Source organism: Brienomyrus brachyistius, chromosome 23 (genome assembly GCF_023856365.1).
Source record: "Brienomyrus brachyistius isolate T26 chromosome 23, BBRACH_0.4, whole genome shotgun sequence".
Classification (NCBI taxonomy): Eukaryota; Metazoa; Chordata; class Actinopteri; order Osteoglossiformes; family Mormyridae; genus Brienomyrus; species Brienomyrus brachyistius.
This window is the reverse complement of record NC_064555.1, coordinates 16,652,008-17,213,389: the sequence shown is the minus strand read 5'-3', so window position 1 is coordinate 17,213,389 and position 561,382 is coordinate 16,652,008. Positions and strand designations below refer to the sequence as shown.

At 48.1% G+C, this 561,382-nt stretch overlaps 29 protein-coding genes and 2 long non-coding RNA genes across 69 annotated transcripts in view; 21 read left to right on the top strand and 10 right to left on the bottom strand.

Annotated features, from left to right (window-relative positions):
• LOC125719573 (UPF0500 protein C1orf216) overlaps positions 1-384 on the top strand; it is a 3,191-nt gene extending 2,807 nt beyond the window's left edge. For both annotated transcript variants that reach the window (XM_048994488.1, XM_048994489.1), the window contains exon 2: positions 1-384. This exon is cut by the window's left edge and continues 1,289 nt beyond it. The gene's annotated coding sequence lies outside the window, so the exon portion shown is untranslated.
• A 9,278-nt stretch (positions 385-9,662) lies between these two features.
• psmb2 (proteasome 20S subunit beta 2) lies at positions 9,663-15,303 on the top strand. Its single transcript, XM_048994155.1, has 6 exons — positions 9,663-9,921; positions 10,905-11,027; positions 11,248-11,318; positions 13,485-13,647; positions 13,837-13,886; positions 15,107-15,303. Exons 1-6 carry the CDS (start codon positions 9,831-9,833, stop codon positions 15,206-15,208), a joined length of 600 nt encoding a protein of 199 aa, XP_048850112.1. The 5' UTR covers positions 9,663-9,830; the 3' UTR covers positions 15,209-15,303.
• A 1,605-nt stretch (positions 15,304-16,908) lies between these two features.
• Positions 16,909-26,845, bottom strand: tfap2e (transcription factor AP-2 epsilon). 2 transcript variants are annotated; one of them, XM_048994551.1, is made up of 7 exons: positions 26,530-26,845; positions 24,223-24,666; positions 21,613-21,667; positions 20,001-20,232; positions 19,622-19,740; positions 18,904-19,042; positions 16,909-17,216 (listed from the first exon to the last, which is right to left on the bottom strand). In XM_048994551.1, exons 1-7 carry the CDS (start codon positions 26,572-26,574, stop codon positions 16,955-16,957), a joined length of 1,296 nt encoding a protein of 431 aa, XP_048850508.1. In that variant the 5' UTR covers positions 26,575-26,845; the 3' UTR covers positions 16,909-16,954. The 2 variants fall into 2 exon arrangements, with proteins under 2 accessions (XP_048850508.1, XP_048850509.1); XM_048994552.1 differs by lacking the exon at positions 26,530-26,845 and adding an exon at positions 25,547-25,776.
• Positions 26,846-28,001: 1,156 nt separating this feature from the next.
• Positions 28,002-33,499, bottom strand: ncdn (neurochondrin). 3 transcript variants are annotated; one of them, XM_048994533.1, is made up of 7 exons: positions 33,372-33,499; positions 32,311-32,506; positions 30,561-31,820; positions 30,196-30,440; positions 29,826-30,041; positions 29,227-29,369; positions 28,002-28,565 (listed from the first exon to the last, which is right to left on the bottom strand). In XM_048994533.1, exons 2-7 carry the CDS (start codon positions 32,491-32,493, stop codon positions 28,144-28,146), a joined length of 2,469 nt encoding a protein of 822 aa, XP_048850490.1. In that variant the 5' UTR covers positions 32,494-32,506; positions 33,372-33,499; the 3' UTR covers positions 28,002-28,143. The 3 variants fall into 3 exon arrangements, with proteins under 3 accessions (XP_048850490.1, XP_048850489.1, XP_048850488.1); XM_048994532.1 differs by lacking the exon at positions 33,372-33,499 and adding an exon at positions 33,088-33,125; XM_048994531.1 differs by lacking the exon at positions 33,372-33,499 and adding an exon at positions 32,880-33,118.
• kiaa0319l (KIAA0319-like ortholog) lies at positions 33,243-48,649 on the top strand. Of its 4 annotated transcripts, none has more exons than XM_048994528.1 (23): positions 33,243-33,295; positions 34,254-34,544; positions 34,880-34,950; positions 37,719-37,850; positions 38,323-38,651; positions 38,757-38,994; positions 39,170-39,268; positions 39,405-39,502; positions 39,612-39,699; positions 39,822-39,914; positions 40,437-40,569; positions 41,092-41,320; positions 41,421-41,544; positions 41,936-42,068; positions 42,175-42,323; positions 42,422-42,573; positions 43,107-43,245; positions 45,059-45,218; positions 45,311-45,453; positions 45,529-45,651; positions 45,972-46,062; positions 46,276-46,364; positions 46,752-48,649. In XM_048994528.1, exons 4-23 carry the CDS (start codon positions 37,739-37,741, stop codon positions 46,946-46,948), a joined length of 2,919 nt encoding a protein of 972 aa, XP_048850485.1. In that variant the 5' UTR covers positions 33,243-33,295; positions 34,254-34,544; positions 34,880-34,950; positions 37,719-37,738; the 3' UTR covers positions 46,949-48,649. The 4 variants fall into 4 exon arrangements, with proteins under 4 accessions (XP_048850485.1, XP_048850483.1, XP_048850487.1 ...); XM_048994526.1 differs by having other exon boundaries at positions 34,880-34,995; XM_048994530.1 differs by having other exon boundaries at positions 34,814-34,950.
• Positions 48,650-50,605: 1,956 nt separating this feature from the next.
• LOC125719598 (uncharacterized) lies at positions 50,606-54,953 on the bottom strand. Its single transcript, XR_007385117.1, has 2 exons — positions 54,777-54,953; positions 50,606-53,317 (listed from the first exon to the last, which is right to left on the bottom strand). It is a non-coding gene; the product is annotated as an uncharacterized LOC125719598 (long non-coding RNA).
• Positions 54,494-61,222, top strand: cap1 (CAP, adenylate cyclase-associated protein 1 (yeast)). The gene is made up of 13 exons (XM_048994534.1): positions 54,494-54,653; positions 56,378-56,496; positions 56,639-56,739; positions 56,845-56,922; positions 57,059-57,202; positions 57,355-57,440; positions 57,639-57,744; positions 57,855-58,032; positions 58,145-58,320; positions 58,458-58,581; positions 58,926-59,008; positions 59,377-59,520; positions 59,806-61,222. Exons 2-13 carry the CDS (start codon positions 56,391-56,393, stop codon positions 59,887-59,889), a joined length of 1,410 nt encoding a protein of 469 aa, XP_048850491.1. The 5' UTR covers positions 54,494-54,653; positions 56,378-56,390; the 3' UTR covers positions 59,890-61,222.
• Positions 61,223-61,312: 90 nt separating this feature from the next.
• On the bottom strand, positions 61,313-64,661 carry ppt1 (palmitoyl-protein thioesterase 1 (ceroid-lipofuscinosis, neuronal 1, infantile)). 3 transcript variants are annotated; one of them, XM_048994535.1, is made up of 10 exons: positions 64,532-64,661; positions 64,054-64,234; positions 63,426-63,535; positions 63,181-63,308; positions 62,983-63,053; positions 62,758-62,860; positions 62,541-62,631; positions 62,187-62,285; positions 62,031-62,102; positions 61,313-61,692 (listed from the first exon to the last, which is right to left on the bottom strand). In XM_048994535.1, the coding sequence occupies exons 2-10, from the start codon at positions 64,160-64,162 to the stop codon at positions 61,570-61,572; spliced, it is 906 nt and encodes a 301-aa protein (XP_048850492.1). In that variant the 5' UTR covers positions 64,163-64,234; positions 64,532-64,661; the 3' UTR covers positions 61,313-61,569. The 3 variants fall into 3 exon arrangements, with proteins under 3 accessions (XP_048850492.1, XP_048850494.1, XP_048850493.1); XM_048994537.1 differs by having other exon boundaries at positions 64,054-64,179; positions 64,532-64,648; XM_048994536.1 differs by lacking the exon at positions 64,532-64,661 and having other exon boundaries at positions 64,054-64,525.
• Positions 64,662-66,571: 1,910 nt separating this feature from the next.
• On the top strand, positions 66,572-73,555 carry si:ch1073-513e17.1 (sialin). 2 transcript variants are annotated; one of them, XM_048994080.1, is made up of 11 exons: positions 66,572-66,739; positions 67,476-67,662; positions 67,746-67,963; positions 68,033-68,266; positions 68,380-68,554; positions 68,868-68,986; positions 69,659-69,820; positions 70,359-70,491; positions 71,023-71,170; positions 71,422-71,512; positions 71,959-73,555. In XM_048994080.1, exons 2-11 carry the CDS (start codon positions 67,572-67,574, stop codon positions 72,118-72,120), a joined length of 1,533 nt encoding a protein of 510 aa, XP_048850037.1. In that variant the 5' UTR covers positions 66,572-66,739; positions 67,476-67,571; the 3' UTR covers positions 72,121-73,555. The 2 variants fall into 2 exon arrangements, with proteins under 2 accessions (XP_048850037.1, XP_048850036.1); XM_048994079.1 differs by having other exon boundaries at positions 66,572-66,800.
• A 5,234-nt stretch (positions 73,556-78,789) lies between these two features.
• LOC125719419 (elongation factor 1-alpha, somatic form-like) lies at positions 78,790-82,248 on the top strand. The gene is made up of 8 exons (XM_048994167.1): positions 78,790-78,949; positions 79,523-79,684; positions 80,256-80,435; positions 80,523-80,819; positions 80,915-81,065; positions 81,144-81,400; positions 81,484-81,718; positions 81,824-82,248. Exons 2-8 carry the CDS (start codon positions 79,541-79,543, stop codon positions 81,946-81,948), a joined length of 1,389 nt encoding a protein of 462 aa, XP_048850124.1. The 5' UTR covers positions 78,790-78,949; positions 79,523-79,540; the 3' UTR covers positions 81,949-82,248.
• Positions 82,249-82,422: 174 nt separating this feature from the next.
• Positions 82,423-88,192, top strand: eef1a1l2 (eukaryotic translation elongation factor 1 alpha 1, like 2). The gene is made up of 8 exons (XM_048994168.1): positions 82,423-82,572; positions 83,326-83,482; positions 85,438-85,617; positions 85,706-86,002; positions 86,433-86,583; positions 86,960-87,216; positions 87,554-87,788; positions 87,872-88,192. The coding sequence occupies exons 2-8, from the start codon at positions 83,339-83,341 to the stop codon at positions 87,994-87,996; spliced, it is 1,389 nt and encodes a 462-aa protein (XP_048850125.1). The 5' UTR covers positions 82,423-82,572; positions 83,326-83,338; the 3' UTR covers positions 87,997-88,192.
• Positions 88,193-88,686: 494 nt separating this feature from the next.
• LOC125719418 (cyclic GMP-AMP synthase) lies at positions 88,687-96,118 on the top strand. Its single transcript, XM_048994166.1, has 6 exons — positions 88,687-89,225; positions 89,990-90,225; positions 90,844-91,069; positions 91,611-91,961; positions 94,440-94,539; positions 95,159-96,118. Exons 1-6 carry the CDS (start codon positions 89,165-89,167, stop codon positions 95,649-95,651), a joined length of 1,467 nt encoding a protein of 488 aa, XP_048850123.1. The 5' UTR covers positions 88,687-89,164; the 3' UTR covers positions 95,652-96,118.
• Positions 96,119-97,083: 965 nt separating this feature from the next.
• rpl11 (ribosomal protein L11) lies at positions 97,084-99,807 on the top strand. Its single transcript, XM_048994169.1, has 6 exons — positions 97,084-97,193; positions 98,184-98,334; positions 98,700-98,806; positions 98,960-99,091; positions 99,458-99,568; positions 99,728-99,807. Exons 1-6 carry the CDS (start codon positions 97,188-97,190, stop codon positions 99,755-99,757), a joined length of 537 nt encoding a protein of 178 aa, XP_048850126.1. The 5' UTR covers positions 97,084-97,187; the 3' UTR covers positions 99,758-99,807.
• An 876-nt stretch (positions 99,808-100,683) lies between these two features.
• Positions 100,684-108,337, bottom strand: klhl43 (kelch-like family member 43). The gene is made up of 6 exons (XM_048994164.1): positions 108,111-108,337; positions 104,340-105,202; positions 103,863-104,209; positions 103,157-103,456; positions 102,799-102,974; positions 100,684-102,639 (listed from the first exon to the last, which is right to left on the bottom strand). Exons 2-6 carry the CDS (start codon positions 104,758-104,760, stop codon positions 101,856-101,858), a joined length of 2,028 nt encoding a protein of 675 aa, XP_048850121.1. The 5' UTR covers positions 104,761-105,202; positions 108,111-108,337; the 3' UTR covers positions 100,684-101,855.
• A 665-nt stretch (positions 108,338-109,002) lies between these two features.
• eloa (elongin A) lies at positions 109,003-115,588 on the top strand. The gene is made up of 12 exons (XM_048994436.1): positions 109,003-109,182; positions 110,118-110,174; positions 110,719-110,831; positions 111,328-111,827; positions 112,403-112,701; positions 112,827-112,938; positions 113,174-113,326; positions 113,667-113,764; positions 113,965-114,145; positions 114,290-114,437; positions 114,563-114,711; positions 114,797-115,588. The coding sequence occupies exons 1-12, from the start codon at positions 109,111-109,113 to the stop codon at positions 114,856-114,858; spliced, it is 1,944 nt and encodes a 647-aa protein (XP_048850393.1). The 5' UTR covers positions 109,003-109,110; the 3' UTR covers positions 114,859-115,588.
• A 141-nt stretch (positions 115,589-115,729) lies between these two features.
• On the top strand, positions 115,730-118,980 carry pithd1 (PITH (C-terminal proteasome-interacting domain of thioredoxin-like) domain containing 1). The gene is made up of 6 exons (XM_048994450.1): positions 115,730-116,753; positions 117,132-117,175; positions 117,339-117,416; positions 117,821-117,925; positions 118,204-118,312; positions 118,663-118,980. The coding sequence occupies exons 1-6, from the start codon at positions 116,553-116,555 to the stop codon at positions 118,762-118,764; spliced, it is 639 nt and encodes a 212-aa protein (XP_048850407.1). The 5' UTR covers positions 115,730-116,552; the 3' UTR covers positions 118,765-118,980.
• A 510-nt stretch (positions 118,981-119,490) lies between these two features.
• lypla2 (lysophospholipase 2) lies at positions 119,491-133,075 on the top strand. Of its 11 annotated transcripts, none has more exons than XM_048994445.1 (12): positions 119,926-120,053; positions 121,748-121,872; positions 124,294-124,367; positions 124,541-124,633; positions 126,185-126,216; positions 126,466-126,531; positions 126,669-126,716; positions 127,039-127,109; positions 127,190-127,263; positions 127,864-127,965; positions 128,315-128,491; positions 130,849-133,075. In XM_048994445.1, the coding sequence occupies exons 4-12, from the start codon at positions 124,556-124,558 to the stop codon at positions 130,897-130,899; spliced, it is 699 nt and encodes a 232-aa protein (XP_048850402.1). In that variant the 5' UTR covers positions 119,926-120,053; positions 121,748-121,872; positions 124,294-124,367; positions 124,541-124,555; the 3' UTR covers positions 130,900-133,075. The 11 variants fall into 11 exon arrangements, with proteins under 11 accessions (XP_048850394.1, XP_048850395.1, XP_048850402.1 ...); XM_048994439.1 differs by having other exon boundaries at positions 121,748-121,876; XM_048994442.1 differs by having other exon boundaries at positions 120,053-120,152; positions 121,748-121,876.
• A 522-nt stretch (positions 133,076-133,597) lies between these two features.
• LOC125719555 (trichohyalin-like) lies at positions 133,598-181,680 on the bottom strand. 2 transcript variants are annotated; one of them, XM_048994434.1, is made up of 14 exons: positions 181,522-181,680; positions 180,615-180,679; positions 180,012-180,260; positions 175,142-179,238; positions 172,414-174,499; positions 169,498-169,791; positions 166,688-166,770; positions 165,994-166,582; positions 165,355-165,543; positions 158,612-158,694; positions 151,902-152,056; positions 138,463-139,241; positions 135,736-138,012; positions 133,598-135,461 (listed from the first exon to the last, which is right to left on the bottom strand). In XM_048994434.1, exons 2-13 carry the CDS (start codon positions 180,634-180,636, stop codon positions 135,782-135,784), a joined length of 10,857 nt encoding a protein of 3,618 aa, XP_048850391.1. In that variant the 5' UTR covers positions 180,637-180,679; positions 181,522-181,680; the 3' UTR covers positions 133,598-135,461; positions 135,736-135,781. The 2 variants fall into 2 exon arrangements, with proteins under 2 accessions (XP_048850391.1, XP_048850392.1); XM_048994435.1 differs by lacking the exons at positions 158,612-158,694; positions 165,355-165,543; positions 165,994-166,582.
• A 3,239-nt stretch (positions 181,681-184,919) lies between these two features.
• On the top strand, positions 184,920-196,626 carry sfpq (splicing factor proline/glutamine-rich). 3 transcript variants are annotated; one of them, XM_048992509.1, is made up of 12 exons: positions 184,920-185,464; positions 186,399-186,587; positions 186,680-186,981; positions 187,092-187,187; positions 187,284-187,480; positions 187,562-187,646; positions 187,776-187,890; positions 187,975-188,023; positions 188,157-188,278; positions 190,745-196,073; positions 196,230-196,326; positions 196,517-196,626. In XM_048992509.1, exons 1-10 carry the CDS (start codon positions 184,970-184,972, stop codon positions 190,862-190,864), a joined length of 1,770 nt encoding a protein of 589 aa, XP_048848466.1. In that variant the 5' UTR covers positions 184,920-184,969; the 3' UTR covers positions 190,865-196,073; positions 196,230-196,326; positions 196,517-196,626. The 3 variants fall into 3 exon arrangements, with proteins under 3 accessions (XP_048848466.1, XP_048848467.1, XP_048848465.1); XM_048992510.1 differs by having other exon boundaries at positions 186,396-186,587; positions 196,021-196,073; XM_048992508.1 differs by having other exon boundaries at positions 186,396-186,587.
• Positions 196,627-199,813: 3,187 nt separating this feature from the next.
• Positions 199,814-216,115, top strand: LOC125718748 (zinc finger MYM-type protein 4-like). 2 transcript variants are annotated; one of them, XM_048992779.1, is made up of 29 exons: positions 199,814-200,310; positions 201,356-201,401; positions 201,499-201,921; positions 203,203-203,361; positions 203,636-203,755; positions 204,407-204,546; positions 204,709-204,787; positions 205,045-205,336; positions 206,169-206,343; positions 206,733-206,945; positions 207,072-207,222; positions 207,306-207,421; positions 207,524-207,784; positions 207,996-208,146; positions 208,243-208,415; positions 208,966-209,137; positions 209,274-209,447; positions 209,591-209,628; positions 209,712-209,856; positions 209,947-210,065; positions 210,150-210,330; positions 211,029-211,199; positions 212,605-212,702; positions 212,799-212,961; positions 213,113-213,264; positions 213,452-213,566; positions 213,705-213,956; positions 214,420-214,546; positions 215,579-216,115. In XM_048992779.1, the coding sequence occupies exons 1-29, from the start codon at positions 200,278-200,280 to the stop codon at positions 215,790-215,792; spliced, it is 4,653 nt and encodes a 1,550-aa protein (XP_048848736.1). In that variant the 5' UTR covers positions 199,814-200,277; the 3' UTR covers positions 215,793-216,115. The 2 variants fall into 2 exon arrangements, with proteins under 2 accessions (XP_048848736.1, XP_048848737.1); XM_048992780.1 differs by lacking the exon at positions 199,814-200,310 and adding an exon at positions 200,322-200,457.
• A 1,240-nt stretch (positions 216,116-217,355) lies between these two features.
• ak2 (adenylate kinase 2) lies at positions 217,356-221,375 on the top strand. The gene is given in 8 exon segments (XM_048992783.1): positions 217,356-217,551; positions 218,440-218,565; positions 218,796-218,906; positions 219,208-219,285; positions 219,287-219,303; positions 220,170-220,242; positions 220,322-220,517; positions 221,160-221,375. Coding segments are annotated over 8 exon segments (708 nt in total). The 5' UTR covers positions 217,356-217,452; the 3' UTR covers positions 221,168-221,375.
• Positions 221,376-221,572: 197 nt separating this feature from the next.
• On the top strand, positions 221,573-238,033 carry rnf19b (ring finger protein 19B). The gene is made up of 10 exons (XM_048992782.1): positions 221,573-222,064; positions 227,861-229,065; positions 231,185-231,384; positions 232,025-232,169; positions 233,645-233,807; positions 234,289-234,403; positions 234,519-234,659; positions 234,754-234,943; positions 235,353-235,487; positions 236,220-238,033. Exons 2-10 carry the CDS (start codon positions 228,458-228,460, stop codon positions 236,665-236,667), a joined length of 2,145 nt encoding a protein of 714 aa, XP_048848739.1. The 5' UTR covers positions 221,573-222,064; positions 227,861-228,457; the 3' UTR covers positions 236,668-238,033.
• An 891-nt stretch (positions 238,034-238,924) lies between these two features.
• ndufs5 (NADH:ubiquinone oxidoreductase subunit S5) lies at positions 238,925-241,096 on the top strand. Its single transcript, XM_048992784.1, has 3 exons — positions 238,925-239,043; positions 239,658-239,877; positions 240,851-241,096. The coding sequence occupies exons 2-3, from the start codon at positions 239,662-239,664 to the stop codon at positions 240,953-240,955; spliced, it is 321 nt and encodes a 106-aa protein (XP_048848741.1). The 5' UTR covers positions 238,925-239,043; positions 239,658-239,661; the 3' UTR covers positions 240,956-241,096.
• A 1,673-nt stretch (positions 241,097-242,769) lies between these two features.
• macf1a (microtubule actin crosslinking factor 1a) lies at positions 242,770-388,263 on the top strand. The gene is given in 100 exon segments (XM_048993682.1): positions 242,770-243,010; positions 247,766-247,991; positions 291,059-291,120; positions 293,906-293,995; positions 295,479-295,556; positions 295,693-295,785; positions 303,926-304,092; positions 304,563-304,675; positions 304,870-304,976; positions 305,079-305,198; positions 305,421-305,516; positions 305,712-305,839; positions 306,422-306,515; positions 306,679-306,833; positions 306,912-307,209; positions 307,307-307,435; positions 307,524-307,601; positions 307,906-308,067; positions 308,660-308,764; positions 308,937-309,032; positions 309,134-309,259; positions 310,564-310,719; positions 313,201-313,355; positions 313,492-313,618; positions 313,758-313,941; positions 314,110-314,276; positions 314,662-314,840; positions 315,252-315,390; positions 315,575-315,768; positions 315,900-316,059; positions 317,225-317,308; positions 317,403-317,510; positions 317,620-317,718; positions 317,848-317,997; positions 318,176-318,267; positions 318,386-318,521; positions 320,569-326,919; positions 327,198-327,350; positions 327,614-327,829; positions 328,115-328,264; positions 328,616-328,903; positions 330,011-330,160; positions 330,264-330,497; positions 330,613-330,783; positions 330,927-331,268; positions 331,594-331,785; positions 332,021-332,197; positions 332,732-332,855; positions 333,156-333,355; positions 333,442-333,759; positions 333,835-334,001; positions 334,625-334,781; positions 335,400-335,511; positions 335,637-335,702; positions 337,551-337,795; positions 338,245-338,374; positions 339,264-339,463; positions 340,653-341,148; positions 341,759-342,765; positions 343,352-343,852; positions 359,945-360,106; positions 360,186-360,356; positions 360,927-361,004; positions 361,006-361,094; positions 361,186-361,345; positions 362,004-362,330; positions 362,533-362,617; positions 362,737-362,963; positions 363,039-363,245; positions 363,374-363,601; positions 363,845-364,063; positions 364,439-364,642; positions 366,012-366,237; positions 367,001-367,227; positions 367,437-367,559; positions 367,768-367,869; positions 367,959-368,060; positions 368,355-368,528; positions 369,309-369,464; positions 370,990-371,187; positions 371,320-371,448; positions 371,669-371,848; positions 372,318-372,473; positions 372,654-372,860; positions 373,081-373,200; positions 373,582-373,751; positions 373,903-374,062; positions 374,155-374,349; positions 374,653-374,925; positions 375,256-375,444; positions 375,530-375,641; positions 375,886-376,049; positions 376,505-376,667; positions 376,777-376,931; positions 377,195-377,269; positions 380,231-380,348; positions 382,399-382,610; positions 385,093-385,200; positions 385,754-385,865; positions 386,115-388,263. Coding segments are annotated over 99 exon segments (23,463 nt in total). The 5' UTR covers positions 242,770-243,010; positions 247,766-247,777; the 3' UTR covers positions 386,327-388,263.
• Positions 388,264-390,265: 2,002 nt separating this feature from the next.
• On the top strand, positions 390,266-402,080 carry bmp8a (bone morphogenetic protein 8a). The gene is made up of 7 exons (XM_048993614.1): positions 390,266-391,624; positions 394,176-394,368; positions 394,903-395,051; positions 395,685-395,885; positions 396,452-396,531; positions 396,745-396,855; positions 401,258-402,080. The coding sequence occupies exons 1-7, from the start codon at positions 391,111-391,113 to the stop codon at positions 401,405-401,407; spliced, it is 1,398 nt and encodes a 465-aa protein (XP_048849571.1). The 5' UTR covers positions 390,266-391,110; the 3' UTR covers positions 401,408-402,080.
• A 798-nt stretch (positions 402,081-402,878) lies between these two features.
• Positions 402,879-406,232, bottom strand: zgc:91910 (Zinc finger protein 706-like). Its single transcript, XM_048993615.1, has 4 exons — positions 406,165-406,232; positions 405,237-405,378; positions 404,105-404,208; positions 402,879-403,996 (listed from the first exon to the last, which is right to left on the bottom strand). The coding sequence occupies exons 2-3, from the start codon at positions 405,369-405,371 to the stop codon at positions 404,113-404,115; spliced, it is 231 nt and encodes a 76-aa protein (XP_048849572.1). The 5' UTR covers positions 405,372-405,378; positions 406,165-406,232; the 3' UTR covers positions 402,879-403,996; positions 404,105-404,112.
• LOC125719112 (uncharacterized) lies at positions 404,529-405,227 on the top strand. Of its 2 annotated transcripts, none has more exons than XR_007385016.1 (4): positions 404,529-404,636; positions 404,809-404,896; positions 404,941-405,072; positions 405,117-405,227. It is a non-coding gene; the product is annotated as an uncharacterized LOC125719112 (long non-coding RNA). The 2 variants fall into 2 exon arrangements; XR_007385015.1 differs by having other exon boundaries at positions 404,765-404,896.
• Positions 406,233-410,235: 4,003 nt separating the features above from the next.
• Positions 410,236-431,837, bottom strand: tinagl1 (tubulointerstitial nephritis antigen-like 1). The gene is made up of 12 exons (XM_048993623.1): positions 431,622-431,837; positions 428,463-428,785; positions 425,766-425,832; positions 421,001-421,093; positions 420,610-420,724; positions 419,245-419,368; positions 418,919-419,069; positions 418,639-418,825; positions 418,190-418,235; positions 417,514-417,637; positions 413,896-413,941; positions 410,236-413,246 (listed from the first exon to the last, which is right to left on the bottom strand). The coding sequence occupies exons 2-12, from the start codon at positions 428,779-428,781 to the stop codon at positions 413,100-413,102; spliced, it is 1,419 nt and encodes a 472-aa protein (XP_048849580.1). The 5' UTR covers positions 428,782-428,785; positions 431,622-431,837; the 3' UTR covers positions 410,236-413,099.
• A 15,855-nt stretch (positions 431,838-447,692) lies between these two features.
• On the bottom strand, positions 447,693-494,743 carry LOC125719376 (potassium voltage-gated channel subfamily KQT member 4-like). Of its 2 annotated transcripts, XM_048994081.1 has the most exons (16): positions 493,460-494,743; positions 468,239-468,329; positions 467,179-467,305; positions 465,809-465,984; positions 465,593-465,718; positions 465,342-465,452; positions 465,155-465,250; positions 464,904-464,992; positions 463,777-463,896; positions 462,871-462,891; positions 462,280-462,375; positions 459,746-459,975; positions 459,243-459,339; positions 453,786-453,917; positions 453,548-453,686; positions 447,693-452,994 (listed from the first exon to the last, which is right to left on the bottom strand). In XM_048994081.1, exons 1-16 carry the CDS (start codon positions 493,759-493,761, stop codon positions 452,791-452,793), a joined length of 2,157 nt encoding a protein of 718 aa, XP_048850038.1. In that variant the 5' UTR covers positions 493,762-494,743; the 3' UTR covers positions 447,693-452,790. The 2 variants fall into 2 exon arrangements, with proteins under 2 accessions (XP_048850038.1, XP_048850039.1); XM_048994082.1 differs by lacking the exons at positions 462,280-462,375; positions 462,871-462,891 and having other exon boundaries at positions 493,460-494,741.
• A 6,337-nt stretch (positions 494,744-501,080) lies between these two features.
• Positions 501,081-522,717, bottom strand: nfyc (nuclear transcription factor Y, gamma). Of its 13 annotated transcripts, none has more exons than XM_048993390.1 (12): positions 518,144-518,345; positions 515,542-515,624; positions 512,663-512,769; positions 510,662-510,733; positions 510,168-510,281; positions 508,266-508,361; positions 507,363-507,536; positions 504,452-504,523; positions 503,651-503,800; positions 503,210-503,317; positions 502,795-502,854; positions 501,081-502,104 (listed from the first exon to the last, which is right to left on the bottom strand). In XM_048993390.1, the coding sequence occupies exons 3-12, from the start codon at positions 512,759-512,761 to the stop codon at positions 501,982-501,984; spliced, it is 1,068 nt and encodes a 355-aa protein (XP_048849347.1). In that variant the 5' UTR covers positions 512,762-512,769; positions 515,542-515,624; positions 518,144-518,345; the 3' UTR covers positions 501,081-501,981. The 13 variants fall into 13 exon arrangements, with proteins under 13 accessions (XP_048849347.1, XP_048849346.1, XP_048849349.1 ...); XM_048993389.1 differs by lacking the exon at positions 515,542-515,624 and adding an exon at positions 517,384-517,480 and having other exon boundaries at positions 518,144-518,287; XM_048993392.1 differs by lacking the exons at positions 515,542-515,624; positions 518,144-518,345 and adding an exon at positions 522,567-522,717 and having other exon boundaries at positions 510,662-510,730.
• An 8,815-nt stretch (positions 522,718-531,532) lies between these two features.
• Positions 531,533-561,116, top strand: rims3 (regulating synaptic membrane exocytosis 3). Its single transcript, XM_048993709.1, has 7 exons — positions 531,533-531,723; positions 540,168-540,464; positions 557,377-557,518; positions 558,073-558,185; positions 558,563-558,664; positions 558,819-558,958; positions 559,491-561,116. Exons 2-7 carry the CDS (start codon positions 540,206-540,208, stop codon positions 559,701-559,703), a joined length of 969 nt encoding a protein of 322 aa, XP_048849666.1. The 5' UTR covers positions 531,533-531,723; positions 540,168-540,205; the 3' UTR covers positions 559,704-561,116.
• The last annotated feature ends 266 nt before the right edge of the window (positions 561,117-561,382 follow it).

The window sequence follows — 561,382 nt, the reverse complement described above, 5'->3', positions numbered from 1 at the left end:
TCTTCACACCAGCCACAAGCTTTTGTTTCACTTTAGTGTAATTCTTCCGTTACCAGCTGCTCAGCCTCATTTCCTTGTACAGAAATATATATCTATATAATAAAAGTAGTCTAATTGTGTGTGCATCTGTGTGCGTGTGTGTGTGTGTGTGCGCGCATGCATGCACCCTGCAGTGGACTTCCATCTCGCGCAGCGGATTCCCCAGTCTTTGTCCCTGTGCTGCAGTCCGAAACTGCAACCCACAGTAGGAGAAGCAGTTTGAGGATGGATGGGTGGAGAAGCAATCTATTAAATGTATAATTTGTATCAATATCTGTAAATGTTTGAAGCGCATTCTATGCATTAAAAATCCATCTGTGATGTAATAAACATATAAAAAATGTTTTTTTCCGTGTATGTTGTACCCATCTGTATTTACGAGTGGCTGTGATTTTTATTTTTTTTTTGTGGAGTTTTTGAGAAATATACAAACCTCCAAAATCATTTTTTAAATATTCGCAAAATACCTCTGTATCTGCCACTGCATCTGAGTCGCGTGAGGCAAACCTGGGAGGCTTCTTTGCCCGCAGAAAATGAGTAATAAAACATGGCTGTGGGTATAGCTCTTCTCATTCTGTAATAGAATTAAGGAGTTTGATATTGTAACTCACGGTTAGCAACAGATCTGTGAAACGTGATTTAAAGGCACCGTTTATATATTTTTTATAATGATCCACCCCCGAGGCTCACATTCATCACGAGGTTGTATGTTTTCAAGTGCAAGCCTACTCGCTGCACAGTGATCTTCCGTCTAGGTGAAAACTGTTGCCAATCTGAAGTAGGCTTACTGCTTAAATAACGGTAATGAGCTCCTGGGTTGCTGCGGCTATAATCGTTTGTCTATCTGCGGCACAGAGCTCGTTTGTATAGTTATCGTCACACGGTGATGAGGAGGAGGCGGAATGGGTGGGGGAGCGGTGGCAGAAGTCCGAGAGAGTGTGCGCGCTTAATTTCGGCGCCTGGGGCACGGGGCTGCTCGCCGGCCCGTGTGCATGTTCACTGAGATACCGGCGTTCACAGGCTAATCCGCACTTTGAGTTTGTCTGCAGGGGCCAGGGCGCCAGTAGGCCGGGTCCCCGGGGTATTCCGACAGCCGGCGCCCCAGGGCCTCGCAGCGCAGCCGACCCAACACACACTCGCGAGTCCAGCCGTTCTGAGGAGCCAAAGGGCCCTGGGCAAGTTTGGATAATCCCCGCTTGTGGCTGCTAACCCGGAGTAGATCTCGGCTTATCTTTGCTTATGAACGCGTGTGATGGCAGGAGTGTCATGCAGAGTGAATATATTGATCCTATTTTTGCAATACGAATACTAAGCATGAAATCAGCCCGGGCGTAGGTAGCAAATTATTATGGCCTATTTTCACTGTGTCACCGAATCCTTTTCCTTAAAAAAGTTTATTTCTTACGATTACCGAGTCAAAGTAGCCTTATTGTGATGTGACGCCACTTACAATAGCAGAGATGGCCGAGGCGTCTCCTCCCTATATATAAATGCTAATTATCGTAAACCTTAGACCAGCGTCTCGTGTATTGTGCATGTCATCTCATCTCATACTGTCTCCTTATTACCGAGGTTCACTATTTTTCAACCTGCTACACAGCTGGAATTAACTTATTCAAAATGACTTAGCCATAAGTGCTTTGGGATAAAAGAGGGCTGTATGGACTTCGTATTTTAAGAACGTCTTTTTAATTCTCTGGCATATGTCTTTTTTTCTTTTGATCAAGATGCGCATCCTCACCTCGTGTGCATCCTGCGGTTCAGCGGCACTGTGTAATGCACGCGACGGGGCGACCTGCGAGTCACGCGGCTAAGTGCGAGGGGGACCCTGCTGGGCGCGAATCACTGCGACGGATTCACAGCCGCGTACCCGGGGGAGACGCGCGCGCATCAGCAAGGGTTGCGGTACGTGCCGCTGTCTGCTCCCGCTCAAGCCGATCCGCTAATTTAGTCGTTAAAATCAGGGGAAGGAAATTAGTTTAGCACCATATTTTATCGTTTTCTGTGAAACGGTAGCTGTCAAGAGAGAGCCGCGAGGTGCACACAGCTGTAGACCCTCAGATCTCATGCTAATTTCTGAGACCTAGATATGAAGACTGCGACTGTCAGCCGTCTATCATTGTCCCGCATCATCCAGCATTACTGTCGTGTAAAAGGCACAATGAATTATACCAGGCCAGTAGAGGGCGACACGTTGCCACGATTATTGGCGATGAAGAAGCGGGTGCAGTTACGAAACAGAGACACCAGAGGGCATTAAGAACCGGTCAGGGCGTTCTGAAGAGTGCAGGTTTTCTTTCCAACTATAACCTACTTTTCATAGCTTACATAGTTTTCAGAAATCCTCATGGAACAATTTAAAACGTGAATATGGGAGGGTTTAAATTCGATTCTTACATTATTTACTACTTGTAGGCGTACTATGGATTTCCGATGTCAGAATAGTTACTTCACTTGTCCCAGTTCATAAACACACTCAGATACTGACTCTCATCCCACTTACAGTGCCAGTATGACCTGTGTTCCGTCCCCCTGCTTGCATCCATAGAAGTCGCTGATATTTGTTCTGTGACACTGAAAATGCCCCCTCCTCTGATGGGGCGTGACAGTGCAGACTGTGGTGGCCCCTGCAGCATTCTGTTGGTATGGAAACAATCGTCTTTGACATAAAAGAGGCTGTGAGGGGCAAACAAAAAATGGGTGTGTGTGTGGGGGGGGGGGGGAGGGGGGTGTGCAGGGTGGTCCCTGTGGAGCAGGGATGCCTCCGGCCTCCGTATGATAAACCGGATAGAAAGACCAGGTCATCAGAGAAGGAGAGAAAGGAAAGCAGGAAAACAAGGAAGCAAAAGGGGAGAAGATGGGATACTCCCTCTGTTTGCAAAGACGGAGAATAACGAAAAAAAGGAGTTGATAATATGAACCAGACTGTAGCATAAGCATTTCACCAAATCTCGCTGTTTGTGCACAACAGGGACAACGCGGAAGGTGCTGCATTACCGACACGGATCCTACTGCCGTGATTTGGTTCATATTTTTTGGTTCTTATGTTCATAAGTGTGGAATTACGTTACATTAGTGCTGTTGCATCAAATAATCTGAAGTTAACAATAAAATCTCTTTGGGGTCTGACAGGGTACCCTGGTCTGTTCTCACTAGGGTGGTAGTTTCCCCCCCCCCCCCCCCCCCCGGCATTCAGTGACCATTGTCCAGTGCCGGAAGCAGGACCAGTTTAACACTTTCAGGTAACCATATTTTTATCCTTCAATGAGGAGGAGGTGACAAAGGATTCTGTCCGTGTTCATTCATGGTTTCTCTTCAGATGTCCAATCTACCATTCTGCTGGCTTTGTAGATTTAAGTTGGCACAGGGATGACAGAAAAAAAACAATGATGACATCCATAATAATCTAAAACAAAACGCAATAATATATTTTTCATATGTTTCACGTTTTAGTTTCTTAACGAAAAAACAATGTTCTCCCTTGCCGTTTTGTTTTCTGAAATGCAGATGTTTCCGTTCTGGAAACCAATAGCTCTTATTTTTATAATCGTTGCCTTTATTACTTATCCTTTCCGTTGTCAGACTTACGACATGAAGACGGGCCTAAAAAAAGGAAATCCAGTAATAAAATAAATGGGTCAGAACCAGGATGATGGATTTGCAATTAGCAGAATTTTTGTGATATTTCGATTACGTTTATTTCCCTGTTTGACCTCTCATCTTTTACTAATCGTCAATACGACAGGCAAGTAAATACTCTTGAAATACTGGCGTGGTTACGTGTTAAGGTAAATAACAGGCCATTTCTCAATTATTTACGCTCAAGTATGAATAAGATATTTCGTGAATTTCGTTTTTAACTTAGTTATGCCTTGCAACCGTGCTCCGTCATACTTAGAGCTGCAAACTGCTCGAGTCTGGCTTAGCCTTAGACGCTCCTGTCTACATATATAACTCATTATTAACGTGACGACGTGCTTCGGCGTGAAGGTTCGCGGTCTTGGGGAGTCGGGGTGACGGAGCCTATTGGTCGGGGCGGGTTCAGCTGCCTCGTCTGCATTAACCAGCTAATAAATATGAAAACAGCCGGTTTAAACTTTTATTCGTTCACTGCCTGAAAGGATTATACTACTCTATAGAGTCCCATGTAAATCCTGAAACCTCATAATGCCCAATGTTGTCTCATAAAACTGTGTCGGACAATAGCGGAAAAAAGGGAGCTTTTTCACGCATAAAAGGTTTTCACAAGAGCGCATTGAGAGCAGGCTGGCCGTGCCACGCCCCTGGATTATCCGGCTGCCGGTGAAAGCGCGGTGCGGAGAGGCAGGTGCGTGTGCCAGGCACGGGGGTCGCGGGGCCGCCCAAGGTTGGGGACGGCCTGTATCGAATGCGCGCAGCTGCCGGCAGGAATTTGTTCAGGGTTTGTCACTTCCATTTGTTTTGCTCATTTTCACCCCTTCAGATGAAGTGATCTCTCGTGCATAGGTTCCCTCGACACCCCTTACCAGTTTAGGGAAGTAAAGTGCCGCTAAACGGTGACACCAGGAAGACAAAAAGTAAAAGGGGGCGCAGTCCTATCCAGTCTCAACAGCATGAAATCGCACATTAGACCGAGAAGGCGACGGCTAATACCACTCTCTACCATTTTATACACGAGTGAAAATCAATTGCTCAAATCCGTGCCCATTGTACGAACTACCCAAGTTAACACTCGCAGCCAATTCTCTTGAGTTTCCGGCATTGTTCGCTTGCCGAGTAAAACTCATATGGCCTAAATTATTTTCTTAGCTTTACATTGTATCGAAAGATTTACTTTGTATCCAAATGTTTAATTCATGAATGGAGCAACTTTTTCTAATGCATACATATATAAAGGTTGCTCGCGCCTGATAAAGAGTGGGCTTTAGTATAGCCTGAGGTTGTGACAGCCCGAAACCCCTCGCAGCATCACCTCAATCCCTAATCGCAGCAGCTCAAGATCAGTCTCCCGCTCGAATTACTGTACCCCAAGGCGATGGTTCCGTAATCCATCGGCGAATTCAGACCCAAATCCCAGTGGGCTCTGGCAGAAAGGAGAGTGCCTGCTATGGCGTGGTATTGTTCAGATGGACGGTTCCGCGCAAAAACACCGATTCCCTCTCGTTTGACACAGAATGTATCTAGCGTCCTGTGCCCTTACCTATGAGGCCAGTTAAAGCAGAAGACTGCAAATGTTTCAGCACCTGTTGGTTTTCCCGTTAATAATGTATATACTCCATCCCAGCCGAACCTCTTTGCATTGTACAAGCAGCCGTTTGATGGGGCACAGCCTGGATTTGCTTCTTTCTGATTTATTTTTATGCGAGCTCTACAATTCATTGTTCACTTTTTTTTCCGAATAACGGTTTGCTCAGCTTTACATGTAATGACACGAGTGGATCATTCTAGGGTCTTATTCTGGTTAAACACGGTATAAAACTGGATAATGCAGATTGTGGAGTAGCTTACATTTTTGTGTAAGAATAAGTATGGGATAATTTTTTATATTTTTTGTTCATATTATTGGAATAGGTCATCTTTCGAATTGTTCATATATTCCCTCGTTTGGTTTTTACAATTACTTTATTTTCAATAAACTCCAAAAAATGACAAGCAAAGTATAGTAAGTTTTCAACCACATCTGTTTCAATTGAAATATCTCCCTGTCTCAGCCAAGACAGACACAAGGGATTGCTGTCGACCAAATCGTCCAAGTGAATTTAACTTTTCTTCAGTACAAACTTAAATCATGCAGAGGTGAAATGCACCAGGTATATTGCTTTATTCGCAACAGTCTGAGCGGGAAGCTCACCTTCCAGGGCAGTGGGTGGCCATTGTGAACCGGAAACCAACATGGGGACAGGCTCTGACACAGGGCAATATCGGGTGGCTGAGGGAACGGCAGCGACAAAGCAATATATAGATCTTCTCAGGTGATAGAGCGAGAGGCGTGGGTGTGCCATAGCACTCCAGTCTGTCTCACTGTCACTACATTAGCAGCCTGGCTTCCAAAGCCCAGCGGCCGTTCCTGTGTGTGCCTGTGATAAAAGGCGAAGAGAGGAAGTGAACAGCGTGTGGCGGCTGGTAGAGGGCGGGGGGTAAGAGAGGGGGGCGGCTGATTGGGCGGAACGATTGTGTGGGGAGAAACCCCCCCCCCCAGTGCCGAGTGCTTCCTCATTGTCAGTGTTTCTGCAGTATATCCCCGCCGGGCTCCCTCTCCCTCTCTTTCTCTCCTTTTTCTTCCTCTCTTCCCTCTCTCACCATGAACAGATGAGGAGAGGGTCTTGGCAGGGTAATTAAGAATGGCCTCTAAACACGGGAGTATGACAGGAGCGCTCCAGATGAAAGTAAATGATTAAAATAATTACAAGCCCAGAGCTGACGAGCTCGTGCATAGGGTGGCCGGCGGACATTCGTCGGTAATTAGTTAATTAATCTGAATGCAAATTATGAGCCCTAACGAAGCAGTCAGGCGGTAACTTCCATGAAAGAGGAAAAGTGAAAAAGACCCAAAGAAAGGGGGAAAAAACCAGAGTACTAAAATAAGCATAAAATAATCACTCCACCATCCACACCTTAAACGCAACATTTTACATTTTTTGGTGCCGTATTACATTGTACAACAAGAGAAGCGCCCTGTATGTGTGTTTCATGTGTATACTCTGTGTGTGTACTCTGAGTATATACTTCATGTGTGTACCATTTGTGTATACTCCATGTGTATATTCTGTATCTATGTGTGTAAACTCTGTGTGCATGCTTTATGTGTATACTGTGTTTACACTCCATGTGTATATTCTCTGTGTGTACTCTGTGTGTGTATTCTGTGTGTATGCTCTGCGTGTATACTCCGTGTGTGTACATCTTGTGTATGCTCTGTGAGTATACCTCTTGTATGTGCTCCACAGGTATACTCTGCCTTCTCACACTCATACACACACTACTGATGGCAACAATAGACACACAATAAACAAAATCTGCTAATGCAATCCATACTGTACTACACTTCTGAGCTCTATGAAACGGATCCTCAAAACTCGCATAACAAGAAGGAGGGGAAAACAACAGTGAGCGAAATGTAGACAGCAAAATGCAAATAAATAAATATATTTGAGAAATATATTGTGCTGTTTTTCAACTGTGTTTTAGCATCCGGTGTTTGTCCAGGATCTCTGCCAGTCTGTCCTCACAGAAGGTCACATGTAATGCAATAAGTATATATTGGACTAGGTGGTGATGTATTAAACTACAATTAGACAATTTATTTGTTACAGTGCCATGATAAACGTTGCACTTTAAATATTGTGAAAACCCCCTTGACCGTTAAAAGACAACAAAGTAAACGTAGCAGCTAATTGAAGATTTTTGATAATAAAAACTCAAATGCTATAAATGTACCATTCATACAAGTAACTTTTACAAATGTTTTGTTTATCGACAAAAATAAAATTAATTGTGGTTCAGTTATACAGTTAGATGTGTGGATATTTAAATATTAATTCTTTAAAATATGCCTTCTGTAGTATATGTTACTTGATTTGTTCAACATATAAATACTATACAGGTTTAAATTTCCAGAAAATATACAGGGACATAATGATTTAAAGAAATTTTACATTAGTTTTCTTTCGGAACTGTTATTTTTCCAACAGCAACATAAATGGTAAAAATTCATCCAGCCTGTCTCTCAACCACATTTCCAGTACAGGATCGCGTGGTTGAGGGAGCCTTAAGCTGTGCCCTGAATGGAATGCCAGTCCAGCGCCTGGCGCACATGTGAACACACTACGGGCACTTTGGAGTTTGATGTGGCTGCATGACTGCAGGAGGAACCCAGCACAAGAGAGCCTGGAGGTGCGAGGCGAATGTTAAAATATTTAAAAATAAATGTTTCATTCACACATGAGTGAAAAATATGGGGAATTTATTTTTTTTGCAGTGTTTTACACTACAAAAAATGCTAAAAGCCATATGAAACATGAAACTCATCTTTTAAATCAAGCTTCAGATGGCTGATATACAAATTCCTACGTATGTGGGAGATGGACAAAATGACAGGAACAGAAAAAGGATTTTACATTAGAAGCAACAATCACAAACTCCACATGCAGCTAGGGAAGTCAGATTAGGGGTTAGTGCTAAGCAGTAAGTGAGTCTGTATCAGATGTCAAAGGGGACTGACAGCTACTGCTTTGATATGCGAGTTTTCTCAGCAGCAACAGTAACGTGAGGTAGCTAAGAGAGCTCCAGCTCCTCAATGCAATCATAGCCCAATCATAGCCCAATTGCTACATCTAATAAGCTCTCTCAGAAAATCCCTAAATATTCCAGTGAGTCTATGGTTTTGTTTCGTCCTCTTCTGTCTTGTGTATCTATGTCAATCTGCTTGGCTTACAACGTCATGTCCTGCCTGTGTTACCTTCTATGTCTTATTTGTCCATCTGTGTACCATTATGTCATAATGGGGGTGGTCAGGATTGATGGGGGGTTGGCAGGTTTGGGGTATCTTCACTTAATGTATTGATCTGTTGTTCAGCTAATTAAAAATAAAGTTGTCCTCTGAAGAGGAAAATAAAAAAACCTAAGAGCTCAAGAGAAGCCAAATATTCAGCAGATGGGTTTCCAAAGGATGCCATCAGCCTACAATGTCCGTCATCATGGGGGCAACCACCTCTAGGAAGTCCGCTGGGTCTGATGGAGGCGCTGATGGCAGTCTGACAGCATCCAAGGAACATGACGCCGTTCCATAAGAACAGCTACATTCTATGGTGCAAACACCATTACCTCATGCAGTTCCTATATTCCAAAACATGATAATGGTACATCCATGGCCTCCCCAGTCACTGGATAAAAGCACCATTGAGCCTTCATGGGATTACACTGGAATTCCAGCTAATTGATCTTTTCTTGTGTAAGAATATCTCACTACACACAGTCCGGGGACCGCATGACAGCAAGGTCTACTGAAGCTGGTCTTAAGACAATAGGTACTGCGATATTCCCCATATAAATATATATTATATGCAGTACGGCGGGAAAGTGTTACGCAGCCACACAAACTGGTTAAAGCTTATCTGGGAAATAAATGTACAAATATGCTAAAAAAACGCAATTTAACATTAGAATATATGCAAATGAACAATAACGCAAAAAATTACAAGACTTTCGTGTCCTACAAAATAGGTACTGATATCTTGTTGGATGGCTAGATGAACACCTCTTCAGTTCTCAAGCTTCCCTTAAGGGGCACATCAGCCATTCCATGTATTCCTTAGATTCCACCACCAACCGAATTAATTAGTTAATTAAATTAGTTAAATAACTTAATGAAGTACTGTTTGGCCATAGGCGGTGTGCTAGTGGTCAGTCAAAAAACGTAAGATCGTATTGGATGGTTATAACAAATACCGGTCTGACTTTAGAAAAGGGTTTCAACTGGTTAGGCTAACACACTTTCACAGATATAATATCAGTTTTTCGCTGACATGAATATCATTTTATGAATATGTCTATACAAATCATTTAGGTTTACAAGAACAGAAAAACAACTCCTACCAAGCTTTGGAATTGCCCGTGCGTGATATGCATGACGTCGTGTACGTGCGCGTAACACGTACTTTAACGTCTGTTGGTAATGCTGTGACGCAAAAATTCTGCGCCTTTTGCTCATATTTGCTGTGTAATATTTGAGCTAACGAGGGCCGGTTAAGAAAGTCCGGGGAGAATTATTAGAAATAAAAAAAGCTCTTAACGTCGTGTTCGTGATCTGTAGAATGGAGTATTTAATCGGAATTCAGGGGCCTGATTTTGTGCTTGTTGCAGCTGATACTGTTGCGGCCAGCAGCATCATTCAGATGAAACATGGTATGGTCTTTACTTTCTTTTCATTTTTACTAATTATTAGTAAATAAATATTAATGGTTTATTTTTAAATGCATCCTTTCACATATTATTGTATTAATTCCCTTGGTTTACTTTCTGAAATCGATAGTACTTAACCCTCTCCAGTGTTAATGTGCTAAAGGTTAAATAGGCATTTGGATTCGGTTAGCTAAGTGTCAGTAAGTTTTACCTTGTATTCGTGCATTTACCTTGTATTACGTTTGCATTTACAGAAAATTCAAAAGTTTCAGCTTCAGTTTCTTGTTTTTCAACATAAGACCTTATGATGTATTTCGGTTATTTAGTATTTCAGTATGCCGGATAGAAAATCGAAAGTGAAAATGAATGCAATCTATAGGCAGCCTAAGCGGACCGTAAGAAGAAATCTAGTATAACAAAATTTAAATCGTGATTTCATCTACTTGTCATACATAATCTGTACATCCCAGTTCACATAAAACCCTCATGGTTTATTTTTAAATGCATCCTTTCACATATTCTTGTACTAAATCCCTTCTCGTGGCGCATTGTGGGTGCGATAATGTATTTCAGCTGCTGTTTCTTGATCGATTTCCATTTCTAACACTTAGTTAGACTAAGTGTTAGAAACACCCAGTTAGACTTAGGCTATTAGCCGTATTATGCCGTTAGTTAATTTAAAACGTTTTCCATGTTGAAAAAGCTGCGCGTGTTCAATGGTATATAGAAATTATGTATTTATTTGCTCGTATTCAAGCTAATTTGTTAGTATAATAGTTAATAATGTCATGATGCTTAAGGTTTTAAAAAATTTTCTTTTGGAAAACGGTCCTATCTTTTCTTTTTAATAGTCTTATCCTCCATGCACTGGTACTCGAATGTTTAAGCGAGCAATCCCCCTCTTTAGTCTTATTGGTCTATGTGCAACTGCACTTGACATGTTCTTGCGTTTGCGAATTATACATATGTACAAATATCTTTTGCAGATTATGACAAAATGTTCAAGCTGAGTGAGAAGATTTTGCTGCTTTGTGTGGGTGAAGCTGGGGACACAGTACAGTTCGCTGAGTACATCCAGAAAAATGTCCAGCTGTACAAGATGCGGAATGGTGAGCGTGACCTCCTCTCTCCTGGTTCCTCTGGAAGCAAGCATGTTGTGTCATGTCAGTCGTGTCCAGAGACCTCGTGGAATGTGGGTATATAATTAATCCACGGTTATTTTAATGACGTCAGAAGCAGAGGTACTTTGCAACGTACGTAGCATGGAAAGTTTAGAAGAACACCCATGGGTCAGTGGGTTACTGATAATGTCTGTTCTGTCTCTGCCAGGGTATGAACTTAGTCCTGCAGCTGCGGCTAATTTCACACGCAAGAATCTCGCGGACTACCTTCGCAGTCGGGTAGGTGCGACCTATGCCTTTGTCCTGCTGCGGTATTGGTCATTGGTTGGCCCAAGATGGGCCAGAGTTTTCTCACGGGGATCAATGGGATTTTCTGTGGTGGGAAGCCATAAAAGTGTGTGTGTGTGTGTGTGTGTGTATATATATATATATATATATATATATATATATATATATATACACATTCTATGTGTGTGTGTGTGTGTGTGTGTGTGTATAATATATATATGCGATTCTGTCTCCATCCATAACACGCAAATCTGTGTTATTGAATGCCACCCATCTTCACATCTCTAGCCCACAGTATCAGTAGTAGAGCTTACTTGCTGGCCTTGGATACAGCCCCCCCACACATCGCTCGCTCATCTGGAAGCTGAGAGCTAATTTGTTAGGAAGCGTATGGTCGCTGCCTGTCACAATAACAGAATGGGAGAAAATAATTACAAAAAATAATTAGGGCGGCTGATGAGGGCAAGCTGGTGAGGGAGCTCACCGCACCGGAGGAGGGGGGCCGGCCGATCTCAGGGGTCGAACGCGGGGCCCCTGCGGCTCCTGTGCCGGCTGCCGGGGGCCAATCGGAGCGCCTGTGCACTCGCAGTGCTCTGACCTCAGGTGTTCTGCTGGTCCGCTCTGCTCTGCACCGAGTAGCTATACGTTTATTTACCTCTTGAATTTCTGTAGCTTAATAATACGTCTGCATGTATGGAACAGAATATCAGCTAATGATGTAATGTTTAAGGTCAGGGGATTGTGACTCGCATGCACACATGAGGCATGGATGAGGTTTACCTTCGTAGGTTCAGCACACATACTGATTTAAGCTGCAGACAGCCTAAGACAAGGATCGGGCCCTGGGCATTCATGCGCTCTGCAGCTGCCAAGGGGTTTGAAATTGATAGGGCCGCCCCGCCCCATGTTCATAGTGTATCCTGGTGCTCGTTTTGCCCTATGCTTGCACCTTTCATGTAAAGCGCTTAGACTGAATAATTCTAGTAAATATTCAGAGTAAATGTGTGTGTGAGAGACCGTCTCTAAGAAGCCGTGCACCTATGTGTTTATAACGCACCCTGCGAGTTCAGGTGCCTGAGTTAACGAGCTCTCTGTGTCTCGCGGGGGGTGGCAGAATTAGGGGGCGTGGGAAGTGTAGGGGTAGACGGTGCTGCTGATGCTGTGATACTGTTACCAGCAAGACGGGTGGGGGGGGGGGGTGCTCCCAGGTGGGTGCAGTGAGGAGGGTGACAGTGGGGGAAGGGGGGGTCCTACTCCGCCTTTCCTTAGAGCTTTGGCTGATTCCCCATGTGGGCTGCAGAGCAAGTACTGACTCAGGCTTTCACATGTATGTTTACTGTCTGTCTCATAGACATGGTATCTCAAGACTGTCACCTCTGTGGTAAATCCTGACCCCCCTCTTCCTGTCACATGGATGACCAGGAAGAGGACAGAGAAATGGAAATGTGTCTAAAGGTGTTCTGTTGCGCTGTCTCCTGTGGTTATCCTGGTACGCACAAGCTTCGGCTCCAGCACACAGTGGCTTTGACTGCGCCCCTTTGACCAGCGATCACCCAGGCCGGCAGTGGGCAAAGGGAGCAGGGTGGGCGGGCCTGGGCTCGGGGTGGCGGCGGAAAGGTGGAGGAGAAACAAACAAGGGCGGAAGAGGAAGAAGTTTTAATGAGCCCTGGCGTCACTCCAGGGCGAGGGGCTCGTGGGGGGGGCGTGAGAGCAAGGGGGGGGGGGTGCAGCTCGTCAGCAGATGTCACACTGTCAGTGACACCCCGACCCCCAACACCCCCGCTCCTCACCCAGAGCCTCCGCACTTTCACACCCCCTCTCCGTACTTGCTGCGCTGATGTTGCCACTGTTGTTGTTTTCAATTTCTCATTTTATTTAGTTTTTAATCTGAACTGTGAATGAGAAACAGCGTTTGTTTGGATAGGTTGTGGTCTTTGAGGTGGGGGGGTGGGGGGGGACTTTGTCCCTTTGACACCCCTCTTACACTTCCCACTAAAGCGGCAGGTCTGCACTCTGCCTGCTGCCCCAGGGCTCCGCCGCTCCTCGTCCCACTGCTGGGCCGGTGTGTGATCCTGCCCTGTGGCGGATTTTCTCAGCCGGTTCATGTTAAGCACTTTGCTTTAAGCCCCACGGCCTGACCTGTCTGCCCCCCCCCAGACCCCGTACCACGTCAACCTGCTGCTAGCCGGCTTCGACGAGGCCGACGGTCCCAGTCTCTACTACATGGATTACCTGTCTGCTCTGGCCAAGGCTCCCTTCGCGGCCCACGGATACGGCGCCTTCCTCACCCTCTCCATCCTGGACCGTTACTACCAGCCAGGTAGGCTGGGACTCCCCATCTTCCTCAGGCCCCTTCTCTGATGTTGCCGCTGCTCGGGTTACAGTAGACACGCTCTCTCTCAAACAGCGTGGTCAGAATTATAACAACAGTGCATAAGATTGAGACCAGTGACTGTGAACTGTTTTTTGCTCTTGGTAATTTCTGTACCTGCACCCTCACCCATTGCAGATCTGAGTCGAGATGAGGCTGTTGACCTGTTGAAGAAGTGTGTGGAGGAGGTAAGTGTGCCTCTCGCTCCCTGCGGAGCGGGTGGGGCTGCGAGGCTGCACTGGGGCCTGGTGGTTTGGGCATCGGGAGCCTCGGAGGTGACACGGCTGATTGCACAGTTGGCTCGTGCTTCTGGACATGATAAAAACTTGCGTTTCACCTCGAAGATACTCTGAGAACCAAAATAACAAAACAAGAAATAAAACTTCCCAAATTAAATTCAGATTACCTTTCCTCTGAAGTTAATCCATGTTGCGTCATATATTACTGTTACGTGGAATAATGAGAGGTGTTTTACTGTCCCAGAAAATCATTCTGGTTTACTATTTACGGTTCAGTCACATCCATGCTTTCCGAGTCGTCCAGTATTCAGGCATGGAATCATAATGGCTTCCAGTTTCCCAACTGGAATTCCGCTTCATTGCTCTGTAGTCCTAAGGTGCCCCCAGGAAACTTTCTTTCATAGTTTGCTTGGAGTTTTTCATTTGGCAGTGGCTGCAGTCCTCAGGCAGATCATGTGATCGCACTGGTCCATGCTGGTTACCATGGGGGGCGACACTGCAGTGATGTCACCTCGCTGGAAACGGCTTTGCTGTCTCTGGAATTCCGGTCCTTGGGGTGGATGCAGATGCGGCCCTAGGACCCTTGTGTCCCATCAGGTGTATCTGCTGTTGTAGCTGCCTGCTCACGCGCCCAAATCTGCACCCCAAGGTGGACGGGGGGGCCTAAGCATCACTGCTTAATGCTGGATACCATCATGTGCACTAATTACAGTCATCGGCCATCTTGCACCTTAGCCCCTGGCGTGCCGCCTGTGGGCCGAGACGCTGCAGCCGGCTTAGAACTGGGCACTTTTACAGCATCGTCCATAGTGTCCCTAGATTTGCGTTCTGAAATTTTTAATTTTGCACGGCAGATGCTCCGAGTAGTGTGCTTGGGGCAGTGTTCAGCAGAGTAAAGCTCCTTCAATAACCTTCCTTCAGCAGTGATGTATGGTCAGATTTTGGGAGCGGGTGGATATTTTCCATTAGACCTGTTGTAATTCGTACTCTGTAGTTTTAGATGTTTGTTTGGGCTGATGTTGGGTGTTGGGGAGTGACTGAGGCCACGGTGTCAGAGTGACAATGAAAGGGCTGAAGTGACCCCCCCCCAATAATGTTGGGCAACCTTCTCACCAGCCTTCTCTCTCTCTCTCTCTCTCTCTTCCCCCCCCCCCCAACCCAAACCCCAGCTCAACAAGCGCTTCATCCTGAACCTGAAGTCCTTCAGCGTGCGTCTGATTGACAAAGAGGGCATCCATGACCTGGAGCGACTGCCCCTACCGCAGCAGTGACCTCCCCCCCGACACCTGCACCCTCACACTGTTTTCTACAGCCGACTGTACCAAGCCCTCGTTAATTTCAAATAAAATTACATTTTAAAAAAGAACTGCTCGTTCTGCTCATCTCTAAGTGGCTCCCTAAACTGGTGCTTGCAGCCTGACGCGTGGACTGTGTTCAGATTCCTGTTCCATGCTCTGTGCTGTGTGTCCCTGTGCTGTCTAACTGTGCCATCCTATTCATCTCCCTTGTCTGGCCATGACAGCCCCCCTACGTTCCCCTCACTCAGACTAGCCAGCACTGGGGCATATGGTGCTGAACGGAGAGCGAGCACAGGGAGGCGTGTGTCGGTCGGCCGGGGAGGGGGGCTGTCTGCCTCCCTTCCTAGCACACACAGGTGATTAATAAACATTAAAACAATCCCTCCCGCTTCTGAGCATGCCGGAATCCAAGGGAAGCACAGCATATGTTTGCCTGCGGGCAGAGGAGGGGAGAGCAGCCCTGCTGAGTGCCAGCAAAGGGGTGGGGGGACGGGGGGGCAGGGGTGTGGTGCTAGCTGGTAATCAAGCAGGAGGGGCAGCTTGGGGGTGTAGGCTCAGTTGCGGACTGAGCAAAGCTGAAGGTAGATTGGCAGGAGTTAGGGGGTGGGGGCTGGAGATGATAGCTATGCAGGAGTTTGCTGGGATGCTAATCAGGAATGGGGTGATTCTGGGCATCAGTGGCCCCCTCGCTGCCGCCCTACTGGCCGGAAGGAGGAACTGCCTTGGGGCTTAAGGACATGCATTTCCCCCCCCCGGGAGGTGACGTGCTGCTGGCAACAGGAAAATGTGGGAGAAGGTGACAGATAGGGTCTCCGTGAACTGGGGGCGTCTTTCGAATGACAAAAATAACTCTCTACATGCACATTCTTCTCTGCACCAAAATGCAGACAAATTGAGTGAGACGGAATTTTTCAGGTGATGGATGAGGACGCAGCTCAGCAGAGTGCTGCCTGGCCTTGCTCGTATGTCGCTTTAGGTTCTGGTAAACAAACAAATGTGAGTGTACCCTGAGGTCCTACGGTCATTCTGCGGAGATAATCAGTGAAGACACAAGACAGTTAACATCAATGTCATTCTTTAATAATATATTACATTTACCTTGTAATACACTAATAATAATAATAATAAAGATACAATGGTGAGTACAAAACAATGTTTTTTTTTTTTTTTTTTTTTTTTTTACAAATAAAAAGAATTGAAGTACACCGGTGAATGTCCTGTTTCATCATCGCTCACTTTTCTCGCCTTTTCCAAACGATCCAACCGAGAAGAAGCCCCCCCCCCCCCCCCGACACACACACAGACGTGTGTTAGGAGACTGAGGTACATTTTCTTGTTGCATGGTGGCTGTGCGTTGGCAGTGTGTGTCTGGTCCTGGGGACTCGCTTGTGGGCCCAGCGGGACCCTGTCAGTCCCTGCCGATGGTGTCTGTGTGACTCCCGGTGGACGCGGAGCTCAGAGGCCCAGTACAGGCATCGCATCTGAGGCCCCTGCCCTGTCGAGAAGATGGTTTGCGTGCTGGCTGCTTTCACGCATGGCAGTAAATAAGACGTCCACCTGGTCTGGTGGTCAGAAATGTCCGGAAGTGTCACCCATCTCTCATCAGAGCGAACAGGCCAGGAGGGCATGAGGGGGGTGTGTGGTGGTGGTGGGGGGGGGGAGGGGGTTGGGGGTACTGTGGATGCTGATCACTGGCAGGGCAAATGCTGACCACGGTACCTATTTGCGGTGCTTAATCTCCTTGTCGTGGGGGCCCTTGGTCCCAGCCTCGCTCTTGTCCAGCAGCTTGAGCGCCTCCAGCAGGTAGGCCTGGAAGGCGGACAGCGCAGCACAGATGGCGGGCGCTCCGAAGCCGTGCGTCAGCAGGCTGAAGTGGGTCAGGCTGCCCTGGACGGCAGGTTCCAGGCAGGGGGTGGGGCGGCCTGCACCCAGGGGCGAACGGTCCTGTGCCATCAAGTCCACAAACTCTTTGCAGATCTGCCTGTAGAGACAGAGGGGGGTCGGGGTCCACTTTAATGGGTGTGAAGGATATAGAGAGAGAGAAGTACAGAGAAACGTGAAAGCGGTACCGAGGCAGTGTGGCACCACACGCCATCGCTGTCGGAAAGTGGGACGTAAAGGCAGGTTGGCGAACTGCCACTCAGCACGTGCAAGTCAATGCCGCTGCAAAACATGCAAGCGATGAGCATCTGGGAACAACTCACTGGGGAATCGGGGGCTGAAATCTGGAGCACTGATGTTCCCGAATCTGCGAGGCGCGTAACAAATGCGCGAGACCGTTGGGAGCAGCATGTTTTGCTGCGGAGGAGCGGCTACGGGATGCGGTAAGCGGCAGCCGCAGCCAAGCTTGGCCTGTCCAAATCTTTGGAACATTCACGCCTTACCGCCTTACAGCAGCTGGTGCACTGACTCTGAATCCACAGCCAATCGGACGCAGAATAATGCCACACTGATCCCCTGTGATACAAACTGCAACAATCGCAAATCACCTCCTACTGCACTTGTTGAATGTTGAAATATCTGGGAGGAAAATACTATCTTTTTCGGAACGATGGTGAAATGAAATGATTATACTTTATTGATCCCCGTGGGAAAATTCCCTTTTAACCTCCCCCGTCTTGCTCTCTGTAGGTGAGAGCAAGCTGGTTGTGAAGGGCAGCCACCCACAGCAGCACCCAGGGAGCTGGGGGGGTTAAGGGCCTTGCTCAAGGGCCCACAGCCATGACTGCTCTGCTGAGGCTGGGCTTTGAACTGATGACCTTCTGATCACATGGGACAGAGGCTGAACCGCACCCTGCCCCAAATAGATTTCTTTATATAGCAAATTATTCTGGGCATGTTTCTGGACATAAAAGAACACACACTTCATATTCTTAATAGAACATATTAAAGATACACATTCAGGTGATAGTACCCAGGTATTATTTTCTATTCTAATAATGTTATTAAGTAATTAGATGTCATTCCCAGGCATTTTAATCTTTTCCATTCTTTTTCTTACGGCTGGTGCCGTCATGCTTCAAGCCTGCTCTGCACCGCCTCACCTGCTCACACAGACACACGCTTAACAAAGCAGGTCAGCTCCAGAATGCTGCCCAGGGGACTGTAACTGGTCCCCGTAGGATGGAAATCTTTTGGGTCCAAATGCACAAACAGGAGGCCACCTGTTGTCCATATGTATGGTTAAAGGAAATTAAATAAAAGGCAAATGTTTTTTTTCTGACTTTCATTTCTATGTATTTTATTATGTTTTATTTGTATATTTTTGGGGGCGTTGCCAAAAAAAAAGAAAAGCAATATTATTTTGCAAACTGTACCAAATGTTTAATTTTAAAAAAGTGCTAAATTGTGAAGTATCTAGAATTTTTAATGTTTAAAGTATTTATATTTGAGATTTTAAATTAATATTTTTATACAAGATGTTTTATTAAAAAAACACACACATTTTAGACATACACATTTTATAAGGTAGGCCTATGTATGAGGTGATGTCGCAGAGCAGGCTTTGTCCTAAACCAATACTCCTTTTATACGAAGTGTAGAGCGGACATGTTGTGTTTTGTGGCAAACTCTGGGAAACACAGGAGGAAAAGAGCAGCGGGGCATCACGGAAGTGGCTGGGAAGCCGGGCGCGTGGCGGAAGGCGGAGAGAGGGCGCGCGCACTCACTTAGTGGCCAGCAGCATGCTGCGCCTGGCGGGCAGCTGCTCGGGGTCGCTCTGCCGGCAAAGGTACTCCGCCGCGGCCCGGGCCGGGAACTCAGTCTCACACACGTAGCCGAAATCCCGCGCCAGGTGAACGGCCTCCCCTGAGCAAGAGGTGGGTGAGAGTAAAATAGAGGGAAAAAAGCACAGGGGGGGGGGGGGGAATCGCGAGCTGAGCTTTTAAAGAACCGTAACAGATTGTAATGCAAGTTATCTTAACAATTGAATGCGTTATTTGAATTATTTTGTATTTATTGAAATACAAAACATATTTTTGTATGTGGTCCCATAATATATTTTAGGTTTTTAATTCTATCTTTACTTTAGAATTGATTCTTTAGATGTGTAAGTTCAGTGTACCTGTATCAATTAGCCCTAAACGTAGATTAGGCCTATTTTAAAATATGTCTAACGAAACTAGTTTCAAGGAAATGTCGGTGTTATTTAGAAAAATCGTATCCAGTATCGCAGTCGATAATTTTATTGTAAATTTTACTTGTAAACTAATTAGCTACTACCGAATTGAAGCAATCAGTGAGATGTGGGCTTAATTGTGCGCTTCATTAAAAAACAGCTCATTTTAATAATAGGATGACCCGGTTCCTTCATGGACTTTCCGTCACTTTATGCATCGGGCCTCAGGTGTTCGTACCCTGCACCGAGGCAGCAGCCAGCGGCCTTACCCTCCACTAGCGCCGTCAGGAGGGTGACATTAGCTGCCTTGCGCCGGCCCGCCGGGAGGTTGAGGCCGATCTTCTCCAGACGTTCCCTCAGACAGCGCCCGCCATTCTTCGACTTGGCCCTTGAGGGGTAACAAACCAAGTGAATCCCTGCCCTGCACACCCGTATGGACAACCGTCGCCCTGTTCTCATCTTGCGAATTGATCGATTCTCCTGTTGATGATGGATGAACTACATGCGTTACATGCGTACATTTTTAGATGACCTGCTCAAAGTCATCTTCTCTTTATTATCGAACGCTAAAACTTAATAGGAACGGTAAAACTCAATTCGGACAGTCCTCCTAAGGCTTTCCCCTCTCCGATCTCCCGACCCGCTCACCTGCGCAGGACTCCACCCAGCAGGGAGGCATTCAGGCACTCGGGTGGAGCCAGCCGTCGCTGTACCTCCCCTACTGTCACCTTGTACTTAGAGGTGGAACTGAGTAGAGACAGGCGTCCCGGGACGGAGCAGAAGACTTCGCCCGGGTTTGACACGCCCCCGAGCCCCAGCCCCTCCTTACTGAGGGACAAGGCGGAGAGAGCCGAACCGTTCAGCTTGGACGGGACAGGCACTGTGAATCAAGAGAAAGAGACCGACATGCCTTAAAACACGCGCAGCATTTTAGACCTATTTATTTTACCGTCAAACACATAGGTCTATATTCGATTAACACAATAAAAGCAGCTGTATTATTTTTTGGCAGACAGAACATTTAAAATATATTTTAGAATGACTGCCAAGTATGTCTTCATTTAAAATGGAATAAAACATTTGCAGCATGACTGGCAAGCAAATCGTAATTTATTAAGATTTTAACCTATTTTCCTCTCAAATTTGATAATTGTTTTTTTTTCTCATATGGCTTAAGTAGGCGCTATTTAAACTAGCATAATTTGCTATCGTTGAATAGATGATTATATGAGGTAAGGATTCGCAGAGAAAATGATTAACTGTCTTTTAAAGGCTGCAATAATGATTCGTGTTGGCATTTAAAAAAATACACACTATCCCGTTCGCTCGTTCGTTCATGATCCATCACCTTGGTGTTATGTCGCCGTTTAAACTGTTAATTCGTTTTTAAAAGATTAACTTTGTAGCCCACTAATCGCACGGCTCCGTATGCATGCCCGTAGGCTGAGGTTTAATTTAAGTTAACCAAGTGTTTCAGAGAGAGAGAAGACGGTGTCTGACAATAACAAAAATGACGAAAGGGCTTCTCTAGGACGACATACAATTTCACATCGTTGGATTTTTGGCTCGGTTGTATGCATTGTGCAGCGTTACCGGTTTATTGTCTTGGCTATTCCTGCCGATAAAACTGGTTTCAGCGCAGACTTTCTTAGTCTCTGTGGGCAGTGTGCTTCCCTTAAGCGCCCCGCAGCGCAGCGCGGATTCCCGGACACAAGCTAGTTGTCAGAATCCCTCCCTCTGAGCCAGACTGCGGCGCGGGAGATGCCTCTAAGCCCTCTGTAGAGATCCGCTTATTCATGTGGGTTTTGGTTTGTTCCGATGTTCTAAATCCTTGCCAGTTAGTCTGTTCTATAATTGATACATTCTGTTCTCAGGCAAATCAGCCATAGTGTTAACCATCGCCACTGTTTTTTAAATAAGCCTTAATTAATTCATTCAAAAATAATTTCTAAATATACTCTTAAAGGGTGATTAAATTACAGCCGCTGTGCAATTTCCCAGTGCTTGCAGTGTCCAGAATCTTGTATTGTGTCGCAGATTTAGGTTCTGTTGGTCAAGTGTGTGATGAATTACTTGTGTACAAAATGCTCCCTTATCCTTAATCTCACCTTGCGCGTGGTGCATGCGCCTGCATAGGGCAGTGTGCATGTATCTACTTTGCGCCTACTTGCATGCATGATTTTGTGAATGTAAGCATGTACGTGTTATATTTAAAATATTATATGGCCACATCTCTCCCGCATTGTTTTTTCCTCTTCACCTTTCTTGATGACAGAATGATCCAAAATCCCCAGAGCTGAGCCGTCCTCCATCACCTGTAACAGACAAAGTTGCATATTTGACAGCGGTCTTCATTGTTCTCTGTCATCACCTGATGCCTGGGAGCAAAACGGAAGATTCCATATTTTAATTTATGTAAAGGCTTTTTTTCACTGACTGAATCAAATCTAAGCAGCCTCGTATAATTACTATGCTATTTAGCAGGCTCGGCGCTTCTTCGGGGTGGCCATGCCCTGCGTAACGGAGCCATAACCCAGCTTTCATGTGCTTGGTATAACGGCGATATCACGTCCATAGTAATACAGAACAGCCCGTATAGTGTCTATATGGAGATAAATTGCTCTAAGTGTGTTCCTCTATATTCCTCAATATGTGTAGATCAGTTCCTGCGATTTTGTTTCTATTTCATGGTTGAATGATTTAGGCATAAACCTTAATAACTTTCTCGCTGATCATTTTGTGCGTCTGTATTTAAAATGTGAAAAATATAGACCCGCACACATACATCAGTCTGCATGAAGACAGACTGCGAGATGGCAATGAGAGCTGTGGCGCAGATGCTACAGACGATGCTCCTGAGGTGGGACGTCATGTCACTTTTGCGCGCCTGGCTTTTCAAAATGGCTCAGGCGCCGCCACAACATCTGGCGGCGGTCCGCAGGTCACAGGGTGGGATCTCCGTGGGATTCGTCTTAGCGCGGATGTGAGGGCGAGGACGCCCGCCTACGCAGCGTTACTCACACGTGCCTATTTGCAATTTCTCTCATAGGCATGTCAATGCCATGCAGTTACTTAGTCAAAACTTTATATTTTGCGTTTAACAAACAATTTCGTGCTAGCATAATAAAGGTTAGGAACTTTCTGGAATTTGAACTGGCAAACTTTCGTATCCGATTAATTTACGGCTTACATCGCTGATTATAGTTATTCAAGGTGTTAAGCGCAACTAATTATTAAATCACTAATAATTTATAAAACTTACATGGATACATTTAACATAATCAAAGTGTCTTTTCTTTAATGTCTGTCTGATATTAATACGTTAAATAATGATACAGATTTCAGTATGTGAGCTTAAAAGATCAAACGTTTAATGAAAACCGCACCACATCGTAGCCCTTTGCAAGCTAAGCTTTTCTCAATAAAGGGAAGCCTTGAACGCGTATAAATGTTTCTTACACTGTTACTGATGCATAAATCCGTTTCAGCAGTCCTTTTCGTCGCTCTTTTATTCCTCTCTGAAAGCATGAACACTTCTGCTCATGTGTTAATTCTGTCAGGACTTGGAAAACAGCCCCTCATTGTAGCGGTTACATTGTAATCGGCTTCAATGGCAATCGCCGATGATTAAGAGGCATATTTATTTTCTGGGGTGCCGCAAGATTTGTCAGGGATGGATTTCGTTCCGGGAGATTTTTTTCTCTAATCCCCGAAATAATCATTTAAATATTGGGAATATTTAAGAGATTAAAAATCGGAGTACCAAAAGGAAAAAAAAACGAATATAGCTTGTTCTGTGTGTTATTTTATGTTTGTAATGGCAAGAAAGTTAAAAATATCAATCCGATAAAATGCTGGAAAATTTTTAAAGAAAAATGTTAAGAAACAATTAAATATAAATTATTACAATTAACAATCTCACAATAATTAATAATAAAAATAACTTCTGTCGAAAACGCATCAGTGGGGAAAAAAGAATTTCAGGTTCCCCCATTTATTCAAAAATCAAAACACATACTGAAATTGCAATTTAGTCGTTTCTTTTTGTCATCTATATTTCTTTAATATTACCATATACGTTTTGGAAGAGTGTTTTTATTGGAAGCTTTTAGTACGTTTTATTTAACTAGCCAGTTAATAATAGACTTTTTCGTTTCATGTATCATCTTCTGGGTTTTTCTAATCAAATTTAACTAATATATAACATTGCCAGATTATGTCCGTCAACGGGAGGATCTCTGACAGTTGTCATAGAAAGGCCACTACAAAAAAATTTAACTGAACAAAAACTCTTTAAAAATGACTTGGGGATAAATATGACGGGAATTCAGTTCAGAACGTTTCAGTTTTGTTGAAAACTAGGTTACAGCTCAAGAATATCACAAACAATCAATCTGTTGCCGATTACAATGATCCCATGCAGTGTTCTGGAGCAGTAGAGGGTCAGCTGAGGATTTGTCAGATAGTCAGGTAACACTAAAAACTAAACTACCGCAAAGCTAAACAATACTGGCTTCAGAAGACACGCGCTGCCACGCGGACACACATGGCCTCAGGGTGAAGGCGCTTGAAGAACTCGGGAAATAACACAGGCATTCAGTCCGGAAAACACAACCGTCCGGGTAAAACCAGAACATTACACGGCACTTAATAAACTGATAAACACAGCAAATGCAAATAATATGCAATACAGAAATATGTAAAGACAGACGTAAATGTTAGGCCTACACAAATGTATGATTATAACGTTTTAAAATCTTCTTAAGGGTAAGCTAAACGGTGTCAGTATATATTCCTATATGTGCTAACGAAAAACACTAAACAGTTTTTAATTTTCAGTAACTTAAAGACATTAGATACGATGGCATACCTGAATGTCATCGATCCCGTGATGGCTCACCGCTTGCATCAGAGAGCCGTCTCCAAGCGCTGCTGCCCCCTCCCCCAGTCCGTGAAGAAGACGGGGCACACCTGGGTACTCCCGCCTGGGGTCAAGGCTCAAAGCACGGTGAGACTGTGAAAGGAGCCCGCTCTCATCTGGTCGTGACCGCTGCGAATGCCACGCCGACTGTTGGTGCTGATGGATGGGATTTATTGAGGGATAGGGATCCGGTAGGTGCGGGTATCCGGAATCCTGACTTTGAGTGTATGACAGCGATGGTTGCGGATAGGGCGGGGGAAAGTACGGAGGCTGGAATTCTGAGGCCGGTGTGTGACACAGTGGCGGAGCCGACGAGTAGGCCGCCTGGTTCAGGGAGGAGAGTTGAGAGAGCCGGCCGCCCGGAGACGAGCTGGTGAGCCCGTCCGCCCGGTCCTGAAAATGATATATTAGGATTGATCGCAAACATGCATAATAGAACATCAAAAAAATCTGCGTGATTCATAAACCCCACTTCAAGTGTAGTCAGATCTTTACAATGCAGTACAAGTTGTTTAGTTACGCTTTAAAATGAAATGTAACAATAACATAATATGGATATAGAACTCCTACATTTAAACATTAAGTCGAAGACTTTCAGTGACTCTTAAAAATTTTAGATAAACCCTGCAGCTGAGGTTGACTTATACACATTTTTACCAAGTATTTCACACAAATGATCGTTTTAACCTGATAAAGCATCAAGTTGTCTTGTAAAATTAAGTTAAATTAACTATTAAATTAGCTCTCTAATAAAATAAATACGTTCCCCATTTTGTAGCTGGTGTTTTATATTAATTTGGTTTCCCGTTCCCCGATCTAGTATACACTTATCTGTCTAAAGTTCAGTTTTTTCCATAATAGTGTGAAAAGGCGATATATAGGTCACTGTTTTTGATTCTGTTGATGTGGAAAAACACAAGCTCCATATGGGCTAAATAAACCGATGAATATTCGATTATGCACGTATTTTAGAGTAATAGTTACTACTTTGATGCATTAATTTTTTTCTCGTCGTGCTGCAAATAACACCAATATGTCTGATTGTGAATTTTTATTTAAATTTTCATGTCATGTCATACGTTTTACACTTATCCCATCATTATTTATAAAAGCATAATCGAGTGTAGTCGCCACCTTCAATATATGCACCAACAGAATTTAGAAGTTTCAAATGCAGAAAGGAACGCACCATTTTCACTGAAGCGTACAAGTTTTGACTAGACCGCACGGAGCAGAAGCAAACCGTAACAGGGTCATGCGTGTCAAGACTCACCATACTGGAGTATGTGTGGACTAACATCTAGATTGCGGAATGGCTGAAGCTCAAAATCCGATTCTGTTCTTTTAATTATTTACTTTTGGCAGGTCTTCACGAAAAAACGCCGGCAAAGTTAAAATCCAGAGTTCTTTCGTCTATCTAGAAGATCCATTAAGCCAGAAGGGGCGTCTGATATTTTATTTGTACCGCAGCTTACCCCCCACGTGCGGTTGTGGATGCTATTCGATGCGCTAAAAGAGGGTGACAAAGTGTCTTCGACACTCCATGAGCGCTACTTATAGTTTTCTGAGCGCCCTTCGTTAAGCAGTGGGTGGGCAAATTGGGTGGGGGGCATCATTCTTAAAGGGACATTATTCCTTCATTGTTTATTTTTTTTAATTAATTTATTTGCTTTTTGGTTGGCTCACAGAATTTATAAATATTATCCATCATCTGACTTAATCTTGCGAATTCGTTAAGACGTTTTTTTTTTGGTCGACTGCGAATAGTTGAATTGACATATTTCTTTCAAACAATATAGCCTAAAGAGACACGGAATGCAGAGTATTATGACATTTTGGAAAGACCCAAATGAGAAGAGATGTACTCAGAACAACCACCACAAGCGGTCTCAGAGCGTGCGGGCATTTACCACATACCACATCTCAGACAAAAAAAGGCTTGATTTCTGTTTGAAGGTCTTCGAATAGAATTTCCCACAATTGTGTGTCTCATGTTGAACCAGTTATGTCCAATGAAAGAACGTTTGTGAATTTTTAAAAATTGTGTCGTTGGACCAGGATCTCGCATGGGGTCTCGCATATTGTCGAAAATAAATTTAAGATGTTCCCAGTGCTGGGCGGTTTGGAGTCCACTCTGCACAGCCAAATGTAGAAATGCACTGCATCGTTATATCTGATGATGATTGTAACAGTACTATTTTCATAAGCTAATAATCGTGAATAATAATCATAATGATAGAATGAGGGATGTCTTACCTGCAGACAGTAAGGCTCAGTCTTGGTGCGGGATTTCCACAGCATGACGCGAAGGACAGAAGTCGGTGAGCGGGGAAGGTGCCGGAACCTGTCGGGTGTCAGAGGTGATGTGGGAACCGGTGTGAACCGAAAATGGCAAGGAGGTTGACTGAGGTGGAGAAGCGATGCAGGAGTTTTATAGAGTGATGAATCGGGAGTTGGTGGGAGGGGTAGGCTATACGGCTAGAGGGATGGCGCGTTTAATACAGTGACGAAGTCATTTGTTATTACGGGACGGTGAAGGAATTGTTAGCGGATAGGTGCACGGCACGAGAAGAGCATGCAGGGAGATGGCCACATATATGTTAACAATAACTGGGCATGTGGAAAGGCCCTCGATGGCGCCGTTTTGTATTCAGAATTAAAACCATACCTCCGTCATATGCCATATAACAGCAGTTTTAAGAACTAATTAAAAAAACTCAGGCGTAGTCGACATACACTACCGACTTTAGCTTAATATAATGCCATGTGGTCTTTGTGGGAGATGTCATTGCGCATTACTCACAATAAATAGCATACAAAGTATAACGAAAATATCAGCGACCGGGAATTCCTACTGTCAGGTGTTTAATTTCCTCGTTCAGTGAAGTGGAGTCCATGAGCTTGGAACCTAATAAGATCCGTGCTGTCATGCTGAAAATCGACCCCTTGCCGCAAACACACTAATATTCGATGCAAATGACAGCACGATATTTTTCCATTTTAAATATCGTCGACACTTCTTCTGTTTACTTTATGCAATTTTTATGCGTGTTTAAATTGTACGTATATTGCTGCCTTAAGAGTCTGTGTTACCCACCAATACGTCTTCAAAATTCAACAGGCAAGCTCCCATACATTCAGTAACACTGTCATCTTGTGGCGATCACGTGGAACTGCACATATATGTCCTTAACTTCCAAATCGGTATAGGATTTCTCAATGGCACGGAGTCTAAATTTTGTAGAATTTATTTGTTACAGGTCATTATTTCCAGTCCGGCATAGTGTAAAGTACGACGATTAACAAGTTCTTAACAGCGACAAAACATGTGCGAGACAAGATGGCTACTGCAAAAAAAAACAAAAAAACTGCTCATCAGGGGCAATTTTAGGATCTGGCCATTGAAGAGGCCCACCCCCCACGATTAAATACGGTAAGAGGAGAGGGGTACCCTATAATGAAGTTTGCTGAGCGAGTGGAGGGGGGGGGGGTCCAAAATGTATATAAAAATCCAGGACAAATCGTTAAACGGTTAAATGATTCTTTCAGGGGGGCTGAGACAACGAAAGGATGATCAAGCCCCCCCCCCTAATTAGGGTGTAGGGCTACCAATGGTGCTGATTATTTGTCACCTTTGCCACTCTTTCCGGTGCTATACATCTGCTCTGCCAGACTTTGTTAAATACAGCGATGACAGACTTAGAAAAAAAAACTCTAGCCATTCATGCTCAATTAAAATAAATTTTTATTCATACAAAAATATTTTACTTTCACTGTGGCTCATTTAGTTCTGGTGATGGCCAGTGGGCCACATCTCTCAGTCAGCATGATGCCAGTGCGGGACCTTGCCGACGGCTCTTTAAGAGTCGGTCAGTGTGCCAGCACCCTCTGAAGCCGTGCCATGCTCATTATGGACCCTCCTTTGCTCCTTTCCATACAGGAAGCGATGTCCGCCCTGCACAGTGGGCAGTGGCTCGCTAGTGCGACAAGGGCCTCCTCTAGTGCCCCCTGGATGTGGGAGTCTGGCAGCGCAGGGCAGGAGCCCAGCAAGCCGAGCACTTCTGCCAGCCAGCCTCCGTCCCGGGCAAGGCGTGCCACCCCGGGCTCTGCCCGCACACAGCCCCCAAAGGCCTGCAGTGCCAGCGCCCAGAGCTGGCCCACCTCATGCCACCAGTCCTGCCACGCAGTGCTCACCCGCAGCTGACCTGGGCCCGGGTCCGGCTCACTTAGCGCCCCCAAGAGGAAGCCAAGGGCAACAGAGAAGAAGCGATGCTGTGCTGTGCCTGCAGGACCTGGGACAGTAAAGGGCGAGATGGACATGGAGATCAAGAATGAGCCAGGGCCCATGCTGGCTAGAATGCGATGGGCGCCATTTCTGTTAACATCGCTACAGACCTTACTAGTCTTTTCAGATAAAAGCCATATTATATTAACATACATTAACTACTGCTGGCATGGCGCAACCTACACATTGCAAAGAAATGACGACTTCGTCAACGGATGTGAATACGCCGCAGAATCTATCAGGTATGTTATGAATATGTATACGACTCCTGAAACTGGTGATCAGTTACGTGAATACTACCAGTCAAAAGTTTGGATGCACCTAATGCAATGGCCTCATAACAGTGGTATTAATTACACGTTAAACTAAAAGTTTATGTTTAAACGCTCCATTTTTTTCACAGACACACAAAGAGTAAAAAAAAAAAAAAAAAAAACACTACTTAAGGACTCAAAAACTTGCTTGAACCAAGAAAGACACACGCTGGACAATCAGGCCAGTGGACATCTGTCCTTTGGTCTGAGGAGGCTGAATCGTTTGTCCCAACAGCTGTGTATTTATGAAACACAGAGCAGGCAGGCGGATCATCTCTGAAAGCATCCTGCCGACCATGAAACATAGGGGAGATGTGATGGTCTGGGGATGTTGGCGTCAAACTCTCCGCGCACCTGCAGGAGCTTGCGTCAGTCGGGCAATCATGAGGCCCAGGGTGCAGAAATTTGCTGCCATCACCAAGAGCTGGGGCTTATGCAGCGCGACGGGAAACGCGTCATTCAGGAAGGACTGCAGGGACGAGAAACATGGGTCTTCCCTGCAGAGGAGAGGGAGACGTCAGCTACCTGCCCGAACCGCAAGAGAGAAAAGAGCAGCTTGCGCCGCTCCTGTGACCCAACAATTAGAGCCTTGTACTAACAATGCAAAGGTCATGGGTTCACATCCCAGGGAGCCCAGTGTAAACCTGCCCTCTACTTTAAGCTGCCGTGGACAAAAATGTCAAGCAAATTCATACGTCATTTATTTTATACATAATGCATTAATTAGTATTTATTCTACTAATGTACTCCAACTGTAAACTGGTACAGAATAAGCGATTTTGAAAAATGGATGGACTGATAGATAAATATTTATAGTACAAAGGGGATGGATGCTTCCTAGGATACAAATGCTTTTCCTCTGTGTTAATGTTACAGACATACAGAAATGATCCAATTCCCTTCTGTTTGACCTCACAGCTATTTCTTGCAGGAGAAAAGACGTCCAAGTCTACCTGACGTAGTCGGGCTCTGTGACAACAAAGTTGAGCAGGGCGGAGCAGGCCGTCTCCATGGAGGGGTCACGTGACCCGGCCTTCCCGCCTGATCCCCGCGAAGCTTCCCAGCCGCGGTGCAGGAAGTCGGCCAGGAGGGCGGGCACGCCCTGGGAGAGCAGGACCTGCCGTGGGGTCTCTTCAGCGGACAGGTGGCACAGAGCTGGCAGCAGGTACCTGAGATGGGGTAGGGAGGGGGGGGGGGCATTTCACAGCAAGACCGCCAGACGTCTACCTCGGCTCGTAGGGAGCTTCGCTGCTGTACTTCTAAGGATACTCAAGACACACTCTCCAGTCTGACTTCCTACACGTGCGGTATGCAACGCTTTACCTCAGAGCGCCCTCTGCTGCCCATGCTCTGCCCTGGGGGCCGTCAGCCACAGACATCTCCGACATCCAGCTGGCCAAGCATTCGGCCTGCCCGCCCGCCTCCCGCTGACTCCTGACGTAGCCAATCAGAATGGGCAGGAGGGCCACGATGTCGTCTTTCAGACACGAAGTCTCTTCAGCCAGCCAGGCGCACAGGCAGCGGAACGTGGCGAATACAAAGGGGTCACCATGGCGACCTGCGCCTACCTGCAGGAGGAAGGTGCGTTTCTGTATGGTCATACATGTACGGTCGTTCCAGGTGCTCCTTGGTTATTCCGCATTAAACTAATTGACTAATTACTGCCTTTTACTCTCGTTTCCCCATACCTGCTGCAGGTAGTAAATGATGGCTGAAAACGCTTCTTCCAAGACCCCCAGCACCTGCTTGCTCTGCTGCAAGGTTAGCCCAGCGATAGCGGTGCGTGGCTCGGACAGCTCGTCGCCCTCCTCCTGACAGCAGGCCTGCTCCATTGCAGCCTCCATGATACGGTAGCAGGCACCGAGTATGTTTTGCTGGTCCAAGGAGAGCTCCGTACCGGGCAGAACCTCCAGACCCATTCGGACCTCCACGCAGGCCCGGTTCACAAGCAGGCAGCACAACTTGGGAGGGCCCACTGGTGCCCATCCAAACAGGTCCAGCAGACAGGCACTCAGTACCAGAATATCTCCTAGCTGGGCTGGTGTAACCTTCGACTGAATCATAGGCCTAAGCCCAACCCATAACTGGGAGCCAACAGATTTAAGTGCCTCACTCTCTGGCGCCCCTTCAGGCAGAGGAAGGAACTGCGTCATCAGGGCACACATTTCCAGCCGCCTCTGGTCTGAGGCCTGGGAGAATTCATCGGCGAGGCTAGTGAGCAGCGAGGACAGCTCGGCCCGGTGCTTGCTCCATGCTTTGGGCTTGATGGGGCCGGAGAGCAGGTGGCCCAGCAGAGGCAGGCCTCTCTGCCGACTCTGGGCCCGCTTCTGGGCCACGGCAGAGCAGAGGGCCGGCACAGCCCCCCGTGCCAGCAGCTTCTCTGGGCCGTGGGTCGACCCACACACGGCTCTCAGAACCTGGTAGCAGTCAATGGCCACCGCCTCGTCGAGGTCGCTAGCTGGGCTCCGGGACTCCTCACCTTCTGCCTTAATGGGTTCCTCAGAGCCATTGTGCTGCTCCGAGTCTCTAGGCTTTAACTGATCTGCACCCGACTTGATCTCATCTTTCAGCACTTGGTTGGGATTCTGTTTGCTGAGGTCTGAAGTCTTCCCGTGGAAAGTGTGGGACGGGTGGCCTTCAGCAGCTCCCTGTGTCGTTTGGGCTGGGCCCTCATCCCGAGGTACGCTGCTGAGTCCATTGGCTATCAGTCCCAGTAACAGTGGGACAGTACTGAGGAGCTGGGGGTGAGTTGCCATATCTGGGTCAGTGCTGAGGGCAGCCAGCAGGGCGGCGCCGAGAGATAGCAGCTCCTCCGGGGGCAATCCTGCCCCAGAATTTGCCCTCAAGGCTGTAACCAGTAAGCGAGCGGGTAAGCCCAACCCGACCGCCTCAAACACTCGCCGTAGGGTCGCATGGTCCATCTGGTTTGCCGGACACAAGCGTGTGATCTACAGGAAGAGCAAGATGTTCAAATCGCACAGGAGAATCAAAATCAGAAAGACGGGCAATTATGCAGCAGAGAAAACATTATTCCATCCATCCAATGCCAAAAACTCTACAACCTGCTTATTTCTCCCCCACATTATAAATGGATCTACATTAAATATCAGATAATTGCAGATTTACAATTTAAACATTTATCTGTAAAGATAAGAATATAAGGGACTTTTCACTTGAAATCCAGCACACACAATTTCTGCTACTAGGGTGGGTAAAAAAAAAAAAACACTCTAATGTAATAGACTGGAAAGGGAAACTGGTTACACCAAAATGGGGAAATGTGGGAAACCAGAGCCCCGAATTTTTGTCACTGATTGCGAATTCCCAGGACACCATTTATATAATTAAATCTCATTTAGATTCTGGGTTCATCTGTATCAGTCTACAAATTAAAGTAAAGGCCGGCATGCAGGAATGGCAAAGGCTGTGGTTTCCTACCAGGAGGAGGGCAGCCAGTGTGTGGCTGTCATTCCTGGCATGAGTGAGGGTGTGCAGACAGCGCTCCAGCACTTCTCGCTGGCCGGGGGACAGACCTTGGCCCCCCGGTCCACCAGGGCTCTCCTGCTCACTCTCCTCTACTTGAGGAGAGCTATCCAGTCCTAAGATCGGCGTTTCTTCCATAATCACTTCTGACCTGCAGAAAACAGCAACAGCCAAGGGTTGTAACTTTGTAAGGTAACCGATGCTGGGCCGATACCAAACTGCAACAGCAAATGAAGCATGTGACTTAAACATACCAAGCTATGCAAGACAAGCAACTCCGGAGGAACGATTTTGATAATTTAAACGAGTTAATTTTGCTTCAGGTTACTAACTGTGAGTAAGGGTACACGAAGCATCGTCCCCTCTACAGATTATGAATAGCGGCCTGGCCAAAGGCAGTGCAAGTTTGCCATTATTTAGAAGACAACTAAGCAAAGTGTTGTCACTTTATGACGCCAATTACTTATACAATGGCTTCGATTTAAGCCTCAAAAGTTTTATAAATTCAGAAATGAATGTATTACCTCACAGATTCAATATTCCAATTCGACGGTCAGCTAGCCGTCGAATGTTGCCTTCGTCGTTAAATTAGCCGGCCGTGGTGTTTGATGTGCATGCTGTATGTTCCGATATCTTAAGTCGGTCTGTGTTATTTCCATAAATCCGTAAATATCAACAGAGTGAAAGTGTAACCATCACTAAGTAAAATTCACGCGGTCAACAATGTCAAACCTTTCAGTCGTTCCACAAGCATCTTACTCTCACATGGGCCGTACAGGGCCCTCGCTAAGCTAATCAGATTTGGCCACGGACCGCAAATAGCCAATAGCGGAAAGGCTTATTGGGGAGTGAAGCCGCCATCTTAGTGGGTTAACGAAAAAAGAAAAAAAACAAAAAGCTTCATTTTTATGAGTGACAGAAAAGAAGTCATGGCGAGGGGGTGAGTTACAGCTCCCGTTTCTTGTTGATTGTGCTTTAGGTAAATTATATATCACATAGATATAATGAAATGTTACCGTCTCTTTAGGGAAACGTTGTAGGTAGTTGACTCTTGCGGGGCGGAATATCTCCGTATGTTGTTACAGATGTGGATTCGTTTCCGAGTTAAAGTGCGAATCGTGTAATATTATGACCCAGATAGTCAGTCTAGCAGAGCGTAACGGGTCCTGCGTCACCGGTCCGCAGTGGACCAGAACGAGCTCCAAGGTCCTGGGCCGGTGAGTTGTGATCCGTGGAGATAAATAATGGTAATAAACAGAGATAATAACAGGTAGATAGAGGAGCTGTCGCTAAGGGTCACGGGGCACGTCACAGCTAGGCACCAGTCAGGCAGTGCTGGGCGTTTGTTGCAGAATCAGCAGCTGTTACATGCTGGTGTTTTAAAAGGGGTGATCTGATATTATACAAAAATGCTCTCTCTAGGTCACGGTCCTGCATGTGGTTGTGGATTAAACAGCACATTTTTAAATGTGATGCGCTGGTATGATTTTACCTTCGGTGGCTCGGTGTAGACATTATGTCTTATTAGAAACTTAATATGAAGGTGATGTTGCGTAGATTGCGCGTATAATTTACGGTTTTATTCATTCACAGCGTCTCGTTTTTTATGTGGAAACAATTGTACTGTAAAGTGAGATGCTGTCATCACAAATGATTTGACTAGTGCACACAAACACCATTAGTCACCGCTTTAGAATGCAATGCTTTGAATCACCTGAAGTAGGTAATTCGAGGTATTTGGTGTGGATCTGTCTATGTATAATATTACATTTATGGTGCATATCTAAAATATTGTGTGTGTGCATGCGCGTGCGATTTAGGAAAACTACAACTCTGCGCTATCGTAATTTTCCATACTTAATGTTTGCTTTATTTCTCTGCATTTTTCTTAACTGTAGCGTTACTGGAAAAGAGGATTTGAAGAGTGGGAAAAGAAGTGAACACTAACCTGACCAGAAACTGTGCATTTATGTAACTCGAGGGAGAACAGTGCCGACTTCTTTCCACGGCGGCCAGGGATTGCTGACAAGTGGTTTTGATTACTCCGAAAAACGGGGGGGAGGGAGCGCTAGAAGAACACAGGAGCTTTGCCAGCCCGGATCTAAATGGTCAGAGTCGGAGATCCAGGTGTCTGTTTCCTTCTCACGGGAATTGAGCTGGGAGCCGGCCAGCGTCTGGGGTCGGCGGCGGTAAGTTGGCCGTCCTGTCACTCAGCCCGTGCCAGTCACATGGTCGATGCCAGCTCACTTTTGCACCGATAACACGCCGCACAACGGGCACCCTGCGAGCTGCGCACTTCTATATCTAGTTTTGCGGGGGAAGCAGCTTCTGCTCCCAGCCGTGTCGCACCGCCCCATGTCCATTCGGGAGCTTCCTTCGATTTAACGTATGTGAAACCAGACCGACTAGAAACGCGACGCCCGTTTTCCTCACGTGATCCTTGCCTTAACTCTCAAAGCTTTGCTGCTGCTGCGCCACTTCGGCTTGACGACTCGTTTTTTCCTCTCCCTCTTGCTGACCGAAGTGGAAGCCGTGCCGATCGGAGGCGGGGGGCATCGCTGCGGCCGTGTCCCGGAATGCTGACCTGCTGCACAGGTGCGTCGCCGGCGGACTCGGATGTGCCGGCCCATGAAGCACAAGGCAAGAAATCGGGTTACTCTCCGCCATCGAACTATTAAGGGCATTTTACGCCTTATTAATTTAAGTATAGATATACCAATGGTCTTAAAACATTAAAAAGGCATATAAGATATTTATTGACGGCATTTCATATTAATTATGATTATACAGAGTATTTGTCAAGTTTTAATTTCTATAATTCATTTTATACTAAGGAAGGTGCAGCCTGATGATAGTAAATCACTTAATGTTTGTTTTGGGGGCATATCACCAACGTCTTGTTCAGAAGTTTTGTTACAGACACTGGTGTTCTGAGAGATTGTGATCATGTTGCTGAATTGCATCTCGCTTCCCCGCTTTCCAGTAACATTCGAGGTATTCAGGCGACAAAAACGTCCTTTCATTTCTAGAAACCGAAGTCAGAGAACCTGAATGTAAATGCACCCTGCATTTAGCTGCACTGACGAGATAAGCTGCTTATCAGTCGCAGGTTATTCTGCAAGGCACCAGGATGTGCTTCCTATCAGCTTTTATGTGCAGCTGGCCAAACTAAACTTTATATTCTTGACAAAGGACGAAACTGCGTACTAGATGGGTAAATAATTCCTAATTTTCCTCTGAAGGGAAATTAAAAAAATAAAACTAAATGAAACGTTAAATGAAATAAAAAATCTGAAGTACCATCTCACCTCAGATAATTATGTCAGAGAGGTGTGGCTGTAAACTGTAGGGGGGGTAATTGATATATTGTTTTATGGCAGTGTTCTATCCCAGTCCTGGGGGACTCCCAGACACATTTTTGCTCCCTCCCAGTTCCCAACACACCTGTATCAGGTATTCAGTATTGACTGATTGAGGGCTGGGAAGGAGGAAAAATGTGAGCTGTTCGGGGATCCCCCAGGACTGCGCTGGGAAAGGCTGCTTTAGAGAGGGGGAAGCTGCTTCAATTAATGAGCTGCATATATAAATAAATGTGCTTGACATTTCAAGTGATCAGCATTGAACCATCGTGCTGCTTAAAAGCACTTTTGTGTTTGTCTGTTTCTACCTCTCCTGCCAAGAAGGGCTAATAATGTCAATGGACCTGCTTTCTATTACAAATGGTGGGGTTTTTAATTGGCCGCACAATGAACATGGGTGCGAACCTGCTCCCTGAAGCCCTTCAGTGGGAGTGTTCTTCAAAGGTGACATTCCACCGTTCCCGATTTTTTTTTTTTTTTTTTTTTTGTTTGTTCTGTCGTAGCAGAGCTGAAATGCTTGATTGCGAAATCTGGTCCGTAAATTGTGATGTAAATTGATGGCAGTGTAACAGAAAACACTGGGACAAACGGTTGTGGTGTTTGAAATTCGACGTGAAAATTTGATTCCTGAAGACGTAGTGTTTCTTTCGGTTGGGGGAGCTCAGTGTCACAGGTTGGGATTACGGTGGTTCCCCTCCATACCTTCCAGCTGTGGGGAGCCCCGGTGTGGTGCTCAGTGTCATAGATTGGGATTACGGTGGTTCCCCTCCATACCTTCCAGCTGTGGGGAGCCCCGGTGTGGTGCTCAGTGTCATAGATTGGGATTACGGTGGTTCCCCTCCATACCTTCCAGCTGTGGGGAGCCCCGGTGTGGTGCTCAGTGTCATAGATTGGGATTACGGTGGTTCCCCTCCATACCTTCCAGCTGTGGGGAGCCCCGGTGTGGTGCTCAGTGTCATAGATTGGGATTACGGTGGTTCCCCTCCATACCTTCCAGCTGTGGGGAGCCCCGGTGTGGTGCTCAGTGTCATAGATTGGGATTACGGTGGTCCCCGGCCATACCTTCCAGCTGTGGGGAGCCCCGGTGTGGTGCTCAGTGCCCCTCCAGGAATTCAGCTGACATTTGAAGATGGGGGAGCAGTACAGGACCAATACTAGCTCTCCACCATTACAAATGGTCATGAATTGGTGGACTGCAGAAAAACAAAAGCTGGGTATTGCAGGTCAGGCTGACCAGAGGTGGCTATTCTACTGCCTCTGTTAAATGTGTGAACACCTCGGCGGGGGCTTGTGTTAGAGAAATATGTACTTTTTTAATTGTCATTTTGCTAGGTGCCATTTCTTAGAAATAACACCCTGCAGCAGCTTGATCTTAATTTTGCAATAACACGTCTTAAGAACTGTCGCTTGAATATTTCCACCCCATACATGGTGATAAACAATGTTGAATGTTATTTACATATCCTGTTTGTGTACCTCAATAAAAGATACTGCGAGGGGAGTTGAGCTGAGAGGCTAACACCTCAAGGTCGAGACCGGACTTCCTTTGCAGCAAGTAAAAAGTCATTGCAGCTGTCCGTGTTGTTCTGTGTTCAGAGACTGGTTGGTTTCCAGCGTATCTTTAGAAGAAGATAACCCTAACATCTTGAGTCGTGTGTTTGTGCTGAGTGTGCTGGCGTGGCGTGGAGGCCATGTTTGTGCTGAGTGTGTGTGTGTGTGTGTGTGTGTGCGCGCGCTTAGCCGTCGCGCTCCAGGCGGCGTTGCTCACGCTGGGATGCCTTGTCGTTTCCTTTCTCCGCTGGTTGCCACAATAGCTCAGCCTTTTCAGACTTTTTGAGGGCTTGTCAAATTATTGTAATGACACAAACGGATAATACTAAGTACGTGTATCACTGTGTGCTATTCTTTCAGTGTTTTATGCGTTTGAGTAAGCCAGTGTGGTAGTGATGTCTGTCTGCCTTTTGTTCGGTTTAATTTCTGACTGTTGCCAAACGTCACTCCCAGGTCATTGATCTCTGAGTAACATGATCAGTGCACAGCGGAATCTGATTGGTCAGAGCCCGTGTCACTCAACGTTGACCCACGGGCTCACCCTCCTGTCACTGTGGTGTGCGCTTTGTCTGCTCCCGCCCACAGGTAAGTCGCACTCAAGTACTGCATCTCTTTCTGTGATTGGCTCCAAAGTGCCCACTTTTTATTGTAGAATCACCCTTCTCTTTTTATTTGCTATAAAGCTTTCTTTTATTTGTAACCATGTTTCTTTGTATTATGGCCTGACTATCTATGGGAATCTATTTTTTGTTTGCTATTATTGGGGACATGGTTTTTATCTGAATGCTAGGAGTACAGTGCAAGAGACTATCATTCATGACAAAAGTGCAGACCTTTAAAAGGCTGTTCCCCAGTTAGTGGCACCTGTTAAAGTGCGTGTCCATTTGGACTTGTGTAAAACAGGGACTGTTGTTGTCAGGAGGGCAGGGTAGCGACACAGAATAGCAGTGATGCATCCCTTGTTTTCCACTGCAGATATGCAATTTGACTGATGTTTGTCAAATTTTGCTTTTGTGCCTTTTTATTTTTTGTAATTCCTTTTGGTTTTTGCCTTCAGAAGTGAGCGCAGGTCTGTGCCGGGTGTCCGGTGGAGTTCTGGGGATTCACTGGAGCAGCGTGATTGGGCTCGGATGGCGCCCCCTGGCAGTGGGGAGGGGCAGTGCACGATGTTGGGAGTTGTGCTGCCTGGACCCTGCGTGTGGCGCCGTGTGGACAATGCATGGGCACTGTGTGCAGCTGAGCTGCGCTAACCCTGGGGGGTGCACCGTCACTGCGTTTGCGCGGTCAGACACGCCATCGCAGGGGCTCCTCCAGCAGGTAGAAAAAGGCAGCTCGGGGAGGAGGAGGTGGCCGCGGGTGCCCGTAGGCCAGCCTCCACCTGGCCTGGTGAGTCTTCCTGTTGTTGGCATGTCCTTGTAACACAGAAGCCGGGTTCTGATGCCAGTACCGAGTACTGATGGATTTTCCTCTCTCGATATACTGCTTTTGAAGGAGACGGCCAGAACTGCTACCTCAGTGACCACAGCCAATGGTGTGGCTCTGCCTCAACTAGCCAATAGGACGCAGAGTCTGTTGACTAATGCAAGCACCGATGCAATGGCTCTACATCTCGAGCACCATAACGCCAACGTATCGGCAGGGACTGTCGCCAGCGGCCTGGCTAATGGCAGTGCCAGTCTGCCATCCGTAGCCCCGACAATCTCCATCCCTACCCCGCCAACTACAGCTGGTGAGTCCTTGACTGTGGTGTTTTCGCTACACTTTCCTTGAACCATGTTCAAATTTACGAATAGTTTTAGTGGGAACAATACTTAGAGCTGAGCGGAAGGTTTCCCAACCAAATCGCCTGCAGGGGGACGGCTTCCACTTGAGCTTTGACCACGTCCTTTCTTCTCCTGCCACAGTCCGGGAGCTGGTGGTGTCAGCAGGCAAAAGTGTGGAGGTCACGCTGCCACTCAGCGAGGTGGAGCTCTATGCTTTCGTCCTGCCGGCGCCCCCTGATGGTACAGTTTTGCCACTGCAGACAAAGACCCCATGCTTGCCTGTGTTTTCACTAACACGTGGACAATTGACACTGTTTTTTTCAGCTTAAAGGAGTTGCACTTGCTTTACTGTTTACTATTATCCACCGTCTCCCAGGCACAGACTACACATTCGACTGGCGTTTGATCACTCACCCCCTGGATTACAGCGGTGAGATGGAGGGCAAGCACAGCAAGACTCTCAAGTTGAGCAAGGTAGCGAGAGAGGGGCTTGAGCTGAAGGCTGTGCTCGTGACGGCTGATCAGGAGATTCTGGGTGACGCGTGACCTCATTTCCTGTTTCACATCTCTCTTTCCCCATCAGCTGACTGTGGGGTTTTATGAGTTCGAGGTTCTGGTGGACGGAGTGGGGGCGCATGGAGAGGGTTATGTCAACGTCACTGTCAAACCAGGTGAGACTTGAGCTAGTATGCTATCTGGCGTCCAACCAGAGGAGGTCAGGATTTGACCAGACATGTCATCTCATCCCATACCACCAACCCCCTCGCCCCCCCCCCCCCCCCCCCCCCCCCAGAGCCGCGGGTAAACAAGCCACCTGTTGCCATGGTTTCCCCGAGGTTCCAGGAGATCTCCTTGCCAACCAGCTCCACGGTGATAGACGGCAGTCGTGAGTATCCTCAGCAAGCCCATCACCTCGTTAGGACTGCCAGATAATCCGTTGCGGTCTTTGTCAAACGAGTTTGTACGAATGCAGTAACGTGTGACTATAAATGTAATTTACATTGACATTTACGTTCATTAATCAAGCGGGTTCTTCAGCCTTATGTAATTTTTAGGTTGAGCACACAATGCGGTAAATATGTTTAGGTCAGAGCAGCACCGGCTGAAAACCTACAGAAGGGTGTGTAGCATCGAGAACCACCTGACCTTGCAGCAGGATGAATATATGAAAAGCTAAACATAGCACTGCCTTAATGAGTAACGGCATTAGTGACCTGTAAAGTCAATTATAGATAGACCTTAGGAAGGTATAGTAGCTTTATAAAGGCAGGTATGCTGGGATATGCGAAGAATGTGTTAATTCTGCATGGATATAGCAGTAGGCAGTTCCTGTCACTGCGTGTGGCAAGCGAGGGTTTGACAGGAGCTCAGATCAGCGCTCTGCCCCCACCCTCCCACCCCCCGGCAGGTAGCACTGATGACGATAAGATTGTGGCCTGGCACTGGGAGGAGGTGAAGGGGCCCCTGCGGGATGAGAAGGTCTCCGCCGACACCCCCATCCTCACCCTCACCAGCCTGGTGCCCGGAAACTACACCTTCAGGTGACTCTGCTCCCAGCATCCACTGCCGCTGACCTGCTCGGCAGGGCGGGGAACTCGGGTTAACCGTCCAGCTGAGTTTCTGTATGACGATCAGTGTCCGATGGTTCCAGTGTGTGTGTGTGTGTGTGTGTGTGTGTGTGTGTGTGTGTGTGTGTGTGTGTGTGTACGTACGTACGTACGTATATTATAAGGCAGAGGAATATATAGAGAAAAATGTATAGTTCTTACTGTCTGCTAATTAAGGTTTAATTTTAATCTGCTGATAACAGCATTATTTTCATGAGCACATGAGCATGTACTTGCTAACACAGAGGTATTGTAATGCAGTGCTATATATTAAGTGTTGCTATAATTAAATATTGATATGAATGTATTAAATAGTTGTTGATGTAGACAGAAGACCGTTTGGAGGAATGCCAGAGAGTCGCATCAACTTAATGGCACCTGATAATGATGATGATTTATTAAGTATTCAGCTGGAGTTACTGTACCTCAGCTGATGCAGTCTGCACGCCCCCCCAGGCTTACGGTGATAGATTCTGATGGTGCCCAGAGCTCCACGCAAGCAACGCTGTTGGTCAACAAGGCCATGGACTATCCCCCAGTGGCCAACGCAGGCCCCAACCAAGTGATCACGCTGCCCCACAACTCCATCACTCTCTACGGCAACCAGAGTACCGACGACCACGACCCTCTGGCCTACCAGTGGTCCCTCACCCCTGAGAGCAAGGGAAAGGTGGTGGAGATGCAGGTGGGCGTGTGTGCGGGTCGCTGTGACTGCCGCTCTTGGAGCTGCTGGTGTCTGTGCTGGTGACTGACTCTGCCCCCCGCCCCCCCCCCCTTGACTGCAGGGAGTGCTGACCCCCACGCTGCAGCTCTCTGCCATGCAGGAAGGGGACTACACCTTCCAGCTCACTGTCACCGATTCGGCGGGACAGCAGGACACGGCCCAGGTCACCGTCATCGTGCAGCCCGGTAGGCCGCTGTCCAGCCCTGTGTCATTCTGCTTAGGAACATGAACTATTTTGATTGTAAGTTTTCAATGTTGATCTTGGTAGTGCTAAATAAAAAAAAAAATCTAAAAATCTTTTTTTCAAATTCAAAATTTAAATAGTATAAATCAGTGTTTCCTAGCCTGATGTTCGCAGACCCACAGACGATCCACATTTTTGCTCCCTCCGGACTCCCTGTCAGACAGTCCACATTTTTTGCTCCCTCATAGCTGGAAAGAAACAAAAACATGGACGACCTGTGGGACGTAAAGGACCAGACTGGGGAACACTGCTCTAAATAGAACCTCATGATGTTCTGATCATGTGATCAAGGCTTGTCACGGTCCCCAACATGTGCCCCCTTCCCCCTGCAGAAAATAACAAGCCCCCCACAGCCAACGCTGGCCCCGAGAAGGAGCTCACTCTGCCCGTGGACCACACCACCCTGGACGGCAGCAAAAGCAGCGACGACCAGAAGATTGTCGCCTACCACTGGATCCAGAGCAAGTGCGTGTCCCCAAAGCCGGGGCTGGTGTCTGCGTTCATCACTCGCCCGTGACACGGATGCCTGAGAGAGTGAGATGGTGAATGGGTCTGTCTCTGTGTTCCCCAGGGGCCCCGAGGGAGTCAAGATCGAGAATGCAGACAGTGTGGTTGCTACGGTGACAGGTCTGAATGGTGGAGAGTATGTGTTCAGCCTGACTGTGACGGACGAGCGCAATCTGCAGAGCACGGACACCGTCAGAGTCATGGTCAAAGAGGGTAACGGCAATGGGGACCGTCTGTCTGTCTCTGTCTGTGGGAGGGAGAGGAGGAGAGATAGCGAGAAAGAAGGAGAGACCCATGTCCCTCTCTTCCAGAGCTGGATCAGCCTCCTGTGGCCCGGGTTCTGTCCAGCCCGCCCATCTTCCTCCCTGTTCGGACTGCAGCACTCGATGGGTCACACTCCTCGGACGATAAGGGGACCATCAGTTACTTTTGGACCCGGGAGGAGAACAGCCCTGCAGCAGGGGTGAGGGTCACGACCAACGGGTGGCGTAGAGGTTAAGGGTGAGAGCTGGAGTCCACAGGGGTCCTGCTGTACTTACCAGCAGAGTACTGAACATCCGTGCTCTTGTGAAGCACTGAGCTGTATGAGTGCTGCGGTCAAAAGAGCCAAAGTAAGTGTAACGTAACACACCCTCTGGGGTCACTCCACGGGGGAAGAGCAAGCCTGAACTGTGGCTGCAATGTCCCCCAGAGGAATGTCCTTGTCCTTGCTGCATGCTACTTATTGCTCTCTCAGGAAAACACACCTCTGTCAGGCTGGCAGTTATTTCTGTCCCAGGAAAGCATGTATCTCCCAGCAGCCCTGCTGCACGTAATGATTCTCCCAGTGGTAAACGTGGCCTCCACCAGCTGCGCCACGTTCATTACACTCCCCAGGGAAACATGGCCTCTGCCAGCTGCGCCACATTCATTACACTCCCCAGGGAAACGTGTTCTTTCCCATTTCAGAGTTACTCTTATTAAGAATCTGTTAACCTCCCGCTGGCCCCGTTACAGGACGTGCTGAATAACTCCGACCACCAGGCCGTGCTGCTGCTCGGTAACCTGGTGGAGGGGAAGTACAGTTTCATGCTGACGGTCACGGACAGCAAAGGCCAGAGCAACATGGACCGTGGCACCGTGGAGGTGCGGCCAGGTTGGTGAAGGCAGGTCCAGGATGGAGCAAAAATCGGGGGGGGGGATGCCAGACAGCTGCAGGGTCACGTCCAATGGGCGCATGAGCACTGCTGAGGACGTTAATTTTAGCACAGAGGCGACAGACCTCAGATTAATTATCATGATAAGCACGACTGAAGCATTAGACAGCAGTCAAAACAAAACGTGAGCTGTAGCAATCCATGTACGATTCGTTCATTCGTTTTTCCATTCAAAACCGGAAACCAAAAAACGACGGTTTTTTTCAATATTGGTTTCGAAAACCAAAATTAAAAAACAGATAACAAGCCGTTTTCCAATTTCCCATTTTGCGATCAATTCCAAAATGGAAAAAACGGAAAATGAGCGCTCATATTCCAGTTTGGTGTTTCATTGGGTGCAAGCGGCATAACCCGGAAGTTGGCGTGGGGGGGGTCTCTGATAAAACGGATGGCTTCCTATTGTTTCTTGGTATTAAAAGGCTTACTCTAAGGCCGAAGGACATGACAACAGACGAGATATCTGTTACATCCATCCATCCATCCATTTTCCAATCCGCTTTCCCTACTGGGTCGTGGGGGGTCCGGAGCCTATCCCGGAAGCAATGGGCACGAGGCAGGGAGCAACCCAGGATGGGGGGCCAGCCTATCGCAGGGCACACTCACACACCATTCACTCCCACATGCACTCCTACGGGCAATTTAGTAACTCCAATCAGCCTCAGCATGTTTTTGGACTGTGGGGGGAAACCGGAGTACCCGGAGGAAACCCCACGACGACATGGGGACAACATGCAAACTCCACACACATGTGACCCAGGCGGAGACTCGAACCCGGGTCCCAGCGATGTGAGGCAACAGTGCTATCCACTGCACCACCATGCCGCCCCATATCTGTTATATTTCAGGTATAAATATTTGTTAATCCACACTTATAATTTAGTCATTAGAGCTGCTTAAATCAAACCGTTAATGCATGTAAATTCAAATATCACATATTAAAGTTGACTGATCAATCATGAAAACAGCGTTTTTACAATGTCAACAATTCTGTGTAATCATTAACCTGTGTTACTCTTCCCCATTTGCCCCCCAAATCTGCTTCCCTCTGACATCTGCTGTAAAGAAAAGTAATCGTTCATTAATTGTAATGAGGTATTCATTTTAGGTCGTATTGCCCAGCACTACACTGTACTTCAGTATAATAGACAGTATAAAAATCTTTTTTAACCTCAACATCTGTCATGGGCACAAAAGCAAAGTGTGTATTTGACTGATGCTACCAAACTGGAGTATGAGCGCTCGTTTTCTGCTTTTTGGAAAACAGCTCGTTATCCATTTTTTGATTTTGGTTTTCAAAACCGATATTGAGAAAAACCCTCGTTTTTTGGTTTTTGCTTTTGAATGGAAAAACGAATGAACGAATCGTGCACGGATTTTTAACTCTTCTGGGACATTGTATTTATAATTCCAAATCTATTTTCTATTAAAACCTCGTACCCATGTTCTGCAGCTTCTTATCTATTCAGGGCTGAAGTGAGATATGAGCGAGAGATTTATGGGGACAGTTTTCGTTGTAGACTTGAATAAATGTGGTATCATGGTACCATGTTTATATTTATGTGGAATATGAAACTATAAGATGATTGTTTACGCATCTAGGAACAAATGTGTGAAGAAATATAGGTAACTGGTGACTGATGATGGGGCTTGTTTATGAATTTTCAGAGCAACAGCATTACAGTTAAGTCTGGCGCTGCAAAATGTTTGCATAGTTGGTTAGAACCCTGTCACACTGTCGCTCTGTCCAATCAGATAAGTGGGAGCGGGACCTGGTGGAGCTAGTTCTGGAAGTGGGCGTCCCACATGTGTCTCACCGGCAGCAGGACATGCTTCTGCGGCAGGTGGGGGTTCTGCTCGGCGTGCTTGACAGTGACATCGTCGTCCGTGAAATCAGCGCCTTCAATGAGCACAGGTCAGAGGTCACTCTCGTCTCGTCTCGCTGAAAAGCACTGGTGCCTGTTCTCCGTTCAGTGGTCAGACTGCCTGTTTCTCCCTTTCCCTCAGCACCCGTATCGTGTTTTTGGTCTTTGGTGGACCGGGGCGCCCCCCTCTGTCTGGGCAAGATGTTGCTTTGGCTCTGCGCAACAAATTGCGCAAACAGAAGAATGATTTCCTGATCTTCAAGGCCCGACGGGTGGACACTGTCAGTGAGTACAGCTGCGTGCACCTCCTCTAAGCATCCTGCGGGGGGGCAGCACTGACCATGCCCCCTACCTCCCCAGTTTGCCAGCTGAACTGCTCCGGTCATGGGGAGTGTGACTCATTCACCCGCCGCTGTGTCTGCCACCCCTTCTGGATGGAGAACTTCATCTGGGTGCAGCTGGGAGACGCAGAGAGTAACTGTGGTGAGTAGACTCCTGCACACTCTGAGGCTCTGCTCCGGCTCGGACCCCAGGTCGGCTGCCAGTTAAGCCAGGTCATGGTTAGAACTCAGGTGTGGCCAGTCTGTGGCCAATCCATGTAACAAAGGTAGGCAGCCACTGAGACGCACATTGAAACACTGTAGAACTGGACTTTAGTCTCCAGAGCACACAGGACTGAATTCAGAACATACTGATAGGGATGCACTGGCAGGGACTGGGAGACCCTCGTTGGGAGACCTGACCAGTGCGACCTATGCAGCACCTGCACTGGAGACGCCTCATCTTCCCATTTTCTCTTTCAGAATGGAGTGTGCTTTATGTAACCATAGCGTCCTTCATGATAGTGGTCGCCATGGGAACGCTCATCTGGGGAGTTGTGTGTTGTTGCCGCAGGTGAGGTGTGGGGATTTGTAGCGTATTCTGGGTGTTACAGGGCTGTTTACATTGGATCGGTTGATCAGTATATAGTGTCTAAGACATTCGCTTTGAATGTAAATATCTGATAACATTATCTGCTATGGTAGCATTCAGATATCTCAGCATATGTTGGACTATATATAAAATGTGTAATATTTCTTACTTAATATTTCCTCTGTGTCTGATCAGGCGCAAGAGCCGCTTGCGTAGAAAGAGCCGGTATAAGATGCTGGAAGCCGATGAGCAGGACAGTCTGGAGCTGCAGCTACCTCGAGCTGGTAACCAGCAAACCTGTTAACTAGCCCACTGAGATTCTTGCGTAAATCTCGAGCTGGAAACCAGCAAACCTGTTAACTAGCCCACTGAGATTCTACTGTAAATCTCGCGCTGGTAACCAGTCAACCTGTTAACTAGCCCCCTGAGATTCTTGCGTAAATCTCAAGCTGGTAACCAGCCAACCTGTTAACTGGCCGGCTGAATCTCTCACACAGACACGCATGTGATTCCGTTATATTTACTGGTGGCTGATTGAGTGCCTGGTGACATTCTCGGTTCACACACATTATGTAAATTCACAGACACACAGACAACATTTGCCTGTACTTGGGGGGGCCCTCGGTAAATTCACCTCCCCGACTGCTGTCTGTCTGTATCTGTCTCTCAAGGCCGGTTGAAGCCGCTGGCCCCTCCTGTCTCATCCGCACTCATGCACTCGGACTCGGACCTGGACAGCGATGACGGGCAAGCCAGCACCACCTGGTCCGAGCGGGAGAGGGGCCACCTGCTGAAGCACCAAAACGGGGCCCTGAGGAATGGCCAGGGGCCCCTGAGAGCCAAGAAGCAGAGGGAAGAACTGTTATAGCGATCGTGCTGGGGGGGGGGGGGGGACTTAAATGCTGACCCTGTGACCTCTGGCAGGAAATGACACGTGAACTGTCACGCTCTGCTGTAAGTGATCCCATGCACATGCTCCCCATCATTCCCACTGAGCCAAGATGGAACTAGTGACTCCAACACACCCAACCTGGAATGGAGGTGGGGGAGGCATAATGCCAGATGGACACCGGAGGGCGACATCATGCCAGCACTCCCCGGCCCTGTCCATAGCACCACGCACCCCGGAATGCCTGAGACACTCCTTCCTTCCCCTGCTGAAGAGACTCCCCTGTATCATCAACTGTTCTATCCATGCAGTGCACCCCCTCACCCCCATCGCAATAACGCATAGGATGGGCTCATTGTGAATCCCAGAGCCAGTAAACCCAGCCTGTGTATGAATGTGGCGTGTGAAGCTCCCCCTGCATGCGTCTCAGCAAAGATGTGCAATATACTCGATGACACTGAACCGCCCGGCGGAACAGCAGCCGTGAGCAGCAGGAGCTGCTCTTCTCTGTAGACTTGGCTTGTAGCTCACACTGGATGAAGACACTGGACACATGACTGCAGACACTGACACTAATTGTCCTTTGGGACACGTCCTGGAGCGGCCGCCTCTGGAACCTGAGACTGAAGGCTGGCTCGGGTCCCTTTCAGCGACATCCTTTTTAAAACTCCGTTCAGGGGCCCCCCCTGTTTCGATGCACTTTGTCGTTCTCGATGTTGCTCTGTCCACCTGACTGCCGCGATCTCGCTGACTGCTGCTCCATCCAGTCCACCTGCCGGTACAGCGCAGCGCAGTCAATTCTAGAATGTTCCCCGTGTTGTGACAGTAGCTAACTAGCAAGTAAGGATACAGACATACTGTTGTACCTCTGAGTGAGGTACATCGCCTGCGTTAGCCCACTGTACAAAGAGGGCAATTCCTAGATTGCCTTGGATGCAGTTTGCTGGGTGCACTGACACAGCACTGTTGTGTGTGAAGGATTTGGTTTCCACTCTGTTTGTTTACTGTGATTATTTAGGTGCTCCCTGCCTGTGCAGTCTGCCCATGTCTGAGCTGGGCACCCATTCAAAACAAATCGGATACCTTTCCCATACTGGGTGTGTGAGGGTCTATGTGTTGAAATACAGCTCCAGGGCATTGTGGGAAATGGGACTCCACTGCCTTGGCAGCCAGGAGGTGCCTGTTTGCATTTTTTACAGTCTACTTTTAATGTTCTGACTTCTTGTTTTAGCTGAAGGATTTCCTTCATTCTGTGACTGGGTCTGTAAATTTAAAGAGGGGAATATTTAAGTCTGTCTCTGATCTTAGTTTATTCTGCACCTGCAGTTAATTTGTATGTTTGTTAAGAGCTCCCAGTGCAGGACGGGAGGTAGAATAGGGAAATGGCAATTTCCAGTGCACCTGATTTGCTGGGGCACTTTTAGTGCTCAGTTATTGCAGTGTCACTGGCGTCATGTTACACACTAGACAGCATGAGGGTGTGAAACAAGCCCTTTGTCTCAGGTTAAATAACTTTGTTGACGAACCTTTGTAAGCAGGAGATGCCATCTCTGAGGTCATCTCAGTTGCTCCCGGAAACCGCATCCAAGTGATTAACTTGAGGAATATTGTATGTGTGGTGTTGGATAACCTGAAGAAATGACCACTGACAAAATAATAAACATTTAGTTATTTCAACAAGAGCAGCAAAGATCGTTTTCTTCTCCCCCGCTTCCACACTGGAGTAAAGGCTGTGGATAAGAAGCCTGTACTGACTGCTTTAACCTCAGCTACTGTACAGTCATGTGGTACCACTGGATCCATCTTCCAGCCTCTTATCTGCGTTATGGGGGGGTAGACCCGGTCCGCTGGCGCATCACAGCCCGCACACAGGGACACTAAGGTGAAACCTTAGTGCCAGTCAGACTGTAGGAGGAAATGGTGAGACAGGCAGAGCATTCAACACAGACATGGGATTCGAATCCCCCAACCCCATCGGTGGGATCCAGCAGCTCTGCTTATTGAAGCAAAGGTAAGTCCAGGCCCGGGAAAGTCCATTCATGCCGTAATCCAGAGTCACACTGGGAAATGTCACATTCTCATTGTCACTGTCATGGGTCACAAAAATGGTGTGCATCTGGATCAGGTTCTAGTAGTAATTTTTTAAATTCAGATGCAAAAAATGTGTTGCTAATTATCTGTGGACTGACTAGGCTCCTGCATGCACAAAATTTTTTTAAAATTGATTCCTGTGGGGAAATTCTCTTTTCACCTCCCCCGTCTTGCTCTCCATGAGAGGAGACGCAACTGTGATGCGCATCCACTTGTCGGGGAGCCTAGGGTGCTGGGGAATGAGGGCTTTGCTCAAAGACCCGCAGATGTGCCAGGGTTGGGTTTGAGCTGCTCACCTTCTGATCACAAGCACAGAGGCTTAGTCCACTGGTTATTACATTGCAGACAGAAGTGGAACTAGAATTATGAAGCCCATGACATGCAAAGCACGCTGGCACACAACCCCAAGACCTGCGTTGAGTGCGCATGTACTGCCAGGGTTTCCTCTTGCGGTCTAAAAATGTAGAGCTAGATGAATTAGCATCTCTAAAGCTGCCCATACTGTGACTGTCTCCTGCAGCGGATGGACATGCTTGGGCCTTCAGGACTCCAGGTTCGCCACCAGTAAGCTATTTGAAGATGGATGGATGGTGTGAATGAACAATAAGAGATCAGGGCTTGTCTTCTGGCATCAGGCAAACAGGTGGCTGAATGCAGGCCGGCGCCAGGATAAGATGCACTGTGAGTCACACTCAGCATGTGACGGCAATCAGGCCCTGCGGGCGCCTTCCTCTGGCGGCGTTCAAGCTTCTTACGTACATCAGACGTCTCAATGAGGGCGTCGCGACAGTCAGCTCAATTCACTTCCTGTGTCCTTGCGTGTTTGTTTACTCGGGGAAAACGGCAAAATATTTACCCTCACGAGTTCATCAGGGCCAGTTTGTTGCGGCAACATGTTTTATTGTGGATTTTGACTAATGCCACCCGCACTTACCGACGCCGGAGTGAGGCGGGGCCAGACCAGCATGCTGGAATGGTGCCATGGTTCAGTACATTCATCAGTCCATATGAAAGACCTCAATCGAAGGTCAGTCCAAGGTTCCCAATCTGTTTTAGTTTTACGTTAAATGAATCATACAATGCTTTTATTTTAAGCATGATTGAGTCATGAAGCAAAAATAAATAAGCAGCAGGAGTTTATTATAGCTCTGCACAGTGGGCTGCCTCCAGGGTTGTGGGTTCGAATCCCACCTCTGCTCATGAGTTTCATGGTTCCTTATGTGGCACACAGGTTCCCTGCAGGTTCTGCAGTTTCCCAATTCAGCCTGAAGGATACTCAGCTTGACTGCATGGCCTGTGACGTGTGAGTGTCCCAGACTGATCTCCTGGGATAAGCTCCAGAATCAGCTGCTAGAAGATGGGTGGTTTGCTTAGGTCACAGTTGGTCAATAGATGGAGAGGCGGAGGCAGTGACCTTTGCCAGCTGATTCTACCACTGCTCATTGAATTTTGGCTACAGTGCTGTAAATATGTATATATATTTATTTAACCACAAACAGCTTCAGATCTTTAGATAAAGGGTATCTGAGTCAACACACAATAGTATTTTTAAATGATCACTTTATTCAAGGTTACCCAACACGCCCATCACCAGCGTAAAAGGAATACCCCCCTCATAGTTTCCATAATTGACTGTCCAGCCTATCACTGCTGTTGAAGGATTTTCGCCCACTCTCCTTTGCAGAAGTAGTTGCTTCTGGGATGTTTTGGGATCAGTCCCTATGACCCACTGTGCCGCTTTATCCGCTCACCATAAATCACGCCGTTTCCCAGCCGGATGGCTGGCATGCCACACAGTTGCGCAGAGGGACCGGACGCCCTCCGTGGTGCAGCAGGAGTGATTTGGCTCGTTTCAGCGTGCCTATGAGAAGCAGCCTGTGGTGGGCTTTTTTCACCAGGCCGCTGATGAATCCCAACTTACTGCCCTCCCACGAATCCCATTTTTCTGAGTCTCTCTCAGATTGTGAAGTCATAAACACTGACCTTAGCTAAGGCCAGAGGAGCCTGCAGTTCTTTAAATATTCTGCTGAGATCTTTCAGGACTTCTTGATTGAGTTGTTACTGTACACATTTTGGCAGGGCAGCCTTTCCTGGGAAGATTCACCACTGTTTCAGTTGTTCTCTGCTTGGGAATTATACCTCGCACTGTGGCACCTTAAAATGGCCCTTTTTCTGACTGGGAAGCTGCAGGAATTTTCCCCCTCATCTCTTTTGGAATTTTCCTAGATTTTGGCATAGCGTTCTTACAGAAACCTTGCGGTGACTGTGGGTACATCTGAAATTGCATACTTGTTTACTACATAGTGGGTGAAATATAGTATGTAAAGTGAGCAGAATGTCCAAATACTCAGTATGGATGAGCCGGTAGGCGGACGGTACCCGGGCGGCGTACTACATTCTGCCTGGTCCTCAGTATGGAGGAGACAATAGCCGGACGGTACCTGGATGATATATTACATTCTGTGCAACCAATAGATGCTACGCTGCCCCACAGGGCCGCAGGAGCAGTGATAAGTGTCACTAGATTAGAAATTTTTGTCAAGATGGTAAAGTATCATCTCTGTACATGCAGTATTTAAGTAGAAAACAATACCCTGTTACATAAGTTGATTTGAATATGTAATTTTTCCATAGTTTTTGACCATTTTAAACTCTCCTGGGGGACAAGCTACGTCTTTGGTAAAAGTCTGGGCCAGGTGATGTATGAGATGGCAACTGCAGTCTGTCTAAATATATCCATTCTGTTCTCATGCGTACATATAGTACATACTGTATTGATGGTTGAGTAGTAGGTGTCTAACAAAATTCAGTACGTGCTGAGTAAGTATGCGAGCTTGCACACGCCCTGTAACACTCTTGGGTCAATATATGGTGAGGTCTGGATCCAAGAGGGCTGCCTGCAATCAGATCTGCCTGTGTCCAATAAGCTGAATGTAGTTAATAATTCAATGTGGTCAGCTGGTGGAATGAGGAATTGCTTTTTCAAATGAGCAGTATAGCGACTGGATGAGTTTATTAGTCAAGTATTACTTTCTTAGAAATTTACAATGATGTCATATGTCCACTCTGGCCCTCTTTTAAATTATATTTTGTTTAATGCCCCTTCTGGATGCTATTTGTGGATTATTTTCCTGCCCGTGATCAAGAAAAAATGGAGAACAGATGTAGAAGGTGATCATGTAGGGACAACTAGTGTTATATCCCATACCAGTGTGTGTGAAATATGTCTGCACACTACAAACAGGTAAATGTATCAACTGAGATACAGATGACTTACAGGTGAACTTGCGTGTGTTTCTCAAAGTAAGGTTTACAGCGTAAGCTTCCACTCTGCCTTCTGCTACAACCTACTGGCATTGAATGGAGCTCGAGAGTAATACGGCGTAGCACCATCTTAATGCTTCGAGGTACGATATATTCAGGGTGTAATTATACAAGTGTGCCACTAGGTGGCAGACACTCACTATTGTTTTGCGCAATAGTGCCACACTGACTGAAATACAGGTGTTTTTCCTTTTCTGGAATATAGCCTCTCAATACAATCGCAAAGGTCCCTCCTCCTTTATTTAGAACAGAGGTAAATTTGCTTTGCCGTCATCCAACCTGCAATGTCACATCCCTCAGTATTGTTCTCAAAAATGCATTGCTGTTTGTCTTCCATACCCATAGTAACAGGTGTGTATGTCAATCAGTCTTTGTTAGCGATACATACTATTTGACTGTATAATATTGTATTAATATGCTAGGATAAAATAATTTTCTTGTCACATAATGTCTCTGTAAATTGGGCGATTGTCTGCCTGCCCTTATCAGGTAAAGGCATTTATATAAAATGTTAAAACTTAAGTGCTAGTTAAAAAGTACAAAGTCTGCGGCAAGCTACTACTTATATTGTCCAGCACTTTAGTCACGTCAAAAGCCGTGTTTGAAGGTTAGTTATGGTTATGAAAGGAATCGCAACATTAATTTCAGTCCATGCAAACCAGAACAACTGAAGCTGTTTTGCACTTTGCAGGAAGTTGTGGTATCATTGGCCCATGATGTAAATCCCATTTCCGGTTTTAGAGTGATCCCCGCTGTTATTATCGAAATGTATGTTCAAATCATTATGTAACACAATTATTCTTCAGTTACTTTGTAGTTACCAAATTGTCCATGAGTGTGAATGTGTGCCCTGTAATAGGTTGGCGCCCCATCCTGGGTTTTTCTCTGCCTTACATCCATAACTTCCGGGATAGGCTCTGGATCTCCGCGACCCTGCATAGGACAAGCAGGTACAGAAAATAGATGGATTGATGGAGTTCCTTTGTCATAATAGTCTTGATGACCACCAAAATAATACCAAAGTAAAGGTCATTGTAAAATTATTAGACTATTTAAACTCTTAGACTGATCCTAAAGGGTCTAGTAGAGTGTATTATTCTGCCCGAAGACAATGGTCTCCCAATATATCGAGCTGCTTATTGACTGCATAATCACTTCCCGATGCATACATGGATGTGACTGCTTTGATATATTACACATTAATGGGGTCGTGTTGGTTAAGCTCTCATGTTTCAGAGCCCAGCGAACAGCGCAGAAATATCTTGTTAAATTTGTATTAGCATGGGCTTTGTAACACTGGATTGAATCGTCCAGGCCCTCAGTGCACGAAAGGAGGGAGTGTGGAGGCGCCCAGACTGGCAACGAAATAACCGGCTGAGAGGCTCAATTTCCGATGACCAAATCTGTAATCCTCTCACGTTTCACCAAAGATCATAAAACACGTTTTTCACTGCTGGGACCAAATTATATGTCTAAGATTCAGGGATGTCATTATTCCACACAAACAAATATCCTGTGAAAATATATCAAAATGTATTCACCAAATTCCAGCATTGTAAATGGGAAACATAATTTATTTGCAATTTTCATTAGTCACACAGCTAGGAAAAGATAGAGGTAACTTTCAGGTTTGCTCCTTAATCACCTGAAAGTAAGTTATATAATGTTTTTTGCTCACGCCCATTGAAAGTCCAATGGGAAAAGGAGCATATGCGGAAAGTATAATGCCCAATATGTGGTATGTTTCTCTGAATTTTCACTGCATGGGCCCATTTACCACAATGACTACGGGAAATATTGTATTGCTGGTGCATTTTACGAACGATGTCCAGAATAATCTGCTACTGTTTCCTTAATGACTCAGTCCAATTTGTGTACGAAATACTAAACTTGAGCCTTAATGCAGCTAATGTACATTTCGCGTCCAAAAGGCTGCATAGGCCGTTATAAATGTAACACCAGAAATTACAACAATGTGAATTTAAATTAGACTTAGATTACAGCCATCTTGAGGAGAAACATCATCGGATTTTAAATGCATAGGAAGACGGAAGAGTTTCTCCTCTTTTCTGCTGCTCTCTCTCTTCTCCTTATAAGGGAAAGGAACGACTGGGCGAGGTGGGCGGAACCCCGCGCGGGGGCTGCCGGGAAAGGTGCCGCTTATACAGGAAGACCGAGGCGGAACCGAGCCGACTAATCTGGCGGACCTGCGTTCATAACCCGCTCACGGCGATCGCAGCACTTACGTTAACCCCGGTTCGGACTCTAGGTAAGCAATGTTTCATATGGTGAATGAGCGGCTTTTAATGCATTTGTGGTGACTAAGTAACGCGCTCCGGCTGTATGCAAATGTGCAGCCTGTTCGGACTGACAGAGCTAGTCGGCTCCTTACTTGGTGAATAACTGGTACCTCCATGCACCACTCGTACTGGTTTTGCTGGTAAGTCGCGATGCGTCTTTTGTTCGCGCAGATGCATTGCGGCCTCCGTCCCCTCGCGGTTGGTTTTGCAAACTTGTGCGCTTTTTTTTTGCAGACTAGGGCGCAGCAAGGGAGGATTGGGGGGGGGGGGTGAAACCTTAAAAATACAGGAAATACTGAGGCAGACAGAGAGACGGGCATGAATTTCTCGCGGTGGCTGACTGACTGTTCACTGCCGGTTGCAATATGATTGGCGGCTTGTTGATCACAGTCAATTAATGTCGCTGTCAGCCAAGGTGCCAAGCAGCGACGGACGCTGTCAAAAGTGTGTTTTTGTGTGCTCGCCCATACCAAATCCAATTCCAGCAGGCTTGCGGAGATGCCCTCAGCGCTGGGTGTTTGGGCTCAGCGCGGTGGAGGCTGCCCTATTTTCCAGTCTCTAAAGCAGAACTGACCTGCATTCGGGCCCGGCTGTTGCGCTTCTCTGCTTCTCCCCTCCGTCGCTAAAGCGCAGCGTGGCGGACGCAGCTTCCGCTTGATGTCCCTGTATGCCGTAATTATTCCTGCTATAACTTACTAGGTCGGTACGGAGGCCCCAAAAGGCAGCTGTAAGACGATTTATTAGAATGAACTTCTAGTTGAATTCGTGTCGCCGTATTGATCTTAAGTCATAGTTTGTAGACTTTCTCCGTGGGAGTGTGTATATTTAGCTGAGCGGAAGTCCTCAAGTTACTATTTCCCTGTCAGAAAACGGAGAGATGGAGATGTATATATCCGTTTTCTGTCTTCCCACATGGTAATTTTTCTGTTCGTTAATGTTTCAGGTGACAAAGGGCATGAGGTAATTCAGTTCATTGGAGGGGGGTGTACAGGGTTTGATGGACCAAGGATGAACCTACCTGTGATTCATTCTGTCATGAAGGGTGTCGGTTTAACAAATTATGGAATGTTGGCTGTGTGTGAGAGAGAGAGAGATGCCTTTATTTGCCCAATCCAACCTCTTCCCTACAGCTGCTTGCTGAGGTTGGGTAGCTGGGATTTCACCTGCTCTATGTACTTGTATCCACACCCCACTTTGATACTGCCAAACTGGGAGTGGCCTAAACAAGTTTGGTCTAGCTTGACGGTCCTACAGGGTCTGCAGTGCCGTGCTGAATGATCTGCTCTTGTAAAGTGGGCTGCTTTTGTACCCTTGAACATTGCCTATTTCCTGGATTAGTACTGGGGAGGGGGGGGGAAGAGATGCAGCTGAAAGTGGATCATATTGCCGGGAAAATATCAAGCCTTCTGGGTATCTTATTGGTGCAAGTTTCTCTGACTAAGCACATTTGTGAACACTGTCAATATCTCTTATCTTAATATAACCTGGAGCAGTGGTCTGGATGCTACTGGCATCAGAATGTGGTCCGTTTCCAGTTCGGTGTAATTGAGAGGGAGAATCTGGAAGGTGGAGAAGATTGGGAAGCAAACGGTCGCAGTCGTTGGTTTAATCTTTACCCAAAGCTGGCCCAGTCCCCTTCAGTGTTCTTGTTTTGCTGTCATCCACCCCGCCAACCCTAATCTCTCTCTCCTAGAGCCACTTCAGCTATGGCGGACATGGAAAGCTTAATGCGGCGTCTGGAGACGGCGGTCAGTCGTCTGGAGAGCGTCGCCGGGGGTGCAGGAAGCGGCTCGTCCGGTGGAAGCCCTGGAGGTACCTGGAGACGTTTTGTTTGCCGTCTCTGAGAGCAGAAGTCACTCCGTCTGAACAGCATCCTAGCAGTTTGGTTGAACGAAATTCATTGCGCAGCTTATATGTTTCTGTTCTTTGTTCTGTATTCTTGCTTTTCTCCCAGCCGTGTCTGTGTATGTGGAAGCCTATGACGAGCTCATTTCTGGCCCAGTTGCTGAGTACGTTTCCCTCAGCCAGCAGATAGGTGGCGATGTCCAAACGCATGTAAGTGGGACCGACGGCTGGCTGAGTTTTCTGGGTTCATGGGGAAGTTTGAGAACTTTGGAATGACTGTTCCTCCTCCTTGACTCCCCTGACTGTGGTTTGCAGGCACAGATGATGAAGCAGGCTTTCAGCTGTCAGAGGCAGCTCCTGGTCTTGGGCTCTTCTTCCCAGAAACCCTCGGATGTGAGTCTCGCTTTGGCAGTTTTACGCACGGAGGGTGGACTGTATCCGTCCATTCGCGAAATCTCTGAAGGTTAAAAACGTGCTCGGGTGCAATGCCTCAACCTGTGTCACCTGCGTCTCTCTGTTCGTCCACCAGGCGGCGCTGACCACCCTGCTGGCCCCAGTTTCCAGTGTGATCCAGCAAGTCCAGGCATTTCGTGAGAAGAACCGGGCCTCTGCGTTCTTCAATCACCTCTCTGCTGTTAGCGAGAGCATTCCTGCCCTTGGCTGGGTAGCAATGGTGAGCAAGCGCCTGTAGGACGCCCTTGCATGTTCGTCTGTTTTCTGCTCCAGGCATGATGAATACTGCTGAGTGTGCACATTTATCGTGGGGAAAACAGTAGTTTTGTTGTATTTAATCCGTTTGACTCACCTTTTAACTACCTTTCCTAGGCGCCCAAGCCAGGTCCTTATGTGAAAGAGATGCAAGACGCTGCCATGTTCTACACCAACCGTGTCCTCAAGGACTACAAGGACAAGTGAGGGACTCCTCTGTTTCCCTCTCCTCCTATCTAGCTCTTGCTCCCTTTTTTTTGACCTGGTAGAGTTTTTATGGTTCTCTGTTCCGCTTCCGGCCTCAGTTTGCTTTTCTTTACGTACAAAATGGTGTCTGAGTCCCTCCAGCTGCCGACTCGCTCCCCCGCTTCACATCTTGCTCGCATCCCTCTGTCTGTCAGGGACAAGAAGCACGTGGACTGGGTGAAAGCCTACTTGTCTATCTGGACTGAGCTGCAGAATTACATCAAGCAGCACCACACCACTGGGCTCTCCTGGAGCAAGACTGTGAGTGGCTGCTCGCTTCCGTTGCTCCCAGACCCTTCGGCATGAAGGACGAGCTCCACATGGTCTGTATGGATGGTTCTCCTCATCCCTGCTGCCGCCTCCTCCTGCAGGGTCCAGTGGCATCTGCCTCCTCAGCTGCCCCAGCCTGCCCTGCCGGGGTTGCTCCTCCCCCTCCCGGGCCCCCACCCCCTCCTATTGATCTGAACCAGTCACCCGCCGGCAGTGACTCTACCGTATCTCGCAACGCCCTCTTTGCCTCGCTGAACAAGGGTGCTGACGTCACCAAGGGTGAGCCGCTGCACAGCGATTCTGTAGACGGATCTCAGGAATGTGGCTGTTTCCACTTGGTTTATGCGTGACGGCTTGGGGCTTCTTGTCTTGACTTCATGGTGCTGCACAGGTCTGAAACACGTGTCCGATGACCAGAAGACTCACAAGAACCCAGCTCTGAAGGGCCAGGGGGGGCCCATCCGTTCTGGCCCCAAGCCGTTCTCCGCGCCCCAGCCCACGACCCCTGCTGCCGCGGTCCGTGACCTCCCCCCTGTCCTCGAGCTGGATGGCAAGAAGTGGAGAGTGGTAAGGTGGTCTGGTGGCGTCTGAGAAGGAGCCCAACATTGCTAGGCTGTCACCCTGGGGGGGGGGGTGGGAAATGACATCGAGCACTGGACACTGTGCCCCTCCCTCACTACTACTTTTCGTCTTATACTTTTCAGGAAAACCAAGTGGGGGCTCCGAACCTGTTGATCAGCGACACGGAGCTGAAGCAGGTTGTCTACGCCTTCAAATGCACCAACAGCACCCTGCAAATCAAGGGCAAGATCAACTCCATCACTCTCGGTATGCGTGTGTTTGCACTCGCGCACACAAAAAGCATCAGCTGTAGCTGGGCCCCTCTGCATGAGACCTCAAATGCTGTATCGCACCAGACTGAGTTCCTGATGGATGCGTGCTATCAATACTGATTCATGGCAAATCCAGTAACGGAGATGAGGTCAAAGTATCTGCTAATGTCTGTAACTCAGTCCTAAAATAACGCCATAGCATGACATTTGATTCTCTGTCACACCTTGCTAAGGAACTGGTCAATAGGCCCTGTCTTGTGGTCGGAAAAACTGTAGTCGGTCACCGTGCTGATTTGGCGTAACATGACTCCTGTTTTTATTCTGTCCTGCTTCCTGCAGACAACTGCAAGAAGTTGGGTCTAGTGTTTGATGACGTCGTTGGGATTGTGGAGGTGATCAACTGTAAAGATGTCAAAGTCCAGGTGAGATTTTCCATGCACTGGTGGTGAGATCATTTTCAGAGTATAAGTAGCAATCTGCCTCATTAGCTGTGTTTATACAAGGGGGGGGTCATCTGTGGTCGTACGAGCCAGGGCCGTTTAGTGCAGACGCCTTTTGTCTTCTCATCGGTGCCTCCTTCTCTTATTTAAAGTGACTGCTGTTGCTACCATCCACATTTCTACCAGTCAAACAATACATTTGCAGGGACTTTAAGGCGCAGTTGAGTCTGCTAATTAGTGCAGTGATTTGTAAATATTGCTCTCGCTGGTGAAATTTTTGCTTTGATGCTGTTCAGGTTTGCCTCCGATTTTGTTCTAAAAATGGAGTCTGTCTTGTTGCATGTGTCCAGGTGATGGGGAAGGTTCCTACCATCTCCATCAACAAGACGGACGGGTGCCATGTCTACTTGAGTGCCGCCTCTTTGGCCACTGAGATCGTCAGTGCCAAGAGCTCTGAGATGAACGTCCTGGTGCCTGGAGATGGTGGAGACTATGTAAGTGTGGGACATTATCCTGGGTCAGTGGTAAATGAGGGATTAGGGGTGGCCCTTTGGAGAGGAATCATCATTTTGGTTTGGAATAATTTGTTTTGGGCTAATGGGTGCTACTGTATTGGTCTGGCTGCAGTGGATGTCCCATGAACCTGCCTTTCCCAGCAAAGAGTAAATGAGAACTGCACATGCCTAGAGTTGCAGCAGCCATATTGTTAATGATGGAGGCAATATGCTTTTTTGTACATGTAGTGCAAGTCTGACACTCAACTTTTTGCTCTTCCTCAGACTGAGATCCCCGTACCGGAGCAGTTCAAAACCGTGTGGGATGGCAAGAAGCTGGTTACCACGGCAAGTGAGATTGCAGGATAAAAGGGTAGCACGTGAGACCGCCCCCTTTGCAAAAGCCAAACGGGCTGACCAAACAATCATAAAGTAGACTGAAATTTTACCCGCCACCATGTTCCCCCATTACCCAATCACAGCTGGAGCTGCTCCATCCCTCAGCCAATGAGAGGATGATTCGCTTTACCTGGAGCAATCCCTCAGCCAATTGCGGAAAGCAGCTTTTCATTCAGTTGGTTAAACAAGGCTTTAGCACTGGCCAATGATAAAGAACCTTCCTCCTTTTTGCCAACCACAATTTTTTTTTAAATTTCAACATTCCAGCCTGTGAAGATGTTTTTCAGTAAGGCCAAAACAGTGAAGCAAGGCGTTTGTCCTGCATCAGCTTCCTTTTTCGCGTAGCCAATCAGGTAATGGTTCTGGTTTACAGTAGCGAATCAGGTGGGGGAATGGGTGTGGCTGGTATCAATGTCCTTCCCTTTTTGGTCAGGGGGCAGGTGCTCTAAAGCTCCTGGAGATTTATGCAATCCAGCCGTAAAGCACATGTGTAACCTTTATCTGCACTGTCTTGCGTGCAAACAATTACAGTGACGACTGTAATGTCCGTAGAGATACTTTCCAGAATCTTTTTCATTTTCACTTTTTCATTTTCAGTACTTATTAATGACATGAAATAACGAGTTTATGTGCAGGATCACTTTTTTTTTTTTTGTATGCTGATGCACAAAGAGATAAAGATCAAAAAGAAAATCCCATTCCAGACAACAATCGCATTCCTGTTTATTTTCTAAATTGTTTTTCCAAAGTAAACATTCCACTTAATGACCCCACACTGGTGGATTTACTGGGAGGTGTATTTTGGGCACTAACTGGAAAATGGCTTACTGGTAAAACATGCTGCTGGTTTCCGGCTGCGTTGCATGTGTGCGTGTTGAGGAAAAGCCATTATGCCCCCTAGAAGCACTTCAGGCTCCTCACCCTGTAAGTCAGACTATTCCGTAAAGTAACGCCCCCCCCCCAACACACCCTGCCCTATTTATTCATGCACTCAAGCCACAGCGAAAAATAAATGGCCATTAGTAATGGGACCCAGAGATTGCCAGATGGTACCTGGAATCCCCATCGTTGCATGGAGACGGTTCCCCCACATCCCTAGACTCCTCCTCGGCTCCAAACACACGCCTCTGTCTGCCTCTGGTGTCCCTTCAGCTGCATTGCTGTCATGTGGCATCTGTTGTTTTTTCTGTATAACATTTGTTTACGCCCTTTCTGCCACTTTCTTATTGGGGTTAGGAATATACCTGCTAATCGATTGTTCTTGAGGAAGACATCTTGCAATGCAATAAAACATTACTAGAGATTCCCTGTCTTGTTCTATTTGTCTGTAGAAAATCCTGGGTGTCTCACCTTCCTGACTGTCAAACATAGTCTTAAGAAACACACTACACCATTCTTTGTTAAAATAATTTTATTTCTGATTCCACCACATATCCAAATCTTTCCATAAACTCCTTTTCCATTGGTTTAATAGGTATTAAAAGCTAAATTTAAACAGTGAGATGTAAACGGTACCAACCATAGGGTGTTTGAGCGTAATATTGTTAGTTTCAAGAATTTAGTAGCAGTAACAGCAGATGAGACAAAATGAGAGACGGAGTGGGTATGCATCCGCGGAGGTTCCTGACTGGGGTGGGCTGTGTGATGTTTCTAGCGCAGATACGGCAGTAATTTGGCATCAAACCATTCCCTGGTGAACTGTAGGTGATCTCCCTCAGAGGCAAGGAACACCAGTTTGCCCGCTTTCTCCATAGCGGCCAGGCCCAGTCGGTCCTAACGGAGAACACTCACGCTCACGTTAAGTGGTCGAAAACTGCAAAGGACCTCATTGTTCCTCGACAAGAATGACGGCTCTGTTTTAACAGAAAGAGCTCCGGGGTTCATGCCGTTTGAAAACACTTCTATACATAGAAAAAGGCACCAGTTACCAACAAGCTTCAAAAACACTAACTTAACAGGCAATTTAAAGTTTTTTATTTATTTTGAAAAGTACAACACTTAAGAATGGAGGATGTATTGACCTTGTACATTTTCTAAATGTCATTTCAAAATTACAATCAGTCCACAGTCCAAGTGTCAAGAATGCGTGTTCTGTGTAAAGACCCGCTTACCTCTTTGTACAAAGCGGTCTCTTGCAAGGTCTCCGTCTCTGTGCCCTGGCCTGGCTTATAGAACCCAAACCACTGAAGATACAGGAGAGGCAGTATTAATTATTCTTGTTCAACTCATTATCACAGTCTAAGTCGGCCAGTCTAAGTTTTCCATACCTCGCTGTCAACTGGGTCCACAACGCTGTCCTGCAGGAACTTAACCATCACAAATTTTTCCAGAGATTGCAGGTTCTTCTTATAGGACTCGTTAACCATCTGGCGTGAGAAAGAGGGGTACCCAAATGCTATTTTAGAAGCAGACTCATGTCGTAACTAATGACTACTAATTAATTTTGCCATCTATAAAAACATGCACAACTCATAACCGACAACTGTTGCTATAATAAAATTTAAAGCGGTGAGAAGTTCACGTATTCTGACATTGCCGTCAAAGTGACAATGTTTTGATAACAAAGGCAGGAATGGTTAAATGACGTCAAGTACAGTTCATTATGATGATGTATCACTGACCCGCTCCTGGTTGATGTCAGCAAGGAAGAGGCTGTGAGTTTTGTACAGGTCCTCATTCAGTGGGTCATGCCAGTACTGCGCCTGCACTAAACTGAGACAGAGCAGAGACGACGGAGCACATGACGGGGGTTCTGTCTGCCGTGACGCAGCAGTGGATGGACACAGACCATGCTCACCCAGACACACCTAGACCTTAAAAATGCAAACTGAAACTCACTGTTTCTGCACCAAGTCACTATAGGCGCCAGAGTTGAGCATCTTACGAATCCAGTCGCAGATATGAGAAGACTCCCCCGGACACCTGGGTAGGCCGTACACCCCTGTCAGAGTAAAAACACAAGCGCACGACCACCACTGAACGCTGGAGCGAAACAGGTCAAATTCAGAATCAGAGGCAACGGTAAAAGCAGGAAAGGCATTTCCCGGGGTGTGCTCCTCATACCTTGATGCTGACCCCCAACAGAAATAAGGGTCTTCATGGGTGGGGAGGGACATCGCTGAGCCACTGCTCTCCTGGGGTGATGGGGAAGCATATAAAACAAAAAAGACTGAGTCTTCTCGTTCGCAAGCCATTAAAAAGACGGACAAAAGCAAACTTGGGTTAACACCACCCTCCAAGCCCTCCATCCTCCATGCTTACAAGAACTGCCCCCCCTGGGAGAATCCCATGGCATTGTAGCCCCCCTTCAGCTTGGGGTCCTGGGTGAGCTGCTCACATGCCATGGAGACCTGCGTGTTCACATCCAGGAAGAAGCCATTTTCTGTGTCCTGGCAGGGAGGGGGTGGAGAGGTGACGGTCATTCAGAGAGACGGTGTGAAGATGTAGCACAAGATGGCCACAAGCAAGGGAGACGAGACAGGCGGCCACGGGGGTCACTGCCATACCTGTACGATGGTCTTGCCAATCATCAAGGAGAGGACGTACACCCCAGGTAGGTCCTCCTCCACCATCTTCTTTATTGCACCCATGCTCGAAGGGTTACAACAGCTATCCCCTGTAAATGAGAGGGGGGTGGTTAACAATGACCTTTAAAGGGGGAAGTAATTCTGAAACAAGAAAATAAATCCTTCTTATAAAACAATTCCAAGCATGATTATTTTTGGGGAAAGCAGGATCAGTGAGTCTTTGGAGCAATTTGGGCCCAGCCTTTCCCTGGGGCCCAACAGTGGGATTTAAACTGACAACCTTCTGATCATAGACACAGCCCCCAGTTTAGACCAGTTATCTCCACTGTTGTCACACTCACCATAAATGTATAATTTCTTATGCTTGTCATTGCAGACCAATAAATGTAAAGACATATATATTAAAATAATGCAAAGTAACAAGAACAGGAGTTACAGAAAAAAAACAACACATGCACGCGGTCAGTTTTCTACAACATTTAAATTCTTGGCATATGAAATAGTATCTTAAACATCTAAGATCAGTGAGTCTCAACCTGCTCGTATTTATGAGGAAACGCGTATTAGAACACACAATTGATCCGTACTCATGTTTATACAGTCTTACCCATTCCATGCCACATAACAAGAGGGAGAGTATTGTTGGACCCCCAGGCTAGATGCAGGGCAGCGAGCAGCAGCCCTAAGGTCCCCATAATCAGACGCACCGGCGGCATTTCTGCGACTGAAACAGCTTTGCAGACGGAGCAGAGCAACGACAGACAGCGACAGAGCTTCTGTGGTCAAATCTGAACACAATAGGTGAAATCACGTGATATAAAGCAGAAACGAGAGAGAAACGTTTCTAGACTGAAAGGAGCTAATTGGCTCAGAATATTAAGTAAACAGTAGCCTTAAGTCTACGCAATATTAGATAATGATAATTTGAACAGGCAAGCCGGCTTACTCGCGCCTGATAGCTTGGTATGGTTTTCCCGGTTGTATACCACGTTTTTACGGACCAATCAATATAAGAATTTTTCGATCGGAATGCATACACCTAACGGAGATGAATTGGAAAATAGCGTAATATGTTTACTTGATACCTTTGATTATTTGGTGCGCGTTTCCGCAGTTATAGTTGCATCCGCGTCACGTGACCGCGCCACTGCAGCCCTTCTGGTGCCGAGGCAGAGCGACGTCTAGCCAGTTTAGCACTGCTATCGCTAATGCATAACTGATTAAGTTGAAACATACATTGTTTTTTACGTTAAAGCATGGTCAAATAACGTGAAAATATTTTGTTATTCCGACCCATTAAATTATTTTATCCTTAGACGTTAAGCCTGGGACATCACCGGAGTCACTATAATTTCACACATGATACCGGCAATAAAGAAATCTTACTCGATGTAGCAGAACGGCGTGATTTTATGTGAATTCATTCCACTTAAAGCTCAATCAAAAGCTCTGCTGTAATAAAACTTCTACAATTTTGCTTTTGATTTTCCTCGAGAGAGCTAGCTGTTGGTTGAATGAATCGTTTTATTTTTTCTACAAGAAAAAGTAAAGCGACACCTATTATACATTTTCTCATATCAGTTAGCACGAATAACCTGGGAATTTTACCTGTATCTGTAACCCAGTGCATTTTACATGCTATATCATTTTCTGTGTTGTGTGACTTATTTGTGCTGTATTTATCCTGGCACAGTTTACCTCATCTGTGCACGTGCTTCATAACACTTTCTCGAGCTTGAGTGATCGTTGCCTAACGGAACGTAGATATGATTAGCGAATCTATATCAGGTCAATGAAGCTCATGATAAACTGAGCCATGCCCTGGCCTATACTCAGAAGTCCATTCTAAATTTCTTATTGGATTCATGTTATTGAATGGTCCTTAGAGTAAGTACCCACACAGCCAAACACAGGCTGTCTGAGAGTCAGTACACCCAGATGGATAGATGTACATTTTATAGCAAATATGTTAATGCACATTTTTCATATTTAAGATTTTTCTTAGAAATAAAAGTTTTATGAATAAATGTAAAAAAAAAACATTCAAAATAATCTTGTGTTTAATTTATAAAATAAATATCTCTGTCTGTTTGGGAGCATTTTACATAAGTGCATATTAAAAAAACAAAGTAATTTGATTTTAATAATTCAATTTTTAAATGAGCGCTGGCTTGTGGCAACATTGACGGGACATTAGTTTATCATTGTTCTCAGCGGTGGTTTATTCTTTGAAGTACTGTGACTTTCCTGAGGTTGCACTTTTAGAGATGGTTGTTAATTTCATTCTTTTGAAGCAATTTACTGCTATAAGTAATCCGTTGAAAAGTTTCATCCATTTTTTTTCCCACCAGAGCCATTCAAATCGTCTCTAAAACCAACCAGGATATCCATATCACAAGAGAAAAAGCCCAGGACAGAGATTAATTAGCAAATGCATGACTATTAAATTAAGCATTATATTTAAGGATAGCAATTACGAGAAACTGTTTCATTTCCATAATGAAAACCAACAGGACCCAGTAGGTGAATCAATGGGCATAAATTAAACAGCTTATGCGTTAGACATGCGGTCCATACGGAATAGTTTAGTATAAACATTCATAATCCCCGATCTTTGTAATAAAAACTGAACACGTAAACTGAAAAAGACAAAATAAATTTCTGGTCCCTTTGGTTGAATTGCCTTGCCACTATTTTGAGTTTTTTTTTTCTCTGTGAGCTACATATGTGTGTGACTGATATATGTCTCGTCTCTCTCAGCCTCCTCCTGCCTATTTGCCTTGGCTTTCTTTGGGATGTCACATCTAGCGCGGGGTTTGCCAGCTTCCGTGGTCGGCAACAACCAGTTCGTTATTGTACCTCACCATTTGTTCGTCATAACAAAAAAACTGTTTTGTTTCCTTGTACCCCAAGCACAGATAACACGTAAGCGTTTAGCTAAATGATTATACGCGGAAAGCAATGCAGGCCATTACACCAGAGCCTAGTACAGCCTATTTACCAAAATAACACTTAAGCAGGCCTAAGCTTATAAGTTGTACACTTAATAATAATTTATGGAATGAGGATGTTACGTTTTGGGCAGTGTACGAGTTTTCACAGAACGGAACCCCCCCCCCCCCCGAGCTTTTCTGGGGGAAACTCCGAGTGGCAGCAACAGCATCTGGCAGCGCCGCCGACTTCCTGCTGCCAGACCAGGGCGGTCATGTGACACGACAAAGTTCGGTGTGCGAACTTCTCCGGACTCTCCGCCTTGCCAGCTGCCGGGGATGCGGTGACACTCTGGACCGAAAGTTAGTTGGACCCAGTTCGTCCGGCTCCACTGGAGTCTATTAGCCATCTAGCTATTATTAGGTAGGGCTTCTTAATCGTTATTTTTTGTGACATCGTATATCTTTTAAAGTGTTGTTAAACTGAAGTATGTCAACAAGTAAAAACCGTGATCGGTAACATCTCCTCCTTTGTTGTGATTGTGATGCGGGGTACAAAATGAACATATCCAACGTGTCTAAATTATAACTGAAGAAGGTCCCATTACTGACCGAACACACAAATTCAGTGACCAGGTTTTCGTTTTCCTTTAAATTAAATTTTTTATTTTTTAAGTGTTTGTTTCTTAGGGCAAACTCCGCTGTTAGGTCTGATAAGTTAATCACAGATTTTGGCGCTCATTTATACAGTTTCCGATATTAAGATAAAAAAATTCTCCCATTTCTAATAGAAATCCTCTCTGTCCAGCATGTTGTAATCTCTCACTTGCCAGTTTGTCTTGTTGCGTTTATGTGAATATAGTTATTCATAGTCTAACTCATCCATATTTTGTGTGTTGTCATATTAAGTTTATCCTCCCCTATGTGGTAACCCTTGTAGGGGAATTTGCAAGCAGAAGTGTGACCTCAGCTATGGGGGCTTATGGCACTTTGCAGGAGTGTTTTCACCAAAGCTGATCAGCTCGAGACTTGCTTGTTTATGATGTTAAGTTTTGTGCGGTGCTCAGTCCTTCACCAGTGGGGTTTTTCACTGTGACAGGGCACCTTGTCAGGATGGGGCAGTGATCTCACGGAATACAACCTTGTTATGCTGTCACCTGACCACCAGGAAGGCCAGTCTGGGTGACTGGTTACCATGGCGCGGCTCCTGGGTTCCACTAACCCTGTCCTCAATGAGAGGAGTGATGAAATCACACCACTTTTGGGGAAACAAGAGGACGAAGCAGGTGTGCTGGTCTCTGATTGAGTTGAATTTTTGAGTGTCACTTTTGCTGCATAAAACTAGACTTGTATCTGTCGTGTGCCACAGCGCCCCCACAGTGCTGCTCTGTGCGCTGCACCCTGGCCACCCTGATGTTCTTCGGATTCGCCGTCGTCTATGGGCTACGTGTCAATCTTAGCGTCGCCATGGTTGCCATGGTCAACGGGACCAACTCCCAGCCATCCAGCAACAGCTCCCAAGCACAGGAGTGTCCAACTTCTGGTCCCAGTTTGAATGGCAGCAGTAGCTCCGAGCAGGCGGGAGGGGTGAGGATCCGCTCACGCGAACGCTGATGGATGAGAAAGACAAACTTACAAACTGTGACTCTCTCACAGGCCCCGCAGTATCCCTGGGATTCAACCACACAGGGCTATCTCCTGGGGGCCTTCTTCTTTGGCTACTTGGTGACTCAGATCCCGGGGGGGTATCTAGCCGGGCATCTGGGTGGACGGATCTTCCTGGGCGGAGGGGTGCTGGGCACAGCGGGCCTCACCCTCCTCACTCCGCTGGCGGCTGGACTGGGGGTCCCGTGGCTGTTTGCCCTGCGTGCCCTCGAGGGCTTTGGCGAGGTGAGAAGTCAGGACTAGGTGACCGTGTGCCACAGGTTCAGTTTCACTCTCGTTTCCTTATTTTACAACCGCTTTTTCCACATAAATATCCGTATTGATGCTGTGTGTTTCAGGGTGTGACATTTCCAGCAATGATGGCCATGTGGGCCCGCTGGGCTCCGCCTTTGGAGAGGTCGAGCCTCATCAGCTTCTCGGGAGCGGGGGCCAGCTGTGGGGCCTTTTTGGCGCTGCCCCTCACCGGCTTCATCTGCCACAACCTCGGCTGGCCAGCCGTCTTCTACTGCTGTGGTAATGGATGGCTGTTTTAGGAGGCCCGTCCTGTCTGCCTCACATACACCCCAGCAGACACCTACAGACCTGCTTGCTGTCACACACATAACAATAATAATAATCACTCTGTATTTGCCATTACCTACCCCAGGGGTCTCGAAAATCCAGAATGAGCTTAGCATCCCCTCTAACACACATGTAAGCTCCCCCATGATCATTGTTGTAGATAACTGCATCCAGGATTTATTTACTCTCGCGCTTTCCCTGTAACAAAAACATGCATTCACTGATTTAGTTCACTGTCACGCATTATTCTCACATTCTCCACCAGGGGGCGGTGGCTGTCTATGGGCAGTGTTCTGGTTTTGTCTTGTGACTGATGAGCCTCAGTCTCATCCACGAATCAGCAAGCGAGAGAGAGATTACATCATCAACTCCATTGGGTCACAGGTAATGCAACACCCTGTGTGCTTAAAATAGTGCCTGCCCATATATGACCACTAGATGGCACCTTTTCTACAAAACCGATATACAATGTATACATATGAATGAATGAGTGATTGAATATTATATTTATATAGTGCGTTTAAAGACACCCAAAGTACTCTACAGAAATGGTGGAGAACCACTTCACAGCAGCCATTCTGCACCAGTACGATCACCACACATAGGTTAAGGTGGTGCAGGGGTAGGAGAAGATTCACCACTTAGATATAGGGGATGATTAGGAGGCAAGACTTGAATGGGCCACAGTGGGCAATTTTAGCCAAGACATCGGGCCACCACTGCTATTCTTTCAAAAGATGCCCAGGAATGTTTTATGACCTCAGAGAGTAAGGACCTCGGTTTTACATCTCATCCGAAGGACAGAACCATTTTTACAGCACAGTGTCCCCGTCACTGCATGGGTGCACTGCGATCCACGCAGTGTCCCCATGCCGACTACAGGAGGGTCAAACCCGCCGGCCACCCCTATACGTGTGTACATCACTGACCAAAAAAATGGCCTAAGCTTATTGTTGTGCAATTTGGCTTTAGCTCATTTTTTTCCCAGGAATGTATATATATGAAAATATTTCAGTATGGTGTATATAATAAAAAACCTCTGCTCACCCACCGCAGGGAAGTGCCCATGGCTGGATGGTGCCAGTCCTGCCCATGCTGCTCTCTGTGCCCCTGTGGGCAATCATCATCTCCCAGATGTGTGGCAACTGGAGCTACTATACCCTGCTGACCTCGTTGCCCATCTACATGGACAATGTGCTTCACTTTAACCTCCAGCAGGTAATGGGGATTCCGGCCGAGGAGGCAGCTGGGAGGTATGAGTGATGGGGGACAGGTGGAGGTGTAAGCGATGGAGGATAGGTGGAGGTATGAGTGATGGTGGACAGGTGGAGGTATGAGCGATGGAGGACAGGTGGAGGTATGAGCGATGGAGGTCAGGTGGAGGTGTAAGCGATGGAGGATAGGTGGAGGTATGAGTGATGGTGAACAGGTGGAGGTATGAGTGATGGTGGACAGGTGGAGGTATTGGCAATGGGGGACAGGTGGAGGTATTGGCAATGGGGGACAGGTGGAGGTATGAGCGCTGGTTGACAGGTGGAGGTAATGCCGATTTCTGACAGGTGGAAGTGTGAGTGATGGTTGACAGGTGGAATGTTGACATGTTCCTGTGCACATTCACCTCACACGCCCTTAGATTTTTTACCAGACTGGAATGCGCTTTTCAGTTTATTGCATGATTCAGCAAGGTTTGGTTAACATTACCTGTTTAACTGCTTCTCTAACTCCCACCCACACATGTAACGGCCTGCGTCTTCAGAACAGCTTCCTGTCGGCCTTACCCTACCTGGGTGGTGGGCTGTTTTCGATGCTGTCTGGTGTCATGGCAGACAAGCTGCTGGAGAGAAAACTCCTAAGCATCACGGCAGTCCGAAAGATCTTCACCCTCACAGGCAAGCAGGGATACAAGGGATCTGGGCCTGGGAGGGACGACTGAGGCTCAGTTAATTGTCAAATGTTATAAAAAGGAATACAGTGAATTCTTAATGGCTGGCAAATGAAGAATACAAATGCGAAAAGAACAAGATTGTGCTACGGAAATGGTGCTAAATGAATCGTGAGGGCTGGTAAGGCCAAAGACAAAGGCAAGTGAAGAAGGAAAACAGAAACTGACCCAATTCTAGTTAATGAGATTAGGTAGGTAGGTAGGCAGGTGGGTGGATGGATGGATGGATGGATGGATGGAGCATATCAAAAAGGGCAACTAAAATGCTTAAATGCTAAAACACAGAACATGGTCTAAAGAGTGAGGCATCACTATGAAAGTATGGTGCTCAGTACGTACACCCAGATAACCTGAAACAGAACTCGGTCTAAGCATCAAGAGCGACAACAACAGCAATAATAATAACAATAATAATGACCATAATAACAGCAATGTCGGTCTAGTTCAGCGTGTCATGCCGGTACTGTTCCCCGCTCAGGCCTCCTCTTGCCGGCTGCCTTCCTGGCTGCCATGGGCTTTGTGGGATGCAGCCAGTCGCTGGCCGTCATCTTCCTCACAGTCTCCTCCACCATCGGAGGCATCAGCGCTGCTGGAGTCTTCATTAACCAGATTGACATTGCGCCTCGGTATGTCCTGCTTGAGGCACCCCCCCCACAGACCACAGTCTGGTCGCACACATCATCATTCTAGTATTTGTATGAAACAATGGCGTCACCTGGCCACCAGTTCCTTCACCATGGGCTAAGGGACTGACCGGGGGGGGGGGGGTATTCCATGAAAGTATCTAAAGAAAGCCAGACTTTCCTTTAATCCTGCTTCATGGAATCCCCTCTGGGTTAGTGCAGTGGGCACCTAGTTTGAGCATCCTCTCTCTTAGGTATGCAGGCATGTTGCTGGGAATCACCAACACGTTCGGGACCATCCCTGGGGTGGTCGCGCCCATCGCTGTGGGTTACTTCACCAAAGATGTAAGTGCTGACATCATGACCATCAAAGTGTTTGTAAACAGTTCATTTTTATTTGATTCCAGCCAAATTGATACTTTTTTATGCATTTATGTCATTAATTAGCAAATATATGGAAATAACATATAAAAATTGAATCAATATTATTTCAAAATTAAAATTATTTACAAGCTATTGTTGGTATGGCTGGTTCCACTGGCTGCTATTTGGGTGAGGTTGTGTTGTATTTTATCAAATATAATGGGTCTTATTTTAACAAATCAGCTACATTTTTGAGTTGTCTGCCAATCAGGGCTGAGACATTAAATGTTCACCACTTGATATATTTGTCCATAGGGAGGCCCTGCAGTGCATTCCCTGAAATAGCTAAAAGACTTTTAGCAGGTTGTTTACTTTGCTTAGATGTAGATTAATCAGTAATGAAGCCATTGCACTTTCCTTTTCTCTAGTCACAGCACCTCCTACTGGGCTGGAGGAACGTCTTCCTTGTGTCAGCCGGAGTGAGCGCTGCAGGTGCCCTCATCTTTACCATTTTTGGCAGCGGGAAGGTCCAGCGCTGGGCACTCAGTGACGATGACGATGGGGCTGAGGGCAGCGGGAGGGCAGGGTGACGCGTGTTAATCTGTAACTCCCAAGCCAAACCACCAGGCACTTCCTGTTACACTGTCTTAGAACAATGGTGCTATAAACATCCTGACCATGGTAATTGATTGAGGAAGAAAAAAACCAAAGCTGTACAGCCAGATACGTCTGAAGTTCCTACAAATACCATTGAAGATTTTAACATTGTTTGATTTCTCATGATTCATAGGAAATTAAAACTTATAATAGTTATATTAATAATGGGCTCCCCCACTGGTACTTCCCACTTTGTCAAAGTGGGTTCCAATCCTAGTTATTTCACATTGGCTGCGTGTGGCCTGCAGTCTTTCAGCTATCACAGCCCAGCCAATCCCGCTCAATGCTATCCTGTAAATGCCTCGCAACTTCATTTGCTTCACCCAGTTTTGATTTCTTGGCGAAATTCTCATCAGAATCATGTTTACATTTCGGATCAAATATTCAAAGATAATTTCACATTTACGATATACGTCTAGAATTTTCTTCCTGTGATGTTTACAATAATTTTTAAACACTTTCAGAATGTCTTTTGCTGCAGAAATAGAAAATATGAACAGATATTTCATTATGCAGTCTTATTGTAGGGGTATATGGCAGATTCATAGCTGATGTTCAAAATTGCAATGTCCATCATTCCAGTGATTACTCAGGGATTTGATAGCTGTTAAGCCATTTCCCATCTATCTGATATATGATGCTTTATGTTACGGAAGGGAATCAAATGCACTTTTTATGTTGCCTCCACATGTAACCTCACTTACATAACGCTTAATGGCATCTGCCGGTGTGTTACATCTAACACACACATTCAGCCATTGTTGGGAAACATGAATCTAACTACACATGTGCTGTTCTTTGCCCTGATTGAACTGGGTAGCTGGTGGGTAATGAACTGAGTTTATTAACAGCAGTTCAGACCCCAAATGTAAACAAGTGAGGGCACTGCCACTCTGCACCTGAATAAAAGAATCCATCTATTCTAAGACCCACTTATCCTGGTCAGGATGGCTTGTGACCTACACCAAATTGTACCAATAATAATAGCTTATGTTTTTTGTGAAGGATGTCTTTGTTATTTCATATAAAATAACAAAGGGATGAAATGTTATACATATGTACTAGTGGCCAATGCAAAAGCCAATTCTTGTGATCCGCGAGTGTATTATTTTGTCATCAGAAAAATTGCACTTTAAAATGAAACAATTATCACCCATTGAGGGAAAAACATTTTCTATCTATATTTTTTATTACATTCAGTTATCTATGTCAATATTTTTTCGTTTGGTAGTTAAGGACTGCTGTTCATTTACATTGGGAATGTTTAGATATTCTGTGTGTCATAGGTAACAACAGTTATTGTGTTATTAAATCTTTGTTTAAATGTGTGTATTTATTGAGAAATAAACGACATAATTATTAAGTCGATATATGAGTCACTATAAAATTTAACTTATTTAACTTTAAATTATAATAAGGAGTCTCCGCCAGGGGGCGCCCAAACGAGCGCTCTTCAGTATAGGCCCTTGCGCCACGAATCTCAGGCTTGCATCAGATTGTATCCATGACCCGGATGCGCAATTCTGGTGGCCGAAGTACATCCTGTTCAGCGCACCAAAGTTTTGCCGAGTTTGACGAGCCACAAAAGCTACGAAATTTAGTACAATGTGCTGAATTATAGTAACTAAATTATCCGGATGTTTTGCGTGTTCTGATTCAAATTATTAGCACAGTCATAAATATAAAGATTATTGTAAAAAATAAAAAGAACGAAAAACGGGAGCGCTTATTTTATGCATTACGGGCTACAAAAATGCATTTTGTTTTACTCCCCTAGAGAGATGCCGGGTTCTGCTCAAACTGCGCCTTGAATGTGGCTGAAGCCCAGAGTAACAGCTTTACTGTGCGTTACAGCCGCCCCTGTCCGCAAAGCTGCCTGGTTTTATCTTGTAACAGAACTAGGACTGTTTTCGCGTCTGTTCATTGCCAGCTTCTCCGTTATAGGTGTTTTTTCAGTGTGCTTAAAATGTATCAAATTAAGCAACTCACCGTCCTCACAATGGTAACCTCAAATAGCAAAGAATTTATTCATTTATTTATAATGACCACATACACTCATGGTGGCGGAAAAGTTGATTACCGGATTCTTTCTCTGTAATTATATTGTTTCAAAACCCTCCGGACATAGTTTAAATGTGCTCAAAGTAGGTTAAAAAAAATACTAAAATGTACGTAAAATGGATGCGTAGATACCCTAGATTAATATATTGATGACACATGGTCGCCTGAGCTGTATTCCTTCCCTGGAATATAGGACATATTTTTTTAATAGTAAGTGTATTGTCACCATGGCTGCAGAAATAAAGCTGACCACACCCTCAAACCTCAAAGAATGTACGTGAGATACTTACTGAAGCATGAATGTATCTGACTAGTCTGTCTAGTTTTTAATTGCTGAATATTTTTATCATTTACGAAAGAAATACAGATGATATGCGTTGAAAAGACAACCGACTAAAGGACAAGATTCTCCATCTCCCATGTGTAGCACTTATTACTTGCCGTTGTGCTTTCGTGAAACCGGTTTTTTAAAGCCACACCTCACAAATAACTTACTCGTTTGAAACCATAAGTGTATCGGTCCCCAAATTGCCTGACCCAAAAAGTGACTGTAGCGTATAGCGTGAAGATTTGGACGTGAGTTTCTTAATTTCGTAATGAAAAAGAGGACGAGTCTTGATTTTAGTAACAGAACCGGTACAAAAAAACGATCAAAGAAACGTCATTCATGGGTGTACTGCTCTTAAAAATAGACATAAAAGGATTAACCTGTTTATTAATTGTTTTATAGCATTTAAAGGGAAACTTCAAGTATCAATAAGATGGAAGAAGACTATCCTATATACATTTTTCCCCACACTTAGGCACTGGGCTCAGCTAGGTAATCGGAGCAGCCCTATTCATAGGTAACAATGAAATCATCTTCTGTCGCGTGTGTCTTTTAAAATGAACCCCTAAGCAGCTTTCATATGTAATGGTTTTTTATCCTGAAAGGGTCTTGGATATGCAGTCACCAGCAAGTTACTGTTATGTGATACACAGAACATCATAAAACCGCTGCTTTTTAATTAAATTAATCTCCAGGCAAATTCATCAACTTTAAAAGCAACAACAGCTAAATTAAGTTTAGCAGACTTGTTACATTTGATACTTGGTGTATGCAAATGTGAATTTTATTTAAACATCCACAGGTTTTAAGATTCTTTGGTCAGGTGAGTGTTTAGACATGCAGCTATCAGAGAGACCTAAAAAGATTAGTGACTCCCTCCTTGGTTAAGTCTTATCTCCTCCAGCCAGTTAACCCCCCAGAAGTGACTGCTAAAGTGTGAGTGTGAAGTCCAGGTGCCGCACCCCACCCCATCTGCAAATTTTACAGAGGGGGGCACCCCCCTGCTGTGAGACCCCTCCTCCACCCCTGGCTGCTGAGATCTGAGTTGAGAGCAGTGCCACTGCAAAACCTTCTGGTGATGTTTTAGATAGGTGTGCAAGAGCCTTCGTCGGACGTGTCAGAAGTACTGATTAAAGTTTCTGTGTGTGTGTGTGTGTGTGCGTGTGTGTGTGTGTGTGTGTGTGTGTGTGTGTGCGTGAGATCCAGAGGAACAATTGATGAAATGGATGGACAGCTGATGCTACAGCGTTCCTCAGCTCCCAGCTATCGGCCCCCAGCTGTCGCCCCCTCCCTTCATTTCCTTCATCCAGAGTCAGTCTCCTAACCTTGTAGAACGCTGTCACCCTTTAGAGGTGCTTGTCAGCTGCCACCATTATCTTCAGTTAAAGCACTCTGAAATAAACCAGTGCAAGAATAACCACTTCGTTGAAATAATGACTATGGGCATGTTTCATTAAAACACAGGGAGGCACACAGGGTGCCCGTCGCTCACTCCGCTCCAGCTAATTCTGGGTCCTTGCCTCCTCCTGCGTATCCCTGCCACAATTGCTGTCTTGTAGCTGCTCCTGCCCCCGCGTTCTGCCTCCTTATCTTCACTATAACTTATCTGTGTTTAGTGGCCAGTGTGTCCAGCCCAAATTGGTCATTTACCTATTGTTACCCCCACTTGTTAAAATTACTTATTATTCAAATAATAGATAGGTTAAGATAGGTTAAACACCCCAGGGCTGAATTGCATAGGGTCAGTACAGCCAGCAGTCACTGAGAAACACCACTGCTGACGTGTCAGGCGGCTGATAGCCGACCCTGTAAGAGGTGACCGTAAACCCGCTACAGTCTTGCTTGTCACAGCTCTGTAAACATTTTTTTTTTCCATAGCTTTGGTTCATTCATCTGAAAAATCGTAAATTGTCAATATCTGCAGACAAACCTTCTTTGCCGTATGTCAAGCTTTTCTGGATGTAAAATTTCTTTAGAATAATATCTTATTCAGGTTTGACCTTAGAGAGGTACTGATGGGTTTTACAATTCTCCCCAACTCATTCTGATTGATCTTCTGTCCTTCCTGGCTGAGCTGACAATAAAACATCAAGCGCGGATGTGCTTATTTTCCTACTTTTCAACTACAAAAAAGTATTTCATAATCGAAAACTGAGAGTAAATCACGATAAAGTGTAAGTGATGTATTATTGAGTCTAGGAAATTCCACCACTGGAAGGTTCTCGCCTTGACTCTTTTTAGAACATCGCCTCTCTTCTTTCTAGGTGGCCTGTTGTCTTTCTCTGTCTCTCTTGATTGGCCCCTTGTATTGTTCCGTTCGGTTACTGAAAACTCTTCTGTGAATTTCCCCTAAGCATGGTGCTATTTCTCTAGCTCTGTCTCGACTGTGATTGAGCACCACAGCTGATGGCTGTGTCTGCCATATGCACTGGGGCAGAGAGAGAGAGAGAGAGAGTGGGCAGACTGGAGAGAGAGAGACAGCCAGCTGACAGAGTTGGGTGCCTACCCTGCAACGAGCATGGCCACTGAGCACCTGACCTTTGACCCAAGAACCCAATGAGCAACCTCCAAAGATAAACTGAGGTACAAAGACAGAAGCACACAATTAGATCAAAACAGCTTCATTATACTGTCAAATATAACAGAGGCTACACAAGAGAACATCCGATACCTGACGCACGGTGTCGTACACCGAGCTCAAACGTCGTTTTTGTTGGTCATAATTTCTAAGACAAATACTAAGACATATAAACATAAGATAGACGTGACATTTTAAGATGTGACATCAAGACAGAATGACACATCTAACCGCCTGCTTGGTAGGGTTGGCGCATTTAAATGCTATGACCAAAATGGATGCTAAATGCTATATAAAAAAATGGTTGGATGTCAATATTGCTCCCTCACAATGGTTCCCAGTTCATAGTAATAAACATTCCACATACTTATTGATTCCAAGGGGACTTTTGACTGTGATTGTAATGTGGATGATGATACTGGAAACTCCCAAGAATTCAGATATAGTGCATGGAAATATACAGAAAGGCGATCGTGAGTAAGAAATAAAACCAGCAGTTACAACGTGGATAGTAACTGGGCGAAGTACCCTCACCGGGCCAGTCTGATAGCTCACTTTCAATTTGAAAGGATTCAGAGATGAGCGCTGATCACCCTGAATTTCCGAAACAATAAGCAGGCATCTGCCTCGTCTGGCCGCCATTTGCCATGTAAACACTTTGGAGCAGAATGCAAGTTTGTCATGCCGATTGGCCATTATGCATTTCAGGGGGCAAGGAGGCCATATATTGAAATGTTATCACTCTCACAGAGCTTGTATTTCTTCATTTAAAACTAAACAAAGACTAAGGAGATTCCAGCGCTATTTACCATAAGAGGTGCTATTTCCTGAGGGTAGGAGACATTCAGCAAAAGCCTGATTTAACTTTGGCATTCAGATTAAGAAGTTGATAGAGATTGGCAGTGAAGTGTACATACATTTGTGAATGACTTCAAATATTCCACAAGGCTGGGCCCATAAATCTCAGTTTTTGAGCAACTCTTTGAGAATATGGCCACTCTAGTGACTAGTTAAGCCGGTATTTATGTGTGAGTCACGCCAAATTCAGGTCTTCCTGTGAATGAGACAGGCAGAGGCCGACACGGGAATCTGTGTTAAGAACACGGTGTTAGCTGGAGGAAATGTGAGAGTGAATGTTTAAGTTTCATTTAACGATGTTCCCTGTAACCTCAATTTCAGTAGAGGTAACCCATTTAAAACAAATGCACGTTTTCATCTCTCCTTGTAAAAAAATATTTATGTATATAATTTTTTTTTTCAAGTATAGGTCTATATATCCATTAAGCACAAGAAGGATTTATGAGAAACGTTTACTTTTCACATAACACATATGTGTTATAATACGTGGGAAAGGGAGTCACAGCGGAATTTGACCCCAATCCTGGTTGTATTACCAGTTGGAACAACGCCCACATTCCATGTGTAACTTCACGTTTTAAAAAGCCCTCATATACATTTAAATTGGAGAATAAACCTTGCCAACTTACGCACTGAGGTCCGAAAACGGACATATGGTCTTTCTAAAACATTATAAAGCAAATGCAACTAGTAATAGGCGATATAAAAAAGTTGTGCAGCGCAGAGAGCTAGCGATGACGTCGACGGACAGGCGGGGAGTTTTTCGCGGAATTCCGTGTGATTTGCGGGCTGAATTGGGAGGGCGAGAGGAAGCGGGGGGTGCAGCCCCGTCTAGCCGCCTCCCCGTCTATAAAACCTCCGACACAGACTTCTGTTCCTCCTCTTTCTGTTACCTGGCTAGGGGTAGTGGCTGTGGTCGAGTGATCGTATAACCCTGGTAAGTATAGTGGTTAATATCTTCTGAAGTTTCTCCCAAATACTTAATTTAATATTTGTTACATGTAGTTTACTTCATTAACTTTTTGTTTGTCTTTTTGTATTATAGTTTATTTTCTTGTGAACTTTTTTTTTAGAAAAAACTTTGAGTTACCTGAATCTTTTTTTTGTAATCCAGGTTGTTGTTTTTAAAGATGTGTTTTCGATCATTTTTGAAGAATAGTGTATATTTTGTCCGCTTTCATACGGATGGGGGCGGGCTGCCGGGTACGAACAAAGAACGTTGCCAGGAAAAGCAGGGTCCTAGGCCAGAGCAAGCGGGGCTGTATCTTTCTCCTGTAAAAGTGGAGTCTGGCAGCCAGACCACCTTCGGGATGGTTAATCCTGGCATTTTCGGAATCTCGTAACTTAATACGACGCTGCCTTAAGTAACACGTGTCGTACGGTCCGGGCCCGGCTTGAAAGGCCGAGGGCGGTGGATGGTCGTGGTTTTGTCATCCGATGTTCACATTGCAAATGATAGTTAAATATTACTGTATATGTACTCAGTAGTGCGTTTTCTTTTTTATTTTAGAAACGTAACTAATCAACAATGGGAAAGGAAAAGACCCACATCAACATCGTGGTTATCGGCCATGTCGACTCTGGCAAGTCCACCACGACCGGCCATCTGATCTACAAGTGCGGAGGCATCGACAAGAGAACCATCGAGAAATTCGAGAAGGAGGCTGCTGAGGTGTGTTGCGCGTCGGCTTTTCACGTCTCAAACTTTTCACTTTTAAACGTGGTCCGCAATTCAAGATGGCGGCCGAAGCGTGCGTGCTGGGCCCGAACAAGCCGGGCGGGTGGGGGCGGCGCATGCGCAGACGTGAAGGCGATGACGCTGCACTTTGTCGGCGCACGTACCCCCATGACTCACGAAGTCTTATAAACGGAATATTTCTGTATTTATAGCGTAGTGGTACAGTTGACTAGTGTGTAATTTTGGATTGAGGCATGGCAGCATTTTCATTGCATTAAGCAATGATTTCGAACCCTGTTGCTGTTACCCTTACATGGCTGGAATGTCAGAATGGTGTGATAGGGTTGCTAACTGACTTTGATCTCATCTCACAGTGAATTTGTATTATGCGGTTATGGAAATTGACGAGTCTAAATACTGTTGCATACACGTAAATGTGTGCAGACTTTCCTCATGCCAGCTAACTGATCAGAGTTGGTGACACTTGAGATGCTGTGTTTATTTGAAAGCATAGAAAGGAATATGACCCATCAGCCAGTTTGACACGCATGTGTTTACTTTTCAGATGGGCAAAGGCTCCTTCAAGTACGCCTGGGTGCTGGACAAGCTGAAGGCCGAGCGTGAGCGTGGTATCACCATCGACATCTCCCTCTGGAAGTTTGAGACCAGCAAGTACTACGTCACCATCATCGATGCCCCTGGACACAGGGACTTCATCAAGAACATGATCACTGGCACCTCGCAGGTAAAGACTTGGCAGCCGAATGGCTGGAATTCCGAGCTTGGCATTTTCCTCGCCCCCCCCCGATGCTGATGATGCCTGCCCCCACAGGCTGACTGCGCTGTGCTGATCGTGGCTGGTGGTGTGGGCGAGTTCGAGGCTGGTATCTCCAAGAATGGACAGACCCGTGAACATGCCCTCCTGGCCTTCACCCTGGGAGTGAAGCAGCTCATCGTGGGAGTCAACAAGATGGACTCCACTGAGCCCCCCTACAGCCAGAAGCGTTTCGAGGAAATCACCAAGGAAGTCAGCACCTACATCAAGAAGATCGGCTACAACCCTGCCACCGTTGCCTTCGTGCCCATCTCTGGCTGGCACGGTGACAACATGCTTGAGCCCAGCAGCAATGTGAGTAGGCGGCACCCAGGCACAGGGAATCTTGTTGCTGCATTTTACACATGGACTAATTTTGCACGTTTTCATTGACCTCTTCCTGTGTATAGATGCCCTGGTTCAAGGGATGGAAGGTGGAGCGCAAGGAGGGGAATGCCAGTGGTGTCACCCTTCTGGAGGCTCTGGACTCCATCCTGCCTCCCTCCCGTCCCACTGAGAAGGCCCTGCGTCTCCCCCTGCAGGATGTCTACAAGATTGGCGGTATGTATCATTTGAATACTCTACTTGCGTGAGTGATGTGGAAAGTGCATGAGTATCTAAGTGCTGTTCCCTCGACAGGTATCGGAACTGTGCCCGTGGGCCGTGTGGAGACTGGCACCCTCAAGGCCGGTATGGTGGTGACCTTTGCCCCCGCCAACGTGACCACTGAGGTGAAGTCTGTGGAGATGCACCACGAGACCCTGGTCGAGGCCCTGCCTGGAGACAATGTGGGTTTCAACGTCAAGAACGTGTCTGTGAAGGACATCCGTCGTGGTAATGTGGCTGGCGACAGCAAGAATGACCCCCCTCAGGAGGCTGGATCCTTCACTGCTCAGGTGAGATCCTGGTCTGTGCCTCTTCACTGTGATGGTGATGGTCTTGCAATGCATGGAGTAATATTTTTGCTTTTCTCTTAAAGGTCATCATCCTGAACCACCCTGGTCAGATCAATGCTGGATATGCCCCCGTGCTGGACTGCCACACTGCCCACATTGCCTGCAAGTTCAGTGAGCTCAAGGAGAAGATCGATCGTCGTTCTGGCAAAAAGCTGGAGGACAATCCCAAGAGCCTGAAGTCTGGTGATGCTGCCATCGTTGAGATGGTCCCTGGAAAGCCCATGTGTGTGGAGAGCTTCTCCGAATACCCTCCTCTGGGTGAGTTGCTTCAGGATGCCCTGGTACCCTCCATCCTGTGGACTACTTGGTTGGGTTGACGTTAAGTGGTGTGGCTTGTGGGTAACTGACGGATGTTGCTTGCAGGTCGCTTCGCTGTGCGTGACATGAGGCAGACGGTGGCCGTCGGGGTGATCAAGGCCGTCGACAAGAAGGCCTCCTCCGGTGGCAAGGTGACCAAATCCGCACAGAAGGCCGCCAAGACGAAGTGAACTCTCCTTCCCAAGGCTGTCCCTCCAGCCCTGGGGTCTGCAGTGCCCCACCCTGCAGTATCTCAGAACCTGAGCTCTATCCTAAAGGACTGGCTAATGCTGATCAAAACCCATCGCAAAAGTTTTCGCAGGAAAAGAATCTAAATGGGATACATCTTGTGGCAGTGTCAACTTAAAAGTGACAGTGCATCTGTTAAATTTGAGTTGCTATGGTTTTTAAAAGCTGCACCTGTTGCCACAGTTTTGAATTGGAAGGAAGCTGCTGATAACTAATAAAGGTGAATTTCATGACTAATCAAATCTCTGCCTTGTCCGAATTACTTGCTGTTTCATAGTATTGCGTTCCTGCTATGCTGCCTTGCTAATCCTTACATGTAGCCCACGTGTCTGCTGGTGGCTGTCGCAGACAAGTGTTCGGTTGCCCGAATATTTAGCCAGCCAATGGCTGCGATGCACTGGTGCTGTGACCAATGATGTAGCGCACGAGCTCGCATTCCAGCTGCGTCGCCCGCTCCCTGCTCTTGACGCCCCCCGCCGTGCCGGTATAAAATGCGCTGAGGAGCCACAGTCGGTCCTTTCTCCGCTCTTATCCTGGAATATCTGCTGGAAAACATTAAATTACAGGTTTGTAGGGGGGATTTCTTAAACGGATGCCTTTGACATGCGGTGTGATGCTATCCTCTGATCTGTTAAACCACCGTCTGCCTTGGGTTAAGCGTTTCCGCTTTTCCCTGCATTACGACTTTTTAAAGGGAAAATACCTCCGTAGACCTTGACATTGAAGCGTATGGTGGTCTGGAGGGGAGCTTGTGGCGTCATTTATCTACTTTTGATTTAAGCAGCCGTGGGCGGCGTTTTACGTATACTCATTCCTTTTATGTGATTCTAAAACGAATCTCAATCTTATTCCGGGCGAATCGCTCTGAATGGAGCTTTCATTCTATGGGAAGTGATAGGAGGCATGTCATCATTTCATGTATACAATTGGGAAGAAACACCGAAGAGCGACCGTGAAAGCCGATTGCTTTGCCCTTTTTTGTGAATGGTATGATGGCGCTAGCCCGGGTTCTCTGATTATATCACCCGGAGCCGGACGCATGGCGGTGATCGATTTTACTGACTGGCAGTACTTAACATGGCCGGTCTGTGCGCACTCCAGCTCAACATGGAGGGCGCCGGGAGGAGGAGGAGGAGGAGGCGGGGACACTAACAGTAATGAGCAAGTTATTCCAATAATTCGTATAATGCTCAGATTTTATTTGTTCACCCTTCCAACGAAAACTGTAGTTACCTCTTTGGCTTATAAGGGTTTTGTTTATGTGCTCAGTTAGCTGGATTTACGGGTGCTCATATAGCCAGTTATGTATCTCATTTTAGTAAGTAAAAAAACATGGGGAAGGAAAAGACCCACATCAACATCGTGGTCATCGGCCATGTCGACTCTGGAAAGTCTACGACCACCGGGCACCTTATCTACAAGTGTGGAGGCATCGACAAGAGAACCATCGAGAAATTCGAGAAGGAAGCAGCAGAGGTGGGTATTTCCTTTGCGAGGGGGGGGGAGGGGGTGACAAAAGAGCTGGGACTTGGCAGCGACTGCTTGCGTGCATGCGGGGCGTGACTGCGCAGACCGGCGGCATGTCCGGCGCAGTAGCGACACCAACCGGCCGACGGCGTTCATTACAAGTTGATTACGACTATAGACGCTGAAAAATCTTGTTACGTAAAATGCTCGCTGAAGATTTTCCCTATACCGTTATACAAATCCTGCGTCCTTTTTGTTTTTACTTACATACTTGTAGTGTTTCAAAGCCTATACCAGGAAGCTTGTAGAGCGGGGCTTAGGATAGACAGAACGCCACTCGATCGCTGATATTTAAATATTTTAATCCCAAGTATAAATAGTATTAAAGTAACCTTAATTATATTAATGTAAGTTTGCGATACTTATTAGAACATTTTTAACTTTAAATATTGTTACCATAATTTCTTTTCCATTCTCTGTCTTATAGTCTAGATATCGGTAATTGGACATATATGTTATCGTTATTTTCTCACGTTATCTGCTGGTAAAAGGTGTCACCCCCTAATGCATTTTAAATATCATCTATACTTTTTGCAAATGTTACATTTCAGAAAAAGGCTATTTTGTTGGCTAGGGTGAGGCCACTGAAATTGCCATTTATCGCCCTTTATCCAGTAAAAGGCCACAGAATCTGGATCCTATTACAGGACACATTGGGTACGATGCAGCTGGACAGGGTGGCAGACCATCGTGAGGCACCCGTTCATTCACATCAGGGGCAGCTTAGAGACACCATCATTTCATCATTTTTGGAGGACCCCAGCATGAAAATAAGTACTACATGTGAGCTCCACCCACACAGAGCTTGGGGGGGGGTGCTGAGTCCTCAGCCCTGGAGGTGTAAAGCTAACCACAGAGATTTGAGACACCCCCACAAAATTTAATAACCAAATAAACCCATTTTATACTCGAACCACTCAGACACACATGATTTCTGGACCTTGCATACGACGGTAGGATTTTCCCTCGGAAATATTCAGACGCCCATGAGTGGCACTGTACTGTAAGACAGCAGCTGAAGCCTTGGTAATGACGAGGCGAAATCAGCTTTTGCAGAGCTGTGTGTTGTTTTTCACTCCTCATCACATGTTTGCTCTAGATTACTGCCAATATGTGCCTATTTGCTTTTTTTTAAACTTACCAAAAAAAAAAAACGAATTAAACTCTGAACTGGGCAAGAGCTTTTGGTGTAGACAGCAAAATGTAGTCACATTGTTAGGGCACTTTTTAGAAAAAAAAACATAAAGTTAAACATTAAAAAGAATGAGGGAAGATTGGAGTAAACATCTATTACGAATCTCTTAATCTCAACCAAGCCCATTAAATTAAAACCTCCACCCATTTTCTTAATCAATACTTGACCAATGGGACGTCAGCTTTTCCTGGGAGGCACCGGGTAGATTTTGAGGCCACTTTAAAGTCATAGATTTACCCGAAAGGCATGTCTTTGGTCTGTGGAAGTAAGACAACACAAAAACGCAGCCTGCAGCCACGGAGCCGGACGGAGACGCGCCAGACTGCTGGAATATTTGGTTCTGCATCTGAATGGTTTAAGATGCAGTATTTTTACATGTATTAATACCAGAAGTCAGATAGCAAATGTGAAACCTGGCATCTAAAAGCATGAAAAACAATATGAACCTTTGGCCTACATTACATGCATAAGGGTTAAGCTCCTGCGCATGTGATCCGACGGGGGTCGGTTTGAGTCTGGTTTCGGCAGAATTGTCATGCCTGTGGGCCCTTGGGCGCGGCCCGTAACCCCCAGCCCCCCACTGCAGGTGGCTGCCCTTCGCTGCCAAGCTTGCTGTCACCTACATGTGTGTCATGGAGAGCAGGATGGGGTAGGCGGGAAGAGAACTTCCCCGCCGGGATCAGTAGCATCATTATTGTTATGTTCTCAGATGGGCAAAGGCTCCTTCAAGTACGCCTGGGTGCTGGACAAGCTGAAGGCCGAGCGTGAGCGTGGTATCACCATCGACATCTCCCTCTGGAAGTTTGAGACCAGCAAGTACTACGTCACCATCATCGATGCCCCTGGTCACAGGGACTTCATCAAGAACATGATCACTGGCACCTCGCAGGTAAAGACTTGGCAGCCGAATGGCTGGAATTCCGAGCTTGGCATTTTCCTCGCCCCCCCCCCGATGCTGATGATGCCTGCCCCCACAGGCTGACTGCGCTGTGCTGATCGTGGCTGGTGGTGTGGGCGAGTTCGAGGCTGGTATCTCCAAGAACGGACAGACCCGTGAACATGCCCTCCTCGCTTACACCCTGGGAGTGAAGCAGCTCATCGTGGGAGTCAACAAGATGGACTCCACTGAGCCCCCCTACAGCCAGAAGCGTTTCGAGGAAATCACCAAGGAAGTCAGCACCTACATCAAGAAGATCGGCTACAACCCTGCCACCGTTGCCTTCGTGCCCATCTCTGGCTGGCACGGTGACAACATGCTTGAGCCCAGCCCCAATGTGAGTAGGCGGCACCCAGCTGGGGGGTTTGGGAACCTGATGATCGTACCGGTAGTTGCACATGGCTGTTACCTTCCACATCATTTATTTATTCTGTTTATCTTCATATGCATATTTAAGATGATTAAAACTTGAATATATGAAAAAAATCCAGATATATCAGGTGTGCAGTAAGTACATTCATTTTCAAGTATTATTTGATTAGTATTTTGCAAGTGGAAACAAAATTTTAAATATTGGCAAAACGCAGTGCCGTCAAATAGATGAAGGTGCTACCGAGTAAAATGTTTTTGTTATGCAGTGGAGGTTTGGTTACATAAGAAGTGGATGTAAGGAAAGTGAATTATAACATTTAAATTCAGTTAAATGATGGTGAAATTGTGGCGCAGCCGTGAGACCGGCACCTCGCTCATACATCTGTGCCCTGCAGATGACCTGGTTCAAAGGCTGGAAGGTGGAGCGCAAGGAGGGTAGCTGCAGCGGCACCACCCTGCTGGAGGCCCTGGACTCCATCCTGCCCCCTACCCGCCCCACCGACAAGCCGCTCCGCCTGCCCCTGCAGGACGTCTACAAGATTGGCGGTAAGGTTCTGCCAGCCAGCTCTGCAAGGGAGAGCACAGATGGGCACCAGGCCGCAGGGCGACTAGGCACAGAGGACACGTCAGTTATGTGGTGGCGTATGAACTTATCCATAATCCTCTGGGAAGTTTAGTTACATGACCTGGTAAAAGGTTTCAGGTGATATTTAAAAAATGATAGTAATTCTAATGTCATAACTAACGTATAGTATTTAAGGTATAATAAAGAACCCAGACTTATGATCAGAAGAGAAATCTCTGTAGGCAGAATTGCTTTATTAGAAAATTAAAGGCTATAGAGATAACCGCAGGCCATTTTTAGTTACGTGCCATACTGAGGAGATAACATGCCGTCATGGTATAAATGGTCCTTCCCTAGGTATCGGAACTGTGCCCGTGGGCCGTGTGGAGACTGGCACCCTCAAGGCCGGTATGGTGGTGACCTTTGCCCCTGCCAACGTGACCACTGAGGTGAAGTCTGTGGAGATGCACCACGAGACCCTGGTCGAGGCCCTGCCTGGAGACAATGTGGGTTTCAACGTCAAGAACGTGTCTGTGAAGGACATCCGTCGTGGTAATGTGGCTGGCGACAGCAAGAACGACCCCCCTCAGGAGGCTGGAAACTTTACGGCTCAGGTGTGGAGGTTATTTTTAAAATTTGTCTTTGACGCAAACGACAATACAAAGGTTGTAGTTTAAAATCGGGGGGGTGTGTGTGTGTACAAATAAATTGTAGTCCTTTCCTCTACTGTAAGTCACTTTGAATAAAAGTGTCAGTTAATTCAATATAATGAAAATGGTGTAGAACTAACGCTGAAATAGATTATGAATTCGACATTGTATTTCCAACATTACAATGAAGTTCAAAGTTTTCACGAAAGAGGAAAGAGTACAAAGCATCTTCAGTGGAACCAATATGCACTGATATGTTGATATGGTGTTTGATGTCGGAATATTCTGCATGTCTTCTCAGGTCATCATCCTGAACCACCCTGGCCAGATCGCCCAGGGATATGCCCCCGTGCTGGACTGCCACACTGCCCACATCGCCTGCAAGTTCGCCGAGCTGAAGGAGAAGATCGACCGCCGTTCCGGCAAGAAGCTGGAGGACAACCCCAAGAGCCTGAAATCCGGCGATGCCGCCATCATCCTCATGGTCCCTGGGAAGCCCATGTGTGTGGAGAGCTTCTCCGAATACCCTCCTCTGGGTGAGTTACTGCAGGTCGCCGTGGTAGCTGCCATTCTGATGTTTGTTTGGCTTGTGGGTAGCTGACAAATGTCTTTTTTGCAGGTCGCTTCGCTGTGCGTGACATGAGGCAGACGGTGGCCGTCGGCGTGATCAAGGCCGTCGACAAGAAGGCCTCCACCGGTGGCAAGGTGACCAAATCCGCGCAGAAGGCCGCCAAGGCGAAGTGAACTCCCTCTTCGGACATCGCTGCACCTGCCCCAGACGTGTCTCAGAAGCTGAGCTCTCTACTGAAGGACTGGCTAATGCTGATCAAAACCCATCGCAAAAGTTTTCGCAGGAAAGGAGGCAAAAAATGTTAATTTTAAGAATTACTTGCATTACCGGCATAATCATAACTATAATAAAATCCATTAGTTGCCATGATGATTTGTGTCATTGTGTTCATTGTAAACCGAAGCACCGACCAAAGATCTGCGGAATAAGGCAAACACAAAATGCGTGTGTTATTTATGAAACACAAGCCAGTGCTCATTCTGATTCACCTGGGGGCTTTAGCTGCTGGTCACCAGAGTTTTTTTTGGGAGGGGGAGTCATGGGGATTAAACACAGAAAATGGATGGATAGGTTTGTCTCTCTAAACAGAAGAACAGAGACTGTTACTGATTCTATAGATATTTTAAAGAGTCAAATATCTAAAGTAAACCTGTCTTGTTTTCTAAATGACTTCATGTGTGACCCCCCCTCCCCCCCCTTCAGACCAGCACTCAGCTGCATTAAGTCCTTGAACCCCTCTTAATGCAAAAAAGTGGGAAGATAGAAACCAATCTGGCTCTTAGGGACCTGCAGACAGTCCGCATACAACCCGTACCATAAAATGAGAGAGAACAAGAACCACCCGTTGAAAGAAATTTCAAATAGAGGAACAAATTAGAATGAAAAACAAATTAACAAGGAAACTCAAGGCGAGCGACTCCTCTGTGTGCACGGAGTTACAAAACGAGAGGCGAAGCAGGGAGCCGCGACTTGCCTTTCCTACAAACCACCATCTCCTCCGGTGCCTTGGGACTGCAAGACCAGATGGGATTGAAGGGAGTTGTTACAACCGTAACAAAATAAATGAAAAAATAAAAATACCAAAATCCAAGAGCCAAAAAGTGGACTGTCTGGCAGGGAGCAGGAAGGGAACAAAAATGTGGACTGTCTGGCAGGGAGCAGGAAGGGAACAAAAATGTGGACTGTCTGTGTCACCGGGGACTGGATTGAGAAACGTTGATCTAAAGCGTCAGATTGATGTTAAGTTTCAAGATGAATCACACTAAGAGTATGACAATGAGTAGCTGTTTAGAATACCGCCCTGTTCAGAGCTTGTAGGCGTGCTGTATTTTGCGTGAGTGAATGTTGACGTCACATTTACCTTCACTGAATACGGCAGCAGTCATGGACAGGATGCATGCAGGTAATGATTCTTTACTTTCCTTTACTTCGCTGCTTAGTCAGCACAGGCAGTCAACTGACATATTGTTTTAGCTCAGATTCATTTCTTTACATACAAATGGTTTTATCTGTGGTGATGGGGATATCTAGAAAGCTTTAGTTTCTTTCAAAGATGTACTGGCCTGCCAGGAATAGAAAGAGAGAGAGAGATGGGTGTGACCTCAAAAATGAGAATGAGCGTTGAACAAGAATTCTGTTTTAAAGCAAGTTAGCAGACATTGCTGGTGGCTAGAATACTGGCACATGACTAGGTTTTAGCAATTTTTAACCTTTTGTTGGGATACTTATTAATCAGGGATGGGAACGATTCATTGCTTGGTGAGTCCAAGTTAAGTTTCGAGTCAAAACATTGCAGTCCAAGTCATTTGCCTCCAAGTCTAAGTCTTTCCAAATTATTTGCTGTCGATTCACAAGTAATCAGTTGTGAGTCATGTAACTGGAGCCTATGTCCTTTTTTACCTTTAGTGATTAAATCCCGTTACATTGAAAACTCACCACAGTACATCGTAGGATACATTCTTTATAGGCAGAGAATAGTTGAAAAGAGTGTCCACTAACGGTTGTCCTCACATAGTTTATTTTTTAATTTATTTTCTTAGGTTACAGTTTTCCATTAGATTGTTCAAACCAACACTGATGATAGAACTGGAAAGTTTTCATGTGTGAGCATCCAGTCTGTCTAAAACCACTAAAACCAGTCACCAGTTCATCTCACCTTGTTTACAGATGGTTTGGAGGACTCACCAGCAGGGGGAGCTCTATCAGACAACAATGCCGCTTTGCACCATTGTATCAGACAGCTGGCCAAATCCCTCACACTTCGCAAGACGGACAAGAGCTGGGCTTCTGAGTTAGTAAATGACTTGCGTGGCAAGTTTCTGGAATACCTGAAGCGTAATGCCCATTCCTACCTCCAAAGTGTCACTGTGCTGAACAGCGGGAGCTACTATGAAATGGTGAAGGTACGAGAGAGATGCTGTGGGGTGATCAGGGTTCCTCTGTGGTCAGTGCTCAGGTGTTCAGTGTGACTTTGCAGTGTGGCTTTTACTCAGGTTTGCTCTGAGGGTGTTGGTTGGCAAGTCTGCAGTGTGGAGTGGTTGGATAAAAAACAGTGTAGCTGTCAGTAATTAGGGCTATAGTGAAGTCAGTGTGAACTGTTACTGAAGTCTTACCAGAATCTTTGCAATTTAATGTTGATATTTATAAAAATGGAATATACTGGCAATTTGATAGTAACATTTCCGAAGCTGCACTAATATAGCAGATGCCTTCAAATGTCCTCAAGCTTGCTCTGCGCAAGGTGTCTAAAATCCATATAAGACTTGGATTTGCATCACATTTGGTGTAAATGTATGTTGATTGGAAGGTTAATATAGCCAACGGAAGCTAAACTCAATCCAGTTAAAGGTCAATGAGGAAAATTCCTTATAGCAATATGAGATTGCTGCAAATGAACATCACAGCACTGTCGATGTTATCATTTGGCTGGAATAAGGACACTGGGTCTCGGCTTCTGGGTTCAGGTTGTGTTGTTGTGTTTTAAGAGTCTGCTTGTGGAACGACTAATTGTGCCTCTTCAGATAGGCGACCCAGATGAGTTTGACATGATGCTTCTGCTACCAACACCCCGACTCAACTGGACAGAGATTGCTGAGTTAAATGGGCTGTTCTACAAAGTCTCCCTGACTCACCAGACTCGAGAAAAGATACGTGCCTTCCTGCTGCAGGATGCCCGCACCATCTCGCCTATTAAAATCCTGGAGGAGATACACCACCTGGTCCGCAAATTCATTAAAACTTATGAAGGTCAGTCTCCAGAGGTCAGGGTTCAAGAGGCGTGGCCATATAGCCCTATCAATATCTCTCTTAATACCTAATAGCAATGCGCTAGTGCAGTAGACACCACAAACACTTTTAGTACATCCAGTCTGGGTGGATAATGCACCTCACCTATTCATCCATGCACCGCTTCCCAAACCTTTCAGCCCATGACCTCAAAAATAGTAGTGTTAGCGACTTGCGACCCCAATTTTGCGACCGTAGGGGGTCCCCTTGGTAAATTTATCACACTCGACTGGTTGCAGTTACAGTTAAAAATTCCTGAATGCTTATAAACACACTGAAAATTCACCCTTTGGGAACTCCTGCGTTGATGCACCTCACAGCTTGTCTGGGGCTGGGGGATGGGGTTTAAATGGCTTCGGCTGCCCAGGGTAAAAATTCATCCTGCCCCAGTACATCCTCAAGTAGGATTCTCTACGGATCAATCTGCTCAGGTTAAGTACTGCTTTGCATCTCGATGCTCTGCATGATTTGATATTTGTCCGTGGGGCTGCTGATCTTCAAGCTCCAGGTGGGAAGCACTACTGGACGCTGAACAGGAAGAATCCCAATTCTCCGGCCATCACCCTGCTGCTGAAGAGTGTCAGAGAGGAGGATAAGGAGAAGGGAGGTGAGGAGGTGCAGGAGAGCGTAATGGAGGCAAAGGGCTTGGACACGAGAGAGCAGATCTCTCTAGATATTGTTCCTGCGCTGGAGGTGTCGGAGGCTCAAGGCTGGCCCCCGGCCACGCGCAAGGGCCTCAAGGTGGAGAAGTGGCTGGGGAGTAAGACACGCTGCAACCTCAAGAGTCAAGGGTTCTACTTCGTGGCCAAGAAACCCAAGAAACTCAGGAGGAACCTGAGTCCTGATTCCCAAGGTGAGTGTCGTTTGGTGAAAACACATAATGTATCAAAAGAAGTAGCACAGGTCTGCAGATTTTCACTCTGATACTTAGGTGACATGTAGGCAGTGCAGCTGCTTTCAGCCTATAGGCTTGTGGGTTTGAATCCTGCCGGATGGTATATGGAGAATGGACTCATTTTTCTTCTTATTCCAGACCAAAGACAGGTAGACGAACTGGTGTCAGTATATTGCCCATAATGGGTTGGTGAGTGAGTGTGTGCATGTGACCTGTGATGCCCTGTTACCAGATAGCTGTTAGCAGATGGCTGTCATGGGGTGGGGGGGGGCATTTGATATGTGGGGTAGGCACCAGTGTTGGAATTGTGTTAGAGGTTTTGGGGGTTTCCTTGGTGCCCTTGGCAAAGAGGGTGGTGATAGCCAGACCCCTGTGTCCCTTCCGGAGTGTTCCCCTGCCTGTGATTGGCACCAGCCCCCTTGGGGAATCGAGCTGAAGTCCACCAGGTCCGATCCTCATGGCAGCCAATCTGGAGTCAGCAAGGCAAAGACCAGGGCCAAACTTTCCCTTGGTCCCAGAATCACGTTCACCCAGGTCAAGGAGAACCAGCTCATCAGCATGGGCATGTCCCCTGAGTCTCCCCTTAGCATTTAGATGAAGCCTCACTCCTGCCCTGGAATTGGCTGTGAGAGATGGATGAGCTGCCAGCTGTCTCTCACTTAGGATTTTTATTCGTTTCATGGCTTTTGCTGATGTAGGGGTAGCGCTGGCTGTCTGGCCCTTTCTGGGCTCTTGCCTCTTGGTTTCTTTCAACAGGACTGGTTGTCCATCACAATAAATGATTTTGAAAAACATGGTTCTTCTGAGGGGCGGCATGGTGGTGCAGTGGTTAGCACTGTTGCCTCATACCTCTGGGACCTGGGTTCGAGTCTCCGCCTGGGTCACATGTGTGTGGAGTTTGCATGTTCTCCCCATGTCATCGTGGGGTTTCCTCCGGGTACTCCGGTTTCCTTCCACAGTCCAAAAACATACTGAGGCTAATTGGACTTGCTAAATTGTCCGTAGGAGTGCATGTGTGAGTGAATGGTGTGTGAGTGTGCCCTGCAATGGGCTGGCCCCACATCCTGGGTTGTTCCCTGGCTCGTGCCCATTGCTTCCGGGATAGGCTCCGGACCCCCCCTGACCCAGTAGGATACGCGGTTTGGAAAATGGATGGATGGATGGTTCTTCTGAATGGTGAACAAATCTACAGGACATGGGAATTAACATGTGGAATAGGATACTTTTGCGTGTCTTCTAAGTAACAGTCTCATGCTGAATAACCCAGACGTCCAACCTTTATTACTGATTTCAGGGCGGTGGAAATTTGTCAGTTGGAAGGGGGAGATGATATTGGCAGCGAAATTTGCTGAGCGCTTTATTCTCAAAACACTCATTCATAGGTGTCTAGAGCAGTGTTACTCAACCTGGTCCTCGGGGACCTTCATGCGGTCCACATTTTTGCTCCCTCCCAGCTCCCTGTCAGACAGTCCATGTTTTTGCTCCCTCCCAGCTCCCTTCCAGGCAGTCCATGTTTTTGCTCCCTTCCGGCTCCCTTCCAGGCAGTGCATGTTTTTGCTCCCTTCCGGCTCCCTTCCAGGCAGTCCATGTTTTTGCTCCCTGCCAGCCGGTCCACGTTTTTGCTCCCTCCCAGCTCCCTGCCAGCTGGTCCACATTTTTGCTCCCTTCAAGGCAGTCCACGTTTTTGCTCCCTCCCAGCTCTCTGCCAGCCTTCCACGTTTTTGCTCCCTCCCAGCTCCCTGCCAGGCAGTCCATGTTTTTTCTCCCTCACAGCTCCCGTCTGGAGGTCCCCAACTACTGGTTTCAGAAACACTGCTCTTGTACCCAGATCTAGTCCCTCCCCTGGAACGTCCATGCCGCCTGGAGTTTCAACGTGATTTAATTATGAATTAATTAATTCCATTTAGACTGATAATTTCCCTCCAACATATAGCACTGACCACTGTCCCCAAACTAATTTCACCATTCAAATAAAGTTAGAACATTAACATTCAAAAATTATGCTGCTAGCATTGTTGACACCAACATACACACAATCTACTATAAATTCAGTTTGATGTCTTCTTTGATGCCGCCTGTTCAGGTCTGAGAGATACCCCACTGAACAGAAGACACTGTAGGGACTACATCTCACGTTTGGCTTTGAAACATTTGAGGATTCCCAGAATGGACTCCAATTTATAGCGATGGGCAGAAATGTCTGGTCTGACCTGCCTGGCACGCTGTCACCATGACCTCAACATAATGATGATGATCCTTGATGAGGGACATTTCTACGAAGGGGTGAAAAATTTAACCTAGCTGTTATACCCAGAAATCTTTGCAGTTTCAGCTGTATTTCTCCGGTCCGTTATTCCCGTCTGCTACCTGCTGTATGTGTGGGTGTGTATGCTTGTTTGCTAGCATTAAATAACTGCTGGTGCTTCTTTGTCACAGAAAGCTGGAGGATTTCTTTCTCGCACATTGAAAAACAGATCATAAAGGTCCACGGGAACAACCGGACCTGCTGTGAGAAGAATGCCCAGAAGTGTTGCCGGTCAGTCTTTGGGTCCAATCCTGGACCGTTCACAGTGTTTCACATCATGATTCAAAAGGCATAATTGGCACAATCCACACCTAAAATTGATCAACAGCATTAAAATACGAAGGCATGAGCATCATATAGGGGGGTGGTGGCTCACTGGCTAGCGACGGCTTCCCACCTCCAGGATTGGGACTTCCCAACCCTTAGCTCTCTACGTGGAGCCTGTATGTATTTCCCACATCCGTGCAGCTTTCCCAGGTACTGCTAGCCCATTAATTACCCTTAATGTGTGAGTGTGACCTTTGATGGACTGTCACCCCATCCACAGTGTCTCCTGGCTTATGCCCTGGGTTTCCTAAAATAGGTTCTGACCTCCAACCACAACCGTGCTTTAGAGAAGTGGTTGTGGAAAATAGATGGAGGGATGATAAATATAGAAAGGGTTAGTGCGCATTTTATGAATTTATTTTATGGAGGTGAAATGCAGAAGGGTTGTGACCCAGAGCCCAGATCAGGAATTATAAGTTTTTCAGTAATGGATGAAACTCATACATTCGATAAAAACAATAAATGGTAGTTTGTTTTGGGGAGATTTCTGATGCAGCTAATTGTGTCCCTCTCTCTCCCTCAGTAAGCAATGCCTTAAACTGCTGAAGTACCTTATCGAGAGGCTGAAGCAGCTCTACCCTAATGATCTGAAGCCCCTCTGCTCATACCACGCCAAGACGGTCTTCCTGCACACACTCTCTGATAGGGCTGAGGATCAAAAATGGGCCCAGAAGCTGCTGCCTGAATGTTTCCTGCTGCTCTTGGAGAACCTGCAGAAGCACGTGCATGCCGCCTCGCTGCCACACTTTTTTGTCCCAGACCACAACCTTTTCGCCCCACCCGACTTCCCGCGCCGCTGCCTGCAGTTCCTGCAGAAGACACTGGAAGACCAGCGTGCGCAGGGCTACCCCCTTCTGAGGGAGGCCCATCCCGTCGAGACCCTTCGCACAACTGACGTCATGACCCCGAAAGACCCAATGTCACTAGCATGTCCTCCAAGTGACAGTCCAGTAAAAAAGGCAATGGTGATATGTTTGGCCTTTTTCTTCATCATGTTTCTGTACAAAAAGTTGTAGGTAGGCACCTTGGCATGTTATACATGAGTGGTACTACAGAATTCCCCACCCTGTATGTGTATGTTGAAGACATCAATTACTCTTCTTTTGAAATAGATTTTGTGTGTGTTCGTCTGTATTTGTGATTAGTGTATTTTCACATGTGTGAGATAATACATGCTTAACGCAGCAGGAATTGGAATATCCCAGCATGCTCTGCAGGTGACTGTAAATAGCCCGTGCTGTATTGTTACTGTCAGTGCTTGTAATTCCTGATTGTGCTGTGTGTGTTTACCTGTGTCTTATGTGAACCCAGTCTAACCCTCACGTGTCTCTAGCCCGTTGTATAATTATCCACCATGTCTGTGCCTTACTGTCCGGCATCTGATCTCCTTGCTTTTCCCCATTACTTTGGCCTCAGTGCTCCTTCAGTGCTTGTCATGGTCATTTTAAGGACTTAATAAAAGCTTTCTCATCTTTCACCACCACTGCAATGGCTTGGTCTGCTTGGTGCTACTACATATAGGTGTGAAGAATGACGTCTGTATGTGTTTTTGGGGTTAGGAACTTTGCTGAGGAGCTTCTTGTCTAGTGCCAAATGATGTCAAAACAACGGAACAGATGGAACTTGCTTTCTGATCTGCTATGGTTCATATGTGAATTCCAAACAACTGCAATAATCATATAATCCATGTAGACCACTGCAATGCCCTGTATGCAGGCATTAGTTGCTCCTCCTTATCCCGTCTTCAGCTAGTACAGAATGCTGCAGCCCACCTTCTAACCAGAACGCGAAGGCGTGAGCATATTACACCTGTGCTCTCAGCCCTTCATTGGCTTTATATGAGTCATTTCAAAATTCTTTTATTCGTTTTCAAATCCGTACATGGTCTTGCGCCTTCATATATATCGGGTCTATTGAAAGTTCATACACCATCCAGGGCACTTAGGTCAGCCGACCAACTCTGCCTAGTCATTCCTCCCACTAGACTAATAAGCAGAGGTGATCGGGCCTTTGCAGTGATTGTGCCTAAGCTCTGGAACGCGCTGCCACTGCACATATGCCTGGCCACTGCACATACGCCTGGCTCCTTCGTTGGCTGTTTTTAAATCTCGTCTTAAAACTCATTTTTATTCCCTGGCATTCAATTCAGCGTGAATGTGTTATTGAAAAAACATTTTTTCTTCTGTCCTGTATGTTGTCCTTTCTGTTTGTCTATCAGGTCGCATTTCCTTTCTTGTCCAGTACTTTGGTCAGCTGTTGTTTTTAAAGTGCTTTATAAATAAACGTGACTTGACTTGACTTGACAAAATCAGTTTATAAAAAATACAACTTCATTAGATTTTACATTGAAACATTTGTTTAAATGACCGAATATAAGCACAGGTGCTATAAATTAAATTATAGCACATAATAATTTTAACAACATAATTACTTTCGGATTGCGCCTGGGAATGGTAAATCACGGGTTTTAGTTTCCACCCGACGTTGCACCGCTACCGGTCCGGCTATATATTGCTGTTCCGGAAGTGCTCGCTCTTTTCTAGCTCTCGAAGATGGCGGTGAGTTGCTGAATCCGCAGTGAATATGGCGACGTGTGTTTGCATGGAACCTAAATCTGCATCCATCGCCGCGTCGGGTTGCTGTCTGTGAATTTTGAACTCTCGCATACATTGGCGTATGATATTACTATTGTGTTTTCTGTATATGTGAGTGCTGAAACTTTTTTGTACGATGGAAATACTTCTCGATGTTGTACTACCCTAGTCCAGTCCGATCATGTTAGTTTCAAGTGCTGATGTTTCTTTCTATCTATGTTGTGATGGGTAACGGATTATCGTGAAAGTTGACGAGCGAGCCGCGTCCCCGCGTTATTAGTATGTGTCGGTAGCCGTCGCTGCGTTCGGTTACTTTGCGGGGATATGTTAGGGCATGTCCGCCATACTCGGCAGCGCTGGCTGCGTGCATTGTCATAAGCTCACCTGGGTTTCAGGCCTAATACTGTTTATGGGGCACTTGTCTATAGTTTTGAGCTAGACAAGTGACTGTACTCTAAATGAACGTTTAATATAATATGTCTTAATGTTCGGCTCGTGTACTGAACGTGATGGGGTAAAGAGCGGTTTTCTAGATGGTATGATCTGTTCATCAAGTAGTATGTCCGTCATGTGTTGGTCGCTCTGGTGTCAGGTCCTGAGATGCTTTGTTTTAAGTGTCGAATGTTTAGGCAAGCACGTTATCCAAGAAAGCAGATGTAAATCTATAGATGTTTTTGGAAATCACGTGCCTTAATGAATGTAGCATGTGAACCTGTATCCTGGCTCATATATTGGTTGATTTTGCCTCTTGACTAGGGTTGCGAAATTTTCGAAGTTGGAAACTTTGTATGGGAATAAAGTTAGCCTGTAACAAGCAACTTAAATGTGGGGGGGGACCTCTTGACAGCACTAATAGCCACCTTAAGGCCTGTTGTAAGCATGCTGGAGGCTGCCCGTCTCCCGGCTGGGTGTCTAGGGTCTGTTCCCTAATGCTGCCCTCTGTCTCTCTCTCAGGACCAGGGTGAGAAGAAGGAGAACCCTATGCGAGAGCTGCGCATCCGCAAGCTCTGCCTGAACATCTGTGTGGGTGAGAGCGGCGACAGGCTGACCCGAGCCGCCAAAGTGCTGGAGCAGCTCACTGGCCAGACCCCGGTCTTCTCCAAGGGTGCGTGTCTCTGCCAGCATCTCACTGCTACCTCAATACCCAACAGTTCCAAATTTGAGCATCTCCCTTTAATGAACATCCTGGAGTTGCTTGTCGATCCTTCCTTTTAGTGATGCTTCTTGATGACCTGTGTGTAGTTCGGACTGTTCCCAGTTTTTTTTAAAACCACTTCATTCCCCAACGAACCTCTTCAGCAGGTAGTTTGAGGTGGACTGCTGAGCAGCTAAGCATGTGTACAGGGCAGAATGTGTGTGATTACTGTTCCCTAATAAGAGAACCTACATTACATTGCCTTCATGCTGCACACTCTCCGTCCCATGGGTCTAGGTGGTTGTCACATGGTTCTCTCTTACATTTCTTTGCAGCTCGCTACACTGTGCGATCGTTTGGCATCCGTAGGAATGAGAAGATCGCCGTTCACTGCACCGTCCGAGGCGCAAAGGCTGAGGAGATCCTGGAGAAGGGGTTGAAGGTGAGTTTGCCTTATTGGCTGAATGACCGTCGCTGTCACCCTCCTTTTCCTCTGGCCGCTTGGTCACGCCACTGTCGCCATGCTCACCTACTTGGGGCTCCTGTGTCTTGCGTAACCTGTGGTGTGGCGCCACCTACCTCTCCTTCCCGGCAGGTGCGTGAATATGAGCTGAGGAAGAATAACTTCTCTGACACTGGCAACTTCGGATTTGGTATCCAGGAGCACATCGATCTGGGGATAAAGTACGACCCCAGCATCGGCATCTACGGCCTGGACTTCTACGTGGTGAGCAGGCTGCCGCCAACCCTGCGCTGTGGCCGATGTGGAGTCGGGAACTAAAAATACCTCCGATTTGAGGCACTCGGCTGTATTTGCCAAGCAGGTGTTGCTGTCTGTCTGTAGAATGGAGTTTGTTCACCTGCTGTAAACCAAGTTTAAACAGGATGTTTGAGTACAGTCAGGCTAGTTGCTCAGGAATCCTTTATGTGATTTGAACATCCTTTTCTGTGAAGTAGCAACGTGAAATGGGTCAAGTAATGAAAATTCACTATTTCTGAAGGCTCATTAAACAGTTTTTATTTGCTTTTGCTAGGGTTGTATCCCAGAGTGATTTGTCATAAATTGATTGCCTGTAATTGCCACCTGATCCAGGTTCTGGGCAGACCAGGCTTCAGCATTGCAGACAAGAAGAGGAAAATGGGCCGTATTGGATTCAAGCACCGCATCCGCAAGGAGGAAGCCATGCGCTGGTTCCAGCAGAAGGTGAGCTCTGATGGTGGGCCGGAGGGTGCTGGATTAACGGGGGTCCTGTCTTTAACACGGCTCTTGAGGGTGGCGGTGTTGCCGTTACCGCAGCAGATGGTGTGTCTACATTCCTGATGCCTGATATCAGGAGCTAATGTGCGTTTCCCTTTGTTTCAGTACGATGGCGTCATCCTCCCTGGGAAGTAACCGGACCATGTTTTTGACTTTGTAATGTACTATTAAAAAGAAAAATGACATCTCTGCTTTTGGTCTGAAGTTTAATCTGGTGATGCTTGGCCGCCCAAAGTTTCACGCGTTCCCCTGGCCCCTCATAACTAGTGGAGGTTTACTTCTCCAGTCTTTGTCCCTCGCCTGGCTCTGCACCAGTGGGCGCCCTGCCATTTTACCCGTTAACGTGTCAGAGCCATTTATGCGCATCTTGCCCGTTGTTAGGTGAGCTGGTATCTCGGCGCTTACCAGCCTCTTCAAGAAGACTTGTCTGGGAAGTGACACTTTTCCTAAATTCACCTGCCAACGGAAACATGAGTCCCAATGTTCTTCTGGAGCAGTAATAGGTCTGTTTTGCTTTCCAGAGTAATGTTACATGACTCCTGGGGGTTATATGGTCATCGTCTTGCATCCTATCTAGTAATGAGTTCATACTTGCATCTCATAAGAGCAGATAAGATGTCCAAAGCAGTTGTGATTGTTAGTGGACGCACTTTGTGTGCGGCACGTGGCAAGAACCAAAATGGATTTGTGCTGCCACTATAGGGTTAGATTATATCTATACGGTGTATTTGACGCTTGCCCTCCCCATAACTTCTAGGACGGGGCCTGGTCAAGTCAATGGATGTCTGGATTTGTATAATATTACTGTTGAGGACTAGAACACTCTTTAGTGTGGGTTTAATTGAAGGATTGGTGAGAATTTGCTTGCTTTTCCTGTGGTTTGACTGTCCAAACTCAAGTGTTAAATTTGATGCTGTGGTGTTCAGTGTACAGTATTAACTACAGATATTCCAAGACTTGCTGCCGATAGCCAGAACTGTGGACAACGGCAAACCATCTGGGAACTGTATATATTAAAGTTGATTTTCCTTTACGTGCATATGATAAATTACAGCAAGACATTACACTTTAAGCCTTTAATATTACACAGTGATGGTGCTTTGTATAGTAGTGCACTCCAGTGGAAGGGATTCTGTTTTAGCGTAATTCACAAGATGATGGAGCGATGAGAATCCTTTATACCCATCAAAGGATGAAAAATCAATGGAATAACACTTTTTTTTTTTTTTTGACCCTTGTTGCTGACACTGGGTATGGCGGGGGCTCCTGTGTAGAAAACGAGTGGGGAATTTTGTGGTCAAGGAATTTGGATTTTGTGGCGTGACGAACTACCAGGAAGTGAAAGGGAGCAGTGTGTTAAGCTGGAGCATTTTGGGATACGCTTTTATTTTGTAAATGCCAAACATGGGGCTTGCATTTCATCCCCAGTATACTTTTGTCTAACAGAATGTCTGCGTTGCAAGTCGAAGGGAAGAGTTACATTGAAAATAGGCCAGAGTAGCTTTTGAGCAAGTTCAGCTTTCCCCTCCCCCCTCATATCCCAGGATGGATCGGGCTTCAGTAAGTGGACAAGACACCCACAACACTAATGGACTGGCTCATTTTTCTAGGATAGAGGTAGCATTGGACCCACCGTAGCCCACAGAACCATTGATCTGGAGTCAAATTTCAGCAGGTGACTCGTATTCTGGTCTGTTCTGTGGGTTTCACGAACAGTTTAAAAGGTAAATTAAAAGTGTGCTGTTAACTGAGCTTCCTATTGGAAGGTACAGTTTGTGGCCTGATAATCGAGCTTCCTGTTTGGGGTCTCAGTTCTGTCTTCTTTTTTTTTTTTTTTTTTTTAACCTTTTTCTCTTGCACATGTGGAAGTGCTTCTTTTTTGATCTAATCTTTTATTTATATATATTTTTTTTTGCTGAAGCATCTCCATTACACTTAGTAACCCTGATAACATTCACCTGCAGTTATACACGCTAATGTTTGGGGGCGCTATGTCTCTCACTTGGCTCACCACACAGACCTCTGATGTTCAGCCACTCACTGATAAAAGCCCTTCTGACGTACGATCTATGGGATACCCTGCAGCTACGGCTTAAAGGGACACCTCTTCTGTGTGTGTAATCTTCCACTTCCTGTTTCACTTCCGCCTACCTTGCTACTTCCTGTCCTTCAGTCACCCCCCCCCCCATCTCCATCTCCCTCCTCTTGCTCCGTGACCCCACCTCCCTCTCTCTCAGCCGCTGGTCGGCTGTGCCGCTGTGCTGCTCTCCCTTGCGGGCGGCTCCTCGGGGCCGTGTCCAGGCCCGGGCGCGTGCCGTTGCCTGCGCGGATTGTGACGCGGTGGCAGTGACAGCACGCAGCAGGAGACGCCCACCGTGGGCTCAGGCAGCTCCTCGCCGGCGGACCAGCTGTCGGTGTCGGGGTCGTATCGCTGCACCGCCGCCTTGTAGCGCTTCTCTGCCTCGTTCCAGCCCCCCAGCAGGTACAGCTGCTTGTTGAGAGCTGCCAGGCCAGCAGTGCTGACCCCTAGGGGCAAGGGTGCAGCCTGGCTCCACTGCCCGCTCTCCGGGGAGAATGCCTCCATGGGCAGGACGTCAACACGCTCACCCCCAGGCCCCAGCTGGCTCCCACCCACCACGTATACCTTCCCACCTAGAGTGGCCGCGCAGTGCCAGCCGCGGGGTGTGGAAAGCCCCTCACACTCCGCCCAGGTATCCGTCTCGGGGCTGTAGCTGAGCACCGAGCGCGAGTACGCGCGGTTGACGTAGCCGCCGGTGATGAGGATTTCGCCCGTGGGGAGTGTGGTGCTGGCGTGGCAGCATCGGGGAATGTCAAGCGGCGCGCGCGGCTGCCAGCTGTTAGACGATGGCAAGTAGCTCTCCGTGGTTGCCAGCAGCCCCTCAGTATTGCGCCCGCCGATAGCATACAGGCGCCCCCCGGTGGCCACCAGGCTGAAATGCGTGCGCCGTTGACGCATGCTGCTCAGATGCAACCAGGTGTTGAAGCGTGGATCATACCTGCGGGTAGAAATGTGTATAAAACAAAAAGTTTCATCATGGTTATGCAGCCCTGTTGGCAGAATTGAAGTAAGTCTTATTGACTCTGTACATCCATCATCTCACAATTTTCACTGTCACTGACTGTCTTTTGCGTGTGACCTAGGTGACCATAAATACCTGCTTAAGGTGCCCACTGCATGTTTGGCCTGGTTACGGGCGTCGTTCTGGTCCTCGCCCCCGGCCACGTACAGGAAGCCGTCCATGACGGCAACGTTCTGGTTGAAGCTCTTGGCGGGAAGCTGAGAAAGATGGCGCCAGGTGGCCACGCCCTCACGGGGGTCCCTCCAGAGCACCTAGCAGTGAGGTCAGAGGTCGCCTTAGCCACACACATCCATACTCAATTACGATTGGTCCGTGGGTGCCCGTCCTGCAGATTCTCTAGCTTTTCTATCATCATATGGTGGAGCTCATGACCTGTGGTTTGGGAAAAGCATAACCAGTTTTGTTTTGCCGGCGGGTGTTAGTGTTGACTCACCTCCCGGCTTAGAGCACGCTCAGTGAGGGATGGCCGCCCCCCCACCGTGAGCAGGACGCTCTGGCTCCCGCGCACACGCGTGCGTTTGGACTGTAGGGTGTTCTGCTGGTGTGGCAGCAGGTGGTAATTCATTGCCTCGACAAGCAAGCGGTGACACTGCGCGTCCTGCATCATGCGGGCCACTGGCTGCACCTGGCTGACGAGCTCGCTGGCCGGAATCGTCTCAAAGCGCACATGGGACAGCAGCTCAGCTGCGTGGGGGTGCCGTTTGGGGTCAAAGTCCAGCCACTTCATTGCGACCTGAAAGATACCAACGGAATATCTAAATCTCAGACCTGGAAGTATACGGAGCTTGAAACCTTGAAGTTTTAGGTAAAGGTGCTCAAATTTAAAAAAAAAAAACGTGACACTGTGGTATGCCTATTGCCAATCATGTAATGATGAGTACTTATGTACTCCTCGTATCGGTGATATACAAAATTAATGGGGGAAAATTAGGAAAAAAAAGTTAATCAGTGACATGTGATCCCAATATTTCAGTGTTATACATTTACAGTAAATTATTACTGCACATTGATATGACTAACACAAGTGGCATTTCCATCTGACCAGGCCCGCAATTGCACCCACTAGTTTGGATTTCCTTTGGAAACAGGATGGAATGTTGAATGAGGAGGTTTGAGGCCTGGAAGTGGCCTTTACGCACCTGGAAGGCCGTAACCTCTGAGGGCAACAGCAGACCGTCATCCTCCAGGAAGGCAGTGATCTGCTCCAGGGTCAGCTGTGTGAACTGGGGCGTCTCAGCGAACTGGGCGAAGTTCTCCAGCAGGTAGCGGCGGGCGGCATCACGCACAGCCTCCAGGCCGTAAGCCGCTGCGATGTTCCACACGTAGACGCACGTCTGCACGCTTAGCTCGCCGAGCAGGAAGTCCTCGCACAGCTGCAGCAGCTGCGGTATCTGCAGGACGGAGGCGGCGGACACCGTGCAGCCGATGGTGTACAGCGACACGTGGACGCGACCCAGGTAGGCGAAGGTGATCACGTTGGCCAGGCCTGGCAAGTGGGCAGGAGCAGAATTCAAGGGGATTGAGTTCACTGGGAAGAGATCATGGGACTGGAGACAGAGGGGAGCTCAAGCGGGACTGGCCAGGGTTAGACAGGCATGCCGGGGGAGGAGGCGTACCAAGCGGTGACAGTGAGGGAAGCTCTACTCGCTTCAGCTCGGGCTCCTTGGCCAGCAGCTCGCGGAAGTACTGGCTGACGGAGGAGATGACCAGCTTGTGGACGTCGAAGGCCTTGGTCTTGCTGGCGAGCTCCAGGTCGGTGAGGAAACGCTCTTGGCGCATCCGGCTCAGCTCCTCCAGCAGGGCAGAGCCGTGGAAGGGTCGTGTCAGCTCAGTGCCCCGCCCCAGGCTCAGCACCTTCTCCCCGGGGTTGGTCACCGGGGGTGGGAGGGGCAGCCCGTTCAGGCGGTTCAGCTGCTCAATATCCAGTGCCGCCTCCTCGATCTTCTTGTCACTCTGTACCACCTTTACAGCACTGTCGACCCCCACTGTCTCTACCACTGTCTTTTTCTGACGGGCCGCCTTCTTCTTTGGGGCCATGGTGAGAGCTGATTTGATGCCTGCTTGATGATACAGACTGTGAATCTTTATGACTTACAGGACGAGGCACCAAGAGACAAAAGTAGTAGATCTGAGTGGCTAACTGGCGAATTTATCAAATGGCTGACTGACTTGCTAGCTGATCAGATAACTGACGCCCTCGTGTCCTAATTAACTGATCAAATCACTGACTGTTTGCCAAAGGGACAAGGCCTTGGTGTGGCTGAAATGTCAACTTAAACACTGATACTCCACTGACCATGTGCTGTGCTGATGGGGAGGGGGGGAGAAACAGAACTGTCAACAGGCTACTTGGGTGGAACTGATTGTGGAAGAGATGGAGGAGGTGGGCAAGGCACTGGGGAAAGGCTTTTGCTTGATTTGGGTGGTGTTGTAGATGGTGACGGTCAGTTACAGGCCTCAGCAGGACAGCATACGGCACCTAAGGGGACACATGTCCATCACAACGTGATCCACAAACATTTATATCGTCTATTATGGCTGCAGTACTCTGGAGAGAAATACAAACAGGTGCTGGTACTGCCCTTGATATTCAGTATGCAGTACTGCAGTACTCTGGAGAGAAATACAATCAGGTGCTGGTACTGCCCTTGATATTCAATATGCAGTACTGCAGTACTCTGGAGAGAAATACAATCAGGTGCTGGTACTGCCCTTGATATTCAATATGCAGTACTGCAGTACTCTGAAGAGAAAGACAAACAGGTGCTGGTACTGCCGTTGATATTCAGTATACAGTACCCCAGTACTCTGGAGAGAAAGACAAACAGGTGCTGGTACTGCCTACCAGTGGGTAGCAGTGGCTGGTGGGCATTACTCTCCAGGAATTGTCCAGGGGGGAGGGCTTGGGTTGGGACATGTATACCATTTACTGTCCTCCGTCCCAGCAGAGGGACAGTTGCACTGACATCCTGTGACACATTCACAGAGTGACATACGCATGGCCATTTATACATGCATCACTGAACAGCAGGGCAGGTTCACATCTACAAAATGTCTCTGACTCACACATCCACACACACAGACACCTGCACTTTGCATCAGTATAAATAAAACAGAAATAGTTGTTGCAGTGGCCTTTATGGTTTGATGATGTTCCCCCTCACACAGTGATTTAAAGCATCATAAGTTCCTTTTATGTGTCTGAACATCTGATTTCATGGAGTAGTTGATATGTGAGACCCATTGATTCAGCAGTGATGTATGACTGCAGACCTCAGTCATTCTCCCTCACAACATGGCATCCAGTCCTGTTTCTATGGCGACCATACCATATGAGTTCGGCATTTCGCATTTTACATCCTAGATTTCCTTAAAGATGGAGTTTCTCATTATGATGCTGTCAGTCATGTCTTCATATACATACATACAGACACGCATATATTTATGCATGTAAATGCATACACACACACACGCACATATATATATATATATATATATATATATATATATATATATATATATATATATATATATATATATAATTAAGACACGTCTGATGCATAATGTATGAAAGAAAGTCCAAAGTAAAACCTATCCTGGATTTCACTTTTTCAAGGTTGTTTGTGCATGTACATGTAGTACCAAGTCATGTGTGTATAAACTTTGCCCATTGGGTCAAACTAATCTTAACACTTCAGTGATTTTACATCTGTGTGGGTTCCCTTCACTCCGCCAAGAGCGCCATCAACAGGCACATGTGAGCGGCTCTCTGCACAGGCCGGTGGATATTGACCGACAACGGCCCGTTGGGTCGCGGTTTCTGGGACTGAGGCTGCGTATATCCGATTACGCAGCTGTTTCTCTCTGGCAACCCGAGCCCCGTTTTTATGGCCCTGCCTCACAAGTCAGTTTTAGTTATGTATTATTTTTATTTATGTGTCCCACAACTAAACACTACATATGAGAAGTGACAGTATCAGTACTAGTTGATATAGCTGAACTTAGGTGACTATTGAAATAATTAACTTGACTCTCACCCTTAAGGGGTGTGAGTGATAAACTGGAACAGTGACAGAAGAATGAGAAACTTCTCCTTTCAACTGCAACTTCCCACTGACAAAGGCAGAAACGGCCTCTTTGCTCAGTCATCAGCGGTTAACTCTCACCCGACACCACAGCACCTGCTGTCTCCTCTCCCAGTGTTGGACAGCAAGAACTGCAGATACAACCCAGACTATTTTAAGAGGCCGGGAGACAGAGATAAACATAGAGAGAAGGACAGAGGAGAGAAGAGGGACACGTGTTGTTGAGAACGAAGGGGGAGTGAAGGGCCGACAGAGAAAGAGGAATTTTGAAGGATAAAAAAAGCTGATGATTGCTGAGGGTGTGCTGGGAGTCTGTGACTGCCGAAAGAGCAAGAGGAAAAGGGGAACTGAGGAGGCAGATAGCAGCTAACAAATGTCACAAGAGAGGACATGTAGGTAGAGTAGAAGTTAGACCTACAGACTTAGAACCCAAAGATTACTAGGACCATATCCTTCATGGTGGAGTTCAAGGCTGATGAAGCTGATAGAGGGTGAAAATTACTTTGATAAAAGAATCAGCGAAGTAGCCTGACAAATGTGGAAGGACAAGGTCGGTGGCAGCGTGGTCACCTGCAGCTGTTGTGTTCGTCAGAGACGTACCAGCAGGCATGGGATTACCCCCCCATCGCACCCCACCCCCTCCCGCTCGCTACATTCCTGCTGCTGTCCACTCGGCTTATTTATAAGATCTGATATACTTCCTACAGTTTGCAATGTCCGTACAGCAGGTCAGCTTCCTCTTGGTATGCATGCGTGCGTTTTTTGGTTTGTTCTGAAGATAAACACACAAAATGTCTGCCTTGGTGTTGCTGACTAGAGCTGTCAGTCTATCATCTATCAGTCTAGGTGGGTCTTTTCAGCTCAGCCAGGAAGCTTCAGGACGTTTGTGGACGCGTGTGTGATTGTGACCAGGCAGCAGTGACACATCCCCCTGCCACCCCATCATACTATATCCAGAAGCACTACCCAATGTACCCCTGCGTTGAAGTTGTCTATAGCTTTCTGGGTGGCAGCAGGTACTGGGCTGGTTTAAAGAACTTCCCCGACACCTAGAAGGTACACATCTGGATGGATAACACTGAAAATATTTCAGCTATAAAAATCACATCGGAAAAAAAAAGCTTCCATTAAACAAATGACATGTAAGGTATTTACGTTGTTCCAAAATTATTTTTCTCTGACGTTTATTACAAAATCCTTTTAACCACATAACTTAGTGAAGAGCACATCTAATAGGTGAACATACAGCACAGCATGCAAACACTGGTGAACACGAAATCATCAAGAAAAACCTTTAGATACCTTGCTCTATCTCCCTCTCTCACTTCCCGCTTCTTCTTTCAACTCCAGTGTTTTGTCTGTTTGTTTGGTTCACTCTTTTACTTCTCTTTTGGCTCTCTGGTTTGTTTTTTTTTGCTGTTGTCTCCCTCGTCTTCATTCCCCTCTCCCTCTCTGTCCACTGTCTGTCCGTCAATGCGAGGCAAGCGTCAGTGTCTGGCTAAAACAAGTTCTTGCCAAGGTATGAAATGTGACCATCATCACCCCCAGACCCTCCACCTACATCTCCAAATTCAGACACTCCTCCCCGCTATTCTATATTCAGTAAAGTTACCACCCTCCTTCACAGTCCAGGCTCCATCACCAGCATCTCCCCCAATGTCCCCTTATGGCGAGAAGGACATGAGATGCACAGCATTGGAGAACCATGTGTGTTGATGTTGATAAGTGTGAGTCATTGTGCTCCTGAATAATTCCATTTTCTTCATGAAATATTTTGGTCTTGCGTGAAACTATTTATAATCTCAAGAGGACGTTTGCGTTTATATATAACTTTGAAAATGGAAGCACATAATTTACATGGCTGAGAAGTTAAGTTGGTTTTAAGGGACATGCATAAATGAGACGAAGGTTTAAACCTTGAATTGACAGGGAGTGGATGGAGGTAAATGGCTGATGTGTTTGTAGGCTGCTAAGCAAAGTCTGTCAAAAGATTCCCCCAACACAGATACCATACTGCTACGTCACCTTAACAAAAAATTGCATTAAGAAGTATCGTGGAGTGAAATGACTGACATTCCAGGAATATACTGCAATTAGTATCAATACTGTCAGTTGTCCCCTCAGCTCACGCTGTAATAAACCAGACACAAGCGCTCGCTAGCCCCAGCGTCAGCTGTACGGTGACGCACTTCCGGAAGCTTTACATGGTAACTGTGGCTGGACTGACGCCGTCGGCACGAAGTGGGCAAGTCAGCGAGTCTGCAAGAGCAGCGGTTTCCGGGCTACAAATCCAGCAGTAAATATGGCGGAGGATCTACTGGAAGTGGTGGAGAAACTCCAGTCAAGGCTCACGGAAAACCAAGAGCCTCGGAAGGTAAATGTCGGCGGACCGGCGGGGGCAGATGCTCGCCGGGTGTGGGGGTCGCTGGGGCGGACTGGGTTGCCAGGCACCCTAAGGGAGCGATCCGTGCCCGTACTGGTTTTTAAAGATCACGTCACGGATTATATTCAGATCGCAACGCAGTTTAAATCAGCCAGATGGTGGAGGGGTTGTGTAAACACTGGCCTGTTAGTCAAGCAGCGCATTGCTTACTTATACCTTTTGCAGCTACATTTGGAGCAGAACAAGACACAATTTATGCGACCCTTTAATACGATGGGAGCAGTTTGGACGCTCAGTTCAGTGTGCTAATAAAATGACAGCCCTGGAGATAGGTACACAATTACAGAGTGACAGCAGCAGAAACAGGCTAGAGTGGCTATTATATTGTATTGTTTTCTGAATTTGAGAATAATTCTCTGTACAGTCGTGTCTGAACCGTTCTATAAAAACGTTTTTTTAGAAACAGTGCCCATTTCATTTTCTCGCTGGAATAGCAAAAAATATCTACTTAGACAAAGGGATTTCTGCTCGGTTAGTACCCAAGTGACCTGTTAGGATTTTTTTGCTACCTGATAGTCTTGGTAAACACGTCCACATCTGATTCCTCTTGGCCCCAACAAAGGACGCCCCTGATGACGCCATGACTGTGCGTCAGAATGATAATAACGATAATAATAAAAAAGAGCCTCAGAAAAGTGCTCCCCTCACCCAAGCTTCATGTATGAGAAGCTCAGTAAGAGGCGTGTGTTATCATTTCAGCCGTAAGTGTGCAAGTCACATGTTAAAGACTAATACAAAAAGTCTAATACAAAATGTATGCAGTTCTTAGGCACTCTTTATTGTTAGTTACAGACTCATGGTGATGCATGCTATCCTTAACAAATACACTTCACCAAGAGGAACTTTCTCTCATTCTCTTCTTACAGCTGCTGAAGACTCTGAAGAGGTTGGAGGGGTTGCCTATGACGATAGATATATTGGTGGTAAGATGAGGGGATTAGGGTAGCACGTACACACACATGCACTGACACACACACACACACATGCACGCACATGGGATCCTGAGGTAAGATCGGAGGGTCTCTTCCTGTATGAGGGGATTCTGCTGTCTCACCTGCAGGGCTCATTAACATGGTAACATAATAAGCTGTGGGTTCACATCATCTGTGGATTCAAGGCTAGATAATGAGGTGAAGACTGATCTGTCTATATCAGTGTTATGAGAGCTTATTTACTGGCCATATGGATCTAACAGGCACAATTCCCACAAACTGGACACAGGTGACTTGTAGGCAGATGTTAGGGTACAGTCTGACCTTTGGAAACTTTATCTTCTTTTCCTTTTATGCCTTGAAGTTACTTGACAGTGTTTTCCTATGCACAGCTTCCGGTGTTTCCTGACATTTAAACGGCATGCTTAAGGCTAGGACCTGAGAGTCTCCTGGGGATGCGAACCTGCCACCATCTTGTCACGAATTCTGTTCTTCACTTTGCCAATATCTGGTGCCCCCCCCCCCCCCTTTGCAGGAGACCGGGGTCGGCAAATCTGTGAACTCCTTGAGGAAACATGAAACTGTGGGACCAGTGGCCAAGAGCCTGGTGGCCAGATGGAAGATGCTGGTTCCACAGCCTGTGGAGAGGTGGGCCTGCACTGGGAATGGGTGGCCTGGTGTTTGTGCCTCCTGACGCGCAGGGAGGGCTTATGCCTACCAGATGAACGAGGGCCTTACAGATTTACTGCTGAACCTCGCCTATTAGCTTCAAGATTATTACAGATGGTTTATTTAATTTAAAAACTTGTACTTGGGACACTTACGGAAATATATCCTTTAATCGGGGGTCGCATACTTTTATATTGTTAAAAATATTAAAATCCTTAAAAATGTGTCTTGTCTTGGCTACCTCCTCGAATTTTATCAAACGAAAATCATATGCATAGAACTGACAGACATTGAACTGAAGTAGTGTAAGATAAATGCTTCTGTGAAGCGAACATATGTATGCATTTGAATAATCGCGCAGGCCTTCGCTGCCCACGCTCCAACTGTGCGCACCAGAACTTCAGAACGGCCCGCTGATCGTGTCATTGTAGGGCGATGCATTATTTGTAACACTGTTTCAATTCTGTCGTCCCAGACCACCCGCCGGGAAGGAGGTGAGGGGTCACACACGGGGAGGTGAGAGCGGGGGCCGCAAGCGGCACCGAGAGCCGTCTCCGGAGCAACCGCGATACGAGGACGAGCATCAGGATGAAGAAATGCTGGATCACCAGCAGCAGGAGGAGGAGGAGGAGGAGGAGGGAGGCTCGCAGTATCACACTGGCTCCCCTTCGTCGCCTCTACATCACCAGTACAGCCCCCAGCGCATGCACCGTGGGCACCATTCAGATGGCTATGAGAGCCCCCACTTGGAGGAGGAGGCTCTGACCCCCCCACCTCGCAAAGAGGCCCGGCACCCAAAGCAGCACAAGGAGCCAGGCAGGGCCCAGAGCTCTCGTGACAACCGGCGGCCGGAGCGCCGGCATCAGCACGGCCAGAAGGGCGGCGCCGAGGGGAAGAAGCGGCCTGGGGCCACACACAAGTCCTCCAAACACGGCAGCCGGGACATGAAGAAGGAGAAGAGAACAGCAAGTGAGGGTGAGTGCGTGTGTGAGTGTGTGCTCTGTTTGTGCATATGTGTAGGTGTGTGTGTGTGTGTGCACGCCATGGCGTGCCCGGTACCCAGTTACAGGCTGTGATCTGCAATCACGTCACCAGCTCCATAACCAAAATAATGTTCCCACCCCCTGAAGCTGCAGTCTTTCCCCTAACCTGACTTTGTCTGTTTGATAATCCCATCTCCCGATCCCAGATTTCCCATTTTCTCCGCCCTTTGCTGTGTCCTGCCCGTTCAGCCACAGGTCAGCCATATCCGTAAGATTTCAGCTGATTCCACGCCACAGTAACCGAATTCGTAGAGAGAAAATGCTGGAAAATGTCGGCCGCAATGTTACCTGGACCCAGCGGGGCGGCGCTGTTTGGCAGTGTGCCTGGGCATGCTCACATGCCCAGACTTCTCTCCTGGAAGTCTTATTCTGGTGCCCTGAATGTCTGATACATTCCAGTTTGGTTTTACGGTTTTAGCTTTGAAGCAGGGTGACACATCTCCACTGTCCTGGGCTGTTTTCACTTTTTTCTTCCTTCACTCCCCCTCTCCTCGCTGTTTGTTTTAGCCCCATCGCAGGACCGTCGGCCTTCCCCAGAAGTGCCACGGGGTGGCGACGACGAGGAGGCATTCGAGGCCCCAACCATGTCCTTTGAGTCGTTCTTGACGTACGACGACCCTGCACCGAGCAAGAAGAAAAAGAAGCCCCCCCGTTCCGGACACTTGCCGCAGCCCGGCCACACCGCCCCCCCCGCTGCACACGCTGCGCCCCCCAAGCCAAGCAAGACCAACGGGATGAGCACAAAACGTCCCGATCCGCCAGCAGAACCCGCCCCTACACCGCCCACCCCAGAGAGACGCCGGAAGGTGAGTCGCCTCTTGCGTCTGTCCGGCTCAGTGCAGCCGACTGATTTTGCTCCTCTCCCTCTGACCGCTGTGAATGCTGCCACCACCTCACCTGCCCCTCCTGTCCCCCCCCCCCCCCCCCCCAGGTTATCGAAGTGGTCCCCGCCCTCCCCGACATCCCACTGCCGGCCATCCAGCCCAACTACCGCCCCCTGCCGTCCATCGAGGTCACCCCGCTCTCCCCCCTGAGACGGAAAGGTATCGCCTGTCCCCACCTCCTCTGTCTGTCTGTGGCCATTATGAAGCTGATACTGGGTGGTGTTTTTTCAAACTTGTTATACCACCATTACAGTGACGTGTAAATACAGAGAAACCTCTGCTTACCACTAGAGGGAGCTCAATTGCTACAAATACCATAGCTTGGGAACCGCTGCCTTAAGGTCAGTCTCAGGTTTGACTCCCCTACTGTCTCCACCCCCACTTTCTACTATAGTTCCAGTGTCATGTGACGAGGAAGATGCGGGCTTCACTGGCCGACGCTTGAACACCAAGATGACGGTGTACTCCGGCGCAAAGACGACCTTCCTGCCAAAGATGATAAGCCTGTATGAGCAGTGCATCCGAGTTCTACAGAACAACATTGACTGTGAGTATTGCTGCTGGTCACATGATCCTGTTGCTCTGGTTTTAACACGGCACAGTTTTGTGTGTTGAGTGACTGTGCTGATCTGACATGCAGTGCTCTGTTTGTTGGTATATGAGTATCAATAGTAACTGGTATGGCATATTACGTACACACACTAATAATGAATAACAAGTGAAGGCTGTATTTTGTAAAAGTGACTGGATTTTGACTTATGTATCAGTGTCATTTATGTGCAACATTTATATGATGACATAATGTTGCATTATGGACTGTGCACTAATGGGTGTGTGTGTGTGTGTGTGTGTGTGTGTGTGTGTGTGTGTGTGTGTGCGTGCCCTAGCAATTGATGAGGTGGGGGGTGTGCCCTACGAGATTCTAGAGCCTGTTCTGGAGAGGTGCACTCCTGAACAACTCTACCGCATCGAGCAGTGTAACCAGGTACCACAGACACACACGGACACACACACATACACACACGCTCTCCCTCCCAGTGCATATAGGGTAACGCTGTGATGAACAGAGCAGCGTAATGTCGTGTGTGTGACACCGCTGCAGAGCAGCGCACACGGCACGTAATGCGGAATAACGTGGTGTGCAGTGAACGTGCACACCAGCGCCCCCTGTGCTTCCCTCCGCAGTGCTTCATGGAGGAGACGGACGAGCTGTGGATGCGGCACTGCCAGCGCGACTTCAAGCACGGGGCACCGCAGGAGTACGAGTCCTGGCGTGAGATGTACCTGCGTCTGCACGACGAGCGCGAGGAACGCCTGCGCATGCTCACGCAGAACATCAGCTCCGCCCACGCCAACCGGCCCAAAGGTACTGCTAGGGCACCCCTCCCCCCGCCCCCGGGGGTCACCCCGTGCATGATGGGATATGCAAAAAGAAGCATTCCAATGTAGCTATACTTGATGATGGCAGATAAACGATCATAGCGTGTCACCTGAATCGTGTCTCGGACAGGCCGGCAGGTGAAGATGGCGTTTGTGAACTCCGTGGCAAAGCCCCCCCGCGACGTGCGCCGCCGACAGGAGAAGTTCGGCACTACAAGCGGCGGAGGGGCGTCTGGCTCCGGCAACAGCGCCGCCATTAGCATGTCTGCCCCAGCTCAGTAAGGAACCTTCCAGAAACTCTGGTGGGGGTTATATTTTACCTGCTGCTGGCAGACGGAATGTTCTGGATGTTTCTCCTCCCCCATTAACGAGAGGTAATAATGGGGGCACTTTCTTTTATCAGATTGCGTACAGCTACTCTCTGCAGCACCCAGCCTGGTGACTCCGGCGGATCTGCCGAGATCAGTGTCCCCCCACCTCCCCGGTTCTCCACTGGGGGGCATAGCAGTTCGGGGGGTGCCCACAGCGCTAGAGACAAGCCACAAGTCAAGAGTGAGTGTCACGGTCGAGGGGGTCGGTGTCTGTGTGCCCGCAGCTCTGTCTGTAGCTTCACTTGGCCTGTCTGTCTGCCTTGCAGAGATTGCCCCCATGATGGCCAAAACTATCAAAGCTTTCAAGAACAGGTTCTCTCGCCGATAGAGGATGGATCGACATGAGAGAGAGAGAGAGAGAGAGAGAGAGAGAGAGAGAGAGGCGGTGGAGATGGAGCTGCACTCTACGGCACCCAGACTCTCTCCCTTTTAAATTTTAAAATGAAAAGCGACACAGGAGATGAGCAGCATCCTGCTCTTTTACAGATGCCCCCGCCTTTCTGTGGAACATGGTGTCCTGCCTACTGACACGGGCAGCGCACACACACCAGCGCGCACACACACATATGTATGTATACACACACACACACACACACACACACACGGCGCATTCACTCACGAGCGCATTTCAGATGAAACACAAACTCACACGGATCGGCCGCTATTGAGCAGGTTTGTACCATTTTGCCATGTGCTTCACCTCAGTACACCATGGTGGAAAATCACCCAGGTGTCAGAGTCCATTGTGAACCAAGTAAGAGAGAGTGTTAGTGAAAAATGGATAGTAATAGATTGAGAGAAGCGTGGTAAGGAGGATTTGGGGCGGGAGGGCAGGCATGGGGGTGAGGCGACGTGGGGGGGCGGGTATGGGGGTTGCGAAGGTTTCGGAAATGATGTCAGAAGAAAAGAGTGAGCTTTACTCTACTGTATTTATTTCTGTAACGGGACCCCGTCCTCTGAAGATGGGTCCTGTGATAGTGGATCAATATAGTAATTTTAATAGATTTTAATAAATGTTATATGGACATTTTTAATAAAATCAACCAGTTGCCCTCAAAGGGATTCTGCAGTCATTGATTTGGGTATTTTATACATTCAGTTTTAATTATTTTTATTAATTTCTGGCCCATGGGCTTGGGAATCGCAGGGGGCGAGCATGTTCCTTAGTGTACAGGAATGTTTGTAACCTGCCTGATAATGATGCAGTTCTATTAGATTGCTCAGGTCATCTTATGATGCATCGGTGAATGTTGCTTATAAAGACTCCATGTTTAATTTTCATTTTATCTTCATCAAACTATTATGAAATTGGAGACTTCTGCAAAATAGCAATATATTTAAAACATCTTAGAAACCTAGATTGTCAGTCGCTAGATTGGCTGTCGCTTTTTTTTTTGCAAGTTCACTACCAGTACTGTAATTGTATGCAATTCGACTAAAAACCGCAAGGTGGTGCTGCCGTGTGGTTTCTTGGACATTGAACGTGGAGCCTGGACCAAACGTTTATCATAATGTGGTTGTGTGTCACTCGTCTTTGTCGATGAGAGAAATGGATGCTCATAGATTGCATCTGATGCTTATTACATAGTCTGGCTACCCCAAAAGAGGAATCTTCCTGACTCTACGTATGGCGGCAGTGGATTAACATTTGTAACTGTTTACTGGTGACATGCTGAAACATTTTCGCAAAAAATAAAAAAACCCTGTCCACAAAATGGCGATCTTGAAATCGAATACAAAATGAAATCCTTAAAGGTGGGTAGAACTTTGTGCAACCTCAAGATTTAAGTACGATATCAACTCTAGGACTTTTATTGATAGGGCATAATAATGAGAAGAGCGAAATGTTGATTGGAGAATTATAGTCACGTGTCTTGAAGCTTTCTCCAAGATCACGTGGGCAAAGTCGAAACACGCTGTCTCGTTTTGCTGCTCTGCAGTTTAGGGCCAAGCGGAGCGGGTAACGCTACTGGCAACTGTCAGTCCCAGAAATAACGTGGTGTCTTTTTGTGACTTTGGGTCATGTCTGGTCACGGCCACGGACACGGGGGCCACAGTCACGGGTGTGGTTGCGAGGGTGAGCACGAGCCAGCCGAAAGGGGCCTGGAATACGGGCTCTACAGGCGCATTGACATCGAGAAAGTGCAGTGTCTGAACGAGAGTCGTGAGGGCGATGGTAAACTTGTTTTCAAACCTTGGGACCAACGCACCGACCGAGAAAAGGTACCGGTGATCAGCTGATTAAGTTTAAGCTCTTACTCTGGAAGTACTCTTTATACTTCTCTATATATATTTAATATATTGCGTCTAGGAATTGTGGCGTATTGGAAAATAAGAGACGGGTGGGAAACCTAATTGTGCTTGTGTTAGTGCAACTGCGACGTCACAGTAGCCATTTTGGCTCGTGTCACATTTTCAGGCTAATATAGGCCTATTAAAATACAATATAAACCTAATCATTTTGATAATGCACAATCCATAGCATATCTTGGAATACGTGACCTGTGAGTTTTCTTTTTTCAGAAAGCAGTTGAACTGTATGCGGAGAGAAACTGTGCTTTGAGATGAAACTTGACGATCTTTTGCTCTTTTCCTTCACAGTATGTTGACAGTGATGCTGACGAGGAACTCCTCTTCAACATCCCGTGAGATGCTCGGACACATGCATAGCTATCACTGGCATGTTTACCCTGGCATAGTAACCATAGTACAGAGTGATTTTTACACTCCCCGTCCCCCCTTCCCCAAAGTCCTTGCCCTCTCTTTCTAACAGAGTGGTGTGTTTGTGTGTATTTTGGGTCCCCCAAGATTCACTGGCAGTGTGAAATTGAAAGGGATCATCATTGCCGGCGAAGATGATGACTCGCACCCTGCTGAGATGAAGCTGTGAGTGATAACAAACCATTGGTCCACCTGCCCAACTTGTCTGCTTATGGCGCTATCAGCGGACAAAGAACGGTCTGCTTGGCAATACAAAGACAATATTTTACTCTTACTACTTAGGTTGGTAGGATAGAGGTTTGTATTTTGAACTGAATTTACTGTGAAGTTACATTAGCTAATGCTAACCTAAGCGTCTCTAATGAAATGTAGCTGCCTTTATTATTATTATTATTATTATTATTATTCTAATTAGTTTTTGCACACTGCTAGTCTCCCTGGATATGAGTGCCAGGGTAGTTGTCCACAGCCTGCCAGCTTGGTGCAGATATGCCCGTCATTGCTGCCGTCCCACTGTGATGCCGCAGCACACGTGAGTCCTGGTGTCTGAGCTCTCTCACTCCCAACAGGTACAAAAACATCCCCCACATGTCATTCGACGACACGGGCAGAGAACCTGAGCAGGCGTTCCGGCTCAACAGGGACCCGCTGGCGCAACTGGAGTACCCGACTAAGTGAGGTGGCGCCCATGTGTACTCTCACACGATGATGTCGTGGCTCACATGACTGTGTGAAGTCCCCGGTTAAATGCCGATGTGCTATTCGGGTAGTACATGTGGCTTATAAAGAGTCAGTGTGATAAGACAGTCGTTGTTTTCAGGCACCACTAGCTTTGGGGCAAGTGCCGGGAACAATTAACCCGTCCATCCGCTTTTTATTTTTAATCCCCCACCCGAATGTCAGCGCCCCCAATCCCATCATCCCACCACGCATGCTCTCCTCCCCCCCCCAGGATCGCACGCTTTTCCAACGTAGAGCACCTCTCCATCCACTTGTCGCGGAACTTTGGGGCAGAGTCCACGCGTGTCTATTATATCGGCCTGCGCGGCGAGTATGCAGAGGTGAGGTGAACGCTGTTGCTTCCTCATTGTCCTGGGCCTGCTTCACCCTTGACTCTCACACTGTTGTCTGCTTATACCAGTGTTTTATGATCTGAAGTTGTGCTTCATTGGCGAGGTTGACACTTTTTTTTTTCTCCTTTTCCTCAAAAGTGCTTAGGAATAAAACATTTGTTAAGCATATGAGGAGCTTGAATCTGTATCTCTAGCTACTCTTTTTATATCCCGCTGCTGCCCCCTACTGTTTGTCCAATTGCTCCCACCCCCCCCCCAATTTCACTGTGTTCCTCCAATCACGTGTCAGAATAAATCTTGAAACTAATTGTCCTGTTACATCGAACTCTCACTCACAGGCTCACAGGCACGAAGTGACGATCTGCAACTACGAGTTGGCAGCGAACCCGGCAGATCACAAGGTGGAAACGCTCACTCCGCAGACGCATTTCATCTCCTGAGAAAGATAAAGATTATCAGGGTGAGAGAAAGGAAAAGCGAAAGATGTGATGCAGTGGGGAGTGGCAGATGAGCCAGAAGGATGAGAGAGGCACGCGAAGAAGCCGTAAGCAGGTCTCACCGGTCCAATGCTGCAGAATGGATTTGTGCTGGATATTTGTACAGCGCCAAATTTGATGTGTAATTTATAATAAAGGGTGGTCGCTTCAGTGTTTCCATTTTTGCTGTGAATGACTTGTCACATTTGCTTCATCGATGTTTCAGTCCACAGGACACACATTGAAATTTGCAACTTGGCCCATTTCTGTCTGTCCGTTCTACTGCTGCAAAGCCGCTTGAGTGTATTTTGCAAGCATATAACTTCATGTGTACCGAACCTGTTTTGGTGCCAAATTTAGTTACTTAACCACCACGCTCCATTCAGCCCATGTAGTTTTCTCATTAAGTAAGCTTACTGCACAATAAAACGACAGAATTTGTGCTAAAATAAACGGCTGTTTTTTTCCCTTCTCGTGCATCTTTATTGCATCTTTACTCGCACGCGCGCAAAGCGCCGTCTCGTGGTCGTGTTGCGATAGTCCGAAACAAAGGAATGCTGCACAGTATCCACCTCGCTGCAGCGGGACCTGTTTTTGTTAACTGCTTCCCGGCCTCTGCGACGACGCTTTATGTCATATCGGAAAACGTTTGGGGAAACTGACGTCACTTCCATTAAAAAAGCCCCAAAACTAGCAATATTATGTAACGGTCGGTGCATATACAGAGTCCGTGTTACACCATGAAAATGCCGCATCCAGATCGAATCGACTGAATTCGTTAATTTATTTGTTAATGCGGTTCCCTGGCGAAACACTACAGGTTGTATATATTTACATACATGATCAATTAACATATGTACCCACTTAATATGATATAATGCTCATTTCATTATACCCTTAAGGATATTCAAATATTGTTTTAAGAACGGTACTTCAATTGCATTTATAAAAACTTTAAAACGCACTGGTATTTATGTTTATTTTAAAAGACGTGATGAGAGATATCGAACCCATCTGATTTGTTCTTTTGTGGTGTGGTGTTACGTCACTTTGTATTGCATTGCCGGCTTGTTTCTAAAAGAATAGTTTTGCTAAATACAGCTAATCGCACTGTTATTGGTGAGAGTTAGCAATGGCCGCCGTGCTGGAGCCGCGGTCGGGGGGCGTGTGGGCGCGATGATCTCACTCGGGTCTGCGCCGCCCCTCTCCGGCACCAGTAGCGGAAGTTCCGCTGTGATCTGGGATAGTGAGCGGTGAGTACACGGTTTTGCGCTAGCGGGCCTTGGTGATACATTGTAGTTTTGCGCCGATTAGACTGACGCTGACTCGGAGCGGCTCTCGCACTTAGGCAGGTGGGCACCGAGGAAGCGCGGAATAGGAGGTTCAGGCTCGAAACAGACTTTTTACGGGATTGGGTTGGGATAACTAGAGAGCGAGACTATAGATTCGGCTTTATGGCTACTGGTTCATTGTCGGACTATGTTACTCTGCTCTGTTAGAAATGGCTCTTTGAGGGGATTTAATACCCTATACGTGTTTGATTCAGTCTAACTCATCCGCGTGACATTATCCTGTGCTAAATTTTTCCACCCAAGTGACGAAGTGAAGCTCCTCATCCATTCCGATCCTTATTGTTTCTTCCTCCCCTCCCCCTCTTCCTCTAAATCCAGTGCACGGTTAATATTGTATTTCAGTGTGCAGTTCCTTCGTGCCGCTGTCAGATCCAAGGGTCAGCCTGTGTCCCATCCACCCCGGGCGCCACCGTGCGTGCGAAATAACATCAGGTGCACCGTGTGTTGCATGCGTTATGGCGCTTCTGTTCATCTCGAATTTTGTAAGCAGTCCAACTTGGGGGCTCCTTTAAGACATCCAGCTGTAATGCGATTGCCTATAACGATGCCTCTTTTGTTAATTATACGGTTTGCGCGATACTGAGTGGGCGTAGGAACCGAGAGGCGGCTTAACAATTCTAGGAAACTGATGCGAGCACAATGTCTTTGCTGTTCTCAGCTGTTTACATCTTACGTTGGTTTTTAGCCGACTGTAACACTTTGTTCTTTAAAGTGCGGAAAAGTATTGAAGAGGGGAAACTGTACTATGTGGTGAGCTTTGGATTTTGTTTCGTAGCTGTGATGGATCGTGTCAGTCGTAGTGGCGACTTCCGTATTTCTTGAATGACATTTTTTTAAGCACTTTGACTTTACTCCCAGCCATCGCTGCAACTGACGTATTTAATGGAAATCAGATGAAAGCTCGTGATTTTGACGCCTGGATCAGACGCATACAGTGCATCTCTGTATGCTGCGAAGCGACCATGAAATCCACCCCCCACCCCGATAGCAATAAAAATGACATAACTAAACATCACTGACGCCGAATTCAATTACCCGTCTCCCAGAGCCATTTACAAGGAACTTATGACGGTATAACCTTTAATGAGGCCGGTGATAGTCTTTTAGAGTGAAAGGAAGGTTGCATCAGCACCATCATGTGCCTGCACGTTTGAGGCAGTTGTAAGGTTTAATACATTTTACACTTTGTTTCATCTGGTTAGCTGGGGCTTGTCGTCACTGTGACCTATAGTTTATGCTACATATTCTGGTTGATTACATGAGCAGGGCCTGTGATTCCTCCATTGCATTTCTCTATTTATTACCACAGCATTAATTGCAGCTGCTTTGCATTGTGGAGCATCTGTCTGATCGGAGTGCTGGTTGTGGAAGAGTCCCATCGCCGATGCGGGGGCTGTTTGCCTGGCACTTGTCAGGGTTGCACATATGTACAGCGATTTTCAGGCACACGGCTTGGAAGAATAAGCAAATTTTATGAAGAAAATTTAGCCTAATTTAGCAAGTCGAAGATGCATCACATTGCTTAGATGGGCCAGGGGAAGTAAAGAGCGGTTAGAATCTGTCCAGCATCTTACATGTTCTGTCTCATTTCCCAGCGGCGTGAGGTGTTGTGGCACAGCAGGTAGTGAGGCGGTTAAGGATCTTTTTGTGAGCTAAACTCCCAGGACATTCCCTGCCGGCCTTCCCATCAGTAGCGCAAGTTGGCCTCACCTCCTGCAGCGTACGTGAGTACATTTTCCGTGGTTAGCTTCCTGAGTCACTTCGGATGTAAGCAGAGGAGTGAAGCTTCAGGCTTTTTTTGGAATGCAGTCCAACGCGTTTCACAATGTGCTTCAGTTAGCGCTTGATTTAGAAAGGAGACACTGGATGAAATAGGAGCCGAATGTGAAAGGGCAAGTGAAAGGAAAACAGCCCAGAATTAGGATGGAATATTCTGCCATGTTCAGTGCTGCTGCTCCCAGGGTCATTGAGATGCATGCACTCTCTCTGTTCTGCCTCTAACAATGTTTTTCTGAGTTTGCTCTTTCCCCACCTCCCTTTCTACCCCCCGTCTGTCTCTCCCACTTCTTTCCCACACCTCCGTTTTTTTAAGTTAATTTTATGGGTGGATTCACTAACTGTGACTCGCTATCTGTTCACACTTGTTTGTGTGTCACCTGCCCTCCCCTGGTCATTTTGTCACTGTCATTATCTACCCAGTCAATAAATCTCCCTCTTGCTTTGGTATATAGTATCTCCCCCCCGATATTCCTCTTCAATGGCCCCCCTCTCATTCTGTCTTAAAAATACTTTTTCATCCATAAGTGTCTTATGTTCCTGCTTACCTGGAAGTGCTGGTATATTGATTGGTACATCGGTAAGGTACCTTTACATAGTAACATGGTGAATACAGGGTGGTGCAGATGAGACGCACTTAAAAACTCGATCCGTTTTAAATCCCGTGCGTGTAATAAATGGAAAATTTAGCAAAGCAGTTGGGCTGCATGATATCACTTTGCGACATTTCCGTAACATTGCCGTGTTTATGAAGCAATAAAGGAGACAAACCTACCAGACATAAACTGTAGCCAAATAGAACGTGTTATATCTACCAAAAGAGTGTGTCAAGTTGGTGGTGCTGCTGCCAGTTGTGTCAACAAGCAGTGCTCACAAATGCAACGTGATTGCGCATGTGTGCGATATATGTCACAGTGTTTCCCTTAGGGCAGGGGAGGCCAATCTTACCCAGAAAGGGCCGCTGTGTGTGCAGGTTTTCACTGCGACTCCCTAATTAGATTACTAATTAGAGGACTGATTGGCTGAAGAGTCCTCACACCTGGGTGTGAACAGCTGACCTAAAGGTTATCCCCGAAACCTGCATACACTCCGGCCCTTTGCGGATACGATTGGCCACCCCTGCCCTAGGTTTACAGCTTTGGGGGGCGGGGGGGGGGGGTGTGCTCACCTGTGTGTGCGAGCATGTCTCTGTGTGTGGGGCGGAACTCCGCCATGCGCGATACAGAGAGCAGGGGAGAGTTGTATACACACGACCGCGTAGAAACAAAAATTACAAGCTGTTGTGTGAATAAGATAACACAAGGCTATTTTGTTTGCTTAATAAAAGGACAATGTACGTATGGACCTGTCCTATAGGAAAGGTAATATATATAATTTATAAATTTTTTTCCTCTGCAGTTTTGCTTATTATGGGTTATTTTTCTCTTGTGTCTGTTTTGTCAGTTAAACTGTAACCTCGTGGGATTCTCTGTCACCAATCATTTACAATTCACTCATTTAGCAGGAACTTTTGTTCAAAGCTGCTTGCACATCATCGTCAGCAAGTACGCAGCAGATGTGGAGGTCAGCAGAATGGGTGACTTCTGTGGATAATTGTTAATTTCAGTTTCGGGGGAAAAAGTCTGGTTGTGATGAAGCATAATGGAGTAAATTTTGAACTTGTCAGCGTTTTAAGCAAATTACTGCATAATCAAGCACCTAGATGATGATTTTAATACTGGTTTGACCTTCAGGTTCATTTAGTCCAAAGATTTAAAGGGAATTGAAGGTGACTGTAACTGGGAAAGAATCAAGGTTCAGTGGACGCGTGTCTGCGTGTTGAATCGCTCACGTTCGGGGAGGGTTTGTAATGCAGATCACACAAGTGAGCACCATACATGTGACCATTTGGCATGAAGATCTTGGTGTTATAAAAATGTAAATTTTAGAGGGATACTGTACATACTACAAGGAGTTTGTATATACTCTGCAGTTGTAATTTCTGCAGTACGCGGCAAAAGGAACTACTTCTGAACTTGGTACTTGAACTTCGTTAGGGGTGCTTTACATAAATCATTCTTCTTCTGTTCTTTAAGTTTGATAAATATTGCTAAGCTGTGGCTTTTCCCTTAATTGTCATGCATGAAAAGCCTTGTTTAGGCATTTTGTGGTATGAAAGTTACAAACACATGAGAGCTATGAACCCTAGAATACATAGACATATTACACCTTATTTTCTGTATGCCTCCACCCTATTGTTTTGTACTTTATGCTTCTTGTTTTGACAGAAATGTGGTGAAGGAGGAATGTTGACTAGTGACACTCCATCCTCAGCTATTAGTTATAGTACCAGGGTGCTTTTTTTTTCTCTTTTATATCTGTGTAGAAGTGCTTCTGCAAGCTAAAGGACTCACACTGGTTAGCTGGTGATCAGAAAAACCGACCAGGTAGAGCTACCAGGTAAAGTGGCTCTGTTATTAGTAACACGGGTGCTTCAGTTAGCCAGTTGCGTAAATAGATATGCAAGGCTGCAGATCAGCAGCTTGGATGCCTCATGTTCGTGGACTGGTGTAGCTCACACGGGGTGTGTCCCTATTGTTCTAAAGTTTGTTTTTTCCCCTCTGAATTTTTAGCACCCCCTACAGTGTATGTGTGGCAACAACATGTCTGTGCCGCTGCTCGCTGACGCCGTGACGATATCGGGGACGGAGAAGGAGACCGCTGCGGTAAGAGACCAGCTGGCTGTTTGTGTGGCACTTTGCCACCATGCTGCAGTGCAGGCAATGCGAACTGCAGTTCGTCCTTCATAATGCAAGTTCCTCGTTATCTGCGTAGTACCATGCGTCTTACCAGCGGCTGCATTGTAAAGCCAGTGTCGTTCTTGCGCACCTTGATAAATGGACCTCGAGCAGCGTTTCCCGGTCCGGTCCTCGAGGACCTTCAGACAGTCCACGTTTTTTGCTCCTTCCCAGCCCAGGAGCTGTGTGGAAGCAGAAATGTGGACTGTGGCGGGGAGAGGGGAGGGAGCAAAACCGAGGACCAGCCGTGAGTCTCCCAGGACCGGGCTGGGAAAAACTAGTTTAGAGGCAACTACACAAAGTTATAGTTATATGTATATATATGTATATGTTATAGTTATATGTATAATAGTATTATGCACACTGTTTATGTTCAGACATGCAGCTCTAGTTTTATTCTAGGTTAAGCAAGACTTAATGTGATTTTGTTTTTTTCAAGCTCCCTGACCCCCTTTTTTGAGCTCAGGAACAGCATTGCAGACTGTAAATTCCTGTGATAGAATCACGGCAGTCCTTAATATTACGGCTGATTTCTGCGAATCCTTTAGACTTAAGATAATTGTCATAAGGAAACCAATCGTAGAATCAATGAATTGTAACATCATGCACCAAATGACTGGCTAGATGTATCTTTTGCAAATTTAGAGAAGTCAGCAGTAATACCGTATGGATATGACTGGGTAAATTTTACTGGAAATGAAAGTTACCATTAGAATGTTTTGCAGTCGCTGCAAGAACTTCCAGCTGAATGTGAGGGAGGATTATGTGTGTTAACAAGTCTAACGTGAGATTTTCATTGTGTTTAAAATCTGCTTTTTGTCGAAGGGGCTGTCTAACTGAAATTAGAATGTCCTGCCTTTGGAGCTAATGAATTCAGGAGGTGGATCAGGCAGAAAATAGTCAATGTCGGTGGATTAATCCTGAGAAATAGGTCGACATGACAGGCTCAGAATCCACATTGGGCACAACTAAATTCAGGGATGTATTTGCTTGCATCTACAACAGTGTATTTGCGACAAGATTTTGCAAGCAGAGTTTTGTTTTGTATTGGTATTTTCAACAAATATATAACCGTCTTTCTGCTGTACTTAAAGTTTGTGATATTGTATATTTTAAAAAAGTGCCCAACCTTTTTTTTTAGCACTGATTGCTATGTTTACAAAAGAATTGCTGACTGGGATGGGAGGGGGGGTCTCCCTCTGTGTATTTTAATTGGAATTTCTAGTCACAATCGACTAGAAGTGTTTTGGTGATTGACCAGTTGTGTAGGGTATACGTCTCCAGCCAGAACCAGCCTAGCCAATCCCTTAAATTTAGCTTAGTTTTTACACATTAATGATCAAAATATCTTTTTAAAGTGTGTAACACTCAGAGGGTAGAAGCTGACCCATTGTCAGGGCCTTGGTGTATGCAGAGCTAATCGCATGCTTTCTGTGATCTGTCTGACCCGATACACTGAGCTTTCTGTGCTGTCTGCAGGTGATCTTCCTCCATGGCCTTGGAGACACAGGGTGAGTCCTTGGTCCATCTGTCCAGCTTCGGCCGACGGATTCGGCTACAGTAGCATTAGCAAAGACAAAGTCGAATGTTAGGATAAGCTTACAAACTAGGGGGGGGGAAAAACAAGGCAAGCAGATACAATAAAAACAAATGACTCTGATTCTATCTGGGTGGATGGAAATTGTAGTTAAATATGCAATTCTGTAACAGTAGGAAAATCTCTACATTGCTGTTAACTTTGCCTCTGTTCCTTGCGTCAGGCACGGTTGGGCGGACACCTTGACGTCGATCAGTGTGCCATACATCAAGTACATCTGCCCTCACGCGTAAGTCTGATCATTTTTGTAGTTGCGTGTGTCAGTCCTTGCCCCCCACGCCCTGCTATGCTGATCCCCGTTCTGCCTCCGTCCTGTCCCTTGCGCCTCAACTAGGTTGAACTAAATGCTTCTCTCTGTGCTCACAGACCCCTGATTCCTGTCACCCTCAACATGAAGATGATGATGCATTCCTGGTGAGTGTGCACACACCTGCAGGCCTGTCTGATTTTTTCCGTTGCTCATACATTCCCCCCCCCCCCCCCCCCCCAATCATCTAGTTCTTTTTCAAGTAGGTTAATTGTTTTATTTGTTGCTGGCCCTTGTGTTTATGTCTTGCCATCTTGTCTTGTGTGAGACGAGCACATGTGCAGGGCATTGATGGTTAACGCTAAATAAAAATTAAGCTTTTGTTATGAATCATGCAATTGCTTTAAAATGAGAGTCTGGGGAGTGTGTGTGTGTTTTTCAGTGTAATCAGCATTATTGTTGAATTTTTCTCCCCCCCCCCACACACAGGTTTGACCTGATGGGTTTCAGCCCTGACTCTCCAGAGGACGAGGCTGGCATCAAGCGAGCGGCAGAGAACAGTGAGCAGATCCCGTCTACGAGCTGGACATGGTGTGCTCGCTGCTCCCCCGTGGCTAATGCTTCTCTCTCTCGCTGGCAGTCAAAGCCATCATAGACCACGAGACTAAGAACGGGATTCCTGCCAATCGTGTTATGCTGGGCGGCTTCTCTCAGGTGGGCCCGGAGTAGAGAGCAGCTCCACGGCTTGGCCATTTTGACATTAGAATAGTAAATGATAAACTGTACTATTGCTTAAATTATTTCACATCATGTTAATAGCTGAAGCATTTTTTTTTCCTGAAATGGGTTTTAATAAGTTCTAATGTTACGAAGTATTTAATGCAAAGTGATTCAAATCCATATTGTTTTGGGTAAGGAACACGCTAATGATATTTAATAATTATTTCAGGACATTTATCGCTATTTCACATTCCAGTCAGTCTTGTGTGGGGAGCAAATTGTCATATTTGTTTCTGTATTAATTTATTTACGAAAACGTTCACTACGCTTTCTAATGATGGCTAGAAGGACACTTCATGAACCGTTTGCTGTATTTTCTAACTCCACTAGATGGTGCTATCTGTTCAAAAATAGGCAAACTAAGAGCACCATCTAATGAGATCAGAGAATCCAGCAAATGGTTCATGGAGCATCATTTTGGCCAACGCTAGTGCTTTTTGTGATAGTATGCATTGATGTCTCCATTTCTCTCTCTCTCTCTCTCTCTTTCTCTCGCTCTCTCTATCAACCCGACTTTGGCCTCCTTGCCACCAGGGTGGCGCATTATCTCTCTACACAGCCCTTACCTGTCAGCAGCAGCTAGCTGGTGTGGTCGCCCTCAGCTGCTGGCTACCACTACATAGGACCTTCCCTCAGGTTAGAGTTCTGCTTGGCAGGAAATGTATTTTTCACTCGTTCTATTGTTGACTTTCAAAAATACATCTAAAAGGTTTTTTGTTTATTTATGTGTGTAATATGTATTAATAGGGCATGTTTTTGCGGTCAGCTGCCACCTCCTACACTGTATGGGGACAGTGTGTGACTCAGTGGCTTAGCACACTGCCTGTCATCAGAAGGTCACTGGATCAAATCTCAATGTTCTGCAGAGTGATTTCCCTGTTAGTTACTCCGAGGACTGGCTGACCCTGCTATGTCAGTTGTTGCTGTCTGCTAAACAAATAAAATGTAAATATACGTGCTTAGACCTTACTGTCTCCCCCCTCAGGCAGCAAGTGGCAGTGCAAACCGGGAGACGCCCATCCTGCAGTGCCACGGGGCGAAGGACAGCATGATTCCCTTGCAGTTTGGAGCCCTGACTTCAGAAAAGCTCAAGACTATTGTCTCACCGCAGAATGTCTCCTTCCGCATCTTCCCTGATGTTATGCACGGCTCCTCCCCTGAGGTTGGTGTCTGTGAGTGCGTGTCACATGCACTTACCTACCCGCAGCAAACCCTCTCCCTGGCTGCTGATATTTCCCATCTTTACTGATTTAATGTTTTGTTCTATGAAAAACGCCCTTACACATTGTGATTATGTGGCACATGCGCAATAATCGCCAGGACTTCAGATGAGGGGCGTAAACATTTTAGTGGGCGGCGGCTTTTCGGTACTATATGGACCGTTTACTTACGGCCACAACTTGGTGAGCGGATTGGTAGTGCGCCTAAAATCTTAATGGGAAGCGTATCGTGACAGACGAAAGTTAATAATCTGTATGAATTCATCGTATCCTTGTGTCTGCATGTAGGATATTAAATTGCAAGAAGTATCGCTACACCAGCAGCATCCTTTTCACCTTATTTATCCACTGTGTCTCCTCTTTTAAAAGATGTTATGGTCGCTGATTAGCAAATCGCAAAAGGCTCTGATTTAGGACATGCATTACACAGCAGCGTTTAAAACTGTTCTGAGAACAGTTTTCCAAATTCATGCCGTGCTTCCTGTGTGACAGTCATGCTCACCAATCAAAAGTGGCCCGAGATGACGGAGTATACGCCCACAAAAAGCAAACGCATGAAACACCAGGAAAATGATGCATTTTCATCTTGCCGAGATTGATGATGGGACCTTCCTGAAACGATAAAATCGGCAACCTCCTTTTAACCACCAGCAGCGACATACTTTAGCGTGTCATACCTTTTTGTTTTTGTTAATGGGGAATAGCATTAGCATACCGCTAACCCATCAAAACAACAATGAGACAGTCAGTAATCCTCACAGCAGCGGAGTCTGTGACCCCCAGAAAAGCCGTAAAACCCATAATACAGTCGTGTTTATGTCATATGTTTTTGTGCTCATTGATTTAAGTATTGATTTCCGTAGATTCATTTTATGAGATTAATCTTAATCCCCCAAGAGTAATAAAATAAAAGCCTCGCTTTAACATAAAGCGATCTGTTCCTTTAGTATTTAATCGCTATTACAGTTGGGCATGGGCAGGTACGGCCTTATTATTTACAAAAGACATTAAAAGGTGACACGCAACATTTTCTCATTCGTTTTGTATTTGTCAGAGTAACAAAGCAAAGGAATGATAAGCTGCTTCAGTCAAAAACTGCATTTTACTTCTCATTTCAAATACAATGCAGGGTTTTTGCCAACTTTGGTCAGCTGCCTGGGGGATATTCCACGAAGCAGGTTTAAGGGAAAGTCTGACTTTCTTTAGTTCAGCACCTCTGAACACATTTTTTGTTTTCCCTGAATTGATTTGTATGAAAAAATAACCTTATACAGTTGTTACAAAAGCGGAAACTTCGACCAACATGAAATCACCAATAAACTACGTGTCTTTATTCGACATTTTGTGAAATGCATACTACGTTCGAAACAGCCGCTCTTATGAACTTCACGGTTTTTGGTTCAGTGTTAGATTTGCTGCTGTTAACAGTAATAACACACTGGCGCAAATAAAAAGGCTGCAGACGCCTAAGTAGTTCTTGCTTGTTTACTGGCTGGGAAAAGGTGGTTCTAGTGTTATTAGGGGCCAAGCTGTTTGCTGCAAGTTCGCTGTTGTTTTTCTTTTTGCTGCAATTGTATTCATTATTACTTTATTTAACTTATCACATCACATCTTTAAATTCTCATCCTTGCATTAGAATATAGGCCAGTTCATATATTGACGGCATCTCAGGTGGAAATGCTGCGTCATATGTTTTACATTTATTACACACTTAATATTGAACTGAAACTTGACGTATAAAAAATTGTTGCAAATGAAATCGTAATCGCAATGTCTGTCAGAAAAATCGCGATTAGATATTTTCCCCAAATCGTTCAGCCCTATTTCCAAAACAGTAGCATGTGGCGTGCTCCCCTAACCGAATTTCAAAAACGTAAGGATACGCCGAATGTGTACAGATTACTACCTGGTGATTATTTCGTGCACCATATAATCAGGATCATATTACAATGTAATATCGGGCAGCCCTATTAAAAATGTTTGACTTTTTTATTTTTTGCATCTAAGATTCTTCTCTGTGGCCTTTAGCCATTTGCTGTCTGGGTCTGCTGTGCTCCTGCAGCCTTCCCTTCCACGCCACCCAGCGCCACACATCAACAGACCTTTTGTATTCCCAGCTATATTTATCTTATGCCACAAAAAGTTTCTTCTCCAGTCAATGTTGGCAACATGTACTGAGGCCCCCTAGAGGCAGATGAGCCACTTGGCAGAGGACGTCAAAGAGGTTTGTTTCATTTTACAGGTGAATTCTGGGAAACGGTTGGAGTCGCTAAAACTCTTCTTGCTCTCTGTTCTGCAGGAGATGTCTGCAGTGAAGGAATTCATCAAGAAGCAGCTGCCCCGGATTTGACCTTATTAATGCACTGTGAACCTATACAGTGATATGTCACCTCCGACCTGCCATTCCCTCACAGGAAACAGCCATGAGCACCCTGCTATCCACACACGCACACACACACACACACACATACCATCTATACAGATGTACTGGTATAAACATACTGTGAACATGTACATTGTGCGCACAGACTTCTCACATATGTTTTTAGCTTAATTTGCCTACCCTTTCAGATTCATTCATGACCATATTCACAGCGCAAACACTGTACTTCCTGTCTGCAAACTCATGCCATCCACACACACTGAAGTGCGTACACTGTAACAAACCGTGCGTACTCTGGCCTCATCGTGAACCGGGGAGCTGCTGGTTGGCGCAGCCTCTCTTCCAGAACTCTCCTGCTCGATCTTGACCTTTCTGGCCACCCCCACCCCCCTCACCCTTTCCTGTTGCGCTTCTCTCATTTTCACTCCCTTGCTGTGTGTGTCTGTGTATTTGTGTCAGTCACTGGGTCAGTTTACAGGTCACTTCCAGCTCATCAAAGCCACCTACCCGCCTGTCTTAGGTCTCGCTTGGGGTTTTTTGAGCAGTCAGAAGCCCTTAATTTCTTTCCCAGGAACTGCGCGCCCGGTCCAGTCCGGTCTGGTTTGAACTCAGTTGTGCTCCTGCAGGTGTTTCCTATGATGCTGCATCCTGTGATTCTTATGGAGGTTGGTCATGTTGTGTAACGGGTGCTTTTGTCTGTATTCAGATCTCATATCTGATGTTTCAATAAATAAACATACAATAAATACATTTGAATAAAACAGACCTAAGAATTAATGCATAATAGCCCACATTCATTTCTCTGGATGCAATTTGGACCTTATTGTGTTGCATCAGACATCTTGTGTTTGTTGATTTTTTTTTAAGCACTATGTATAGATTCGACTTCAGGTTTTCAAAATTCTGTAAAGTTTGATTTGTGATTCCTTACTGTTTCTAAAGGGGACACAAACCTGAAGTTTCTTGCTGGCTTATGCACAAGACTTTTTTTGCGTCAGCTTGCAAGACGCATAAATTCGAACACATTTGAATATCAGAAAAGAGAAGGGCAGTCATTTTTTTTCCAATGTCCCAGAATTTGCTGGCCCTATAACAAATGTGTATATGTGTTTTTTTTGTTGTTTAATACTCAATAACGACTAAACAGAACACTCGGTTGCATTTTATAATCAATGAATAAATGCACCTAATACCTCCACCAGTACAGAATTGAAGATGTGGCTCAGAAGATAGCCCGCTCCGTACCCCTTGTATGTTTGTGTAATCCGGATCATTGGGTTGAACTGGAGATAGAATGGAAAGACTGTTTCCAAAACGTAACCATCCTTTGCACAGCAAACTGACCCAATGTATTGACACTCCCAGGCCGGTCAATTGCATTTTGAGAAAGGCACCTAACATGTAGACAGGCTGGAACTTTTCTAAATAAAAATCAATAATTTTAGACAGTTTGGATTGGATATGACTGTAACCATGACAGCATGGGGGAAAAAGTAGGTGTTTCATTGGTCCCTGGTTTGTTTTTCTCTTTCCCGGCCTAGCATGATTATTGGTTCTTTTCCGTTTGCAATTTGTGCTTGATGGCACAGGAGGAAAACATCTGTATTGCTGTTCCTCGGCTATTGCGTTCATCTGTATTTTCCTTCTTAAGTAACGCTGGTTTCGTAATGATCCCACCGTCATGCTGGGTGGTCTCACCTCTGCTTGTGGCTCATTTTGGGAGACAGGATTACAAAATAGAGGGAAGTGGTGAGGCTCTACAGGCAGGTGATGTGTGCTTTTCCCCTTGTGATTTCTGTTGACGTTATTGAGTGACCAGACGCATTTCCACTTCGTCTTCCTTCCCATACCTGATGCCAGAGCAGTTGGTCATACAACTCACCTGTTAATGGCGCTGGATTGAACCGAACACTCATTGGGCTGTATCTTCTTACCCTGAATTGTTTTGTCATTGGTTGAAATTTATTCTGGTTTTTGTGTTTTTATTTGGGTTTCATTTTTCTCTTGTCAGCTTGTAATGTCATGTTAGTGTGGATTTATTTACTGACAGTATGTTGGGGATGTAAACCTTCTGTTATGGGAGCAGTCAGTTTTTTTTAATCGTTAAGGCACCTGTATATGAAATAAAACGACTCAAATACAATTAATCAACTCGTATTTTTTTAACGGGCTCTTTTAGCTGTCATTTAGCGTACGTTCTTTGCTAAGACAGAGTTCAATATCTGGGTTGCCAACTCTAGTCAGCTGGCCGTCGTGAGATTTTCAATTCGAGACAAGTCCACATGCACATGCATTTACCGGTATGTAACAGCTGCATTACCTTGTAAATAGTCTTTAGGGTTTGCAAACTGCCGCTTTTTATGTAGTTAATTTTAGGTTTATAATGGAATAATATATTTACCGCAAGACTTCTTGCGCGAGCATCACGCAGGTGCGTGAGAGCTGGCAGCTTTGTGGCATACAAACAGATAGTAGTCCAGGTGAAGGACAGAAGTAATTAGATTATCCACCATTACAGACAAAATCGTACTGGTGAGGCGGGAAAATTCAACCGATTGTAAGTAACGATGGTACAACAACTAACAATAAAGCGCTGAGCGGGTAGAAAACGGGTAAAGAGGGGAACAGTTGATCGTTAATCACAGAACGATATTATACAAAACACTTAAGATCGACAGTCTGCGTTTAATAATACACTGGTACACATTTATAATCTGTCATTTTGAAAAAAATATTTGGTGCAAATACCAATTAATACCAATTAATAGCGATGTATCATTTTCATTTCATCTCGATCAACTTTTTAATGAATATACAAAAAACCGCGATAAAGTGAAGCCGCGAAAGTCGAAGCACGAAATGGCGAGGGTCGACTGTACAGTATTTGTTACATTCCACCACCAGACATTATGATTAATTAACTGAACTACAGGGAGTGGCTGTTTCATCAGGTACGCCTAACTAGAACCAAATAGCACCCCCTTCTGCCTCTAGAACAATTTCAATGGTATACATTGTTTTTTTCCACACTATGCTTTGTAAATTCTAGACTAGGTAGGGCAGAGAAAGATGATGGTTCTTTCTGAGAGGCAGGTATCGCCATATCTGGCACCAGTGTTTTGCCAAACGGTAAGTGGACCTTTCAACCCTTTTTTGCAAGCTTCAGGTTTTAAGATGCAGCATTTTGAGCAGGTGTACCTAATAAAATGACTGTACAAGCTCATAATCAGTATTTCATAATATTCTGGGGAACTAAAGGGTTTTAGGGTCTTATTTATACATGTCTTTACCTTAACTCAGAGTAATATTTTGCTCTTCATGCAGTCTAACAATACATGACCAACCCCAGACCAGAGCATATACAACCAAGCTGATATACATTTTATGGATCGCCATGATAATTACCACACTGTACTGCATTTCCACTGCAACATCAAAAGAAAGGTCTGTCAGTATAACAAGGAATATGGGAATTGCCCTGAATTAATCATCCCTCCACAACATCAGTCAGTACCCTCTTGAAAGCATGAACACCACCACTCTACATAGTGCACGTGATAGGATCCAACTGCTGAATTTTCCTCCTTATCTTTATGAGATTCAAAATGCTCTTCAGTCCGTCTTTGTGTGTCCATCTCTGGTGGTGCAACTGGTCCTCTCTGAAGATCCACTTGTAGTAGAAACTGACCGACTTGCTGAGTCACTCAGGCCATGACTGCAAAATCCAAATGTTTGGCCTCAGCAGAAGGTCCAGATGTGATGTGTTCCTTATTGAGGTTTTATCCATGTCCAGCTGGTGACATTGACTCATTGCAATGTGCTCACTTGCCCAAGACTTGGTCAATGACAAACATAGACAGCAGTGAAATTCCAGTCCATGAGTTCATTGTCTTGTTTGTCTTTGCTGCCATTCATCCCAATGTTTAATTATGTGTAAGATAGAAATAAAAGGACTGCCGTGGACAGTAGTTATCCGAGTCATGGCCCAATGGCAAGTGGAGAGGATCACTTAAAATAATGGTTTGTCATCTTTTAAAATTAATGTTTTCAGGGTCATTAGAATTATGCATAACATCTGGTTGTATTTCCATCCATTCGTCTTGCATACGAATGCCAAACTCTATGTTCTTATGCAAAATGTTTTTTTTCTGAAATGACAAATCTTTTTGACATTGCTTTAAAAATGTTTTTAGTTAAGTTTGAGAAAAATATAAATTTTTATACATATATACACAAATGTACAAGATTAAACATAAATTACATCTTGGTGAAATCCTGCTGGTGCTTAAGACCTTGCTGTAATAACACTGGAGGTTTGGTGCACGAGCTATGCTTTTAATACCACGATTTGTTATTGTCGATAACAGTCAGACATCAGTGTGCAGACACAATGTCATGTTTCAAGTTCCACACCAGTCAAACAGGCAACAAACCAAAAATATAGAAAAGAATGTAAATATACAACATTGACAAAGCAGTTTGGGGAAACGCGATGTTTTTTGACCAAGGAGGAGTTCTTCATGCAAATACTGAAAGAAAAGAAATTTAAAGAGTCAATTATGATTGATATCAGCCTAGAATCTATATTATAATCAGCAAAAAGATATTTTGGCCTACACTATTTAACATAATATATTTTTATTTCTCCATGTTTTCAGTAAATGATAGTGTTCCACAGTAGGATGTGTGTATTTATTTATTTTTATTAATATAACAATTTGTTACCCTTTATTTTATTACAGGGTCTATGATTGCTTTTCTGCTTTAAATTAAGGTGAATAGAAATCACACATATACACTCACACACATTCAGCTGCCCATTAGTCGCATGACAGGAAATCAACAGAATCTATGATTCTGTCAAGTCGATTTCTTCCTCTGTAGGCTGAGGGCAACAGCACAAACAGCAGCGCCAACAGCGGCGTCTGAACCAGCGCCATGCTCGCCCAAGTCTGCGGGGAGCTGCACGTGACTCTCTTTCTATCACAATTTGTCCTTGCACCCTTTCCTCCTGTTCCAAAGAGGTGCTAGTATGCACAAGATGCTCTGTGGATCTTTGCATCTCCCCATCTGTCTCTTCCCCTCGTCTCCCTCCTGTATCCTCCACCTCTGTTAGCCTAGCAGTTTTTTCGGTCTCATAATCCTCTTGTATGTCCACATCCACCATTTCCCAAAGTCTTACAGGCTCTGTGTCTTTTTCATGGTCAAGATTCTCTGTTGTTTTCATCAGTTGCTCCTTTATAGTATCAGTCTTCAGGTCTTTGTCTTCCACTAGTCCTTCCACCCCTTTGAACATGTCATCCCTAAACGTCTTGACCTCCTTATCGATGTCTGTCTTATTCACACTCTCTATCTGTCGTTCAATATCATCCTTCTTCAACTGAATCTGCTTCCATTGTATTTCCATTCCTTCATTTTCTTTATTTATTTCAGGATATGTTGCTGAAATAACTGTCTCCTTTATTTTCACTCCCCTTGATCGATCGATTTTTTCTGTCTCTTTTTGATGGTCTGTTTTCATTTGTTCAATCAAGTCCTTCTCCTGTTGCATTTTTTGCATCCAGTTGTCCATTTGCTCTTTCAGTTTCTGTAATTCAAACTTAAGCTGTTCAATGTCATGTTTCTTCATTTTTATCTCTTCCAGTTCCTTCTCCATTTCTCTTTTCTGTTCATCCATCTCTGCTTTAATGGCTTCCATTTTGACAGTCTCCCTCATTACATCACCTCTGGCTTGATCAATTTTTTCTTTCTCATTTTCAAGATCCTCTTTCATTTGTTCAATCCTAGTCATCTCCTGCTGTCTTTCCTGTATCCAGTTTTCCATTTCCTGTCTCTGTTTCTGTATCTCACACTTTTGTTGCTCAATATTGTCCTTTTCCTGTTGTATCTGTTCCTGGAATTCCATAATTATCTTTTCTTTGTAAATTTCAGGTTTTGTTACTGAAATTGTTGTGTCTCTTACAGTTGCTTCCTGTTTTTGATCAACTTCCGTTGTGTCTTTTTGAATTTCTTTTTTCATTTGTTCAATCAAGCCTTTGTGCTCCTGTCTCTCTTGTATCCAGTTGTCTATGTCCATTTTTTGTTTCTGTAGCTCCAACTTGATTCGTTCAATATCATTTTTCGCCCTTTTTATTTTCTCAAGTTCCTTTTGCATTCCCTCTTCTTGTCCTGCCATCTCAGCTTTAATGGCTTCCATTTTGCCGATATCCCTCATTAAATCATCTCTTGCTTGATCAATTTTCACTTTCTCATTTTGAAGATCCTCTTTCATTTGTTCAATCCTGATTTCCTCCTTCTGTCTGTCCTGGATCCACTTCTCTATTTCCTCTCTCTCATTCTGTAGCTCTGACTTTAATTGTTCAATATGAGCCTTTTCTTGTTGTATCAGTCTCCATTGCGATTCCATAATTTTCTGTTCTACATCCATTTCAGTTTTCGTTACTGAAATTGTCGTCTCCCTTATTATGTGCTCTCTTAATTGATCAATTTCCTCTTTCTCTATTTGAAGGTCTGTTTTCATCTGTTCAATCAAGTCTTTTTCCTGTTGTCTCTCTTGTATCCAGTTGTCAATGTTCAATTTTTGCTTCTGTAGCTCAGCCTTTATTTGCTCAATTTCCTCTTTCTCCCTCTTAATCTGGCCTAATTGCTCTTCCATTTGTTCTTTTTGTCGTTCCATTTCTTCTTTCTCTTTCTGTAGCTTAACCTTCAATTCTTTCATATCATCCTTCTCCCTCTTAGTCTGCTCCAATTGCTTTTCCATTACTTCCTTTTTCCCGTCCAACTCAACTTTGCCATCTGCAATTTTTCTGGCTTCTCTTAAATTATCTTCTCGAGTTTGATCAATTTTCTCTTTTTCTTTTTGAAGGTTTGCTTTAATTTCTTCAATCAAGTCTTTCTCTTGCTGCCTCTCTTCTATCCAATTGTCTGTGTCCATTTTTTGTTTCTGAAGCTTCAAGTTCATTTGATCAATTTCATCTTTCTCCCTTTTAATATTGTCCAGTTCCTTCTCCATCTCTCTTTTCTGTTCATCCATCTCTGCTTTAATGGCTTCCATTTTGACAGTCTCCCTCATTACATCACCTCTGGCTTGATCAATTTTGTCTTTCTCATTTTCAAGATCCTCTTTCATTTGTTCAATCCTAGTCATCTCCTGCTGTCTTTCCTGTATCCAGTTTTCCATTTCCTCTCTCTGTTTCTGTATCTCACACTTTTGTTGCTCAATATCGTCCTTTTCCTGCTGTATCTGTTCCAGTTTTAGTTGTTTAAGTTTTGTTTCTTCTCTTATTTGATCAGATGTTTCTGTCTCCTTTTGAAGGTCTGTTGCCAGCTGTTCGATCTTGTCTTTTTCCTCCTGCCTCTTTTCTATCCAGTTGTCTATGTCCATTTTTTGTTTGTGAAGCGGCAACTTCATTTGATCAATTTCATCTTTCTCCCTTTTAATATTGTCCAGTTCCTTCTCCATTTCTCTTTTCTGTTCATACATCTCTGCTTTAATGGCTTCCATTTTGACAGTCTCCCTCATTACATCACCTCTGGCTTGATCAATTTTTTCTTTCTCATTTTCAAGATCCTCTTTCATTTGTTCAATCCTAGTCATCTCCTGCTGTCTTTCCTGTATCCAGTTTTCCATTTCCTCTCTCTGTTTCTGTATCTCACACTTTTGTTGCTCAATATCGTCCTTTTCCTGCTGTATCTGTTCCAGTTTTAGTTGTTTAAGTTTTGTTTCTTCTCTTATTTGATCAGATGTTTCTGTCTCCTTTTGAAGGTCTGTTGCCAGCTGTTCGATCTTGTCTTTTTCCTCCTGCCTCTTTTCTATCCAGTTGTCTATGTCCATTTTTTGTTTGTGAAGCTGCAACTTCATTTGATCAATTTCATCTTTCTCCCTTTTAATATTGTCCAGTTCCTTCTCCATTTCTCTTTTCTGTCCATCCATCTCAGCTTTTACAGCTTCCATTTTGAGAATCTCCCTCATTACATCACCTCTGTCTCGATCAATTTTCTCTTTCTTGTTTTGAATATCAGCTTTCATTTCTTCAGTCCTCATCACCTCTTTCTCCATTTCCTCTGTCCAGTTGTTCATGTCCTCTTTCTGTTTCCCTAGCTCAGCTGTCAGTTGATCAATCACATCTTTCTCCTGCTTCATCTCTTCCCATTGCCTTTCCATTATTTCTTTCTGTCCATCCATGTCCACTTTCATGGCTTCCATTTTGCTGATCTCCTGCACTGCAGCATCTCTGGCTTGATCAATGTTCTCTTTCTTTTTTTCAAGATCCTCTTTCATTTGTTCAATTCTGATCAGTTCTTGCTGCCTCTCTTTTATCCAGTTGTCAATGTTCAATTTTTGCTTCTGTAGCTCAGCCTTTATTTTCTCAATTTCCTCTTTCTCCCTCTTAATCTGGCCTAATTGCTCTTCCATTTGTTCTTTTTGTCGTTCCATTTCTTCTTTCTCTTTCTGTAGCTTAACCTTCAATTCTTTCATATCATCTTTCTCCCTCTTAATCTGGTCCATTCGATTTTCCATAACTTCCTTTTCCCCGTCCAACTCAACTTTGATATCTGCAATTTTTCTGGCTTCTCTTAAATTATCTTCTCGAGTTTGATCAATTTTCTCTTTTTCTTTTTGAAGGTTTGCTTTAATTTCTTCAATCAAGTCTTTCTCTTGCTGCCTCTCTTCTATCCAGTTGTCTATGTCCATTTTTTGTTTGTGAAGCTGCAACTTCATTTGATCAATTTCATCTTTCTCCCTTTTAATATTGTCCAGTTCCTTCTCCATTTCTCTTTTCTGTCCATACATCTCAGCTTTAACAGCTTCCATTTTGAGAATCTCCCTCATTACATCACCTCTGTCTCGATCAATTTTCTCTTTCTTGTTTTGAATATCAGCTTTCATTTCTTCAATCCTCATCACCTCTTTCTCTATTTCCTCTGTCCAGTTGTTCATGTCCTCTTTCTGTTTCCCTAGCTCTGCCGTCAGTTGATCAATCACATCTTTCTCCTGCTTCATCTCTTCCCATTGCCTTTCCATTATTTCTTTCTGTCCATCCATGTCCGCTTTCATGGCTTCCATTTTGCTGATCTCCTGCACTGCAGCATCTCTGGCTTGATCAATGTTCTCTTTCTTTTTTTCAAGATCCTCTTTTATTTGTTCAATACTGATCAGTTCTTGCTGCCTCTCTTGTATCCAGTTGTCAATGTTCAATTTTTGCTTCTGTAGCTCAGCCTTTATTTGCTCAATTTCCTCTTTCTCCCTCTTAATCTGGCCTAATTGCTCTTCCATTTGTTCTTTTTGTCGTTCCATTTCTTCTTTCTCTTTCTGTAGCTTAACCTTCAATTCTTTCATATCATCTTTCTCCCTCTTAATCTGGTCCATTCGATTTTCCATTACTTCCTTTTCCCCGTCCAACTCAACTTTGATATCTGCAATTTTTCTGGCTTCTCTTAAATTATCTTCTCGAGTTTGATCAATTTTCTCTTTTTCTTTTTGAAGGTTTGCTTTAATTTCTTCAATCAAGTCTTTCTCTTGCTGCCTCTCTTCTATCCAGTTGTCTATGTCCATTTTTTGTTTCTGAAGCTGCAACTTCATTTGATCAATTTCATCTTTCTCCCTTTTAATATTGTCCAGTTCCTTCTCCATCTCTCTTTTCTGTTCATCCATCTCTGCTTTAATGGCTTCCATTTTGACAGTCTCACTCATTACATCAGCTCTGGCTTGATCAATTTTGTCTTTCTCATTTTCAAGATCCTCTTTCATTTGTTCAATCCTAGTCATCTCCTGCTGTCTTTCCTGTATCCAGTTTTCCATTTCCTCTCTCTGTTTCTGTATCTCACACTTTTGTTGCTCAATATCGTCCTTTTCCTGCTGTATCTGTTCCAGTTTTAGTTGTTTAAGTTTTGTTTCTTCTCTTATTTGATCAGATGTTTCTTTCTCCTTTTGAAGGTCTGTTGCCAGCTGTTCGATCTTGTCTTTTTCCTCCTGCCTCTTTTCTATCCAGTTGTCTATGTCCATTTTTTGTTTCTGAAGCTGCAACTTGATTTGATCAATTTCATCTTTCTCCCTTTTAATATTGTCCAGTTCCTTCTCCATTTCTCTTTTCTGTCCATCCATCTCAGCTTTAACAGCTTCCATTTTGAGAATCTCCCTCATTACATCACCTCTGTCTCGATCAATTTTCTCTTTCTTGTTTTGAATATCAGCTTTCATTTCTTCAATCCTCATCACCTCTTTCTCCATTTCCTCTGTCCAGTTGTTCATGTCCTCTTTCTGTTTCCCTAGTTCAGCTGTCAGTTGATCAATCACATCTTTCTCCTGCTTCATCTCTTCCCATTGCCTTTCCAGTCTTTCTTTCTGTCCATCCATGTCCACTTTCATGGCTTCCATTTTGCTGATCTCCTGCACTGCAGCATCTCTGGCTTGATCAATGTTCTCTTTCTTTTTTTCAAGATCCTCTTTTATTTGTTCAATACTGATCAGTTCTTGCTGCCTCTCTTGTATCCAGTTGTCAATGTTCAATTTTTGCTTCTGTAGCTCAGCCTTTATTTGCTCAATTTCCTCTTTCTCCCTCTTAATCTGGCCTAATTGCTCTTCCATTTGTTCTTTTTGTCGTTCCATTTCTTCTTTCTCTTTCTGTAGCTTAACCTTCAATTCTTTCATATCATCCTTCTCCCTCTTAGTCTGCTCCAATTGCTTTTCCATTACTTCCTTTTCCCCGTCCAACTCAACTTTGCCATCTGCAATTTTTCTGGCTTCTCTTAAATTATCTTCTCGAGTTTGATCAATTTTCTCTTTTTCTTTTTGAAGGTTTGCTTTAATTTCTTCAATCAAGTCTTTCTCTTGCTGCCTCTCTTCTATCCAATTGTCTGTGTCCATTTTTTGTTTCTGAAGCTTCAACTTCATTTGATCAATTTCATCTTTCTCCCTTTTAATATTGTCCAGTTCCTTCTCCATCTCTCTTTTCTGTTCATCCATCTCTGCTTTAATGGCTTCCATTTTGACAGTCTCCCTCATTACATCACCTCTGGCTTGATCAATTTTGTCTTTCTCATTTTCAAGATCCTCTTTCATTTGTTCAATCCTAGTCCTCTCCTGCTGTCTTTCCTGTATCCAGTTTTCCATTTCCTCTCTCTGTTTCTGTATCTCACACTTTTGTTGCTCAATATCGTCCTTTTCCTGCTGTATCTGTTCCAGTTTTAGTTGTTTAAGTTTTGTTTCTTCTCTTATTTGATCAGATGTTTCTTTCTCCTTTTGAAGGTCTGTTGCCAGCTGTTCGATCTTGTCTTTTTCCTCCTGCCTCTTTTCTATCCAGTTGTCTATGTCCATTTTTTGTTTCTGAAGCTGCAACTTGATTTGATCAATTTCATCTTTCTCCCTTTTAATATTGTCCAGTTCCTTCTCCATTTCTCTTTTCTGTCCATCCATCTCAGCTTTAACAGCTTCCATTTTGAGAATCTCCCTCATTACATCACCTCTGTCTCGATCAATTTTCTCTTTCTTGTTTTGAATATCAGCTTTCATTTCTTCAATCCTCATCACCTCTTTCTCCATTTCCTCTGTCCAGTTGTTCATGTCCTCTTTCTGTTTCCCTAGTTCGGCTGTCAGTTGATCAATCACATCTTTCTCCTGCTTCATCTCTTCCCATTGCCTTTCCAGTCTTTCTTTCTGTCCATCCATGTCCACTTTCATGGCTTCCATTTTGCTGATCTCCTGCACTGCAGCATCTCTGGCTTGATCAATGTTCTCTTTCTTTTTTTCAAGATCCTCTTTTATTTGTTCAATACTGATCAGTTCTTGCTGCCTCTCTTGTATCCAGTTGTCAATGTTCAATTTTTGCTTCTGTAGCTCAGCCTTTATTTGCTCAATTTCCTCTTTCTCCCTCTTAATCTGGCCTAATTGCTCTTCCATTTGTTCTTTTTGTCGTTCCATTTCTTCTTTCTCTTTCTGTAGCTTAACCTTCAATTCTTTCATATCATCCTTCTCCCTCTTAGTCTGCTCCAATTGCTTTTCCATTACTTCCTTTTCCCCGTCCAACTCAACTTTGCCATCTGCAATTTTTCTGGCTTCTCTTAAATTATCTTCTCGAGTTTGATCAATTTTCTCTTTTTCTTTTTGAAGGTTTGCTTTAATTTCTTCAATCAAGTCTTTCTCTTGCTGCCTCTCTTCTATCCAATTGTCTGTGTCCATTTTTTGTTTCTGAAGCTTCAACTTCATTTGATCAATTTCATCTTTCTCCCTTTTAATATTGTCCAGTTCCTTCTCCATCTCTCTTTTCTGTTCATCCATCTCTGCTTTAATGGCTTCCATTTTGACAGTCTCCCTCATTACATCACCTCTGGCTTGATCAATTTTGTCTTTCTCATTTTCAAGATCCTCTTTCATTTGTTCAATCCTAGTCCTCTCCTGCTGTCTTTCCTGTATCCAGTTTTCCATTTCCTCTCTCTGTTTCTGTATCTCACACTTTTGTTGCTCAATATCGTCCTTTTCCTGCTGTATCTGTTCCAGTTTTAGTTGTTTAAGTTTTGTTTCTTCTCTTATTTGATCAGATGTTTCTTTCTCCTTTTGAAGGTCTGTTGCCAGCTGTTCGATCTTGTCTTTTTCCTCCTGCCTCTTTTCTATCCAGTTGTCTATGTCCATTTTTTGTTTCTGAAGCTGCAACTTGATTTGATCAATTTCATCTTTCTCCCTTTTAATATTGTCCAGTTCCTTCTCCATTTCTCTTTTCTGTCCATCCATCTCAGCTTTAACAGCTTCCATTTTGAGAATCTCCCTCATTACATCACCTCTGTCTCGATCAATTTTCTCTTTCTTGTTTTGAATATCAGCTTTCATTTCTTCAATCCTCATCACCTCTTTCTCCATTTCCTCTGTCCAGTTGTTCATGTCCTCTTTCTGTTTCCCTAGTTCGGCTGTCAGTTGATCAATCACATCTTTCTCCTGCTTCATCTCTTCCCATTGCCTTTCCAGTCTTTCTTTCTGTCCATCCATGTCCACTTTCATGGCTTCCATTTTGCTGATCTCCTGCACTGCAGCATCTCTGGCTTGATCAATGTTCTCTTTCTTTTTTTCAAGATCCTCTTTTATTTGTTCAATACTGATCAGTTCTTGCTGCCTCTCTTGTATCCAGTTGTCAATGTTCAATTTTTGCTTCTGTAGCTCAGCCTTTATTTGCTCAATTTCCTCTTTCTCCCTCTTAATCTGGCCTAATTGCTCTTCCATTTGTTCTTTTTGTCGTTCCATTTCTTCTTTCTCTTTCTGTAGCTTAACCTTCAATTCTTTCATATCATCCTTCTCCCTCTTAGTCTGCTCCAATTGCTTTTCCATTACTTCCTTTTCCCCGTCCAACTCAACTTTGCCATCTGCAATTTTTCTGGCTTCTCTTAAATTATCTTCTCGAGTTTGATCAATTTTCTCTTTTTCTTTTTGAAGGTTTGCTTTAATTTCTTCAATCAAGTCTTTCTCTTGCTGCCTCTCTTCTATCCAATTGTCTGTGTCCATTTTTTGTTTCTGAAGCTTCAACTTCATTTGATCAATTTCATCTTTCTCCCTTTTAATATTGTCCAGTTCCTTCTCCATCTCTCTTTTCTGTTCATCCATCTCTGCTTTAATGGCTTCCATTTTGACAGTCTCCCTCATTACATCACCTCTGGCTTGATCAATTTTGTCTTTCTCATTTTCAAGATCCTCTTTCATTTGTTCAATCCTAGTCCTCTCCTGCTGTCTTTCCTGTATCCAGTTTTCCATTTCCTCTCTCTGTTTCTGTATCTCACACTTTTGTTGCTCAATATCGTCCTTTTCCTGCTGTATCTGTTCCAGTTTTAGTTGTTTAAGTTTTGTTTCTTCTCTTATTTGATCAGATGTTTCTTTCTCCTTTTGAAGGGCTGTTGCCAGCTGTTCGATCTTGTCTTTTTCCTCCTGCCTCTTTTCTATCCAGTTGTCTATGTCCATTTTTTGTTTCTGAAGCTGCAACTTGATTTGATCAATTTCATCTTTCTCCCTTTTAATATTGTCCAGTTCCTTCTCCATTTCTCTTTTCTGTCCATCCATCTCAGCTTTAACAGCTTCCATTTTGAGAATCTCCCTCATTACATCACCTCTGTCTCGATCAATTTTCTCTTTCTTGTTTTGAATATCAGCTTTCATTTCTTCAATCCTCATCACCTCTTTCTCCATTTCCTCTGTCCAGTTGTTCATGTCCTCTTTCTGTTTCCCTAGTTCAGCTGTCAGTTGATCAATCACATCTTTCTCCTGCTTCATCTCTTCCCATTGCATTTCCAGTCTTTCTTTCTGTCCATCCATGTCCACTTTCATGGCTTCCATTTTGCTGATCTCCTGCACTGCAGCATCTCTGGCTTGATCAATGTTCTCTTTCTTTTTTTCAAGATCCTCTTTTATTTGTTCAATACTGATCAGTTCTTGCTGCCTCTCTTGTATCCAGTTGTCAATGTTCAATTTTTGCTTCTGTAGCTCAGCCTTTATTTGCTCAATTTCCTCTTTCTCCCTCTTAATCTGGCCTAATTGCTCTTCCATTTGTTCTTTTTGTCGTTCCATTTCTTCTTTCTCTTTCTGTAGCTTAACCTTCAATTCTTTCATATCATCCTTCTCCCTCTTAGTCTGCTCCAATTGCTTTTCCATTACTTCCTTTTCCCCGTCCAGCTCAACTTTGCCATCTGCAATTTTTCTGGCTTCTCTTAAATTATCTTCTCGAGTTTGATCAATTTTCTCTTTTTCTTTTTGAAGGTTTGCTTTAATTTCTTCAATCAAGTCTTTCTCTTGCTGCCTCTCTTCTATCCAATTGTCTGTGTCCATTTTTTGTTTCTGAAGCTTCAACTTCATTTGATCAATTTCATCTTTCTCCCTTTTAATATTGTCCAGTTCCTTCTCCATCTCTCTTTTCTGTTCATCCATCTCTGCTTTAATGGCTTCCATTTTGACAGTCTCCCTCATTACATCACCTCTGGCTTGATCAATTTTGTCTTTCTCATTTTCAGGATCCTCTTTCATTTGTTCAATCCTAGTCCTCTCCTGCTGTCTTTCCTGTATCCAGTTTTCCATTTCCTCTCTCTGTTTCTGTATCTCACACTTTTGTTGCTCAATATCGTCCTTTTCCTGCTGTATCTGTTCCAGTTTTAGTTGTTTAAGTTTTGTTTCTTCTCTTATTTGATCAGATGTTTCTTTCTCCTTTTGAAGGGCTGTTGCCAGCTGTTCGATCTTGTCTTTTTCCTCCTGCCTCTTTTCTATCCAGTTGTCTATGTCCATTTTTTGTTTCTGAAGCTGCAACTTGATTTGATCAATTTCATCTTTCTCCCTTTTAATATTGTCCAGTTCCTTCTCCATTTCTCTTTTCTGTCCATCCATCTCAGCTTTAACAGCTTCCATTTTGAGAATCTCCCTCATTACATCACCTCTGTCTCGATCAATTTTCTCTTTCTTGTTTTGAATATCAGCTTTCATTTCTTCAATCCTCATCACCTCTTTCTCCATTTCCTCTGTCCAGTTGTTCATGTCCTCTTTCTGTTTCCCTAGTTCAGCTGTCAGTTGATCAATCACATCTTTCTCCTGCTTCATCTCTTCCCATTGCCTTTCCAGTCTTTCTTTCTGTCCATCCATGTCCACTTTCATGGCTTCCATTTTGCTGATCTCCTGCACTGCAGCATCTCTGGCTTGATCAATGTTCTCTTTCTTTTTTTCAAGATCCTCTTTTACTTGTTCAATACTGATCAGTTCTTGCTGCCTCTCTTGTATCCAGTTGTCAATGTTCAATTTTTGCTTCTGTAGCTCAGCCTTTATTTGCTCAATTTCCTCTTTCTCCCTCTTAATCTGGCCTAATTGCTCTTCCATTTGTTCTTTTTGTCGTTCCATTTCTTCTTTCTCTTTCTGTAGCTTAACCTTCAATTCTTTCATATCATCCTTCTCCCTCTTAGTCTGCTCCAATTGCTTTTCCATTACTTCCTTTTCCCCGTCCAACTCAACTTTGCCATCTGCAATTTTTCTGGCTTCTCTTAAATTATCTTCTCGAGTTTGATCAATTTTCTCTTTTTCTTTTTGAAGGTTTGCTTTAATTTCTTCAATCAAGTCTTTCTCTTGCTGCCTCTCTTCTATCCAATTGTCTGTGTCCATTTTTTGTTTCTGAAGCTTCAACTTCATTTGATCAATTTCATCTTTCTCCCTTTTAATATTGTCCAGTTCCTTCTCCATCTCTCTTTTCTGTTCATCCATCTCTGCTTTAATGGCTTCCATTTTGACAGTCTCCCTCATTACATCACCTCTGGCTTGATCAATTTTGTCTTTCTCATTTTCAAGATCCTCTTTCATTTGTTCAATCCTAGTCCTCTCCTGCTGTCTTTCCTGTATCCAGTTTTCCATTTCCTCTCTCTGTTTCTGTATCTCACACTTTTGTTGCTCAATATCGTCCTTTTCCTGCTGTATCTGTTCCAGTTTTAGTTGTTTAAGTTTTGTTTCTTCTCTTATTTGATCAGATGTTTCTTTCTCCTTTTGAAGGGCTGTTGCCAGCTGTTCGATCTTGTCTTTTTCCTCCTGCCTCTTTTCTATCCAGTTGTCTATGTCCATTTTTTGTTTCTGAAGCTGCAACTTGATTTGATCAATTTCATCTTTCTCCCTTTTAATATTGTCCAGTTCCTTCTCCATTTCTCTTTTCTGTCCATCCATCTCAGCTTTAACAGCTTCCATTTTGAGAATCTCCCTCATTACATCACCTCTGTCTCGATCAATTTTCTCTTTCTTGTTTTGAATATCAGCTTTCATTTCTTCAATCCTCATCACCTCTTTCTCCATTTCCTCTGTCCAGTTGTTCATGTCCTCTTTCTGTTTCCCTAGTTCAGCTGTCAGTTGATCAATCACATCTTTCTCCTGCTTCATCTCTTCCCATTGCCTTTCCAGTCTTTCTTTCTGTCCATCCATGTCCACTTTCATGGCTTCCATTTTGCTGATCTCCTGCACTGCAGCATCTCTGGCTTGATCAATGTTCTCTTTCTTTTTTTCAAGATCCTCTTTTATTTGTTCAATACTGATCAGTTCTTGCTGCCTCTCTTGTATCCAGTTGTCAATGTTCAATTTTTGCTTCTGTAGCTCAGCCTTTATTTTCTCAATTTCCTCTTTCTCCCTCTTAATCTGGCCTAATTGCTCTTCCATTTGTTCTTTTTGTCGTTCCATTTCTTCTTTCTCTTTCTGTAGCTTAACCTTCAATTCTTTCATATCATCCTTCTCCCTCTTAGTCTGCTCCAATTGCTTTTCCATTACTTCCTTTTCCCCGTCCAACTCAACTTTGCCATCTGCAATTTTTCTGGCTTCTCTTAAATTATCTTCTCGAGTTTGATCAATTTTCTCTTTTTCTTTTTGAAGGTTTGCTTTAATTTCTTCAATCAAGTCTTTCTCTTGCTGCCTCTCTTCTATCCAATTGTCTGTGTCCATTTTTTGTTTCTGAAGCTTCAACTTCATTTGATCAATTTCATCTTTCTCCCTTTTAATATTGTCCAGTTCCTTCTCCATCTCTCTTTTCTGTTCATCCATCTCTGCTTTAATGGCTTCCATTTTGACAGTCTCCCTCATTACATCACCTCTGGCTTGATCAATTTTGTCTTTCTCATTTTCAAGATCCTCTTTCATTTGTTCAATCCTAGTCCTCTCCTGCTGTCTTTCCTGTATCCAGTTTTCCATTTCCTCTCTCTGTTTCTGTATCTCACACTTTTGTTGCTCAATATCGTCCTTTTCCTGCTGTATCTGTTCCAGTTTTAGTTGTTTAAGTTTTGTTTCTTCTCTTATTTGATCAGATGTTTCTTTCTCCTTTTGAAGGGCTGTTGCCAGCTGTTCGATCTTGTCTTTTTCCTCCTGCCTCTTTTCTATCCAGTTGTCTATGTCCATTTTTTGTTTCTGAAGCTGCAACTTGATTTGATCAATTTCATCTTTCTCCCTTTTAATATTGTCCAGTTCCTTCTCCATTTCTCTTTTCTGTCCATCCATCTCAGCTTTAACAGCTTCCATTTTGAGAATCTCCCTCATTACATCACCTCTGTCTCGATCAATTTTCTCTTTCTTGTTTTGAATATCAGCTTTCATTTCTTCAATCCTCATCACCTCTTTCTCCATTTCCTCTGTCCAGTTGTTCATGTCCTCTTTCTGTTTCCCTAGTTCAGCTGTCAGTTGATCAATCACATCTTTCTCCTGCTTCATCTCTTCCCATTGCCTTTCCAGTCTTTCTTTCTGTCCATCCATGTCCACTTTCATGGCTTCCATTTTGCTGATCTCCTGCACTGCAGCATCTCTGGCTTGATCAATGTTCTCTTTCTTTTTTTCAAGATCCTCTTTTACTTGTTCAATACTGATCAGTTCTTGCTGCCTCTCTTGTATCCAGTTGTCAATGTTCAATTTTTGCTTCTGTAGCTCAGCCTTTATTTGCTCAATTTCCTCTTTCTCCCTCTTAATCTGGCCTAATTGCTCTTCCATTTGTTCTTTTTGTCGTTCCATTTCTTCTTTCTCTTTCTGTAGCTTAACCTTCAATTCTTTCATATCATCCTTCTCCCTCTTAGTCTGCTCCAATTGCTTTTCCATTACTTCCTTTTCCCCGTCCAACTCAACTTTGCCATCTGCAATTTTTCTGGCTTCTCTTAAATTATCTTCTCGAGTTTGATCAATTTTCTCTTTTTCTTTTTGAAGGTTTGCTTTAATTTCTTCAATCAAGTCTTTCTCTTGCTGCCTCTCTTCTATCCAATTGTCTGTGTCCATTTTTTGTTTCTGAAGCTTCAACTTCATTTGATCAATTTCATCTTTCTCCCTTTTAATATTGTCCAGTTCCTTCTCCATCTCTCTTTTCTGTTCATCCATCTCTGCTTTAATGGCTTCCATTTTGACAGTCTCCCTCATTACATCACCTCTGGCTTGATCAATTTTGTCTTTCTCATTTTCAAGATCCTCTTTCATTTGTTCAATCCTAGTCCTCTCCTGCTGTCTTTCCTGTATCCAGTTTTCCATTTCCTCTCTCTGTTTCTGTATCTCACACTTTTGTTGCTCAATATCGTCCTTTTCCTGCTGTATCTGTTCCAGTTTTAGTTGTTTAAGTTTTGTTTCTTCTCTTATTTGATCAGATGTTTCTTTCTCCTTTTGAAGGTCTGTTGCCAGCTGTTCGATCTTGTCTTTTTCCTCCTGCCTCTTTTCTATCCAGTTGTCTATGTCCATTTTTTGTTTCTGAAGCTGCAACTTGATTTGATCAATTTCATCTTTCTCCCTTTTAATATTGTCCAGTTCCTTCTCCATTTCTCTTTTCTGTCCATCCATCTCAGCTTTAACAGCTTCCATTTTGAGAATCTCCCTCATTACATCACCTCTGTCTCGATCAATTTTCTCTTTCTTGTTTTGAATATCAGCTTTCATTTCTTCAATCCTCATCACCTCTTTCTCCATTTCCTCTGTCCAGTTGTTCATGTCCTCTTTCTGTTTCCCTAGTTCAGCTGTCAGTTGATCAATCACATCTTTCTCCTGCTTCATCTCTTCCCATTGCCTTTCCAGTCTTTCTTTCTGTCCATCCATGTCCACTTTCATGGCTTCCATTTTGCTGATCTCCTGCACTGCAGCATCTCTGGCTTGATCAATGTTCTCTTTCTTTTTTTCAAGATCCTCTTTTACTTGTTCAATACTGATCAGTTCTTGCTGCCTCTCTTTTATCCAGTTGTCAATGTTCAATTTTTGCTTCTGTAGCTCAGCCTTTATTTGCTCAATTTCCTCTTTCTCCCTCTTAATCTGGCCTAATTGCTCTTCCATTTGTTCTTTTTCTCGTTCCATTTCTTCTTTCTCTTTCTGTAGCTTAACCTTCAATTCTTTCATATCATCCTTCTCCCTCTTAGTCTGCTCCAATTGCTTTTCCATTACTTCCTTTTCCCCGTCCAGCTCAACTTTGCCATCTGCAATTTTTCTGGCTTCTCTTAAATTATCTTCTCGAGTTTGATCAATTTTCTCTTTTTCTTTTTGAAGGTTTGCTTTAATTTCTTCAATCAAGTCTTTCTCTTGCTGCCTCTCTTCTATCCAATTGTCTGTGTCCATTTTTTGTTTCTGAAGCTTCAACTTCATTTGATCAATTTCATCTTTCTCCCTTTTAATATTGTCCAGTTCCTTCTCCATCTCTCTTTTCTGTTCATCCATCTCTGCTTTAATGGCTTCCATTTTGACAGTCTCCCTCATTACATCACCTCTGGCTTGATCAATTTTGTCTTTCTCATTTTCAGGATCCTCTTTCATTTGTTCAATCCTAGTCCTCTCCTGCTGTCTTTCCTGTATCCAGTTTTCCATTTCCTCTCTCTGTTTCTGTATCTCACACTTTTGTTGCTCAATATCGTCCTTTTCCTGCTGTATCTGTTCCAGTTTTAGTTGTTTAAGTTTTGTTTCTTCTCTTATTTGATCAGATGTTTCTTTCTCCTTTTGAAGGGCTGTTGCCAGCTGTTCGATCTTGTCTTTTTCCTCCTGCCTCTTTTCTATCCAGTTGTCTATGTCCATTTTTTGTTTCTGAAGCTGCAACTTGATTTGATCAATTTCATCTTTCTCCCTTTTAATATTGTCCAGTTCCTTCTCCATTTCTCTTTTCTGTCCATCCATCTCAGCTTTAACAGCTTCCATTTTGAGAATCTCCCTCATTACATCACCTCTGTCTCGATCAATTTTCTCTTTCTTGTTTTGAATATCAGCTTTCATTTCTTCAATCCTCATCACCTCTTTCTCCATTTCCTCTGTCCAGTTGTTCATGTCCTCTTTCTGTTTCCCTAGTTCAGCTGTCAGTTGATCAATCACATCTTTCTCCTGCTTCATCTCTTCCCATTGCCTTTCCAGTCTTTCTTTCTGTCCATCCATGTCCACTTTCATGGCTTCCATTTTGCTGATCTCCTGCACTGCAGCATCTCTGGCTTGATCAATGTTCTCTTTCTTTTTTTCAAGATCCTCTTTTACTTGTTCAATACTGATCAGTTCTTGCTGCCTCTCTTGTATCCAGTTGTCAATGTTCAATTTTTGCTTCTGTAGCTCAGCCTTTATTTGCTCAATTTCCTCTTTCTCCCTCTTAATCTGGCCTAATTGCTCTTCCATTTGTTCTTTTTGTCGTTCCATTTCTTCTTTTTCTTTCTGTAGCTTAACCTTCAATTCTTTCATATCATCCTTCTCCCTCTTAGTCTGCTCCAATTGCTTTTCCATTACTTCCTTTTCCCCGTCCAACTCAACTTTGCCATCTGCAATTTTTCTGGCTTCTCTTAAATTATCTTCTCGAGTTTGATCAATTTTCTCTTTTTCTTTTTGAAGGTTTGCTTTAATTTCTTCAATCAAGTCTTTCTCTTGCTGCCTCTCTTCTATCCAATTGTCTGTGTCCATTTTTTGTTTCTGAAGCTTCAACTTCATTTGATCAATTTCATCTTTCTCCCTTTTAATATTGTCCAGTTCCTTCTCCATCTCTCTTTTCTGTTCATCCATCTCTGCTTTAATGGCTTCCATTTTGACAGTCTCCCTCATTACATCACCTCTGGCTTGATCAATTTTGTCTTTCTCATTTTCAAGATCCTCTTTCATTTGTTCAATCCTAGTCCTCTCCTGCTGTCTTTCCTGTATCCAGTTTTCCATTTCCTCTCTCTGTTTCTGTATCTCACACTTTTGTTGCTCAATATCGTCCTTTTCCTGCTGTATCTGTTCCAGTTTTAGTTGTTTAAGTTTTGTTTCTTCTCTTATTTGATCAGATGTTTCTTTCTCCTTTTGAAGGGCTGTTGCCAGCTGTTCGATCTTGTCTTTTTCCTCCTGCCTCTTTTCTATCCAGTTGTCTATGTCCATTTTTTGTTTCTGAAGCTGCAACTTGATTTGATCAATTTCATCTTTCTCCCTTTTAATATTGTCCAGTTCCTTCTCCATTTCTCTTTTCTGTCCATCCATCTCAGCTTTAACAGCTTCCATTTTGAGAATCTCCCTCATTACATCACCTCTGTCTCGATCAATTTTCTCTTTCTTGTTTTGAATATCAGCTTTCATTTCTTCAATCCTCATCACCTCTTTCTCCATTTCCTCTGTCCAGTTGTTCATGTCCTCTTTCTGTTTCCCTAGTTCAGCTGTCAGTTGATCAATCACATCTTTCTCCTGCTTCATCTCTTCCCATTGCCTTTCCAGTCTTTCTTTCTGTCCATCCATGTCCACTTTCATGGCTTCCATTTTGCTGATCTCCTGCACTGCAGCATCTCTGGCTTGATCAATGTTCTCTTTCTTTTTTTCAAGATCCTCTTTTATTTGTTCAATACTGATCAGTTCTTGCTGCCTCTCTTGTATCCAGTTGTCAATGTTCAATTTTTGCTTCTGTAGCTCAGCCTTTATTTTCTCAATTTCCTCTTTCTCCCTCTTAATCTGGCCTAATTGCTCTTCCATTTGTTCTTTTTGTCGTTCCATTTCTTCTTTCTCTTTCTGTAGCTTAACCTTCAATTCTTTCATATCATCCTTCTCCCTCTTAGTCTGCTCCAATTGCTTTTCCATTACTTCCTTTTCCCCGTCCAACTCAACTTTGCCATCTGCAATTTTTCTGGCTTCTCTTAAATTATCTTCTCGAGTTTGATCAATTTTCTCTTTTTCTTTTTGAAGGTTTGCTTTAATTTCTTCAATCAAGTCTTTCTCTTGCTGCCTCTCTTCTATCCAATTGTCTGTGTCCATTTTTTGTTTCTGAAGCTTCAACTTCATTTGATCAATTTCATCTTTCTCCCTTTTAATATTGTCCAGTTCCTTCTCCATCTCTCTTTTCTGTTCATCCATCTCTGCTTTAATGGCTTCCATTTTGACAGTCTCCCTCATTACATCACCTCTGGCTTGATCAATTTTGTCTTTCTCATTTTCAAGATCCTCTTTCATTTGTTCAATCCTAGTCCTCTCCTGCTGTCTTTCCTGTATCCAGTTTTCCATTTCCTCTCTCTGTTTCTGTATCTCACACTTTTGTTGCTCAATATCGTCCTTTTCCTGCTGTATCTGTTCCAGTTTTAGTTGTTTAAGTTTTGTTTCTTCTCTTATTTGATCAGATGTTTCTTTCTCCTTTTGAAGGGCTGTTGCCAGCTGTTCGATCTTGTCTTTTTCCTCCTGCCTCTTTTCTATCCAGTTGTCTATGTCCATTTTTTGTTTCTGAAGCTGCAACTTGATTTGATCAATTTCATCTTTCTCCCTTTTAATATTGTCCAGTTCCTTCTCCATTTCTCTTTTCTGTCCATCCATCTCAGCTTTAACAGCTTCCATTTTGAGAATCTCCCTCATTACATCACCTCTGTCTCGATCAATTTTCTCTTTCTTGTTTTGAATATCAGCTTTCATTTCTTCAATCCTCATCACCTCTTTCTCCATTTCCTCTGTCCAGTTGTTCATGTCCTCTTTCTGTTTCCCTAGTTCAGCTGTCAGTTGATCAATCACATCTTTCTCCTGCTTCATCTCTTCCCATTGCCTTTCCAGTCTTTCTTTCTGTCCATCCATGTCCACTTTCATGGCTTCCATTTTGCTGATCTCCTGCACTGCAGCATCTCTGGCTTGATCAATGTTCTCTTTCTTTTTTTCAAGATCCTCTTTTACTTGTTCAATACTGATCAGTTCTTGCTGCCTCTCTTGTATCCAGTTGTCAATGTTCAATTTTTGCTTCTGTAGCTCAGCCTTTATTTGCTCAATTTCCTCTTTCTCCCTCTTAATCTGGCCTAATTGCTCTTCCATTTGTTCTTTTTGTCGTTCCATTTCTTCTTTCTCTTTCTGTAGCTTAACCTTCAATTCTTTCATATCATCCTTCTCCCTCTTAGTCTGCTCCAATTGCTTTTCCATTACTTCCTTTTCCCCGTCCAACTCAACTTTGCCATCTGCAATTTTTCTGGCTTCTCTTAAATTATCTTCTCGAGTTTGATCAATTTTCTCTTTTTCTTTTTGAAGGTTTGCTTTAATTTCTTCAATCAAGTCTTTCTCTTGCTGCCTCTCTTCTATCCAATTGTCTGTGTCCATTTTTTGTTTCTGAAGCTTCAACTTCATTTGATCAATTTCATCTTTCTCCCTTTTAATATTGTCCAGTTCCTTCTCCATCTCTCTTTTCTGTTCATCCATCTCTGCTTTAATGGCTTCCATTTTGACAGTCTCCCTCATTACATCACCTCTGGCTTGATCAATTTTGTCTTTCTCATTTTCAAGATCCTCTTTCATTTGTTCAATCCTAGTCCTCTCCTGCTGTCTTTCCTGTATCCAGTTTTCCATTTCCTCTCTCTGTTTCTGTATCTCACACTTTTGTTGCTCAATATCGTCCTTTTCCTGCTGTATCTGTTCCAGTTTTAGTTGTTTAAGTTTTGTTTCTTCTCTTATTTGATCAGATGTTTCTTTCTCCTTTTGAAGGTCTGTTGCCAGCTGTTCGATCTTGTCTTTTTCCTCCTGCCTCTTTTCTATCCAGTTGTCTATGTCCATTTTTTGTTTCTGAAGCTGCAACTTGATTTGATCAATTTCATCTTTCTCCCTTTTAATATTGTCCAGTTCCTTCTCCATTTCTCTTTTCTGTCCATCCATCTCAGCTTTAACAGCTTCCATTTTGAGAATCTCCCTCATTACATCACCTCTGTCTCGATCAATTTTCTCTTTCTTGTTTTGAATATCAGCTTTCATTTCTTCAATCCTCATCACCTCTTTCTCCATTTCCTCTGTCCAGTTGTTCATGTCCTCTTTCTGTTTCCCTAGTTCAGCTGTCAGTTGATCAATCACATCTTTCTCCTGCTTCATCTCTTCCCATTGCCTTTCCAGTCTTTCTTTCTGTCCATCCATGTCCACTTTCATGGCTTCCATTTTGCTGATCTCCTGCACTGCAGCATCTCTGGCTTGATCAATGTTCTCTTTCTTTTTTTCAAGATCCTCTTTTACTTGTTCAATACTGATCAGTTCTTGCTGCCTCTCTTTTATCCAGTTGTCAATGTTCAATTTTTGCTTCTGTAGCTCAGCCTTTATTTGCTCAATTTCCTCTTTCTCCCTCTTAATCTGGCCTAATTGCTCTTCCATTTGTTCTTTTTCTCGTTCCATTTCTTCTTTCTCTTTCTGTAGCTTAACCTTCAATTCTTTCATATCATCCTTCTCCCTCTTAGTCTGCTCCAATTGCTTTTCCATTACTTCCTTTTCCCCGTCCAGCTCAACTTTGCCATCTGCAATTTTTCTGGCTTCTCTTAAATTATCTTCTCGAGTTTGATCAATTTTCTCTTTTTCTTTTTGAAGGTTTGCTTTAATTTCTTCAATCAAGTCTTTCTCTTGCTGCCTCTCTTCTATCCAATTGTCTGTGTCCATTTTTTGTTTCTGAAGCTTCAACTTCATTTGATCAATTTCATCTTTCTCCCTTTTAATATTGTCCAGTTCCTTCTCCATCTCTCTTTTCTGTTCATCCATCTCTGCTTTAATGGCTTCCATTTTGACAGTCTCCCTCATTACATCACCTCTGGCTTGATCAATTTTGTCTTTCTCATTTTCAAGATCCTCTTTCATTTGTTCAATCCTAGTCCTCTCCTGCTGTCTTTCCTGTATCCAGTTTTCCATTTCCTCTCTCTGTTTCTGTATCTCACACTTTTGTTGCTCAATATCGTCCTTTTCCTGCTGTATCTGTTCCAGTTTTAGTTGTTTAAGTTTTGTTTCTTCTCTTATTTGATCAGATGTTTCTTTCTCCTTTTGAAGGGCTGTTGCCAGCTGTTCGATCTTGTCTTTTTCCTCCTGCCTCTTTTCTATCCAGTTGTCTATGTCCATTTTTTGTTTCTGAAGCTGCAACTTGATTTGATCAATTTCATCTTTCTCCCTTTTAATATTGTCCAGTTCCTTCTCCATTTCTCTTTTCTGTCCATCCATCTCAGCTTTAACAGCTTCCATTTTGAGAATCTCCCTCATTACATCACCTCTGTCTCGATCAATTTTCTCTTTCTTGTTTTGAATATCAGCTTTCATTTCTTCAATCCTCATCACCTCTTTCTCCATTTCCTCTGTCCAGTTGTTCATGTCCTCTTTCTGTTTCCCTAGTTCAGCTGTCAGTTGATCAATCACATCTTTCTCCTGCTTCATCTCTTCCCATTGCCTTTCCAGTCTTTCTTTCTGTCCATCCATGTCCACTTTCATGGCTTCCATTTTGCTGATCTCCTGCACTGCAGCATCTCTGGCTTGATCAATGTTCTCTTTCTTTTTTTCAAGATCCTCTTTTATTTGTTCAATACTGATCAGTTCTTGCTGCCTCTCTTGTATCCAGTTGTCAATGTTCAATTTTTGCTTCTGTAGCTCAGCCTTTATTTGCTCAATTTCCTCTTTCTCCCTCTTAATCTGGCCTAATTGCTCTTCCATTTGTTCTTTTTGTCGTTCCATTTCTTCTTTCTCTTTCTGTAGCTTAACCTTCAATTCTTTCATATCATCCTTCTCCCTCTTAGTCTGCTCCAATTGCTTTTCCATTACTTCCTTTTCCCCGTCCAACTCAACTTTGCCATCTGCAATTTTTCTGGCTTCTGTTAAATTATCTTCTCGAGTTTTATCAATTTTCTCTTTTTCTTTTTGAAGGTTTGCTTTAATTTCTTCAATCAAGTCTTTCTCTTGCTGCCTCTCTTCTATCCAATTGTCTGTGTCCATTTTTTGTTTCTGAAGCTTCAACTTCATTTGATCAATTTCATCTTTCTCCCTTTTAATATTGTCCAGTTCCTTCTCCATCTCTCTTTTCTGTTCATCCATCTCTGCTTTAATGGCTTCCATTTTGACAGTCTCCCTCATTACATCACCTCTGGCTTGATCAATTTTGTCTTTCTCATTTTCAAGATCCTCTTTCATTTGTTCAATCCTAGTCCTCTCCTGCTGTCTTTCCTGTATCCAGTTTTCCATTTCCTCTCTCTGTTTCTGTATCTCATACTTTTGTTGCTCAATATCGTCCTTTTCCTGCTGTATCTGTTCCAGTTTTAGTTGTTTAAGTTTTGTTTCTTCTCTTATTTGATCAGATGTTTCTTTCTCCTTTTGAAGGTCTGTTGCCAGCTGTTCGATCTTGTCTTTTTCCTCCTGCCTCTTTTCTATCCAGTTGTCTATGTCCATTTTTTGTTTCTGAAGCTGCAACTTGATTTGATCAATTTCATCTTTCTCCCTTTTAATATTGTCCAGTTCCTTCTCCATTTCTCTTTTCTGTCCATCCATCTCAGCTTTAACAGCTTCCATTTTGAGAATCTCCCTCATTACATCACCTCTGTCTCGATCAATTTTCTCTTTCTTGTTTTGAATATCAGCTTTCATTTCTTCAATCCTCATCACCTCTTTCTCTATTTCCTCTGTCCAGTTGTTCATGTCCTCTTTCTGTTTCCCTAGCTCAGCTGTCAGTTGATCAATCACATCTTTCTCCTGCTTCATCTCTTCCCATTGCCTTTCCAGTCTTTCTTTCTGTCCATCCATGTCCACTTTCATGGCTTCCATTTTGCTGATCTCCTGCACTGCAGCATCTCTGGCTTGATCAATGTTCTCTTTCTTTTTTTCAAGATCCTCTTTTACTTGTTCAATACTGATCAGTTCTTGCTGCCTCTCTTGTATCCAGTTGTCAATGTTCAATTTTTGCTTCTGTAGCTCAGCCTTTATTTGCTCAATTTCCTCTTTCTCCCTCTTAATCTGGCCTAATTGCTCTTCCATTTGTTCTTTTTGTCGTTCCATTTCTTCTTTCTCTTTCTGTAGCTTAACCTTCAATTCTTTCATATCATCTTTCTCCCTCTTAATCTGGTCCATTCGATTTTCCATTACTTCCATTTCCCCGTCCAACTCAACTTTAATATCTGCAATTTTTCTGGCTTCTCTTAAATTATCTTCTCGAGTTTGATTAATTTTCTCTTTTTCTTTTTGAAGGTTTGCTTTAATTTCTTCAATCTTGTCTTTCTCTTGCTGCCTCTCTTCTATCCAGTTGTCTATGTCCATTTTTTGTTTCTGAAGCTGCAACTTCATTTGATCAATTTCATCTTTCTCCTTTTTAATATTGTCCAGTTCCTTCTCCATCTCTCTTTTCTGTTCATCCATCTCTGCTTTAATGGCTTCCATTTTGACAGTCTCCCTCATTACATCACCTCTGGCTTGATCAATTTTGTCTTTCTCATTTTCAAGATCCTCTTTCATTTGTTCAATCCTAGTCCTCTCCTGCTGTCTTTCCTGTATCCAGTTTTCCATTTCCTCTCTCTGTTTCTGTATCTCACACTTTTGTTGCTCAATATCGTCCTTTTCCTGCTGTATCTGTTCCAGTTTTAGTTGTTTAAGTTTTGTTTCTTCTCTTATTTGATCAGATGTTTCTGTCTCCTTTTGAAGGTCTGTTGCCAGCTGTTCGATCTTGTCTTTTTCCTCCTGCCTCTTTTCTATCCAGTTGTCTATGTCCATTTTTTGTTTCTGAAGCTGCAACTTGATTTGATCAATTTCATCTTTCTCCCTTTTAATATTGTCCAGTTCCTTCTCCATTTCTCTTTTCTGTCCATCCATCTCAGCTTTAACAGCTTCCATTTTGAGAATCTCCCTCATTACATCACCTCTGTCTCGATCAATTTTCTCTTTCTTGTTTTGAATATCAGCTTTCATTTCTTCAATCCTCATCACCTCTTTCTCCATTTCCTCTGTCCAGTTGTTCATGTCCTCTTTCTGTTTCCCTAGCTCAGCTGTCAGTTGATCAATCACATCTTTCTCCTGCTTCATCTCTTCCCATTGCCTTTCCAGTCTTTCTTTCTGTCCATCCATGTCCACTTTCATGGCTTCCATTTTGCTGATCTCCTGCACTGCAGCATCTCTGGCTTGATCAATGTTCTCTTTCTTTTTTTCAAGATCCTCTTTTACTTGTTCAATACTGATCAGTTCTTGCTGCCTCTCTTGTATCCAGTTGTCAATGTTCAATTTTTGCTTCTGTAGCTCAGCCTTTATTTGCTCAATTTCCTCTTTCTCCCTCTTAATCTGGCCTAATTGCTCTTCCATTTGTTCTTTTTGTCGTTCCATTTCTTCTTTCTCTTTCTGTAGCTTAACCTTCAATTCTTTCATATCATCTTTCTCCCTCTTAATCTGGTCCATTCGATTTTCCATTACTTCCATTTCCCCGTCCAACTCAACTTTAATATCTGCAATTTTTCTGGCTTCTCTTAAATTATCTTCTCGAGTTTGATTAATTTTCTCTTTTTCTTTTTGAAGGTTTGCTTTAATTTCTTCAATCTTGTCTTTCTCTTGCTGCCTCTCTTCTATCCAGTTGTCTATGTCCATTTTTTGTTTCTGAAGCTGCAACTTCATTTGATCAATTTCATCTTTCTCCCTTTTAATATTGTCCAGTTCCTTCTCCATCTCTCTTTTCTGTTCATCCATCTCTGCTTTAATGGCTTCCATTTTGACAGTCTCCCTCATTACATCACCTCTGGCTTGATCAATTTTGTCTTTCTCATTTTCAAGATCCTCTTTCATTTGTTCAATCCTAGTCCTCTCCTGCTGTCTTTCCTGTATCCAGTTTTCCATTTCCTCTCTCTGTTTCTGTATCTCACACTTTTGTTGCTCAATATCGTCCTTTTCCTGCTGTATCTGTTCCAGTTTTAGTTGTTTAAGTTTTGTTTCTTCTCTTATTTGATCAGATGTTTCTGTCTCCTTTTGAAGGTCTGTTGCCAGCTGTTCGATCTTGTCTTTTTCCTCCTGCCTCTTTTCTATCCAGTTGTCTATGTCCATTTTTTGTTTCTGAAGCTGCAACTTGATTTGATCAATTTCATCTTTCTCCCTTTTAATATTGTCCAGTTCCTTCTCCATTTCTCTTTTCTGTCCATCCATCTCAGCTTTAACAGCTTCCATTTTGAGAATCTCCCTCATTACATCACCTCTGTCTCGATCAATTTTCTCTTTCTTGTTTTGAATATCAGCTTTCATTTCTTCAATCCTCATCACCTCTTTCTCCATTTCCTCTGTCCAGTTGTTCATGTCCTCTTTCTGTTTCCCTAGTTCAGCTTTCAGTTGATCAATCACATCTTTCTCCTGCTTCATCTCTTCCCATTGCCTTTCCAGTGTTTCTTTCTGTCCATCCATGTCCACTTTCATGGCTTCCATTTTGCTGATCTCCTGCACTGCAGCATCTCTGGCTTGATCAATGTTCTCTTTCTTTTTTTCAAGATCCTCTTTTACTTGTTCAATACTGATCAGTTCTTGCTGCCTCTCTTGTATCCAGTTGTCAATGTTCAATTTTTGCTTCTGTAGTTCAGCCTTTATTTGCTCAATTTCCTCTTTCTCCCTCTTAATCTGGCCTAATTGCTCTTCCATTTGTTCTTTTTGTCGTTCCATTTCTTCTTTCTCTTTCTGTAGCTTAACCTTCAATTCTTTCATATCATCCTTCTCCCTCTTAGTCTGCTCCAATTGCTTTTCCATTACTTCCTTTTCCCCGTCCAACTCAACTTTGCCATCTGCAATTTTTCTGGCTTCTCTTAAATTATCTTCTCGAGTTTGATCAATTTTCTCTTTTTCTTTTTGAAGGTTTGCTTTAATTTCTTCAATCAAGTCTTTCTCTTGCTGCCTCTCTTCTATCCAATTGTCTGTGTCCATTTTTTGTTTCTGAAGCTTCAACTTCATTTGATCAATTTCATCTTTCTCCCTTTTAATATTGTCCAGTTCCTTCTCCATCTCTCTTTTCTGTTCATCCATCTCTGCTTTAATGGCTTCCATTTTGACAGTCTCCCTCATTACATCACCTCTGGCTTGATCAATTTTGTCTTTCTCATTTTCAAGATCCTCTTTCATTTGTTCAATCCTAGTCCTCTCCTGCTGTCTTTCCTGTATCCAGTTTTCCATTTCCTCTCTCTGTCTCTGTATCTCACACTTTTGTTGCTCAATATCGTCCTTTTCCTGCTGTATCTGTTCCAGTTTTAGTTGTTTAAGTTTTGTTTCTTCTCTTATTTGATCAGATGTTTCTGTCTCCTTTTGAAGGTCTGTTGCCAGCTGTTCGATCTTGTCTTTTTCCTCCTGCCTCTTTTCTATCCAGTTGTCTATGTCCATTTTTTGTTTGTGAAGCTGCAACTTCATTTGATCAATTTCATCTTTCTCCCTTTTAATATTGTCCAGTTCCTTCTCCATTTCTCTTTTCTGTCCATCCATCTCAGCTTTAACAGCTTCCATTTTGAGAATCTCCCTCATTACATCACCTCTGTCTCGATCAATTTTCTCTTTCTTGTTTTGAATATCAGATTTCATTTCTTCAATCCTCATCACCTCTTTCTCTATTTCCTCTGTCCAGTTGTTCATGTCCTCTTTCTGTTTCCCTAGCTCTGCCGTCAGTTGATGAATCACATCTTTCTCCTGCTTCATCTCTTCCCATTGCCTTTCCATTATTTCTTTCTGTCCATCCATGTCCACTTTCATGGCTTCCATTTTGCTGATCTCCTGCACTGCGGCATCTCTGGCTTGATCAATGTTCTCTTTCTTTTTTTCAAGATCCTCTTTCATTTGTTCAATACTGATCAGTTCTTGCTGCCTCTCTTGTATCCAGTTGTCAATGTTCAATTTTTGCTTCTGTAGCTCAGCCTTTATTTGCTCAATGTGCTCTTTCTCCCTCTTAATCTGGCCTAATTGCTCTTCCATTTGTTCTTTTTGTCGTTCCATTTCTTCTTTCTCTTTCTGTAGCTTATCCTTCAATTCTTTCATATCATCTTTCTCCCTCTTAATCTGGCCTAATTGCTCTTCCATTTGTTCTTTTTGTAGTTCCATTTCTTCTTTCTCTATCTGTAGCATAACCTTCAATGCTTTCATATCATCTTTCTCCCTCTTAATCTGGTCCATTCGATTTTCCATTATTTCCTTTTCGCTGTCCAACTCAACTTTGATATCTGCAATTTTTCTGGCTTCTCTTAAGTTATCTTCTCGAGTTTGATCAATTTTCCCTTTTTCTTTTTGAAGGTTTGCTTTAATTTCTTCAATCAAGTCTTTCTCTTGCTGCCTCTCTTCTATCCAGTTGTCTAAGTCCATTTTTTGTTTCTGAAGCTGCAACTTCATTTGATCAATTTCATCTTTCTCCCTTTTAATATTGTCCAGTTCCTTCTCCATCTCTCTTTTCTGTTCATCCATCTCTGCTTTAATGGCTTCCATTTTGACAGTCTCCCTCATTACATCACCTCTGGCTTGATCAATTTTGTCTTTCTCATTTTCAAGATCCTCTTTCATTTGTTCAATCCTAGTCCTCTCCTGCTGTCTTTCCTGTATCCAGTTTTCCATTTCCTCTCTCTGTTTCTGTATCTCACACTTTTGTTGCTCAATATCGTCCTTTTCCTGCTGTATCTGTTCCAGTTTTAGTTGTTTAAGTTTTGTTTCTTCTCTTATTTGATCAGATGTTTCTGTCTCCTTTTGAAGGTCTGTTGCCAGCTGTTCGATCTTGTCTTTTTCCTCCTGCCTCTTTTCTATCCAGTTGTCTATGTCCATTTTTTGTTTGTGAAGCTGCAACTTCATTTGATCAATTTCATCTTTCTCCCTTTTAATATTGTCCAGTTCCTTCTCCATTTCTCTTTTCTGTCCATCCATCTCAGCTTTTACAGCTTCCATTTTGAGAATCTCCCTCATTACATCACCTCTGTCTCGATCAATTTTCTCTTTCTTGTTTTGAATATCAGCTTTCATTTCTTCAGTCCTCATCACCTCTTTCTCCATTTCCTCTGTCCAGTTGTTCATGTCCTCTTTCTGTTTCCCTAGTTCAGCTTTCAGTTGATCAATCACATCTTTCTCCTGCTTCATCTCTTCCCATTGCCTTTCCAGTCTTTCTTTCTGTCCATCCATGTCCACTTTCATGGCTTCCATTTTGCTGATCTCCTGCACTGCAGCATCTCTGGCTTGATCAATGTTCTCTTTCTTTTTTTCAAGATCCTCTTTTATTTGTTCAATACTGATCAGTTCTTGCTGCCTCTCTTGTATCCAGTTGTCAATTTTCAATTTTTGCTTCTGTAGCTCAGCCTTTATTTGCTCAATTTCCTCTTTCTCCCTCTTAATCTGGCCTAATTGCTCTTCCATTTGTTCTTTTTGTCGTTCCATTTCTTCTTTCTCTTTCTGTAGCTTAACCTTCAATTCTTTCATATCATCCTTCTCCCTCTTAGTCTGCTCCAATTGCTTTTCCATTACTTCCTTTTCCCCGTCCAACTCAACTTTGCCATCTGCAATTTTTCTGGCTTCTCTTAAATTATCTTCTCGAGTTTGATCAATTTTCTCTTTTTCTTTTTGAAGGTTTGCTTTAATTTCTTCAATCAAGTCTTTCTCTTGCTGCCTCTCTTCTATCCAATTGTCTGTGTCCATTTTTTGTTTCTGAAGCTTCAACTTCATTTGATCAATTTCATCTTTCTCCCTTTTAATATTGTCCAGTTCCTTCTCCATCTCTCTTTTCTGTTCATCCATCTCTGCTTTAATGGCTTCCATTTTGACAGTCTCCCTCATTACATCACCTCTGGCTTGATCAATTTTGTCTTTCTCATTTTCAAGATCCTCTTTCATTTGTTCAATCCTAGTCCTCTCCTGCTGTCTTTCCTGTATCCAGTTTTCCATTTCCTCTCTCTGTTTCTGTATCTCACACTTTTGTTGCTCAATATCGTCCTTTTCCTGCTGTATCTGTTCCAGTTTTAGTTGTTTAAGTTTTGTTTCTTCTCTTATTTGATCAGATGTTTCTTTCTCCTTTTGAAGGTCTGTTGCCAGCTGTTCGATCTTGTCTTTTTCCTCCTGCCTCTTTTCTATCCAGTTGTCTATGTCCATTTTTTGTTTCTGAAGCTGCAACTTGATTTGATCAATTTCATCTTTCTCCCTTTTAATATTGTCCAGTTCCTTCTCCATTTCTCTTTTCTGTCCATCCATCTCAGCTTTAACAGCTTCCATTTTGAGAATCTCCCTCATTACATCACCTCTGTCTCGATCAATTTTCTCTTTCTTGTTTTGAATATCAGCTTTCATTTCTTCAATCCTCATCACCTCTTTCTCCATTTCCTCTGTCCAGTTGTTCATGTCCTCTTTCTGTTTCCCTAGTTCAGCTGTCAGTTGATCAATCACATCTTTCTCCTGCTTCATCTCTTCCCATTGCCTTTCCATTATTTCTTTCTGTCCATCCATGTCCACTTTCATGGCTTCCATTTTGCTGATCTCCTGCACTGCAGCATCTCTGGCTTGATCAATGTTCTCTTTCTTTTTTTCAAGATCCTCTTTCATTTGTTCAATACTGATCAGTTCTTGCTGCCTCTCTTGTATCCAGTTGTCAATGTTCAATTTTTGCTTCTGTAGCTCAGCCTTTATTTTCTCAATTTCCTCTTTCTCCCTCTTAATCTGGCCTAATTGCTCTTCCATTTGTTCTTTTTGTCGTTCCATTTCTTCTTTCTCTTTCTGTAGCTTAACCTTCAATTCTTTCATATCATCTTTCTCCCTCTTAATTTGGTCCATTTGATTTTCCATTACTTCCTTTTCCCCGTCCAACTCACCTTTGATATCTGCAATTTTTCTGGCTTCTCTTAAATTATCTTCTCGAGTTTGATCAATTTTCTCTTTTTCTTTTTGAAGGTTTGCTTTAATTTCTTCAATCAAGTCTTTCTCTTGCTGCCTCTCTTCTATCCAGTTGTCTATGTCCATTTTTTGTTTCTGAAGCTGCAACTTCATTTGATCAATTTCATCTTTCTCCCTTTTAATATTGTCCAGTTCCTTCTCCATTTCTCTTTTCTGTTCATCCATCTCTGCTTTAATGGCTTCCATTTTGACAGTCTCCCTCATTACATCACCTCTGGCTTGATCAATTTTTTCTTTCTCATTTTCAAGATCCTCTTTCAATTGTTCAATCCTAGTCATCTCCTGCTGTCTTTCCTGTATCCAGTTTTCCATTTCCTCTCTCTGTTTCTGTATCTCACGCTTTTGTTGCTCAATATCGTCCTTTTCCTGCTGTATCTGTTCCAGTTTTAGTTGTTTAAGTTTTGTTTCTTCTCTTATTTGATCAGATGTTTCTTTCTCCTTTTGAAGGTCTGTTGCCAGCTGTTCGATCTTGTCTTTTTCCTCCTGCCTCTTTTCTATCCAGTTGTCTATGTCCATTTTTTGTTTGTGAAGCTGCAACTTCATTTGATCAATTTCACCTTTCTCCCTTTTAATATTGTCCAGTTCCTTCTCCATCTCTCTTTTCTGTCCATCCATCTCAGCTTTAACAGCTTCCATTTTGAGAATCTCCCTCATTACATCACCTCTGTCTCGATCAATTTTCTCTTTCTTGTTTTGAATATCAGCTTTCATTTCTTCAATCCTCATCACCTCTTTCTCTATTTCCTCTGTCCAGTTGTTCATGTCCTCTTTCTGTTTCCCTAGCTCAGCTGTCAGTTGATCAATCACATCTTTCTCCTGCTTCATCTCTTCCCATTGCCTTTCCATTATTTCTTTCTGTCCATCCATGTCCACTTTCATGGCTTCCATTTTGCTGATCTCCTGCACTGCAGCATCTCTGGCTTGATCAATGTTCTCTTTCTTTTTTTCAAGATCCTCTTTCATTTGTTCAATACTGATCAGTTCTTGCTGCCTCTCTTGTATCCAGTTGTCAATGTTCAATTTTTGCTTCTGTAGCTCAGCCTTTATTTTCTCAATTTCCTCTTTCTCCCTCTTAATCTGGCCTAATTGCTCTTCCATTTGTTCTTTTTGTCGTTCCATTTCTTCTTTCTCTTTCTGTAGCTTATCCTTTAATTCTTTCATATCATCTTTCTCCCTCTTAATCTGGCCTAATTGCTCTTCCATTTGTTCTTTTTGTCGTTCCATTTCTTCTTTCTCTTTCTGTAGCTTAACCTTCAATTCTTTCATATCATCTTTCTCCCTCTTAATCTGGTCCATTCGATTTTCCATTATTTCCTTTTCGCTGTCCAACTCAACTTTGATATCTGCAATTTTTCTGGCTTCTCTTAAGTTATCTTCTCGAGTTTGATCAATTTTCCCTTTTTCTTTTTGAAGGTTTGCTTTAATTTCTTCAATCAAGTCTTTCTCTTGCTGCCTCTCTTCTATCCAGTTGTCTAAGTCCATTTTTTGTTTCTGAAGCTGCAACTTCATTTGATCAATTTCATCTTTCTCCCTTTTAATATTGTCCAGTTCCTTCTCCATCTCTCTTTCCTGTTCATCCATCTCTGCTTTAATGGCTTCCATTTTGACAGTCTCCCTCATTACATCACCTCTAGCTTGATCAATTTTTTCTTTCTCATTTTCAAGATCCTCTTTCATTTGTTTAATCCTAGTCATCTCCTGCTGTCTTTCCTGTATCCAGTTTTCCATTTCCTCTCTCTGTTTCTGTATCTCACACTTTTGTTGCTCAATATCGTCCTTTTCCTGCTGTATCTGTTCCAGTTTTAGTTGTTTAAGTTTTGTTTCTTCTCTTATTTGATCAGATGTTTCTTTCTCCTTTTGAAGGTCTGTTGCCAGCTGTTCGATCTTGTCTTTTTCCTCCTGCCTCTTTTCTATCCAGTTGTGTATGTCCATTTTTTGTTTGTGAAGCTGCAACTTCATTTGATCAATTTCATCTTTCTCCCTTTTAATATTGTCCAGTTCCTTCTCCATTTCTCTTTTCTGTCCATCCATCTCAGCTTTAACAGCTTCCATTTTGAGAATCTCCCTCATTACATCACCTCTGTCTCGATCAATTTTCTCTTTCTTGTTTTGAATATCAGCTTTCATTTCTTCAATCCTCATCACCTCTTTCTCTATTTCCTCTGTCCAGTTGTTCATGTCCTCTTTCTGTTTCCCTAGCTCTGCCGTCAGTTGATCAATCACATCTTTCTCCTGCTTCATCTCTTCCCATTGCCTTTCCATTATTTCTTTCTGTCCATCCATGTCCACTTTCATGGCTTCCATTTTGCTGATCTCCTGCACTGCAGCATCTCTGGCTTGATCAATGTTCTCTTTCTTTTTTTCAAGATCCTCTTTCATTTGTTCAATACTGATCAGTTCTTGCTGCCTCTCTTGTATCCAGTTGTCAATGTTCAATTTTTGCTTCTGTAGCTCAGCCTTTATTTTCTCAATTTCCTCTTTCTCCCTCTTAATCTGGCCTAATTGCTCTTCCATTTGTTCTTTTTGTCGTTCCATTTCTTCTTTCTCTTTCTGTAGCTTAACCTTCAATTCTTTCATATCATCTTTCTCCCTCTTAATTTGGTCCATTTGATTTTCCATTACTTCCTTTTCCCCGTCCAACTCACCTTTGATATCTGCAATTTTTCTGGCTTCTCTTAAATTATCTTCTCGAGTTTGATCAATTTTCTCTTTTTCTTTTTGAAGGTTTGCTTTAATTTCTTCAATCAAGTCTTTCTCTTGCTGCCTCTCTTCTATCCAGTTGTCTATGTCCATTTTTTGTTTCTGAAGCTGCAACTTCATTTGATCAATTTCATCTTTCTCTCTTTTAATATTGTCCAGTTCCTTCTCCATTTCTCTTTTCTGTTCATCCATCTCTGCTTTAATGGCTTCCATTTTGACAGTCTCCCTCATTACATCACCTCTGGCTTGATCAATTTTTTCTTTCTCATTTTCAAGATCCTCTTTCAATTGTTCAATCCTAGTCATCTCCTGCTGTCTTTCCTGTATCCAGTTTTCCATTTCCTCTCTCTGTTTCTGTATCTCACGCTTTTGTTGCTCAATATCGTCCTTTTCCTGCTGTATCTGTTCCAGTTTTAGTTGTTTAAGTTTTGTTTCTTCTCTTATTTGATCAGATGTTTCTTTCTCCTTTTGAAGGTCTGTTGCCAGCTGTTCGATCTTGTCTTTTTCCTCCTGCCTCTTTTCTATCCAGTTGTCTATGTCCATTTTTTGTTTGTGAAGCTGCAACTTCATTTGATCAATTTCACCTTTCTCCCTTTTAATATTGTCCAGTTCCTTCTCCATCTCTCTTTTCTGTCCATCCATCTCAGCTTTAACAGCTTCCATTTTGAGAATCTCCCTCATTACATCACCTCTGTCTCGATCAATTTTCTCTTTCTTGTTTTGAATATCAGCTTTCATTTCTTCAATCCTCATCACCTCTTTCTCTATTTCCTCTGTCCAGTTGTTCATGTCCTCTTTCTGTTTCCCTAGCTCAGCTGTCAGTTGATCAATCACATCTTTCTCCTGCTTCATCTCTTCCCATTGCCTTTCCATTATTTCTTTCTGTCCATCCATGTCCACTTTCATGGCTTCCATTTTGCTGATCTCCTGCACTGCAGCATCTCTGGCTTGATCAATGTTCTCTTTCTTTTTTTCAAGATCCTCTTTCATTTGTTCAATACTGATCAGTTCTTGCTGCCTCTCTTGTATCCAGTTGTCAATGTTCAATTTTTGCTTCTGTAGCTCAGCCTTTATTTTCTCAATTTCCTCTTTCTCCCTCTTAATCTGGCCTAATTGCTCTTCCATTTGTTCTTTTTGTCGTTCCATTTCTTCTTTCTCTTTCTGTAGCTTATCCTTCAATTCTTTCATATCATCTTTCTCCCTCTTAATCTGGCCTAATTGCTCTTCCATTTGTTCTTTTTGTCGTTCCATTTCTTCTTTCTCTTTCTGTAGCTTAACCTTCAATTCTTTCATATCATCTTTCTCCCTCTTAATTTGGTCCATTTGATTTTCCATTACTTCCTTTTCCCCGTCCAACTCACCTTTGATATCTGCAATTTTTCTGGCTTCTCTTAAATTATCTTCTCGAGTTTGATCAATTTTCTCTTTTTCTTTTTGAAGGTTTGCTTTAATTTCTTCAATCAAGTCTTTCTCTTGCTGCCTCTCTTCTATCCAGTTGTCTATGTCCATTTTTTGTTTCTGAAGCTGCAACTTCATTTGATCAATTTCATCTTTCTCCCTTTTAATATTGTCCAGTTCCTTCTCCATTTCTCTTTTCTGTTCATCCATCTCTGCTTTAATGGCTTCCATTTTGACAGTCTCCCTCATTACATCACCTCTGGCTTGATCAATTTTGTCTTTCTCATTTTCAAGATCCTCTTTCAATTGTTCAATCCTAGTCATCTCCTGCTGTCTTTCCTGTATCCAGTTTTCCATTTCCTCTCTCTGTTTCTGTATCTCACACTTTTGTTGCTCAATATCGTCCTTTTCCTGCTGTATCTGTTCCAGTTTTAGTTGTTTAAGTTTTGTTTCTTCTGTTATTTGATCAGATGTTTCTGTCTCCTTTTGAAGGTCTGTTGCCAGCTGTTCGATCTTGTCTTTTTCCTCCTGCCTCTTTTCTATCCAGTTGTCTATGTCCATTTTTTGTTTGTGAAGCTGCAACTTCATTTGATCAATTTCATCTTTCTCCCTTTTAATATTGTCCAGTTCCTTCTCCATTTCTCCTTTCTGTCCATCCATCTCAGCTTTAACAGCTTCCATTTTGAGAATCTCCCTCATTACATCACCTCTGTCTCGATCAATTTTCTCTTTCTTGTTTTGAATATCAGCTTTCATTTCTTCAATCCTCATCACCTCTTTCTCTATTTCCTCTGTCCAGTTGTTCATGTCCTCTTTCTGTTTCCCTAGCTCTGCCGTCAGTTGATCAATCACATCTTTCTCCTGCTTCATCTCTTCCCATTGCCTTTCCATTATTTCTTTCTGTCCATCCATGTCCACTTTCATGGCTTCCATTTTGCTGATCTCCTGCACTGTGGCATCTCTGGCTTGATCAATGTTCTCTTTCTTTTTTTCAAGATCCTCTTTCATTTGTTCAATTCTGATCAGTTCTTGCTGCCTCTCTTGTATCCAGTTGTCAATGTTCAATTTTTGCTTCTGTAGCTCAGCCTTTATTTGCTCAATGTGCTCTTTCTCCCTCTTAATCTGGCCTAATTGCTCTTCCATTTGTTCTTTTTGTCGTTCCATTTCTTCTTTCTCTTTCTGTAGCATAACCTTCAATTCTTTCATATCATCTTTCTCCCTCTTAATCTGGTCCATTCGATTTTCCATTATTTCCTTTTCGCTGTCCAACTCAACTTTGATATCTGCAATTTTTCTGGCTTCTCTTAAGTTATCTTCTCGAGTTTGATCAATTTTCCCTTTTTCTTTTTGAAGGTTTGCTTTAATTTCTTCAATCAAGTCTTTCTCTTGCTGCCTCTCTTCTATCCAGTTGTCTATGTCCATTTTTTGTTTCTGAAGCTGCAACTTCATTTGATCAATTTCATCTTTCTCCCTTTTAATATTGTCCAGTTCCTTCTCCATCTCTCTTTCCTGTTCATCCATCTCTGCTTTAATGGCTTCCATTTTGACAGTCTCCCTCATTACATCACCTCTGGCTTGATCAATTTTTTCTTTCTCATTTTCAAGATCCTCTTTCATTTGTTTAATCCTAGTCATCTCCTGCTGTCTTTCCTGTATCCAGTTTTCCATTTCCTCTCTCTGTTTCTGTATCTCACGCTTTTGTTGCTCAATATCGTCCTTTTCCTGCTGTATCTGTTCCAGTTTTAGTTGTTTAAGTTTTGTTTCTTCTCTTATTTGATCAGATGTTTCTGTCTCCTTTTGAAGGTCTGTTGCCAGCTGTTCGATCTTGTCTTTTTCCTCCTGCCTCTTTTCTATCCAGTTGTCTATGTCCATTTTTTGTTTGTGAAGCTGCAACTTCATTTGATCAATTTCATCTTTCTCCCTTTTAATATTGTCCAGTTCCTTCTCCATTTCTCTTTTCTGTCCATCCATCTCAGCTTTAACAGCTTCCATTTTGAGAATCTCCCTCATTACATCACCTCTGTCTCGATCAATTTTCTCTTTCTTGTTTTGAATATCAGCTTTCATTTCTTCAATCCTCATCACCTCTTTCTCTATTTCCTCTGTCCAGTTGTTCATGTCCTCTTTCTGTTTCCCTAGCTCTGCCGTCAGTTGATCAATCACATCTTTCTCCTGCTTCATCTCTTCCCATTGCCTTTCCATTATTTCTTTCTGTCCATCCATGTCCACTTTCATGGCTTCCATTTTGCTGATCTCCTGCACTGTGGCATCTCTGGCTTGATCAATGTTCTCTTTCTTTTTTTCAAGATCCTCTTTCATTTGTTCAATTCTGATCAGTTCTTGCTGCCTCTCTTGTATCCAGTTGTCAATGTTCAATTTTTGCTTCTGTAGCTCAGCCTTTATTTGCTCAATGTGCTCTTTCTCCCTCTTAATCTGGCCTAATTGCTCTTCCATTTGTTCTTTTTGTCGTTCCATTTCTTCTTTCTCTTTCTGTAGCATAACCTTCAATTCTTTCATATCATCTTTCTCCCTCTTAATCTGGTCCATTCGATATTCCATTATTTCCTTTTCGCTGTCCAACTCAACTTTGATATCTGCAATTTTTCTGGCTTCTCTTAAGTTATCTTCTCGAGTTTGATCAATTTTCCCTTTTTGTTTTTGAAGGTTTGCTTTAATTTCTTCAATCAAGTCTTTCTCTTGCTGCCTCTCTTCTATCCAGTTGTCTATGTCCATTTTTTGTTTCTGAAGCTGCAACTTCATTTGATCAATTTCATCTTTCTCCCTTTTAATATTGTCCAGTTCCTTCTCCATCTCTCTTTCCTGTTCATCCATCTCTGCTTTAATGGCTTCCATTTTGACAGTCTCCCTCATTACATCACCTCTGGCTTGATCAATTTTTTCTTTCTCATTTTCAAGATCCTCTTTCATTTGTTTAATCCTAGTCATCTCCTGCTGTCTTTCCTGTATCCAGTTTTCCATTTCCTCTCTCTGTTTCTGTATCTCACGCTTTTGTTGCTCAATATCGTCCTTTTCCTGCTGTATCTGTTCCAGTTTTAGTTGTTTAAGTTTTGTTTCTTCTCTTATTTGATCAGATGTTTCTGTCTCCTTTTGAAGGTCTGTTGCCAGCTGTTCGATCTTGTCTTTTTCCTCCTGCCTCTTTTCTATCCAGTTGTCTATGTCCATTTTTTGTTTCTGAAGCTGCAACTTCATTTGATCAATTTCATCTTTCTCCCTTTTAATATTGTCCAGTTCCTTCTCCATCTCTCTTTTCTGTTCATCCATCTCTGCTTTAATGGCTTCCATTTTGACAGTCTCCCTCATTACATCACCTCTGGCTTGATCAATTTTTTCTTTCTCATTTTCAATATCCTCTTTCATTTGTTCAATCCTAGTCATCTCCTGCTGTCTTTCCTGTATCCAGTTTTCCATTTCCTCTCTCTGTCTCTGTATCTCACACTTTTGTTGCTCAATATCGTCCTTTTCCTGCTGTATCTGTTCCAATTTGAATTCCAAAAGTTTTGTTTCTTTTCTTACTTTATCAAATGTTTCTTTCTCATTTTGAAGGTCTGTTTTCATCTGTTCAATCAAGTCTTTTTCTTGCTGCCTCTCTTGTATCCAGTTGTCCATGTCCAATTTTTGCTTCTGTAACTCAGCCTTTATTTTCTCAATATCGTCTTCCTCCCTCATAATCTGGTCCAGTCGTTCTTTCATTTGTTCTTTCTGTCGCCCCTTTTTTCCTTTCTCTTTCCGTAGCTTAACCTTCCATTTTTCCATATCTTCTTTCTCCCTTTTCATCTGCTCCAATTGCTTTTCCATTACCTCCCTTTCCCTTTCCAGTGTTTCATCAATTTTGTCTTTCTCTTTTTCAAGGTTTGCTTTTAGTTCGTCAGTCAAGACTTTCTCTTGTTGCCACTCTTGTATCCATTTCTCCAATTCCTCATTCTTCTTCTGCAGCTCAGCCTTACTTTCTTCAATATCCTCTTTTTCTCTCTTAATCTGCTCTAGTTGTTCTTTTATTCCTTCCTTCTGACCATCCATCTCAGCTTTAATGGTTTCCATTTTGCTAATCTCCCTCATAGTGTCATCTCTGGCTTGATCAATTTTCTGTTTCTCATTTTGAATATCAGCTTTAATTTGTTCAATACTGATCCCTTCCCGCCGTCTTTCCTCTATCCATTTCTCTATATCCTGTTTCTCTTTTTGCAGCTCAGCTTTCAGCTGACGAATGACATCCTTCTCTTGCTTCATCAGATCCCATTGCATTTCTATTCCTTGTGTCTGTCCATCCCTTCCAGCTTCAATTGCTGCCATTTTGCTAATTTTACTCATAACGTCATTTCTCATTTGTTCAATGTGCTCTTCCTTGTTTTCAAGGTCAGTTCTCATCTCTTTAATCCTAATCATCTCCCGTTCCCTTTCCTCCATCCAGTTCTCCATTTCCTTTTGCTGTTTCTGTAGTGCAGCCTTCAGCTTTTTGATATCATCCTTCTCCCTGTTTATTTTTTCCAATTCCTTTTCTACATCCTCCTCCTCATTCTCCATCTCTCTTCTTCTAGCTATCATTGTCAGCATCTCTGTCATGCTGTCTTCCCTGGACTGATTGTGTTTCACTTCTTCTTTTTGCACATCTGCTTTCACCTGCTCCACCATTTTCCATTTCCTTCTTTCTGTCCATTCGTCCACATCATCTTTCCTTTCGTGCAATTCTTCCATCTTTTCAAAGTCACCTGTGGATCCCCTCATTTCTTCCAAGTCCTTTTCTGTTTTTTCTTTCATATCCACGTTGCCCTCATTCCTTTCCTCTCTTCGTTTCTTTTTTTGTATCACCCATGTTCCAAGATGTCTTTCCCTCTTCCCCTTCGTCTTCCTTGGCCCCTCTTTCTCTCCCTGTGTCTCAGTCCCCTTGTATCTGCCAGCTTCTGTCCTCCTGCCTATTTCCTCTTTTTTAGCCATTGTCGTGATTTCCTTGTGATTTTGAAATGTGAAATGTTTTCAAGTGTTTTCACACATTTATAGTTTTTGTTTTTCTAACAGTTTTAACACACACATCTATGCAGTGTATGATATATTATATTTTTTCCATATTGTCACCACGCTGCCTCTGGGACCTGTGTTCCACTGGTGATTTAGCCCATTGGCTAACTGTCATGTGTTTTGCCATGGAGACTGTCTCTGTGGCTAGATTCTTGGACTACTCTACCATGTTGTATACTCTGGCTGCCTATCATTGGAATACCCTCCCCACCCCTGCCTGGCAAATTTTTTGATGGCCCTTAGCATTATGCTTCTGATGGAATTTGGCCATTGGGGAACAAAAATTCAGGCAGTAGCCATTTTCTACTTCCGTAAAGTCACCGGTGAGAGTGGAGCCATCTGGAGTAATTACTGTTTTCCATGGGGGTGGAATTAAGGGGCGTGGCCTAGCCTGGGTGGCCTGAATGTTGACTTACAACATGGATGCTGAAGTACTGACATGTGGCCACTAATCCAGAGTGCTAAAGGGGATGACAATTGACTGGACTGGCATTTGAACACGGGTCCTGAAAGCACCATTGTGACAACATAGATATACATTTTTATCTGACCAATGTCTTCCCAGATACATACCTCCCATCTCCATATTCTTTTCTCCTCCTCTTTGGTTTTTTTCATTTCATCTAGCGTTTTCTGCAGTTCCATCTTCATCCGGTCTATCTTGTCCTTTTCCTTATTTGCTTCAGCGATTTTCATTTCCAGCTCTTCTTTTTGTCTTTTTATGTCCACCTTCATTGTTTCCACCTCTTGTCTGTCTTTCAGTGTGTTTATGATCCTCTTCTCCATGTCACTGCTTTGGCTTTCTATTTCGGTTCTCATCTGCATTACGCTCCGCATGTCACTCGTCATCTTCTCCATTTTCTTTTCATTTTCCTCTTTCACTTTCTTCAGATCATTTTTCATCTGCTCCAGTGCATCTTTCTCCCTCTCTATGGCTGCCTTCATTTTTTCAGTTTCCTCCCTCTCTCCGTGGATAGCTGCCTTTTGTCGCTCTAGCGTGTCATTTTCTGCCTTTGCTGCTAGCAGCATTCTTTCAACCTCTACCCTCTGTCTTTGCAGTCCCGCCTTCAGCAGCTCGATTTCCGCCTTGTTCGTCAATGACAACAGTAACCACTCTTCCAGCTCACTCCTCCTCCTTTGGATTTCATTCCTCATCTCCTCCAACTTGCACATTTCGTTTTTTGTCATTTTGTACTTGTGTTCCACTTCATCTTTCTGACTTTGGATCTCAGCTTTCATCTGCTCTATGGCCTCTCGCTCTCTCTTTGTCTTCTCTAGCCTTTTTTCAATGTCTTCTTTCTGTCTCTCAAGTTCTGTCCTCATCATTTCTGCATTGCTCTTTGCCTTTTCTATATTATTTTCAATTTCTTCTTTCTGCCTCTCTAGTTCAGCCTTTGCTTTTTCAATCTCGTCCAGTTCTCTTTCGTTCCTTTCTTTTTTATTCAGAAGTTCTTCTGTCTGACTCTTTATCTCTGCCTTGACTTTCTCCATTTCCAACATTTCCCTCTGTATCTTTTCTACCCTGTTCTCCAGTTCTTCTTCCTCTTTCTGTAACCTAGCTCTCAGTTCACAGTCCGCCTGTTCGGTCTCTTCCCAGAGCTTCTCGATCTCAATTTTTATTCTTTGCAGCTCATATTTCACCTTTTCAAATGGTTCTTCGTCCTTCACATCTCTTATACTCTCCAACTCATCCTTTTCTCTCACTATCTCATCCTTCATTTGTTCCAGCCTGTAGTTTGCTCTTCTTGTTTCTTCAATCTTGTTTTCTATCTCTTCTATTTGTCCTTTTATCTCAGATTTTATCTGTTCCATTGTGTCCTTCTCTTTCTTCATTGCAGTTGTACTTTTCCCTATCTCTTCTTTGGACTTCAATACCTCTCTTTTCATCTGTTCTAGCTTTTCAATCTCAGCCCATGTTTCTTTCCGTCTCCTCCACATTGCTTCGTTCTCTCTCTGTATCTCTGCTTTCATGTGCTCCAGCTCTTGCCTTTCTTGCTCTATCGCTTTTTTATTTTGTCCCATGACTTCTAGTGCTCGTTCTATTTCAGATTTGACCTGCTGTTCTTCCTTCTCTCTTCCCGTGTCGTGGGTATCCCTATATGCACGCATCATGCTTTTTATCTGTGTGATCTTGAGCTCTTCCAGATTTGATTCTTCCCATGTTATCTTCATGCTAGTTCTACCTGTTTTCATCACAGCTTCTAATTCATCATTTTCTTTCTCATCATTCCGTTTATCTGCTTCCTCCTTCGCCCTTTGAATCCCCACCATGATCCAGTCCAATTCTTGTCTGCCCCTTTGTATCTCATTTCTCAGCTGCAGTTCCTCTTTGACAATTTCATATCTTCTCCTCTCCAGATCTTCTGTTTTTCGCTGGAAATCATCAATTTGCTCTTGCAAGACTTCTTTTGCTCTTTGAGTCTGTGCTTTTGCTTGCTCTAGCTCAGCGTTCTTCTGCATCAACTCCCTATTTCTTTTTTCCATCTCTTCCACTTGTTTCTTTAGTTCCACTCTTGTCTGCTCCATCTCATGTTTTTCCTGCTCTGTCACTAATTTGTTCTGCTCCATGATTTCGGTTGCCTTCTTTATTTCATAACCAATCCAATCCAGTTCTGCTTCCTTTCGTTTAGTCTCTTCTTTGCCTTTCTCCAGAACGTCTCTTTCTGCATGCAGTTCAGATTTCATTTGTTCAATCTGCCTCTTTTCTTGCTTTGCTTCTTCTCTGTCACATTCTGTCTTCTCCTTTTCTCGTTGTATCTCTGCCCTGATTACTTCTATCTGTTCTTTCTCTTGTTGTATTTGAACTCTTTGTTCTTGATGTTCTTTCTCTGTCTCAGTCCACCTTTTCTCCATCTCTCCCTTAAGTCGGTTTATCTCATTCTTGATCTTTTCGAAGTGTTCTTTATCCTTCTTCACCTTACTCTCTTTTCTTTCCAAGTCATCCTTCTGTCGTTCAATGTCTGTCTTCATCCGTTTCAGGTTTTCTTCTGCTACCTGTATATCTTCCATTTTGTTTTCTATTTCCGCCATTTGGGCTTGTAGCTCAGTTTTAAGCTGTTCTATCTTGTCCTTCTCTTTTTGCATCAGTTCCCTGCTTTTTTCCAAGTCATCTGTTCTTTGTAACGTCTCCTTCCTAAGCTCTTCTAACTCTTCTCTCTCCTTTTTCATCTCGTTTCTTTGTCTCTCTAAGACATCTTTCTCAGTTTGCATCTTTGCTTTCTTCTGTTCTACTTTATTCCTCTCTTGCCTTGTCTCTTCTCTCATTTGGTTCAGCTCTTTCTCCATGTCATTCATTGCTTTCTCCATTTCTTCTTTTTCTGTCTGCATTCCCAATCTGACCCTCTCCAGCCCTTCCCTTTCTTTCTGTATTTCTGCTCTCCGCTCCATCTCCTCATTCAGAGTCTCATACCTCCTCCTTTCTAGATCCTCTTTTGCTTGTCTTGTTTCATGTCTTTGTTTCTCCAGCATGTCTTTTGCTTTCTGTATGTCTGTCCTGCTCTTATCCATCTCGTCTTTGGCTTGCTTTGCCTCCTCCATCTTGACTTCTATCTCCGCCATCTTTCTCTGAATCGCACTCTTCATGTTCTCCATCTTCTCTCTCTCCCTGTTTGTAATCTCCCTGCTTTGTTCCATGCTTTCTTTAGCTCTCTCTATCTCACTTTTCATCTGTTCCAACTCCTTCCTTTCTCTGATCATCTCCTGTCTTTCCTTCTGTAAACTGTATTTGTCTGCATGTAGCTCTGCTTTCGTTTGTTCTGTCTGTCTTTTCTCTTTCTCTGCCTCTTCTCTATAATTTTTTACCTCTTCTTTTTCTCTCTTTAACTCAACCACCATTTTCTCCAGCTCCTCTCTTTGCCTTTGTAAATCAGCCCTTTGTTCTTGTTCTTCATTCTGGGTCTCACACCACCTTTTCTCCATTTCTTCTTTGACTTTATTGATCTCATACTTGATCTGTTCGAACTGATCTTTCTGTTTTTTTGTTTCAGACCTTGTCCTCTCCAGAGTGTCTCTCTCTGTCTGTATCTCTGTTCTGATCTGTTCCATCCTCTCCTTTGCCACCTTTGTCTCTTCTTTCTGAATCTCTATTTCCTCGATTTGTCTTTCAATGTTAGTTTTCATCTGTTCCATCCTGAGTTTCTCTTGATTTGTAAATTCATGGGCTTGTTCAATTTCTTCTCTTTCTTTCAGTACTGAAAATCTCATCTGCTGTAGTTGTTCCCTGTCCTTCATGATCTCCTCTCTCCTTGTCTCCAAGGAGCTCTTCTCCATTTGCAGTTCAGCTCTCATCTTTTCCGTTGAGTTCTTCTCACGTCTCATCTCTTCTCGGTTTTGCCTTAGCTCTTTCCTCAGCTTCCGTATATCAGCCTTCATCTGATCCACCATGCCTTCTAGTCGCCTCCTCTCTTCCATCATGTGTCCCAGATCTTTATTTTGTTTCTGGATCTTAGCCCTCATGTTTTCTATATCATCCTTTTCTCTCTTTGTTCCCTCCCAGAGTTTTTCGATCTCATCTATGGCTTGCATTGTCTCCCGTTTCCTCTTCTGAAAGGCATCTCTTTTTGATTGTATCTCAGCCTTTAAATGTTCTATTCTGTCCACATCTTGCTTGGTCTCTGCACCCGTGTGGTCCAGTTTTGTGTGTATTTCTTCCTTCACACTGTCCATTTGCTCTGTCAGTAGTGGACATAATGGTTAAGTCCATAGAGACTTTATGCATAATAACTGCCATTTTTAATCTTTAGTAATAGTTTATTTTGAGATTTCTTATGTGTGACACTCTCTACAAACCCAAGTATCCCCATTCGTACAAAATTATGAGGAAATTTCTATTTTTAAAATACAGACGCTCCTCTAATTACGAACTTTCAGACATATAAACAAGGAGGACTGTAAGTCCAAATTGTGTTCGTGGGCTCCTGTTTCCTGTCCGCAACATCGTTTTTTTCTGCACACCAATTCCGCCCAGTACGACTTCTGGCCGCTACTCCCGCCGTGCAGCAGCGTAGCGTGCGTACTCCCAGCGGCGTAGCGTGCGTACTCCCAGCGGCGTAGCGTGCGTACTCCCTGCATCCTAGTTCATTGTACTTGTGTATACCCTTAAAATGATGTTGAATGACGACTTACGAACATTTCAAGCTACGACCAGCTATTTGTAACGTATCTTGTTCGTAAGTAGAGGAGCATCTGTATAATAACTTGGAACTACCTGTTTCTGAAAATGTCAACATCACTGTAATGACACGGAGTTCCTTCAAAATGTATATTCAGCAAAGCAATTGGCGCAGCAGGACAAGTAATACAAATGTAAAAACAGACCCAATAAAACCAAGTCTAATATCACAGTAATGCCTTCATGGTCACAAAATCAAGAAACTGTGACTTAACATGATTTATAATGTATATTCACTTTTAATGAATCACTGTAAAAAGTGACACGGCTCACCCAGTTGTTCAATGAGCCTGGGTTCCATTTGTCTGAGTATTTGGTAGAAAGCTGACATCTTCGCTGCGGTGTCTGACTCCAGGCCGCGCAGCAGCGTCCTCATCACTTCCTGAGGGGTCTGAGCAGACCGCACCTCCACAGTCCATCGGTCATCGAGTAGGCGCTGGGCAGCGGCGGCTTCCGCCACAGCTCTGCTGTCCTGCACGCCCCAAATGATCCGCTCGCGGTTTGCCTCCAGAAAGTCGCGAGCTGCACTCACACCAAGGAAAGAAATGGAGTTAGGAATGGGCCCAGCACTCCGGAACATACTTTGAGACTGAATTAATAATTAATATAATCTTTCTTTGATAGCCATGCTCTACATTTCTGTGTTTGTATTCTCCATTTCTATAATTTCTCATCTGTTTGCCTTGCATTTTATCTAAGCTACTCTTATGCTACACGCCTCCCCTGCAATCCTGGTTCATTTAAGTTCATCCTTTTTTAAAAATCACCATACCTGCAACCTTACAAACATGCCAGCTAAAGGCATTAAGCAGAGTAACACATGTCCATAGTAACACACACCGCAGCAGCTGTAAAACACATATAGAAGAGACGTACCGAAATTTCTGGACTCCGCCATATTTGGTTCTTAAATGTAAGCTGTTGTCTGGGTAACTGATGGCCTAGAGGATTAATGAGGAGCAAAGCATTCAACTCAGATAAGTGTGAACAAGTAAAACAGAGTAAAACAGATACACATATACAGGCAGTTGCTCTTATAGTTTGGTATACAGTATAATATCTGATTATTTTATGTATTCCAAATTTAGAACCTTAACAAAATAAGCACTTTGTATTATTATGCTTTTGTCCCACTACAAAATGTAAATTTGCTTGTTTAATCTAATTCGAATATTATGAATAATATATAGACTAATTTCAAAGTGTAATTTTTTTACTAAGTTGTCATGTGGGACATTGGTACTGAGAATATTTAAACATTTTTACTCAGTTGACAATAAAGAATTTTGCAGTAATAAACAAAACATACGAATTAAAAACAGCATCAATTTAAAGAGTTATAAATAATTTTAAAATACTACTCTAGTGCCATTCTTAAATACTATGTACCTAGTACCACCATTATTTAATAATGATCGTAAATAATTAGTCACAGTGTCATTCCAAAACATTGCATATTAAATAGGTGAAGAACATTTACAAGATAAAGTAGAATGTTTATTATTTAATGTATTAAAATATTTATTATTTATTTTCACAGAAAATTCAAAGAATATGTATGCCTTATAACTTCTTGCTTTATTCAGGATTAAAATGAAAAATGCAGAGTTAGATAGCGCAGAAAAAGCAAGATAAAACGCGAGATGAACCTGAGGTCAGAAGCGGCTCTAGGAAGCACCTGAAATGTTTGTCAACAAGACTATCCTTAACTGCGTTGTGCATTTGTATGTACACACAGTTTGCATAAATAATATACTTTTCAAAGAATAAACATAAAAATTACCTTTTTATATTTCGAATCTTTTCTGGCTTGCTAGGTGGTCAGGTGGGTTGGTTTGACAGTCATCTTCTACCTTTTTAGTCATACTGTCTATGCCACATAATTTAAAGTTAATTAGATGCGAAAATGTCAGGCAATCTGCTGTGTTGTCAAATGCAGTTACAGAACTTGGTGCTAAAACATATTCTGACGTGCATTACCTCGTGTCTGCTCTCTCCTGATAAGGGTGTGGTTCCGTCAAGAACCTTGGACTGATGCCTAGGTTCGCAGAATAACACTCTTTTTCTGAGTATAGTTTTAACATAGCTAGCAAAGGTGCATCATTATTGACGTCAGTAAAACACAACAATAATAGTAGTAATATAACAACATTCACAAGTCAGCATCTATTAGCTGAATGACTTCCTATGTGCAAAAAACAATTTACAAAACAGTGTTCTGGAAGCTCTGTCAAAGCGTTTTATTTCTTGTTAATTTATTGTTGGTGCAGAACAATAATTGCAAAATGTGTGGCAGCAGTTCATCCATCCAATCATCCATCTTCCACACCTGCTCACCTTATTCAGGGTTGGGTTGGGGGGGGGGGGGGGTCCGGAGCCTATCCCAGAAGCTACAAGCACAAGCTAGGGAATAATCCAGGATGGAGTGCCTGCCCCTCGCAGGGCACACTCACATACACCATTCACACCTATGGACAATTTTGTCATTACATAAAACACAAGTGGGCATACTGAAATGGAATAACGAATCACTCACATACAGGTGTATATTCAGTATTAAAGTATGATGCTTTGCTTTATTCTGAGTTGTAACTAGACTGAGTTTTACTCCTCAACTAAATGAATAATGTTGAAGACTTAATCTTTAATGGGAAGACTTACTGTGGTCTTTGAAAAACACTGAAGTGCATTAAAAATGCTTGTTGGTTGTGTGTGGTGCCATCTAGTGGCACTCAGAATCAGGAAAACACGCACATTTCTGTTACAAACCCTGCAATGCTGCAAGGCTATCCTTCTATCGCCTCTTTTGTAGAATCTTGATGTGAGAGTTGTTCTTTAGCAATTATTGTGAATGTTTACTTGGATACAAGCAATGAGGAATACACTATACAGACAAAGGTACTGAGACACAACTCCTAATCATTTAATGCTGCTGTTTCTTTCAGATTCATTGCCATAGGTATGTAAATTCGTAGAGCAGAAGGAAGGAGTACAGCTCAAACAGGATGCCGGTGCAAATGTGCTCCTTAACTGTGATATTACTTAGAAATAAATAGGGACAGTGTCACGCCGCAGTGCTAACTACGTGCATGGCTTTAATTTGTGAATTTTGGAAATGTAAGACTTTGCCCCTCAGCACCTCACTCTTTCATGCCGATGACATACTGAATCATTGATGTGAAACCATAATGTATACTGTAATCAGAATCCTTTTTATGAGCCAAGTATGTTTCCATACAAGGAATATGCCTTGGTGGTGCGTTTAGAAGACATTACATTAAACATACAACAATTAGCAAAGGTATGTACAGAAAAGTAATAAATACTAGATTGGCAATTGGGTAATGTGATAATTATATGGTAATTAATTTTAACTAGCAGAAATGATGATAGTGATATAATTAAAACGTAATTATGTATGTGTATGTATGTACGTAGTAATAATTGTAGTATAAATATAAAACTATATGAATATAAACTATATATGATATAATAAATTAAAGAACTCTTAAATAGTGCAATTATTAAGTAACAGCCAAGTTAACTCTATATGTGTGACAGTGCAGTATGTATACAGAGTTAGCAGTATGTGTGCATAACGTGCAAGAGTGCAGAATATAATTGTAGAGGGAGTTTATCAATAGTTCACCTGTAATTCTGGTCGATAGTACAACTGCAGGTGACGGTTAATTGAACGTCCATTCAGAGACTGGTTTGGTTAATGTAACCATGATGTATTTGCTATGACAAATAACAATCTAGAACAAATTAACTAGACGTAAAACATGTTGATCATACTATCATCTTTTATTCAAACATGTGAAGATACAAAAATTATTTTGGGGTGGTGTGTGGCATGATGGCGTAGTGGTTAGCACTGTAGCCTCACACCTCCGGGACCTGCAGTCAAGTCACCATGGCTCCATGTGTGTGGAGTTTGCATGTTCTCCCTGTGTCAGTGTGGGGTTTCCTCTGCGTACTCTGGTTCCATCCCCACAGTCCAAAAACAGGCTGAGGCTAATTGGAGTTACCAAATTGCTCATTGGTGTGAGCGAATGGCGTGTGTGTGTGGTTGCATTGTAATGGGTTGGTGCCCCATCCTTGGGTGTTTCCTGCCTTTTTTTTTTTCTTTGATCATTGGTCATTGTTGACACACCACAGCACACAACAACGAAATGTGTCCTCTGCATTTAATCCATATGAGACATCTTTACATAGCAGGGGGCAGCTAATTCAGCACCTGAGGAGCAGTGCTCAGGGTACCTCAGTGGTGTCTTACTGGTCGGGGATTTGAACCAGCAATCTTACAATCACAAGTGCGCATCCATAACCATTAAGACACCACTGCCCACAATACATTGGGAATGTGATTACCTGGGATGTACGTGGGTTTACCTTTGGGATAGGCTCCGGACCCCCACGGCCCTGAATAGGAGAAGTGGTTTCAGGATGGATTGGTGTGGCTCTGCAGGGTAGGAGTTTGTGCCTGTGATCAGAAGGCTTCTGGTCTGAATGCTGAATATGTCAGATATTGATTTCACTGTTTGGCCCCTCACCCTTCATTGACCTAGCTGCACCTGCTCTCTCACTTGTGTATGGCTTTGGAGAAAAGAATTTTCTAAATAAATAAAGGTATAAATATGCTAAACAATTAGAACTTGGACCAATATAGGTAACAAATTAATATCTATATGACCTAACAAGAGGCCAAGACAAGTTACGAATGTATTGGATAAATGTAATTTTGACTAAAATGCGCACAAATATATGTGTGTGTGTGTGTGTGTGTGTGTGTGTGTGTGTGTGTGTGTGTGTGTGTGTGTGTGTAACGTGCCATGTTCGTATTTCTGTCATGTGTCACAATGACTCTTATACATCCGAATCTGCATGTATGTACAAAATGTAAAGTACTGTATCGCACCTAAATTTAACGCTGATCCTGGGGGCATGAATACAGAGTAGCCACTGAAACAACATGTATAATAAAGGTACAATCCTATTGGCCAGTGAAACTGCGTCACGGATTTTGGGCGGGGACGGAGTTCACAAAATTACCCAGCAAAGAGACAAAGGGAGCTGTTCGCCGCCATTTTGTGGAGTAACAGTGGTGACTGGCGAGTGGCTGTGCCGACACACGTAACTAATATTCGTATCACGATTTGCGATCCTAGTATTCGTTTCGCGATTTGCTTTTAAGACTGCTTTTACATTATATTTAAATTAGTTATAAGATGTCCAGGGACCGATTTAGAAACCGCGGCGGATTTCAGCGCAGAGGCGGAGGTGGGATGCGAGGGGGAATGGGAAACCCCAACTTCAGAAATCAAAACCAGCATCCTTTTCCGAACCGAGTTCCACAGCCGGGCATGAACCATGGCCCGCCGCCGAACCAGGGCCCTCCTCCGAAACCGGTAACACCACAGAAGTCCCAACCCCCTCCGGTAGCTCCGGTAGGTCAGCCCGGTTCGCCAGCAGCGCAGCCGCCCCCTGCACAACCGAACAAGACTCCGCAGCAGGCCGCTGCGGCTCAGCCCAGTCCAAAACTGCAATCACCGCCGCCGAAACAAGGCCTTACATCTCCGCCGACGCAACCCAGTAAACCCCAACCGAGCCCCGACCTCGGCAATGGACAGAAACAACCACCGCACACAACGAATAAGCTACCACCGCCTCCTCAGGAAAGGATTAACGTTAAACCCGAAGAAGAGCTGTCCGAGCCGCCGCAGGTAGGGGCTTTGCTGCACGTCTGCTTTGTTTCTCTCTCCTCCCGGCTTTTTTTGGAGCTCCCGTCACTTGGACAGAAATACTTAGTATATGATAGCCTAGCACAATTGGCAAATAATTGTATTGGAAGTGTTTTATAACGTTCAGTCAAATTATGTCAAAAAGTGTCGTTTTTGGTTCTTTGATTACCAAAAAAGGTTGTGACTGAGCTGCCCGTTAGCTGGTTATTGTGGACTGTAAGACTGCGCCGACGTGGAGCGCCGCGGTGTTCCAGCTCTCCAGTCCTCGCGGACTCCATTTCGGATGCGTCCTCGTGAGGCAGCGCGAGGCCCTTCCGCCATTTTGTGTCGCGAGCCCTTCAGCGCCGATCCGAGCGATGCGCTCCATACACTTCGTGCTTTCATTGTCGGATCCCCATACAGCTTTGCCGCGACGCAGCCTTGTTGGCAGTCAGTGACACTTAACGGTGTCGTTTTCTGACTTTTGATAAAGGCTTCTTTTGAACTTCCCATTGTGTGATACTACTCTGTCTATTGATGATACTGTATCTACAGGGCTGCCAGCTAGGCCAGTCGGCTGGCGTGAGATTCTAAATTTGAGACAAGTCTGTACACATGCCGACGCTTTTACATGTATGACATGTATTTACCTGTATGGGGCTGTATCCCAGTTTATTAAGGAATAATATACATTTGCTATAGGATTTCCTACATAGACATGATAATCTGAAAACCTGAATGTCTCGCCACGTGCGTGAGAGTTGGCGACCCTCTAACCATATTACTTATGATGGGGTTTGGGAGATGAATCTTGTAATGCCCGAAATGTTCCATTTTCTCTGCCGTTTGTATATGTGAAATTCAAGATCCGAATGGGGAAATTATTCCAGTTATATGTAGGTGGTGAGCTTAACATAATCATCTTATTATTTAGCAGGAATTGAAAGCGACCCTCTCTCTCCTGCGAAAGCCTGGAGAGAAGACCTACACGCAGCGATGCCGCCTGTTCGTGGGTAACCTGCCCAACGACATCACCGAAGATGAGTTCATGAAGTTGTTTGCAAAGTATGGAGAGCCAAGCGAGATCTTCATCAACAGGAACAAAGGCTTCGGCTTCATTCGCCTAGTGAGTCCGTTTAGTCGGTCAACTCGGCTTCTGAGTTCTGTTATGTTGGCGGCCGTGCCTGTTCTGAAGCCTTTGGTTCTCGGTCGTTGCAGGAATCCCGTGCTTTGGCCGAGATCGCCAAGGCAGAGTTGGATGACGTGCCCCTGAAGGGCCGCCAGCTCAGGGTCCGCTTCGCCACGCACTCTGCCGCCCTTTCAGTGCGTAACCTCTCCCCCTATGTCTCCAACGAGTTGCTGGAGGAGGCTTTCTCCCAGTTCGGGCAGGTGGAACGCGCTGTTGTCATTGTGGATGACCGTGGTCGCTCCCTGGGCAAGGGCATCGTGGAGTTTGCCTCGAAGCCAGCTGCCCGTAAGGCGATGGAACGCTGCAACGAAGGGGTCTTTCTGCTCACCACGTAAGGGCGTCCAATCTAATATTTAGGACAGATCTTGTAATAAACATTCTTCTAAAACATGTTGGGATTTTTATACAAAAACATAATGTTTTGTGTTCTCTGGCCTGCAGCTCTCCCCGCCCGGTTGTTGTGGAACCGCTGGAGCAGTATGACGATGAGGATGGGCTCCCGGAGAAGCTGGCCCAGAAGAACCCTCTGTACCAAAAGTGAGTTAGTCGGCGGTAGTATTCATAGTGGTGGTTATTTGCAGCTCCAGTGTTCTGGTGGATGTGGATTGAATTGCCCCTCTGCCACGTCTCCAGGGAGCGGGAACAGCCTCCTCGCTTTGCCCACCCAGGCAGCTTTGAGTTTGAATACTCGCAGCGTTGGAAGTCTCTGGATGAGATGGAGAAGCAACAGAGGCAGCAGGTGGAGAAGAACATCCGTGAGGCACGGGAAAAGCTGGAGAGTGAGATGGAGGACGCCTACCACGAGCACCAGGCCAACATGCTCCGGCAGGGTGAGCTGCCTGCTCAGCATGCTGCCCTCCGCATGCACCCGCCCGAAGTACCTCTCTGATATCCGACACCTCTTTCCCCAGACCTGCTGAGGCGTCAGGAAGAGCTGCGGCGCATGGAGGAGCTGCACAGCCAGGAGATGCAGAAGCGCAAGGAGATGCAGCTCAGGTACATGCGTGTGCTCCCGCTAGATCTTTCTGCAAGTTCTTCACCGCAGTCGTTTCTCATGCGCTACAGATGTTGCTGTGGTAGCAATTGCCATTAACCCAGAAGGCATTTTTGATTTCCCCCCCCCAGGCAGGAGGAGGAACGCCGTCGCCGGGAGGAGGAAATGCTCCGCCAAAGGGAGATGGAGGAGCAGATGCGCCGCCAGCGGGAGGAGTCCTACCGCATGGGGGGTTACATGGATAATGTGAGTGCCTGGAGCAGTAGGTGGTTGTAGGTTGTGTCTGTTAGCATTTTCGCTAATTGCTGCCTACCTACAATGTCCTTGCAGAGGGAGCGTGACATGCGCATGAGCGGCGGTGGGTCCATGGGCATGTCAGGTGAGTCCTTCTGGCTGTTCTGGACACGGTTTTGAAATCCCCCAATTTTTTGTGTGATCTGTGTGTGTGGCCTGTGCTGCAGACGAATGTGTGGCTTCTGAGTCATTTGCCTCATCCTTGTTTTCTGTCCCAGACATGCCTTTTGGGTCACCCACCCAGAAGTTTCCCATGGGCGGTATGGGCTTCGAGGGACACCAGGGCATGGGTGCCCCTGCGGCTGGTGGCATGGGCGGTGGCATGATGCCCAGCGAAATGGTAACGTATGCCTGAGACGGACGGGGAGGCCTTGTTTTTTGTATTTCTCTATTGCCCTTCATTTTTACTGTCGGTCATCAGGATCATTCTGGTTTCCGGCGTTAATGCCGGGTTCGGGGTCACTAGTTTGGCACGTCAGTGTGTCCAGTAAGGATTCAGCAGCCTGTCACACCTGTCCCTGGTTCCCTCCCTTATGGTCAACCTGTACTAAGCCAGAAATTCCAACAGTTCTCCTCTCCTCATTCTGTGGTGAGGTTTCTGCAAGTCCTGTCTCAAGTGTTAGCTGGTCAGAGACAGGCATCCCATAATACTGAAAGCACTTAAGTGGTGCGATTGCTGTGGAACAACTGATGGAAGCCTATTTGTGATTTTTATTAAGAGTTTCATCTATTCAGAATTCTTGTGCATAAGATGTTCTCTTGAAACATTGAGAACCTAAGGTTGTGCTAATGGATGGGGTGGGGAGGGTTTTTATTGTAGCTGCATGATGGCAGTAATCCAGGCATTTGTGTATTGGCATGCACGGTTTTACACGTGCTCTGTCGACTTGTATGGTTTTGTAAAGAATGGCTTTTAGTACTAGTTGATGTTTTACAAACAACGATTTGGACTTTATATTGAGAATCAGTGGGAGGGACCAGGGAGGTGTGGCTCCATTGCGGTATGAAGCTGCTGGTACCAGAAAGGCGAGGCAGTGCCGTTCGGAAGGATGAACCGCTAGTGACGTCGACTTTGCTTTGTTGGCAGTATGCTGTGTTACCCTTTTTGGGTGAGACTGATGCCTTGCCATAGTTACGTACATATCTTGTTGCGAGACCTCAGCAGTTGGACACTTATAATAGTTGTGGGTCCTTGTAATTTTAATTGGAAAGTCAATCATTGCCAACACCTGAATAGGGCTGCATCCTGGTAATTAGTAGGCCCTGTTTTATGCTTGGGCAGATGTGTCAGTTGGAGTGTATTTGAATAGCTGTCATCCTCTTGAATCTCCTCTTCGGTGGCACTCGGTTCAATGCGTTTCGGCTGGTTCTCATGTCTTTGGGGAGACCTACGTTCTCTGCAGTGGAGCGACATGCAGGATTCTCCTACTGACCAATAAAAGATTTGTTGGCTTTACTCAAAAGTAATGTACAGATTATTTTGAAACAATTTGGCACTAAACACGAAGCAACCTTATTTTGCAACTATCTGAAAGTTGCAATTTGTGGTTTGTCCAAATCTACCCAAGAAGACTGCAATAATTCATGGTTGGTTAACTGCACTGGTGTTGCCGTTCAAATGACACAGTGCTGTCATGTGACTAGAGGAAACTGACTTGTACTCATATATGGTTTTAACATTTTGTGTCCTGTTACCTGGCAGCAGTACTAAGTATTTTGTGCGTATATGAACGTTGTAAGAAAAGGTCTGGCAGAACTCTACTGGCTTTACTTGCTTAAGTCAGTTTGCGTTTCTGACTTCACTGGCTAAAACAGTAAATACTCGGTGAATACTAGTGCGATTATGAAATGCAGACCATGCTGTGTAAGCAGTCACGGTTTGCCCGATTCTTTATTGTGAAGTTCAGTGCTTCTCAGTGGCATGCTCTGTAAATGCATTATATGTTGACGCCGGTACTGTGAAATGTTACCTGTGCCCTAAACAAGGACTTTGCTGGTCCAAAAGGTATGGCTGTGCTGGGCTCCCGAACCTTTCCGAAATGGCGTGTTCTGATGCGCGAGCGGTAGAGGGTTGCACAGGGGTGGGCCATGTGACCTAACCTTTTCAGCCTATACAGCGACGTCATCTGCTTTTGATAGCTTTAATACAGGTGTTACATCAAGATGAACAGAATTTCAAGTTGTGGGCTGTTTTGGCATCGCCGCACCACAGAACATTTAGTTCTCTTTACATTAATGTTGCTCTCAATGTGAAATGCACACATTGAAGATCTGATTTTTATATTCTAGAGTTACACAGGACAATTTCCTGTTTGTGTATTTGTAATTTCAGTGCTGGGTTTTCGAATTGCGAGCCTCTAAACTGTCTCTGGCCCTAGAGCCGCTCTTGTGTTGTGTGGCATGTGTCTCTCGCATCCACCTTCATCCATGTCGACAAACACGAGCCAAGTACCAGTTAGGTAGTTATGGCCTACCCCTGCTGCTGCTCCATGTGTGCTATTCACCCTGACCAGCTGCCTGATCCATTCAGCCCAGTGCTCCATTGAAAGGGCCCTCAACTCTCAGTCAGTGCTTTAGCTCCGTCCCAGGCATGCACTACAGGTCAGACTAACTAATGAATCCCTTGCCCTCTCTCTCTCTTGTATGTCGCCTGTTGAAACCCATGGATCTGCGATATTGGGACTTTCGACGAACCATTGCACCGGACTCTCCTCCTTTTTAAATCTTTTTGTGTTGGGTTTTAATGTGGCTGCCTTTCCGTGCTGGCCTGCCCTCTATGGACCTGGCGTTTTCTCGCCGCCCTTAGCGCAATGAGCGATTCCCCCAAGGTGGCCCTGGAGGCCCAAGGGGAATGGGTCCCGGGAACCCGGGTTTCGGCCGGGTGCGTGAGGAGTTTGATGGGCCGGCCAAGAAGCCCCGTTTCTAAGCCAGTGGCCAGATTCGAAATCAGCGCTTCTTTGTAGCTTCTCTCTAGTCAAGGTTGTATTTAAATGGAAGCATTCTTGCTTTTTAGCCAGAAGACTACTTTTTACAGCGATGTTAATGGATTTAATTTCTTTTTATTTTGTATTTCAAGTAGTGTTTAAAGTGGTAACCTGGTAAGCGGAGATGCTTCTTTCCCCGACCAAAACATTATTTCCTGTCCAGTCATCATGTTCTGTGACTCATGTCTTGGTGAAAATTGTAAATTAGCCTCAACTTTCTATGGCTGTTTTTGGTTTTGTTTTTTGTGCCATTTAACTTTCAAACCTGTAACTTTACAATAAAGACTGTAATTGGTTCTTTGTTTCCAAACCTTCTACGAGTTGGTTCTTGCAGCCTGGCCGATGTTTGGCCTGACAAAGGCCTTAAGACTTGCAGGTCACCTACCAGTCCTCTGTGAGCAGCAGAGTACTAGGCTTCTAATCATTTACTTTTTTCTGCGATCTGTCATTCATGACTGCACCTTTTGCAGGTGTGTGCAAATAGGATGGACTTCTCCTCAAATTTTAGTAGCAACAAGCATTGCTACCAGGAAGTGTTACAACCAAAATGGATATCTTTGATTGTGTGCAGTGTAAAATTCAGTTGTGGTTAATGCATTTATTGCAGCGAAGGTCATCAAGAGAGCCCTAAATGTACAATGTGCATTCAACAAAGCCAGTTTGCACTGAAACTTTGATGGGCAGCAAATCTTTGGCTTGAAATTACTACTTGAATTTACTTGAAAGTGGGGCAATTTAAGACCCTTGATAGGCTTATGGTTAATGTGGTTTTGGGGTTTTCAAGGCGCCTTTTTCATGGGGACATGGAAACACCCTAATGTTTTCCATTTTGCTATGTGACTTCTGTGGCCCCCGATGCCTGGTACTTCACAGGCAGCGTACATTGAGTAGCCTTTGAAGCTGCTGTGATTTCAGTGTGCTCAGTGTGTAATGTCATTTTTACTATGATGGGCTGAGTAAATATTTGAAACTTCAGAAGTTGGTTTCAATTGGCCTTTTGACTATAAAAGATGGCATACAGCTGAATCTGTCGCTGAATTTTAAACATGAATTCCAGCGTTTGTGCAGCGGATGTGTAATCTGTGACTATGGTATGATATTGCAAAATTGACTTGAACCATGTACACATTAATTTTAGTAATGCCTGAGCAAATGCAATGCAAATGCAGCTTCTCGTTTTAAGTGGCCCTTTGAAACATCAGGCTTCTCAAGTCCGGCGTCGTGCAGCTTATGCCCATTGTTTTCTACACAAACACCAATAATGAATTTTACATTTTTGATTAAATATGGAGGAGCACTGGTAGACCCAACACTGGTGACTATTGATCTTTCTATGGTCTAAACATCTACCGTTTTTAATGTGGCCATTTTATTCGCAATAACTCTCTGGGTTCTTTGTGTTTCAACAACTCGTGCATGTGGATGGAACCCCCCCCCTGTTTTGGTTGACAGTGGGCTCTGGTCATGGAGGAGTCAACGCTAGTCGTTGCCAGTATGCTGGGATTGAACACACCCAGAACACGGTGCTGCGATTATCTTAGAAATCCCAGTGATATATCAACATTGTGTGTCTTGTCAGTGTGTTGGTTTTGCTGTGCGTTTTTTTTTCCTGACAGGTTTACTCACGGCAGTCTAAATCCACAAGCTGGCAGGACAACCCAGTAGTGCCTACACCCCCCCCCCCCTTCAAGCGAGACCTTGATTGTCTGACTGCATTAAATGATGCATGCCATTTGTAATCTGGAAGAGCAAGAAAATGATGAATTGTACTATTTCACTAATAGTAAAAATAGTGAAATGAGACTTGAGAGACACATCTGGAGTTCAAAAATCCTTTCTTAGTGATTATTGATGTTGCCTTTCTAGATCAAATTAACCATGTCGAGTGAAGAACCACCTGCCCCTGTTTTTTAACAGTTGAATATTTGAAAGATCACACTCTGAATTCTTTGGTAGCCATTTCTTTGTGGCTGTTTTTTTTCCCCAGGATTAAATGCGGAGAAAAAAATACTTGAATTACAAGAATCAGCCTTACTGGGCTTTTTATAAAAATTTAAATGAGCACTTGCAAATAGTCTGTCTGTACCCAACGAGCCACTGTAGTGTCTCTCTTTAGAAGTGTAGAGCTTGACTACTCTACAGTTAGCCAAATCTCGTCGCTTTGTGGTGCCTAGTATTAAGTGGGTGTGTTTGTGGATTTGGTTTTCTGAGCATTTTTCCTAAGTACTTGTGAGCAACTGTACCGCTGAAGTGAGTGACATATTGGAAAAGTTGCCTGATTTTCATCTTTTGAAAAAATACTCTAGGTATTTAATTTTTTTGAGGTGAGATGATGCGCATGACTTTTTTTTTCTTTTTTTTTTTACGTTCAGCTGTTCTACTGGGCAGTGTTAGATAAATTTTTCCCCTCATTCTTTTAAAGGGTTTTCCAATCATTCGTATAACGAATTTACTCTACTAATAATTTACATATTTTGGAAGGCTATGGCTGCCGATAACCAAAAAAAACTACACTTTGGAAATTTTGTGTGAGTGGAGTTATTGTAGGTGTTTTGAAGTTGGAAATGGGTATCGACCAATTTCACTGGCATCTGCATTGTCCCAGTTCTTCAAGAAGCCCTTGGACGCATTATCGATACCAGGTGGTTGACAAGTTCTTCACGAATCAAGTGAAGCAGAAAGGGCATGAAAGGGGAGCGTGTGCATTTCGCAAGTGAGCCCTCCGTTCTCCTGCTGTCATCACACGACTCTGTCCCTGTGGTCGCCGATCTCTCGGCTCGTTCGCGTCTCGAGCGCATTGGGACGCGATAGCTTCACGGTCAGGGACTGCGGCCCGCCCGCCTACCTGCCCCCGTCCCTCTGTAGAGGCTCCAGCAGTTTGAGTGCATTGAGCATCGGTAGTTCTGCGGCAAATCAGTGGACAGTAAAGCCTGGACTTATACCTCAGGAGGTGTGCTTGCAGATCAGCAGTGAAGGTAAGTAGGTTTTTGTTACATTCACCAAAAATGCTTACGTCCCCCTCCCCACCCTTCCTTCTGATCTCTTGTCAAGTTTCTAGGGAGGTTCTGGCATCACACTCATTTGGATGGAATCACAGTGCAGAACTTACTGCTGTTCTCTCTCCACCCCCTTGCTGACTTGATTTTGCTGAGGCAGATACGCCGGTCTCGGAGCGACTGATACGCGGCACTTTGCCCGCCTGGCGTGTAGCAGAATCTGTGGCGGTCTGTGCAGACGGCTGCGATCCGCTGTGTCACTGGCGCCCCTGTGGGCCTCGGGGTGGGTTGGGGGGGTGGGTGGTGGCGGCGTGTCGCTGGCTTTGTGAGGGTGGCTGGGGATGGGTAGCTCGCATCTATGGCACAAGCTGCTAGGAAGGTTGTCATCCAGCAACCTGGTTTTTGTAAAGTTTTAAGTGAAAGTACTTTGACTTCGCAGTAAAACTCAGTCTTGTCACATGCAAATAAAAAAAAAAACAAACTTCGTTGGTGATTCCGTCACGCTGAACTAAAACGGTACTTGTCACTTCTTGGCAGTTTCTCTTTGCAGATCTATTCCTTGTATACTTGATTTTTGTGAGTTCTTTGTGACCTGTTTTTTACGGGGCTTTGTGATCTACTTGGAGAGTGATGTAATCATCTCTTAGCTTGCCATTTCTGTGGCACTCAGGTTGGCTCACATCGAGTGAAATGACTTTGTGTGGTCATGTGTGAATCCAGAGTTATTCCTCATGCACATTTGCCCTGTTTTTATTTTTATATTTTTTAACACTGCTGCCGAATGACTTGTTGAAGAGGGTTAGTTGGGGGGGGGGGCGGGCTTGGGTGACTGTTGTCCAGAAAATGGACATTTGAAACAAAGGAATGGTTTGGGGTGGGTGCAGACATGGAATCATTACACTGAGCGTTTAAAATGAATTTCCATTCTGGTACCCTGCAGGACTGATGTCTCCATCGCTCAATCTTATAAATGCGTAATCTAGAGCAGGTTTGAGGTTCTCTGTCCTTTTGCTTCTACTTGCACCATTTTTGCAGTGCTTTGTCTGTTGGGGGGGGAGATGATGGTCTTTTGCCAGTGACCAGCTTGTGAACCATGTTGAAGTGCTGTAAAGTACATTTGTACTCTACTGCTCTTGGTCCGTTTTTGGCTAAGCGATGAAGCAGCATTGCGTGAGCACGTCGGCTGATCCCAGCACTAATGCAGTGTGTGGGGTATCTCTGGTACCGTGTGATCTGGTGGTCGTGTGTACCAGCCCAGCGCAAGGGCGACCGTCGTGTATGTATGTGTGTGTGTGTGTCTCTGCACTGTGATTCATCCTGCCTCTTCCATTCTCTGAGTTGAAGGCATATCGTTTGGCCCCTCTGATGAATCTTGACCCTCTCTTGAAGTGTAATGCCAGAACCGGCCCTCACGGGCCCCGCGGCTCCTGCAGGATGGCACCAGCTTGCCCTCCCCTCAGTCACTCTGTGGGGTCTGTGCCAAGGGCCAGCCTGTTCAGGCGGTAGCTCTTAAAGGTGAAACTCGGACTGAGCTGCTGCCTCATATCTCTGCCACCGATAGTCCAAAAGCTTTAGGTCAAGCCTAGCTTGCCAAGCAGTTTTCTCTGTAGTATCGGTGAAGTAAGTAAATGTGATGCTTCTTGCATGATCTGGAAGTCTGCCTTTATACCGTCCTTAGTCTTTTTGTCTGAGCCTGTTGTCTCTGAAGCCGTACAGTATTGTGGCATAATTCCCGTCAGCTCATTTGGTGTTTCTGAAGCATAGGCAAGGTTTTTTACCGTCTTGCTGTCTCTCTGGTTTAACAGTCCCTAGTTATGGAAAGAGAGCTTGACTCAAGTCAGGTTGTAAAGAAATTAAAGATATTCATTCCAAAGAAGTAAATGGTGTAAACCTTTTCATAAGCAGTTGAGTAGCCCACTGTTGAACTGCAGTCTAGCTTCAGGCTGTCTTAATGCCATGATAACTGTCAGTTCTCTAAACTGGTATGCTGCTTATCCCTTAACCTCCAGCTTATTAGTAAACCCTGCCAGTGCAGAAGGCCCCCACACAGGAAGTACCCCCGAGGGAAAGCTGCTCTGTGCTCACTCCTGTTCTTTTTGCAGGGGCCTTACCTGGAGGCAGGTGGCTGAGGGGCTAAGTGCCGCCTTAATGCGAGGTAAGGAGCCCCTGTGCTGAAACCACCATGCTGTACAGATGTGTAGTGTCACATTCCATTTACCTGTAAAAATTTGGGTGAATGCAGGTGGTAGCATATCGGTAGCATGTCACGTTGGCATCCGTGAGACAATTACTTTTCTTTTTCCCTCTCCAGGTGTAGCGATTTGAGCATGTTCATATCCAGATCTGGCTGAGCCACTGGACATCGTATATCGCTCCATTGAGTCTAGACGATGGATTGACAGGCCAAGGTTTGTTAATCGTGGGGGTGTGACAGATGGACAGTGTGATTGTATTATGGAATATCAGGATAGATTTCCCTGAGTGCCAGATGTGAGATGGATCAGTCTGTGGAGGGATGGTGGGAATTTGACACGTACCGTTGCCTTTGCTTGACTGTTGGCTAGAAATTTCCATTGATTACATAATGTGTTTTTCCAGGTTCTATAGCCTTTCGTCAAGAGGAGGAACTACAAGGAGTCTTTGGTATGCTGGGAACTTCTGAGGAGGAATTCAGTACATTTTTCAAATAAACTGATTTCATAACTAAACTGTCTTGGTTTTGTGTGTTTGGGGTGTTCTGGGTAGTCCTGAAAAATGCCAGCCTTTGCAAAAAAAATATTTTTGACATCTTGCTTAAGGTGACATTTGTGTTTTTGTTTGCATGTTGAGTGACATCTAGAAGTTTGACTCGTTTCTCAGCTCAACAATCAGAAATCCCCTAGGGATCCTGTTATCCGACAGGTTACCCTGATAAGCCAGTCACCCCGCTTCGTAGTACAGGAAGCAGGGGGGTGTGAAGCAGGTGGCAGTCAATTGACAGGCCAGACTGCTGCAACTTTAATGCATGTTAATTATTCGGCAGGCTCTGTGGGTGGGACTGGGAGGGAGGGGGGTGGCTTGGCTCTTTGAGATATGAGTGCCAGCAGGTCCTTTGTGGGCCTGGGGTCTCTGACTGCTGGGGGCTGTGCCCTCATTCATACCTTTCTGCTGTTGCTGAGCTCCACATCCTCAGCCACTTACTGGATCTCCTCTCCATCTGCATCCGCTGACTGCACCAGGCTGCTAGGATGCCGCTCAGGTAGCAGTCTGACACACACACCTACCTTCTGGTCCCTGGACCTGAACTGGCTCTGAGGGTCTCGGGTTTTAGGACATAAACCTGGTTGGAATTCAATGTGTAATCAATGACAGTTAAATATACATAATACTTGGAAGCATTATACTAATTATGGTATTAAATGATTTGGAACCAAATGCAAAATTATTCCCAATGAATCTGGACTCCATTTAGAGCTAGAATTATGTCAATTTTACTACAGGGGCAACAGTATAGCTTGGAATTTGAATTATAGTTCTGTTTATCACGTTCCTCAGATTTTACAAAATGTGTCACACGAGTGTCTGAATGCCCTGTAATGAACTAACATCCTGTTCACACTGTACCCAGCTTTGTGTCCTGGTGTAGTCTCTGGGTGACCTTCGCCTAGATTTAAAAATTTCATGTAAATATTACTGATGTGCGTTGTGCAATAAACATGGAATTATTAGCCAAGAATAGCATACATTTTAAAAAGGGGAAGTGGTGCCACTTTACAATAAGGCTACCCTTATAAAGGCTTTATGAATGGTTTATAAGCAGGTTATTCATTAGGTTGCAACACTTTGCAAATTATTAATAGACAATTTTAAACAAGTTATAACACTGTTTTCTACCTGTTAAGGTTACTACCATTTACAAGTGGCAGAAGGGAGCCTTACTGTAAAGTGGTACCAGAAAAGTAAAAATAGGACATGATCCATAAAGTAATATTTCTTGCTTCTTACACTGCACTTTTACTATACCAGATGTCCTCAGATGCCGTGTGTTTCGGACAACAATTACCAACCCACATACACCCATTTTTCTAGCCCAATCAAACCAATCTCAAAGGCTGTAAGGCCCTATTCCGGTCAGTTCTTCAAAAAAAAAAAAGCACCAAGCCTTGGCTGTGCAGTACCAACGCGTAACACAACGTGGCGCTCTTTGTGTGCAAGGAAAGCACCGTCTTCCATGTCCATCTGCCCCTCAAAGCACACAGCTGCATGGAAAGAGCAGAGGAAGATGGGGACGATTTCACGGATGAACTGCAACAAAGTAACCCACCAGGGGGTGCCAAAGACATTTAACGTTTTCTAACACTGCTGACTGCAGTTCTATATTCATCCACCCTGCGTTTTATGCTCAAAGATAAGTTATCTTTATTGATATTTCCTTTTTAGCTGGTCTTTATTCAGTAAGATACTTCTTGCAATGAATGCTGAGTCTCAGACAGTGTATCTGTCCATAATTAATGAATAATAAAATAATGAAAATTATTTTGGCCTGGATCCTGAGAATATCGGGTCTCACTGAGGCTGTAATGAACCTGCCTGCACAGTTGCATGTCTTCAGTGCATGCTTAACCTAACATGCATCATACAGCCATCTATCCTGTAGCCCACATGGAAGAGGAAGTGCTGGGTGCTTTGTGTGTGTGTGTGTGTGTGTGTGTGTGTGTGTGTGTGTGTGTGTGTGTGTGTGTGTGTGTGTGTGTGTGTGTGTGTGTGTGTGTGGTCACACAACCGCAATAGCTTTGTTTATTGAGCTAAACTGTCTGCTGTCTCATGGTGTTACTGAGTAGGAGAAAACTGCCTCTGTTTATTACAATATGAAGGCTTACTTAGCTATTTACTAAATTTACTAAAGACTTACACCCAAGTTCTTGTAAAACAAAATGAATAATGAATTCTGAATGGTAAAAATGTAAAATCAAATATATTTAGAAGTACAGCAGGACAGTATGAAATATACAGCCGCATTATCCTTTGATTTCCACCTACTTCCCTGGATACTACGAATATGCATAAAATGCACATTATAAAGGAGCCGACATCACTCACAAATCACATTAATAAAGGGTAAAAGCAGTTTATATTTCCTACTATTAATATATACTAATAATAAACTACATATAGTTTCCTGCGATGGATGGATGGTAAGAATTCCAGGTCCACATATCCACAATTGACATATCAAAAATTTAAGGTATGGTATGCTGGTGCAGTGGTTAGCACTGTTGCCTCACACCTCTGGGACCTGGGTTCGAGTCTCCGCCTGGGTCACATGTGTGTGGAGTTTGCATGTTCTCCCCATGTCGTCGTGGGGTTTCCTCCAGTTCTCCGGTACTCCGGTTTCCCCCCACAGTCCAAAAACATGCTGAGGCTAATTGGAATTGCTAAATTTCCCGTAGGTGTGCATGGCATGAGTGAATGGTGTGTGAGTGTGCCCTGCGATAGGCTGGCCCCCCATCCTGGGTTGTTCCGTGCCTCGTGCCCATTGCTTCCGGGATCGGCTCCGGACCCCCCGCGACCCAGTAGGATAAGTGGTTTGGAAAATGGATGAATGGATGGATAGTTTCCTGCTATTAATGAGAATGGTTTATTTTAATCTGCCAGTAATTGCAATTGCCAATATAAAATTTATGTTTTGTGCAAAGTGGTTGCCTTAATCTAACTGAAGAGCACGTTCATGAGAAATTAAAATGTAAAAAGTCAAAATAAAAAGTTCAAATGTACGGTTTGGAGGAATCTGATAGAGGGCGCTCTTTCCCCCTAATTCACTGGGCTACAATAATAAGTTAAACAGTTCACTGAATGTGGGCGTGTTCACGCATGCTCATTGAAGAACAAAAAAAAAAAAAAGATTTTAACGCGCAAACGCAGAAAGTCTAATGGTAATGCTAGAGCGTGCGCAGTATCTGCACGCGGTAGAGAGTATTTTCCTCCCGAGAGCGTTCGCTGGAGGGTGTGATTGTTAAACGACAGTAGTCTATACCCTCCATTAAAGTAAATGAAAAACACCCAAATAAATCTAACATCACATCGAACTACTCCAACCATTTATGCACTGTGACCCGGCTTCTGAATCAAGACCGGTAACTGTATGCGGGAGTCTAGCTACATTCGCACCGATTGATGCTCGGCTTTAGGTGCAGGTCCCCGACCCGCGCGGTGACTCGGCTCCGCTATCTGCGCCTGAAGTTGGAGTGCCTGGCGTGCGCAAGTTGGTGCTGCGACGGGATTCTAGGTTTGTTTTGCGCCGAATTATTATAGTAAGGATCAGGAATCGTCCCCACTCGCCGTGAGCGTTTCAGCGGGATCCGGGCGTACGGAGCGTAAACATGGCGGAACCTGAGGAAGCGACGCATTCTGGGGTGAGTGCAGAGGGACGGACTGCCCAGTGCATGCTGTTTACGCGGGGCTACTGAGTTTACTAGTTAATGCATGTTGATTCAGTGTTCTGAACTGTTTTTGGGCTGCTGTGTATCCGCTACAGAATGGTCAGAGCATAAGCTTGCTAGGTGCGTGAGAAATACCAGGTGTTTAGGGGAATTATGCCATAGTTGCCAGTTTCAGGTAATTAGCTAACGACACCCGATGGGGTGAGTTTCACGTGCTAGTGAAGTTAAATGTGAGAGCCGATGCATGCATGGTGAAGTCTTGGTGAATTAATTACTTAATGTTTACTTCGAAGTGCATGCAAATTTTGATAGAAGTAGGGATTTTACATAACCATCTCTGCTTAATTATGGTGAAAGTACATTTTAGGGTAATTTCGGAATGCTTGGAGTAGTAATCCAAGCGGTGACGAGCAAAATCGGACAGGTTCATTCTTTATCAACTTGCTGACAGAACTAAAATGTCACTAAAACGCGATGTTACTTTATCCAACACAGCTGTTGAGAAAGCTCTCTGTCATTTGTTTTAAATGAACTTAATTTACTTCTAGGTTTTCTGCAAGCGTGAATCTCTGCTCTGAATTGTTTGATGGGTGGTAAAGGTGGGGGAGGGGAGGGGAGGGGAGGGGGGCTGGAGCTTATCCCAGACAGGACAGGACACTCATCTGAGGGGTCTGCTCTAGATGGGATGCCATGCGATCACAGGGCGTACAGAATGGTACCATGCGGACAGCTTGGAGAGGCTGTTTAACCTCACTGCATATGTTGGACTGCGTGAGAGAAGCAGCCTATTATACTGCGTGCTGCCCAGTGGGTCACCAATTTATAAATAATTCATGCCATGAGTTAATTTACAGGGGTTCTTGCATCTTATATTTTGTAAACCTCCACAAGTGTGTTTTGCATGCGGTAGTTTTTTTTTTTTTTTTAGTACTTTATCTGTTTTTAAAAGTTTTGTGTGCTTTTTTAAAAAGACTTCAGGCCTTATGATTAAGAGTGAGATTATGTTTTGATGCTGCAGTGGGCCGATGAGGCAGTGGAGGTTTCTGAGGGAGCCGTTCGGCAAGGTGAGTCCACGCCTGGGCCTGTTGATGATGGCTGCAGCGCAGTGTGGTGACTGCAGATTACCGTAATGCACTGAACACTCTGCTCTTGCAATTGCAGCTGCTGATGTGACCGAGCATCGGGCAGAGGAGGACATGGATAGTTGTGCAGGGGCCTTGAACTGTGACCCAGGCCTGTCCCAGGATGTCAGCGATAAGAAGAATCAAGAGGATAATGAGGCATGTGAGGATCACACAGAACCTCTGGGAGATGAGGAACAGGACACCAGGAGTGGGAGTGGGGCTGGTGGTGGCAAGAGCGCCCTCCTGTGGCAGCTGAATGGGAGTGGCGGTGAGATGACTGTGGTGGAGCCTAGTATGGAGGAAGAGGGCCTGGATGGTGCTGCAGAGGAAGAGGGCCACATGGAGGTGATGCCCAGCAGTGTGGAGGGATCTCCTCCAGCGGGAAGTCCCTCCAGCGGACAGGTTTCAGAGAAGCTGGGGTTGAATGGCGCCGACAGCCCACACCCAGCAGTGGGCGCTGGTGAGTCAGTATCTGGATGTTGTACGCTTTGAACACTGTGTGACTGTTCCTGCAGCTAAACGTGAAGAAATGGCAGGTTCAAGGCCTCATAGCAGCAGGTTCCAAACCTCGTCTTTGCTTGCATCACTGAATGATAGATTATCGTTCATGGGAGTTGTACAGAATTATGCAGGATTCACTTCAGGTCACAGTGCATTTAACGTTTTGTTTAAATGTTCAGACACGAAGGTCTCTGTGCATGTACTCTGTGTGAACTCTCTCAAACTTCACTCTAACATGTCAGAGACCTTAATTTCAGTCCCTCAAGATGCTAGTAACTGCAAATATGCTGTATCCGTGGAGGCTGGGTAAAGCCCAGTTCATATTTCCCTTTTCCATGCGTCGTTATAGTTCTCACAGGGTGCGTGTAACGTAAATCTCAACCTCAGGGGTGTGCGGCCGACCGCAAGTGCAGCCCAGATTTTTGTGTCTGGCGGACATTTTGAGTGTTTGTATGTTGCCTGCGCATGTACAAGGAAACTGACTAGGTGTTTCCAGTAGGTGGCAGTAGAGGAAGTTTAGTTGTAGTTGTTGACACTTTCAATAAGCAGCTGTGTGATGAGGTACCTGTATATATAACTCATCATTGAAGGAGCACAAACATATATTCTGCTGCGCAAATTAGTAGTAAGAAATTGCCCAAACACTGGGCAACGAATAGAGCATTATACTGCATTATGTGGTATGTTTCAGAATTTGGCATTCTTGGCAAATTAAAATTTGTTGAGCTGGGGGTAGTGAGGTCCTGGCTAATTTATTTGCCCCTCGGAGACAAATAGTTATTTTGAACTGAATTTTGTCGTCCAAGCTAAGTAGGAACTTTACAACTTCATAAGTTTGCCAATTTCACTATACTGCTTGTTTTCGTGTTTGTTGCAATATGTCTGCCCTCTTGGTCTGGTGGAACATCACTGCCATATGCACATGCCGACTGCATCCGTCCACGGACAAATGCCCCAGTTACCCCGGGAAGGTTTTTGTCATTTTCCTCCGACGTTTGGAAAACACGCCTGTCCTGAATTTATTTGTGGTGGTATTATCTGATTTACATAGTGACTAGTGTGGAAGGTTTCAGTCCGTCAGGGTCTCCGCTGAGCTGTAATTTTTCATTTGGGATTTTGAGGTGAATGTTAAATATGTTCCTGAGCCAAAATGGCGGTGGATGTTTGAGTTTAGTAACTGCGTGGTTTGACGCTGTGTGGTGTTCAGTCCAGCTGCCTTTTTTTGCACCTTTATCCTTAGGGGATGTGAACCTGCCACTCTTGGTGGAAGAAGAGATGGACCTTGTGATGCAGTCTGTGGAGGGTCCTGAGCAGGTGGAGCAGGAAGCCCCCAGCAGGGCCCCCTCCTCCCTCCCCCCTGCCTCGGTACCCAGGCCTGACCCCAACGACTGCAGCTTCGGTAAGGCTCAGCCATCCAGTATCTTGTCGGTTAGTATTTAGCTCTCTGCACCTTGGCTGCTTATTGTAGTGTGAGAGAGGTAGACGATCTTGCTGAAGGGTCACTGCGGGTCCACCCCCCCCCCCCCCCCCCCCCCGTTATTTGTACTTTGTCATCTCTCCACTTGGAGTTTTTGACCATGAACATTTAACATTTAAGGTTTACAGCAGTAGGCCAGAGAAATCAGGCCCTGCTACTTTGAGACTGAGTGTCGTCCGTCCGTGTTCCCCCGCAGGCGGCCCCGCTGTCACAAACGAAGACACAAGCATCATATCAGCTGCTTTTAAGGGGGCCCAGGTTAGCAGAGGCTCTCTCACGGTGACGACGTGGGCCTATTCTCGGACCAACACTATAAGTAAGCGAGAAGGAAGCATATTTGCGTGGTCTCATTTTCTGGTGTGACTTGGCATGACTCAAACTTGGAAGATGCGTTTTGTTTGGCAAATCATCTTTGAAGATAGACGTGCAGAACCTTGACCTTACCGAGTGTAAATGTGCCATTTGGATGTGACATGAAAACCTTCATAAATACCAGTTTGCCAAGAACCTGCATGTGCCACTTAGCTGGGGGTAGTGTGTGGCTCAGCCTCTGTGTCTGTGATTGGATGGTTGCAGGTTCAACCTTTAACCCCCCCCCCTTCTTCCTGAGTGTTGCAACCAGCTTGAAAACTGGGGGAGGCGTTAAGAGAATCTCCCCATGGGGATTATTAAAGTATTATTGTTGGTAGAGTGATGTCACTGTTGGGCACTTGAGCATCTTGCGTAAGCTGTGCTGGTTCGTTTGTACTGAAAGTAGCATTTATGTGGATCAGTTGGTTTGGACGTTGTGACTGCGATCGGATGGTGGCTGGTTCAAATCCCAGGGTTGGTAGAGTGATGTCACTGTTGGGCACTTGAGCATCTTGCGTAAGCTGTGCTGCAGGCCAGTGTGCTGTTGAATGACATTTCGCTGCTCTGCACAGTGACAATACCGATGTTTACACTCTTATCTGTTGCTTTATTACAGATGGCAACGCGGAGAAAGTACATGAGGTACACACGCCGCCCGTGCAGATCAAAGATGAGCCGGTGGACGAGGAGTACGACCGCGCTCTCGGAGTGCACCCCCCTGTAGGGGGCATCAAGGATGAGCCTGAAGTCTCAGAGGTCAGCATCGCAACCACCCAACCTTTCTTATTCTGGCAGCTGCCGTTCCTTAAGTGCCGTGAAGCCCCTGTATGTTGTGGCGTGTTAGCGGCCTACGGGTCTGGAGTAGGGTGACCGCAAATGAGGGTCCTGGTGATGAGGGTACCGCTTTGCGATCCGCAGGAGCTTGGCCTACAGCAGAACTCCGAGGAGCTGCGGATCAGCGCCGTCTTCTCCGTCAGCGGAAACTCCAACCCCACTGGTGAGCGCCGAGAAGGTTTCCAGGTTTTCTGAAAGGGTCCTACAGAAGTTGGTAACCTTCCGGCTGACTGACTCTAAATGTGTAAAATTTAATATGTCAGCCTGCTACATAGAAGAAGTATTTTCGGATTTGGGCAGGATGCTCTGGAGTTGGGTTTCGCTCCATGTTCGTTGGCCTTTTGCTTTGTTCCGGTGTCAGTCTCTCGTTTGTCTTATTTCCCTTCCTGTCCTGGCTTTCTCCTCCCGCTCCGCCCTCAGTGCCCGTATCAGCAGCCCAACCCGTGCAGATGGTGGCCGCCGCCCCTCCCAAGACTCTGATGGTGACCATGAGTGCAGCCCCCCCTGTGACACCTCTGACTCCCGCAGCTCCAACCCCCACGGGTGGAGTGCGCGTTTCTTGCTCAGGGTGCCGGAAGGTTCTGCTGAAGGGCCAGACGGCCTACCAACGCAAGGGCTCCTCCCAGCTCTTCTGCTCCACCATCTGCCTCACGGGCTACAACGTACCAGCTGTCCAGTCTGTGGCCAAGAAGACATGCCACTCCTGTCAAAAGTAACCATTGTGTTTTATCTCTGGACCCCCTGTAGGTCAGGATGTCAAATATCATTCACACTTTTAGCCAGCGGTAAACCTTATTAGACCTGTAACTGGCAGGTTGTTGGTTTGAATCCTAGAGTCTGCTGCATCATTGTTTGCTGCTCACCTTAACTTGCTTCTGAACTGTGGCTCTGTGGTGTCCTGAGGGACACGTCAGACACACTATGAGTGACACATTAACAGATTTATGACAGGTTTCCTCTAGCGCAGTGTTTCTCATCAAAGTCCTCAGGGAGTCTCACAGTCCACATTTTTGCTCCCTCCCAGCTCCCTATACAATTTGCTGGTAGGTGGGAGGGAGTAAAAATGTGGAATGTCTGGGGTTTCCCAAGGACTGGGCTGGGAAGCGCTGCCCTAGAAACCCCCCTGGATTATGGAGCAGCTGGGGTAGCCTCAGGACCCACATTTTTCCTTCATCATTAAGTCATGCCCTAAATTTTAAAAATTTCGGTTATCCAAAAGAAAACCGAGAGAGGGGAGAAAAAATCGGATGTGCATATAATTTGTGATGCTTGTTGCCGACTTGGGGGGGGCGGCACTGACGGTTAAATTTTTTAAACCCATACTCCAACACCCGCAGAGGAAGTTGATGTAGTGGCTCATGGGAGTTTTGCTTGCGCAAAAATGTTCTGAGAGCTGAATGAAAAATAATTGGTTCTCTCTATGAACCGATCAGATTGTGGAGGAGGTGGGTCAAAGCAACCAATCAGATGTCTTGATCATGCACAGAGGCATCCTGGAAATAGCCACTCCCCCCCAAACCCTGCTGGTTCCTGTCCCCCCTTAGGGAAATCAAGAACCCGAAGGATGTGATCATGGCTCCCGTGGACTCGACGGGCAACATGAAGGACTTCTGTAGTCATAACTGCCTCACCGAGTTTGACGTGCTTAAGAAGGCAGCGGCGTCCACGGTGACCGACGGCTCGACCATCAAGTGCGGCATGTGCCAGAAGACCGCTGTGGTGAGGAGAGGCGGGGCTTCACGGCACATGCTCCCTTTGAGGTCAAGGGTCATGAGCTGGCATGCGCCGCATGGAATTTGTGAACTGCTTCATAGTGACAGCGATAATGATCGATTTTTGTAGCATTATTTTTTTAAGAAAAATGGGGTCTAGCTTCCATTATTGTAGTTATTATTGTAATAACCTTTGTGCTCATATTACTGAAATAAGCTGTTTAATTATGGCTTTTTTCACTCACTGGATCTTTGTTAGTGTCTGGTTGTCTGTCTGCACTGTAGCACTGAGCTGTAAAGACGGAGTGCCTGTAAAGCTCTGCTGGTTTCTCTCTCCTCCCTCCTGCTCTCCTTCATCCCTCTTTCCTCCCACTCTCCTTGCTCTCTCCGTCTCAGATCCGCCACGAGGTGAAATACCAGGGCGTGGTGCACAAGCTGTGCAGTGATGTCTGCTTCTCGCGCTTCCGCACCACCCACCGCCTGACCATGAACTGCTGCGAGAACTGCGGCAGCTACTGCTACAGCGCCAACGGGCAGAGCCACATGCTGCAGATAGAGGGCGCCACCAAGAAGTTCTGCAGTCCCAGCTGCATCACTGCATTCAAACAGGCATGCTCCCCCCGCCCGCCCTCCCGTACGGATGTGCCGCCGAGAGCTCGCTGCTTGTTGGCCTGTTATCAGTCGTGCCCCCTCCAGTCACATCTGGACGTTTTTCGCTATCCTGACCCCCCGCAGAAGAGTGCCAAGGTGACGCCCTGCGCCATGTGCTTCACACTGCGGTCTTCGGCCGAGATGGTGGAGAGCGTCAGTAGTCAGGGTCGGACCGAGCTCTTCTGCTCTGCTGGCTGCGTGACGGCCCACAAAGTGAACAACGTCTGCTCCTCCAGTACGCTCCGCCTCCACGTGCCCGCACATGCTCATTTCACACTCGCACCATGTGACCCGCCCACTCTTCCCCTCCCCCCACAGAGAGGGCGGTCCAGTGTAACCAGTGCAGGGTGACGGCCGTGCCCCAGTATCACTTGGCCATGTCCGATTCGTCTATGCGCCACTTCTGCTCTTACAACTGCGTCGTGAACTTCCAGGTTTGACTTTTAGTCTTAAGTCTGATGATGATGCATGATGGAGGATCTGAGATTGGGGCATTCTGACCTATGACCCCTCTCCCCCCCCCCCCCCCCCCCCAGACTGTGTTTAACAAAGCGGCCCCACAGTCCCAGCTCAGCGTGGTTCCCCCAGGCGCTGCTGTCCCCGGACCTGTCCCTCCTGCCCCTCAGCCTGTGACGCCCACCGTAGTTGCCCCCGAAGCTGGTGTCGCTGGGGCCCCTGGAGCCACCGGGGCCAACACCCGTGTAGGGCCCACCCCTGCTGTCCGCGGGCCGGTCAAACTGACCTGCAGGCACTGCTGTCGGCTCTTTGCCTCCAAGCCGGAACTCTTTGAGTTCAAGGTATCTTTCCCTGTGTGTGTCGGTCTGCTGGAGGTCTACAACACTTGCATGTTAGCCCTGCTTGCTTGCTTTCTAGAAGAATCCTGGTGTATTTTTCTCCCCACTGGTTTCTGTGTGAATGTACATGCTTGTCAGACTGCCACGTGAGCCTCATCGAAGGCGAGTTTGCAGCCCTGTAATGTGACTCCTTCTAGTGGCTGTGTGTCCGCAGGGCGACGTGGTCCTGTTCTGCGGCAAGACGTGCTCCGAGGAGTTCAAGAAGGTCAACTTCATCATGGCGCGCTGCGAGTACTGCAAGATCGACAAGGTGGTGAAGGAGGTGAAGAGGATTAACCAGCATGACTGCTCCTTCTGCAGCGAGGGTGAGCTGTGAGGCCCCCGTGGGCACGCCTTCACGCGGGGGTGTCGTCTCGCGTCTGTGCTCTTCATATTCACGCCCAGCACGTCGCCTCCCTTAGGCTGCAAGCTGCTCTACAAGCACGACATGGCCAAGCGATGGGGAAAGCACTGTCACGCCTGTGCCTACTGCGGCAACATGACTCACCGCGTCGTGCACAACCACTTCGCCGGCAAGCTGGAGGAGTTCTGTGGCGACATCTGCATGTCCCAGTACACCGTGCTCTTCTATCAGGTCAGAGGCGGCCCGGGCCAGCAGGCTGCGACCCCACACATCACTGGTGTTCCTCCACTTACGATGAAGTTTAGGTCTGATGAACCCGTCGTAAGATGAAAATATTGTAATATTGAAAATAATAAGTCTGATACGATTGTCATATGATAAATAGGTATATCAGTAATTCCTGTCACTGAGTGTTTAATGAAATACCAGTAATTGAAAAGTAAACTTGTATTTATCGATCTATTTGATAAAATCCAGCGAACAATACACCATATGATGCAGTGTTAAACGATGTATGAGATGCTCGCGATCTCTGGAGACCAGAAGCATGGATGCTGCCGAGGTGTCTTATGGCATGTTGATAGTCCAGTTCAGAATTCGGTGTTCAGTGACCAAATGTGCATCACCATCACCATCATACGTCTTTAGCTGGACCATCATGAAGGAGCGTCTTTGTTCTGAATGTCCTACACAACTGGTGCCCCTCAAACGCTGTTGGCCAGTACCGTGTCCCGCCTACACCCACGGGCTGCTCCCCCCCCCCCCCCCCCCCCCCCCACAGATGTCCAAATGCGACGCGTGCCGGCGTCAGGGCAAGCTGATAGAGTCGCTGCGCTGGATGGGCGAGATGAGGCATTTCTGCAACCTGCAGTGCCTGCTGCACTTCTGCAGCCAGAGGGCTCCCGCAGTGCCTCCTGCCACCGGTGGTGTCATGGCATCTGCGCCGCTGCCGGGTACGTGGGGCCTGTGGGGGGGGGGGGCGGCTATAGACACAGTGGGCTGCTGTAAAAGCCGGAACAAATGTCTGGCAGCATTCGTGCTCCTCTCTGCTCTCTGTCTGCTCACTTGCTCCCCCTCCCCTCGCTGCAGTCGCCGCCCCTGCTGCCCCCGCTGCCCCACCGCCTCCCTCCACCACTGCATCCACAGCGACCCGCCTGTCCCCCTTGCCCCCGACTGAGGCCACGCCCATCATCGCCAACGTGGTGTCGTTGGCCAGCGTGCCAGGCGGGCAGCCGAACCCCTATGCCAACACCGCTCTACAAGGTGACTGTCGTGCCAACAGGAAGTGCGAATGGTCGTGTCATTGTGAGCAGGGCCGTCTGCATGACGGGGGGGTGGGACTCGCGGGCAGGAATTCTGATCTCTTCTCATTCATTTCTGATCTCGCCGGCTTTTTGCCTTTTCAGGAGCGGTTCCCACGACGCAGGCTAAGGTCACTGAACACGTAAGTGTGTGCGTGTGCACATGTGCGCGCGTGTAAATCGCCCTCATTAAGGGATCGCTCATGCTGCCCGTCCCCGTTGCCAGGCCAGTACGCAGACCGATGCCCTGCGGCCCCCCCCAGTGGCCCCCGTTCGCTCGCTGAAGAACAAGGCGCTACTGTGCAAACCCATGAGCCAGAACAAGGGCACCTCGTGTAAGCCTCACACGCAGACTGCCGAGACGCAGACAGGTACGTGCCGTCGGCTACCAGCAGGGGGCGCTGTGTTCCCTCTGGGGGTGTCTGTCAGCTCTGATCAGCCTTTCTGTGCCCCACCTACAGATGAGGTGGAGCCCAAGGTGATCATCCTACCTGTGCCTGTTCCTGTGCCCATATTTGTGCCCGTACCGCTGCACCTCTACAGCCAGTACACGCCCTTTCCGATGGGCCTGCCCGTCCCGGTACGCTAGGCCCCTCAGATCCTGTCGCTTTTAGGCCGTTTGCCCCCCCCTGCTGATCCTGAGTGCCCCCCCCCCCTTCCCCAGCTGCCAGTGCCCATGATCCTGCCTACGACACTGGACAGCGCTGAGCGCATCATGGAGACCATCCAGGACATCAAGGAGAAGATCCCATCCGACCCATACGAGGCCGACATCATCCTCATGGCTGACATGGTCGCCCAGGAGGAGGGCCAGGAAGCGGGGAAGAAGCCGGTCTCCCATGGAGGTGAGGAGGTGCAGGAGGTGCTGCAAGGTTACGGCCGGTTCATATTTTTCAGCATGTGCTTTCGCATGCAGACAAGGGGTGATGTAAATTTCACCATCGGGGGTTGGGTGTGGACAGCGATGGTTGACCGCACATGTGCATAATGATTGATTGGGTAATTCTGGTAGGTGGTAGTGTGGACTTTCACAAATCAGCGGTCAACGATGAAGGGAGTAGTAGTAGTAATAGTTATAGTGAACAGCTGTATGAGGAGGGTCACAGGTATGTATGTTTCTAAATTTTCATAGTGTCCAGGCATTATACCAAGGTATATATATAGTATTCTAAAAAGCAGTACTACTCTGGCATTTTGAAATCTTGGCGATTTAAAATTCACCAAACAACTGGGGGGCTAATTTTGTCTTAAGTACTGCCCAAGCCTTGACTAATTTAGTGTACAAATGTTCACAAACTGTTTCACTATACTGCTTGTTTTTGTGCTTGTTTCAATACATCTGCCCTCTGGTGGAATGTCACTGCTGTATGCAGCACTGACTGCAACCTAATGCACCATTAACATCCAAAGCCTGAAAATGCACGTGGAAAAATACAGTATGAACTGGCCTTTAGGGTTATGTTGAGGTGTGTGTGTGTGTGTGTGTGAGACAGAGTATCTGCTGTGAGGTCACAACGCATCGCTGTCACTATGGTTCCCCCAGACCAGGGCAGCACCTACAGTGTGGACCTGGAGTCCGAGACTGTGTCCCCCCTACACAGCTGGGAGGATGAGTCTGTGCCGCACCCCCTGGCTCCTGCTCCCCCTGCTCCTGCACCCCCCGCTGAGCACTCCTTCAGCCCAATGCTCGACCTGGAGGCTGACTTCCCTACCCGTAAGGAGACCTCCCGCAGAATCGGTGCTTCCTGTACTTCTGCACTTACAGATCTGTGACGGTCTTTATCGCATAATCCCGCGAGCGAGTGGCCTTCCCAGCCATCCTGGCACTGCTCCGCCACTCCCGCAGACGCTTCAGTATGCGAAACAAATAACTGCTTGATGGATCTTCTTCAAACTTTGCACAGGCATTGCTTGGCTGAGGAACTGAAACTGATCAAATCTGGAGAGCCCGTCCCTGAATTGAAGAAGCCCCACATAGTGATGCAGAAATAGGAGCAGTTTTTGCGCTTGATCCCGTTAAGACAGTAACTCAGTAACTGCTTGATGGATGTTACTGAAGCCTTGCAGAGGCATCACAGGGACGGCGGTATGGAACTGATAACATTCTGAGACTGATTGCCCCTGAATTGAGGTTGCGCCATATGCTGATGCCAAAAAAGGGCCGTTTTGGCACCTGCTCCCGTCCAGAGGATGACTAAGTTGTTGACGGATCTTTCTCAAAGGTTCCAGAGACACTGTATGGATGTCAAACTGGACAGAGACAAATCGCCCTAAAACTGAAGCGACTGTGCTTAGTAGCAGCAAAGGGAAGGGGGGAAGCCCATTTTAACTATCTGTGGGCATCATATAAAGTGGGCCAGCATATAATGTATTCACGTTACTTTTAATATTCCTGAAAGCTGCAATTTTGAAATAAATCTGCCTGCCCACAGCTCAAACCCTAACCCTCACACTGCCCTGCTTGTTTCCCTCACCTTCACCAGTTTGAATACCTGTGGTATATGGAGTGAATATTGGTTAGCTGGGACAGAGGGTAAATTGGGACACTTGAATGTTTGATACTCTGTCTTTATGCCTCTGAGATCTATTAACCTCAGATTAAGTGAGGTCTCACTTATTTAGCTTGCAGTATTTTTTTATGTTTTAAAATTTATAATTAGGATCTTATTTTTAAAGCGAGAAAGTAAAATTAAAAAAATTGTTCTAGTTCACAAATATCCACCTCACTGTTAGTGTATCTGTTGCAGTTCTTACATTGGTCACGAAAGATGGTCATAGTGCAAAAGAGAAATAGATTATAAATATTTAAACATAATTGATGGGGAAATACACATAAAACCTCGGATTGCGAGCATAATTCGTTCCGGAACCGTGCTCGTAATCCAAAGCACTCGTATATCAAAGCAAATTGTCAGAATCTGCAATAACCTGTATTTCGTGACATGGACTTGGGGAAAAAACACGTTTATTGACTTTTTTTACATTTCCAAGTGATCCATCCAGTCATCTAGAAATTTCCTGCTTTGCCTACCGCTCGCCTCAATTGTTAAGAATATTATCTGTCCAAGTAGATTTCCATATTCCATTTGTAGACACAGTCTCTGTTTTATCTTTGCCAGAGTCATTTGATCCCTTGCTGGCGAAGGGACGGGGCTCGATAGCCACCAGGCACAGAGGCCGCAGGAGACCCCGAGAAGGTTTCCCCCCTCGCAAACGGGTTGGGCTTCCGTCCTCACTGACTGCTTCTCCCTCCTCCTGGTAGTCTGTCCCTGACAGGCACGTGTATGTGAATGTCCTCATCCATGCCCTGCAGGGACGCAAGCGTGCGGCCGCTGTGGTGGGGTCGGATGTGTCTCGCAAGGCGATGCCACCTGATGGCGGTGCAAAGCTATTGCACATGTACGGGGTTAATGCCTGGAGGGCATGGGTCCAATGGAGGAACCAGCAGCCTGACTTGGAGAAGCCCAAATTCGGCAGTGAGTCTTTTCTTCATTCCATTTCATATTTCCAACCTCTCTTTTTAATTCATGCAAAATGCCGTTTACATGGCTTGGTCTGCTGGAGTTTAGCTCCAGTTTGTGGCTCTCAGTTTAAACGTGTGTGTGTGTGTCTGCCTGCTTCCCCCAGTTCGCACCACGGTGCTGAAGGAGGATGTGCTACAGTGCAGCACAACAGAGCTCAGCTTCGGCCTGTGCCACTTCATCGGTGAGGTGCGCCGCCCTGGTGGAGAGCTGTATAGCCCCGACAGCATATTCTACCTTTGCCTGGGACTCCAGCAGGTATCACTTGGGATGTGCCGTGTGTGTGTGTGTGTGTGTGTGTGTGTGTGTGTGTGTGTGTGTGTGTGTGTGTGTGTGTGTGTGTGTGTGTGTGTGTGTGTGTGTGTGCGCGCGCACACGTCTCCATGTTCATGAACCTGCACTGTCAGACAGTCCAGCTGACAGTCTCTCTCCTTGTCGCCCTCAGTACCTGTTTGAAAATGGCCGCATGGAGAACATCTTCACAGATGTGTTCTACAGCAAGTTCATCCAGGAGATCACGAAGATGCTGAGAGACTGGAGACCCACCATCCTTCCCAGTGGTGAGACTCCCAGACATGTGCACACACACACACACGGTTGCTGTAAAACTTACTTGGCTTTCCGGTATGGAAATGTGGCGGTGTGCTCGCTGTGAACGTAGCCGTGAATGCAGTCTTCCCTCGGCCCCGTGCCCCCAGGCTACGTGCACTCGCGTGTGGAGGAGGGGTACCTGTGGGAGTGCAAGCAGCTGGGTGCCTACTCACCCATCGTACTGCTCAACACGCTGCTCTTCTTCAGCACCAAGCTCTTCCGTCTGAAAAATCTGGCCCAGCACGGCCGCCTCTCCTTCGCCAGCGTTGTGCGCTGCACCCGCACCCTTAAGAACAACAACAAGCGCAACTTCCTGCGCTTCTACCCACCGGTGCCCAGAAAGGACGGAGGCAGCCCAGGTGCGTGTGAACGCGATTGTGTGTGCGTTCGGCTCATGGGAGCTTTACTTGCGCAAAAATGTTCTGAGGGCAAAAGAAAAAATGATTTGTTCAGAGTGATAACTAGAGCAACTAGAGGTGGGACCAAGTTGCTCTCACTCCAGTTGCTTGGACCTACCTTCTCTACAATCTGATTGGTTATCATTCTGAACCAATCATTCTTCATTCTGCTCTCATAACATGTTTGTGTAAGGATAACTCTCATGTGCGATGTAGTGCATCTGAGAATGATAGCGCATCATGTGTTTTACAGACACGCATAAGTGTAAGTGGTAATAATGAATAATTACCGCATCCGGTAATTGTGTAAGTAAAACTCTGAGTTTGTGTGTGCTTTGCGTGCCTGCTGTGTGTTTGGGTGTCTGCGTGTGCTGATGCTGTGTGCGCCCTCTTACATGTTAACTTGCACACGGGCCTCCTGCAGATAAGGCGGTTCAAGGAAAGAGGAAGATGGAGGATGAGGAGGAAGAGGACGTGATGGAGATGCCGGAAAACACGGAGAACCCTCTGCGATGTCCTGTCAGGCTCTATGAATTCTACCTCTCCAAGTGGTGAGTGGGCGCCTCTCGCTCCCGCCGCTTCCTCCCGCCATGCGAGCCGCTGGCTAAATGCATTCCTTGGGAATGTAGCAGAAACGGATTTGAACTGATACTATGGCGCAAGTGTCTGTTATAGCTGCCTCAGTTCAGTCTCCCTCTCTGGCTCAGATTTAGAATTTGGCTAAAATGCAGTACATGCATCACATCACTATTATCACATAATACTTCATTTTTGTCCGATTTACTTCCATATGTTTTTTTGCAATGTAAAATATAATGATTTGTTTTGCAGCTTATTTCAGAAGGATATTTCGTGGTATTTTTGCCAGTTCACTAGCACACTGTCTTTTGTTTGTGGTAATGATTGTGGGCTTAGTAATTTGACGGTTACTGCTTCAAGCCCAAGAGGGCCCAACCTGTCAGTACAGGAACATCAGCAGCTTCATTAATGGGCAATATTTCGATTTGGGTTAAATTCTTACAAAGCATCATATACTCATAGTAATGTTCACTGTACGTAATGTTTACATTACATCCAGTTTGCATTTATCTGACATTTTTTCTTCAGAGTGACTTGCAGTAGAGAGAAGGGTTACAATTTGACACCTCCGGGTTTCAAACCCATGGCCTTTGCACTGATAGTGATTAAATACAAGAGCTTAAATTTTGTCTCATAACTGTGGTCTAATGAGCCTGTGTTTTAATAGGGAAATCTTGTTGATGTTCTAGCCACGTTTTTTGTGAGCTCATGGGAGTTTTACTTGCACAAAAATGCTCTGAGGGCAGAACAAAAAAAATTATTGGTTCAGACAGATAACCAATCAGATGTCTTGGTCCTGCCTCCTCTAGTTCCTTGGACCTGCCGACTCCACAATCTGGTTTTCTGTGTGAACCAATCATTTTTCGTTCTGCCCTTAGAACATTTGTGTGTAAGTAAAATTCCAACAAGCTTTTTGTGACTAATAGCTTGTGGTGTATGTGAAAGTGTGCCCATACCCAGGCCGGTTTGTGCTTCACTGAGCCCCTGTCTCTCCCTCCTCCAAGCTCGGACTCTGTGAAGCAGCGGACAGACGTGTTCTACCTGCAGCCCGAGCGCTCATGCGTGCCCAACAGCCCCCTGTGGTACTCCTCCCAGCCACTGGAGGGCACCACCATGGAAACCATGCTCACGCGAATCCTCACCGTCAGAGAAGTGCACCTGCAACGTGAGCAGGGGGAGGCGCACACACCGCTCTCCGACAATGCCGCCTCTGAGTGACGGAGAGCGGGGCCAAGACTGCGCAGGAGGCAAAATAAAGAGAAACACTTCAGAGACCGATACGTAATCACACACGCAGCAGTTTATTTATTCACATTAACAAGAAGCTGCTGTGACGACAGACAGCGTGATGGTCACCAACACAACCACTCGTATTCTGATACTGGGTCTTTTTTTTTTTTTTTTTTATGAATGAGGGAGGCTTTTCTTTTTTTTTTTTTTTTTACTCCAAGTTGGTTTTCAGGTCTCCCATCTCGGGGTGGACGCTTACCTGTATCAATGTCAGTTGGACCTGGCTCTGATTTGGTGATGGATGGATGGATGGGTGGGTGGGTGGGTGGATGGATGAATGGATGGATGGATCTTAGTTGAAAATCTAAGTGTTTTCGTAAATTTGACCTGGTATTTCCACGTACAGCATTGCACAGTACGGAGTCTCTGGATGACACTGCTGCTGTCGAGAACGAACATGGTGGTTAGCCCTTTTGTAGCCATTGCCTTCAACAAAATTTAAATGTGAATTGATAGTGGATCCAAGTGGGAAAACGGGAGAGTATTTAGGTTTAATGGCTGAGCATTATATCACGGTGTGTCCCATTGTTTTCCCACTGGGATCCCATTTTACCACGTAGGGAAATGGTAACACAGGTTGCATTCTTGTACCAAGGTTGTCCTGCTCTTGGTTTTCACAAATGAAATGGAAGAGACCGAAACTCCAGCCCTCCTTGGACAGGAATGAGCGGCACTGACGGTGCGATTGTACGCACTACGTGCACGGCGGCCGCGAGCACGTGCCCAAAAAGGCAGCGCGCGCTGTTGGGACTGCTACTAGGAGAGTGCATATGCATTAAGGCGGGACGTTGAGATTGAAAACTTTTGTATTTTTTTTACATATATAAAACCGCAGTATCAAAACCACTGGTCGTCGGCCTGCCATTTTTCCCCTACGATGTCTCATTTCATTTCTACAGACTTAATTTCTGAAACAAACATGCTGGACATAGATGACGACGAATGCCCGCCTAATCACAATTTTCTGTAACTTGGTTAAGCTGAAGTAGGAACTGAGAAGCCTAAGTTCGTTGCGGTCTGTTGCATAATAACGTACTAATAATGAAGCAACCTACATGCTCACTCAACACAAGGTCCACCTGTAGCATCACAGGGTCATTAGTTTTGCATACATGAGAATGCTAATTCCAGATTTGCCGATAAGAAATTATATCACCAAAATCAATATATAAAAAAACATCAGCTGCTTGATAAAATTAGCTTCGAGTGGTTCTTAAGTCTGTAATGGACGGGATTCAATTCAGCCTCTTAGTCGTATTGTTAGACAATCGTCAGAGACACTGAAATACCTTCGCTATACATAGCTTGTTATTGTACCGGATGAAATACCTCTAGTAAAGGAATTGACCAATGACAAGTTAAAAAGAAAAGGATGTTCTTGTCCGACGGTGCTTCTGACGTTCACTCGACAGAAACCCAATGCGGACGAAGGTCTTTTTGACGGACAAAACATCAACGAATAAGAGATCGAGCGTCTGGGCCGGGGGTGGGACCTAGATTTACTTGCTGGTGTGCAGGATGGATTGTCGTTCCTGGTTCGCGGCGTTTGGTCAGGGCAGAGTAAGTTTCTCCTGCGGCTCAAGTGGCCATGGCTCCCACCGTGCAACTCAATGAAGCAGTGTCCGACGTCCGGAAAGGAATCCGGGCAATACTCCTTGGACCCCCTGGTGCAGGCAAAGGGACGCAGGTAAGTCAGTAAGGGAATGCAAGAAGTATTGCGTCCTACAACCATGCGGCTGCTCTGTTACATATATTTTCGCGACACGTTTGGTAAAAGTCTCAAATTCTGGTTTTAGTTATAGATTTATACAACTTTCAACACATTTTGCTGGTTGGAGCATATGTGTTGAGTGTTTTTGTTGCAATATTATACAGAGAGATAATGGTAGTTTACATTTAACAGTTGAAAATGTCCCCGTGAAAGGTTCTCCTCTATCAGGTATTCTGATACCGCACACCAACCCGGAACTTAATTTAATTACATGACTTTTTTAATTGATCGAGACAACTTTAACCTTTGTGCGATTAATTTATTTAGTCAGACATCGTTAATACGAGTAATAAATGTTCCACTTTATGAATGTCACTGCATTGTTTCATTAACTCCTGTGATTTTATGTGGATTCTTGTTCTTTACAATGGATTTCTGTTGTACAACCGGCTGACTTTTGACAGCTTTTTATCATTAATACTGTATTATACAGTATTAAACAGAGGATCCAAATACTGCCATCCTAAGCAAATTCGCAACTTTTCTCTGCATCTCTGCGAATTCACCACTCTAACCTTTCACTGGTTCAAACTGTTATCGTGATCTGAAATTCATTATCTCTGTCCAGTGAACTGATGTTTGATTTCTCAATCCTGGTTTTTTCTGAGCTGACCTGTGCGCCACAACTCAGTAGCCTCTTTTGGACGTGAAGGTGCCCTTGTTACTGATTAATGCTCAGATCTGGGATCCTTCTTGCACGATATCAGCTCGCAGGCTCATTGTGCTCTGCACAGGAGCCCCTCCCCCATGTCACATGACTGGCACTATGACCTCGCTTCCCCCCCCCTTTTTTTTTAAACACAGGCCCCCCGTCTGGCAGAGCGATACTGTGTCTGTCACCTGGCAACAGGTGACATGCTGAGAGCCATGGTAGCGTCTGGCTCTGAGCTTGGCCAGAGGCTAAAGAAGACCATGGACGAAGGAAAGCTGGTACTGACAGCAATTAGGAGTGTGTGTGTGTGTGTGTGTGTGTTAGATCTGCAGGCTTGGGTTAGCCCAACATCATGTGCCCATGGTTGTACTTCGGACATATATTTGCAGGGTAAATAGCCCAGCTGTCACTTCTGAGTTGTTTGTTGCGGTTTCCTCACACCTCCCTGCATATTCTTTTGCTGAGTGGTGACATCACAGCTGACTGTCCACCTGCTCCCGTTCTCCAGGTCGGTGACGAGATGGTTGTGGAGCTCATTGAGAAGAACCTGGAGACTCCTCCTTGCAAAAACGGATTTTTGCTGGACGGCTTCCCCCGTACGGTCAAGCAAGCGGAGATGGTGAGTAGCTGTGAAAGATGAGCAAGTCGGATGCTACTGCCAAGCTGGGACAGGCATCCTTGTCTTCCGCGCTGGCTGTTACTTAGCCATGGCCGTTTGCGACAGACTGAAGCGGGATTCTGTCAGGGTGCCGCTGCTGGTTGCCGTGTGACTTGCAGCATGTGGTAAGGTGACGAATGATGCCGGCTTGGTGGGAGGCGGGTCAGCGGCGCCACAATTAAATGCGGCCGTTTCTAGGTGCACGTCCAAGCGGGAGGAACAAAGGAAGTGACTGTGAATTATGATTCTGTTTCACCATCAGCTGGATGAACTCCTGGAGAAGCGGGTGGAGAAGCTGGACTCCGTGATTGAGTTCGCAGTGGACGATTCGCTGCTCGTCGCGCAGGATCTGTGGAAGGTGAGGGTGCAGTGCAGAGTGTGTGCTGCTGTTGGGTGTCCTCTTTATCTGGGTCGCCCCGGCTTTGCATCTGTGGAGTTTGCATTCTCTCCCCATGTCGTTGTGGGGTTTTTCCTCCAGGTTCCCCAGTTCCCCCCCCCCCCCCCCCCCCACAGTCCAAAATCATGCTAAGGTGACTTGGAGTTGTCAAATTGCCCATAGGTGTGAATGGTGAGTGTGTCCTTCGATGGGTAGACCCCCCCATCCTGATTTGTGCCTGTAGCATCCAGGATAGGCTCCAGAACTGCCGCAACCCTGAATAGGACAAGTGAGTATAGCAAATGGAAAAACAACAACTGTCCAACTGTAATGGAGAGTAAAAGCTGATTTATACCTCTGTGTCGAGCAACGGCGTAGGCGAGTGTTTATATCTGTGCGCTGGTGTGTCTGTGTCTCTCGCGAAGTGATGCATACTTTTGGATGTTGCATTTGTTGTCTTCCCACCCTGCGATTTATATTCTGCTGTTGGACCGCACAATTGAAACATAAAAAAAAAAACACACACATTTAACAAAGTATCCGTTTGTCGGGTCCTGGGTTTATCTGTGCTGCTCCAAACTTCCTATACACAAATTTGTAAAAATATTGAGCTGCTACAAAGTCACTTCTATGGATTTTTTTCCCCTTCTAAAGGTAGCATCTATACCGCTGGCATAGGGTCAACGGCGATGCCGTACGTACAGCGTTAATTCAGTTCAGACGTATAATTCAGCCTTAAGGTTGAATAGTCAAAAGGGAGGAGTATGAACAGTCACTGAGTGAAAATGAGCAGCTGTTACCCAATTTGCTGACCTGCTGTGCCCTGCTGCCTCCCCCCAACCCCACAGGCTAATCCATCAGGCGAGCGGCAGGTCGTACCACGAGGAGTTCAACCCTCCAAAAGTGCCAATGAAGGATGATGTAAGTTCCACTGCTCAGCCGTGCGCGGGTGTGTACGTGCGTGCGCGGCATCTTACTTTTTGCCGGCTCTTTTTGGCAGGTGACGGGCGAGCCACTGATCCGCCGCAGTGACGATAACGAGGTCACACTGCGCTCGCGGCTGGAGGCGTACCACAAGCAGACAGCACCACTGGTGCAGTACTACAGTGCCCGGAGGCTGCACCACGCTGTGGACGCTTCCCAGCCCCCAGACGTCGTATTTGCCTCCATCCTCGCCGCCTTCTCAGCCGCTACCTGTAAAGACTTGGTGCTCTTCATATAGCTCCTCCTCCTCCTGCTTCTTTTCCCTTTTTGGTCTCCTCTCTCCCTCTGGTCATTACAGCTTCCCGAAGTGGGACCTAACAGTGTGTGGTTGGTGGCCGTTTTCCCCACCCTGTTTGGATTTTTGTGGGACACCCTTATGTCACCCTGCATGGGATCACCCGTGTGATTTGCTTTCAGAATGAGAAACCAAATCAAAATCCACGCAGACAATCATGACCGGTCTGGCATCCTGTAGGTGTGGCTGTTTGTAATGTGGTACATTCAGAGCCATGACCTCATTGACGTTTGTGAAACGGTGATAGTTCATTGGTGTGTTGAGCAATGGCAGAATTCAAAATTATGGTATAATCTTCAAATTAAAAGCTTTTCAGTGTAGAGAACCGCTGTAGAAATGTATGTTATTTGAAGCCTAAATTCAACTGGTGTAATCTTTTAACTCCGTGTACATCAGATTGCATGTGTTCCCTTTATCAATTTCTGTTTCTCTGTCCCTTTAGTCTTAACCTACTTTTTGCTTCTAGTCACTGTAACAGAATTCAGCCAACAGTTGTTACCTGCTCTTGTTGTAGTTGGCTTTTTTTTTATTGACACTTGGCTTTTCCCCTTCATTTCAGCTATTTGAATCCCAGTTTTCCACACTCAGTTCAATCCTGGACTCTGGAGAAGGGAGAAAGCAGGGTGGAGGGTGATGCAGGGGTAGCCATACTGTTTGCTTCTGCTGACACACAAGAGCGCGTTCGCTAGAAGCGGCTTTTCTATGGGAAAAGCATATGAACATGTCATGGAGTGGATTGTGTGTATTACAAATAAAACACAACTTTCTTATTAAAGACATTGCTAGGGTGCTCACTGAATGCTCACTGATCTTCCCTGATCGTTTGGATTTGTATTTGAAGATATTTAATGTGGTTTTGATGTATAGTTTTTTTTTAACTATGAAATAAGCAACCAGCATCAATAACGTTAAAACAGCTAATTGTAGCTCTCTGTTGCATAAGTTATATGTATTTTTGTAATTTTCCAGAGAAGGTCTTTCTGTTTTGCCCTGTGTTGTTAATGTGGCACCACTAGCCATAGATGCACAGTCATAGCGTGCTTTCTCAGACTGGAAGTGCCGCGAGCTTCGTTAAAAGCGGAACGCCCACGAGTCAGAGGCGCGTGACGCCACAGGGTGGAGTTTCCGAGCAGAATGCGTGTGACGTAATGGATTAGGGCTTTCCCTTCTGACGTTAGTGAGGCGAACAATCTGCGGTGATCGTCCCTACTATACTGTCTCTCTCTTTTCGGGGAGCGAGGCGGGGGAGGGGGGTTGCGGGACAATCCCTTGTGTGTTAATTTTTAAGATTTACTCGAGTAAATGTTTGAGGAAGTCGGTCCTTTCCGCAGACGCAGGAATGGGTGGGGAATAATCAGATCTATAGAGGATATCTAAAAGGAGTGATTCTGTTAGCGACGCTCGCCTGTACGCTTGGACGGAAAGGGCGCATCACCGGTACGCGAAACATGATCTGCGTATGAGGTAAGGGAATCAGTTTTATAAAGCTGCCGCAGACGTGTCGTACCAGTGATACATTTATTTTTTCCTGTTCGAATACTGTATACATATATACCGTCTTTCTCACTTTCGGATTAGACAAGAAAAAATCACGTACGTAAACATTGTTTTAACATACAACATGCGTGAGTACCAGCCCTTTCTCGGATAGACATACCGATCGGATGAGGTTGTACAAACAAGAACATTTATGTTCCTGTTGTGCTCCGTATCGTGGAGCGTAGTCTAATAGTGATCTCTAGCAGTCATAAACACACACTAACGAACCGTCTTGGATTGGGAATGGATTTTTCTCTCATTTTTGTCCCATCCGGAGAGGTTCTTCCTGACCTGGTATGTGTGGTAGGCAACAGGACTACATGTGTTTCGAGTGTGTCATGCGGAGCCGGGATTATTGCCCATGATCGCAGGGCCCACCCTAAATAATTACTCCTTCATCTATCCCTTTCTTAATAATTAATTCCGGCTCTCTCTATCTCTCTCTCTGCCTTCACATGTCCTCTGTCGTGGGCACAGCAGTGAATGCCATGTCACAGAAGAGTGCCATGCTTGTGCCACCACACCCTGAGCTATCAGTATGTCCGGTCGGCGATTGTCTTTTGTCTCCATTCATTCCTGGGCCCTTTTTTCCCCTATTATGTGAGTTTTAGACACCCTCTCGCTCAGCCGCCCCCCCCCCTTTTGTGGTAGGGTGGTTGATTGTCTCGTCATTTCTACAGAACAGGGAAGTGTATAGCTCACCGGTTCTTTTTTTCCGTCAGTCTTGTCATGACAGGACTTTTCTACTGGAATGATGAAGGTGCCTTGTGTGCTGTGCCAAAGCAGAGCCTGTGGCTGCCTGCCCTCCTGCCCCCCGGCGTGAATGGCAGCTGTGGGGAGCCGGTGACTGAGTTTGCCTGTGCCATGGGGGGCTGCCGTGCTTTCGTTCTCTGGGGGCTATCAGATGGCCTTGCTCGCATTCTTATTTTCTGGTACATGCATGGCATGCTGATGGGCATTGAGCCCTTGGAACATGGAAATAAACAGGAACACGTCGGATTAAAGAATTCTCAGCTCCATGGCTGAACCCTGTGAAGGGGACCGGTCACTGAGGTTTCTGCTACATGAGAATAATCTGGGAAAAGGGAAATTAGGCGACTTTCATTCCTGCACTTCTGTAACATCATTAAAATGTATATTCTCGTAAACAACATTGCACCAGCTGAGATCTTACCGTCTGGGGCAGGTTCTGGGGAATCAGGATCATTTGTGGGTTTTCCCAGTTCAGTTTCACTCCTTGTCACTCCAGGGGAACTGGGCAGGCTTCTGAGAAAGCAGCTGCTCTGTCTGCGAGTTACTTCTGTCTCAGTCCCGTCGTTTAAAGTCACATTATTTTTGAATCAGCTGGCTCTCGGGCCGGTGCCAGGTGGCATCGCGGCGCTGGAGTGACGCACTGGGGCCTTGTTTCAGTTTTAAAATTACTTCCTTTTATTTCTTTGACTTTCACAAAGATAAGTGGCTCTGAGATGTAAAATCAACCCGAGGCCAAGATTCCTGGAATGTAATCAGCAGCCCGTGAAGTATCACAACTTATCTCAACAGCATGTTTATAATAGAATTTTATTTTGCTCCAGTATGTAAAATGTACATGATAGGCGAGCCAGAGTTTATCATTTTGTATTAATACATTTATCTGAGTAATAGAAAACACCAAGCAAATAAGACAAGGTTTTTCAGACTTGTGGTCACAAGCAGCCAAATATTAAACTCTATTTTGTCTTAGTGCCTGGTGTGAAAACAGGAAGCGGATGTCGGCGCCCTGTAAGTCAAACGAAGACGTTGGGATCGGGAAAAATGGCAGCCTTAGGCAGAAAGGCGTTCTGCGCGTGCCGCTGATAGGATGGCGGGTGTGTTGCCGGGTTTGGGGGGGTCTTGTTAGTGTCTACCCTGTGCATCGTGGGTCCGTTGCCTGTCCGCAGTCTGCGATGACTGTGCTCTGGCAGGGGGGCAGCCTGAGCTCGAATGGGTGTCCGTCTGTTCGAGGGCACGCCTTCCGTGGCACGCTTTGTGAGCCCGTCCTATGCTGTGTGAGGGCTGCTTTCTTTCTGCGCAAAGACCCGCCCCCTCTGCTCTTTCCTTGGAAGCTGAATGACTGAGCATTTTGCCGGCTCTTCTCAGACATGCCTCGTAGACGCCTTAGGGGGGTGCTGCTGCTTCATACCCGTGGAGGGGGCGGGGGGGGGCAGCTGCAGGGCCGGGCATTTACCTCCTCACCTCTGCACCCATACCCCCCCCCCCCCCCCCCGGCCATCGCCGTACCTGAGCTCATGGTTGCAGAGGAAATGTGAGTCGACGGCAGGTGCTGTTTGGCGAACGTGCATGCACATGCATGCTGAATGGGAATGACATGGACAGGAGTGTGTCTGTGCGTGGGGGGAGCTGCAGGCTGTCTCAGCTGGGCGCTGGAGCTGCACGGAAACCATGTGACGTCCGCTAAGAGCTTTCTGTCACAGCATGGCCACAGGCGTGAGGAAGGCGCGTCAGAACCCCATTCTGCCAGCAGCGTTGTTTCTAATCTGATCTTCGCAGACACTTTATGTAGAAATGTAGCTCACACATCACCGTGTATTACCACATGATGTGTTTTACCGGCATGTTTCACGGTATATCTGTGTTTTTACTGCCTTTTCCATACCTGGGCACACTCAACACCTTCCGTCGTGTCTGTGAGAAACACCTCACTTTTGTCTCCATGCGTATTTTTATTATGTTTTAAGTCAGCTTGAGAACTTTATTTATCCAGCACGTATCCTGGGATTAGAGCAAAATCTGACTCGGAATCATTTAGTTTGCCATGTACGAAAAACACACTTGATTTTGTGCAGTTAGGATAAAACAATACACAAGATACATAGAACAATAAATAGAATGAAGATGCAGAGAGACATAGGTAATAAAAAGGGGCCATGAATGAATAAATCAGCATGTAGGTATATGAGTAAGGGAGAGACGACAAGGCGTTTGGGTATAAGGCGCTTTGGGGTATAAGGCACTTTGGGGTATAAGGTGCTTTGGGGTATAAGGTGCTTTGGGGTATAAGGCGCTTTGGGGTATAAGGCACTTTGGGGTATAAGGCACTTTGGGTATAAGGCGCTTTGGGGTATAAGGCACTTTGGGTATAAGGCGCTTTGGGGTATAAGGTGCTTTGGGGTATAAGGTGCTTTGGGGTATAAGGCACTTTGGGGTATAAGGCGCTTTGGGGTATAAGGCACTTTGGGTATAAGGCGCTTTGGGGTATAAGGCACTTTGGGTATAAGGCACTTTGGGGTATAAGGTGCTTTGGGGTATAAGGTGCTTTGGGGTATAAGGCACTTTGGGGTATAAGGCGCTTTGGGTATAAGGCGCTTTGGGGTATAAGGCGCTTTGGGTATAAGGCGCTTTGGGGTATAAGATTTCATTAGATAAACTGTAATGGTCCCTGGGGGGAATTCTTCAAATTCTAGGTTCTCCTGTCGCATTACAGAATAATTTCTGGCACCACAGCTTTCTCTCCTCAAACAAAGAAATAACCAGACAGTACAGAATGCAGAATGTGAGGTTTAAAGTGGTGCGCGACGCGGGAGGTGTGTGTGTGTGTGTGTGTGTGTGTGTGTGTGTGTGTGTGGAACATTACAGCCCTGCTGGTTGTGGCTGGGGTGAGGAGTGCAACATTAAACATCAGCAGTGGTTTTTTATCTTGCTCTTTGGGAGGGAGGAGGGAGGAGGGGGGGCTGATTACCTGAAAGTGACGCATTTTACGATGCCTCTGTGAAAGCGAAAGCATATCTGCTGCAGGCGGCACTAATTATCTGTATGTGTGTGTGTGTGTGTGTCTACGTATGTGCTTGTGCGTTTTCTATGTAGAATTAGAATTTGGTGATTACTTGTCATTGTTGACACACCACAGCGCACAACAACGAAATGTGTCCTCTGCATTTAACCCATATGTGACAATGTGACATAGCAGGGGGCAGCTAATTCAGCGCCCAGGAAGCAGTGCTTGGGGCGGTACCTTGGTCAGGGTACCTCAGTAGTGCCTTGCTGGCCGGGGATTCGAACCTGCAATCTTTCAGTTACAAGTCCCCTAACCATTAAGCCACCACTGCCCTCAAAAACTGTCCCAGAAGGGCACCCACCTGTTGGGGCGCCTAGGGAGCAGAGGTCCTTCGTCAAGTACCCACAGATGTGCTGAGGCTGGGTTTGAACCAACAACCTTCTGATTATAGGCATACAGGCTTAACCCACTGCGCCACACACTGCCTGTCTGTGTGTGTTTGAGCTGTGTCTCTGTGTGTTTGTCTCTTTCCTGTGGATCTGTGCTGTATCTCTGAGGGGTTGTGCCTTCCTTGTTGGTCTGTGCTGTTTCTGTGTGTGTTTGTGTGTTCTGTATGTGTCTGTGCTGTGTCACTCAATCTCCAGACCTTTAAATCATTGGATGAGCTCCTGTGGGCTGTGAGGTCAGCCTCGGGAGTCTGTGCTGCTGTGTGGGAGGTCAGGCCATGAAAGGGAATTCTGTGAGTCTCGCTGCCAGTGTGTGCAGTCCAAAACAGGAAGTGGGCCGCTGGAAGCCAGCTTCACCTCTCCCTCCCTCCCTGCCATCCTGCCCCTCTTCTTCTTGCTCCTCTCTCTCCCTGCCTACTCCTCTTACAATCTGCTCCTCTCCCTGCCTGCCTGCTCCCCCCTCTCCCTCTCTGCCTGCTTCTCTTCCTCTCTCTTGCTTCACTCCCTGCCTGCCTGGTCCTCTTCCTGCTTGCTCCTCCCTCTCCCTGCCTGCTCCTCTTACAATCTGCTCCTCTCCCTGCCTGCCTGCTCCTCTCCCTGCCTGCTTCCCCCCTCCCTCTCTGCCTGCTCCTGTTTAATACGGCCATTTGTTCCAGACAGAAGCCACTTCCGCAGTGATAGGGCGAGGAAATCAGGACACATCTGGACTGCTGTGTGTGTGTGTTTTTGCGCGTGTATATATGTGTGTGTGTGTGTGTGTGTGTGTGACACATGCCCTTCTTTGTGATGCTGACACCGACACAGATTTGAGCCTCTGGTTATCCTTACGGCCCTCGCCACCCTGGCTAGTATGTGATATGCATACACCAGCAGTCGACGATTTATCTGTATGATGTGTTTGCTCTATGTGTGTTACTGGTCTCTCTGGATCATGTGTCTGTGATTTTTTAGAAGCCAGAGTATGTCCGTTAGCCAGAGAGTCTGTGTGTGGGTTCTCGTTGTTTGTGATGCTCATAGTGGGGATTGTCATGGCAACAGCAGTGGCGGCACAGTGTGAAGCAGTGAGGGGAGAGCCAGCTTCTGTCTGTGTGTCTGTGGCCATATCTGCGCTTGTCTGTGCCTGTGTCCTTGTTGGTGTGTTTCTGTGCCTGTGTGTGTACGAGTGAGAGAGGGCAAGGCAGCAGCATGGAGACAAAGGGAGAGGGAGAGTGCTGAGGAAGCAGGAGGCAATCATAGCTGCACCTAGGAGGGAGAATGTGTGCAGCCTAATTAACTTCCTCAGTAAGCAATTGCACATAGTTCCCATTAAGTAAGATGCCTCATGCAAGAGTATGTCTTTGTGTGTGTGCGCCGCTCCTCAGTCAGCGCCTCCTCCACCCAGCCCTCCCTGAAATGGTTAATGTGAAACTGAGACAGAGAGAGAGAGACTGGGCAGGCAGTGACGGAGGCGTGCTGAACTGAGCATGCTCCGTCTCCTCGCTGACTGTTCTCACAAACAACTTCCTGTTCTCCTCTTCACAGGCGGACTGAGCGCGACAGAGAGGAACATCTGAGATCGACTTGCAGCGGAGAAAGGAGAACGACGCAGACGAGGGGAGTCTCTGCTCCTTTCTTTGGCGTGCCGCAGCTGGCGGGGACGGGATGCAAGGCGCAGGTGTTTTTTGACGGTCACCTCGAGAGACGCGCAGGTGTTTTAAATGACGAGAAACTGAGCTGTTCCTGGAGCACATGACCGTGCAGGTGGCGATACCTGTCCATCCGTCCGTCTAGCTGCGCCGGTTGTGGCCTGTCGTGGTGAGAGCGCGCCTCTGGGTTCCGTTCTACCCCGCATCAGTCTGCTGCCCCCTACTGCCAGCTGGTTCCTGTCTTCTTGGTCACGTCCCTCTCGTCGCTCCTGCTTCTCGCTCTCCACTTGAACGTGAGAGGGGGAAGAAGTGATTCGGAGAAGCTCGCCAGCGGCGCGGAGGCCGAATCAGGGGTGCTGTTCCTTTATTGCTCGGCTGTCGACGGTGAGGCTCTGCTAATACAGTCGGTGGGTACGCTCACACCAGAGACAGGTACTCTTATCCAGTCACAAGGGGGCGCTAGAGGCCGGGACAGAGCATCATCCCAGCCAAAATGGGTTCTGAGAGGGACTCGGAGTCGCCACACTCCTCTGTCAGTGGGGTGCCCAATCCCAAGTGCCACGGGCGGGGGAAGAGGAGGAGTCGCATTTCTTTCCACAGCCTCTTCCACGGTAAACGGGGCCCCCGGGGGGCCAAGGGGGCTTCAGGGGCCCCAGCGGCCCCACAGCCTCAGCAGCAGCTTCCCCAGCCTCCTCCACCCCCGCCCCCGCCCCCACCGGCTACCCCAGCCCCCGAGGCACCCCCTGCTAGCCCCGAGCAGGCGGAAATGGCGCCGGCGTCGCCCGGACGTGCCCTGGCGGGGGAGGCTGAGCTGCTGGAGTGCCCGCTGTGTCTGGTGCGGCAGCCGGCCGAGCAGCTGCCCGCACTGCTCAGCTGCAGTCACCGCTCCTGCCTGTGCTGTCTGCGCCAGTACCTGCGCATCGAGATCAGCGAGAGCCGCGTGCAGCTCACCTGCCCAGAGTGCGCCGAGCGCCTGGTCCCACGCCAGGTGGCCCTCATCCTTGACGACGCCGCCCTGGTGGAGAAGTACGAAGAGTTCCTCCTTCGTCGCTGCCTGGCTGCCGACCCAGACTGCCGCTGGTGCCCCGCCCCAGACTGCGGGTAAGGGGGACCAGGGGCTGGGGGGCTGGCTGTGGGTACTGAAGGGGCACTTCAGTTGGACCTTTGAACATTATGAATGTTATAAGCTATATTATGTATATAAATGTATTTGTACAAAACAAAGTTTAAAAAGATGCTTTGACCTTGTCCAGGACAGGTGGCTAGAAGATGGGTGGAGGTATACAACCTATAGTAGATAAAATATACTTATATATATTTGCTGTTAAATCATTTTACTTGTTATTACTAATTGGTTCAGATCCGCATGTAGGAACTGCCCATGTGACTGTTTGACACAAAGAGCAGCTCAGCTTTGTTGTGGCCCTGACTCTCTGTGGGGGGAATTCTGGGTAGTGCCATGCGGTCGGCTTAGGGTTGCCTGTGTTTGTGTTTCAGTGGGGTATGTCAGCACAGGACAGGGCATCTGTGTGTGTGATCTATATGTGTGTGTGTGTGTGTGAGAGAGAGAAAGAGAGAGAGAGAGAGAGAGGCGTCTTCCTCTCTTTCTTTGTTCTGACTGTCACCATGAACTTGGGGAGGGGGGCAGTCTGTCCCTCATGTCCTCACACTCAGGCTTGCTCTCTCCATCTCCCCCTGCTCTCTGCGGTCATGGTATTGCCCCCCCGTCACTGTCTCCAAAGCCCTTCACATCCTGTGAGGAATGTAACCCCCAGTCAGCTGGGTCTGTCTCAGCTGGCAGTTGATTGTGGCCAAAACAAAGAACCCCCCCCCCCATCAGCACAGCGTGTGTGAGTATGTGAGACGGAACGCCGCGTGTCCCCTGCTATTGTTGGTCAGTTGCCTTTGTCCTGTCTGCCTGCCCCCCCCTCCCCACACACGCCTCCATCCCCAACCAGCACTGGTCCTATCAAATTGACAGCATGAGACGACCAATCAGACTCTAGGATGACTTTTTACTTATTCCTTGGGCTTTCAGTTGCTACGGCAACTGGGATGCAATACAGAGGAAAGGTTGCCGGGGTAACCGGAGGGCTGGGATTTAATTAAGGTGATTGGTACCTACTTATTGGCATTGTGAGTGTATCCGAGTGTGTATATATGCTTGTGTGTGTGATTATATCCAAGTATGTGTGAGAGTGTATCTGAGTCTGTGTGTGTGTATGTCTTTACCTCTGCATATGTCTGGGCCAGTTTCATTCATGCGTCTTGCGTGTGTGTGTCTGTGAATGTTCTCTCATTTGCATTTGAACCGAAAATGCAGCTCAGTTGCGAAGGCGAGGCGCGTGATTGCAGTCTTTATGAGATGCGGCTGAAAGCGCAGCCCTTCCTCAGGCTCCCGTGGCCTCTCGTCCCTCATCGCCCTAATCCATTGACACCGTTTTCTTCCTCATCATTCCCTCATGGGTGTGACTGAAGAGTAGCCGGGTGTTGGCTGAGCTTTCTAGGGAGACACTCTGATTGGTGGAGCAGCAATGGGGTGGGGCATACTGTGATTGGCAAACAAAAGGAAGCGAGGATGTGTCTGGCAGGCGGGCGGGCAGGCGGGCGGGCGGGCGGGCGGGGGGATCTGGCATGGCTGACGGGCGGTTGGCCCTGCGTCGTCAGGATCTGAGCTCTCTCGCCTGACCGTGACCAGTACGTGGCCTCGTCTGCCTTCCTTAACACACAGACGGTTTCTCTCTTCCTCGCTACACCATGTCTGGCTCTTGTGTTTTCCGGGTCTCAGTCCCTTAGCTATCAGGCAGAGCCCAAATAGCCAAGCTGCACTCCGCGGACCCGTCATGATTCTGACTCCCAACCCCCCCCCCCTTCATCCCGTCCCACCCCACCCCCCATTCCCTGAATCTAATGGGTCTGTTCACCCTCCTGGGGGAAACGAATCTTCCACGCACCTTGTGCTTCATCCCTCCGTAAAGGTCATGGAAGCCTGCAGCCTGGATACAGGAGAATGTGCAGGAAGACGAGAGAATGCGAGGAGAACAAACATCTGATAGTGAAGTTGTTTGCATGGAGAAATGATGAAACTGCTGTGCATATGTGTGTGTGTGTGTGGGGTGGGGGGGGGCTTTTTTAAACCTACAGTATTGGCATAGTGGCCACCTAATCGCACCGTCTAAACTAGGATGATTTACATTCGTTGTAACCCTCCCCCCCCCAGGTTCGCTGTGATCGCCTCTGGCTGCGCCAGCTGCCCCCGGCTCCTGTGCCTTAGGGAGGGTTGCGGGGCTGAGTTCTGCTACCACTGCAAGCAGGTGTGGCACCCCAACCAGACGTGTGACTCTGCCCGCCAGCAGAGGGCGCTCTCACTGCGTGCTCACAGCAGCCACTCGCCCAGCTATGCCCAGGACCAGGGGCCTGGTGAGTCCATCTGCCCGCCAGTCTGTCTGCCTGTTTATATCCATGCTGATATGGGCTCCCTGCTGTCTGCCTCGCCGCCATTTCTATCACCGCTTTCAGAGCCTCTCTTTCAGTGGCTTTCACACAGAACAGTTATCAGTGTGTAAAGTGACGACTGGAAATGCTTGACATGGAGGCTGCAGATTGAAGCCCTGGGACCAGCCTTTGAAGCTTCAGAAGCTGTAGGGTTAGACAGACGGCGAGCAGAGCCGGGGGCCATGTTATTCTCCGGGCTCCTCGGTGCTTTCTGCATCAGCAGGGGCCAGGCAGAGCCCCCCAAGCCCGACCACTATGGTGGGGAAAGATGATCCTTGTAAGCGTATAAATAGACAGAACGAGCTTCTGCTGATACTCACAAGGCTGTGGTTGTACTTTCCAAAGAGGCTGCATTTCACCAACAGCTTTACCGGCTTCTACCTCAGCGAATTGCGTCACATTTCTGCTTTAAATAAACGTTTGGAGAATCGCTGCATCCTTCAGCCTGATGTTATAAAGGAGCTCGACCGGTATTGAGCTCGCGTACAGGGAGGATGCCGCTGCCCCCTCCCCCGTGGAGTTATCCTAACTGCAGGCTTCTGCCTGGGCTCTGCTTCATCTCCAGCTGATGACATCAAGCCCTGTCCTCGCTGCGGCGCCTACATCATCAAGATGAACGACGGCAGCTGCAACCACATGACCTGCGCCGTGTGCGGCTGTGAGTTCTGCTGGCTGTGCATGAAGGAGATCTCTGACCTGCACTACCTCAGGTACTGGGGGGGGCAACTGAGTAGGGGCCAGGGATGAGCCAGGCAGACCGTGGGGGGGAGGCCAGGGAGGGGTCAGGTGGACTGTGGGGGAGGGGCCAGGGAGGGTCGGGTGGACCGTGGGGGAGGGGCTAGAGAGGGTCAGGTGGACCGTGGGGGAGGGGCTAGAGAGGGTCAGGTGGACCGTGGGGGAGGGGCTAGGGAGGGCCAGGTGGACCGTGGGGGAGGGGCTAGGGAGGGCCAGGTGGACCGTGGGGGAGGGGCCAGGGAGGGCCAGGTGGACCGTGGGGGAGGGGCTAGGGAGGGCCAGGTGGACCGTGGGGGGGGGGCCAGGGAGGTCCAGGTGGACCGTGGGGGAGGGGCTAGGGAGGGCCAGGTGGACCGTGGGGGAGGGGCTAGGGAGGGCCAGGTGGACCGTGGGGGAGGGGCCAGGGAGGGCCAGGTGGACCGTGGGGGAGGGGCTAGGGAGGGCCAGGTGGACCGTGGGGGAGGGGCTAGGGAGGGCCAGGTGGACCGTGGGGGAGGGGCCAGGGAGGGCCAGGTGGACCATGGGGGAGGGGCCAGGGATGGATCAGGGCGTGGCCAGGGGAACAGATGGAGGGCCTTGGTGAGTATTTGGAATCTGGGGTTTCTTTATGCCATGCAAATGGCATTGGTCCCTGTGTGTTAAGATGTCCAAAATATGTCCCCACGTGATTGAATTTGAATAATACAGCATTGTCCTGTCTTACGCAGACAAACAGTACCATTTTTTTGACTGCAAAAATCAGTTTAATGCATTAAAATTGAAACCAAACTCTCAGATTTCATGCTCTTAAAATGTAAACATCATCATTTCATTCTAGATTTTTCTCAGTTTACGGATTAACAAAGAGCTGATTTTCAGGTTAAGGCTGGTAATCCCAAAACGTTGACAGAATCCCATCCGTCAGCAGGTGTATAATGGATGTGTTTTGCTTTCTCTTTGGCTTACCGGATGGTACCAGATGGTACCGGATGGCTGGGTTGGTCTTGTCATTCCTGTTCAAAGGCTGTGTGATATCTGATGTCTGCTGTCACTTTTGGTTCTGTGGGACTTACCCGTGGTGACATGCTTCAGCAGTGTGTCTATTGGCCAGGAGAATGGGGAGTGGATTGTGGGATGGCAGGGCTGTGTTCTTTCCCAACCGGTTTAGACCAGCCGTGGCTTAAACAAATATGGCAAACGGCCATCGGCGCCCTGTTCTCTTAATGCCTGCTTAGCATCCGTTTTTTTAACCTGGCTTCTGATGAAATTTAAAGAGTTTCCAGGCCTGTTAAAATGTGCGTGTGGATTAGAGGATTCTGTGTCTCTGACTGGAAGGTTGTTGCCCCATGGTCAGGGGAGTGATGTCACCATTAGGCCCATGAGCCCACCAGTTTTTGGCTGACCCTGGTAAAACCATCTGCTCTGTAAATAAAATGCAAATAATTTATTTCTGTTCCTTTTTGCTCCACAGTCCGTCAGGCTGCACCTTCTGGGGAAAGAAGCCGTGGAGCAGGAAGAAGAAGATCCTGTGGCAGTTGGGCACCCTGATCGGCGCTCCCATCGGCATCACCCTCATCGCCGGCATCGCCCTGCCCGCCATGGTCATAGGCATCCCGGTCTACGTGGGCCGTAAGGTGCGTGAAAAGCGGCTTGTCTGCCTCTGCCATCGTCCTCAGCAGGAAAGGCCAGGGCAGAACGTTCCAAGGGCCTCGGAAACCTTGGCAAGGCGTCACAGAAGGGGGTGGATGAGTCAGTCAGGCCTGTTGCCCTTTGCTCCGGTGATGGATTTCACTTTCTGTGTCAGACAGGAAATGTAGATGGAAAAACAGGCAAAATACTTCGATTTCGTGTTCAAAAGAAGAGCAGAGCAAGCTATGTAGTTATGGCACGAGCACTATTAAACAAACGATTGTGTTTTATTGTACAGCATACAGTTGTGTTTTATTATACGGAAATGGCAAGATTGGTATCGATTTATTATATCGGATAAGTGTCTCTTTAGCACGCTCGTGTGGCAGATCATGAGTACTGCAGGCCTGGGTGCCCATGGTGAATGAGGTGGTGCAGGGGCCATAAGCAGGCTTTCGCTGAGGGGTGTCTCTGTATCCGCCTCAGATTCACTCCCACTATGAGGGGAAGAAGACGTCCCTGCACCGGCGGAACCTGGCCATCACTGGGGGTGTCGCTCTCTCCATCATCACCGCACCCGTTATAGCCGCCGTCAGCGTCGGTAAGGTGTCACAGCCGCACATGTCAGCACTGCCCAGCACAGCCTCCCAGACCCCGAATCCCTCCAGTCCACTGTGTGGTTCTGAAGACTCTGCCTCTTTCTACTACTCCTTTAGGTATCGGCGTTCCCATCATGCTGGCCTACGTGTACGGTGTGGTGCCCATATCCCTCTGCCGAGGTGGGGGCTGTGGCGTGAGCAGGGGCAAGGGTCGGGGCGTCAGGATAGACTTTGATGAGGACGACGGACCAATCACAGGTGAGCTAAGCCTGATTGACATGCTCTGCTGGCCAATCAGACTGCGTGGATTTCTGGCCGGGGATCTAATTGTTTTTTATCGTAATCCACTCAGTGGCGGATGCCTGGCGGGCACTGAAGTCCCCCAGCCTTGGGGAGAGCAGCCTGGAGGGAGCAGCCAGTGGCCTCAGTACCACCTCGCCCAGTGAGGGGCTCTCAGTGGCCCCTGGGGGCCTGGGAGACACACCCCGCTTCAACGCACTGGCTGGAGGGGCCCTGGGGACCAGAGCAGGCAAATACAGCAGGTACAGGAGAAGGAGAGGGCAGTTAGTGCAGGCAGGAGAGAACGCAGCACTGTGCAAAAGCCGTAGGCAGTCAAAGAAGATGTTTAAGGCTGTTTATCTAGGCAGCTAGTATACATGTGCCCAGGAAAAGAAGCTAATTTTCTTTGGCTGCCTGTTGGTTGACACAATGTATGTTACAGTGTGTGTCACTTTTGTACTGTGTATGTTACAGTGCATGTCATTTTGCACTGATTCCTTAGCGAATTGTGGTTTTGAAACAGAAAACCTCAGAGTGCGTAACATGACCTCAGAGTGATAAAAGGCCAGGACCCCCGGTGGAGGCGCAGTGCTGTACAAGGTGGCGTTTCTGAGCCCGGTGAGCTGCAGGGGTTTGGAGTTTGATGGGCACATTTCCCGGCGTATCTTCCAGGTTGGAGGTGCAGGCGAGGGAGCTGGAAAAGGAAGGGGCACGGAGGGAGACGGGCAGCATGGGTACTGCCAGCGACTGCGCCAGTACGCGTGGCATGGCTGGCTCCATCGCCTCATCCTACACGCTACCCGACAGGTGAGCCGGTCCCACGCTGCCTCTGATTGGTTCATTTCCAGTGGCTGGTGCCTTGGTCTTACTGAGCATTCCAGGCCTCCCAGGCCTTTGTAAGGAAAGGTAACCATTCCTGTGATGCTCATTTGGGACTGACTGCATTTTGGTTGCGGACGTCATGGTCCGATTAGCTGCTGTTCACTTCCCATGGAGGGTTGCTGCTGTTGTACCTTGAGAAAAGGTGAACCTGAGCCAGTCATCATCCAGCTGCAAATGTTTTGTAGTGGCTTTGGGTTATAGTGTCAGCTGACCACATTCATGAGATAAATATCAAGTAAAGTGGCTTTTTACTGTAATTTAAACCATATACAATTAGTACAATACACAGTTACACGATACAATGTTTCTCCAGGACCATCGTGTTGCATAAATCAACACACAACTACAAAAAGTACACAGAACGACATAAAATGCATGTGTGTGCAATAAGACAAAACAGTGGCTGGAGAAGGAGACTGAAGACTGTGTTATTTACATGTGCAAAATGTAGTAGGTTGTGCAGAGATGTGACAGTATATTAATAAAATGAAGTGTGAACCCTGTAAAGCAAGTAAGAGAAACAGATAAATGAGTTATAAGAAATAAGGAATCTGTGAGATGTTTGGCAGGGAGCTGAAGCCCTTTGTTGAAATGCTTTGAGTGTCTCTGCAGGCCGTGTGTCTGCCCAGTTTCTCACACGCCTCTCCTGCTTTCCAGGGATGGCACCAACCTGGAGATCCAGGTGGACATCGAAACCAAACCGAGTCACCTGTGTCTGGCCAGCGAGGAAGATCTGGCCCAGCCCACGGTCCCCATGCTGCCCGGTCAGGAGGAGGAGCCTCAGGACTGCAGCTCGCGTCGGGGGGGCCTGCTGTCAGCCTCGTCGCTGGGCCTGTCGCCGGGGGCATCGCTGGCCGGGGGGGCATGTCGAGACGCCACGCTGGCGCAGCCCGAGAGCATCCGCAGCGATCTGGAGATGTCCGACACCCAGTCGGACGATATCGCTGAGCTCACCTCTGACGACGGCGCCGACTCCCCACACCCTCGGGGAGGACAGGCCCCGCCTCCACCTTCTGTGCCCCGCCCACCGGCTCCTCCCACATGCCGAGCACCAGCCTCAGCAGACAGCCTGCACTGCCCTGACAACATGATGCTGTATGCATGAGGGGGCAGGGCTGGCTAGATCTCCATGTGTCCTGTCGGTCTTCTGTGTTCTGAGTTCAGTTTTTTGATACATTTATTTCTCTCACTTTCTGTTTTTTTCATTTGGACTCTTTTGGTCCTAGAGCCCAATTTTTACTCTCATCTGATGCCCCCTAGTGGCCCGCGCCTGTCTGTCTGTCACCCTGCACGACATTTACAGGGTTCTACCTCTTTCTTTCTTTAATTCTTTGTGGTGCAAAAATGCCTTGGCTCCTTTAGCAAAAAAAAAATTAAAAAGACAGGAAGAGAAGTGTTGCAAAAAAAACAGGGTGATGGGGGAGATATACAGAGCGTGTCACCAAGCACACCCCAGCGGGAGCACGCCTGGGACGGTGGCAGAGTGGGGCTTTCCGGCTACATGGGACTTCGCGTCTCTTGCCGTTCGTACCGATTCGGATTGGCACATCTTTTACCATATTTGTATCTGACCTACCTGGAAAATTGTACTAAATGCGGGAAGCATGAGACTGCATGGTTGCGTGTATGTATGTATGTGCCAGAGCATATGTGTGTTTCCATGTCTGTTATAGTGTGGGGGGGGTGCTGAGGTTCCTGACCGACTGATACACCGTCTGTCCCCTACCGGCCTGCCTGCCAGGTTTGTGGACAGGGGGGCAGCTGTATTGTATCACTCGGAACCGCACCACTGAATCAGCGCACATGGCACTGATGTGGACGGGGGGGAGAAGTCAGCTGCCAGACTTAAACTACCGTCATCCAACACTGGGGGGGGGGGGGGGGGGGGTGTGGGCAGCACTTGTGCACTTTACCATGTTGTTTTTCTGTCTGTCATGTGTATGTGTTATATATATATATTGGTTTTTACTATCGTGGTTTTCATGATGCTCACGGGGCAGTGGGGCGTGATAAGCAAGGCTTTGAAGAGGGAAGAGAACCTTTTGTGTATAACGGAGACCCCGCCCTCTTTCTGTTTCTCTTCCACGTGCCTCACTTTGGGTCTCGGGATGCATCTCAGGTCACGGTCATTGTGCATTTGTGTGTAGTGGTTGGACATTCGTCAGTCACGCCCGTTCCATTATGGCATGTGCAGTCCGGTATGTCTCTGTGCTCCAGGTCCGCTTCCCTCCGCCTTTGGGGTAACTACATGAATGTACCTAAGGTTGAAGTTCTGAAATAATCATAGTACCGCAAAAACAATTACGAAATAAAAGACAATTACCTGTTAAATATTAATTAAAAATATCTATATTTAAATAGCAATATGACATGAGTCTGTATTTCCTGCTGTTGGTTTGCCCCTGTATGGGTTCTGGCCCTTAGGATTGCGAAGGCTGACTATTGGGAAATAAACACAATGTTCTGCTAAAGCATGTGTGTGTCTGTGTGTGTGTCAGGAGGGGGCAGTGTGTAGCCCCTGATAGATCCTGTCAAACAGATGCTGAACTTGAACAGCTGGACTCTCTGAGCAGTCTCCGTTTTCACTACATATCATTGGTTAATTTTGCTTTCCTTATACTGTGGCTACATACATTAAACCAGCCTTTGAATGGTAAGTTGTCTAAGCCAGCTTGCACCTGTCCGGAGACGCTGTACTGCACCAGGATGGGAGGGAGACCATTAAAAAGAAGACCATTAAAATCCATCCATCCTCATGCCATTGGTCCCACCATGACCCTGATGTTTAAACGGTTGCCAACTTTGGTCAGTGACTGGAGTGAGATTTCGAATTTGAGACAAGTCTGCACACACATACACACGTTTTATTATCTTGTAAATAGTCTATAGGGTTTGCAAACTTCATACTTTTGATATAGCTAATTTTGATAGATTTTCCCTAAGATTTCTTGCATGAGCGAGAGAGTCTGAAAGCGTGAGTGACACGCCAGAAGCGTGAGAGTTGGCGGTCCTTTGTTTACAACCGCTATTAACCAGAACATGTCTGACCTGCCAGGACTCTGTCTGTTCTGGGCAGGGGGTACCTGCTTTAGCCTGGATAATCTTGCTAATGAGCAGATTCCTCTGTGACAGCTTGGGGCTACCTGGAATCTGCAGATGGTGCTTTTCACTGGTCTTTCCCGAGTGTATCTGGGATGGCATCAAACCCTCTCTACACCTTCCTCCAGGCTGTTTTAGGAAAAATAACGCCATTTGTATGTATCAATGGTATGTACCAATAAAAGTCAAACGCATATATACCATTAGGAAGCAATACTTCAATATGCTACAGTGACGTTTTATTACATAGAGCTATCCAGATCTGCAATTTACGTCAGTGCTGCAAAAGTAACGACACAACACCTCGCTGTGGGGCACTGTCGGGATTTGCCGTAAAGCATTAGGGCTTCACGGAAGGTTAAAGAGATCTCCTTTAATTAAGGTAAACGCTGTCCAAAACTACATAATCTGTATTCATAATTTTGTGCCATTTTGATTTTTGTTTACGTATATATAGAATTAATTATATGTGTTAAGACGTAATTTTTGTCTTAAGCCAAGTAGCAGATTTAGCGTTGTAGATTTTTTCGCAGGTATCCGCATGAAGACAGCTGACCTTTTTATATATTTGTGGTGTTCTTTGCCAGTTTTTCGTAAAAAATTCAAGGTGTTCGTTAATTGACGACAAATCATCTTTGCCATTCAGACTGTTTGCCTAGCATAATATCATTTTATAGTTTGCCGTGTGCATTAGCTGTTTACTGTTTGGTTAATCTGTTATATTGTTAATATTATTATGTATCTTATAATATTTTTTTGTAGTTAATCAAGTTCATACGTTACATTTTATGTATTATGTTTTTCTTTTTGTGCTGACAATTCACGAACATATTTATAAATAAGATCTACGTGTGTATATACTGTACATATATAGCGTTCGTTAAACTAATTTGAAAAGGGGCTAAATTAAAACAAAAAACAGTTCTTAAAGCCTCAAAGTAAGTGTATATTTAAATTAATCTATTTTCCTGTGTTGTCTCCCATACTGCGCTGCAGGACCATGCCGTTTGTGGACCTGCAGGAGAAGTTGGGTGTAAACGTTGATCGCTGGATGCTGATCCAGAGCGGGCCGCAGCCATACCAGCGCGCTGCCCGCTGCCATGCTTTCGAGAAAGAGTGGATCGAGTGTTCACACGGTATCGGCCAGACCCGAGCTCGGAAAGAGTGCAGGGTGGAGTTCGAGGACTTCTACGAGTGCATGCACCGGCAGAAGATGGTGAGTCTGAGCCCAGAACTCCGTCTTGACCAGAGAAATGGAAAAAAGGAAAACTGAAATCATGCTTTATTTGCCGTTTGTACAAATGCAGGTACAAGGCTGCTTTTTGCATATCCCATCACGGTCTCCTTTGAGACACACACACACACGGTTGAGAGTTAAGGGTCAGTCATTTCTATGAAGGCTTCCAAGAAGCCTGTTGAATGTTGCAGCCTTTGAGCTGTCCTGAAGTTGTCCTGTGGGAGAGAAGGGGGTCCAGCAGAGTGGGCTTCTGCTTAGGTGTGTGCAGAGTGAAGTAGTGCTTCTGCCATTAAGCTGTCCTGCACAGGGACATGAGGAAGACCAGGGAGAAGCTGATGGAGTGAGCCGCGCAGGGAGACTGACCCTAAGCGTAATCAGGAAGCCGGGGATTGCTGATTGGTTAGTTTGCTCAGCAGGCTTTGACTGGCTTTAGACGTAATGCTGAAGCATCTCTAAAACACCACGTCTGGAATTTCCTACCAGCTAATGAGATGTTTCTCCTTGGCTGACCTCATTCTGTCAGATTGAACATAAACATACAGACATTTTTCTTTGGATTTATATTTGGTTTCCAGGGATTTCGTGCGGCGTTTTCCTGTTTGCTCCGTGTTGTATAGGTGTCTTCCCACAGTCCAAAAATATGTGGTTTGGCAAGTTGGTGTTTCTTATTGGCCCATAGTTTTCAAGATAGGCTCCATACCCCTGCAACTCTGCAAAGTATGATTTGGTGTGTGTGAGTCTGTGTGTGTTTGCGCGTGTGCGTTAGTGTGTGTATGCGTGAGTCCTACATCCTGGGTGTATTTCTATCCTGTGTCCCATGTGCCCGAGATGGACTTCTGGCAATATTGTGACTCTGACAAGGACAAGCAATTGCAAGAAGAATGGATTTATGAATTTTATTAAATGTTGTAGCTATTAAGAGTAAATCGTAAGAACTGCTTTCTCTCTGCAGCAAAAACGCCTGTATGAAATCCGGACTCAGCGTGAGAAACTGATAAAAGAGGGATCCTACACGCCTCCAAAGCACCACGCCGGCAAGGAGGAGATACGTCCATGACCCTCTTCTGATCCCTGGCCTGTGACCTTTGACCCTCGTCTTTCATTGATTATGCCATGCAGTCCTTGTTGATGAGCAAGCTTGTCCCAACTAATTATTATTCATTTTCCATTTGAAAAATAAAGCTATTCAATCCCTTAATTCTATAGCCATGTTTTTGAGGGTTGGGGGAGTTTGTACTGATGTGGGTAATGGCCTTCTTTTGATTGTTCAGTACACTATGTTGTAATTTTGTGAACAAAAAAGTGCATGAACTGCAACAGCAACGTGGATTAGTAAAGTGTCACTGAATTGCTGGTGATGCTTTCGGCGGCAGTGAGTCTGTGACACCCTTCATCATCAGCAAGTTCCTTTGACTTACTGAGCAAATAATTTTCTTGATGCTCTAGACACTTTGCCCACGAAATTCTTACGTTTCATCTTTGATGAATGGCTGAGCTGTGACTGGGACTTTCTGAATACCGCACTACCTATTTGACAGTTCGCCGGCTTAGGCGTAACCTCTTTTCTTGTCAGTCATGAATCGATGATTGATGCTTCAATTTCCACTCTCGCTTACTGCTGTTAGTTCCATAATAGATTCGTTGCGCCTGTACCACATGTTCACCTGATTATATTTTGGTGCTAAATGGTTATTTGGTTGGTTGGTTCAATTAGATTAAAGGGTATTTCCTGAAACTGCGATTCATTCTTTTGTGATAGGCAGAGGGCGCCAGTTGTCCGCATAAAGTAGGGAACAGAGATTTCTTGCAATCCAGTCAAGCTCTGATTATACGAATTCGCAGCGGCCTGACGTACTTATTCACTTTTATTAAGGGTCCAATGCACGTAGTGCTATGAATCCTTGTTGTTCTTGTTAGGATTTTTTCTTTTGTTATTATTATTATTATTATTATTATTATTATTATTATTTTCAGGCAAAATTCAGCCGTATGGTAACCGCAAGGCGTCATGAGAAGTCCTGGATCTAAATAAGTGCTGGTCCAAAGAGATAAAGCAATTTCGTGTGCTGTGCATTCCTGAAGTTGTGATAAACCACTGCATTCCTTTTCGTCTCGGTGGTGTACTTGGAGTGTATTTAACGTGAGTCGATATATCGATTGAAAAGAAGTAATCTGCACATCTTTATTATTCAACGGGGTCATAACAAGTAGTATTTGATTAAAACAGCGGCGGCCCTGGGTTTAATTCATTCATGTCAGCTGGAATTTTGTTGATTTCATTCACGGGTCTGTGAAGACAAGGCGTGGACGATTTCCCCATTCTCTACGACTCGTCAATTCCCAAAGAGACTGGAGGGGAGTAGTCTCGCAAAAATGCTTTTGTGAGCGTTAACGCACAATCATTGCTGTTCAGAGAAAAGCAGTTACAAAAAGGGAGAGACTTGCGGATACAAGAGGTAGGTATCCCAAACCGAATAGGCCTGCATCAAATTAGGACAACAGCAAATCATAGCAATCAGATATGAAGGCTCAACGTCCCTTTAAACTACAGTCGTAACGGCATTCTCAATATGTGTCTGTACGTCGGACTGCCTTCCACATGTGAAGACAAAGCCAGGGAAGATGCCCTCGTGTAGAAGCGGGTTGTATTTCGGGGGGTGTGGGCTGGTCCCTTTGCTGACGCCGTGCATGCAGGATGCTGCAGCGCAGACGATGCAACGCGCTGGTAGCAGCTCGCCCCTGTGTGCACGGCGATCATATCCACGCTTGGCTCACGGTATATCCGCTAAGGGGGGAGAGAGTGAGGACGCGAAAGAGGCGGGTTGGGCTGAGAGGGAGGCTGGGAGAGAGAGGGGGGGGAGAGAGATCTGGCGAGAGAAGGTGGGGATCCGACAGCCATTATCGAATCATAGCCGCGCTGTTCATTTTTTTCTGCGTCCTGGTCGGCGCTAACGGTCCAGCAGAAGCCCGCTCTCAGTCCGCGTGTGCCCGGACTTCATTATCCGTGGATAACTTACTGGCGGGGGGGGGGACGTAGCCTCGCAGGGCATCAGCATCTCTGCCAACCTGTCTCCGTGACCCCGTGCAGGAGTGCGAGGATCGCCGCGATCCGGTAAGCAGGGATCGGGTGTCGCTGGACCGAGCGACTCGGCATGTATGCTCGGGCACTCGCTGTGTGGTATATGCACGTAAATATGAAGGTTATAATATTATTATTATTATTTGCATTATTATTAACCATTGCGATTGAGAGTGGGAAGGGAATCACCTTTCTGCTCGTGCTTTAATTAAACCATATCGCATGTCTTTTACCGGAAAAAATGTGCAGAGTTTTTGTTCGTTGACGTGAGTAATAAAACGCAATCTGTTCACACCGACTGCGTACACAGACAAATGCAATTAGTCCGGTAATATTTACCCTGGTGGTTCGGACAAAGCATTGCTGTGCGCACGCTGACTCGTGTGCTGGCGACATTTCGTCCCTCGTTGTCACACTGGCATACGTTACCTCCTTTTTCTAAGCAATTTTTCTTATAAGAAGAAAAAAAGGGGATTGTCACATTATTCATTGTGACAGAATGTTCTATAAGTACACTCTGCTTATAAAAGAATCCCGGCATGGGTGAGTTTCCCATGGCTTGTGTTAGGCTGGCATCGATCGTGTTAGGATGGTTAGAGGTATAAAGATTAATTTATTGATCAAGTGGTTTTAATTCAGGCAGAGGATTCGAGCTCACAGAAAGAGCCCCATCACAGGAGTCAAGCAATCGCTGCGATTCATGTGGTTAATTTTATATTTCTCACCCTTCATTTTAGGTGGGTGATATGAAAATACCCCCGCCCAAAAATAGGATGAATAGGAAAAGGCGCACGTGCTTTGTTTTCAATAATTTAGCACAGACCAGGCCCTGTTGCTCGAAAAAAACGATATGCATACAGTTTTCATTTCCCCAGTCTCGCCTGTGGGCCTTCACACATATGAATTATTGCAGGATTATTGCTCCGTGCGCCGGGGATAAAGATCTTCCCCAGGGCAGGTTCACCCCTAGCGGAGGAGCCGCTGCGCCCCCGACACGCCCCCTCGGATCGGCCGGGGTCAGCACGTAGTTCGTGTTCTATATCTCATGATATGTTCTTTTATGCCTTCCGGTTTAGTAATAAGCCCCATATCTGCACCTATCCTTAGTCATGTTTCTGTCAGTCAGTCTGACAGATACAGGGAGTCTTTCCTATATAAAACTTCTTGGTTTTTAATCTTCTTAATCTTCTTGACTGATGCTGGATCAGTTTTCTTCCCTAATGGAGGAAGGTGTCTGATTAGTAGTTAAGAACAGAAAGTTATCAGATCTCTGTGCAAAGTTCCATTTTAGACTTCACTGCCTATATGCAGTGCTGGCGGCAAACAAATCGCGAGGGGGGTAGCGGTAGTGGAAGTAGTCGATTTGGGGGTGGGGGGGGGGGGGGCGATTGGTAAGCAGATGATCTGTAGCCGCACCCCTGAAGATTTAGGATGAATACCTTCATTAATTTAATACAAGACAGTGTACTTCGAGGGTGGTATTTGGGGGGGGGGAGGCATAATGGCTAATTTGAGGGGGCATGACTGGGGAATGTCCCCGTGATGCTGACCCTGCTTGTGCGATGCCATGTTTTAGTGGCAGAATGTAGTCGCTCCAATGCACACCATAGCAAATGTACTTCACTAATGCCCTGCTTGCTAGGCAGTGTAGTCGAGTTAGTATCACCCAGAAAAGTGCTGCATCTGTCACTGGCGGCAGCTGGGAAGCGCCGTGCACCTGCATCAGAGGAGGTGGTCCCCTTACCCCATACTCACCCTTAGATATGTTCCCATTAAGGGATTTTCACTGTCTGCTTTCAGTGTTTTCCTGTGGATCTTGCGGAGTCAGGAGGGCCTGCGCTCTGAATTAGCGCCTCTCCTAGCTTCTTACGAGCCGGTCTGCACCGTATGTGAGGCGATGGTTATTAGCGTGCTGGTGGGGGCTAGGCTGTCCGAAGGTGAAGCTGGGTGTGAGGAGGCAGCGGTGACCTCACTGGGGCCAGAATGCAGAATAATTATGAGTCGCAGATGTATTGAGCTAAAGATGGGCAACTTGGATTAAAGCAGAGGTCGTGGGGGTGCGGGGCATTTAAACTGGATTCACCACTTGGTCCCTGCTAAGGCGTACGCACATCAATCAGTATCTTTGCTGGGTGTTCAGCAGAGCCACATTTTAGGGGGGTGGGGGTCCCTGGGCTAAAGGCATTGTTGGGGGGCAACCTATAGCATAACATGCTGCTGTAACAACCAGAAAAAAAATCGGGGGCTCGTACAACTTGGGGTCCCGGGCTATAGGCCAGGTTAGCCTGTGCATACGTCTGGCCATGGAGGTCAGTGTTTTCAGTATGATGTAAGATTATGCACGGTAGGTCTGCATTTTGCTAGTAGACTGGGCTCCTTGTCTTTCTTCAGTGTTTGCTCAGCAGAGGGTCCTGCCCGTCAGCGCGTCAGTGGGCAGTCCTCGTCCTCCCCGATCACGGCGCTCTCCTTCCCCGAAAGCAGAGTGTGTTCTGCTGCGCGCTCTGTGTGGGTGTCCTGTTCTGTCCGTCACTGCGGCCAAAGGGCCGTGTTCGAGCTCGGAGGGAGCCACGACCTCCGTGCTGGGAAGCTGCACCTTGTCTGCCCTGTGTCAGAGCAGCCCTGGGCAGGTCTCTAGCGTAGCCTTCCTCCAGAAGTGTGGCTCGTTAACCACCTTATTTATTATCCTAAATGGGAACAAAATACAGTGAATACTACCATAATAATAAGCATCAAGATATCAATGTCAGTAAAAAATACCACAGATTCAGAAAATCTTTCTTTTCAAACCAAATCCCCAAGGCTTCCGATGAAGTGGGTCGTGGCATCGAGTGATAAATGAACTAAATCGCTCCGCTTCAGTAGGTGGTTTGAGTCTAGCGCTGCACGCCATCGGCGGCACAAATGAGAACAAGACGGAAGCGATTAAATAATTCCTTCGTCAAAGGCGTTTTCTGTTTGAATTGTGAGGCAGGAGTAGTGATACCGCCAATTCCAGTCTTGCTCCATCTCTATTTATAACTGTGGCTCGGTGTGGAGCAAAGCGCTGTCAGGGAACAGCGGGGCAGAAGGAACGATTCCAAAGCCACGCGCGGGGCGGACTTAACCCCTTCCTCTCCCAAGGGGGGGTGCCTTAGGCTTGAGCAGGGCCAGTCGGGAATCGGGATTTGCGACCTGGAGGATTGAATGTTTGAATTGTGGGTGGGAAAACCACAAGGATGGGAAGGGTTTATAAAACAAACATTTGAGCTCATGGTTGTAAGTTGAGGTCCCAGGATAGGGCCCTTCTCCTGTATACTGCCTGGTTGTAAATTCAATCATCACAAATGATGCAACGTGATGTCATTGGATAGAGTCGAGATAATATTTCAGTGTGATTCAATAGCTGCGCGTGTGTGCTTGGATTCTGGTCTTTAGCAAAAAAAATCCCAGCATTTGGAATTGAATAGCGGCCAATTCCCTTAAGATATGATGACCTGTTAGGTAGTCAGACCGAATAAAACAGCATTTGAGTCGTGTGCTTTTCTGTACATGATTAGTGTCTGACAAGCTAATTTTCTCAATCTGCTAGATCAGTCGCCCAGGACACTTTGTGGAGCTGGACTCTGGGACAGTCGCGTCCGCTGGCAGTTAAAAAAAGCAGGATGTTACGGTGACGTTTTGGCAGGAGACAACCAGTCAGTGTCCCGGGGCTGTGAAAGTGAAAATGATCTCATTATCTCATAACTTCAGCTGTGTGTGTGTGGCTTGAACTCACTGTCACGCTCAGGGGGGGGACCTCAGACGGAGTACCTTTCTGTTGGACTGCCTGAGCAGGACTGGCGGACTGTGGGATATTCAGAGGGTGAAAAGGGGAAAAGTACGATGGAGAAGAAAATAAAACCGGGAAAAAAGAGATGCACAGACATAACGAACTTGATGCTCCGATCTTCAGAGACACACAGGAAGAGACGCTATGACATGATTCCGCTTCCTGAGATGGGCGGTACCTCCTCTACCCTCATAGCTCCTTCACAGTACAGCAGTAGGGTCTCAGTTGGATTCAGACCCACAACCTTCCGGTCGCGCTCCCAGTTCCTCAGTGTTCCCGGCACCCACCACACTGTTAGGGTGACTTTCTGTATAAAAGTCTCTTTCTCCCCAGCAGAACCGCAGAAACAGCTGTGCAGTAAACATCTGTTTTTAATAAGTCACGTTCAGCCGGGACTCTGCTCTCTCCGCCCGGGAGAGGCTGCCGAGTCCAGTGGGACAGACACGGCATTTCTGAGGAGTGTGTTAGGAATGTGCGGTGGAGCTGAGCTGTGCATGCGCCTGTGTGCGGCCGGATGAGCCGGGTCCGAGTGGAGCGGCGTGGCTGCTGAACGCCGTGCTGAGCTCAGAGATATCAGGCCGTGTGATGGACAGCGTGCGTCCCGGGACCTGAGCAGCCTCTGCTGCTCCTGCACTCCTAATCAATCTGCTTTTTATGGGCCTTAGTAAGGAAGATTTGCTGGGCACTTGTTTGAGGAAACGTGCATCTCTCTGTTATTTATTAGGATTGCTGGGGGGAGGAAGCTAACAGCATTTGGGTTTTCAGGCCCAAAGTGCCTGTCATGCGTGCCACACACTGCCACACACTGCCAGTCATCGGCCTCAGATTCCAGGCTGTCACATGGTGTTAAACCAGCCAGTAGCATTGCGTTATTATTCTCTCTGCCACATTTGGTTCCATAGCCAGCTAATCATTTCTCTCATTTTCTCCTCTCCTAATCTTTGTCCCCTCCCCCCATCCTCCACATCTCTCACCCCCAGGCAGCTGGCACCATGTCTTCCTCGGACGAGGAGAGTGTGAGCGAACGTTCTTACCGCAGCGAGCGCTCCGGCTCTCTGTCACCACGGCTCACGGCACACTCGTCCGGCCCGCCGGGTCCCCCCGGTGACACGCTGCCCTGGAATCTGGCCAAGCACGAGCGTGGCAAGCGCAAGAACCAGGGCTCCGTGCTGGACCCCGCGGAACGCGCCGTCGTGCGTGTGGCAGGTGGGTGCTGCCTGGGCCGCTGAGCATGCTGGGAAGTGTCTGCCAGATGTTAGAGTTTGTGGCCGCCGTTGCCTGTCGCTTTCGTACCACTCATGGGTGTCCATGGGGAAGAGGCGGATCGTCTGTACGGAGTGAACCATGGAAATTACCCAGCATGCAATAGGACAGAGGAAGTGAGGCTCTAATGGCAGATATAGTGGAGAGACATCCGGGGGGGTGTCATGATTGTCCAATAGGAATGTCCTTACCTAAACTCTTATTGGATGATCACTGGTTCAAGCTTAAGTTAACCCAGCTGAGAAATTCTGCTTTGTGGAACATCTCCCAGGTGCAGTTGTATCTGTATTCATTATAATATTATTAATAAGTAATGCTAATTTAACATCCTGATGCTCTGTTGAAGAGACCAAGCAGAAGTTTTCAAGAACTTTGTAATGTGATCGGATGATTGTAGGTTGGCAGATGGGAGCTGCTGTTTTATCTAATAAGCAGGGAGCTTCATGTCCAGCTGCATAAACAAGAAAAGCAGTTTGGAAAGTGGGGGGGGGGGGGGGGGTGCGGGGGGGCGGGGAGTTGGCCGTGAGATTCACAGGCTGTGTTTATGCCCTGCAGCTGCCACACGGGTGCGCTATAGGTCTGCGTTTGGTGGTTAGATCTGGCCAGCGCAGGACTGAGTCCTCCGTCCCCATGTGCTTGCAGGGTGTGAGTCCTTGTCTCTGTGGGATATTTTGTGTGATTCGTTTTGGCTTTCTGCTGCGTTAGGGGCTGTGAGAGAGGGTCTGAGCCGGCCGGCCTTATGATTGGTGGCTGTGAGTCCGACCGGCTGGGAAGGGGCCGGAGCCCACGGTCCTCACAAAGCAATCCTATTTACAGAGTCAGGCAGGCTGAAGCCCGCAGGGAGCTCCGTCTGTGAAGCGTCCAGCTTGGAAGCTTTCAAATGTGCAGACCTAATGAGACACGGCGGAAAGGAGCTGCCAAAGGCTGAGGGCCTCCTGGTCCACAGAATGCAGGGTTATTAATCAGCAATCAATCCACGTAAGATCACAGAGAATGTGACAACATAGCCGTTTTACAGGCTGTGCTGTATGCAGGGTCTTCTTACTAAAATGCTCCCTTTTTTACATAAACACCAGGCTCCAGGCTCACTGCTGCCCTCTATGGATGGTTAGACAAAAAAAAAAAGTTTATAACAGTAAGAAGCAGTTGAGATGATTTTAACAGTTGTGGGATATTTAACTGATTCGATAACTGAAATCCTGTTGAGTTTCCTGTTGGTTCTGTTAACTTGATATTATTGAATATATAAACATCATGTGACTGTGATCATGTGACTGAACAGAATGAACGACGGCAATGAGATCGACGAGTCTTTACGCTATTTTCAGCTGTGAATCTGTAATGAGTTATTATACATAAATGCCTGTTTATGTTTCCAGTAAGGTGGAACGTAGACGTAGCATTTGAGTCTAGATTTTACTTAGACTCGGAAGGGGGGGGGTGATTATGATGAACTATTTTAGGTACCACGCCCTGCCACATGACACAGGCTGTTAGCAGAAATGCCAGTTATTACTGGTAAAGGGCATCAAAGTTTTCTTAAGGTTCGTATGGGAGACATGAATAGTAGCACTAAGCATCATGACTGAGTATCGGTGGCTTTCATGCCGTGTGCTGTGTGTGGATGGGTGGGCTTTCCTGTCCTGCAGCTAGTGATGGAGCTGTGCTTGCGATGTTCCCCCTGGCAGCTCGACCGGCACCCTTGCCCCGTTTCTGCCATTCCCGGTTGCTATGGGGACCCAGAGACCAAGTAGTCCTGTTTCCATGGATATGAAGTAGCAGGAAGAAGGGGGGAAAAAAAACCAGTGAAACAGGGGGAAGGAGCGTGCTTGAATTTATAATTTGTGCGTGAGAAAAAAAGAGAATCCCCACAAAGCGGCAGAGAGGAGCGCGGTGAGAAAGGGACAATGAGTTCAGCTGACTGAGACGGAAAGGGGGGGCCGAGAAAGGATGGGGGGGGAGAGCTAGGGATAGAAGTGATGAAACGGCAAGAAAGACAGGGACAGCAAAGAACTGTCAAGATGGGAGGCGTCTGGAATGATGGAATGATGGTGACATGGGGCACTGGGGGGGCAGGGTGTTATTTACATTAACTTTGGGGGCCCAGAATGTGACACTTTAAGTTAATTAAGCCGTTTATGAGAAGGCTTTGTACACACAGGAAACTGCCAGGGAAACAGCAGCTTAGCCGAGGAGCTTATGCTGAGTGTACCATGGGCATCGTGTAAGACGGGGGGGGGGCTCATTTAGACAAGCAGCTCCCTGGTCAACAACTTTTACTTTAACCACTTGCTCCCCCCTGGTCAACATTGGTGGCCTCCGTTAAAATCCTGGGCCCCTTTTCAGTGGGTTTGAGAAAACACACCGGCCATGACAGCAGCGTACAGTGTTAAAAAACCGTCACTGCAGGGCTCCTGTTTTTGTCTTTCCTTTGCGTATTTGACCAAAGGATCATCTTCTGAGCACAGGTACTGTGGCAGTGTGTGGAGGTGGCCACTAGGGGGAAGTGTGGCACTTTCTCGCAGTGATTGTGATAATGACACTTTTATCTTGGACATTTATCTACCTACAGATGAGCTTTTATTCCCCCCCCCCCGGATCCCTTATTTACTTTATTATTCATACTTAATGATGATGAGACAGAAGTGGGAGTTGTCCCTTTAAATAACTTCCTTGTGAATATTCCAAAATAAAGGCCGTCTAAGTAAAGTAGTATTTTATTTGGGTTTTGCTCAGAAAATGGTCTAATATATTTATTAAAGCATTCTGGCGGGGGGCTGCCATGTGCTTCCCTGTCTGTCTGCCTGCCCTGTGCCTCTTTCCCACCACAAATCACCTGCCACTGAGGAGGAGGGCGACGTGCCGTTAGGGGGAGTGATGTGACCCTTCCCGTTAACAGACAGTCCCACGGCAGCCCCACAGAGCTGATGGAACTGGTGCGGGGGGCCATAGAGGGATCCCGGCGGATTCCCCGTCTCCTGCCACAGAATGGAGTCAATTTATCCTGCCACTAGAGGGCTCCAGTCACTGGCAGGAAGTGACAGAGTTTACATTCAAACTGTGAACTTGGCTGTATGGGAGCAATAGTCTGAAAAAGCACCTTGTCCAAATGAGTTCATTAGAGTACATTAGAGTACATTATATTTTAAATCCTGTGAATATCTTTAAGAATGAGTGGAATATAAATCCTCAAATATGTCAGTTGTGATTCTTGCCCTGCAAAAGTGTGTCTGTCAGCTAATGGCTCATCTTTCACCTTAGCAGGGCTTTATGTAAAATAACTTATCCAGCATTTATGCAGAAATATCATCCTTAAGATTACAGCAGACCCCTGGCCAAAAATCCAAACCTTTACTCATTAGGGGTGCAGTGCCACAGTGACACTGTTAAGTAGAGAGGAAGAAAGGACCAACGAGAGGGGAGCAACAGCACTGCCTGGGCTGCTCCTGAGTGACAGGGGAGCAACAGTACTGCCTGGGCTGCTCTTGAGTGACAGGGGAGCAACAGCACTGCCTGGGCTGCTCCTGAGTGACAGGGGAGCAACAGCACTGCCTGGGCTGCTCCTGAGTGACAGGGGAGCAACAGCACTGCCTGGACTGCTCCTGAGCGAGAGGGGAGCAACAGCACTGCCTGGGCTGCTCTTGAGCGACAGGGGAGCAACAGCACTGCCTGGACTGCTCCTGAGTGACAGAGGAGCAACAGCACTGCTTGGGTTGCTCCTGAGCGAGAGGGGAGCAACAGCACTGCCTGGGCTACTCCTGAGTGACAGGGGAGCCGGATCTCCTTCTGGGGCTGCTCCTGAGCGAGAGAGGAGCCGCAGCGCCTCCTGGGGCTGGTCCTGAGCGAGAGGGGAGACTCAGCGCCTCCTGGGGCTGCTCCTGAGTGACAGGGGAGCTGCAGCGCCTCCTGGGGCTGCTCCTGAGTGACAGGGGAGCAACAGTACTGCCTGGGCTGCTCCTGAGCGACAGGGGAGCAACAGCACTGCCTGGGCTGCTCCTGAGCGACAGGGGAGCAACAGCACTGCCTGGGCTGCTCCTGAGCGACAGGGGAGCAACAGCACTGCCTGGGCTGCTCCTGAGCGACAGGGGAGCAACAGCACTGCCTGGGCTGCTCCTGAGCGACAGGGGAGCAACAGCACTGCCTGGGCTGCTCCTGAGCGACAGGGGAGCAACAGCACTGCCTGGACTGCTCCTGAGCGACAGGGGAGCAACAGCACTGCCTGGGCTGCTCCTGAGCGACAGGGGCGCTACAGCACTGCTTGGGTTGCTCTTGAGCGACAGGGGAGCAACAGCACTGCTTGGACTGCTCCTGAGTGACAGAGGAGCAACAGCACTGCTTGGGTTGCTCCTGAGCGAGAGGGGAGCAACAGCACTGCCTGGGCTACTCCTGAGTGACAGGGGAGCCGAATCTCCTTCTGGGGCTGCTCCTGAGCGAGAGAGGAGCCGCAGCGCCTCCTGGGGCTGGTCCTGAGCGAGAGGGGAGCCTCAGCGCCTCCTGGGGCTGCTCCTGAGTGACAGGGGAGTTGCAGCGCCTCCTGGGGCTGCTCCTGAGTGACAGGGGAGCAACAGTACTGCCTGGGCTGCTCCTGAGCGACAGGGGAGCAACAGCACTGCCTGGGCTACTCCTGAGCGACAGGGGTGCTACAGCACTGCCTGGGCTGCTCCTGAGCGAGAGGGGAGCAACAGCACTGCCTGGGCTGCTCTTGAGCGACAGGGGAGCAGCAGCACTGCCTGGGCTGCTCCTGAGTGACAGGGGAGCAACAGCACTGCCTGGACTGCTCCTGAGTGACAGAGGAGCAACAGCACTGCTTGGGTGCTCCTGAGCGAGAGGGGAGCAACAGCACTGCCTGGGCTACTCCTGAGTGACAGGGGAGCCGAATCTCCTTCTGGGGCTGCTCCTGACCGAGAGAGGAGCCGCAGCGCCTCCTGGGGCTGGTCCTGAGCGAGAGGGGAGCCTCAGCGCCTCCTGGGGCTGCTCCTGAGCGACAGGGGAGCTGCAGCACCTCCTGGGGCTGGTCCTGAGCGAGAGGGGAGCCGCAGCGCCAGCTGGGGTGCTCCTATTCCAATTAGAGGTTCGTGTTAATTATTCAGTCTGAGCTGAAGAAGAAACTGGAGCCTCAAAGGCTGCCTCTGCCCATGGCCTGAATGTGGGGTGTCCCGATTGCAGGCATTTTAATCGAGCACCGTGTAATGTTAAGATTCCAGACACGGTCAATTAGCCTCAGAACTATCCATTCTGTTGACTTGAACATGCATGGTATTTTTCCTTCAATACTGCTTTGCATATAAATACACACATATGAGTGCCTGGCCAGCTCTGAGTGATGACTTTGAGCGCTGCGCTGGGAGATGGCTTTCCAAGTGTTACTTGTAAGCATTGCACTTGTTGCACATTGCCAATAAAACGTCTTTAAATAACAGTATTATCTATCATTACAGATATCATCAGAACCTTTTACTGCATTGATGTTACTGAGGACTTTTATTGAGAGCAGGTATGTGATGTTTAACAGGAGCAATTTAGATTAAGTACAATGACAGCCTTCCTCTGCATTGCTTAACCACAAAAAGCGAATATCAGCACTGAGATTCGCGATTGGGGGGGGGGGGGGGGGGGGAGACAGTCATTCCTCACTTGTTTTTGTCTGCCTGCCGCCCCCTGATACTCCCCATCAATGATGAATTGTCACTAACTACACCACAGTCAATTGACCAGTCAAATTTGATCTGGTACAGCACATTTTTACCAGTATTTTAACACAGTAGCACTTTAAAGAGAATGATGTTTTTCCTAATTAAAAGATATCCCAACAACCTCAATACAGGCTAAAGCGGACAATGATTCCATCTCCTCATTCAAATTAATCAATTGCGTAATGCTTCTCAGAAGTCATATCCCTGGAATTACAAACGGTAAATGCAATAGTACACTCAGGGGTGTAGTTACAGATGAATGTATGGAGTGCTTGGAGTCTTTAATGGGGGGGAGGCGATGTCAAACATATGTATTATTAAAAGCTATTGATGACTTAAGCCAATAAATACACATTTATTTGGGGGGGACGGCTACAAAACATTTTAGAGGGGCTACAGCCCCCTACAATGGGCCTAACGACACCCCAGAGTACACTCTTTGAGTGTTATTCTATTATTGTGGATATTATTGCGTGTATTTGAGCTACTGGATGCCTAAATTTCCTTGGGGATCTATCTATCTATCTATCTATCTATCTATCTATCTATCTATCTATCTATCTATCTATCTATCTATCTATCTATGTGGTACAAGTCTTTGGCTTGCAGAGGACAGCAAGTGGAGATGGGCGGTCGAGGTCACGTGACCCCGTATCTGCTTACCTGTCGCCTTTCCGCACAGATGGAGACCGTAACCCGCCGTGTCCACCTACACTGAGGGCGCGGTTAGGACTGCAGCCTCCAGTGTTTAGCTGTACACAGAAAAAGTGAGTGCAGTTGCCTAACGGCAACACACACACATACACACACACTCTACAGTAGTGGATGGAAGCGGGATATCTTCGTGGGGGCGGGACGGTTATCGGGCTGCCAGGTCTCACGCATCTGGCGACATCCCTTTTCTGACTCTCACGCTCACGAAAGAAATCTTACGGAAAATCTATATTATTACATTATAAACCTATATTTAGCGATATCAAAAGCGTTGGGGCTAATTTGCAAACCCACAGACTATTTACAAGGTAATAAAACCGCTACGTGAATGTAAATGAAGACTTCTCACGGAATGAAAATCTCACGCCAGCCAGCTGACCAAAGTCGACAACACTGGTGTCATTGTGGCACTGCAACCCTAATGAGTTTGATGTTTGAGAGATGTAGTTTTTTTGCATTCACTTGTAAATCTCTTTCGAGAGTCAAAGAAATGAAGAGTTGTAAATGTGTTAGTAGGACCTATGTTTTTATTCGGGTCGTTGTCACGGTTTTCGTTACGTATGTGCGTCGTTATTGTTGCTGAGGTAAATTGTTGACGTTGTCGGGTGTTGATTAAGTAATTGATCATAATATTACATGTATTACGAAAGCCTGGTCTTTTTATTCGTCATTTTAATTTTTAGGGTAGTTAAACGAGTTGAGACAGGTTTTATGGTGTTTGTTTCACAACGTTGTAACTTTGGACGCCCGCTAGGTGGCAGCCAAAGCATGTGTGTGGCAACTAGGTTACTGCTGGTGAAGCGGTAAGTGCCTTTAGTTGTATTTCCCCAGAGTGGCCGAATGGTGGCGCCGCCGCGCTTGATTCCGCGCGACTTTGCTGGCCACGGCGAGCGGCTACTGACCCGGCGATAAACATTCTTGCGCTGGACGTCCCTGGTCCGGTTAGCGAGGACGAATGGGTGACAGGAAGAATAGAGAAACCTGAGCTCCCCTCGCAGGAGGGAGGGAAGAGAGGCAGAGAGAAAGAGAGAGAGAGAGAGAGAAAGAGGGGCAGCCTGGGAATCCTAGCCAGCCAGTGCTTATAATAGAAGCGGCCATTACATTGGCGTGCATAGATCTGCACAGGAGCCGAGGATTTCTCAGCGAGGGTGCTATCGATGTAGGATTATACCGCCGACAAAAGAGGTTTCTGGACCGGCGTCCGGATATCATTACAGTGCGGTGTAGCGTCTGGTTTCGGAAGTAACCGTATGGCATAAGCCAGTCCTGCCCCCTCCCGTCACACGGAGACACGCACACACGCACAGCGGCGCTCACACTCGCCGGTTCGGACGCAGATCCATTTCACTTCGCGCTGCCCGGCGGTCGATGCGCTTTTTCCACCTAGCTCTGCACAGCTGAGTAAAACAATTACCGGCTGTTGAGTTAGAACAACTTAAACAATCGCTGTTTAGCCGAGTGATGCCAGTCAGATCTGTAAAGTCACACAAAGGAGAGTGGGGGATCTAGAGAAGCGTTTTGCCTTCTACTTAGTGTTTTTTAATATAGAAAAGGATAGGAGTAGCTATGTAGCTAGCCGGCTAGCCATGCTTATGTGTGGCGAGCATTATAGCTTTGCTGTCGGATCATTGGAAGCGCGGACGGAGCTGAAAGGCGTTACATCCCGTGTGGATTTAAAAGCAAAGCCGACTTGACAGTCGCGTCGACCGAGAGCTGGATTTCCCCCCCCTTCCCAAGTCCGGGACTGCTGAAGTAGCGGGCCATTGGGAGCCGGCTATCGGGCAGGGGAAAAAGAGGACACCATGGCTGGCTTCATACCGGGATTGCTGCCTATAAACCATTCCCAGGAAAAAGAGTTCGCCCAGGCGTATGAGGATGTGCTGGAGCGGTATAAAGGTGAGGACGGGATGGAAGCGGGGTGCTGCGTGGCTCAGGCGGAGCAAAACGCAATGTCATGCATTGTTATATCTGCGGCGAAGCAATCCTGCCTTTTTACTTCAAAGTGATTAGTTTGCAATAATAAGCAGAGTTCCAGTGAGAACTCCGAAAATGTCTGTGGTCTGGGAGCATCTGAGTGCCTTTCGTCGTGCGTGTGTCCATTATATCTGGCTGCAGCTGGTGGGTGCATCAAGAAGCCGCACTCATTCCGGCTCTTCATTGCTCCTCACCGGGGGTTTATGCATTTATAACCTCCACTGCAGATAAAGACGGTCGGCATCTAGCAGAAGTGTTTGCTTTTGTGAGAGTGAAGTGCACATCAGTGTATGCTGCATAAAAGGGTTTGCAAGTCGTTGGCCGGGGGTGTGATAATTGCTTTAAGTGTTAAGTAGCCCGTATCTGCAGTGGCTCCGAGTGGGTTTATTTATGGTGCTTTTGGGCAGCACCTACTGACACCGTCGAGACTGTGTTTTATAATCGCGGTGACAGTGGCGCTTTAAAAATGAATGCCTCTACTGAAATTGACCGTGATGAGAGCTGGAGTAAAGGGTCGTCGGGGGGAGTAATAAGACAGTGGCGGAGCGATGTCCATCGGAACAGGTCACATCTGGGATATGGCGCTGATGAAAAGGGGTGCTTTTAATTATTGATCGTCAGTCTGAAATGCGATTCTGTGCCGTTCAAGGGAGGGGGTGTACGCAGAGGCTGCTGACCAGTGTATCAAATAAACATTTGCTCCACGCGATGTTGGGGGTGGGGGGCGGTTGGGTTACTATCCCATAACAAAGATGGTGACCGCATGTGTGTCCAATAGCTGGTGGCATTTAGGGCTGGGAAAATCAGCGACGGGGCCGTGCAGACACGCTGAGAGTTTTAGAGTGTTTTTGTGAATGGTGTGCAGAAAACAAACTCATAATGCTTTTCTACGGCCTTGCTTTTGATGTGTTTATGTAAAGTAGGTGTCTTTAAAACGGATTTCTTTTATAAATGAACAGGGCAACAATGCCAGGTTGTCTGTTTGCTCAGGAAACTGCTCTGTGTAAGCAACCAAGAGCCATTGTCGGTGTTATATTGACTGTAACAGTGGTTGACATGGTGAGACTCCTACTGTACTGGTGCCCCACTTACAACAATGTGCGTAAATATAATGGATGGAGGTGCATCTGGCACCAGCTGGGGGGGGGGGGGCGGGTATGCTAGGCTGAAGGGTGGCCAGTAGGATCAATGTGCTCCCTTTCCTGTGGTCAGCGGCCCAGGGTTTGACAGTGCTGTGGTCCTGCTGATTGTTTGCCTTGTGGTGAAGATGTCGGGCCGTCCTTCGTACTCTAAAGCTTCAGGGTCCCTTAAAATCACACTGTGGTACTTCACCCTTTCTCTGTCTGCACCACGTGTGAACAGAGAGAGTTTCATTTTGAACTGTGTGTTTCTTTGTACGGTATTGCTAAATTTTTGGGGACAAAAGGCATTATTTCCTACTTTATTCCACCACTTTGAAGTTTCATTTTAATCAGATTTGCTGCTGTCTGTGCAGGAACTGCCATTAATGTGTTACCAGGAAATTCCCACAATGGGAGAAATGCAAAATTGTGCATGTAGAAGCACGTGAGAATGGCTCATTCCACCAGTGCAGACTTTCATGTTAGTCTTTACTTATTTAATCGCCCCTCTGTCCATTTTTCAGTGACTTGTGCAGCGGGTTGTACTGGGGCATGAAGTCTCTCCCAAGCAGGATAGTCCACAAAGCCTTGGTTCACCCTGGATGGAATGCCAGTCCACTTCAGGGCACAAAATTCACATTTACACACTCAAGTCACTAGATTCACTTAACTGCATGTTTCCGGAGTGACTGGCCATACCAGTGAAACGTGGGAAGAGCACAAAAGCTCCGGATGGGATTTGAACCCCCCACTCCAGAGCTGTGAGACAGCAGAGCTACCCACAGAGCCACTGTGATAGCCTGTGCATAGAAATCTATTTTATTAACACTTAATATGCTGCACAAACCATGTGCCGCAAAGTATTGTACCGCAGATTACATAATTTTGTGTATTCTTTAATTTGGCAAGGAGGGAATCAAATGTAATGCTAGTGTGTGTGATAGTTTCTCTTGGGGACAGTGGCAGTATTATTTTGGGGACTGGGAGAGCAGAAAGACAGATATGAGGTGTTTCAAGGGGTTACGTGGTATATACTGTAGGATGTGTCTGCTCAGAGTGGATGTTGCGATGCCCTTAGCACCTGTACAGGCCTTTTCTGGGCCTCGTAGGTTCCCACAGCCTTGTAATGTCTGTATCCATCCACTTAGAGTTTCGCATGTGTTTGTGCTCTTGCACAAAATTGGATGGGTGCACCCACCCTGGGTAAGCACTTATCCACACAGAAACATCCGCTTCACGCGTGTCCATCATGCTCATACAGCAGGACAGCGGGAAATTACCCTGCTGCCCCCATTGCTTGGTGGTATCGGAGCCGGCCAGGCCAGGTTCACCAAACGCCATGTGAATGTCACGTGTTTCCAGAAGCTTAGCCACCATTGCAGTTTGTGCCTGGAGATCTGGCAGCAGTTCAGGGGGGTTTTGGCGATTATTGAGCTGCCCTGTTGAGTTTTGGAAGTTGGAGGGGGGTGGAGGATTTGGGAGATTCTGCTGTGCTTACAGGCAGGAGAACCCCAGTGGTGTGTAGGGGAACCACAGCTCTCTGTCCATAGCAGAAAATAACCCCCCTCCCCATAACTCTCACTGGCAATGCTGTCCTTAGTTCATGGCTGCAAATCAGCCCTGAATTCAGCCTCCCTCCCCCCTCCCCCAGCTTTCTCTGTCTTCGCACGCTTCCTGTTTAGTCACATTCTCTCAGAGCACCTGACTGTTCCAACAGGATAAACCGTATCTGAGTGACGTTGTGTCCCGCCTAGGAGCGGGATGCCTTCAGCCCCGCCCTGGGTGGGTTGAGCGTCTCATTCAGAAGGGAAGTGTGACGAGGTCCTCCTGTGCAAGTGGGAAAAGACAGGAGGTAAAACATACCCATGGTGCATTGCAGTCACTCGAGTCATTCCAGGTCAAAGCAGAATGGCTCCTTCTGTATGAGGCATCTGCAGCTGTGTGTGTGTGTGTGTGTTTGTTTGTTTGTTTGTTTGTTTGTTTGTTTGTTTGTTTGCTTGCTTGCTTGCTTGCTTGCTTGCTTGCTTTCTCTTCCCCGTTCATTCTGTTAGAGGTTATGCACGGAGCCTTGCTGAGAGACACCATCGCGTCTGCGTGGCGTTCATAGCTGCGAGGGGAGGAGAATCGATGCTGAGACCCCTGGCCTTCTGGCTCAGGGGGTGGTGTTACATCGGTGAACACTATACTGCACTACTCAGCATGCTTTGGCCATTGGGGGGTGGTTATGCTGTGGATGCTGTTACATCTACGACCCCCACACCGCACTACTCAGGCCTCCTTGGCTGTGGGGGGGTGGGAGGCAGTGGTTTTAATCTCAGCATATTAATACTCAAATGTCACTTGACTTATTCTTTATCTGGGTTACTTCTGAATATGAGGGTGTTGTGTCCATGGCAATGTCTGTGATGTAGATTTGTGAAAACACACCACCAGAATAGTCTGCCCCCCCAAACATCATCTTGGAGCCTGCACACATATACACTGAGTTGGGTAGACAGAAAGGACAGCAGGGAAGGGGAGCTTTGGGCCAGTAGGGGCAGCAGTGGTGATAGACAGCATGAATGATTAATGTGCCCTCATGTGCTTAAAAAGTGCTGGGGGTCACAGTGCTTTCAAAGCATTGATTTTTGATGGGGCACGTTCCCTCCCACACCCACTCACCCCCATATACCTCATACTCCTGCCGTCGTTGTTGCTTCTTGCCGATGTTGCCCTGGAGGCTGCCCCCACGTGCCGTACGCCTTTCAGTCCACTGAGCAGCCCCTCTGCCCGCTGGCCTTTACAGCCCACCCCTTCTCATTTTTTTGGGCCCCCTCCCGTGTCAGATTTGAACAGTGATGTTGACAGGCTGTGAAATGGGGCCTGATCGGTGAGTGTAATGAGCATAATGGGCTCATTATATACTGTCAAACGGGATGCATGAATGTGGCGCTGAATAAGGCGCTGACGTCATGTGGGATCCACTTGGCGCTTTATGGCCGCTCCAGCACCCCGTACCCACTTCCTGTGGTTCGCAGTGCGGCCCGTCAGCTGTTGATGTGCTCCCTCTGAAGCCTTCCAGGCCCAGGCCGCTTCCAGGCCCCTCGCTGTTCTTTTTGTGTCCCCTTAAATTCTCTCTCTCTGCTTAGCTCAATGCCTCTTAATTGGCACGAACAGAACGTTCATTTGCGGTCAGAGAGGTTTCCATGTACAGTATGTAATTAAATCATGAACATGTGAATGGTCACATGCTGCTGGAGCACCCTTTGTAGCATTGTTTGCCGCTGTCATTTGTCTCACACTTTGTCTGTCCTTTCTGTTCTTTCCTTACTTCTTCTCTCCTGCCATATTCTTTCATTCTGTCCCCTTCCCGGTGGTGTGTTTGCCGTGCCTCGCCACTGTTGGGCGCTGTGTCCATGTCGCTCTCTCCTTCTCACCCCTCTCTGCTCGTCCAGGTCCCTTGTTAGCTTCTTGACCTGGAGCAGGCTTCTATCAGCCTGGCTTGTTCCAGGAAGAATGGGTTTTGATGGAGACTTGATGGCGATACTGGCTGTGTTGGTATAAACCTGACCTCTTGATCATTTTGTGTCTGTGGTGGGGGGTGCGAATAATTACCTATTGTTGTGTGTGGGCGTGTCTGTCCATCCTGAGATGTACGGCAGCCTCATGCCCTCTGCCTCCTGAGGTAGGCCTCAGGCCCGCCACCAACCCTGACTAGGGTAAGTGGTTAGAAAATGGATGGATAAAATCAATTACTTTTCATCTTCGACTTCAAGTCAGGAAACAGACTAGTTAGGCTGTGTTTGTTTTAGGTAATGCAGACACCAGCTGGATTTGAAATCACTTTTGTGACTAAAGGTATGTATGGCAGCTGTTCAGATGCCGTCTGGGATATTAACATGATTTCAACCTTTTTCTCCTCTTGCCACGTCGGCGCATTTTGGGTTTTTGATTGTAATGGAAATGGTAAAAACAGTCCAACCTGGTTTGTCGTGGCGTAACAGTGGGGGAAAAACAACATCTTTGCTTCAGTGTGAAGTTAGGGATGAACTTGGCACACACAGATTGAACAGAGAATGAGCCTATCAGCTTCCTCCCTGTGCGTTGGCTCCGCCCCTGCTAGTCTTTCCAGTTCCTTCCTTACCTCTTGCTGTCTGTGGAGTCATATTCATTCTACAAGGAGTAGAAAATGACCTTTCCCTATTCTGTTCATTTAGTTTTTCTTTTCTATAGCGCCTCTTGCTGAAAGGATCATCCCAGTGTGCTTGACGGAGAGTTTACAGCAGCTCTGTAACCATTTAGGGTTTTTTAAATCAGGCTTTATTATTGCCTTGGCTCTGTGTCTTTTGGCATGTTTGGAGAAATGCCTGTTCAGGAGGAGGCGCGCTATTGACCAGCATCGGACGGAAAAATGTAGGTGGGGTGTTAGGCAATGTCAGAGTCTGCCCTGTCCCGGTATCACAGGGGACGTGTGCTCGTGTTTTGGTATGTGCACACCTGCGGGCGTGTGCTGTCAACCTCTGTTTACTGACACAAACTGCGACGGTGGGGTGGGGACTCAAGATGGTGTGCCCCTGCCTCTGCTGGTGGAGAGATGCAGATGCTCGCCTGGGGAACCCCTTTCGGGGCCTGAGGGCGTATGGATCCACCTTCTACTTATTTGGTGCCATCCTGGCAGAGACGGAAACCCTCCCAGCACAGTCTTCTAATCAGATTGATTTGCTTCTTACGCACTGCTCCTGCTACCTTTAAATAAAGCAGTTGCACATCCCTGCTTCCGGACCGCTGCTCCCAGCATTCCAGTGTTTGTGTGCATGTGCTTCAAACTGGATAATTCACCCCTATTAGGAGTGTTGTTCCGGTCTTTCTCACAGGAGCAACCTTATACTGCCTGCCGGCTGCACTGTAAATGTCTCCCCTTCCTTGCTGTTGTTAGACCCATGTTGCTCCCAATCTGTCTCCTCCTCCTCTCTCTCTCTCCCTCTCTTTTTCTGTTTAGTAGGGCAGTAGTTACTGAAGGTTTTAATCTGTTTTGGGCCCCGGCTTCATTAACAGGCTTTAGGGCTAATTGAAAAATCTAAAATTATCTGCTGGGGAGAGAGCAGCAGCGCACATCGCAGCGGAACAGCCTGCTGCTCCTGCTGTGGCACACCGGCGCCAAGCTGTGGGCTCGCCGCAGCTGCCCAGCTGCCCGGCAATGCCCGGTGATGCCAAGCGTGTGAGAGAAAACGGGGGCAGGGGGAGGCGGGGGGCAGAAACTGCAGGAACGTGCAGCTTTGGGAAATGCCGGGTTTCGTGTGGCCTGTGGACACGGGAAGCAGGAAGTGAGGTGGAGAGCAAAGCAGATTGGCAGCAGAAGATGATAAAGCAGGAGAGCTTGGAGATTTATACAGGGGATTAAAAGCTGAACACCAGTCATCAATGAGCAGAAAGATATATTTTATTTAATTACTTAGGTTACATCTTTCTGTCCCTTCGTACAGCTGTTTGTTTTTAATGAAGGTATAAATGGGTATCAGAATGTGAGGCCTGGAGACATGACGAGAACATGATAGCCGGGGTGGAGGTGGGGGGCATCACACAGGGTGGGGTCTGAGGGGTGTGACCCCCCCAGAATCTCCGTGTTGATCCCGACCACATGTCCAGGCTTATAATTTCACCCAAAATGCTGGGAAAAATATTCTCTGGCCCCCACCACACCCACCGGTCTCCTCCCTCGGAGCTGTCAGGCATGTTCGGTTCCCAGCGAGATCCTGTTGCTGGGTGTAGTCTGGAGACTTTGGCTCCTGCAGCAGGCGTAAAGCCCCTTTGTGTCAGTGCCAAGTGTGGGCGGGGCTCCTCCTCAGGGGCGTCGTGCCGGCAGGTGTCTATAGCTATAATCCTATTATTAATGAAATTATAATTGGAATTGATGAGATACCTTATAATTGAGATTGAGAATTGAGAATTTCTCCTGTTTCTGTGGTTCTGCTGAACCTCAAACCGGGCTGCTGGGTTGGGGGAGGTCCCGCTGGGTTTTGACGTCGAGGCGAGACGAGCTGGCAGGAGGGGGAGTAGAGGGGATCCTCGGCTTTTGCTTTCTGGCTGAGCCAAAGATGTGCGGCCGCTGAAGATGATGGACAGGCCAGCGAGGGTCAGCATGGGCCCGAGAGACAGATTGGCATTGAGAAGCATGCAGAGGATACAGCTGGCTGGAGGGAGGATGTTCTGGGGAAATGGCTGGTGAAGCACTGCCTCTACCCATTAGCCCTACACATCGTAAATATTGATGGCTGTGTAGCTAGCTGTGTTTGCTACACGCTCAAGGGGCTCATTGGGGAATTACTGGACCTGTAAATACTCAAAATCTCAACGCCTGGGTGTTAGCTGGCTCAGGGAATCCAGAAAATATCTTCAGTCAAGGAAACAGTTGGAACAAAGTAGTTATGAACTGACATTGCACTAGCAGACTGTACAGGAAAGGCAACATTGATTATCCAAGCTTCCATTCTAGTTTCTTTCTGCTGCTACTTCCTAGTTGGTTTTATCCTCTCACTGGTTGGGAGCTGCATTGCATCTTTCTGCAGTGGCCTCCGATTGGCCACAGCCCATACCAGCTGCTTTGGTGTTTCATCACTGGCCCCTCATTGGCTGGCACCTTCCTCATGTGCCTGTGCACTACCTGGCTGTTGCTTGCAGCCCGCCCCGTTGTGTGTTTGAGTTGTGTCAGATGAGACAGGCGCTGTATTGTTGTCCTGCAGGTTGGCTTGGTTTTTCAGATCCCGTAATCACCCCAGGCCAACCCTAATCTCCTAGTTCCCTCTCCTCTGTCTTGCACATAATCCCCTGCCTTATCTGAGATGGTATCAGCCTGGAAGATGGTGGTAGTGTGGGGGAGACATGTGGAATGGATGGTAGTGGGATGTCAGAGGGTTGACATAACTAAATAAAGGAAGCTGAAGAGAGAGGACAGGCTCGGAAGGGTGGGTCCTGTAGGAAGTAGATCTGTCGGTACTTCCTGTTTGGCAGGAAGTGGCCGTGATTGTGGTGGGGCTCTTGGTATTGTCGGTGATGTGGAATGTATCGCCCCCCTGCCTGTCTTTGATGCCCTGGTGAGCTCCTAAATGCCCTGTTTCCGTGTCCCATGCTTTGTTTGGACAACATATCTGTGACAGAGAGAGAGAGGATCTGGGCGGGGGGGGGACTGCGGTCAGGGGTGGAGGAAGTGCCTGTTTAATATCAGTCGTGCTTCTCAGGTGAGGTTGCGGGTCTTGGCTCTGAGCCAAGCAGATAAACACACACACACACACACACAAGCTGCTATGCCCAGCCAATCCCTGCCTCTCTTGAGCCCATGTGACCTTCCCTGACCGTCTCTGTCACAGGGTTCCCCTGCTGCGCAGCTTGGGCCTCCCGAAAGGTCTGACCTTGCCCATGTTGCCCCCTCAAGGTGGTAATTGTGCCTTCCATCTGTCGCTCATGCATGTATCTGATGCGGTGCTGACGCATCTGTGGCGGTGACGCATCTGCGGCAGGCACCTCGCAGACGGGTGTGGCAGGGTGCGGTACGTCGCTCCACGCTGCCGCCCTCGGGCTTCGGCACTCCTGGATCCGGATGCTTTGCGTGCCGGAACGTGAGCTCATGCACCTGCTCTGTGCACTTTCGTTTAATTACACGGCAATCTGCTGCATCTTGTCCAGTTGAAATCGGCGGCTCCTTAAGGGGCGGAGTGCTCGTCTGGTGGTTTGGTGAGAAGCAGCGTTGTGGCGGATGGGGTGGGGGCGGTGGGGTGTGTGGGAGTGTGTGGGAATTCGGGCGCCACCGTGGCCCCTTGTCTCGCGGCCGCGTCTCTGTATCCCTCATGTTTAGCTCAGGGTAATGCTGTTGCCCCCTGCAGGCCCTGCCACTCCCTGCAGCCTGTACCACCCACTGTGACGTTCACAGAACCCGCTCAACGACTCACCGCCCAACTCTACTTCCTGTTTATATTTTTTTTCCCCATAAAATCCCCCTGGTCACTCGCTTCCAGCTCCTATAAATATTCCCTGCCTCCAAGCAGCCCACACCAATTGTTGGTTAAAACAAAGGCATGGGTGACGTGGCGTGTCCACTGTCTGCGTTCCCTGGATATGGGGCGAGCAGCACACTGCCCCCTCATGTTGGGTTGAGGGCTGACTGTCATTTTTAGGCTCCCCCAAGTCACATGTTTGTCTCGTCCCCTGAGCGGGCAAAGACTTCTGGTCTGGGCCAACCTGCGTCTTGGCATGTTGCTATGGTGATGGCCGCTGTTCCTGTGCTCTTGGGCCTGCGGGCCCCCAGGGTTTGTGCAGCAGCATGATGAAGGGGGGGGCTGTCAGTCAACAATAATACTTATTGTTGTTATGACATTGGATAAGCTTCATTATTCCCATGTGGAAATTAAGGTAATTAGGGCTATAATAAAACAATTTTGCACTCATATGTCCAGTTCAGTAATTTTCCATTAAGGCCTCAGTTGTTCACATGGTAGTGGTGCTGGCCGGCGATGGGGTGTGGGATGAGCGGGAAGGTGAAGGTCAACTGGAAAAAGGAGACATGCCTTTCTCAGGGACACAGAAGCGGCAGCTGTTTGCCTGTTTTTTGTGGTAACGCCCTGCTCCCAGCCACTCTGTGACCTCGCGACCTCCCTCATACCGTCGGCTTGCTCTTTCTGGTGGGTGACGCCTCTGTGCTTGTGGACATAACTGCACATAATGCGTCTTTAAGTCTTTGACACGCAGGTAGGGAGGGAATGTCCCATGGGCACTGTTTTATATACAGAAAAAGTTTGCCTATTTTAAAAATATTCCTACTGTTTTGACAACATTTCAGCAGGATTATAATGTGCGGGGAGCTCCGCTACACAGCCTGCAGCGTTTCTGGCGCTCAGTGATGTGCTTCAATTTTGCAGTGAACTCATATCAGGTCACAAAATACATATCATTCTGCCAAAACCTGTCCCCCATCGAACCAGCTTGGGCTCCTCTTATTAATTCTATTGGCCTGTAATGTGAGTTCAGCTCCCTAGGAACTCTGGTCTAGGCGCCCGAATTGATGAACATCTTTTTCGACGAACAGATATGAAATGCTTTGCTGTTCCCAGGTCTGGGTCCAGCGGAAAGTTCTCTGATGTTTAGGTGTGACCTTTTTCTGGAACTATTTTGGAAAAAAAATGGTAGAGTGACATCGTCAGCGTACAGGAAATCAGAGCAGTGAGACTGGAATGGCAGGTCTGATTGACGCTTGAGGAATTGGACTTGCAGCTCCACCTTCAGCTGGTACCCTGCTTGCTTTTTCTCCATGATTGTGTGAAGCCTAGAGCCCTATAGGTCCCTTAAGGTGAACAGATACCTTTGCTACTTTATATGGTGATATAATATGGTGTAAAAGCTCATTGTTTGTCGAACGTGTGAGCGAGACCCAGTGGTATGCTCTGGGTCACCTCAGCGTGACTGTGGGGTGCTTGCTGTTTTCCTCCTGTGTACGATTGGCTGCACTTTGCATGACTGTGTGTGACCAATGAGAAGCTTCGAATGACAGTGACATCACACGGAGAGCAGGGCCGTCCCTCAGTCCCGCCGACGGACTATGAAATAGAGCTGCTGTATTTATGTATTTATGACACTGTTTGCAGCGGTATGCACTTGTAACTTCATCCCACCATTATTAGTGGTTGCTTATCTGGTACTGGGTTGCAATGAGCCTGATGTCTATTTGAGAGAGAATAGAGCACAGGAATGGGGGCACCGTGGGTCCCTAGGCGAGAAAAACCGGAATTCCACCATTCCCGGCATCATTAACTGGAGTGGGTATGGACAGCATTGCTGTGGGTCCTTCCTGCAGGAACACCAATATGCTATTTATTGCATCTGATCTCTGTCTCTCAAGGGAATAGCGAATATGATGCTTTGAGAGGATCTCCAGGCTTCATGTGTGCGATCGTGGAACCCTTCCCCCCACCTCCACCATTGTATCATGGGCTTGAGGGAGGAGAAGCTGCTGAGGTAACAGCTGAGTGTGTGCGTGGTGGGTCTGCGAGTGCTTCCTGCTGACATGGGAAGGAGGAGGAGGAAGAGGAGCAGGAAACCTAAAGCGGCCCAGTGCTGCGGTAGCCTGCCCATAGCGAACTGCGGGCAGCCTGATCACCTCTCCAGGGCTGAGGCCGCACTGTGTACACAACGCTGTCCCTCCCCCCAGTGGGGGAACACGGAGCAGCAGGCACAAGGAACACGCCACATGCCTGAATACTGGAACAGAATTGGGGTCATGTTTCTGTTCTTCCACATACATCTTATAGTTTAATAAAACTTATTGTTGATATAACAATTTATTAGATTAGTGTTGTTCTTCCCATAGTGAAAATAAGCTCATTAGGGGCAAAAATAAAACAAATTTGCTCTCGTATGTCCAGGTCAGTAATTTTCAATTAAGGCCTCAGTTGTTCACATTGGGTAGTGGTTCATTATCTGCTATATATGGTGGGTCATACTGGTGCCTGTAAAGTGTCTCCTGACTGTGCCGCTACTTCCTGGGAGAGGTGCAGCACCCCCCTACTTCCCATTAGGAGTTTTTGGCGGATGGATAGATGGATAGACCTTTTGGATGGCAGCTGAGATGCGTACCGAGGTGCTTGCTGGCAAATGCAGACTGTGTTTCGAAGGTGTTTCATTTTACAGGACATGGGGATTGAGATGGACTGGCATCCTGTGTCGGGTACTCCCTTACCTTGTGCACCCCCCCATCCAGTACCTGTAGCAAGATGAGCAGATGGGGGATGAGGACAGGAGAATATGGACCAAATGGGGGGGGGTCTTTGCTGTCTTTGGGAGAGGCACACAGTGGTGAAATGATGTAAGTATGCGGTGATGAAGGGCACTTAGGATCTGTGATTGATGGGGTGGGTGTTTCAAGGGAGACAACCTGATATACACCTCCCTCCGACAGCTGATGCTCCCCCCACCCATCCCAATGCCACAGTTTCTTTTTTTTCTTTTGGGTTCTTATGCTACAGCACTGGTAGGAGGTAGCATGTGTCCTGTGGTTATAGGGTGCCTGCGTGCGTATGCATGTGTGTGTGTGTCTGCATGCTCAGCGCCTCTCTCTCCCCACCCTCACACCCCGTGCTGGGCGTGAGGGGGAATTCCGCTGACTGCACGTTGGCACTGCTGCGGGGTAAATATTGCATACGCTGTCATGCGCGTTTTCGGAGCCACGGAGCGGGATTAGGCTGGCGTACTGGGAGGCCTGGTTAGGAGGTGTTCCCATGGTGCTGCGGATGGAGATGTTCCCTAACGCCTTCTCAGCCCGCATTCCTGCCTCTACATGCATGCTTTCGGCAGTATCCCAATGGTTTTTTTTTTAATTGTCGCAGATTGCATCTTAAACGAATTCCATAAATGTTTTTTTGTGTGTGTAAAAAGCCAGTGGGAATTTGCTGGCCTTGAGTTAGACAGCAAGCCTTGCCTGTTAGCTCAAGCTTTTAATTAGACAGAATAAAGGGCCGTGTTTAATTGGCATTATCATCCTGAATTGCCGGAGTTGGTGTTTGTTTGTTTGTTTTGGGGGACTCGCATCCTGCAGGCGGTTTGAGACTCATGGTTTGTCTCTGTGGAATCTGGCCTCAGTCTGCCCCCCCCCCCCCACCCCAGATGACAGGTGTTTCCCCTGGTGGGACATCAGGTTTGCTTGGTTGCCTTGTCTCCTGCAGAATTTGTGCTGACTGGCCCTAGGGCACAATGCTAGGCATGCCGAGGGCACAGGTGTGGTCAGTTGGCTCTCGTAGTATGCTTCCCCCCCCCCCCCCCCCCCCCCCGAAGGCACTCCTAGAATGTGTGACCCTCTCACTCGGTGTTCCTTCTTCCTTTCCGTCCATCTTATCTGTCTGTCCAGTACGCTTTTCTTTTCAAAAGTATCTCTTTGCTATGGTTATTCTTTCCAGCATGATGCTGGGCTTTATTCCTGATGATTGGGCATGTGTCCAGGCTTAAATGCTGGCAGCCGCCCCCCACTAGCCCCCCTCCCTGCCCAACACACTCTCTTCCTCACTCCCTACCTCCTTCCCTGGCGGCATCGTGTCGGATGGTGGCTCCAGAGAGGATTCGTGTAACTGTCTGATTCCCATCAGACGAGTTCAGGCCTGCTCTGGGTGCCACCCTGGGCCACCGCCACCATTCCCCTCCTTCACTGCCCTGCCCTGTCCCAACATGCCACCCCCCCACCCCCCGGGAGAGGTCTGTGAAGCTGGGTCAGAGTGTCAGGAAGGGAACTCCAGCTCTGGAAGATCACAGCAATTGCAGGAATTTGTCACCATCTGAGGGTTGTGCTGTGGAGCAGAACAGGACATTTACGCTCGTATAGGGAAAAAGTCAAAACTTACTTTCAAAAAACTGCAGAAGCTTTCAGACGTGCAGGTGCTACTTTGTGCGGCTGCCTCAGTTGTCCACCCAGTGTATGTACTGGGCTTTCTCCAGTCCTCCTCTGGCTCAGTGCAGTGTTTTAGTGTCTAATTTTTGCTCTCTTCTATACTCAGTAGTACAGAGAATTTTCATATATTTCAGTGAACTTCAGCTTTAGTCGACTGCTTTATTGTAGTGTGTGTTTCTTCTGATCCTCCTTTCACTTCTTAGTCGTTTGCCGTGTCTGTTTGTACATTCCTGTTTCCCTATCCTTTAAAATGAGCCAGAATGCCAGGCTCTGCTTCCTCTATGCTGTGCTTTTCTTGGTATTTATTTGCTCTGCGGGTGTAAATTTCACTTGAGCTGTTTGTTGATTGTTGCTCTGTTACATCTGCAGATTTCTTCAAACAGATACAAGGAAGTTACCCCCCCCCCCCCCCGACCCTTGCCAGCTGTTTCAGATCCCAGTCTGTTTGCCAGTTACTAGTGATCCAGTCTGTCACAGAATGCTAACAAACATCAGCTAGCTGTGCATCTCAGAAGGTCAAAACAAAAAATATCTGAGTAAATGTCACAGAATAAGGAACTGATTTATTTTGGCTTATGTGGAGGAAGGAAACATTTCTGTGGGACACATTAAGCTTAAGGAGGACCTGAACCGATTGAAGGTTACATGCTGGTTTGTGGTTGTAGTGTGTGTTCCTTAAGGCGGCTGATAGGGTGTTGCTACTGATCGACCAGAAATGGCAAAAGCCTGACTAGCCGTTTCCGTTCCTCAGCTGGGCTTTCTTGAATCTCATTCAGTCTGTCCCTGTCATTAGTCTTCTATTTTATAATCTGTTTTTTTTCGTCCTAGCTGACAGAATTGTCATTCAATTTCTGTATTCTTCACCTGAAGTGTGTAGGTCATATGATCCTCAAGTAGGAGGGGCTTCAGAGGAGGGGCAGAGGCTCGCGGCACTGAATGGCTGCAGTCAAAGCATTGATGCTTGTGATTGAAGGAAGACCTTAATATCTCAGAGTCAAAATGCCAGTGAGACTGTGCTGTAGCGCTATTGCTTCCTGTTGGCAGAATGTTAGTCCCTTTGGCCGTTTCCAAGGCGACCCCTCCCCCCCCCTCCCAGTGTGGAGCTGTGTGGATTCTTGGTGGCTAGTGAGTCACCAGGCAAGATGGGGAGAAGGCTGACGGAGTTGTGGGGGGTGGGGTAGCTAAATAAACATTGATTCCTGGGGGTGGGGGCCGGTAACCATAGGCTGCAGGTAAAGGTTCCTGCTGGAAGGCCTTGGTGATCAATACCATGACCTGTAACATTAATCAGCTTGGAAAGCCTCTGAATTGCAGTTTTCTGACTGCTAATGTTGTGAAATCTCCTCTGGGGGAGGAATCAGTGTGTGGATATTTGCTTATTTGGATATGTGACCTCTGGCCTCCTGTTTCTGGAGGTGGCATACATTAAGGACTTTTCTGGAAGCTTCTGCCCAGCTGTGGCTGCTTATGGTCTGTTAGTGAGGTGCTGCAAGCGGCTGTGCGCTCGCATGCTCTGCTACAGCCTTCAGTCCACCGAAGAGCCGGTTTCTTTTGGAGGTTTCGCTTTATTGTGGGTGTAATCTAGCTGTGTATAAATCTTGCTGTGTAATAGGTCACATGAGTGTGAGCTCAGTGTCCTTGTGGAGAGAAGGTCTGTTTCCTCGTTTCTCTGTGCAATTGGACACACATTCTGCTGCAGACTATGGGGGAACAATCCTGAAGTTTGTGATAAACACGGTGAATACTGTAATGTTAGCTGCACACTGCAATGCTGTACTGTTAATCAGCGCTAAATTAGGGGTGAGCTAGTTATAGATCAGAATTTTACGGAGCTGTACTGTCACCCACATTAGATCATATGTATCATGAAGCGTATGTTGTAGGACAGTGTTTCCCATCCCGGTCCTTAGGGACTCAGAGTTTACGGTTTTGCTCCCCGTTTTTGTTTCCCATCTCGGTTTTTCAGGACCTGCAGACAGTCCATGTTTTTGGTCCCTCCCAGCTCCCGAGCAAAAATGTGGACTGTCTGGCTAGGAGCTGGGAGGGAGCAAAAACATGGACTGTCTGCAGGTCCCGAAAAACCGAGATGGGAAACACTGCTGTAGTGGACCAGAGCTTACTTATGCTGGTAAATCACTTATTACAGGTTGCGTACACTTCTTGGTGTAAAAACAGGAAGGAGAGAGACACATGGTGCATGTTCTTACTGCAGTGTTTCGTGCTTAAATTTGGGGAAGGGATGGGCGGGGCTTAGACACAGCACTGTAACCCCTCCACATTAGCGAATTTGACATTCACAGCTTCAGTATCCCCAAATTGGCCATGGACGATTAAATGGGAATATTTTTGGAGCTTGCTAAAAGATCGCAGAAACTCAAAGTCAACGGCGTAAGCCAAAAATGCTGAAAATGATTTGGATCACATGACATATATAAATACACTAACATATTATGTATCAGTAATAAGTGCATATTGTATCTTTAATAATTAAATTCTTGGCTTTGTGATAGCTGTCTCTAAGACTGTGGAATCTTGCGTTTCTCACAGTATCTTCTAAACTTTTCAGGGCTGTTAATTTTGCATATTTAAAAATGGCTCCAAAATGTGTGCAGTAGTAACTGTACATATATGGGCATAATTTAGATGATTTGTATATTATATAATAAGGTCTTGATAGAAATGACAGTCATTTGCTATGCAAAGTGTACAGTAGAGTACTGTTTGTTTAGAAATTAGTAATAAATTGATTTCTTATGTTTGCCATTCAGGTTAGCTGGCCGTTGAGGGTAGTGGTGGCCGAGCATTATTTGTGAATTTTTGCATATATGCACACGCGCACACACACGCACACACACACACACACACACGGCGAGCAGATCCAAAGTCACTGGAGTGGAGGCAGCTTTCTGTAATCAGTCCCAAGGTCGTTCACTTTCTTCCCGTGCTCCCCCCCTGCACGTCTGCACATTAAAGTCACACTATTGCTTCTGCCTGCGTACTTTTGAATAATTGCAATTGAGCACTACCTGCTAGCTCGTTTAACAACACGTGGACACGCGCGTGCGCGCACACACTCGCCCCGGCGAGCCGCGCGTATAGCACGTGCTCCGGTCTCAGCCGTGACATCAGCTGTTCAGCGGGCAAAGTCCAGCTGGCCTCTCCTGTTGTGCTGCACTGCCTCAGTGCTGCTGGGAGCGCCGGTCAGAGTGGGACGCCTGGAGAATTGGGAAGCGCGCAGGACATTGCCGGAAGAAGCTTCACTTTGGGGATTATTCAGCCTGAAGATGGCCCTCTTCACCTAATGGCCTTTGCTGTTGATCCTCCTTAATTCCTTATTTATTGATCTGTATATTTATTTTACTCCTTTCTCTTTTACTCCTCCTTTCCCTTCAGTCTGTTTTCATTCTGTTGTTGCCCCTGTTCTGCTTGTCCCCTCCTCTGTCTGTTCTTTCTTTCTCTTTCTCTTGCTTTTCGCACCCCCTTCTCTGGGTGTTATGGATTCCTCTGCTGCATACAGGCAGTTCCTGCAGGATCTCAGTGATAAGAGAGGTTGGTGTCTTTCGACTTGAGTGATTATTCAGTTGCACAGTGTAAATGAGTGGCCCACTTTTCTCTGTGGGGTCCTGGACCCCTGTTCCTCAGCTGTGAGTGAAGGTTCTTGGTGGACTGGCCTCGCATAGGTGGGTGGGGGACAGGCATTTCCATTGTGCCCTCCATTACTGTGTTGTACTTAGTGGACTGGGTTGGGGGGTCTCAGTTTGCCGCGATACTGTCTGTGGGAATTGGTTGTGGGGGATTGTAGGGGGTGTGGGGGAGCAGCTGCCAAGGGGGGATCGAGCCCAGAGCGGGTGGGGGGGGAGGTTATAGGGAGCTCTGCTTACAGGACAGACGTCTGGGTTTGAACCTTTTGTCTGTTGAGCGGCTGCCTGTCACCTGTCACTTATGGTTTCTGTGAGAGGCCACTGTATGTCTGTATCTGTCGGTCTGACAGTGAGAGAGAGAGAGAGATTGTGTGTGTGTGTTTTGTGTGTTTGTGTGTGGCTCAGTGGGTTACGATGCTATGTCTGTGATCGGAAGGGCACTGGTTCAAATCCCAGTGACATCATGGTTGGATCATTGACCAAAGCCGCTAACACCCATTTACTCTAGGGACACTCTGACCCCACTTTCTCAGAAATGATGCACATAGCATAGTATTGGTTTCGGGTCCGTTATCGTGATGATAGTGTGATGATGCCAGTAACCAATATCACGTAATGATGTATCAACGATATGAGCAAAATAAATAGGACAAAATATCTGCAGTATGGAAATACTTTGAAGTTAAGAGCGAAATTCAAAGTATAACAGACTGCAAACTGCTCTACTAAACTATCAGGAAAAGGTAGGAAGTCAGGTTCATACAACACAAATAATCTGATTAAACATCTAAAAACTAAACATAAGAGTGAGTATGATGAAAGTGCCACCAGGAGCAACACACTGCAACAGCCAAACATGCAGCTAACACTGGCACAGAGAGAGATGATGTCAAACAATAAACTGTGTGGAGAAAATCACAGAAGCTCTTATCCAGTATTGTTCGGGCACAATTGGGTGGCAGGGCATAACAGCGATGGTTTAGCAGATTGTCTGTATATCATTTTACTCAGGCTTTTATTTTTTCTGTGATGTGGGGGGGGGGGTTCCAATATTATTGTTTATCCCAGTATTTCTAAATTAATATAGTTCTTTCTATTTTTTAGACATTGCGCAGCTCTAATTGGTATCGGTATTGGTGAGTACCAGAAAGTGAGCATCGGTACTCGTACTCAGTCTTAAAAATATATATATACAATAATGAAAGTCCAACTGGGTGCTTTTCTTTCTGTCAGTAGGCATAGCTCTGAGTGTTCGATGCATTTCCACCGACCACCCTGCCCATGATTTGCTTAAAGGGAGTTGCTTATCACCGTTTCCTGGGTGTAGGGCGGTGTGTGTCAGTGTGTGTATGTGTGATTGCACTGAACACCTGTGTGTCAGTGGTGTTGGGTCTGTAAGTGCTCCATTGCTGAAGGTAGAGCACTGTAAGACACACTGCTCTGATAACCTGCAGATTCATGCTGGGTTTTAGAAGTCTGTTTTAACTGACAGGTTACAGACTTTCTTAGGCTGTTCTAATGCAATCAGCAGTCACAGGGTGGATGTTTAAAAGCTTCAGAGTACCCTCTGAAGTCCCAGCTAATCTCTCACATTTGGACTCAGACACTGAGCCTGTTGTCCAAGCATAACTGGGGCTTGTGAAAAATTAGCACATGGTGCGGAGCCTGCTTATCTAATTGTATGCTCTGAGTGGCCATGTGCTGAATCCCACCACTCCCTGACTGGTCCGGTGGTGCTCCATCCGAATCAGTATCTGGGATGGGGTGTGTGACGGTAGGTGGTGGGTCTGTCTGTTCTAGCGAGTGTGTGGAGGTTATAGGAGCTGCACACCTGCTGTGGTTTGGCTATGAGGTGCCGTTGGGAGAGACCAGCAGGGCTGACCTGCTAGTGGCACCTGTCTCTGGAGAATATCTCATGTCTGCATGCTCATGCCCTTTCTGCCTCCCCCAGGGCATCATAATCGTGACTAGTTCCAGTCTCCCCCCCCCCCCACAGTTGTGTACATTTGCTCCTGCATGTCACTCCTCTTGTAGGGCCACTCGGCCCTGACCTTGGCTCTGTTCCTCGAGGTCAGTGCCAGGGCCTGAGTAGCTGACACATTTGTGGTCTAATATTGGGTCCCCTGGGGCCTGCTGGCACTCCCTGCCTAACTTTGGACCCGCCCTGACCTCTGACCCGGGAAAATCCCCCTGGGAATCCCCAAGTCCGTGTATCACACTCTGCGACAATTGTTATATTTTAGTCTGCAAGCCAAAGAACAAAGGTTTGTGCTTCTGTTTTGTGCTTCATCTCAAGATTGACAGAAGGGTGACCAGGCCTTGAACATTTCAAACACGCTCCTCGCCAGGAACCATCAGGTCATGAAACCCTGTTTAGGGTAGTCAGAGGAATATTGGAGTATTTCAGTCTGTTTTGGATCCTCAGCTCGAAGTGGAAAGTGCTTCGTGTTTGTGGCACAATTCGCAGTCATTTCATTTTCATTTTTCGCCCTCCACCCCTTCCGGGGTATGGGCCGCCAAAGGTAGATCTCCAGAGGTTTCTGTCCTGGGCCATTCTTTCTAGTTGACTCCAGGTGTAGCCCATCCTTGTCATTTCTGCCTCGAGTCTCGTCTCCAGGTGTTTCTTGGACGGCGTCTCTTCCGCTTGCCTTGGGGGTTCCATCTGAGAGCTGTCTGGTGATGTTGGTTTGTGGTTTGCGGAGGGTATGCCCTATCCATCCCCATCTTCTCTTCAAGATTTCTGCTTCTACTGAAGGTTGGTAGGTCTTTTCCTATTCGCAGTACTGTGCACTTTTTCATCTGGCTACACTGTAACCGTTTTTCAACAAGATATCACTTTTTTCACCTGAGATAAGTACAGGTCTTGGCTAGATAGGCCACGCCCTATTCGGTTTCCGTTTAATTTTCATTGAGGTTCGCCTGTAGATCTTAGGTTTGTTCCTGCTGTGTTTGCCTGCTGTTCCTGCATCCACTGATCACTTTCCCAGGCTGCCCTGTAGCTGCTGTGTGTTTCTTTTTTTTTCCGTGTCCCATCACGTTGTTGACGGCTAGGTCTGCACTCCTCGTTACGGTGAATAAACAAATCTGGCTTGCTTTGGTTTCACTTGGCTTCAGTTTGTTCTGGGTCAGTGGCGGTAAAAGGGTCCATAGAAACGTCCAAACAAAACTTAAAGCACGCGCTCTGTTTATTTCGGCCCTGTAGAAGTGGGCGTGTCTCAGCAGCCTGAGGGCTCCAGCCTTGTGGCTCCACATCCATCTGTGTTTTGTTTCAGGTTTTAATGGTTCTCGCTTAAGGTGTGAACATCTGCAGTTGTCAGTGTGTACAGATGTGTGTGGGCGTTACTGTCTTGTGATTCCCCCGGGGGCACTCTGGGATCGTTGCGTGGGCACGGTTTGCATCTTGATGGAGGTGGCTGGACCGCGGTGTAGCTGCTGTGGTGGGGAAGAGGGTGGGGCCAGTTAGGGGCTGACCTTGCACGATGACAGTTCTGAACAGGACCAGGTGTCCAGTCCGAACCGCCTCCTGTCATGAAAGTCAGCTGAAGCTCGAGCCCCACCCCGGCTTGTCTAGTGCAGTGTTGCCCAATCCAGTCCATAAGGCCCACAGATAGGCCACATTTTTGCTGAGCTGGGAGGGAGCAAAACTGTGGACTGTCTGTGGGTCCCTGAGGACCGGACTGGGAAATGCTGGTCTAGTGTATAGCTCAGTATTGTAAATTATATACAAAATAAAATTTACGTTTGTGCTCTGGCTGCCAGCTAGCCCTGCCACTAATCAATGCACTGTGTTATTAATGTATCAGTAGGAAATTCTTCTTTTGTTGGCAGTTCATTTTGTCTGACATCTAGCTTATGGCTGTATTGAGGTTTTGGTGATAGTGTCGAGCAAATGCCACCGTTTGGCTAAAAGTAAGCCACTTGGTAGTGCTGTCCAGTGGGGATGAACAGACAGTCTATCAGGGGACCACAATCACCTTTTAGGTATCCAGAAGGAGCAGAGGACAGTGATGGGGGTGGGGGTGGGCAGGTACTGTTTTATTGGGAGGATGCTCAGTGAGAAAAGAGGTCAGCACGGTGACTGTCTCAGGGCCCAATTTCCCAGCGAACTCAGCCGGCCTCAATGCTGCTGCTGACCGCGTTCGCTTTAGCCACTATTTAAAGATAGGTTGTAGTGCTACTGATTCTACATTGACTTGTTTGTTTTTTAGTGGTGGTACTTGTGTTGCTCTATGTATTCGCAGTCGATATTTATTCATGCTGAATATGACTGTATCACTCCATAACTACGTCCATGCTAAAGCTGTAGGCCTCGGGGAAACTCCACCCTGTAACAGAGATGCTGAAGGCCGGCTCTCTGCACCATGAGGGGAATCACGAGTGGACTGGTCCTAGGACGGGCGATCAGGTGCGCTGGGCGAGTGGTGAAGGTTCACAGAGATGCCGGGCATCCTGAGGGCATTGTATGTTAGCGCTGTGCCGTTACAGGCTGTACGGATGGCGGTTGCGTCGGGAGCCACGCCCCCCCTCAGCCAACTGAAGTGTGCGAGGGCTCGATAAGCACTGTGCTCAGTATATCTCATACACAAGCTGGGTGTGGCCGCCCCACGTGGACCTCAGGAATAACAAGGCAGCAGCTTCGATGGGACCCCTGCAGCAAACCCGAGTTCTTTCCCCAGTGGAAGAACAGCGCCCCTTTTGGATTTTAGTTCCACTGCAAACTTCAGTGCTTTTTCCATATGTGACATATTGAACATAAAGGATAACACCATGCTTTTACTGATATAGTAAAATGATTCTCTTGTACCTGGAATGATGTATCCTTCCAAAACTCAGACTTGCCCCTGGTTCTGTAACTGCTGTGCGTTTTAGTGGCTCTGGGCAGCTTGCCGGCCTCTTGGGTGCAGGATGTCTTGCTCTTAAAGATGGCAAGATCATAGTGGCTGGGTGATTAGAGGCCTCGGCAGCGGCAGTACTAATTATGCAGCACTGAAGAAGACCACCTATTGTCTGATGCCGAGTTAAGACTCTTGAGTGTGGGCGAAGTCTTGGACATTGGGTCAAAACAGAGGACGAATGAGCAAGGAAAATGTCTTCACTGTAAGCAAAGAATAGATTTGACTGAAGCCGCCTTGCAGTGAAATGAAATACACTTATCAACTGGTAACTATTTCTCACAGGTCTGATCTGTTCCTCATTTCTGCAGTGTGTAGCTTTTCTCCAGCACATGGCAGCATGGTGGCTGTCTATCTGTCTGCAGTGGGCTGAGACTCGGATGTCATCCTGTGGTCATCTACTGGTCATCTTGAGTCACTGTCACCGTTACATCCTGTCACAAAGAAGTGTCTGGCGCTGTCACTTTGTCGCCAGTCGCCTCTGCCTCCCTCTCTCCTCTCACTGTCACTTCTCTTTGTCACTGTGGTTCAACTTAAATTGGAATTAGACTGTGATACTGGCTGCTGAGAATCACACATTTAACAGTGTATGATAAATCGTTAGCATAATATTCATTGACATTGATAATGAATGGGCAAATGCTAATATGAGGCTAATTTGACTCACTTCACCTTAAGGACTTGATTGTACAGGTAAAATATGACTTTTAATTGACGACATGGAAGCAGTTTCTGCCTTCCTTGGGTCTGATCGACCATCACTTCGGCTAGTTCAGTCTGGGTCCCTTGTCTAGTCGGTTGGTTCTGTCTGACTGTTCCCGGTTGTCTTTGTGACTTGGCAACTTGATCGGCTCAGCTAGTTTCTTCTGACACACGTCTTGTACTGTCCTTCATGTGACTCGGGGTCTTGGCCAGCCAGCCAGCAGCTGGTGGGTGTGGCAGTATGGTCTGCTGCTTTTCCTGCTCCCTCTGAGAGACGGCATCTTTCTTCTTTGCTTCCTTCTTACCCATGGCATGTGGACACCCCCCCCCCCCCCCCACACACACACACACACACACACACACACACACACACACACACAAAGATACCCCTTTTCCTTTTCCCGTTCCACTCGTGTGAGACAGTGGGATGACTGGTGGGGGGTAAATTTTGCAGCGCCTGTGGTCTGTTTAGAGGGGGCTGGGAGAGGGAGTGAGAGAATGTCACTGGTACAATTGCTGTTGCTTTCATTTGGTAGTCTCAGCCTCCTGCCAATGAAAGCTCATGAATTGTGGAAATGGGGAATTGGGGTGGGGGGGGGGGGGCAAGAAGCTACATGATGTGATTTGATGGGGTTAGATTAAAGCTGCCCCCAGCCCCCTACACACCCTCTTTATTCTTTCTTCTTTCGGGTGTCCAGTGCTCGAGTAACTAAAGCAATTAGCCCGACGATGTCACTCCTGGGAAATAAAGCAAGGGTGTGTGTAATAACAGTGGCGTCCCCCCTTCCCTGGATAATGTTGCTGGCCTGCAAGAGGTGCTGGCCAAGCGCACGTTCCCTGCTCGCTCAAATAAAATGTATCTGGCTGAATTTTTGGGGTGAAGGTGCATCTTTTGGGAAAGTGCTTGCGAAGGGAAGGCCTTTGTCTGCATTGTGCTGATGGTGCTGCTTCGCCAGTGCGTCAAGGCCGTGCAGCCTCTGACACACACACACACACACACACACACACACACACAGTGGACTTGTGGTGCAAGCCGGACTACACAGGAGGCCACCTTGGTCTAGGGCAGCATCTGAATCTCGTTCAAAGTGGATTACACCGTAATAGGTCCGGGGGGGCTGTACTGGACCCTGTTACCCCAGCTGCTCAGCCTGCTAGCTCCCATTTTGCTCCAGTTCCTGTTCCTGATTGTTTGGACCCTTTGGTTGCCTGTCCAGATCCCTAACGGCGTAGCAGCGGTGTAGGAGTGCCGCTCCTGTACCTTTAAGAAGGTACTGAGGCTGAGCAAAGGGGCAGCAGCTGCTGGTAGGTTTCTGCTGAGCGGCTTAACACCGTTCAGTGATACACTCAGATGGCTGCGTGCTGTAATGCGGCATGAACGGCGTGTTGGCACCTACCCTGGGTATCTACCCTGAGTACCTACCCGGACCTGAATCGGGCCCAGAACTGTAAATTATCCTGACTTAGGCATGCACCTGGGTCTGAATCAGAGTGCCGCCTGACTTGGGCCTTACCTGGGCCCAGATCTTAAAAAAGCACCTTACTTGAACCTTACCTGGGTCTGACTCAGTGGAGCCTGTAAATGGGCCTGAGCCTGGGCCTGTAAATGGGCCTCCTCCGTTCAGGCCTGCACCAAGCATTCATCAGCAGTAAATCTGCCCCCGGGCCTCAGGTCTGAGCTCAGAGCAGCAGCAGAGCTGGGTGGTGATGTGGCAGCATTAAGGACTCTTTTCCCGTGTCTTGATCATGGCATCAGACACTGTCTCCCTGGCTGTGGGGGTGTGGCCAATGCTGAAATATTGCCACGGTGACGAGAACAGCTTCAGGGCCTGTGTGTTCTGTGTGGGCTGTGTGTTCTCCCTCTGTTTATCTTTCTTTGGCTTCCCCCCCACCTAAAAATTCCTTCCTATTTTTTCCTCCTCCTGATCATCTCTTTCTGACTCTCTGCTCTCCCTTCTCTGTTATTAACCTGCCTTTGAGGGGGCCTGCCTACGACACACAAAGATGGAGGGCCCCCCTTTTCCACGCTGCCCCTTGAGCTCTTCCTTACCACGCCGTGGGACATTCAATGGAATCAGGTGCCTTGGTCCTGACATCCTAAGACCTGGCCCACCCCACTGTGTCCTCTGCCTTCCCACAGTGCCTTGCCAGTAGAAAGCTGCATTCCGGGAAATGCCTCAGTCCCTGTGGCTTGTTCTGTGGCTCGAAGCTGTGCTGTGCTAGTGTCTCTATGGTTCTTAATATGGTATTAATTCACCAGTAATTCTTACACCCAAGTGTCGTCCTGCCTCCACTCTGGAGGGCACTCCTCTGTTCTCCCCATGAGTGTCTCTGCGCTCTCCTCTCCTACCCTCCCGTCCCGGGTGCTGTTAGTCCACAGTTCAATATCCTGCTCTGATTGCTGGAGGACACCCCTGGGTCCGCTTAGCATCATGTTTGCTCAGCCTGTCAGGATTGAGCTTCTTTATGGTCTGTAGCAGTCGTCCGGCCAGTGAGCCTGTAGAATGCCGCTGCCCTTAACTGTGTCTGAGATCTGCCGGGGGGGGAGGGTGGCTGGGTGGCTGGGCGGAGCTTCCACCACCTCTTAACACCTTCTCCACACAGCTTTGGCTGGTGCTCCCTTCGTCTGGGTATGATTGGTGATGCCTGGATACTTTCTTGGGTTTTTCTGTCACTCTAAATGTGTCCTCTGAATGAGCCTTTGATATTCCGGTGTCGTGTTCCTCATGGAGGTTAACCAAAAGCACATGACCGGAAGCCCCCCCCCCCCCTCCCCCCCAAATCCAGCACACTCCTGTGGATTCTGTCTCAAGCTCATGGGTTGTATGCTAGTCGGCTTTGAGCTCCATGCTTGTGTCTATGGGCATTTGGCGCCCCCTTTCTATGACATGTGGTTTTGCATTGATATCTGTGATGCTTTGAGCATGTTCAAGGGTTTTTTTGCTGACATTTCGTGTAGGGAGATTATAAAACACCAAGATCTTATAAAACACCTGCCTTTCTCTTCCTGTTTTTTATTAAGTATTCACATGCCTCATATGTGAATTACCTTCCAAACCTGCTGGCTCACCCCCCCCCCCCCCCCCCACCCCGGCCAGAGGTCAGGGAACAGCCCCCCCTCAGCTTCCTGGAGGCCGGTACCCAGCACGTCTTCGGCCTGCTGTAGGTCGCGACCCGTATGGGATCAGATGCTGGAATTCGGTTCTGGCTTCAGTCCAAGGATGCAGAGGAAGGATGGTGGAGGCAGTGCAGGGTCACGCAGCTGTCGGCATGTCTGTGTGTGTGCATCTGTGTATATGCTTGCGTCTGTGCATGTGTCTGTGTGTGTGTCTGTGTGTGTGTAGGCGAGAGACAGAGAGCGTGACATGGAGTGAAGGAGGACTGTGTGGCGGTATTGTGCCCATTTTGGGCGGCTGTGGTGTGGGATCATCGGAGTTCATGCCCTGCTGGCGGACCAGCGGCGGGGCGGGGGGGGGGGGGGTGCTAGGGTTGTGTGAATGGAGAGAGAGGATGAGGGAGACTTCCTGTGTCTCCCACAGAGCTTATGACAGAAGCCCAGCCTCGTGTTTCTTTAAAGTGGCTTGGCACAAAACCGGTTTGGCCATTTTTCTTCCTCACGGCCCAGTCAGTCAAAAGCAGTACCAGCCCGAACCAAGCCCACATCACCGGCTCAGTCCTGGAGCAGGTTATAAACCCTCAGTTAGCTTGCTCTGGCCCTTTGATGGCTGGTGGGCATATGGTCCTGACCCTTTGAGTGTGGGGAGTATGAGGGGGGACTGAATCGACGAGTGATCAGTGAAAGCGATGGCAGTGCTGAGCAGGCTGGCCTCCTGTCTGCTTGGCTGCCCCCCCCCCCCACGCCTCTTCTTGCTTTCCCGAAATGGAGAGCTCACCCTCGTCAGCCAATCAGAATATCCGGAAGGTGGGCGTAGCCTTATGAGGGCTGCCGCTCAGTAGGGACTTCCTCTTTGTGAAATGGCCCAAGCTGGCCCAAAATGGCCCAAGCTGTGCCTGTGCGATCGCGGGGGTCATCCTGCTTCACCGCAGAGGCCGTGAGCCGTCTCACTGGAACTTTCTGCGGCTCCGCGGCATCTCTCTTCAGATTGGTGAACCCAAACAACGAACTTTAAACCCCCACAGACAGATTCTCCATATCTGAAATGCAACTTGCTGTGCCATTTTTACAATAATGGTGCAGTTCAGACAGAGAGCCCCCTGGTGTGGCTAAGGAAGGCCCCCAGCCTCGCATCAGTTTTGACTCACTGGGCTGACACAGACACACACGGCTTCATCTGGCTTCTTCCACTTGACGGAGCGTGGTTAGCAATGGTGCAGGTATGCAACACACACCCCCTGCATAGCGACTACTAGCCGAACATAGGCGCAAGAGCGGGTTGTGAATCCCCGTCAGCAGTCGATAAATACAGATATAAACACAGACGCAGTCATAGCAACGGGGGCAGGAGCATGTGGGCACCCAGACACCAGCCACCAGCGCTCACACACCACGTGGACCCAGCTGTGGGAAGCGGGTGTTCTGGGGTCACCAGCAGAGGCCAGGAGCCCCCCCCTCCCTTTGCCAGCCCTCCCACGTGCTCTCTTTTTAAAAAATTATTTACTTTATTATAATGGTGCGCAGAGCGGTCGCTAAAAATTGCAGACTTGTTTCACGGGAAAGGAATTCGATGTAAGGGTGTTGGGGTTGGGGGGGTGGCGAGAAGGAGAGGGGCTGGGACATCTGAGAGGAGGCCGGCCGGGTGCTCTGCTCAACCCCACTCTGTCAGGGGGGAAAGAAGGTTGAAGAGGAGCGAAAAGAGAGGGAGCAAAGCCTTCACAGGAGGGCAGAGCAGGATAGGAAGGATGGAGGGATACTAGTAACATGTGAGGACAAGTGGACAGATTCCCGGGGACGGACAGAGACAGACGGATGGGTCCCACTGTGGGTTTGCAGAGAGAGAGAGAGAGAGAGAGAGGAGATATCTGAGCAAATCGTGTCGTGTGGTTACCGTCATCTTCTTTTTTTTTTTTCCTTTTCAGTTTTTTTTTTTTTTTTTTTGATTTTGCCTCCTTTAATCTCTACCTGGTTTTGAGATTGAAACTAGTGGGCTGACTTCCCTGCTGTAAGAGTAAACTTGCGCGCGTGGTGAAGACAGGTCTGTACCGGTGCCACGGCCGTCATGGACGCCCCAGAGTCCATACTGTACACCCCGCTCCTTGTTATCGCCGTGCACATCCTCACGGTCGCAGGAGTGTGGCTGTATCGCCGACGGCACGCCAGACTCTCAGGTACGTGGTGTGTTGAGGAGGTCTGTGTACTGATCTGTTAAGATGGTCTGTATACATTTACCCACTTCGACCTTTACCTACTTTGACACTGCACCGGCTATGGCGGATGAATTGATTATGCATATAGATTTTTTTGAGCTGGCCCACATTTCCAGTCCTTTGTAGCCGCTTGATTGTAGCTTTTCGAGGCTGCTCTTTGTGGTCTGAGCCACACAAACTGTTTCTGCGTGGAAACATGTATATTAATATTCATAAAGAAGTATGTGGCCGAGATCGTCTACATTGTGGTTGGGTCAGAATGATCAGGCCTGCCCGCTTTTGGCTTCCAGGACGTCCTGAATCGATGACACCAATCATGTCTAATGTCAGTAACATTACAGCCAAGGTTGCTGAGTTTTAGGCTTCCAGCACCTGGTTCTCTGTGCCTGACTCATCAGTGCTTGCTGGGCCCAGTCTCTGTAGCATGCCGGGGGGGGGTCATTTCGGTTTGCTACACTGTTTCATACTGAAGTCTGTTTCGTTGGCAGTGGTGCGTCTTACAAAATGGACCTCGCAATGTCACATAAAAATATATCCCAGTTGGAGGAATTCCATCATAAAGATGACATGTGTCATGTACTGTATACACAGGCACATGGAACACATGCTTTTTTCAGCCAAACTGCCTGCAGGGGTGTCGGCACAGTGCCGTCCCAGTTCTGAGTGGAACTGGGTGGGGCCGCCCAGGGTTCCAGTGAACTTGCACATGCCGGATGGTAACAGTGTGACGGCGTCTCCTGCCGCAGCTGGAACAGGGGGTTGGCCTGGCTTTTGTTTTATTCCTGGACTGTCAGATGAATAAAATAAGGAGGCTGACGTGCTGCGGGGGCTGACGGCCTTGAGTGGAAGGCCCGGCACGCTGGGCTCTTAACTTGGAGCCCGATTGGAAAAAGAGGGAGGCCACTGGAAGGCCGAGCGTCAAGTGGATTAAGATTGATATTCCAGCCCGCATGCCACAAATCAGCACGCCATGACCGTTAATCAGCTTCCTAGTTATACACAGGTGATTATGAGCTGCTTCGCTGCTATGCTGAGACTTCCCAGGCTCTGTAATGTATGCTGTGGCAGTAGTGCTTGTCCCTCTGACGCTGTACGGGCAGAGGACAGGAGCCCCCCACTGGCCTGGAGGTCGCATTACGGCATTCTGTAATAACTGGAATGTGATTCTGGGCCAGATCTTTGGGGCCGCTCTGTGTGTGCGTGTGTGCGTGTGTGCGTGTGTGCGTGTGTGTGTGTGTGTGTGTGTGTGTGTGTGTGTTTTTGTAATTATTACCTAGTGAGAACCAGATTATTTCCCCACAATGTGTTAAGAATCTGTAACCTTTTACATTTTTTTGGTCTCCCAAGAATAACCTCAATTTCATAAAAGTCTGTGACTGCAATCAAAAAACTAAAAATACCCAAAGTCTTGTATTTTGTTTGGTTTATTACGGTTAAGGTCAAAGGTCAGGTGGGGGTTAGGGTTGTCATAGTTGGGATTAGGGTTATGCCCATAGATGCAGTTGCCTGTTGATGCAGCCAAAGGGTTTGTATGAAGCTCTCTGTGAGGAAGCTGGCTGGATCCAGCCCCCCCGGACTCGCCCTGATTTGACCCTACTTCGCAGTTTCCCTCTAAGGGGAGCCAGGCTCACACAAGCTGCTTCTGAGGGACTTTGGCTCTTAGCATTGGTTCGAGCCCTCAGCCCCTTGCTGGACAGCACTTCTCTCACCCCATCGGCATGTAAGAGCACGTGCTCCAAGCTTTCCTGAAGGCCGTCTCTGCCAGGTGGTCTGAATCCTCATCTGTTTTATTGAGGCTGGGACTGTGAATCAGCCTGCCATCCACTGAATTTCGCATACATGCTGAATTTCCACCTTTCTGGGCTATGAGGCCTTAACGTTGGCCTGGTTCTGGCGTGACCCTTTCTCAGATTAGAGTGGCCGGTTCCGCTTTCTCACTGGTTTACTGCCGGTGCCTTTTGCACAGGGAAGCTGACCTAACAACTTCACCTTGCTGGTCAGCTGACGTCATTTCCAGGTTTTGCTCTTCTGTAGACTGAGATGTTTTTGCTGCGGTAATTCAGGTTAAAGACCATGCATAAGTGTCCAGATGCTGGGACTTGAACTGGCAGTAGTCTCGGCTCTGCCATGTGTGATGCCCACTTTGGCATCCTGGCTATGATGAGCTGTCTGATGAACACACTATCTGTCCATCCATCCAGCACAGCATTATGGGAATCCTGGAGCTCATGCCTAGAAGAATAGGGCATGAGGCTGGGGACACCCTGGATGGGATGCCAGTCCATTCTAGGTCACATATGCATGCACATGCACATACACACGCAAGTGATTTACAGACACACCATTTCATAGCCGCTGCCCCAGTACCTTCCAGTTCACTAAAAATGTGCAAACCTCTTCACGGCAAGTTTACGGCAAACTGCATTATTTGGCTGCAATTTGTGCCTGTGGGCTGAGTTGGTGACAGAGAAAAGCAGCTTTGCTGCTGGTTATCATAAGCTAGTGATTAGTGCTTGGCCTAGTTAGGACATAATCGGTCAAATAGGATCAATCCCTAAACACCAGAGCTTTTGTGCAGTTATGAGCGCTTGTGCTAATATGCAGGAAATGCGAGATTGCTTCGAGGTTTACCTGCACTGTGCCTGTGTCGTGGGGCAGGTTTTAGCAGCTGGTCGACGAACTTGCTTTAAGAATCGCGTGATGATTCCGCCTAGCGCCGAAACGGCCGTTGATGAGTTACAAATTCCATCACTGGACCATGCTGGCTGGCTGGCAAGATGTCATTTTTGATGGTAAAACATGAAAAAACTCATATGTGGGTTTACTGAATGGTCAAATATGGTCTTTAGCTGACGGATTATGAATGTGGGATGTTGGTAGATGGCTACAGGTCAGCCTTCTCGGTGGACTGATTTTCTCAGATGTCCCTCATCTAACACAGTTTTCAGAGCATCGTCTTGTGGAGTATGAACTTGTGGCAGTGGGTTCAGGGAAGGCAGTCCAGGGGTCAAACGTCTGCCTCCTGGTTGGATGGTCCCCAGATCTCTGCCCCCTTTTCGGTGGATAGAACACTTTGTCTCTGTTTCCGGGCACTCAGCGGGGTTGATGACAAAGACACTGAGAGAGGATGGAGGGAGTGAAGGAGAAGGATGGAAGAGCTGTGCCAGTCTGTGGATGGTGCTTCTGATGGGGGGGTAGAGGGAGAGAGAAAGAGAGAGAGAGAGAGAGAGAGGGCATGGGGCAGTGCAGGACATGGGCATGGGCAGGGAGGAGAGAGAGCAGATTAGCCGCTAATAAGGGAGGGCAGTGTGTAAGTGTGTGTGAGAGAGTGTGTGTGCGCGCAGCTTTGCAGGTGTATTTATAGCCATCCTGTGGTGGGACGCCTTTCACACTCACGACACAGAACGGGCGGGAACACGGCAGAAAGAGGGAGAGCAGAGGAGAACCAGGGGTAGAAGAGGAGCTGAAGAGGGCCTGCGTGAGCTCACATCTGTCCCAGGACGGGGGCTGCAGAGGCAGGGCCGAAGGGGCTGCGGTGTCCGTGGACGGCGTGTGGTGGGCTGGAGCGAGGCGGGGCGGGGGTGTGCACCGCTGATGAGGTCACGGCGCTAATCCTCTTGCGTAGCCTACTGAGGTGCAGCTCGTGCACGACGGGTATTCCTGGCTACTGCTTCCTAAGGCGATGCTAGTCCTCGTTCTGGGGGACCCTGTCAGTGTTCGCTGACCCATCTGTTTGGGCCGTACTACGCATGAGGGCTGCGTTTGGAATTCGGCAGAGGTCGCAGAGCACTGTGCTGCTCTATCACTGCTCGATACCCTTTTTAGTCTCGGCATGGGTGAATGAAGACAGGACTGGACACGATCAGAGGCTGGAATCCAGTTGGCTTTGGTAAACGTGACCCCACCCCCCTGCTCCCCACACTCCCTCTGTACGGTTTTTTTTCCACTGTGTCTCAGACCCTGTGAGCTGCTTTCGTTAATCCTGCTGCTGGGAAAGGGACCCTACTTCCCGGGACTCAGAATCCCTACACAGCATCGCCAGTCATAAACACATTTTGCTTTCACTTTCATTCCATCCTTTGAGCCACAGGAAGGCAAGCAGGACGCGGGCACTAGTAATTATCATCTGATCCTCTTGACTGCTTCATTCTGGATCTGGATTGACACTGGCCCCTCTGGGCCCACAGCATCTCCAAGCAGCAGCCTGTGTCACGGCGTCTCATGGCTGAATCCGACACCGCATGGATGCCCTGTTCACGGACAGCCATGTGATTCTGGCCGCTGGCCGCTCTGCTACTTTGGTCTTTAGACTTTTGGCCTTGATCTGAGGACTCGAGTGCTTAACATAGACGGCCTGCAATGGCTCCTTTTACTACCGGGCTTTTTGGGGAGACTCCCAGCATTCGTCATCTGACTTCCTGGCGTTCCTTTTCCAGGTCCCCTTTTCCCTCCCAGCCGGCCTGGACACCTGATCTCACCTTTGACCTGCTTTCGTACAACCGGGAGTGACTCTCGCCACTCTGAGAGTCTGATCTTTGGATGGGGAGAAGCACAAACAGGGCATTCTCTGACTGTCATTGAGGTGGCAAGAAGGAGCACGAGGGGAGAGGGGAGAGGGGGCGGGTCTTAGTTAGTGGGAGGATCCTAGCTTTGACGCACATGTGTGACTGAGGAGCTGGTAGGGGGGGTGTGGTGGGCGGTCCTGAACGGTAGCGGAGGGCAAAAGCGAGTCAGAAGACGAGAGTGAGTGAGAGAGACGCGATCTGTGATCTGCTAGCTGGGGGGGGTGGGGGGTTGGGGGTTATTCAGCCGCCCAGCCTGAGTCTGAGCGGCAGGTGTGCAGAGACGCCGCGGAGCTACTTCCTGCCTACAGGGGGTGTGCACGCGCCTGCGCGTTGGCAACGCGAACCAGCTGGGCCTTCTGGTATCAACCAAACCCGGCCTTCCCATAGCTCCCTGGGCTTTTCTGGGGGCAGACAGACCACAGTAAGGCGAGTAAGAGAGAGGGGGCAACGAATCCGGGGCCAGGATGTGGCCGATGTACTATAACCAGAGCAGCCTCAGCGTCCACCTGCAGAGCCGCATGTGCTGCGCAGGTCAGTGCGCCTCTCTCTGTTTCGGAGTGTCTGTGCAATTTGTGTCTGCTCTAGCTGTGTCTGTGTCTGAATTTGCGGGTGTGTCTTCAGCTGCCCTCAGCTGTTTAGGGGACAGTTGTAAGTGCATCTGTCAGAATATCATATTTGCCGTGATTTAGAAGCTGGCTCTAGTGTTACAGCAGCTGAACGCCAAGCAGACTGCCTGTGTGAGGAGATGGTGCGGCGTAACCACGAGTGCGGTCCGTTTCTCCCATGATGCACCATGCACGCGTTTCTCCCATGATGCACCATGCACCACGGATTGGGAAACATGTCCGGAGGGGTGGTTTTTGGAGGCCCTTACAGTTTGTGTATTCTGCGTTTTGCCCGAAGTGTCACTTTCTCTTACCCAGGTTGGGTGGCCACTTCCTGTAATGTCATCGTGGTTAAGGAAGTGGCTTTATGATGAAGAGTCCGGGTGCGGGTTATGCTGCAGGGGTCCAGACATTAGGCCCCTTGCAGTGCAGGTCTGCTCGTGAGTAAATAGCTACTGCTGCACGTGGCGTGAGAAGCTTAGAGTAAGGTGTGAGGCGTGATCCTCAGCCCGGCTGCGGAAACTGGGCCGAGCGGATGGCAGCGCTTCCCGTGGCTTGCGTGACATGCCGGCGTGCGTATCACTGCCCTGCGTAGCTGCGCGTGCCAACCAGAGGAAGTGAAACGTGTTACCTCTCCCACGTGCTCCGCCATTGTGTAGCCGTCGTCAAGGCTACCATGTCAACAACAAGCAGGCCCGTGGGAGAGGGTCTTACTGGAACAGGGGAGCTGTGACAGTGCTGTTGGGAGGCAGAGTATTTATAAAAAAAAATAAAAATAAAGGCCCTGTTTCACTTGGTCTATTTTGGGTTTTTACCTCACCCCCCAAGCATGATGATGCAGGCTTGTCTGAGAACTGCGTCCTGTCGGGAACAACCTGCCTTCTTTAAATTTCACTTAGCACCATGTTTGTGATGACAAGGCATGGGACCAGTGTGAGCATAATGGCACAGCTCCCCCTACCTGTTAGGAGGTTTGCTTGCGTTGTGTGAATTTGGTTAGTACTGATAGAAGAAGTATGGCAGGTAGTCTCACGCACTCACTAAATGAAATGTATCTAGACTCCTAATGGTAAAACGGATGACTCATAAAGAATGACTTTTAATTAGAGGTTTAGTGATATTGCTGAGCTGTAGGAAAACATGCCTTTGACAAGTGGAGACTTCATTAGGTGAAAGCTAATGCATGGATTTATGAGCCCTGTGGGGTGGAGGTGATTCTGTGTGCCAGGTCTCAGCAGATGCTGCTAAAAGCAGCAGCTATGAAGAGACAACTCTGTCGGGAGTGCAGGGCTGCCGATGATGCAGGCTGGACACTCGCTCGGGGGCTCCCTGTGTTTCCCTTTATATGAATAACCTTCCTCTCTCTTTTTTTGCACAGATGAACGGGACAGAGTACAGAAGAAAACCTTCACAAAATGGGTCAACAAACACCTGATCAAGGTACACCGAGGAGCTGCTTTGTCTTTCCACAAGTTCCTTTCATGCACTCTGTATCTGTGGCTCAGTGTGTCTGTAGTACGGTCTGCTTCCTCTTTATGTGCTCTGTGTCTGTGGCTCAGTGTGTCTGTAGTACCCTCTGCTTCCTTCCATGTGCTCTGTATCTGTGGCTCAGTGTGTCTATAGTACGGTCTGCTTCCTTTCATGTGCTCTGTATCTGTGTCTCAGTGTGTCTGTAGTACTGTCTGCTTCCTTTTTATGTGCTCTGTGTCTGTGGCTCAGTGTGTCTGTTGTATGGTCTGCTTCCTTTTTATGTGCTCTGTGTCTGTGGCTCAGTGTGTCTGTAGTACGATCTGCTTCCTTTCATGTGCTCTGTATCTGTGGCTCAGTGTGTCTGTAGTACGGTCTGCTTCCTTTCATGTGCCCTGTATCTGTGGCTCAGTGTGTCTGTAGTACGGTCTGCTTCCTTTCATGTGCTCTGTATCTGTGGCTCAGTGTGTCTGTAGTACGGTCTGCTTCCTTTCATGTGCTCCGTATCTGTGGCTCAGTGTGTCTGTAGTACTGTCTGCGTCCTTTCATATGCTCTGTATCCGTGGCTCAGTGTCCCTGTAGTACTGTTTGCTTCCTTTCATGAGTTCTGTGTCTGTGGCTCATCGTGACTGTAGAGCGACCTGCTTGCCGACATGGGAGTTACATTCAGCGGCAGTGTCCCAGGTCCTTTGGGTGGCATGTACCTGACTTACACCTGACTTATCAGTGTGCAGACCATCTCTGCTGGGTTTCTGTTTCAGCCTCCAGCACGGCGATAAACAAAAGCCATTTAACACACACAGCACCTTTCAGTCAGCCTCATCTTAAAGTGGTGATGAATTGCATTATTGGACACCTGAAATAACACCGTAGCCCGGATTTGCTCCAGGAAACATTCAGTCTTGCTCATAAAAGGTGGATAAACTTTCAGCAGCATGTCCAAGTCACCCAGGAGCGGAGGTGGTTCCCTGAGTTCCACGCCCTGCACGACAAGGTCGTCAGCACCATGCAGAGCACGAGGTCACCTTCTGCTCGCCATTGATTTCTACCTTCTGTGATGAGAGACCTGCGCACCAGTGATAAAAATCGGGAACTTTCATAAATGTCTGATATCTCTGAAGCAAATCTGTGTGTCGTCTGCCATGTGGCCGATTCACACTACAACGTGGCCCTCAGCCAGATTAGGGCTTTGATTGGCAGGCAGTGTTAAACTGAGGATGTTAAGGCCCAATATGCCCTTCGGATCATTGAATCTATGCTGTCTTCCGCAGAGGATCTAGTTGGCAAGATCGGTGTGTGTCTCAGAACCTCTATGTATGTGCACGCTCTCTGCAGCTGATCTCAGATCAGACAGATTATTTCGGAAGGGTCAGCTGATCACGTGCACACGCTGCCTTCCTGTCTATCTCTGTGATCCCCGGAACTGAACCAGCCGCTCTGGAAGCTGGCTTCTCTTGGCCCCATCTCCTGGGCAACGAGCATGTGGCCATGGAGCCGATCGGCTTACAGCCAGACGAGCGGCAGGGAGAGCAGAGCGAGCACTGAATAATGGATTGGCGGTGTGATGGTGTGTGTTCCTTTCAGCCACTTTGGTCAGCGGGTCTTTTTCGGGAGAAGAGACAAACGTGTCACGTTTTGATGTGACTGGAACAGCCTGCAGGATGTGGAGATGGAACAGAGACACCAGCACAGCTGACCAGGAAGGAAGCGTGGGTTCCTGTCGGCGCTGGTGGGAAATGAGCTCGAGGCCCACAGTGTGAGGGAATCCGGGTCGGACATGAAGGCCTGCCTGCTGCAAAATGGCCCAGACCCAGAGGATCCAGCTCTTGCTTTAATGGCTTTTAAGAACTCATGTATTTCAGCCACTGCAAGTTTGTGAGCGGCTGCCATGTTTACCTTTAATGCTAGTTTTTTACCACACTTATACCAGCTGTTGTCGCAGGGCAGAGACAAGAGGGCTACATGGCAGCGGAAATAGATATCCTTAGCTGTGGGGGGCAGTGGGTTTACCAGAATCAGGATGCCAGATGTACCAGGTCTAGTTGAGCTCATCACCCAGATGGTCTGCTTTGTGACCAGGGCGACTGCTCCCAGATCTAGTATCACCCCCCCCCCCACCCTTGTCACCATCAGTAAAGGTAGCCTGCCAGGGGGGAAACCACAGTACAATGGATCCCCATTGTTTTTGGACCCCTAGATGTTGTTACTTTGGTCTTGCCACCCTCTGGTGGCGACTGTGCGTACTGCAGCCTTCTGCAGAAACCCTGAAAGGGAAGATGTTGCTAGAGGGAGTTTAGGGACAGGACAGCGCGTTTGTGTTGGTCTTACTGCTTTCTGGGCTGTACGGTAGAGATGGCAGCCCTGCGCTGATGAAGACTGCTCGCACTTATGTTTACATATTTATCTGCACCGACGCTCGCTTTTCCGGCTGCTCCTGGTCTGGATCAGTGACTAAGGTAAACCATGCAGACGGATTCCCCACACCTGCTAAAAGCAAGTGCAGGCTGACAGTGCGCTTACAGAGAAGGATTTCTGAGGATCAACATGGCAGTAGGGGAGGGGACCCGTCTCTGTGTGTGCACTAGTGCCCGTGGTGCCCCCTGCTGGTGGTTGAACTCCTCATCAGATGGTCTGCTTGATGATGCAAGCAAGCAAGTTATGTGATGGCTAAGAAGGTGTCCCATCTGGTCGCTGCAGTTAGATGGAGTCGCTATTTACAGTGAGATGTTGCTGATCTCTACCCTCCCCCTCTCCCCAGGTCCGCAAACACATCTCAGACCTGTACGAGGACCTCCGCGATGGACATAACCTCATATCCCTGTTGGAAGTGCTGTCAGGGGTCATCCTGGTAAGGAAACGGCCTGACATACCCAGACCCTGAGAGCTGCCAGCAGTCAGTGAGCTTCTTTTCCTCTTCCTGCTGGGGAAATGTGCTTTATAGGGAGACACAAACTCTCAGGCGGTCTTGGTGCTGCCATCTCTGGGGTGTGCTGGAACTGCAGCAGCCATGTCTGTAATTTCTCCGCACGGCTCACAGAACCGAATGTCTTTCACCGAACCCTGCAGGTTTCCTGAAGCTGGTGTGTGAAATTAAGTGCTTTTGCTGTGCAAACGCAGATTTTCGGGGTGAACATGACGTGGAACACCTGAATTGGCGGTCTGACGGCATGGCATACGCCCGTTAATGCTCCACCTGGCCTTGGCCATTGTTTACATCACCTAAACAAAAGTTTTTGTTTTGAATTTTAATTTTGTCTGTAGATGCTAAATATTTGGGAGAGTGTTCATAGGAATACATTTTTATGAGTTCCATAAATACTTAGTGACTGACTTGGTCGCAGCCTGGATGACGTCCCCCGCAGGCGCAGGGCTGCCCCCGTTGAGGGGACATGTAGTGACTTTATATAGTTACCCTGTTTTATCTCCATTTGCCTTTATTTTCGTCCATTTTTTTGTTATCCTTTCTTCACTCTGTCTCTCCTTTGTCCCGTTCTCCATGACCACCCCGATGTCCCACTCCTTGCCCTCCTTCTCATCCTCCTTTCCCTTCCGTCCCCCTTTCATCTCTGTTTCTCTCTGATGCCCATAGCACAGGGGCGCGTCCTCCCTGCGGAGGGTGTGTGTGTCACGGCCCCCCCCGCTTATCTGCTTGGGGGGCGAGGAGGAGCCAGGCGCTCAGGGAGTACGTACACCTGCCCCCCCCCCCCCCCCCTGCAGTCCCACAGACCCAGAGTACCCCCCCCCCCCCCCGACTGCATGTGAGTGGAGTGGCTTGACCACACAGGAAGGCAGGCAGACAGACAGACAGACAGACAGATGCATGCACTCTTTCTCTTTCTCACACGCACACACATACACACGCACAAATATCCATGCACATGCAGCAGACCCGGAAGATTCCTGTCAGAAAGCTCATGGACACACTCACATGGAAGACCAGAGTTAAGGAGATTGACTCATACGTGCAGGTAGGGCCAGGGCAGTGGGACCTCAAATTTGATTCCTGGGCTTGGTCACCCTGCTGGCCGAGGGTGTGTGCATTCCGCTGGGGCCCGCAGGACCGGCCTCTGCATGGAGATTTCCTCCAGTTTCTCCCTTGCCCCCTCCCCCCCCCCCCCATGTGGCTTCCTGCAGTGATGACTAACCCGCACCAGGCGCTCGAGTGTGCATGCGTGCACGTCCGTGATCTTCTGGTTCCTGCGAAGCCGTCAGATCCTCAGCTGGTGCTTCATGCTGACCTGCGTCCTCTCACCCCATCCCTCTCTCCCCCTGCCGCCCCCTGTGCTGAAGGCCCCCTCCACACTCACGTCCCTTCCTCCTGTCTTCCCCAGCCCCGGGAGAAAGGCCGCATGCGGTTCCACCGGCTGCAAAATGTGCAGATCGCCCTGGACTTCCTCAAGCAGAGACAGGTATGCACCATTATGGGGACGGCGTATCTTTGCATATCTTATGTACAGCATGAGCATCGTGCCCCACATTCCCTGTTGTCAGACCTGCACACCTCCAGCTATCATGAGCTAAAAGCCACACCCCCTTCCTCAACAGGTCAAGCTGGTGAACATCCGAAACGATGACATCACCGATGGGAACCCCAAGCTGACGCTGGGCCTGATCTGGACCATCATCCTCCACTTCCAGGTCTGTCCCCCAGTGCCAGACCCTGCAGTGTGACTTGCCCAGCTCTCTTCCTGTGAGAGCTGTGTGTTTGCTTGGAGAGTTGGTTGGCCGGATATATGTTAGTGTGTGTGCACGCTGGTACACTGTAAGTGTGTGTATCCATGCTGTTGTGCCGTAAGAGAAAGTGCTTCACCTCAGATCCTGATCACGTATCATACTATGGAAAAATACACCCCAGATGATAACCGAAGCAGAACACATAATCAAAGATGATCATGCTCTGGTTTTGGTCTCTTGGAAATATTATTGCTTTCAGGTGTCATTTATACCTTTTTGTGTGACCTTGGTTTGGAATTACGCCACACTGAGATCATGTTGGCCTTTAAATCCCAATGGAAGGATATAATTTCTGCACTTGTGACCTCTTGGGACTCTCCGGGTCCTGCCAGGGAGTTTTGGGGAATTTCCAGCTTCAATCGGCTTGGGCTGCATGTTCCAATGGTCCTTGCTGTACAGGATGTGGAAGTTGGCCTGACAGGCTCACAGCAGCAGGGACGTCCCTCCTTCATCCGAGTGACTGTGTGTGTGCAGCATGACCTTGAGTGAACTGTGAGTTAAATAGACCAGGTAACCACAATGGCATAGAAATCTGGGATGTGTAGCTGGTAGCATGTGAAATAAACAGACGACTCATACCTGACCCGGAGGAATTTTATCTTGGTATGTTTGAACAATGGTGGCTTAATGGTTAGGGAAGCACACATGTAATCAAAAGATTGCAGGTTCGAATCCCCGACCAGCAAGGCACCACTGAGATACCCTGAGCTGAATTTGCTGACCCTTGCTGCGTCACATTGTCACATATGGGTTAAAAGCAGAGGACCCATAAGAACGTAAGAAATTTACAAACGAGAGGAGGATGGGCCATTCGGCCCATCAAACTCATTTGGGGGGAACTTAACTAGTAGCTCAGAGTTGATAAAATCTTATCTAGCTCTGATTTAAAGGAACCCAGGGTTTTAGCTTGTGCTACACTAGCAGGAAGACTATTCCATGCTCCAAATACATGCTGTGTAAAGAAGTGCTTCCTCTGATTAATTTTAAAATGTTCTCCAGCTAATTTTCACTTATGACCACAAGTTATAGTATTTAAACTAATATTGAAATATCCATTTGACTGAACAGCATCCAGACCTGATAGAATCTTATATACCTGGATCACACATTTCATTGTTGTGCACTGTGTGCTGTTGTGTGCCAGCAATGACAATTGATCACTAAATTCTAAATTCAAAAAAATTCTGTTGCACATTTATATACCGGCTCTTCCACTAGATGACCACTAGAGGCCGCTGTGCTCCAGAAGATCAATGTCATCTCAAGGCACAATAGGCTGGTTTCCTGGGTGACGTGGCCGCCTTCCTCTGCTGCCGTTCTTGGCTGCATGACTCTGCATATCAGGAGCAAAGGAGGATGGAGGGATGAGGGGGATATGGGAAGCTGATAGAAAGGCTGCATATGTGGCATCCTGAAGAGTAGGCCGGGGTATAGAGGTAAGGGTTCTGGCCAGGCTTTTGGAACAGGAGGTGCTGACCAGAGGCCAATCAGGAGCTGCTCCTGGCCCCGGTGAGAGGTTCTGAGGCTTCTGATTGGCTGGCTAATGTGTCTGAAGGTGAAGGGTCTCCCGCCCAGGTATAGTGCTTCCTTTAAAGGTATAGCTGGCTCCTTTAAAGAGCTGGCTTGTTGCCATAGCAATACCCAGCTGGCAGAGGTCGGCACCTGACAATAGCCACTTTGGTGGGTGCCTTGTGGGCCCTCATTTGTGTCAAATTGCAGTGTATATCCGGGGGGTCGGGTGGGTAAGGGGCATCGTGATCGATTTGACCTACTGGAGCTGCTGCTCTTATAAACATTGGGTGGATTGGTGAGGGGTGAGGGGTGGGGGTTGGCTGAAGAGGATTCTCCTCGTGATGCCTGCCCCCTGGTGGTCACTCCGGTGCAGTGACTTGCTGGTCAGTGTTGCCCGATCCCTGAGTGAGCTGAAATGCGTACAGCCTGTCATCTGATGGGGAACCGCCTGGTTTGCATCTCTAGGGATCTGCCATATTTGATGCTTGGTGATGAGGCTCAGCTGTTTTGGATATTGCTGTCTCCCCCAAGACGATTGCAGCCCATCTAGGGGACCTGTGTAGAGCTGTTGCTCAGTGAGCCATCTTGCTCTGCAGCCCATAATGTGAAACATGCTCTGGCCCTCTAAGGCCAAGTGTGCCTGATACGTCAAGCATGCACATTCTGCCGTGCTTCCTCAGTGTTTATTGGTGCGTCGCATTACTCCACTGCTGCATGTGATCCAGCTTGCGTGCAACATGCAGCAGTGCTCCGATTGGCCGCCTGGCCACCTGACCCCGCCCCTCAATGCTGCCTGTCTGCTATAGTTCTTCCTACCCTACTGGTCCCTGCTTCCAGCTAAATTTATCATCTCCCCTCACCCCAGTGCTTCTGCGTTCTTCCTTCCCAAACGTGCGTCCCTCTGCCTGTATCCCTCTCTGGGAGCCGCTTTTTGCCTCAGAGAGTAAGAACAGCATAGAAATAGTGAGGGAACTACAGGGAGAGGGAGGTGGTAGCAATGAAAAGGCAGATTTTTTTTCTTTCCTATTAGTAGCAGGTTGCCAACCAATTGCACCTCAGAATGGCTTTTAGGTCGAGTGTGTGTGTGTGTATTCTCTGAGCTGAAGAGCAGAAAGCAGCAGGGAGGGAGGGAGGTGGAAGTGGATAGGGGGAGGAGAATTATAGGAGTAAGGGAGGGGGGAGGATGGCGAGCAGCAGAGAGCCTGTAAGCTGCAGCAGACGGCACACACGGTGCTTTTTCCTCCACCGGCATTGGTGAGGGAGGGAGGGAGTGAGACAGAGAGCCACAGCGAGAGAAGGGAGGAGAGGGAAGCCGCCACCACTCGAGTCCCTGGCTTCAGCAGGATCTCCAGGCCCCGGTGTTCACAGAGAGCGAGACGCAGGCGCACTCACCAGCGCGGCACATCAAAGGATTACCCAGCCCTGCATCGGCTCGCGCACACAGACAGACACACACAGACACACACACAGAGGAAACGGATCAGAGGATCGACAAATCCCGCAGCCTCTGACACGCGCATCTACGGCGGATCAAGAAATCGCCCAGCCCTGCAGCCTGCCCCTCTCCCACTCTCTCTCTCTTGCACACACAGTAAAGCTCTCTCTCTTGGGAGCACCGTATCAATTGGATCTATCCACCAGTGCCTGCCGACGGACGGAGTCTGCGCCTCGCTCTCTCTCTTTCTCTCTCTCCGTTTCTCCTGACTGGCATCGTCCACCCTCTCTGCTCCTCGCTCGGCATCCTCTGGGTCACAGGACACCTCGCTAGCCCCCCGCCCGGTGCAGCCTGGCTAGCAGTGGAATGCCCAACCCGGGACGTCTGCCTTCCATGGCTTAGCATAGCCTAGCGCGTGCTAGCTTAACCTAGCCTAGCAGCCGCAGTAATTGGATTCAGGGACGTGGGGAGCGTGTCGGCGGGAGTGGCTGCCTTTGGCACGCCTGCGCTCACCAGTGGCGGCCCGGCACACGGACCAGAAGGGGCTGACTGGCTGCATCTGCGAATGGAGGGGTCGCCGTAACCGTGTGGCAACACCAAGAGTACACCAGCAGAGGGCGACGAGTGCGGCACTTATTTTTAGGTGCGTGCTGACTGGCGCCCGGTGAGAGCCCGGTCCTCGGTGTCAGGGTAGGTCTTGCGGAACAAAGAGCCGGCTGTTTGCGGTGATGTCAGCGCCGTGGCCCAGCGCCACGTGACGCCGGGGGGGGGGGGGGCGGCCACGGAGATCAGCGGGAGGGACCGACCCCCATGGGACGTGGCAGCCTGGAGAAATGCGAGTCAAAACGGGACTAAAATGGCAGCTCTGGTGATGATGCGGACAGCAGCAGTACTTTGGGGAGCCCTCGGGAGACGCGGTGAGTGGGGGGGGCACGTTCCGTAGCGACACCCTCGCCCACCGCCAGTCTGGGCCCCCTTCCTGTCATCTTGGCAGAAACGCAGCTACCCCAGTGCCTGCTGCTACTATCACTGACTGCAACGATGACGACGGTGACAATAACAACAACACAGGAAGCAGCGCGCTGTCGATAACACGTGGCTGCAGGCCATCCTGGGTGGCTCCTCCCCCAGGGGCATTCATCACGCATGCAGGGAGGTGTGGGCCTGGCTCAAGGGTATACCCCTGGCCCTCCTGTGCCGCGACACGTCTGCCCCCGCCTATGCACCTCTGCACTGCAGTCGTACAAGTCGCATGCTCATGGGCTTGCCGCCTGGACTCCTGTGATGAGACCCTCCCCCCCTCCCTGCACACACACACGGGGGTGCGACGTGACCACCCCCTGCCTGCAGCGCCCAGAACAGAAGATCACAGGAGACCAAAGGATTTCTGGGAAAGCAGAGTTGGGAATTTGATTTTGAAGATGTTGGTGTAGCTGCTGTGTGCCCTTGACGGCGTGTTTCTGTCAGTGAGTTGGGTCACATCAGTGCGCGTGGGGGGGGGAGGCTGAAGGAGTAACTGCAGAAGAGAAGCTGTGCAACTGGGGGACACAAACCTGTGCTGTACCAGCTCCTTACCTCCACTGCCCCTCACCTGTGCTTTTGGGTGCTGAACTTCTCCTCTCCTGTTCGTGCTCAAGGACTGAACCTCTCCCTTCTTGTGCATGCTAGGAGACTGAACCTCTTCCCTCCTGTTCGTGCTTGGAGACTGAACCTCTTCCCTCCTGTTCGTGCTTGGAGACTGAACCTTTTTCCTCCTGTTCGTGCTTGGAGACTGAACCTCTCCCCTCCTGTGTGTGCTGGGAGACTGAACCTCTTCCCTCCTGTTCGTGCTTGGAGTCTGAACCTTTTCCCTCCTGTTCGTGCTTGGAGACTGAACCCTTTCCCTCCTGTTCGTGCTTGGAGACTGAATCTCTCCCCTCCTGTGCGTGCTGGGAGACTGAACCTCTCCCCTCCTGTGCGTGCTGGGAGACTGAACCTCTCCCCTCCTGCGTGTGGTCTGGGACAGAAGCACTCCCATTTTCTACCCTTTTGTGGACATGGGTGGCTCTCTGGGGTGTGTGAAACAACAGCGGGAGGCTGGGGAAAAGAAAGTGCGCCCCCTGTCCCCAAAAAAGCGCATACGCTTCAGGTGCAGGCGCAAGTCCAAGCAAACGGGGCGGCACGCTGTGACCCGGGCACAGGAGGATGGGGGCCAGCCCAGCGCCAATAGGGTGGAGGAGGAGAAGGAGGAGCCCAGAGGCGCTGCCACAGAGGATCCAGTGGTGGCTGTCTGCGACAATGCTGGGACCACAGTAGCCAGGCCTGATGGTCCTGCCCGGCCAGATGCAGCTCTGTCACAGTCACCCGTGGGGAGTGCCGAGGAAGCGGCCCTACCCCAAGAATCCGGCTCGCAACCCTTGAGTCCTGGGCATCTGATCTCAGACCAGGCATCTACGGGAGTTGCTGGTGAGGGGACAGCCATTGGAAACATCACCCCTGGGGGGGGACGAGTGTGCCGGGTACGGGAGCGCGTGCAGGGGGTTCTACAGAGGCCCCGGATCTTGAGGTCAAACCAGGAGCAGGATGAGGACGATGAGGAGGCCGAATGGGGCGGTGCCGGGATGGACTGCTCCCCCGACGCGGAGAAGCGAGGTGTGGTGCACATCCGGGAGGCGGGGGGCAAGCTGTGTGTGGTGCGGACCGTGTACCCCCCAGACTACGGGGTCCTGCCGTGGGACAGAGGGGGGGTACAGGTGTGGGCGGAGCCGCCAGCCCCTTCTAGGGACACAGGAGACGTGCTCAGGGTGAAAGTCAATGAGGAGGTGCAGCAGGAGATCGCTGTGGTCCAGAGGGACCCCCAGTCATCAGGGTATGCCAGTGACCTCCCCCTCACCTCCCCGGACACTGGGGCAGTCAGCAGTAGCTTCTCGGAGATCCCGGACTCGCTGATGGACAGCCGTGTGTCGCCCTCGGAGGAGCCCACCCTCACCTCGCAGGTCAGGGACGGCCTGCTGCGGCAGCCATGCGGGCATTGCAGTACCTCACACAGCACCCTGAGGATCAAGCGGATTTACATGCGTCTCTGTGTGTGTGTGTAAATGACCAGCCAGTGCCATGAGTCAGCATGATGCTGCTGTGTATATCTGTCTGTGTGGGTCACATACGTTGCAGAGACCAGCTTTTCAGTCCCCTCACTTTCAACGTTATAAAAATTTGTAACTGCTGTCAAAAGACTAAAAATTCCAAGTATTGTATTTTGTTTAGCTACTTATGGTTAAGGTTAGGGCTGTTAAGGTCGTCATTGTTGGGATTAGTGTTTTTCCCAAAGAAATTAATTGATAGTCCCGATAAAGATATGAACGTGTGTGTGTGTGTGTGTGTGTGTGTGTGTGTGTGTGTGTGTGTGTGTGTGTGTGTGTGTGTGTGTGTGTGTGTGTGTGTGTGTGTGTGTGTGTGCGCGCGCGCATGCACGCCTGTGCATTATCTCCCAGCCCCTCCCCCGTGTCATCCTGACTTGTCCCTTGTGTCTAATCAGCCTGACACAGAGCACCCCCCGCATTTCCTCTCCTCCATTCCTCCTACCTCATCCTCTGCTTTTTTTGTCCCTCCACCCTCTCTGCCCCGTCTCCCCTACTGAGTCTGACAAAACGTCTCCCTGGTAGTTTTGGGGAGTGTCTATATGTGTGTGTGTGTGTGTGTGTGTGTGTGTGTGTGGGGGGGGGGGGGGGGGGGGGCACTGTAATTCAGTCCTAGTTACTCTGATGATCTACTTGCTAGCAGCAGCAGGGCAGCTGTTAGGTCGCTGGGGGGGGTGGGGGGGGGTGGATGCCCTAGGGTTGCCGGGGCGACGCCGTGGCCATGCTTGACTCCCGCCCTCATCGGAATAAAACCGCATTTAAAATGCGCATTAATCTGCCGGGCTCTCTACTGCCTCAGGGATGCGGCGGGGGGTCGGAAGTGTACTGGCACTTCAAAGGGCCATGCATGCCCGGCCCCACCCTGCTGGGGCCTTGGGGGCTTGCCTCCTGCCTCTGATCTCCGGCTCCCCCCATCAGCCCTCGCTCTCCCTGCTGCTGTGCCTCTGGGGATCTGTGTGCATGCGCCTGCTGCGTGGCGCCATGCTGAAGTGCGCCCAGGGCGGCGCTATAACCTGCGTCGTGAGCCGGATGCTGCGTTCAATCGCTGGTATGCCCCCACTGGCATGGGGACGGAGCCTGTGCCAGGCTCGCCACAGCACCCCGTCACCCTCAACCCCTCCCCCTTTTCTCCTGCTGCTGCAGTGCCCTGCTCATCTCTTCTGGGCCCTCCTCACTTCACTGCATGTATTCGCACGAGAGACATGGCAAAGCAGACAGAGAAAGAGGGATGATGAAGGAATACCAATGACCAGATCCAGGCACTGCCAGATACAGCAGAGAACAGCCTCCCTATTGTCCAGAGACGGGGGAGGGAGTGTGAAGGGCTAGGGTACAGAGCCACTGGGGGCAAAAGGGCAGCCTGGGGAAGGCTTGCTGATTCAAATCTCAAATGGGCCACTGCTCTTGTACCCTTAGAAAGGTCAAATTTCAAGCTGTTCTTATTTAGTGTCGAGCTGCATGTTTCCAATTAAAGTGTTCACCGGCGAATGGATGCGGATGTTATTGAAGTCAGGTGGGGTGGGTTTGATGACGCTAGCAGAGGGGTGGGGGGGGGAGGAGGGTCTGCCTGTGAGGAGCAGGTCTCCTGTGGGATGGATGGATGGATGAGGGTGCAGCCTTTGTATTGTGCAGTTATTCAGTGACAAAGCGTGGCTTAAAATAGTGGCTGCAGTAAATTAAAATATAACGGTTTCTAATCTTGTAGGAGTGCGGTTTTTTTTATTGTGATGTCACTTTTGGGATCTAGGTACCAGGTTATTGCCTTGTGCTGTCTTTACTGTGTGTGTGTGTGTGTGTGTGTGTGTGTGTGTGTGTGTGTGTATGTGTGTGAGAGAGAGAGAGTGAGAGTGAAATGAAGTGACTGAAAAGATTCACATGACTGAAGGGGGTGGATGGGTGGTAACAGTCTTGGGGTAAAGGTGTGGGCGAGACGGGGGCAGCACACGCTGATGGGCTCTCATCCCCCCCCCCCCCCGCCCAGATCTCCGAGATCTATGTGAGCGGCGAGTCGGGCGACCTGACAGCCAAGGAGAAGCTGCTGTTATGGAGTCAGCACGCCACAGAAGGCTACCCCGGCCTGCGCTGCTCCAACTTCTCCTCCAGCTGGAGCGACGGACGCATGTTCAATGCACTGCTGCACCGCTACCGGTGAGCTTGAACTGCACCCCCTATAGACTGGGCACCAAGGACCAGCATATGTGGAAGATATTTTGTACTGCTGATTATGAAATGCCGAAGTAAATTTGTGTGTTTAACCTTGTTTTAAAAGGGGTTACATTCTAAGCTGTCTTTTGAAATGATAAGTATTATGCTTATTAGCATAAAAAAATGAAATTTCTTACCTTGTCAGATGTACTGTTGGAGAGTGCAGGTTTACCCGGTTTGCATTTGCATTCGCTGTAAACAGCTAAATGTGGGTCAGAACGAGAGAGGTAATGAAAACAATCAACAGTCATTTTACAAATAAAGCAAGATGGCAGTAAAAGTCATTTGTTTGAGGTGTTTTCCCAGAAGCAGGTAAAAACACAATGCAGTGCACTTGTTTTTGCACTATTGATGAGGAGTGTTTCCTTTGCTCTGGCTAACTCTTTCTGGGTGACGTGTGTGTCAATGCTCAGGCCAGACCTGATCGACATGGAAACTGTAGCAAAGCAGAGTAGCCGCGAAAACTTGGAACAAGCTTTTGAGATCGCAGAGTCATTAGGGGTCACACGACTTCTGGACGCTGAAGGTACCGGACCTCTTTTCGCTCCATTACTGTAAATCGTATGAGCTGTCTGTCTGTGTCTGTTTGCCCTCTGTCCGTCTCTCTCTCGTCTGTCTGCCTCTCTGTCTATCCGTCTGTCTGTCTCTCTGTCTGTCCTTCTGCGCACTCATCCTCTTCGCTGTATGCTGACTGGCCACTCTCTTTTTTTTCCCATCTAGACGTGGATGTGCCTTCACCAGACGAGAAGTCTGTTATCACCTATGTCTCTTCCATTTATGACGCCTTCCCCAAAATCCCAGAAGGAGGGGAGGGCATTGCGCCTCATGTACGTTCAAAGACGCAGATGATGATGATGATGATGATAATGATGATGCTGATGTTGTCACATGTTGAGCATCCTACCAGTGAGCTGCTCTGCCTTCTGCAGGAGGTGGACCAGCGTTGGCCCGAGTACCAATCGCGCTTCACCTCGCTGCTCCAGTGGAGCCGGCAGCACACGGCCCTAATGGCCGACAAGAACTTCCCTCAGAATCCCGTGGAGTTGAAGGTGAGGAGCGATGTTTCACGGTGTGCATTAGACGTCCCCATGTTCGTCTGAATTATAGTTTGATCGGGCTGCTCTTTGTTCCGACTGTCCGCTGCCTTTCAACTCTGCCTGCACAGAAACTAATAGACAAAGGAAGCAACACCTATAATGTTCATCTGCTTAAGCAGCTTAGGAAGAAGATGGCTGGTAGGTAGTAGCAGTAATTTATCTGTTTTTCCTCAGGCTCTTTACAACGAATACGTCCACTTCAAAGAGACAGAGATCCCAGCTAAGGAGGCAGAGAAAAGCCGGATCGAGCAACTGTACAAACTGCTAGAGGTGCGGGAGGGGGCGAGGAGGTGGCTCCTTGCATGCCAGGGGCTGATGGGAATGGGAGGGGGCAAACTGAGGGGAGAAACTGATATAAGCGAAGTTTACAGGGAATGCTTTTGTTTCTGTTGTTCCTGTTTGTGATCATTGAGGGAGGGTTAGCCTGCTAACGTGTGTGTGTGTGTGTGTGTGTGTACACCTCAGGTGTGGATGGAGTTTGGCCGTCTCAAGCTGCCCCAGGGGCTGCACCCCAATGACCTGGAGGAGGACTGGGGCAAACTGATCATGGAGATGCTGGAGAGGGAGAAGGCTCTGCGACCGGCCGTGGAGAGGTGGGGGCTGCATGGACAGGCTCTATTTGGGCTGTGGGGAGACTGGGACTTGCTCTGTTTGGGCTGTGGGGAGACTGGGACTTGCTCTGTTTGGGCTGTGGGGAGACTGGGACTGGCTCTGTTTGGGCTGTGGGGAGACTGGGACTGGCTCTGTTTGGGCTGTGGGAAGACTGGGACTGGCTCTGTTTGGGCTGTGGGGAGACTGGAACTGGCTCTGTTTGGGCTGTGGGGAGACTGGGACTGGCTCTGTTTGGGCTGTGGGGAGACTGGGACTGGCTCTGTTTGGGCTGTGGGGAGACTGGGACTGGCTCTGTTTGGGCTGTGGGGAGACTGGGACTGGCTCTGTTTGGGCTGTGGGGAGACTGGGACTGGCTCTGTTTGGGCTGTGGGGAGACTGGGACTGGCTCTGTTTGGGCTGTGGGGAGACTGGAGTGGGATGTAATCAGTGTAGGTGTGTAGTCAGTGTGAGTCAGTGAATTACTGTACTGCACTGTGCAGATGAGTCTGAATACTTCAGTCATTTAAGGACATGTCAAGGGTGTGTGTGAGCCAGAGCGACCATAAAGATTGTGTCTGTCTCAGGTTGGACTCCCTGCTGCAGATAGCCAATAAAATCCAGAACATGGCTCTGGACTGTGAGGAGAAGCTCACCCTCGCCAAGAACACGCTACAGGCTGTAAGCTCACCTACCTCCGTGCATCTCTGTCTTTTGCTGTTTCTGCTGTAAAGTATAGGCGAGCATATCTGCAAGCATGTACATCTGAGTGGACAGGCATGTACTCGCTGGCATGAGGATCTTTGGGCCGGGCCAGTGAACGTGACTCGCCCTGTTCCTCTAGGATATGGCCCAGTTGGAGGACGGCCAGCCAGTCCGCTGTGAGCAGGACTTGGGGGTCTACCTGCAGGACTGCGAGGGCCTGCTCAGGCAGCTGCAGGTGGACCTGCAGATCCTAAGGGACGAAAAATACTACCAGGTGGAGCAGTTGGCCTTCAGGTGAGGCAGGGGGCGTGAGTGAGCGAGTGAGCAAGGGAAGGAGGGAGCAAGTGAGCAATCCTGCTTTGTTCTGCACAGGGTGTCACGTCTCCAAGAGGAACTGGTCGCCCTCAGGCTTCAGTGCTCCAGCGTCTACAGGAAAGGTCACTTCACCAGGAGCAGCGTAGGCGGAGAGCTGGGTGGCCAGTTGATGCCGGGCCGCGGCGGCCTCTCCTTGCCCTTGGGGGCCCAGACGCTGCTGGGGGCGGCAGGGGCGGTGGCGGCCCTCCTGCGCAGGCCCTTGTCCCGCTCCGAGATAGTAGCTGTGTCCTCCTCAGAAGATGAAGGAAGCCTGAGGTTCCTCTATGAGCTTCTTGGCTGGGTGGAGGAGACCCAGGTGAAGGAGAGGGCATGGAGGGCGTCTGACACCTGGGGGCTGCTTTCGTAAGAGGGGCCTCTATTGCTGACTCCCTTGTGACCTGTCACTCCTCCAGGACCTGCTGGAGCGGGCTGAGTGGGGCACAGACCTGCCGTCTGTGGAGCAACGGCTGCAGGAACATCGAGCCATGCACGGTGCCGTGGAGAACCTGCTGCAGAGTCTGCAGGAGGCGCGGCGCTGCGAGGTGAGGAGGAGCGAGGCCTCCCATGTGCTACATGACGCACACACTCCCTCTGAGCAGCCTGACGCCCGGCTCTTCCTCCTTCTTCCAGGCCACCATTTCCCCCACCTTCCGCAGCAGCTACACCGAGACACTGGCCAAGCTGGAGCACCAGTACTGCAAACTGCTGGTACGTGGTCATGTGACTGTCATTTTGCATGTCTCCATCATGTGATGGTATGTGAGGTCATGTGACTATTATTGTGCGTATCAATGTTGATTGTATATGTGAGGTCATTCTGGGGGAGGCTCCCTGCCCTCCCAGTAACCCCGTCATGACATGACTCAGCCCAGTAATGCTGGTGGAGATCAGCGTATCAGTGCTTCCTGTTGTGTAGAGTTTCCCCATCATCATGTCACCCGGGTCAGGTGACCAGGCCGGCTGCCATTCTTGGCTTCCGATGCTGAGCAAACGCATGTGCCTGTCACCATAGGAACACTCGTCGTGGCGACTGCGTTGCCTGGAGAGCCTGCGCGCCTTTGTGTCACGCTGCACAGAAGAGCTGATCTGGCTCAACGAGCGGGAGGAGGAGGAGCTGGCCTTCGACTGGAGCGACGGCAACACCAACGTGGCAGCCAAGAAGCAGCTCTACGCGGTAAAGCGTGCCGGTCCGGGTGCGACGGACCGGGCTGCCAGCCGCAGCAGGGTCCATGGATACCGATGCCGCTTGGCTCCTATTCGGGGGGATTTCAGGAAGGAGCCTCTCTGAGCGGGAATGAGGGTGAAATGGGAGAACAAAGTTTATGATTTAAGGCCAAATTTAGCAGACGGCTAAAGCCTTGAAGCTGGCTGTAATCCTGACAAAGGCGGTCAGCCAACGATAAATATGCAGTGTGTTTATAAATATAATAGCAGCTGTGGACGTGTGCGCTCAGAACGTCTGCAAAGAGCCCATAGGAGCCAATGACTTCTCCTCATAAGGTGCCTGGGGGGTGCTTCAGTACGAGCCTCGGATTCGGGGGGCCCCTTACGGTCTGCGGTGGCATCATCCCCAGCAATTGCAGATTACCATCGGCATGACGGGCGAGCAGCTTTACACTGAGCGGCCATAACGCGGCCCTTCCCAGCACGACGTGGCGACGGACAGGCAGCAGATGCATATCGCGTAGCCGCGCCCTCGTACCCAGACGCTGCGGCAGAGCTATATTGTCTTTTTGATGTGACTGGATTTCCGCCGGTTTCCGCAGGACATGAGGTCAGAGCTGGAGGAGAAACAGGACGTGATGCGTATCCTGCAGGAAACGGCCGATCGCCTCTGCCAGGAGAACCACCCGGCCAAGCAGACGGTGGAGGTGAGGCCCCCTGCTGGCTGTCGTGGGTTGATGGTTGGGGGGGGGGGCTTTGCTGCCTGAACTGTAATGTATTTATGTTCATTGTCCTGTACTGCTTACCCTGCCTGCCCGGGTGCCTGTGTGTGTCGGTGCAGGAATGCTAACCTGCCTGCTCTGTCCCATGCCCGCTCAGGCTTACAGCGCCGCCCTGCTGACCCAGTGGGAGTGGGTCAGACAGTTGTGCCTTTGTGTGGAGCAGCACCTGAAAGACAATGGCACCTATTTCCAGGTGGGTCCCCATCTGTCCGAGGGTGCTGAGCAGCCTTCAGCTCCGTCGGCAGGTTCCAGGGCTTGACTGACGGCCTCTTTCTCTCTCTCTCGGCTTCGCAGTTTATGAGCGACGCGAAGGAGTGTGAGAGTTACCTGCGGCAGCTGCAGGACAGCATCAAGAGGCAGTATACCTGCGACAAGAGCAGCCGCCTGGGCAAGCTGGAGGACCTGCTGCAGGACTCCATGGTGATGCATCCCCCTCCCTGCCTCACCCCCGCCCCCTTCTGTCTTCCTCATACGCACACACCCTGTCATAATGCAGTACCTCTCTCTCTGCTTTCGACCAATACCTATTTCAGGGGAGATTCTAGAATTTTGTAAATTGAGGGGCATAAGTGGGACCAACCTTATTATCTAGTAACATGTTTTTAACTGGTGATTGACAGGGGAGGTGACATACCAGGGGCCAATCAACTTTCAGCTAAGACCAATGCCTCTGTGGCCCTGCCCCTCTATACAGCCATGACCCATTTTTCTTTGTGTGGTTTTTCTTTCTCACTTTTCACCAATCACTGGTTGTTTCAGAGGTGGTTTTCTTTAGCCAGCTGGCGCTGGCTGTGTTGCTAAAACGTCACTCTGGCAGATAGTGTTCAGATCAGGCAGAGGCATATCAGTGACTCGGAGAGGAGCACGTGGCATGTCCACGCCCCCTTTGGCGGCCGGCGTGGTCACCTGACATGCAGCAGATGGCATGCTGGGAGTGGGTGGCACGGAGCAGGCCAGAAACAGCAGGCATTCCTGCCCAGGGCATATGGAAGAGCCGGTCAGTGGCATCACAGGAAGAGTGCAGGATAAATACTAAACCAGAGGTAGAGGTTCGCACATTACAGGCGGATAGGAAGGTGATAGTGAGTAAATATGGGGTGGGGTCTGTTTATAGGTATAAACTTGAATTAATCTGTCGGACATTTTGATGATGTGCTGGAGTTCTGTGTGTGTGTAGCTCCCTGTGTGAGGCGTGGCTGTGTGTGTTACCCTGACAGAGTGCTTGTTGGTGTGGGTTACTGCATGCCCAGCACGGTCCTGCTAGCTCTCGCCAGTAGCAGAGGTTATGCAGAGTACTGCTGGGTCCCACAGCAATCTTAGTATTTTCTGTAGGATCTGTGTGTTAAATGCATGCCTCTTTGCTGGCTTTTCCTTTTCTTTGAATTTGGCATGTTTTTTTCATGTTCTACTATTCTCTGTTTTCTTTTAAATTCCATCAATTTTTCTTTACTGTACCACCTAAAAATGCCATACTTTAAACCCAGAACTCAGATTTGGCCCGGATAGATTTCTGAGTGACCTGCTGCACTCTGAGCTGTGGGGAGAACTATGGTGGGGATTATGGGCTGGTAGCAGATTTCTAATCAAGGTACTGGCTCGATGCATCAGTGAGTGCTGTGACACTTATGTCACCCCAGTAGGACAGAAAGAAGTCTGTGATTCGTGGATGGGAGCAATGTCTACCTCTGTCAGCTCATCTGATTGGTCCTTTTTTTGATTGACAGGAAGAGAAGGAGCAGCTGATTGAGTATCGCAGCACTGTGGCCAGCTTGGTAGGCCGGGCGAAAACGGTGGTGCAGTTGCGGCCGCGGGGTGCTGACAGCACCCTGCCCACCACAGCCACGCCCATCCGCGCCATCTGTGACTACCGGCAGATTGAGGTATACCACGCCTATCACCCACTACCGAGCCTCATGCACCACCTCCCACTGCCTCATGACCCCACCTCATAGCCCTGTCCCCCTGAACCAATCTTGAATGTTGGCAGTCTCACCCCAGCACATCATGCACTGCTAAGTGTCACACATGATTTACTGCCATCGAACCCTCCGCCCCTCTAATGTACGTTCTTATGAGTCTGAAAGCATAAAACAGAAGTAGGCAGTATGTTGTTTTCTTAAAGGATGCTGCTGCCTGTTCTCTGCTTTGTGGTGTGTGAATTTGTCATATTGACACACTGCTTTGGTGAATCATTTCATTTGTGAGTTGTCTGTGGGCCAGCAGACAAATCAAGGTTAATGCAAGCCTTGCATCCAGGTGGCGGGGAATTGCGCAGTTAAGCCCCTCGTTAAGCAGATTTTTGACTCCTGAATTATATGTTTGTAACACCTGCCTTGCATCAGCAGTTCATCCCATAGCTGATTCCATGACTCCAGGAGTCGCAGGCAAATGTCTCCCAGAATTCCCCTGGGCTGCTGGCCCGGTGTGAGGCTCTGACTATTTTAAGTGAAGTAATGATTTTTCCTTTTCTTTTGCTGAGAAGATGTTTTTAAGTGAAGCTCTGGCTTTACTCTCTGCCTTTTCATTAAGCTGAGGATCTCTCTTTACACACATTGAATTTCCCATTGATCCGGACCTACATTGGCCTGCCTCTCTTCCTGATTCGTCGCCTCCTGTCTACATTAGGCCTCCGGTTTCTCCATCATTCCTGTACCTTTGTGATTTTTTTTCTGCCTTTTCTCAAGGCTACGACCAACGTGACCATCTTGGGTTTTGTAGCTATTACCTATCGATGAGCTCTCAGTTCAGTTCTGGGTTCTTTATACAAAGCAGTTTTGCCTGGCGTGAGTGCCGCTGAGATGAAGGTACCCGGAAGTGTATTTTTTTATTTTTATTTTTTTTTTAATAACTTGAGGCTGTATTGTGGTCGAGATCACACAGCCTACTGGTTGAGACACCAGTAGTGCTGCCTGTGGTTTTTCCACACAGGGTGTTCAGGGCTGAGCATCATTCTGCCGGTCACCCCTCACACCCAAACACTGTCACTCCCATCACCCCCCCCCCCCCCCACGCTTTTCACCCCCCCACCCCCCCCCCCCCGATGCCCACCCTCTGCGCTGTGGGCCTTCTCATAATGTGTCATCCTATTAAAATGAATCTGTTTAACTAAGCGAGCTCTCTAACAATGCCCAAAAGTAATCTCTCTCTTCCTCCCCTCCTTCCCTAATCTTCCCCTTCTCTTTTTCCCCTGCTCTCTCCTCCTCCTCTTCCTTCTTCTTCTTGTCTGTCTACATGCGGGCTGGCAAGGCCGATGCTCAGGTATCGAGCTCTCGACTGCTCTCACCTCTGTATTTCTTAAGTTTGAAGCACTCAGATTAACAGTCAGGGAGGCACTGCACACCCTTGGGTAGCAGCTGCGGGGTCCTGCTCTCACGCCTGATTCAGTGTAGCTCTTGAGTGGTTGAATTCCTCCACCACATGTTAGAAATGAGACTGGTGGGGTGGACATCGTCTAACAGCATAGCCAGCCTGCTCCTTAAGAGCCACAATCACACATGGTTTGCAGTTAATTGGTGTTTTAATTAGTACTGTATTTGTGGTTTGTTGGGTCCGTTGGTTTCCTGGTTATGGAATTGCTTCCAGTTCTAATATATTACAACATTATCCAAAGTGACCTCTATCTCTCATGGTCTGGAGTCACCACCTTTCGACCCTAACATGTTCTATATAGATAAAAAAAACTGGAGATTGAGTGGTTAATTAGCAGTGGATCTGAGCTGTAACTCATGCTCTTGGTGGGAGAGGAGTGCCTGTGATTCTGAGACTCGGTTTGGTTAGACGGCGGCCGGATGGGAAGCCGAGGGTGGCCTTGCTTTATGTGGCATGTCTGTCTGGCTTGGCTCTGTCTGAGAGGGAGGTAAGGACACAGTAATTCTGTCCCACACGCTGCTGCACATTCACTGCACCGCGCCCTATGCCGCCCCCCCTTGGCAGCTGTGCCGAGCATCATTCCTGTTGGTTTATTCGTATTCTTCCTGTGTAATGCCGGGATTCCACCTGACTTAAATATAATCGCTTGTCCAAATGAGGATGACTCTGGGGCGACAGTGGGCCCCTTTTTGCTGAGTGGGCACTCTGCGGTCCAGCCGTAGGTTTGTGTTGGCGGTTCCTGGCCTAGCTGTCCCCCCCGACCCCTCACTCCCCCCAGCGAGTGCCAGGCCAGGGCACCCCAGCAGCTGTCTGCTGCCAGCTCATTTCCCGTTGTCTTAATGCTGATCCCCATTGTTGCTTCATTTCTGCTGTCCCTCTCCTGCCTTTTCCCATCTGGCCCGCTCTCTCTCACTCCTCTCTCTGTCTCCTCGTCTCACTCTCTCTTCCTGTCTCTCTCCGCTGCCCCGCTTCCCCATTCCCCCGTTTCCCAGATCACCATCACCAAGGGAGAGGAGTGCGTCCTGGAGGATATCTCCCAGCGCACCAAGTGGAAGGTCATCAGCCCCAATGGCAACGAGGCCATGGTGCCCTCCGTCTGCTTCACCGTCCCGCCGCCGAACAAGGAGGCCATCGAGATAGCCAGCAGGTGGGCTACACGCGTGTGCATTCCCCAACCCGCACCCGCACCTCTCGCTCATTCACACGGTCGTCATAGTGACTCACACACACGTGCAGTGCCCTGAAACTGTGCGCTCTCTGAACATCACGTGCTGCGTGTGCAGGACCGAGCAGCTCTACCAGAATGTGATGGCCCTCTGGCACCAGCTGCATGTCAACATGAAGGCCGTGGTGTCCTGGCATTACCTGCAGAAGGACATCAGGGCCATCTCTTCATGGAACCTGGACACGGTGAGAGCTGGTGCCGCTGCCCAGACCCTCTCGCCCGCGTTTCCTTGCCTGTCCATCCCTTTACCTGCATCTCTGGTGTAGTGTGTCTGATACGTGTGCCCTCCCAGTCACGGCTGACCCGCCCAGTCCTCTCCCACAGGTGCGCTCCCAGTCCGCGGATGACAGGCGGCAGGCTCTCGACCACCTGGAGTCTCACCTATCTGACTTCCTGGCGGACAGTCGGGAGAGCCCCCTGTTCACCCCTGCGGAGCGCTGGGACCTGGAGAAGGAGGCAGAGAACAGCCGCGCCCACTGCCAGGCTCTCCTGATCTCCATGGAGACCGGTATCCCATCATCCTCTTGTTGTCTAATTTATCTAATTTTGTGCTGCCTGAAGTCACACAGGGAAGTTTCTTCATCCCAGAAGAAAGCCTTCATCCCATTATTGAGTAATCCTGTTATTCTAATGCTTTCTGTTTCTTATTTTAATAAATGGCCATTTTCCCCGACAGTGGAGAAGGACGAGTCCGTGTCCCGCGCCTACCTGTTAGAGCTGGAGAACATCAAGCGGCACCTGGAGGGTGCGGAGCAGCGACTGAAGAAGGGCATACAGGCCCCGCCCCCTGGCAGTGCCAGCAGTGACGCGGCTGACAATGCCATTCACATTGCGGAGGCGGAGGTTAGTGGGTGTGTGGGGGGGTGGTCTCCGGGAGCCGGCACCCTTTTCACCCTGGCTGGGGGGATCCCTCCGCTTAAGCCGCGTTTGCAGCGAGAAGCGAGATTAGTGCCAGTGTTTCTCAGTGTCCTCATTTAGCGGCAGAGCTCTGCTTAAGCTTTTTGCTGAAAGGTACTGGCTGAAGTACATAGTGGACCTTTATACAAACTGGGACCCTGCTATGGGTGCGAGTGGTGGCTCCTTTCTGTTGACAGGAGGAGCACAGGCACCATGTAAAATAAGGAGCGCAAGAGTGACTTTGGTGAGGAAAATGCAGCACCGTTGCGTGGCTGCAGATCTATGACACTCAGCCCTGCTGCCTTAACACCCCTCCCTCCCCCCTTGACAGCGGCTGCAGCAGGATCTGGGTGGCCTCCGCTCGGACCTGGGCGACGTGTCCCGCCGTTGCCTTGGGTTCTTCCAGGAGAAGCCGAGCTCCTCCAGTGTGCCGGTGCTGCGTACTCAGCTGGGCCTCACCGTGGAGCAGATGGATCGGGTGCACGCGCTGTCCTCCGTCTACCTGCACAAGTGAGGGGGGCGGCCAGGCAGCCCACACAGCCTCACATGCCGGCTCAGTCACATGCAGACACAAACTCAGTCACAGACACACACACTCAGTCACACACACAGGCATGCACAGTCACATGCACAGACAGACACCTACACAGTCATTCACACCCACAGTCACACTCGCACGGACACACTCTCACACATGCTCAGTCACGTGCAGACACCTATGCACACACAGTCACACACACGCACAGACAGACAGAGACACACGCACTCAGTCATGCAGTGACATGCACACGCACACAATCTCATGACACACACACGCACACTTGCATCCCGGTCAGTGTTCTGTGTTTTGGTAATACCTTGGCCCCGCATGTTAGGGCCTTGCCCAGCCTCACCTTTTCTCACGTGGCCTTCATCCCTCAGGCTGAAGACGGTGGACGTGCTCATGCGGAGCTCACAGGCCGCTGAGAGCCTGGTGAAGAAGTATGAGAGCCGGCTGAGTGAGGAGGACATGGTCCCGGCTGACATTAATGCCATCCAGGCCCTACGGGACCAGCTGGCGGTGAGGGAGCAGCCAACCCTCACATATTGCCCCCTGCTGGCTGGCGCTGGCACTGCCACGCTCACTTTCACCTTTGCTCACCCTAACATCAGTTAACTGATACACAGAGACCCCCTGATGCATATGCATGGGCTGACTGATGCTCAGTCACATGCTTGACTCCTCCACCTCCCTTCCCCCTCAGAGGTGGCAGTCTGAACTGGGCCAGCACGAGGTGGTCTTCCAGGCCCTCGCTGACGAGGTCCGCCGAGCCCAGGAAGCTGCGACCCAGTTTCGGCAGCTGCATCCGGAACACAGCCCCGAGCTGGAGAGGTACCAGGAAAGGGCGGCCCAGCTGGCTGAGAGGTGGGCTGGTGTACACAGACAGATCGAGACCCGGTGAGTGTTCAACGGAATGGACCCTAGGTGGGCGCTACTGAGGGGGAACGTGACACAAAAACATTCCTAGGTTCTGTTATCAGGTACCTGGCTACAGCATACAGTTTATCTTCCGTGTGTTTGCATTTCAGGCAAGTGGACCTGGAGATGCTCGGTTCTGTTCTGCAGCAGTACCGGCAGGGTCACTCGGCGCTGATCCACTGGATCGAGGAGACTACAGAGAGGCAGGAGAACACGCAGGCCGGACAGACGGACAGCAGGGTGCTCTCGGAGCAGCTGGCCCAGCAAACGGTGCGTGACGAGATAGAGGCTGGAGCAGAAGAGGGTGGATAGAGGAGGAACCTGAGTGAGGAGGACATGCAAATGCAGGAGAAGGAAGGAGAAAAGGAGGTTTAACACTAGAACCGCTGGTGTTTTCTTGAGCTCCTCTAAGCACTAGCAGCATACTGTATATATCACACCTTTCCTCTTGCTATTGGCCCATCAAGGAAACATTGAGAGAGTCAGAAAGCCTCACAGCTGCCCAAAAACCCAGCAAAATACAGATGTGTTTATGCCATTTGGTTCATTGCTCATTGATTACAGTATTCGTTTCGATAGATTAATCTTGTGAAATGAATCCCATACCGGCAATAAAATAAAGGCCTTTCTTTAACATAAATACCAAAAGAATTAATCACTTTAATTGCTATTAGAGTTGGCTATGGGTGGTCTTATTATTCTAAAAAGATATTAAAAGGGACTCAGGTATTTATTTAATGTTTATCAGAGTAACAATTTAACGGAATGACAAGCTGCTTCATCCAAAAACTATTTTACAATTAATTTAATATAAAACGTACATTTTTTTTAAAAGAAGTGTTTCACCTGGGCTGATATCTAACATTATGCAGTTGTTTTCAAAGCAGAAACATGATATCACCGTTATTTAATTCTATATAAATAAGTCTATTTATCCAACATCTTGTAAAATACATACTGTGTTTGAGAACTTTTCAGCTTTATGATTTCAGGTCAGAGCTGCTAGTCTATTAGGAACATTATGACTTTTTGGTTGAGGCTGTTATATTCACTGCTGTTAACATGAGTACGTCTCGTTTGGCAGTTAGAGTTCCACGTTCTTTGGCATGGGAAAAGGCGGTTCTAGTGTTAAGGTACCGGGGGGTCGAGTTGCAGTTCAGCTGGGTTTATGGTCTAGGACAGTGTTTTCCAACCCAGACCACAGGGACCAGACAGTCCATGTTATTGCTTTGGGAGCTGGGAGGCAGCAAAAATGTAGACTGTCTACAGGTCCCCAAGGACCGCATTGGGAAACATTGATCTAGGAATTAGGCAGGATAGCTGATGACGCTTTCTACGGCTGTAAGGAAAAAGAGGCCAGTGCCTGTGAAGGAGGTCGGTTTGTGACCGAGGAGTTTTGCTTTGCGAGGTGTTTATTTCTCGCCTGACCCTGCAGGCCCTTGTTGCTGAAATCGAACAGAACCAGGTGAAGCTGGATGAGTGTCAGACGCACTCCAAGCAGTACAGCACCGCAGTGAAGGTAGGGTCGCGGGCCCCGGCATCCAAGCTGCGGGCCGTGCCCGTCTTCATGTGACACCGCACGCCTCGTGCCTAATGTCTCTTCACACCGATAGGACTATGAGCTGCAACTGATGACGTACAGAGCCTTTGTGGAATCCAACCGGAAGTCACCGGTGAAGAGGAGGAGGATGCATTCTTCATCAGATGCCATCACACAGGAGGTATGACAGTGGTGAGGTGGGATCAGATCGGAGGGACAGCGAGCTCACTCTGCTCGTGTTGGGACAGTGTGCGTGTGCTCACACACTGTCGTGTCTCTCTCTGCCCCAGTTCATGGACCTACGCACACGGTACACGGCCCTGGTGACGCTGACCACGCAGCATGTGAAGTACATCAGCGATGCGCTGCGGAGGCTGGAAGAGGAGGAGGTCGGTCTGGCCCTCCGCACCGTTCACCTCCTCCCTGTCCCCGTGTCTGCGTCTGTCTCCTCTTTGTCTCTCTCTCTCTCTCTCTCTCTTGCTCCTTTACATCAGCCTATTCTTCACCATTCTGTGCAGAAAGAGGTGGAGGAAGAGAGACAAGCCAGGGTGGGCCAGGTGGCTGACCTGCTCTGCTGGACGAAGGGCCTTGAAGAGCGTTCAGGGGCCATCGGGGGTCCGAAGGCTGGAGAGCCGGGATCTGCTATGTCGTCACTGGCCGCACAGCAGGTGTGTCTAGCCGGGGAGGAGGAGCCGGGGGTTGAGGCACGGATGTGGAGCTATGAGGGTTAGGGGTGGAAGCAGCTGAACAGCCAGGTGGTGAAGGCTGGGGGGTGGAGCACATTGTGTGTCGGATTCACACACTTTGCTGACTGCTGGGTCCTTCCTGTCAAACCGCCCCCTGCAGGCCATTAGTGAGCAGCTCGCTGCCAGGAAAGAGGAGGTGGCAGAAGCCATCAGGAGCACAGAGGTCTTCCTGCTCTCCAGGCAGGCCAGCAAGTGAGTCCCGGGACGCCAGATAGTCACACAGACGCACATACATGGTCAGAGAGAGGTTCCCCCCACCCACCGGCAATGACACTGCACCCATGACTGTGCCTCCCCGCCCCACCCCCAGGCTGTCAGAGGAGGAGCGCGCCCATGTGACGGCCCAGCTGGATGAGCTGAAGGACACCTACAACCAGTTATGCCAGAGTGCTGCCACCCAGCAGCAGCAGCTGCAGCAACATCTGGCCAAGGAGGAAGAGCGCAAGGTAGAGAAACAGGGGGAGAGACGGGGAGGTGGCAGGAGGCAGGGGAGTGGTTAATAAGGAGCCTAAATTAGGTTGTACACTCCCCTATGGTTTACTGAGCAACTGAAGAAGTAGGGTGCTTTTTTTTTTTTTTTTTTTTTTTAAACGCGCTGCTGTCCATGTCTGTCCTCCTGAGTTGAAGCTGTGTCACTGCATGCCTGCCGGCCAGGCGTGTCATCCCCCCCCCCCAGTGTTTGCGCGTGTCTGTGCGGGTGTCTGTAGCGCTGCATGCCGTGTGCCACACGTCTGACCCCATCTGACTCTCTCTCCATCCAACAAACAGAGAAGCACATGTGCGATAAGAGCACGTTTTTTAACTGACTCTCTTAATAGCATGGAGTGCGCCCCCCAGTGGCTGTCAACAGCACGCGCGTCGCCATCTCACCCCTTCTCACCGCCATTTTCATCATCATCATGATCATCCATGTTTGAATAACTGTTGTCCACTGGCACCCCGTGTGGTTGATCAGCGTTACCAGTGTTGTCTGATTTCAGTGATGTGAATTTCACAGTCACTGGAACTTGCAGTGCACATGTAGAACAGTGTTTCCCAATCTGGTCCTTGTGGCCCCACAGACAGTCCACATTTTTGTGAGCGAGCAAAAACGTGGACCCAAAGGACAGTTTTGGGAAACACTGATGTGGAAAATGGGAACGGAGGGGGGGCGTTTGAGCCTGTTGGGACAGCTTTCCCCCTATGTCGCCATTTTCCAGGTTTTCCATACTCATCCATTTGTAGTTTATTTCGACCATCTCACAGTCACAGACGAACAGTCCCCTTCATTGTGTGAAATATTCTCAAGGTATCACCAAACGGTTGCAGCTTGTATGTGTGTACATGTAGGTGTAGGGGCCACTGTGATTCTGTGGGCGCCTGCGAGGTCCAAGCTCATGCACGCACAAAGCCGTGAATCCGAGCAGATCTGGGTCACAGAAATCGGGTCAGAACTGGTACGGGTAGCCTGAGCACTGGAGGCCAGCTGTGCAAATCCTCACCTCACAGTTTGAGCATGGTGTGTCCAGGTCACCGTTGTGCTGCGAGTGTGCGTGTGTGAGTGTGCGTGTGTGTGTGTGCGCGTGTCCATGTGTGCGCTCTTGTGTGCAGAACAATCTCTCTGTCTTTTAATACAGTAATACTGTGTGGAAATTAACCAGCATTTTGCTTCAAAATCACTAACAGCTGCCAGGAACAAAACGACGACCTCGATCTTCTGAGTCCCAGGGACAGACAGAGACATGCAGGGAGTCAGATTTCAGCACGCAGAGATGGTTCACCTGAAGCAGACAGGCAGAGTGATCTGTATATCACCTGTAGATCCCTCAATCCTGAATGTAAGCCCTCAAGTCATTAGGCCCGGCAGCCTCTCTCAGCTGGCTCATGGACCGGTCACTGAGTCCTCCAGCCAGGCGGGGCAGTGTAGCATCAGGGCAGGGTCAGTGAGCCTCAGAAACTGTGGCATGCTGGATGCTAACCTCGAGCTTGCCGCCTTTCCGTGCCTCGGCCTGTGTGCGTACGCGTCCCGCATCCTCCCGTATGGTAAGTGACGCTTGCTTTTCTCTCACTCTCCTTTCTTTCCTTCTTTCTTTGTTGTTTTCCCTCTTTCCCCATTTTGGGGTTCTCAGTGTAGTCTGCTGCGCTGCATGCTTAGCGCTCTCTTATTTTACTGAAGGTAAGCAGTGTCCATTCAAGTGATGTAGGGAATCAAGGTCTAACTGCATCTCCCTAATCTCAAATGAAGGAGTTCCCATTTTGGACTCCTAATTAATTTAATACAATATACCGCAAGCCTTATGCCTTATGAGTAATCTTTGAAATGTAAATAATAAGTAGCTGATTCTTTAGATTCTGCACTTTCAGTTTTGTTTTCTCTTCTTTCTGTTTCTTACAGTAACACATCCGTAGTTTGTCTGATGACACGGTATTCAGAATTGTTGTAGTGTTACCAAAAAGAGTGAATGCCTGGTCATCTCTGTGCCTTTATGGTAAGCTCTTCATCTCTCTCTGCAGAGCCAAGTCGCCATTGCTGGAGTGATTGATCTGGCCACAGTGGAAACCTTCCCAGTGTTTGAGGCAGCGCAGCGTGGCCTCATAGACCAGGATACCTGTCGCACTCTACTGGAAGCCCAGCTTGTGATGGGCGGCCTAATCATGCCCGACTCCCAAGAAAGCCTCTCTCTACAGGAGGGATTGGCTGAAGGCCTGATTAACAGCCCTACTGTCCAATTGTTGTCAGAATTGGAGGAGGTCCTGCACCTTGTGGACAAATCAGAGCTAAGAAAAGGCCCGATAGTCCCAGTTGCTGCTGCAATGGAGGAAGGGCTCATCCGTGAGGAGCTGGGACTGCGGATTCTGGAACTCCAGCTGAGTTTTGGTGGAGTGAAGGAGTCATCCAAGGGGGAGCAGCTGGGCCTGGAGGCGGCAGCAGACAGAGGCCTGCTCCCGGCCCACATCCATGGCAAGCTGCTGGCACGCTCACAGCGACGGGAGCTGATCGACCCCAACACGGCGGAGAAGCTCAGCCTTTCTGAGCTTAACCAGCGCTGTGTCACAGACCCGGAGACTGGGCTGCACCTGCTGCCTGTCAACCAGCAGCCAGGGGGCACCGTGTGCCTGCGTTCTGGCAGGAGGGTGGGGATCTTCCGTGCGGTGCAGGAAGGCCTGATCGATCGTCAGGTGACCGTACGGCTGTTGGAGGCCCAGCTCTTTGCGGGAGGAATCACAGACCCACGCTCTGGACACCGCCTGACGGTCGACGAAGCCGTCCGACACGGTCTGATGGATCAGGATCTTGCTTGTGCGATACTGACCCGCCAGCTACGAGCCGGTGGACTGTTGGATCCAGTTACTGGGGAGCGCCTAGGCATTGACGAGGCTGTTGAGAGAGACCTGCTTGCCCCCCGTATGGCCTTGCTGGTACTGGAGTCCCTCTGGGCTTTCATGGGCCTTTTGTGGCCTGAATCCGGTGAGCTCTTGCCTTTATCCGAGGCTTTACAGCAAGGCATGATCCCAGGAGAGTTATCTAGGTGCATCCTGAGCAAGCGGCATGCTATCGGAGCTCTCTACCTTCCTGAAACTAGCCGTGTGGTGCCCCTAGATCAGGCGAAAGAGGCTCTGACACCTAGCGTGGTTGAGATCTTGCAAGAGACTCAGATCCCTGATGTGCTTCCCAGTATGACAAATTCTGGATCTCCTACTCTCAACCGCCTGAGCTGGGGTTCTACCTCCTCATCTCCATCCTCCTCTTCACCCCCTGCATCCCCCAAGGACCTCAAGTTCGATCCAACTTTTCTGGAACAGGCAGGTCCAGGAGAAAAGGCCCAACATCGCCTGCTCTTCCACCTCATGACCCACAGCTATGTTGATGCTCACTCTGGTGAACGCTTCGTGCTGTTGGAGCCAGAGCTGGCAGAACTTGCCATTGCCACTAGGTCAACATCAGATGTTGGGGAAAACCAAGAAGCAGAATCAAAAAGCAATTTGGCGATTGAGCTTCAGACTAAAGAGCAACAGGGAGTTAAGCATTCCATGACTGATATGCAAGAACAGATCAGCACAGACCTCTTGGGTATTGAGGAGGAATGTACTGTCAAAGAAGACTGTACCCTTAAAGCTGAGGAATATGACAGATTGGTTTCCCTGCAAAAGCAGCTCTCTGTGGACGAGGAGAAAGATCCTGGCCCTGCAGCACAGACTGAGACGTACAGTATAGAACTATCAGACACTCAGGACCAAATTAACCCTGGTGATGTGGCTTCAAAGCTAAACCAAATGAAAAAGGATAAAACAATCAGTGTGAATGAAGTAGAAATGGAAAAGAGTGTTCAGAAAGAAGTTGATACAAGTATAAAATCAGTCAAGTTTGAAGGGGTGGTATCTCCTACTACGGAATGCCGATCCTTTACACCATTGGACTTGGAGACAAAGGAGCAGGCAGAGTCCCATTTAGACTCGATTGAACTTACCTTGGTAGATAAAGATGTGGTCGGGTATAATATGGCCTCTCTCATAGAAGATTTCCAGTCTGATATACCAGACATGAAAAAAGAACTGGAACTACATTCTGATGCCATAAAGACAGTGAGCAGTCTTTCTGCTAGTGAATTCAGTCTCCCAACAGTGGTTGTATCTCAGCCCTCTGACAGGACAAGCACAGAATGTGTGCAAACAAACATGAGGATGGATCGAGATGTTCCAGTGAAGGCAAGACAGAGTGACAACCTTGATAGATTGGTGGAGGATGATGAGATACAGGGGCATGAAGAGTGTATCACACACACCAAGACAGAGATTGCTCCTCTTGAGAAAGGGGAATCGGACAGTGCCATGAGAGCAGAAATGCAGGAAGTGAACCCTCAGGCTGCCCATAAAGACACCTGTCAGGAAATCCAAACCGCAGATCTCGAGGAGGAAAAATGTCTGGATGAAGTCGACGTGTTAAAGACCGCTCCTCTAGCCCTGGACACCAAAACGATGGGAGTCAGAGAGTCACAAAACGAAACTCTGATGGAGCAGAGCACTCAGGCCCAGCCAGGTCCACAGAAAGCTATAGAAGACAGTGACGGCGGAGACCAGGACTCAGGAGATACTGATAGTCACATGCTAGAGGAAAGCTTTGGAAAACCAGACAAGGTGGATGCAGAACTAGAGAGGCTAGTGGGGGAGCTGCAGGAAGGTGGCCTGAGGACTGAGGATGGAGAGCGACTGCTTCTGGATGAAGCCGTTGCCCAGGGTGTGCTTCCAGGGCACACAGCGGTCAGGCTGATGGAGCGGGCTGGGCTCTTTGGGGGATTCCTGGATGCAAGAACCTGCGAGGTCCTAAGCATAGATGACGTGGTACAAGAGGGCCTGCTGGACGAGAGCCTGATGCTGAGTGTGCTCAAGTCAGAGAAGACACTGGCCGGCGTGGCGGATGTGGGCCGAGGTCAGCTGTGCTCGCTGCGGGACGCCACCCAGGCCGGGCTTCTCGATCCTCACACTGCATTCCGGCTCTTGGAGGCTCAGGTGGTGTCAGGGGGTGTGGTGGACTTGCGACGGGGTAAGAAGGTGTCTGTCACCCTGGCCTCCAACCTGGGACTGATTGAGGAGGATCAGATGGAAGGTCTGACTACCCTGGAGAAATCCTGTAGGGGAAAGAGTTCAGACCCTAAGGTAGCCCTCACTAAGGTTTCACTGCAGCTGCAGTTGGATGGGATAGTAGATCCCAAAACCAGACAGCCTGTGGGCATGGAACAAGCCTTGAAAAAGGAACATCTGACACAGGAAGTGGCACGACAGGTTCTCCTCCAGCAGGTAGCTGAGGGTGGTATTGTGCACCATGGCTCTAGGGTTCGGCTCTCTGTGGCTGATGCCTTGCAGAGAGGCCTGGTGGACAAGAGTATAGCTGAGGAGCTGAAGGAGTTTGAGAGGGAATGTCACAGGTTTCCTAGGCTGGATCCCAAGGTAGCTCTTCTGCAGGCTTCCACTGGGGCTGTGCCTGACCCTGCCTCTGGGAACAAACTGACATTGACTGAGGCCATGTCTCGAGGATTTCTGGATGATGTCACGGCAGAATTGGCGATGGCTTCACCCACGGTGACCCAAGGCATTCTTGACCCCCAAAGTGCTCAGATTGTGCCCTACTTGGAGCTTGTCAATCAAGGAAAAATCGACATTGAGACAGGCAGGCGCTTTCTTGAGGTGCGGCCCTTCAGTGGTGTCCGGGACATGCGTACAAATCAAATTTTGACAGTACATGAAGCACTAGAAGCGCAACTGGTTGACCCAGTACCGGCACTGAGACTGTTACAGAGTCAGGCAGACTCAGGTGGTATTGTTGATATCAAGACAGGGGTGCGGGTCTCCCTTGCAGAAGCTGTTAGGAGGGGCTTAGTAGGAGAAGAAATGGCTAAGTTAGTTGAGGAGAAGATGGGTGGTGTGCTGAACCAAGCCACTGGGGATCAAGTTTGTAGTATGATGGGGGGCATCGACTCTGGGCTCATCACCAGTGATATAGCTACAGACATCCAGGACAAAGTAGAAGCTGAAGAGAAGACAGCCTATGAAGAGGCAAAGCAAAAGCCACCGCTAAGCCCTACCATTGGAACCACTGCTTCTCTATCAACAATGAGGTCACCTGATCACAGCTGCACACTTATACAGCTGGTTGAGGAGGAAACCCCTGACCAGTATATAGCAAACACAGAAAACCCATATGACCGATTAATGGTCACTAAAACCCAGACAGAGAAGATGGCACCAGATACATATGAGCCCTCAAGACTGCTCACAACCTATGAACCGGATGAATGTGAAGGTGAAGGGGAAGACCAAAGTTTAATTGCTTTCACACACAGAGAGGTGCTAACAGTAGAAAAGTCAGTGGATAACAAGGTAGGAAAACATTCCATGGAAGGAATGAATGTAGAGAAAACAACATTACAAGAGGCACTGTGGGAGACAGAACCTCAGTCCAACTTGACACTTGAAAATGAATCACCTTCCAGTTCTACTAGTGCTCATCTGGAACAGGAGGGATCCAGAAATAACAGAGAGAGTGTATCTTGGCCCCAGAGTGGGTCAGTGACTCGCTTTAGCAGAGATACTACTGAGGGAGAAGAAGCAAATGAACAGATGAGTATGATAGTGTCGCAGCATCAGTGGGCCTTGGATCCTTTGGAAGATGAGGAACATTTGGGGAATCAACAGATCCCAGACTCTGAAGGGTCTACGCATGCCACACAAGCTCCTCTGCAAGGAAGTAAGCAAAGTGCCATAGTGGACAACCAGCAGGAAGACAGAGAGGTTGGCCAGAGGACAGAGGTTTACAGGAACAGGAGTCCTGAACATGGAGCCATTGCTGATTCAAGTTTTGTAGAGGTTGAGACCATGTCACACACGTTAGATGAATCAGAAAGTGGGAGTAGGAGGGACAGAAGTGAAAAGGAGTGTAGAAGGATGGATGAAGAGGCAACTAAAGCTGAGGACTGTCAGAGAGCTGATGGAAGATCAATCAAGACATCACTTAGAAAACTGGAAAAGAAGGAGCTTTCAGACAGGACAGGCATGATGCAACAGCGGACAGAGGAGGAGTCAAGGGAGGAAGGCCAGGCCCAAATCAGAGGTCAGACGATTGTAGAACCAGTCGGTGAGCCAACTGTTCGATCACTGGAGCTTTGCAGTGCAGGGCAGAATGAAGTGACTCGTAGGTTTGAAGGAGAAGAGCAGGAAGAAATCATACAAGGCGACAGAGACCTGAATGTGCAACAGCAGAGTGAACACCGAGCAGCTGGTGATGGTTTTGTTTCCGAGGAAACACTGGGGTACGAAGTCGGGACAGATACCAGACTGGAGACAGTAGACCTTCAGACAGAGCAACAGTTGCAGGGAGAATGTCAAGGTGTGATTGAAGTGATCCAGAAGGTGGCGCCAGCAGCCAGTGAGAAAGAGGCACTTCTGCTGAAGGCAAGAGAGAGCATTTTGAGGAAGGTATTCCAGCGTGAGGTGAGTGAAAAGCAGGCTGCTGAGGAGCTGAAGGGACTGCACAGGGCACCGTGGAGGGCGGGTGACCCTGCCGGCCTCCGGGAGGGCGGCAACAGTGAGAAGTGGCCACAGGAGAACGAAGCTGACAGCACAAGTCAGTCAGAACAGACTGTGGCCACGGAGGGCCAGATGGAGGGAGGTGCCCAGGATGTTAGTGGAAGCAAAGAGGAACAACAAGCTGCAGAAAGCACCAGCAGCTCAGAGGCCGTGAAGGCCATATCATTAGACATGCTGTCATGCGATTTAACAGTCCAAGGGCAGGAGCTGACAGGAGGGGGCAAAGTGAGTGATACTGAGCAGAGCGTGATGCTCACCTCCACAGGAAGTCCAAAGGAAAGGGTTCATACTGAAGAGCTGAGACCTGCCATATCTGCGGCAGTGAGTGGAGAAGGGCCTCCAGTGAGTCTGCCAAGGGGGGCCATGCGAGAGAGCCCGCCTGAAGTCGAGCCTGAGGCACCAAGCGCTGCCTTGGGGGAGGGTGCCGAAGATGAGCCTGCTGGACATTCGCTCAGGCCCAGGGCAGATCTGGAAGGTCTGATTCATGTGGGGCAAGAAGTCGTCACAGGTGAATATGGAGCAGATCATTCACAGATGCTCCATGGAGAAATAAAGCCAGGTGACAACCAAAGCGATTACCATGGGGACTGCCAGAGTGTGGAGGCCTCCCAGCTCATAATGTCCTCCGAACTGAACCAACTGGAGGCGACCATAAAAGCTGACATTGCAGAAAGCCGGGAGAAGGCAGAGCTAGACGAGGGTCTGCAAGCAGAGAGCGACATGGAGTGCGAGGCTGTAACATCCCCAGAGAGAAATGAGGTGGCCACTTCTAAAATAAGCAAGGTACGCTGCTTCTGGGCACTGAGCTCACGCGCCATAGACTGTGTCATGGAGCTCCAGTACCTTAATGAGATTCAGATCTTCCCTGGCTGACCTGCATAGAACATTTGCAGAAAGTAGGCATATAGAGCAAGAAGCACAGCTCTGTTAGTGCTGCAACAAAAGTTAAGAATCTTTGTGCTGGAACTATTTCCAAAAGGGTCTCAGAGTTTAGTATAAAAAAGAAGTTTACTGATGTAAAAATGTAAAAAGTTTTTGACGAGTGCTTTCGTCTCCCTCAGTCCTCATTGGTTCGTCAGGAGTGTCTGGAGCATGACCAGCGGATCGTGGCCCTGCTTTCCATGGTGCGACATATAGAGGTTCGTCTAAAACAGCAGCAGCAGTCAGGTGACCACAGCCTCAGCAACCTTGATGCCATCATCAGGCAGACCCAGGTAAGAGCGCAAGCTGTGATAATCACAATGCTTAATGGTGGAGCAGCAGTGAATTATACTTGACACTATTGGTATGGCTGTTTTACAGTCTTAAGACGGCCATTTTGCATAAAAAACATAAAACCATATAACAGATGGTTTAGTTAAATAATAATGTTCATTTTGAAGTATGCTTTATTGGCATTAAACAGACAGTGCAGGGTGTTTCTGAAGCAGTAAATAATGCATAATGTCCCTTTCTGTGAAACATCTGTGTGCACCAGGCATTGGATGTGGAGCTGTCTGATTTAGAAATGGAGGTAACCCAGGAAGTGGAGGCTTCAAGATGCTTGCTTGAGTCCCGTCCCCCGGAAGTCCCACCTCAGCTTTTATTGGCCCTTGAGAAGGATGGGCGGAGCTTGGTCAAAGCATATGCGTCTGCAAGAGAATTGTCACAGAGCACTCTGCAGTTGCTTCAGGCACAAAGAGATTCACGCCAGGTACAGATAAACAGTTTGTTTTAATTCATAAAATAAATGCAGTTACACTTGTCATTTTTTCTTTTGGTCTTGTACTGGACTGCAACCCAGTCGAGTTATACATATGTAAATAAGTAGACCTCAGAACTAATTTACAAAACGTTGCAGAAATGCACCAGGTTTAAAGAAGCATGCTTGTTTATTTTGAATGTAGATCTTCTAATGCTTTGCGCCTTCCTCTTGCTGCTGAGCCGTAGCTGTGAGTGTTCCTGAATCTGTAGCTGTACTGCCTTGTTTTTCCCACAGGGGGCAATAAGTGATCAGCTGCAGGCCCTGACTACCAGGATGGACGCCTTCCAGCATTGGCTGGAATCAAACAGGTTAGAGACGTATGAGCAGACTGATGGAGCAGACGGCGCCCCTGCTCAGCTTGCACCGGAACTGCAGCAGTGCAAGGTGAGACTTTGTGAGGCTTCATTCTAGGCTGTTAATTGGCCACTGGGGGCTATGGTTGGATATTTATGGATGCAGTTTACAGGCAAATCTGTGACCTGTACACTGCAATAGGAATCTTAACTGAATTGCTAAATATCCAGCATGACTTGACAGTCACATGATGATTAGCCCATGTGAGCCAATCGATAGCAGTAACCTTGTAAATTTCATGCATTTGATAGAGCCCATTGACAGTCTTCTGGCTCCAGAAGTGGCCACTCCATAAAGACATTTTTTATTGCAAATGTGAAGCTTCTGATGGTCACCTCTGAGGTACTTCAGGTCCGTGACAGACTGCACCACCTTCAACAGGAGCTCCAGCAGCTGCTCTCTGGCCGCTCTGCAGACATCAGCTCTGTGGCGCTGGACGTCCAGGTGTTTGTCTCTGAGCATGCCCGTGACCTGCCACCTGAACAGAGCAGGCACATCCTCGGGCAGCTACAGTGTCTGCAGGGATCCTTCCACCAAGCTGTGGGTCATGTCCACGCCCGAGCCGACGCCCTGGTCGCCCAGCAGGAACGGGAATCGGAAACTGAAAGAGAACGAGAACGTGCGGAGCGGGAGCAAGAGAGGGAGAGGCAGCGAGCCAGGGAGAGAGAGGTTTGCGGATGCCGTGGGGTCTTGCTGCCTGTATGGCCAAAAGACGGCGCTGTAGAGCACAGTGTGGTTTCGCTTTCTCGCTTAGGTCAAGCACAAGAGAAACATTAGTTCATGGCCAAGAATTAGTCGCTGGAGTATTTCATCAGATAAAATCTGTATCAGACGTGCACAGAAGATAGATGCATGAGTGCCAGTGTTTACTGCATATACTGACTGCATAAAACAGCAAAATCTGGAAACACTGGCTTATCAGAACATGCGTGAATTGTATATGCACATGAATTCATAAGCTTAGCAGTTCTCCTAAGTATTTTCTGTATCACCTGCAAAACCTGCTGTTTCTGCTGCCATGACGACTGACCCACTGGACAGCACTTGCCGTCCTTGTTACTACCAGCCACTGTGCACTGTGCCCACCGGGCGTGCATGTCTGTGTAACACGTGTGTGTATTAACATGTCTGCCTTGCTCTTACAGATTGCCACTGAAGAGATGCGCTTGTGCCAGCAGGGGAAAAAAAACATCATTTAAAAACACTGACAGAAATTAAGTTTTTAATAGCACAACCTGCATTTCTTTTCATCTAGTTGTATGCAAAAGATGAAAAGACATGAATTTGGGTTAGAATGCAAAAAGCCCTCCGTGATTTTCATGTGTGTCTGACTTCCACGTTGCTTGCTGACTGGTCAGTGATGTCCGTCTGCCTGCTTGTCTCGTGTGTGGTAACTCTGGACACATCCTGCTCAAAACCTGGTCGCTCGTTCACATCCGTTACAGCTCTGGGAGATGCTCAGCCATGCTTATGCGCTTTATGAGATGGACTGATTTTCTGGGTTGATGAAAGAGCCAGAAAGAATACAGAGATGCAGTGTGTTTGATGTGTGTGGCATTGTCCAATGAGCAGGCGAGGTGGCAATCAGGTGTGTGCTGACTGCCCAATAAGGTGTAACCATCATAGAATGTGCTTCACTAAAGCTTTTAAAGGTGAAGGAGGTCTGATTGGGGAATGAAGATCATATGGTTGGTTTGTGTGTGTTTCATGTGTCAGATTTTCACTGAATCTCTCTGTTTCTTCGCCGCTTTCCTTTCTTTCATGGGGATTTGACAGGTCGTTCAGCAGCAGAAGGCAGAATGTTCCGAGAAGCTGAAAGGCCTGGCTACCTGGTTGGCCGGAGCCACTGGTGCTCTAGCCAATCAGATGGTTGGGGCAGAGCCTGGCAGCATTGGTGCGCTGGAGAAGAAACAGAAGGAACTCAAGGTGGGGGTTCTAGTAGGGTTATTAAGGTTATTTTAGTGAGAACCGCTGTGTTTGAGTAGCAGAAGTGATTGACTGGTGCCTCTCCCCCCCCCATCCCTGATAGGGAGTGCAGCGTGACCTGCAGGCCAAAGGAGACAGAGTCTCAGAGACTGTGCGTGGAGTGGAGGAGTTCTTGACAGAGAGTGGTGACAGCCTGAGTCCAGAGGAGAGGGCCAACCTGCAGCAGATGTTGGGCCAGGTGCGAGAGCAGTACGGCTCCTTGACCCAATCCGCCCAGTCGTCCCTGGTCCAGCTAGACTCCGCCATCAGCACTGCTGTCCAGCAGCATACCCAGAGGGTGAGAAGATTCCGTCATGCTTTCCTGTGACTACAGTGTGCTGATCCTCCAGAGCCTCTCCTGTTCCTCCTGGTTCTTCTGCTATGGTTTCTCTGTCTCTCTCCCTTCCTTGTAGGAGAAGGCAGTTGAGGAACTGCAGGTGACCCATGGGAAGATCAGCACCCTCCTAGAAGAGCTGTCATCTGCACCCAGCCCTAAGCTGACCACAGGGGGCATAACACAGACTGATGGCCTGTCTTCCATGCAACCTGAGAGCGCCTTACATTGTCACCATGACACGCTCCAGGTGAGTTAAGATTAAAACAAAGATCCACAGAGCTCTACTTAGCCTGACTTCCTGCCAAGCTGGTTATTCCCGAAGCTGTTATTCCTCGTCGGTCTTGGGAATTTGACTCGTGACCTAATGCCCCCACCCCCCTTGTCCCGCAGGCCGAGCTGAGGGGTCTGCAGACGCAGCAGGAGCAGCTACTGAAGGTGTCGCAGTCAGTGCATGCACTGCTGGAGCAGCCAGACTCCAGCGTGCCTCCGGAGGAGAAGCAGCGCCTGCGCACAGCCCTGGAGCGGCTACAGCTGCAGCATCAGGAGCAACAGCGCAACTGCCAGGAGCAGCTGCGGCGCGCTGAGGTGCTGGGGGACGAGCTGGCCAAATTCCTGCAGGAGCATGGGCAGCTGGCTAGCTGGCTGGAGACGAGCGAACGGGACCTGCAGGCCCTGGGGGAGGGCGAGTCCAACCCCCGGGAGCTGGACCGCCGGCTGGAGGAGCACAAGAAGGTGACGTCATGCATACGCACACACACATGGGGTTAGGGTCAGCGCCTGCTGTAGGGGTACATGCAGGGACTCACCCATTTAAAACTCAGCTGGGCGAGTGCCAGCCAGTCACAGAGTTTTTAAAAGCATAAGACTTTCTGAACTCACACCAAGCCCCCCCCCTCCCCGCCACACACACACACACACGTTTGATATGTGGATGCCCTTCTGTGACTGTCTTCCCCCCCACGGGGCTCTTACCCTCCCCCGCGTGATTATCATCCCCTCTCCGTGTGACTGTCTGTTTTCTCCCCACGTGACCATCTTCCTTCTGCGTCTTCTGCAGCTGGCCGAGGACGTGATCTGCCACAAGGCGGATCTGCGCTTCGTCTCCATCTCGGGCCAGAAGGTCCTGGACTCCGTGCAGGGAGCCCGGGAAAGGGTCGGGGCAGCAGAGCCGGCGCTGGAGCAGACGCAGCAGCTGGTCAGCGAGCGCATGCAGGACGCCACGCGGCGCTACACGGCCCTGCATAGCAAGGTGGGCCCTGCTTAGGGCTGGGGAACAGAGTGTTGAGGGGGCAGGGCAGGTTCGGCCAGCAGAATGTGTGCTGGAGGAAGAGAAGCAAGTGAAAAATGGGCCAATCTGTACTGTGCTACAGTGCTTCCTCTCATTTTAGATGTAGATCTGCCCTGCTGGCAGGACCCAAATGTGGGATAGTGTTCCCGTGGTTACAGTGTGCCTCCTCCCCTCCCTGCCCCCCTCTGCCCCACAGTCTTCCGATCTGGGTACCCGGCTCGCTCGGGTCCTGGACCAGTACCAGCAGTACCAGGATGAGGCGGGCTCCTTGGAATCGTGGCTGACCACGCAGGAGAAGAACCAGGCCGCGGTCGGACTGGGAGGCGAGCAGACGGACGCGCGGACGCTGCAGCACGCCCTGCACGCTGTGCAGGTGAGTCGCAGGTCTGGTCTGGTATCGATGGGCTCGCATGGGCTAATCATCATGTGACTTTCTTAAAAAGGTTTTCATTTGCCATTCATCCAAGTACAGGTACACGTGGAATGTTTCTTTTCACATATCCCATAATGCTCTGCTCTCTTGTGAAGACTTAAACAGGTGAGAGTGAATCTTAGGGTCAGAGTGCAGGGTCAGCCATTTATTCGGCCCCCCTGGAGTATTTTGGGGGCGATGATGGGCTCTGCTCATGGACCCAATGGAGATATGACTATTTTGCGCCGGACAGGACTTAAGCCAACGACCATTTGATCACAAACACAACTGCAGAGACGCTGTTAGAGATTTGGGCCCCATGAAAGCGTATTAGACCCTCAGCCCAGCTGCACCCTTTACAGTGCCCCGGCACAGAGTCCTATCCCACTTAGCCCCCCCCTTCAGTTGACGCTGTTTTCGTCGTTGAGCAGCGGCCCAGCGCTGCTCATTTACGTGCAGACTTACTGCTACCTGCCTAAACACCCCCTCTGACAGCTCCTGCAGGATGAGATGGCGGAGCGCTCCCTGCAGCTGGAGAGAGTGCGGCGGGCAGCCAGAGAGCTGGCGGAGAGGCGGGACCCCCCCACGCTGAGGCCGGCTGACATCGCACACACCGCAGGTAGCTGTGGCCCAGGCCGAACTCGGCAGGCTCTGCCCCAACGTGCGGTTCGAGGGTCACATGGGCAGCGGCTTTTATACCTGAATGAGGAATTAACCTGGACGTCTGTGGGATAAATATTTCTGTATAAATAGGAAAGTGATGAGGGTCACGGCCAGCAACCACAGGGGAATGTGACTGCTCTCTCATGGGTCCAAGTCACTCGGCGTTCATGAGAAATTTTCAGTATTCTGTGATGTTGATTTAGTTTGTCCAGCTTGGTTTCCTATCTCAAACTGCATCACGGCCCCTCTCCCCCAGATGTCCTGGAGGGTCGCTTTAGCACCCTCTCGAAGTCCGTGTCACTGCAGGCCGAGCAGCTGCAGACAGCTGTTGCCCAGTCGCTTAGCGCCCAGGAAGGCCTCCGGGGCCTGCTCTCCTGGCTGGACGGCCTTGCTTTGGCCCCCGGTCCCAGCCAGCCCACCGCCCAGGCCGTGCAGGACGCCCTTGCTCAGAACCAGGTACCAGTATCAATGCCTCCCCTTCCTTTTAGAGCCATGTGACTTTGCAGTGACACCGTCTCCTGTCACGCCTCTTTATTATCCAGAAACTCCGACAGGAGCTGCTGTCACGGCAGGGCAGCATAGACGCCATGCAGGAGTCGGTGTCCAAGCTGCTCCAGAGCGCCGACTCCACAACGGCCTCCGGCCTGCAGGGGGTGCTGCAGGATCTCACCCGACGCTATTCTGCGGCTCAAGCCACGCAGGCTGAGAAAGAGGTGGAGCTGCGTGGCCTGCTGCCCAAGTTGGAGAACTATGAGCGACTGAGCAGCGACCTGCAGAACTTCATCCGAACGCGGGAACGAGCGCTGAGTCCCGGTGGGCAGCCAGATCGCAGCATGGAGGATTACAGACAGGCGATAGCGGTAAGGGGGGTGTGCGGTGTGGGGAGCAGGAAGGTGAAGGCGAAGGCCATTACTGATCAATCTCTACTACAACAGGAAGTGAGGGAGGAGCTGAACCAGGAAGTAGATCAGCTGAAGTGCCTGTCCGAGCTTGGAAAGGACCTCAGCCAGTCCACGGCCCTCGCCAATGGACAGGCTATCCTGAACACTCTCAAGATGGTGTCCGAGGATTTTGCCCGACTAGAATCCAGCGTCAATCAGAGGTGAGTGCATGTCGTCAGGTAACTGTCCATCCTCTCCATCTTCCAACCATGGGGCTTGGAGCCCGTCAAAAGAATGCTGGAGTGGGGGGACGCACTCTGAATATAGTGCCGGTCCATGGCAGGGCACATGCACACTCTCGTATCTGGGGAAGAGACCCATACAGAGCGAAGCTATGACAGCAGCCCCCAGCCCTGCCCTGAGGCACTGTGCTTCCCTAGTCAGGCTGTGCACCATTTAACTGACTGCCCCAGGCACAACTTCCTTGCATTTCTGCATTTCCTTCACATCAACAGCATTTATTCCTCTGCAGTACAGAGGTTGGTGTAATGGCCCAGTGTGGCCACTAGATGGAGGCAATCGCAAGACAATGTTTTCATGCAGCTGGAATCCATCCTATCACTTTTCTTGTTTCTATTTGTGGTATAAATTCAGTGTAAATCTCTTGAGAATGTTTGTAGTTTGTGAAGGATTTTTAGGGCATTGATGAAGCTCAAACATAATCCAATAAGTGGGTGGCTGGAGCAGAAACCAATATAATTCATGAGTAACCAAAGTTACTTATTACATTAATTCTCTCTCTCTCTCTTTCTCTCTCTATTTCTGCTTCTGTTTCTTTTTGCAGATCCAGTGCTGTCCAGAGTTGTGGGCAGCAGCTAGTGCTGTTCAATTCTCTCTCTGGCGCCCTCCTCAGGTGGCTTCAGACAGTGCAAGAACAGCTGCCAACAGAGGAACCCAGCCTTGACACTGAAGAACTGCAGAGGAGAGTGGAGAGGCTGAAGGTGTGTGTGTATGTGTGTGTGGAAGAGAGAGAGATATTCTGTGAATGGTACATTTTTCTGTCTACAAGGGGCGGCATGGTGGTGCAGTGGTTAGCACTGTTGCCTCACACCTCTGGGACCCGGGTTCGAGTCTCTGCCTGGACCACATGTGTGTGGAGTTTGCATGTTCTCCCCATGTCATCGTGGGGTTTCCTCCGGGTACTCCGGTTTCCCCCCACAGTCCAAAAACATGCTGAGGCTAATTGGAGTTGCTAAATTGCCCATAGGAGTGCATGTGTGAGTGAATGGTGTGTGAGTGTGCCCTGCGATGAGCTGGCCTCACATTCAGGGTTGTTCCCTGCCTCGTGCCCATTGCTTCCGGGATAGGCTCCGGACCCCCCACTACCCAGTAGGATAAGCGGTTTGGAAAATGGATGGATGGATCTGTCTACATACACATTTTGACTTTAGCGTTTGTATATCTAAAGAGTTTTATAAAATAGTTTTGCTGGTATTTTAAGAATTTCAGCATCATGAGTTGCTGCTTCGTACAACTTGCATTGTATTACAATGGTTGGCATGTAAATAGGAAAGTCTTCTTTTGATGACGATGGTGTGACACTGTGACACACTTCCTAGGAGCTGCTCTGTGAGTGGGAGGTGCGGGGGCCGCAGGTCCAGGAGCTGAATCAGATTGGGTCTGAGCTCGAGACGTCAATCATTAAAATCACTTCCCCCCAGAACAAGACTGGTGAGTAGTGAGAGCCAGCGGCACTGAGTCAGGGCACGGGCATGCCTTTCTGTTTGCACCCTGCTTACAGTACGCTTGGCGGTGTTGTGTATCTTGAGCCCTCTCAGATTATCCATACCCTTCAGGTCCTGCCCAGCTAAGTGGTGACTCAGGCAGCCCAAGCAGCGTAAACGGCATCCACACCTGCCAAGGTGAGCTCCCCTAGAGGGCGCCGTGGACTGGGCTGGAAGTGGGCGAACTGGTCTGGGGGCCCCAGCATGGACACTCGGGTGTCACCAATTTAACTGACTGTCATGATTATCCTGGGAGCCGGGCGACCCAGCGCCCTGGTGTTTGTTGGGCACTTGGGTGTTGCCTTGCCAGCCTGTGCCCCTTTTTAATAGTGACACATAGCTCACTGTAGTACAATTCTCATGTGCTTGCTGCTGCAGGGCTGTGTGTGTCTGTGTGTACATTTTGGCTGTGTGTGTCTCTCCCTATGTTATGGCTGTGTGTGTCTCTCTGTACGTTTGGGCTGTATGTGTATCTCTGTATGCCACGTTAGGGATGTGTGTGTATCTCTGTACGCCACGTTAGGGCTGTGTGTGTATCTCTGTACGCCATGTTAGGGCTGTGTGTGTATCTCTGTATGCCACATTAGGGCTGTGTGTGTGTCTCTGTAGGCCACGTTAGGGCTGTGTGTGTATCTCTGTACGTTTGGGTTGTGTGTGTATCTCTGTACGCCACGTTAGGGCTGTGTGTGTATCTCTGTACGCCACGTTAGGGCTGTGTGTGTATCTCTGTACGCCACGTTAGGGCTGTGTGTGTATCTCTGTACGCCACGTTAGGGCTGTGTGTGTCTCTCTGTACGCCACGTTTGGGCTGTGTGTGTCTCTCTGTACGCCACGTTTGGGCTGTGTGTGTATCTCTGTACGCCACGTTTGGGCTGTGTGTGTATCTCCGTACGCCACGTTTGGGCTGTGTGTGTCTCTCCGTACGTTTGGGCTGTGTGTGTCTCTCCGTACGTTTGGGCTGTGTGTGTCTCTCCGTACGTTTGGGCTGTGTGTGTGTCTCTGTACGTTTGGGCTGTGTGTGTGTCTCTGTACGTTCGGGCTGTGTGTGTCTCTCCGTACGTTCGGGCTGTGTGTGTCTCTCCGTACGTTCGGGCTGTGTGTATCTCTGTACGCCACGTTAGGGCTGTGTGTGTATCTCTGTACGCCACGTTAGGGCTGTGTGTGTATCTCTGTACGTTTGGGCTGTGTGTGTATCTCTGTACGGCACGTTAGGGCTGTGTGTGTATCTCTGTACGTTTGGGCTGTGTGTGTATCTCTGTACGCCAGGTTAGGGCTGTGTGTGTATCTCTGTACGTTTGGGCTGTGTGTGTATCTCTGTACGCCAGGTTAGGGCTGTGTGTGTATCTCTGTACGGCACGTTAGGGCTGTGTGTGTATCTCTGTACGGCACGTTAGGGCTGTGTGTGTATCTCTGTACGGCACGTTAGGGCTGTGTGTGTATCTCTGTACGGCACGTTAGGGCTGTGTGTGTATCTCTGTACGCCAGGTTAGGGCTGTGTGTGTATCTCTGTACGGCACGTTAGGGCTGTGTGTGTATCTCTGTACGTTTGGGCTGTGTGTGTATCTCTGTACGCCAGGTTAGGGCTGTGTGTGTATCTCTGTACGTTTGGGCTGTGTGTGTATCTCTGTACGGCACGTTAGGGCTGTGTGTGTATCTCCGTACGTTTGGGCTGTGTGTGTATCTCCGTACGTTTGGGCTGTGTGTGTCTCTCCGCACGTTCGGGCTGTGTGTATCTCTGTACGCCACGTTAGGGCTGTGTGTGTCTCTCCGTACGTTTGGGCTCTGTGTGTTTCTCTATGTTTGGGCTGTGAATGTCTCTATATGTTTATGTTAAGCTGATACAGACTAGTATTTTATTTCTTTCCTGGTTCCCCTGTCGGCTCCCTGTTTGTCTGCCTTGGTGCTTCTCAAGTCTGAGCATTTCTGCAGTATTCCCCTTTTTCTGTGGCATTCCTAATGTTTCCCTCTGGATCCTGGAATCCGCAGACCTGACACAGATCCAGGTGGCGCTGGCAGACGTGGGTAGCGAGTATGAGCGACTGGGTGCAGAACTGCGGTTGCGGCTGCAGCGGCAGGGAGATGCGCTGGACCTGCGGCGGAAGGCGCGGCGTGAGGCTGAGGAGCTGGGCTGCTGGCTGGGCGAGCGCGAGCGCAGCTTTACAGCGACGCCGGGGACGGCTGTCTCCCCCTCCCGGCCTGAGGTGGTACGTGCCCAGGCCCAGGAGAATAAGGTATGGCGAAGCTCCACTTCTCTGCCTGGTGGGGGGGGACGCAGTCAGGCCGAAGAGGACATGGAGTGATTCAGATGTGCCTCTGCGACTGATATATCACTTTGGAAAATCACTTTTTGAAATTTATCTGCCAAGAGTGGCTGGTGAAGAAGCCCCCCACTAAATAAAGATGTTTCATTAGTGATGTGTCTGTCTTTAAAGAGAACACAATGTAATGGTCCAAGTGGCAGCTGTGTTCTTTGAAGACCTTTGTTTTTCTGTGCCTTTTCTTGAGGCAAACTGGGCAGGCGGGGATGTAAATTCCTTGTGAGGGGTTATGGTGGCAGCGGTAGCTCAGTGCCGTGGATCCCCAGTAAACGCAGTGACCTTTTTGCCTCTTCATTGCAGAGATTCCTCCCATGTGCGGTTCTGCTTCCTTGGAGCCTGACTGACACTTTTTGTGCCCGTAGGCCCTGATGTCTGAGCTGGAGCAGCGTTCTGGGAAGGTGCAGGAGCTGAAGTGCACGCTTCAGGAGCTGATTGCTCAGAACCCAGACTCCCCTGAGGCGGAGGTGTGGCGAGAGCAGCTCAGGAACATCGGTCAGTGCCCAGGGGGGGACGGAGCTTTTATAGTAGAGGGCCGGGCCATCATACCGGGGGAATGGGGTCTCTGTGGTGGTGGAAGAGGTTGTAAGCCATGGATATGAGTCTCACATGTAAGAGATTCCATTTAATGAAACCCAATCTATGAGGATTTTTGCTAATACAAGAGATGAGCTTTAACTTTCTATAACTAGTAAGGGTGCAGGTTTCGCAGTTGTCCTTTATTATTTAAATAGTTTGATACTTTAGTAATTAAACATGTTTGACTTGGATCAGCAGTGCATGCTCGACTCAGATCTGCAGTTGACTCTGATCTTGTAGGGACAGAGGCGGACACGGCATGCTGGGTATGAACCTGGACATGTGACCACTTCCGAATCACTCCCCAGCTCTATAAATGGACGGAATGTGAAGCCCTGAGCTGTGTTTGCTTAAATGTTTTTTTTGGACAAACACATAAGTATCGGAGAATGATGGTGTTTATGAAAGTGTGGTGAATGCAGCCCTTTGGGGCGTTTATTTCAGAGGCCGCTATTTACTCAGCACAGACACTTCCCAGTGCGGTCTAATGCCAGAATCAGGCACTTAGATGTGGTGGGGGCTGGTTTTCTGTGGCGGGCAGACGACCTGGGGCAGCAGCAAGGACACTTTAGATTAGGAAAGAACGGAAGGACATCCAGACTGCTCTTTTTTTTTTAAAGCTTTTCTTTTGGCCGATATTCTGATTACGATATTTATACTCAGCCAGACTGAGTCATGCAGTCCGACCATTCAGGAGTTGCCATGGCATCCCACCCCACCCCCCCCCCCCCCCCACCACCCCCAATTCGGTTGCCATGGTTTCTAAGCTGCGTCCGTGACTCCGCTTTTTCTGCCCTCCTGTCAGACTCACTGTGGGAGAGAGCCAATCGGAAGGCGGCAGATAGGCAGGCGGAACTGGAGACCTGTGCCGACCGGCTGGGCAGCTTCGCGGTGGCAGCCGGCCAGCTGGGCCCCTGGCTGCAGGAGAAGGAGCTGATGATGGGTGTGCTGGGGCCCCTGAGCGTCGACCCCAATATGCTGAGCACGCAGAAGCAGCAAGTGCAGGTACAGGAGCCCTGGCAGGCCTGTTAGACATTCACATTATTACACGTCATCCTCTCGTAATCTCCCTCAGGAGATCAATGGAGTACCATCTGTCTAAAATACAGCATCTTAGAATAGACGTTGTGCATCCCAAAGTGGATTTTTCTTTGAATTTTCTTTGTATTACATGTTTTGTTTCATTTTGTTTTTCAATAAAGAAAAAAATATACAAAATAAATACAAAACACTAATTTAACTTGACAACAAAACTAGGAATGCTCTATATTACCAGTTTCCTCTCTCTTCATTTTTTCCCCTCAGATTTTGATGTAAAATGTACAATATGACCTGTAGATGGACCTTAACCCTCTGGGGTCTAGGGGTGGGGGCACACTTTCACTGACTGGGGCATGGTCACACATTTCATTCAATATCATAAACTTAATTCATGGCAAATAAATGATTTCTTATACATTTGTTTTGGCATTAGACTCATCTTAATCTTAGTGTACTGTGTAAATATGTCAGATTTATGTGAAGGTTGTAATTTAACATCAAAGTATAGACATTTCAAAATGCAGTTTGGAACACTTGCAGAAACATTACAAAAGCACATAGTAAGCAATGGTGGCAGTTTGTTTTGATCCCAGATATCTGATCACTAAAGTCTTGGCTACATGAATATGACTAAATGATGTAGTTGCAACATTCAGCTGAAATAAATAAGAAAAACTCATGTCACAATTTTGGCTCCTTTCATTGAATATGTAGCAACTTTCATGTGTCTGGCCACATCCCCCCCACTTTCATGGTGCTGATGGGGATGTATCTGGATCGTGTTTCACCGTTGCGTTGTTCATCAAATTACTATGCGAATGTGATTTGAATACGCGGAAATGCGGCTATTTAGACTGCGAATAACGATCTTCAGGTGAGGGCGGCACTATACGCCCCGATGCAGATAAAACAAAGTAAGGTGACATGGTTTACTTTTTTGTTGATTTAACCTAAATTTAAAATATTGAATACTTCCGACAATGGACGTTTTGAAAAGAAGACAGATTATGGATTTAACCAGCGTTTTTTTCATGTTTCTACAATAAGATTTCAGCGAGTTAAGAACTGAAATACACAAGGAAGATATGTGGCATCGCCGACGATACCGTCAACTCCAGAGGTTTAATTCACTGTCTCTCACACACGCAAACAGATCATGCTGCGGGAGTTTGAGACGCGCCGGCCGCAGTTTGACCAGCTGACCCGAGCGGCAGAGGGCATCCTGTGCCCAGGTGGCGAGGAGGCACAGGATCAGGAGGAGGTGCGGGAGCAGCTGAGCACCGTGTCACGGCAGTGGGCCGAGCTGACGGAGCGCTTGTCCCGCCGCTCCGATGACATCGATCGCGCCCAAGCGGCCAGCCAGCGGTACCAGGCGGCACTCCGGGAGCTGGCATCCGGCGTGGCGGTGCTCGGCACAAAGTTGGATGCTCAGGCCTCACCCAGTAGCCGGCCAGAGGCGCTGCGTCGCCAGCTGCAGGAGACCAGCGAGCTGCGGGCCCAGCTGGAGAGGCAGCGGGCCCAGCTAGGCCAGGCCGAGGAGCTGTGCCAGGAGCTGAGCGCCATCGTGGCTGAGCCGTACCTGCGGGATGAGCTCCGCAAAAGGCTGGAGAGCGTGAGCGCCCCCCTCAGGAGCCTGGAGGAGAGAGCGGGTCTGGTCAACCTCCCCTATTACTTTGTGCACTCCTGTCTGTGTCTCTCCCTGTCTATGTCTGTCTCTCACTCAGTGCCTGTATGTGTTCTATCTGTCTGTTGTCTCTCTGTGCCCGTCTCCCTCCGTGTCTGTCTCTCTACCTCTCTCTCTGTGCCTGTCTATCCCTCTCTGTGTCTCTCTCCCTTTCTGTCTGACTTTCTGTGCCTGTCTCTACCTCTCTGCACCTGTCTCCCTCTTCTGTGTTTCTGTCAATTTCTCTGCCCTGCTGTCCATCTCACTGTCTTTCTCTGAGACATCTCTTTGTTTTTTCCTATGGGGAACATGTTAATATTGGTGTTTTTGGATGTGTCTGTGCTTTGGAAAGTGGTGGAGAATGTGTGTGTGTGTGTGTGTGTGTGTGTGTGTGTGTGCGCGAGCGCGCATGTTTGTGTGTGAGAGAGAGAGACCGGCCCTCAATACAACACCACAGAAGGCAGTGGGCGAGTGTGAAAGCAGTATGGTGTCTATGTCCATTAAATACCAAAAAGACACTTACATCATATATAAGTTGTTTGTGTCATTGAAGATATCAATGAGTAATTAATGTTGTTCCCCTCCTCCCTTCCCAGCTGATGGCCTGTCACAGCTGCAGGCTGCTCTCTGTAGCACACAGCAGTTCCAGCAGATGTTCGATGAGCTGCGCAGCTGGCTGGATGAGCAAGTCCCTGAGCAGGCCCGTGAGGTGGGGGCGTGGCCTGTGGCCGACGACGCCCTGCCCTGCCAGCCAGAGGCGCTGCGGGCGCTGCTGTCGCAGCAGGAGCAAGCCCAGCGGGGGCTGGCACAGCAGCGCGGCTCCTATGACCTCATCCAGGCCGAAGGTGCCACCCTGTTGGCTTCGTTGCCCTCCGGTGGTGAGGAGAGGGTGGCACTACAGGCCAGTCTCAGTGCCTTGAAGCGGGACTGGGAAGCCATGAACCAGCGTAGTGACAAGCGCAAGGCCCACCTGGCTGAGGCACTGGCCCGCGCCGATCTGTTCCATCAGCACCGGGCCGAGTTAGAGCCCTGGGTGGAGGACTGCGAGAGGCGGGAGGCTGAGATTCAGCCCTCACTTGAGCCAGCTGCACTGGAAGACGGCCTGCAAAAGGCTCGCCAGCTGACTCTGGACCTAGAACGCCGGCGCCCCCTGCTGGAGGCACTGAACGTGGCAGCCGACCAGCTGGTTGAGATATGCCGGGTTGGTGAGGAGGAGGTGCGCGACGCAAAGGCAGCGCTGAACCGACGCACCGATGGCCTGGAGGAGCGGCTGCAGGGCCGCACAACGCAGCTGGATGAGCTGGCTAGCCGTCTGCGGGAGTTCGAGGAGGGCCGGCAAGCCGTGGAGAGGCGGCTGGACGCGGCCCGGCACCAGGTGGAGGTCCAGGAGGCGCTGGGGCCCCAGGCATGCAGCAACAAGAGCCTGGAGAGGCTGCGGGCCCAGCAGGAGGCGCTGTGTTCTCTGCAGCCACAGGTGGCCTACCTGCGTGACTTGGCCGGCGGACTTGTACTTGACGCACCGGGCAGCACCAGCGAGGGGCGGCTGCGGCTGGAAGGAAAGGCACAGGAGCTAGAGAAGGAGTTTGGGGACATGGGTGAGAAGGTAAGGGGCTGTGCTTTGGGGGGGTTACCAAGCCCCGGGGGAGGGGCTCTCTGTGTCTCCATCTGCAGTATCAGTCCAAAGTTTCTGCTGTTATCTTATAATTTATGCAAATCTAATATTGCAATGGTCAAGAGAAATGTTCTCTTTAGACTCTGCAAAATAGCCCCCATTATTTCGATGAGAGCATTGCAGACTCTTGGCATTCTTCCGACAATCTCCCAGATGTAGCCTCCTGAAAAGCTTCTCCAATAGTCCTGAAGGAGTTTCCACAAGTTCTGGGCATATGTTGGCTACCTCACACTTACTCTTCAATCCAACTCATCCCAGACCACCTCTGTAGGATTCATGTCAGCACTTGCATAACCCTGAGGAGTGCTAAGGGTCGTTATCTTGTTCATTTTTCAGTAGGTGTGTCCGGCATTTTGCCTGGTGCCTTATGTATCTTATGTGTTGTAATATTTCTTGGTTTCTCTGCTGCTCTCAGTGGAGTTCCTCTATCCTTTTATTAAAATGCAGCCCACACCACCCCATATGATCATCCCGCCGCCTTCTTATACCCCCCCACTGACACACGCTCCCCCCACAGATGGAGCAGTGCTGCTCGTCTCTGGAAGCGCGGCTGCAAGGCGTGGGCGAGGTGCAGGCGCGCGTGCGGGATGTCTTCTCGCGCCTGGCCGAGCTGGACGACGAGCTGGATGGGCTGGGTCCGGCGGGCCGGGATGCAGACTCACTGGCCTCCCAGGCGGAGGCGGCACGCAGCTTCCTGGTGCGGCTGGCGGCGCTGCGAACAGAGCTGGACGCCCACGGGGCTGACTGCGCCAGCATGCTGCGGCGGGAGGGCAGCTCGCCGGACCTGCTGGCGCTGCGGCGCGAGGCCGAGGCCCTGGGCAGGCAGGCCGCCAAGCTGACGGAACGGGGGCAGGCACGGCTGGCCCAGGTAGAGGAGGCCGCCCGCCGCGTCCGCGATTTCTACAGCCGCCTGGCAGAGCTGCAAGAGTTGCTGGGCCGCGCCGAAGATGGGCTGGCTGCGCAGGGCACCGTGGGCACCGAGGTGGAGGTCATCCGGCAGCAGCTGCACGACTTCAAGGTAGGGATGCGGGGTCTTCATTGCCGGCGATAGCTGACAGCTGAGTGTTTCCGTTTCCTGTGAAGTGTCCTTGGGGGGGGGGGGGGTGTTTTTCTGTAAGAGCCTCACAGGTCCGGATAGCCTCCACCTCCCTCGCCCCCGCACCCCCAGTGCTGCTGAGTCACGCTGTGGAAATCGCCCCCTCTTGCTGCAGTTCTGCTTCCGACCTCATGAGTCGATGCTGTGGGATGATGCTTCATTGTTAGTCATGTTCACGGCTGGGGGGGGGGGGTTGACAACAGGGGGCCCGGAAGAGAGCAGAACAGCGGAGTTTGGGAGACAGACTGAGTGGGATGTGGAGAGGAGGGGTGGCGACAATGCTGAATCATCGGTCTCCTAAGCATGTGCTGAGAGTTCCCATGGTAACACCATTACCTCCCCCCGATCCCCCCCTGCACCACATGCTGTTCAGTTGCTGAGCATGGCGCCTGTTAGGGTCGTTACCATGGTAACAAAGGCAAAGTTTTAGCACCTGGAGCAGCAGCCTGTTTCGGCATCTGGGGGGCGGGTCTTTATTCTACCCAGTGAACCTTCTGCCCCACCTCTTGGGGCCCCTTCTTTGTGCTCAGAGGCACGAGATTCTCCGTTGGTATGGCTGGTGGCCTGGAAGGCGTTTCTGCCATATCTGTTGCGGACAGGGTTGTGCTCCTCCTTTGGTGACGGTGGCTGGCTGTCACTCGGAGCTGCGTCCCCACATCACTGTGACTGTGATGTCACTGTCCACAAGCTCAGCCGTCATTCAGGGAGTGTGCCGTGCTGCTCGGTCTCCTTGGCCCTGTTGTACAGTGGAAAGTCCCTCCCTCTCTCTCTCCCACCCCCATACAGAGGTCTGACTACTTCTTGACTTGCCTGTCATGGCTCTTGACTGCTCCCCCTATTCCCGTCTCCGGTCGCCTATGTGAGTTGTCTCTATAACCCTGATTCCAGAGCCGGGGGGGGGTGGTCACTGATCAGAGGCAGCCTTAATTACACTCAGGATCCGATCGCATTCTCTCCCCCCTCCTTCTCTCTCTCTCTCTTCTGCTCCCTCTATCCCTGTCCGTCTCTCACTGAACTCTGTCACAAAATACTAGTGGATGCAGCGAGGATCAGAATGCAGAGAAGCAGGGACTGATCATAGACTGCCATGCTTGTCGGGGTTGGGGAGGTGGAAGGCAGGTGAAGGCAGAGTGAAACGTGCCATAGCGGCATGTGGGACAGTGTTATTCTTAGCCTGTGCAGGGTTCCTCATCTTCCAGGAGGCCGGCGGGGTGGGAGGGTGCCTCTTCATGATCTTCTTTCCCTCATGATCTCTGTAGTCTGTTGCAGCCTCCCCACCCCCCCTACCTCCACTTTCACTCGCTTGTAACTATAAACACACCTACGTTTAGTTAAACTTGGCCGCTGTGACCCCCCCCCTTCCCCCCAGTACTGTGAGGTCGAGGCACTGAGTGTGTTTGCTGGCATGGGCAGTGCTGAGGAACAGTGAGGAGCTTCTCTCTTACTCAGGGGTGTAGAGGGTCATTCAGGGAGCCATTTTTGTCATTTATCATATCAACAGTGATCTAATCAAGTTAGCAAAGTGGACCTGAGTGAAACCCATGAGTCTCAGAAACCTCCTCTGCCCTCTTCCCTCATTTTCTGATGTTTCTGCGTGTTCACACTTCTGCTGATGTAGGTGTGTGATGTCCTCTCCCCCTGTGTGCGTGTTTATGCAGACAGTGAGCAATGCAGAGGTCTGTAGGTTCTGGTGGATGTTCTGTGCTGGGGTGGTCATGTTTCTTATGGAGGAAGAGTGTGAATGCAGTGCTGTGCCGTTGATGTGTGGATGCAGTGCTCTGCCATCAGTGTTACTGCAGGAATGTGGATACAGTGCTGTGCCATTGATGTGTGGATGCAGTGCTCTGCCATCAGTGTGCGTGCAGGAATGTGGATGAAGTGCTGTGCTGTTAGTGTGTCGATGCAGTGCTTTGCCGTTGGTGTGCATGCAGGTGTGTGGATGCAATGATGTGCTGTCAGTGTGCGTACAGGTGTGCATGCTGTGAGGCATCAGTGTGTGTTTACAATGTGTGACTCAGTGTGCTTCCTGGGAAGTGGATGCAGTGCTGTGCCTTCACTGTGCATACAGGTGTGTCATGGCTGTGTCAGATGTGCCGTCAGTGTGTGTACAGGTATGTGGATGCAGTGCTGGGCCATCAGTGTGCGTACAGGTGGATGGATGCAATGCTGTGTGGCGTCAGTGTGTGTTTACAATGTGTGAGTCCAGATACATTCCCCAATGTCTCTGGTTATTGTGCAGTTGGGTAAGAATCCCAGCTGTCTCTCTCACACACAGGGTGCGGTACTCCCGGATTCTTGCCCTGTCCCCTCAGTCCAAATGGGAATTCCATGGTAGAGAATTCCTGGCTGCAAGAGGTGCCATAATAGCTGCTAAGTCCCATTCCAACCTCACCCTGGTTTCCTGTGGCTGCCCCCACCCTTTGCCACTTTGCAGCCCGACCTCCTGTATGGTAGCTCAGGGTTCAGTTTTTTTTTTTTTTTTTTGTGTACCCCAAGGTGGCCATATTAATGATGATGATGATGATGATGATGATGAGTTCTATTTGTATTGCGCTTTTCTCATGCTCAAGGTCACTTTACAGTACATACAATCCAACAGAAAACCATAGAACAGTAACAACAAAAATGGGAAAAAAAACCTACAGCCGTACAGACTGGATGATGTATTGTGACATTCCGCTGATAGATATGTTTTTAACTGGAGCTTAGAAGTTGAAATAGACTTTACAATTCGCAGACTCTGCAGCAGCAGATTCCAGACTGTCGGTGCTATAACCCTACCCGCCCATGCACCCACAGGAGATCATTTCACCCTAGGTCCTGTGAGGAAATTGGCAGTTCAGGATGTCGGTGTATGAGCTCGTGGGGAAATATGAGGGTGGTCAGATACTGAGAATCATCGGGGGGTCCGTGTCGCATTGCTCATCCGTGCCGAGGAGAACCAGAACAGACAGAGCTGGGAATCCCACTGCTTATTGGGAGGCGCATGGAAGTGGGCTGCTTGCTTGGAGCAGAGCAATGGTAAGCTCTCCCACCCACTGGGACTTTGGACCAGCCCCTTTTATCATGTGGCCCTAAAATGGGCCAATTAAGAAGCTCAATGAAATAAAGCTCTCCCCCTGGTTGGTTCCCTGCAGTTCGCTGCCCCCGATTGATTCCCTGCGGTTCGCTACCTCCTATTGGTTCCTTCCAAACATGTGTCTTCCAACAGCCAGCTTTAGTTCTGCATTCAGGGTTTTAAAGTGAAAGTTGCTGTCCTTATTGTTATATATTATGGCCGGGTTTGAATTGGTTACTTTTACGGTTAGAGTTTGTAGGGTGACCTTCTCTGTGCCTGCTGGCCCTAGGAGTACATGATGATGCCTTTGTTTGGGTGTGTGTGTGTGTGTGTGTGTGTGTGTGTGTGTGCGCACGCACACGCTGTTCCTGTTATTTCAGCTGCTTTGAATCATGCTGACATTCCATAACACCCCTCCCCCCACCCTGTGGTGTACCCCCTCATCTTCCTCCATTAACTCACCAGTAATCCTCTCGTCATAAGTGATAGCACTGCTGACCAGTAGAGCTAGCAGCCCCATCTGTGGTAGTTGCTACACCGCCGCAGTGCATGATGGGACTTTCCATTGTTATAGTCCCTGTTGTTGACTGCCCTGGTTGGAATTGAAGATGGTAGCCTCGTGTTCTCTCCTGTCCGCTGTGCTTCTCTGCCTTTTTTCCCCCTGGGGTGTTTGCATGTGCTTTGTTTGGGCAGGTATGTGAGGAAGGAGGAGTGAGGGAGAGAGATGGGTGCAGCCCCCCCAATCACATGGCATAAAAGAGAACCTGGTTTGCAGAGACCATCAGGTATCTCCCTTGGGAGGAAAAAGCCAGTCCTGCCAGTTCTGATAGCTTGAGTCTCCTGTGATATCGCATTAGAGACTCACTGAGGTGTAGTAGTGGCTGTGACACCCCCCACCTCTTTGATTAGCGAACGCGGCCACGTTATTGGTTTGGACCCTGGTCTTTGTTTGTTCCCTTTATGCACTCTCTCGAGTGATACTGTTACGCTTTAACAAAGCTGACATTTATTCCAGCAGGTGAGGGCTGGTTAATGATCAAGCTGAAGTAAGTACTGTATGAGGGTCAGGAGTGTGTGTGTGTGGGTGGATGGCTCATGTATACATTACATTGTGATAAAAAAATTTTAACATAGTTGGGACCATTTTTTTGTCCCCACAAGGGGAAACTCAATTTTATAAAAATTTGTGACTGCAGTCAAAAAATGCCAAAAGTCGTTTATGGTTAAGGTTAGTACTAGGTTAGGGTTAGACATTTTCCCATAGAAATTAATGGATGGTCCCCACAAAGATATGAGTACAGGAGTGTGTGTGTGTGTGTGTGTGTGTGTGTGTGTGTGTGTGTGTGTGTGTGTGTGTAAGAACCTGAATACAGAATAAAAGAGGCAGGAATACAACAGCAGGGGCTGTGAGGGATTCTGGGAGAACAGGTGTCCCATAAGAGATGGGAGCGCTGTGCATGTCCATTCCACACCCCTGGGCAGTGTCAGAATGGGCTACATTTTAGGAATGCTATTGAAAGGATGTCATTTGGCATCTCAGAGGGAGAGGGAGAATGTGTGCGTGTGTGGTGAGGGTGAGTAAGTGATGAAGACCAGCACAGAGCTCCGGTGCACAGAACAGGAGGGGAAGAGGGCTCCTTCCGCAGTGTAATGGTGGCTTGTCATCTGAGGAATAAAACAGTGCAAATCCTAGACGTTATAAGCAGATTTTCTTTTCTTTTCCTTTTTTTCATCCCCTTCTGTTTTTTTTTTCTCCTCCTCACTTGACCTCTGCTGCTCTCTCTCTTCGTCCCGATGACCGGCCCGATTGTGTGCATGCTGGCTGTGGTACATGTCATGGTTCTGGTGAGGTGGGGCTGGGTTTGAAGAAGCCACCACTGGTGGGCGAAGGTGGGAGAGAAAGAGTGTGTGTGTGTGTGTGAGAGAGAAGAGAGTGTGTGTGTGTGTGTGTGTGTGTGTGTGTGTGTGAAAAGACAAATGGCTTTTGTTTCTTTTAGAGAAGTTTGTCTTGCAGGCCGGCATGACAGCTGCAGCACAACTGACAGAGAGAGAGATGGGGGTTTAAACAGAGCCAGAATATTTAGCTTGTTTGACATGCAGGCCACGGGCAATGTGGCAGCTCCCAGCAGCAGTCAGGGAGGGAGGGAGAGGAAGAGAGAACAGAGAGACCCCCACCCCCAGAGTGACGGCAAGGTCGGGAGTAAGCAGGCATACCTCTACTCAGGCTGCCTGTTGCTGAAACAGTGCAGAGCAACCGTGAGTGAGAGGAAGGGGAAAGTCTTCAGAAGGGAATAAGTGACCCGAAAGGTCTGAAAGGGAAAAAGAGGGGGATCAGGAGAAAGAGTGATGGGGGGGGGGGTCTTGCTGCCCCCGTCTGGGTTACATCGCCTCCCTGACGCCCACAGTCCACATGCCCCGCAGCCCCTGCCACATGCACACATACACAGACACGCACACGCACGCGCGCACACACTCACACAGACACACACCCCGCCTCGCCGGCTCGGGTTTCAGTGCGCTGGCTGGAATGTCGAGCCGCGATACGGGGGACCCGCAGCCGCCTTTGTGCCGTTTAAACAATCCAAGTGCTCGGCTGTCCTGCGTGGCTGCCTGACAAAGACCCGGAGAGTAGACAAGCTGACTGGGTGAGCCTCTGGTTCGCCTGTTTTGGAAAAAGGTGCTGCATTTGATTTTTTTGTCCCCGACTGGGATTGGCTCCTCACTCGATCCTTTTCTTACCACTTGACGTTTTTTCGGCCCGGGAGAATCGGGTCGGGATTACAAAGCTCAGATGAAGGCGGCGGCAGCGCAGGCAGGGAGTCCTCGGCAATCTCGGCGCGAGTGCGGCTCACGCTGAGCAGATTCCTCTCCGGCTCCCAGCCTCTGCAGTCCTGCAGGATCCCTCTTATCTGCACTCCGGCTTTTCAGAGAGCTTCCTGACATTTTGGGAAAAATGACTCAAACCCAATGTGCAATTCGCACAAGAAGACTTTAATTCACCCTCCTTTTTTTTGCATCCGCCGACGATTTTCGCTGTTTAGTTTGGGATTATCTTGCTCATGCATGGTGCCCAGTGATTTTTTTTTTCCCTTCTGGAAGCGGAAACCAGCTAAAGCCCTTGGTTTGACAATCGCTCTGGCCACACACCCCCTCTCTGCTCCGCTCTGCTCACCACGCCTCCCGCTTACTCCCCCACATCCCGCCTGCCTGTATTTATTTATTTCTTTTTTTTAGGGGGGAGAGAGGAAACGGGCATGATTGGAGCACTTCCTGTCTTTTAATACTCAAGCAGGAAGCTGAACAAACGGTGCTGGATTCAAACAAAAACACGGGGGAGAGTGAGAGAGAGAGAGAGAGAGAGAGAGCGAGCGAGCGAATGAGTGAGAGCAGGCGAGTTAGCGTTTGGGGGGGGTCAGACAGGCAAGCGGGTGGGTGAGCGAGCGAGGGAGGAGAGCGGAGAGGAGGGAGACTTTTTTATAGCAGCTGCAAACCATTTCAGCTGTGTGTAGCAGTCTGAGGGAAGCTGTGGAAGAAAGCGACGAGCGAAAGCAGAGGAGGAGAACAGAAGAGGAGGAAACAAAGGTCTTTCTCCTGCTTTTTCATTTGTCTGTGGATCTTCAGCAGACGTGTCAGCTGTGAGGAAGGAGACTTGGCTGAGGAGGTGGTCTGTCTGCTCTCGTGCCCTCCGGATACAAGCCTGTGTGCCTGTTGGCCACTTCCACGTAAACTCGCCCCTTGCATTGCCCGAGTCCTGCACACGGACGTGTGTTTGGGTCGCTGCTTTTCTGACCAGTCTTGGATCAGAGGATGACTGGGGGGGCCAGGGAGGAAGAAATGGCACCCCCCCCATGTGGACATGGATCGGCACTTCTTTGTCTGTTTTTTTGCCTGAAACCGTAGGACTGACTTGAGAGGAAAGTCAGAGCGGGGGAGTCCGGATTTAACGTAAAGCCCCCCCTCCTTTTGCGGGTAGACTGACGAGGGGTGGTGATGGTGCCCTTGGTGAGGATGATGATGATGATGATGATGAAGAGGCCCCCTGGACACACATGGGAGGTCACTGGTACTAGATGCACACCTCTCCGTCCCTGCGATGGGAATTGAAGAAAGGAGGGATACGAAAAGACACATCAAACTGTGCAGCAACACCGACAGCCTATCGAGCTGCACATACTCTGCTCGCCTGCGGTAACTGACTGCTTTCCTTTCACCTTTATACAAATTTTTGTCTTTCCTTTTTCCTTTTAATTTCTCAGAGTGTAGACGTCATCGCCGCTTTGTTCAGAGAAGCCTTTCGTTGTCTAGGAGCCTCGATTTGTTTTCTGATGTCCGCAGAGAATGGTGTTCAAATTTAACAGGAAATCTCAGCCAGCTGGACTGAACCTGGATTTAAAAAAGGCACAAATTTCAAAAATACATCAGCCAAGTGCACATCGCCCCCGGCGCCCGTTTGTGTTTTTGTCCGACAGTGTCTGCTGAGCACACCTTAAAAGGAACCGAGCACTTTGCCTGCCCCGTCTATACGACTGCTGAACTATTTTGTCTGTTTTTTTGTGTTGTGGGAGAATCAAAGAGGCAGGGAAACGGACAGGAAGTAGCCTTAAGAGACACAGCATGGGCCCAGGGGCGGGACCCCCAGGGAGGGTGGAAGCTGTACTGAGCAAGGCCCTACACCCCATCACAAACTTCTGTCTGTTATGGAAACTAGCCCCCATGCGTCTGTGACAAATGGCTCAGAGAGATGAGGATGATTCAGAGGAGAAGCCTCTCATACCAGCACCAATGACTCCACAAAGAACTTACAGGCCGCCTAAGAAACAACCAGCTTTACTCTAAACTTCCTGTGAACTTTTAAAATACATTCGATTGGGAAATATCTTTTCGCATGTGTGGTTTGGTGGTGCCTAATTTGCCATCAGACCGTTGGAGGACTGTTGTTTGCATGTGGATTTGTTGAATGTGGGTGGGAGAGATCCATCCCCATTGCTGCGTGTGAGAGGGCCGGCTGCGTGAGCCCCTCAAGCTGCCATGGGGAAGCCCCTGAGCCGGCCGGACTGCTTGCGGCAGAACCCTCGATGTCTGGGCAAGGGCGACGATGAGGAGGCGTACATCGAGGACTGCTACGTGCCGCAGCGCTCCATTTATGACACCATGCGCATCAACGAGCAGATTGACCAGGGCAACAAACTGGGCCAGCCGTCACGGAGCACGCTGGGCTCAGGGGCTGGGGAGGGCAACAGCCCATCCTGCAATGGCACGCTGGGGGCTGAGGTGGGCTCGGGGCTGTTTCTGCCACGGCCCAGTGACTCCGGTGCCAAGAAGCTGGATGAACGGGTGATCTTCGATGCCCTGAAGCTTACGAGCGACCCCCAAAAGTCACCTGCAGGGGTGGGACCAGGTGCCGCTTCTGCTGCCAGCATTCCAGCATCGTGTTCTGCCCCAGGTGGTGCTGCAGTAGTGACCAAGAGGCGTCACCAGGGCGGCGACAAGAGGGACAACCCAAACAGGCGCTCGTGGAAGGCCTTCATGCCGCCCAGTTACCCCGAGTTTGCAGAGCGCTTGGAACTGTCCCCAGGGGACTCGGCAGAGAAGCGGCTGTCCGGGGCCGGTATCCCTCTCTCCCCAGTGCTCCCTCTGCCCTCCCTCTTACCAACACCTCCTCCCACATCCACTCCCCCCGCATATCCATCCTACTCCACATCTGCCAGTTCCTCAACGGGCACCCAAACCCCTCCTGTTTCTTGCTCCCCTTCCTTAAGCGCCCCATCGGGGGCTCTGGCCGCCCCCCTGATGCAGCTGGTCAGACAGAAGCCGCACGCTGTTCCGCACCCTGTGTCCCACAAACAACCCCGGCACATGCCTGCTTTAGCCCCTTCAAAAGAGCAGCTTCCCACAGTGAAACCTGCCTTTCCCCTGGTCCAGCCAGAAGCTGGGGACCAGTCCCAGATAGGTTTGGAAGGCCCGAGAGAGACGCAGAGGCTTAGACATGAAAAGAAGGAGCCCACCATTGCCCCCTACAAGTGCATTCGGGACATCGAGGAGAAATGGTCCAGAAACCCACCTATCGTATCTGTGCAGTCTGTAGATTCGGCACACGAGCGGGACTCCCCAGTTCTGGAACACGACCAGGAGACCACCCCCCTCCTGCCACCCTTAGTGTCACCCAAGCCGATCTTCTGCCCCCCCACCAAAGCTCGCACCTGGCCTCGATCCATGAGAGGGGGGCGGAGATCGATGGGTCAGGGGGCTGTTCTTCACAACTTGCCCTCCCTGCCACCTCTGCCCCCGCTGCTGGGGGAGGACAGCGACTTGGATGAGGAGTCCCTTTACCTCCTGAATCCCCCCTCACCCTTCTTGCAAGATGGCCAGGAGCTGATCTTCAGTGGCCTGCCACTCTCACCATGCCTGAGCCAGGAGGGCAGCGAACATGGGTTGCTAGACATGGATGCGGATTGGCCACCCCTGACAGGAGAACTGCGTGAGCGCACGGCCTCTGAGATCCGGTTCGAGGAGGATGAGCAGCTGATCCTGCAAGAGCTACAAGGCCAGGGGGTGGAAGAGGAACAGGAGGAAAATGAGCAGAGTGAAGAGCAGAGCTGGGAGGCTGCGCTGAAGTTAGATGGCAGGGAGAGGAGCAGAGCGCAGGCCTGTAAGGAATTCCAGGAGAGGGAGGTGCAGCAGGAGGCCTCTCCTGGGGGCTGGCCTTTCCTGACCCCCCCATCCGGGTTCAGAGGTTCCGAGCCTCACAGCACATCCCCCTGTCCGAGTTCAGAGGCTGGGTCCGATGACCTTTTCTTGGAGCTAGAGAGGCAGTGCCTGCAGGAGGAGGGAGAGGAGCTGGTTGGGGACGCCAAAGCTGAAGAGCAGCCTAGCCTTCCTCAGCAGCCTAAGCTAGGTTTCACTCTGCCGGATGTGGAAGAGGAGGAGGAGGAGATGCAGGAGGCAGAAGAGCAGCTGGTTGGGGACACCAAAGTTGAAGAGCAACCTAGCCTCCCTGAACAGCCTAAGCTGGGCTTCATTTTGCCGGATGTGGAAGAGGAGGAGGAGGAGGAGGTGCAGCAGGAGGTGGGAAAGGAGATGACTGGGGATGCCACAGCTAAGGAGCAGCCTAGCCTACATGAGCAGCCTAAGCTGGACTTCAATCTGCCGGATGTGGAAAAAGAGGAGGAAACGCAGGTGGAGGTGCAGCATGAGGTAGGAGAGGAGCTTGCTGTGAATGCCAAAGCTAAAGAGCAACCTAGCCTACATGAGCAGCCTAAGCGGGTCTCCACTCTGTCGAATGTGGAAAAGGAGGAAGAGATGCAGGAGGAGACACAACAGGCAGCAGAGACTGATGTAGCTGTGGCACTTCCAGGTCCCCTGGAGCCTCTAGGCCTCTCTGTCCTCTATGAAGAAGTTGTTCTGTCAGAACACTCAGGGCCAGATCACATTTTCTGTGAGGAGGAGAAGGAAAGGGAGGAAGAGGACCACAGTTTTCCGACTGCAAAGACAGATGTGCGTGAATCGGATTCCAGTGGGATTCACACCACCAACCTGGACCAGACAGTGCCCTCTAACACGCCATCCGACGGCGAGCGGCCTGGCACAGACTCCGTCCTGGGCAGTGAGGTATTGTCTGAAAGTGTCAGTGATGATGAAGACTTCAGAATGGACCAAGTGGAAGGCAGCGAAGAATCACTGCGGCCTCAGCAGGTGGGGATGCTGTCCCCCTGTGCGACTGCAGCAGGCCCCGCCCCTGAAAGGCCAGAGCAGGTGCAGCCCTATGAGCTCCTTCAGGAGTCCAACCAGGAGACACAGGAAATCAGAGAGCACAAACATTTCAAAGCAAGCAATACAGATGAAGAGCAAGGTGGGACTCTGGGATCAGAGGAGCTTCAGACTATACCTGCAGAGGAGCTAGCTCTGTCAGGGACATGCCAGGGGGGTGGGGAGACCCCCATGGGAACCGTAACACTGGATGGTTCCCTTCCTGTGGTGGTGGAGATCTCCGCTCCCCAGGATAGTAATGGCGATTTGGGGGATCCAGCACAGAGGATTACCTGCACGCCTAAGTCAGATGGCCCCTCCTCTCTCCCCCTGCCCCCTTTGCCCTCTAAGCCTGATGCCAGTGGGGCAGAGCTGGGCAGCAAGGACAGGGACACCTTCGTGGCGACGGATAGCTTTGTGTACCTGGCGGTATCCATGCCGACGTCCTCTGCCCCTGGGAGCCCCCCCTCCCCATCAGAAGAATCCGCCCCCCCCAGCCCCCTGCCCCAGCCAGACCTCGAATTGGAGGAGAGTGCCTTCCTTTCCACTGCCAGCTTTGTGTACCTGGCAGCCCCGGAGCGCCTCCCGGTGGCTGCGGACACCATCTCTGCCTGCTGGGGCTCCGACTCGGAGTCAGAGGACAGCCGGTCTGCAGTCCACTTCACACTGGGATCCACGACCGGGGACAGCGACTGGGATTCGGAAGGATCGGGATCGGGACTGGAGTTGGAGCCGGACTTGCCGGATGTTGACCCCTGGGAGCAGCTGGAGCTTGGCCTTCTCCAGGGGCTGTTTGGCGAGAACCGGGTGGAGGGAGCAGGAGTGGGATCAGGATTGGGAACAGGAGCAGACGCAGGCACAGGGGAGGATCCGGCCTTGTCACAGTATCCTGAGGCAGAGAAAGCGGCCGAGGTACGGCTTCTCTGTCTGGCTGGGAATCAGCCGGCAATCTCATCTTTTCTGCTCATGCATGTGTCTCTCAGCCAGGTGGGCAGGTCAGGTGTGTGTGCTAACATGGGAGCTGTGTATTTGCCACGTAGTGCTGTGCCACCGCGTATCTGCCGGGTGCCGCCGCGTATCTGCCGCATATTGCCGGGTGCCGCCATGCACATGTCGGCATGGTGTCTGAGGAACTGCCTGCCGGTTCCCTTCACCCTACTCAGCCTGGCCACTCGCCCCTCTGTTTTGACTTCTGGGAGGTGGTGCTGTTGAAATATTAGCACAGCTTTCTGTGTCTATTTCAGACTAAGTAAGTTCCATTTAACTGATCATGGGACACTTGTTTGTAGGGGAGAGGAATGTAATTTGTCAGTTACTGTGCTGTTAAATGTGTTTTTGCTGCAGTGTGAAGCACAGAGGCTCAGATTACCTTGAGTGGGTACTTGGTTGTTCCCTGCCTCTCTGAGCTCTGTGTGCCAGTCTGTGTGTTACATGTCCCAAAGTGTGACTGTCATCTGGGCTCAGGGCTTACATTGCTGTCTGGTCATCCTGTGTGTGTTGCACAAAGCGTAGGTAGGTGTGTGTGTGTGTGTGTGTAAGATTGAGGGTACGTTAGTACGTGTAAGGTTCATGGTGTGTGGTTTTGTGTGTCTGTTTGCTCAGGCTGTCTCATGCTCGCTGGCCAGCTCCAGTGTGATGACATCACAGCAGTGCTTCATTTCATCCCCGCGGCATTAAGCCGGCCGTTCGTGAGAAGCTGATCCGCTCCCGCGCAGTCCTAGCTGGCCCAGAGCAGCCTATCAGCTTGCACAGAGCTTTGGCACACAAGGCCGTGTCTGAGAAGGGAGTGAGAGTGGCCACCGTCACCCCCGTGCAGCCAACCGTAAGCGGTCGGTGTCTGCGTCGGCCTTCAGGAGTCCGAGAGCTGGCCCTTTGGGCCGTGTGTCTCGGCTCCTTTAGCCTGTGAATTTGCAACACACCTGTGCACAAATCAGAAGCGAGTGAAATGGGGAGGAAAAGACAGGGTGGAGGTGGGGGGCAGCAGCATGAGAGAGAGCAGAAAGCAGACGGTGCGGGTCCTGCAGAAGCAGGAGGGCGCCCCCCGGGCATTGCTGCCTGTTATGACGGTTGAGGCGCAGCGGGACAGCACAGACAGGAAGCACCTGTCAGACCAGGAAGGTGGAAAACAGCCAGGTGGGGTGGGGCAAGGCGGGTGATGAGGTAATCTCTTAATCAGCCCGTTATGCCACGCACCGTGCAGGATGCAGGACAGTGGATAGGTCCTGTAGTAAAAATTAAAATTAAAATGGCAGGAAGGAGGGAGCAGGGTAAAAGAGAAAGGGGAACAGTGAAAGGAGCAGTACAGGAGGTGAGAGATTTAAAGACGGTGGGGGTGGGTGAGGGTTGGGGGTGAGACGAGGCAGTGAATTCTCCCAGGATGCAGTGGGAGCCACTGGTTATGTTGCCTGCGATTTGAATGGAATAATGTCGCTTCATTTAGCTTCCCACTGAAGACAGGACTCATATTGCCTTTCTGTCCTGCGCTCTCTGTGGGCTGTGACCACAGCCAAACACACATGTAATCTGCAGCATGGGGACAGTATGTTACATGTATGACCTGGCATGTACATGTATGTGTTTGGTTAATATGCGGACTGCATGCGCTGCTGTGTTACCGGGACCTGCAGCCACATGCGCTATGGTGTTAACGGGACCTGCGGTCTTGCTGGTGCTGGGGTGCTGCCATGGAAACCGGTGCCCCTCCAACACTTTGCTGTATCCCAGCCTCCTTGGGTACGGGGGGGGTGAGGAGGAATTGCTGGGACGGAGTGGAGCGTTATGTAGCTTGACACTTCCCACGAAGCCTTGCCTACAGAGTGCATGGGTAAGGGGGCTTCACAGTGGCCTTGGGGTGTGAGAGTGTAGGCGACAGAGCACAACCCCCCCACCTGCCCCCAGCTTCCCAGCACGGAGCTCTGGAATGATCGCCATCCCGGTTACGTTCCGGAGAGGACCACTTTCCACTGGCGGGAGGAGAATGGGAAAGAGGGAGAGAGATTGGGCTGCAGGGGGAACTTAATGAATGAATGAATGAATTTGTGACTCAGGAAAAGGAGACTGAGAAGGATCTGACTGTGTACATTGGGAGTAATGACACAGTGGCAGAGTGAGCTTTGAAAGGAGCAAAGGGCAGACAGGAGGTGTGAACATTTTGAACAGGCAGTGTGATGGAGATAGATATACATGAGTATCACACCTACACACAACACTGGCGTGCACTCCACACACACGCGCAGAACTGGCGTGCACTCCACACCTATGAGCAGCACTGGCGTGCACTCCACACATACACGCAGCACCAACACACACACAGGCATGCAGTGGGATAAAGCAGGTCAAGGCCTCTACCTCATTGTTTTTGGGATAGAGTCCCTTCCTGTTTGAGACGCCCATCGCCACGGCACAGATGTGTGCAGAGACCAGCTGTACACAGAGCATCCTGTCACGAGAACACACATACACACACACACACACACACACACACACACACACACACACACAGCGTTGGACGCATTCAGAGGCACCCTCTAAAACTGTCACAAAGACTGTACTGTTTCACATGCCACCTTCCGGCTCCCTCTCCCATCATGCAGTTCCCCCCACTCTCTCTCTCTCCCCCCCCCATCATGCATTGCTGCAAACCCATAATCTCCCAGCCTGGCAGCCCGTGGTCTCTGCTTCTCAGTCTGATATCAGTAAGTCCCTCAGGCCTCCTTCGCATGTGTGTTTCCATGTGCCTCATGCTTGGTTATCAGCTGCTCAGAGGGGCGGCAGCTTGCAGGACCCTGGTTAGGAAACGGTGAGTCTGCCACAAGCAGAAGAATCCATCGCAGCTTTGCAAAGCCCAGTCATCTTGTGGCTCCTCTCTTGCATTGTCCTCCCCCCTCCGTACCTCACTGCATTCTCTGTGCTGTCATCACGTCAGCCTGCAGTGTGCTGGAGAGGTCGTGCCAGGAGTGGCAGGGTGACGGAAGTGGCAGGTTGAATGTGGCCTGGCCCTGTGACTCAGCGCAGTCAGGCTGGGTGTGTGTGCCTGTGTGTGTGTGTCTGTGTGTCTGTGTGTCTGTGTGTGTGTGTGCACCTGTGTGTGTGTGTGTGTGCACCTGTGTGTGTGTGTGTGTGCACCTGTGTGTGTGTGTGTGTGTGCACCTGTGTGTGTGTGTGTGTGTGTGTGTGTGTGCACCTGTGTGTGTGTGTGTGTGCACCTGTGTGTGTGTGTGTGTGTGTGTGTGTGTGTGTGCACCTGTGTGTGTATGTGCACCTGTGTGTGTGTGTGTGTGTGTGCACCTGTGTATGTGCACGTGTATATGTGTGTATGTATGTGCGTGTGTGTGTGTATGCTCTTTTATCTGTAATCCTTTTATCCCCTTTATTATTTTTCTTTTCCCACCTCCACCCCCTCCTCCTCGTCCTCCTCCTCTGCTCCTGTTGTCTCCCAGCATCCTGTCTTTCTGAGATCTTCCGAGCAACAGCAGAGCACTTTGGTAGTACATGTTGCTCTGCTACTGCGACTGCAGATTTTACGGCCAGCAGCTCGTGGGCTTGAAGATCACTGAGGTTTCAAATGTCCAACATTTGAGAATCTCAGCGATGTGCTGGTATTTTGGGGTAATGGCGCTGTCTCTGTCGGCCTCTTTTTGTGGGCAGGGCAGGGCTGCAGGGCTGGGCTGCTCTCTCCGTGTGCGTGCTCTTGGTGTTTGCACCAGATCATCTGGCATGATGAGCTCCACATGTTGTTCTGCTTTTTAATGGGTGTAATTTCCAGTGCAGATCTCACTGGGCGTGATTTCTGAGCTTCCCGGTGCTGCTGTATGTTGCCAGCGCATTATTTCTGAAGTGAACGCGCTTCAAACACAACCGTTTGCCCTCTGGTGCCAAATCTAACGGGCTCAGCATACTTTCACAAAATCGTTACATATTAACGCTAAAGGCATGGAGGATGATGACGACAGCAGCACTTACTTGTTTGTTTTTCACTACAGCAGGCCTGCTTATAAACCAGTATTTAATGATTGGAAAGGAATTGGGGGAAATATAACATTTCTTTTAATAGATGCTTTCCAAAGTGATGAAATTGAGAAGGCTGGGTCAGTTGGGGGTTAAGGGCCTTTTTCAGGGACCCAACAGTAACATCACTTTGCTGACTGTGGGATTTGAACTGCCGACCTTTTCGCTCCTGTATCTGAGCTCCCCCCCAATGCCCTCTCCAGGCAGTTGAGCGGGAGCAAGTAGACAGCATCCAGCCCCGACTGCAGCAGGTAAACGCCGTGGGCCAGGGCCTGATCCAGAGTGCGGCCAAGGACACAGACACGCAAGCACTGGAACACGACCTGGATGCCACCAACCTGCGCTGGAACTCTCTCAACAAACGGGTGGGTGTGGGGGTGTGCATGTTTCTAATGACACGTCCGGCCGCCACACACATATGACTCCCAGTGTGCTTGCTCACAGGTGGCGGAGCGCATCACACAGCTGCAGGAGGCCCTGTTGCATTGTGGGAAGTTCCAAGATGCCCTCGAGCCCCTGCTAAGCTGGCTCAGTGACACGGAGGACCTGATAGCAAATCAGAAGCCCCCGTCAGCTGAGTACAGGGTGGTCAAGGCTCAGATACAGGAGCAGAAGGTGAGTGAGGAAGCAGGGCACAGGAAGTGAAGCAAACAGTGCAGGGTACTGGAAGCAGGGAAAAGCAGGAAGTGAGGTATGCAGTGCAGGGTACTGGAAGCAGGGAAAAGCAGGAAGTGAGGTATGCAGTGCAGGGTACTGGAAGCAGGGAAAAGTAGGAAGTGAGGTATGCAGTGCAGGGTACAGGAAGCGGGGAAAACGGCAAGTGAGGTATGCAGTGCAGGGTACAGGAAGCAGGAAAAGGAGAAAGTGAGGTAAGCAGTGCATGGTACAGGTAGTAGGGAAAGCGGAAAGTGAATTAAGCAGTCCAGGGTACAGGAAGCGGGAAAAGCAGGAAGTGAGGTAAGCAGTGCATGGTACAGAATGTGGAGAAATCAGGAAGTGAGGTGGGCAGTGCAGTGTACAGAATGTGGGGAAAGCAGGAAGTAGGCACTGGAAATGGGACGGGCTGGGCCAGTGTTTGAGTTCTCTTACCTGTTTAATAATGGCCAGTAGCAGGTTTGCTCCTGTGATTATGACTTTACATTGTCTTGAGATTGTAAACCGCCACCCACCCCCACCCCCACCCAGCTGTTACAGCGACTCCTGGACGACCGGCGGGGCACGGTGGAGATGATTCAAGCCGAGGGGGAGCGCATCGCCGCTACCCGCCGAACCTCATGACCAGGACAAGATCCGCAAACAGCTGGAGAGCCTAGGAGAGAGGTGGAGCCAGCTGCTGGGCAAGGCCGGCGCTCGGTACGTTCATTGGCGCGTGTGCGTGTGCGCAGGTATATGTTCCTACCAGCCTAGACCCCATCTAACCTGTCTCTCCGCGACGGCTGTGCAGGCAGCGGCAGCTGGAGGAGCTGCAGGTTCTGGCACTGCAGTTCCACGAGGCTGCGGAGCCGCTGGGAGAGTGGCTGAGTGCCACCGAGCGACGCCTCAACACCGCTGAGCCCATGGGCACCCAGACCGCCAAGATCACTCAACAGATCGCACGCCACAAGGTATTTGTCCCTGGAGGACAGCAGCGGTATGACAGGCTCCAGGTTACCCTGCTCTGAGGAGAATGGAGGTGTTACCCACCATTAAGCAGTCACCCTGTGGGGTGCACACAAAATCATGGGGATGTCCACTGGCCTGGGGGGAGGGGAGGGTGCTTTCACTACTCCTCTTACGGGGGTCAGCTAGTACCATGAGACCCACATGGGCTACAAAGCAGGACTGGGGTACATGTCCCGTGTGGAGGGCCTTCCACTGAGCGTACCTTCAGCCACTCCCCCACCCAGCCAGCCTGCCTTACCCCCTCTTTCCCCCCCATTTCCTGTTGGTCTTGCTTGCAATACGTCATGTTTCCTTTATAGTCGTCCTGGAACATGCCTGCTGTGGTAACCTCATTATGTCCTGTAATTGGCCATGATAAGCCGATTATTTCATTTGTTTTACGAGTTTTTATGTTTTATGAGCTTATGTTATGCGTTTGTCTCGCTGTTCCTTTTTAGCCCATATCTTTGTTTTTACTGTGATTTATTTATGATTTACCATCTGCATGATCCATCTTTTATGTTCTTCTCCCCTGCACTCCTGATTTCCCACCCCATCGTCCTGTTCTCACCCACTCCCATTCCCTCGCCACTCGGGGGCGCTGTCCCGCCCCGCTCCCAGGCCCTCCACGAGGAGGTGCGTTCCCGGGAGGCCGAGATGAAGCGGCTGGAGGCCCTGGGGGCGGCGCTGGGCCCACTGAGTAGCCGGGCGGACCGCGAGTGGCTGGCAGAGCGTGTGGGGGCGGCACAGGGGGGCCACGGCGAGCTGCTGGAGCGCTGTGCGAGGCGCGCCACCCTGCTGGAGCAAGCGCTGGCCAACGCGCAGCTCTTCGGCGAGGAGGAGGTGGAGGTGCTCAACTGGCTGGCGGAGGTGGCACAGAGGCTGGCGGAGGTGGAAGTGCAGGGCTACCAGCCTGAGCAGCTGGGAGAGCTGCACAAATACACCCTGGTACGGGGAGCGTGCACATGCGAGCGTGCGTGTATGAGAAGCAGTGGGGGGTGTACACGCGTCCTACTGCAGGATCGGCTCTCTTCATATGGGCTGCTGGTGGCGGGAGCGAGTGGGCAGCTGTAGAGGGTGATATAGAGAGGATCTACCCTGCAGGGATGTGTGTCCCATAAGGTCATTTGTGTTCCCACCTCTCCAACAGTCTCTGAATGAGGAAATCCTGAGCAGGAAGAAGACGGTCGACCAGGCCATTAAGAACGGACAGGCTCTGCTGAAGCAGACCACAGGTATGGACCCCTTCAGCCTCGGCATGTGACTACGCCAATATGGGTGTATATCAGGCTCCTGTGCTGCCGTTACCTGTACTTCCCTCACCTGTGCTGCCATTACATGTACCTTGGCTTAGGTGAGGAGGTTCTGCTGATCCAAGAGAAGCTGGATGGGATTAAGAGTCGTTATGCAGAGATGACTGCCAGCAGCAGCAAGGCCCTCCGGACCCTTGAGCAGGCCCTGCAGCTGGCAACACGATTCGCCACCGCCCATGAAGACATCAGCCAGTGGCTGGAGAGCGTGGAGTCAGAGCTGAACAATATGGAGCCGGACACCACGCCGGCCTATCAGGACAGACAAAAAGTATGTGTCTCTGTCTGTCTGTCGGTCTGTCGGTCTGTCGGTCTCTGGAGCTAGACCCTGTGTGTCTGTGTGTAGGAGCTGAAGTGCATCTCAGCGGAGAAGCGGCTCATTCTGGATACGGTCAACGAGGTGGGCAGCGCTCTGCTGGACCTGGTGCCCTGGCGCGCTCGAGAGGGGCTCGACCGTCTGGTCGCCGATGCCAACCAGCGCTACCGGCAAGCCGACGAAACCATCACCCAACGCGTGCAGCTGGTGCAGGCCGCCATCCAGAGGTCACAGCAGGTACTGCATCTCACACAGCCACCCTAATCCGAAATATCCCCCGTTTTCCGTGGGCACTCCTGACCTCCCTTATTCCCTCCCTCGTTCGCTTGCTGCTGTTGTTCCTGCCTCCCCTGTCTGGATGTTAGTATGAGGAGGCCGTGGATGCGGAGTTGGCCTGGGTAGGTGAGACGGAGCGCAAGCTGGCCTCCCTGGGGCCGCTGAGTCTGGAGCCTGACGTGACCGTGGCTCAGATGCAGGTGCAACGCGCCTTCAATATCGACATCATCCGGCACCGCGACACCATGGAGCAGCTGCTGCGCACGCAGCCTGTCGTGCTGGAGGCATGCAACGAGCCACAGCGGGAGGCCCTCAAGGTGAGGGGGCCCCAAGGCAAGGCGGGGGGGCCCTGAGGGTGTGGTAAGGGGGCAGGGGCCTCTGGTCCTGCATTTGGATCCTTCAGATTATCTCCAACCTTGGAAAATTATGCATTTTCTGAAACCATAAGCTGTTTCGCTTCTCTCTGGATGTGCATATTCAGTGAGGGAAGGAGCAGATGCTGTCTGTCATTCTAAGCCTTCACTTGTATGGATCCGAACTGTCCGATCCACCCCCCACAGGCCAAGACTGAATCCCTGCACGTGCGCTTTGAGACAGTCAGCCAGAGTCATGCCGAGCGCTTCTCAGCGCTGGAGCAGGCCCAGGCGCTCGTGGGCCGCTTCTGGGAGACGCACGACGAGCTGGAGCCCTGGCTGGGTGAGACTGAGGCGCTGATCGCCCAGCTGCCACCGCCCGCCATCGACTCGGAGACTCTGCGGCTGCAGCAGGACCAGATGCGGGTGAGAGGGGTCGGGGGGGCAGAGAGGAGGGCTGGGTGTAAGAGTTAAATGGGGTGCATTCAGGGGTGGAGCCACAAGGGTACTGGCCCCAGCTGAAAACTGATTGGCTCCATCCCCTGTCACTCACTGATTCACAACATACTATTAGCTGATCATACGGTCAGCCCCTCTGTATGAATTATGGCCCCTCTTATGTCTTATGCTCCACACCCTTAAGCTTCTGGTTAAAAATACCAGAACTTTTTTTTTTTAAAGAGAAAGACTAGCGCTGTAAAACTGTAATGGTGGGCTCTCTGTTTTAACTGTTTGCCCCCCCCACCACCACCACCCTTCCTGCCACCCCCCCTAATGGGCCCCACTGCCCCCCTCCCCCAGCTTCTGAGGGAGTCCATCGCCGAGCACAAGCCCCACATTGACAAGCTGCTGAAGATCGGTCCCCAACTGGCCGAGCTGAGTGCCCTGGAGGGGGCGTCGGTGAGACGGCGCTTCGCTGACACAGAGAGCCGCTATCAGGCCATCAAGGAGGAGGTCAAGGCCCGGGCCACCGCCCTGGACGAGGCCGTGTCGCAGTCTGCGCAGGTGCGCCCCCTGCCTGCCGCTGCATGCCTGCCTGCCTGCCTGCCTGCCTGACTCGGCATGCATGCACACGTACACACACTCACTCACTGTGGAGCATTCTGTCTTATTTACTGACTTTTTACTGACTGAATTTTAATATCAAATCCAGTGTTTCCTAATCTGTTCCTCAAGGGCCCTCAGTCCACATTTTTGCGCGGGAGCGGGGAGGGAGCAAAAATGTGGACTGTCTGTCTGGCTAGGAGCTGGGAGGGAGCAAAAACATGGACCGCTGTGGTTCTCTGAGGACCGGCATGGGAAACACTGCTCTAATTTGTTAGTTATTTAAAATTTATGTGATGCAGTTTTTTTGCCCTGAGAAGCGCAACCCCCCCGTGTGGGGCTTATTCCAGGCCCTGTGGGGATTCAGGCTGTGTGCGCCCCTGTATGAGCAGAGCTGTATCCCAGGCAGCCTCAGTGTTAGCGACATATGCTACTTTATTTTGTGTGTGCATGTCATTCATCTAACACATTATATTGTTTCTGCACTCCTATCCCTGTAACTACCCTGCCCTCCATTCTCCCCCCACCCCCTCTGCAAAACCTCCTGCACCACATGCCTTCGACATGCCCCCCTTTGCACCCCGTGCCCCCCACCTCCCCCCCCCCCATCCTCCACCCTGTGCCCCTTCACTGTGGATGTGCTGCGTGCCCCCTCCCCCTGCCATTGCCTCCGTCACCATCACCGCCACCTCGCCCAGCTGGTAGAGGTTAGTACCACTTACCGGCCTGCCCACCATGCCGCTTTACTTCACTGACACGCTGACTGTACTGACGGGCGTACGGGCCCACAGGGAGACAGGGGCATTGTGCACCAAAGGCGGTACTAATGATTGCTTGTGTTACCAGTTGCTTATGTCTAATAAATAATGAAATCATTAGTACCTGCTAACTTTGTTTAGCTAGCAAAGGTAAGTGCCATAAAATTTTTTTAACCGATTAAGCATGACAAAATGACTAAACAAAAGAATCATTTGGGCGATGACCTTAATGTGACCAATTGAAAAATGCAGACAGACACACAGAGAGAAATTTGTCTGTTTGTGTTGTAGCATTTCGCCGCCCTCTTTGACTGGATGTTCAGTCGTTTGGTGCGTGATAAAGCCCTTTCCAGCTGATAAATAAAATGTAGTGTCAGGCTTTTCCTGCCCATTGTGAGGTGGACTTCCTCTATGTCACTTCCTCGTCTTCTCTTTAAACTTCCTCAGCACGAGTTTCCTGTTTGCCACGTCGGTCCCCGTGCATTAGTTCCCTGACATCTTGCGAATTCCTGTTTTCGGCGGCAGTTCTCTGGTCCCATGCTTCCTGTTCATGACTCTGTCCTCTCACTCAGTTCCATGACAAGATGGACCCTCTCCTGGAGTCCCTAGAGGCAGCGGTCCAGCGCCTGAGACAGCCCCCTCCAGTTGCAGCAGAGGTGGAGAAGATCCGGGAGCAGCTGGGCGAGCACCGTGCCTCGGGCCTGGAGCTGGACAAGCTGCTGCCTTCATTCAGTGCCCTGTGTGCCCGTGGCGAGGAACTGATGGCCCGTGCTTCACCAGATGACCCAGCAGCCCAGGGTGAGGCGTCACTACACTCACACCACACTGGTTCCTGTGGTGACCTCAGGCACAATGCATGGTTTTGTTACCAGTGTCCATAAGGGGGGTCTTTGTGCTAGCCATAGCATTATGGCTATGGCTAGTCATTAGAGTAAACCACCCCCCAGACGGCCACGCCCATCTGCACAAACCACCCCCCAGACGGCCACGCCCATCTGCACAAACCACCTCCCAGACGGCCACGCCCATCTGCACAAACCACCTCCCAGACGGCCACGCCCATCTGCACAAACCACCTCCCAGACGGCCACGCCCATCTGCACAAACCACCCCCCAGACGGCCACGCCCATCTGCACAAACCACCCCCCCCGATGGCCACGCCCATCTGCCCAAACCACCCCCCCAGATGGCCACGCCCATCTGCACAAACCACCCCCCAGACGGCCACGGCCATCTGCACAAACCACCCCCCAGACGGCCACGCCCATCTGCACAAACCACCCCCCCCGACGGCCACGCCCATCTGCACAAACCACCCCCCCCCCCGACGGCCACGCCCATCTGCACAAACCACCCCCCCCAGATGGCCACGCCCATCTGCACAAACCACCCCCCCAGACTGTAGTCCCTGGCAGCCGCGTCCGTCTGTACAAGCCTCACCCCTCAGGTAGCTGGTATACAAAGCCACTCCCCATTCCATGTACTCAGACTTGCCATTGTGCATGAAGCCCCTCCCTCTGTACGGCACGCTGACCCGCCCCCCCCCCCCCCCCATTGCAGCGGTGCGCTCCCGCTTGCTGCGCCTGCGCTCCCTATGGGATGAGATCCGGCAGCGGGCCGAGGAGCGGGAGAGCAAGCTGCAGGATGTGCTGGACCTGGCTGGAAAGTTCTGGGCCGACATGGCAGCGCTGCTGAGCACGCTGCGAGACTCCCAGGAGATTGTGAAGGACCTGGAGGACCCTGGCGTGGACCCCTCACTCATCAAGCAGCAGATCGAGGCCGCAGAGGTGTGATGCCTTATGGATGCTTAGTTCTTTGTAATCATGTTCGTGAGCCTTAAACCGCAAAGAGCAATATCGTGTTTTCTTACACGTTCTTTAGGCTCTGACAATATTATTTTTTGGCACTTAGTACTGTATCTCCTCTGGTCTCTCCCCTAATACCTACTGGCTCTGCTGCCGCAGTCCTTACCAACCCCCGGTGTCTCTCCCCCCAGGCTCTCAAAGGCGAGACGGACGGTCTACGAGAGGAGCTGGAGTTTGTGCGCACGTTGGGCGCTGACCTCATCTTTGCTTGCGGGGAGACTGAGAAGCCGGAGGTCAAGAAGACCATTGATGAGGTGTGGGGTCACCTGAACGCGGGGGTGTAGGGGGGAGGGCGTTCTTCCAGCCGTTTGACTATCTGAGAGGTTTTACACGTTTGAGCAGCAGCTGCTTCGCTGCAGCAGGACCTTGTCATTCCTGTCCCCCACCTCAGCTTTGACTGTCCCTCTCCTTTCCCCTCTCCCACTCACATACACACGCGCATCCCGGTCTTCCCGCCGCCAGATGAACACCGCCTGGGAGAGTTTGAGTCGGACTTGGCGAGAGCGGATGGAGAAGCTGGATGAGGCCATGTCTGCCTCGGTGCAGTACCAGGACGCCCTGCAGGTTGGTCCCGTGACCCACTGGATCAGCACCGCGCCGCTGTGCCTTTTGGGCCTGGCGACCCAGTATCCTGTTTCTGTGCCGCCCCACAGGGTATGTTTGACTACCTGGACAACGCCGTGATCAAGCTGTGTGACATGCCCGCCGTGGGCACCGACCTGGGCACCGTCAAGCAGCAGATCGAAGAGCTGAAGGTCAGTGACGCCTCCCGGTCCCTCCTCTTCCTCCCTTCTCTTCTGCATTTTCCCGTTTTCTCACCATTCATCTCTTTACTGATCCTCGCTGTAGGAGGACCCCACTTTTCTGCTTTGCTCTTCACTTTTGCTTTGCTTGTGTTTAAACTCCATTCACGGATCGGTGGTCTCAAAGCTGTCGCAGCACAGCTGTGCTCCGTGATCACCGTTCTCTTGCCGCAGTGTGAACGCACGGTTGTAGTAAACTGACGCGTAAGGTCAGAGCAACAACAGTGTCTCTCCCTGTGTGAGCAGCAATTCAAGGTAGAGGTGTACCAGCAGCAGATCGACATGGAGAAGCTCTGCCACCAGGGGGAGCTGCTGCTGAAGAAAGTGTCCGACCAGACGGACCGAGACATGATCCAGGAGCCGCTGACGGAGCTGAGGCACCTGTGGGACAACCTGGGGGACAAAATCACGCAGAGACAGGTGCGCTAAGTCGTCCCGGAGCAGCGGACAGGCTTCGCTTTGAATGGACAGACTCTGGGCCCCAGGGGGACCTGCATTACCAGTGCTGGCGGTAACACGCTACAAAGTAACTCGTTACTGTAATTCCACTGCTTTTGGCGGTAATAAGTAATGTAACCGAGTACTTTTTCACATAAGGTAACTGAAAATGCTCGTTACTTGTCGCTAATTATTCCCCTAATTTCCCGTTTATGATCTAACACCATCTGACTTTACGGTGGTGCAGTGAATGGGTGACATTAGGTACAGTGACGGGTAAAATCTGACAGTTCTATTGTCTGGCACTGTGCAGCAGCAGCCCTGGAATAGCTGCCCAGACAGCACACATGCATTGGCACAGTGTCTCTGTGATGCTTGAAAATCCAGGGCAAAGCATCTCTATGGCAGAGACATTGCTACTGAATACTGACTCTACATTCCCCCGATGTCTGTGTGATGTATTTCAACAGCAACACAATGTTAATGAGGTCACTAGGCGACATTTGTTCTTCTGTTATTTTCCCCGATTAAGCTATATAACCCACATTGGAGTTATATTATATATATTTATATACTATAGGGTAGATTCGTTCGTTCCACCCCACATGTAGGGAAATCTGTTTCTCAGTGGAACCACCATCATTTAACGATGTTACAATCTTAAACCACGTCCCGGTGACGTATGTGTGCTGTCTGGGCGGACATGCATTAATAAGAGAATGGAAACCTCTGACGTCTCCCCTGTGTCCCTGTCTCTCTCAGCACAAGCTGGAGGGGGCGCTCTTGGCTCTGGGGCAGTTCCAGCACGCCCTATCAGAGCTGCAGTCCTGGCTGAGTCACACCCACGCCACGCTGGACACGCAGCGCCCGGTCAGCTCCGACCCCAAGGCCATCGAGATCGAGCTGGCCAAGCAGCACGTACGTTCCCTGGCAGTCGCCCGTCTCCTGCTCTCCCTCTTCAGCTCCGTCTGTTCGCGTCACCCGTCTCCCTGTTTTGGTCAGAAAGGTGCAGTCAGGTGTAACGGTGCCCCTAAGTGGCCCGTGAGTATGTGCACAAGTGTGTGAGGGTGTCCCATGACGAACTGGTACCCTCCGCACTATGGACCTCTGTGCTGCCACCTTATCAACTTGACCTGAATAAGCGGATGGATGGATGGATGGATGGATGGATGTTTCACTGGTCATAAGTCCAAGCAATACCATGTTATTTGCCTGTTGTGTGTCAGCTGTAGGTTTCAATATATTTAAAACTGAAAACTAAAGTAAATATCTCTCTCAAAAAGTAGGCCTGTCGTACACATTTCTTGGGCCTGGGACAAAATTACCCCCGCGATTTGTGTGACCCCTCCCACCTAACCCCCACCCCCCAGCATGGAGCAACTTCGTTAGTTGTTGCCCCTGAGAGGGTAGGCCATTTTCTAGTATGAAGGACTGCTCTAGTAGCACCTGCCTCAGATGATCTGTGAAATGCCGGAAATGCTAACGTGATTTCACCGCACATTTCGTGAAAAGCTTATGTCTGTAACATTATTTTAAACTTACAGAGACAATTCAGAGTTTGATTGAGGCACGTAGATGTGCTGAAAAGGGTCCAGGGCTGGTCCCTTAGCGCCCACCTCTGCGGCTCCGCTACAGCCCCGGGCCCAGCATCCCGTTCGTGTCTGACGTGTCGCTGTCTGAAGCTCATTCACTTCACGTTTAATCAGACAGACTGAGGGTAATTCTTCCAGGCTGCTGTCACTGTGGTGCCTGAGGATGGCTGAGAAAGTACTGCCGTCTACGTACTCGTCAGCCATGACAGCGAACACGCTTTCCTTTATTCCCTCTTTGGCTCTTCGTGGATTACATCACGTTCCCGTCTCGGGAAAGGCGAGCTCTGCGGATATGAGATGGAATCGGGAATCAGGAGTGCTGGATTATTGTGTGCCGCTTCTGCCAAGTCACATAGCATTTCCACTGAAGTAAGCGTGACTGTCCAGTGGCAGACACTGAGTAAGGGAGAGGGACAGTGGAGAGGAGAGGAGAGGAGAGGAGGAGAAAAGTCACACGGTGGCTGTCAGTCTGCTTCTATAATTGTTTCTCTAAGATTGCTGTGTATGTTGCTGTATAATTGCTAAGAGCAAAACCTTTACCAAACAAACGGGAGGCGAGAGAATGATCCCCTTTCCTGCTTCCATATTTAACATACGGTGAAGACCGAAGTAAAAGAAACGAACATTTTATAAAAATAAACGCGACGACTGAAATTGGACTCTCTGTGGGTCTTGACTGTAGGTCCACAGTCCCCTCGTGCCTGCTTGTCTCTCACTCCTTCACTTAGGCTCCCTTCCAGTGTGTGGGGAGCAGATGAAGGCCCCCCTCCTGTCTGCTCTGAGCTTGCTATGGTTTTCCTCTCGCCCTGTGAGTGACTTTCGCGGTATCCGTCCCCTCCTCTCTGGCGCAGGTGCTGCGGAATGACGTGCTCTCGCACCGCACCACCGTGGAGACAGTGAACGCTGCCGGCACCGAGCTGCTGGAGTCCGGGCCTGGTGATGAGGCCGGCCACCTGCGCGAGCAGCTGGATGCGCTCAATCGCAGCTGGGATGGCCTGCTACTGAAGAGCGAGGAGCGACAGAGACTGCTGGAGGAGGCACTGCAGCAGGTGGGGGCAAAAGTGATAGAAGAAGGATGGGGTTAGAGCGCCCCCTACCTGCAAGCCTTGTATTACACATCATGGTCCTGTTCTCTAGCTCTATTCTTCCTTACTATTGTCCTGCTTCCCCCTCCCCTGCAGGCGGAGGGTTTCCATGGCGAGCTGGAAGAGTTCCTGCAGTGGATGCGGCGCACGGAGAGCCAGCTCTCGTCCGCCAAGCCCACCGGGGGGCTGCCAGAGACAGCAAGGGAGCAGCTACAGCAGCACATGGTGTGTGAGGCTGTTCATCTGCACTGATGATGATGATGGTCATGAGTGGGAGGAAGGTTGCCTCTCTGGCTTTGAGACCTCCATACTACCCACATTCTTCTGACTGGTTCCCCTTCTCTCAACCCCCACATTCTTCACATTCATTTAATTCTCCCCTGCCTCTCCTCCATGCCTCCCTGCTCCATTCTCCTCATCCTTCCCTCCTTCCTCCATCTCCCAGGAGCTGCAGGCCCAGCTGGCCCAGCGCTCGGACCAGTACCACCGACTTCTGGACCGTGGCGAGTCCATGCTGCTGTCGAGGGGTGGCGAGGACGCCCCGGGGACCACCCAGACCCAGCAGAACCTGGCCCTGCTGCAGAACAAGTGGGCCGCCCTGAATGGCAAGATGGATGACCGGCGGGTGAGCCGCCCTTACAGGCACCCCTGTGCCCCCTCTCAGCTATCATTTTCCCATTTTTACCTCTCTCTGTCTCTTTCCCCTGCTGTTGACATGTGCCCCCCCCCCCCCCAACCTCAAACGAAACTATCAAAATGTGTAAACTGACTCGAAACAAGATGATCACTAATGTGACGCATTCTTGCACCTGCATTATTTCGCGCAGCTCCAGTGCTTTCCTCCGAAGCAGCAGGAGCTCAGTGCCCTGTGATGACCAGCTGCTCTCTGCCTGTTTGTTTAGCTGCCGTTCCGCAGCCTGATTTCTGTAATTTGCAGTCATGTATTTTTCCTATTTACACAAGTGGACATTAAGTGTTGTATTCCGCTAATCGGTTTGAGCGCGCCTGCGTGCAAGTACAGCTCCCGTGGCCCTGCAGCACCTGCTGTTCTGAAAGCAATGTACTAATAATTAGCATATCAATGCTGCCCCTAGATTAAGCTGGAAGAGGCGGTCTCCCTGGCGACGAGCTTCCAGACCTCCCTGCAAGACACCATCAACTGGCTGACGCAAGCGGAGCAGACGGTGAACATGGCGCAGCCCCCAAGCCTTATCCTGGAGACGGTGCTGTCTCAGATTGAGGAGCACAAGGTGAGCTAGCAGAGGGGAGGAAGGTGGGGGGGGGGGGTACTTGGGCTGACCTCGGGCTCAGATAAGAATTTCGAAAGCAAGTGCAATTTGGGGAAATGAATTCATGTGCTCATTCACATTAAAAGCCAACCGCAGTTTGTTACAGCCATTGATTAAGTGCTTTAACTACCCCCCCCCCAGGTGTTTGTAAACGAGGTGAACACGCACCGGGAGCAGGTTCTGGCGCTGGAGAAGGCTGGCTCCCAGCTCCGCTTCGCCAGCCTCAAACAGGACGTGGTGCTGATCAAGAACCTGCTGCTGAGCGTGCAGGCGCGCTGGGACAAGGTGGTGCAGCGCTCCCTGGACCGTGGCCGCCACCTGGATGAGGCCCGCAAGAGGGCCAAGCAGGTATGGTGCCCGGGCTAGCCCTGAGGGCGTCCCCTGGGGGCGTCCCCGGTTCCGCAGTCTGCTTTCTGTATCTCAGAGGTCATTTCCTGGAATCTGTGTCTGTCTGTGTGTCTGTGTCTGTCTGTCTGTGAGTGTGTTAAGGGCCCCAAAAAGGTTTGTCCTAGCTAACTCACTATAATCTTTCCTTCCCCTCTCCACCTTTCCCTCTTTCTGCTGCCAGTTCCATGAAGCGTGGAAGAAGCTGATCGACTGGCTGGAGGAGGCGGAGAGCCGGCTGGACTCAGAGCTGGAGATCTCCAATGAGCCTGACAAGATCAAGGTGCAGCTGAGCAAGCACAAGGTACGCATAGCTGCCACTAGAGGGGGCAGTGCAGCCCTCTCACCAGCATGGGTTCACTGGCTCAAGTAGTGTTTCAGATGAACCAATCAGATGCCATTTTGATGCAGTCAGAAGGACCCTGTCTTGATTTGTGGTGTCGCTGGCTTTGCGTTTAACCCTTCATGTCTTTGACTGAAGTCCGCTAATCCAAAGCCACTCTATTGTCCTGTGGTTTGTTCCCACACATTACCGGAACTTTCAGGATGATTTAGTTCAGTGAAGACAGATCAGCACAAGGAGAAGCCTTAGAATGACAGTATGATGTCAGAGAAGGCTGGGCGTCAAGAATTTAGGAGTGTGTCAGAGTAAGATATGACCCCCCCCACCTGAAACGTCCCACAGGAGTTCCAGAAGGCTCTGGGATCCAAACAGCCTGTGTACGACACCACGGTGCGGTCGGGCCGGGCCATGAGAGACAGGACCACCCTGCCAGCTGATGGACAGAAGCTGGAACACCTGCTGGGGGAGGTGCGCGACAAGTGGGACACTGTGTGCGGGAAGAGTGTGGAGAGGTAAGGCGGCCATGCAGGGTGATGTCATGGGGGGAGGGAAGGGGTAAGGGGCCCACATTTAGGTGGTAATACAGTGACTAAGGGTAGGGGGGCACATGCGTCTTCCCTAGGCGTGACTCCAGCTCACTCACCTCCTCCCTGCCCCCCACAGACAGCACAAGCTGGAGGAGGCGCTGCTCTTCTCTGGTCAGTTTGCTGAGGCTCTGCAGGCACTGGTAGACTGGCTATACCGCGTCGAGCCCCAGCTCAGCGAGGACCAGCCCGTCCACGGCGACCTAGACCTGGTAACCAACCTGATGGACTCCCACAAGGTACGGCGGGGACAGGGGACTCGGGGGCAGGCGCTGACACACCCGTGGTGACGATACCCGCGTTGACGCGTCCGCTTCCTCCGCCCCCGCAGGCCTTCCAGAAGGAGCTGGGCAAGCGGACCAGCAGCGTTCAGGCGCTTAAGCGCTCGGCGCGCGAGCTGATGGAGGCGGGCCGCGACGACACGGCCTGGGTTCGGGTGCAGCTGCAGGAGCTGAGCACGCGCTGGGATACGGTGTGTGCGCTGTCCGTCAGCAAGCAGACCCGCCTGCAGGAGGCGCTCAAGCAGGTGAGTGCCACCGATGCTGGGTTTGGAGTCGGTATCGTTATGCTGTTCGTTGCTTGGTGCCTTCAGGCTTAAACTTGGCTTCAGTAGAGAAAGGAGCTCTGTGACTCCCTGCTTTGCGTAGGAGAGTAACGGGGAGCCACATGTCCCAGAATCATTCATCCTAAGGAAGATGCCCAGGCACCCAGGACTTCACTGATGAATGGAAGCAGAGAATCTGCTGCCTCTCCATCCAATTAGGGAGTTCAGTTCAGTGTCCCACTTAGCAATCAGTAACCCGCAACCCCTGACCGACCCCCTCCCTAGGCGGAGGAGTTCCGAAATGCAGTGCAGCTGCTCCTGGAGTGGCTGTCGGAGGCGGAGCAGACACTGCGTTTCCGTGGCGTCCTGCCCGAGGAGGCGGAGACCCTGCGTGCGCTGCTGCAGTCGCACCGCGACTTTATGCAGGCTGTGGAAGAGAAGCGGGCAGACATCACGCGGACTGCCAGCATGGGGGAAAGCATCCTCACAGGCTGCCACCCTGACTCCATCACCACCATCAAACACTGGATCACCATCATCCGTGCGCGCTTCGAGGAGGTGAGGATGGGGGGGGGAGATGGAGGAGAGGTAGAGGGAGGAGCTAACGATTAGGTTAATATGAATAGGTTTAGCAGAACAGAGAACAATCTTACACTGACTCTACATCCGTAACATCCAGGAGAGTAGTGGTTCTCAATCTGGAACAGGATCTCCCTCTAGTGGCATATGGAGGTATCTCCTTTTATGTTGGTCATAATGGTGGTACTCAGTCAGGTTGGTATATGGGGTAAAAAGTTTGAGATCCACTGCAGTAGAGTATTGCACATGTTGAATTCAGCATACGGACATTCAAAGGAAGCGCTGTTTATGAGCTGGGTGTTTGTACAGGTGCTGACGTGGGCCAAACAGCACGAGCAGCGGCTGGCAGCGGCCCTGACCGAGCTGGTGAACAACGCCACGCTTCTGGAGGACCTGCTGTCCTGGCTGCAGTGGGCGGAGACCACCATCTTACAGCGGGACACCGAAGCCCTCCCTCAGGACATCACTCAGCTGAAAACACTGATCACGGAGCATCAGGTGGGAAGGGGTTCTCGGCACACACGCCAGTCTGGTTGCCTAGTCTGTCACGCGTCACACATGTTTCTGTTTGGCCACGGGACAGCTGTTCATGGAGGAGATGACGAGGAAGCAGCCCGACGTCGACCGCGTCACCAAGACCTACAAGAGGAAGCCCGCAGAACCGGCCAGCGGCATCGCAGAGCGACGCGGAGCCCGTGAGTGCACGCACTGCCACCCCCTCCCTCTCTGCACTATGGACCAGGCCCATAACCATGGATAAATTGTGGGGGTATCTGGTCACCATCCGGCCAGACTCATCATTTTGCTACCTGACTTTGTGAATGTTTGGTAATAAAAATGATTTCTGGAGGTATTTTACATGTGGCCACATGCCTGCTACTGGCAAACTGTCCTAAAATGAGAATGGCCAGCAGTGAGATGTGTCCCTCCTCCCTACAGGCAAACAGCAGCAACAGCCGCAGCAACAGCAACAGCAGGCAGCGGTGCAGGTCACCGGGGGCAACCCGCGTCTCACCCAGCTCTGCTCCCGCTGGCAGCAGGTGTGGCTGCTCGCGCTCGACCGCCAGCGTAAGCTCAATGACGCCCTCGACAGGTTGGAAGAGGTACTGCAACCGGCTTCTAATCCTCTCTGTTCTCTTCCCTTTCCCCATGTTTTCTTTCCCATGTATGCTCTACAGTACCCTACCAGTATTTATCACTTCCCGGAAGCCGAGAGTATGTGTATGTAGGAGATGAGGTGACATTGTTAGAACGTTCTAGGTCAGGGGTAGGAAATCTTATCCTCAAAGGGCCAGTGTGTATGCAGGATTTTGCGATAACCTTTAGGGCACCTAGGGATGAGGACTGTACAGCCAGTCAGTCCCCTAATTAGTAATCTAATTATGGAGCTACAGTGAAAGCTGGCACACGCAGCGGCCCATTCTGGGTAAGATTGCCCACTACTGCTCAAGGGCATGGCAGTTTGACCATTTGCAGAACTTCTCTGACGCATGCATCCCCCATCCCCTGCCCATCCAATTTCCCTCCACCTCCATGACCTCTGACCCCTGACCCTCAGCTGAAGGAGTTCGCCAACTTTGACTTTGACGTGTGGAGGAAGAAGTACATGAGGTGGATGAACCACAAAAAGTCTCGCGTCATGGACTTCTTCCGACGCATCGACAAGGACCAGGACGGCAAAATCACACGGCAGGAGTTCATCGACGGCATCCTGGCCTCCAGTGCGTCCCTGGTTACACCCACGGCATTCACAGAGACATTAAATATTTATTATTTCCTGAAAAACAATCTGCTCTGAATATCCTCTCCGCACTGCCACATGTCCTGCAGAGTTTCCCACCAGCAAGCTGGAGATGACAGCCGTGGCAGACATCTTCGACCGCGATGGAGATGGTTACATCGACTACTACGAGTTTGTAGCGGCACTGCACCCGAACAAGGATGCCTATCGACCAACCACCGACGCCGACAAGATTGAGGATGAGGTGAGGGCGGGATCAGGGCACGCAGCAGACACGTATATCGTCGTCCATTGTCCATCCAGTTACGACTATTATTATTTATGATGGTGATGATGATAATTTGTTACTGTTGTTACTTCGATCATTTTATAATTTTATTTTTTTATTCTACCTATTTATATTGCTTCATGTTCTCCATGAATAAAATCATCTACTTCTGGTTCATATCCTGCACCATCGCAGTGCTCCATACTGTCTGCCAATCTCACGCACTTCTCCTTCTCCAGGTCACCAGGCAGGTGGCTCAGTGCAAATGCGCCAAGAGGTTCCAGGTGGAGCAGATTGGAGAGAACAAATACAGAGTGAGTCCCTCAGCAGTTATATGACCAGCCTCAACTCCAGTTAAAGGAAGAATGTTTTTGAATGTTTAAAGGAAGACTGATTTGTTACTGTTTATTTGTAAAATTCATTTTAGAGTCGTTATCTGTCATTACATTCCTGAGGATGCATTGTAATGTAAAATATAAATAATTGCCCTGTGTTTCATGTAAGTGACTGTATTTTTGAAGTTGAGTGATAGGGGACACTGACATCCACTGACCATGTGCCCCGACCACCCACCCCCAGCCTGCTGGCCATTAATCCCCCACCACCCTCCTCACTAACTGCATCACCAGGCATGCGGAGGCTAAGGCAGCACCGTGGACATTGTTAGCATATGCTAGACCTAGTTAGCAGATATGAGTACATGATGGACACCGTTAGTACATGTTAGACCTGGTTAGCATACACAGCCCACTCAGACAGCACATGAAGGACACCGTTAGCACGTTAGACCTGATTAGCATACACAGCAAGCCCAGTTAGCACATATGAATACACGATGGACACTGTTAGCACATGTTAGACCTAGCTACCATGCACAGCAGGCCCTGTTAGCATATATGAGCACACGAAGGACACCGTTAGCACATGTTAGAACATGAAAGAAAGAAATTTACAAATGAGAGGAAGCCATTTGGCCCATCAAGTTCATTTGGGGAGAACTTAACTAATAGCTCAGAGTTGTTAAAATCTTGTCTAGCTCTGATTTAAAGGAACTCAGAGTTTTAGCTTGCGCTACACTAGCAGGAAGACTATTCTATACTCTAACTACACGCTGTGTAAAGAAGTGCTTCCTCAAATTAATTTTAAAATGTTCTCCCGCTAATTTCCACTTATGGCCATGAGTTCTAGTATTTAAACTAATACTGAAATAGCCATTTGACTGAACAGCATCCCGACCTGTTAGAATCTTATACACCTGGATCATGTCCCCCCTTAGTCTCCTTTGTTCGAAGCTAAACAAATTCAGCTTAGCTAACCACTCCTCATAAGACATTCCTCTAAGTCAAGGAATCATTCTTGTCGCCCTACGGTGCACCCTTTCCAAGGCAGCAATATCCTTCTTAAGGTATGGTGACCAAACCTGCACACAATATTCTAGGTGGGGTCTTACCAAGGAATTATATAATCATAACATCACCTCCCTTGACTTAAACTTGGACTAGGTTAGCATGCACAGCAGACCCCGTTACCATAAATGCGCACACGAAGGACACCGTTAGCACATTAGACCTGGTTAGCATACATTGCAGGCCCCTTTAGCATATATGAGCACCCAACAATCACTGTTAGCACACAGTAGACCCAGTTAGTTTGTGCAGCTGGTCCCATTAGCACATAAGAATACAGGCCCTCAGCATGACCCCTGACCTTTGCGATTCTGCAGTAGGATTACATGCAGGGATGACTGCATTCTTAATTGCGAACACTGCGCCGCATTCCCACAATGCCGTTCCTGCTTGTGTGTACGTCTGCTTCCCATCCGCAAGCTAATGATTTCAATTTTGTCATTGTTACGGTAACTGCAGCCGTTGGCCAGCATAACTGTCACTGTGTGTCACTTGCATAAATGTCCATCAGTTAATGACATCCTGTTTTTTTTAATTTAATTTAATGTCAAGCTAACTGCACCGGAATATGCGCTCCACACTGTCCTGTCCATCCTGTCCATGTTCTGTTAGTCTGTTCCTCTGCACTTGTTCTTGCACCATGTCATCTGTCATCACTGACCTAACCAGAACCAGCTATCTTGCAAAGAGGCGCCGCTGATGTCATCACGATGCCATGGCAACAGGAAGTCAGCAGGAGTCAGTGGGGGAGGAGGGCGGATGTAGAAGGGAAAGTTATGTTTTAGAAATGGGGTCAGAGGTCTGTCAGTGAGCACAGTGTTTCCAGCACTAGTCAGGGAATAAAAAACGTTTGTGTCTAAATACTATTTCACTCTCTTTTTCTTTCTCTCACTTTCACACCTCCTCTGTGTCTGCCGGATTTATTGTAGTTCTTCCTTGGGAACCAGGTAAAGTTTGCGTGTGTCTTTGTGTTTGTGTGTGTGTGTGTATGTTTGTGTGGCAGAACCCCAGAAATCTGCTCCTGCCAATGAAGGGTTAAATGTAGGAGGTTTAATAAAAGATTCATTTTTTATCATCAGTCCATGTTGCCATGGTGATGCGGAATTTCCTGTTTGACAGGAAATGGAATTGGTGCTCATGTCCAGGCTCTGTTGTGGCAAATAGCAGAGGGACTATGCTCTCATGTACAAGAGAGAAACCCTAACATGGGGGGAGCCTGTTTCACAGGGTGTGTTACAGGTGACTGAGGAATGAATCCCCAGGTGGACAGTTTGAACTAATCAATGGGCACAGAGATCTGTGGCTGTGTCAGCAGCTATAAGGGGTGATTTAGCTTCTGTGAAATCTGCTGGGATCACAGCCATTTTCCTGCCGATGGGACCAATGGACCCCATAAGGCCCAGAGAGCAGAGCCTTGGTTGTGATACCACTCCTGTTTGACAGCACAGGAACCAGGGGGTTTGATTTACCAGAGCTGATTATTATTGCATGTGTATTTCTGCATGATTAATTGTGATAGGTTTCAGGTTATTTCCTCTTTTCTGAGTAGCCTTGTTAGATTACTGACCTTGTCAGCTGGGCTAGTCTTTCCCAGGTATCGTGTTTCTTGGGTTAATCTTTCCTGGTTATCATGTTAGGTTGGCTAATCTTTCTCGGGTGCTAGGTTAGCTGGGCTAATCTTTCTCGGGTGCTGGGTTAGCTGGGCTAATCTTTCCTGAGTGCTGGGTTAGCTGGGCTAATCTTTCCCGGGTATCGGGTTAGCTGGGCTAATCTGGGCTAAGCTTTTTCAGGTATCAGGTTAGCTGGAATATGCAGCCCAGGATATTGTGCATGGTCCTCACTGTTCCTCCCTGCCCGTCTCTACGCCAGTTTGGAGACTCCCAGCAGCTGCGGCTGGTCCGCATCCTCCGCAGCACCGTCATGGTCAGGGTCGGCGGAGGCTGGATGGCTCTCGATGAGTTTTTGGTGAAGAACGACCCGTGCAGAGGTGAGTACACACACACCCAGTGCTGCAGGTTTCACAGGGAAAAAACCTCCGGACAGGAGACTGAATCGACACACATTAGGCACCTAATTTACTTTTCTGCCAGCTCTGTTTATACCAAAAAAAACCTGACAGATGGAGAAGAATAAAATGTAGTATGTACAGCATGTGTGAAGAGCTGCAATACAGGGCTCACGCTCTTTCACCCCCTCTTTATTGTAGTGCCCCTGTTGATTAGGAGGTGTTACTGCAGGATTCTCCACCTGTCTGTCTCTTTTTCATTTGTCTCTTGATTAATGTCTCCTTTCTCCCTTGGTTCTCTCTCTCTCTCTGATTTTTAATCAGGTATGTCTCTCTCTTTGTGTAACCCCATCCCCCTATGTTGTTATATGCTTTGTTCTTTTATTTAATCTTTTTTTTTTTTTTTTTTTTTTTTTTTTACTTACGTTTCTCCCTCTTTTGTTCAGCCTCTCTATCAGGCATGGTGTCCCCCTCCGCCCCACCCTCCGGTCATCCTCTCCGACTCGTAGTGCATGGTGCATGGTCCTCAGATCTTTCTCTCCCTCTCCCACCCCCTCCCTCCCTGCCTCTCTCTCTCTCCCTCTCTTTAGTGCATCATCCAGGGATTAAAATCTTCCGCTCCGAGTCCAGCAGCTCCATATCATCCCATATAGGTCGGGTCTCTCTCTCTCACCCCCCCCGCCCCCACCCCTGCTCACCATCTTCCGGTTCGCTCTGCTTTCCTGCCCTCTGTGTCTTCCCTGCCAAGCCCATGTCCTCTGCAGTCCGCCAGCCTGCTCTCGCGAGCTTGGGAAAACGCAGGGTATAGCTCATCTTGCTCAGAGAGGCCCAAGCTCAGCCGGGACACCTCTCTGGTGCCCCCCCCCTCCCTGCCCTGCTCTGTCCCCCGTTTATGGGTCTTCTGTGTGTCCCGCGTGTGCTGGTGAGCGTGTTCCAGGCCAAGCGCGCCTGTGATTTTTTGTCATGTTGTCTTTGTTGTGGCTCTCAGTGACGGTCACTCCCGGCTACTTCTGCTGCAGAGGTACCTACACTCTCCTGCTGTCACTGTGACTCATGCCTATCCTCAGTGTCCCCTTCAAAGCCATCTGCTCACAGCTGTCTGCGTGGGTGTCAACGTGGGGGTGTGCGTGTGCGTGTGCGTGTGTGTGTGTGTGTGCTTCTGTTTGTGCTCGTGTGTATATGCTTGTGTGTGTGTGCACTCATATGTGTGCGTTCTTTATGTGTGTGTGTGTGCGCACAACCTCATGCTTCCCATCTTGCTGGCCGCCCTGCGTCTCATGTGGCCCTCAGGGGCTGGGCGTGGCCAGCCAGGGTTCCTTGTGATGCCTTGCGGGGGCGGGGGCTGGGTGCGGCCGTCTCTCTGGAAGACGATTACAGGCTGTGACCATTTGATTACTGGTCTGCTGTTGCTATGGGTGATGTGGGGATGGGTGTGTGTCCCAGCTAAGTAGGCAACTGCTGAGCCCCGCCCACAGCTGCGCATATTGTGGCCCCGCCCCCCCATCTCTGACACATTGTGGCCCCGCCCTCCTGTCTCTGGCTGGCTTCACTGGGCTGTGTAATGATGTGCTGGGGCTGCCGCCGTATCTGTCTGCCGATGCTTGCGTCGACACCCCTGGGCCGCAGACCGCCACGAACCCCCCCTCCGTCCCCGCTGTGTGCCGCACTCGAAGCCCGATGAGGGGGGGCACGCTGCCTGTGCACAAGCAGCCCCTGAGGAGGACAGTGATGATGATGATGATGATGATGATGATGATGCTTGCTGGATGTCTGTGTGATGTGGGCCGACCCCACCATCGGCTTTTCAGACCCGCTGTGTCTCTGTGCCCCCCTGGCGCTCCCACACACACTGACACTCTCCCACCCGCCTGCTGACTTGCTCACCCCTTCTCTCCCGCACTGACTCCCAGCAGACTCACACCCAGCCCTGACTCCCGACTGCTCTGCATATACTGACTCTGCCCTGCCACCTGACACTCTAACTCCCTGCAGATGCCTGACTCTGTGTCTCTCACCCCTCCCCCCCCCACAGCTCGTGGGCGCACCAACCTGGAGCTGAGGGAGAAGTTTATCCTGCCAGAGGGAGCGTCGCAGGGCCTGGCGGCCTTCCGCTCCAGAGGACGACGCTCCAAGCCCTCGTCCCGCACGGCTTCGCCCACGCGCTCCTCCTCCTCCGCCTCCCACAGTGCACACAGCTGCGCCTCGTTGCCCTCTGCCCCGGCCACGCCCACTGCCTCCTCGCGGGTGAGTGTCCTTTCAGCTGTTGGGGCTGCAGAAATGCGCCGGCTCTGCTGTGCTGCAGAAATGCGGCAACTTCTCCGTGTGCTGTGTTAGTGTGGGTGACAGTGTGCCGGGAAGTGGTCATGGAGAGGGAGTGGTGCTGAGATCTCAGCGGCCTTGTCAGGACACGCACTCTCACGGATGGATTCATACAAACACATGCACACATCACACATGGGGCACTGATGCATGCCACCAATCCCTTGCTTGCATGTTGATGTGGTGATGCGTATGGTGTCTGTCACTTACTGGGTTTCCTATCAGTGCAGCATTCAGTGTGTCTCTGCATGTGCCAGTTTCAGTGGGATTATCGGCAAACTGCAAAGGCCCGAACAATCAAAACTTCATGTGACATTAGCTAGCTGCTAATGTCTGACAGGGGCTTGAGCTAGCTGCTAATATCTGACAGAAGAGTGAGCTAGCTGCTAATGTCTGACAGGGGCTTGAGCTAGCTGCTAATATCTGACAGAAGAGTGAGCTAGCTGCTAATGTCTGACAGGGGCTTGAGCTAGCTGCTAATATCTGACAGAAGAGTGAGCTAGCTGCTAATGTCTGACAGGGGCTTGAGCTAGCTGCTAATATCTGACAGAAGAGTGAGCTAGCTGCTAATGTCTGACAGGGGCTTGAGCTAGCTGCTAATGTCTGACAGAAGAGTGAGCTAGCTGACAAAGTGTGACAGGGGAGTGAGCTCGCCGATAATGTGTGACAGGGGAGTGAGCTCGCGGACAATGTGTGACAGGGGAGTGAGCTCGCCGATAATGTGTGACAGGGGAGTGAGCTCGCCGATAATGTGTGACAGGGGAGTGAGCTCGCCGACAATGTGTGACAGGGGAGTGAGCTCGCCGACAATGTGTGACAGGGGAGTGAGCTCGCCGATAATGTGTGACGGGAGTGAGCTAGCCGATAATGTGTGACAGGGGAGTGAGCTAGCCGATAATGTGTGAAAGGGGAGTGAGCTAGCCGATAATGTGTGACAGGGGAGTGAGCTCGCCGATAATGTGTGACAGGGGAGTGAGCTAGCTGCTAATGTTTGACAGGAGAGTGTGCTCGCCGATAATGTGTGACAGGAGAGTGAGCTCGCCGATAATGTGTGACAGGGGAGTGAGCTCGCCGATAATGTGTGACAGGGGAGTGAGCTCGCCGATAATGTGTGACAGGGGAGTGAGCTCGCCGATAAAGTGTGACAGGGGAGTGAGCTAGCTGCTAATGTCTGACAGAAGAGTGTGCTCGCCGATAATGTGTGACTGGGGAGTGAGCTAGCTGATAATGTGTGACAGGGGAGTGAGCTCGCCGATAATGTGTGACAGGGGAGTGAGCTAGCTGCTAATGTCTGACAGAAGAGTGTGCTCGCCGATAATGTGTGACTGGGGAGTGAGCTAGCTGATAATGTGTGATGAGAGTGAGCTAAATGCTAATGTGTGACGGGGATTGAGCTAACTGCTAAAATGTGACAGGAGTTAGCTAACTGCTAAATGTGTGACAGAGGAGTGAGGTAGCTGCTAATGTGTGACAGGAGAGTGAGCTAGCTGCTAAATGTGTGACAAGAGAGTGAGCTAGCTGCTAATGTGAAATGGGGAATGTGATAGCTGCTAATGTGTGACAGGAATGAGATAGCTGCTAAATATTTGACAGGAGTGAGAGAGCTGCTAATGATTAAAGTAACAGAAACAAAATGGTATTAACACCGCACGCTACAGACAGCTTTCCCTCTAATAATAATTCCAGATATTTTATAACTAGGATGCACTGACTATGAAACATTTTAAATATTAAATCAAAGATCAAATGTGCTTCATGTTCTAATTCTAGAGGACAGTGGCACATGGTAAACAGGATGGTGTCATAAGTGGGAATAGGAAGTCATAGGCACATTCTCCCTCAGGGAGCAGATATGGTTCTTACTGCTGCATGAAATATTGCAGGTATATATTGCAGGTAGTCTGGAGACTGATTGTCCATTTACCAGAGCATTTGCAGTGTTGCTGTTCCTGTCTGTCGGTCTGTCTGTCTGTGACCATCTTTGTGATTAGTTTTTCCTGTAAATTGGTGTGAAGCTCATCCTCCAGTTCCTGCATGATAAGAATCACATTGTCCTTTAACAGTGGATTTGTGTTTTTTTTTGTCTGTGTTCTGCTGCTCCCCTCCCCGCCTCTTGCTCTGCTTCCTACACTGTGTGGGATGTCTTCTCCCATAACTCTTTGCCTCCCGCACCGGCCCACTCACCCTTCCTCCCATACGCTCCTCTCTCCCAATTATATCTTCATACTCCCCCTCACCTTTGCCTCATACCTTATTTGGCACCTCCTCTGACTTCACCCTCAACTATAAAACTGATTGGCTGTGTATCTCCCCCCAATCTGTGGGCCCTCCCTGGCTCCTCCTCCATCCTCCTGGCTCCTCCCCTTTAATGATCCTCCCCCGCCTCCTTCCCGCTGGCCTCCCACAGGCCACCCACGCTCACTCCCGTAGCTCTGCCAGGCCCTGGCAGGCTTTCAGTAAAACTCCAGCGCAGTGCCAGTCCTGCCCAGAGCACAGCCCAACCCCCAAGCCGGAGGTAACACATTGATGCACATGCATGCACTGTCAGACACACACTCGGCTCATTTCAGCCTCTGATGCACCGTCACAGCCAGAGAAAAACTGTGTCACATTCATCCTGAGTTACACCCAGATATTGATTGCAGTAGCACACTTTGGTACAGAGATACTGACTGACACAAGGAAGACCCATTTGGTATTGACTTGCACACACTGACAACTCAGTTCATGTAATTTTCACAGCAATCACTCATTTAGTTTTCTTGGAACTAGTAGTGATGTTTTTTTGACTGACGTCTTCATGTGAAGATTATAAAAAATATCACTTAAGATTCATTTGCAGCACACTAGCAACTGTGATGAGGTGAACGGGAGAGAATGGGCATGGTGTTGCTGTGGGTGATAACGCAGTTGGGGAGATTTAGCAGAAGCTAACACACAACGATGATTCGCATGGAGCCGATCGCGGGTGCTGCCAGAATCTGAGTCTCACTGACACAGAATATATTTGGGGAACTTTCAGTCCCTGTGCAGCGCTGTGATCTGTGGTTCCCTCTTCTTTCCTGCAGGGGGCGTCGAATTCTAAGCTGAAGAGGCCGACTTTCCACTCCAGTCGAGGTTCCCTGAGTGGGGAGAACGGGGGACAGGCTGGGACCAGTGCCACTAAGCCGGCCCGCACCGGTGAGTCCGGACCCCCCCGAACAGCTCCGGAGTGACTATAGTCACATTCTGATTGGTGTTTTCGTGCCAGTCGTTATGCTAATGTTTGTATCACCTGAATGTAAACATCAGGACACTTTACCGGCACTAACTTCATGTAAAATCAGCTACCGCCCGCAGCCAGCTTGCCGTGGGCTACTGTCCTTCTCGGACACTTTGTCTCCAAGTTGTTATGTGATTGTGGCTTTACCTTTCTCGTCTCTCTCTCAGACACGAAGCGGACAACATCGTCAGCGAGTGGGCCGGCGAGCCGGGCGGGCAGCCGCGCGAGCAGCCGGCGTGGGAGCGACGCGTCGGATGCGTCGGAGCTGCTGGAGACGCGCTCTGCCTGTTCGGACACCTCGGACACGCCGCGGCGGCCCGGAACCAAGCCCTCCAAGATACCCACCATGTCCAAGAAGACACCCACTGGCAAGAAATGAGAAAAAAAAATAATGAAAAAAATAAACCTCCACACCAGCAGGGGGCACTGACAGCAAGCGGCACGTGCTGCAAAAATGGCTGTAGTGGTGAGGCATGTGTCTGATGCAGTTACACACCCGCACGCACGCACACATGTAAAGTGCACACTGGTATCCACACCTCTGAGGAGAGCCCAAGCGTGCTATAGAATGTGCAGAAATTCCCAGAAAAAGAGCCCGGCTTGGCTTCTCTGCCGCAGACTCTGTCCTTCCTTTCATTTTTCTAGCCTGCACTGGTCTCCAGCAAACAACCACTGCTGCCCCCAGACCTCACCTGAAGCAGTGCTGACTATCAGTGATCGGCATGATGCTGCCTAATTTGTTGTTTTTAGTTTTTAACCTCACCTGAAGTTAGGCGGCCCTTGGCCCACACACCTGTTGAGCTGCAGGGGGCGTGTTCTGGGATGGGAGAGGCTGGACTGCTGGCTGAATTGAGTTTGGACCATGTGGACCCAGTCTCCAAGTTTGGGCCGGCTTTCCTCGGGGACCGGCACGCTCTCACCAGCAGGGGGCAGGACACTGATGGACGAATGCAGACCTTCCCTGCTGGGATTTTTGTCGTTACAGGAATGAGCAGCTAAGTAGCGACTGCCTCTGAAGCACACGCAGCCCCTGCACACACTGAGCAGCAGTGGTGAAATGCCTTCTTGGCTCCATTCTGCCCCCTGCAGGCTGCACGCCCTCTCTGGCCTCTATTTGTGTGTATGTGTGCCTGCGTGTGGCTGTATTGTAATGCTGATTGTGTTGGCTGGGGTATCTCAATTTGGGAGAGAACAGACACAATGCAAGTCCTCATGATTGCCTTTTAACTGGCAGTCTGTGGGTCACGATTTATTTTTTTTTTCCAAATCGGTGGGAGTCGATGGAGATGTGCTTGTCTCTCACCACTGTAAGGGCACCACCTGCAGGAAGAGGAACATGGACCAGGCAGGTGGCTCCTCATATGCAGGTGTCAGGTGTGACATTGCCGGACACTGCTCTGACTGCCTGGGCTGCCTTTGCTGTAACACCTGATCCACGACAAATGCAGAGAACGCCCAGTGACCTGAAGTCCTCGCATGAAGCTCATGAGCCTTTCAGGCGAGAGTTTGGCGAGTGTGCACTGACTGTCTGTAGCGCTGTACATCCTCATAACCCCGCAGGGCGTCTGTCCACGTGAACGTCTTTGTGTTTTAATTCTGCTCAAGCATCATGTGTTTAAGGAAATACAAGGTTATTTTGTCACCGTATGCAAAACTAAAAATTGTGAATTTTTTTCCTTGGTTAATTTAAAATCCTATTATCTTTTGTTAAATTTTCTAGTTTAATGGAATTGTATTTATTTTACAGTTTGGTATCATATCACCTTCTGAAGATTAATCAGTGTTAAGATTTTTTTTTTTAATGAGTCTTCGCTTCTCTTAAACCTTTCTTATGTGAGAGATTACTGACCAGGAAAACTGACTGATTCAATTGACTGCCCTCAGGTCATGTCAGGAAGGGGCTTTACTTATGAAGTAGATACAAATGCTACACAATTGGCTGATTGCTGGTGGGCGGGGTTAACATGTTTAACTCCACCCCCTCAGTCGCCAGCTCTCCCTCCCTCATTTTCCTCTCATTGGAGCTTTCAGTCGTCACCCTCGTGAGCAGGAGTCGGCGTGCTCCTGTTTCTCTATGCGAATTCGACAGAATATCAATTTCTGATGAAATCAAGTGAAAGCCTGGAGTGATTTTTATTTATTTATGATGTGGAGGGGGGTGTGAGTTGTACCCCACCTTGACGCTGTTTTTTGCTCAGTTTGTTACAGAGGAAATGGAAGGGATGGTGTAAGCAAACCATGTAAAGGAATAAGTTAAGATTATAAACATTTTTCTTGTTCTCTTTTTGTATTAAAATATTGCTTGCAGTACAATAATGTCGGCACTCAAATCTTTTCCATGTGGTGTTATCTGGCTGGTATAGGATAGTGCTTGACTGTCTGTCTGTGTGTCTGTCTGCCAGTGTGTTTTCAACACTGCAGGCTACACAGGAAATGGTGCTTTAATGAGTAGCAGGGCAATTAGCAGACATAATAAGAACACACCCAAGGTAATTTTGTTTCTTTGTTTATCTGTGTGTGTGTGTGTGTGTGTGTGTGTGCACATGCATACATTACATTTGGGGAGAAAAAAACAAAACTAATAATGCCAAAAGTCTTCTGGTAACTTCTGGTTAAGGTTAGGGCTGGGTAGGGGTTAAGGTTGTAATTGTTGGGATTAGGATTTTGCACTTGAATGGACAGTCCCCACAAAGATATGAGTACAGGCCTGCGTGTGTGCGTGTGTGCGTGTGTGTGTGTGTGTGTGTGTGTGTGTTGTGGTCATTGTGGAGCGGATGGGGTTTGGCCAGGATTCTGTTTGTTGTCCACACTCTGCAGCTGTCTGTGTACGTTTGTGCACAAATATTTGAGATGTTTGTTCTCCTGGGTTCTGCCATAGCTGGTGGCGACTGGCTCACTTCCTGTCCAGCATGGACATCCAGGGCACAGCATGATCCGCGGAGGAATGTGGGTCTTCCCCGAAGGCCCCTCCCCGGGCCGTGCTGCAGGCAACCAGACACAGAACAGAGCAAACAGGTCTCACCGTTTCTGCTGTTTTGGAGGAAACCCCACTCTGTGCTTGGGCGTTCCTCTCCAAGGGCAACTGGCAAAACCACTTCTCCCCTGTTCCTGCATCCCAGGGGGCAGAAAGCAAGTGAAACATTTTCTAAAAGCAAACCACTCGGTCACACAGTGCTGCCATGCTGCAAATTCTACATATACAATACACACTATATGGACGAAAGTATTGGGACGCACCTCTTAATCAATGACTTCAGATGTTTCATTCAAACCCACAGGTGAATACAATCGAGCACCAAACCATGCAGTCATGTTTGTAAACATTTGTGAATGACCGGGTCATTCTGAAGAGCTCAGTGAATTCAACTGTGGTTCTGTCATAGGATTCCACCTTTACAGTGTCAGTTTCTAAAATTTCTTTCCTGCTAGATATTCCACAGTCAACTTGTAAGTGGTATTTTTGCAAAGTGGAAGCATTTAGAAACTCACACAAAGTAACAGAGCGGCGTTGCTGAGTACTGAGGCGCATTGCGTGTAAAACCCGCCAGTGCCCAGCTGACTCGGTAACTGCAGAGTTCCAAACTTACTAACCGCAGTACAAAAACCGAGCCGGGAGCTTCATGGACTGGGCTTCCATGGCTGAGCAGGTGCATGGAAGCCTCACATCACCGGCAGAATGCCAAGTGTCGGACAGAGTGGCTCTCTGGATGAGGAGCTCATTTGTGCTTGGATTGTCTGGTCTAGGGAGGAGGCAGGCAGATGTGGTGCTGGGAAGTTGGTGGGTGGGCAGTGTCCCTGAATGTTCAGGGATTAACTCTCAGTGCTTAACATCGCAGTGGGCATCGTGCTACTTTAACATGCTGCCGAGTCGGCTTCATCTGTTGCCCCTGGGGTGGCGTGTGTCTCTGTGTTCAGAAGGTTGCTGGTTCAAATCTCAGGGTTTGCAGAGTGATTTCACTGTTGGACCTCTGAGCAAGACCCTTGACCTCCAGCTTCTCCGGAAAATGTTTGGCCCTGCTTTCTCAAAAAAATAAATAAATAAATAAATAAAGATGGTGTTGCTTTGGATAACTGTCTGCTAAACGAATAAAATGTAACCCCCCCCCCCCACACACGTATGTTCTTTAAACGCTGCCTCACCGACACACTCTGCTGGTAATTAGTGAAGATGCTGCTGGTTCCATGGCCCTGGCCACAGTGTAATCGTACATATAGTGATTAGCCACCATGGCCGTGTAAGTCACCCCAGATGGGAGCCAGAGCTAAATGGATAGGAGGAGGGGCAGGGCTGAGGCACGACACGCCCTCTTTGTGGTACACGGCTGCGGCCTTGGCAAGGCCCACACTAGCGTGATCGCTGGGGCACAGAGGACTGGCTTGGACTCCCTCCTCCGTGGAGCAGGCGTCTCTCCGTGCTGTGGCTGCCCCTCCACCCTCTGGCTGTGGAGCTGACAGGAACGGGAGAGCAGAGGCTGTGGAGGAGCACGTGTATCCAGAGAGGACCTGAGCTTTCACCGGCTCTGACCTCAGCAGGGACGTCCCGCCAGAAGGAGCGCAGTTTCTCGAGTGGAAAAACACAGGTTGGAAAATTTTGTATTTTTTTTTTTTCCCTCACTGCCATATCCTACGTGCTTTTTCATCTGTATTTTGAGAGAACCTGGCTGCTAGGTGACTGTGGCTCTGGAAGCACCACAGGTGTGACGCACGCCTCGGAAGAAAGACCTGACTGTCCTCTGGTCCACGGCCCTGGTGGAGCCGCCAATTTCTGCAGTAGCTGCTTTTATCCATCCATCCAAATTCTCATTCACCTAAAATGGGCTCCAGATTGTGTAAAAGCTTCTTTTGCATCTAAACAAACTTGTGCGTAAAACCTGAAGGTCACCACCTTCTAGTGGGCGGCTGCGTGTGTCCTCTCTCCGTGTGCCCCAGTGTCTCCTCCTGAGCCTGGGATCACAGCAGAGCGGACAGATTAACAGCGTGTCGGGGGGAAGGGCGGGGAGGCCAGATAAAGGGCAACGAGACTAAACACCGTCTCTATCTCTGCGCCCGTCAGCTGTGATTGCCGCAAACAGTCCTTGAATTGCAGGGGAAGACGCGCACACACACACAAACACACACCCGCACATGGACTTGCACTGAGAGTGGCTGAGGAGCACACTGGGAATGGAAAGGCTCACCAGCGAACATAGAGGACTTCGCTGTTGTTCGCCGGCGAGGAGGGATGTAATGATGGGACAGGGGGGCTTGGATGCTGCTGAAGGTCTGGGTGGGGTCTCCATGCTTGCTTGCCCTAAACTCCATCGCTGGATGCTCCCAGTCCTGCTGCTACTACTCCTGCTGCCACCTCGCCTGGAGGGGGCGCTACACTCCAGCTTCCTGCAGCGGCGCCTCAGCGTGCGCGAGCGAAAGGAGATGCAGCGGGAGATCCTGTCCATCTTGGGGCTGCCAGGCCGACCGCGCCCCCATCCGCCACTGCGCCCGCCCTCATCGGCGCCTCTCTTCATGCTGGACCTGTACCATGCCGTGTCTGGTGAGGGAGATGAAAACGACGTCCCAGTGCCGAGATTCAGGCCCGAGCGTGTCAGCTACGGCACGCTACCCACACTCAGCACGCATGTGCCGCCTCTCGGCATCGTGGTCAGCGAGGCCGACACAGTCATGAGCTTCGTCAACGTGGGTGAGTGACAGCCAGAAAAGTTGCAACTGTAAGCATGTCACAGTCTTCAGCAGGTAGCAGCTTTCGGGACGCATTGCATGTGTGCATGTGGTCGCACTAAACAAGGCAGTCAGAAAAGTGTACTGTGTTGACCAAACTTAGGTGGAGTCCTAGGATGATATGTATCTTAGTGACGTGCATCCCTCTTCCTTCCGGTTATCCTGGTCAAAGCCTCGAGGTCCACAGGGTATTGTCCCAATGGGACTCCTGTATATCTCCTCCAGACACAATCCAAGCTTTAGAGATGCTGAGTAGCCTGTGCAAGGAGGTGTCAGGAGGCATGAGACAGAGGCAAGAGGCTCTAAACTGTATTACTCCATCTGAGTAATGTTACATGTTAATACTGAGGGAGTATTGTCAGAGTTAGCACTGGAATATGGATTATTCTTGGACATCCTATTAGGTTTGACTGGTGAGCAGATCTGTGATGCCCACATCCCAGCATGCTGCTGTATCCATTCCCACACTTGTGCTCTGCCCGGCGCTGGTATTCACACTCGTCTCTCAGCCTGGCCCTGGTGTCCACGCCTGTCTCTCTGCCTGGTGCTGGTATTCATACCTGTTTCTCTGCCCGGTGCTTGTATCCACTCCTGTCTCTCAGCCCAGCCCTGGTATTCACACCTATCTCTCCACCCAATGCTGGTATCCACATCTGTCACTTTGCCCAGCGCTGGTATCTACACCTGCCTCTCTGCATGACGCTTCTTCCTTTTCCTAGACTGGCATAACCTCTCTGCCATCGCTCTCCATTTGCCAGTGATAATTACACTGGTTTCCAACTTTGGCAGTATACAAAGCCGTGGTTGCGTTTTCTCACACACTGACCTTCTTTCTAAACTTATCATTTGATTTGAGCTGGATGAACAGACAATGTCACGTAGGGCCTCTGTGTGCCCTCTCGGTGCATCCCCTTAGTGCACCCTCTTCCTGTGTTATCTCCATGTGTCCCATCCCTGTCCTTTCTGTGTGTTCCCACCATGTCTTCTGTCTGTGTTTCCCCTCCCTATCCCCTCTCCATGTGTCCCCTCCATGTGTCCTCTTTGTATGCTCTCCATGGCATCATTATCAGAGTGAAGCTTTCCTTCCTTGTCCGTCTACCTAAATATGAGCAGGAAGTGGTAACCTGGTTGACAGAAAGGCATGGGCTGGGATAAACAAACAGGATGTGTAAGGGGAAAAAACCAGACATAACTGATGTGTGATTCTTAATGTTGTTTTAAAGGTTGTGGTGTTTACTGATCATCCAGCTGTATTTTCTGTGTGAGGAATGTGGTGGTGATTATGACCACAGACGTTAATGTGATGATGCCAGCAGCTCACCCTCCTAATTCCCAGTGGCCACTTAATGCCTCTTCCGGTCTGACATCCTGTAAATATTTTCCTGGTGGATGGGAACAGGCCACACGACTAATAGGCAGGACCTACCTCATTGTGTTTAGCTTTAATATAATTACTATATAATCTATTCATTTTATAGTATAAAATTTAAAATGATATTTCGTTAAATTGATAGAGGAGATTCAGGATAGCAACATGAAGTAATGGAAGAAAGTTCATATGGAATCTGACATGGAAATCATTTGAGGAGCATCTGCTCCCCCAGTAACAATTATAGTCTAATGAAACACTCCCACATGTGTACACATACACACACACAGCTACTGCACCTACGAAGCCAACTAGGGCATCAAGCCGGATATTATCAACACATAAATAAATCCAAATATATCCAGAGGCAAAACACTAAATGTATCCTACATGCACGCAGGTGCACCTACATATACAGACCAAAAAAAATCCCAACCCCCCCCCCCCGTCCCTGACCTGTTGTAAATACACACACACACACACACACACACACACACACACACAAAGACACACACACACGCACGCAGTGGGTGATGCGGCAGGGGACAAATGCAGCTGTGCAGAATTACAGGCCCCACAGAAGCTGGAAAGAAGAGAGACGATAGAATGAGATGAAAATAATGCTGGCAGTGGCTCTAAAAATAGCCGCTGCCCTGTAATTAGCGGGGCAGCGCTCAGCAGCTGCTGTGGCTGCGGTCGTGGTCCCACAGGGGCCTGTAATCACTCTGCAGGCCCGGCCGCGATGCTGCCCTGCTCCTCCGGGCCGGACAAGGACATGCTCCTCCCTTCCTGCCTTCTACACCTTCGTCCTTCCCCTCTGTTGCTCTGTCCTTGCCAGCCACCACATGCTCCGTGTCTCCTTCAGTTCCTGTCTCCCACTCCACTCCACTAGATCTTCACCTGCCTCTCTGTCCATGTATCACATGCCTCGTAAAGCTGCAACTTTTGTCAAAATGACAGTAAGAGGTTATTCAGAGTGATTAATTCAACACTATCCCAATATATATCAGTACAACGCATTCCCTGGTAACACCTAAACTTCCTGTTTCCCTGTGCTAGCCGCAAATATCTAATATTTTGCATAAAGGGGGTGGTACCTGATTGGCCAGTGAGTAGGATGCCCCATGTTCTCGGCCTATTTCAGTGGAGCAAGAGCGCGACCTGCTGCAGCCACGTCCCTACTGGAAGGAATTCCGTTTCGACCTGACACCCCTGCCGCAGGGCGAGACCGTGACGGCCGCAGAGTTCCGCATCTACAAGACGCTGAGCCTGGGACACCGGAGCAACCGCACCCTGCACATCTCTGTCTATGAGATCCTTCGTGAGAACAAGCACAGGTAGGCTAACCTATCTGGACCGCCACCTCCCTATCGGTAACCCTGCTCATTCCCTGCTGCTCGCCTGTCTGTTACCCTGCTCATTCCCTGCTGATTGCCTGTCTGTAACCCTGCTCATTCCCTGCTGCTCGCCTGTCTGTAACCCTGCTCATTCCCTGCTGATTGCCTATGACTCCTGCTGATCGCCTGTCTGTAACCCTGCTCATTCCCTGCTGATCGCCTGTCTGTAACCCTGCTCATTCCCTGCTGATTGCCTGTCTGTAACCCTGCTCATTCCCTGCTGCTCGCCTGTCTGTAACCCTGCTAATTCCCTGCTGATCGCCTGTCTGTAACCCTGCTCATTCCCTGCTGATCGCCTGTCTGTAACCCTGCTCATTCCCTGCTGATCGCCTGTCTGTAACCCTGCTCATTCCCTGCTGATCGCCTGTCTGTAACCCTGCTCATTCCCGATCATCAGGTTTCCCCTCATTTCCCCCATATTTTACCCACCTTTCTCTGTATATGTACTCACGGCCTGAGCTTCTGTCCCCCCAGAGAGCCCGAGTTAGTGCTGCTGGACCTGCAGTCGGTGCCGGCTGGCCAGGAGGGCTGGTTGGCTTTTGACGTCACCTCTGCCAGCAACCGTTGGCTGCTGCACCCACGCAGCAACCTAGGCCTGCGGTTGTACGTGGAGACAGAGGAGGGTGAGCCTTCAGTTTTTAGGGTCACTAACCCTTCCTTTTAGCAGCCGCTGGTTAGTTTGGATTAGTCTGCCTCTAACTGCTTTATTTCTACTTGGTTAATGACAGCTGTTTAAACTGAATTAATTCTACAGTTTGGGGCAATGTGTAGCTTAGCAAGTTAGGGTGCCATAGCTTGTCAGAAGGTTGTCAGGTCAAATCCCAGGATTAACAGTGATTTCACTACTGGGTCCCTGAGCAAAGCCCTTAACCCCTACTTGCTCCAGACATCATCTTTAATTGGCTAAAAGTGTCCGATAAATCAGTGAAATGTATATCTAACTAATTCATTAACTAAATGTTTTTCATAGTTTATTTTGAGGTATTGAGCCCAGAGTAGATAACTGCAGACATTAGAGTTAGCCGGGGGACCCTCTATAGCACATACATCATGAGAAAATTAATCCATATGACCGATTACAGGCGACTAAAAGTGTGGGGGGTGTGAGGATGCAGATGTGGCCCCCCAAAATGTAGTGCAAATGTACAGCACAATGTGTACTAGTTTATGATGTCGTATTAGAATAACAGTATATGAAAAGCAGTGAAATGCAGAGCTGATGAACTGAAATGAACCCCCCACCCCACGTTCTCCAGATCGCTCGCTCTCAGCAGCGTGGGTGGGGCTGGTGGGTCGCCGTGGTCCACGCTCTAAGCAGCCCTTCATGGTGACGTTCTTCCGGGCCAGCCAGGCCCCATGCCGCCCCCCCCGGGCACTCCGGCACAACAGCAACAACAACCAGCGTAAGAGGAAGCCCAAGTACGACCTACCACATCCCAACCGTCCCGGCATTTTCGGTGGGTCTCCGTCTGGCCTGGCATCACGTGTCTATGCTTGTGTGTGTGTTGCAAGCGTGTGCGTCGCAACATGTGTGCATGAGCGCGCAATCAGAATTTGCACCAAATCAAAGCTGAACATTTTAGCAGTGATTCACATTCCAAAAACAGCTTAATGAAGCACAGTAGTTACCAACAACAATATTAACAGTTTTTCCAACCTAATCAGCTGTTTTGGGAAGGTTACTCAGATATTTGATTTTACACCAATTGCACATGCTTACGACCACCTTCCTGGTTGCCAAGTTACTAATAACAGCAACAAAAATAATGAATGAAACATGATGTGTTGTACTATATCATTTCATATTTTATCTACGCTCACTGACCCTAATAGTGAACTGTCTGCTTGGGGCCCAGCGGCCACCAGGGGGCCCTTTGTCTGATCAGCCTGTCAGAATGAGAAGGAAGATGGTCCTGTGTTGTTTCTCTCCATTCTTTCTCCCTCCTTCCTTGTCATTCACGTTTTCTCTCCCTCTTTTATCCTGCCCTCATCCTCCCATCTGCCTTCTCTCTTCTTCTCTTAGATAACAGCCAGCTGACCAGCGGCCGTCAAGCCTGCCAGCGGCACGAACTCTATGTCAGCTTTAGCGACTTGGGCTGGAAGGTGAGACGCCCCCTGCAGGCATGGACAGAGTCAGTGCAGTAAATCTCACATAGTCATTCCAGTAGATGTAATAGCACTGATCAGCCTATACCTCTGCTGGGATTTACATATATATTTAATTTATTTAGCAGATACTATTAATTTATTTAGCAGATAATTTATTTAGCAGCTCTCAGGTACTAAGCTGAAAATGTGCTTGTGTCTCTTTGCCAGGACTGGGTCATAGCACCTCGGGGATATTCTGCCTTCTACTGTGACGGGGAATGTCTGTACCCACTGGGCTCCTGCATGAACGCCACCAACCACGCCATGATCCAGCTGGTGGTATGTGCTCAAAACCCGTGCTCACCGCCAGCCAAAGGAATAGGTGAACTGTCTGCTTAGGGCCCACGGCCACCAGGGGGCCCCCTGTCTGATCAGCCTGTCAGAATGAGAAGGAAGATGACATATGACAACTAGGTTGATTAAGTTTTGTTTTGGGCCCCGAATAGAGGCCCCTGAATGACCCTGCATTTGATAAGCAGTTGGAAGATGGACGGGTACAGTAGAATGACAATAGTAACGGTATTATACTTAAAGTGATTCAAGAGTAACTTCCTCCAACATCACTAATAACTTATTTCACAGTTTAAGTGTAACTCAAAGTACATCCAACAGAATTTAAACTGGGAACACGGGAAAGAGAAACAGGCCAGTGAAGCCATCCTACAGTGTGCCAGTCAATGTCTAGAAGTTTCCACAGGAATACGACGTGCTACGGCCTGTGACTGCGAGTGGCCGCAGGGAGGTAGTCATCACACCACAGCATAACACATTTTCATGTCCAAGATGTCTGCTTTCACTTAAACTTTCTATTTTTTACATACCTCTTTGTCTGAAGGCACGTTTCAAGTGGTTCTGTGACCGCAAGGGAAAACAGGGCCTCTCCCTCAGCCAGATTCCGAGTTCCTTAGGCACTGCGTTCCTGCAAACCCTTGCTATTTAAATACGTAAAACCGTGCCCCCTCTTGGTCGGCGTCGTAACTTGGCGCTATAGAGATGTTCATTGAGATGCCAGCAGAGGGCAGCATGTGGAAGAAGCCTGCTGGATTCTGGGTTTATAATGTCTGGCTTCTGAGACCAATTTTTTATATACATACCCTTAAAGAGGCCTGTAAAGATGGTCTCCCGTCCAAGTACTGGCTAGGCCCAAACCTGCTTAGCTTCAGATGGGTTATCTGGTCTGAACTGCAGGTGCGTCGTATGACGTACTAATGTCAATATATAGAATGTTAGCCTGTAAGCCTAGCTTATTTCACACATGCAAACTGAACACACCAAACTCCAACCTCTAAAAACTGAAAGAAAACTATCTGAAAAGATCCATCCATTATCCTCCGCTTATCCGAGGTCGGGTCACGGGGACAGCAGTCTCAGCAGGGAAACACAGACTTCCCTCTCCCCAGCCACTTCGTCCAGCTCCTCTGGGGGAATCCCGAGGCGTTCCCAGGCCAGCCGAGAGACATAGTCTCTCCAGCATGTCCTGGGTTTTCCTTGGGGCCTCCTCCCAGTGGGACATGCCCGGAACACCTCACCAGGGAGGCGTCCAGGAGGCATCCTGATCAGATGCCTGAGCCACCTCATCTGACTCCTCTCGATGCGGAGGAACAGCGGCTCTACACTGAGTCCCTCCCAGATGACCGAGCTCCTCACCCTATCTCTAAGGGAGAGCCCAGCCATCCTGCGGAGGAAACTCATTTCGCCCCGCTTGTACCCGCATTCTCGTTCTTTAGGTCACAACCCATAGTTCATGACCATAGGTGAGGGTAGGAACGTAGATCGACTGGTAAATCGAGAGCTTTGCCTTTTGGCTCAGCTCTTTCGTCACCATGAGACTCACTGCTGACGCCGCACCGATCCGCCTGTCGATCTTCCGCTCCATTGTTCCCTCACTCGTGAACAAGACCTCGAGATACTTAAACTCCTCCACTTGAGAGAGGACCCCCGGAGAGAGCATTGTACCCTTTTCCGGCTAAGGACCATGGTCTCGGATTTGGAGATGCTGATTCTCATCCCAGCCATTTCACACTCGGCTGCGAACTGTCCCAGTCAGAGCCGAAGGTCACGATCGAATGAAGCCAACAGAACCACATCATCTGCAAAAAGCAGAGACCTAATCCTGAGGTCACCAAAACGGACACCCTCAACGCCCTGGCTACGCCTATAAATTCTGTCCATAAAAGCTATGAACAGAATCGGTGACAAAGGGCAGCCCTGACGAAGTCCAACCCTCACCAGTAACCATGCGGTCATAAGGGAAGCCCAGCACCCCACACTCCCAGAGCACTCCCCACAGGACTCCACGAGGGACACGGTCGAATGCCTAATCCAAGTGCACAAAGACTTGTTGGGCAAACTCCCATGAACCCTCTAAGACCCTGCTGAGAGTATAGAGCTGGTCCACTGTTCCACAGCCAGGGTGAAAACCACACTCCTCCTCCTGAATCCGAGGTTCGACTATCCGACGGACCCTCCTCTCCAGAACGCCCGAATAGACCTTACCAAGGAGGCTGAAGAGTGTGATCCCCCTATAGTTAGAGCACACCCTCTGGTCCCCTTTCTTAAAGAGGGGGACCACCGCTCCCGATGTCCACATGATGCAGACTGATGTGTGGCCTGGCCACAGAGGAGCTTTTTAACCACCTCAGCGACCTGCTCCCCAAAGATAGGGGAGTCCACCCCCAAGTCCCCAGACTCTGCTTCCATGCTGGAAGGTGTGTCGGTGGGATTGAGGAGGTCTTCGAAGTATTCCCTCCACCGACCCAAGACATCCCGAGTTGAGGTCAGCAGCGCCCCATCCCCACCATAAACAATGTTGATGCTGCACCGCTTTCCTGCCCTGAGCCGCCGGATGGTGGACCAGAATCTTCTCGAAGAAGTCCGGAAGTCGTTTTCCATGGTCTTGCTAAACTCCTCCCACACTCGAGTTTTTGCCTCAACAACCGCCGAAGCCGCATTCCGCTTGGCCCGCCGGTACCTGTCAGCTGCCTGTGGAGTCCCACAGGCCAAAAAGGCCCAACAGGGCTCCTTCTCCAGCTTGATGGCATCCCTCACCACCGGTGTCCACCAGCGGGTTCGGGGATTGCCGCCACAGCAGGCACCAACAGCCTTACGGCCACAGCTCCGGTCAGCCGCCTCCACAATGGAGGTATGGAACAAGGCCCATTCAGACTCAATGTCCCCTGCCTCCCGGGTGACATGGGAGAAGCTCTGCCGGAGGTGGGAACTGAAGCTCCTCCTGACAGGGGATTCCACCAGACGTTCCCCGCAGACCATTACTATACGCTTGGGCCTGCCGGGCCTGGCCGGCTTCCTCCCCCACCAGCGGAGCCAACCCACCACCAGGTAGTGATCAGTTGACAGCTCCGCCCCTCTCTTCACCCAAGTGTCCAAGACATGCAGCCACAAGTCTGATGACACGACCACAAAGTCGATCATCGAACTGCGGCCTAGGGTGTCCTGGTGCCAAGTGCACATATGGACACCCTTATGCTTGAACATGGTGTTCATTATGGACAATCCGTGATGAGTACAGAAGTCCAATAACAAAACACCGCTCGGGTTCAGATAGGGGGGGGCGTTCCTCCCTATCACGCCCCTCCAGGTCTCAATGTTATTGCCCACGTGAGCATTGAAGTCCCCCAGAAGAACAAGAGAGTCCCCAGAAGGGGTGCTCTCCAACACCGCTCAGCGAATAAGCGCAAACAATAGTCAGAACCCACCCAAAGGCGAAGGAAGGTTACCCTCTCGTCCACTGTGGTAAACCCCAGCCAGGTGCCCAGCCAGGGGGCAATAAGTATGCCCACCCCTACCTGGCGCCTCTCCCCGTGAGCAACTCCAGAATGGAAGAGTGTCCAACCCCCCTCGAGGAAACTGGTTCCATAGCCCAAGCTGTGCGTCAAGGTGAGCCCGACTGTATCTAGTTGGAACCTGAAAACCTCACGCACCAGCTCAGGCTCCTTCCCCGCCAGAGAGGTGACATTCTTTGTCTAAATGGACATTCCATTTAGAGCTAGCTTCTGCAGCCGAGGATCGGACCACCAAGGTCCCGCCTTCGGCCACTGCCCAACTCACACTGCACCCGACCCCTATGGCCCCTCCTACAGGTGGTGAGCCCATTGGAGGGGGGACCCACGTGCCTTCTTCGAGCTGTGCCCGACCAGGCCCCATGGGTGTAGGCCTGCTCACCATCGAGCCCCATGCCCGGGCCTGGTTCCGGGGGGGCACCAGTGACCCGCATCCGGGCAAGGGAAATTGTGGATCCATAATTTTTTTCATCATAAGGAATACACCGAAACTTGAGCCGCACTTCGTCTGGTTCCCCACCCAGGACCTGTTTGCCTTGGGTGACCCTACTAGGGGCATAAAGCCCCGGGCAACTCCTGGGATCACTGGAACACGCAAACCCCTCCACCACAATAAGGTGTCGGCTCCAGGAGGGAAAGGATGACGTAAAAAATAACCCCTAATTACCACAAATGGGTCATTTGTTTGCTGCTTATTAGTTACAAATATGCTGGTTAAATATACTAGAATATAAACTAATAAAACCCTAACATCTTCCAACAGTTATGTGCTTGTATATGAGTCAGGAGTGTAAAACGGGTAGAGCTCATGGCTGTAATCAGGTTTATGCCTAATTGTGGGGCTGAATAACAGACAGAGTGTGACCTATGACCTTCCTCAGGTCCACCTGCTGAAGCCAGACGAGGTGCCCAAAGCCTGTTGTGCCCCCACCAAGCTCAGCCCCATCTCCGTCCTCTTCTATGACGACAGCAACAACGTCATCCTCAAGAAGCACCGCAATATGGTGGTCAAGACATGCGGCTGCCTGTAGCGCTGCTCGTCCAATCACAAGGCGGATGAAGCTCTTGTGCCCGTCCCCCCCAAGGGCTCACAGCCACGGCATTGGCTGTATTGGCCCCGTATTTCCCCACGAGTACTAAAGCGTTAACACAAGGATATTTTAAAGCAAACAGCACCTTACTCATACTGGCAGAGAGCTGAGAGATTCATAAACAGGAGGTACGTGTACAATTCAGCTGCGGCTTGTAGGCAACAGCAGTACCGAACTACAAACGCAACAAGCAAGCAGTGAATGAAAGAAGGGGCCTGTTACGGTTGAAGGATATGCCATGCATGTGTAACCTCTGGCAGTTCATCCTTTTGATTAAGCAGGCTTGCATGAGGGACAGAACAAATTACACCCTACGCTTTTCCGAATTTTTTTTTGCCGTTATAGCCTAACTGGAAAATTACAGGGATATTAAAAATGCAGTATTCTTGAAAGCCCTTATTAGTGCAGCGGTGATATTTTCAAAATGCAGGTGTGGTTCAGAACTACATGTCCCTGGAAGTAGCCATGAGAGTTCACTGTGAAGGTTTAAGGGAAATGGCACTTAAGAATAGTTTGCTAAGCTGATGTCACTATACCAGAACAAAATGTTAATCTATATAAACTTATGTATAATAATTAAAAAAAATCTAAATACCGAATATACACACATTAACAGGTCTTGGGTCTTTTTTTGCCATCTTGCCACTTCGTGTAGCCCTGTCTCTGAAGCATCCAATTTCTGAGCAGCTCAGGGGAGATGATGTGTTGCTAGGCGAGCAAATCCCACTTCTCAGGCTGACAAACTAAAGAATTACTCTAAATCAGCGTTTCCCGATCCAGTCCTCAAGGACCCACAGACAGTCCACCTTTTGTACCAGGAGCTGGGAACGAGCACAAATGTGGGCTGTCTGACAGGCAGCAAAAACAAGGACTGTCTGTGGTTCCCCGAGGGCCGAGATGGGAAACACTGCTCTAAATGTCATCTGAGATTTACTTGCTATCCCTGTAAGCCGCACTCTATGATGGTGGCCCTAGGAGCAGCAACAGTGTATTTTAATTGCAGTTTACCTTCCATCAGTCTCCAAAATAAACCTGAGGAGAGGCCTTCAGACCTCTGTGCTGTATCAGCATTGTGCTTTTCAAAACTGCCTGGTTTTAGTCTACAAATGCTGTGCAGGGTGTCTTGGTGCCCAAGGTGCTTAACTAGTCCCAGTGGTACCTCTGGGAGAACCGGGCAGGTGACCTTAAAACCAAAAATCACCATCAAGATTCTGCGACTTTCGGGGCCTTGATCCTAGATCACAGTGTGATGGTGACATTGTTTAAGTACCAACCGGATAATCGCTGGCCTTCTTGCCAGAAAAAAACACAGCAAGGAAGCCCCTATTTGGATCCTGCGACACCCCCGGCTGGTCCAGTCAACAAGCAGAACAGCAAACAGTATCTTCAAGAAGACTCCCAGAGTACATAATCATGGTGAACAAACATTTAATAAAAACGCTTACAATCGAAAAAAAAAAAAAGCAAAACTAAATGGTAGAAAACGTCATCAAAAAAACACTGCGACGTTTGTAAATTCTTTGTTTCCAGAGAAATGTGCAACGACCGACTTCCAACCAAAATCAAAAGATTGCCAGCACTAATCAACAATTTAGAGACTGGGGTGAGTTAAACATGGCTGATTAGGCGACAAAAGATGATTATTTCCTGATAAAGACCCAGTATTTCCCCATTAGTACTGAAGCGTTAACACAAGGACATTTTAAAGCAAACAGCACCTTACTCATACTGGCAGAGAGCTGAGAGATTCATAAACAGGAGGTATGTGTACAATTCAGCTGCGGCTTGTAGGCAACAGCAGTACCGAATTAAACGCAACAAGCAAACAGGCTTTTCATTATGCTACTGATTCACTGTTTATTTGCCAAGCAAAACAGCATTATCCAAACTTGCCATGTTCCTGTTTATTTGACCATGTGTTTAATGTTAAGTGCATTGTCTAGGGCACAACAGAAATTCCCCACGTGGCCCTTAAACCAACAAGATTCTGAGCAATCTGCACCTGAACTGCTATACCAACACCGCCAAGTGGATCTGACCTGAACTATTAGAGATTAACACTCAGAGGAGGTCATATAAAGCACCAATCTAAAAAGTGTAGCATTCAGCAAACCACATACATGAGGGGGGGACAGTCCCAAGGTCAGGCCATTTGATTAAAAAATAGTAATAATTCAACCATTTTGCCTATTGAGGTTCTTTAGACGGTGACTGTGCCACCTGTCTGTCTGCCGTGGAATTACACTGAAGCAGATTAGGGAAATAAAAGTGTCAGGTAAGATTTTATGTTGTGTGTGGGGGAGGTAAGAGGTGGGACCTATCCAAGGGGTGCAGAAGAGAACAGTGGCTGGCCAGGTAATTAAAATGAGTACAAAATAAAGATGGGAAAAGTCAATATCCCAACACCATCTTCCCAATAGGCTCATGTCCCAGACGGTGCCAAGTAAACAATCCCCCCACCCCCCAGGTCCACGTCAGTCTCGTCTGTCAAAATTCAGGTCTTCAATCCATGTGCCGCAAAATCCAAGTCTGTGGGTAAGGAGAAAAAAAAAAGACCACACAAACCATTTATGTTCCTGTGAAACAGTCTGGTACGATTACAAACATGATCATCGGAGGACGGGCCTGGATACTTGCCACTGTGCTCATGCCTGAACATCCACCAGCTCAGTGGGCAAAGGGGACTTGGGGTGCTTACTCTCAAAGTGCTGCTTGAATGTCTTGGGATCTGGCATCTGAGTCTATCAGGAAAAGACAACCAGCATATGACCATATAGAAGACCCATACAGGCCAGAGTTGTTATAATTAACAAAAAACTATAGGAATATATTTTCTCAAAATGAAATGACAAAAATTAAATAAAAACTGCAACTAAACAAAAACTATAAATATTGCTTCCAAAATTAACAAGTCAAATATTTAAATACTATTTAAGCTGCAGTAATGATTTGTTCATTTTTCCTCCTTGATGGAAATCATTCACAAACATAATCCGTGTATTACCCTTAGATGACCAATAATACCATGTTCCAATATTGGAACAGTCCAATTTTTTTCCCAATTTTGAGTACATAATGTGCACTGCAATTCGTGTTGAACTGACCGACCCCCGCACACAGGGAAGGTGAAGCGCAGACAGAGAGAGGACCGACCCCGCACACGGGGAAGGTGAAGCGCAGAGAGAGGACCGACCCCGCACACGGGGAAGGTGAAGCGCAGACAGAGAGAGGACCGACCCCGCACACGGGGAAGGTGAAGCGCAGACAGAGAGAGGACCGACCCCGCACACGGGGAAGGTGAAGCGCAGACAGAGAGAGGACCGACCCCGCACACGGGGAAGGTGAAGCGCAGACAGAGAGAGGACCGACCCCGCACACGGGGAAGGTGAAGCGCAGACAGAGAGAGGACCGACCCCGCACACGGGGAAGGTGAAGCGCAGGCAGAGAGAGGACCGACCCCGCACACGGGGAAGGTGAAGCGCAGACAGAGAGAGGACCGACCCCGCACACGGGGAAGGTGAAGCGCAGACAGAGAGAGGACCGACCCCGCACACGGGGAAGGTGAAGCGCAGACAGAGAGAGGACCGACCCCGCACACGGGGAAGGTGAAGCGCAGACAGAGAGAGGACCGACCCCGCACACAGGGAAGGTGAAGCGCAGACAGAGAGAGGACCGACCCCGCACACGGGGAAGGTGAAGCGCAGACAGAGAGAGGACCGACCCCGCACACAGGGAAGGTGAAGCGCAGACAGAGAGAGAGAGCACTGACCCGGCACACAGGGCAGGTGTAGACGAGCGCAGCCTTGGCTGCAGTCTTCTGATCGGCGCCCTGCTGCTTCTTCTTCTCTGCTGCCTTCTTGGCATTCTTCTGCTGGGACTGGATTTTCTGCTGCCCGCGAGCCATGGCCTTCCTGAGACATACACCCATCCCACTGTCATTCTGTCGTCAAGCCAACACTTGCTACTCATTAGGACTGGTTTAGCACACTCACACAGCTCAATACTTCACAATGAGCAGTACAACTCCTTTAACTTGACCCGCCTAATGTGTAGTAATCGGTATGCATACTTATTCACAATACTACTAGTCGTTAAGACTTACGAGGGCGGGGTGCCGAGGCAGGGCAAAGAGGAAAGACAAAATCTTTAGAGGTCTTTAGAAATATGCTATTTGACCCGTTGGTTTTTCGATTTTATTTTCAACCCACAACCTCTTTTCAATTTAAACGCCAAATTCACGGTTATATGTGACGGAGAGGTCCCGCACACCGACCACACTGTCAAAGCAAATCTCGTCGCCTGTGAATAATTATGTCCGATTGAAGTTCACGAACAAGTGATATCACTAAACTTGAAGCAAACGTTACCAACAGTTACCACAGACGACGAATGCTGATAAGCTAAGTTGGGGAGCTACCAAAACATCATTTGGGTTCCATCACTTAAAGCTCGACCCTTTGATGGGCCTACGGCCGGGCTCAGCGCGTGACGGCCGGCCTTACTCGCATCCGTCGCGGCCTCCTAGCTAGCCAGCTAATCGTTTCTCATCGCTCGCTTATATCAATCTTGTTAATTTAATTAATTCCAAAATGAATTTTTATTAACACGTGCTTAGCGCATGACGCTCCATGAATGATTTAAAAAAATCACCGAAACTATTTCTAAGTATAATTCATATTTTAAAAAAATAAAATTACCTTGGCGCTTCGCTCTTCCTCGCCCTCGCTTTTCTTCCTCTCAACAAATACGCAGACGGAAGTCTACACTATAAAATGAACCGGGGGTAAAACGCCACTAAGAAATCATACATCGCCACCTAGCGGAGCGGGGATGTGATACGAGCGGAAGAAATTAGGGAAATTGTGTGACTTTTTTTTTTTTTTTTGGTCAGCAGTACCTTTGCATTGCACCTTGCAGCTTTGGGGGTCGAATCACGGCCCCTCTGCATATCCTTGAGCTATGGGACGACACACATGGTCCACTCATGCAGTGCACATACAGTAGTCGAACGTCTAGCCCTAGAAGTGTGAAATGACTGCTACCTTCTGATCCACCACGTTGTGTCAAACGCTGCGGTCGCTGCGCGTGTTGCCCAGATTTTTATGTCTAGCGGAAACCGTGCGCGTCGACTGCGCATGTGCCAGATAATTGACTAGGTATATCCAGTAGGTAGCATGTATGTAAACCTTGTCCTTTCAATTTGTTTAGCTCAAAACAACAAATTTCAATAGCTCTGGAAACTTCTTGGTTTTCCATTATATAATATTGATACTATGTCCGTTTAAAGTACAAAACATAGAAGCTACTGACTAATAAGTATAAAGGTAAACGATACATATATGTCAAGTGTCTCTTACGCATTAAACTATGGGGAACAATGCACACCATGTAACTTTCATATATGTTTTATTAATAAATTATTATTTATTAATAATGGCACTGTGTCAGATCACCATCGGCAAATATACGCGAAACTCACTCGGAAAGCGTGAAGTACGACCCTACCTTAACACATATGCGTTCGAAGTATCGTCACGTGCCAGCGCAGGCGCTGTTTGTTACAAATTTACAATCAATCTCTGTCCATAAGGTGGCGACAGTTACTCACGGATCAGAAGTGCCTCGTTCTCTTTTCTGTACATTCTTTTTCACACCACAATGATATCAAAGAGACGTGTGAGCATGGGGTGGGGGCGAGGGGCTCAGAATATTGCTGGATAACTTTATTATGAACTGTTAAATGTGCATCACTTAGTATTAAAATATGCAGAATCCATCCATCCATTTTATAAACCGCTTATCCTACTGGGTCGCGGGGTATGCAGAATCCTTGCGACAATATTTATTCATAATAATAATAGATTGTTGTATAGGTTTAGGTTAAGTATATCATTATAGTTTATTTATTATAATCATTTCACAAGTGAGTTAAGTGCCTCACTCAAACGTCCAACAATGAAATTACTCTGCCAACTCTGGTATTCAAACTAGTGACTTTCCAATCTCAGGCACAAAATCCTAACCCACTGAAGTGAAAGGGCAGACTTGGCATGTAACGCAGGCATGAAGAGTTCATGGACCTCCTTGGTGTTCTGCATTACGGACCGCGGGCTCAGTGACCTGCTTGTCAGGGTGTGAGCCAGCTGAAGTTCTCTGAACTTCCTTACTGCCAACAGAATTTGAAACTGGATCTCTGCAAATCTCTCCCCAGTGCGGATAAAGTTTCTAATTTTCATGCCTGTTAAATCAATTGATGATAGAAGAGCAAAGGCGTTAAACTATGTAGCATGAATCCATAGGTGGATTCACTTGGAACATTTAATAGGAAAAGGTGTTAAGTTATGTAGCGTGACTCTACAATACGATTCACTTGGAAACAGTCTGTTAAGGTGCAGCCCTTATGCATGTCCCTGCTGCATTGCTCTTACCCCACATCTACAATGTTAGTCATGTACTTGTGCTCTTTTTCAGCTAAGCGGCCTCTAGAAAAATTCATTCTATTGTGAACCGTAGAAATGTCTGAAGGCCCATGTTCTCATCCCACACGGCACCACATGGTGAAAATGGGCAACGGTGGATGGGAGTTGCTGGGCTGGATGACTGTGCTGTTTCCTACCTCTTGTGGAGTTGGGGTTAAGTGGTCAGTGTACGTCACGACGCCGCCTATTTAATCAGCCAATGAGAATGACAGACTGCTCATGTGACCCCCCTCCCCCTCAAAAGAACACCTCTGCCTTTATTGTTGTTTATGGAAAAGTGTTCTTTACCTTTGTCTATTGTTTTTTGTATTGTTTTTTTCTCACGCAATGGAAATAACCTGGAATATTCGCGAATGACAATAAGATACACAAAGGACACTAGGTCCCATGCACAAGAGCCTGTGTCACGTACAGGATGTGAAAAGTAGTTGCTCAAACACTTCAAACTTAGAAAGGCGGCATTCTGCCTCTGCATGGAGCCCCATGGGGAGCGGGAGGCACCCGAGCTGCTGGCTCTCTGCTCCGGTTATGCCTCCAGAACATGAGAAAAATGTAAATATTTAGTTACTCAGCTCGTAAGCCTTGAGTTTACACCAGCAGTTCCTGTAGGATTAGTAGTATCATTTAGTCATCTACAAAACTGAACTCAGCACAATGGTGCAATAAACTTACAACATTTGCTGCGTGACTGACTGGCTCTCTGTACTCAATGTACCAGGGCTTATAGTGAGCTATAGTGCTAGCTTCCTTGCATGGTGTTCCCTCATGGAATAATGTTTGACTGTCTGTCTGTCCATGTGTAGCTTATTTGCCTTTATTCTTTATTTCTCGCTATCGTTTACACTCATGACTTTGAGCAAATTACAGGTGGAGAGATATGCTGGGCCTGTGTGTGTGTGTGTGTGTGCATTGTTGTGATTATTACATTGAAGGGTTTGTCCCCACAATGTGATAAAAACCTGTTATTTTTGACTTTGTGGGGACATTTTTCTGGCCGCCACAAGGGGAAACTCAATTTTATAAAAATCCGTGACTACAATCAAAAAACTAAATATGCCAAAAGTCTCATATTAGGTTTGGTTACTTATGGTTGAGGTTAGGGCTGGGCAGGGGATAAGGTCATCGTATCTTGGTTATAGATTGTTGATAGTGAGCTCGGCCTGGTGTGTGTGATTGTGTGCATGTTTGACCCTGTTTTGGAGTGACTTCTGGAGTGATAAAGGGGTACAGATGATAACTAAACAAGTATGTAGGTAGAAGCAGTTGAAGAAAAACAGCTTTTATAACCAGACTTGTCCTTGATGGTTTAACAACAGAGATCGCATTTGTGACCTCAGCTGTGACAGCAGACAGCAGAGAACATTGTTACTGGAATCACTGGCCTCTCTGATGCATGGGAACAGGCCTTAAGCGCAGCTCATTTTTATTTTGCTTTTAAAATATATCATGTTTCCTAATCGTTTGCCGGTGTCAGAATCCAGGCACTTGTGTCTGTTTATGTGTTTGCAGAAGTGTCGAGAAGACAGTTCTGTGGAAGGAGATGCCATGTCGAGGTCGCGACCTGTATTTGGAGACCAACTCAATCCGCCGACAATGAGTGTTTCGCCCAACAAAATCACTGTGTGCAGGAACTCCAACACGCGGGAGCCCGCACACACAAGCATATGTATGTGTGTGTTTGTGTGTGTGTTTGTGTTTGGAGACCAAATGTCCCCCACAATGTGATAAAAACCTGTTATTTTGAAGTTGTGGGGACCATTTTCCAGGTCCCCATAAAGATCCGTGAATGCAGTCAAGAATCTAAAAATGCCAGAAGTCTCATTTTTAGTTTGGTTATTTATGATTACGGTTAGGGCTGGGTAGGGGGTAAAGTCGTCATGTTGGGATTAGAGTTTTCCCCATAGAAATGAATGGAGAGTCCCCACAAAGACATAATTACAAGCCTGTGTGTGTGTAACCCTGTATATGCAGCAAAGTGATAAAGAATATAACAGTGATATACTGTTATGTCCTGAAAAATCCTCCAACATTTTTTAAACACACTGCTATTTGTTGTGGCTATGTGGGACAGGGAACTCATTTTATTATGAAAAGAGGAATCAAAAGGAACACAGACAAAGTGGGGGCTTGGCTCGAGCCATGGGAAATGGACACAGAGGTGAGACATGGGGGGGGGGTGACCAGGCACCTTACTGGAGACAAGGGAAGGGACATCACAGGTTGCAATGAAGGCATTCAGATTTACACACCTCATTACAGCCTTAAAGCTATAGCTTTGAAACGCAGATCTTGGGGAGGAGCAGTAGCCTGTGGCCGACATTTTTTATTTATTTAGAAGATACTTTTATCCAAAAGGTTAAGGGCCTCACTCAGGTCTCCCATGATGACATCATCCTGCTGACACTGGGATTTGAACCAGCGACCTTCTGAGACAAGTAGAGCATGCTAACCTGAGTCACACACTGCCACCCTATGGTGGGACCTCCACCGCTTGAAATGGACATTAGCGGTTTAGAAAGGACAGCAGTTCGCAAACCATGTCCAGCAAACGCCCTCGAATGGCTACCCACAATGCAATGCTGCACGAGCGATACAAACCAAGGGTAATGGAAGCTACAACTACAACTTGAGCAAAATCAAAGTGCTTCCTTTCACAGCATGTTACTCCTTCAGTGTCCCATCTGCAGACGAGGACACAGTCACCATTTGTTTCATTCCACCAAACCTCTTTTATGTGGCTTGGATTTTATCCTTGTTTTGGTTGTACATTTACATGTTTTAAAATGTTGATACAAATGCGTTATTTTAAATAAGAAATATATCGGTAAACTGTCCTGGATAGCTGCGGCCTGCTTGCCGCTAATCGCTCGCCGAGCTAAAAGCACAAACCCCAGTGGGAGGCCATTGTTGTATTAGGGCCCACTGTGCCTGTTTGTTAGGAAGATGCCCTTTGTACTGCTTTATTTGGAAGTCCCACATCTGCAACATTCATTAAAAATGGCAAAAGTAGGAAGGAAACTGTAAGAAAGTCACTGGAGTGGGTGGGTGCACAACACCTCCGCCTAATGAAATGCCTTTGGACGCTCCAGTACTCTGACCCCACCCTCCCATCTCCTCCAGTGCCCCGTTCACCGGCCTCTCCCACCCCCACTGCACTCTGCAAGGACGTTACACTAACCAGAAGGCACTGAGACTCCAGGTGCCGTTCACTGCCTGCCCCCTGCTGCCCGTTTTGGTGGCCGCAGAGTACCCTCACTCACCAACGGGGATTTAGGGCTCTGATGTTATGTTAGCAATGGGACCTCAGTACCCATTAGCGTATAAACGTTCACATTCGTGTCTTCCTGAGACTGCATGCATGGCTAGCCTAGCCCTCGCGCTAATACTGAAGTGCAGGCAATCGAGGCCTTCGACATGCTGGGCTGTCTACAGGGTCTGTGGCCTGTGAGTGAGAGTTGATGGATGACAATGACTCTGACAACCAGAGGCCAGCTGACAACCAGATTACTTCCCAGGGATGTGGTTTCAAGGTGTTGGCTACATGCCTGTCCCAAAGAGGGCACCACAGAGAGGAAGTTTGCTGAAGTGCTGCCTAGTGCACGTCTGATACCACCTTCAGCCCTGAATATTTTGGGTTTTACTCCTTTTCGCTCCTCCAGGTTGAGCATCATGCAACATCAAAGCCACTGGGAGATACAGAAGAGAGTGCTGACTGCATTCTCAGCCAGATGGAAAATCCAGAGCCCTTAAAACACTTCAGCATAACAAAAACAACAATCAGACATAACTAGGAATAACATGATATATAGACAAATAAATATATTAAGGCTGTAATACAATAGCATTTAAACTTCGACCTCTGGAAGCCAAACCCAAAGATTATTCTTGTCTGGCATCTTCGCTTAGATATGAAGGCATTTTAATCAGCAGTGCTACTCAAGCAGAAGGTGGCGTAGATCAGAAAAAAAGTCCAAACTTGTTATTGCAATAAAAGCACTTTTTGAGTTACAAAGGAAGAGCTTTCCGGAAGCAGATTAAATGTTCAGATTTCGGACTAGCTTTGCTAATTTGTCCATTTATCTAGTGGTGACAAAAATAATATCCCATCCATCCATGGATCCATCCATCCATCCATCTTCCAGGTGATTATTCTAGGCAGGATCATAGAGTATAAATAATATTGTATTTCATAAATATTTGTATGCTTGCATTAGAAATGATACATTCTGTATGTTCTTATTTCATTCCGCAGTACAGATAATTGTGTGTGTCTGTGTGTGTAATACAGCAGTCCGAATTAAAAAAGCTGGATCAACGTTACATGCGAGTTAATTGTGGCAGCCCTAATATAGAAAACATATATTTTAGGCATAATCATCTATTTTCTGTTCACAGACACATTTCTAAAGCACAAATGCTATCAAATATAAATATTAGGACTGTCTAATGAATTAAGTTGTTTTAGTGGTACAATATTTAGTGCCACAATTCCTTGGTTCTGAAATGAGAGCCGGTATGGGTTAGGGCTGCCTGCTGGATTTTAGATCCGTACCCTTGCCATCTGATACGATACAGTTCCTCCAAAAACGGTATCTGCACAGCTGGAATGTAACGCGCTTAATGTTTTGGCCTGTAGGTGTTATGGAGCGACAGGGAGAAATCCAGTGGAGGAGATATGAGCAAACAGTGAGCAAATGTTATCTAGGCGACACGCACAGCGTACAATTGACGCACAGTGTTCAGGTTAGTTCTTGCTGATAGTTCCTACAGTGTTTGACTGCTGGCTTTTCAGCTCCAGCCTACCTACTGCCTATAACCGAAAAAAAAAAAAAATATATATATATATATATAAAACAAGAGTAAAAAGGGGAAACTGCAGGTCACTCAGACTCCCACTAAAGAGGATCAGGTATGAAGAGTTTTGTGGCTCGTTTTTGCTTTGACTGTAATACAATAAAAAAAGTGTCCACAAGGTAAGAGTGTGTCATCTTTGGCAGAGTGAATCCTGAGCAGTTTATTGGTGAGTCCTCAAGTTGGCAGGTTGATTGACAGTAGATTGTGCATGGGCAGCTGTAAGGCTTGTGCACATAAAGGTTGCGCTGAGCGTGGCGATGGCAACGCCATGGTTGGACCAGCAGGGGGTGCTGTTGGCACTAATGGTGGTGGTTGTGCATGTCCTCCATGGTGACACGGCCCCACACGCCAATCACAAAGGCCTCGATCTGGCACTCGTTCTCCCCACGTGCGATGCGGAAGAAGCCATCCTCACCCCAGGTCTTCCCCCAGGAGTTGGCAGCAATCTGTTTGGGGGAAATGAGGGGGACACTAAAACAACTGCACTAGGGGGTCAGGGGATAAGTACTTGTGGCCAGTAGGATATAGGTTCAAGACCCAAAAAAAAGAATAATAGAAATAATAACTGACTACCCTAACTATGACTGAAACAGCAAGTCATGTTAAATAAAAAGGAGGAGTCTAATCTAGACCCCAGTGGATTGTGAGATTCTGGTGGTATTGTGATTTGTACCCAATGAGCCTGGAGTTATGCTAAAAAAACTACACTGAGGCTCATAAAATAGCAAATATTAAAAAAACAATTAAAATGATCATTCATTGTCATGTATTTTGTCACACACAACTGCATGCATTATGAAACAGATTTAGGTGGTATATTTTGACCAATGTCTTAAATATAGTTTGATTTTTTTATTTGACAGGAGAGGTGAGTTATGTGAAGAACAGAAGCTAGACACACCTGGTTCTTAAGGCTGTAGGGTGTGTTTCTTTCAAAGCTCTCTGCTCTGAAGTGGTTCCTGAAGCCAGTGTTCAGCCACTAAGTTGCCTCGCCTAGCCCTGACTGAAGTGTAAATCAGCCGCTAATTAAAGCAGATCCTGAAAGCGCCTGGAACATTCCGGTGTGTCGGAGTAGGCCTCGCACTCATCGCTTACCCAGTACTTCCGTGGGTGCCCATTGTAATCCCTCTCCTCTCCCCATCTGAAAAGCAAACAGGACAGGAGAGTCAGTAGATACACGAGCTCAGATTCCACTGTGTAACCAGGTCACCATCCAGGACGTGCTGCCTATTCCATTACGGACACATCTCATGGTCCTATGACCTAACGACCTGTATTTTGAAACGGCTGCTTTCTAATTGTAGCCTCATTACTGACACCTCAGTGGTCACTGAGCATCCAGACTGTGTTTTTGTTGTATCCCTGTGTGCTGGCTCCTTTCCATAAACACACAGCACGCCCCAGCCCAACAGAACAATGCTTTCTGCTCTGCCAACCTCTTTTGAAAGGCCCTTGAGCGATAACACACTTTCTGGATGGTATCTCTACTTCTGTCGTGTGCGGTTATGGAATGCTGGGTAATAAACCGGACCTGCCAAGGCAACGTTCCTCACCTCAAAGTGCAGGTACCCACCCCACCCCTCCCACATCACCACCGTCCTACACGCCCAACACAGTTTCAGGGTAAACAACGAGTCGGGAATGAAAATAGTTGTATAAACAACACAGCCACAGAACAAAAGGGAGTGTCCACAAGATCTGTGAGAGCTGGATTTAATGAATCTGTGAGAGATTTTAGCCGAGCTGGTTACATGAGAGTGTGCTGCTGCAGTCTCACACCCAGAGACCCTTGAACCCCGGAGCATAGGTCTCCAATGCCCTCGTCTCTGCCGAGTCCCATAAAACGCACTATGTTGGCGACAGCATCGATGGGGAAGACGACAGCACTTCCCCTCCCCCGCTGTTCCCACAGACTGCCCCCACTCCCCCAGCCCCCAGCTTAACTAGCCACAGAGCGGAGGGATTTTCTCTGTGCAAACATGGCTGCTGCTGAATTACATGTCCCCCCCCCTCCTGGCCAGCCTCCCTCAAGGCCTCGCCTTTGCAGCCCAAAGAGGTGGAAGAACAGCAGAGTCAGCGTGGACATTGTGGAGGAACACAGGATTCACGGATCCAGGCTGGGAGACAATCGCTCTCACACACATGAAAAGACATTGACAAGATAGACAGACATCCAGAGTCACACAATTCACACTCATGGGAACAGAATCAACAGACACAGACGTATCATACACACAGGAAGAATTTATAGGACACGTCTATATGAATGAACAAAAAATACAAAGTGACACATACCTTTAGTCACATATAGTGCATATTTAGGTACTGTGACACACATAGACATACACTTGGAGAACTGGTCACATAACACGCAAAAACGTTAACATTCTACGACTACGCGTTCCATGACAGCCATCGGATTGGCCGAAACTACGCAAGAGGCCTTCTGACAGTAATTCTCAGCAGGCCTGCCAGTGCAAACTCAGCTTGACCTACATTCTGCCTACAGTCTACAGTATATCCTGTCCAGGAACAGCAAGAACGTCCAAAGAACATCCCAAATCAGACCTTGCCCCATGTCAATGCCGAAGGTAAACTCTCCTCCTGTCTCCACAGCAGAAAAGCACAGAACACTTTAAGATAAATTAAGCCCTGCAAGTTTGCATTGATGCCATAAGGGGCAGTGGTGTTACAGGAAAAAGCAGCAGGGAACATGACCCTGCAAGTGGCAGGGGGTTAGCATTAGCGCTGCCTGCTCACTGCCCAGCTGGCTGATCCTATCTGCGGCAGGTTCATACCTGCACAGAAGGCAGAGTGCGCAGCGGCAGCCATCGCCATGTCCCTGCCCACCTACTGTATCCCGCTTATGGAACAAAAGCCGCCCAGCTACACAAGGAGCGGCCAGACTGCCAGCTTTTAAAATAGCCCAGTGTTTACTGTAGATAGTAAGTCAGGCACATGCTATTCCCAAATACAGGCATGGAAACTTGACCAGCCCCGCCCCGGCCAGCCCCGCCCCACCCCGGCCAGCCCCGCCCCGCCCCGCCCTGTCCCAGCCAGCCCCGCCCCCGTCCTGCCACGCCCCACCCCGCCCTGGCCCGTCCTGACCCGCCCTGTCCCGGCCAGCCCCGCCCCACCACGCCCTGGCCCGTCCTGACCCGCCCTGTCCCGGCCAGCCCCGCCCCACCACGCCCTGGCCCGTCCTGACCCGCCCTGTCCCGGCCAGCCCCGCCCCACCCCGGCCAGCCCCGCCCCGCCCCGCCCTGTCCCAGCCAGCCCCGCCCCCGTCCTGCCACGCCCCACCCCGCCCTGGCCCGTCCTGACCCGCCCTGTCCCGGCCAGCCCCGCCCCACCCCGGCCAGCCCCGCCCCGCCCCGCCCTGTCCCAGCCAGCCCCGCCCCCATCCTGCCACGCCCCACCCCGCCCTGACCCACACCCTTGCCAGCAGGGCAGAAACATCTGAGAGAGGGTCAACATGGATAGGTTGCCTGTGCTGGGCAGTGGAGCTATATTTGTATGGTGTGGTATGGGGGTGGCTGGGTTGGGCAGAACACAAGGTGGTGAGTGAGAAGGAAGCTGGTAGGTTGGGGGGGGTGAATGACATGTATAGAGAAGGGGTGGGGGCCAGGTCCAGGTGTAGAGTCTGTCTGGGGGAATTCTTGTGGTTTCCATTAACTGTGACAGCACTCCAAAGGTTTGTGAAGAGTATATTCATCTGTCTGCTGCCCAGGCCGACTCACACTTTGATCTGTGTGTGTGTGTGTGTGTGCGTGCGTGCATGTGTGTGTGTGTGCATGCGTGCGTGCGTGCATGTGTGTGTGTGTGTGTGTGGGTGTGTGTGTGTGCGTGCGTGCATGTGTGTGTGTGTGTGTGTGTGGGTGTGTGTGTGTGCGTGCGTGCGTGCATGTGTGTGTGTGGGTGCATGTGTGTGTGTGTGTGTGTGTGTGCGTGCGTGCGTGCATGTGTGTGTGTGGTCCAGTTATACATTTCATGCTGGGGACCAAATGAACCCACAATGTGATAACCTGTTAATTTGACATTGTGGGGACCATTTTTTTTCGGCTCCCACAAGGGGAAATTGAAAAATCTCTAACTGCAATCAAAAAACGAAATGCCAAATGCTTTGTATTTTGTCTGGTTACTTATGGTTAAGGTTAGGGCTGAGTATTTAAAAGTTGGTGGGATTTGGTTTTTGCCCACAGAAATGAATGGATGGTCCCCACAAAGATATGAGTACAGGTCTGTGAGTGTGTGTGTGTGTGCCTCTGTTTGATTACAGTCTTTATGTATCCCTGTGTGGAATAAGTGGTAAGGTTCATTTACATGTACACATCTATGAGTTTGTGTGTTTCTGTGCCTGTTTGTGTGGGAGTTTCGGCATCAAGAAAACAAAGGAGTAAGTCACAATAGCGACTGGCCTTTAACAGAACACAGACCACAAGAAAGACTGACTCCAGCCTGGAATGCTAGTCTGCAGCATCCATCACTAGCACTGCACCAACTGCACAACCATGGCTACGGGGTCAGGACTTGTGGCCAGTAGGATCTAGGTTCTAGTCCCAATAATGCCCAAATAAAGTGCATACACACTGTATGAAATCTGAATAGCTCTGCTGTAACAATAACTGAAACTGAAAGTTATGTTAGTCAAAGAGGTGAAGTGCTACCAGGCCCCAGTAGATCGTGGGATTGCGGCGGTATTTTGCTTCGTACCCAGTGATCCTGACGGAGTGGGTGTTATGCCTGCGGAAGTGCACTGGCTTGTGGGAGTTGACGTCTGTGTACTGGTAGATTCCAGACTTGTAGACGAAAAAGTCCTCGTGTACTTCCATGATGCCTGTGAGCAGGGCAACAGCGAAAAAGAGACACACAATCAATCAAACTGTTTGAGACTCCTAAATAAATGAGAGCAGCTAGATTTATGATTACTGATCATACTTCCCCTACAGCCGGACCCTCCGGCACTTGTCTCCAAACCTCACCTACCGTGAACTGTGCAGGAAGCTTAGCAATTTCAGAAATGATTCACGTAATGTTAAACCTACATTAAAATTCTTAAGTCAGATTTTCCTGAAAATCACTCATTTACAAAACATATGAAGGCGGGACTGGATCACGTCCCCCAGATCACGCTGTAAGGCGTAATACTCAGGATAGAAGGCTTATGGGGATCCAGCCTGCCTGTATCTGAGGGGCGTTTGATTAAGGGTTAAGGGGGCAGAAGGGTGACATGGGAATGGTGACCTCTTCAGGTTAAGGGTCACATTCCATAACCGAGGCTTCACCTTCCATCAGAAGGACTGAAGATGTTTGGGAAGGTCCTAGTCATTAACTGGCGCTAAGTATTAGCTTCCATGCCTGTGACATACACAGGTAATTAAATAATTACCTTGTACTGGTCCGTTATCCATGATCTCCTTCATGATCTCCTTCTCCTTTGTGAATGAAAAGTATATAAACAGAGAGGATCTGATTACCAGGAACGTGGGCTTATTTCGCAGAATGTGATTAAGTCTGCATATAGAAATCAAAAATGCTTATCAGCTTGTCTGCACAGATGTCTTCTGGAAAATCGTCAACGGATGTTACAGTTCTTACTTTCCTCAGTATATATCAGTTTCAGTGCTAAGAAGCCTTGGTGGTGACCGTTAAGCAGAGGAATGCGCTGCGTTATATAAACCCTGAGAAGTCCATAAGCCAAATAAATCAGCAGCACCCAGAATACTTTTTATGAGAATGCAAGCTAGATGGTGAGTCCATTGGCGGGTGAAGTGCAGGACGAGATGCAGGCATCATGAATACCCTATGAGAAGCCCATTAAAAGGTGGAAGGACTTACACTGGTGGCAAGCCGGTATGGGGGTGTCGACTGGTAGATGTCGTTATGGTAACTGTGCGTGTTGGGGCAGTGGGCGGTGGCCTGGCGTTTGCCCCGCCCCACCGAGCGGCTGTGCATCATGCAGCGGCTGGCCTCCGCGGGGATGTGCTGGGGCGGTGAGAATGGGTAACACTCCTCTGTCACTATCCTGGGATGGGAGGGGGGGCAGGGGGTGAGCATGAGGAGGGAGCCCCCGGCGTGTTTTCCCGTGACACCGTGCCACAGCAGAAGGCCTCCTTACCCTCTGCGGCGCAGGTACCACCAGGCCCCGTCGATGCGGCCCCCCGCACAGCCCCCCTGGCTACGAGTGTCGCAAGAAATTAGATTCTGGGGTGACAGCTGAGGGGTCATGTGACCCATGGACTGGATGGAGATTCGGTCTGAGGCTACAGCTGGGATTGAGGGGAGAGATTATGAGGGGGGGAGACAAAAAAGAGGAGAAAAGAGAGGGAGTAGAGACAGATAAGACAATGGACTGCAGAATGTCGATAGTTGATACTTATAGCCCCCCTTGTTCATATGCATTCCGTGTTGGGGGGGGGAGGGGGACACCGCACTCTCGCCTACCCGCAGTAGAAAAGGCCCAGGAAGCTGCACAGTTGCCCTGATCCAGCGGCTCATGGATTTTGCCGGGCCACTTCTGGCTGGCGTTGAAGTAGCGCGGGAGGTGGTCGGAGCCGTCCATTTTCACCTGAAACGACCGGAAGGTTCGCTGAGCGCTGAGCAGGCATTCTGCACAGCACAGGCCAGCACCTACATCCACGGTAATGGAGGCACCTGGGGCTTTCAGTGGGCGGATCAAAACCAATGGCATGACATCACCAATGGGGCGGAGCCACAGACACCGGTTGATTTAAAGACAAGAATCCTGTTTCCAAATTCTGTTTGCACTCAGTTGAGATTACGGTAATAGCCCTTGAGCCTTAATGTTGTGTCACGCCTGAGGAAACAATTTAAACTAGGTACATCCAGAGCAAGCCGGAGAACCTGAGTGCGGAAAATACGAGAAAATGCTCCCTGAATAGGTGCTGATGGGCTAACATCTCAGTGTGTTTATTGTCTTTAATTTCCCCGTGACAAGCGTCACCTAAAAACCTGAAAGGAATGCAGCCACCTGGCACACTGTCAGCACTTGTGAACCGCTTTAAGTCTCCGTCAAGGCAACACTTGACCTCTGAAAAGGGGTCAACATTTGCACTGTAATTAAAGCTCCAAGCACTGACTCAGGCCTGCCTGTTGTGCATTTGACGGTGACCCACTCCGGTGTCCCGGGGCAGAGCGGCACGTCACCCATGGTGCGAACAGAAAACGGGGTTTGTTGGGTGCGGGACTGGACACGTGCGGGAATGTGGGGGCCTATTTGTGTGGAGAAGCAATCAGGTGAGGAGCCACTGCCACACCTGAAGCACACTGACTTTACGATAACACGTTACGCAATCTGTCTGCATAGCATCATCATCTCTTACACGCAGTGAAACAGCCCGAATGGCAGCCTTAACAATGCCCGCGGGACGTACATAATTAGCTTGAGACTATGGAAGTTTACTAAAGAAATGGCTTAAGACCCAACTATTCCAGGAATTCCTCTACTATCCTGAATGCACTCTGTGTTCCTTGAATGTCTTATTAGGGTCTTGCTTTCTTTGGAAGACGTTATGTACTTCCTGCTCCCGTTTACCTGCGCATTCAATGGAAGCTCAGCCTAGCTGTGCCTAGTCGGCTCCCCGACAGCTGTGTGTTTGTAACCTGCTATTTGCCTCACTTGTGTGTCACTTTGGACAAAATCGTGTGCTAAATAAAATGACCAGAAAAGTAAACACAATGCACAGAGTGCGAGAGACTAAGCTGGCCACTCACCGTACCGTGTGACTGACTCTTTATCGTGATGGAACTCACGTTTCTTTAGCATTTTGGGTCATCCTGGAACCTCACCTGGATCTCATTCATGCTCATGATGGTCCGGGATGGCCACTGGGTGCCAAGGCGGTACCGCATTCCCTCATTCAGTGTCATGCCCCAGAACTGGCTGTAGTTCCCTGCCCTCCAGCTAGGAGGCGACAGAGAAGTCATTCAGTAACACACTAGCATGTGCAAGTTGTAACACAGAACTCCATGTCTACAGAGTGTGTGGGTATAAATGTTATACAGTTGGCATTCTGTTGACTTTTGGGTTACTGGGTCTTCGGTGTCATTGTCTATGAGTCACAGGGAATCACTATCTTATTGTATTTCATTGTATTTATTTCAGTATGTCTATCTGTATCTCTTTGCATTTCTGTGAGTCTTAGTGCCTCTTTCAGCGTCGCCAGCGTGTGACTCTTACCCATAATTCCCCTGGTTAATGCGCTGGATCATGTCGTTCTCGATCAGGCAGGCGTGCTGCTCGCATTCCCAGCGGCCGGTGGACGCGCACGTACTGGTGTGGAGCAGAGTGACAGACAGGCCAGAGAGAGTTTATATTCTGTAAAGACTGCGCTAAAATATGCTGCTTACGTCACAAGGCAGGAGGTCAGAGGAAACAATGAAAGACAAACAGAAAGCGTAAAAGACCCTGTTAAAGGCAGATATGAGGGAAAAGCGGAGAGCTCCATTTGGGCATAGAGACAAGAGGATAACACTTGGCATGACATAAGGAAGGAGGGGGGAGAGAGAGAGAGAGAGAGAGTGAGCTCGAAGAATTGAAACAAACATTAGCCTTTTAAGGATGTACAACTTAAAAACATCCATTTTTAGTCACAGGAACTGGGACGCGAACACTAGCCAGCCTGCTGAAAAAGACGCAGGCAGATATTTCTAATGCTCCTTTTTATATGCCATTTATCTGTGATCCCCAAAAAACATTCCTGCTGTTTTTCTGTGATGAGTCACCGTGAGTGTCCCTTTGCCAGCAGAATGGCCTGTAAGGGTGAGATTGCTGTGCTGTACCGCAATGTGGCCTTCCTTGTTACCGGTAATAAACATTAACACACAGGATAGGATGATCCCCCATCACCTCTAAATACAGAATTCAATGTGTCTGTAGCTGTGGAATCCTCAGACTAATTTAACAGCAGCCAGAGTGGCATTGTGGGGCTGCTGTTTCCTCTCACTTCTAGAGTTGGGGGTTCGAATCCCGTTTGAAAGACGATGGATGTACAAAGGAACCGAACTGAACTCAGGAGCACCACAAACCTGTACCTGCGTAAAGGTCCACTTTTTTGCTGGGCTACACAAAAATCACCTGGTTACAAATGAAAGCTTGTGCAATTTTCTTGCTATTTTAGGCTTATATGATGCTCCAGTCCCCCCTAAGAAAACTTGAACAATTTCTTTTTTCTTGCTTCAGCCAAAAAGTGCATTAGTTGACATTCCTCCCCAAACTCAAGCGCATGGACACACTTATGCTGAGTGAGAGCCACAGAAAGCTGGAGATGATTATGATGGAGAGGAACAGCAGACCCCAAAATCCCAGAGGCCTCATTTCTCTGAACCTGGGAGAATTTGGGAAGGTGAAGCTTCAGTTTCAGAGACTCAAAAGAGGCATAAATTCACGTGCATCAGAAAACACCCTCTCTTAAGTGTCTCCTGCAGCAGCAGTCATATTTCAAATTCTCTGTCATAATAGTTATGAGATCCTCAACGGAAATGAAGGAAGAAATATAGAAAAACTCTTACTTCTTGTCACATAATAATGTCCACAGGAAACATATCATCATCTCCGGAGAGGGAACCAAAGGGGACTCGTACACAGATGGAGTCACGCGCCTCCATCCTGTGATTCGAACATGTAACATTCTGTCCTTCCTTATAATGTAATATGTATATATATTATAATGCAAGAAAATGCATGAAATATTAGGATTCTGTGAAGAAGTTCTCCGTGCTTCAGGTGGCACTGCAGTGTGCAGGTTCTCATCCCTAAAGCCGACTGAAACAGCCTTCAGGTTCTGCCTATCTGCATATATCTGCCTTATAGACCAGCACAACACAGCACGGCAAGATTAAATCAAGGTCGCAAACTTTCCTCGTTATCGAACACGGAGACGCAAACACACAACGATATTCAGCTGCACGCGGACAGGGGAGCTCAGCTCAACACCCGGCTGGGGGAAACTTGCATATAATCAACTGAAAAGCAAGTTTCCAAAACTCACACAGTCGATTTAAATTTTTTTATTGCTTTTGAGATGAGACCGCCAGTGATCTAAAGTCAGGCTTACGCATCATATGCAGCAGCATTGGGAACCAAAACTCGCTCAGTCCTCATGTGATCCAGTGCCGAACTTTCAATAAATTTCCAGAGCTCAATGAATCTACAGAAACTTTACAGAACATATCTTGTGGACTGAGTAAGTTTTCGAAATTTGGTCTTCAATTCAGTTTATGTCTTCAGTATACAGGCATTTGTAGCAGCTAAGCCAAGATCGGCTCCTCTGCCTGCTGTGGGAACATGGGGAACACCGGCACTCTTCAGTGAGGCTGACTGGTGTCTCTATACTGCCCACAGTGACTGACTAGGCGTGTTGATGTTCACAGATGTCTGTCCTGTGATGGGCTAGCATCCTGTCCAAGGTGTGACCCAACATCATGCCCTTTGGAGCTTAGTATAGGCTACAGGGGCCCCATAACCCTCTCCTGGATAAGCAGGTGGAAGATGGATGGATGTATGGATGGATGGACGTATGGATGGATGGATGTATGGATGGATGGATGGATGGATAGATGGACCATTCTATCGCTGAGGTGCTGAGAAATTGTGAATTTTTCTGTAGAACTGCAGAATTGTTGTCAAGATGTTGAAGTACTTTGGAGAAACTCTTCAAGAACTGTTGAGTCATTGGTGATTTTTGTGGGCCATTATTCAAACTATTTCTGGGTAAATTCTTGAAGTGTTGCATTGACGTCACATTTTGCTCGATCTTGTGGTCAGCTTAGTCTTGCTTCGAGGATATGCATGCGAGATGGCAACATGTGCAGGGAAGCGATAAGAACTGGGAGATTAGACTAGACTGAGGGCAGAGGAGGGGCAGCGCGAGTGGAAGGATGTGGAAGTACAGTGAAATGTAGACAAACCGACATTTCCCAGAAAAAATCAACTTAAGAATGTACGTAACTGGGAAATGGATGTAAAGGTCAGAAAGATCAGGGCTGTCTGTGTACATGAGGGCAATGTTTGCAGTAGGGTGTAGGTGGTGTGTGTGAGGGGGAGGGGTTTTGTAATTAGGGAAAGTACAGGGCAAGGTGTTTGTGTTCTCTTCTGTGGACCCTTGTTGTTTGGGTTGGTTGCCGAAAATAAAGTGCCGGAGATGTTCCTCAGATCCAGTTCTAGGTTTTTCTCAGCGGGGCTATTTTTACCCAACAGGGTTGGTCTTCGGGTCGACCCTGCACTGAGCTCCCTCCGGGGAATGACTGCACAAAGGCAGAGGCGTGTAAGGATAATGGAACCCCCCCCCGCCCCCCCCAACACGCACACGCACATTTCAGAACCCTTAAGGGTATCTTCAAATGGCTCCTGAAAGACGGCCTTAATGCACTGACGTGTCAGGAGAGAGTCCCAGAATACACATCACTGAAGTGAGAATGACCAGTGACACACAGGTTAGGAATCTCCTCACATTCCCCGGATGACAGAACAAACACTGCCTGTTTTCCGGCCCAGCCTCTCAAAGACAGAATCCCAAAGGACGAGGCAGGAAGGTTACAGGAACATTATAAAGTTCAAGAAAGTCCAACGGCTCACACTGATAGTGGCACCTCCACACCTCAAGGGTACAGTACCTTCATTCTCTGGGATTGTGTTATGTCTCATTAAACCACACCAGCTTCTCCTTGTTGCTAGTTTAATTTCACAACTTATACAGAGCCTGAGGTTCAGCTCAAACCAAAGCAGGGGTCGTTATCTTGCTTGTGCTGTTTTTTCAGGGTAATATGTAGGCGATGTGGACCACTTATATAGTAATGTGTAGGTGATGTGGACCACGCTATTTTACATTTTAATTATTTAGCTGCTGCTTTTTGCCTGAAGTGTCATACCTCCAAAAATCAGGGTCAGACAGTCCTTAGAGCAGTTAAGGTTAATAGCTTTAACAGCTTCGTTCAAAGGTCTAAGAGAAATTGTTCTCTTGATGACGACATTTAAATTAGCAACCTTCTGATTACAGGTACAGAGAGGAAGTAAAGAAACACCAGCTGGGCACCATGATTAAAACAAACGGGAGGTAACCTGCCCGCCGTTATTAAGTATATAATGGTATATAAGTGCAGTGTCCCCCCCGCTCTGCAGTGACTGCGGTCATTTGCAAACAGTGGCTGATATCAGGGGAACACACCGTGAGACCAGAAGCAAATTGCAGACATCCCACCTTAAGGATATTGATTTCAGGGAGGCAAATCAGGGGCATCTAGGAGGGTGGGGTGCGGGCCAGTGCTTGGTTGGTATTACGGTAATACCGTAAATATATTACCTACTGGGGTGGGGTCGGATGGGGGGGCAAAATTTGCTGACCGCGGCTAGAGAGTTGTAAAATTTGGGGCGAGGTTGCAGCGATAAAACTTCTTACCGGCTAATTTTACCACCGCTGAACAGGGGAACGACAGATTTCCGGAACACTGGGCGTCATTTGCAGGGTCAGGGAGATGCGGTCGATTTGCGGGAGACTCTCTGAACTTCTGGAAGCAAGATGTCTGATATTGCCCATTTGAAACACCTAAAGTCATCTTAGAACTGACTATTGGATTATTGCACATTACAGTAATATTGTTCCTAGGGGAAATTCAGGGGGGGGGGGCATGATAAACACAGTGTTTGGGATGTGCATTTGTTCTGGGCCGTGACCCAACTGCAAGCTGCCTCACTTCCTGGCTGTTAACACGGATCCGTAATAGGATACTATGAATTTCTGGGCCATGGGTTGGTGATTGCCAGGAATGCGAAGGGCTCTATACTCCATCCGACTGAAGTTCTGCTCTAAGCCCTGAGCCAAGCTCACTGACGGTGTGGTTGTATGATGTGTCTCCTCTCCTCCAAGGAGGCGTGACCCTCGTCGCCACACATGTGTGTCCCAATGAAATACAAGCACAGACGGGTAGCCAGACATCGGGAGACTCACCACAGATTGCAGTTCTCTCTGTATGTGGCCCCAGAGTGGAACTTGTGTCCATTTCGTTGACAGGCCCCTGAGAAGGATGGAGGTTTATTAGTGCTGTGACATGGATCTACAGCTTCAGTAGGCAGCCTTTGTGAAGGGGAGGGGGGTAGGGGCGCCGTAAAAGGGGGGTGAAAGTTTAGATGATTCCAAGTGACAGAGGCTCTAAAAAGTCTCCAACATAATTAGATTGGTCTGGTATATCACTGGTGTAGGAGCAAAACTGCAAAACCATTTCAGGTTGGCAGTCTGTAATATAGATTATTATTATTATTATTATTATTATTATTATTATATTAATTCTGGGATATTCTCGTGGCGAAGGCCAAGTCATCACGACAGGTTTAAAAATATGAAAGAAATTTCCGGACTAGGTGGCCTGTGTTTATTATTGTCACTGTCTGCAGTGTCTTTGGGTGTAAATGTAATTTTGTAGGCTTTAGTGTAGCGTGTGGGATGACACCTGTGCAGGAAGGAACAATGCTTTGTATAATGTGGCAGCAACTTGGTGTTTGATTTCTTCCAGTGTTGTTTGTGGAATAAGGTTCTTCATGATGATGGATGTCATTGATCTGCAGTTCCTTGTTCTGCGATCTGGGATATTCCTGCATCAACGCTGTGTGCAGTTTTTGCCTGTACTGTGTTTTGTCTGTGTCTCATTGTGTTAACGTGTAATAGGTAGGCATGTTGACAGTGTCCATTTCAGGTGTCCATTTCATGCGCTAATGGTTTTTTCCGTTTCAGTAATCAGGTGTTGATGACCCCCTAAAACATCCTCAGACGGCTGGGTCTGATGTCCTGACCCACTGCTCAGTTGAACAGCCGTTTGCAGTAGCCATACTCAGGTCGGTGTTTTGCCACCGTTGGTCAAGGGAGTTTGTAGCCTATTTTTCACCTGCAGACCTCAGCCTAATCTACAGACACAGACCTTTTTATCCTGGGAGACGTGCGAGTCCGTGTGATTTTCATTTTGATTTTTTAATCATGTTTTTATCTCTCTGCCAAGGCAGGGTAGCCCTTTCAGCCTGTTAGCCTTCCCTCTCACTAGTACCATTAAGGTAGCTATATCATAGAGAACTCTAAGGTAATTTATTTACCTCTAGAGCTAGTAAGTGTAAAGTCTGGCTGCTGGACTCACGCTCCTGAAAGTTCACCCTCCCCATGACTATGAGCCAGTTATTATTATTATTATTACTTAGATTAATATTAATTAGCATCTCTAGCATTGGCCCTGGAGAGGTGAGTGAGGTGATCTACTACATTTTACGCACAAATCAGGAACCTCTGCGGTTCCACGCAAACTCATGGGGCAGAGAGGGGAAAAGCTCGCTCCCTGTGTGGGAGCAAAGGCGCGCTGCGCTGATCCCAGGCTGGAATGTCCACCTGACCCAGCCGCTTTCTTCTGGAGAAGCTCTCTGCTCCTGTCACACCTTAAACAGCTTTGTCTGCAGACACAGTACAGCTGATGTCACACAGCAGCCACACGCAGCGCCTGTGGAGTGCAGCACCCGCTGTAAATACGCTCTTGGGGGGGGCAGGGTGGGCTAAAGCTAGGGGAGGTGTGGGGGAGGGGTGGCAACCACAGGTAATCAGAATCAGAAAACTGGTACTACCCTAGAGGAAATTGTTTGTGATTACACAGACACACAAAAAGACAACAATAGTTCTCTATAAAAACAATAAAAGGTGTCAAAGGTGAAGGGGGGGGGCACGGAACCCCCCTGTTCCTGGCACATAGTACCCATTTTGGGGGTGAGGGGGGTGATTCTCCCTCACTTTTAACACTTGACAGCACCTGAACACAGCACACGGATAGCTGGATAATGGCAGGCAGACAGAGCGCCCCCCGGTGGCCATGGACCGTCCTGTAGCTGACCAACAGCCACAGAACACACCACACAGTGTGGAAAGAGGTGACATTAAAGCGGATCGGTGCTCTCTGTAAGCCGCGGGCAGCCAGCCCGCTCTTCAGAGCCAGTTTAACCTTGCCTCTCCTTTCAGTTGTGTTACATAATTTATTTATTCAATGGTTTATTTAATCCAAAGCATACTTTCTCCGATTTGTTTTTAAGGTAAATTAATGCTCAGAGCTTCACCACCAGCCACAGTACTTGTCTATCCTGGCATTTGGGCCTCTAGCAGACATATACAGGCTATACAGCATATAAATCCCTATCACGGTATTTTCCCCAGAGTGCCCTGCTCTATAATTCCGTCATTGCGGCGCCCGGAGAACTTGGGAGTCATACAGTCGACTTCCGATTCCAAGAGGCAGAATGAAATTCAGGTAAGATGAAATTCAGGCAGCTCCCAGCATAGCTTACATTCTTTGCCCCTGACAACCATTCACCCAGGAAATGACCCCCCCCCCGGTCGACCTCCTTTCCAGGGGCTTTATGCTTATATAACACAGGCCTCAGAGCAGAGCAGCTGACCGCAAATCAGGGGTGTTGCTACGGCTTTTCTAGGGGGGCTTCCCCCCGCCCCATAATACATGCATGCAGATAGGTTTAAATAATGTGTTCTGGTTCATTCAGATTAACCCCCCCCCCCCGTCTCAAGTAGAGGCTTAGCCCCATTGCCTTAGATCTCTAGTGATGTCCCTGCCCCAGATCAATACCCACTTCCTCATCAAGCCCCAGAACACAGCCCCCAGCTTACCAATGATGGGGGCCTCGATCCCAAGGCAGTGTCCCCAGAAGTCAGGGCAGCAGTCAGATACGGTGCGGTTGCAGAAGAGGTCGCAATAGCAGATGGTGTCCAGGTACGGCACTGTGCACTGGTCATCTCTGCCTGGGCAGCAGCCCCCCCGCAGCTCGCAGTAGGAGCCGAATGGATCGCGGATGCCACTGCGGTGTAGGGGGCTGATCAGCTGCCGCTTCACACGGGGCACGCGCCTCGCTGTGCCCTCTTCCGCCACTAGGAGGAGTGTCGCGACCATCAGCGTCACAATGGCAACTGTGAGAGATGACCTCATCATTCACCTTGATAGAGGGCAAGAAGAAGAGAACAGAGAGTTTAGAATGGGCAGTAAGAAAGTGCATAAAAGAGAGGCTTATGGGAAAAAAATTCCAGACAGGAAATCATTCTCTCCGCTATGCCACAGGAAACCAGATGAACACGGACTGATTATTATTTTACAGACCTAGACCACAAAGCACTGAGTGGGACAGGACCCAGGTGCCCACCAGGCTTCCCACCACGTCTGTACGTACCTCTCACAAAGGTATAATTACTACACCCAGGTGGCAAATAAATAAATCCTGTTGGTATTTCTAAAATTATGGGCTGCCAAACTTTACAGTGGTTTCCCAGCTTTGCTCCTTATAACAATCTGCTCAGGTGACACAGGTCAAGGTGTGAGCAAAGTGCGTAAAGCACAGACTTCCTGCCTCTCTGGGGGGGGGGGGGGGGCATCTGTGAAATGGAAGGGGAATTCTGTCAAAAAAAATCACCTTCTCCTGTCAGATGTCATGCTGGAAAACGGGGGGCGTTTCTTAATACCAAGAACGCGAAGATCGTACTTATGGTCTGGCAAGATCGGTCTTGCTAACTTGCCTCCCAAGAACATATTTAGGATGCAATGAATCATGGGATTGGTCTCGTTTTGGGCGGATGCAACTGATGCATCCTTGATATTTGGGGCAGCGCAAGAAAGACATTCTGGGATTTTTACCATCCTCTGTACTTCTGTTCTTAGTACTGGAACTGGTCTTTGGCCATGATAGATGACAAAAAATGGGTACGTGAGAACACAAGTATGGTCAGGCCTGCATACTGAGAGACACCCAACATCTGATAGTGTAATTATGCCTGAATTATCCCTCTCACAGTAATGGGAACTCCCCCCGGTAAACGCTTCTGCAGGCACTCGATGGTATTGCCCCACCTGTGCCAGCCAGGACTGACCATAACATTTTCACCGTTTTGTCTCTGCGGTTTTTCAGTGCCTCTCTGCACCCCCCTCAGCCCCGCTGCTTTTCCCATCCTCTCTTAGTTCAGCGACGTGAACCTCACACATTCAGAGTTCTTGCCAATACTGTGGATCACACAGGGTAGCGGTGAGGACTGTAAACTGCACATGTAGGAGTCGTTTCCAAACACTCTGACACTTGTACACTATGGCAGGAGGACACACAGCTGACAAAGGGTTGACTCTTGTGCCTGCTGTGAGTTGTGGCTCTGGGTAACTGGGTCTGTATTCTGACACACCATGTAATGGGACGGGTCTTGCCCTTAGGCCCCCCCAGGGCACTGACGGAGCGTGAACTGTCTCCTGGGGTGTAATGTTGCTGCCTGGTGTGAGGCACTGACTAAGGGTAATATAGTTTGATTGATTATACAATTCCAAACTCCACAATTACCCCTCCTTTGTTAATAAATATGGGGGACAGTAATGATCCTTTATCATGTAGGTCATCCTGTGTGACTGCGCCTTCAATCTGGGCTTCTACACATACACAAGCACACACACAGACAAAATGATTAAAGCTATTTATCTGGGTAGTAGGTAGAGGTATGTGATGGGTGGGGGGCGTGGGGAGGGATCAAAAGGAACCTGAGGACAATCTCAGACAGTTGAAGCCCTCAGCCTCCTGGTCTGGTTCTTCCAGACCAATGACAGGCCGTCTCGGTCTCGGTCTCGGTCTCGGTCTCGGTCTCACTGTCCGTTTCCAAGAAAAAAAAAAAAACTTTTGGAATAAATGGATATAAAATGATTATTATAACAGAACAGGGACGAGAGGATAAAAAAGGTAAACCGACACAACTAGCTCTGGACGGATGTTTGGGTTTGAACAAGAGCCAAATGTTAACAGAGAGCATGGAACATGAGGAGCAGGTTAATGTGTGCAGTTACAGCCAGCAGACTCTCCCTCCAAAATATAGACGGTGTCCCCAAAAAGTTGGGAGTTTGGCCATTACAAATAAAGCTACACTAATTGGTATTAAATTATGTGTTCTCACTCATTTTCATTCAAGTCCGCCCCCCCCCCCTCTAGTGACACTGATGGCGCATACAGCTTCTGAATATTTTTCCTGAAACAATGAGCGGGATTCTTGTGAGCCACAAACAAGTGGGACTTGAACCCAGAAGCGCACGTGGGTCCCTTTTATTCGCATCCCCTCCAGAGTGACGCACCTGTTTATTCAGAGACACTGCAGTCGCTGCGAGTCACACGCACAGAGGCAGAATGGCTGAGGCATGTTCTGGAGAGGCGCGCTTCCCTGGGCGCAAAACTCTGCACAACATTAGTGACCCTCCAGATCGGTGCCAGATCGCAGAATTCTTCTGGAAAGTTCTACATAAAAGTAACAGCGGTGATCTGGAATCCTAGACTCAATCACGTGACGAGCCAGATGGCAGCGCAGATGAGTAAACCGAGCCCTGCCTCTTTCTGGTGACTGATTTACACGTCCTCCGTGCGAAACCGAAGTGACCGGGAGTGACAATCTGTCTGGAGGCAGAAACAGAAGTGTCACCGCAGGCAGGTGTAACATTTCATCTCAGAGCGGCAGCAGAAATCTGAGGATCAGTACCAGCGCTGAAGTATTCAGACGTGAATCCCAGCTTTCAGGGTAACACCTGCAGAGCAGGGCCCCCACCTGGAGACCACTGACACCTTCCCCGAGACACGGCTGAGCTCCACCCCAAACCTCGAACCTGGTGTTCGGGAGCTCACCAGTCACACGATACCCCAGACAGAGCAGGAATTCTTGTCAACAGGGGCAGTGTGGAATTTGACCCGTGCGAAATTGGACAGAGAGATTGGCCGAGACCAGGATCAGGTCAAGTAAGAGAGGAGTAGAGTTTCTGCTTACCTTGAGGGATCGTGTGAAGTTGCAGGCGCAGTAATCCGACAGGACAGTGCAAAGTTCTGCCTGTGTTGTATCACTGGCTGACGTGCTGTGCAGTAGCTGATAGGGACAGGCGCACAGGTGAAGGCTGGGACACTTAGTGCTCAAACACCTTCAGGCTTTCGCTGTGTCAGGCTCCGTATTGTTTGGTGGACCCAAACTCTTCTGTCTATACGACTGAGGGGAGGGTCCATGTCGACATCCCCTCCCACTAATCTCCCTCCCTCTCTCTCTCTCTCTCTCTCTCTCTCTCTCTCTCCCCATTGATCCTCTACCACTCTCCCTTTCATCTTTCCTCCATTTCCTTGTGTTGTTTTAGGTTATATCTCATTCCAATCTGGTGTGGAATGTAGGGGGAGGGCGTGACCCCCCCCCCCCGACACAGGGTGAAGCACCATCATGATTCGCCGTCAGCCACCTGTACTCTATGCCAGACACTCTTATCCTCGCTGGAGACACCTTCCCCTGTCCTGTGCCGTATCACAGCTGATCTAGGCTAGCCTATATTATGCTTTTCATTCAGCTCTCTTCTGCCTCTTAGCTTGGCTCTGCCAGCATACTCGATCTCTGCTCATTTACCTCGTGTGGCCCCCTTGTGGCCCCCTGCTGCATTTCTGGAAGGAAAACGCTTTTGTTTGCTCTAGACAAACATGATGCAGACTGGCTCGGATGCTGATGACAGCACCTGCCCTATCTGTGATTAAATGCCGCATGGCATCATTTGATATTGGGTTAATATAAAATAGAGAAATGGAAAACTAAATGAATAAAAAGGAGAAACTGCAGCGCTGTCAGGAAATGAGCTCAATCATGGCTGGTTCAACGATCCCTGACACAGGAAAAAAATTATGCTGACGACTGATAACGACACGACTGGCAGGTGTCGTGCTTTCGCCAGTATAAGAACATAGAAAACGTACAAAATGTAAATGTACTGATCTTTTATTGGAACCCTCCCAATTGGAACACTGCCCTCCTCATTTTTTCTTAACCCATGGACCCCCACGGACAGGTGAGGGATAGGTTAACTGGAAGCCATTTAGAAATAATGTGCTGTTTTTTCATTATACTGGAAGGGGTTTCTGCGGGGTGGGTGGGGGGGGCAGTGTAGTACACAGATGTTCCAATGAATTTTCTGGATCAATTACTTAATGTCAGTTACTTTGACTTTGACTTAATGAGTGAATCGATCAAAACCTAAAAAAAAATAAAAAATTTGCGGTGCAGTGTCGGGGCATGTCCTGGAATCTAGTGATGCTCACATACTAAGGGCAATGTTACAAGCTTCTGGGCACCGGGAGGAAACACTGTAGGCTATCCACTGGAATCCTGAATGAAGATGCAGTGAGTATGCGGAAACTGCACACACAGAGCTGGCACTGGGAATAACGCTCACATCAAGTACAAGTACTACACACCGTGCAGCCCAAAGACTGGAACACAAAGATATACAAGCCACATTGTTACAATACTGTGTTGCTGATGTCTGATTCTCTCACTGCACATTTATAGTAAAAGTTGCTAACAGTGGGTGAGTATCCATCCATCCATCCACCCATGGTGAGGAGCTGAGCAGTGATTCCTAATCCCCCCCCCAAGCGTGTTTGAATCAGGCGTGGTAAGACAGTCCTTGTGCTATTGATGTTTTTGTTTTTTAGTTAACTCAGGGTGTTTGAAGTAAGGACAGACGTCTGTCTTTACACGCCCACTCGCGTATCGCGGACACGCCTATATGTTAGGCGGAGTAATTATTAGGTAGGCTTTGTATGAGACAAAAATGTCTGGGATGGCAGTGCAGGGAAGAACCGCGTGGTTTGAGAGCATTTTGAAAAATATGTGTTAATCTATGCCAGACACACACATACAGAAAGGTAACTGCATGATGTATATACTGCATTGCTGATTGGTCATTGCTCTAGTCATGTTATTTTTGTAATTTACTTTATCTTACTTTAAAGTGGCCAATTAAACTAAAATCACTTCCTTGTGCTTGGGATGTACATGATGAATAAAGTTGATTCTGATTCTTAATTTTATTACTTATGTCTCCAATTCAGCTCAGTTTAGAAGAAAGCAGAAAATATGAATTCTTGTATTGCCCAAGCTGTCTATTTGCAGCTGTCTGTATCTCCCTGTTGACAGCTTGTATTGTACAGTACTAATGCATGTGAACCAGCACTGATGTCTCCATGCAGCTGTTCTGCTGTTACTCTTAATCCTTCCTACAGTAACCCATTCCATTCCTATTGCAAACTGGATCCACCTGCCCTGTACATAGGAAGTCACTGGTGTTTGAAAGTCTGTTTACCGTAATCTCACATAAACCCCCCCCGACCCCCTCCCAGGGAGCTGATTCATTATCTGAGTCAGAGAGACGTCATGCATGAGGAACGGTGTGCAACAGCGAGACCAGGCAAGTCAGAGGATGCATGCGGCCTGTTTGACGGGCAATTACTAAATGTGGGGGTGGGCGCTGAGTCAGGCTTTCCGCACAGTGAGCCCCCCCCCTCCCCCCAATACTGGCCCACCAATTTGCTGACACTATCAATGACATATGAATGGCCACTTTCACCATGTTGTGGGGGAGGGGGCTCATCACCGCCATACAATGAGGCCCTACACACTCCGGCCAGCCAGCCTGACACATACATTGGTGCTCAGATGGACCTTCACAAAGACATGGACATAGATTCCCCGAAGTCCAACAATGCTGCCCTTTCTCCGGAGCCCGGACCAGGCGTGTCTTCTGGGAGGGGTGGTCATGTCTCTACATGCACCTCTTCCAGGAGTGATGGATCAGACACGTCAGCTTAGCAAAAAAAATCTGGATAATGGGGGAAGAGGAGGAGATGACATGGAAGATGAGTGATCACAGGGAAGAGCGGCCGTACTCGGGGGGGGCGTGTGGACAGCATGCCTGGACGGTGTGACCTCTGCGAAAGCCTTCGGGGGACGCTAGCATGGAGTAACAGCCGTAACTATGAACGGGGAACTCCAGCCACGATCATAGCACAGCTCCCCAGACCAGGAGCTAAGCGATAAATGACAGCAGCCTTGAACAACAGAAGCAGACAGCAATGATAAGTCAGGGGAAACACTGGGAAGGGATTCTGTGCTGTAGTTGTTTTGTTGTTGGTTTGGCAAGTGAGTGCTGCAAGGTTCACTTTGAGGTTACAATACTAACACAGGACTAACACACAAAGGCACCATAACATCGAAAAATGCCCATAAACATGCGCAAACGCCAAAATTCATCCCTGCTCCATATATTTTCTTTTGCCACGGTCCCTAGAATCTTCTGGAAGGAATCCTGATCTGGGTCTCACATATTATTACCATAATGGCCAATTTGCACTCTTATTTCCCTGTAGCTCTCATGTCTGTGGTCCCTTGAGCAAAGCATGTTGGCCAACCCTGCACTGTGACCCCCCCCCCCAACCCCTCAAAGCTATGTGGAGCAGGTGAAGAGAAGAATTCCAGTGCAAATAAAGAGTTTAATATTTATCATGCAACAATCACGCTGCTTCTTCCTTTCCCTTCCCTGCCGCCCTTCTATCTTTAGACGCAGAGAAGGCATTTGATAGGATGAATTGGTCATTTTTGTGGAGGGTCCTGCATAGAATGGGCTTTGGCTCTTATTTTATCAACCTAGTCCTTTACTCGTCCCCCTTTTCTGTCCTTTTGACTAATGCCAACATTTCTCCTCCTTTTCGGCTTCTTCAGGGGGCCAGGCAGGGCTGTCCCCTCTCCCCCCTACTCTTTAATCTGTCGTTGGAGCCTCTGGCTGCCGCTCTCCGTCACTCAGACGTTATTTCCCCCATCCTAATGAAAAGTGTCCCTCAGACAGTTTCCTTATACGCTGATGATCTGCAATGTGTCGGATCTCCCTCATGTCCTTAACCTGTTACAAATGTATGAATCCCTGTCTGGCTATTGGATTAACTGGGCAAAATCCCCTCTCCTTCCGTTGAATCCTGCCTGCTGCTCCTCTTCACTTCCTCCTTCTATTCCTCAGGCAGGGTCTTTCAGATACCTGGGGCTGGACATGTATCCGTCGGTCCCAGAGCTCACAGCTGCTGGCTTCTGCCGCGTTCTCCAGGACATTAAAGCCTCGATCTCCACTTGGTCTTCTCTTCCCCTCTCATTTCGGGATAGGCTGGCCGTTATTAAGATGAACATGCTCCCTAGAATAAAGTTCCATGCTTCCCCTCTCCCCTCCACCTGGGTACTGGGCCTCTGTCATGTCTGCTATTTCCACGTTTCTTTGGGATGGCAAGAGACCCTCCGTCAGACACTCTACCCTAATCCGTGACCGGTTGGATGGGGGCGTCTCTCTACCGGACTTCGAAATTTACCACCTTGCTTTTACTCTAAGGCCAGTTTGGAGCTGGATCAGTCCTCCCCAGCATCCCCCTGCCTGGCTTCCTATCGAAGCAGAATATGTTCTCCCCCATCGTCTAGCCTCGATTCCTTTCCTCCCTGTTAAACTAAAATCCATCTCTGCCTCCGTCGGTCCGATTATCTGTCAGGCCCTTCGCACATGGAGAAGGGTTGAGAAATTGTTGGGCCCCTTCCCAAAATGGCACCCCAGTGTTCCGTCGCTCCACAATCCTGTCCTGAACATTGGAGGCCGCCCCATCTCTTCCTCGCCGTGGTCTCAGTCAGGTATCTCCACCCTGGGTGACATTTTTGATAGCTCGGGTCTCAAATCGTTCCAGTCTCTTAAGGTCACATTTAATCTTCCCTCTTCTTCATATTTTCATTATACTGGAAGGGGTTTCTGCGGGGTGGGTGGGGGGGCTCCTGATGTCTGCCTCCTTAGCAGCCTAGTTGTTATTAGCCTCTTGTTGGAAGTCACCTGATCGTGCCATTCCCTCTGTCCGGAAGTCCACCTTTCTTGATCTGCTTCTGCTGGAACTCTCTGCGGCCCGGATTAACAACTCGTCTGGTTCTACAATCCAGAGCTGGCTCCATGATGTGCAGCTGGTCAAGGATTGGTTGCAGGTCATGTCCTGAGGCCATATTCCTTGTTTTTTTTTTTTAATTATTTTTACTTTCCTAATTTTGACGGTTTTCACTGATATAAGTGCGTTATTTCTTTTCTCCTCAGTGATTAGCTGTGCTCTCCGGGGCTGGGTGTGCCGGTGACCATTGTTGGTCTTTTGTTTCTTTTCCTTTGAGGTGCTGTCTCAGGGTGTATTGGGGGGAGTGGGGGGTGGAGTGTGTTCTGTTCTGTTTTGTTTTTGGTTAAAAAATCTCTAATAAAAATAAAAATAAATAAATAAAATTATCATGCAACATGATGAGCTCTGGCACACCAACCTTTTCGGCAGAGAGATTGTATACGAAATGAAGTCACACTTTTAAAGCCCAGTCACAAACAGCTACCCAGAACCCTAAAAACGCATCAGCATACACAGACTCACAGACTGGGGCACAAACATCCACATTGCTGCACGCTCCGATACACAAAAGCCCAGTTATACCCAAACTGAGGTAAATAAAGTACTTCTTTGAATTCAGTCTGGAGCTCTTTCATAAAACCCTGTTGCGCAAAAGAAAACACAACCCCATTCACCACAAAAAGTGCCTATTAGATTATTTCATGTTCCGCTTTCTGGAGCTGTGTAATGTGCCACCTGACTCATGGGGTCACATGTCTGTCGCCTCAGCTGTGTCACTCACGGCAAGTGTCTCTGTCTCTGGCTGACGTCAAAATGCTGAGTCACATGACCTGGCAGAAGAAAGGGTAAAAGTGAACAGTTTCTGCCACATCAGCAGCAGCAGACTTCCCATAAAGCAAATGTAGGCAGCCACTCGGGGCCCCCAAAAGCCAGGGGGGCCATGAAGACAGAATATCCAGAAGTTACTTATATGGATATAAAGTTATAAAGTAATTTAAGTTAGAGGGGCGGCACTGTGACCTCACACCTCTGGGACCTGGGTTCGAGTCCCCACCATGGCTCCTCCGGGGCCGTGCCCTCTATACCCTCTTCTCTCTCTATATCCTTTATGCCCTCTATATCCTCCATGCCCTCTTCTCCTTCTATGCCTTCCTCTCCCTTTTCTCCATGTATGCCCTCTTCTTTCTCTATACACTCTTCTCTCTCTCTACCCCCTATGCCCTCTATACGCTCTATGCCCTCTTCTCCCACTATGCCCTCTTCTCGCTCTATACCCCGTATGCCCTCTATGCCCTATTCTCCCTCTATACCCTCTTCTCTCTCTATACCCCCTATGCCCTCTTCTCCCTCAATACCCTCTATGCCCTCTTCTCTCTCTATACCCCCATGCCCTCTTCTCCCTCAATACCCTCTATGCCCTCTTCTCCCTCTATACCCCTATGCCCTTTACACCCTCTATGACATCTTCTCCCTCTATACCCTCTATGCTCTCTTCTCCCTCTATACCCCCTATGCCCTCTATACCCTCTATGCCTTCTTCTCGCTATATACCCCCTATGCCCTTTACACCCTCTATGCTGTCTTCTCCCTCTATACCCTCTATGCCCTCTTCTCCCTCTATACCCCCTATGCCCTCTTCTCCCTCCATGCCCTCTATGCCCTATTCTCCCTCTATACCCTCTATGCCCCCATGCTCTCTTCTTGCTCTATATCCTCTATGCCCCCATGCCCTCTTCTTGCTCTACCCCCTATGCCCTCTATACCCTCTATACCCTCTTCTCGCTCTATACCCCCATGCCCTCTATACCCCCTATGTCCTCTTCTCCCTCTATGCTCTCTATACCCCCTATGCCCTCTTCTCCCTCTATACCCTCTATACCGTCTTTGCCCCGCCTTGCGTACCTGACACGTGTTCATGGGACTTGCTGTTTCCTGTTGAGATCCGAGTGCTTTATGTCTCCCTGCACTCCAAGGACAAGCCAGCACAGGTTTTCCTGCTTCTGCTCCTGAACCCCCCAAGAATAAACGAGGGAATTCCCCTCAAAAACAGCCTGTTTGTAGGGGGGTGGGTCGGGGGCTAACTAAGTAGGACCACAATTCAGAAGATAGCTGTATTCCAAGTGATTGAATCAGAGGCTATAACTGTTCTGTGTTTTTGGGCCAAAGCCTGAACATCTTTACTCCTTGCTAACAAAAAAGTTGCCAACTATATTGCTGCAAAGTGTCTGATCTCCTGTGTGTGGGGTCATGTATATATTAGATCAAGAGGACGAGATGTTCCCACAGTGTGATAAAAAGTCAGTTAATTTGACCTTGACATTTTTTACAATTTTCTAAAAAATCTGTGACTGCAATCAAAAAACTAAAAATGCCTAAAGTCTTGTATTTTGCTTGGTTACTTATGCTTAAGGTTAAGGTAGCACCTGTATTTGCTTATTTCATGCCAGTTGCCATTTTGAAAATGAAAACTAAGCTGAATATATTGATGCCAGTTGTATGGAGCATTGCTATGTGCCATCTTATCAAACGCTAGAATGTGACCAAGGCTGGTCTTTACATCAATTTCAGAGTTACCTGGACACCCGTACCAAGATAAAAAGAGATGCTGGACCTTATTTTCAGGTAACGTAACGAGCAAGCTAAGTTAATGCCTAAGATAGCTGGATAATCTCCTAAAGTTTGTAAAATTAATGTACAGGTTAACGCTCATGTTAACACATCTCTCATCTCAGATCACAGACAACAAAAGACTTTGCTACAAAACACTTTTCCAAGGATTGCGCAGTAAGATCGCTCATCGGCCTGAACAAACTGAAAAACGGGAGTGTGCCATCTTTATTTGCATGGTGTCAGCAGGAGACCAGAAGAAAGATTAGATACTTCCAGAGGTAACTGGCAACTAGCATTAGCCAACTCGTTTGTGCATCGGCATGAGAAAAGTCAATAAATCCATTGACATTTATCCTCAATTGTCATGTCAGTGTTTGTGTCAAAGGGGCAATAGCATCAACCTCAAAATCAGAAAGAAAACCATTGCATTTGCAGCAATATTTTTAAACATCAACTATAGAGATATGGGCTGCATGAAATCACTGCAGTAAGATTATGAAGAATAATGTTTATGTCGTGATTTTGTGGTGCAACTGAAAACTTTAATGTGGAAGAGGAAGAAGTGGGCGTTTCAAATCTGCATGGGGAAGAAAGGTGCGTTATAAGGTGTGTGTAGGACTGCTACAAGTGATTACACTCATCAACAAGGTTATCGCTTATTACCTTGATTAATTGCGTGTCTTATCTGAAAAATGTGAACAAAATAATGGTCTAAGCTCATCACATTCTGGTGCAGAGCCTGAAGTGATTTCTGAACCCCCAACTAGCTCTGCATGATCCCTTTTCATTGTGATCTCATCATCTTCTGTCTCTTCCCCAACACACAGTTCTAAGCAGGTTCTGGATGTACTATGTGATCATGACTATGCGGAGCAGACCCAGTCTATGGAGGATCAGCCTGATGCAGCACAGACTGTAGGGAGTCTGCTCATCTGGAAGAAGAAGACCAAAGTCTGATAAGCGAGCAGCTTCATCTCCGACGCTTCCAGTGTGAGCCCCGGTTGATTACATTTTACACTGGATTTACCCTCAAAGCAGTCTTCCTAGCTCTAAAACCTCAGACCGAGTCTACAATTAGAAGTACCTGAGACTGGTCATAGTCTTGAGACCACATTTTTGCAGTCTTGGTCTCCTCTTGGAATCTACTTGATTTTTGCCATGAGCTTTCATTTCAAGACCAGTCAAGACCACTTAGCAGAAAGCCTCAATTTTTAACACAATAGCTTAAAAAAACATCTGTTTGCTAACCCTTAGAGCGAAATGTGTTGATTTTTGCATGAATTAATCTCAGGCTTGTAACTTAGGATGAGTATAACGCACAGACATGAATCGCATATCTTTGCAATTGAGAGAAACTCCATCTGGCCATCAAGTTGCAATGTTATGCAGTAAAATAATCCTGTACGTAATGAGGCGTATATTTTAAACCTTTTCCATAAAAAAAGCACCTATAATAATCCATGAACATCAATATTATTCATCTTAGATGGAAAATAAAGTGCATATTCACTTCCGCAATGATCCACATGCTACCCTTATGGGGGAAAAAAAACAATTTATAACTTAATTATTATAAGCCTATAAATAAAGGGTTAGACAAAAGACTTAAAACATGGATAGAGTTTTACTACAAATAACAACAAAATGCAACATTTCGGAGGTCCTGTATGCCCATAGAATGGAGAGCCCTCCACAAAGGTATAGACACCTAATCTGTGTGTGTGTGTGCGCTTGGTAGTGGGGGGGTCTTTGTGCCCCTACCCGCGAACATGCCCACACGATGCCACTATCTCTCGGCCTCCAAGCAGAATCTCATGTGGCTTGCTATCAGCCCTCAGCCCTCGCCGCTAAGGGCCGGGATTCTTCAGTCCCCAGAAGAATCCTCACTCCGAGTAAACGCCCCCCTCCCTCGCGCTACCAACCGCCGCCCCGCCCTTTGTCGAGAGCCGCATGGGGCCCCTCTGGAATGGTGAATGCTGTCACTTTGTGTTGAGAAACTGCACCCAGAATGGAGGTTTTGTTTGATATTTAACATTTTGACAAAAAAGGCTTCTTTCACCCCCCCACGGACAGCATGCACGCTCCCCGTTTCTCCATGTCGTCATGTGCTGCCTAGGAATCGGTGACCAAGCCTGGCGATATGGGTCATACCCTCACACCGCATGTGCTGAGCAGAATGTCACTCATGGGAAGGTACTATATGCCCGCTTTCCAGGGGGCAATTAAAACGCGGCTGCAGCCAATGTGGGCAATATGAAGGCTGATCAGCTTAGATCAGGCCGCTGTCTCAGTCACCCTCTTAATTACCTCCCTTGGTCAGTCACTCTCATCGCCCGCCTTTGGTGTCAGGCTGCCTGTATCATTGCCAGATTTTTTTTCTCCTTTAAAGACAGCAGGGGTTTTGCTAGGCCTGTTTTTTTTTTTTTTTTTGGGGGGGAGGTGGGGGGCTATGGCTGTTATCTTAATTATCGTGTTCTCATTCATTTTCATCAAAATCAGACCCCCCTCTAAAGGCTTAGCTGCCCTGTTCACAAAAACCTCTGATCTCGATCACCCTGATGTTCAAGCCCCACTGAACATAAAATACACACACACACACACACACACATACATACATACATACATACATACACACATACACACACACACACACACACACACACACACACACATATATTCATAATTAGTGCACAATCAATGCATTAATGGCCCATGTTACCCTTGTCCTTCACATCACCAGCTTCCCCTCCAGATTGCAGTGTTTGTGTCTCCAGGCAGCACTGGCCTGACTCGATGTTCTCTCACTGCTAACTCTGAACATGGCCTTTGCTCGAGGCGGGTCAGTGGGGGGTCAGAGTCCACTGGAGACTCTGTGGAGAACCACTGTTCTCGAGCCAAACCTTCCCCGGTCAGGAGAACCAGAGCTTCTGCAGTCCATTGGCGCCTTCTTAGATGCCTGTGGAAAAACTGCATTTTGACAGAATCCATGGAAACGGACAGAGGAGGGCCCAATGACATCCTATTGAATGCGAGAAGCTGATCTGAAGGGACAAGCAGAATAGCTGGTAATTTGTCCACAACAACCCCCTTGATTTTCCGTTCTGGACACTTGTAAGAGCAAAACTGAATCTTTATTAGTGCCAGCGGACCCCAGGCTGATGCAGATTACTCATCTCTGCTGAATTACACAAAACTTGAAAACTCGACAGGCCTACCAGTCATCCAGGACATGACCCCGAATCACAAGGCTAATCAAACCAGGCAACGGCTGCAGCCGTCATGCTGACAAAGACCCTCCCAAAACATCACTTCTTCTTAGCTTTACCTTCTATTTCAAGGGGGCGTTTCACGAAATCATGGAAGATCCGATTCCTCTTTGGTAAAGCAGCTGCAAATGTCATCTTGCTGTAGCTCGCAACGGCACGACCATCCAAGCAGTATGGTTTTATCGGGAAGAGAGTGACGGACGAAGACCTTCTGACTGCGGACCCCCGGAAATTCCACAGATAGACTATCTCTGCTGTTGAGGTTCAATAAGAACAAAGACAGCAGGGAGTTCATAACCACGAGGAAGACATAACAATCCTGTAATGTTCTGCCAGAGCTGTCAGTGTTTTTGGGATGGGTGGGGACATAGCAGAGTTTGACAGATAAGGCCAACAGAGTGGCTTTAAGCTTCATGAAGACAAAACGTGCTTTTTTTCATTGAAAGTGTACACAGCAAACAAGGGTACCAAGGTTACAGGCCCAGCGTATCAAGAATTTGCACATTTGGCCTGTGTTTGTGTTTGGACCCTGCAGGTGCTTGAGTCTCTGTACAAAGTAATTCTGTTCACAGGGAATAGGACTCTTAATTGACTCAGTGTGGCTCCGTATCAGTGCTGGTCTATTGAGTAGAGCCGGGACAGAAGCCTGTGATCCAGACAAATAAACCAATAACCTGGGGAGGCTGGTCAAAGGTCAATCAATGTGACAAACATTTAGGGTTCCTTGAGGACACTGTCCAGACCGCAGAGCTGTGGGACACGTCTCGCTCCGCCTGTACCAGCAGGAGACATTTAATAAATTGCTGTTCCCAAATTTATCTCCCTTGAAACCAGACCAGTACAAGAGTTTGTGGCCAATCCACTTCCCTAAAACTGCATTTTCTTTAATAAGAAACTACATATACATTTAAGGCAGTGTTTCCCAAGCCGGTCCTCAGGGACCACCAGTTTTCCCCTCCCTCCCCTCCACATTATCTGGGGGTCCCCAAGGACCAGTTTGAGAAACACTGAATTGACACACCCAGTTTCTAAGGAATGGTAAAGAGTATTGGGACCTTCTAAAGGCAGCTTTGAGGTTCTTTTTGAATTATGAATTGAACAATACAGGAACCATAATAGGTTTTTAATAATGTTTAAATGTACAAATATTTCCAAATATTCATCAAAACTTCAAACGTTAAAGACTTTTAAGTGGAAAAATTGCAGAACTGCAAATTATGTGAGCAGAAAAAGTAGCTCCCCCTCTTTCACTCTGGGGGGAACCTGAGTAGGACAATTTAAGAAAAACGAGATGGTTTCACCTGTATCTGCATCTTTGAGACTGAAACTCCTGCAGCTTCTGCTTTGGTTAATCTGAATGGTGGATGAATAGGACTATGTGCCTTTAGTCTTCAGTGCCGAAATGCCAAGAGCTGCGAAGGTGACGGGAGACAGAGATTATATCCGTAACAAGTACTGATACTGATTCAAACTTCCACTATGGGGCCGTTCACACACTGGAGAATATAGAGACACCAGTTCACCTGGCTGCATGTCTCTGGACTGTGGGGGGAAACCGGAGTAGCTGGAGGAAACCCCACAACAACACAGGGAGGAGAACATGCAAACTCCGCACCACCAGAGCCATAGAGGAGACACAAACCCTGGTCCCAGAGGTGTGAAGCAACAATGCTGACCGTCAACCATCTGACCTCGAAAGTTTCTTGAGATTAAACTAAAAGTGAGTGGACGTAATTATTGTAATATGAGTTCACTTCACATACTGTACATATAAATAACCAATAAAATCCTTTTTATGGTACGACAGTGATTTCATACAATGGAATCTTTGTCTCCCATGTGTTAGCGGTAATATGGTAATAAACATCACTGAGCCGTTAATGTGTCCCTCTGATGGCTGCCAGGAAAACCTGCAGCGCAGACGCTGAAACGATTCATAGCCAGTTAGGGACAGCAGGGAAAAAGTTCCCTCCAACAAAACTGTGAATTAAATAAAACTGCTGTAATCAGCTTGTGGCAGATTTTCTTTTTCCCATAAATCACCGTTTAATGAATGCGTAATTAAAGTGATGAGAATGGATGTGATTTCACTGTCATTTCAGGCACATAATACCCTGCATTTTAGGACGATTTCCGCAAAAATATGTTCAGATTACTCTGTTTTCCAGTGCCTATTATCTAATTATATATTAGTTATTGGAATGACGAAGAATACAAATTACTATTATTAAACACTAATTTTAATGTTGGTTACATGAGAGAACAGATTGTGTCAGTGAATTTCAAATGACCTAAGGAGGGAAGATATTAAGTGACCATTATTTTAAAAGGTCCAACATCGAGCCAAAAGTATCAAATGAGAAGAGTGATGTCATAAAGAAAACTTTCTTCATGAAGAATCTAATCGGATGACATCCTCACACCTGCAGGTATGACAATGAAAATGTCGCAGGCCTGCCTGCGCTTTGTATCCAAGGCTTTTGGTGCCTTCAGGAACTGAAATTAAAATAAATCACAGCTCAGGTTTGATTTGTGTCTTAAGCTACGTAACACGCGTAGAATATCTGAGGGGGTCGAGCTGCCGTCACCAAATGTCAACAGCTATCAACCCAGCCGCCTCAAAACCTGCCTAAAGCAACGTTTACTGTTATATACAGGAGCAGAGCGGCCATTTGGAAGTTCAGGAAATTCCCTGCTGGCCTGGTCTAATGAGGGAAGGTTGCTGGCAAAATATACCAAGAGAGACCCCCCCCCCCCCCTCCCCATCGGTGTCAAAATGTGCCAAATATAACGCTTGACAACAACATCCTGGGCTGATGATTTTTTTGCCAGTCCGTTCCTGGTTATGCATTTGAAGTTTACAAAGCGATTTTAAGAGAGTACACTTTAAACTTTATGGGAAACATTAGGCACACAGCCAGGTAGTAAAATTACGGGTTTGAAACCCCCCCTCCCCTCCATCTGAAATTTGTTTGCTCCCAACCAGGCAGGTAGTAAAGTAACAACTTTGAATGCCCTCGAAATTTGACGGATCTCGAAAACACATTTAACTCACAAATCACCATCACAGTACGAACTGTGAACTTGTAGGCCTGTATAAAATTCAGCACACTACGCGTTTAACGTTGCGGTGATGATACCCATCCATCCATCCATCCATTTTCTGTAACTGTCCTATTTTGGGTCATGGGGGGTCCGGAGTCTATCCCAGAGGCCATGGGCACAAGACCAGGAACAACCCAGGGTAGGGCACCAACCCATCACTGGGCACACTCGCACGCCAGTCACTCACACGCCGGTCACTCGCACGCCAGTCACTCACACGCCGGTCACTCGCACGCCGGTCACTCACACACCATACACTCGCACGCCAGTCACTCACACGCCGGTCACTCGCACGCCGGTCACTCACACACCATACACTCGCACGCCAGTCACTCACACGCCGGTCACTCGCACGCCGGTCACTCGCACGCCGGTCACTCACACGCCATACACTCGCACGCCGGTCACTCACACACCATACACTCGCACGCCGGTCACTCACACACCATACACTCGCACGCCGGTCACTCGCACGCCGGTCACTCACACACCATACACTCGCACGCCGGTCACTCACACACCATACACTCGCACGCCAGTCACTCACACACCATACACTCGCACGCCGGTCACTCACACACCATACACTCGCACGCCGGTCACTCACACACCATACACTCGCACGCCGGTCACTCGCATGCCGGTCACTCGCACGCCGGTCACTCGCACGCCGGTCACTCACACACCATACACTCGCACGCCGGTCACTCGCACGCCGGTCACTCACACACCATACACTCGCACGCCAGTCACTCGCACGTCAGTCACTCGCACGTCAGTCACTCGCACGTCAGTCACTCGCACGTCAGTCACTCGCACGTCAGTCACTCGCACGCCGGTCACTCACACACCATACACTCGCACGCCGGTCACTCACACACCATACACTCGCACGCCAGTCACTCACACACCATACACTCGCACGCCGGTCACTCACACACCATACACTCGCACGCCGATCACTCGCACGCCGGTCACTCGCACGCCGGTCACTCGCACACCATACACTCGCACGCCGGTCACTCACACACCATACACTCGCACGCCGGTCACTCACACACCATACACTCGCACGCCGGTCACTCACACACCATACACTCGCACGCCGGTCACTCGCACGCCGGTCACTCACACACCATACACTCGCACGCCGGTCACTCGCACGCCGGTCACTCACACACCATACACTCGCACGCCGGTCACTCGCACGCCGGTCACTCACACACCATACACTCGCACGCCAGTCACTCACACACCATACACTCGCACGCCGGTCACTCACACACCATACACTCGCACGCCGGTCACTCACACACCATACACTCGCACGCCGGTCACTCGCACGCCAGTCAGTCACACACCATACACTCGCACGCCGGTCACTCACACACCATACACTCGCACGCCGGTCACTCACACACCATACACTCGCACGCCAGTCACTCGCACACCGGTCACTCACACACCATACACTCGCACGCCAGTCACTCACACACCATACACTCGCACGCCAGTCACTCGCACGCCGGTCACTCACACACCATATACTCGCACGCCGGTCACTCACACACCATACACTCGCACGCCAGTCACTCACACACCATACACTCGCACGCCAGTCACTCGCACGCCGGTCACTCACACACCATATACTCGCACGCCGGTCACTCACACACCATATACTCGCACGCCAGTCACTCGCACAGGCACACCTGCAGGCAATTTGGTAACTCCAATTAACCTCATCATGTTTTTGGACTGTGTGGGGGGGAAACTGGACTTCCTGGTGGAAACCCCACAATGACATGGGGAGAGCATGCAAACTCCACACACGTGTTCGTTTATATTAAATTTAATGCATTTAATTAAATTATGATAATTTCTTTTCCTTTGATTTTTTTGTGGTTTGCTTAGTTCTTTCCGTTCAAATGTTGCTGCATTTTTTTCCACAGGAAAACCGTACATCTTACACGCGCCATTCATCCATGACCCTGATGTCAAAATATGCAGTGTTCTTCCAAAATGACCAAGTGGTTTCACCTTAAATTACCTTGGAATTCCTAAATCTGCTTCATTGCCACACAAACCGTATTTTTTTTTTAAATAACATGATTCTGAGAGCTAAAATTATGGCACCAACAGTCATGGGATGATATTCAGTCTTCAAAAAAACTTTATTGAGACATAAATAATAAATTAATCAGGTATTATATTGAGGTACTATTTCAAATTGATAACATTTAAAGAAGGACTAGCTATACAAGTGATCTTCATGAATAATGAGGTCATTATTTCCTCAATCGCATTGGAAGACTCTGATTAATTCTTTAGCAATTTATTGCTTTACAGGCATTTTTCGTTTTGAATTATCATAACTGTTATATAAGAAAGATGCAAACACGGAAAGGTGTGATCTGGTACAAATGTACATTCAAGCAATCGACAGAATCGAAGAGAAAGAATGCATGCAGAGAGCTTGACCATGCACATCACCGCAGTAAGGTAACCCGCGGTAAGGTAACCCTCGATGCCGCCTCTCACGGCCCCGTGTAGAGCGGACAGTCTGGACCTCCACCTAGCGGCTTTCCGCGGACTCGCTCGTCCAACGCATGCAGAGTGAAACGCAGGCGGGAAGGAGATTAGTCTACTATACTGCAATATAATGGCATTCTTCAGCAGGTTTACCGTGCTCAGGGAGGTTGTGGTCAAAATGCTAAATTAATAAGTATCGTTTGGTAAGCATTCACGAGCTCAATCGTAGTAATATATGATTAAGCGACCATTCCCATTTCTATAATTATTTTTTGTAAATTCTAAGAGTAAAGGGTCTGAAACGGGCAAAAGGATTATATTTACTTAAATTGCATCCGGCAGCAAGGCCGCAATGGCAATTTGACAATTACCGCTTCACTGTCTCCCCGGCGATCACACCTATTGCCGGAAGTCTACCTACTGTTAACCACCGTTAAAAAAATCAGTAACTAAACAAAATATGGGGTTGCTTCCTTCAGCGTATGTTTATGAATATCCACGCACATGTTAATCGACAGGTCTGAAAGTGTATTTGGTTTAAGAGGAATAGCATACGCATATCCTTATTTTCACTTAAGTTGAGCCCTTAATCGTTTGCAATAAATGGAAAACAATACAAAATAGTCTAAAACATAAACTGTAATTGCGTTAACCGTTTAAAAAACGGCAGCAGTCAATTAATAAAATGCCGATAAATTAGCAAAAAAACACCAGAATATTTATTCATGGAAATTAAGCTATTAAAAGCCAGTTTCCAAGCAACAATTTGGCTTAAACATATAAAATTTTTCAATTATGAATCTTTAGTAATTTGCATTGTACAGATTCATTCAATGACCACCGGAGCACGTGCATTTAAGACCCCTGTAGCGCACGTGCAGTGAGGAGCAGGGCTGAGAAATGCGGTCCCTTAGCGCGTGCCTCAGCGCACCACTTTGACAGCAGGACTCGGTTTCCTTTTTTAAGTGAAGAAAATGATATCGGTCTGCAGATCGTTTGTAGTTCATCTCGATCACGGAACAGATCAATGGAGCAGAACATGCTGTTCGCAACCAAGATATTCTCACTTTCGCCACCCTCTGGTGTACTGAAGACAATACGCCCAATAAAATGTAATTAAGTATAAACTATATCGAACTATAAAAATATATAATGAATCCATATTATTCATAATTATCCATAAATATATAATTAAAGTTACATAAAAATAAAATTTGATAATTTTATTAAACATAAAGGGAAAAATATCAAAGGATCTCGACATAGTACAGAAGTTTTCACTGAAGAGAGTCAGGATTTCGATCTCTAGTTTCATTCAAAGCAGTTCAGGGGGTATTCTATCAAGCAGGATTTCTTGCTTAGATTGGTAACTTGTCGGATTTAAGATAGTAAATGTAAGTGAATGACGATAGTCAATTTAGCATAAATCCAAGACGTTCTCGGGCAAAGCAAGAAATCCTGGTGTATGGAATATCCCCCAGATCCCATTAAGGTGTTGATTAAAATCAAAAACAACACAGGACAGATACTTCAGGACAATAGCTGACAACTACTTGGTGCAAACTTCCAGTCAGGTTAAATTAAGCCTATGTTTTGTGGTTTGTGAGCTGGACAGTGATACCTTCTGTGAACGGATGGATTCTCAAGATTTTATTTTGAAAAAGTTACTACTACGGAGCCCCTTTAGGGAATTATGCAAAGAAAAAGAAAATCAACATTATGTTACTTTCGCGTGCACCCGAAATAATTCCGCGTGCGCACTCAAAAGAAAGAGTATTTTATTTTTTGCACAGGCCCCTTCAGGGGCTCCGTAGATTCCAATAAACGACAAGCGAAAAAAAACAGCAATTCTGGACACTGGAATCACGTGGAATCCCGCTAGCCTTTGTTCTTATTTCTTATTAATTTAGCTAATTATTTGAATTTAAAATGACCTCACCACGATTTTACTGACCATTGGATGCTAACTGATATGCTTTTTCCAACACAGTTGCAGCATCTAGGACTTTTGTACATCAACAACCAGCGAGCCACCCTGCTGTAAATCTCACTCCTACAGCAAAACGCATCACCTGAGCAGATACAAATTATGATACACTGTCCTCATTGATGCCAGTATGTTTCTTTAAACAAAATACTAGCTTTATTCACCTTTTGAATACAATCCGAGACATTTCACTCAAATAATACTTTTTTGTTTTACTATGGCTTTCAAAAACATACATATTACTAAGACAAAAAAAAAGACTATAAAATATATTGTCTATATAAGCACCTACAAGGTGTGTGTAAGAAAATCAGTGGAGCAGAGCAGATCATAAAAAAATAAAACTGAATTCGCAACATTTACAAAACAATCGTGCGATAAATCTCTATGTGGATAGAAACAAATCATGTGATACGAGTGCGGTGTATTCCAGTTCCGTCCGTTAAAATTAAGTAAATGCCACTAGGAGAAACTACCAAAATAATCAAGCTAACACACACAGTTTAGGTGTCCTACTGATTTAGATCATTCTTAACACGTCAAGCCGAGCTGTCGGTCTGAAAGGAGCAGCAGCTTTCCAAAAGCGGGAGGAAGGAGTTCAAGTTCGCCGAGTTTGTTCTGTCTGGGCCAGGCACTCAGGTGGTTCCTCCATACCAAGAACACGAAGATCGTACTTGAGGTCTTGGCAAGCCTGGTCTTGCTAGCTTGCCTCCCAATAATGAACTTGGGATGCAATGAATCATGGGATTGGTCTCGTTTGGTGAGGATGCCAACGACGTATCTTTGATATTTGAGGTGGGGATTTTTACCTTCCTCTGTACTCCTGTTCTTAGAATTGGAGCTGGTCTTCAGTCAGGGACGAAGACATAAAACGGTTACAGAAGACCCCGAGAACACAAGTACGGTCAAGTATGCATATTGAGAAACCCTCGGTTATCATGGTGGCCACGTGGTCATGTGACTGTGCCTAAACCTACGCAAGGACAGGTTATGAAGTCATATTTTTAACTTAACATGCGGTTAACGTTTCCAGTACAAACGACAAGAGCGCGACAGCAGATGTCGGTGTTATATAACTGGGTAGGAGCCACCTGAGTGGATTGTGCCACAGCGGCGGCTGAGGTGCTGAGCTGGCGCTTGAAGTTGATGTGCTCAGTCGAGCAAGGGGTTGGGCCCTGGTAGAGGTCGGGGCCTGCCTCACAGTTTAAGGCCACAGTGGTAGATTTACACAAAAAAATAGTGTAAAAATAAATGTAAAATGCAGGTGGGAACCTTAATACAGAGGTGAGAATGATGCTTTACGTAAAAAAAGGAGAACATGATCTGATTAGGGAAGAAGGTCCTGGCTTTACTACAGGTTACGTGACAGCCCTGATGGATGTCCTGGTCAAAGTGTATGGTGGAACACAGGGATGATGACGGAGAGAAAGTGCAATGCAACGAGAGACTGAGCTGAAGGAGATGACAGCGGTGAATCACAAACCTCTTCCCTAAACAGAGCAGGATGAAAGTGACCATCTCTGCTCCATTACCGCTGCTCACGTCCAAACCTTCTCCATCACATAACACAATCTTTGGGAAGGTTTCGCTTTTACTCATTTTCTTTCTGAACATTGCGATTAAACTGAAATCTGCGATGGACATGCGAGGGAGGGGGGGATCATTGAGTTTTACCTCCCAAAAAAACTCAAAGAATCTGTAGATGAACCAGTAAAAGTCACTGTGGAGGCAGAGTCAGTTGAGGACGAGGACGGATTTGCTGAGCGGCTTCCCGTTTTGCCCTCGGTCAAGTGCTGAGTCACAAACCCGAGGCCACCTGTCCACAAATACTCCACAGTGACGCTGACAAGGGGACATTCCCGGGAAGCTCCCAGCCTATCAGCAGAGAACATCTGAGCCCAGTCAGGAAGCGAGATTCTCCAATTTCAGTGCCAAAATCAAACAGATCTGTAAAAAATATCGCATTTTCCCCGACCCCAAAACTTTTTGTTCACATTCTTTGATATTAATTCATAGACAACAAAAAGATACAGGAGAAAAACCTCAAAACAAAAGAATCGCAGAATCTGCCAGCCTTGCATTGTGTGCGCCGGCTTGTGCTTCCGAGCCAGGCGACCGAGACAGACGGATGCGTGAAATAACGCTTGCATATCAGTAGTCGGGGAGTACCCGTTCATGCCCGTTCACACCCGAGCTGAGGAAGAAAGGCTCGTCGCAGCAAATGGTCTTTGCAGCCATGTTTGCAGCCCGTTCATGCTTAGACGTTGGCCCTCTGTGGAGAGTCGTCACGGCTCTGGGACGATTGCCATGAGAGGAAATGGCCAGGAGAGGGCGATGCGCGACACATAAAAAAGGCAGGAAACGAAAGAAGGGGAGAGGCTTAAGAAATGGCACAGGGAATTGTGGGTAGGATTTGTTTCAGGAATTGGCATTACCAGGATGCCAGAAATCATCAGCCTGGGGGGGGGGGGGGGGGGATGGTAAAAGTTATTTCATAATTTACCGATTCTATTAAATCACTAACGATTAGTTACATTCGGTCTGTCTCTGTTGGGTGAGCCAATCCGTCTGGGTGGGCTCTGCCAAACCCACCGTAGCCATGCCCACCCATAGCCACGCCCCTAGTTTCTAATTTCATGTATGAGAAAAGAGGAGATAGATGCGTGTCAGATGGTGAAGGTTTGGAATGAGGGTGAGGTGGTGAGGTCGGCCTTCCGGGATATTTCCCGTCAGTCCATGGTGCTGCTCTCAGAGCGGGAGATGTTGAGTGTGGTGGCAGAGGGGAAGAGCTCCTGGTGATCAGTTGGGCTGTGGTAGTCGGAGGTGAGCTCGGCCTCCAGCAGGGAGGACAGGGTGACATGCGAGGAGCCCTTCTTCAAGCACTGCGTATAGAAGTTCAGCAGCATGTCCAGTTTGCTCTCGATGGACTGCACCTGTGGACCATGTACCAGTTAACGCTCCACTTTCATCTGAAAATGACCTGAAGCAGCCTCACAAACATGCTGGATATTTACTGGAGCAACTCAGTGGCCTATACTATGATGTGGGGTTACTGGCTTATCGGGGTAACTTGTCAGATTTAAGGTACCACAGTTCAAATGGACTTCACTTACATTTTCCCCAGACGACCTTAAATCCGACAAGTTACCCCGATCAGCCAGTAACCCTGCTTCGTAGTACAAGCCCCAGGTGAGGTCAGGGTAAATCAGGGCAACAACTGCAATTACACCCCCACATTCAGGCATTCAGACCCACGCCTGTGTGGTCTACACCTTTAATGAGTAGATGCCGCAGATCAGAGTTCTGCCAATGACGTCATCAGGATTATGGCCTGGTTATGTCCTACAGCAACTCATTCTGTTCATGATTGGTCATTTAATGTCGCTAAACTCATCCCCACAATATATGACTGACCACCATCACTCTCCGCTGGTCATGTCATCTGCTACAGCAGTCACAGTGGTAAAAACTCAGTGGACGCCGTACCTGTTTCTCCACCTTCTGGACACGTCCCATCATGCTCGGCTCCTCGTGGGGGTCCAAATCCAAGGGCAACTTTTCCCCCTTTTCATGCCGTACCTTCTTGTCGGGCTGACTGGCTCCGCGGCCCACGATCTGATCCACCCTGTGACGTAAGGGCTGTTTAGAGGCCTTGTGTATATAGCAGCTGTCACGCGTGCAGATCTGTGTGTGTGTGTGTATGTGGGGGGGGGGGGGGGCTTACCGGCTTTGCAGACTCTTGATTCGGCCGAGCATATCCAGGTGACCCGCGGAGTACTGCTCGATGACATCCTTCACGTCATACGGACGCAGCGTCTCCTTGAACTTGCGCTTCGCCACAAGGAACTTGAGGGTCCTGCTTACAAAGGGCCACAAATGAGACAAACACATGATCTCAGTTAATTAGCTGAAGTCATTCAAATTCTGTTATTACATTCATTCATTATCCAAACCTGCTCATCCTATGCAGGCTCACGGGGGTCCAGAGTCTATCCCCTATGCTTGGGGCGCAAGGCAGGGGAACAACCCAGGATGGGGAACCAACCCATCGCAGGGCAAACTCACACCCCCAGGATGGGGCGCCAACCCGTCGCAGGGCACACTCACACCCCCAGGATGGGGCGCCAACCCGTCGCAGGGCACACTCACACCCCCAGGATGGGGCGCCAACCCATCGCAGGGCACACTCACACCCCCAGGATGGGGCACCAACCCATCGCAGGGCACACTCACACCCCCAGGATGGGGCACCAACCCATCGCAGGGCACACTCACACCCCCAGGATGGGGCGCCAACCCATCGCAGGGCACACTCACACCCCCAGGATGGGGCACCAACCCATCGCAGGGCACACTCACACCCCCAGGATGGGGCACCAACCCATCGCAGGGCACACTCACACCCCCAGGATGGGGCACCAACCCATCGCAGGGCACACTCACACCCCCAGGATGGGGCACCAACCCATTGCAGGGCACACTCACACCCCCAGGATGGGGCACCAACCCATCGCAGGGCACACTCACACCCCCAGGATGGGGCACCAACCCATCGCAGGGCACACTCACACCCCCAGGATGGGGCACCAACCCATCGCAGGGCACACTCACACCCCCAGGATGGGGCGCCAACCCATCGCAGGGCACACTCACACCCCCAGGATGGGGCACCAACCCATCGCAGGGCACACTCACACCCCCAGGATGGGGCGCCAACCCATCGCAGGGCACACTCACACCCCCAGGATGGGGCACCAACCCATCGCAGGGCACACTCACACACCTATCACACCTATGGGCAAGTCAGAAACTTCAATTCACCTTAATATTTTTGGACTGTGGGGGGGGAAACCAGAGAACCCATGTCGACATGAAGAAAACATGCTAACGCCACACAGAGGCGGGGCAGGGAATTGAACCCTAATCGTCAGAAGTTTATAGAACAAGCATGTAATAATCAGGTGGAAATAAGAACATAAGAAATTTACGAATGAAAGGAGGCCATTCGGTCCATGAAGAATTTTAGTTTGAAGACAATTTGAACACCACTGTATGAAGCCAGAGACAGAGACTGCAGCCACCCTCCACAGACTGCTCTCGGCACGTCAAAGCCAGGCCTGCCCTCCTAGCTACGTTAGGCCTGCTGAGTAAGGAGATCCCACCTACCTGCTGTGAAGCCAGGGGGGTGTCTGCAGCGCTGTGTATGCCGCCCTCATGTGGTGGTTATGTGAAATGCAGCCATCTCACCCTGACTTTGAAAACTGTGAAACAGTTTCACAGTTTGCGTGTCGATTATAATAGCGATCCCGTGTACGTCACTAAATTCTACAAACCACTAAAGGATCGATATAGACCCTGACGAGGTAATTGGGCCTGAAGATTTAGGACTTTAATCACGCTGTTGACATGAGGACGACGACAGCTGGGCGACTATAGGGGGCCGTAACGGAAGCACAAGCGAATGTTTCACTGCCCCCTGGGCCCCCGCAGCCTACAGCGCCACACGACAGCAGATCCTGCTTTTAATTGTCTCTCTATTGGCCTGTTCTGCGCCTGCTGGCTCAACAGAAAGGAAAGTGCACAATGACCTCGCGAAAACGATAAAACAGCAGCCCTAACCCTGTCACCCTCTGCCGTTACAGATGGGGTTATGGGGGGGGGGGGGGGGTTCTATTTAATTCCTCGCATGAGGAAACATGCCATCTCCCATGAGCAGGTGGGGTCACTGGGGTGATCCCCGCATGTGACGCAACACAGCTGCCTCAGTGGGTGGGCGGGGCTTAGAGCGGGGAATCCAGCCGGCACAGCCAATCACGCGACAGGATGCCTGCACCCCAAGAAAACCTGCACGCTTCACAATCTGACCCGACAAAAGGAAAATTAAAAACCAATAAGCAAACACTGAGGTTAACTCGCTCCTGACATTAAGCACCGTCACACTGGCCCGGACATTGCATGGTACGTCTACAGCAGGAAGCGGTAACACGTGTGAACTCCTCTAACAGCACCTGTCCTTTCCGTCATTCCTTCAGTGTCAGGCTGGAGAGCGAAAAGCCCACATGTGGCCTGGCAGCTTCCCGCGCCCAACACCCCCTCCGGCTCGGCGGGTTTCCATGCCCCCCCGGCACAAAATCACCGAGTCCAGCTGTGAGCTCATGAAGACTCTTCTATTATTCTTCAGTTATTTTTTTCTGCAGATTCCTGCAGAATTTCTCCATGGCGGGCCTCAGGTAGAGGTGGGGGGCTGGATACAAGAAACAAAAGAACGACTGAAACCCCCCCCCCCCCCCTACAAAACTAATTTACTTCTCATTTGTAACTGCTCCCCCTGCCCCGACAACTTTTTACAAAAGTGCTGACGGAGGGGCCCGTTCCCCCCCCCCCCCCCGTGCTGCAGCTGTTCACACCCGTGGCTATCCCCAATTTCCGCCTCCTTCACTGGTGCCAGTGTTGACCGCTTGGCACCACATCCTGTGCCATCAGCGCGCCAACAGCAGCCACGGCACCTGGAGCAGAAGAAACTCTTATTGTATCCTGTTGGAAAACGAGCCGTTTAAAAACTCGACAGCTCCGGTGAACGGCCAGCCGAATATCCCTCTGATTACGTGCGAGAGATTACAGCACATTTACATTTACGCAGAGCAGGAGGCCAGAAATGCCGTCGGCTGCCGTGCATCTTGTGTATCATAGCAGATAACATCCCAGAGGCGCCACAGTGTATAATTCATTTAAAATGTTTTAAGTCCTTTACAAAGCCGGCTATATATAGATATGATCAATGAAAGCCCACTAGGTACCGGCCACAGCGGAGGAGGGCTGCCTTTTGCATCGCTGTGAGTAGAGAGTGCAGTTTCCACACATCCCACCTCACTCTCCATGAGACAGACACATGGATATGTGCTACTTTTTGGGAGCTTGAGCGCAGGGTCTGACAGCAGCAGCTTGGGTTAAGGGCCAAGAATATAAGAACATAAGAAACGTACAAACGAGAAGAGGCCATTCGGCCCATCAAGCTCAATTGGGGAGAACTTAACTAATAGCTCAGAGCTGTTAAAATCTTATCCAGCTCTGATTTAAAGGAACCCAGGGGTTTAGCTTGCGCTACACTAGCAGGAAGACTATTCCATACTCTAACTACACGCTGTGTAAAGAAGTACTTCCTCAGATTCATTTCAAAATGTTCTCCTGCTAATTTCCACTCAGTCAAGTGCATAACCGTAATACAGGATCTGAACCCAGGCCCTTAGAAGCGTGAGAACGGGGGGGCGCAGCATTACCTGCTAGGTGATCACTTGCTGTGTTCAACGAAACAAAAAAAAAAATCATACAAAAAACAGAATGAGAGCCACGGACCCGGGGGCTCTGTGAGGCACACCAAACCGCACACTCCACACATTTCCACCCCGCGCTGATGAACAGCCAGTCGACTGCGTCCAAAGCCGAACGTCAGCATTTTGCACCTCGCTAATTTTAACACCTTTCCCACCTCAGAACATCCATCTTTGCTGAAGTTCCTGCATAGTAAAAGGAGAAAATAAACAATGTTGTAGCTCTGTAGCTCACCGATGAGCCTTTGGGCAAACACCTGGTGACCGACCCCTGGCACAAACTCCCGAGTGGACCGTCCGCACGCCCACTCAGGCCGGCAGGTCCTGCGGCACCGACCCTGTCCCAGGGTTGTCTCAGTGCAGTGTGTTCTGCCCCGAGAACGTGGACCTTCACATTGATGTTTCACCCGATGAATGAAAGGAAGACAGGAAAGGAACGCGAGGAACTGAAGACGCGACCCCCCCCTGCACGCAGAACAGAGGCAACGTGCAGAGGAGCGCGGAGCAAGCCGGCCCCACATGGCACACCTGCGTCACTGGGTCTGTGCGGCAGTGACCCAGTTACTGGAGCAGAGAGGAAGCGGCTGAACTTTTGCATGCGTGCGGCTCGTATTTTAATCGCACGGCAGCAAGTGGTGGCCGGTCCAAATTTCGAATGTCGATTCAGCAGAATAAAAAGCTCAGCGGAAGCTGTTCTCGTCTCGGACAGCCCCCAGGAACATCGTGACGCATGCAACAAATGGGGCAGACGCACATACAAACAGGAGGCCCCTAGGTGGGGGACTAGATGGGGATCTGTACTGTGCCGCCATGGGGTACCTCATCCCAGTAACACCGTCTAGGAGGGAGGGAGGCCGACAGATCCACACTGTCCACGGGGGGAGCAGGTAGTGGGATTTTGCTACAGGATGTTTACGCTCAAACACAGAGGCCCTTCCCTTGCTCAGCATTACCAGTCTTAATGAAACATGCACATCAGTGGACCCCCCCCCCCCCCCAGCCCCTCAGGTCTGTAACGCAACACCAAGGTAATTACAGGTCAGTGCTTTCTGCTTAGTATTGATTTCAGCTGCGAGGTCAGAAGTGATCCTAACATTATGTCTTAATAATTAACAAGGGGGAGCGCAGAGCAGGTCTGAGGAAAAACAGAAGTTTCGGTCCAGGTGAAGGATGTACTTATTATTGCTTATGAAGAGGAACATCTAATGCATCTGGGCATCTGCAGGAAGGGCTATGGGATTACAGCGATTAAAAGAGGGCGGGACTTCAGGAGCTGGGGGTGGGGGGGACACCGTGTCAGGAGTGCGGGTGGGGGGCACCATCTCAGGGGTGGCATTGTGAAGACAGCCCAGACCCAGCCGTGAGTTGCATGGCCCTGGCTGTATGGAGAGCAACATTTGGGGGGGGGGGGGGCGTGGCACTCTGGCCAGTGTCTAAACAAAGTCCCTCTGGTTTATTAGCCAAATCGCTAATAAATTAATGACAGGAAGCATCTGAACATATAAGTGCAAACCGGGACAATCCCAGCTCAGCAGCTGTCAGTCATGATTGCCACCTTACGATGGCGTGCCGATAGTAAATGATGGCTCAGACCTCTGGGGCACAGAGCCATACACCCCGGACCCTCGAATGACTCTGGTGTTGCTGAGGTGAGTGTTTTCCTTTGTGACATTCACATTATCGCAAGTAAGCAAAGTGCATGAGCTTTGCAGAATAACCAGCAGGGGGCAGACAATAGAGTCATTATATGGTGTGTTTTTGTTTAACACTCACCTGGTGTTAAACAACAGGTCAAACACTCAAAGACACCCAAGTGAGTGTGTGACCTCTAACGCCGGGAATGGCAGGCTGACCTGACAGCGCGGATGAGGGCCTTCACGGCCGGTATCACCTCATCCATGGCCACATCGGGGTAGGTCTTCTCGTCCGTGTAGTCATCCCCTGCACCTTCTGCTATGCCAGGAGGGGGCGTGCCGTCCGGGCAGAGAGAGAGACTTGAGTTTGAAATGCATGCCCACGGCCTGCCTGGTTTTTAAACACTGCCAAATATAAATTCCCACCCAAAATACATATAGATGCAGAAAGTTGCGGTCTGTGTAAAATGCAACAGACATTGGAAATGACATAATTACACTGTATTTGCCGTGCTCACATGCTGTGCCATAACCCTTATTCGAATACTGTGCAGTAGCCAGAGGCAAAGTCCTCCGCTAAAGCTGATTGGCCACTGAAGAGCCCCTCCCCTGTCAATTACCAATTCAAAGATATCATTGGCTGATGAGGTTGGCACCTCCTACACCCTGCCTAAACACATGGGGTGACGCTGTACATGCGTGATGGGAGCGGCTGTGGGTACCGTCGATGGCGGGCCGGTGCTTGAGCCTCAGCGACGTGCGGAAGCGCGATCGGTCGTTAAAGCTCCAGCTCTTCTGCACCTTCTCAGGACTGGAGGCCTCGGGTGGGTGCTCTGAGCTGGGGGAGGGGCGTGCCTCGCTGGTGGGCAGGGGCGATGCCTTGGCACGAGCTGTCTGGGCTGCCCGGGTGTTGTTCATCCGAATTCGGTCACGGAAGCCCATCTTCCCGCCACTGCAGAAGATGGCAGAAATTAAAACCTTGTGCCAGTATGTTAACAGCTAAGGGCTGCTGGGAAACAAGAGGGCCTCCTTAATGAGCGCGTCTCCTCTCCCGTTAGCCACAGCTAGTCTCACACCCTCTGCTCAGGGGAGTATGCGGGGGAGGGGCCACATGGGGCATCGATCCCAGCTGAAAGCTGATTGGCCCACGGAGCACCCTTCCCCTGTCACTCATCGATTCAAGACACCTCATTGGCTAATGGTAAGATCGGCCCCTCTCTATGACTTATGGGACTGTTGGCCCCGATCATGGAATAGCCAGCCCTGTCAAGTTCTTCCGTCTCCCACTTTTAAATCATGCCTTAAAACTTTTTATTCTTTAGCATTTGAATCTTTATTTTGTTTTTAGCATGTTTTAATAGTTAGTTTTATTGTTACTGATTACATTATTAAAATATTTAATTTCATTAATATTTGTCGTTTTATGCACCACTTTTAAATCTTATCCTGTATATAACTTGTATTTCGTCAAATAGCCGTTGGGTCAGTTTGTCATTTTCAGTATGTCTGAATTCTTTTCCTTTTTCTCACAGCACTTGTGCTATATAAATAAACTTGACTGGTAAGTCCTTCCCTTCGATGCTTGACAGAGCACCTAGTTAGTATTACGGCTGTAAAAAGGCAGAGCAGAATCTCCACAAACCAACAGCAAAGCGTGACCATTTAGGTCAAACCTCCAATACGACATCATAGCTGGTAATTTGCTGTTGGTTAGCGAGCCGTCTTCATCACTGTCTGGGAAGACGGTGAACCTACAACTTCCAGGGACTCAGGGAATCGCTACCACTTTGATTCACCGCAGCAGAGAATCCCAACTGCTTGATATGTACCAGTCGTCTGCGAGAATCTGACTCTCTGTAGGAAACGGTGTTTGCATGGCCTGAATTACTGGGGAAGTCAATACAGCAGAATGCGAACCAGGTGTCTGCTGGCAAGAACCTCCTTGCCTGTAACAAAGAAAATGAAGCCAAGTTCCTAGAACTGCCAGTAATGGCAGTGACTGCTTTGCGAACACTTACGTACCTCCCGTGAATTAACTCACAGAAAAGTCATCGCAATAAAAAAGTGCTGCTACGATGCACGAGCAAGGCATAACGAGGTTGTTTACTTGGAGAGTTTGCCGCGATATACTCCATGCGTTTAGGTGGCCATTTAAATGAATATTTAAATAGCAGAGGATTAGCTGAAAGAGCGTTTCATACACGCAAGCTGAAATGCTCAAGTGCTTTCTGGGGAGAGAGAGACACGCACACGGCTGAATTAATCCCATTCATGCAGTCAGATGCAAACCCATGCGGCATGCATTCGGGAGTCCGGCACACCTACCCCAAGGTGCCGCATCCCCTTACCATACAGAGCATTCTTCAGTGAAGATTTTTAGCAACTAGAGCATGAAAGCCGCAGCAAACGATCTGTAAGGGATACAGTCTTCCCCATAAATCAGACAGATCCTACTGATAAATCAGTCGCTTCTAAACGAAGGCGACCAACAATACAGCTGTGGCAATAAGCAGGACGATTCCAAGTAATTTTTCTGGAATGCAGCACTGCAGAGCGGCCTGTGGGCGCCATGGACGCCAGCCATGCGTCTCAGACTGCTAAACAGGCTCAACATAAGCAATAAAATGACCCAAGTCAAAGGCAAAGTGACTCATGAACTCTTGGTAGGAAAACAAGAAGCACACAAGGCTTATTTGCAAAAAATTTGCCAAGAAATTAGAGGTAAACATTTCTACAGAAATTAGACCAGCTGGTTTTGGTGCTGAAGTGCCCTGAGTGGGATTTCGCAGGAAACACATCTAACGGTGTTCTCCCTTATTCTGAAGCTCCAAGACCAGATGGGCCCACGCATGCATTGTAAAGCCTCGATTGAGCCATGCAAAGTCAAGTCTGGCGTCCGACGTCTCCTTCCTTCATAGGATTTTGTCGATATCATATAAATGAGCCTGGACACAAGCCACTGGCTGGATTCAGAGTCTGGCACCATGATCGACGGCGGCTTCGACGGCCACAGGAGGAGGTTCGGACCCAAAGCGCAGCCATATATACGTCAGCAAGTAGTGCACAAAAAAAAAAGCCTCGTTTAAAAGGCTTCCGGCCCAGAGCAGGTTTTTGGATCTGACGCAAATAAATAAAGGGATTTAAAGTGCCCACTTTAGACAAGAGCGCACTGGACCAAAAAGGGTTTGAAACGAGGCGGTGAAAGGATTTTCGGGAAGGGGGGTCAAGCGTGCCCAGTGCGCATGGCCTTGGGTACCTCTGCTTGCGACCGGCATGGATCCGGAAGAGACCCCGCTTTTTAGATATGAGCTGACTGAAGAGACAAGGTAGGAGAAAGGGTGAGGAGCAGGGCCTGGAGAGGGACAGGGAGGGGTTTCGGGGGGGAAGGGGCACACCGCGGGGTTTAGTGAGGTGTCCGTCAGTGTCAATTGGTTAACATGGGTGGGGGTGGAGCTTAAGGTGAGGTGGGAGGGGCAAAGAATTTTAAACCAGAGTACATGTTCCTGCGCTGGTGTGTGTTTTGTGGCTGCGGCTGCAGGGATGGAGACATGTGGGCAGGTAGATAGTGGACATGCCGCAACATAGTGTGGCCTTCTGGAAAGAGAGGTGCAACCTGCCAGACACCTGCTGAAACTTCACTATCTATGATCCTCTGAATTACCTCCTCTAGGGACAGCAGCTAGAAAGTGGCCCATTATCATCATCTCCTGGATGGGTTTGATGGACTCGCGTACGGGAATGCAGATGGTCGATGGGAAACAGTGACCAGGCAGACAGCAGCTACGCTGGGTTGGTTTTTATTTTTTTGGAGTGAGGTTGGGGCAACACAAGTGGCAATTCAACAAACCTGCGTTTGACTCCTGCCCTCCTGAGAACACGTGTGGCGGGGACACGGAGTGAGACGGGAGAGAGAGCGAGAGAGAGAGAGAGAGAGAGAGAGAGAGAGATTGCCAATGGTAAATGGCTGCAGATGGTAATGACAGGGAGGACAACAACCAGAGGAAGAGGAGAGACTGGCAGGACACAGGGGACGACGACGGAGGGTTAGCAGGGGGCTGTTAAAACAGGACGGCGATACGGGCCTGCAGGGACTCGCACTGGCCTGTGGGGACTCGCACTGGCCTGCGGACTCCTCATGGCACTGCAGGGCACGATGCTCCCTGTGACGGCAGAAGCAGCTTAAGGCTGTGACAGTCAACGTGGGACCATTTAACGGTCACTCTCAGTGCCTGGCAAAGGCTTTCTGTTATTGCTTAATAAAACCAGCCCACTAAAATAGCGTTAAAAAAAGGGCAAAACGATTAAAACGGGGGGAGGCGGGATGTGGCTCAGAAGTCTCAGAAGGTCGCCGGATTGAGCCCCAACCTCCGTGGGTGAGGCCCTTCACCCCCAGCTTCGGGGGGGTGGGGGGGTGGGGGGGTGGGGGGGGGCGCCGCACATTGGTTGAGCCTGTGCCGTCACCCCCAAACTATGGAGAGCAAGATGGGGCAGGAAAAGAGAAGCACTCCAGTGTACCTCTGCGTGTGCAAAGAGCAAATAAAAGATTTATCACTAAACTGAACTTAAATGAAAAAACAAAAACAATAAAATGGTGAACGGTCCCAGGGTTGAATGGAATTTTTAAATTTCTTGTCCTGTTTGGTGCCCCGCTTACCAAACGCACCCGGGTAACAGCACACAGCCAAAGCGCGTACGCGTGTATCACGGCCGCTTCGCTGTGTGCTGTGGGAGGCTGGCTGTGCCCGTTGCATACCTGTCCCTCGACAGGAAGGGGGAGCTGTGGGGCCGCAGCCCGGACAGCAGTGTGTGGAAGTGCTGGCCTTTCTTGGTGTTACGCTGCTGTTGCAGGTGACTGAAGAGTAGGGTCAGTTCTCTGAGTCATGCATACAAAAGAACAAAAGATGAAACAGAAACTCATAAACAGGAAAAAAAATCAAACTAACTCTTAGTTTTAAAAAGATGGGGATGCTATGAAATGGTTTACAAGCTGCTGTTTTCCCCACAGCATTTAAAAATGCCGTGTAGTTTTTATAACGTTACAGAAACATTCTTTTGCGTTCTAATAGAGAAAGTCTTATGCAGGAAGCCTGCATATTTGAGATTTGTGCATCTGAAATGCTTAAATGAATCCAATTCCTACATCCCCATCTTTAAAAAAAAGAAAGAAATACAATTAGTCAAATTAATGCTGAAATACTTAAAAACAACAAATAATGGGTTTTAAAAAAGTAACACGACACATAATGGTTTTTCAAAAAAGACGACGGATGCGTGAGAATCTCGTTTGCTTGACGCGGCCACCGGAGCAGAGACGCTCGTGACGGAGAGGCGAAGATGGACACGTCTGTCTGCGGACATTTGCCAAGCTAGAGGACAGCAGCCTCACACACTTACGACTAACGAGATGTAAAGCGACACAGACTGACATGGGGCGAATGGGCTGATGGTATGAAATACCGTGTAAAGTAAAGACAAAAAAACTTGACATATCACACTGGCGAAGGTGGATCTTTCATGTGTTCTGTAATACCTGCTGCCAGTTTCCAGCCAGAAAACCTGCACACAGCGCCTAATACGCCTACTGTATGCCTTGGAAATCATCTGGGGCCACGACTGGGGAGGCCTACCTACGCACAGCAGGCTCATGTGAGCAGACCCTGATTGTGCTGAGAGTGGCGAACCAGTTGGGGTGACCGTGAACTTTGCTCTGCGCTGCCATAGCGGCATGTTCTGGAGCACAGGTGACGCAGCGCGCGTGCATGTGTGTGAGTGTGTGTGTGTCTGTGTGTGCGAGTGTGTGCGTCTGTGAGTCTAACGGTGAGATTTACTGCAGGGTCAGCCAGACCACGCCTTCAGGTTCGAGTGGGACGGCCAACGTACCTGAACGAAGGTAGCATGCTGTCGTAGAAGTACCAGGTCGCCGTGAGGTAGGAGCGCTGAGCATCTGTGGAGTAGAGACGCCATGCGGCCTGCGCGCGCACACACACACACACACACACACACACAGGACACTGGTGAATCAGTGAGGCTGGCTCTGGCTGGACACACCCTCACTGGGAGGTGACCTCTGAAAGGAGCCGCCCCCACCCCCGGCGCAGTGAGGCACTCATCACTGGACTCATCACCGTCACCTGGATGAGGTTGGCCGCGGGGACCCGTCTCTTCTCGAAGTGTTTCTGCCGGTGCTGTTCCTGCACTTTCAGGGCAAATCCGGAGCCCAGGATCCCCTGCAGGAGCACAGACAGAAAAATGAACGCCAGCTCTGAGTGGCTGAGGAGGAGACTGATGGGGGGGGCTGAGCCAATGGGAGAGGCTTACTGCTGGAAGTGCGAAGAAGGACACGCCCATCAGGGCAAAGACGGCGGCTAACACGCGGCCCAGTCCGGTGCGTGGGGTCTTATCCCCATATCCAATGGTGGTGAGGGTGATCTGCATTTACACAAGGATATTAATACCAGAAACTGGGAAGGACGCATCATAGCCAGCTGAAATTCCACACAACGCGCCAACAAAGTGATCCTTCCATTAACCAGTCGCTTCACCCTTCTGTCCGTCAGCGCAGTACTCACTGTTCCCCACCAGAGGGAGTCGGCGTAGGTGGAGAATTCTGTGTTGACCTCCTTCTCGGCTAAGTAAACCAAGAAGGAGGCAAAGATCAACACGAGGAATCCGATGTACCAGGCTGTGATGAGCTCCTGAAGCAGAGCGAAGACAGAAGCAGAACATTGCTCGTCAGATATCTCCATTCGCGCCATCTGGGTGTGGCCAGAAGGGGGCACCCTCACCTTGCTGTGGGCATACACCACCGACCCCAGCAGCTTCCAGGTGCCGCCACGGCGGTCCATGCGCACCATGCGCAGGATCTGCAGGAACCGCATGCTGCGCAGCGCAGACGTGGCAAAGATGTTCCCCTGCGTGCCGGCCGCGATCACCGCTATGGACGCCACGCACACGATGAAGTCTGCAAACCAAATCACATTAGTTGGGGGGGGGGGGTCACAGTTATGTGGGGTAAGCGTGCACACAAGCATCAGGGACAATTATGGGAATTTGTTTTTTTAAGGTGGGGGGCATAATTAGCCAATGATACGTTTTGGTTCTGTGAGTGAGAGAGAGGGGCCCTGCGAGAGCCAATCAGCTTTCAGATGATGATCAATGCCCCTTGTGGTCCCGCCCTTGTTTACTCCCCCGACAAGCATGCACACAAAAGCCGGCACTAAAGAGAACGACAAAGAGATGGACAGAAGCCGTGCCTGTTTCAGCGGGGGGTCTGTACTAAATCTGTCAAAGCAGCGGGTTGCAACAACCCATCTGGAGTGAGCAGTGTTATCTGGTAGGAGGCCAGTGTTTGAAAACTGCTATACAAAGACGACATTATTTGAAAGCAGCTAAATGCCAGGTGTCAGTTCAGCGTAGCCCAACCCGGGCGCACTCTTTAACCCAGGCGTTCTCAAACGGGTTGATTAAGATTCCCCCCCCCCCCCCCCCCAGAGTCAGAGGTCCGGAGCAATTTAACAACAAAACAGCATTGCATGAATAAACAAGAACTTTTGAAAGAGATATCAATACACAACAAAAATGGGAACTTAATACGAACACTGGTTAAAGACTCACTGATCATTTCGACACTGTCATGGGGGGGGATGGGGGGCTTATGATGAGTTAGGTGTGTGTGCATTTACTGGTTCTACATTGTATTTATTACTTCAAATCACGTGAAGCCTTTTTACATTAACCATGCCGATTCCTAAGATACATTATTGGTTGGGTCCAGACTTTGAACCCTGACATTGCTTGTCAACCGTTTTGTATTCGTCTAATTCAGTACCGTGCAGGGTTTTAGCTATTTGCACAGCACAAGCACCCCCAAACAATTACAGAAATACAAACACGCAGGTCAGTAACAATATCTTAGTGGGGACTCTCCATTCATTTCTAAGGGGAAAACTATAACCACAACATGACAACCTTAACCCCTACCCAGCCCTAACCTTAACCATAAGTAACCGAACTAAATATTTTTTATTATTTTGATTGCATTCACAGACCTTTATGGGGACCCAAAAATGGTCAGGTTTTGTTTCATTGTGGGGGACGTTTGGTCCCCACGAAGTAGTATAAACCTAATGAGAGTAACACACACGCAGCTACCCACCAATCACACAGAAGGGCTTCCTGGCGAAGCGCAGACGCCCCTGCCAGCCCCGGTACCGGCAGCAGCATCCGGCAGCCCAGACCCTCACGATGTACTCCAGTCCGAACACCACGATCATCACAAACTCCTGCAGGGGGTGACAACAAGGCGGCAGCCATCATTCTGGGCCAGTCCTGCAGGGGGCGACAGCGAGCTTGCGAGGGCAAAAGCCGGCATTGCATGTAAACTACAATCTCAGCCGCCTGCCAAGGCGAGCAGTGGTGACAAATTAGCCATGTGACCCTGTTACATAACAGCGTGGACACAGCCTGCTGACACACACGCTTACAGTGGAGCAGAACGAGGCCAGCACACACACACAGACACAATACAGCCGATAGCATCGACCTTATCTGCAGCATTAATTAGCATTATGGGGCGGCTGTTTAGCATTGTTGATCACACTCGAGCACCCTGGCCCAGTCCTGCTCATCGGAGACTGAGGAAACAATAGGGAATCACTCTTCACAGCGATTCCGCTCCTCTAAATGAATTAGGCTCCCCTTCCGTGCCTCTCGTGAGGGATGAAGCCATTTCTATAGTTCTGCCCCTGCTTCCGTGTTCTCGTTCTGTGACCAGGGGAGGGCTCATGTGCGGGCAGATCGAGAGAGGGCAGTGTAACCCTACAACCGAAGAACAGGAGACAAGGCCTCCATTATGGAGCCTGCTGGAGCCCGGCTAGCCGGCCTGCCGCGACAGGAAAGCAGAGGCGTGCAGTGGATCGCGTCCGTGTTTTCCTGCGCACTCGACAACACTGGAACCTGTTTGTCCTGCTTACGCGGCTCTTTCGCTTCCCGTAAGAGCATCTCCAACAAGCCAGACGTGTAAGAACGAGAGAGAGAGAGAGGGAGGGAGGGGGTGGGGGGGGGTGGGGATGGGGGGCGATGGCCGGAGGGGGGCCGAGACAACCGAAGCAGGTCCATCACGGTACGAGAACTTGGATGAGGTTTGGACCGAGGATGAGGTGGAGCAGCAGTGTCTGCGGGTGGCCAGTGACAGTCAGGGCCCCCTCAGCTCTTACCAGGATGAAGAGACCCTCGTTGGCGATGTTCTGATGTTCAGGGATGGTGGAGAAGACAGACAGCACCAGACAGCTGAACACGAGCAGGAAGCTGAAATGCATACAGACACAGAGAGACGCAGACAGACATGTGGTTAACACAGAAGAACATGAGTCTTTGTAATCAGCTTCATCTACGATTCTTCACAACTGGAAATTGCATCTCTTGTTTGTTTTCCTTTGAAGATGTATAAAAATGGCTGAACAACTGAGGGAAAACAGACCACAGGACTTATGGAACTATGAACATCACAGCTGTACAGACGGAGCGATGAGACACACACAGCCAGCATCCCAGACCTCGTGACCTCACAGCAGACAGACACTCGTAGATCCCTGGGCACGTGGGACTAAACTGTGAAGCCAGCTCTCTGGGGACATCATACACCATAACCGAGGAGACTCAGAAGTCACCATCTGATTGCCTATTTTAAAAACATTCACTCAGATAACAGGTCAGGTCACGTTACTGATGCCCGAACACCTTTGTCTCACCTGCTGGTAATTTTTTGGTTATATGCAGTGTGACAGAGGGCTCATTCACAGACTGCGGACAGGGAGTGCGTGGCATACTGGAAACTTCATAGGGATTATCAGCAGTGTGTTACTGAAAACATAATACGGTTTATTATTTTTTTGTACCGGCAGAATATGCCGAAAAATGCACCAGTTCTGGCTTGGAACGGAAAACCGCGAGGCTCTCCAAGACGCTTCCACACTGCTGGTCCTCAGCCACTTGACACAGCCAGGAATCCAGAGCGTGGTTTGAGAGCAGCTGCCAGAACATCAGCTTCACGACAGCACTGGCTCTGAATCAGGGTTATGGTTAAATATGGGGTCTTATCTCAGTGTTTGAAGTCATGAATTAATGAACAAGATGGCAGAAGTTCCTTCAATGCAGAACCACAAACCTGTGTGCCAGTGTTCACCAGTTAGGAAGACACCTATCCACGTTCTGGCAAACCCAGACCACGCACTGCATTCCATCAGGGGCATATTCAGGGGCGGGGCCAAATGGGGCACTGGCCCTAGCTGAAAGCTGATTGGCCCCCAGAGTGCCACCATCCCTGGCAATCACCAATTCAAACCATATCATTGGTTAATGATAAAGTTGGCCCCTCCCCCGCATTAAAAATAAATCCTAGAATCGCCCCTGCTTTCCATTGATGAAGCGCGGACCACACGCCCAAATTGCCGGGCAGAGTCCCACTGCGTTTCTTCTCAACCGCGATGCTCGCCGTGCTACTCGTTCTGATCGATAGAAAAGGCTGAGAATGGGAAGGAGGGGGCTGGGTGGGTGTGCACCCCCCCCCCCCGTCTCTACCCATCTCCGCTATTGATCAGAACAAGCAGTAAAATGATCCCTGAACGTGACACTGCCAGTGAAAGCAAATAGCCACTAGCCAGCGCTTATTCCTCAGCCTCCCACCGGACGGAGGCACAGGGTGTAAAACTACTAAAATTGCTTAGTCCTCCCCGACTGGAATCTATAAGAAGAAAAATGATGAACAGGTAAAAATACAGACACACGAGAGCACATGATGTCCATGTGGAAGGGGTTACATTTCAGCTGAGTGGCAGTTTTTGCATCACCCCCCCCATCCTCACCCCAGCAAGGAAGGGATGGGGAAAAAAATAAATAAATAAAAATCACTACTGAAATGAAAGCACACAATCAGCGACATTGGTCTTGGAGGTCAACGGCGAAGCCACTTTGTCAGTGATTTTTATTCCTGTTAAAACAGTAAGATTCCCGAAAAAAAAAGTGGGTCAAGACTGAGGGTACGCCGGGGCCCCAGAGATGATGCGTGTGCAGCACTGCAGGCTGCCGCTCCCAAACCAGTGTGGGGAGAGAGTGCCCTGACAGATTTACCCCGGCGGCAACGAGACAGCCCCCCCGGGCTGCGGGGACACCATCCCCTCGCCCCCCACTGAGGCTCGGGTCTCCGGTTTTGTCACGTTATCATTTTAGATGCTAACACGGCCAGTTTTCACGGCTGGAATATTACAAAAAGGGGGTGGGGGGGGGGGGGGGCAGGAGCTGGCGATTAAGCAGTGGATGGCATCTGGGCCTCTTCTGGGACTGGCTTTCAGGAATCTCAAGTATGAAGCTTCCCGTGATCATCTCCTGCACTGCCAGCCTAATCCAAAGCCAACCTCTTAAGGGAAACGCAGTAAAAAGGCCTAACCTGTGGGACTGCACGTTTCCTCCGTGCCCTGTGACTGAAACTGCCCCAGACCTGTGCCCACAGGGGTCCTGTTCTTGGGGGAGGGGAATAACCACTTCCTGATCCATTCCCTGTGTCGCCATGGCGACTTCAGCCCGAAACCCTGCCAGGTGTGGTGGCAGCATCCCGCAGCCAATAGAAATGGTGCAGCTACCAACCGCCAAAGGTTTCCCTCTCTCGCGCCATCTGTGGGCTGAGATCTCCCCAGAATAGCAGATCAAAAGTCAACGGCTCCATGCTGCATGGACGAGATCGGCTGGATTGGGCGGGGGGGGGGGGGGGGGGGGGCTTTCCAGAACACCCTTCCAGCTGCATCGTTTCTGCGCGCCTCTGGGAGGGTCTGGGAAAGCCGTGTATGACGAGCAGGAGTGCAGCACAACAGGCAGCAGCATCACAGCTGCGAACCGCTTGAGACTGGAAGAGCCGGTGGGCAAGATGCGTGCTGGAAGCAGCCGTGGTGCTCATGCAGTGAGCGGGGACAAAGACAGCGGGACTCCGCGCCTGTACCGCTACGCCTGCTGCCATCGCCATAAATCAGCCACCATTACCGTCGCAGCCATCGCGAGTAACTCCCCCACTAGTCCATTCATCTTCGCTCGCTTATCTCTGTCAGAGCCCTGGGGGGCCTGGAGCCCATCCCAGGCAGCACATGGCATCGGGCTGCGCTACAGCCTGCATGGGATTCCACTCCAGTGCTGGGCAGACACACTGACACGCACAGCCATACACTGGCCAATTCACGGGTGCCACTTAGTCTCACTGGCAGGGGCCCTAGGTGACACGGGGAGGACATGTAGATTCCACACATGCTTCAGGGCACCATGCCGCCGCGCCACAAAGATGCTGCTGTCAGACTCCACAGTCATAATGCTTCATAGTGTCCGCAAATAAACGCCTGCAGAAACATGCATCCCGATGCAGTTCTCTTGCCACTCATGAATGTCGGATCGATATATTTATAAATAAACTGTCATCCAAAGCGACGTTCATTTAAGACAATGTAGGGTCAGACAGTTCCCGGAGTGACTGGGGGTTAAGGGACTCGCTTAGGGGCCTGACGGTGAAATCACTGCACCCGCCGGGGGATTCGAACTGGCGACCATCCGCTCACAGACACACCTAACTTGCTGGGCCACACATCACCCAGAGAACGAGGTAAAGCGCAAGCAGCTTAATATGTCTAAAACGCCACAGTATACTTAAAGGCTCCAGGAGTTACAAGTTATGTAAAGGACCAGTAGAGGGCAGAGAGAGACATGAAAGGCAGACTGATGAGATGACAGTGGAATAAATGAGTGATAAGAGCAGTAAAGGCAGGCAGTGGCCGTCACTGAGCGCCCATGTGCAGACACAGCACAGGATCGATTGGCGGACATGTTCAGGGATTAAACTTTCATATGAGGCTTGGGGGGCAGAGCTGGGGAAACCCGTCATAGAGACGCCGTGGCCTTTGTTTGACAGGGCTGTCAAGGGCGATATACGCTGGCTTTGCTGACCGCACTGCGGAGTCACACACAAGCAGATAATCCACACTGTGGGGGCGCCCCCGAGCGGAGTTCTGTAAGCAAGCATGTGCTGAGAGAATGCAGAGACACGGCGGCTCTGAACCTCACCTGCAGTATACAGTGATCAGGTTTGTAATGCGGGGTCCTACTTGGTACGACAGTCTCATCCAGTGGGTCTAGTTCAGGTTTCGAAGCGGAATGATCTGGCCCTTTAAATATGCCTAAACTTAGATTCCAGGCCTGACTGCCCTTTGGCCTTGGAGTGTGGCGTTTGACCTGGACTATACAAGATGATCTTCAAGCTGTGCTCTCCTTCAGTGTCCCACCGGCAGACTTCTAGAGCCAGCAGTTCTGTATCAGTCAATAGAATGTGCATTTGGAGCTCTGTCAAAGTGAGCCTGAGGTAAACCAGCCCAAAAAAAGGCCGGCAGCCTAAAACTGCAGGATTTCTGGGCACCAAAAGATCAATATATGAACATCGGCACACAGTTCTACTTAAAAGCCTCTATTACTCTATACGGGGAGTGTATTCCCATTTAATACCCCGGGAAATGCACAGTGAGCATCTAAAGCACTGCTTGCCTCCGGTAAGATCACAGGCCGTGCTGCTCGTGCTACGCAGCGATTGTTAGAGCAAAGCAGGACACAATTAGAGCCCTGAGCTCCAGCCGCCTCTAACAGGAGGGCAGCAGCCGCTCCGCGGACCATTCAAAACGAAAATGACAAGTACTGGTACATTGGAACGTGTCTTTTCAGAGTGACCACCTTGGTCCTCTGAGGCCAGTGGAAAGAGCTTGACAGTGGGTGGGGGGGCAAACCCACACACCTCCGCCAAAATGGCAGGTTTTTCTGTGATAAAAATCAAACGAGACCAAATCAGAATTTATTTCATGTTCACTGTGAACACAAAGAGGACGAGAAACAGCGGCTACATTTTTATATGGTTTTATTTAAATTTGTTACCCTAAAGTTCCTGATTGGTTTTCACCTTCTTCACACAGATTGCAGTTTTGAAACAAGGCTGCAGTAAGTTGTGATACGATTCATCTTTGCTTAAATTTCTTTATCACACAGACCCAGCCATTTTGGCAGTGACAACCCACTTTAAAGCATGACATGGGCACAGATGCAATAGCAATATGGTGAAAGGACACGACGTGAGGAAGATTTCTGAATAATCTTTGAATAATAAAGAGCGAGTTGGTCTGATACGGGACTACGGTCTTCGTGAGCTATGTGTTACATCCGCAAAGAACCGGCCTCAGTAACGCACAGATACACAAGAAAAGATAAGGGATACATTCTTATTTACTTTTGGGGAGGAGGGGTCTGCTGATTTGGGGGGGGAATGCCTTCCCCTTCATTTCCAACGAGCCTGTGTCAGAGATTCACATAAACAGGTAAGTGACTTTTTATTGGGGGGGCAGAAAGGCCTAATAGAGATGTGACTGTTCTGCTCAGGACAGGATTCTAACCAGCTGACGGGAAAGGAGGCTGAACCCACCAAGCCAACCCCCCCCCCCCAAAACAGGAGACTGCTTCACCGTCTATAGGGCTAATTCTGCACTTACACATATACGCAGCTGCTCACGCTTTACGTTAGACAGGCATAACGCACAGAGATGCCCTTCGGTTTCCTTAACTGCCTCTTACATACGGGTCCCAGCCTCACCACAGCCGGAAGGTCCCCTCCGACAAATGCGTACATAATGTGTTCATAATTCTAAGCATATAAACTTTATATCTTGCAATAGAATGGAGATGTGTTACTGCAAAGCAGGGGGGTCCTGGGAGTTGGCGGAGCAGACACCCGGCCCCCACATGGAAGCACGGATGATGAAGTGCGGCTCAAACGGAGAGCGGCGCCCGGAACACATTCACCTGCATCATCAATTGCCTAAAGGATGATTTTTCACGGTGATTTTGATTTATGAATTCAGTGAATGATGAAATACTTCACTGCAAATTATTTCCCCGTCTCATTGTCAGCCTGTTTCGGTACTTTTCACAATCGCACCATCTGGAACAAACAAACGTTGAGTAAATGGAAGTCTTAATAAAAAAAAAAAGTTTCTTCATAATTCTGAGATGAAAGTAACACTTTGTTCCCCCTCACAGTCATTACCGGGTGAGGCCACAGATGGCAGTAGAGAGCTCAGCGAAACACCTCCTCTAGCTACAGGACAGTCCCCCTGAGTCACTGCTCTGTATGAACTGTGACACGTGGACTCACAAGCAGGAGCTGCTCATCTTGGCATCTACCGTTCAATCTCATTGGCCAGTCTAAAATGCAGTGTACACCTGTCTAAACCCCATAAATGCAATTAACATGGCTGCGGCAGGTAGGATATCCACCTTACGTTGCAGATTTTTTTTTTTTCTTCTTTACACTCGGATTTGATTGGTTTACAGACAATAAATGAGAGCTAATTTAAAATACCAGATGGGATCTATAATCCACTACTAGCTAATTATCTTACGCACGAATGTGTGTGCGTGCGAGTGAGACACACGGGGGCTAATGTGCCCGTTCACAGCATCATATCAGACCTTCGGAAATCCTCATGAATGGTTGCAATGCCAGCCATCAGTTCTGAATCACCGCGCTATTTTTAGGCTACAGAAAGAGTTAGCACAGCATTTTAGTGGAGAGACTGAAGGAACATATTTCGGTAGCGCTTGACAAAATTTTCTAAGGAAAAAGGACAGGTGATACTGGTCCCACAAGGCCGCTTTTCTCACGCAGAACTGCAGAGGTGCAAAAGCACAGTGACAGGCATGGAAACTGTACTATACTCCTGGATCATGTTGGTTCCAGGCCCAAATCCGTAAAGTCTCCATTAAATACACCTCCCCCCAAAAGTAAAACAAAAAAATAGTACAAATGCTTTTGTTTTTTAGTACAACACGGTCCTAGCAGAATTTAGGGAGAGTCTAGCTTCTGTTTCTCTTTCTTATTCCAGTAAAGCGCGTGACTCTTTGCGATGCGTATGCGGAAGGATCACAAAAAACTTTGTGCTGAACTCCATCCATCCATCCATTTTCCAAACTGCTTATCCTACTGGGTCGCGGGGGGTCCGGAGCCTATCCCGGAAGCAATGGGCACAAGGCTGTGTGCTGAACTCATAACCAAGAAAGTGCAACAGGTGGCATCGCAGTTATGGAACTGAGCAACAAAAAGCGTCGAAGCGGGAGGAGTTGGGTGTCGCATGAATTATCGGAACTGAGCTACTTTGCCAGAACATCCAGTAATAATGAGGCTTAAAGCAGAGATGGATGGTCCAGGTGCAGAGAGTTAAAGTCCAGACCAAGATTTTCTTTCAACAAATCAGTTGAGCATAAAGAGTTTCACTTTCTGGACCTGAATTTCCCAGCTCTGGCTTATAGTGCAAGAAATGTAAACTGGCAGCATCTTCCGAGTGACTGAGCGCATCCAGTCCCCCAGCCTTATATTCTGGCATCTAGAATGAAACCCAGTATGCAAATCAAACTGCGCAGGTCCACATCAGTCCAGCTCACTGTCACACTTTATCTGAGATTATCGAGGGCGAAGCGTCTACCTCCAGCGCTGTATACAGCCAACAGGCTGCCTTCTGCATGGACGTATGCGGGTGGGGAGGGGGGAGACCGTTCACATTCGACACGGGGGAGAAGCTTAACCATTCTCATGGAACAACAGCCTAAGAAAATCACCCCCCCGCCCAGAAAAAGCCCAAGCAGCTGACAACGCAGTGGATAGGCGAAGATTTCAGTCTCTAATCTCCCGGCCATGGCTGGTACTTATGTGGACGTTTTTACACGTTAGCATTTTTATGACTTTCTTGTCTTAGCATACACCCCCCCGCCGGGGATGTGAAAGGCCAGCACTCATCCTTTTTGCAGCGTGCATTGTCTCAGAGAGGTGATGCGCTCGGCGCCAGCGAGGCCTGTGTTCATCGGGGGAGGGGCCCCTATCTCAGATAGACGTGACATTTACACAGACAATAGGCTTGCTAGCGCTGAGGCAATTAGCGCAGGGTTTGGGGGGGGGGGCACAGCAGCCATTTGCACGAGTTTGCACGGTTTGCATGCTGACATTTCACCATTCATCGCACCGCTAACTTCAGCCTTTAATAAAAAAAATAAAGATTCTAAAACACGGAGCGCGGCATAAAAAATGCCAACATTTAGAATGTGATGCACAAATAAAGTGAAACTGCTGCGTGTGGGAGGAAAAAAAAAACTATAGTTTAAGCAGCACTTCAGTGTTATACTTTGGGGGGGGGGGAGGGGGGGGGGGTTGAGTTGCCACCGAAGAGCTATTCAGGTATTGGGCCCGCATGGCTGTCCGTGTGCACAAGGGGGCGCTCCCAAATCACTGCAGACAGGCTGGCATAGACCAACTTATATACCTTGGTCGGTTACATACCATGCCCCTAAACAAAGTGTTAAAATATATGTTCTCAGAGCGTCTCTGCGCTAGCTGTAGATCACATGATTACATCCCGTTCTAAGCTACGGAACGACTGCATCGAAACCAGGAACAATTTACCGAATTTCCACTGAACAAAGAACCAACAAGAATGAGAACTTTTGACCAGTAGAAGATTAGATAGATTTTTGCAGAGGAGGATACAGAGATGTAGTGAGGTCACTCATGGCCTGAACTCTTCACGCATTCGTACTCATGCCTACAGAACTGACCAACCATGTCAATCAACATCCATAAAGGAGAGTTTTCCCCAGGCAGCCATGGAATTGAGCGTAGCGTCTGAATCCTGCAACAATAAATTTTCAATGTCATTCTTATCATGCTTAGAAGCCTTAAGGATCTAAGAAGAATGGAGACTATCGGCGGTACGAATCCCAGGGACCATCGGAATGCCGGATCAAAGGCAAGCTCTGTGCTTGAGGTCGGAACGTCAGACGCTCAAACCGCGGTTGATGGCGCTACTGTGCCAACATTCAACCTGCCCGTTAATCCAGATCCATTCCACTGATGGGTACAAACAAAGCTAACGGTAACGGCAACTGACAAAAAATAAATAATGTAACAATGATCCGTTTTTACTTGTTTTGATGCAAAAGCAAAACGTCAAAACATCCCCTACAACACTCAGAAAGGACGTGCCACACAGACCACAGGGAGTCTGCTTTATTTGTATCACATTACCGCCAAAACCATTATGTCCAGCTTTAACTCTGCTATATAAACAAAATCCCACGTCTTGCTGGGTCTCCGAGTCTCTCTCAGGGCCTACGAGAGTGCCATAATGACTTTCAGCATCTCGCAGCCAAAGACTGCAAATGGGCCACAATTTGAGGTGAAGGCACTGCTGGCTAAATTCCGAATTTACAGTTCACCGGTGTAAAACAGATTTAGATAAGGCTTTGGAAGGAGCACTTGAAGATTAGTGACACAAAGGCCACACGACATAAGGATGCTGGGAAATAATCTCCGATTTTGAAGGACCTCATCGTTCTGTCAAGTGCAGTCAAAATATCCTTGCCCCCCACAATAAAATTCATAATTTTACGTATTCAAGGACCCTTGTAAGGTGCCGGGCCCCCTGAATCTGCCTGCCCCTACTCCATGCCCGAGTGCGATTCTACTGAATCGAGCAGACACCACAGGCATTTACTACAATTAAAAGCTTTACATTTGAACTTGGGTCAGGTGTCATTACAGTAACCAGCACTGGCAGTCAAAGACACAGCCATGAGATTCTTCCATCACACATTCGGACCTCCGCCACTTAATCAGAAGACTATTGGCCCGTTACTGGCCGCGGGTTTGAGAAACTCAAGTAATCACTGAGGGAAAGACCAAACCAGACTGGTCAAGGCCTTTGCGGAGACGGACCGCCGCTATCGTTGGTACTAATGCTATCGTCAGTGTTATTAGCGGCAAATTGCTGAGCTGACGTTGTTATCCTGAGACCTCAGCATTCAAAGACGGACTTGAGAGCGGGTATGGAAAGGCTGTGTAGTAGCGCTCGCTCGGAGCAGGACGCCAGCCTCACTTGTCGGGGCGTTCAAGTGTGCCCAGACACAAAACAGCGGCTGCTGCCACTGTCTCCTACTAGCGAGGAAAGTCAGTGGAAACTACCGGCAACCACCACCTCCAACTTCACAGACAGGCAGCGCCAGGCTGGATCAGCGGTGGGTGCGATCCACGATCTCAAATGCGATCTTTCTTCCCGGTTTTGAAATGTTCTGTGGAGAACCCAAACTCAAACAAGCCTAAGGACTTATCTATTAGCACAATTTAAAACACAATGTTGCATTCAAGACACTGTTTTCAAAACGGCAATTAAATCCTGAGTTAAAGTTTATTTTAAATGTTAAACAAAGTTGCGTCGGATGCTTCCTTTTAAGGCGGTTGAATAGATTTGTCGTGTTATCTCTGGAAGTGCCAAAATGGCATAACCAAGTTTACAGAGAACTTTGCTTTGCTGTGTATGTAATGCTGAACACGCCTGATTTACACCAGGCGCGTCTGCGCATACGCAGCATTACACTTTGCTGTGTATGTAATGCTGCACACACCTGATTTACACCAGGCACGTCTGCGCATACGCAGCATTACACTTTGCTGTGTATTTTATGATGCCTGATTTGTACCCCTTCATTTCACGACCCAACCTGATCCTGTTAATATTTCTTTTCACTATTCAATTCAGTTCTAATTGTACAGCGCGTTTTCGCAACATTACATAGTCTCAAAGCGCTTTACATTACCCCTGCCCGGTGCCCCCAGAGACCAATCAAGAGGCAACAGAGGCAAGGAAACATTTTAAGGACTGGCTTGCTAGTAATGCCCACCAGCCCCAACTGGGATATTCGGCCAGATGTTGCGATTTGGGATAGTTTGTGTTCTTTGCCTGTCTGTCTAAGCCCTGCATAGCACCTGTGTTGGTATCTGTCTGCATGTTTATGGATCTCGTTAGTTACCCCAGTCATGGGGGGTGACTGTGCATGTCCCTTCAGTTCAGAGTGAACAAAACTATGAGTATATCAAAATACCATATCGCTGGACAGCAGCAATTTCAACCGATGGAAATCTAAACTAATATTTCAGATATGGGATGCTTAAGTAGGGGGCAGCACAGTGGTGCAGTGGTTAGCACTGTTGCCTCACACCTCTGGAAATAATACAGACTCCCTACGTGAAAGGCGTTCACATCAAGATTGTTACAGGATGTAAATTTAATTCTATTATTTTGTTCCCTTTTGCACACGGGGGGGATCCTACAAATGGCGAGGCTTAAGAGTGACTAATTGTTCTGCGTGGACCAGAAAGACCCTAAGAGTGATATCCGCAGCCAGATACTACAAATGTAATAGATGTACAAATCAGACAGGTGCTATGAATCACGTGGTTACACGTTGAATCCATGCATAGTTCACAAGCCAACAGAATGTCAGGTTATGTGTCTATCTGAAAAACATTTCAAAGTGAGCTACCAGCATGTTGGATGAGGAATTGTGCTAGGAAGTAGCCAACTGGGCAATAGTTGGGTACAGATATGCATTTTAACTGGTCATTGAAGTTTTATGTTTAGTTTGGAAGTATTAGTCGGAAGGCATAAAAAAAAAAATCATGATCATTATTATTCGCATGTAACATAGATCACAATATAAAATCATCAGATTGCTAGGATGAATTTACAGCAAACTCAGTTTGCAGGTTGGAGAAAATGTTTTCCAGGAAAGCAGTCTATCAGGCGAACTGGACGGGTTCATACAATGCCAGTATAACTCAACCCTCCCATACTCTGTCAGGACACAGAGAGCCACTTGTGTAACACTCCGCATCTCCCATGGCAAGACAGCTGCCAAGCAGCCAGACATGTCACAAGACAAGCCCCGCCCTCCTAGTGATGTCAAACACAAGCCCCGCCCTCCCACAATGCCAGCGACGTCAGACACATGCCCCGCCCTCCCACCACACCAATCATGTTGGACTCAAACCCCACCTACCCAACACACCAATGTCGTCAAACACAAGCCACACCCTTTCACCACACTAGTGATGACAAGCATTGCCCTGATGTGAAGTACGAGGGGTGTAACATACAATTTCAGTCATTTTAAGTTCTCCTCTGCTTTCATTTAATGTGCACTGAAAAGAACAGGTGATCCTATTAAATTAGCATATCCAATCTGTATCTGCCAGGCCATGTGTGTCTGTTATATTAAAGCACACATACGCAATGCTAAAGTGCTGTAGTTCATTTCATATGTCATATGCTAACTCTACAGTAACCTAGTTTATGACATGACAACAGCCATGTCAGGGTCAGGTAGATAGAGCACGGGGAGGCCAGGGAACATGGGCGAGGCAAAAACCCAGACGCACTCATGACCAATCAGACGCGCTTTGGATGCGGCTGGAGCCAGAGCGGGTGGGCAGGCGCTGACCCTGCAAGCAAGACGTCTGTTCAGACCCGCATACTGTAAAGGTGCTTCCTGTCAAAAGAGTTCAAAGAGAAACTAAATGCATCACTTAGTGTTTTCTTCGGCGAGCCGGGGGAATTCGCCCAGGCCCCCAGCTCAAATGGAATATCCAATAAATATAAAGCGAATCCTCATCGGGCCGAATCAAAGAGCTGGCAAGGACCGCTGACTGCTGCCCAAACACGTTTAATTGTGACTGTAAGCAGAGGGCCGCTCCGTCCAGCTCAAGGGGGGGGGGGGGGGGGGGCAGATGAAAGAGGCCCCCGCATTAACCCTGGGAAGATGTCTTTTTAATTTTTTGATTCACCCTTCCCCCCATCACCCCCCCATTTCCTGAGAAATAGCACAGGGGGCTAATTATCTGGAGGGGTTTTAGTGGAACAGAGTGGAGGCAGATTTAAAGACTGACGTCGGAGGACGACATGGGAGGAGGAGATGTTTGGGGAGGGGTGACTCGTTTCCACAGCCCCCCCGCCCCCCAGGACGGCAGGCCGCTGGGCATGCTGGGAGCTATAAATACTGCTCCATATTATGAGTTTGTTTTATTCCCGTTGCCATGACGAGGCTTCCCCGCATGTTTACAGAACCTGCCGTTGTAAATTAAAACGGTCTTAACAACACTTTAGCCAGAAGTTATGAGTGGTGGCAGCCCAGAGGTGGAGGGGGCCACGCGACCCAGGACCTCCAGAAATGTACCCCCCCCACCCCACCCTACCATATACAACTGGCAGCTACATGTGAATAGGAGTAGCCAGATAGATGGGTGTGAGGTGAGGGAAGCGAATGCGACCTCACTTGCAATAGGTTTGATGCCTACAACAAGCTCCCCAAGTAACAAGCAGGAGAGCAGGTCACTCCCAGTCCTGCCCCTGCACTGTAAACCGGCAGTAGAAGCTTGTTTTCTCCCATCCAACTTGAAATATTCAGTGGCAGAAGGTTTCAATCAATTTGAGAGCTGTGGATATGATGAGGTGATGTGCCTGTGATCAGAAGGTCACTGGTTTCAACCCAAGGGTCAGTAGGTATCACCGTTGGGCCCTGAGCAAGGCCCTCAACCTCCAAGGCGTCTAGGGACCATCTGATCCTGTGTCTAATAAATAGAGTAAAACGTAAATGCGAAATCAATGTTCTGTTCCCGATTCCCCATGTCTGTTAGGAGCCGTGCAGTGGAGCGTGACGCAGTGCGATGCAGTGAGATACCTGACCACTGTGAAGGAGGCCTCAGAGCCGAGAGCACAGGTTGCAATGGGGATTTAAGCACACGCTGAGCGAGCTGACCCGTGCAGAGCAGAGTGCCGTCGCTGTGCGGCATCTGTACTCGCACTCTCCACCCCCGAGCGGGTGACAAATGCAGTGTTATGGTTCCGCTGCTGCAGGGTTTGTCCTGTAGACTGACGAGCGAAGCAAGCTGGTCAGTCTCAGAACACAGACGGTCTGTGGCAGCCCGGGAGGCGTCCCAAGGCTACCGTCAGAGCCAGTGCCTGACTTCCAGGAGCAGAGCTGCTAAAGAAACACTCCAGATCGCGAGCCGAACGCGAGCAGCGTCCAGCTGAGTGCGCTAAAAGCAATCGGCTTCCCGACATGCTGGGGAACAGGACTTCCATTAAGATGCAGGTGCTCACTGATAAACGGGAGTGGAGTATCGATTCATTTTTATATGGACTTAACTCTTAGGGTGAACAAGTGTCTGCCTGGTAACTGAGAAGCAGCTGTGACAGGGGGGATCACACGGCTCACTAAGAGTTCATGCTCGTACACTGACACCAGAGTCCTTGTGAAACAGCTTTTCAATCATCCAGACAGCAGGTGGGGCAGTGAGTAAGGCGCTGTAAACAGATTCACACCAGAGAGCTTTGGAAGGTCACGGCTACTGTGCACACACAGACACACACAAGCACAAGCACACACTCAGCCCAGCAGGAGGTGACGTCTTTCTGTGCCGTACTTGTATATAATACAGCGTTAATACATGGGATCCCCAAACCCTTTGTATACCTTTCCTCTCCCCGGGTGACATCTGAAAGCTATCCGTTGTCTGCGAGAACATAACATGTTTTCCGCAGAAACTTGGGTGGGGGAGCTGCATTACTGGCAGAACTGACGCTGCTGGCCGTCACACCCTAACCCTGCAAGAAAAGGAACCAGGCATCCAACTAGACCCCCACCTCGCTAAAAGGAATCAGACCTCCGACTGGACCCGTGCCCCGCTAAAGGAACTGGACCTCTGGCCCGCTAAAGGAATCAGACTTCCGGCCGGACCTGTTCCCCGCCAAAGAAACTTGACCTCTGACTGGACCAGCATCCCACTAATGGAACGAGGCCTCTGACTGGACCTGTGCCCTGCTAAAGGAATCAGACCTCCGACCGGACCTGTGCTCTGGTAAAGGAACCGGACCTCCGGCCGGACCCCTGCCCCGCTAAAGGAATCAGACTTCTGGCCGGACCTGTTCCCAGCCAAAGAAACTTGACCTCTGACTGGACCCGCATCCCACTAATGGAACGAGGCCTCTGACTGGACCTGTGACCTGGTAAAGGAACCGGACCTCTGGCTGGACCTGCGCCCTGGTAAAGGAACCGGACCTCTGGCTGGACCTGCGCCCTGGTAAAGGAACCGGACCTCTGGCCGTGCCTGCGCCCTGGTAAAGGAACCGGACCTCTGGCTGGACCTGCGCCTTGGTAAAGGAACCGGACCTCTGGCCGTGCCTGCGCCCTGGTAAAGGAACCGGACCTCTGGTCGGGCCTGCGCCCTGGTAAGAGAACCAGGCCCCTGACCGGATCCGCGCCCTGCGAAAGGAACCCAACCTCCAATCAAACACTGACACGTGTTCCACTGAAGGAACCAGGCCTCTGACTGGACCCATTCTCTGCTACAGGAACCAGACTTCTAAACGGAACCCTGCGCCTCCGGCTGGACTAGCGCATTGCTGAAGGAAGCAGCCATGCTAAAAGATCCGGGCCTCTGGCCGGATCTGTGCCCCGCTAAAGGAACTGGGCCTCTGACCAGACCCACACCCCCCTGAAGCAGCTGCAGTAGGAGCAACAGCTGGTAAATCAGTGAGAAAGACAACTAACCAGCACTATAAATAATTCTTACTGCAGGCTATGCATGTTACTTGTCAGGAAAAAAAAATATGACAAATAACCATGAAATAATGGAAGTACTGTAGCATAACCCACACAGGTACTACGGGCCGGTTAGCGGTTAGCCCTCTAGGGCTGGGAGCAATACAGAAGCATTTATCAGTAATTATAAACCAGCTGGCTTGTATGCGGAGCTACATCCTTCACCTTTCAGGGCAGTCTGGCTTCGTTGATTCCCCACCAGTTCCAAGAAGCTAAGGGGGAACAGCACTGAAAACGAGGCCTTTTCTGCGGGGCGGACACCTGGACCCGGCCCGAGACCAGCTCCTGGGTGACCACACTGCTCCGTAGGCCTAAAATAAAAATACCCACAGCATATCCGCTGTGCCCAGAGGAATGGTATTTCTGGACTGGCTTGGCTGGAACAACAGGAGATGTACAGAGATTAGTGCTGATTGGAGCAGAGACAGCAGCCAATGGTGCTGACCTAACCGCGCTCTCCCATAATGCAACAGGAGCAGCCCTCCTACCCCTATATAATCCATCCTACATCTAAATCAGATTTTACTACAGTTACATTTTAGCTATCAAACATTAACTCCATTACATTGCTCCTACATTTGTAGATTGTGCTACCTCCAGATCTAGGAGTGGTATTTCAGGATCTTTGTCCTCAAACAGGTCAGATAGGTGCCCATATTTACCCCTTCTCTGTCAGTGCATTGCCCCATAGTTTCAGATTTGACCACCCCCTCCGCAGTGTGGCACGACTTCTGCCCCTGACCATCTCTGACAGGAGAACTGCTTGGGCGGGGCAAATGAGACTCTCTCCTCCTCCTCCCCGTGGATCAGAGTCGTTTTTGTAGGATGAGCAGATGGAAAGGTGAGCGCGGAGCACGTGGCCCCCATTCCCGAAACCCTAGCCTCGCTCGCCCCGTCCTGTGAGACGGACAGGCTCAAGGGACAAGTTTCTGCACAGGAAGGGGAAATGAATACACCTTCAACCCCCCTCCACCCCTACTCCACCTCCCAACTCTGTCTCCAGCCTTGTCTGTCCCTAGCAAAAATACTCTTTCCCCACCCTGGATGATATGGAAACTTAAAACAAATGTCAAGACAATGGCAGGGTCCCGTCACAGCTGCTGGACACTGATGTGAAAGGGTGGGGAAAATGCTGTTAAAATGGCTCATTCTTGGTAAAAGCAGCCCCAAGGGGAACCCCAGGAGACACAGGTAGGTAAAGCCCAAGCCAGAGGGAAAAGAGCGGGTGAGAAGCCGCAGCCCCTGGCCTGCTTGAAGCTTGTCTGCTTTTTGTTGAGGTGCAGCCTGATTACAGTGACAGCAGTCTAATCATCTGGCCGATTTGATACAAGATCTGCAATCCTCTGAAATTCCCCACAAGATGAGAGGGGAAAAGATAGCAGAATGCCCTGACCCCTCCCCCTGTTAGCAAGACATGACCCAGGCACTTAAGCAGAGTGGATGAAAGGATCTAGAGAATGCCTTCCCTTTAACATGCATCTATCCCTTTAACTCAGACACCCCCCCCCCCCCAGGTTCTGTTCTGATTGGCTAGTCGCAGAGGACTCTTCATTTTTAAAGGGATGCCACGTCACACTCTATGGGTGTGTTCCAAATTGCATGCTCACACAGCAGGTACAGAATACAGTCAGAAATGTACTTCTCAACCATTAATGAAATACAAAACGTACGGAAGCATCAGCACAGTATGCATGTACACACTGACACAGAGATCGCTGGATCAGACTCGACCAAATGCTTACCAGTGATGCAACTCTTCCCCCACAAATAAATAATCAACTAAATATAACTGGGTATAGTTTCCTACTTAAATTTGCGGGATTCCATGGTGTTCATCAGTTGTACCCTTCAGAATTGCATAGAATGTAATACGCCGCCCTGGTACCGTCCACCCACCGTCCATACTGAGGATTCGGACATACTTTACATACTTCACTTTACATACTATATTTCACCCACCACACGCAAACAAGTATGTGATTTGGAATGCACCCTATAGTTAATGTGAAATAGTGAAATAGATTACATCACGTTAAATGAGCCAGACAGACACCCAAACACATGGCAGGTGCCGCAATGGACATTTTCCCAAAGAACAGCAAGGCTGAATATCACCCAGACACCCAGGTGACAGTGACATCATGCTGAAATCCACGACTGCGCCGACTTCCTTGCCAGCTCCAGGAAGCAGCCAGCGGTATCAGCCAATGATTGGCGGGCGGCCAAAATCTATGTGCCACCAGGACTCCTTGTAAAAAGTATAGTGGGACACTCCCTCCCCCTCCAAAAAAAAAAAAAAGAACATTTGCGGCTCAGCACAGAGTACAGGACCTTAATTTAGCATCTCTCCCCACTAAACCGCCCTGTCTGTTGCCACACACCTGTAATTAGCCCTTACAGTCTTTGGATTTAAGCAGCCGCTATAATCAGCAGCGACACACACACACACACAGGGGCCAAAGGCTCCGTTTCCCCACGTGTTTTTGTTGATGGCCACAAAGAAAAGCATTGTGGGACCGCTCTGATCGTCTGCCGGCATCTATAAATAATATGGGTTTAAGCTCTCTAGAATAAACAACCTCAGTTTTAGCCCTAGTGTAGCAGTTGCTCCATAAAAGGTTAAAATGTGAGATTCTCTGCCCTACAATATCATTTCTGCACTGACGCACGTGAGCAAATAAGCAAATTTTCCCGGTTTAAACCCACAACACAAACATGACTCCGATTAGCTCATCCATGTCCGGCTTGCAAGTTCAAGGAAAGTGACAGTAGGGGGATGAGGGTCTGATTAGAGTTTAGCTAGTCTGGCATTGCCATGGGCGCTAAGGATTGTGGGTATGGCTGACATGCTGACCTCCAGGCCACAACAACAGCTGAAGGGGGGAGGTGGGCCCACTTCTGTCCACAGACTTTGATTGGGAATAAATTTCTTTAAAAGCACGATGCATTATTAACCACTGATAAGATTACGGCCAAAATGCGAATGGGCTTTCGCACACCATTCCCCCCTGCACGCATGTGCTCGTGTTCACTTCATCACTCCCACCCCCGGTATCTCTCGCCGGCACACAGCAGCTCCTCTAGAATCCGTTGGCATGTTCTCTCCTCCAGCTCCAGAAGACGGAGATTTCAGCTCCATTTGTCAGAGCTGCTACTGTCCCCGAGCAGCTCCTGCTGCTGAGAATCGCCTAACTAAGCATTTTATCCGCCTCGCTGTGTGCCCATGCAGCCCTCCGATTCTGCAAAAAAAGTCACGCTGCTTATTAGCAGAAGCAACAAAAACTAATAAAGAGGAAATAAAAGATTTACAGCAGCGCCGCCGTGGTTCAGGAGACGCAGGTCCTGCTGCAGCTTCGCCGTCGCTCGTCTTGCCAGTCCATGCTGCTGTCCTGCCCCGCGGTCACCTTCTCCCCCCACGCCTCCCTGATCAAAGCTCTCCGGAAGCCCCCAACCCCCTGCCTAAGCAGGGGCCCCTGTCTGCCAGGCCTCCACAGGCTCAGCGCTGGCTGTTCATTGCCTCTCAGATCCCGCCACCGCAGCCACATCTGGTCGGGCTGCGGTTCCAGGAGACTGAAATCTCACACTTAATGAACAATTACAGTTAACCGGCTTCTCATGGCACCCACTAGCGTTCCTTATCCCCGAACCATCATAAAATCCAAGTGTTGCAGTCTCCGTCTTGGGCAGATGGCTGGGGAAGTTGTTCTAGGTCCAGGGGGGTGGGTGGAGGAGAGGGCCCAGGTGGGAGGGGCTGGGTACCAAGAGGAGCCCAGCTGTAGTAATTTTGTCCTGGCACTTACGTGCGGTGAGCCTGCCCCGTTACATGATACATAAATCCAGTTATAAACTTAACAATACTTTTTGTAAAGCATGGTTTTTTTGTTATAAGCTAAAATACAGGGAAAGGGACAAAATGTGCATCCAGGGCAAGGGCCAGGTTCCAGGAAAGTCTCCACGGTTTGCACTGGCAAGTAATGGGTCACTGGCAATGAAACAATGAAAGTTGTTCACTCAGCAGTACGTGCGAGCGAAGCGGCCGTTTCACGTGCGAGCGAAGCGGCCGTTTCACGTGCGAGCGAAGCGGCCGTTTCACGTGCGAGCGAAGCGGCCGTTTCACGTGCGAGCGAAGCGGCCGTTTCACGTGCTGTATCCAGCAGGAAGCAGTTGAGCAGCTTAGGGAGTTACAGCAACGCCGTCCCTGGGGCCCGGACACACTGCCATCGGGTCACAGCGTCACAGCTGGGGGAGCCATGCGATTTTCTATATGCGGAGTAAGTTGAAACTTTAAGGGAGGGGGTCAAGGGTCAAATACTGGATATGCCTTAAACTGCAGACCCAAAGCACACCCCACTGACCCAAGCATGACACAAGCACTTTGCAGGCATACACGATAGCTCGTGCCATAATTGCACGTTCATTGTTCGAGTTGGAGGGGGAGCCGAAAGTAGAGGGTATGAAAAAGACACTCAGCGTTACCCGCTGACAGCGTAACACTGCGAACCCAAAGGCCTGGCTTGTGCAGCCGTGTTTTGATTGCGGTACGATGCCGGCGTGATGCCGGGGAGAAAGGGCGTGACAACGAGAGTTGCTGAATGTGAATTTGTGGGTTTGTGTTTGAGAAATGCTGCAGTAATCATACAACTATGTCAATAAAACACTATTTCGGTGGAACTGAACTGGAGAAGTTTCTAGACTGGAAAATTTAATGAAGGAGTGCCCAACGAATTTCATGAAGGGCAACGGTGAGTGGGTGGCTGAGGAAGGGGGCTTGCGGAACGCACGGCACCATTCATCGGAAAACAATTCATACTGATGAGTGTCAATAGAGGAGAGGCACAGTGGTGCAGTGGTTAGCAGAGTAATCTCACACCTCTGGGACCCGGGTCCGAGTCTCCACCAGAGTTCCACGTGGGGTTTCCACTGGGTTCTGTGGATTCCCCCAAGTCCAAGAACATGTTGAAGCTGTTTAGAGTTGGCAAATTTCCCATGGGGGGGTGGGGGGTGGGGTGGGTGTGTGTGCTCCCTGTAATGGGTTGCTACCCAATACTGGGTTGTTCCCTGCCTTAGCCTCCAGGATACCCCCCCATGACCCTGAATAGGATAAGCAATTATAGAAAATGGATGGATGGAGTATCAAAATAGCGGGTTTCCCATGTAACCTATGAGGCTGAAGACCTAATTAACCAATCAGGGGCTACTAACATGCTGTGACAACCCACTGGTGCCTCCTGTGTGGACACAGACTTCTGATCTTTTGGTGACATCAGACATGTTCACCTGAAACCCACAATCCTTGGAAGTGCTGCGAGGACTCTGTGGCCATTTTGAGAAGGTTGCTGGTTTAAATCCCATTGCCGGCAGAGCTATTTCACCACTGGACCCTTGAGCGAGACTCTGACCCCCCCCGACTTACTCTAGGGCAGCGTTTCCCAGTCCAGTCCACGGACAGTCCATCCCAGCTCCCAACAAAAATGTGGACAGTCTGGCACAGAGCTGGGTTTGGCTCACCTTGCATTCTCAAAAACAACTGGACATCACTTTGGCGATGGGAAAAAAAAAAACCCATCTGATAAATAAAATGTAAAAATTCTGAGTTTATCCTCCACTATGAAATAACTATATTAACCAAAGTAAATAATACTCCTTTCTATCCGTTTGCTGTAAAAACAATGTAGTGTTACTTCGTGTTCCGCTACGAGTCGTCTGACAGAATCCTTCATTCTTATGAATGGATTCTTGGAACATTCCACAGCCTCAGTCATTCTCCTCTCCACACTTTCACAGCAGCCGTTAAACTACGACAACTGGATTGGCCTGATCACATGACAGCGTCACTCCAAGTGGAGCAGCCAGGCCTAGTTTGCACTAGTTTTTTACCTCTGGTTTCCAGAGAGTCTCCTACACTCATTCCTGTTCATTGACTGAGAGACAGAGAGAGAGAGAGAGACAGAGAGAGAGAGAGAGAGACAGACAGACAGAGAGAGACAGACAGAGAGAGACAGACAGAGAGAGACAGACAGAGAGAGACAGACAGAGAGAGACAGACAGAGAGAGACAGACAGAGAGAGACAGACAGAGAGAGACAGGGCCCAGGCAATGCTCAGAAACTCTATAAAAGGTCACCCAAAGGCAGGCTGCCAGCATAATGACGTCATTAGGATCCCCTTTGGATCTGAAGCATTATATTGAGCTCCTAATAGTTAAGAGTTTCTTTTGAGGATCTGGTCTGATGAGAACCATATTTAGGGCAGGAGTGGGCAGCATGAACTTTTCTCTGGATCGGCAAGAGCTTTGAAAGCGTTTGTATCCCAACTCAGCCAAACAGAAGCTTTAAAATACAAGGTAGCAAACTTGGACAAACTAAAAGATTGAGATTTGCAAACGCTCATGTGCTCAGACTGAGTGTCTGGCAATAAAAATCACAGGATTATAGACACCTCCCCCTCCCGCCATTTCCACTCTGAGAAACAGACGGCTTCTGAATCTGTTAAGGTAAATGAGGGAGAAGAGACACCCTGCATGGTACCGATAAGCGGACCGCGGGCGCAGAACCACGACCTGCTGTATACGAGGCTGCCAGCTCTCCTCCCTCTGACTGCTTAATAATATTTTGCATATGACAACAGATCACATGGATACACTGGACTGGAATGTGACCAATCATCCAAAGACCTAAAAACAAATAAAAATGCCACCCGTCTGTAATTTAAGCCACACTATGCAATTTTATGATTAATGCAGAGTACTAGGAAAAAACCAGTACGCTTAAAATACGGGCAGCGACCAGGAAAACAGGCTACACTCCCCCAAGCCATAAAATACAACTTCAGTGAGTTCGACGCCGGCTAATGTTACACACACATTTTCAGTGAATAAACCCCTCTGATGCCACCACACGGAGGGCGAGTGAGATCGAGCAGATGCGTCGTAGCCAGAGTTTCTTAAACATAGCTGACAGGTTACCAGTGTTCAACAACAAATTCCAGTCCGTCGTGGTATTCCACAATACTACTTCAAAAACTGTTGCATTCACCAAATTTTTCAGGAACACAAAGTACAATTACGGAGCTGAAATGAAAAAAAGGCAACTAAATATATCGAAGGGCCGGCTTTTAAAGGATGCGTCGCTTCTGCTTTTTGCTCCGTGTCAAAATTGGAAGCCTTCATTGAAATGTACCACCTTTCTGCTTAGCGCCTTATAATCACCAAACGCCAAAGCCGCACATTACAGACCACACTCATTCACCTCGGCGCGGCGGAATGTGCATAACGGTTTGTGACTGAGAGCATCAATTACGGGCTGTCACATGGGCGAAATCGGGAGCAGGGACCTGGAACAAGACTGAGAAGATCTGTGGACATTAGTAAATGCACGATGCCTTAGGTCTATCTCACGCTGCAATATTTCTTTGGGAACCTTGAAACAGGTGTGCTGATGGAGGCTCATTAAAATTACTCTACAGAGTGTTACACAGACAGTGACGGTGCACCTATTGTATTACAAATTTGGCCCATGGAGAACATTCATTACATTACAGTATATGGAGGAGGAAGAACAGTTGATTTAGTAGGAAAAGGTTGCGTGAAAGACGCTCAAGGCAGAGCGGTGAAAGGAAACGCGCAACTCGGAGAGGGTGAGAAGTGCTGGGGGCAGGAGCGAGCGGATGGGAAGAGCCGCGGGTCTAAGGCGGGCGCACGGAAAGGGACGGAAACATGACGGCCGCTTCAGCATTCGCACGAGGGAAACACACGCAAGCGCTGACGCACACCAGAGCATCAAGTCACATAAGGGCTGCGACTAGGCGTGGGACAGGGATCCAGGCTCGAGGCATTTTCTAAGGTGGACGAAAACTAAATCTTAAGTGCCCACAAACTGATTAGGATGCGAGAGGAGGACTCGTCATCAGACTACCCACACGGCTGATCCCACAGGCCCCTCCCTGCTAGCCGTCAGGACATAATTTAGCTGTGGGCTCTTTCCGAGACATTTACACCGTCACGTCATATATGGAGTCCATAACCTCCACCCTCATCCATCAGGAGGCAAAAAGCAGCTTGCAAAACAAAGTAATATCCAAACCCCCCTTTTCTCCATCTATCCAAATTTAAGAGGATTGTACTCTAGAAATCACAACCATTATTCCGAACACATTTGTAGATCCAACAGTTTAAAGTTACATCACTTTGCCTTTTCACAGCTGAGTTTTTCCACTGTTTACACTGCCTACACTGAAAAATGCCTACATTTGCACTTTACCCACCATAGTGCATGCTGATGAACAGCATCTCCTAACATACAGCACAGGGGGTGAGAAGCGAGTCCTACAATCATTAACCCAAAGTTCCTGCTACCACAACAAATGTATAGGAGGAGCCTAAACACAGGCTACAGCTGTTCTCAGAACTTCCTGAAGTATCTGAGCAGCCACTTGACACTTAACACCCATATTAATCAATGCAGGCCGCTTTGGAAATTGAATTTTGGCATTTTCACTTACTCCAAATAGTGGGGCGGATTTATTATTTATACAAAATAAGAACTGAATGATGGACTTGTTTTTAACAGAGAATGCACGTTTAAAAATGGCATTTTTACTTAGGCAGACAATACAATACACCGTTTTACATACGCTATAAGGAGAGGGGGGTGCTGTTTTATTATGGAGGACGGTGGGCTATTCGATGACACCTCCAGCCCCTTTCAGACCCTCTAACACAGAGAAGTACAGACAAAGTGCCAGACATTGACTCTGGATAAGTGCAAAAAAAACTGCCTAAAATAGACTACTAACCGAACCGACACAAAAATCAGATGTTTTTTTTAAACCAATAACCCAGGCTTACATATTCATCCATTTTCCAACCTATCCTACTGGGTCGAGGAGGGTCCGGAGCCTATCCCGGAAGCAATGGGCACGAGGCAGGGAACAACCCAGGATGGGGGGCCAGCCCATCGCAGGGCATACTCACATACCATTCACTCTCACACGCACACCTACGTTTAGCAATTACACAATTTAGCAACTCCAATTAGCCTCAACATGTTTTTTGGACTGTGGGGGGAAACCGGAGCACCCGGAGGAAACCCCACGACGACATGGGGAGAACATGCAAACTCCACACACATGTAACCCAGGCGGAGACTCGAACCCGGGTCCCAGAGGTGTGAGGTAACAGTGCTAACCATAGTCGCTGTTCTCGGTTCCTAAACATCCATGCACGATCCGAAACTGCACTTTTTCTGCATTTTGAGTTGTTTGACTCACATAGGCTATTCTTCAGTGCGACAGTTAAGCGATTCTCTATTTTATTATAAACTGCTTCGGTATTCTCGAACATATAAACATATTTTAACTATACATGTCATTGTCCCTGCCTTTGCACACGCCCGCATTTTGCGTCGCAGCCGCCGTGCGCGTTATCTGTCCAGCATGAGCGGAATCTGAAGACCGAAGCGAAGCGTTCAGGCCAGTTGTCAAACCTATTCAAAGGTTGCCTGCACTTCAGCGGAGTCGCCGGGTCGCGGCTTAAGCCCCCGATCTCCAGAAGCAGCCCGGTCCTGGGTGACGCGCTCAGGCGTCAAAAATGTCAGGGTTTAACACGTTTAACGCGCGTCCGAGAAGTTGCGGGGCGGCGGATAATTTCCGCAAGTGTCATTTTGTCCCGCAAAATCACTTTTTTTTTTCCATACAAAAAGTCATGGGCTACCGCTAGCTTCCGGGGCTGTTCCCAGCAATATTTTTATGGGAGGCCGCTTTAAAGTCTCCATGCGCCGGATGCTTTAACTTTGGGAAAGATCTCGCATACATCACCCTCTGCTTTGGCACTGTAAAGGTCTGTCTTCCAGGTGCATGAAGATGAATGGTGCCGGCGGTGATCGCACTCACATGAACGCGTGGTAGACGAAGGCCCATCCCCGCGGCCGCTCCAGCACGTTGTACAGGTAGTTCTGCAACTTTCTGCAGCGCTTGCTGGAGGCGGACGCGCTCGTCCGGGGTCCGGGCGGCCCCGGCAGCGGGGTTCCCAACAGCCCGGTCCGCTGGCATGGGTGTCCGCGCTCCGGGGTGGACGGCTCGCTGCGCTCCGTGTGGACGGCAGTCAGGGCGACAAACTCAACCTGCCTCTCGTCGCCGGGGGCCGGCGGAGCAAGCATCCTGAGACCGCCGTTATTGGACGGGCTGACCGACATCGCCAGCGTCAATAAAGATAATAATCTCCCAATTAAACGCAGCAAACGAACTGTTAAAGTTTTTTGTCATACGTCTCCACGTACTTTAATGAACACGACTTTTCATCCTTAACCCTGAAATACCAATAACGGCGACCGGCGGTCCTCAAGTTTTGCAAACCATCACTTAAAACTACCTTAAAAACACTTCGCTTCCCTGATTAAAATCAAACAGCGCTGCATTAAAGTGGCGTCTAAAATGCCCTTCGACACGCATCTTACAAAGCGTTTTCTTCCTCACGGCATTCTTCTAATCTTGTTTAATTAAACACTGTTACCTTAGAAAGTAAAGTTGCATTCGGTAGTTTAATTGATCTCAGTACCGCAGCAAGTGTTCTCCTAATTTATATCAATTCAGCAAAATAACTGGCAACATTTCCGTTTAATAATAACAGCGATAACTCGCGGAACGAAAACATGCGCGTCGACTAGGCTGCAGCAAAAAAAAAAGCTTCTTAAAGTTATATGGCTGTATTTGTAGTGGAAATTCAGAAGCACTTCACTGTCACTCAAGTCAGTTTTTTTCCCACGGCGTCCCGTAATTAATCCAGCGCCGCGTTTCTCTGCTGCCTCCTCCGACGCCCTTGGCTGACCCGGATCTCCGAGGGAGAAGCAGTGGAGTCCTTCAGATGATCGGGTTCGGAGCAGATCTGAACTTGGATGAGAGCCCCGAGGAGGGCAGCCGAGCGGCGGCACCGTGCGGGCACAGCGCGTCTGGCAAAGTGCGCGTACCGACCAGAAACAGCGCGACTCTGGAGACAAGCGGCGTGCGCTCCTCGGAAAAAAGAAAAGGCGCAGAGGAGGGACAGGGGAAGTAAAGGGGAGGAGAATAGCTTCTTTTCGCTAACTTTGTCTGATGCGTTTGTTTCCCCCCTTTTTTAATAAGGGATCTCTTCAACAGATATATTTTATGACGATAAAGAATAAAATTCAAAATTCTACTTTCATCCCTGGCTGTAAGGATTTGCCTTGTTTATATCATAAGAAGGGATTTAACCTCAATGGTCGAACGATTAGTCGGGAAAATGGGAAACTGGACAACCCTCAAGTAAAATCACATCATGTTTAGCACGTTTGTATGGGTGTGCATTAAAAAAAAACTTTAGGCATTAATTTCTTTGCAACGCATTGATAAACACTACTCATGTCAAGTTAGTCAACTAATGGAAATATTTTAACTTCTGTTAAAGGATGTATCATTCTGTATACATCCTTCCAATGTATGAACAATTTAACTGCATATGTTGTCCCACCCATCAATCAAGTGTTACTTAGTTTGGAGGTAACACCCAGCCTGGCACTTCCTGTCACCCCACAGGGGAAACGGCCGGAGGACAGAAGGGGGCAACGCCAGACCAAGAAAGTCTAACATGCATAAGATTTTCCATAAACCAAAGTGCAGGAGAATCCGAGGAGCTGGAATATGCACTGACTAGTGAGGAACAAATCTACCGCATTACATAACACAGACAGGACCTCACTCATTCTTGCACAACTGTAGCAATTACCACAGTGACAGGGTGAAGCACAGCAGCATTAAGCTTTGGCCAAAGCACTGATGGCAGTCAACAGGTGGACAAGGTCAGAGACAGGCACACATGCGGCGCAACTCGCATGCACAGATGCAGGCACGTAGATCTACACACACGCTAAAGCACACTTGGACACATAAATTAACACCCTTACAGATGAAGAAACACCCAGAAAATTAATGAAGACATCACTCGCTTGTCGCATTCCTCGCCAGCTTCCAGTTCTCCTCCTAACATGCAGAGGCTAAGCATAACATGCTTAGTACAACTCTGAGACATGTGATATAGTCACCCGCTGGGCACAGCATTTTACCCGTGGTCAGTCAGTCTCCCTACACCCTGCTTCGGATCAGACCTCCTCGGTGGGACGTTCTGTGAATATAAAAATAGCCTAACACTCAGACCCCAGCTTATTGTTCCTGCACTTTGGTTGCACTTTGTAATGGCTGTTCCAAGACGCTGTTTATCTTCTTCTTTTTTAATTTTTAAAAATAAACTTAGCCTTCCATGCTTCGTTCGGATTCAGCTTAATGAAAACATCAGACGAGTAGAATCTAGAAAGTTAAGGATCCTAAGACCTTATCGCTGCTCGGCTGAGATTCCTCTGATGGGACATTTGTAGCTGTTGGCAGAAGCCGAAATGGCAAAACCACTTTCCCCATTAGCTGAGCTCACGTCTTCACTGCAGAGTTTTGGGATTTATGTGATTGCTGTGAGTTCAGCCTTATCCAGCATGTCTTTGATTGGCCTAAATATACATCTAATTTACATTCCAGTTATTATTGTCATTGACCGTAACGTCACATCGCTTTTCAAAACAATCCCGGGTCGCGATCAAAGGACTCGAATGCCGGACTGCAGTCTGCAAGCCAAAACACGATGTAATCCAGACTGTATGTTTCAACCCCCCTCCCCCCAGATCAGTGAAATGTCCTGTGGGGAAACCCCCCCCCCCCCCATTGGTAATATTTACCAAGGCAAAATCTCCCATAGCACAGCTTGGGTTTGTGTGCCTGATGAAATTCACAGCTCAGAGAAAAATAATTAAGTACCCCTGGTCTGTATGCTGTTAATTACAAATAAAAGCAGCCCCTACATGCTGTGATAATTAAGGCTATATGCAGATATGACTGTGACTGAGACATACAACAAATCGATATAGGAAGGTGACTGTATGGGCCTGCTGTGAAAGCTGGCCATATCCTCCAGTCGCAGTGAGTGAGCCATTTTAACCGCATCATTTCAAGCAGGGCTATTCAACTCTGGATCTGGATTCCAAACCCAGTGTCTTCAACTCTCCCAGGTAGCTAGTTTAATAATTACTGATTCTGATTGGCCGGAGGCTTCACACCTGGCTGGAAAATCAGCACTGCTCGGACCTTGAGGACTGCGAGCTGCATAGCCCTGTGTCAAATGTGTTAAAAGCCACATTAATGCATCTTAAGTCCCAGTGACTATCAAAGAAACTGTTTCTTCATTTCTACCTGTTTGTAGCCAAGTTTCGTAAAGAACCCCAATCAGTGGGAGCCCATAGTGTGTGGCATTGCTGTGTGCTGTCAATCACTCACTGGTATACTTCATCAGCTACATTATGGCTTCCTGTTGGATTCAACCAGAGAGTGATTGGCAAGACTGGTAGTCCTTGCCTCCATTCCTCCATTGCTGTCTCTGATTGGATAATGTTGTCATCCCGGAGTATGCCATTGGTCTGAGCCACATCTTTCAAACAGAGGTCCTTAGGGACTGCAGATGAACCCACGGATCCCCCAAGGACACTGAGATGACACAGCGCCAGCTCTAGCTGCCTCAGAATAGTGCCAGGGCATGTCACGTGACACACGGCAGTCTGGAATATAAAATTCAGGATTAAACCATTAGAATAATATTTATTATGCTGCTGTCATAAACATCTGGCCAGTCTGTGGCTATGCTTGGTATCTCTGCATTACCTCACATTTGTCAGATGCATTAGACAAGCATTATAAATACATAAAAGAGTTTCTAATTTATTTAAGACTTATCCCAATGACTTCAGATAAATGACATGTGACGAAGAAGCTTTTCCCACTGCGAATCCTCACCTCTTTCAAACGAAATGGCTTTCAGAGGATGTTTAGCTGGTATGATTTGTCCATAGGCTGCTTGAGAATAAAGCCAATCTTGTGAAAGGCAACATCTGTAACATCTGCTGCAAGGCTGCGACAAAGGAGTGAATACATTTTGGCTGAACGTTATTGGTTACCGGTTAACACAACTAGCATTGCTTTGTCATCGGTGGGATGTGGGTCTGGGTGTCGTTAGGCCCAATCACTCAGGGCTATAGCCCCGTGTATTTTCAGCCTAGCCCCAAGCATTTCAGCCCCTATGCCTTCAAAAAAACCCCACCATTTTTTTATGTCAAGCCCCAGCTAAACATTCCCCTGGTTGTGGGTTTAATAGCCCCCCCCCACCACCAGCTTAGATAAAAGGCTTGTGAAGCAGGGTGGGGGTGAAATATCCACCCCCTCCAGCTGGGTCCTGCCTCAGTCCATTCTTTAGCATAAACTGCATCAGGTACGAGCCCTAGTTTATCCCCTCCACCCTTAAATTACACCACAGCCCCGGATAAGGGTCCAGATGTATTTGTTTTTCATCACTTTCAACGGTTCCTGGTCCAGCACGAACATGTGATATAAAGGAACAAGCTGCTCTTCAGCTGTAATCCAGAATGCAAAACCTGAACATTTGCTGATCACTCTACATTCGCTGATCCTTCACGATTGTGATAAAGAATTTTTTTTGCAAAAAAAATGAAACATCCGAAAATCACAGCTGTCTATTGTGGTTAGCTGCACCGACTCTTTAATTAGTGGCACCAAAGATGGTAGAAAATAACCAGTATTTAAGAGAAACGTCCATCCCTTAATAACCCTCAAATTCAAACATTAGTGACTGACCTAAGAGTGGCAAGTGTAAGCTCTAATGTAGGGCGCTTTCCAGAAAGGTGGTTATTCAGAGGTTATATCGTTAAAAAAATCTTAATTAAAGCGTTATTAACGCGGGGTCGTTCACAGGGATCGTACCTATTTGTTTCCGTACTTATTTTGTATTTAAACAGAAATGTGGATGAAATTTATATAACCCTTCAAGCAGACTCGTGTCATGCTTTGCGCGATTCATTTTCAAGCAGGTTTACTTTTGAAGCGTTAATTCCGAACCTGAAATGGTAAAGGGCAGCAGAGTGCAAAGACAAACGCTTCTCGTAGTTATTTTGAAATAAGACAAACAGTCAACTCTTAAGACTGGTGATATCTTCCATGTTGATGCTCAGAGGAGCAGACAGATTACAAATTCCAGGATGGTGCCAAAGCAGTCAGTTTCATTTACAATTTCAAAGATTCCTGGATCCGAGTGAAGCCAGCACCGATTCCCTTGTTATATCCGATTAATTCTTGGATTAGCATTAATATGCCTTAAAACCCCCACTTCATGTTTTTCCACAAAGTGTAGGTCCCGTCTCATTAATACTATAACTATAAGCGTGTGAATGAGTTCGTCGAAAACATAGCAACAAATCTGTTAAATTCGAATAGTTGAATAGTTTACGATAATCAGAATAGTACATGTTGTTCCAAGGTTTGAACATAACCGTCTACCAAACAAATGTAATGAAATATACAAGAGTGTAGATGGAAAAGTGTTAAACTGGGGGCGGGAATCAAAAATAATAGGTTGGTGGTAAACAGGATAATGCCGCCAACAAAAATAAAAGTATCATGAAGTTATTTGCCTTTCAGTGAATAGTTCAATGTTAATCGTAAAAAAAGACTGGCTGGCGGAATGCACAAAAAGTAGGCCTACACATGGAACATAAAATAGGTTAAGTCTTTTCTATTTTTTTTTTCTGAGGTAGCCTAGTGTAGGCTAATTATTTTCCTTGCTCAGATTAACATCGGATTAAAAAATTAAAAGCCCCGAAAAGCCTCAACTCGTGACTCCCAGTCTTCGCTGTTTCCCACGTCGATTTGCACGAAAATTTACGAGGAAAACGGTAAATTATTAAGCGCGATTATGGCTCGACAAATGTCATACAGGAAAGTTTAACAATACGTATCGAAGGATGGATGTTGATAAGGAAAAAAAAGACAGAAAAAAGGAAACAGATATAATCATAAATAATTTTGTAGATGCCCCGAGCTGTCCAAAGTAACATAGCGGCGCCACCGTGCGGTTAGCTGTGATAGTACACTGTGCATGAGACGTCAGAACACTGCGGCGGACCGGAACCCTCACGCGCAGTTTTAAGGTAATAAAACGGTAGAATTTACTCTACATTTCAAATGATGTTTTAATACGAAGTGCCTGTTCACTGATTCACGTTATAAACTCGAAAACGAGGTGAGATGTAAAACATTTTCCGCAGCATATCATAACCGGTCCATACTTATGAATATTATACTGGTGTAATTGAGGTTAAGTAACCTGCTTTTGGTACAAGCTGCGATTAGCTCGTCACTGTATTTAAAAACTACGGTCAGTTCATAACCGAATAACTTCGTTCTCTAGACTCAAGGATTCGATTCACTCTGAAAACTCAAATATTACCAAAACGACTACCGAAGAACCGAAAAACAGACGGCGAAATGGAAGTGGTGGAAACTTCATAGTTACTAGAGAATAAAACAACGAAGAAAGTGCATGGATGGATGGAATATTGTCAGAAAGCGCCGTCATTTAGAATGGGACGGCATCTCTCCCCCGGCAGCTTGTCTATATGATCCCTCTTTGAACTCCTGTCTCGTCCATATAGACTTACTGTTCATACTGCTCCGGCGTATCTATGACGGCTAATGGCCTTCACTTTACATATATGTCTAAGTGATGGTCCATAGATTTAATTGCCCTTGGTTTTGACCGGGAATGCTATATACTGTATGTATCCAGGCTATTTTTGTCAGCATTGCAATAGACTGGCAAGTAAAGAAGAGGTTACTGAAAATGGGGGCGTATTTCCATCAGCCAACACCGGTATCAGCTACGGCTGTGAAAACCCTTCGGCTGAATCTACCTCCCCAGTCCTGGCGCAAAACTCCAGTTATAGAATCCCAGGTAGTTTGGAGACTACCGCTGTTGTTTGCCCTGCAAAAGCAGAACAAAGTGATGCAAGACTTGTATTATGACCTACATGCCGACGAACGAAAACGCTTTGTGGAAAGCTGAATAGCGCATTTAATGTCATGCCAAATTCAAATTCGGGAAAACTGTGGCACGTTGAACAATTGCTTTAGACTCTGAAAAGCAAGGAAATGTCTATATTTGTCTCATATTATATACATGCAATGTTCATTCTCCTTATATATAAACAAATACAATTACTGCCAGAGAGCAGCATTAATATTTTAATGTTCACGGAATAAATAATGAGCAACCTAAAATAGATTCTTAGTCGTACACAAAAACGAACAGCGATACTGACACGCAAATGAAGGCTACGGAACAATATTTGTCCATCCACTTTCCAAATGATCATCCTGCTTACGGGGGGGGGGGGGGGGGGGCTGGGACTATAGCTGATCCCAGAAAGGCTCCACGCGCAGGGTGACCTTCATAACAGAGACCCCCAAGAGCGGAGGGGTGCCCCGTACCCATCTCTAGGGTTATTTTACCCAGATGATACGACCCCAGGCTGAAAACACCCGTCCTAAAAGTACCCAATTTACACAAGGGTTTACAACACATTACACATACCGGACAAAGCCACAAATCAAGAAATGTCGACATTTTTATTATTTATTTCGTTTTTTTTTTCACAACAAAACTTTGCTTACAAAAATTAACCACAAAAAATATCGGTACCTATCTATTGCATATCATGCTGGCTGTTTTAACTACATGCAAAACAACAAGATCAATAGTCGTCATACAATAAGGGCAAATAAATTTCGGGGAAAATTACAATACTAAGAAAAAAATAACTACGTTACACTTATGAATTCTTATAAATGAATCGATGGTATAAAAACGTTGTTCCTGGACAGGCTGTGTTTTTGCACAACTCGGGAGGGAGCAGGAAAGCGAGACAGAGAGAGAATGAGATGAGAGACGGGGATGCCTCCAGGATGGACGGCAGTATTCCTGATCTGCTACCTGGTCCAGAGGGAGGTTTTGCCGGCACAAAGTCAAACGCAGAAAGATCTTTAAGATGTAGCGCTCTGAACGCACACACACTTACACACACACACTATGCAGACCTCCATGAGACCAGGCTTATCCTGCACATTAGGTAGTGTAAACAATGGGAACACAAGTGATGTCTTAAGAATCACAGTGAATCTCACAGTGGAATTTACAATGCTCCTTGTTTTGTTTTTTCAAATCACATTTATGGCTCAATCGCTTTATAACAATAAAATGGAAGCATGACAGTTGGCATGGTACGTCTGTACACTCCGATGGAGACAGGTGGACTCACGGAAGTCAACAGCCAAAGGGATCGCAGATAGAAGAGGAAAAAGACACTGACCAAACACAGGTGGGGGGGGTGGGGGTGGCTAAGAAGCTGGGAGCAGATCTGAGCTGGACTCGGATGAGCAGGCTTTGGTCTATGAGGTGGGGGTTCAGACCAGTGTGTTATTGCGCTGCGGGTAATCTCCGGTCACTGGGAGGGGCTTCAGTCGGCGCTAACTTGCGCGGTCACCTGGCCGTCCGCCGTCTGGCTGGTGGGCTGGATGAACATGGGCTGCGTGAGGTCCTGTCCCGCCGGCATGGTCACCTGCTGGATCTGGTAGAGCTGCTGCGGAGGCAGAGGAAAGAGGCTCTGATGAACACCCCCGACTGGCATTCCCACAGGAGGAAGAGGAGGAGGGCGTCAGAATGAGCTCAGTGCAGCGGTCCAGGGCGCCGGATGCAGGGATGGATTGATCCCACATTAGATCGATTACAGACGGACAAGGCAGCTCCGATTGGGGGCAAGTAACTGTGTTTGAAGGGTACAGGGGTACACACACACGCACACACACACACACACACACCTCCTCGAATTTAGGATTATTTTTAGCGGCATAGCGGCACCCTGCCCCCCGCTCCTGCTGTCAATCATGCAGCCACCTTCCCTAATGTAAGGGATGATGACTGGGATTTGAGGAGGGAACACAGATTGACAGGAGAGGGTTTGGAGCGGAGGGGGGGGGGGGGGGGGAGGCATTGTTATAGCTCTGAGTAAATGGCTAATGTTAGAAGCATGGGCCATGAGATGGGGGGGGGGGGGGGCATCCAGGGTCATACTCAGGCCACATCTGGAGCATCATTACGAATGCAGTGATGAACAATCACAAACAATTTACCCACATATAATTAACTTCAAACTTTATTAATAGTAAACCTGAATTATATCCATGGTGTTCTAAATCAAAGATTGTATCTGAGTTTTTCAAGAGCAAACAGATGACTTCATGCCCCCCCCACGGTCTCAGCTTTGCCTTACCTGGCCATCTGTGAACTGGTTAAACTGTTGCTGTCCCGGCTGCACCTCTGTCTGCGTGATCTGGGGGGGGGGGGACACAAACAGGTCACAAAAGCATCACAGGGACCCCCCCAGCCCAGGGACAGCACAGAAGACACAGTGTTTGTGGCCCAGAAGCCACGGGCTATACCAAGCTGTTTAATGTCTGCTGCAAAGGGGAAGCATATAGCAGTATCTGTGACACCTTAAAGAAAAAAGTGACCTAAATTTCTATGCAAAAATGTCCACCGACTGCAAAACAAAAACAAAGCACTTGTGATCTACAGACACGGTGTTACGGGGCGACAGCAACACTGAAGGATTTATTCAAACACTTTGAAATGCATTCAGAGGTGGCAGATGGTATCCTCAGCAGACCTGCACTCGTGTGCCTCACCTGCTGGGCGTTGGTGGCCAGCGTCTGGATCTGTCCTTGGACGACCTGCGTGCCAGAAACCGGCTGGGCCAGACGGATGTACTGCAGCTGGCCAGTGTTCAGCTGCACCTGCAGCACAGTGCCACCAGGGGGAGACAAAATTAAGTGCGCAATAGGGGAGCTGTCTGGAAATGAGGGCCCTAAATGTACTAAATCCCTGGAATGATAGAAACTATAGTACAACAAACCGTGGCAGAAACATTTATGTCAGGCTAGCTGTTCAGATTTCTCAAAGGGAATGACGGATTGGAGAAAAAAAATCTTTGAACCAAAACGGTGCCAAACTAATCCACTGCTTTACACGTTTGTTTAACCTATTTAAAAGCCAGTGATTGCGGGAAAAATAGTTGCCGTCACTCATTGCTTTATTCCCCCACCCTCCAACCCCCTGGCCCCCCTCACCGGAATCTGCTGGATCTCCCCAGTGTTGGTGATGATCTGCTGCATGACTTGCATTGTCTGCCCGGCCGGCTGCGCAGTCGCCTGCCCTTGTGCTGCCTGCACAATCTGCACTTGCTGTCCCTCTCCCACCTGCATCGTTACCGGTGCACTCTGGGTAGAGCGGGAACAGGGGTGGGGACACAAAGAGGTGGGAGTGATATAGGCATGACCATCACACACTGGGGCCGCGGGGGCGTCCGCGCTGAGCTCTGCCTTCCCTGGCTGACATCCCCCAGCTTGGACAGCGCACATGAAATCCAAAACATGCAGAGGAAATAACACCAATGTGGGAGGGGGAAAACCAAACACCTTGATTTGCCTGTGACCCAGCACTGGCCCGGTCACGGAACAGGGACAGACGATCCGGTACCTTCTGAGAATGTCACTGGATACAGGACTTAATTAATTACTGGGCTGCAGAGTAAGACCTCTTGTAACTGCAGTGTAGCGACAATGACCTGGGGAGATTAGGCTCCTCACAAACACACTGATGACCCCCCCTGCCCCCAGCAAGGGCTGAGCATGAAGTCACATTAAAGCCTGAGCAGTCGTCGGGGGTTTTCAGAACTGGGGGGGTGGCTGAACTACTCTAAAACACAGCTGGCCACAGCGATGGCAGGGTGTGTAATACGTTGCCTTTTATTGTTTTCCGGTGTGATGTAGGACCTTCAGCATCACCCTCTCCTCACTGGTAACACTGGAGAGGACTGAAGTGGGAGTGGCATGTTGGGAAGAAGGGGGCCATGTCTGTGAGGGGTTTACCGTGATGGGCGTGGCCTGTGACTGGGCTACCTGTACTTGCTGGAGCTGCTGCATGGTGGTCCCCTGCAACACCTGGGGAGGGACACGTGCCAAAAGCGAGAGAGGGGGGAGAGAGAGAGAGAGAGCGCAAGAGCTTTACTTGACAGCCAGCACATGCATCGCACACAGACAGACAGAGGCAGCATGGAAACTGCAGCTTGGATGTAACCTCACGGTACACGGGCCAAGCCAGTATTGGGGATGATGTCACGATGCGTGGACCCAGCTGAGCACGATGGCTATGGCAAGGGCTGCACTGTATTGAAAAGCGTGCCATTCTAACAGGGTAGACACTGAGGAGACAGTGCAGGGCTCGAACAGGCTTTGGAATCACTGTGCTTAGCTTATCCACACTTTCACTTGCTGTACAGTGAATGTGGACCCCTGTTTCAGACTGGGGAGAATTCTACAGACAATTAGGACATTTTTACTACAAATAAAAAAGCAATTGAAATGAAACTACACTGCGAAATGACTAATATGGCACATTTAACACAAACGGCAAGAAACATGATGAAATGGTAGGGAAGAGCACGGAATAGTAGGGTGCATCGGCCACTGCAAGATACACAGAGAATTCAAACGGTCTTTCCAAGAAGTCGCTCTGGGGTACGACAGCGGATCCTAACATCGCTGCCTGAGGCCACTATCGGATGGCAGGCCTTGTACCGACATCCATGCAAATAATGGCATTTATAAGCAGTGAAAGTGCTGAATGGCATGGAGGGGATACAGGGCGTTGAGACGAAGGTTGAGGAGCTCAATACAGAGCAAGTGATATTGAGGGCGCGCACACAGACACAGACTCCGCATGACACAGACACGGACACACACTCCGCATGACACAGGCGGGCGCACGCAGACACGGACACACACTCCGCATGACACAGGCGGGCGCACACACAGACACGGACACACACTCCGCATGACACAGGCGGGCGCACGCAGACACGGACACACACTCCGCATGACACAGGCGGGCGCACACACAGACACGGACACACACTCCGCATGACACAGGCGGGCGCACGCAGACACGGACACACACTCCGCATGACACAGGCGGGCGCACACAGACACGGACACACACTCCGCATGACACAGGCGGGCGCACGCAGACACGGACACACACTCCGCATGACACAGGCGGGCGCACACAGACACGGACACACACTCCGCATGACACAGGCGGGCGCACACAGACACGGACACACACTCCGCATGACACAGGCGGGCGCACACAGACACGGACACACACTCCGCATGACACAGGCGGGCAAAGCGGGCAGGGCAGTGTGGCGCAGCAGTAAGCCATGAGCACTCCAGCGCCCCCTCTCTCCCAAGTCCCCCCACTGCCCCACATTGCACCCTCTCTGCATTTCACAACTCTGGGGTTAAAATGGCAATCCAAAAAATAAATGTATGATTATGCATTATAATATGCATTTAGCAGCATGTTCACTCAGTGATTAAGTTGCCCAGATCCACTTCAGCTGGCAAAACATGCGACGCCAGCGGGTGTGAATTCTCTCCTTCTGTGTGCTACATTTATTTCTTTATAATTTATCAACATTAAACATATCAAGTGAATATTGGCCAGAATGATGGGCTGGACCTCAATCCATCGGCGATGAGCCCCCCCCTATCAGCGTGGTCTGGGAGCACACAGGCAACTGCAGCAGCCCCAGTGCTACACTCTGACAGTCAGCAACCCTGAACACCCCCCCCCCCACACACACACACACACACACACACACCACACACACACCTCAGATCCAACTGTTAGAGACACTGCAGTCAGTAGCAGAAAGGGAAGGAAGGCTGTGTCATGCACTGAACACCACCTAGAGGAGAGAGCCAGACACTGCAGTCCTTACTGAACACCACCTAGCAGAGAGAGCCAGACACTGCAGTCCTTCCTGAACATCACCTAGAGGAGAGAGTCAGACACTGCAGTCCTTACTGAACATCACCTAGAGGAGAGAGCCAGACACTGCAGTCCTTCCTGAACACGACCTAGCAGAGAGAGCCAGACACTGCAGTCCTTACTGAACATCACCTAGAGGAGAGAGCCAGACACTGCAGTCCTTCCTGAACACGACCTAGCAGAGAGAGCCAGACACTGCAGTCCTTACTGAACACCAACCAGCAAAAAGAGTCAGACCTGGCTGACCGTACTGAACACCAACTGGTGGAGGGTGCCAGACACTGCTGCCCATGCTAAACCTAAACACCACCGAGTGAAGAGAAACACTGCTGCCCATACTGAACACCAACCGGTGGAGGGTGCCAGACACTGCTGCCCATACTGAACACCAACCAGTGGAGGGTGCCAGACACTGCTGCCCATGGTGATCACCACAGAGTGAAGAGAAACACTGCTGCCCATACTGAACACCAATCAGTGGAGGGTGCCAAACCTCTGCTGCCCATGCTGAACACCACCGAGTGAAGAGAAACTCTGCTGCCCATATTGAACACCAACCAGTAAACACACTGCTGTAAAGTACTGAATACAACCCAGCAGAGAGAGACACCGTTGTGTCTACTGAACACCAACCAGCAGAGTAAGTGAGAGAGAGGGACAGACAGACAAACATGGTCGCATACGGAGACGAAGGGCAACTCTGATAAGACCTTACAATGGAGCAACCACAGAGAGCGATGGCAGAGCGAGGTGGGGAGGGGGGGTTAATTTATAATGTTGTGTCTGTAAGAGCCTGTGAGACTGCAAAGGGTAGGCAGGAGATACCGGAACCACCCGTGTTTAGAGCCGTGGTTTTGGAGGTCCATGTGCTAATGCGCACGCGTGTGTTTTCCTGCATGCATGGTACAGCGTACATGCTGATACGGAGGCGGCCGCAGGCGCTACCTGTCCCTGCGGCGGCTGAGCGATGATGATCTGGCCGGGCTGCAGTGTGGTGGCGGTGGGCGTGGCCGTCTGCCCTTGCTGTTGACTCTGCACCTGCACGGCGCCCGGCTGCTGGGCCAGTGTGAAGTAGTACTGCACCGGCTCGGCGGGGGCCACAGACTGGCGCACCTCCTCCTGCGGGGGTGTGCGGACCAGGAGCGAGCGAGGCAGGCAGACAGAAAGAAGGTAAAAGGTGATCAGTCCATTATAACCACATGAATTATTCCAACTCGGAAATTCTATAGGGAAGCAACGGATAAATAAGTAATGTTGGGAGTCCTATGAAGCTCCTGCGATGGCCGCCGGGGGTACGGTTCACGAGGCAAGACCCTCACGCAAACCAGGCGCTCGCGGATCGCAAGTTCCCTACGGCCAGTGGCGTCGTGCTTGGTACGTCACAGTCACGACAAGCAGGGTCACTGCGGCAAGGAGCGTAAACAGCCCTCTCCCAGCTCCGCCATGCCACAGCTGAGAGTGTAGGATGTTTACACGCCTGAGCGCACTGGCGACATCGCAGCCAGGGGGTGTCATGCTCTTCGGCTCCTTCGGTACCCCTAACGTCCATCCTTACAGCCTGCCTGGGGTCACGAGTGACCAGCGGGGTCTCTCACATCATTATTCCATCGCTATGAAATTACTTACTACAGCACCGCAACAGTCACAGTCACACAGTGGTCGTTATGGGGAGCCGGACGCTGCAAACATCCGACTGAAAGCCCTGGCAGCTATCGCTCAGCTTCCAGTCAAGGATGTTTACAGTGCCCCTGAGCTCCCAGTGCAGGTACTGCATAAGGTCAGCTGGACTGACCTTTCCACACTTCCAGGAGACACGCACTAAGTTCGAGGACCTGACGTGGGGCCTACCTGCCGTTTCGGGGGCTTCAGTTCATCCCGGGGGACAATATCGATCAGGAAGTCGAACTGGTCAAATTTGGTGATGGCCATGGCGATGTCGTTCCTCTACAGGAGGGGAGAGGATGAGGTATAGCCAATCAGATACAGCCAATGAGCCCCCCTCCCAACAGCCCCAAACTATCCAAGAGATACTCACACTGTAACCCACTGGGTAGCTAACTATAACTGAATGTAGGATAAAAATGCATGGCAGGGGACAGTTACAGAGCAGAGACACCTCCTTTGTGTTCTACCGCATTGTTTAAATTACTTCAGGTCAGACAAAAGCCTCACTAAGGTCCTCTGCTGGTCCTTGTGCTTCGCATCAGACCGGATTGACTGTAATCATTAACCAACTGTATTTTTTCTGCTGAGCACACAAACTTTCTGTGCCCGTTTCTGAGCAGACAGGGTTTGTTATATATGTGCGTGTGTGTGTATGTATGTATGCAGAGAGAGACAGACAGAGAGAGAGAGAAAGGCCATTTCCACTTCTTGTCGGCATCTATTTTGTTGTGGAACTCTGCATAACACTTTGTACCTTAACGGGGTGGGGGACAGACATTGGAGAAATAGTCAGGCCCCCCGATTTTTTGTTTTAAACCAGCCCGACATTGGCACCATCAGACCAAAATAGCACCTCCTTCCCTATTCCTGTCCTCCACCTTTTCCACTGCCCACCCCCATCTGGATGGCATTTTCCACAGGATATTGACTCTAAAGTTACCCCCACCCCCCTTTCCATGTAATGCCTATTTTTGGCACTGCGATTAATATTTGTGGCTGAGGGGTCACGTCCACAGCTGCTCTATTGATGAGCGTTGTCGTGACGACACCGGCTGCCGCGTGGCCTTCGCAATAGGCGCTGGCCAGCAGGTGCGATCCGGACGCACATGCGTGTGCGAGAGCGGGGCTCACGCCGGTCGATTCGCTGAAGATGAGAGCGATGGACAGCGCAGCTGGGCGGGGACAGACGTCAGGAGCATTCCCACAGCGCTCCACACACAGGGATGTCATAGGCCGAAACGGGAGCCTGCAGCAAGATCATACCGCCTCTGCTGCCACTGCAGTTAAACTGGGATTCCTAATTAGCTCATTTGTTATCACAGTAACAGCCGCAGACATACGAGACGCTCAGACACTGAGAGTCTCTTCCGTTTAGCAAAATGAAATCCGAAAATAAACGGGAACCACATTTAACTTATAGAAAGCTCACGGCTTTAGTCTGCGATCCGCTCATCAGAAGCAGACGTTTGCTCTCTGATCATCGTTCAGCATTAAACATTAAATGATTTAGAAGGTGCTGGACTCGGTGGCGTATCGGGATTCAGGAGCACGTTACAGTATCTCTGACAGGGCGACGGCAGGCAAACACGTCCTCAGTAATGGTGGCGCAGGTGATATGAGATTTGACGAGAGTGTTCAGGAATCTACGCATCTGCACGTGTCCCAGAATCGGATTGAATTTTCCGCGCACGACGTTCCACAGAAGAGTTCCCGAGGCAGATAATAGTAGCAGCGACATCCCGTGATGGTGCTCCCCTGGAAACAGAGCTCGCAGTGGATTTACCAACACTCTATCAGCAGAACAAAATAAATATATTATTCATAGCTATGTGCGGCTGTGTAAGTCCGAGCCTCCTTCCTGGATTTTGCAGAAGTGGCAGCACAGAGGACCTTCCCTTAGAATATGCACATCATCGGCCCGTTTTGGGATCCATGTCACTCTCCACAGCTGCAGTGTGAGCCGAAGCAAAATGGCATTGGGCAAAATGGGTCACAGTGGTGCTGCTGGGAGATCCGGCTGGGAGCAGGGAATGCATCTGCACGGCGACACTGGGGCGACCTGGGGGGTGGTGGCTGGTCGCTCACCTGCAGGGTGCGCCGCTTGTTATCCTCAGTGTGGATCCAGGCCCGCAGGGTGAGCTCTGTGATGAAGATCTGGGCGGCTTTGGCAAACAAAACCGGAGCCTCAGCACTGATCATCTGAGGGAAACACGGCAGGGGTCAGCAGGGGGGGCACGCATGGGAGGGTGGGGGTCAGCGCAAAAAAAAAAAAAAACACACACACTAATATTCATACCATTGTAGGGATTCTTCATTCATTCTTATGGGCAAATCCTACCCTGTAATGCTGGGGGCCTGAAAACACCCCCACGCCGGCCCATCCTACAAGTAAGAAAGCTGTGTGACAGTAACCACCCCCCCCCGCCCATTTAGAGGAAAGCCGGTCGGCCCGTGGCTGGATTTAGAAAATATAATCAACATCCATTATTGACTGGCACAGAAAAACTGTGCCGCCATAGGCGGACTCTAGTGACCCCCCCACCCCCCCAACGGCACCCCCTGCAGGCCATTGCCTCCACCTTCACATCCTCATCCAGCTTCATGATTTTCTTGATGCGGGCGAGTGGCAGCTCCTGAACGCGGAAATCCTTCTGGAAGACAGGGGAGCGGTGGTAAGGAGCGTCTCACACCAAGGAAAAACCAAACGCACACAGGGCAGCATGTGCTACTCAGACCCTCTACTGGAGCCCACAGATCTGGGCACCTTACTGCTACACCACACCAAAGCATAGGCAGGGAAAGGAGCTGCGGATGAGGATGAAAATGAAAGTACGTATTTGTGGTCATCTAGGGACGATAGTCTACTACCAATTAGGGCTGCACAATTAATCGAATTTTAATCACGATTACGATTTTGGCTGCCACAATTAAATTAGGATCGTCGGCGATATTAACATTTGAATAGCGGGCTCTGCTGCATATCAAATCAAGCAGTTTCTCAACCAAAAGTCAGCCAACCACCAGGGGGCGAACGAAAGCATAGACTTTATGAGCGGCAACCTCAAATTGTGACAGAGTGAGACGTAATGTCGGGAGCAGAATGTCATATGTTTTTGTGCTTATTAATTTAAGTATTTCCAAAGATTAATCTAAAATAAAAGCCTTGCTTTAACATAAATACTAAAAGAATAGATCGCTTTAATCGCTATTACAGTTGGATATGGGCATGCGGTCTCATTTAGAAAAGATACAAAAAGAGAAGCATATAATGTTTATTCGTTCGTTTTGTATTTGGCCGAGTAACAAAGCAAAGGAATGATAAGCCGCTTCAGTCGAAAACTGCATTTTACATCTCATTTCAAATAAAATGCAGGGTTGGCAACTTTCGTCAGCTGCATGGAGTGAGATTTTCTGTTCTCTGTTCTGTACATACATTTACATGTATGTAAGTTTTATTACCTTGTAAATAGTCTGTAGGGTTTGCAAACTGCCGTAACGTTTTTGATGAAGCTAATTTTAAATTCAGAATGGAATATAGATTTGCCGTAAGATTTCTTGCGTGAGAGTCAGAAATAGTTTGCAACCCTGAACACGTACATTTTTTTGTTTCACTTGAATTGATTTGTATAGAAAATAACAGTAAACGAAAGGGCTGCAGACACCGAAGTAGTTCTTGCTTGTTCAGTGGCGTGGGAAAAGGCCGTTCTACTGTTGTTAGGGTGTATTCAGCGTTATTATTAAACTGTTTTCATTATTACTTTATTTAACTTGACACACCACATCTTTAAATTCTCATCCTTGCATTGGAATACAGACCAGTTAATATTGATGGTATCTCATGCTGCATCATGTGTTTTAAAATTACTACACACTGAATACTGAACTGAAGCTTGACATAAAATTTTTTAATCGCAAATCAAATCGTAATCGCAATGTCTGTCAGAAAAATCGCGATTAGATATTTTCCCCAAATCGTGCAGTCCTACTACCAATCATATGACTTATTAACTCATTAACAGCTTAATTAGCTTGAAGGGGGTGATCTGGCAGCCTGCTGCCGTGCTGAATCTCAGCCTGGTCAGCCTCTTGCTTTCAGAGAAGAAGCCAGAGCCAGTAGGGATTGTGGGACTGTGGCGTTGTGGTCCCCGGGAGAAGCCGTTAGGCCCTAGAGCAGGACGCCATGTTCCCAGAGGAAGTCAAACCCTATGAAACGAGCTCAGAGCAGCCGATGGGTTGCTTGGGTACACTTCTGAAATTCAGGATTTGTTTGTGTCTGTGTGTGTGTGTGTGTGTGTGTGTGTGTGTGTAGAAGGGAACCATGGGGCCCTGTATCACAATGTGAGATTTGTTGGCTTGGTAGATAAACTGGGGTACCTTAAATCTGACAAGTTAACTGCACTTCATCTTTGCTGACTTACATTTAGCCTGGACTACCTTAAATCCAACAAGATATCTTGCCAACTTCGTGATATAGACCCCAGAATGATGCAACAGTGCCTTGATGATGGGGGGTGAAGCCGGGTGACAAAAGTGTCCCACTCCAGGACAGCTGGCCCCGTGAGAGCCACAGAGGTACGTACCACAGTGAGGTTTCGGATCTCGTCCATCACGCGAGGCCAGAAGGACTGCAAGCTCTGCTGGGCATCGCTGCTCGCAGCTGCAAAGTTTTCCGCTGACATGCTGGATCCTGTGGGAGGGGGAACGTCAGACACACAGTCACACACCCCAGAACTCGCAGGCCAATGCTCTAGAATCCCACCCGCCTGCTAGACCCCTGAGGAAGAAGATTAAAGCCAATTTCTTCAGCAAAAACAGACATCAGTACACAACAGGCAAAAATCGGAATGAACCCCAAAGAAAAAAAAATATTTTCTGGTGTTAAATATCTATGGCACAGCCTGTACGACGCCGTGCTACAGACAGTCACACTACATGCTATTTATTCTAAGCTCTTTTTAACACTATCACTTTGTGCCGTTCTTGCACTAGGAGAGCCTGCTACCTCATCTGGCTGTGCATGTGCGTGTCAATAAAGCTGATTGTGACCCTCCCTATCGCACGCGCGATTATCCATTTTCCAGATGATATGATCTGGGGACATTTTCTTAAGCTGTATTCAAGCAAAGGAGAACACACACACGCACATGTGCACACACACATGCGCACACACGTGAGAGCCAACGCCTGATTACTATGGCATGGCAGGAATTCCAGCCAGCCTGTCCCAGCCTGCACTGCCGAAGCCCCGACCTGAACCCTGCATTGCTGAAGCTCTCCTTCACTACCTCTACCTCACCACCTCTCTGAGACAAGAGTTAGGGACTAAAGCAGAGAAGTGAGAGAGATGAACAGAAACTGGCAGGGGACAGATAAGAGGAGAGGCAGGAGTGCAGGAGAGGAGAGGGGGAGCGAGACAGAGGCAATAAGAGGGGGGAAAAAAGGGGGAGAAAACAGAAGAGCAGGCAGCTTTTGATGTAGAAAAAGAAAAAAAAATCAATTGGTGAGAAAACAAACAAAGTCAAGCCGAAGAGGACTGTGTGTGTTTGGGGGGGCCAGGAATGGGGGGGAAGCGAAACTGAACAGAAAACAAAAACAGACAAAAGCAGCAGAAACAATATAGAAAGTGGATTAAGATGACAGCACGCAAGCGGACAGGCGAGACAAGAAGTACTGCGGACCAGAAACTAGCGGAATGGGAGCGGCGTGGAAGGGCAACCCAGACAGCGCCCCCTAAAGGCATGTCCTGAACAGCACTGCCGAGTCACTGTCACTGGCTGTGTTCGATGTCCTTCCAGACAAACTGCATCTCACAGCGGCTAATACTACAGCCACCCAATCACAAAGCAGCGAGATCATATCTGGGAAAGAAGGTACAAAAAGGTGCACGGCTTCCATGGAACAAGAACTCGAAGCGACCGTGTGTCGCACCTCACAGGAGTGTGATATGCGGCAACCGGCCTTTTCAAAACCAGCCCCGGTCTCTGCACAATTTCTGCATTGCCAAGTGGCTGGCGCCTCCTACTGGATACGTCAGTCCCTGATAATTAGCAGATTTGCTACGTATTATTAAGAAAAGCCATCTGGCTGATTACCGTGAGTGTAGAGCGGGGACTGTCACAGCTGGGGAGACGGGTGAGGAAGGTAAATAAGCGATGCGTCAAGCATGTCAGGAAACTCTGAACGTGTCAATGTGACCTTTGACCCCAGTGACCTCCCCCTCTGTCCAAGTTAGCGGGTCATTTTTGCGTCGATGGTGCGCATTACCACAATGTGTCACTAATTCTTGACAGTGAGTAATGTTGTAATCTGGAGCAAAACAAACGTAAAAATATACAATAGGAATTTGTTAGAAAAGACCAGAGTAAGTACAAAAAAAGTAAAGTTCAGAGTGCCAGATATGTCAATAAACACGGACAACGATAGCGACGGAGAAGCTGTAAACATTAAAAGACCAACTCACACACACACAGAGCAGCTTTTAGTTACAAATGTGCCGACTAGCTCAGCATTAAATTCAAGAGCACCCTGGAGGACAACCTCGCCTCAGCCTAACGGGACCAATCGTTTATTCTGAATGGTTTGGTCTGGCCATCCCGTGGCCCTGAAGCCAGACGAAATGCACCTCGGAGGATCACCCAGTCGCTAGACGCCATGAATCACACTAAAACCCCGAAGAACACCTGATCACCAGATCACAAACGTGTGTTTGCACGGGAGTAGAGAGCATCGGGGCATCCGGACCGCTGGGCCGGAGAATCCGGCAGCACTTAGGAGTACGGATACTTTTCACTATTTTAGCACGACACTATAATTTAATCACCCTCCTTATATTGCTGTTGGCTAATTCTAGAGTCAGTGGGAAACTTACCTAACTTCGGTGACGAGCGAAGAGAGGCAATGCACAGCACTTGCGAGATGGGCCACTCTCTCTCTCTCTGTTTTCCTCTCTCTCGCCCACATAGCTACATGCAAAGCCATTATTCTACCTGCCCGGTTGGGAACAGTGACCCTCGCAGTGGGACCTGGTGAAACCCAACCCAGACACCAGCCTTCTGGTCAGGCGGATGCGTCCACTCGCTGGACACCGGCACAAAACACTCTTTGTGTGGCGGCCAGGTAGATGGCCGCTGGCAGTCTCTGTCTCCTCTGCCTTCCCTTTCAGAGCGCCGTTCACCCAGCCTTTGTCCCAGCCGGAGTGCGGGAGATGGGAGCGGATAAGACAGGAGCAGGAGGAATCGGCGGTGGACAATGCGTAGCGGCCAGCAGAGAGCACAGCGCTGGCCAGGCAGCAGACGGAGAGGCGTGTTATCAAAATGCTCATGCGTTACTTTGACGAGTGAAACCGTATAGGCAGATTGGGGAACGGCGTGTCTCAGGTGTAGGGCTGGGGTGCAATACTGATACGAGGAGAGGGGTGCATGCATCAAGGCCTGTCCCTCCGTCACGGAGATGCACTTACACTCCTTCCGTCAGCAGAATGTCAGTGGAGACCTTTGGGGTTAAAACTCAGAGTTTTGTTGACATGACGAGTCTGTTCCGTTACTGTATGAAATTAAGACAGGAAAAACTATGGGGAAGCAGATGGGAGCCTGAAGCGGGCACGTCACACGAGGAGAACGCGCTCCCAACTGATCCATGTCTTATTTTTCCCAAATTTTTTACATAGAGGAAGGAAGACCTAAAAAAACAAAAAGAAGGTACACTATACACACGTTTACCGCCATAACTCACACGATCACATCTATTGAGGGGGTGAGTAACCTGACATAGAAAGCTAAACAAAAAAGGTGAGTGTCACTTCAGTGCCTGGAAAGGGGGGGGGGGGGGGGGGGGGAGCTCACAAAACAGACTGGCTCATTGTGCTCATTAATGATCTACCCAGGCAAACGGGAACAGCGGCGTGCAGCGCGTTACGGATTAACTGAGCTAGAAACTCCCTACTTTCCATGGGACCGGCAGTCAGCAATGCATGAGCCACTGCCCACTGCCATCCCCCCACCCCGTGTAGCACTCAACCGCCATTGCGACCTTTGAAATTGGGTCCCTCACCAGGTCACTCTTCTCTCAAGGTCACTGGAGGGGGGAGATGTTGTGAGCCCCAGGATTCCTTGCTGATATTTTCCAGGACCAGTCGCTAAACCTCAACGAGATCCCCCCCCCCCCCATCATGGGGTCATCCTCCCCCTCCTACGACCTTCATCCTGTCCCATGCACAACCACTGACATCACTCTCACAGAGGGAGAGGAAATTATACAGCCGAAAGAGGCCGGAGGGAGCCAGAGAGACGGACAGAAACCAAAACAAAGCAGCCATCAGCTTAACATGCTGCACAAAGAGAGCAAGAGAAAACCAGAGCTGCGGACAGCGGGGGGGGCGCCATACAGTACTCTGTGTTCATTTCGTTCTTGTGGCCCTTAACACACTGTACAGTATGTGGTCCAAATTATATTCAAATCTTATGCAAACAGTGATGCGTACAGGGATTTGCCAGCTAGGACTGTAGCACAGTGCTATATTTAGCATGACAGTCTCTTGTCGCCACGCCATATTGTTAATGGCACAGATGGAAACTTTCAATTAGTCTGGGGACAGAGTACGAGGCGGCCTAAGCACAACTCCCATGCCCCCCCCCCTCACCCAGGGACATTTGCCGCCATGTGTCGACCTAGGACTATCACTGGCTATATCCGATGATACAGCTACTGTTCCCGACCGGATGGCCGAGCTTTGGCGCAGTGGAACCCACTACCTTCTCCGGCGTGCACAGGCAGGGTGGGGGGACTCAGACGTCAGGTGCACGTGTACACACCTGTCATAAAAAAGCACGTGGCAGCATGGACGTCAGGCGACTCTCTACAGGGCACCCATCCTGGCACGGGTCGCCTCATGTGCCCAAACTGGCATTTAGGCAACAGGACCCGGCGGCTCACTAACCTCTCACTCCGTTTCCCCCATCGCAAATATTGACAAAAAAAAAAAAAAAACACACTGCGGGGGGTGGGAACAGACGAAGGGGCATGTGCGATCGTCAGATGACCCGCCACTGTGCAGGATGGCTGGGAGGCTCAGGGCTGAGCTCAGATTACCCCCCAGGAGAAAAGCAGAGGGTGTGGAGTGGCCAAGCTGTCCCAGAAAGAGAGACCTACTCATCCCATTCACACTCATTACGGGGGGGGCAAGAGCAGAAAGGACGACAGGGTTGAAAATTCCAACACGGACAATCCTGCCTCAATACCCCCCCCCCCCCAAACCACCACCCCAACACCCTCACCCCAAGGAACCAACTGCAGCCAGACTTACCGTGTGTCCTTCACAGCATGCACCGGAGGTCTCCTTTACCGCAGGGGCAGCAGGGAGAGTGTCCCTCCACCTTACTCCACTCCCCCCCCTCCGCAGCCTGATCCCAGAAGCAGACAAAAGACAGTGCGCTGCCTTGGAAGCTTGAAGCCATAGTGAGTACCAAGCGGCCCCCCCCCCCAAACACACCCCTCTCCTGTTTCTCCTCTACCCGACTTCCCTTCTTGGGACCAGTCAGTCCGAGCCACATAGTCCGAGCAACCCCTGCCGCTTGCCTTTCGGCTGACCCCCTCCTCAGCTACCTCTCTCCATGGGTGGGGGGGGGGGGGGGGGGGGGGGGGAGAGGACAGAAGAAAAATGGCAGAGAAAAGGTGAAGCGGCAGCAGCTTGGGCTTCAGAAGAGTCCGAGACACATAAAAAAGAATCCACAGTCTTTCCCTTTAACATTCACAAGCTATCAATCCAGCCTGCTACATGATGCCTAAGTCCCGCCCCTCAAGCAGCTGCACAACCAATCAGGGTGCAGGGCACTACCCTATAACAGGCTATGCCTTGTGTCACTCAACACTGTCTCCTCCCACTCCTCCCCTTTCTCCACCCACCAACCCCCTCCCCTCGCCTTCAGCGGCAGCCAACTTCCTGTTTTAAGTTACCTTGAGCTGCAGGATAGGGGTCAGTCAGAGAAAAGAGGAAAACAGAGAAAGGAGAGCAGAAAAAAAGGCAAAAGTTTAAAAAAATACATATATAAAAAATGATAAAGCACCTCAGCAAGGTGAAGCAGAGCCTGCAAGCGCCTGCCTCCGCCGTCTCTCCCCTGCTGCTCCTTTGTCATTCTCTATAGTGAGACGGAGAGATAGGAAACAACTGGACGCTCTCTGACAACTGTTCCCTGCTTATTTACAATGTCAAGCTAAATGTCTCTAAGGCCCGCCCCTCCTCACAGCTGATTGGACGACGCAGCCGTGATGCAGATGGCCTCGTTGGCCATGACTGGTTGGTAGAAGCCTCAGCGAGAGGCAGCATGTTGTGGCCACATGATTTAAAGAGCAAAGACGAGCAGATCACTGGATCAGATTGCTCCGCGCGCGCGCGCGCACACACACACACACACACACACACACACACACACACACACACACACACACACACACACACACACACACACACAGAGACGCGCGCGCGCGCACCTCATCTTCCTCAAAACACACGTACTCTCGCATCACCGGATTGGTCAAAACATTTCAGTCAGTAGCACAGATACCGCCACATTTTCATTCATTTCAGCTGGAGCCTTTAAAGGACTACGACAACAAAAAAGCGATCCTAAAAAAAACAGCTTGTGTACTAGTATTATGATGGATCTCAGCAGTGGGATTATTTACAGGAGCTCAGCGACTTCTCACCTTCAGGTACGGTCACCTTCCGCACAGATGGCAAAAAAATAAAGAAAAAATAGTGTCTGAGAAGAACCACGATGCTGAAGCTCCAAGAAACCAACACGAACAGCGCTGACCATCAACCGAAAGCAACACGCCAAAATTAATAAAATCCTGCAACTGCAATTAGGAACAGCAGCTTGTTTGTGTCAATTCATCATGCCCTTCAGTTAGAGGACAAATATTTTTATTCCTTAATAAAGGAATCGGATCAGATATTTACCCGCAATAAACTATAACCACATTTGTACCTGGCATATTTTTTTACAGCCTGTCAGTCATAAAGCTAGGTAGAGATGTTCACTGAGTGATGTTATGGCGATTAGGGACAGATGGTGTATTTGGCAAACGTTATCCCCAGTGACAACATAATTTTATAACTGTCTGAATGTACCGGACATCTCTAGGTCTTGATGACCTTTCTGTTATACCAAAGGGATAGCAAGATTGTACATAAACACACACATTATGGGCCTAGAGACATATAGACATATTATACATATATGGTACTAATGTAGTAACAGTTAAAACTGTTGCTGTTGGTGAAATGCAAAAACCACTAGATTAATGTAATAATGACTCACTCTCTCGTGTTTTGCTTTATAGCGAAACACTGAATATCAAGGAAAAACATAAGCCAAAGATTCCAGCCCCTAAAACGACGACAGCCTAATTCAGAAAGGGGAGGAGTAGTCGCTATGACCGCGAGAGCAGTATCCAAAGTTTTGTCATTCTCGTGTCTTCTTGCTTATATTCTGCTACCTTTATTAAGTTGGCATGCTTTAACAGCCTTCTGAAAATTAATTTCCAGCAATTAAAATCATTATATTATCCGCTTAAAACTTAACCTGAGGGAAGCTTGTCATGTTGCACCAAGTCTGTACAACACCTGAAGAGATCAAGGAATCGAGGACACATTCCACAGGCTGAGCGTGACTGGGAACAGAGAGGCGTCACGGCAACACCGTGCCAGCGAGGCCATTGGCGGGGAGCTAAGGACACACCGCTAAAGTACAGGAGACAAAGCCAGTCTGTGTAGGGGAGAGAAAAGGTCCATGGATGTCCATAGACTTCAAGCGAAGATCAGCATGCCAGATTAGGTGCCACACAAAGGCAATGTCTTGAGGTGCTTCTGCAAAATGCCCAACTATACAAGAGGAAAACCAGTAACAAATAATGAAAAAAGAGAAAAGCAGAATGGCTGTGGGCTTCAAACCCTGCCCCCCGAGGCAGACCAATAAGGAGAAATGCAGCAACCTGCTTTAAAAAAAAAAAAAAAGCACACACACACAACAAACAGAAAGTAGGGAGGGATGGACAGAGGGGAGAGAGAGAGAGAGACAGACAGAGGGAGGAGATAAATGAACGAGACGAGGGTAGAAACACTGAGGTGGAGCCGGAGAGAGGCAAAGAACAAAACGATCCCTTTCTATTTTGGAAGTATGTAGTTATGCAGGTAGCGCGCCGGTTAATTATTACAGGACGACAGCGGACAGAGTGTCCACGACGGCGGGGGAGGGGGGGAGTGGCGGGGCCATTCGTCTTTCGGGACTCAGCCTCTCGGAGAGCTCCAAGACGGATGCCAAGGGCGGCATAGACGGGCTCACCTTCCCGCAGAAGGCGTGCCCGCTCCACAGGGTACAGGATGAAACAGATGCGCGAAGACAGATGTGCACGCCGAACACCCCACACAAACGGGCACACTTTCCCTCTCAGGTGAAATTACACAGCACAAGTTCATAGACGGGTAGCCAACTTCTTCCCAGATTATGCAACACCCCGCACTGACAGAGCACACAAATCCACGCTCACGTGAGCTCACGGTGTTACTGCTGACCAGAAATGGACAGTCTAAAACAAAAAGAATCACAACCAAAATGACATCACTGTATACAAACCCCGGGATGATCAATCTCATTCTCAATGCCATTTTAACTGAGCTGGGCAAACATAGACCATGAAGGATCAGTTCACAAGCCTGCAAAAAGGGTGCAACTAAATGTGGGAATATAGCACACTGGAGAATGAATGCAGCTTGTCAAGGACAGCATAAGAGTGGAGAATAAAACTGAATTTACAGAAAATGCATAGCATAAACACATCGGACAAAAGGAAACTTCAGAGACCAACTTGGAATATTATTGGGTAGCAGAGCAGCAAAGAATAAATTAATACATTACTCATTCAGAGATCACCTCGTACATTCTGGTCTCTATTCAGCTGCTACTTTGTCACACAAGTCATTCCAGAGAAAACTCCTACAGCTCTGGACCACATTTTATAATGGCAGGTTCACAGCTTTTGCACAGACTGCCTGGAAATGTCTGTGTGTTAGTGTGAGAAACTTCTGACGGCTGTATGAGGATACAGGGACCTTTACTATGATATATAGTTCAATAATGCCCTCGGACTCTGCGAAGACAACAAAGTTGCATTTTCTTGTCGACGTGCAGCATTATAGCCGCGTGTCGGAGCGCGCGGTGAACGTAACCCTCAGTGCGGCGCGCGCTTTGTGCATTATTACTATCGCTGCATTCCACATGCAAGCACATATACACACCTTAACCACCAGACATCCCCCTGCAATCTCCTATGACATATATATATATATATATATATATATGTCACCTTTCCCCTGATAACAGCACAATAACAGAAATAAAACCGCCCGCCCGCCTCCCGGCGAATTCCCCTTTGTTGCTCCATCATGGAAAACGAAGGTAACTTGGTGTTACTTCAACCACATACGCCAAATTCCATTGGCGTTTCATTAAAACCTATGAAGTTTGCTGCACCGAACACTGAGTTAATACCCACAAAGGACGGGGTGGTGTGGGAAAAGGCCACCTTTAAGTTTCACTCCCGCACATGTCAGCCAGTCGTTTCTCGGCGTAACAGCTGGCGAAGTTCATTGGGGTCACACGGCCGTAGCCGTAAGCCTGCCAGCTTTACTCTGCACCAATATTCACGGGATTTAGTGCAGCGTAACAGCAGGTTACACCGAGCTTCGGTAAAGCAGAGGAAACAAAAGATATCCCGACAGGAGCCAGTTTTGGCGAGTGAAAGGAGCAGTACACGAGCTTACAGCGAGAGCATATATCGCAATTAAAGGCACAGCTTTTAATGTTTTTAAAAAGTCAAATTACCTCGTATTAAAACGAGCAAGTTTATTTACGCGGCGTCTGATATGATACACTGCTTGAGATAGGCTTCAGCTGGGAAAGGCGCTAGGCACTTGCAGCAAGCTATTTGTGCCGCCACCCCGCATTAATGGATATATCCTCCGAAACAACAGACAGGGTGATAATCAAAAGCAAGTTTCCCTAAAACATTTGCAAAAGCTGTGGAAAGGCGCTCTAACCAATAAAGATTAAGTTTGGATCTGTCCTTCAGACCAATCAAACCTCGGACCAGATTCCACCAATCAAGGTTTCTAGAGTTCAGGTCGTTCTGAAACTAACGCCATTCGGGCTCTACCAGTGCTCCCACAGCTAATACAACCTACATTTAAAAAGAACCAACATGGCGGACATAGCGCTACAGTTTCTTCACTTCCTCTACTCTCCAACGCTGGCCACCAATAAGCGCTTCAGAGAGCGGCGAGGGAAATGGCGCCTACGTTCATCTTCCAAAACAATTGACAATTGGACAGAAATATTTAACTGATCGAAATGCGGCGATATAATGAGACTTGCGTCTGTACATGCACATGAACGGGGATGGACAAAAGGAATGCGTGGGCATACTCACCGATTCTGTTTTCGCTACGATTTCGTAGTGAGGTCCAGCTCAGCCTATTATTTATTTTATTTAAACTGCAACGGGAAACAAGATGGCCCCCGAGCTTTGACAAGTCGCCCTCAAAGCGGAAATGGGGTTGCGGTGACGCATAGACGCGCACGCTGCTAATATGGCTGTGCTAAGTAATATCTACTTTTCTGATGCACTGCACATTTCATAGAAGCATCAGTAAAAACACCGTTCGATTTACCAGCTGGGTAGCTGTGAGTTATTACCAGCTGTTTCTTTTTTTTTTTTGCAAACAGGTAAAAACAAATTAGATCAACAGTATACGGGAATACGGCTTTTAAAAATAGAAGCGTTCACCAGGAGATGGCAGTATTTGACATAGGTGACGTTGACATGCCGGCGAGGAGCGTTCTCCTGTTTATGTCCCCTCTTACGAAGTGCGTGTGAAATCGGTGATGTAGCCATACATATACTAGAGAATAACTGTTTGAAACACAATATATCATACAAGTACAATACAGTAAACATTTCTATGAAAAAGGATGCACCAGCCTTCAAAGTAATGGTGGCACAACTAGGTATTCTGAAAGTTTTTTTTTGTATATTTCGATGAATACCTACATGAATTTCATGATTAAGGATCAAATACAAATTGGTAGACTTCTCAGTTTTCTGTGCTAAAGTCAGATGGTTGAGTAGTAAAAGTGATTCTTTTTTGAGTTAACCAGATAATTTACGGGTATGCAGTCAGAGATCACCCTCTGTACTTTTTATATAATGACATGACTATGCAGTTTGACAAATAAGTGTGCATGTGACATTTGAGGTGATTTATGTGAATGTGAAACATGTAATGAGTATATCAGATGGGAAAACAGTTGAAGAAGAGTGGGTGTTTAACTCATAACTGCCGTTATGAAGTGTCATTCTAATGGAGAGAATGTGATGCAGTGCCCTATAATGTCCCCGTACAATGGTCCAAGTGGCCCCTATGGGTACCCTTCCAGTGGAAAAGGGTGCCATTATAAAGTGCCCTTCTAATGGAGGGAATGTGATGCAGTGCCCTTTAAAGTGCTCTTACAATGGTCTAAGTGGCCCCTATGGGTACCCTTCCAGTGGAAAAGGGTGCCGTTATAAAGTGCCCTTCTAATGGAGGGAATGTGATGCAGTGCCCTTTAAAGTGCTCTTACAATGGTCTAAGTGGCCCATATGGATACCCTTCCAGTGGAAAAGTGTGCCGTTATGAAGTGTCATTCTAATGGAGAGAATGTGATGCAGTGCCCTATAAAGTGCCCGTACAATGGTCCAAGTGGCCCCTATGGGTACCCTTCCAGTGGAAAAGGGTGCCGTTATGAAGTGTCATTCTAATGGAGAGAATGTGATGCAGTGCCCTTTAAAGTGCTCTTACAATGGTCTAAGCGGCCCCTATGGGTACCCTTCCAGTGGAAAAGGGTGCCGTTATGAAGTGTCATTCTAATGGAGAGAATGTGATGCAGTGCCCTTTAAAGTGCCCTTACAATGGTCTAAGCGGCCCCTATGGGTACCCTTCCAGTGGAAAAGGGTACCGTTATGAAGTGCCGCCCCTACATGATAACATGTCATGCAGTGTAGTATGATACAGTGCCATGTAAGGGGCCCATATAAGTGGGGACACGTGAGATGCAGTTTCCCACACATATGAGAACACTATTTCACTGTACATAGTGTCCCATTGTACGCGTATGTGTGGGGTAGGGTGGGGGAGGGTGGAGGAGGGTGGGGGATTCCCATCCCAATACTAGAAGGTGCCTTTCAAAGGAATTCTGAACACTCAGTGTTAGTTTGGAGTTTCTGGCAGCAGGAAACCGTAGAATTTGCATTTCCCCGTTGTTACTAATTGGTTCATTGGCTTTGTCTGTCATGGCACACATTATGCCCCCAGTTCAGCAAAACTCAGTGGTCACCATCATTAATGTAATTTCACACATTTGTTTACAAAGGAAAATAATTTGCATCGTGCTTTATAACACACGTTATAGTCTGAACCGTTGCTAATCACAAGTTCTGTTACTGTTAATCATTTTATTAGACCTATATATTATTTTAGCGGAACCCATTATTCAATCATGAACAGAGCATTTGAAAATTATTACGAATATTAATTTTACATATAAAGCACAGGTCTCCAAGTAGGTATAAAATACTTTTATAGGTATGGTGGAGTGGATCCAGGAAATAGCCCAGCAGGTCAGATTTCTTGTACGTTGCATGAAATCTGGTGATTATTCATGGTCCAGAAATGCATATCATTCAGAAAATGATTTGGGTGCTTGTAGGAGAAACCATATAATCACACAATTCAATGTTTTTTAAAGCTACAGTAAAAGTCTAAATTTGTTAATATGCTGTATCTGGAAGTGAAGTCATTTGCTATAAATTATAAAAGAACGTGACATTCTAACTGCAGTCTAGGGCCGGCTCTGCCTTTTCAGGACCCCCCACCACACTGATTGTTTTACTTCCTCCACAATGCAGGTAATTGGGGGCCCGTGGCAACTGTCTATTCTGCCCATAGCTAGAGCCAAACCAGCTGAAGGCAAAGTAACGTCTCACACCAAGGCTAAGCAAACAGATACTACATGTAATGTGTGATATTTCCTGATCCCTTCCTCTGTTTCTGTCAGTAGTGAAACGAAGCTGCTTCTCAGTGAGGGTTTGTGTGTGTGTGTGTGTGTGTGTGTGTGTGTGTGTGTGTGTGTGTGTGTGTGTGTGTGTGAGAGAGAGAGAGAGAGAGAGAGAGAATTTGAATGCACGTGTGACTGTGTCAGTGGTCATGTGAGTGTCTGTTCTGTCCAGGCCTTGTGAACAATACAGACTAACAGCGTTGGGGTCTGCAGCCTGGTGACCCAGAGAACAGAACATATGCAAACAGGGATTATTTTTAGAGCAGGCATTTCTCCCTTGTGACGTGCAGTCGACACCCAGGCTCTGCACAAGAACACGCACAGCCCTGACAAATATCGCCACACAAACATCATCTGTACGCTGGGGGGGGGGAGTATTTATATTGTATACCTTTGCCCAGAGTGGGAGCTAGAACAGATCTCATGGGCTGGCCTAAGATTTTCATGGGGGGGGGGCACCTGTGGTGCTACAAAGTAGACAGAGTTGGAGGGATGGTAGTGGTGTTAATAGTTGTCGATCGGGGGAAGGGCGATTCGTCTGAATGGACCCATCACCATGGTACCAACCCAAAACCACTGGCACTAACTGCAGGATAATTATTGTCAGACCATGTGACATTTATGGGTCACAACTCTGCCTTCAAGTCGAAATATGACCTAAACTGACTACATTTGGTTTGCACCACTGCCCTTGGCTTAGGGCACTGAATCCCACCTCCGTCTGTGTGGACTTCCCCCAGTGTTGTGTGGGCAGTCATAAGACATACAGTTAGTTTCTGAGTTTCCCATGGTCCGTGATTGTGAGTTGGTGCTCACTCATCCCAACCCGGATGTACCCCTGCCCTATGCTGTCTACAGGCCTCCTATGACCATGACATGGACATGAAAACGTCTCTTATCTTTGTAAGCTGAGCTGGTGCCCGCTGACGTTAACATGTGTCCCTTGGAGGGTTGCTGGGACACGTTAAAAGTCTGGTATCTTTTTGGACATTGACTATTTTTCAACTGCCTAGACTATTGCCTTGAGGAAAAGTGAATTGCAACAAATGGAAAGTCAGTAATGATGACAGTTAATGCTGCAGTTCATTCTGCCGAACTTTTGTAGCACAACAACGAAACACATATCCCTTGCAGCTCAATTCAGGGCCCTCCGCAAATCATCAGTCTATCCTTAATCAATATATGAAATATTTTCTTTTCGACTGACACTCTGCTCGCTGTCTCTCCCCTACTGTCTCTCTCTCTCTCTTTCTCTCTCTCTCTCCCCTTCTCTCTCTCTCTCTCTCTCTCTGAGGTGGGAGCTGTCTGCTATTTATAGGCTCCTTCATTCCAGTCTTGTTCCTCAGATTTACATAACAAAAATAATGTGGCTGTTCAGGTTTTATCAAATGAGATCAGCTTCCCCTGCAAACCTTGTTCTATTTTAAGGTTCCCCCACTTGAGTTTGAGAGAAAGAATAATCAAAAGTCAAATGAAAAGAAAAACACAATCATAAATATGCAGAACATGAACACGTCTTCCAGGAACGTTCGGCACAGTCCCCTTAGGTCCGGAACCTTCTGTACCCATTACTCTGTTTGAGTAAGAGGCACCTGTTAAAAACATCGAAAGGTTTTTCAAGCTTTGATGCCTTTACTGCTGTCTTGGCCACTATTTCCCTGTTTCTTTGGTGTTTCATTGCAAGTGAGGAATGGAAGATATTTGTGCTCGAGAGCCAGAGAACTGACAAGAGACTCCAATTAGTAGGATCTGCTCCCCTTACCTCATTAATCCAGCAGCCACCAGAGGACCTTCGTGGACAACACTCCCAGTAGACAGTCTCCTTTCATTCAGGCTGGACCAGCTACTCATGAAGAAGCTTCCGGATAATGTGCCGAGCCCTATAATGAACACAGTTGCAGTCAGTGTCCATGCAGGCTTTGACTTGCGAGTGGCGTGTCAGCAGGACGAGAGTGTGAAGACTGTTGACCTTCAATAGATTAATTTCGACTCCATTCTCTTTACACAAAGTGCAAGTACTCAGACAACGAAATGCAGAGCTTCGGATTTAACTTCAGTTGCCACAGTACTAAGCAAATTTATGGGACATTTTCAGGTATAAATGGATAAGTGTATGGATTGCAGGATTACATACCGAAGTTCTGCTGCATCAGAAAGTTCATTCACCTAGACATATCCAGAGAATCAGTAAAGTCATCAGTGGAATCATAACACGAATGTCAAGATGATTATTAGTCTATGTACATAACTGTAACACAAAGCAAGTATGAAAACCTGCAGTGTGCAAGGAGTCTGGCCTTTTAAGAGAGCTTTTTTTGTCAGTGAATTGTATAATACATAGATGCAAAAAAAGGAAAACTTTGATGAGAACATTAAGAAGTTTGTCATATCACTGCATTTGGCATCAGCCAGCTGTTGTGTGAAGGTTGGGGGTACAACGTTGAGGGCTGTCTCTCATCACAGAGTCTGTCAGAAGTCAACAGACGATTGATCCAACTGGTAGATAAAAAGGACTTGGATGGTCTACGGTAGATATCAGTCTACCTTTCGCTGTTGGCTCTGGCCACCAGATATTGACGTCATGGGCACTCTGGAGAGATGTCCTACCACACAGGTCCCTACCCTCCTTCAGTACAATTGTAGCAGTGGGAGACTGGAACAGACGGACCATAATGGACCCAACCACTTCAGCTCTGGTCCCTGAATGGGAACCTATGACCCCGCCCATCCTCAGGTCACATGGGAGAGTGCCCTCACTGCTGCTTTGGTGTGGGCATTGCGCTGGCCCTGAATCCGATATGACAGGTTGCTTTATTGAATCAGACATCGTCAACACGCCAGTCCACTCAGTCTTGCTTGCATCTTTGAAATACATGCCTGCCAGCTTCCTAATTGCTTGTCATAAACAATCCAGAGGATCCATCGTGGCGATATGATGTGATTACACTGCTCTTGCTGACCTATAAACAGGTTACTTCTCGTCACAAGCCATAAGAACTGAAGCACGGAGAGAATCCATGCAATACTCAACTTCTTGAGTAACTTCCAGAACCGTGTGGCTGAATGCGCAGGTGTTTCCGTAACTGCAGACTTACAAACCACCTGCTGATGAAACATCTGCTTGGGCCTTTCGGACATTACACCCCTCCCTCAGTCTCAGAGCAGGACCATTAGTATGCAAACAGCCAATGCATGTCATGCAATTGCTTTCAATTTCTTTGAAAATCACTTAAGAACCAATCTGGTTCTTCTGACTTTTTTTAAAAAAAAGAAGTTCTGAGCTAGTCTTTCATTGTACGAAAAACTAGCTCAGCAACATCCCTCAGAACCAAAACCCTGCACTTGTCTCTGCCACGGCGAGCTGCCACAAACACACAGCTCTAATTATAGTCTGCTGTGGTAGGAAGGTGCTGCGGCCCAGCAGTTACCGTAGATTACAGCGGCTCAAAACTGCTTCCATAAGAAGCTTCTTGCATTGGGCACATTAATTACCTGCGGCTGTATGGTGTTGCGCAGCCCCTGTGATGCTCGTAAAAAATAAAATCAGGCACCTTATATAACGTGCTGACAATTAAACCATAAAGAAAGTAAAAACGTATGAACTGCAAAATGTTGAACATACATTTTAAAAGGGCAATCGGCTCATTTTAAAGCCTCTGTGACGCTGTGCATTCAGCAGGGCTGTAGTCGCATTAAAGGGCATAACTGTCCCAAAGCTGAGGGGACAGTCATGCTCTGCAGCAGTGACCATGAGCAATGGGCTGCCCTTCACTGTGGGACTGTGCCATTGTGGTCATTGTTGTGTCAGGGTACAATGTCACAAATCATGGGGCTCTTTAGACGGCCAACTAACCATCTATACAATCACAGGAAGACACATTTATGTAACAGATATTAGAGTTTATGTAATGTAATTGAATGGAATATTTACTCTTTCAAAGTCTATCTATCTATCTATCTATCTATCTATCTATCTATCTATCTATCTATCTATCTATCTATCTATCTATCTATCTATCTATCTATCTGTCTGTCTGTCTGTCTAATATGTCATCTATATAGAAGCAAGCAGGTGTAACAGGAGCTCTTAAGAACAAAACAGAGCAGAGAAACTTCCTGGTTCTTGAAAGTGAAATTCAGCGTCTTTCCCCATAACCGCTGTGCCGTCTCCTGACTTGAGGCAGGCTCTCTGTGTTCCTGCCCCCCTCGGGCCCTTTGCCATGTAGCAGGCAGACAGAGGGTGTACCGGTCAGGCCTGGCAGAAGCACTTGTCCTCACTGCATCAGCAACACCAGTAATTCACTGCGCTACGCATCACCCTGAAAGGATGAGCTACTAAGGAATACTCACGGCTTATTTAGTTTTTGATTTTACAAGTAAATAGCAGAACAGCATTGCTACATGAGAACAGCTTCAGCATTATGATAACTTCCATTAAAAAGAAGTATTTTAATGAAATAAAACACAACATGTCAACTATAAAACTCAATTTAGATATATAAAATAACTTCAGTCCCTTGTGTACTTGTGAAAATGTCTATTTAAATAAAAATACTCATCAATAACTAGTCAATATAAGTGTGTTAGTGTACAGCTGTGTGTTCAGTGGTGGGAGGTGGTGCATTTGCGGTCTGGATCAGATGGGGAGTCACTTCACTAGAGTCCAATTATGAGGCAAGGAATATCATTTGTTGTTCCTACAGCAGGAGGCTCGCAGTTTGTACCGTCACTTGGCCCTTTAAAGGAAACGGGGACTGTAAACAATATTTTTGCATTTCTATCTTTCTATCCATCAGCTGAGGGTTCTTGTCCTAGAGGATCATCCCAAACTGTAAACAAGGACTTAGAGAAGGACAGCCTGCTCTGAGAATCCACACTTACTGTTGCATTTCGTCTCCAACCATGACATTGCATGATGAAACTGACCACAAGGCGAGCCGTGCAGGTCTGCAAGAACAGGCTGAGAGCACACGACAAGTAGCATGTGCTTATGAACCTGTAGTTTGCCAAATCAAATTGCAAATACCATACTCCTCTACATTAATATTTACATTTAGCTGTTCAATCAATGTTAATTCAATCCAGAGCAATTCAGGTTAGGTACCATTATCTCCTACAGTGGAGTGTGTGCTGCACCCGAGCATGTGTGGTGGCTGAGCGTGTGCGGTACCCGACCCTGCGCAGTACCTGAGTGAGTGCAGTACCTGAACATGCGCAGTACCTAGGCGTGTGCGGTACCTGAATGTGTGCAGTACCTGAATGTCTTCGGTACCCGAGCTTGTGCAGTACCTGAGCGTGCGCGGTACCTGAGCGTGTGCGGTACCTGAACTTGCAGCCTATGGGAGCATGTGTCTCTCATAGATGTCACTCTACATTTCAGTTTTACTGATTTGCAAAATGTCACATATTAACTGAAGTGTGGCCACCGAGTGCAGACTGAAACACGCTGAGGCCCCTTGACCACAGAAGCTGTCCAAACCCTGTAAGCCCATGTGAAGACACCCCCTGATACAGCACCATTACCCCTCGGCCCACAGGAGGACCATGGATACTCTGGCAGATTCCCAGCATTTCACAGGGGCCCTTGGAAATGTAAAACTGGGCAAAGTGACATTTTGTCAGAAGCTCCAGCCCTAACTTGGTTAGATGAGTGAATATTGGAGGACTTATTTGTGGAAGAATAAGCTGATTTTTCTGAAGAACGTAACCTGTGGCACTTACTGTATGGAGATCTGGTAGCAAAAAATATGTTCAGCATCCAATTAGGTGACAATATGTTGATGACCTTTGCCTTTATATTTTAAATTCATATACTTTATATTAATTTTAAAATTAATGGAAGCACTTCTTTACGCAGCGTGTAGTTGGAGTATGGAATAGTCTTCCTGCTAGTGTAGCGCAAGCTAAAATCCTGGGTTCCTTTAAATCAGAGCTGGATAAGATTTTATCAACTCTGAGCTATTAAAGTTCTCCCCAAACGAGCTTGACGGGCCGAATGGCCTCCTGTCGTTTATAAATTTCTTATGTTATTAAGTTGTCAATATAACATAAAAAATACTTTAATATTAAACTCTCTCCTAGCCATTGGTTGTCCTTCATATTTACTCCAAGTGCGATAGTCTATGTAAAAGTGTGCAAGTGAAGTATAAAAAGCCCGTGACTGTTGCGCATAATCTACCGCCGCCTGCTCTATGGGAATAAGCGGGTCAGGTGTGTAACCATGGAGATGAGTTAGCGAGGGGAGGCTGTGCTTAGCGTCTCCCTGCCTCCCTCCCCGCTCCGGAGCAGCCAGTGCCGCCTATCGCGCTCGCGTACTGGCGCTCTCAGAGGTGGATCCGGAGCACTACGCCCAAGTTGCGAAGGAGCCAAGCTGAATAAAGCTTCATTAAAGCAAGAAAATAAAAACATGACATTTTCAGTGATCGGGCAGAAGCACACGACCGTCTGACCAATTCTAACAGATTCTGCACTTTAGCCGCTACTTTCTGTTACCGGTGAGTGATTTGGTTTGCATTGTGTAATGAGATTAATTTAACCACATAATGATAATTTCAGCTAGTTGGAAGAATAATGGCAATTAACTCACTATTATGCCATTAAGAGTAATTTTGCATAATCATGAATATTTTCACCGTAATTTTAATGTTACACGTGTGTTTATTTTGAGTTATGCCTGTGTAATATAAATATCCACGCGTAGAGCTGCTTCAAAAGATGCAGCATTTGAGCAAGATGAATACTAGAGAAAAAATTTAAATATGCCATAAATAGATCTGAAACAAAGGATTAGAGTCGTGAGATTTGCGCCTATTTCTGACCAGCAATTTGTTTCTTGGCCGCCCTTATACTTTGAATATTAAACATGCACCGCAGATGTATGATCTGCTTATTAGCAAGACATCCATGTGCATGCATTTGTGGTAGGTGCAGTCAGTCGGTGTGGCTCGCTGGGTTCCCGGCGCGAGCTGGTGCCGCGGTCCGCACGGGCGCTGTATGCGGAGCTGCGGGCTGCGCTCCGGTGCCCGCAACCTCCGGCTCGGCGATCGCCCCGTCAGCCTTCACCTAAACGCCCCATGGCGACTTTGCACTCTCCCGGACCGCTCGGCAAGCAGCATCCCCCTAACCTGTTGTTTTGCGCTTCTATAACTTTCACTAACTGAAAAAACGGTAACTGGTAAAAAAAAAAAAAAAGGTGTGCATTTTGAGAAATGTGCAGATTCATGGTGTGGAGTGCAATATATATATTTCTTTTATATTTATATTTTATTATTTTTTACAAAAAACTGAATGCACTGATATGCTGATTTATGAATACCGAGAGTTATAATGAAGAACAACGCGTTGCTGCAGTATGCTCTGCGGATTTGTCGAGTTTATAGTGCTGGGTGACTTACGTCCATTAATTTTTAAAAGACTGCACATTATGTGTAGGCTGTTTTAATGAGCTCAGAATGACAGTGACCGCTGCTAACGGTGTGTAAAAAGTCTTAAGGAGCCGAAGGAGCGATTACCGCAGTAGGAGCTCCCGGGGTCAGCTGACTTGACATGATATCAGGACTGGGAGATGAAGTGGCGGATGATTAGGATTAAAGGGCAGCTGTGGTCCCAGGAAGCATCGGATCCCCTGAGCTGCTGCCTAGATCAACAGAGGAAATAGGGAAATGGGTATTTAATCAGCCACGGTTGGGCGGTCTTGTTCTCCAGGGGAGCCGCCGGTCAGGCTGGTGCGGTGCAGTTCAGATTGATTGTTTTATTGAAGTCATAATTTGCATAGCAAGTCACATTGCTTGGTGCCAGATATGGGAGACTTGCTAATTAAAATGCGCTGTAGGAACGGAAACGTTTCGGTTCTTCCCGACTAAGCAGGTCAATGAAACGTTTAAAAATGCATGTGAGGCATTATATCTAGTCAAAGTTTGACTCATATGTTGTGACAGACCTACCAGTGTGGAACATGTTCTAAATGCAATTAATTAAATTGTTTTTATTTTCTGCGGTGTTTCGTACGAGACTGATGCTGTGAATTGAGCCTGAGTTGAATGCCCGTCTCTACAGCCAGATTAGCATCCTATAATAGCTGACAGAGCGCAGCTCATGACTCAAACGGACGCATCAGTTTGTGAGAATAATCAGAAGGGAGCATATGTCCCCTCCCTCGTTCATTTACAGTCACTTGTCAGGACTCATCTGTGGCGGTGGGCAGATGGACGTGGTCACGCCTCTGCACATTTCCCTCCTCGCCGCTGCCCCTGTGATATTAATACTTTTTCTGTATTCCGTACACCGCTCCAGCAGGGGCCGGAGACGGGCAGCAAACGAAGAAAACTCACGGGCTGTTTCACCAATCCCAGAATGCACCTCTAAAATGCGGGTTATGGAAAAGTTGAATTTAACAAAGGACCGGTCTGCGGGCACGTACAGCAAAGAGCGCTCAGACTTGCGTGTAGGCTGAGGACGTGTTCGGCTTGGGTCCCCTGGGTGGCCCTGTCAGCTTCTGCTCGAATGGAGCCATTCAGGTTTAGTCATAATACTCTACATTCGCAATGAGGGCTAGTGCACTTGTGTACCATTGACCGTGAGTGGTCTACTTACTGAAGCACCTGCATCTACAAAGAATCTATTTCTGCAATTAAAAATGAACAACAATAAAAAATGGCTGTGATTTTTCTCTGGAATTTCCTGGACCTACTTATTCCATTTCAAGGCGAGGTTGTTGGAGTGTTTTAAAATATCTTTCTATTTCTGTGATGTTTCCTGATGGAAGGTCTGTCTTCCAGGATGACAATGCTTAAGTCTGTTAGGAACATGTATTATTATTTTTTTGATTTTACCAGATGGTTCATGTAACAGATGGACAAAACCGAAATTGCCAGTTTTCTATAACCGTTCCAATCGCACAGACCTTGGTCCCGTAGAGCATGTGACTGAGCGGCCGGATATGCACATGCCTTAGCAGATTTCCAGTAAACGTGAACCGGTGTGAACTGGAAGACCTCCTATCAGAGAGAGTGGTGTGGTAGTCATGTAGAAGAAATCCAAACGCTCATTACAGTACCTACATGCGCTCTCAGATTCACACCGGCCCACCGACACATTGAGACTTTCGCCGTTCTGTTGATGCTGTTGGTCTTTTGTTGATCAGTTGTAGTTCTTGAAAACCCACTTCCTGTATGACCTAAGAAGTTAATAGTCTTGGAAGACACATTTCATTATATTTTACACCAAAAAACCAACCATGACAGAAGGTGCTTAGATAGAACTCATTGACTCTCTATGGAAAGAGCATCTTTCACTGCTAATTTCCTAGATAAAAGATCTCAAATGCCTTCATTAAAATGCCCAGATAACAGCAAACAGTGTCTGTAGTGAAATACTATACTCCCTGAAAGCTGGCCTTCGTCCCTCCTCCTGCTGGTGATGCAGGTGTCACAGCCAAACCTCACATACTGCGCTGTGACAACAACACATGCGCTCACACATGCGACATGCGCGCACTCTGCCATGAGAGAGAGACGGAGTTCGATCCCGCGCCTCCTGTGATCTCACCAGGTGATGTGAAAACTGAGATCTGGGGGCTGGAGACGAGAGACCTCTCAGGCCCTGGGAACTGGAATGGAACTGCGAAAGAGAAGCAGGAGAACGCGAGAGCGGCCTCAGGCCGGAAACTGCACATGCGGGAGCTGTGCCCAGTCACATTGAACGTTACCCTACGCAGATCTCCTGCTTACAGACGCTTATATAAAGCCAGAATTTCTTTGATTATATACCAGTCTCGTTTAGACATGTGGACACCTTTTTGTGGAAGACATGAGAAAATCGTGCCATGTTGTCTTACATGATAGTCAGCAATGGTTAACCCAGGTTGTGTAATTTATTTGTTGGATTCATTATATTTGTGGAGCAATATAAAATATTAGCAGCCATACTAAGTTGTGAATCCATCGGTAAACAGAAGTCCTGGAAAACCCAAAAGACAAATTCACCCCATGTATCTTCCCTGCTTTTTGTATTTAGACTTTTACTGACGTGTTTCTGGACGTTTACCGCAGCACTTCCGGTGACACACTTCTCTTGTGTTTAAACAGCAAATCTTCAGGAGGGAATCGGCCCCACGTGTCGATCCCAAGCCCGGGTCCTTAATCATTAAGCCACCTGTAGCCTGAGTCCAGCCAGTGTCCAAACCGTAATTGGCCAAGTGAAATAGCCAAGCTGTAGCATTAAAAAAAAATGCACCAGTCATGATGCTATATTTTTCAGTGAAGTACTATTTTTGGAGAGCACGCAGGACTAAAAAAAAAGTAAATATTACAAGATAAAAGATGGTTGGCGTCTGAGACACTTTTCAATTTTTAATAGTCGCACTTGGCTTGGCTTTGAAGCAGATGAAAGCCGGGCGTTTAAACTCGTGGGGCCCATGCTGGCTTCATGCTCTGCGTATTTTCACGAGGACAGTTCGGTCTCGACCGGCGAGCATTCTGCAAATAAAATCACTCTCTTTCATTTCAGAGGTCGCCGCAAAGGCCTAAACATGTCTTGGAACCAAAATAAATGAAGCTAGCAATGTAAAGGGAACAGATGAATAATTAATCCTTTGGCTTTTTTGATTCATGTCACTTGGCTTGGAGCTCATGTATACATTCATGTTGATGCGCACACTCACACACGCACACACAGGCGCGTTTGGGAAGAGAGACCACTCACTCGCTCCCTCAGCGATAATAACGATAATCTTATGTCGGCCAGCTGGCAGGATCTTTCAAATGAAAATGAAAATAAAACAGCATAGATGTTTATCAGAATAATTACTTTGGTTACCCGCCCCCACCCAGTTACCCTCTCCACACACCCAGTTCCCACCCTTTGCCTCGAAGGTCTGTGCCACCTCGCCTGAATCGCTTCAGGAGGACGTTGAGAACAAAAGCCCCGAATTTGGCCGTAGCCACCATCAAAGGGTAGAGCTGCAGGGCAGGGGGCCACCACGTTGGTGGGGGTCAGTCAATGGGCCACCACTTTGCCTTTCGTTTGATGCCACCTGACACTCCCAGTCATGTAGATTAACCCAGATGCAGCTTTCGCCTAGGGTACTACCCACAGGCTTGGAAGTAGGTCATTCTGTCACCGCAACTTTTCACCTGTTCACATACCTAATGTGTGACGAGTTAAGCTTCTTACATGCCTGCTGTGTGAGACTCACACTGCTGCATTCCGTGTTTTTTGCGTGTTAGCTTTGATTCATGTTGCCTATGACTCTGTTGCTGGGTTAGTGGTGTCTCACTTGTCCACCATCTCACAAATCACGCGCGATTAGCAGTCTAATGCATGTTACCTGTGTTTTCGACTTGTGTTTTTACTCACTCGACGTGTCTTACATGGCTGATGTCATTGACTCATGAAGCTATGCTTGCAGTTTTTATCTGTTTGATTGTGACTCAGAATGCCCGGTCACCCCTTTCCCAAGGAGTCACAGTGCCAGGTTGGCTGTTTTTTTTTACTAGTTATCTGTGATTTATTGTGCTAGGCTAGTGGATTTTTTTGCTGTGACTCACAGTGCCAGACTACTGGTTCGCGCGCATTGCCTATGACCCACAATGTCCCACTTAGGTGGGTTTTCACTGATTTGGTGTATAGTAGGTCACATGACCTTGATAAACCTGCATGCTGGTTTTCTGTGACTCACGGCATTAGACTAGCAGTTTTTATCCCATTGGCTGTGACTGCAGGCTAGCTTCTTGACTGTGACTCATGAATTCAGGCTGCTGATTTGCGAACCTTGCCTATAAAATACGGTGCAAGACTTGGGAGATACATTTGCTGGCTGTAACTCCTGACGGCAGGCATTCTTCCCATACTGCTGGATCCGTTTAGTGCTCAGGCATGTTGGTCTCCTTCTCTTGGTTAAATTACACTGATTGGAGGGAATTGGTTTCCTGTCCAACACACTATGGGTGCTCTTACTCAGCACAAGGCGCCGCCTAGGTGTGGATATATCTTGAATACCTATTTTATGCTTCATCTATGCAACGGTCAAGGAACAAAAGGTCCAGAATGAAGACAAACACTGCAAACACCTCACACAGACTAATTTATTCCCTAAATCTCACAGAGGCTATAATAATGCTTCAAAGAACACATGAGGCAATGCAGAGACTGTGAATCTGATGGATTCGATCAAGCCTATGTGGGTGTCAGGGCAAGAGCTCCCAACTCCATTCGCAAGCGAAACATGAGGTACACATGAACATCGGCCATGATCTGGTAAAGAACAGGAAAACTGCTGTAGGATAGTAGGAGATTGTCTGATGCATGAAGGTAACTACCCTAGAAAATGGAGGAGAGAAAATTCCAGCAGGACATTGCACCGCAAATCTGAAGTGTTTGCATGCATGTAAATATCCCATTTTTATTTTTATTCACAGTCTCGTAATGCAAGAACATAAATTAACCCAAAACAAAGAGAGTAAGCGTAGCATTTGAAAGATGTTACGTGGCCAGTGAGCCGAGATGAGAGATCGGTACAGTGTAAAGCCACACAATGGCCGTGCTGCATGTAAGACGAATTAACGGATCAATAAACAGAGAACGAGAATGCTGTGCCCAAGCCCATTGGGATTTGAGAAACCCCATTTCCATGGCAACCTTAAGCAGGAAGTACAATCTATTGTCTCCTGCTCATCTTCTGTTCTAGACCACTACCAACATATGTTCCAGACCCCCTAAGTCCCGACTTCTGACAACACTTTGCTGCTTGCTTTAATGGAGTCAAGGGCATGAGAGAAATACCCTACTGGTGGGGCTGAGGCAGGGAAGTATACAGGGGCGGAGTCAAAGGGTATTAACCCAGCTAAAAGCTAATTAGTCCTTAGAGTGTCACCTCCCTGTCACTCACGCATTCTGAACAAATCATTGGCTAATGATAAGGCTGGCTGCTCTGTTATGAATTAAGGCCCTCTTATATCTCCTACCTTAAAAAATCCTGGGATCATCCCTGGCGTATGAGGAGGGAGCGAGTAGCCGGTTTGGGGTGCCTGCGAGGAAAACCTCCACAGGCCAGTTCCAAACCGCAAATGTGAGCGAGAAAAGCAAGAGTTAACAGCGGTGTTGAGTCATGCTATTAATCTCTGAGTGCTGAGAGGAGGAAATCACACATGCTGGGAGTTTATGCTACATGGTAATAAAGACACTGCTTGCTGTTTATATGCGCTGAACACATACTGAACTCCCAGAGGTCTCATTCTGCTCCAGCTCTCATTACAAATCTATAATTCAATAAAGTGTACAGTGTGAAGCAGGTGGAATGTTAAGGATAAATGAAATGTTTGGAATGCCCAGGAAGCAGGCAGCAACGTCGTGTGATCGAAGATAGATGGATATCTTCATGTCGCTAGCAACGGGGCTAATTAAACCCACTGCGATTTATTTGCAGTTTCGCCACCTTGCCAGTAATATCAGCCCATTTCTACAGTCTAATTGTATATCTCTCTTAGTGATTAAACCACAGCAAAGGGACCTTTGTAGATCAAGTGGTTCTTTGAAGCCACGGGGAGATCGGGGGTGAAAAGATGAAGAATAGTAATGGAGCGTTGTGACATCAGGAGCACGGGAACAGGATGAATAAGGCAAGAGAACCACGAATTCCATGACCATGAATTATTTGCTTGTGCCTCAGTGCCGTGGAAGACTTGTAGTTCGGCCGAGAAAGTCCTAAACCAGCCAGAGATGTATGTGCCCTGGAAAAGTCACCGACTGGCCCAAGAGGGACCGGCTGTCATGTACAGTTCTGCCTGTTATCTAATGGATCTCTATATGTTTCCATGATACTACGGGTCTGGCTCCAGCAAAACTGTTTATGCCAAAAGAGAATTACATGGTGTGAAAGGCAGTGCGTTCTTTATTGTGCCCGTAGCAGGATTATTTTGCTTCCAAAGGCTGCCGTCTTGCTCCTAATAGAGGAATTCAAGCTGTGTCTGAGATTTTGCAGCCGTACAAATGAATGAGAGGGCAAGCCGTGGAGGTCGTTCTGATGACGTTATGTGCAGTTATTAGACAAATAGCGTAATGAGCGATTGTAGAATGGGAGAAACAGAGGGGCGTAGCGGCTGAAGCTTAGATCTCTTGCTCATCGTGAAGTGCTCTGTGTGTGTGGCAAGCTCACGTGCCTCGGGTTTGGAGGCAAGTCACGCTAAGCTAAGAAGAGATAGATTATTAATAGGTTTTGAATATGATGTAGGAACAGATAAATAACAACAAATGAAATCCATGCGAAAGCCGCGCACTGCGTTACCAGGGCAGTGGGCCCTCGCATATTTAATACGCCCTTCAGCTGTCCACTTAATCTCCGCATTGTGATTCTGCAATTAAAAAAGCAGGAGCCACTGGACAAAGAGGGGTGCAGAGTAAGTACTTACAGGAGCATTTTGGAACATCCCTGCTCACCCCAGCGGCAGTAAGCTGAGCCTCTGTCTCCGGACCCCAGAGGCTGCAGAAGGTCAGGGATGAGTAACGCTGACTGCTAATGTTTGGCACAGAACGGTAGATCTGCTGTTTTTAAGGTCAGAAGAGACAGGGAAAGTGTTAGCCAGAGAGCCACTTAAACCTGCTATGTATCTGTTAGCTTCTCTACTAGCTTGCAGATGAAAAACCTGTGAGAGTTTTATGAAGCTAACACAATTCTCACCTTTCTATACAAGAAACAAAACTTAAGGTAGAGATTTAGGCCAGATGATTTGTGAATTTCAGAGTCCCCAGGGGCACTCATCCGAGGTGAAAGCTGATTGGTCATTGAAGAGCTCTTTCTCTGTCACTCACCGAATTCAAAACATATCATTGACTAATGATAAGGTTGACCTCCTCGGTATGAATTATGGCCTCTCTTATGCTCCCCATCTTTAGTGTAATCCTGCAGTAAGGACCTAAAGACGTAGTGCTCCATCTCTTGCAGGTTCGGCTCCTCCCAGCCCCCGGGAATTTTGCAGGACCATGATGCTCAGCAGCTCGGTGGACGTGTCCGGTCCGGGGGGCATGGCGGCGGCGGTGGAGGCGGCGGGACGCAATGTCATACGCAGCTCCAGCATCAGCGGCGCCATGTACAGTCTGGAGAAGAGCCCCAGCGGGGGTAGTCCCGAGGGTCCAGGCTTGGGGGGCAACAAGAAGCGACGCTCCAGCCTAGGTGCCAAGATGGTGGCCATCGTGGGACTGTCACAGTGGAGCAAGAGCTCGCTGCAGCTCAACCAGCCAGGTGGGAGAAACCGATGGCCATCCTGGCCGCTGAGTGTGGCTGATTTTAGCGCGGGATAACTGCTAACATCAATTCGGCCTGAATATACATCATACACCATAGAGCAGGAAGAGCAATTTCCTTTCCCCATGTGGAAGGTGCATGCAGACCGGCAGGCCCTCTTGCTATATCAGATTATATTTTGTTTTGTTTCACCGATGAGTGTTTCTCGTCACAAAAAAACGACTCGCGCTGACACTCAGGAGAAGAGAATGGAGACGGAGCCTGACCTTTTGAGGCACTGGACTTAGCTCATGTTAGCAAACACTGGGGGATGTTAGCATTAGCATAGCTAGCACCACCGGGGACGTTAGCGTAGCTAGCATGCGCGCACGTCTTCGTTGTCTCCTTCTGCCGTCCGCCGAGCTGGAGTGTGCCGCCGTTCAGCGCATCCGGGCCACTAGCGTTGTGGTGTGGTGATGGTGTCGGCCTTCTGTTGGATAGCGGTCACCTGAGAGCTGAGGTGGCTGGGTGTACGAGGCAGCCAGCGCGAGCTCCAGGGCCATCTGTGCGTATGTGGGGGAGCACTATTTCCTGGACTCAGGAATTACCAGACCTTATGGTGATTTGACTGGTTAGCGTGGGGAGACATTGCTGCTGCTTAACAGTCTCTGAAATCGAAACACTCGACAAAGAATATTCGATAAACGCTTAGCTACGTTCACTCTCTCGTTTGCCTCCTTTGCTCACCCAGTCCACCCATCCCTCCCCAATCTCTCACCAGATCTTTTGAGCTGTAAGCTCCTTACACTCTTCTCCTCTGTCATATTTCATTCTTTCCCTCTTTAATCTCTGTCTGCATGATGTGAGCGTCGGCATCTCCTGCATGATGGTGTGGATGGAGGGCTGCTGCAGCTCAGCAGCTTTTCCACTGGCTCTCCAGGGAGTTTGCCTACATTTGCCGTTAGGCGCTTGGTCATGTGAAGGTGTAATGTGGAGTTGACCAGCTTTTATTGTTTATTAAGACTTTTCCTCAGGTCCTGCTCTAGCAACGGGCAGCACAGGCAGTTGCCCAGCCCCCCCAAATTACCTGTGTTATGGATGCAGTGAAATTATCTGTAATTTTCTTGGTAGGGGGGCCTCCCAAGTAAAGACATGCCTATGGCCACTGAAGAGGTGGACCTGCACTTTCGCATGAGAACTTGGGAACCATTACAAATACGAAGAGGTCATGCATTTGGATTGTGTTCTTTTATGAAAGTGGTGAGCGAGCAATTTGGGTGCAGGATTCAACTGACCTTCTGAGAAGTTATCTCTGAAATTTTGCTCGTTCAAAACATTGTCTGCAATCAAAATGGCCTTTAGGAACCAGATGATGGTTTCCTCCATCCTCCATTGTTCTCCTTGTCTTCTTCAGTCTCTCATCTTTGTGTACTGCAGCGGCCATCTAAGGGCTCTGGCACGGTCGTGAATTGTTGCAACTCTGACACCTTGCTACTCGGGGAAAAGGGCGAAAGGGAAGGAGGCATTAGTGTAACTTTGAGCTGTGTACTTTCACGGCTGACAGCAGTTTAAAGATCTCTGCAACGCTGGCTCCTGCACGGCCATTATGTGCTCGATGTCCTGATGTTGGAACGTGTTTTGCAGAGAGGTGCGATTTCTCAGTAGCATAACCGGGCCGCCTGGCATGACTTCAGCAAACATGTCAGGGTGACCTGCGGCATCCTGATGGAGGAGGCTTTCCGACAACAAAACGAATCAAAGTTAAAATGTAAACCATGCTTAGCCCCCCCTGCCACATCACCTGCGCACAGACTCTGTAAGCAGAGCTACAGGAGCTCACTCCATCTCCCCATCTGTCAAGTCCACTCATCCTTTTCTTTTCCTACAGCCAGCCTGACCTTTTCGCAGTGCTTTATGACCACAGGCGAGCCGGGAGGATGCTGGGAGGACAGATTTTTTTTTAGTGTGGGGGGGGGGGGGTGGTGGTGGCTTGAGACAGGCATGCTATCCCAATCCTGTGGCCAGTGGGTCATTTTTATACTGCGCACCACTTCAAAGGAGAGACTCCGAAATTGTTCTTATTCCCCCTCTGGAGTCATCAAGGCCACGTCAAGCCAATCATATTGTTTAGTTGCCCATCTGGCAGACTAATACCCGTATTACCATGCTGTGTCATTTGCTGTGGATTCAGGATAAGAGGCCTTGATACGACCTTAAGACATCAGGGGCTGAGCCTGGAGACCTGGGGAGTTTCTCAGTGCGTACTTGGCCACATTTCTGTTCTTGTGTGCCCATTGCCAAAGACCAGTTCCAGTACTAAGAACAGAAGTACGGAGGATGGTAAAAATCCCTGAATGTCAGTCTTGCTCCACCCCAAATATCAAGGATGCATCGGTTGCTTCCTCACCGAACGAGACCAATCCTATGATTCATTGCGCCCCACGTTGCGCCCTTTCCTAGAAGGCAAGTTAGCAAGATTCGTCTAGCCAAGACCACAAGTATGATCTTTGCATTCTTGGTATTGAGAAACACCCCTGATCTCTCTCATGATCATCATATCAAACTGTCCCTCTGTGATGTAATGATAGCAGCACAACGATGGTTTTAGGAAACGCAGTTTTGGTCCAGGACTCATGTGATGTGCAGGATTCTCCAACTGAGAGCATGGCTGCAAAAATATCACCTGGGACTTCAGATTCATCCAGGGCTTCAGACTCGTGATGCGCCTGGAAAGAACCTTCTGGCAGATATCTCTAGGCGCAATGAGTCCCTATCAAACCGGAAAATACCGTCCCGCTCACTTAGGATGTACTTTGACCCTTAAATGCAGCCAAGCTAATCGGCCTATTCCAAATCCCCCGTCTAGTTACAGTAGGTCTCAGCCACAGGGAGGTAGAGCTGAATGGGGGGTGAGAAACGAGAGCAGGAGAGAGGGATGAGTGAGGAGCAGTATAGACGATGACCTCACTGGTGCCCTTGCCAGTGGTGACATCATGGCCAGATGGAGTCGTGTTGCCGTTTGCTACAGTTGGACTAGGAGCTGTCCCCAGCTGGCAAGGCTCCCTGGCAAATGCCCTCCCCCCATGACCCTACTACGCCCTTTCTGGTCCCCTATATTCAGTCGCATCCCGTGCCCTGCCACCTCACCGGCGGGCCCTCTCTCTCAGCCGACATCCTTGTCCGCGTTTTCGCTCCTATTCTTTATTTTCTCCCCGGGGGCGTCGGCACCAGCGAGGCGCTAATCGGGCGAGAGCGGCGACTAAATTTAGATGTTGGGCTCTGATGGCAGGTTCAGGGTGACCAGGAGAAACAACATCCATCACCTGGTGGGGAGGGGGGTGTTTCTGCTCAGTTACATCCACAATAGATATCCTGATTTACAGGCGTTCTATCTCATCTCTACAAAGAGTATCAATTAAAGCATTATTCATATCGAGAGTGTGTGATTCACACACATTAATTAGCAGCAGGGAGGGGGGCTCTGGCTATCATTGGAACCTGGGCCATGGAAGTTCTCCCCCTTGGTTGTCACATGACTTTCCGTCATCTGAAATGTGGAGTAGGAAGCCCTGTGGGAGGTGTGTGGCCCCGCAGGTTAGGGTGCCACAAGGTCATTTTCCTAAAGGCCGTCTGACAGTCTCCCTCAGTCCGAATCGTTCCGTTTATTTGACCCATATATGGATGTGTGTACATGCACCCTGCCTTGTGTTTTAGGCTATGGACAGGGGTGCTATAAAGGACAGGACGATTTCAAGGGCCCTTGAGTGACACGGGCTCTAAAAAGTTTAGGACATTGGATTGGTCTGGGTTGGCACCTAAAATGCTTTCATCTGGCCCAAAATCAGCGCCCTTGACTGTGGACCAGAAGCGGTCTACATTGATAGGTGTAACATCACTTAGTCACTTAAATAGATTAATAGGAAATAAATTATCCAAAAACATTTCATCATGATCAGTGACATAAAGCTGTTGACTTGGCCAGTTTTCTTCTAGCACTTCTGTTAAATGTAAAATGTCAGCAGGGGAAGCCGCCCCACCACCGAGTCTCGCAGATAGGAGAGTGTAAAGCCCACTTGAGCTTCTGCTCTTGGCCCACTTGGCCAGCTTTTCCCTGGGGGACTGTGTCAGCATACTGGGAGCTGTGGGAGATCCTCCCAGCAGCCTCAGCGCTCACGTGCCTCCAACCCATCACTCTGCCTCACCCTACTGCAGTCTTGCAAGCTCAGCAGTAGCCTATCAGCCAGCTCGTTGCTGTAAAAATTTGGCGGTTCTGTAGAGGAGGTGGGTCCAAGTAATTAGAGGCGGGACCAACCAATCAGATGTGTTGGTCCTGCCTCTTCTGATTATCTCTCTGATTTTTCCTTCTTCCCTCAGAACATTTTTGAGTAGGTAAAACTCCCACGAGTGCCCATTAGGCTCACAGCGTGAGCGTTATTGGTCATCTGATCATCGTCAACATCTCGACGATCTAGCTACAGGCAGAATAATGAGTTGCCATGGCCCCCTGAAAGTTAGAGCCATCCCTGCCAACGAGGTAATGTGTCTCCAACATGTTAAGCCCTTTGACTGAGTATATCATTAGCGCACCCTCATTTTGTACATTGTGGACTATGCAATTATGCCTGCTCTGTCCTTTTAATAAGAACAGATTACCCCAGAAATCACGACTGCAAACTATTTTTCTGGCCTTATTTTTTTTTTTTGTTATTTTTCATATGAGTCTGAGTTGCTTTTATTCTGACTGGCATAATGAGACATTTGCTGTGGTTATAATAATACAATCTCTTAGGATGGAATCAGCTTTCACATAAATAGTGCAGCTCTCGACTGTACAGGAGGAGGTGCTGAATAAACCGTATTTTTAAATCTTTCAAATAAGGACATAAGAAGTTTACAAACGAGAGGAGGCCATTCGGCCCATCAAGCTCTGCCCAAGTCCTCCACAAAACAGAATCATTTTTAGATTTGGAAATGCTGCTGTTTTGTATGTATACAGTCTAGTCGGCTCCTCCATGAATTGCCATCTTGTCGTGGTGGAGGGGTTTGTGCTCCTATCATCCTAGGGGCTATGTTGCCCCTGGTAGGGTCTCCCTAGGCAAATTGGTCCTAGGTGAGCGGCCAGACTAATTGCGGTTCATATTGACCCCTATGACAAAGAATATGAAGGAGGATGATACCCCGCCTGGATTGGGGAGACCGGCCCTCAGCCTGGAACCCGGCCTGGGGCAGGGGCTCAAATGAAAGTGCCTGGTGGCCGGGCCGCCACCCAAGGGGCTCGACCCGGTAACATGGGTTCATCCCCCTGTGGGCCCACCGTCTGCAGGGGGAGCTGTAGGGAACTGGTGCAGTACAGGCCAGGTGGCAGTTGAAGGTTGGGGCCTTGACAGACCGATCGCCGGCTTATAAAACTGGATCTCGGCACATGGAATGTAACCTCTCTAGTGGGAAAATAGTCTGAGCTTGTGCGAGAGGTAGAGAGATACTAGCTAGATACAGCTGGACTCACCTCAACGCATGGCTTGGGCTCTGGAACCAAACTCCAGGAGAGGGGCTGGACTCCAATCCCACTCAGTTGGCCATGGTGAGAGGCGCTGAGCAGGTATGGGTCTCGGCAGAAATGAGCTTCCTCCACAGGTTGTTGGACTCAGCCTTAGATATAGGGTGAGGAGCTCAGACATTCGGGAGGGGTTCAAAGTGGACCCGCTGCTCCTCCACATCAAAAGGAGCCAGTTGAGGTGGTACGGACATCTGTCTCGGATGCCTCCTGGACGGCTCCCTGGGGAGGTGTTTTGGGCATGTCCAACCGGGAGGAGGTCCCCAGGGCAGACCCAGGACATGCTGGAAAGATTATATCCCTGAACTGGCCTGGGAACGCCTTTGTATTCCCCTGGAGGAGCTGGAGGAGGTGGCTGGGGAGAAGGAGGTCTGGCCATCCCTGCTTAGACTGTTGCCCCCGCGACCCCGGATAACCAGCAGAGATTGAAATGAAAAAAAAAAATTATGAAAAAAAAAAAAATTCCAGGATCTGCGTCATATTGTTTTTCGTTAAGGGTCGGTTAAACATTCTTGATGTTCAGTTGCCCACTTTTCTTCTTCCCGTGACTCACCACTTTTCCATGTAGGGTAAATGTGGAGCAGACCATACAGGGATTTGCAGGCCTCTCAGTGGAGCTCTGATTATCGCTGCAATCTGGATGAGGCTTTTGGCTGCGCTGCTGGCTTCAAGTCTTCTCTGGAAAGACTGCTTCTTATTTTTCTTCCTTACCAAGTTGTTTTGTCTCTGGATCTTGGATCCCAAGTATGGAGGCTCGCGATGGCTGACTGCAGTTTGGGGCTTCACTACAGATCTGGCCTTTGTGAAGGCCACACTAGCCCCAGCTCCACCAAAACACCCCGTGTTCTGAGCTAGTGACTCAGTAGTGCTCCCAATATAGATTTTCTTAGGTCTGCTGTCCGGGCCGGTCACCTGTGCTCGGCGATAACAATCAGCTTGTCTATGTAACTGGGTTCTTTTGCTGCAAACTATCGTAACTGGTGATGTCTTGGTCAGCTTTTCCATTTCACAGGCTCTGAAGTAGCTTATTCTCCCCATTTTTGATTTCAGCTACAGCTTGGCTGGGTCATGCTGCTCTTTGTGATCCGTGCGTTAGATGACTGGAAAAAACTGGCACACTAGACAGTTCAAGGGATGCTTTGTTTGCCTAGTTCATTCCTTTCAGAAATGAATTGTATTTAGGCACATGCACACATAACATATAACTACAAATAAAGTGCACTTTCTTTATTTAGCTGATGCATTTATCAAAAATAGCATCAGACAGTCCCCGGAGAAAGTGCGGATTAGGGGCCCTGCTCAAGGGCCCAATGGTGACATCACTCTGCCAACGCTGGGAACACAGCGCCGCCCAGGCGGAAAGCAAGCACAAAGATATTTTCTATGTTTTATTGCTGTTTCTCGATGGTAATTCTGTCGTTTAGGGATGTTAATTTGCTTAGTTGGTGATTATCCCTAAATGACTGGCTTAACAGAACTAGGGGCCTCTCCCAGACCACATGCTAATGCCGTTGTTAATAGTTTGCGACACCCAGGGTGGTGTACCCTCATTTTTTTAATTTACATCGGCGAGCAGCTTTGGTCTAAAATGGGGCCTGGCTCGCTTGGGCAGCCCTACGTCGCACATGCTTAAAACGCCACACTTCTAAATGAGTTCGACAGCAGCGGTGGGGGGGTGAAGCGGCATGGGGAGGGAACAGGAAGAGGAAACGGCCGGGGTGCTTTACAGAAAGAGCCCCGACTTCACAGCGAGCGTGCAAGCTGCTGCATATGTAGGGCTGGCACAGAGCAGGACTGCATCTCCAGCAGGTCAGGTGTGCCGACGTGGACGAGAAGCACCACGGCGAGACACATGGCCCTGTTGCTGGCTCACTGGTACCTGCGAGCCGCCGGCGTCTGTCTGGGAATCAACCTGATGGGTGGCGTTTGCCTCTGAACGAGCCCTAGAGTAACGTTGTCTTTCACTGCTCTTCCTTTCCTCTGGGTGGCCTATTCAGCGCTTGTGGCCTCATATGCACCATGGCTATTGTTAAACCCCTAACTGAAGCTCTTAACCTGAGTCGCTCCAGCAGGCCAGTGAAAATGCAACCTACGGCAGTCACTTGAGAAGAGACCGAGTGGACCAGAAAATAAGAATGGAAGTATAGAGTGGCACTGCATGCGCCTGTGGCCCAAAGTCTCCGGTGTAAATGGCACAGACTTTCACCCACCCACACAAATCCGTACAGCGGGGACCCGGAAGAGGCAGCGAGGGCCAAGTTAGGAAGATTAGGGCCCCGACCAGCGCTTGAGGTGCTTGATCCACGGCTCGCTCGACGCGCTAGCTGCAGCTACGGGTACCGTGTGTGGAAATGTGTAACACAACATGGGCTGAGCGAGCATTACCAGAATCAGCATCTCCCTGTTGGGCGGCGCTGTGCTTAGATGCCTTAGAGCCCTTGGGGCTGCCTAGCATTTACTCAGTCTCAGCGCTTTATTAGCTAAGCTCACCATTTTGTGTCCTGCAGATTATGCCGAGAAAATTCTCACCGGTAACAGACAGAGCATGACAGTGAAAAAAATGCACTTTCTTCCCGGATTATAAAATTGAATTTGCATACATATCTAATTAATTGAGCCTGATTGGTGTTACCAAATTGCTCTTAGGTATGTGTGTGTGTGTGTGTGTGTGGGGTGTGAATGTGCTCTGCAGTGGGTTTGTGCCTGAGTTGTTCCTGGCCTTTCGCCCGTAGCTTCTGGGATAGACTCTGGACCCCCCGTGACCCTGAATTGGCTAAGCAGTTTCAGAAAATGGATGGATGGGTATAATTAAACAAATAATTTCGATGCCAAGTATGATTAACCTCTTTGTAGATTTTCTGTAAGACTCAATTACTACAATTGCTAAATCTTCTAACAAGCTTTCAGTCTAATTGCTAAGTTAGATTTCGCAGGTAGAAAGACTGCGACTTCATGTTGCAAGTGGCTTGCGGTCGTCTCGTATTGTCATGGACAGATCAGATAGACAAAATTAAAACTCTCCTTTGTGTCCCCTGCTCTGCCAACAGCTCGAAACTTCAGCTACTTCTGTCACTGTCGCATGATGCAAATCTGCTAAATCAAGCCCAGTTTATTTCCTAGCTTACATCACACCTTGGAAAATCGCGCTCAGCCGTGAAGCGTGCACAGCACCAAATTCAGAATTAGAATGAATTATTTTGCAAATTGTGAGTGCAATTTGTCCTGTTTTCTGTTTGGAAAGAGAACGTGAGTCACAATGATAGGAAGGGGATGGATCGGTGATGTTTCCCAGCAGTCGCTGTAGCTAAATTCAGGACAGATATCGCTTAATGACTGCCCTGCTGCTGTCTGAACCACTTCTGAAAAATCAAATGGACGCCTAGTTATTGAGCTTCGTTGCATGGTGCCTGCTGACGGCTTCGTTCCTGCTGAATGGCCCACCGATCATAGCTCCGGCTGAATTGGTTTAAGCCCTTCCTGTGCTGTCCAGGAGACAGAGAGACAGTGGTTTACAGAAGGAGTCTGTAGCCCCCCAGGGGTGGGATGGCCTTACCATAAGGCGCCGTTGCTGGAAATGCTGCGGATGTAACTGCGGCCAAACCGGAGCATTGCGACGATTAAGAGGCACCACCAGACACTCCGGCGACCGTCATTTTATGTGTGACTCTGATAGATGTGTTGAACCTCCATGGAGGGGTGATGTAAAGCGGCGGGAAATGCATAGTGTGTGTCCAGCTAACTGCAGAGCGAGGCAGAGCACTGGGCCTGATCTGCGGTGACACAGATTCTTTCACCCCAGTGCTCATCGTTGTTTTTGGGAAAGGAGAAGAATATATAGATTTTGCACTGAAATCACATCACCCCCTCCAATTAGAATAAGTGGAGTCCTGCAAAAAAAAGTGATGCAGGAGCTCATTTACATTAATAGCTCATTTATATACAGTGTGTAATTACAGACATGCCCATTTCACACCAGGGGTGTTTATTGATTTCTGTGTGATGGGGCTGAGGGTCTCGATGTGGTCCCAGAGAAACCCAACTAGCTCAAGTGTAAAGAGTGACCACCCCCCCACTCCCCCCCCGCCTGGTCCTGTACATCAATATGCTGAACCTGCTGAAGGTTTGAGTCTGTTATGCTGATGCATTCTGGGAAATCCGACATTGTAGTCGCTATACACCGAAAATGTAGCCAGGTTGCCGTGGACGACTTGAGCGGGTCGCTGGGAAGCAACAGGAGGGGGCTGCTCTTGCCCCAACCCCCACCCCCCAGTCGGCGTTACGCAAGGCCGCTCTGACATTTACCGCCCTGCGACAAACATGACTGCAGTAATGAATTACACCTCGGCTGAGAGGTTTACATATTTGCACAGTGCGTGCTGCGCTGTAAAAGTGAAGCGTGCCATGGGTGGGATAATCTGTTTGGATGGATGAGGCAGGCTTGCTCTCAGGCCAGTGCGCTGTTTATATGTGCTCTGTTTATGGCGGGGCCCTTAGTGCAAAGCCCCGCTCTGGGGACTGTTTACCGGGGTACGTCAGCACATGGCTCTCAGGCTGCACTTTTACCCGGGAATGGAGACTCAAACTGCTCAAACTGTGTGACTCATTAACAGTATTGATGTTACTTAAGGGGCACTAAAAGGTGTCTAGATCTCTCACAACACCCAGACTTTCATTTCTACTGAGAAAATACCTCAAATATCTCATTTCTGGATACATAATGGGCATGTTTAGGCTTTTACCCAAAGTGACTTTCCCCTCTCTGCAGGCTTGTTAAAATTTATAGAGCTGGTCTTTTTGTTCATTTAGATTATCTGTCTGAAAGCTACAATACAAAAGGCCGTCTTGGGGCGAGATCTGTGGCAGCCATTAGACCAACATTGTGCCTTAATCGCCGTGCCACCTGCTGGTTCCTCTCAAAGCTGCCGTTCCATGACAAGGACTCCTGTAGGTGACAGGAGTACTGCTGTGGTGTGGGTGTGGTCAGTGTCTCCACCCACCTTCCACAGTCAGCCTGTGATGGGGGAGGGATGTGAGCAGGTGAAGGGTCCCCTTTCATGGCCTTGAAAGGGCTGTTTTTCGGCACTTTCCACAAGCTGCCTTCATTTGTGAAGATGAAAGTTTTGGTGGCATAAATCAAAAGGATGTAGAATATACATGCATGAGGATACACACCACACACACACATAGATGCACACAGACCTGTACTCATATCTTTGTGGGGACCATCCATTCATTTTTATGGGCAAAACCCTAATCCCAACAATGATGACCTTAACCCCTACCCAGCCCTAACCTTAACAAAAAGTAACCAAACAAAATACAGATCTTTTGGCATTTTTAGTTTTTCATTGCTGTCACGGACTTTTATAAAATTGAATTTCCCCTTCTGGTGACGGGTAAAATGCTCCCCACATCAAAATAACAGGGTTGGTCCCCACAATGTAGTGTATACCTGGACCACACACACACACTGACCATATCTTACACCCCCAACCTGTCTCTACTGCCCACCCAGGAGCAGGTCGACGTGACCCCCCCGGCTGAGCAATCTCTCAGTAGTGTCTCTTTCCAAATTTGGAAGGGCCCGAACTGCCGAGTAATGTGCGTGGCTGCCGCCAGCGCCTGCCTGGTTACTGTTGCTATGCTCGGTAGAATGTTGCAGGCGAGCACAGAGCCAATGAGGAAGCGGCGGAGTCCGGCTGCGGGAAAACAGCAAAATATATCACGCCCAAATGGGAGATTGGATTTGCTCACTTAACAACTCGAAAACTCATTAAACATCCAGAAAAATGGATTTCAATTTACAGTGGGAATAAACAGGTTATATCTGCATAGCGCTGTGTTTATCGGGTGACTGAGCAGGGCCACGCGCTGACGCGTCATGCCTGTGTCTGTTTTCTGTCTTAAATTACCACCGATTTGGATTCAGTTTCCATGTTATTTTCATGTTTGATTTATGTTGTAGGTTATCTATAAATATGAAGCGCAAATATTGTACATCTGTAATGAGAGTGTCACAATACGTTATATAAGGTGTTTGTTTTTGTGCATTTGCATGTAAACAGCTTAGATTTAACCAACAGTGGGATACAGAGCCGGTTAAAACAAATCCCCCCTAAATTTGTCTGCAGGGCATCTTCCATGATCCCTACTTTGCTGTCCCCTCTCTGCCCCCCTGCGTCCAGGACTGCACAGAACACAACAAAGCCAGAACGGGTACAAAACTGGGCTTAGGTTTCACAGAGAGGAGGCGCTGTTGTGCCCTTGGGGGGGGGGGGGGGGGGGGCGCTTTGCCTGAACTCATTCATTAAACACGTGACAGTTGAAGGGACATGACGGCCCCAGCGGGGGGCGCCGTGGCAGCCCGCTCTGCTCCCCGAGCTCCCGCTAGCGTGCGATTAGTCATCGGCGAGCCTGGGAGGAGCCTCCTTAATTAATGGCGGGGAGATTCAGAAAAGGAGACAGTGAACTTGATGGTATCACTCTGCTTCGTGTGATATGGTGTTAAATGCTGTGTTAGCATAAGCAGGAGTCAGTGACAGACCATCCCCCTTGTTGAAGTGGGGGGGGGGGGGGGGGGGGGGTAGCGCGATCTGTGACTAGGTGCAGTGCTGAGGGAGCAGAAGACCTGCAAATTCTTTCAAGTTCAACTGGAAATGACTTTCTCGTGGTACATTGTTCACATTTTCACACTGTTAGTGACCCCTCCTCCCCCCACAACTGTGTTAGCTGTGTGGAACAGCCCCCCCCCCCCTCACAGCTCTTTTAGCAGTGTTGGGCAGGGGTGAAGGGGTACTGAACTAAGGACCAATGCAGGCAGAAAAATGAATAAAATTCAAACAAAGAAGCTCTGATAAGATGAAGGGCAATATGGACCTGGGTCTACTCAAATTAGGCTCCTGACCAGGACAAGATGGGAGGCAAAGGAAGGAAGGAATATGGGCAAAACAAGGAGGAAAAAATGATGAAATTACAGCCCAGAGATGGGAATGAAACAATGAGACACCTGACAGACAGACAGACAGACAAAGAGACAGAGACAGACAGAGACCGACACAGAGATACAGACAGAAAGACAGAGAGAAAGACAGAGACAGACAGACAGAGAAAAAAAGAGAGAGAGAGAGAGAGACAGAGAGATACGGACAGAGAGAGAGACAGAGACAGACAGACAGAAAGACAGAGAAAGAGAGAGACAGAGAGATACGGACAGAGAGAGAGACAGAGACAGACGGACAGACAGAGAGAGAAAGAGAGAGATACGGACAGACAGACAGAGAAAGAGAGAGAGATACGGACAGACAGACAGAGAAAGAGAGAGAGACAGAGAGATACGGACAGACAGAGAAAGAGAGAGACAGAGAGATAGGGACAGACAGACAGAGAAAGAGAGAGAGAGAGACAGAGATGCGGATGGGGGAGACAGACAGACAGGGTAGCACATGTATGAAATGGGGGGAGGGGGGTGCCAGCTGAAGAGAGCGGTACAAACGGTACAGGATCCCATCGCGGGGCATCTTGGTGCAATGCAGACTGCATTGCCATGGAAACGGGCGGAGGAAGTGCAGCAGAAACGGAGAGGATTACCAGCGAGCCTATGGTGGAGAGAGCACTACAGACCGAGGGTCTGACAGTGGCCGGGCAGGCGAGACAGGCCCATGCAGGGAGCCGGCTGCAACCTCCAGCCTAAATCAGCCAGGTTACCTGGGTGTGTGTGCTTCAGCGAGCGTGTCTCTCTTTGAGAGTGTTTGTGCATCATATGTGTGATGCTGCACTCGCCTCAGTCAAACCATGGCCGTTTGCTGAAGTCCTCAAGAACCTCTTGGAGATTCTGTGGGACCTCACCTGTGTTAGAAGACCATGCATAAACATTAAAATTATAGGGAATTTTAAAAAATAATGTGTTTGATATGAAAGATCAAGCAGGCCGTGGGGCTGGTGTGGGATCATCTCTGCTCTCCTTACAGAGGAAACAGGAAAGCGTTTATGCTGCATTGCAAAGACGTCTCTCTCCAGCTGTCATATTGGCTTAATAATATTGTCTTCTTGGGTGGGATTCTGCCTGCATCAGTTCCCTCGCATTAACAAGCCCATATTTCCGTAGGATTTTCTTATTTACCCCATCATGGACATTTGGAATATCAACTCACGCGTCCGAAAACATGGAAGCGCACGCTGGGGTAAACATGCGCCACGGGCTGTGTGTGCACACGCCGCAGGTGACAGCCACCCCCCCCTCGCCGGAGCTGCTCCCCCCGTCCCCACACGGCAGAGATATTCCTGACTACAGGCATAAAAATAGAAGCTCGCAGCCCCCTCCCACCTCTCTGTTGTGTTCCTACAGCACTGTGCGCAAACACACGCGCACACATATACGCAGACGTGCTTAAGCTCTCTTGCTCCGCCTCTCTTCATATCGTCATGGCGATTGCAGCTCAATGTAAGTCCTGGGGACGCAGATGAACGCAGTCTGGGAATACAGGCAGCGAGGGGGCTGCCAAAAAGGTCAACAAACCCCACACCCAACAACCCAGAGTTCTACATACTTCAGACAAGGACGAAAACCGCAAGCGAGATCTTCATGAACAAGATGGCAAAAAATATCCGGCGGTGTTTCCATGCTGCTCTCCATGCTGAATGGGTGCAGGGTTGTCTGCAGTGCCCTGTTTCCTGCTTTTTCTTGCCTGAAAGAAGGGAAGAAAAAGGCATAAACCAATGTCATCCTTATATTAAGACTTTCCCTCTGGAGACTATTTACCCGTCACAAAGCCAATACTGTGCTGGGCTGCATCCAGCTTTGCTGCCGCTCTTCCCTGAACTTTAAAAGGCAGGTCCACCGGCAGTGTTTGCCCACCAGCGGTACTCTCCCAGAATATCTCCCAAGACTGCCGTTGTCTCATTCAGAGATTGCAACTAATTTTAGCATCAGCTAAGCTCACAGGTTCCCCTACCTGTGGTATATATGCTCTGTTTACTTTGGACTATGAGAGTTAATAGTCTACAAGCGGGTTGTCCTTATGGGCCCGTTCATGAAGCAAAGGGACAGCCAGGCCACCATTTAGTTTGTATTAGTGACAGGGACAGGATGGGGAGCAGTCCCATGATCCTTTGCATCAGGTCCCATGATCCTTTGCATCAGGTCCCATGATACTTTGCATCAGACTCCCAAAACATTTGGGAGACTAGGGGACAGTCTGTGTAGATAAAAGCTGAGGTGGACACACACTGATACACACACACACGGAAACAAAGACACATGCACGCGCACACGCACACACACATGCACATAGAGAGGTTTGTAATTATATCTTTGTGGGGACTCTCCATTCATTTCTATGGGGAAAACTCTAATCCCAACATGACGACCCTAACCCCTACGCAGCCCTAACCTTAACCATAAGTAACCAAACTAAATATGAGACTTTTGGCATTTTTGTTTTTTTTACTGCATTCACGCATCTTTGTGGGTACCTGACAAATGGTCCCTACAACTTCAAAATAACAAGTTTTTATCACGTTGTGGGGGACATTTAGTTCCCCACAATGTAATATGAACCTAATCCACACACGCAACACACACAGACACACACACACACCTACCTAAACTCCAGTCACCCCCTTGCTGGGCTGTTTAATATTTCATCAAATCGTCCCAGTGGACAGAATCTACCGCAGCTCTGGTATTTAGAAATGCAGCCTGGCTTTTTTCCTGGAACTCTGTGAGGCAAAGGGTTTGTATGTGCGTGTCTGTGTCTGTGCGTGTTTTGTGTCTGCGCCTGTGCGTGGGGTTGCAAGTGGGGTGTGGGGTATGTGGGAGAGGCTCTGTGCAGCATCAGCGAGCCCCCCCCACAACCTTCCCCCACATTTTCACCTCCTAATCTCAGCAGAGGACTGTGGAAGCTTCACGCTGGATCTGTGGCTGGATTCAGGTGGTCAGAGGCCAAATGACCTGCCCCCCCCACTTTCATGTAAGGGGTTGTGGTGGCACAGCTCTCCTTCATACCTTTGGGCTGAATCTGTATTCTGGGGCTTGCTTAGGCTCTCCATCCCTCCCCCAGCCCCTTGTCTGCAGTGTGTGGGGTGTGCTGTGACTTTGCAACCCGGTGTGCTATGTTCTCTCATCACACGTGATTCCCGCCACGCTGCGTGACCTTTCCCTGACCTTTCGGCCCCTCATGCCGCCCCTTTGCCACTGACCCGCAGGAGCTCTGGAGCTTTTAAGGTCCTGCAGCCCAAGATCACGCCACACAGTGGCCCCACCCGCACCAGGCCTTATACACTCATCGCACGTAAAGCCTGAAGCTACAAGATGCCGTAACTTACGTCCCTGAGCATTTGTCTTTGCACGGCCTGTGTGGAACAGCATCAGGTGAGATGCTGATGCAAGGCTGTAAACGCGGCCCTAGTGCCACTGCTTTCGTTTATTAAAGCTGTGCTTTTGACAGAACATCTATATCTGCTTCCTGCTGGAGAGGAAGCGTAACTGTAGAAATGACTCGGCACAGTGGTGTTTCATAAGCCAAAAGCTGCTTGGTCTTTCTCAGGAGTTACATACCTCACCACCCCATATACGCTCTGACTGTGTCCTTTTCGATAGTCGCTGGTCAACTGTGGCACTGATCACTGAACCTGCAACCTCCTAGTGCCCTTGACTGCCACGCTGTCGACTGGATGGAAAGATGAGGGACACAAGCCCTGGAGAGGGAGAACAGGGCCATCCCTCTGGGTTACACTGGACACTAAATCACCTTCAAGATGCATCCTTTGCCAGATTTCTGAAAATAATTCCAAGGTCTTTATTATTTTTTTTCACCTGTGTCAGCAAAGCAGTAAAGCTGCAATCCGCAGCCCTTCCAAACGACCCGTGCTCCCACAATGCAATACTTCTGACAAGTCATGCTGATTCACTGGTTTTGGGAATGACGGGAAGTGAGGTCACCTCAGACAGGATTCTGGGTTCCTGTCACCAGAGAGACTAGGATGAGACCCATTTCCTTACAGTGCCTGTCTGTCTATGGAAACTGCCATTGTGTGTCTTTGTACAAGCTTTGACGACAGGTATATTGTTTGAATGTTGTTTACATGATGTGATAATTTCCTTTGTTTTTGTTGCTTTACACATTTTATTAATGTCAAGTTCTTGAAGACAAAGACAATAATGTGTGCACTCCCATTGCCCATTTTTTATTGGAAACATGTAGCTATCTATTGTTTTTATTCCTCATACCGCTTGGTTAGCGTTGGGTTATTCTGAAAAATGATCTCGGCTGTGCTTGAGCTAAAAGAATTTATATGTTCATTTAGCTCATTGCGCTTTCCCTTCCCTTGCTTTCCATGTGTGTGTATATGTATGTGTGTGGCTGTGTGTGTGACCAGATGGTGGGACAAAGAAGCTCCGTAGTACAATCCGACGGAGCACGGAGACAGGCATCGCCGTGGAGATGCGGAACCGTGTCACGAGGCAGGGAAGCCGCGATTCTACGGACGGCAGCACCAACAGTAACAGCTCTGATGGAACGTAAGTGTCTATAACCAGAGACCAATACTCAACACAGTACAACAGCACTGTGCACACCATGACTCAACACTGTATAACAGCACCGTGAACACCAAGACTCAACACTGTACAATGTCACTGTGAACACCAAGACTCCACACTGTATAATGGCACTCTGAACACAACGACTCAACACTAAACAATGGCATTCCGAACACCAAGACACTGTGCAACTACACTGTAATATGAAATGATACAAATGCAGTATTAACAGAGTAAAACAGCAACGTCCATAGCAACTGATAGTTTAGCTTTTGCATGTACCATAAATGTCCAGATACACTGCTTCACCGTGTACCACAAATGTCCAGATACACTGCTTCACCATGTACCATAAATATCCAGATATACTACTTCACTGTTTACCATAAATTTCAAGATACACTGCTTCACTGTTTACCATAAATGTCCAGATACACTGCTTCACTATGTACCACAAATATCCGGATACACTGCTTCAATACTTCATCATCTTTATGAGCGTGCACTACTTAGCCCTCTCTCTTCTGCATCAGGTTCATTTTCCCTACCACACGCCTGGGGGTGGAGAGTCAGTTCAGCGACTTCCTGGATGGGCTAGGCCCTGCCCAGATAGTAGGCCGGCAGACATTAGCCACACCTCCTATGGGTGAGTGTCTTCCTGGTTAGAACTGAAAATGTATCATTAAAATAGCAGCTAGTCAAAGAGTGAAATGCAGGGTGTATGGGGATGGGTCTTTATCTTACATTATGGCAATGCTCATGTTTTAGTTCAGCAGCTCCATCTGCTGTTTCATTGTAGAACTACAGAACTCACTGTACACATTGGCTCACTCAAGATTCCCGGTGCATTTGATTCATAGTCCAAGACGATAGTGTGGTTCCAGAAAGGCACTTGCTTTTATCGCATTACATATTCTTTATACTTTTATATTATGCTTCAATGACTTTGGTCTTGTGAAGCCCTTTGCTGGCCATATGGTGCTTTTTGCAGTGACTGCCACTTACCCTCCTGTCCTCCTGTAGGAGATGTTCACGTGGGAATGGTGGACCGGGGTGGCCAGCTGGAGGTAGAGGTCATCCAGGCTCGTGGATTGACCCCAAAGCCAGGGTCAAAGTGCATCCCAGGTAAGACACCTTCATTTCCCACAGTGTCGATAATTGCAGGTAAAGCAGTCTGTCAGTGCACAGTCGACCAAAGCGTCTGTCTCGTCATTTGCACCAATGACATGTGGCCCCGCCCCCCCCATCACACACACACCCCCATCTGCTCGTGTTCCAGCTTCATACGTGAAGGTGTACGTGCTGGAAAACGGTGCCTGTCTGGCCAAGAAGAAAACCAAGGTGGTGAAAAAGTCCTTGGACCCGGTGTACCAGCAGGCGCTGCTCTTCGACGAGAGCCCGCAGGGCCGGGTCCTGCAGGTGGGTCCTGACTCGGACTTCTGCTCCCATTCCAAACACACAAGTCAATAAACCGGATAGTGACCCAGTCAGCAGACTCAGAGTCAGACTGGAGGTCGGCCGTCTCCCTGTACTTGTCATTGGTAGCTTCGGGCCTGTCTTCTTACATCCTTAATCCAAAGTGGTACGTGGCTCTGTAGGTTCAGACTGTGCCTGAGATCAGAAAGTTACTGGTTTAAATCCCATAGTCTGCAGAATGGTCCCAGCACTGGGCCCTTGAACAAGGTCCTTAACCTCCAGTTGCCCCAGACACTGGCTGACCCTACTCTCTGATCCTCACTTTGGAAAAAAGCAACTGCTAAATAATTTAATGTCATCCTTGGTATCCTGTCTGCTGCTGTCTGTCCTTATCCACTCTGCCTATTTACCTTGCTGTGCCCTTAATCTATTCAGTTCAGTACCAATTTGATTATATAATCATATTATGGTTGCTTAGTGTAAGATGTGAGTTACCCTTCCCAGAATACCATGCTCACATCGCTGTGTTTCCCAGGTGATCGTCTGGGGTGATTATGGCCGCATGGACCACAAGTGCTTCATGGGCATGGCGCAGATCCTGCTAGATGAGCTGGACCTGTCCTCCATGGTCAGCGGCTGGTACAAGCTGTTCCCCACCTCCTCACTGGCGGAACCCAGCATCGCCCCACTGGTCCGCCGCCTGTCCCAATCTTCCCTGGAAAGTGCCACTAGCCCCTCGTGTACCTAGTGGCCGGCCCAGCCAGCTGGCCCCGGGACCGATGCATCCGTGCAGACATGAACGCACACGCACTCATACACACGCACACACACAGAAACATACGCACATGCACACACACCGTCACGCACGTATGCACAGAAGACGCTCCTCAGTAAAGACGCACATTCTTACCACCTCTCTCTCCTACTGAAAGGCCACATAAAGGGATGAGCAGTACTCAGCCATCATTAATGCCTACACCCATACACACAAACAAAGGCATGTAGGTACAATGCTGACTGTCTAAGCACACAGCTGGCTCTCGTTCTCATATACTCTGGGCCATGAGAGCGGGGCATTGTGGGTAAGGGTGGAGGAGAGAGATGGTTCTGTCTTATCAGTTTGCCTGGTACTCAGGTGCAACCACATACAGACACCCCCCTCCCCCCCCCCCACTGCTCCCCCCACAACCAAAGGATGACATGATACCTTCCAGAAGGCAGATCTCTCTAACGTTAAACATCCAGATCTACTGGACCGTTCCTGGATGAGAAGAGGAACACTGAACACCGAAGCAATGCCACTCCTTTTTGGAAGGCGAAATAGACAGAAGATGTAGCATCCACACCAATGTTCCAGCATTCCTCCCTTACCACCGACGCTGACTTCCTGTGCATTTTATAGTGACGTCGCTTTCAGGAGGAAAACCTCACTTCCACACTAATTTCTGATGGCCCTTCGCCTGGGTCTCTCCAATGCCTGCTGAATGTTCTCTATGCCAAACCCATTAGATAGATTTTATTTTATAAAACCAAAGCAATTACTATGGCCGTTTCATTACGCATCAGATATAGAAGTATGGATATGTAGCAGAGTTAATGACTTCAATGAAATGCAAAAAAAAGAAAAAAAAACAGCTTAACAGGAATTCATAATAATTCAAGTTACGAATGGGCACACTCAGCCAAAAAGTGCAGTTGCCCACCACGTTCCAAAAGGCACGTAACTACGGTTACATGAGGTAGCGCAAAAACATATAATTTGAGAGCAGTGCTTATATATATATATAAATATATATATATAGATAGGTATATTGGTATCCTTGTGTTCATGTTTGTATATACAGCATTCTGCACGTTTAATTGCAACCTTTATTCAAAGTGCTATTTTTAGCTTGCCTTTATAGAAGAAAGATAGATTCTACTGTATTTATTTTGCTAATGTTAAATATGATTAATCTTGTTCAAAGACCGTCTTCTGCACTGAATCAGGACCAGAGAGGATGCGAAATGGCCTCATGGTCCTGAGACTGAGAGCTCGGACACAAGACCGACGTTGGCAACATCAGTGGGAGAACAAAAAAACTGAGCAGATTTACCAGCATCCACTGCAGCTACCCGCTGCCAAAACCCTAGGCACTGTTGGAAGGTTGGGGGGGGGGGGGGGGGGGGGCTGTGGGTCTCCGGCAAAGCACTCTGGGAAATGTAGTTGTGACCAAGATGAGCACTGGTAGTTCCAGGTGATGGAACGTCTTACTCCTTGGACACTAAACTGCCATGAACCTGGTTGCCCCATCCTCTCCCCTGTGGTCACCACCAGTCTGTCTTGCTGTAAGCCTTTTTTTCTCTCTTTCTCCACCCCCTGACTTGGCGGACCTCCATCTACAAAGATCAGCAGGATAAGGTTTCCTGGCGTCCTGCATCTCATTG

Bases quoted from the DNA above. Each gene is read 5' to 3' on its own strand.
- eloa (XM_048994436.1), top strand. From the start codon at position 109,111: ATGGCGGAGGATCTACTGGAAGTGGTGGAGAAACTCCAGTCAAGGCTC. The intron at 113,765-113,964 runs GTACCACAGACA...TTCCCTCCGCAG, and splicing joins GCATCGAGCAGTGTAACCAG to TGCTTCATGGAGGAGACGGA. The intron at 114,712-114,796 runs GTGAGTGTCACG...TCTGCCTTGCAG, and splicing joins AGACAAGCCACAAGTCAAGA to AGATTGCCCCCATGATGGCC.
- cap1 (XM_048994534.1), top strand. From the start codon at position 56,391: ATGGCGGACATGGAAAGCTTAATGCGGCGTCTGGAGACGGCGGTCAGT. The intron at 57,203-57,354 runs GTGAGCAAGCGC...TACCTTTCCTAG, and splicing joins CCCTTGGCTGGGTAGCAATG to GCGCCCAAGCCAGGTCCTTA. The intron at 59,009-59,376 runs GTGAGATTTTCC...GCATGTGTCCAG, and splicing joins GTAAAGATGTCAAAGTCCAG to GTGATGGGGAAGGTTCCTAC.
- LOC125719555 (XM_048994434.1), bottom strand. From the start codon at position 180,636: ATGGCGGAGTCCAGAAATTTCG. The intron at 174,500-175,141 runs GTATGTATCTGG...CAAAATCACAAG, and splicing joins AAAGAATATGGAGATGGGAG to GAAATCACGACAATGGCTAA. The intron at 169,792-172,413 runs GTGATGTAATGA...ATCAAGCCAGAG, and splicing joins AAAAATTGATCAAGCCAGAG to GTGATGTAATGAGGGAGACT.
- LOC125718748 (XM_048992779.1), top strand. From the start codon at position 200,278: ATGGCGGAACCTGAGGAAGCGACGCATTCTGGG. The intron at 201,922-203,202 runs GTGAGTCAGTAT...CTTTATCCTTAG, and splicing joins ACACCCAGCAGTGGGCGCTG to GGGATGTGAACCTGCCACTC. The intron at 207,223-207,305 runs GTACGCTCCGCC...CTCCCCCCACAG, and splicing joins GAACAACGTCTGCTCCTCCA to AGAGGGCGGTCCAGTGTAAC.
- sfpq (XM_048992508.1), top strand. From the start codon at position 184,970: ATGTCCAGGGACCGATTTAGAAACCGCGGCGGATTTCAGCGCAGAGGC. The intron at 185,465-186,395 runs GTAGGGGCTTTG...CTTATTATTTAG, and splicing joins AGCTGTCCGAGCCGCCGCAG to CAGGAATTGAAAGCGACCCT. The intron at 188,279-190,744 runs GTAACGTATGCC...CGCCGCCCTTAG, and splicing joins GCATGATGCCCAGCGAAATG to CGCAATGAGCGATTCCCCCA.
- pithd1 (XM_048994450.1), top strand. From the start codon at position 116,553: ATGTCTGGTCACGGCCACGGACACGGGGGCCACAGTCACGGGTGTGGT. The intron at 117,417-117,820 runs GTGAGTGATAAC...CACTCCCAACAG, and splicing joins CACCCTGCTGAGATGAAGCT to GTACAAAAACATCCCCCACA. The intron at 118,313-118,662 runs GTGAGGTGAACG...TCTCACTCACAG, and splicing joins TGCGCGGCGAGTATGCAGAG to GCTCACAGGCACGAAGTGAC.
- si:ch1073-513e17.1 (XM_048994080.1), top strand. From the start codon at position 67,572: ATGGCGCGGCTCCTGGGTTCCACTAACCCTGTCCTCAATGAGAGGAGT. The intron at 68,267-68,379 runs GTGAGAAGTCAG...TGTGTGTTTCAG, and splicing joins CCCTCGAGGGCTTTGGCGAG to GGTGTGACATTTCCAGCAAT. The intron at 68,987-69,658 runs GTAATGCAACAC...CACCCACCGCAG, and splicing joins TCAACTCCATTGGGTCACAG to GGAAGTGCCCATGGCTGGAT.
- kiaa0319l (XM_048994528.1), top strand. From the start codon at position 37,739: ATGATCAGTGCACAGCGGAATCTGATTGGTCAGAGCCCGTGTCACTCA. The intron at 39,700-39,821 runs GTGAGACTTGAG...CCCCCCCCCCAG, and splicing joins CAACGTCACTGTCAAACCAG to AGCCGCGGGTAAACAAGCCA. The intron at 46,365-46,751 runs GTAACCAGCAAA...CTGTCTCTCAAG, and splicing joins GCTGCAGCTACCTCGAGCTG to GCCGGTTGAAGCCGCTGGCC.
- LOC125719419 (XM_048994167.1), top strand. From the start codon at position 79,541: ATGGGAAAGGAAAAGACCCACATCAACATCGTGGTTATCGGCCATGTC. The intron at 80,436-80,522 runs GTAAAGACTTGG...CTGCCCCCACAG, and splicing joins TGATCACTGGCACCTCGCAG to GCTGACTGCGCTGTGCTGAT. The intron at 81,066-81,143 runs GTATGTATCATT...TTCCCTCGACAG, and splicing joins GGATGTCTACAAGATTGGCG to GTATCGGAACTGTGCCCGTG.
- bmp8a (XM_048993614.1), top strand. From the start codon at position 391,111: ATGGAAAGGCTCACCAGCGAACATAGAGGACTTCGCTGTTGTTCGCCG. The intron at 391,625-394,175 runs GTGAGTGACAGC...GGCCTATTTCAG, and splicing joins CATGAGCTTCGTCAACGTGG to TGGAGCAAGAGCGCGACCTG. The intron at 396,532-396,744 runs GTGAGACGCCCC...TCTCTTTGCCAG, and splicing joins TTAGCGACTTGGGCTGGAAG to GACTGGGTCATAGCACCTCG.
- tinagl1 (XM_048993623.1), bottom strand. From the start codon at position 428,781: ATGATGAGGTCATCTCTCACAGTTGCCATTGTGACGCTGATGGTCGCG. The intron at 419,369-420,609 runs GTGAGGTTCCAG...CGGTCGTTTCAG, and splicing joins TGAGCATGAATGAGATCCAG to GTGAAAATGGACGGCTCCGA. The intron at 419,070-419,244 runs GTAGGCGAGAGT...CCTCAATCCCAG, and splicing joins CTGGGCCTTTTCTACTGCGG to CTGTAGCCTCAGACCGAATC.
- rpl11 (XM_048994169.1), top strand. The intron at 98,335-98,699 runs GTGCGTGTCTCT...ATTTCTTTGCAG, and splicing joins GACCCCGGTCTTCTCCAAGG to CTCGCTACACTGTGCGATCG. The intron at 99,569-99,727 runs GTGAGCTCTGAT...CCTTTGTTTCAG, and splicing joins TGCGCTGGTTCCAGCAGAAG to TACGATGGCGTCATCCTCCC.
- rnf19b (XM_048992782.1), top strand. From the start codon at position 228,458: ATGGGTTCTGAGAGGGACTCGGAGTCGCCACACTCCTCTGTCAGTGGG. The intron at 234,660-234,753 runs GTGAGCTAAGCC...TAATCCACTCAG, and splicing joins GGACGACGGACCAATCACAG to TGGCGGATGCCTGGCGGGCA. The intron at 234,944-235,352 runs GTACAGGAGAAG...CGTATCTTCCAG, and splicing joins AGAGCAGGCAAATACAGCAG to GTTGGAGGTGCAGGCGAGGG.
- klhl43 (XM_048994164.1), bottom strand. From the start codon at position 104,760: ATGGCCCCAAAGAAGAAGGCGGCCCGTCAGAAAAAGACAGTGGTAGAG. The intron at 104,210-104,339 runs GTACGCCTCCTC...CCCACTTGCCAG, and splicing joins TCCCTCACTGTCACCGCTTG to GCCTGGCCAACGTGATCACC. The intron at 102,640-102,798 runs GTATTTATGGTC...TTCTACCCGCAG, and splicing joins GCAGTGGGCACCTTAAGCAG to GTATGATCCACGCTTCAACA.
- zgc:91910 (XM_048993615.1), bottom strand. From the start codon at position 405,371: ATGGCTCGCGGGCAGCAGAAAATCCAGTCCCAGCAGAAGAATGCCAAG. The intron at 404,209-405,236 runs GTCAGTGCTCTC...TTTTCCTGATAG, and splicing joins ACACCTGCCCTGTGTGCCGG to ACTCAGATGCCAGATCCCAA.
- lypla2 (XM_048994437.1), top strand. From the start codon at position 119,594: ATGCGGTTCCCTGGCGAAACACTACAG. The intron at 119,621-124,540 runs GTTGTATATATT...CTGAATTTTTAG, and splicing joins TCCCTGGCGAAACACTACAG to CACCCCCTACAGTGTATGTG. The intron at 128,492-130,848 runs GTTGGTGTCTGT...TCTGTTCTGCAG, and splicing joins TGCACGGCTCCTCCCCTGAG to GAGATGTCTGCAGTGAAGGA.
- psmb2 (XM_048994155.1), top strand. From the start codon at position 9,831: ATGGAGTATTTAATCGGAATTCAGGGGCCTGATTTTGTGCTTGTTGCA. The intron at 11,319-13,484 runs GTAGGTGCGACC...GCCCCCCCCCAG, and splicing joins CGGACTACCTTCGCAGTCGG to ACCCCGTACCACGTCAACCT. The intron at 13,648-13,836 runs GTAGGCTGGGAC...CACCCATTGCAG, and splicing joins GGACCGTTACTACCAGCCAG to ATCTGAGTCGAGATGAGGCT.
- LOC125719376 (XM_048994081.1), bottom strand. From the start codon at position 493,761: ATGTCGGTCAGCCCGTCCAATAACGGCGGTCTCAGGATGCTTGCTCCG. The intron at 459,976-462,279 runs GTACCCAAGGCC...CATCTTCTGCAG, and splicing joins CATGCCGGTCGCAAGCAGAG to TGGCGGGAAGATGGGCTTCC. The intron at 453,687-453,785 runs GTAAGCCCCCCC...CTTACGTCACAG, and splicing joins ATCAAGAGTCTGCAAAGCCG to GGTGGATCAGATCGTGGGCC.
- ppt1 (XM_048994535.1), bottom strand. From the start codon at position 64,162: ATGCCGCCGGTGCGTCTGATTATGGGGACCTTAGGGCTGCTGCTCGCT. The intron at 63,536-64,053 runs GTAAGACTGTAT...TCTCATTTACAG, and splicing joins TGTTATGTGGCATGGAATGG to GGGATAGCTGTTGTAACCCT. The intron at 62,103-62,186 runs GTATGGAAAACT...CTGTATCTTCAG, and splicing joins TGGACCCAGTTGACAGCGAG to TGGTTTGGGTTCTATAAGCC.
- ndufs5 (XM_048992784.1), top strand. From the start codon at position 239,662: ATGCCGTTTGTGGACCTGCAGGAGAAGTTGGGTGTAAACGTTGATCGC. The intron at 239,878-240,850 runs GTGAGTCTGAGC...TTCTCTCTGCAG, and splicing joins GCATGCACCGGCAGAAGATG to CAAAAACGCCTGTATGAAAT.
- LOC125719418 (XM_048994166.1), top strand. From the start codon at position 89,165: ATGTTGACGTCACATTTACCTTCACTGAATACGGCAGCAGTCATGGAC. The intron at 89,226-89,989 runs GTAATGATTCTT...CCTTGTTTACAG, and splicing joins CATGGACAGGATGCATGCAG to ATGGTTTGGAGGACTCACCA. The intron at 91,962-94,439 runs GTGAGTGTCGTT...TCTTTGTCACAG, and splicing joins CCTGAGTCCTGATTCCCAAG to AAAGCTGGAGGATTTCTTTC.
- tfap2e (XM_048994551.1), bottom strand. From the start codon at position 26,574: ATGCTGTGGAAATCCCGCACCAAGACTGAGCCTTACTGTCTGCAG. The intron at 21,668-24,222 runs GTATGCCATCGT...TGTCTGTTACAG, and splicing joins ACGGGATCGATGACATTCAG to GTGATGGAGGACGGCTCAGC. The intron at 20,233-21,612 runs GTGAAGAGGAAA...CTTGATTCACAG, and splicing joins TCATTCTGTCATCAAGAAAG to TGCCTGTCCCGTCCAAGCTG.
- ncdn (XM_048994533.1), bottom strand. From the start codon at position 32,493: ATGGAAGAAACGCCGATCTTAGGACTGGATAGCTCTCCTCAAGTAGAG. The intron at 31,821-32,310 runs GTAGGAAACCAC...CTCTTCCTGTAG, and splicing joins CACTGGCTGCCCTCCTCCTG to ATCACACGCTTGTGTCCGGC. The intron at 28,566-29,226 runs GTGCGCGGAGAG...TTACTGTCCCAG, and splicing joins ACTGACGCAAGCTCCTGCAG to GTCCTGCAGGCACAGCACAG.
- nfyc (XM_048993385.1), bottom strand. From the start codon at position 512,761: ATGTCAGCGGAAAACTTTGCAGCTGCGAGCAGCGATGCCCAGCAGAGC. The intron at 510,282-510,661 runs GTGGAGGCAATG...TGTTTCCCTCAG, and splicing joins AGCTGGATGAGGATGTGAAG to ATGATCAGTGCTGAGGCTCC. The intron at 502,855-503,209 runs GTGAGGCACACG...CCCCCCCCCCAG, and splicing joins TGGCCACCAACGCCCAGCAG to ATCACGCAGACAGAGGTGCA.
- eef1a1l2 (XM_048994168.1), top strand. From the start codon at position 83,339: ATGGGGAAGGAAAAGACCCACATCAACATCGTGGTCATCGGCCATGTC. The intron at 86,003-86,432 runs GTGAGTAGGCGG...TGTGCCCTGCAG, and splicing joins TGCTTGAGCCCAGCCCCAAT to ATGACCTGGTTCAAAGGCTG. The intron at 87,789-87,871 runs GTGAGTTACTGC...TCTTTTTTGCAG, and splicing joins CTCCGAATACCCTCCTCTGG to GTCGCTTCGCTGTGCGTGAC.
- rims3 (XM_048993709.1), top strand. From the start codon at position 540,206: ATGATGCTCAGCAGCTCGGTGGACGTGTCCGGTCCGGGGGGCATGGCG. The intron at 540,465-557,376 runs GTGGGAGAAACC...GTGTGTGACCAG, and splicing joins GCTGCAGCTCAACCAGCCAG to ATGGTGGGACAAAGAAGCTC. The intron at 557,519-558,072 runs GTAAGTGTCTAT...CTTCTGCATCAG, and splicing joins AGTAACAGCTCTGATGGAAC to GTTCATTTTCCCTACCACAC.